The sequence below is a fragment of the Girardinichthys multiradiatus genome, chromosome 3 (assembly GCF_021462225.1).
Source record: "Girardinichthys multiradiatus isolate DD_20200921_A chromosome 3, DD_fGirMul_XY1, whole genome shotgun sequence".
Classification (NCBI taxonomy): Eukaryota; Metazoa; Chordata; class Actinopteri; order Cyprinodontiformes; family Goodeidae; genus Girardinichthys; species Girardinichthys multiradiatus.
In genome coordinates this window covers 23439065-24015780 of record NC_061796.1, presented here as the reverse complement: position 1 = coordinate 24015780, position 576716 = coordinate 23439065, and the positions used below count along the sequence as shown (strand labels likewise).

The following is a 576716-nucleotide window of genomic DNA, read 5'->3' as shown; positions in this document are numbered from 1 at the left end:
AGTGAGGGAAGAATGGAGTGGGAGATCGACAGATGGATCGGTGCAGCTGCCACAGTAATGGGGGCGCTGTGCCGGTCCATTGTGGTGAAGAGAGAGCTGAGCCGAAAAGCAAAGCTCTCAATTTACTGGTCGGTCTACGTTCCTACCCTCACCTATGGCCATGAACTTTGGGTCATGACCGAAAGAACGAGATCACGGATACAAGCGGCTGAAATGAGCTTCCTCCGTAGGGTGGCCGGGCACTCGCTTAGAGATAGGGTGAGGAGCTCGGCCATCCGGGAGGAGCTCGGAGTAGAGCCGCTGCTCCTCCACATTGAGAGGAGCCAGTTGAGGTGGCATCTATACCGGATGCCTCCTGGACGCCTTCCTCGGGAGGTGTTCCAGGCACGTCCCACCGGGAGGAGGCCCAGGGGACGGCCCAGGACACGCTGGAGGGACTATGTCTCTCGGCTGGCCTGGGAACGCCTTGGGCTCCCCCTGGAGGAGCTGGAGGAGGTGTCTGGAGAGAGGGACGTCTGGGCATCTCTGCTGAGTCTGCTGCCCCCGCGACCCGGTCCTGGATAAGCTGAAGACGACGAACGAACGAAAATGCTAAAGGTCTGTTTTTGGAGCCAAATGGTTGGGTTAATACAGCTTTCATATAACCCTTACATGCATCTACACAAAGTGTGAAAGGCTGGCTATAATCCGGCAGAGCTAAGGTGACTGTTGTTTGAAGCAGATTTTTTAGCTCTGTGAATGCTACTTCTCCTTCCTTAGTCCATATGATTTTGTCTTTTAATGTCATGTCTTTGCCATAGATCATAGATTGCAAGGGTTGTACAATGGCTGCATAGTCTGGTAGCCATTCTCTGCAAAAAATTACACAGTCCCAGAAAGGACATCATTTGTTGTTTAGTTCATGATTTTGGGGCTTCTTGTATGGCTGTTTTTCTACTACTTAGGAGTGAACGACCATGTTGTGATAACATATGTCCCAAATAAATCACTTTCTCCTTGCAAAACTGCAGTTTATCCCTACAGGCTTTGTGCCCCATCTGGTAGAGATGTTTCAAAACTGTTATAGTAGCTTCCTCACAGTGTTGTTGAGTGTCTGAAGCTATGAGAATATCATCTACATACAGGTCCTTCTCAAAATATTAGCATATTGTGATAAAGTTAATTATTTTCCATAATGTAATGATGAAAATTTAACATTCATATATTTTAGATTCATTGCACACTAACTGAAATATTTCAGGTCTTTTATTGTCTTAATACGGATGATTTTGGCATACAGCTCATGAAAACCCAAAATTCCTATCTCACAAAATTAGCATATTTCATCCGACCAATAAAAGAAAAGTGTTTTTAATACAAAAAACGTCAACCTTCAAATAATCATGTACAGTTATGCACTCAATACTTGGTCGGGAATCCTTTGGCAGAAATGACTGCTTCAATGCGGCGTGGCATGGAGGCAATCAGCCTGTGGCACTGCTGAGGTCTTATGGAGGCCCAGGATGCTTCGAAAGCGGCCTTTAGCTCATCCAGAGTGTTGGGTCTTGAGTCTCTCAACGTTCTCTTCACAATATCCCACAGATTCTCTATGGGGTTCAGGTCAGGAGAGTTGGCAGGCCAATTGAGCACAGTGATACCATGGTCAGTTAACCATTTACCAGTGGTTTTGGCACTGTGAGCAGGTGCCAGGTCATGCTGAAAAATGAAATCTTCATCTGTATAAAGCTTTTCAGCAGATGGAAGCATGAAGTGCTCCAAAATCTCCTGATAGCTAGCTGCATTGACCCTGCCCTTGATAAAACACAGTGGACCAACACCAGCAGCTGACACGGCACCCCAGACCATCACTGACTGTGGGTACTTGACACTGGACTTCTGGCATTTTGGCATTTCCTTCTCCCCAGTCTTCCTCCAGATTCTGGCACCTTGATTTCCGAATGACATGCAGAATTTGCTTTCATCCGAAAAAAGTACTTTGGACCACTGAGCAACAGTCCAGTGCTGCTTCTCTGTAGCCCAGGTCAGGCGCTTCTGCCGCTGTTTCTGGTTCAAAAGTGTCTTGACCTGGGGAATGCGGCACCTGTAGCCCATTTCCTGCACACGCCTGTGCACGGTGGCTCTGGATGTTTCTACTCCAGACTCAGTCCACTGCTTCCGCTGGTCCCCCAAGGTCTGGAATCGGCCCTTCTCCACAATCTTCCTCAGGGTCCGGTCACCTCGTCTCGATGTGCAGCGTTTTCTGACACATTTTTTCCTTCCCACAGACTTCCCACTGAGGTGCCTTGATACAGCACTCTGGGAACAGCCTATTCGTTCAGAAATGTCTTTCTGTGTCTTACCCTCTTGCTTGAGGGTGTCAATAGTGGCCTTCTGGACAGCAGTCAGGTCGGCAGTCTTACCCATGATCGGGGTTTTGAGTGATGAACCAGGCTGGGAGTTTTAAAGGCCTCAGGAATCTTTTGCAGGTGTTTAGAGTTAACTCGTTGATTCAGATGATTAGATTCATAGCTCGTTTAGAGACCCTTTTAATGATATGCTAATTTTGTGAGATAGGAATTTTGGGTTTTCATGAGCTGTATGCCAAAATCCTCCGTATTAAGACAATAAAAGACCTGAAATATTTCAGTTAGTGTGCAATGAATCTAAAATATATGAATGTTAAATTTTCATCATGACATTATGGAAAATAATGAACTTTATCACAATATGCTAATATTTTGAGAAGGACCTGTACAACAGGACTTGACTATGTTCAGGCACCTCACAGGTGCTCATAGAGTATCTTAAGGCTTGTGTATATACATGTGGAATTTCACTTAAGCCTTGTGGTAGTCTGGTGTAAGTGTATTTTTTTCCCTTTAAACTGAAAGCCAAATACATGCTGTGACTCTTCATGCAGTGGTACTGTAAAGAAAGCATTGCTAAGATCTACCACTGAGAAATATTTTTTATCTGGAGTTAATGAATGCAGTAATGTATGTGGATTCGGGACGTCTGGAATCGCATGTCACACTATTTTATTTATCGGTCTAAGATCCTGAACCATCCTCCACTTTCCTGTGCTGGCTTTCTGCACTGGAAACATAGATGTGTTGCATGTAGCATCAGGTGCTTCCCTTAATATTCCTGATTTCAGCATGTCCTGTATTACTGGCTTAATACCCTCTTCAGTTTCTGGTTTTAAGGGGTACTGGCGAACTATTGGCCGTTCTTCAGATATTAATTTAACCTTATATGGTGGAAACCCCTTTATAAGTCCTACATCAGTCGATGATTGGGACCACAGTTCAGGTGGGACAGCAGCTAAGGCAGGGTGCCTGTTGCTCTCTTTGCTTTCAGCTAGGCCCTGTATCTGTCACTTTGCCTCATCCAAATGTGTCTTTGGATGAACTTTGACTATCCACCCTAAAGTGAGTTTCCAGATTCCTGTGTTAGGATCTAGTTTCCAGTCAGAGCTTGTTAATGCCTCATATCTCCCTCTTTCAGCACGCTGTATAAAGTTTTCTAATTCTTTCCACTGACCCCCCACGGGTTTAGTTAATGACAGATGAGGTGTACTGCCTTTAAACTGTTGAAGCTGTTTTCCTGACAGTATGATTGAGGTGGAGGATTTCCCTGTTTTGGGGTCAACATACAGGTGCTGTATGGTAACAGTCTGATTATTTTCTCTGTGAAAAACAGTATCATACTGGTAATCTGGCCCTGGAGTATTTTTATATCTCATGGTTGCATGGAGCTCAGTATCTGGCATGTGCTGTGCCTCCTGGGAGGATTGTTTTTCTCTGGTTCTCCTCAGCAGTTCTCGAGCTGTTGGTGTGGGGCCTAGATCGAGGGACCAGTAATAATGCGGCTGTGAGAGTTCATTCAGGACTAGGGCCCCTTCTTCCACTACAGCTTTCATACCTGTTTCTGTTGATACTATATTTATATGCAACTTTTGCATAAGATCTCTTCCCAACAGGTTTACTGGACATTTTTAACTTATCAGAACGGGGGCCTGACAAGTAAGTTTTGTCTCAGGTTCTGTTATTGTTACTGGTGCACTTAGGTAATGTACCTCTGATGTGCCAGCTGCTGATCTAACATGCACTGCAGTATTAGAATATTTTACTCCGGGTGGAGGTTCAGTTAGCACAGTTCTACATGTCCCTGTATCACACAAACAGCTATATGCTTTGCAATTTATTATTATGTTTTTATATCCAGCAGTTGTCATCTCTTGCGCCAGGGTTTTGTAAAATTGTCCTACATTCTCTAGCATAATGCCCTATTTTCCCACACCTCAGACACACATTGCTCTGTGTGTAACTGTGTCGTGGCCCTCCTCCTCTGTGACCTCTAAATCCCCTCCGTCCTCTTTGCCCGCTTGCCCCTGAGCGATGCAAAGCCATTAAACTGTCTTGCATTCCAAACGTATCTGTCTTCCTATTTTGCTGTGTTTTATGAGCGTGCTGCGCGTATTCCAAAGCTTGTGTAACAGTTCCTGTATTCTGATGAACCCAGTGTTTATCTATATACCGTCTGAGTTCAATTTTAAGGCCTTGCAAAAAGGCTCTCTTCAACTGTTGCTGATAGGCTCCTGCCTCTGCTTCATCATATGGTATAGCAGAGTTTGCTCTAAAAACACGTCTCATCCTATCCAAGAAATCTTGTGGGTCTTCTTCCTCCTTCTGTTTGCATTGTGAAATTTTACCATAATCTGCTGTCTGTATATAAACTCTTCGAATTCTTTCAAAGAGTAAGCGTAAGGCGTCCCTTAAATCTAGTGAATTATGTGCTAGTATGTCACCATTATCATCGCATCCAGTGAAACCTCCTGCTACTCTGCACCAGCGGTGGCCAAACAGCTGGGTAAAACACTGGAGCATCTCTCTGCCATTAAGATGAAAGCTTCCTCTGAGTTCTGTAATAGCATCTAGAAATTCTTCCACGCCTTCTTGTATCGATGGGATACCTTTTAAAGCAGCAGTTCTGTCTTCCTGTGTCCATGGTCTATATACTAGAATAGTTGGCGGCTGTCGGTGATTAGCGTCACCTATGTTTGGATTTGCTACCTCAACTAGAGGGAATGTGTCTCCCTCTAAATGTATTTCAGATGGATGAAATTTCTGTTCGTGAGCCATTAACGCTTCACCTGGGTATATGCTGGGTGTAGTTTTCTTATTTTGACTCCTAGTTCACACTCCTGTGTCCCACCAGGAATTAGGAGACCAGGGCTCACTAGAAGAGCTCTGTTCTTCTGTTTTAGAAGGATTACTTAATTTTTCTTGCTTACTTATAGGAGTTTTAGGAACAGCTCCTTCTATCTCTCCTCCAATTTGCTGTGCTCCAGCTGCCTGCCCTGCAACTGTCTGCACGGCAGGGGGCTGAACACCTCGCTGTCTGGATGCGACCACTGTTTCCTCATGTGGGCGCACCAAGACTGCAGCTGTCAGCTTCTCCTGTCGCTTCTCCTCCTTATCTTGCCTCTGAATGTTTCTTAATTTACTTTGTTCCAGCCATTTGTCTGAAAATTTATACTCAACCTTTCTCTTTTACTTTTTAGTTGGTTTCTTGGTATTCATTATTTCTAATTTTAAATCCCTTTGCAATTTTAAGATATCGTTAATATTTAGTTTACCCAAGAAACCATGTTTTTTGTTCCATCTATGACAGATCATACCTGCTCCTTTTACATAATTCTCCATAAACTTTACATCCCCTTCTAAGTTAGTTAGTTTACTTTGTTTCTTCCCCATGATGTTTAATTTTAGTTCACAATACTATAAATGTCCCAGATAGAGGTTCACTGGCATACAATTCAAGGAGAGGACATTAACACGCCCTTCTACTGCGACTAATTCGCAGCGGTGTTAATTTTCTGGGATTAAACCCGACCTTTATCTCCAAGAATCGCCAATACGTCTTTCTATTCTGGGCAAAAGAAAACACAAGACCAGCAGAATCCTACTAAGATTCTTCCAAAATGCTTAGTCTTCCAAACACACAAAACAACACTCACACAGTTAGTATTTTAACATATTTATGTTCCTTCAGCAATATGTATGGTCGACCTAGTTTAGTTTATGAGCTCCCTTTATTATTTAACACTTAATTTCATTCCCTTCCGGCGGAATGTTACCAACCAAATTATCCAGTTCACTTTATGGCGCCTAGTCGTTTTTAATCTCTTTACGGCGAGATAACTACCTAAATTTATCACTATTTCTTTGCGGCGAAATAACACCTTTCCAATGCAGTCTTCTTTCGGCGAGACACTACCAAACAACTTGTAAATACTTTTGTTCTTTCATTTATACAGCGCTTACTCTTATCTCATGTACTGTATTTTAAAACTGTCTCACCTTGGAGTTGACTTCTAGGTGACTCTGTCGGACCTCCAGAGTCACCCGGCGCCGAGTAAGACAATAATCCACCGGCCAGATGCGAACGTCACACACCGGGACTTTCAGCCACCAGGCCTAGGTGCGGCTGTGCGGCAGCGCTTAACTCGACGTCAGGCTGTTCCCGGAGATCCGCCAGTAACTGCAAAGAAAGATAAAATCAGTTTAGTTCTTATAATATCCGGCTCGAAAGACCAAATTAATGTTAGGTATTATTTAATCAACTCAGAGGTAAGGAACGACACAGCGTCAGTTTTACCTGCGTCAAGGGTAGCTGTGAAATACAAACTACGAAGTATTAACACTCCTCCCTCTTTGTTTATACATGCTTGGTCACACACAGTTCAAACAACATTCAGTGTGTGTGTGTGTGTGTGTGTGTGTGTGTGTGTGTGTGTGTGTGTGTGTGTGTGTGTGTGTGTGTGGTGTCAGAAAGATTTCATTTGTCTGGATTATAAACAAACAGAGGAAGTGGGAAGTGGGGACCTGGTGAATAGCCCCCAGATGCTGCTAATAAAATAATAAAAGCATCATAAAAGCATAACTCATTCTTGTGACCTTCCTGTAACATGTAAGGAAGGAAAAGCACTTACATGAGTGATAAACAATACAAAAGTTATAAAAACCCTAACAGTGACCATTTGCAAAAAAAGAGGATACTTGGCCTAATCTAAATCTCTGGAATTAAATAATGATAGAAAGGCTGCTCCCGGAAATCCGCCAGTAACTGCAAAGAAAGATAAAATCAGTTTAGTTCTTATAATATCCAGCTCCGAAGGACCAAATTAATGATAGGTATTATTTAGTCAACTCAGAGGTAAGGAAACGACACAGTCAGTTATACTTGTGGCAAGGGTAGGTCACACTCTGCAGTGCAAAACTACAAAGTATTAACACTCCTCCCTCTTTATTTATACATGCTTGGTCACACACAGTTCAAACAACATTCAAGGTGTGTGTGTGTGTGTGTGTGTGTGTGCGTGTGTGTGGGGGGGGTCAGAAAGGTTAGGGTTCATGTGTCTTGATTTTAGAGTGAGGATTGGTGCCAGTCCCTAGATGTTGTTGATAATAGCATAACTCACCCTTCTCTCTTATCTCTTTGTCTTTGACATGTGGGGGAAGAAAGCACTTAGAGCAGACACAAGTGATAAACAATATAAAAAATCATAAAAACCCTAACAGTGTGTTTCGACCAAACGCGAATGATGCGACAGGAGCGAGCGATTTACATGTTAACCCTATGTAAAGGTGCGTTCGGGAGCGAAGTGATGCAAAAGAAGCATCATGAACGGTGCAAATAGAGCGTAATAATCACTGGAAGCCTGACCGATGCATCTCTAAACACTTCTTTGTATAAATTTGATAATAATCAGTAATTATGGTTTTTATCTAGCACTAATAACAGGAGACATAGCTAATAAAATTAAAATATTTGACCTGAATTGCAAACAGCTTAAAATACATTCATACTTTTTTCGTACTCCCAATAATACCTTATTATTCAGGTGCTGAAGCATCTCTAAAAATATCCAAAATACCCGTTTTGTATTTCCACCAGCTGTCCACTGTACTTTCAAAACAAAGCAAAGCCCACAAACACCAGACCAAAGATACAATTGATTGCAATTCTGACGATCTTGTAGGCTTGTTTCCAGACAATAACTGTCTTTTCCTTTTTTCCCCGGTGATTTTATTTCTTAGGATGGTGATGTTTTGTCATCTAACATAGGCATGAATAATTTAGACGTCATTAAATTTTCAGCCTCCTTCCGTACAATGGTAACAGGAAAAGCCACTCTATGCCCAGGATGCAAAGTTACAGTTTATTTATGAGGAGATGCCCAGAACAACCGAGTAGACCGGAAACTGGACAGGAAATACAACCTTTACTTCACCATGTCTTCAGGTCATGAGGAACATCAACATGATTCCTGGGAAAGTGTTGAAAGTGACAAAGAGACCACCAGGGATTATTTAGGTACCCAACTGGGGAAGCAAGCTGCTGTTTAAATATAAATAAAAGGAAACTAGAGGTAAAAATCAATTCATGTTTTCCAAAAATAAAATCTGCCATTACTTGTGAAAACGCTGGAGGTATTCTCATAGGGGTGACAGGCAGACAGTAGCACAGCAAGCTTTTTCTATTTTTTTTTTCCTTTTGAAAGCCTTGGAGAAGAAATCTGTTGTTTCAGTGTGATATGCCTTTTCTTATACTTGTCATTCTTGCCCTTTAACACACGATGACCACACAGTAATAGGGTTGATAGAGCCTGTAACAGTACTTGCCGCTGTCAAGGAGGATTTAGAAGGGACAGGGTTATGCCTGGAGCCATGGCAACCACACTGACCCACATACTACAGAATTTCAAAATCAAAGTAAAGACTATCAGATGATTTAATAAGTGTATATCAGAGAATCATTCAAGAGCATGAAAAAGCATTGAATCTTAAAAAAATTAAGTCATAGGGTCATTTTACACCAATGATAGTCAGTCTGAGGCCTTATTATTTTTTACTACTAACCACATTATTAGATACACTTGTTTGCTTGTTAACACAAAAAGTGAATAAGCTAATCACATGGCAGATACTCTATCCAGTTAGGCATCTGGATCTGGTGAAGACTGCTTGCTGAAGGTCAAAGGTAGGATGGGAAACAAAGAGGATTTAAGGGATTTTGAACATAGAATGGTTGTGTGTGACAGGCTGGCCAGAGTGGTTCAAAAACTGCTGATCTGCTGGGATTTTCACACCATCTCCTAGGTTTACTAAGAATGGTCTGTGAGGAGAATATGCAAACATTTGAGATTAAAGAAAAGCAACAGTCACTCAAATAAGCATTGATTCCAACGAAGGAAAGCAAAATACCATACTGTAACTCGCAACACATCAAACCTTGAAGCAGATGGGCTACAGCAGCAGAACACCACACCAGGTGTCACTCCTGTCAGGTAAGAACAGGAGACTGAGGTTACAATTCTGACACATTTACCAAAACTGGACAATAACAGATTGGAAAAGGTTGCCTGATCCAATGAGACTTGATTTCAGCTGCAACGATTTATCCTGACATGAATCAAGGTTCTGTCATAGTTTGTGTGTTGGGACCAAATGCAGGCAAGAGGACAGCAATTGCCCTATATAATTGAGGAAATTGCGTGTCATACTGGCTGGCTGCTATTGCCCCCAGCGGAACAAGAGGAAAAGTGAACAAAAGCTGTGGCGCTTGAAACATGCAGGGATTGCTGCGCTTTATCAATATGAATGATCCAGTTGCTGATGTTGTCCTTCTGTTTTATTGTGCTTTTCTGTACTCTTTACAGTTTGTTAACCTTTCTCGTCACTATTCACAGCAGCAGGTTTGTCATCGTAGCCTCTGTCCTGACAAGATTATTTTCCCTCTCTGTTCATTTGCGCAGCGCGTTTCTGAATGCACAATTGTGCAGTTTGAAGTCGTTCTGTGAGCAGATGCTTTATGTTTGAGTTCTGGACAGACTCAGTGAAGCAAAGACTACATACTGCTTAGACTTTAATAAACCTTTGTGTCTCCACTTTGCCTGCCACTCATTTCAATGCATTTGGGTCCAAACTACTCAATCCAGAACAAAAACACATTAAACGTGATCACTAAACACTACGATCAAACTAAAAGTCATGAGGATGATGACAGGTTCAGCATGGTAGCGGTGGTAAAATGATGTGAGGGATGTTTTCTTGCCACATTTTTTGTCCCTTTAGACCAACTGATCGTTGTTTAAACCTGACCGCTTGCCTCTGTATTGTTGCTGAAAAAGTTGTTAAAAATATATTGTTAAAAACTTTTAAAAGGACTGATTTCTGAACTGGACAACTGCATGATTAAAATTTTCTGGGACTTCACCAGAAGACAGACTGCTATTCAAAAGAGCAAGGGCCAAAGGGCCTACATTGAGAAAAATCTTTTTTAAACAATTGAGGTGTAATAGCATCATGTTGGATGAACAGTTGAACATGCGCAGCTCAACAGACATCGCAGATCTGTCTGATACAACAAGGTCAGAAGATTCATATGACGATCGAAGACCACGCCGACTCCCGGCGCAGGTGAAAAACCCACAGAGGTTTTATTTCCAAGGAGATGAGTTTCCTCCTTGTTGATTCAGTCAACTAAACGGTTCTTCATATTTTCCCCTCCTGGACGCATGAGAAGTTTACCGTTTTTCTTTTGAGTTGATCATGGACGCGTGATCCCCCCTCGTTTCCCTTCAGACCTGACCCATCCTGAACCGGTGGAGAGAAGAAATCAACGCCAAAGTAATTTCATACTTTTTACATTAAATCGGATAGATGCATTTAGAGGTCTGGGCAGGATGAGGAATAATTAAGGTGATTTAGAATCACCAGTAGCTAATCCAAGGTATCAAATTGTTGCATGCAATACTGATTGAAGTTTTTTCTGCTGAGCTGTGTTTTGATTTGCTGCGCAAGTGCTGCTGAATCGTGCAGCGACCAGCAAGGTGCATGTTCATGTATTGTACAGCTGATCCCATATCAGCCAGGAGTTAGAAGTTGGACTTTTAAAAGTTTTTCATTCAAAGCAACTGCGATCTGGGCCTTACCACTCCTATGTTCCAGTTTTATTACTGGAGTTTTTCCACTAAGTTCCCGCCTCAGAGTTCTATGACTCTTTGTTCTAGATTTGGGGCAATCAAATGTATGCCTAAAGGGGCTTGGCCCCACCGTTTTAACAGCTGATCGCTGCAGTCGTGACATCAGCACACCAGGAGGGCTTCTCTTTCCAAGTTAACCCAAATTACACATTTTGTCCATAAAACTGCTGGTTTGATCTTCATAGACACTAAATGCGCATATATTTTTCTTTTATTATTATTGTTAGGTAGTCATTTTTATCCCCTTTTTGTAGAATACTGTTTGTTAGTTAGGTGAAGGTTTTTGGACCAGAATAATGGTATATCAGAATTATTTGGCTTCAATAAATCTTCATATGAATAAAATTAGAGAAGCGTTTGTGTGTATTTTGTGCAAGAGTGATTTATCTGTCAAAACAAGGTCGAAGTTCCCCCACATTCGGTGAAGCGGATGAATAAACACCGACAATTTGTGGTTCCGGTTGATAATTTAACAATTATTAATGATGAATAGCTAATTGTAATTATTAAAAGTTTTGAGCCTATAATCACAACACCAGAGGACATTTCTGATTTCTATTTGTAAGTAATGATTTTGGTTAAGAAACTATTTTCCTGAATTATGATTTTTAATTATAATTTTTGATAAATATTATTTAATCAATAATCATAATCCTTACAATTATTTGGAGAACCAGTTGGCCTTAAATGACTAACCTTCTGTGGACATGATTGAGCCACAGGTTCAACGCTGTCTAAGATAGCAGAAAAGGACACAGGGACTGAGGGGTCATAAACAGAAGGTGAGATCTGGGCCCTGATGTGACTTTTTCAATTTTAAAAAAGTACAAAAAGTTTACACATGCTGCAGGTGAGAGTTTAATATAGTCTTTGTGTGGGACATGAAAAACAAAATCGCTACTTTTAAATAGTTTTTTTTAATAATCAGTAGTTTTAAATTAAAATGAATGACCTAATAAAGCGGGGGTAGCCTGACATAAGCATACCTGAACCAGTCAGTCATTTTCTAACGCTTATTCCATAGTGGGTCGTGGGAAAGCTGGCCCCTATCTCCAGCAGTCTACGGGTGAGAGGCAGGGTACACTCTGGACAGGTCGCCAGTCCATCGCAGGACAACACACAAACAACCATGCACACACACTCATACACCTAAGGGCAATTTGGAGAGACCAATTAACCTAACAAGCATGTCTTTGGACTGTGGGAAGAAGCTGGAGTACCCGGTGAGAACCCACGCATACACGGGTAGAACATACAAACTCCATACAGAAAGACCCCCGGCCGGGAATCCAACCAAGGACCTTTTTGCTTCAAGGCAAAAGTGCTACCAACTGCTACCACTGTGCAGCCCATACCTGAACCAATAATGCTCATATCCACTATTAATGTTAAGCAGATATTTCTTACTTGACAAACAACAAATGCTTTGCCAAAGGTTGCTAAACTATCAGCAAAACTCTAGCTCATGGTGTTTCCCTCCCATAAATCCAGGTACAGAGTAGGCCTTTATTTCTGGACATTGATTGACCTCGTTGCTGGCCATCAAGTCAATTTCACATTGTGCTTATTTCCGGACACACTTACTACTGACAACTTTGATTATCACATTCCATTATATTTTTCCTTTGCTTTGTGTGAAGGTCTTGTTTTTCTTTGAGATGAATTAGATTTTGTGGTCTTTTTCTTCATATCTTACAATTTATTGTCATTGCAAATGACAAAAAAACCCTGGGGTAGGGTCTCATAATGTCTCGTAGGGCTATTACATTTATTTGGACATATCAGAAAATCAAAGAAATCCAAACAGTTCAGCAAATTGATTTGTCATTTTTTCTTGACTGGCCAATCATGCATGAATCAAACTGTATTAGTTGAGGTTAGTTATGAACTTTTGGTATACAGGTCCTTCTCAACAAATTAGCATATTGTGATAAAGTTCATTATTTTCCATAATGTCATGATGAAAATTTAACATTCATATATTTTAGATTCATTGCACACTAACTGAAATATTTCAGGTCTTTTATTGTCTTAATACGGATGATTTTGGCATACAGCTCATGAAAACCCAAAATTCCTATCTCACAAAATTAGCATATCATTAAAAGGGTCTCTAAACGAGCTATGAACCTAATCATCTGAATCAACGAGTTAACTCTAAACACCTGCAAAAGATTCCTGAGGCCTTTAAAACTCCCAGCCTGGTTCATCACTCAAAACCCCAATCATGGGTAAGACTGCCGACCTGACTGCTGTCCAGAAGGCCACTATTGACACCCTCAAGCAAGAGGGTAAGACACAGAAAAAAATTTCTGAACGAATAGGCTGTTCCCAGAGTGCTGTATCAAGGCACCTCAGTGGGAAGTCTGTGGGAAGGAAAAAGTGTGGCAGAAAACGCTGCACAACAAGAAGAGGTGACCGGACCCTGAGGAAGATTGTGGAGAAGGGCCGATTCCAGACCTTGGGGGACCAGCGGAAGCAGTGGACTGAGTCTGGAGTAGAAACATCAAGAGCCACCGTGCACAGGCGTGTGCAGGAAATGGGCTACAGGTGCCGCATTCCCCAGACCTGGGCTACAGAGAAGCAGCACTGGACTGTTGCTCAGTGGTCCAAAATACTTTTTTCGGATGAAAGCAAATTCTGCATGTCATTCGGAAATCAAGGTGCCAGAGTCTGGAGGAAGACTGGGGAGAAGGATATGCCAAAATGCCTGACGTCCAGTGTCAAGTACCCACAGTCAGTGATGGTCTGGGGTGCCGTGTCAGCTGCTGGTGTTGGTCCACTGTGTTTTATCAAGGGCAGGATCAATGCAGCTAGCTATCAGGAGATTTTGGAGCACTTCATGACTCAAGACCCAACACTCTGGATGAGCTAAAGGCCGCTATCGAAGCATCCTGGGCCTCCATAAGACCTCAGCAGTGCCACAGGCTGATTGCCTCCATGCCACGCCGCATTGAAGCAGTCATTTTTGCAAAAGGATTCCCGACCAAGTATTGAGTGCATAACTGTACATGATTATTTGAAGGTTGACGTTTTTTGTATTAAAAACACTTTTCTTTTATTGGTCGGATGAAATATGCTAATTTAGTGAGATAGGAATTTTGGGTTTTCATGAGCTGTATGCCAAAATCATCCGTATTAAGACAATAAAAGACCTGAAATATTTCAGTTAGTGTGCAATGAATCTAAAATATATGAATGTTAAATTTTCATCATTACATTATGGAAAATAATGAACTTCATCACAATATGCTAATTCTTTGAGAAGGACCTGTATTTATGCAAATTAGGATACAATCTAAGGCGACAACTCCTACTTCTAACTGGCTGAATATATTTAAGAATTAGACTGTGTTGGCATCGTTGTTAAGCAGAAAGTATTTGGTATGACTTCATGGTGGCATTTTAAAACAGATTAGAAGCAGTAGAAGTTCTTGATTGCACGAAGTGCACAGCCACAACCAAAGTAATAAGTAGTAACGTCAAAGAGATTTTCTTTTTTTTCTTTTTTCCGTTAAGAGGAGTTAAACCTGTTAGCTATGGAGGCTGAGAACTCAACCCATTTCCATGTTTATGAAAATTATGGAAGGTATAAGTTATTACAAAATGGATCATAAGTAACACATTTCTCTTTTTTTAAATAACTCTGCCAACTGGCATAGATCTGTGATGTAACATATACAGTCATATTCAATATTATAGAATTTATCAAAAACTTATTTTATTTCAGTAACTCAATTCACTAAGTAACACATCATATAGATGTCATACCAGCTTGTGTTTTGAGTTTTTGAGTTTGTGTTTTTGTTCAATTACCTGGTCTAGTCCTTTGTTTTCTGTCTCCCTGCACCCCGAGCCCACACCTGTGCTGTGTTTTCCCTGATAGTCTGGTCTCGTGTGTCATTGGTTCCCATTGCTGTTCTGTTATGTATTTAAGCCCGTTTGTCTCCTTTGTTCCCCGATGGTTCCTTACGTTTGTGTGTGTTGTGTGCACGCTTGCTACCCTGTCTGTGGCCAGCCATAAACCTTAAAGACTCGTCTTACCTGCAAACCTTGAGCTTCAGAAGTTCTTCCCTGCACACTGGTCTGTCACAAAACCCCTTTATGACAGAAGGAACCAGCCAAATGGACCAAGCGGGAGGAATTGAAAGGGAGTTCAAAAGGGGTGAGGTTCTCGTTAAGTTATTTTTCTCACCTTGTGACCTCTCCCAGCTCACCATGGAGGAGGTTGGAGATAGCAGGCAACATTCAAGACTGGCTGGTGGCATGGAAGGATTTTTTTTTTTTCCCAAAGATCCTCAGATTCACCAAGCCATTGAGGCCATGCATCAAAGGGCCCTGGGTGAGATTGTTGCCTCTATGAGGAGGCCTCCTGCTCCCTCCTCCGCTAGCCTCTCCACCAAAGCTCAAGGCGATATTCCAGCTCATGGCTTTGCTCCTGATAAGCCATTGCCACTGCCCCGACTCCTAATCCTGTTCCTGTTCCAGAGGGGTTCATGGATGAACCGCCTTCACACCCTGACCCTGTTCCTGGTCCTGTTCCGGAGGGGTTCTTGGATGAACCGCCTTCACACCCCGATCATGTTCCTGGTTCTGTTCCGGAGGGGTCCCAACCCGAGCCACCCTCACACTCTGTTCCTGTCAGTGAGGGGCTCGTGGACAGACTGCCTCCACCTCCTGCTCCTGTTCCCGGTCCTGTCCTGGAGGGCTCTGAGGACAAACTGCCTCCATCCCTGGTTCCTGTTCCGGAGGAGTTCGTGGACAAGCTGTCTCCACTTCCTGTTCCCGTCCCTGAGGGTGCGAGGACGCACCTTCTCCACCTGCTGTGCCTTGACGGCCTCCCCAAAGGTCCCAGTGGTCTCTGCACCGCTCGCCTGGGTTCCAGCGGTTTCTGCACCACACCTCTGAGCTCCACCATGGGTGCTCCTGGTCCCGCCGCCAGCCTCCGGATCTCAAGCTCCCGCATTGCCGGCCTTCAGATCATCTGCTCCTTTTCCACCGGCCTCCGGATCTCCAGCCCCTACATCGCCGGCCTGCACACCGCCAGCTCCTGCCTTGCCGGCCTGCAGCCCGCCAGCTCCTGCCTTGCAGGCTTCCAGACCACCAGCTCCTGCGTTGCTTGCCTGCAGATCGCCTGCTCCGTTGTTGCCATCCACCTGAACTCTGGATCTGCTGGGGATGGCCTCAGGGCCGTCCATTTGAACTCTTGCACTCCTTCCAAGGTCCCCTTCCATCCACCCTGGTTAAATGTTTGTTTTGGTTTTGTTTTGTGGGCGTCTGGGTTCTGCCCTTAAAGGGAAGGGCTGTGTCATACCAGCTTGTGTTTTGAGTTCTTGAGTTTGTGTTTTTGTTAAATTACCTGGTCTAGTCCTTTGTTTTCTGTCTCCCTGCACCCCAAGCCCACACCTGTTCTGTGTTTTCCCGATTGTTTGATCACGTGTGTCACTGGTTCCCCCTGCTGTTCATTTATGTATTTAAGCCTGTTTCCTTTGTTCCCTGCTGGTTCCTTGTGTTTATGTGTGTTGTGTGCATGCTTGCTACCCTGTCTGTAGCCAGCCATAAACATTAAAGACTCGTCTTACCTGCAAACCTCAAGCTTCAGGAGTTCTTCTCTGCCAATTGGTCCGTCACAAAACCCTTTTAGGACAATAGATTAATTACACTTAGACTGTTGGGGATCCACCCCAGCCACATGAACAGGGACTAAACTCTATGACCAGAGAACAAAAGATACTGGTAAAGAACTCTGAATCCCAGAATGCATAGCATTAACCCACTGGCATCATGTGCTTTTAGGAAGGAGGGTTCCCACAGAGCTGGATTTCTCATGATGCCATAGAGGTATAAAAGCCTGCACAAAGCAGCATACTTTATGTAGCTTTCCACCAGCTGCTAAGGGGAGACACTCGAGTGTGAATGTCTTGATCTCCCTGGGTGAGTAAAATACTATATCTTCAAAGAAGAATCTTGGATTAAAAGTAATGTAAAGTTTATTCTGGCTGCTAAAGCAAAAACCCTGCTAATGTTTATATGACAGCAACCATTGGCTCACTCTGCCTGTTACTATACAGCCCTTCTGTTTGCACCATGCTCATATACACATTAATATTAGTATTACTGGCACATTGGGGTACACGTGGGACTTAAAGGGGCTGCTAGTTACTGCCGCAGCTTAACTGTGTCCGGATGGAACATCACCATGCCTTCATGGTAGTCCCAAACTCCATTCAACTTATCACCATGGTGGCTGATAAACACAACATTAAGAATCAATTTGCCATTATTGTTTTCGTATTGTTTCTTTTTCCTTTTTTTTGGTGTTCAGTTGAATGTTACTAGCCTAGTTTACGGAAGTATTTTAACTTGAAGTTGAAGTTTTGTTAATACATTCTTGTGTTTTGGAGAGAAGTTGTTTATGTTTATTCTGTATATGTGTGCAGTGCTTGCTGTATGGGAAAGCCAGTGTGCAAATTCACTCCATCTATTGTCCGATACTACCACACCTTTGTGAAACATATCAAGCAATGGATGGATATTCCAGCACTTATCCTTCCCATGTCTGTTAGACAAATTTCCATTGTCAATGAAATGTAGAAATGTCAGCAGGGTCTGAAATTGGTTATGTGACATTTTATCTATCACCATTGGACACCTTGTGTCATTTTCCCAATATTCTCGATTTCCTGGCATTTGGCAAAGTACCATGTGCAGGTAGAGCTCAATCAGTATTTCTAGTTCCTTAACAGTGGTATTGAATTTGTTTGTTACATTAGCAACTGCAGCATCTCTTCCTTGAACTTTCTGAATTACTCTAGTGGAGTATGGAGCTTATTAGGTTTGTCATTTTCTTGAATGTTCACTGAGGGATTTCAAAGGTTTTCTTTTTCCATGAAAATTTGTGTCCATTGATAATTGCCTTTTGCTACCCAGGGTTTATGTCACAGTGAAATCTGACAAACCTCTTCTAAATGAAGTTATTTTAGAAATGTTATCAAACTAGGTTATATACAAAATAGCACATGTTATCTAAGGATTCCAATTGCTGAATGTGTGGAAGGTTACAGATGTTTCTAGAATTATTAGTGGAATTAGCTTCCTAGGTGTACCAAGACTTTGGAAGTGATGTTTTGGGTACCTAGAGTCTCCCACTAGTTACATGACTAACTTCAGGATTTTTAGTAGATGTCACTTTGGGGATTAGAAGAATTAAAAGTCAGTGTTACACCTTAAAAAGAAACTTTCCTCACTGTACAAATGGGAAGTGACACCAGTATCACTGTGGGTCCTTAAGAAAAACTAAATTAGTCTACAGAATCTGTTTTCAGAGTGACTTTAATGTGGTTTGCAAACTATAAATCCAAAAGAAGAAGGAAGAAGTAGAATGGTGTTAAGAAAGTTGTGTCAAACTACAAAGAACAATACTGTAGACACTGTATGTAGAAAAACATCCGTTTAACAGTATTAATCATAACAAGTTGTAAACGGAAGCCATGTTTTCCTTCTTTAGTAACTTTTCAAAACACTCCACTATGAGAACATCAATTGGCAAATGAGTCAATTTTAACATGATTACATATCAAAACAACCTGTTTGACATTAAATTTAGTTCAGTTTATTTATATAGCATCAATTCACAATACACGTTGTCTCAAGGTACTTTATAAAGTCAGTTTAAGCGAATTATGCAGATTCCAAGTCAAGTACATGCATTCCAATTAATCCTTGTTATCAAACAATGCAATCAAATTAGTTTATTATTTAAATTGGTTAAAAAAATTTCTATGTAAGGTTTCCCAGCAGATTGCATCGAATCACTAAACAGCTTCTGTATGAGCATGTAGCGACAGTGGACAGTTGCTTGTGTTGCTTCATTGACTTTGCAACAATCCCTCATACTGAGCATGCATGTAGTGACAGTGAAAGGAAAACTCCTTTTTACCAGGAAGAAACCTCCATATTAGAATCAGGCCATCTGAGCGGTTATCTGCCATGACTTACTGGGGGTGTGAGAGGACAGAGCATACACACAAAAAGAACACCAAAGTAAATTGTTAATGGGAGTAGTAGCTCCTTTAGTGGCTTCATCTAGGAGAGAAAGAATCTGAACTGTCTTTCCACAACTAATTATAAAAAGTTTCAGAGCTAATTTTTTATAACAGTATCCATATGGCTTTTTCCAGAGTATTTTGTATTTGTTGCATATAGTGTTAATTTAGTTTAATAGTTTTTAGGATGTATCTGGCTGGGTTAAATATTTGAAATTCTTTATTAGGCTCTGTGGTGTGAAATTAGGAAGACTGATTGAATCCGTCATGCATCATTTATGAAGATAATTAATTAGAGTGCATCTTCCCTCTACTGACCTTGTCTCAGCATAACTGATTGGAGCAAATACTGGAATGATGCTGCATCTCCAAGGTGAAGGCATAAAAATGGTGAATTCCAGGGAGCATGGAATGTGGATTGATTTGAAATGCCCGTGCTTGAGTGGAAAGGTTAATTCATTTCTGTCTATTAAGTTTTATTTATTCTTCATGTAGTACTGTTCAGATATAGTACTACATGTAATAAATGATCACATAACAGTTTGTTCAAACATTTACAGCTGCTGTTTAGAACAATTTTGATTGTTCTAAACAGCAGCAGAACCTTCTAGATCAGGGATGTGCAGTCATTAATGGCAGTGCTTCAGCTGCCACCATGAAATTAAATAAAATAAATAATAATGATAGAAAAATATAATAACAATAAGGACATGTTTTATAATTATTTGGTACTGTAAGTGTAATTTAATCTTACTCATTTTTACAATCAATATCAGATAACTTAGCATCAACTGACACACTTGAATAAACCCATTTGAGTATTTTTTTTACAGTCAGTACTGTCATGTTTGTACACAAGAGGAGGCAATATTCTTTATTGGTGTAGCGCAACAATGTTCGGCTTTCAGCAAGTATTAATAATTATAATTAATAATGATTAATTATCAAAAATATTAATAAAGTTTGATTTTTTTAATTATTATTAGGAACCAAACTGTCTCTGTCAGGTATTGTTCTATGAATACCAGTCTAATGAGGTGGTATTATAGAACAACAGGAGGAGTGTGTGTGCGTGTGTGTGTGTGCGCACGTATGTGTGTGTGTGTGTGTGTGAGTGAGTGAGTGAGGCCCAAGCATATGTGAACTCAGGTATGGATGTGTGTACACGGATTAGTAAGATGTAAGGGAGTAGAAAAAAAAGGCAAAGCACAAAAACCCAATAGTGCAGGCCTACTACACTAACGCTACTCCCAATCTACCCAACTGCGTAGAGCGAACTCAAAATCCTGCTATGAACTCAACCAGTTAAGCACTGAGCAAAATAAACAAGCAGTGAGTCTCAGGCTTCAGGCTTCAGTCACAATAATCACCAGATAAACAAACAGTGATCGTAAAGCTTTATCAAAGCTTCTTCTTTGAATGTTCAAAAAGTCTTCCACTTGGCCAGTAAGTTTAAGACGTTAGCACTCGCTTACATGGTGAACAGTAAGGATCAAAAGGTTTCTCTTGTTCTTCTTCGTCTTAAATTTTAATGACAGTTGGAAAACAACAATTTGGTGCATTACCACCACTAACCTCATAGGAGTGAAAATCAGCACAAAGCGTGCTAAAAGAAATATACATACAAATGAAAAATCCAGTTACCATCAAATAATTAAAAAAAATAATTTTATTGCTCACATTAAAAGAACTCTTGTTCTAAAAGGATTTGCAATTCTGTTCTCTCATGTATTTTCTACAGTTATAACGTTTTACTGTTTCACTTTTCCCACAGAATTTACTTTTGCCTGTATTATGTTTCCCTATTATGTGTAATGTTTGAGTGTCCCAGCTGTAGTGTAATTATTCTTTCCTGTATTTGTTCTTTTTCTAACTTCTCTAATGTTTCTTTGAGTCTTCCTTTTATGTTATCTATTATTATATCTTCTCACTGTTTTTTGTCATTTTTCTTTAACATTCCTTTTAGTAAAGCTTTTAACCTCTGACTTACCGGCTTATTGATTCTTTGGCCTTCTTTGCCATTTTATTTCATTTCACCCCATATATGCAGTTACCCAAAGGAACACAGCTGCTAACCCCATCATCTGAATATGGTACAATGTTTGTTGGATGTTTCTTAGAATATCAGGACAGAAAAGCCAGGGTTCTCTGTGTGATGGCTATGATGCTGAAACCAATGGCATAGTCTAATGTTTTTTATGTTGTCTGGCTTCCATCTTATGTCAAAAATAGCTTTTGTGTCTTGTGCTATCTACTCAGGTGTTGGGATCTTGGTCAAGTAACTAAAGAATAAAAACAAGTAAAGTTGTATTCTGTTCAACTGCATTTTATGGAGTAATGATGAAATTTCAATCTGGGAGACTCACCCACTCCTCCAGCTTCATCCAATGGCTCCTCCGTGCATCTCCGTTCCATCCAATCATCATCAAGTCTGCAGTAATCCTCAGCCAATGATCCTTCAAGGCTCATTTAAAGTCTCCCATTCATGGATCTCCCAGCTGTCAGCCAAGCTTCGACCCTCCTCCACCCCATCGCCTCCATTGGATTCTCGGTTCACTTACCATCAGGCTTCCTCTCCATCACCAGTATCAGATCTGGGGGGAAGACAATTCTAATTCTGAGACGTTCAATCAAGTTCATGCATTATCAGCATTTATGTCTTCCTCTGGGGTCTGACCGCCAAACAAATAAACATCAGTTGTGTAACTTCTCTAATTGCATTTTGTGTTTCTTATTGTGAGTCTCTACAGTAATGAAATACATCTCACTCCCTCTCAATTCAACCAGTGTGGTCACCAGTTATGTCATGTTTCAGAAAACGTCAGATGGACAAAGTTTGGATTGACAGTGGAAATAAACAGTCCTATCCTTGAGGGTTGCAGAAATTAACCTCAGTGAAAATATTCACATTTCATCACTTTCCAACCACAAACTTAAATGTCATTTATAAGGATTTGATGTCATAGACCAATACAAAGCAGAAGAAAGGTATGAAATTAAAGAAAGTTGGTAAATGGCTTTCAAGTTGTTTTACAAAAAATGGTCCATTCAAAGGATATTCAGAGTGCCTAAATCAAAGTTCAAACCTGAATCCTTTTAAGAATCTGTGGCAAGACTTACTAAATTTCTATCTATCCAGTTTGACTAAGCCTGACCCAGGCTGAGTTTGAGCTATTTTGTAAAGAAAACTGGGTCAGTAAATGTTCAAAACTAATAGGGATGTACTCCAGAAGAGCTACAGCTGTTACTACACATCAAGGTGGTTCTACATAATATTGACTGAGGCTAACTAAATACAAATGCACATTTTACCTTCCGTTTCACAATTATGCAATACTTTGGTGTATCGCATATAATCCAAATAGATTACATTTACATTTGTTGTTGTGATGTGTCAAAATGTTAAAAGGTTACTTTGCAAGCCACTGTAAAAAGTCTCAATAAAAAGGAACAAGAATATTTTTGCTTTCTTTGTGGTCATAGCCCGGATCTGGAGTCATTTTCCATAATCTGTAAGCCGTTTTATTCACCGAGAGAGTTTTCCTCGTTTATAATAATCGGCTCATATTTTCCACTGCGTGGCTGCACTTCTGCTGCGGAAAATCATCTTGCTGAGCTGATTACAGACCTGGAGAAAAAATACACGGACTCTTTCATCATAATACTGGGAGATTTTAACAGTGCAAACCTCTCAAATGAACTCCCCAAATACAGACAGCATATTAAGTGTCCCACCAGAGACTAAAACACACTGGACCATTGTTACACAGCTTTAAAGGACTCATATCATGCTGTTACCAGGGCTGCTCTGGGTTTTTCGGATCATTATCTAATCCACCTCATCCCAACCTACAGACAGAGACTAAGAGCCTCCAAACCCAAGGTTCACACTGTTAAGAAGTGGACTGATGAATCAAAGCAGATGCTACAGCCCTGCTTTGAATGTACAGACTGGACTGGTTTTGAAACCTCAGCCACTGACTTAAACCAACTAACTGATGTGGTGACATCATACATCAGTTTCTGTGAGGAAATGTCTGTGCAGACGAAGACCTTCTGCACCTTTGGGAACAATAAGCCATGGTTTACTCCACATCTCACAAATCTGCGCAGGGAAAAGGAAGAAGCTCACAGCAGTGGAGATTGGGCACGGTACAGGCAGGCCAGGAGCAGACTAACAAAAGAGATCAAAGCAGCTAAGAGAAGCTACAGTGAGAAGCTTAAGAACAGCCTTTCTACTGGTGACACTTCAGCTGTATGGACTGGTCTGAGAAACCTGACTGCCGACAAGAGCCCCCCCACCCATCCTGAACAGAGTCGTCTCCTGGCCAACCGTCTGAATGGCTTCTACTGCAGACATGACAAGAAGCAATTCACACCTCAAATCATCCCCTCTACATCCCATTCAGGAACAAATTCCTCCCATAAAGCAACCAACCCCCCACCATCAGATCCTCTGCCTGCACTAAAAATCTCAGAGGAAGAGGTAAACAGGCTCTTTCAGCGCATGAAAACCAAGAAAGCTGGAGGACCTGATAACGTCTCCCCATCATGCCTGAAAGCCTGTGCAAATCAACTTGCTCCGATCTTCACAAGGATCTTCAACAAGTCACTGGAGAAATGTGAGGTCCCCTCCTGCCTCAAACGATCCACCATCATCCCGGTTCCCAAGAAACCCACCATCATAGGATTAAATGACTACAGGCCTGTAGCCCTGACGTCTGTGATCATGAAGTCCTTTGAGCGGCTGGTGTTGAAGCACCTGAAAGACATCACAGGCCCCCTGCTGGACCCCCTGCAGTTTGCTTACCGAGCAAACAGGTCAGCAGATGATGCTGTTAACTAAGGTCTACACTTCATCCTGCAACACCTCGACCATCCAGGGACGTACGCCAGGATCCTGTTTGTAGACTTCAGCTCGGCCTTCAACACTATCATACCAGACATCCTCCACCAGAAGCTCACACAGCTCAACGTCCCAGCCTCCACCTGTCAGTGGATCAACAGCTTCCTGACAGACCGACAGCAGCAGGTGAGACTGGGGAGCATCTTCTCCCAATCCAGATCAATAAGTACTGGTGCCTCCCAGGGGTGTGTTCTATCCCCACTCCTCTTCTCCCTGTACACAAATGACTGCACCTCATCGGACTCGTCCGTGAAACTCCTTAAGTTTGCAGACGACACCACTGTTGTTGGACTGATCCAGGACGGTGATGAGTCTGCATACAGACAGCAGGTGGATCGGCTGGTACACTGGTGCGGTCAGAACTACCTTGAACTGAACCCACTCAAGACTGTGGAAATGGTGGTGGACTTTCGGAGAACACCACCCCCATACACCCCCCTCACCATCCTCAACAACACTGTATCGGCCGTGGACCACTTCAGGTTCTTAGGAACCACCATCTCTGAGGACCTGAGATGGTCTTCACACACAGACACTGTTCGAAAGAAGGCCCAGCAGAGACTGTACTTCCTGAGGCAACTCAAGAAGTTCAACCTTCCACAGGAGCTGTTGGTCATCTTCTACACTGCCATCATTCAGTCTGTCCTGTCTTCATCCATCTCAGTGTGGTTTGGCTCATCCACAAAACAGGACAGGTCCAGACTGCAACGAATAATCAGGACTGCAGAGAGAATAATCAGGGCTGACCTTCCCTCCATCCAGGACTTATAAAGGTCTAGGGTCAAGAAAAGAGCTGCCAAAATCTCTGCCGACCCCACACACCCTGCACATAAACTGTTGAGAGTTTTACCTTCAGGCCGCTGCTACAGAGCACTGTTTCCTAAAACCAGCCGCCACAGAGACAGTTTCTTCCCCCAGGCTGTTTCTCTGATGAACATTCAATAGAGTATAAAACAACAGCATACAGATGTTGCAAATGCACCTATTTTATTAGATATGTGTACATTGTACATTGTAAATTGTAAATTTGTATATTCTGTAATGCAGAATATTGCATTGTACATTGTAAATTGTAAATTGTAAATTTGTATATTCTGTAATGCAAAAACAGAACAAAAGAGCAAAGTGTACGGGAGGCAAATTCCTTGTTTGTATGTACGAACTTGGCAATAAAGCTGATTCTGATAACACTACCTTCAACTAATAAATGAACCAAGGGCCTACAACATGGTTACTGTGTGCTCTCTTACTCCAGAGAAGGCCGGGCCTCCCATCACCTTCAACATGACTCCTGCAGATTTTTTTCTTTGTTGCTATGTTTTAATGGTTGTGGCGCATTGTCTATTGGTCCTGGTATTTAGGAATCTGAAGCTTTACATACAGAAATATTTGTGGTTTACCCTCTAAATAATTTTATATTGTTTTATTTAAAAGTTACCAAACGTTGCCTGTGCAGATAGACTTTTCTTGCTTGCAAGTACAAACTGAGGTTTAATATGAGGACTTTTGTGAATTCTACTGATCTGCAAACTCTTGCATGTTTTTGTGCGTGAAAATCCCATGCATTTTTCGAAGGAATCAGTCCCCACTGTGAGCTTTATATTTTGATGCATGGTATTTCATTGTTTTTTCAGGAGCTGTAGACTGCTGAATACTATAAAATCTGATGCTATATTGAATATCGCCAAATTATCAGTGTTATATTTCATCCTTTTTCCATTTTCCTCAAGCTATTCAGACAACTTTGGATATAACTGAAGATGCCTGACACAGTCTTTGCAGAACATCCTTTGGCATTCTCTCTTATTTTAATCTCATCTTTAATGTATTTCACAGCGATAAGGGTTGAAAGCCTCCGAGGCGCTCGGCACCAGAGAAGATCTTGAGATAGAGGTGAGCTAGCGGCCGGCCCTGATCAAACCACATTAGAGCCAACAGAGTTTCCTGAGACTCCAGCTCTCACTTTGAATCCCTGTAGAATAGCTGCAAAGCTTTATTACTTTCTGACAAAACTAGTCTGACGAGAGCATGATTATCCAAGCAAATGATAAATCTTGGACTATTTTTAATTATAATAAAAAAATATATAAAACATTATACACATCATTTTTCTCAGTTTAAACATTTGTAATGTGGCCACTGACAAAATCCACACTAAAAGTTTCTAACAATATAAGTAATCCCCACATACAAAGAAATAAAAACATATTAGTCTATACATGAAGTTATGGGTAAAAAATAGTAATGACACAGAGAAAATGTAATGAGAACATCAAGGAAAATATGCAAAAGGCATAAAAAGGCAAGAAACCAGCTGAAATCTGTTGATATTTAGAGACTACTCCAGCTGATTTCTGCAAATCGATATAAGCTTTAAATAACAGGCTCCGTTTTTCTTTAAAAAACAAAAAAACAAGTAATTCACTCACCCACGAAAGCTGCTATACACACTCACTGCGTAAGACACCACTGCTGAAGAAAAAGTGCTTGAAGATTCAAGCTTGTTTAAAGTTTGTTGAGGTATATTTGAAAATGCCAGTGAAATACTCAGATAATATAGTCTGGCCAGACGAAGTAAAAAACTAAACAGTTTGGATGTAATTGGACGCACCATGTTTGGAGGAAGAATGGTCGTGCACAACACCTCAAAAACGTAAAGTTTGCAGGTGGGAACATCATGTTGTGGGCTGTCTTACAGCATATGCTACAAAAAGACTTCATTTAACTGAAGACAGTCAATCACAATATTCTCTTAGAAAGGCTGGAACAAGTTGTAGGGATCAGGGGAACAGCACTGAGTACCACAGGGTTCAGTCCTTGGGCCAATTCTCTTTACTATATATATGCTTCCAATAGGTAAAATTATCAGGCAGCATATGATACATTTTCAATGTAGTGTTGATTATACTCAGCTTTACTTATCCATAAATCCTGATGAGCCCAACCAGTTAGATAGACTACAAGCATGTTTTGAAGACATAAAAACTTGGATGACTTTAAATTGTATCCTTCTATATTCAGACAAGACAGAAGTCGTTTTCTTTGGACCACAGTCGTTGAAACACAAACTGCTTAGTCAATCACTTAACCTGGATGGCATTAAATTGAACTCTGGTAATAAAGTAAAAAACCTTGGTGTTATTTTTGATCAGGACATGTCATTTAAATCCCATATTAAACAGGTTTCTAGGATTTCCTTCTTTCACCTCCGGAACATTGCCAAAATTAGAAATATCTTATCCAGGAGTGATGCTGAAAAACCAGTCAATGCATTTGTTTCTTCAATGCTGGACTATTGTAATTCTTTACTATCAGGATGTCCACAAAATGCAGTTAAAAGCCTTCAGCTGATTCAAAATGCTGCAGCAAGAGTTATGATGAAAATTAAAAAGAGAGATCATATTTCTCCTACTTTAGCTTCCCTTCATTGGCTCCCTGTTAAATCCAGAATATAATTTAAAATTCTCCTTCTCACATTTAAAGCCCTTAATGATCTAGCTCCATCATACATCAGGGATCTGATTGTTCCATATGTTCCTAACAGAGCAGAGTAAACTGCAGGTTTACTGGTGGTTCCTAGAGTCTCTAGAAGTAGAATGGGAGGCAGATCCTTTAGTTATCAGGCTCCTCTCCTATGGAACCAGCTCCCAGTTTTAGTCCGTGAGGCAGACACCCTGTCTACTTTTAAGGCTAGGCTTAAAACTTTCCTTTTTGATAAAGTTTATAGTTAGAGTGGCTTAGGTTATCCTGAGCTATCTCTGTAGTTATGCTGCTATAGGCTTAGGCTGCTGGAGGACATAATGACCACTTTCACTCTCTCTGCTACATTCTCATACTACTCTCCAGCATTGTTTACCATTATTTCAGCTTTTAACTTTGTTCTCTCTTTTCTCTTCCTACAAGCTACACCTGGCCTGACTATGTATCTATCTACAGATGACACCTTCCTGGAGTGGGGCATCGTCCAAGCTTCTGCTGCCAACAACTTAATGCTGACCTTCTTCCGATGATACCCTTGGCCCTGTCTTTCAGTGTTTAACCCTATTTTTCTCCCAGACATAGCTAGTGACTGAACCTTTACTGTGACTAACTGTATGTGCTCTCTCTCATACTCTAAACTTGAAAACTGACTTAGAGTTCATCTGTTTTTTCTTCCTAGATAAAACCACAAAAGGAGCTACATCCATTAACATTTACTTTTCCTTCCCATAGAAAGTACTCCTGGATCAGTGCTTCTGTGTTCTGCTTCTGTCTCTGCTCTGTTCTCTCAAACCCCCAGTCAGTCATGGCAGATGGCCGCTCTCACTGAGCCTGATTCTGCTGGAGGTTTCTTCCTGTTAAAAGGGACAAACTTTATCAGTTTATTATTTTACTTAGTACCCCTACGCATAGCCCATAAAAGGGAGTTTTTCCTCTCCACTGTCGCTACCTGCATGCTCAGTATGAGGTATTGCTGCAAAGTCAATGCCAGTGACTGTCCACTGTCTCTACATGTTCATCCAGGAGGAGTGAATGCTACAAGTCTCTGACTGGATGCTGGGTTTCCTTAGATAGAAAAACTTTTTACCCATTTGAATAAATAACTGAATGTGACTGCACTGTTCGATGGTTAGGATTAATTGGAATGTATGTACATGACTTGAAATCTATATGATTCAACTGAACTGACATAGCCCATTTTAAAGTTGCCCACCTTTCACACAATGCGACAGGAAACAACACTCTCCAATTATTTTTACCTGCGTATTCTTCCCTCCCTGTTGGATGGAGTAAGGGAGAGTCAGGTTTAGCCAAAACCGGCTCAGTTATGGTTGAGGTGCAAACACACCCTCCATTTCTGCTACCTGTATGACCCCTTCTCTTTTCCAATGGTTATAATCAGTCTGACAGAGAGAGGTACCCCCAATCCTACTGGTTTTTAGTATAACAATGGCCACCAGTGGGCTCTGGATGGACAAACTTCATCAGTTTATTATTTTACTTAGTACCCCTACACATAGCCCATTCTAAAATGTCCAAACTCTAACACTCCGTAGTTTATTCCAACCTCCCCAACAACCACCCCACCATTCCAAACCCTTTGTAAAGTGCCTTGAGATGAAATATGTTGTGAATTGGCGCTATATAGATAGAAAACTGAATTGAATTGAAGAAAGGGTGAAAGGAGAAATTAACCAGGACATTCCTGATAAGAATCTAATGATGAAATTAATTTGGATTTTCATGCAAGACATTCGTTCCAAAAAAAGACACCCAAGGAAAAACCCTTCATTGGTTTCAGAGAAAGAATGAAAAACTCCTAAAATGGTTCAGTCTACCACAGCAAAAATATATATAACAACTATGTGTAGCACCCAACCCAAGTAGCTACGCATTGTTAATGTTGTAATAGTACTATAGGCGGGGCCCTGGGAACGTTAAGTCATCTACTAATAAACAAAAAAAAAAAAAAATGGTAAACAGGAGATACAATGATCACGTTACCCTCTAAACTTATTTATGCTTTCCAAATATGGCGGTGCCTCCAATTAACATGAAGATATCTGAGCTACTATATTATAACCTCACAAAATAATGTTCATGTTCATAATCTGTTTAGATCTGCAGTATATAAATTATGACAACTCAAAATCTACTAAAAAAGAAGATTTTAGTGAAAGAAAAATATTATTTAGACATAAAACAAAACAAAATTAAGGTGTGTTCTTATACACAGAATACTATTCAACCTCCAATACTCAACAGTATCACAAAATATAATATTTAATAATACCCTGCTCTTTAAGTTCAGTTCAGAATCAGATTTCTTTTTACAACAGTAGGGTCTCATAAATTTAACAACGAAAACCGTTGCAGGCCTGAAGCGTGGCTCGGGTTCGTAGTGACCTCAAACAAAATGGTCGCTTCACTTGTAAACAAGCATAAAATAAAATGCACATGCTCTCCAGTACTCACGGATCCCTTTAGTTCAGTATGAGAAATGGATGAGTTCTTATCTATCACCAGGTAGGTCCCTCTCAAAAGCAGAGCTGAAATTTGCTTCACACCACAGGTTATATGGAGAACACGGAAGATTCTATCCACAACAGAAGAGTCAAGAGAATTCCTCTCGGTCCACTGTGTATTAGAAATCTCTATTTAGTTCATACATTCGGCTAAGGCTCATATACTGTACATATAAAGTTACAATTAGCTCACGCTCAAATGCTAACATGCTAACTCGCGATTAGCATCACACTTCTATGCACTTCAACATATAGTTGTAAGCACAAAAATCATATACATCGAGTTCTCACTCAGTACAAGGTTAAACAGTCCATAACAGGAACGTAGATTCTGCATCCACGAGTACATTATGACCGTTTTCAACTTGCCTTCATTTCTCAGCTTACTTCTAGCAAAACGTACACCTGGATGATTTTTACTCTAGCCTCAATTAAGTCTCACCCTCACACCTATGATTGGACATTAGGTTTACATCAACCCATAAAATAAAATAAAATAAAATACAAGACTGACAACAAAACATGTTAGGTTGGGTACAGAGCATGCACTTAAAATATTTATCTTTTAATCAAGCTTTCAGCAAACACAAACAGTATGTTACCAAAACTAAACTGCAAAACCTTTTGTTGCTTAAAACAGTTTTTACCTAAATATGAACACTTCTAACAGATAAATGAACTAGCTTTTATTGTGCTTTTAACTATAGTTACTGCATTTTAATTCAGCTTTAATATATTTGCAACATATGTAGAATTACAAACTCCAATGATAGCATTTAAATGTTAGCCTTTAGTCTGAACAGAAAATTATAGGCTGGGCTACATATGTTTGTGTAATAAGCTGGTATTTCTGTTTTATAAATCCCATTGTTAGACTGGCACTAATGCATAAGCCAGCTTATTAGTTACATGTTTAGCAATGTGGTAAGGCCCAAATAACAAATCATTTACAAACACCAGCATGAAACAGATGTGACATTAAAAGAAACTATGAAAGAGAACCAAACCTGACTGAATGTGTTATAGAAACACCTGATAGGACCCTGATATATGAAGGTTCCGTTTCTAGGTCTGGTTGTTGGTACTACAAGCAGATCTGGATTGCCTGTGCTCTGAAATCTAGAACTTCTGTTTTAAAAATGAAGAAACTCAGTCATTGGGAGTTGTACGTATATGTAAGCAGAACAATTCAAATTATCTTTTAGATATCACAGGAAGCCAACAGAAATAAACAGTGGTACACTGAAAAAAGCATGTTTTTTTGGAAATGTTGCTTTGTGATTTTCTTTCACTTAAAATATTCGTGTGACAAAACCAGCTCATTTTGTTTCCTTTTCCTGCCCACCTCATTAGCCCTCCTCTACATAAAACGATGAGCACCAGACTGTCTTTGTCAGGTTGTTTTTGTCATTATAACATTCCTTGGCTGTATCCGTCTATGACATGTCTTGCTCCTTTTTCACACATCGATCTAAGCTTTGCCCTTTTGCTCTGTTTGCATGCCTCCTTTGCACCTTGTGCTGGCTTTGACCCAGAACATTTGAGCTTTACTCTGCATTCTTCTGTGTCATGCTTCAGGCTAGCCCAACTTGTATAATATTCACTGTAGTCTGTGTAAAATATATTCTTCTCCATTGCTTTGTACATCTGTATGAATAAAATCAGTATTTGATACCATAGGAATCTCCCACTGGTCCAAACTTACTAGAAGTCAGGGATAAAAAACAAAAAACAGTACTGCAAAGCTGTTCCTTAAGTGTCACAGTTCAATAAAAAACCTTGTCTGAAGAGGAAATGCAGCAAAGGGAAAACCACGTCTTAACAATCAGTGTCTCAATTTTGCTTACAGGCTATTTTTAAAAGAAAGTTGATGCAACATGGTGGCAAACATGCCCCTGTCCAGCCTTGTGCCAACTTCTATTTAAACACAATTTTTACTGTATCAAATTGAACATACACAGAATATTTCAAAAATAAATTAACTATTTTTTTCAGCATCAAACAGAAACTGTGCTTTTTGGGGTTCACACTCAGTTATGGACCAGCGTGTGTTGATAGCTTTAAATGGATATTTGACAAACCCAAGAAAAATTTTTTTTCTTGCTGGTAGATATAAACAATGAAATATCTCCTTATAATAATAAGGTCATTTACCTTAATTGTCCTCCAACATAAACCCAGAATGGTAGGAAGGTTAAAAATGTGAACAAGATGTCGAAAAACATCCACTATATTTTAAGATCTTCATTTATTTGCTAAAAAAATATTTTTGTCACTAGAAATTTCAGATAAATTTATTAAAAACTTAAAATTGTCTCTCACTTCTAAACATAATTCCTACTGTTTTTTAGATAATTTTGCCACAGTACAGCATTGTTAACCAGATATGCACGGATCCAAACCTGTTTTTTTTTTCTCTTTTGTCATTGGTGGCATAAAACACAGGATTTCAAACAGAATGACTTTCCCTTGGGGGCTTAGAACATAAAGAATGCTTGTAGCTTTACAGAGAAAACACGCCCATTGTTTGTTCCGCTGGGGAAAAAAAGACCGTTGGTGCCCTCTGGTGGTCACAAGTAGAGATAAAGTCAGGCACTGACTAAGCATGGAGATGAAACATGGATCTCTCTCTCTCTCTCTCTCTCTCTCTCTCTCTATCTCTCTCTCTCTCTCTCTCTCTCTATATATATATATATATATATATATATATATATGTATAGACCCACATTTTTCCAAATTAGATGGTAACAGGAAAGAACAAGTTATTAGAATTATTTTGTGATTGTTCCAAACTTAACAGAAGGACTATCTGCATTCTCAAGATAAAACACTCTTGTCTGGTACCCGGCCAAGGCGTACCCTCCCTCTCACCCAATGACTGCTGGGCAGTGCTCCAGCCCCCTCAAAACCCAGGATTATTATTAGAGCAAGATTATTTATGTTCTGTCTTTCTGTTTTATATACTGTTCTGGTGAAAAAAGCACACCCACGTTTAATTTAGGGGTTTCCAGTATCAGGTCTTATTTAAATAATCAGGTATTCACCAGGGTCCTAAATTGTTTAAATATAACCTCAAGTGCACAAAAAGACAAAAGCTGTGATTATTTATCTCTTCTTGATAAGTTTTACAACTTTTTCTTTTGAATTGTGTTTAGGCTTTTAGCTCAATATTAATTTCTATGTCTGAAGTTGATAAAAGTATTCTGTTTTTTATGTATTTAAATACATTTAAAAAATCAAATACTGCTTTACTTTTCTTAAAAATCACTGACTATTTAACCAACTTGAATAATGACTGCATTGTCTGATCACAAGGATTAATTGTATTTACTTTACTTGGAACCTGCATAATTCGATTGAATTGATTTGCACTGACTCAATGCAATCTGCTGAGTTTCCGTAGTTAGAAAAACTTTTAATCAATTTGAATAATAAACTGAATTCGACTACACTGTTTGATACAATTCATTGGAATTTATGTACCCAACTTGAAATTTGTATGATTTGACTGAATTGACTTTGTAAAGTGCCTTGAGACAACATGTGTGGTGAATTGGCGCTTTATAAATAAAATTGAATTAAATTCAATTGCTGTGATGGACTGGTGACCTGTCCAGGTTGTACCCCTCCTATAGACTGCTGGAGATAGGCACCAGATTCCCCGCGACCCACTATGGAAGAAGCAGTAAATGACTGATTACCTGACTGAATTGAATTGATTTTGTAAGTGTAGTGTTGTGAATTGGTGCTATTTATGTAAATAAACTGAATTGAAAACTGAATTGATAATTGATAATTGATTCATATCTGTGTGTAATTAAAGTCTAAAAGGTATCAATCTCACCATTACACTTTTTACTGTACCTTTCTAAAAGCTTTTGAACGACAAACTTTGTTTTTCCACATATTTTGGCTGCAAGCAGAAACTGAACAAAGTTTTGGTTAGTGTGCAGGTACAGTCTTTTTTGAGTAATTTCCTGTCTTAATGGCATATTGTCACATATTTAAACCTATAAGTGTGTCTTCATAAATAAAAGAACTGGAAATCCAAGAACGGGCCATAACCCTTCTAGTCAACCTTACACTAAATAAACACAATGCTGTCTGTTTATCTATGTGAAATGTATTTAGAAAATTGTCCCTCTTATAACCGACTATTCTGGTCAACAACTTCCACCTAATTAAGCATGCTCTATTCTACAAAAGGGCTACATTAATAATCAAAAATAAAGGATGCGTGCTGAGGGTAGATGAAGGTCAAACCAGCAGTTTATGGACAAATGAGGATAACAAAACCATTCGGATTAACTTGGCAAGATGAACAAAACCACTACACTGTGAGGCTTTTCTCCGTTGTCCTGTCCTGATAGTGACTATCAGCTGGTAGAATGGTAGGGCCATGCCTCAGACGCAGAGCATCTAGCCCCTTAGCCACTAACGGCTGATAGCCCCAAATCTCAATTAAAGGGTTGTAAAACTCTAAGGCAGGAGCACGGTGGAAAAACCCCAAGGGTAATAAAATGATGGAACGAATAATGAAGTGGCCAGGCCATGAGGTCCAGAATGCAGTCTGTTTCAAATAAAAAACTTCTAAAGTTCAGCTTTAACTCCTGGCTGATATGTAATCAGCCGGAAGAACGCACCCAAATGAGCACAACCGCTCGTTGCAGTTCCACAGTATTCAGACAGCAAATCAAAACAGTCCAGCATAAACACTTCAATATTGCAACAAGTTAATACCTTGGATTAACCCTTGGTGATCCTAATTCACCTTAACTGTCCCCCACCCTGCCCAGAGCACTAAATACACCAATCCGATTTTACATTAAAAGTACGAAATAACTTTCTGAAGAAAAAAACGGGGAGACATGTAGCTGTCATACGTCCGTGAACAACTCAAAGACAGTCAACCATAGAGGCTGCCAAGGGTTAAGACGTTTGGCCTTCTAGTGGTACCGAAGGTTCTTATAAACTGTCCAGACAAGAATAGGATGGTCAGCCCATTCAAACAAGTGACTCTACTCTTCAAAAACCAACCTTACTGCAAGAAGCTCACCATCTTCCACATTAGATTTTTTTTTAGAGGGAGAAAGACGTTGAGAAAAACAAGGCACAAATGTTTGATCGTGAAATAAAGAGGCGACCAGTGCAAAGAGGCTAACACGGAAGTGATGTGCTCCCATTTCTTTGTACCTGCCGCATTTTGGAGTAGATGAAGGCATCACAGAGTAGCTAATTTCTATTAAGAGAGAGTTGCAATAATCTAACTGGGAGGTTATAAAATAATTCCAAGTCCCGCCTAGAAATGGGAGGTTTAATCTTCGAGAGACATCAAAGATGAAAAAATTATGATTTTACCACAGCATTAACATGGTTACCAAACCTAAGGCCAGCAGCTCCTGTGCTTCACTGATGACTTGCCTCTGTCCTAGGTTTATATCTTTCAGGGACCGGGCTGCTGAAGGCCTCAGCAGCCCGAGGCAGGCTACCTACTGTTCATTGCCGTAGATATACATATGGGCCGAGATACCAGTATTGATACCATAATTCTATTAAAGTGACAGTGACTGCTTCAATCGGGGCGAGCTATACGCAGGGGCTAGAGGGGGCATTGCCCAATCTTGGCAACACATGCCTTGCAACCTCAAATTGAGTCTGCCGAAAGGCAGACGCTTTTTTGTCACTTGTGCCGTATACTCTGTGCTGTCTTGGGCTAGGCCGGCTGTAAGTGTCATATTGTTTTTAACAGCTTTTACCCACATGCAGAAAGCAATCAGGAGACAGAGTTTGTTGGCAAGGATTTTATTTACAATAATACTGAGGAATGCAGGGGCCTGGAACCGGGATGCAACTGTAAAATAAGTAGAATGGTCCAGTGCCTGGGTCAGGTTCGTTTCGCTTGGCCTGATTCACAAGATCCTCAACCTCCCAAACTAGAGCCCCAAAGGTCCAATGAGGTGGTACGATAGGTTCTGCCTCCCTCTCCATGGTATCTGGTGAGTAAAGCCGGGACATTCTTGGAATCCGGCCTATATGAGATGGAGAGGTCAAACCGGGAGAAGAAAAGTGACCAACATGATTGGCGTGGATTCAGTCTTTTGACAGATTGTAAGTAGGCCAGATTTTTGTGATCGGTCCATACTAAAATAGGGTGTTTAGCACCCTCCAGCCAATGTCTCCATTCCTCAAGAGCTAACTTTATAGCAAGTAACTCTCCGTCTCCCACATCATAGTTCCTCTCGGTTCTGGTTAGTCAACGAGAAAAAAAAGCTCATGGATGGAGTTGTCCATCCGTGGAAGACTGCTGAGATAACACAGCTCCAACTCCTGTTTCTGAGGCGTCAACTTCCAAAATAAACTGCTTGGAGGAATCTAGATGGGGGTCTGAGAAAACCTCTCTTTTAGTGTCCGAAATGCCTTATCCGCCACAAGTGTCCAGGTGAACACAATGTTTGTAGAGTTAGGTAGTTACAGCCGCCTGATAAGACCACATACCTCAAGAAAATTGAGGTCATCAAAAAGGTGGATCCATTTGGTTTGTTTACTGCCAATCTAGACGATTGGCCGCACATCATTTTTAGAAAATGCTGATTCTAGCTAAGGTGGAAGAGGCTGTGTTGGTTGAGTATGTTTGCTCGCCAGATCAGGGGTTTCAGGAGGGCCATTCAACTGCATCCCTCTCCTGAGCTGAAGGAGAAATTGAGAGAGATTGAGAATTATGAGACAACAGTAAGGCAGTTTTACTACTGCCCACCTTTATCCACGGCAGGTCTCCAGAGCGCTGTTGCACAACCCACGGCAGGTCTCCAGAGCAGTGCAAAGGAGCCTGCCTCAACCTCCTCTGCACGCTGCAGAGGGTGTCGTAAGATGGGTGACTCGTCTCAAGTCAGCAGGGGTCCGGCAAACGCCTCGTCTCAAGTCAACGGGGGTCTGATCAAGTCATCTGGGGGGAGCGCGATGCCTCAGCTTCTGTCCCTGCCTCCGAGTGTCAGCCAGACGAGGGGTTTGAGGTGAAAATTCTGGGTCACCCGCCTGAACTCTGTGCCCGCTGGGGACGACATCCAGGTCACCAGCCTGAACTCTGTGACCACACAGGTCAACCTCCGGATTGCCCACCTGAACTTCGTTTTGTTGTATTTCTTTCTTTGTTCTCATCTGTTGTTGCCAAGCCTGGCCTTGTTGGTTTGCATGTGTTTCACACCTGCCTGCCAACCCCTGCTAAAGTGAGTTTTTGTTAATTAAATACTTACTCAATGTAATTCTGCCTACTGTCTGCATTCTGCGGTCCAGCACCACACCATGTCCTGACACATGCAGTCTGCTGTGTTCACTTAGACATTTTAGCCAATTTGAACAATAAACTGAATTCCAATGGATTGTTTGATAACTCGGATGAAACTGGAATGTGCTATATGACTTGGAATCTGTATAATTCAATTGAATTGCCTTGAGATAGTAAATATTGTGAATTGGCACTATATAAATAAACTAAATTGAATTTAAAAGAGGCCAATATTAGCCCTCTTTACAGTATATCCACAAAGAATGTAGGGATTGTCGTTCCCTTCTAGCCTTGAAAAAAGACTTCTGCTTCCATATTTGCATCAAAGGTTATGTATTTTAAGCATTTAAAAAGCACCAAAACACATAGTGCTAGGAAATATCAAACTATGTTTATCTGAAAGAGTCCAAAAGGTCAATCCTCGATATGAAACATGTCAGAACCATCAAATTGATTATCAATATGGGCACGTCCAAAATAAAATGAAATAAAAATGGATATTTCTGTACAAAATTATCAACAAGAGAACCTCACATAAGCAATGTGTGAAATAGTCTATCTACAAGCACCTACTTAGCAGTAAGGGGATTTGTAAAACTTGCAGAAGTGATGAAGTATTTTTTTCTGACATGTATTAATTATTTGAGCTGTAGAGGAATGTTCAGATAAGGATTAGATCGGAGAAGCATTCATCTGACCCATCATCCCCTGCTGCATGAAAGCTGTGATCCTTTTTAAGAAAGTTGGTTTTAAAGACAGAACAACATAACACATTAGTATTCAACAACAGTTATGAGTTAAAACCACAATACAAAGGTTCACATAAATACAACTTCACCAGATTCTAATCTTTTTTCCAGGCCCATTGTAGAGACCAAAGGGTTGGCCGTTTGTGCTGTGTCTTAATTTTACAATTTCTTCAATAATTGCACATCGCTTGGCAATGCATAGGATGGACTGTGTCCTACAAATAGGAAAAAATGGTTTTCCCAAGCAAATAAACTGTGGGCTGACAGTAGGTTTGTCCTATAAGCGGTGGGTTGCCGGTTTGAACCCCTGCTCCTTCTGTCTCAGTCATTTTGTCCTTGGGCAAGACACTTCCTGCTGATAGTGGTCAGAGGACCCGGTGGCGCCGTTTAAATGGCACCCTCCCTTCTGTCAGTCTGCCCCAGGGCATTTTTGGCAACAATGTAGCTTACCATGGTCAGTGTGTGAATTTGAGTATGAATGGATGTATGATTGATTGTAATGTAAAGCACCTTGGGGTCCTCGGATTAGATGAAGCGCAATACAGGCGCAGACCATCTAACAAAAACTGACTCTTTCATTATTTCTTATCTGACCTGTAGTGCAATGTTTACCTCTTTTTTTTTTTATTGCATGAGCCTTAATAAGGTGCTTGTCCAGCCAGACCCTTATCACAAATGAGACACATCAACATCCAATTAAACCTGCAGCAATACATTTAGGGAGTAAGAAGCGTAGAGTGAGAGTGCATGTGTCTAGGTGTGTTTAAAGACATTGTCTTACAATTCTCCCTGACCTTGCACTTCCATATTTCAACAGAGGTCTGTGGAGGTAAATATGTTTCTAAATAGCCAAGTTTGTGTTTTGGATGTGAATATCTGTACATTAAAATGGAAGAAGTTGCACAGCAAAAAAATTTGTTGAAATTGCACAACAAAATATTTACCTGTCCGTGTATTTATTTGTGTGAAAAATACACAAATGAAAAATTCATTGTGTTTGTATTTGTTTTTACAAGAAGTAGCAATAAAATAGTTTAATAAAAGCCATAACTAACAATTGTAAATTATCCATAAATGCATTTATTTAAAATAAGAAGAAATACATAACAGAATAAATTATCTGCCTCTGAACAGGGTAAGGCATATTTGCACAGTGTACAGTAGTCATAAATCTTCTCAAATAAATTTAGCGTTAGCAAAAAAGAGCTGGATAAATAAACTGTCACTTTTTATTTTTGTACCACCGTGGCACTGTTAAATTTATTGTCAGACCAAATGTGAGAGAACTTCATCACCTGGCGTGAATTTTATTTTTCTCCTTACTTAAAATATCACATACTTTCAAATTTTTTGCTGTGTATCCATCTTCACGTCAATGTGACAGTTTAGCTAGTCTTTCACATACATTTTTGCAGAGGTCTGTGTGGACGGCTCACAGACAATAAGCACACTGTTAATTAATTAATTAGTTATGCGTGGGATTTACGTGATCTGGATTTCAAATGTGAACTGCATGAAGAGATGGGAAAGCTTCTAATTTTTAACTACAGAATGGCATAGGGTGACTGTTAGGTATTATTTAATCAACTCAGAGGTAAGGAACGACAGAGTCAGTTTTACTTGCGGCAAGGGTAGCTGTGCAATACAAACAACGAAGTATTAACACTCCTCCCTCTTTGTTTATACATGCTTGGTCACACACAGTTCAAACAACATTCAGAGTGGGTGTGTGATGGAAATTATTGCAGTAAGCATTTCACAGTGTATAACCTTTTTTACTCCTCAGAACATCTGTGTTAGAGGAAGAAGCTGTAAAAGCCATTATCAGAAGTTTAATGGTTCAGACCCATCTTTAGGACAATGTCAGGAAGGGCAGTTAGGTCTGTTCCTAGATAACCTTGTCACTTTTGAACTTAAGAAGGGTTTGGGTCATAAAACACAGACTCTTTGCAGTTGAGATAACACTGTCTTGTTCTGGTATAAATACTGTGTGTAAATGTTGATCGGGGCTCTGTTTCAACTGACTTGCTTGGTGACAGAGTCATTCAAACGCTGAATGCCTTTGAATAAAACTTATAAAGACAAAGTCCGGATTTTCTCTTGTTATGAGTCAACTTCTACCCACTTTGATAAGAAAATTCCACAACACTTTTAGCGTCACGAACAGGATCTAACGTGCCAGAGGAGACCGCAGGACGGGGACACTGACGCCTGGCCAGCCTGAGAGTTGTTCTCAGTCCACTTCCATTTTACAGAGGGGAGTTCTGGTGCCCGCCTGCGGCTTCTGGCCGATTGGATCCGAACAATTTGTTGTCAAATATATCTGGGTGAGAAGTTGCTCTGTATGATATAATGTATATTATTATTTTTTATTACACATTAACCATCATCTCCTAACTAATTAATTAGGTTCCAGAGTTGCGAGAGGGAGGACATCAGCTGAGGGCCCGGTTACCCTGTTAAGGAATGACAGGGAGGTTCTTATTGGTAACAATAAGATAAAGCAAAACACAGGGTTTTGCGGGTTGTTTTTAGCAATTTTCTACACCTCATAAAGGAGAAAAGCCAGTGGGCAGACGTGCCACTGAACAGGTAAAAAAAAATGGTTCCGGAACCTTGAGGCATCAGGGGTGTCTCCTTCTTCAGACTCTGATTTATAAAATAATGAAAGGAAAAAGTGGGGATGATTGTGTTAAATGTGCTTTAATTTGGAAGATAAGTTTGGTTTTTCACAGCGTGGAAGTTTGAGTGTAAATAAGTTAAATAGTTTAAAAAGTTTCAAGTAAAACAGTTGATGGAAAAATTAAAAAAAAACATAAGGAAAATATTAAAAAGCACAGAGTGCATCAATTAAGGGGTTAAAGAGTTTAAACTTTCCTGAAGGAAGTTTCGTTTGTCTTAAATATTGCGATCAGTCGGGAAAAGAAGGTAAAAGTGAAAAGGGACATTAGAGATGCGAAAAGAAAGTTGTTTTAGAAAGGAGTATAGTGCATGTTGTGGAAGGAAGTGACAGGCAGGGGGACAACTGACTGACTGACTGATAATATTTCTTTGAGCAAAATCTGAACCTATACTAAACTTTTCTTTTGCCTCTCTCACACACAAATACACACATATATGGGATTTGAGCTCAACATCTGCGTTTTTGAGTCTGGATTTTAGAAACCTTCCCTTCTCCATGGCTACTCCGCCAGAGACGCTTCTCCAGCACGGCCTGAAAGAGAGAGATCTGCCTTCCTGCATGTTGAAAATCGCAGTGTGACTTTCTACAAGAAAAAAAAACAAAACTCAGAAGAAGTCCGGACCCACTGAGATGGACAACGATCCATGCTGTTTGCAAGAGCCAGAAGAGTGAATGCAATGGATTTATTTTGAAAGCACATCTTATGCGGGCAGAAGAGAAACCGGAGCAAAGTTCTTCTTTCTCCCTCCTGGAGAAGTTAAAGTGGACAAAGAATGAGTGAATGTCTCACCAACAGACCTGGGAAGGGCCTGGTTGTTTTTTCGACTGATAGAGAACTGTGTGCCATGACAGTCTGACTCTGGAGCGATTAAGAAACTGATGGGGGTAACGTACAAACACACACACATTTGCATAAATCTTTTCCTATTTTCTGCAATGAAGAACGCTTATTAACCGCTGCTCATGTGACGCTTGCTTGACGTTGACAGATATAGCGGGTTAAAATATTATTTTAGGGTTAGAAAAGTATCTTTAAAAGGGTGATAACTTAACTCATTTAATACTTTCCAGTTAATTATTTTAGAGAAACAAGTTATCTTTTGTCGTGGAATATTCAGGGTCAATTATTCTAGTTATTAAAAGTTATTAAAAGCAGAGGAAGTTACAACATCTCCAAAACTCAGCAGTAACCATGTGTTTCTATGTTATTCTCAGGACAGATCTCATGAAGGAGTATTTTTAAAACCCAGCGAATACGTAAAACCTGATGGGTTTCTCCTTCAGGTATTATTTTCTGTTGTCAGATTTTGTATTCCATAAATCTAATGGGTAGAGACCTCATTAAAACAGGCTTAGTTCTACTGCAGATGGTCTTCATACAGTTTCTGACACAGTACTTACAGTTTGGTGCAGTTTTTGTCCGCAAGTGCTAACTGACGCTTATGGAAAGTACAAATTCATTGTTTTTCACAGCAGCTGCTGGGAAGAGGTTATATTAGGTTTTTTCTTCCCTCTTCTGATTCATGCAGCGTGTTGATTTACACTGTACCTTATATCAAGTCCTGACAAAAACTATGAAAGGTTTGGTTCTGCAGATTCTTTTTTCTCCCTTTGGAGAAGGAAAGAGAAACCTGATCAGTTCTGTGTTGCATAGAAATATTAAAACACTAGTTGTTTTCTAAGATATCACCAGCTAAAAACTTTTAAAACTTTTGAGAGTAATTGGTTTTGTTAAACACATTTCCCTTGGTAAAACAAACCTTTAAAATGAGTATGAAAAATTGGATTATTTAGAAAGAATCTGATTGGACAGTGGAACCACACAAAAATTAAACTAATCTCATGTTTCCTAAAAGACTCTGCATGAAAAGGCCTTCAGAACCGTGGAGTTATTTTCCACCACAGTAACAAGTTTTTTTAAGCATGCTTTTTCTTTATTTTAAAACAGATCTGTATTTTTTGTTTTGTTTGTTTTTGGCTTTTTAGCATAATGTTGTCCTAAGCTTCTCATGAACTGGGTTAGGAGCAAATATGATCTGAGGTAAATTAGGAGCTGTGAACTAATAATTTTAAATCTGATTATTGTCCAAGCAGAAATAATATATTTAGCCAATCCTTCAATCTCTGCAGAAAGTTAACACCATTGTTCAATGCAGTAGTACTCAACTTGTGGTTCCTGGACTCCTGAAGCCCGTAAGCCATAGATTTTGGGTCCATAAAATTATAATATTTAATTGAAGGTAGACCGATTACTTATTAAAATAGATCTAAGCCAATGATGAGTTCCAGTCATTTGGTGGCTTTGAAATGCAATAATACTCAAAATTTCTACTCTGGGGAACACGGATTGGGGTTGAAGAGTTTAGTTTTGGAACCAAGGTTAGGATTCTTTATAACAGAATCAAGACAAGTAAAATCCTTCATTTTAGGAAAAGAAAAGAAATATAGGCTCTCTTAACAGAAAGAAGATGGTCGACTCAAACTCAAGTCTCCTTGTTTGATTTCGTAGGGTTTAAAGATTAAAGGAATACATATGAGTACAAAGGTACACAAGGTGATTTCAGATTACTAAGAGATAAAATATTGGAACATTTATTAGCATTTGGATTGAAAAAGAGGGGTTCTAGTAATAAGTTTTCCCCAACTCTCAAAATTTATATAGGCCAAATTAAAGAAAATTATGTTTGTTCTTTTTGAAACACTATGTGGGAAAAAGTCCAGTTTGGAGACAAGCTTCTTATCTTAATTTCTGATTAAGTCAAACACTGCAGTTTTTGTTTTCTTTGGGTATGCCATAAACATGTCAATGCTGACTTTTCTAATTTCCCCTCGGGGATCAATAAAGTATCTTTGAATTTGAATTGAATTGAATTAAAATTATTCTTTGAATTTAACCTGAAATTCTGCAATACAGCTGTGATCAAATTGAGCCAAACAAAAAGAGAATTATAACAATAACTCTCAGGATTGAAGTTATTATTACAGAGTTACAGTACAAAGCTTTTGGAAAAGGTTTCAGCATCAGTAAATTTGGATTCATATAAGAGAAAACTGTTGCTGTGCTTCTAAATACTTTGAGAGTTTTTCGACTAAAAAGGATCCTGAAGATTGTCATAACAAAATTTTATCAATTATAGCATTAAAAGATATGGTTGAGAAAACATATTCTGAAAAGAGATTGTTAAAAATTTCTTTGAATTCTTGAAGCTTCAAATTTGGCCATTTGTCTGTCTTTGATGTTTTGTCTTTGTTTTGTTGGAATGAATGTTTGTTTATATGTTGCATGAAACAATAATCCATGTTTAGAATAATGTTTCTAAATCTCAGATTGATTAAACTTTGAGTTTTCAGGAGAGTTAAGAAGCAGCTTGTTTCTGAGGCTGCCAATCAAAGGTTAGTTCTGCCTGACTCCGCCCACCTACCAGGTTGGTTCATGCCTTTGTTGTCATGGTAACGCTCAGCACCTCCCTTCCTGAGTTTTAACATTGTTTAAGAGACAATAGAATCAAAATGCTTGTAGTGATTGTTGCCTTAAAAACATGTTTTTTTTTTTGTATAATGATTAAGGATGTAGCATGACTTTTAGATTTATGCATTTTATTATTAAAAGGTTAATGAAATAGTTTAACCTAGTTTGAAGAATTAGTTTTGCATACAGAATCATTGGTGATTTATTAGATTGAAAGTTTCCCTGGTACTATTAAGCCAGCTGACAGTTCAAGATATGCAAAAGTAAGGAATATATATTTTTGATAAAGAATCAGTCATGACTTTATACTTGGTGGGAATTATTTATTCAATTCAAATTTGTAGGGTTTATGCATCTGAATTACATTAGATGTCCATTAATCTAATACTCATCTTTGTACAAGACAAATCAGGATGATATGTGATTAATTTCTAAGTGAGACATTGATGAACTGAATAACTAAAGTTTGTGTTTTGTTGTTAATGGAACTGAATTGCAGGTAAAAACATCTGGATTTTCTTTATGTTGCTTTCGTTAAATTCATGGTGACACATAGTTATGTCAGAATTCATTTATTTGGTTCTATGTAATGTGATCTTGGTTACTAGAACATTTTTGTACAAACTTTTTGCTGGATTGTCGCATGGGTTGGACCAGAAGAGGGGAATGTCAGAATAAAGTAACATGGGGTTCCAAAAGTTTTTGCACTCATGGGAAAAAGGGTAGCTCATACCTCCAGTGAGGACTTAGTGACAATGCGAGAGAAACGTTGTACTTTGTTTATATAAATGGTGCATAGCTCCCTAAGACCACATTATGAAAACCTCTCTGAAATTATGGTGTTGATTCTTTTGTGAAATTTTATATCTCCACATATTAGACCATTTTTTAAATTCTTTTTGGGTATTCTGAAACTATGAAATATTGACCTGTAATCAGACCTTCCACAAACATCATGTCACATTTTTGATATTCAGAATATTTAGCTGATGGTCACTGCTAGTATATCAGGTGAAGTCAGAAGATCAATTCTTCTGATTTTGTTGGATGTTTTGATGAAGTTCATGTAGTTAAGCACTTAGGTTTGAGAATGGGACTTTGAATTGAAAATTAGCCAAGTGTTGTGAAGGCTCTACCTATTGTTCTCACTTAAATAAGATTGAGACAAAGGACACAGGCAAATCTCAGTCCTTTTGAAGTGCTGTGTGGCAGGTCTCCTAATTTGGACATGGGAATATTGCCAGGATCTTTTTCTTCCACATATTTGTGTGAAGATAGGATGTTGTTTTACTGTCAAAACCTGTCCACTGTGTTTTCTCAAGTTTCACAGATGGTGAAGGCTGCATTACCAGGAACAGCCACTTCCACCCTCCAGTCCTTTATTCCTGGCGACTGGATTCTGCTCAGAGAATTTAGGAGAAAACACAGGAAGTCCAGGGCTGGAATGGCCCATATCAGATCCTACTAGACACCCAGGAAAGCTGCAGGAAAGCTCTAGCTCCTCCAGCTTCATCTGGTTTCCAGGACAAGTCATCTTCCAACTGGATCATCCACGGCTGAAAGGTGTGAGGACAGCAGACCACCACAAGACAAAGAACTGTAAGCTGATCACTGGCGAGTGATTGAAGAGGTGGTTGAAGAACACTGTTCTTACAAGGGCACAATAATCCCTTGGGCAGTGCAACGTTATTTCAGAATCTACTTAAGGCCATCGCATTGCCTGAAAGTTAGAAATCATAAGGTCATTTGCCTCACTGCACACACACCACAGTGAGAGATTCTTTCCTCCCACTTTGACAGTGAGACTGACTCTGAGGAGGAAATCTCGGATGCTTTTATCTAACTTTTATGTTTATTGCTTGATATTTATCATTATGGTATTATTACAAATTTGAATGTGTTCATTTCCACCGTTGTTTAGTTGGACTATGGAAGCCTAACTTCCAGCAGGTTAGAGTTCCTGTTTCTAAATATATTTCTAGAGGAGCTTCCTACGACCGCCCACCTGTACCAGACTGGTGACAGGGCAGCTTGAAGCGCAGAAGCCACTCAGGAGAGGCAGCAGATTTTTTTGTTTTTTAAGTTGTGTTTATAATTTGTTTTCTTTGGGAAAAACTGTTCGCTTTCAGTACCAGAAGAAAGGACATTCCACTACTATTTCAAATGGAGTAAGACCAGTTTGATTTGGAGTTATTCTCATCCATTATTTAACCAGGGATAGGCATTCGGGCCATGGCCTCCCTGTTTCTTCCATTGTTTTCCTTAATCTATTTTTACTGTTCCATTTGTTGGTTCAACCAGCCCAGCAGATTGTGGGTAGTAAAAACAATGTGTTTTTAACTGAAACCCTAATGCTTTAGAGCACAGTTCTGTTTCATTATTCACAAAATGAGTCCCATTATCTGATCTTATGATTTGTGGGATACCATATGTAGGGAAGAAATGTGTCACTAAACTCTTCGCCACCGTGAGCGCATCACAGTGTTTGGCAGGGTACATTTCTACCCACTTTGAAAATGCATCTATAACCACTAAACAATATTTCTTTATCTCTGACCATGATAACTATGAAATCCATGTGTATCGTGTGAAAGGGATGAATTGCTGCTGGGAACTGGCCTCTTTTGGGTCTCATGTTCCCCTGTGGATTATGTTTGCAGCAGATAATACATGATCTACAAAACGTTTTTGCATAATCAGAAAAAGTTATGGTATGGGAATGTAGATTTACTAAGTGTACTATCCACCCGCTCAACACATGGGAAACCCCTTGTGTCGCATGGACCGCAATCTTGTATAAATTCTTTGGTAATATTGGCTTATTTCCCAAATGATAAATGTCATCTTTCTTTATGGCCCCTCTATTCAGCCAAGATTTAACTTCTGCAGCTGGTGCAGATTGTTGTGAATCTTTCACCACATCTGTATCTATAAATAGGAGATCTGACATTTTCAAAGTGAGGGGAAGTCTCGAAGCTATTTTAGCAGAAATATCAGCAAAGGTGTTCCCCTTCGTTTCCATGGTTTCATCAGATTGATGCGCTTTACATTTACAAAGCGCTATCTTTGCAGGTAGCTGGATAGTTAACAGTAGTCGTTTTAACAGATTAAAATGTATCAATTCTGTTCCAGCTGATGTTTTAAACCCTCTATTTTCCCATATTTTAGCAAAATGGTGAACAGAACCGAATACATATTGGCTGTCTGTATAAATGGTTAGGATTTTTCCTTCATATAATTCACACGCTCTGATAACAGCATACAGCTCTGCAGTCTGTGCTGAGCATGTATGGGGCAGGGCCTGTGATTCTATAATTTTAGTTTCAGTGGTTACTGCATAACCAACTCTGTTTTTTCCATATTCATCTTTTGATGCTGATCCATCTACAAAGATTATTTGTGAGTTTTCCAGAGGAGTCTGAGAGATATCTTGCCTAGGTTTTGTATCTTCCTCTACCTTTGTTTTGCAAGAATGTGGTTTCCCATCTTCTGCTGTTGGAATTAACGTGCTAGGGTTCAGTGGACCACATCTTTACAGAGTTATATTTGGTTGTGAGAGTAATAATGAGGTCAACGTAATATGCCTTGCATGAGTCAAGAAAGGAAGTGAGGTTTGTAGCAATACAAGTGACACTGAATGAGGAACTTTCAGTGTGAGCGGGTGGCACAGCACAATTTCAGCTGTCTGCTTCACAGCTTCTGCCGCTGCTGTGCAGCTCTGCAAACAATTTGGAAATCCAGATGCCACCGAATCCAATTTTTTTAAATAAAATGCTAAAGGTCTGTTTTTGGAGCCAAATGGCTGGGTTAATACAGCTTTCATATAACCCTTACATGCATCTACACAAAGTGTGAAAGGCTGGCTATAATCCGGCAGAGCTAAGGTGACTGTTGTTTGAAGCAGATTTTTTAGCTCTGTGAATGCTGCTTCTCCTTCCTTAGGCCATGTGATTTTGTCTTTTAATGTCATGTCTTTGCCATAGATCATAGATTGCAAGGGTTGTACAATGGCTGCAGAGTCTGGTAGCCATTCTGTGCAAAAATTACACAGTCCCAGAAAGGACATAATTTGTTGTTTAGTTCGTGGTTTTGGGGTTCCTGTATGGCTGTTTTTCTGCTGCTTAGGATGGAACGACCATGTTGTGATAACATATGTCCCAAATAAATCACTTTCTCCTTGCAAAACTGCAGTTTATCCCTACAGGCTTTGTGCCCCGTCTGGTAGAGATGTTTCAAAACTGTTATGGTAGCTTCCTCACAGTGTTGTTGAGTGTCTGAAGCTATAAGAATATCATCTACATACAACAGGACTTGGCTATGTTCAGGCACCTCACAGGTCCTCATAGATTATCTTAAGGCTTGTGTATATACATGTGCTTTCACTGAAGCCTTGTGGTAGACTGGTGTAGGTGTATTTTTTCCCTTTAAACTGAAAGCCAAATAAATGCTGTGAATTTTCATGCAGTGGTACTGTAAAGAAAGCATTGTTAAGATCTACCACTGAGATATATTTTTTATCTGGAGTTAATGACTGCAGTAATGTATGTGGATTTGGGACATCTGGAACTACATGTCACACTATTTTATTTATTGGTCTAAGATCCTGAACCATCCTGCACTGGAAAGATAGGTGTGTTGAATGTAACATCAGGTGCTTCCCTTAATATTCCAGATTTCATCATGTCCTGTATTACTGGCTTAATACCCTCTTCAGCTTCTGGCTTCAAGGGGTACTGGCGAACTATTTCTTCAGATATTAATTTAACCTTATATGGTGGAAACCCCTTTATAAGTCCTACATCAGTCGATGATTGGGACCACAGTTCAGGTGGGACAGCAGCTAAGGCAGGGTGCCTGTTGCTCTCTTTGCTTTCAACTAGGCCCTGTATTTGTCACTTTGCCTCATCCAAATGTGTCTTTGGATGAACTTTGACTATCCACCCTAGAGTGAGTTTCCAGATTCCTGTGTTAGGATCTACTTTCCAGTCAGAGCTTGTTAATGCCTCATATCTCCCTCTTTCAGCACGCTGTATAAAGTTTTCTAATTCTTTCCACTGACCCCCCACGGGTTTAGTTAATGACAGATGAGTTGTACTGCCTTTAAACTGTTTTCCTGACAGTATGATTGAGGTGGAGGATTTCCCTGTTTTGGGGTCAACATACAGGTGCTGTATGGTAACAGTCTGATTATTTTCTCTGTGTAAAACAGTATCATACTGATGATCTGGCCCTGGAGTATTTTTATATCTCATGGTTACATGGAGCTCAGTATCTGGCATGTACTGTGCCTCCTGGGAGGATTGTTTTTCTCTGGTTCTCCTCAGCAGTTCTCGAGCTGTTGGTGTGGGGCCTAGATCGAGGGACCAGTAATAATGCGGCTGTGAGAGTTCATTCAGGACTAGGGCCCCTTCTTCCACTACAGCCTTCATACCTGTTTCTGTTTATATTATATTTATATGCAACTTTTGCATAAGATCTCTTCCCATCAGGTTTACTGGGCATTTTTGACTTATCAGAACGGGGGCCTGACAAGTAAGTTTTGTCTCAGGTTCTGTTATTGTTACTGGTGCACTTAGGTAATGTACCTCTGATGTGCCAGCTGCTGATCTAACATGCACTGCGGTGTTAGAATATTTTACTCCGGGTGGAGGTTCAGTTAGCACAGTTCTACATGTCCCTGTATCACACAAACAGCTATATGCTTTGCCATTTATTATTATGTTTTTATATGGCAAATCTTGCGTCCTACTTAGTGCTATAAGTTCCAGTGCTGCTTGTATGTCAACTTCCTCCATTTCACTACTGTTTTTCTCTGCTAGTGGGGGAGGAGGTGGGGGCTGTGGCTGTAGCTGTGGCTGTAATTGTCAATTCTGGGTAGAATTGGGGTTATACACCCGCTTTTCATTACATTCTCTTGCAAAATGTCCTGGCTCATTGCAGATCCAGCAGTTGTCATCTCTTGCGCCAGGGTTTTGTAAAATTGTCCTACATTCGCTAGCATAATGCCCTATTTTTCCACACCTCAGACACGCATTGCTCTGTGTGTAGGTGTGTCGTGGCTCTCCTCCTCCTCTGTGACCTCTAAATCCCCTCCGTCCTCTTTGCCCGCTTGCCCCTGAGTGATGCAAAGCCATTAAACTGTCTTGCACTCCAAACGTATCTGTCTTCCTATTTTGCTGTGTTTTATGAGCGTGCTGCGCGTATTCCAAAGCTTGTGTAACAGTTCCTGTATTCTGATGAACCCAGTGTTTGTCTATATACCGTCTGAGTTCAATTTTAAGGCCTTGCAAAAAGGCTCTCTTCAACTGTTGCTGATAGGCTCCTGCCTCTGCTTCATCATATGGTATAGCAGAGTTTGCTCTAAAAACACGTCTCATCCTATCCAAAAAATCTTGTGGGTCTTCTTCATCCTTCTGTTTGCATTGTGAGATTTTACCATAATCTGCTGTCTGTATATAAACTCTTTGAATTCTTTCAAAGGGTAAGTGTAAGGCCTCCCTTAAATCTGGTGAGTTATGTGCTAATATGTCACCATTGTCATCGCATCCAGTGAAAACTCCTGCTACTCTGCACCAGCGATGACCAAACAGCTGGGTAAAACACTGGAGCATCTCTCTGCCATTAAGATGAAAGCTTCCTCTGAGTTCTGTAATAGCATCTAGAAATTCTTCCATGCCTTCTTGTATCGATGGGGTACCTTTTAAAGCACCAGTTCTGTCTTCCTGTGTCCATGGTCTATATACTAGAATAGTTGGCGGCTTTCGATGATTAGCGTCACCTACATTTGGATTTGCTACTTCAACTAGAGGGAATGTGTCTCCCTCTAAATTTATTTCAGATGGATGAAATTTCTGTTTGTGAGCCATTAAGGCTTTGCCTGGGTATATGCTAGGAATTGTTTTCTTATCTTTACTCCTAATTCGTACTCCTGTACCCCACCAGGAATTAGGAGACCAGGACTCACTAGAGGAGCTCTGTTCTTCTGTTTTAGAAGGATTGCTTAATTTTTCTTACTTACTTATAGGAGTTGTAGGAACTGCTACAGCTCCTTCTATCTCTCCTCCAATTTGTTGTGCTGCAGCCTCCTGGCCTGCTTCCTGCTCGGCAGGGGGCCGAACACCTCGCTGCCTGGATGCGACCACTGTTTCCTCATGTGGGCGCACCAAGACTGCAGCTGTCAGGTTCTCCTTCCGCTTCTCCTTCTTATCTCGCCTCTGAATGTTTCGTAATTTACTTTGGTCCAGCCATTTGTCTGAGAATTTATACTCGACCTTTCTCTTTTCCTTTTTAGTTGGTTTCTTGGTATTCATTATTTCTAATTTTAAATCCCCTTGTAATTTTAAGATATCGTTAATATTTAGTTTACCCAAGAAACCATGTTTTTAGTTCCATCTATGACAGATCATACCTGCTCCTTTTACATAGTTCTCCATAATCTTTACATTCCTTTCTAAGTTAATTAGTTTACTTTGTTTCTTCCCCATGATGTTTAATTTTAATTCACAATACTATAAATGTCCCAGATAGAAGTTCACTGGCATGAGATTCAAGGAGAGGACATTAACACGCCCTTCTACTGCGACTAATCCGCAGCGGTGTTAATTTTCTGGGATTAAACCCGACCTTTATCTCAAAGAATCACCAATACGTCTTTCTATTCTGGGCGAAAGAAAACACAAGACCAGCAGAATCGTGCTAAGATTCTTCCAAAATGCTTAGTCTTCCAAACACACACAACAGCACTCACACAGTTAGTATTTTAACATATTTATGTCCCTTCAGCAATATGTATGGTCGACCTAGTTTAGTTTATGAGCTCCCTTTATTATTTAACACTTAATTTCATTCCCTTCCGGCGGAATGTTACCAACCAAATTATCCAGTTCACTTTACGGCGCCTAGTCGTTTTTAATCTCTTTACGGCGAGATAACTACCTAAATTTATCACTATTTCTTTGCGGCGAAATAACACCTTTCCAATGCAGTCTTCTTTCGGCGAGACACTACCAACGGCTTTTTCTTATCTTAGCGCTTATTCCATTTCAACGACTTGTAAATACTTTTGTTCTTTCATTTATATAGCGCTTACTCTTATCTCATATATTGTATTTTAAAACTGTCTCACCTCGGAGTTGACTTCTAGGTGACTCTGTCGGACCTCCATAGTCACCCGGCGCCGAGTAAGACAATAATCCACCGGCCAGATGCGAACGTCACACACCGGGACTTTCAGCCACCAGGCCTAGGTGCGGCTGTGCGGCAGCGCTTAACTCGACGTCAGGCTGTTCCCAGAGATCCGCCAGTAACTGCAAAGAAAGATAAAATCAGTTTAGTTCTTATAATATCCGGCTCGAAAGACCAAATTAATGTTAGGTATTATTTAATCAACTCAGAGGTAAGGAACGACACAGCGTCAGTTTTACCTGCGGCAACGGTAGCTGTGAAATACAAACTACGAAGTATTAACACTCCTCCCTCTTTGTTTATACATGCTTGGTCACACACAGTTCAAACAACATTCAGGGTGTTTTTATGAGCTCTCTTTATTATTCAACACTTAATTTCATTCCCTTCCAGTGAAATGTTACCAACCAAATTATTATAAATAAATGAGCATGAAAATCTTTGCAACTGTCCAGAACTGTCTCTGAAATTATATCGCACAAACAGAACACCCTTCAGTAACAGAAAGCTAGTTTCTTTACTTGGTCCACAGACTCTGCATCAGTAAGAAAGCTCTCTGTACATTGTTTTCGGTTTCCATGGGACCTACGAGATCTATGGCACCTTTGTCATACAGAAAAACATATAAGCCAGCTTTGGAGACAGTGTACTGTGCCACCTCTTTCTCCCAACTGTAATGGTATGAGAGAAATTTCCTTTGCGGTTTGTCTGTAAAGGCACTTTGACATCTTGCAAACAGCAGGAGAAACACTGTCTGTCCCGCTGTTCCTTCTGTAATCAGAGACCAACCAACCACATAATTGGAGCCGTGAAAAACTCTGAAAACCAGACACTTTGTGAAAAGTGGACAGGTCCAGGCAAAAGAGACCTTTTGTCACTCTACTTTGCCTGTGCAAATGGCTCAATATGGCAACATAACAGTTTTATGCAAAGTAAATAAAAATATGAGCTGATTGCCAAAATAATACATTTGTTTTATAGAGGTGTATTCATTAATTTATTAATCAGCCTTTAATCGAATAAAAAATGTGCCAAATGGGGAAGTATTTCATTAAGTAGCATACCTGTAGCATGTTAAGCTAACACCATACTAGGCTAATCATTGTAAAAAAACATAAAACCTTTTAGTAAAAACACGTAAAAAAAATCTTTAAACTGGCAAAAATACCTTTTTTTTTTACTATGTTGGCCACTGTAACTCGCCTTTACTCCGTGCTTTAAGCGGGCAGTCTCCACAGTTGCTGTAGACGCTCCAAGATACATCAAACATGCTTTGGAAAAAATACAAAGCCAACTTAACCAGTCATGTGTCGGATAGTATAATACTGCAAACCCAGGGAAATAAAAAGTTTACACCATGCTACGGTGAGTTTCTCATTTATTGTAATGTAATTAAAAATTTAAATAGTATCTACCAAAATAAGTTGCTATAATAATATAAGTGCGATAAAATGCAAAGCAAATCATGTTTTGCAAGATTTGAATTTTTTATATACAGAAAAATAAGTATTAACCATTACATAAAAGAAAATATAACCAAACTGAACACCAATCACCTACAAATAAATAACATCACACCGAACCTCGTTAGAGAACATAGACGGCGAGTGTCTGTTCAGCGTGATTAGCATTTTGGCTATAGAAGCTAAATAACATTGGTTATGCACAGTAACCCCAGATTCTATGAGTACAGGCGCAGCCCTTTAAGATATCACTAGTTGGTTTATCCCTTTGCACGCAGCACTAAAACTCTTAGTCCATGCCCACCTGCTGTGTGGGCCCCACCCTGGGCTCTTATTGTTGCTGAGTTTAACTCCACCACTAGAAACACGATCATCCAGGATGGTGAAACAGAACTTTTTTGCCAGTTTATGGAAAAACCCAGGACTGTCAGATGTGTGGCCAGCGCTCTCGTCTGCATCTGGACTGGGCCAGCAAAAGCAGGTCGTCCAGATAAAAGAGGATTCTCATCCCTGCCGAGCGCAGCACCTACAACGCCGTCTCCACGCATTTAGAGAACATGCGTGGGGCGAGACAGTTACCAAACAGCAGGTGGTTGTACTGATATGAGATCTCCTGAAAGGCAAAACACATATCTGCGGTGTTTCAGGATGATAGGGATGTGAAAATAAGCATCCTTCAAATCTATGGAGGTGAACCAGTTGTTCTGGTGAAGGTTCTCCAGCACCTGTCTGACTGTGAGCATGTGTCTCTCCATGATCGATTTTTTGAACAGGGACAGATCGAGAATTGATCTCATTCCCCCTTTTTTCTTGGGAACCAGAAAATATCAGGAATAAAACCCAGTGTTTTCCACTCCTTGAGGAACCCTGGAAATTACGTTTTTTAATCAGGAGTTCCTGCAGTTTTGACACGGAGAATGGAGCCTTGCTCCAGACAAGACAGGACTGTCTCCAAAATCCCCCTAAACGGTGGGGGATGTGACAAGAACTGCAGTGTGTAACCTCTGCTGATCAGTATGTCCATCTACCTTTTCAGAGTAGTGCACTGATAGGGGGCATGCATTTATCTGTCGTGCCGTGGCGTTTATGGACCCGAGCCAGGCTAAAGCCCCTACCGCTGTTATCCGTCTCGGAATCTGAGCGGAAGTAACCCATCGAGGGCCCTGACCGAAATGGCTACAACCAGAATTTACCGGAAACTTGCTCTTAGAGAAAATTACGGGTTTGTATTCCAAAACAATCAACATAATCACACACATACCCCCCAAACAGTGATTTCTTGAGCCTCCACGGTGTATCCTGCGGAGGGTTGGATCAGGCGCATGCCAACTGCCAACCTCTATGATCCTGCTGTGGCTGAGATTGAGTGGAAGGTGCGCTGATTACGGCGATGCACCAGCGGCCAGTGCTATGAGAGGATCGAATGCCGGAGCGACCAAGAGACTCATGTCTTCTGACCCATTCCAGCTCATCCTGGGATGTCCGCAGCCTCTCCAGCACAGTCTGGAAATGAGAGCCAAGCAGCCCATCTGGACGGATCGGTCATTCCAATAGTTCCCTCTTAAGATCTTCAGGAATGAAGGAGGAGAGCCGAAGCCATATCTGTTGCTGCAGCAAAGTCTGCGAGGCAGTGATGCGGGAGGAGCACACAGCCGACGCTGCACAGAGGTTCATGGTGGGGCAGAATTTCTCCACGTTCTGGTAACAAATCCATCTGCCGAGCCTTCTTTGAAATGACGTAGGCCAAGAAGGCAGTGTTGTTTGTTGCCACAGCAACCTGAGTGGTACACTGGTGGGAGCAATCTGTTAATATTGCCGTGATCTGATCCCTGGAAGAGGGGGGCACAGGCCGTCGTCTCACTCCAAACACCGCGGACAGACTGGGCTCCCACACAAGTACTGGGGGAAACCCCTGATCCCTCAGGTACTCCACCCTTGTGATGGGTGTAAAGGTGGAGACCGGTGCGTTCAGCTGAAGTGGCTCAGTCATCACTCCCGGCAGGTAAACTGTCACTGCAGGAAAGCGGGGCCTGACCAGACCTCGACAGGTGGGATGAGCTGATGCAAATTTATTGGCCAGATCATTGGTAGAAGGCTTTGTGAAAGGCACGGGAAACGATATGCCCTTAGCGTTAACCACTCCACTTCCATTGCCGGAAGTGGGGTGGTAGTCGACATCGGGAGGAACTGGGCACAGGGTGGTGATGCACCTGCCTCCGTGTCCTCCATCCGGAGGAGGGACGCAGAGGCGCTACCATTCACCGTTTCGGAGACAGAATCGATTGATGCCCACCCAGCATCGAAGATATTCACTGCCTCCTCCAGTGAGTATTGGTTCGCTAAAGGGATTCCCCTTCTAGCAGGGTGAAAATGGCTAGCCACTGTTGCTTATCCTTGAGAGGAAGGTGCCCACATGAACACATGAAGGGCAGGAGGAATGTGGGGACAATGCCAGCCCAGCGTGGTCGGGACACGATGCAGCCCTCACAGATGGCATGCAGGTCATAGCTCATAATGTAGCCAGTGTGACATGCTGGGCAAAGGCGGATGATAGTGCCGGGACTAGCCATTGTTTTCATTTTCAGAATCAGTGCTCTTAAGCTGAAGAAAAAATGGGAACTGATCGCTTGGTTTCACCCTAATTTATATGGACTGGGGTGGGGCTCACACAGCAGGTGGGCCTGGACTAAAGTTTTTAGTGCTGCGTGCAAAGGGATATACCCGCTAGCAACAGCTTAGAGGGTGGAGAAGGGTATAAGTGCAGAGTATAAGTGGGAGGTCCAACAGTGTGGGCTTGTTGTGTGCACAAATGTTGATTGGTTCGTTGATTTGCCTGTTTAATTCTTTTTTTTTTTCAATCTCAGCAGTTTCGGCAAAACGAACAAAATGAATTATTTGTGAATAATTTGGTGTTACAAAACGTTGTATTTACAATTTAGAATTGTATTTAAAATGGTGTTAAACTGCATTATGTACATGTATGAATATTTATGTGTAAGAAAAGCAGCATATTTAAAACAAGTGAAGATAAGTTAAAACTGCTGTAAACAGTTTCACCAACAAATCACAATTTAAATTGTTGATCGTGGAGAAAAAACAGCAATTGAATTTTTTCGTATTTCAGGAAATTAGCCGGATAAATGCAACATTCGATGTTAATGTGTTAATTTGGTAATAACAAATACGTTGTATCTAAAAAGTGCTGTGGTATAGACAATATCTACATTAAGTATATATATTATGTTACTTACGACTCAGTACTTAGTATACTAGTCTTACCTACACATGAACAGGACAAGAACAAGTACGTTTTTATGGGTTTGTGCATCGCTCAGCCTATAGCACCTTAAAGGCTCCCACACAGTAGGGCATACTGTGAGCCCCGCAGACAAGCGTACCGAAGCAGGGGAATGTAGCAATTTTGATGAGCTAGTTGAGCGCCTAGCGCCGTTTTTTCTCCACCAGGCAACCACCACATAGCTGTCAATGCAGTGCAGAGACTGGCAGTGGCGCTACGTGTCCTTGCAACTGCCTGCTTGGAGCAGCTTAGTGTCAGCTTGGTGTTGAGATTTATTTACAGAGATGAATGTAAATGTTCTTCCGGAACTGGAACACGGCAAGGATTGAACAGTGGCAGATCTATGGAGAGTCAGACAGTTAGATTTGAATCCTGGAACTTGCAATGTAGAAACCTTGAGCAGACTTACAGGTTTGGTGAGTGGATTGCGCCAGGGAGGAACGAGTGGGGTCTTCACAGGAGGACAGGTTCAGACCAGGAAGTCTGGAACAGGTACGTGTTTGATCACACAGGTCAGTTTCACCAGAATCTCTAGAAACAGGAGCGGAGGAGGGTGAGCAAGGTTCGACCGAGGAAGGTTCCTGGAGAAGGAGCTGACCACTGCCAGCTAGGATTGAGGACCAGGTAATTATCTTGAAACTTGAACTCCACATTAAAGAATCCAGGAGGTGGACGGGAACAGGATCCAAGGAGCAGATCTTCTGAAAAGGGACACAGATAGTGTAAGGGAGGATTCACACAACAGAGTTCTTAACCTGTTAAGCCCTAAGGGGTTTTAGAGCAATACCCGCCTGAAATTACATACCTTAAATAAATCAACTATAGCTCCACAACTACAAGGACTACATGCAAACTTTTGGTACCTGTGTAAAGGTAAGACATAAATGAGTATATTTCCAGTGGAACCACTGTTGCAACTGTTACTACGTCTGATTTATTCATGATTAAACACAGAAAATGTTCTATTTTTTTGGCCCTAGCCTTAATTATTTTCTAAATAAACATTGTAAAACACCATGAAAATCTTTTGGAAATCCTAGGAGAACCCCCAGGTTGTATTCATCAACATCTTGGCTATAACTGCGGCAAATTTGGACTGAATCAGTTGAAGCATTTATGTTCCACAAAGGTTTTAGTGGGCGATGTGGCAGGCAGAGCTGGGATTTCAGCACAGTTTAGCCAAATGTGCCAAAACTGTGCCGAATGTGTTTTTCACCTCATAAAAAGGGAATCTGGTCAAATAAAAGTACTGATTACCATTGTAGGAGTCATTCTGCATATGACAACCTTTGGTCATGACATTTACCCTGTGTATCATCAAAAGGTACCATTGTGCAAAGCATAATATCAATATAATGAATAAAAAACAAGTTGAATTATAGTTATCTCCAAACAGAGGTTTTATTGAAAACAATAATTTAAATAGAAAAACAATCTAAACAAATGTAAACAAAAACCTAATATCTATAAAAACAGTGTAAACAAATGCTGAAAAAACAGTTATCAAAAAGGAATTTTGTACACAAATGCGCAAGTCAGAAAATACTAAAGAAAATTCTGTACTGTCTTCCAGTGGCCAACATCTTGATTAGGATAAAATAGTTTACCACAGCAATGTCTATGAAATGATAAAATAATGTTTTATACCATTTCATCATGTTTCCCCTGACTGAGTAGTACTGGATGAGGGCATCAGATAAATCCACTCCTCCCATGAACTTATTGTAATCCATCATAGCATCAGGAACAGCGATGTCCTTGACACACCACTGACACCCCTGCTTCACTCTCCTCTGCACAGTGTCTCCACTGTAGGCTTTGTGAAAGGTACTGCACACATTCACCTCCTTGATGTCCTTCCATTTCACAAATAGCAGTCCATCTTTCCACATCCACCTTATGTCTCCTCTCTCAGCTTCCACACTTTCCACAACAGACTTATAGAAGATATGCAGCATCTTGCTGCAAACACCAAAGGACCTAAGCTTCCTCAAGAAGTACAGTCTGCTCTGAATCATCCGAGTATTTCTGCAGATGACAAGAGTCTGTCTTGTACTGGAAGTCTGAGGTGTACAGAGTGAAAAGGAATGGTGAGAGTACAGTCCCCTGTGGTGCTCCTGTGCTGCTGACTACCTGGTTAGACTCACAACCCTTCAGTCACACAAACTGTGGTCTGTTAGTCAGGTAGTCTTTGATCCAGGAGATTGTTGAGGTCTCCAACTGAGTATTCTGGAGTTTCTGACAAAGCAAATCAGGTTGGATTGTATTAAATGCACTGGAGAAATCAAAGAACATGATCCTCACAGTGCTACTGGCTTTGTCCAGATGACAGTGGGTTTGTTGAAGCAGGTGTATGATGGCATTTTCAACTCTAACTCCACAGCGATAAGCAAACTGAAGGGGGTCCTGATGGTTTACTGTTTGCTTACTCAGGTGGGCCAACAGGAGTCTCTCTAGGACCTTCATGATGTGGGATGTCAGGGCAACAGGTCTATAGTCATTGAGGACTGATGGGTGAGTTTTCTTTGGTACCGGAACAAGACAGGAGGTCTTCCACAACACCGGAACCTTCTTCTGGGCCAGGCTAAGATTGAAGAGGTGCTGCAGAATCCCACAGAGCTGCTCTGCACAGCCCTTCAGGACTCTAGGGCTGACATGATCTGGACCTGCAGCCTTATTCTGATTCAGTCTCTCCAGTTGCATCTTCACTTGACTTCTTGAGACACACAGGTGGAAGGGGGAAGCAAAGGAAGCATCAGCATCTTCTGATATGGTTGAAGGCAAACATGTAGAAGCAGAAGGGTGTAGGGCTGAGGTGGAAGATAAAAATTGTGAGGTGTTACTGGACAGCTGTGGATCCTGTGGGTCAAAGGAAGGTGGAATGTCTGTATGGCTGTGAGCAGCAGAGGAGGGTGTGAAGCTTGTTTCTGAACTGAACCTATTGAAGAATGTGTTCAGTTCATTGGCTCTGTCCAGACCTCCATCTGTCTGATCATCCTGCTTGAAGCCTGTGATCTTATTCATCCCTGTCCACACATCTCTGATATTGTTTTGCTGGAGCTTGCTCTCCAGCTTCTTCTTGTACACCTCCTTGCTGTCTCTTATCTTGACTTTAAGTTGCTTCTGTATACTCCTCAATAATTCTCTGTCTCCCTCTCTGAAGGCTCCTTTTTTCTTGTTAAGCAGGTCCTTCAGGTCACTGGTGATCCAAGGTTTGTTATTGGGGAAGCATCTCACGGTTCTGGTGGGGATGATGTTATCCACACAGAAGTTTATATAGTCGGTTACACACTCAGTCATGGCATTGATGTCCTCTCCATGTGGCTGGCACAGTGCGTCCCAGTCTGTAGCCTCAAAGCAACCTTGCAGAGCTTCTTCAGCTTCCTGTGACCATTTTCACACAGTCCTCTTTATTGCAGGTTGCCTCTGAACAAGGGGCTTATATTTCGAGCAGAGAAAAACAAGATTGTGATATGATTTGCCTAGAGGAGGTCTTGCTGTAGAGATGTATGAGTTCTTGACATTTGCATAAAACAAATTCAATGTTTTGTTTTCTCTGGTAGAGCAGCTGACAAACTGTTGAAACGTTGGAAGTGTAGCAGATAGTGATGGTTAAATGGTTAAAATCACCAGACATTGCCACAAAAATATTGGGGTTTTGTGTCTGTAGCTTAGCAACAACTGAGCTGATGGCATCACATGCAGTGTCGGCAACAGCGGAAGGTGGAACGTAAACTGTTGCCAAAATAACACTGGTGAACTCTCTGGGTAAATAATATGGACAAAAACTTACTGCCAACAGTTCAATATCTGGACTGCAGAGATGACACTTCACAGTTACATGTCCTGGATTACACCATCTGTTGTTCACAAGTACTGCCAGTCCACCTCCTTTACATTTGCCGTTCTTCTTTAAATCTCTGTCTGCTCGTATGGTTAAAAAGCCCGGCAGAGAGACGCTGGAGTCGGGGATATGATCCTGCAGCCATGTCTCAGTAAAACACATAATACTGCATGCCCGGTACTCTGGCTGGGTCCTTTGTAGGGCTTGGAGTTCATCCAACTTGTTTCCCAACGATCTCACATTGCCCATCATAATCGACGGAAGAGATGGTTTGAACTTCCTCCTTCTCTCTTTTCTCTTAGCTCCTGCTCTGCATCCACGGCGTCTCCTTTTCAACTCATCAGGGATTTGGGGTTGTAGTTGAAGTATTATTTGAGCTTTTGAGATATTAATCAGCTGCTCCCAGTTGTCAGAAACAACCCTGTTGCCATGGCAATGCATCATAACAAATGTCCAAAAATAGAAAGTATTAAGAAAAATCCTCCAAGCTGCACAGTATCCGACACCACAGTGGACAGTCGTCCAAAAAAAAACAACTGTATCCACCACAAGAGGAATAGTTCCCCAAAAAAATAAATCAGAATCAAAAGTAACAGAGCTACTCCAACCTGCTGCCACCTTGAGCGGCACAATTCTAGAATTAGCACATGCTAAAAGATTTATCTTACCATTTATATTTAGCGCTATTATTTTATTGGTTATCATGGCAAACAGTTATCTGCTGTACTTTTGGAATCATTTAAAATTATTTTACCTTAGTATGCATCTTTACAGACGTAGATAATCATCTAAATGTCAATCCTCATACCTTGACTTTGTTTATGAAGACATGGGTTGGCAAGAAAAAAAAACATTAACATACAACAACAAAGATCCCATGTTATGGGATTTATTTTCCTGCTCTCGGTGGAGGTGGACGCTTTTTCTCTGTCTCCCGCACCCCTGCCATATCTGCCCTGCTTCAGCTCTGTGTCTTGTCTTTTTTGGAGCCTCTTTTTGCACATCTTCCAAATTCTTCCAAAATATGGATTTGGTCAGCTGGTCTCTCAATGCAATTGATAAAACTTTCTCGACGAGAAGACAGGGGTCGGGAGAGCCCACTTGCCCGGACGGGACATTTTTCTCCGGATACACGATGGACGCCTGGCAGAAGTGGAGGATTGTGTGTCCGTCGATAATGTCAGTCGAGGATGTGGAAGATGTGTATATAATTGGATGTTTGATATCAGGATTTCTGCTTTTTGGAGTCAGCGGTTACCTGGCATATCGAGAAATTCGGAGAATGTCAACAGCTGTTCTGGCCATTGTAAGGCTGCCTGGCATGTGTGATGGGATCTTCAGAGCGATCAACACTTTGACTGAGATGTTACGTGAGCTGAATTGCAGACTGGATGTGATCCTTACACAGGATCGCAGGCAGGTTGCGGTTCCTGGACTCAGGGGTGAAATGGGATAAATCTTGGAGAAAGTTGTTCGTTCGGATCTGGCAGAAAGACCAGGAATTTGGCTGTTTGGATTCGCCTTTGAGAAGCACCAGCGAGACTCTCAAGGCTGACGGAAAATTAAGAGTCAGCCTAACCCAAATAATTATTGTTTTTCTGAATCTGGCTCCCCTGCACGGCCTTGATGGCTGGCTATCTTCAACTTCTCCTGGAAATTATGTAAACATGACGCTGTGCTCCCTCTGCCCCCTCCCTTCCCTGAGGACATCTGTGGACCTGCTCAGAACTTGGCCGGTTGATGTACATTCCAACGAACCATCAAGGACAATGGCCTCTGTGACAGTGCTTCATGGACTTACTTGCACACACTCACTTGCACACACACACATGCTCAAGATAAACATATGCACCCCTCACACCACCTTCACCATTCCCGGCATAATGTTGTTTTGTCAACTTGCTGCTTCTTTGTGCTGAGGTTTTTTACAATCTCAAACTGTATCCTGTTAAGGATAAAGTGTGAAATATTATTTTTTTCCCTGTACTTACCTAATGTGGCCTCTTTTCTCATCTAGCAAGGGCAGCGCCTGTGAGTGGGCAGCAAAGCCTTGGTGATCCGTCCCCCCCTTGTCTTGTGTCATGATGGATGTTTGGATGGGTTGTACTGGAATTCTAATTTCCCCTTGGGGATCAATAAAGTATCTTTGAATTGAATTGAATTTGACTTAATAAAATGGGTTTTATTAACACCTTAGTCCAAAATCAGTCATTTGTTGCATTGCAACTCTCTAGATGATCTTGAAACTGCTCAAATGTGTAGTGGCAGGGAAAGCGTAGTATGTGACAACAAGTAAATGTAGATTGATGGTCTGCCTGCACTATTTCCACTCTCATGTCCTCCATGGGCTTGTCCATGAAATTTCAATTAAATTCCAAAGTACTTTATTAATCTCAAATGTTGTACCTCATTTTATACAGGTTTCTTCAATAAGCCATTGTAGATGTTGATGGCTGTGGGCAGGAAGGATCTCCTGTAGCGGTCTGTCTTACCGTTGATCTGAAGAAGCCTCTAACTGAACAAGTCTGCTTTATTAGCTTGTTGAGCTTTTTTAAGGACCTGGCCCTGATGCTGCTACCCCAACAGATGATGGCAAAAAAGATCACACTCTCCACAACAGACATTTTTAGAGATGTATGAGTTCTTTGGATTTGCATAAAACATTTCCAACATTTTGTTTTATCTGGTTGAGCAGCTGAGAAATTGTTAAAACGGTAGAAGAGTAGCAGAGACTCAGGTTTGATTAAAATCACTAGATATTGCCACAAAAGTATTGGGGCATTGTGCCTGTAGCTTAGCAACAACTGAGCTAATGACATCACATGCAGTGTTGGAAACAAACAGAAACGTAAAACTGTTGCCAAAAAAACACTGGTGAACTCTCTGGGTAAATAATATGGACAAAACCTTACTGCTAACAGCCCAGGAAGAGGAGGAGGCAGATCTGGAATCTTTGACCCAAAGACACCTTTACTCCTCTGCTCGGTCTCATTCTGGCTGCTGACAGTGGCAAACGGAGGGACCAGAGCAGGCGTCAGCTGAAAGCTTTGAAACCCGCAGGTGAGTAATGCTTCTACTTTGAAGAATCCTTGGATCCAAACGTGACTACGATCACACCGATCGTATGCAACAAAGTTAAGTAATGATTTTCTGATCGAGTACCCAGCATTCCTTCATAAAAAAGGTGTAATGGAGTTTAAACAAATATTCAACATGGAAGACTCAGCACCCCGCCACGTCCAATCACTCCTCACTGGCTGCTCCAATCAACAGCAGGTCCGCACTTCTCCTCGGCATCACTTTTATAGACCTTCTGCATGGAAGACACCGCTCTTCTGCTGAGCTTCGATCAGCATGTCTGATTATGAATCTGCCGATCCTGTTGGTTCCTCGCAAGACCTCATATCTGGTTACCCTGGTTACAGGGTATAGGTCCCTTAGCGCGTCCCCTATCCGCTGGGAATATCGAGTGAAAGGGTCTGAATCTAGGGCGAAGGTGGTGTGAGCTGTAGTTTCAACCTCTCCACAGGTGTGTGGTTTCATGCAACGTGCTGCAATCGTGCGGTAGTCACCTAGAGCCAAAGTGCTGCCTGCCGTCAGGGAATCTAAAGTTTTTAACCAAATAGAAGCCCCCTCAGTTATGGGTGGGAGCTTGTCGCAGAGTGCGGTAAGATCCCCCAGGGAAAAAGGCTTATATTTGCGCTGGCCCCCGGTTCCAGGCTGATGGAACAGGGGCATCTGGTTTTTATAGAACCTAGGCTCTCCTCTTGATGCCACCTTGCGGAGGAGGCATGGTTGCATGATTTGAGTTTCTGGTTGGGGGGCACTGCGCTCAGGTGTGTCTTCTGGTGGTTCATGTAGGTTTGAGACAGCTTCATCATTTTCCTGGGCTTCACATTCTACACTAGGGGTGGGTGAAGCCCAAGGAGTAGATGTCTGTGGTGGAAATATTCTATGATGAAGTGTGGCATCAGGCCGCCAGACACCACACACAGCAACAGTCACTGAGCCTCCTTGCTTAGATGGGGCAGGTGTTGCCATGGTCATGCGTTGGGGTGAATAATCTGTGCAGGATGAACGGGGTGAGGGATGGTGCTGAGATGGAGTTAAAGTTGGGATGGGAATTGTTACACCATCCAAGATTTCTCGCAATCTTCTTAGCTTAAACTCATCTGGTTTTACTGGAGTATGAGAGCCAACAGAGAGTGCTTCAGAGCAAGCTGGGTCAGTTACAGACAGAGAGTCTTGTGATTCAGATAAGAAAAAAATTAAGTCCTTTTGGGTTTTTTTTGTGGAGCTGTAGGGGCGGGACAAGAGGTGAGAGCAGCCTGTGGGCTGGACAACCCACGAACAGTTACATGCCCTTCTTTGACGTCAAGTACAGGGTACAGCCCTCTGGGAGGAGATGTAGGAGGGGGAGGAGGCTGAGCAGACGGCGGGGTAGGTGCATAGGGCGGTGGTTTGTCAGCTGTTTCCTTATTCCTGTCAGTGTGTGGTTCTGTATGTGTGGTGTAAGGTTTATCAAACATTGCATATTTTCCTCCCTGCTATATTAAAACCATCTGAGACCAGAATGTCTAATTTTTTGCTGCCTTGTCCCTTGTCTCTTTAAACTTGCCTTTAAACCAACCACTGTCTTTGCTTTTCTCTTCTGCCAACTCCTTTTCTTTTTTAGCTTTCTTCATGTTCAGCCAAAACCATCTGCCAACACTCTTTCTGGTTTTTTCATCTATACCATCTTTCTCCACTCCCTCTTGTATTTTCTGGTTCATTTTCTTAATCAACTTTTCAGCCTGTTTTTCCTCCTGAGTCTGCTGCACCAGCTGTCTTACAACATGCACCTGTGCCTTAAACGTTTTCCAAACCGGTGCCTCTGCCCCCCACCCTGAGTCATCAGTCTCCCTATCAAACTGGTCCATGTTTTACACTTTTATGTATTGTGACCAGCCGGAAGATATGGCACGGTATGTCCCGAGTTTCCAGCCCCTTTGAGAATGTTCTAATCAATTCTCAAGACACCACAATGTAATTTACTATATGAAACATTCAGTCAACAGCAATCAATTATCTGTCCTTTGTTAACACTGCTAGGTTTCCCAGACAGAATAATTGCATTCACTCAACCGCTTATGAGAGTTCTGCCAACTGCAGCGTTGTCTCTCCGTTCGCGCTCTCACTCACTCCGCCTGACAACGTCTGTCTCACAGATTATGTTTTCTGTGCACAGTGTCAGGTTTAACCAACCTAACAATACTTATAACAACACAAAAAGAAGAGAGAGAGACAAAGTATTAGTTATTTACTCGTACGAGGAGAACGGTCAGAGATATGTTCAGTTACAAGTCCCCAACCATTCTGAACAACATCTCTCCGAACCCCCCTTTTTATTTAGGATTGTCCCTCTTGTTCAGTGCAATCAGCCCCTCTTTATGACCTCCTCAACTGGACTGCTTCTTCTCTCGCAAGCTCAGGTCCACTTTGTGACCTTAACCTGCAGACAAAATTACTCACACACATCTTGAATGATTATAAGATAAAATGGTTAAAATAACACAAAGGGAACAAAATATAAGATAATAAAAAGACTATATACAATTTTTCCAACACACAGCTCATACAATTTATGTTTGTGTATTATGTACTTTTCTCTGGAGTCCACTAGATGTCCTCTAAGTCTGACTATTCTTGCTGAATTATCCTATTTTCAGCTCATAGTTCTCTCATGCTGGTCTTGCTACAAATGTCATTTATAACTCACAGTCATGCTCTCACTGTTACTGGTCTTACAGATTCCTACAACCTGTTCACAGTAACTTATAGCTTCACGGGACTTCAGACTATGTGTTTTATGAATTATCACATCTGTAATCTGGTTTTATCGAGACAGAACTCGAATAAAACAGCATTCAAACCTTTGTGTTATGCCCGATCTTAGCTTCTGATTCCTTTAAACATAAAACTCTTAGGGACACAAACCCTGCTCAAAGGGACTCAAACCCTGCTCAAAGGGACTCAAACCCTATTTAAAATCGCTTTCAGAATTTGTAGTTTCCCACACTACGTGCCTCAAACCCAGCACAATCATGAATTTTCGTCAAAAAACATGTGGAGTTGCCAAACTCAGGAAAAAATATTCAACCTCTTTTTAACTATTAATACTATTATTTAACCTCATTCAGATTTCCCTACATTTTTCTTATTTAATAAATTTAGCAGAGTTTTCCACTTACTTGGATATAAGACACCATTTAATTTAGGCCTATCGAAAAATGCCAAAAGCAGAATTTGAATTAAACAAGTTTCCGCTTTACCTTAATATGCTGTGACGGGTACCCGGTGCCAGATGTCCGTTGGTGGATTCTCTGTTTTATCCGAATCTCTCTGCTTTTCCCGTCGGGAGTCACCAAGTAGATGGAGTTGTTCCCAGAAACTCCTGCGTGCTCGTTTGTTTTGGAAAAACTAAGTCATATGTTATACTGTTTTAGTAAAACTAAATAATAAAAGGAAGTACAGAGGCTGCACAGTTTCTTCTGCCCGGCCAGGGAGAGGTGTTCCAGCTGAGTCACCAGAAACACTTCTGACTTTTCCTCCCCAGAACAGGGTTTTTATTCAAAAGCAAGGCGTGTACAATTACAAAGAAAAAACACATATTTTTAGCTGAGTGTCAGTTGAACTCTTAGACCTGGCATTCAGCTGTCTGTTCGACCTTCACAACATTCCTGTTATTCTACTTTTGGCTGTTATTTTCAGACATGTACAAAAATATCTTCACTGGTGCCGGGCAGACCACAGCCAAGTCAGACACACACATACACAGCTGTTTTGAGCAAGCCACTAAGTTACACAATACATTTTATTTCACACATTATTAAACCTAACTTGAGCATAGCAATGCAGACCCTATTAAGTATTTTAAATATTTTCCAATAGCACCCACTTTATTTAGTAACATGTGTCACTTGGTATTTTGTGTCACAACTCTTTAACCCTTTGGCTACAAGGATGTCTAAGAAACCCATATGATCAGCCCCCTTCTGGCTTCCAATTTATTCTTCTCCCCAGAATGTAGAGCAATGTTTTTAACTTCCACATCTGTATCTTTGAGTACTTTTAAGCTTATAAAGTCTGTTTTAGTAGATAAAAACTTGGAAGAGTATGCAGCTCAATAGCTCCTTCCGGGAAACACTTGGAGGACTGGCACTTGGTTTTCCTGAGAGACAACAATAAATACACCATCATACATGCGAAAGAAAAGTATAATAAGAAATATAATCTTGGAGTTTCTTCCAAAAAAAAGGGGTCAAAATTGTCAAATCTACCCACAGAGACAGAGATGGTATTATAGGTATAATGAGGGCATGGGTGCAAACAGCTGGCCCAGGGCTACAAGTCTATGCAAATTCCTTGAGGATAAAGAGAACTTTGGCCTAACGTTGTAGCTGTGTAAACGGGGCTGATATACGTCACAGACCTTTGCGAGCACTTTCCATCTTTGCCTCTACTTACCATACTGATATATCTTTAAAAGCATCCTTTCATCTGCCATTGAATCGAGCTTAATAGCTATAGGCCAATGTTTGTGCAAAAGATAAAAGTACAGGGCATAGGTTCACATGTTTCCACAAGTGGGTCAAAAATACCAGTGAAAAAGCATTTCCGGTCCAAAAAATAAGTGTATAATAATTGTCCTCTTTTTTATATTATAATAGACTAATATGTCAAAAAGGCTTTAGGCTAACTCTAAACCCAGCCTATACTCAATTCATACATTATTCTAAGCCTGACCCCTAGCCCGAACACTGTGCTTCTTCTAATGTGGCCCAGACTTTGAGCCCCATAAGTAGCAGTGGATCCTCACAACATAGTATATGTTGAAAAAATAGGTCTTACACTGTAACAAATGCTAGAACACACAAACAACCAGCCACCCAAACACCCATACACAATCCAAATGGTCAAAGATTTTACAAACCCAGGTTTGTGGTCTGTCTACTTTGACATACGGAGTCTGAATTAAATAAAGTCAATCACACAATTAGAATTCCATCTTTAGATATGTTTTTGTAGAGCAAAACAGTCCTAACACATCTTGGTAACTGTTTTTTTTTATATGGTATACTTGAAATGCCAAGACAGGACAATCCACTATAACAAAAACAATAAGAATATGACACAAATGGCAATTACGAAGACATGGTCATCCACCTAAACTGACAGGGCAGGCAAGGAAAGCATTACTAACAGAAGCAACCACGAAGCCCATAGTAACTCTGAAGGAGCTGCTGAGATTAACTGTTGAATCAGAATCAGCTTTATTGCCAAGTTCGTACAAACAAACAAGGAATTTGACTCCGGTACACTTTGCTCTCTGGGTTTTTTTTTGTTTTTGTTTTTTTTAATGCGCTATATCGGGAATCTTATTACATAAAACCTGATTTTCATGCACTCCACAAATCTGGCCTTTATGGAAGAGTGGCAAAAAGAAAGCCATTGATGAAGTCGAAAGAAGTGCTCTTTGCAGTTTGCCACAAGCCATGTATGAAACCAGACGTTGACAAAACCAGATGTTGGTGGCAGCTTTTTGCTTTTAGGATGCCTTTGTTCTACAGGAGCAGGAAGACTCTCAGAGTGGGATGGAGCTAAATACAGGGCAATACTAAAAGAAAACTATTTGGAGCCTGCAAAAGACTGGAGACTGGAGACTGGAGCAACAATGGAATGGTTTAGATCAAAGCATATGTACAAGTCCTTCTCAAAATATTAGCATATTGTGATAAAGTTCATTATTTTCCATAATGTCATGATGAAAATTTAACATTCATATATTTTAGATTCATTGCACACTAACTGAAATATTTCAGGTCTTTTATTGTCTTAATACGGATGATTTTGGCATACAGCTCATAAAAACCCAAAATTTCTATCTCACAAAATTAGCATATTTCATCCGACCAATAAAAGAAAAGTGTTTTTAATACAAAAAACGTCAACCTTCAAATAATCATGTACAGTTATGCACTCAATACTTGGTCGGGAATCCTTTGGCAGAAATGACTGCTTCAATGCGGCGTAGCATGGAGGCAATCAGCCTGTGGCACTGCTGAGGTCTTATGGAGGCCCAGGATGTTTCAATAGCGGCCTTTAGCTCATCCAGAGTGTTGGGTCTTGAGTCTCTCAACGTTCTCTTCACAATATCCCACAGATTCTCTATGGGGTTCAGGTCAGGAGAGTTGGCAGGCCAATTGAGCACAGTGATACCATGGTCAGTAAACCATTTACCAGTGGCTTTGGCACTGTGAGCAGGTGCCAGGTCATACTGAAAAATGAAATCTTCATCTCCATAAAGCTTTTCAGCAGATGGAAGCTTGAAGTGCTCCAAAATCTCCTGATAGCTGCATTGACCCTGCCCTTGATAAAACACAGTGGACCAACACCAGCAGCTGACACGGCACCCCAGACCATCACTGACTGTGGGTACTTGACACCGGACTTCTGGCATTTTGGCATTTCCTTCTCCCCAGTCTTCCTCCAGTCTCTGGCACCTTGATTTCCAAATGACATGCAGAATTTGCTTTCATCCGAAAAACGTACTTTGGACCACTGAGCAACAGTCCAGTGCTGCTTCTCTGTAGCCCAGGTCAGGCGCTTCTGCCGCTGTTTCTGGTTCAAAAGTGGCTTGACCTGGGGAATGCGGCACCTGTAGCCCATTTCCTGCACAGGCCTGTACACGGTGGCTCTGGATGTTTCTACTCCAGACTCAGTCCACTGCTTCCGCAGGTCCCCCAAGGTCTGGAATCGGCCCTTCTCCACAATCTTCCTCAGGGTCCGGTCACCTCTTCTCGTTGTGCAGCGTTTTCTGCCACACTTTTTCCTTCCCACAGACTTCCCACTGAGGTGCCTTGATACAGCACTCTGGGAACAGCCTATTCGTTCACAAATTTATTTCTGTTTCTTACCCTCTTGCTCGAGGGTGTCAATAGTGGCCTTCTGGACAGCAGTCAGGTCGGCAGTCTTACCCATGATTGGGGTTTTGAGTGATGAACCAGGCTGGGAGTTTTAAAGGCCTCAGGAATCTTTTGCAGGTGTTTAGAGTTAACTCGTTGATTCAGATGATTAGGTTCATAGCTCGTTTAGAGACCCTTTTAATGATATGCTAATTTTGTGAGATAGGAATTTTGGGTTTTCATGAGCTGTATGCCAAAATCATCCGTATTAAGACAATAAAAGACCTGAAATATTTCAGTTAGTGTGCAATAAATCTAAAATATATGAATGTTAAATTTTCATCATGACATTATGGAAAATAATGAACTTTATCACAATATGCTAATATTTTGAGAAGGACCTGTATGTGTCAGAATGGCCAAAGTCCAGACAAAACTCCAATTACCACTCTGTACCAAAACTTGAAAAAAATAATCTTTACAGCCACTGTCGTGTTTTGTAAAGAAGAATAGGCAAAAATGCCAGTCTCTAGATGTGCAAAACGTTTAGATACATACCTTAAAAAACTTGGAGCTATAATGGCATCAAAAGGTGGCTTTGGAGTGTTCTAACAAGGCAAGTAGCTTATTTACCAGCCCCTTTAGTTCACATGTACTTAGAATACCAATAATAGAAAGATTAAGATGCAGATGGCTTGTTAGCAGATCTGTATTTAAAACCACCCATTAAATAAACACAGAACAAATAACTAGTATTGAGGCTGAGAGCCTGGTAACATTCAAATGGTTTAGCACCACAAACAAAGCAAAACATCATGAAATAAACTGTATTTAGAATATTTCATCCTAAACTACTGTTCTCTTTCCAAACACCACCTCTTATGTGAACTGTTATGAAGCAGGAGGTTCAAAGGGCGCTGGTTACGTGGCAGAGTTGCTTCGTTATGGGCAATGTGGTGGGCACACACAAAGAAACGTTTGAGCTATTCTCTGTAGCCATTATGGGGGTGAATTATGCTGGGTCGGCTAGCAACAGTTTGGCGAACCTTTGTTTTCAGGCTGTGGGGAAAAACCGCTCCAGTTAGAGACAATGTCTCTTTGGGGCCTCTCTGGCACAGGTTGCTTTTCTGCATACGCTGAGAAAGTAAAGTTTCAAGACATGCTTGTCTTACCTTTTTTCAGGAACACTGGATTAATTGAACAGCAGATCATACCTAACTTTGTGGTTGCTCTTAATTGGCGAGTACTTAAACATCCGATAGTAGTCAACCAAATTTGAGGAATTAGTCCAGCTTGCCAGAAAGTTCACGTGCATTTTCCTCCCCTGTCTGCCCCTATGGGAGAGTCGCATGGTAGAGAACAAGATGCAGTGGAGAAAGTGTTTTTGATTGTGGCTACATGACATCATGGAGATTCCAGCTGACTCCTTCTTCCTGGGCTGGGCTTAAAGTAGGTTAAAAACTGTTTTTTAAGGTGTAGATAGGTTCTTACCAGCGTCTTTGTGTAAATTTCAGAGTCCATGTTTTAGTCCATGGCTGGGGCAATACAAGTGTTGCTCTGTTACTCTGGCTCTGTTCTTTGCTGCAGTAGGTTTGTGGTAGCAAAGCTTCATTCTGCGCCTCAATGAAGACACTGTTCCAACAGAATGACAGTGTTTTGATAATCAACCATGTGGGGAAGTTTATTGCTTTGCTTCTGAGAGACCGGACTGCTTTTTAACTAATTTTACAAATACAAACTCAAACTACTATGAGGTACATTCATTAGAGGTTAAATGTAATTGTGTTCAGTTCAGTGCCTAGGGATGGTCAGAACGCTTGTTCAACATTTTTCTTCTAAAACTAAAATTCTTAAAGAAAAGATCATCAAGAAAAAGAGAATAAATATACAATAAAAGCTAATTATAGAAAATCCCACTATAATATCTAATGGCATTATAACTGTTGACTTATTTAAGTTAATATTTTAAAATTTGCTTCATATCCTTGCTGCTCACTATATTTGCAAATGATTTCAGCTCTAACCCCCCTCAAGGCGAGCTCTTACATGACAGAGGGAGCATGTTTTTTGGACTAGTGAATCGTCTGGATTTCCATCTCATTTGAGATTAGCTGAGAAGAGCTGTTTTGGATTAGCTGAGCTCCTCGCTCTCTCTCTGACACTCTCTGATAAGAGAGCTCGCTGTTGCCGAAACAAACTAGTTGAAGAAAATGCCCTTTTCTACATGCTTAAGACTTCTCTGTTCTTCTCTTGTTGCCCACTGCTAACTCTTTATGGAAAGGATTACTGCTACAGACAGTAGAAGAGCTTTATCATGCTGTCAAGAGACTTGTTACTTTTTCCGAGTATCGCACAGCAGTTACCCTCACATGCAAGTCCTATATGGATTTGTTAACATTGATCTCATACTTCCTGTTTAGTTGTAATACAGAATAAATAATTATTTTATCTTTCAGTTTTGTCCAGAGGTACACATTCCTTATGAGGTCAGAGTGTTTATGTCATTGTGAACAATAAAACAAGTCTCCATTTTATGCTTTTTTACTCCCATTATTTATTTTTAACCACGATTTACAAAGTGTTAAAAAACCTACAGAAGCAATCCTGTCCACCAAGCCCTGCAGATGGAAGCAATTTACTCCAACTTTTTATGAGGTCACAGTTGTTTTCTCTTTAGCCACAAACATAGTGGATGCAGAAATAATAGAGAAAAATCTTTTCCTTTTTAATTATTCCTGTAATTAATCCTTCTGGGCCACATGACTTTTTTTTGTCAAGGTTTTTGCGAAGACATCATGCAGAACTCACTAGGACAAGATCAATTCCCTGACCTGTTTTTCTATTGTAAAGCAAGTGGCACAACTGTTGCTCACCGCTTTTCTATTTATGTGTGGGAACTAAGATTTTTAGAAGAAAAAAAAAAGATCCACAGCATCCCAGATCCTCCTCCATACATTACTTTCATAAGCCGCTTTTCCATATTTGTATCCTTTGTTAAATGTCAGACCTTCCTGGAGTGTTTATTGCTGAACAGCTTGACCTCAGTTTAGTCTGACCAAAGCACAAATGTATAGTTAAAGTCCCAGCAGAGTTTAGCAAACTCCCCACATTTAGTTCATATATACGATATTAAAATCCACCATTTTACTCTGTTCTTAGCAGAGCTAAAGAGGATTGGTGAGTCACAGCTGACAGCTGGATTGATATAGCCAACAGTGTCATGACAGTGTCATGACTAAGAGTTAGTTGTGCTTTATGCATGTAGTGTGGTGTTGCAGCCTTTCGTGATTTTTCAAAAAAATATCTGTTGACTAAAAAAAGGAATATTTGGACGAGGACCACCGAAATACACCAGGCAAGACCTGATATGACAGCAGAATGTAGTATGGTAGCCATAAGGATTTAATAATTATGTAAGAATTGCTGATCAGTGAGCTAGAAATCGGGCTTTCTGACATATGCATCTGAAAATGTATTACTTATTAATAAAATATTTCCTACATGAACATAGATGTATTCTGAGTAGCTGCTGAAAGGTTCATACTTGTATGACAGCTTTTGTGCTGAAAAGAGGGCCATAGACGTGACGCTAATTGACAGTAAAGACCAGATTTTCAACTCTAGCAAAATTCGCTTCACGTCCATCGCAGGTTTTGCTCGGCTCAGTTTGCCCAAATTGCGCCGTTCGCACTGCATGCTTCGCGTCCATCGCGGGTTTCACTTTGCTCTATTCGCACTAATCCCGCGTCCGCGTTGCGTTCTCTATGTCGCTTTGCTCTTGAACGAGCCTTTAATTAACATGTAAATCACTCGCCCCTGTCGTGTCATTCGCGTTTGGTTGGAACGCACCTATAAACTGAAGAAAAACTCAGTCCCTACTGTTTGTGGCAAATCTGCAGATGACAGAAATGTAAGTACTTATTGTTGTGTCTTATAAGTTTCGTTTTCATTTTCACATGTACGAAGTGCTGGTTGAGGGCACGGCCAGATACAGATAATTTGCATAGAAGTGACAGAGCCCTAAAACAGCTCATTCTGAAAGAAGCTCAAAAAAGGGGGAACTGAGGAGGTGAAATCTCATTATTTAAGAATGATTTTGTGCAAAAATTTTATTTACATGTTTTGTATAGCCCATAGACCTATCCCAAATGTGTAAAAGGAAGTATAAGGAAGTATAATAGTTCACCTTAAGGTATTGATATTTATTTTATTTAGATGGCTATGAATACATGTGACTTTAATTTTCTTTGAAATAATGCTTTAATTCTACAAATTAAGCTTTTAAGCTGTGTCTCTTCTTATTGCATCTACGTAGTCTTGTTATTGACTACAGTCCCTGCTCTAAAGAAGTAAACAAAACGATTATGGAAAAAACAATAGAATCTATTTTTCTTAATGACTATCTAGGTAAACTCTATCTCTCTGACTTCTGTGTGCTGGTTAGTGCTGAGGTGACCCCCCTCTTATTTTGTGCACAGTGTAAAGACTGTAAGAATACATGAGATACACTGCAACTCCATGATGTGATTGTACTACTAAAAGTTACTGATAGTAGTGTAATCAACAACAGAAACTTTCAAGTGATGGTAAAACTTTTTCATGAGCTTATAATAATCATTTATGTAACTGGACTGACCTGTTTACTCTGTCTGAACATTCCCCTGAGATAGTGGGGAGTTTAAATTGTTCTGTCTTTCCTTTGGTTTGCCTAGCCCTTATCAAGATTGCTTGAAACAAATGTTAGCATGTGTAGTAGAAATTATATTAATTTAAAGTAAATAATGAAAGACTGCCAATAAAGGAATTTCATTATGTTTGCTCTCAACATCACGCTTAACTTCTGATTTCAGTTTCCTTGACGTTTTTATTTTTTCCCTGCATTCATTCAAATATTCTCATGTTGTGAGGCTAAACTGCAATCGCCACCCTTTAATTGGTGCATAATTACATCCCTGCTTGGCAACTTTTTGTCCTCAGCTTCACTTGATTCTTTACCTGTGTCATTACATATGGATAGCTCGGAGCACAATGGCCTGGCTTTGAAAAAGCACAGAGGAGGGTGTAATTGCACTCTTCTTTGATTACCTCTCGTTTTGAGCGAGCCTGTTCAATAGCCATTACATGCAGACACTCCTCTGGTTGGTGTTTAATGGCCCCTCTCCCCATTTTTACTTTCAAGCCAAACACCTACCGCTGCTAAGCTCACAAACGGCTGAGCTTCAATACACCAACGCTCCCATCCTTTCTCTCATTGCACCTGATCAATCAACAATGATCAGAAAAGGTGGGGGCGTACACACATACACACACATACACACGAAATCAGATGGCACCTTCACACAATAAAGCAGCGCTGTTGTGTTGCTTCTGAAAAACTAATGGGGAACAAGTTTAATTCAAGTGAAGTGTTGGAGTTCACAACAGGTTATCAAAAGATCAAAAGAATTACTGAGGTTTTCTATTTCCTTTTTGCTTGGACTTAAATGTATTGCAGTTAAAGTTCCCAAGGTGTAGTTGCTTATTAGGTTTTTATAGCAAGCAGTTTGTCTGTAAAAACCAGCATATATTTGTATAGTTTGTAAATTGAATGTATTCTGCAAATGGTACATGGACTGAATTTATATGGCCTCTTTCTAGTCATATCTTTTGCTTTACACTAGAGCCACAGATTCATACATCTTGGGGTTAAGTGTCTTGCTCCATACATTTTGGAACACAAGACAACTACTACCCACTGAGCCATAGTAGCACCTTTCTCCTTTCCCTATACATGTCCAAATCCCAGTAAGGTAAGAATTCTGCCCTCTTTCAGAATTATTCATCCTAAAATGTAATATTTATTATAGGCCATAAAATAGTGATGTTTTTTTTATAACAATGATGCCTCAGTATGATGTATGATGCCATGGGTAAGTACTTGTTAGTATATCTGTTCTTACTGAAAATAACCTTAATGGCACACCGTTTACATCCTAATTCAATCTGAAAAAACTCACAAAGAAAGGGATAGGAATTAGAAAGGTTTTAATGATGTGAAATTACATGATTATTCCTTTGGCGCTTGGACCTAGGACGAAGACATGAATGCTGAGAATGACATGAGCTAAGATGATCATTTGTAAGGCTTAGATTTAGAGATGTCTTCCCCCTGATCCGACACCGGTGGTGGATCGGCGGCCAGGGAGCCAGGGAGCCAGGAAGCCAGGAGTAGATGTGAAGGGAAATGGTGGAGGTGGGGTGGAGGTGGGGTGGAGGAGGGATGAGCTCAGCTGACAGGCGAGGATGAACACAGCTGAAGGTCCTTTAAAAACAAGGGGTTGGAAGGTGATTGGATGGAGAATCAGGTGGACAGGATGCTGATTGGAGGGTGGGAGACGCACAGAAGAATCATTGGAAGGTGGAGGCGGTGAAGATGAGTCTTTCATTCTGAATTTTTGTCTAAACTCCATTATTGCCACAGTATGGACATTTGTGACAATAGGTTTTCTGTTCTGCTGGGAGTTGTTTTGGAGGAGGCTGTTTCTGTTCGTATGGTGGTGTTCGTATGCAGGGTCAAAAGGGTCCTAATTCACAAACTTTACAATGCCTGATAAAATCTAATAAATAATGTTAAATACAGCACAATGTTTTGATAAGCCTTATTAAAACACCAAAACCAATTCCTCCTGGCAGGTAAGAGGCACCATCGGCAGATTAAACAGTCACAGCAGCCAAGTGCTGAATGTTCAATACCCACATCACATTATGGCATATCCATGTCCTTCAATGGTGCATGAAGACACAGCTCTGAGTTAGGGGTTGCAACAAGATCCATTGCATTGCACCACAGTAAAGTTAAAAAAAATGTCAACTGTGACCAAACTCCACTTAGCTGCTCACACCTACATACGGAGGTCAAAGCGGCGCTCCACTGGCAAAAACATTGTTGTGTGAAGATTGCAGCATAGTATGATATTAAACTGCCACAATATTTTTCATGGACATGAAGTCTTTCTCGGGAAGGCTGTCAGCATTTGACTGAGTGCTTTATCTGATATGACACTCTTATTTTTAAGAAGGTATGGATGTAGTTCTTTAATTTCCCTGTTGAGTTGATCGTTTCTGCTCATGCAATACTTTGATAAGCTTCCACCTCTTTTAAATTGTTCATGTGGCACCACTTTGGATACTTTTTAAACAAAAATAAATGGTCAGAGTAAGAACTGGAAGAAACTTACCATAACTGAGTAACTGTTAGCCGCTAATAATGCTAAATCTTCAAAACTTCCTGTTGTCACTGCCCTAAAATTCTATTTTGTCATTTTTATCTGGGTTGCATTTATTTCTCTCTGGGTCAAAATCTAAAATCCTTGTCCTTTGGGGTGCCAAATAAAAGAGTCGATGAGAGGTGAGGAGTAATGAAAGAATTAACAGACGGCCAGTTAATTTTTCCTACCTCAACAGATTCCAAATAAGGGGTGCTAAATTGCTTGTGCAAAAAAATACTGCCGTATTTAAATGAGGAAATTGCATCTGCTACTGGCTGGCTGCTACAGCCCCCTGCGGAATTAGAGAAAAAGTGAACAAAAGCTGTGGCGCTTGAAACATGCAGGGGTTGTTGAGCTGCATAATTATAAATGATCCAGTTGCTGATTTTTTCCCTTCTCTTCCAGTCTGCTCCTACTTTTCTGGACTGTTACAGTTTTGCATGTGCATGATTGTACATGCAGAAGCTGAGTTTGACGTTGTTCTGAGGGCAGAGACAACATCCTACTTTGTCTTTAATCAGAATGATGGATTATAGGCCTTTGAGCAGGGGGGCAGAGCTGTGCCCAAAGTGACATGAATCACCCACCATCGGTGCGCACAGTCTGACAGCACCACATGGGTGCGCACAGCTCCTTAACTGTGTTACTCGACGTTACTCGCAGCAGTTGCAGCATAGAAATTGGCCAATCAAAACATGTCTGTTAATTAATTTATTACAGGTTTGCCTCCCTTGAACTTTTAATTATTTTCAGAGAGTAACCGGTTCTTTTGTTCTTTGAGAGTTTGTGTTTGAAGAGTTCGGACTTCATCAGACAAACAGCCACCATATTTAAGCATAAACGTAATATTAGCAACATAAATTTAGTTTGTGGTAAGAGTTGACTATTTGTATGTTATAACTATAACTATACGTATAACTGTCCTCTGACGATTTTGAATTGAACATTTAGATTTAAATAAATTATTTTCGAGTGATTTTACTGAAATTGTTTTGTTTGTTTTGCAAATATTTTAACGATATACAACTGTTTGATTGTTTAAATTGTTGTTTGGGGACACAAAATACGTTCTCCCTGTATATACCCTCCCCTGGCATATGTTCACATTTAAACAACATAATCAAACTGATCCAGCTCCAATTGCTCTGCAATGAAACAATGTTACGGTCAGTAATGCGATTTGTTTTGTTTAGTGACAAGGTTAAGGCACACACTCTTTCTCACCACATTGAAAAACCGCCAACTGCAAATACAGTTAGCAGACTATGCATACTTCTCTGGCGGAGGATCAGTTATATGCACACTTTGCCATGATCAGGTTTGTGCACACCTTAACAGCAGATGAGCTCACTAACTAATGGTGCGCTGACATGATCCAGACACAAGACAAATAGTGTTGCAAGGAGATTTATCATTAGAGATATGCCATGGCTTCTGTTTGTGATTGACTGCAAATCAGACCATAGATAATTCTACATAGATTCCTCTATTCTCATCTATTTTTATTATTTTATAACAGTTTGATTTGCATTTGGTTTGTAGATCAGCTTTGTGTACACAACCCAGTTTGTGGGTGGTTTGGTACGCGCAAACCTTTTGAAGATAAGGCCCTACGACAGATTGAACTGAATAATTGAAAACAGAACAAAGATGTCTTAAATATTTTAAATTCCCGAACCTTTTTTCCATTTTTGAAATCATAATTTAGGCCTGCCTATAAATTAGACAAGCAGAAAAACTTTGAAGAATGGGATAGCCAGTCCTGGGTCGAATTATTATACTAATAACAGACTCTTTAAAAGACATTTAATGAAATTTGTGAAAAAAATAGATTTGGATTCCTCAAAAATATTATTTAAATCTCATCTCATTGTTGTGAATTCAACATCATATATCATCTTGTCTGTTGAACTGGGGGTGTTCTTCACACCCAGTGGCATGCAGTCAGGGTTGGCACTGCTTTCTCTTGGTTATGTGTAAAAAGTTTTTTTCAACATTATCAAACATAATGTCGACTTATATTATTTGAGACAGATTAGAATAATTTATTTATTCACTTAAAAGCAAGATGGAAGTACTAGAATTAGGTATAGCTCAGTTGAAATAATGCACCATTGCTCTCTTCTGGTCAGCAGTGTTGGGATCGTTACTTTAAAAAGTAACTAGTTATAGTTATTAGTTACTTCTCCCAAAAAGTAACTGAGTTAGTAACTCAGTTACATTACCAACACTATGATGACATAAATTTTAATTTAACTAAGATCTCACATTACATTCATCAATCTCTGCTTTGCCTGTTAGTGTACAACAATGAATCAGCACAAGTTTGAAAAATAAAAACTTTACAATCTTTTAAAGTTTAACTCTGGTAATATAGGCTGCTGTTACCTTGTCTGTCTGGGAGTCATCTCTTGGCTTGAATAAAAAGGAGTCCTTGCATCAGCAGGTGGATTTTTCAGCTGTGCATTTCTTGTGCGACTCTTACAGTGTCTCAACACATCGTGCTCCCCTCCGTGTCAAATTAATAATAACTTTGGTAAACTTTATAACAATCTGTTTTCTTTTGCATGACATAATTTCCATTATATTCTGTATACCCTACTAATGTAAGCTATACATTTTCTTGATTTATTTTACAAGCATCATGGCGCGTAGGTTGGTCAAGATGTGGGACGCTGCTACAAATTTCGATTGACAGCTGATGCGGCTCTGTGGTAATGACTGCAGCTCGGCTTTCTTTACATTTCAGAAAAGATCCAGTGGAAAAGTTTTTTTCACTTATCAGAATTTGACCCAGTCAAATGTGGGACATTTTTTCTGTTTGAGGGACACCGAGACAGGAGTGAAAGATGCTGAACAGTCCCGCACAAATAGAGACATTTGATCACCCTAGAGACAATGTGAGGTGCTTTATGATGGCGCGTTCAGACCACCCTCGATCTCAGCGAATTTTTCACCTCATTCCTGTGCTGTCACTCGCCTGACATTTCGCCAGCAATTTGCGTGGCCGACGCTGCGCTCGCTCCACTCCCTTCATCGCATCATCAAATAGGAGGAGCTTCCATCTGCTGCTTGCTGGTTTCAACTCAACATGGCAAACCTGGATTTTACGGAGCAAATCACGGCGCTTTAATTATGGAAAGCAGAACATCGCCGTCGTCGACGCCTCTGGGTTCACCAGATTCTCCAAAGACGGAACCTGGTTTGGAAAGTACCAAAACCTACTCCAGAAAGCAGCATCTGGATGAATGTCACTTTTCAGCGGTACTTCTGCCTATCCAGGACCCAGTTTGAGGACCTGCTGCTCCGCGTTGGGGCACGAATCAGCCTCCAGGATACCAACTACAGGCGCTGCATCCCTGCTGCAGAATGCCTGTCCATCTGTCTTCGGTGAATAAATATATCTCAGCTCAATAGAAAGTTGTGTGTGAAGGCCCCATGTGTACTTCGCAACTTCATGCTTGCCTTATTGAGCAGTCATTGTCAGGACAAAATTTCAATGGCTTTTTTCAAATCCACCGAAAAACCTCTAAGAGCAAACCTTCCTCATCCTATGTGTACATGAATGTTTCTGTCTTTTTTATATATGTGATGTTTGCATATTGTAGGTATTGTTTTCCCTTATTTCTTTGCAGAGACTGCACTGACTGATTCGCAAAGTGAATTGACAGAAAAGTTCAGATTTTTCAACTCCAGCGAAATTTGCTTCGCCTCCATCGCAGGTTTCGTTTCACTCTTGCTTCACTCTATTCACCCTAATAATTTCTTTCACATCACATCCTTCGCATCGCTTTGCTTCTGAAAGCACCTCTACATAGGGTTAACATGTAAATAATTCGCTCCTATCGCATCATTTACGGTCAGTCTGAACACACCATAAGATTGGAGTTGCTGGTCACGGACGTGGATAATTTCTTTGTTCCTGGACATAACTTGCAAATCACATGCACATTTTTGCCTTTAACTTCAGTGAACGTAAAATATTGCCTAGACTTCCAACTTTCGAACAATGTCTTTGAATTTACAATCGTCACGTCTCTCTCTTGGTGTTGGTTTATTCTGTCTGTGTGGTGAAAACCCACCTACCTGGTGTCTTCTCAGCCAATTGGTGTCACGTATGTCGCTATTTGTCCGTGCCCCCCTCCCCCACCTCCTGCTTTTTCCTTGAAGAGCTTTAAAAAAAACACTCACTGCAGCTGCAGGAGAAAAGCAGATCTCTCCGCTGCAGCAGACCGCGGTCTTATTAAACCCCACTTATTGAGTTGTGGTAACACATCACGTTACATTGTAAACATAATAACGGCATTACAGAAATGATAAAAGTAATTAGTTAGATTACTCCGTTACCAAAAAAGTAACGCAGTTACTAACGCCGTTATTTTGTAACGCTGTTACTCCCAACAATCCTGGTCAGGCAGGCAGCTGGCCACATATGACCCCAGTTTTGCTACCATCATAGTCCCTGTAGGTACATTTCTCTTCTGCCTTTGCGTCCCTTGTTATCCTAATGTTTGTTTGAGCATGCACAAGCTGTTGACATACAACTGAAATGGCCACACAAAGGCAGCCTTTTATGTTGCCTTTACACTGTATCAGATTCTTACATTGCCTATGCTAAGATAAAGTTCGGGAAAATAGCTGACTCACTAGCAAGGACAGATAACCATACTCTGGCTTAAGTTATTTTCTCGACTTTTACAAAAAGAAAAGAAGGGAGACAGACATTATTTTTATTTTCAAAGTAAGAAAAACTATCTTTTTATCACGGTATCCATCGAAAAGGCCCAGATTGTTATAGGTGGTTTAAAAGAATGTACATATTTTTGTGAAGTGATGGCTAACGTGATATGTTTTGTCGATGTCCACGGGTTTGTACTGGTTTGAATTCCCTGATAATTATACCTGATACCAAGGGGATAAACAAGTAGATACGGCTGCAGCTATTTTCGTTGTCCAATGAGCTAACCCCTCCCTCCTACTTCCCTATGTCTAAAGGGTTTGCTCAATCCAGCTCTCCATCCAACGGGTCCGGACTTCCATTAACCTGAAAGGTCTTACTAAGCAGATTTACTGAAAGTTCTGTTTAAGCTGGTGTCGGGAAATGACTCGCCTAGCCACTGACAGCCTTCATACAAAAGTCTCGCCCTTCTTCAACTGTAGGTCTGGACAACTGAGTAGCCTATCGCAGTCATCCACACTTTCAACAGTCACTTTTGTTCACGGCTGCTCATTCCCTATTTTTACAACTGGCTCTTGGTATATGGGCAAGGTTAATTTTAGTGGCTCAGCATGGGTCCCAAGGGCGCTGTTTTAACAAACTTGGTTAAGGCAACCTATAAAAACCTCCCAAAATCTCTTAGAACCAGGCAACAAGACTTTTTACCACCAATGAAAAACCAAAAATAAGGTGACTCAATTAATTGAATGTCCACGATTTAACTAGAATTTTATATGCTTTCTTTAATTAGCAACGCTTATGCAGGGGTCAATAACAGCTTCAATTTGGAAACATGTAATAATTTCAATAATAGAAATAAATCAATCAATTCAGCCTGTCTTACCCTGATGCTGAAACTAATGAATTTGGAGAGGCTTTGAAGACGGAGTCTCATCCATGCACCTGATGGAGAAGAATTCTTCTAGTAACGACGAGTGGTTTCTTGAAGGGAATACAACTTAATCTTCAGTTTTCTTCCTTTAAGTGGCAGGTACTGATACTCCAGGCTTCAATGGTTAAACAGGATCTTTGTTGTCATATGTCTCAGAAGACAGTAGTTTCCAGAGGCTGAAGAGTTGAAGGAAACCCGGAGACATAAATAAGGTTGATTCAGGACTTCCAGAAGCCTGAAACTTAGAGCAATCAGCTATTCACCAATCAAGTTCACTTCTGTTGTCTGGATAAAAAGAAATTAGTAATAAATAATCCTATTTGCATTTTAATTTTCTTCTTCAAGACTGCTCATCCTTTCACTTAATTAAAATGAAAAAGAAAAATACATTTGAGATTTACTTTTCAAGATGTACCCCAGCAAATAGATACCAAAATTTAATTTGAAATGTAAAATTTGAAAATGAAAAAGCATTTCCAGAAATGCTTTTTCATTTTAAGAATGTGGCTGCTTTATTTGACCCATAAATAAAATTAGTAATCAATCATCCTATTTGCATTTTCTTCTTCACGACTGCACATTTTATGCCATAATCAAAAAGAAAACAAAGCAGACATTGCTTTTCTGTTTTCGTGGTCTGCCCGCAAAGTACTCCCCAGAACTTGAAAACGAAAAAGCATTCCGAGCGGTGGGCACAGCAGAGTAACGTCAGCAGCCGCTCTTCCTCAGCTCCCTGCTGACCGAGCTACCCATCTTGTTCGGTAGGGGGCGCTGTGCATGTCTGCATTCCATTACATTGCAAACGTGCTGAGAAATTGATTGAATTGCAGCAGGGCCGAGTTCAATTTGTGGCAGTGGCAGGCAGAACTGGCAGTTCCGGTGGCAGGCTGTGGCACCCTCGTGGCAGCCTTATGGCCTGGGACACCCAGCGTGTTTTTAAACATTTATTCATAATTTTCTGTGAGTGACAATTCAGAATAGCCACTCGTGCTCTATAATAAACCGGCTGTTTGTCCAATAAATCTTTGTCATCCTTTCAACACGTCACACATAGTGCTATTTATTTTCCATGTCAAGTAAATACAATCACCTTATGTTATGGTTCTAAAGCTGTTTATTAAATAATAATCAATAATGAAATCATTATTTAAAGGTAACAGGCTATAACTACAATGACATCCCGTTTGCCGATAATCAGCATTGGCATCACTTCCGGTGGCAGCTCCACAGACACTATTAACAATAATGACAACCCATTTGCCGATAATCAGCATTAGCTTCCACAAAAACAGCGGCAACCGCATTGGCAAGCTTTTACGGCCGGTCTGGCACCTTCTGGCATTCTTGCGGAATCCCCTGCCACCCTGCGGCAGGCTGTGGCAGTTCCGGTGGCAGGCTGTGGCAGTTCCGACACCGCCAGTGGCGGAACTGCCAGTTCTGCCTGCCACTGCCTCAAATTGAGCTCGGCCCTGCTACAATTCAATCAATTTCTCAGCACGTTTGCAATGTAATGCAATGCAGAGGTGCACAGCGCACCCTGCCGAACAAGATGGGTAGCTCGGCCAGCAGGGAGCTGAGGAAGAGCGGCTGCTGACGTTACTCTGCTGCACCCACCGCTCGGAATGCTTTTTCGTTTTTCGGGAGTACTTTGCAGGCAGACCACGAAAATGAAAAAGCAATGTCTGCTTTGTTTGCTTTTTGATTATGGCATAAAATGTGCAGTTGTGAAGAAGAAAATGCAAATGCAAATAGGATGATTGATTACTAATTTTATTTTTGGGTCAAATAAAGCAGCCACATTCTTAAAATGAAAAAGCATTTCTGGAAATGCTTTTTCATTTTCAAATTTTACATTCCAAATTAAATTTTGGTATCTATTTGCTGGGGTACATCTTGAAAAATAAATCTCAAATGTCTTTTTTTTTTTCATTTTAATTAAGTGAAAGAATGAACAGTCTTGAAGAAGAAAATTAAAATGCAAATAGGATTATTGATTACTAATTTCATTTATGAGTCAAACAATGCAGCTACATTCTTAAAATGAAAAAGCATTTCTGAAAATGTTTAATATTCATATTGATAATAGTGCTTCTAGTGAAGCATTGGAATTTTTAACATTGACTGAAACGTTTAATTTTGTGCAACATGTCTCTCGTCCCACCCACCAAAAAGGCCATACCCTTGATTTAGTTTTTTTCTCTTGGCCTAAATATTGCTAACCTATCTGTGGAGGATGTCCTTATAAGTGATCATTGTTGTGTTTTGTTTGATGTATTCTTTTCTCCAGATCCTAAGCCAGTTTTCCTCTTACCTTTAACGGTCCTTGTGAGGCCATTTTGGATCAAGTTGCTCTTGTTAGATCTGATTTGGCGACTAGGAAGACCATACGCCCTTGGATCAATGACACCATTCGGGAGCTGAAGCATTTATGCCGAGGAACTGAGCATTTGTGGAAGTCCCATAAACTTGAGGTCCACAGATTGCACTTTAAGGAACTTATGTTTTCTTTTAATTAAACCATTAAAAACTCTAGATCTGATTATTTTCGCCAGCTGATCATTTTGAATGAGAGGAGACCACAGGTTTTGTTTGATACCATCAGCTCTATTGTGTGTCCCACTGTTCCTGTTACCCCTGTTTTTTGCAAAGCAGACAGTAATGGACTTTTAAAGTTTTTTGTCTCCAAAAGCAAGAATGTTACATTTTCACCTCCAACTCAGTCTATGCTTAGCACTGCTGCTGTTAAGCCTGCTTGTCATAACTGGTCCTTTTTTAAGCCTGTATCTCAAGCTGATATCTTAGCCCTGGTAGCCAAGATGAAGCCTTCTTCTTATCCTTCAGATGCTCTTCCTTTTGGACTATTTTTAAAAGTATTTGATGTTATTAACCAAGTTAATAAATTTGTCATTATATTCTGGCGTATTTCCCAGCCTTCGTGGAACCTCTTCTTAAAAAACCCAATTTGTACTCTACTGTGTTAGGTAATTTCCGGCCTATTTCAAAACTTCCATTTTTGTCCAAACCTTTGGAGAAGGTGGTCTCTGAACAATTTATTGTGTTCTTCGAAAATTCTGAGATTTTTGACCATTTTCAATCTGGTTTCCGTAAGCACCATTCTGCGGAAACTGCCCTGATTAAAGTATCAAGTGACATTATGATGGCTGTGGATGCTGGGAAATGCGCTGTTTTGTTCTTGCTGGACCTCTCTTCAGCATTTGACACTGTAGTTCATGAAATCCTGTTGAGAAGATTGTGAGATCTGGTTGGTCTAACAGGATCTGTACTAGCATGGTTCTCGTCTTATTTGTCCGGTAGGAGTTTTAGTGTCTCGGCTAACCAGTTTATATCTGACTCTGCAGATTTAGTGTGTGGAGTGCCCCAGGGTTCTGTGTTGGGACCTATTCTATTTTTGTTATATGTTCTTCCCCTGGGTAATATTTTTCAAGAGTTTGCTGATGTGTCCCATCATCTTTATGCAGATGATATCCAGCTATATTGCTCCTTTAAGCCCACTGAGATTCATAAACTGGACTCTTTAAAGAACTGCCTTGTGAAAATTAAACAGTGGCTTGGCGATAACTCTCTGCAGTTAAACTCCGATAAGACTGAGGTGCTGGTGATTGCTCCAGACAATGTCGTTCCTGGAATCAACCAGTATTTGGGTGACTTGAGCTCGTCTGCTAAACCAAGCCTAAGAAATCTGGGCGTGATTTTTGATAGAGAGATGTCACTTGAGCATCATTCACAGCAGCTCACTAGGAACTGTTTTTTCCAGCTCAGGAATATATCGAAACTAAGAAGATTTGTTTCCAAAGATGATCTTGAGCTGATCATTCATGCTTTTGTGTCTTCTCGTTTAGACTATTGTAATAGCCTTTTTTCTTGTCTTAACAAAAAGGAGCTGTCTCGTCTGCAGCAGGTCCAAAATGCAGCGGCTAGGGTGCTGGCTCGCACTAACAGAAGGGCTCACTTTACCCCAATTTTTAAATCTCTCCATTGGCTTCCAGTGGTTTCTCGCTTTAATTTCAAAATCCTGGTTCTGACTTTTAAAGCTCTCCATAGTCAGGCTCCCCGATACATTAGAGCCCTGTTGTGTCCGTATATCCCTTCTCGAAGGCTATGGTCATTGGATCAGAATCTTCTTAAGGTCCCTAACACCCATTTTAAGACTAGAGGAGATCGTTCCTTCCAGGCCGTTGCGCCAAAGCTTTGGAACGATCTCCCGCTCTCATTACGTTCTCTTGATTCTGTGGAAGTTTTTAAGAGCAAACTTAAAACCTATCTCTTTTGCAAATCTTTTTAACCGTTCCAGTGCGTTGGATGTAGTCATGCTACTGTAGGCTTGTGACTATTATATTTACCACTACCCTCATAGTGATGGTTTTTCTTACATTTTGTGTGCCTTTATTGTTTTATCTTAATGTATAATTGTGCACTTCTGTAAAGCACCTTGCGACCTTTAATGTCTGTGAAAGGTGCTATATAAATACACTTTTACTTACTTACTTTACTTACATGATAAAATCGTATCTTGCTCCAAATGATTTACTTTAATTCAGTATTGCGTTCTATACTGCTGGATGATATTAGTTTGCAACCATCTGTATTTCATATTGTATGATGATTTAAACAGGGTCCTCTTCAAATAAGACCTAGTATCTCAATGACTCTAACCTGTATAAATTGAGGTTATGAAGAAATTATTTAAATGTATTATTGATATGGTCTATAAATCTCAGTGTTGATCTGTTGTTTATGACTTCTTATTTTCGCAAGGTCATGAGGGGGTGGGGTCCTTTCTCCAACCGTCATTAGGTGAGAGGTGGGGTACACCCTAGACAGTTCATCAGTTCATCGCAGGGCAACACAGAGACACACTGGACAAAAAACCATGCAAAGACACACTCATACCTAAGGGCAATACAGAATGACCAATTAACCTAACATATAGTAGAAGGAAGCCAGAGCACCCAGAGAGAACCCACACATACATGGGGAGAACATGCAAACTCAATGAAGAATGACCCCCGGCCATGAATCAAACTGAGGAACTTTTTGCTGTTACTCAGCTGTGCTAACAAGCGTGCCACCTCGACATTATGATTATTTAACATTTTTTATCCGGCCGAGCTCCTTCTAGATACTATATTTTAAGTTGGAAATCTAGAAGTTCACCAATTCATGATTTCTTGGAAAAACTATCTCAACATTGTTACAATCAAGATTATTTTCCTCTTCAAGGTTGTTGAAAATCTGTGCGTAAAAATGCTCAGAGCCAACCTGTTCCAACTGTGGAGCGCATCACTCCAGCTAATTATTTTAAGCTTTTTTTGCTGACATCTGGAGGTTTGTTCATAATGATTTAGGGTGATACATCTGCCTGTGGCTCCAACAACAGATTGATTATGTAAAGCTGTTTCAGGGGCTACAGCATCTAATGCAGCAACGGTTTTGTGCTGCAGTAAGCAAAACACCAGTGGAGTGCAGCAGCAACATGGTGGGGCTTGGGATGTGTGAAACCATGGCACCAGGGTTTTTTTTTTTTTTTTTTTTACAGGTGGAGAAAGCATTGCAATGACCACAGTCAACAAAAAGAAAGCAAGCAATTTCTTACTATAATATATATACAAAACAAAAGTCATGCATCAACAAGTCCTTTAAAACCCCACAAAGGCCAAGCTATAAGGCTTATGCAGACAATAATAAAATTAAGAAAGCTCCAGCTTTCATGAAAACCTCCTGTCTGGTCTCACTCCTTCAGCAAGCGTCTCCTCAAAAGATGAAGAGAGCACCGGTCCCCACCATGGCGGAATGGTGTGGCAGGCTCCGGGCGCTAGTGCTAGACTGTTCTTCCCCTAGTATAGGCTTTCCCCCAGCCATGACTGGTTCCGCTTCTTGTTCACTGCTGCTCTTCTTGATGTTATGGCTGTTTTCTTGTTGACCTCCATTTGTTCCTCCTTTTTCCTCTTTAAATGCCTTTCATTGTCACGGCTCAATGCTTTTTGCCTGTCTGCCGACACCAGGTGTTCCTCATTCATGGATAATCAACAAGGTGAATTAAAATGGGGGTGGGTTGCATGCTAACTGACACAAAAAATGGAGCATGATTGTTTTGGATTCGGATTCATCAAGTTCCGCTTCATCTGGGACTGGGCCATGGGGGCAGCAAACTCAGTAGATACACCCAGACTTCCCTCTCCCCAGACACCTCCTCCAGCTCCTCCAGGGCCAAAGCTTTTCCCAGGCCAGCCGAGAGACGTGTCCTAGGCCGTCCCCTGGGCCTCCTCCTGGTGGGTCATGCCTGGAACACCTCTCGAAGGGAGGTGTCCAAGAGGCATCTGGTATAGATGCCCGAGCCACCTCAAATGGCTCCTCTTGATGTGGAGGAGCAGCGGCTCTATTCAGAGCTCCTCCCGGATGGCCGAGCTCCTCACCCTATCTCTAAGGGAGTGCCCAGCCACCCTATGGAGGATCCGTATTTCAGCCACTTTTATCTGGGATCTTGTTCTTTCAGTCATGACCCAAAGTTCATGGCAATAGGTGAGGTTAGGAACATAGACCAACCGGTAAATCAAGGGCTTCGCTTTTCAGCTCAGCTCTCTCTTCACCACAATGGACCAGCACAGCGTCCCCATTACTGCAGCAGCCGCACCGATCTGTCTGTCGATCTCCTGCTCAATTCTCCCCTCACTCATGAACAAGACCTAAACATACTTGAACTCCTCCACTTGAGGCAGGAACTCCCCTCACACCTGCAGAGGACAGGCCACACTTTTCCGGTCAAGAATCTTGGCCTCGGACATGGAGGAGCTGATATTCATCCCAGCCGCTTCACACTCGGCTGCGAACCGCCTCAATGTATGCTGTAGATCTTGGCTAGAGGGGGCCAGCAGGACCACGTCATCTGCCAAAAGAAGAGACGAAATCCAGCGGTCCCCAAACCAAACCCCCTCTGGCCCTTGGCTGCACCTAGAAATCCTGTCCACAAACGTTAAAAGTTATGAACAGGACCGGTGACAATGGCCAGCCCTGCTAGACTCCAATATGCACCGGGAACAGGACCGACTTAGTGCCGGCAATACGGACCAAACTCCTGCTCCGCTTGTGCAGAGTCCTGATGGCCCCTAATAAAGAGCCCCCGATTCCATACTCTTGGAGCACCCACCACAGGCCACCACGAGGGAAACACTCAAATGTCTTCTCCAGGTCCACAAAACACATGTGGACCATTGGACTCCCATTAACCCTAGATTACCCTGCAGAGGGTGTAGAGTTGGTCCAGTGTTCCATGGCTGGGATGAAAACCACACTGCTACTCTTGAAGCCGAGGTTTGACTATCGGCCGGACTCTCCTCTCCAATACCCTGGCATAGGCCTTACCAGGGAGGCTGAGGAGTGTGATCCCCCTATAGTTGGAACACACCCTCCGGTCACCCTTCTTATGAAGGGGACCACCCTGGCTGCCAGTTCAAAGGCACTGTCCCTGACTGCCATGCAAAGTTGAAGCACTGCTACCCCCTCCTGAGGCACCTGATGGTTTGCCAGAATCGCTTCGAGGGACACCATTAGTCCTTCTCCATGGACGCGACATACACCGCAGACCTTACGGCCGCAGCATCGACAATACATGCAGAGAACATGGTCCACTCAGACTCTATGTCTCCAACCTCCCCCGGAATCTGGTCAAAGCTCTCCCAGAGGTCGGAGTTTAGACGTTCCACCAGACGTTCCCAGCAGACCCTCACTGTACACTTGGGCCTGCCAAGTCTGTCCGGCTTTCTCCTTTTACATCGGATCCAACTCACCACCAGGAGTGTCCAAAACATGCGGCTGAAGGTCTGAAGACACGATAAAAAAGTTGATCATTGACCTCCTGTGGTGGCTGGTTTTAGTGAACAGTACTCTGTAACGGCGGCCTGAAGGTAAAGTTCTGAACAGTTTATGTGCAGGGTGTTTGGGGTCTGCAGAGTTTTTTGCAGCTCTTTTCCTGACCCTAGACCTGTATAAGTCCTGGATGGAGGGAAGGTCAGCCCTGATTATTCTCTCTGCATTCCTGATTATCCGTTGCAGTCTGGACCTGTCCTGTTTTGTGGATGAGCCAAATCACACTGAGATGGATGAAGACAGGACAGATTGAATGATGGCAGAGTAGAAGATGACCAGCAGCTCCTGTGGAAGGTTGAACTTCTTGAGTTGCCTCAGGAAGTACAGTCTCTGCTGGGCCTTCTTTCGAACAGTGTCTATGTGTGAAGACCATCTCAGGTCCTCAGAGATGGTGGTTCCTAAGAACCTGAAGTGGTCCACGGCCGATACAGTGTTGTTGAGGATGGTGAGGGGGGTGTATGGGGGTGGTGTTCTCCGAAAGTCCACCACCATTTCCACAGTCTTGAGTGGGTTGAGTTCAAGGTAGTTCTGACTGCACCAGTGTACCAGCCGATCCACCTGCTGTCTGTATGCAGACTCGTCACCGTCCTGGATCAGTCCAACGACAGTCGTGTCATCTGCAAACTTAAGGAGTTTCACGGACGAGTCCGATGAGGTGCAGTTGTTTGTGTACAGGGAGAAGAGGAGTGGGGATAGAACACACACCTGGGGGGCACCAGTACTTATTGATCTGGATCGGGAGAAGATGCTACACGGTCTCACCCGCTGCTGTCGGTCCGTCGGTCCGTCAGGAAGCTGTTGATCCACTGACAGGTGGAGGCTGGGACGTTGAGCTGGGTGAGCTTCTGGTGGAGTATGTCTGGTATGATGGTGTTGAAGGCGGAGCTGAAGTCTACAAACAGGATCCTTGCGTACGTCCCTGGGTGGTCGAGGTGTTGCAGGATGAAGTGTAGACCTAAGTTAACAGCATCATCTGCCGACCTATTTGCTCGGTAAGCAAACTGCAGGGGGTCCAGCAGGGGGCCTGTGATGTCTTTCAGGTGCTTCAACACCAGCCGCTCAAAGGACTTCATGATCACAGACGTCAGGGCTACAGGCCTGTAGTCATTTAATCCTAGGATGGTGGGTTTCTTGGGCACTGGAATGATGGTGGATCGTTTGAGGCAGGAGGGGACCTCACATTTCTCCAGTGACTTGTTGAAGATCCTTGTGAAGATCGAAGCGAGTTGATTTGCACACGCTTTCAGGCATGATGGGGAGACGTTATCAGGTCCTCCAGCTTTCTTTGTTTTCATGCACTGAAAGAGCCTATTTACATCTTCCTCGGAGATCTTTAGTGCAGGCAGAGGATCTGAAGGTAGGGGGTTGGTAGCTTTGTGGGAAGAACTTGTTCCTGAATGGGATGTGGAGGGGATGATTTGAGGTGTGAATGGCTACTTGTCATGTCTGCAGTAGAAGCCATTCAGACGGTTGGCCAGGAGACGACTCTGTTCAGGATGGGTGGGGGGCTCCTATAGGCAGTCAAGTTTCTCAGACCGGTCCATACAGCTGAAGTGTCGCAGGCCGTGTACTTCACACTACCACTCGGCCTGAGGCCAAAACGACAGTTAGAGACTTGTCCTTGACCCAAAGGCACAGGGATATGACCCTCTCATCCACTGGGGTGAACCCCAACATGAGACGGCAGAGCTGGGGGTTAACAAGCAAATCCATCCCAGTTCACGGCCTCTTCCCTTGACTGCACTCCAGAGTAGAAGAGACTCCAGACAAAGCATCCGGAGATCCACCTTCGTCCGTGGTCCAATCATCTTCACACTGGTCCCTCATGGTTCCCCTGCAGGTGATGGGCCCACTGGGGGAAGGTCTCATGTCCCCGCGAGGTGCAACCCGGCCACCAGGCACTTTACGACGAGTCCTGACCCCTGGCCTGGCTCCAGGGTGGGACCCCGGCTCCACCGTACCTGGCGACATCACGTGCCTCGATTTTGTGGTCCTCATGAAGGTGTCTTGAATCACTCTTTGTCTGACCCATCACCCAGATCCTGTTTGGGAGACCCTGCTAGGATCTGGACAATATAGCCTCTAGAATCATTTGAGTACTCAAACCCCTCCACCAGGTTAAGGTGGCGGTTCAAGGAGGGGATTATTTTGGTGTTTGGTCAAATAACAATATAACAATTGCTTTAATCAATTTCTACATATTTGACTGAATATTGTTACTAATAATAATCCCTTCTTCATTGTATCTTTATCTATGTATTTATGTCTATCTTTCTGTCAACAACTCTGTATCTTTATTTGTTATATACTGTATGTACTTACATACTTACTTACCAAGATCAGTCTCGTGCAGCCAGGGGTAGTACTTCCCTTATGACAGCCAAGCCTGGTCAAAACCTGTCCCCAATGGATGTGTCAATTTTTGCTGCTTGTAAGGATCTAAATTACTTGAGTTTTTTTTTTTTTTTTCTATAGTTGGATACAGAGTAGGAGAGTTATTGCTGCTACTTGCAGGAGAGTGGGGCTGCTATCCTCACAACTCTGGGGGCCTTTTAAAAATGCAGATATTTTAATTTGTTTTGTAGGTGGTTGTGGCATCTTTTCTACTGCTGCCATTGTCTACTGGCAGGAGTGTGTTCACCTGCGCACACGGGGACAAACATATCGGGTGTCAGAAAGTTATACAGAGAACACAAAATTGCAGCACATCCATTTAGAGGCTGATATAGTGTTGTGAAAATAACATATGTAACATTGTATCATAAAAGGAAAATGTATAGACCTGTTCTATATAGTAAAGTTAACATTAAATTAATTCTGCTTCTGCGTTATTTTGAAAATAAATTTGATTTTATTAATAACTTGACTGTCTGGGGAGGATTCTGTGCTGCACTCTGCTGTGGCTGAATAGAGCACAGCACCATCGGTGTTGGTACAGGATTTACAGTAGATTCGTGGAAAGCTCAGAGAATACCGTTTTTACAAGACCATCCCTTGTAAAACACATGACCGAAATATTAGGCAGTTGAAGTTATATGAAATAAGCAAAAGATTTTTCCCCATGGATTTTTTTGTATCCAATCATTCAAGTAATTGTTCCAGCTCAACATGTAGATGGCATCATGTGAAAGGAAGAGTTTTACAATACAGTATTTATATGAAGCTGCAGACTATAATTGCATCTCTTACTTCCCTCTCTCGGTGCTATTCTCCTTCTTACTCACTTCCCTCTTACCCATTTATGTTCTTTAAATAATTAGTTTTGGCCAAAAGAATGAAGCTATATGTGTGTCACATCGTTAGGAATGAAACAATGCAACATCAATTTTAACCACTTTCTAAGATATGCAAACAAGTTTTTAAGTATTTGTAGGGAATTAACTGTGAATGGTAACAAATAGAATAGAATAGAATAGAATAGAATAGAATAGAAATTTGGTGAACCAGCAGCAAATGACAAGCAATTAGAAAGCACAAAGATACACATAATAATGGTAATAATAAAATTGAAACTATACATTCATGTGAAATATTCAAAGAACAGAAATAGCTGACACAGATTCTACAAAATCTACAAGTGTAATAGGATAATGGGAAAACTTTACAATGTCTGCTTTTGTAAATTTATGCAAAAATAGTATATGTACTTTAATTTTGACACATGTGCAAAGATTACCAGGGATGTGAACAGCTTATTGAGTTTGTTGGGAGCACTAGTTTACTATTTTAGCACCTGCTAGCTTGCCGGTTCAACCGTGCCAAGTCATGCTGTAAACGCAATGTCAGACAACTGTCGGTCACTGATTGTTTAAATCAATGTAAGCTGGGCTTATTGTGTATATGACTTAGCAAGCTAGCATTAGGTAGCATTAGCTTACCCTCACATGTCGTCGAGCGCGTTCTCTTTGATTTGATTTTGATCCATGGCTTCCCTCTCTGTCCTGTATTTATCCAGAGTGCTATGTCTTGCTACACTCAGCCTTCTCTGCTTCTGTCATTTCACACTTAGGGTTTTTCCACCAAAGGAACTTTGAACTTTGGTGTTTTATTGACCGCCAATGTGCGTTTCCAGTGGTTTTGGAAACCAATTATGACACAACAGTGGGCATTGCACAACGCGGGGGAAAGCGTGGTAGAGAGACAGCAGAGCTTGCTGAGGGGTACGCAATGTTCATTTTATAACAAAAAGAGAGCATTCATAAACTACACTTAAAGGAGATGGTGACTCTGTGCAAGAACAAAGGTATGTACAACGTTTTCATTTGCATACGTTCAGGCTCTGCGAAAGTAATGAAAACGACTAGTTATACACTACATGTTTGTTGTGTTTTTGCAAATATATTAATAATGTTCATACATGTTCTTCATCTTCACCGCCGTAATTGTTCATTCTATTGTCTGCAGCTTCGACCGGCCAACGGGTGACGTTACGGTTCACGAACAAAAACCAAGTATTCTGCAGTGCCTGAGTTGAACCAGAGTTCGTGCTCTGGAACCTTTGCTCTGGAAACATGCATCACTGGTTCAGAATCATGTTCGTGAACCGGAAAAGGGGTATCTGAGTCTGACGACAGACATAGACTAAGCAGCAGTGTATGGCTTTTGTTGTATTTGTGTCACATACAAATCACATCACATCACTGTTTCACACTGTGGGGCCACATTGCTATTGACAATCTGGCCCAGATTAAGATGGTACTGTGTAGAGTCGAACAGGCCCGAGTAGAGTAGGTGCTAATGCGAAAGGGGCACAAGAGTGATTTTTGCCAGAGTTCTTCTGTCTCCCACCATCTGCAGAGGGGCAAGGTGGCATCCTGGGACAGAGCTGGGCCTTCTGATGAGCTTATCTAACCGCCTTCTCTCAACTGTAAATAAGATGCTGCTCCAACAGACACCATAGATGATGGCTGATCCCTCTACAGAATCAAAAAAGCAGACATAAAGAAGCATTGCATTGACAATTGTACTAAAAATGCAGAATTTGGTTTGGAGTAACAACTAAACTGATAAACACATGATCTTTAGCTGAATTAAAGCTCAGTATTCAGTATTTCCAATAGTATGCCTCAGGACTTAATTTATTCTACAGGTCCTTCTCAAAATATTAGCATATTGTGATAAAGTTCATTATTTTCCATAATGTCATGATGAAAATTTAACATTCATATATTTTAGATTCATTGCACACTAACTGAAATATTTCAGGTCTTTTATTGTCTTAATATGGATGATTTTGGCATACAGCTCATGAAAACCCAAAATTCCTATCTCACAAAATTAGCATATTTCATCCGACCAATGAAAGAAAAGTGTTTTTAATACAAAAAACGTCAACCTTCAAATAATCATGTACAGTTATGCACTCAATACTTGGTCGGGAATCCTTTGGCAGAAATGACTGCTTCAATACGGCGTGGCATGGAGGCAATCAGCCTGTGGCACTGCTGAGGTCTTATGGAGGCCCAGGATGCTTCGATAGTGGCCTTTAGCTCATCCAGAGTGTTGGGTCTTGAATCTCTCAACGTTCTCTTCACAATATCCCACAGATTCTCTATGGGGTTCAGGTCAGGAGAGTTGGCAGGCCAATTGAGCACAGTGATACCATGGTCAGTAAACCATTTACCAGTGGTTTTGGCACTGTGAGGAGGTGCCAGGTCGTGCTGAAAAATGAAATCTTCATCTCCATAAAGCTTTTCAGCAGATGGAAGCATGAAGTGCTCCAAAATCTCCTGATAGCTAGCTGCATTGACCCTGCCCTTGATAAAACACAGTGGACCAACACCAGCAGCTGACACGGCACCCCAGACCATCACTGACTGTGGGTACTTGACACTGGACTTCTGGCATTTTGGCATTTCCTTCTCCCCAGTCTTCCTCCGGACTCTGGCACCTTGATTTCCAAATGACATGCAGAATTTGCTTTCATCCGAAAAAAAGTACTTTGGACCACTGAGCAACAGTCCAGTGCTGCTTCTCTGTAGCCCAGTTCTGGGGAATGCGGCACCTTTAGCCCATTTCCTGCACACGCCTGTGCACGGTGGCTCTGGATGTTTCTACTCCAGACTCAGTCCACTGCTTCCGCAGGTCCCCCAAGGTCTGGAATCGGCCCTTCTCCACAATCTTCCGCAGGGTCCGGTCACCTCTTCTCGTTGTGCAGCGTTTTCTGCCACACTTTTTCCTTCCCACAGACTTCCCACTGAGGTGCCTTGATACAGCACTCTGGGAACAGCCTATTCGTTCAGAAATTTCTTTCTCTGTCTTACCTTCTTGCTTGAGGGTGTCAATAGTGGCCTTCTGGACAGCAGTCAGGTTGGCAGTCTTACAGTCAGGTTGGCAGTCTTACCCATGATTGGGGTTTTGAGTGATGAACCAGGCTGGGAGTTTTAAAGGCCTCAGGAATATTTTACAGGTGTTTAGAGTTAACTCGTTGATTCAGATGATTAGGTTCATAGCTCGTTTAGAGACCCTTTTAATGATATGCTAATTTTGTGAGATAGGAATTTTGGGTTTTCATGAGCTGTATGCTAAAATCATCCGTATTAAGACAATAAAAGACCTGAAATATTTCAGTTAGTGTGCAATGAATCTAAAATATATGAATGTTAAATTTTCATCATTACATTATGGAAAATAATTAACTTTATCACAATATGCTAATATTTTGAGAAGGACCTGTATATGACCAACTTGTTTCAAGGTGGACACAACTTTATCTAGCTTCTTTTGAGTTTGCTGATAGATGTTCAGCAGTGCCTTCTGTCAAGGTCTTAGCTTTGGGTCCAGAATGTCAACTGTAATCTAGTCCTCGTTGAGCTGCTTATGTCATCCTGCTCCAGTCTGTGTAACATTGGATTATATATAACCCTTTTAAGACTACTGTCACAAAAAAGAAAGAAAAAAAACAAATGACTAATGTCCCAATATCACCTGAAACCATCTAGTTGTAAGAGTCTGAACGACATCCAATTGTAATTTTACAGTATGAACTCCTAAGTTTCACACAACACGTTAATGAAAATCCTTTTGGGCTTGCAGTTGAGGCAGTGTGTGCTGTTCAACCACGTATGGTGTCAGAATTGATATTCTTCAATATACTTCATTTAGTCACTGTTCAGATAAAACACTGCAGTGTTTTATCTATTTTTGGGTTTTTTTCAAGAACGTGAAGATAAAACATTTCGGCTAAGCTTCAAATCAAAGTTTTTTTTAGGACTCTTTAAAATCTCTTATAAAAATAATATCTGTGACAGGTTCTTGATCTACTACAAAAAAGGACCGCACTCCAAATTCATCATATTTTACATTAAGGTAAGAGCCAAAGGAAACATTGTAATGTCTTTTAGGTTAATCCACTTTATTTGTAAAACTTAAATAACAAAAAAAATGTAATGCAACAACTCAAGCATTTTTAAAGCTGCTGTCTGCACCTATCCTTTTTATTCAGATAAATTATTACTAAGGCAACCACAGATGCTTCATTTCTTCAGCTTTTTTTAATCAAAGTCAATCAAAGCCCTTGAGCCGACCATCAGAGGGACATTCATGCTGAAGTGCTGCAGCCAGCCCTTGAGCTTTAACATGCATTAGCTCCACTCTATACCTCTTAAATCTCCGCAGAGCTTTGGAGAGTGTTCAACATAATGAAAGATAACACTTTTGGAGTGGCTTTTGGAGGTTTTCCACTCCTCACCCTGACACCCACCCCTTGCTCACCCCGTCAACTATGTTATCTTAATTGTACATGTCAGGCAGCCTCAAACTATGGAAGAATCAAAAGAGATCAACATGTTCAATTTAAACTGTGGCGCCATGCATCCAAACAGAAATCTCTAATTACTTATGCTAATATGATGGAGAAGAAAGAAAGAACAGGGTGAAAGGGATGGAGGGAAGACAGCATTTGGTGCATCACTCAGGCTGTGCTCTAATTAAAAACCAAATTAATCTTTTGGATGTACAGGCTCATGGAGAGGCAGACCTCACTCTTGCAGTGTGTCCCCTAGTGAGGAGCAGAAGCCACTAAGAGGTAATTACTGTTATCAGCTGGCTGTTTTATTAACATGTGTCATCAAAGAATAGAGGAGTTTAACTGAGCTACTGCTCTGATTAATGCAAGTTTAAATAAAGTCAGCCAAAGAAATTATTAGTAAATGCAAAAAATATCTCAGATTTCCTTTTCTTATTATCCTGTAAAAATCTCCAACTTTTAAAGTGTCAGGATCTGGGTTGTGTTTGTATTTTTGTGCTTGCTACATGTGTTCAGTGTTTTCAGACCGTGCTGGAGTTCTCAGGTGTGTTGGGTGACAGGTGCGACTTATTCTACTGATTACTTTGAGGAGTACTTAAGCAGGAGGCTGCCAGCACTTCGACGCCAGAGTGTTTTGCCCTCAGTGGCTCAGTAAACCTAAATCCTGGATTTATGTTACTGAATACTGACTATGTGTCCGGAAGTCTTTCTGGATGATCAAGACTATCTACGTTCTGAGGACTTCATTTCCTATCTCCTGTCTTCGCTGGGATTCACATCAAGCTGGCAGTTTCCTGCTACCTTCGTCTCCTGGACCAAGTTGTAAGCGTACCCTGTCCATCCTCCAATGTAAGCATATGCACACTGAACTCATTCCTGTTTGCTCACACATAACAGCACCTAAAGAACCTTCTACAAACTCAACCTCGACAAACCTGGTTCCTGAATCCCTCTACCCCTGGCGACCTGACCACATCCAATTTAGTAAGCTGTTCTCTTGATTACATTAATTCCTTGTTCTTAGTTCGATATCATTCAGTTCCCTGTTTTCACCAATTCTCTTCCCCTCTTCCCATACAGTTGGAGAATCATCCTTTCCCATGATGGTGTAAAGATTTCTTATCTGATTGGATTATTGACAAGCAAGGCCTTACAGTGGGCTGAGCCCCGGTTTCCTGATTGTAGAGAATTTGGTTGTACTTTTGAAGATTTTGTCAAGGAGTTTAAAATGACTTTTTCCCCTGTGTTAGACAAGTCTAGTGCTGGCCGGAAGTTGAGGGCCTTAAAACAATGTCACAGACCCATTACTGAGTTTTCTATCAAATTTCGTACGTTAGCAGCTACCTCGGGTTGGAATAATGAAGCTTTGAAAACTACCTTTTTGCACACTTTAGATGATTCACTAAATGATGAGTTAGCCATGATTGATGAACCCCCTACCTTAGATGAAGTTATTTCCTTAGCTACCAGAGTTGACAACAGAATCAGAGAGAGAAGGAGAGCCTGAGCCAAAAGGTCCAATTACAAAGCTCAGCTGAAGAGTAATTTTCCACCATATGTTAAGTATCCACCTCAGCAACCAGTTCCTGCACCTGAGCCCATGCTGGTGGGACATACTCATCTCACTTTAGAAGAGAGACAGAGATTATCCAAACAGTGTTTTTACTGTGGTTCTTCAGATCATTTTGTAGCAACTTGTCCTGTCTGCCCCGGGCCATTAAAAGACAGGGGGGGTTGGTGGACCATGCTCAGTTTGTAAAGCCCCCAGATTCAGCTTACCTGCTACTATCATAGTTGAACCAGCATACCATGACCTTATCGGCGTTGATAGATTCTGGATGCGAACAGAGCTTAGTAGATTCAGAGTTGGTAAATCAGGCGGGTATAGAAGTTGAACTACTTGATTCCCCACGTTCTGTTCTAGCTCTAGACAATAAGAAATTACAGCAAATAACTCAACGGACCCAACCAGTAGAACTTTTATTGTCAGGCAATCATAGAGAGAATACATCTTTTTTTTGTGTTTCCTGTGTCTCAAGGCTCATTAGTCTTAGGTTTCCCCTGGTTGCAAGAACATAAACCGCATTTAGATTAGTCTAAGTGTCATATTGAATCCTGGTCCACTAATTGTCACTCATCTTGTCTCCAGTCTGCCTTTTCCCTTTTCATGTGCCCCTTGAATACCATGATCTTAAGGGAGTCTAGTAAATATAAGGCCCTGTCCCTAACACCTCACAGACCCTATGATTGCGCGATCAACCTTCTTCCCGGTGCACCTCTGCCCACTAGCAGACTTTATAACATCTCCCATCCTAATCAAAAGTCTATAGAGAACTATATAAATGACTCCTTGTCTGCAGGTATTATTCGGCCCTCCTCCTCACCACTTGGGGCAGGAATATTTTTTGTAGGGAAGAAGGATGGTTCTTTACATCCTTGCATCGATTTTAGGGGTTTAAATCAAATCACCATTAAGGATAAGTACCCACTTCCTCTCATCACCTCTGCTTTCGAACCAGATTATGGTGCCACTATATTCTCTAAGTTAGATCTTCGTAATGCTTACCATCCAGTCAGGATCCGCCAGGAGGATGAGTGGAAGACGGCTATCAAGACGCCGCTATGCCATTTTGAATACTTGGTCATGCCCTTTGGACTATGTAATGCTCCTGCTGTGTTCCAGGTATTAGTCAACGACGTTCTCAGATACTTTTTGAAAATTTTTGTTTTCATGTACCTGGGGGACATTTTGATCTACTCGAAGGAAGTTCAGCAGCATCGCAGACACATTCGCCAAGTACTGCAGCGCCTTCTGGAGAACCGCTTATTTGTTAAAGCCGAGTAGTGTGAGTTTCATCAGTCTTCCATCACATTTCTGGGCTATATCCTTGAGGGTGGACAGGTATGTTCAGATCCAGAGAAAATAACAGCAGTACTGGAATGTCCGGTGCCTGACTCTTGCAAATCATTACAGCGTTTTACTGGATTTGCAAATTTTTACAGATGTTTCATTAAGGATTATAGTCTCATTGCTGCACCTCTGACTGCACTAACTTCCTCTCAGTTCTCATTTTCCTGGTCATCCGAAGCCGAAGCAGCTTTCCAAGCTCTCAATGAGAAGTTCTCCCAAGGCCCCATCTTAGTCCATCCGGATTCCTCAAGACAGTTCATCCTGGAGGTCGACGTCTCTGACATTGGAGTCGGAGCGGTGTTATCACAGAACTCAGAAGATGGGAGACTTCATCCTTGTGCTTTTTTTTCCCGCAGGTTCAGTAACACAGAGAGGAACTATGACGTGGGTGACAGAGAACTGCTGGGAATTAAACTGGCCCTTGGGGAGTGGCGCCACTGGGTTGAGGGGGCTGAGCATCCCATCCAAGTCTGGACTGATCATAAGAACTTGGCCTACCTCCAGTCAGCTAAAAGACTTAACCCACGGCAGTCTCGGTGGTCTTTATTTTTATCTCGTTTTGACTTATGCAATTCTTTCAGACCCATACCTAAGAACACTAAGCCGGATGCCCTCTCCAGACAGTTTGCCACTGATGATTCCGTGAAGGAACCAGCTCGCATCCAGGTGGGAGATAGAGGACACTGTTCTTAGGGCTCAACAACAAGAACCGGACCCTGGCAATGGACCGCCAAACCGCATCTATGTTCCATCTAAAGTAACGACTAATCGATTGGTTGCACACAGCAAAATTTTCTGCCCATCCTGGTGTTAGCAGAACTACCGCACTAGTTCTAAGAAGGTTTTGGGGGCCCTCGCTACATAAAGATGTGAAAGAGTTTCTTCAGTCTTGTGCAATGTGCACCAGAAATAAGTCCAGTAACCAGTCACCCGCGGGTCTTCTCCAACCTCTCAGCATCCCAAATCGAGCTTGGTCTTATATAGCATTGGATTTCGTTACCGGACTTCCCCTTTCCTCAGGTTTGACAACAGTTCTCACTATTGTGGATCATTTCTCTATCAGCCCTACAGACAGCCAAACATCTCACAAAACATGGGATCCCACAGGACATTCTATCTGACCGAGGCCCACAGTTAATCTCGCAGGTTTGGAAACAGTTTTGTTTAGCTCTAGGAGCTAAGGTTTCATTGACCTCAGGTTATCACCCTCAGTCTAATGGTCAAACCGAAAGATTGAATCAGCAGCTGGAATCCACCTTACGATGTCTCACATCCACAAACCCCTCAGATTGGTGCTCATACCTACCTTGGGTTGAGTATGCATTAAATTCATAAGTTTCTTCAGCTACTGGACCTTCACCTTTTGAAGCTTCCCTTGGTTATCAGTCACCACTGTTTGCTGCCGACGAAAAGGATATCACGGTTTCATCTGTCCACCAACATGTCCGCCGCTGCAAATCTATCCGGAACTTGACTATCCAGACCTTGCATCGCACTGCTGACAAAAACAAGCGTTTCGCTGATTGGAAACGCAGGCCTGCACCTGAATACCAGCCTGGACAGAACGTATGGTTGTCAGCACGTGATATTCCCCTTAAATCGAAAATTGAATTGAATTGAATTGAATTGAATTGAAGGCCGTGCTGAAGTCCACTAACAGGATCCTGGCTTACGTCCCTGGGTGGTCGAGGTGTTGTAGGATGAAGTGTAGTCCCAAGTTGACTGCATCATCTGCCGAACTGTTTGCACAGTAGGGAAACTGCAGTGGGTCCAGCAGGAGGCCTGTGATGTCCTTCAGGTGCTTCAGCACCAGTCGCTCAAAGGATTTCAGGACCACAGACGGTAGGGTGACAGGTCTGTAGTTATTTAATCCTTTGATGGTGGGTTTCTTGGGAACTGGGATGATGGTGGAATGTTTAAAGCAGGAGGGAACCTCACACAGCTCCAGTGACTTGTTGAAGATCTCAGTGAAGATGAGGGCCAGTTGGTCAGTGCAGTCTCTCAGGCATGATAGGGAGACATTATCAAGTCCTGAGGCTTTCCTTTTTTTCAGGCACTGAAAGAGCCTATTTACATCTCCCTCTGCGATCCTACGTGCAGGCAAGGGGTCTGAAGGTAGGGGGGTGGCTGGTGTATGGCAAGAATTTGTGTCTTAATGGGATGTGGAGGAGTTGGGTTGAGGTGTGAACTGCCACTTTGCACACCTAGTAATATCATAGTAATATCATTTAATAACCAAAACTGTTCCCATGTATTTATCTGGTAGTAACAGTTTCCAAAATAATGACAACATAAAAAAAAGTATTAAAACAATTATAAAGTATAAACAAATTTAAGTAGAAATGTGCACACATTTCAACTTTTATCTTATTCTACTCTATTTGTAAAATATCCTTATTAGTTTTTATTATTTCACATAAACTCCTACAGGTGTTTCCTGGTCATTTCATGTGACCAAATGTTAGTGAGATGTAATTGTACCATATAATCTTGCAGGCCTGATTTTTGGTTATTTGAAAGAAACAAAGGTTTTGTGGTAAAAGCTATAACTCCATTGTAACTATCTTATTACTCTGCTGTAGATGGAGGTGCTTCCTGTTTACTTTATTGGTAATATATACAATTTTGTTCATTCTGCTTTATTAGTATTCTGTCAGGCTGACATTAGTAAGACTCTGAATCAATTCAGCCAAGGACAAGAAATACTGGTTTAAAGGATTTATTTTAAAACAATGCATAATATTTTTTATGAATCTTACAGGTGGCTGTCCAGGAGGAAAAGATAATGACTGATTAAGAAGTTGTTGTGATATGGAGGAAAGGTGAAATAAATTGCATGGGAGTTTGCATATATTACAGGGAAAAGGGGTCTTACTTGGATCTTTATGTATAAGACTTTTGGGAGAGGATGCTGCACATATGACCAGGTCTGAGGTTTGCAGAAGACAGCAGAGTTTGGCTGATGTTTGATTCTGTGTGTCTTTCTTCTTAGAAGGTGGAAAGACAGGCTTAGGGCAGGCAGGTGACCATGTCTCAGGTGAAAAACGAGTGCTGGGTGGCTGATTCACAGAAGCCATGCAGAGGGAGAACGAGACGATCGAGAGAGTCCAAGGGTGGGAGCTGAAGGAGAAGAAGAGATAGTCCAAGTATACTCCAATATGAGAACAAACAGGTGAGCTGTAAGCATGAAAGCCTCAACTAGGGTGGAAGAAGGATCAGAAGATCAGCACAAGACAATCCCAATAAGTCTGTATCCAATTCAATCCACTGTATTTATAAAGCACATTCAAAAACAGCAAGTTTGCCAAACTACATACTAGAATAAATTAAAAAAAGATAAAACAAGAAAAAAGATGGGTCTTTAAAAGAGACTTAAAAATAGGAAGTGAAGATGTCTGTCTGACATTTAAAGGAAGTGCATTCCAAAGTTTGGGAGCCATAACAGAAAAGGCTTGATCTCCTTTAAATTTTTGCCTAGTTTTTGGGACAACTAAAAGCATTTGGTTGGTTGATCTAGGCGTCCGTGAAGGAAGATAAGGTTGGAGTAGATCCTTGAGGTACAGCGGAGCAAGACCATTTAAGCATTTATAAGTTAACAATAAAATGTTTTAATTAATTCTGTAGTACACAGGGCGACAGTGAAGAGTGGCTAGTACAGGTGAGATATGTTGATATCTCTGCATGCCAGTAGGAAGACAGGCAGCAGCATATTGAACAAGCTGAAGCCGTGATAGAGATGCTTGAGTGACACCATCATAAAGTGCATTACAGCAGTCGAGACGAGTTGACATAAAAGCATTTATCATTTTCTCCAGGTCGCGCCTTGACAAATGTGGCTTGAGCTTTGCTACTTGCCTTAACTGAAAAAAACGTTTTTGCAAAACAGATCTGATTTGTTCATGAAATTTAAAATCTGAGTCCATAATTATTCCCAGATTTTTTACATTTGTCTCAGGTATTACTCAAGGGAACCTAATTTAATAGGCGGGTAGCGTGAGGTGCTGTCAGGCCTGAATAAAATAACCTCTTTTTTGCTTTCATTAAAGCTCAGAAAGCCCAGCGCCATCCAAGCTTTGATGCCTTTAAGGCAATCTAACGGGTTGGATGAGGCCTGGATTTTCAGGTGTTAGAGGTAGGTATATCTGGCAGTTGTCTGCATAGCAATGAAAGAAGAGGCAATGTTTTCTAAATATGGACCCAAAAGGAGTAGGTGTAAAGAAAACAGAAGAGGACCAAGAACTGAGCCCTGACGAACCCCGCAAGAAAAAGGGGCAGAGGCAGACATAACATTTTCAATACTATCAATTCAATTCAATTCAGTTTATTTATATAGTGCCAATTCACAACACATGTTGTCTCAAGGCACTTCACAACAGTCAGGTACATACATTCCAATTAATACTAACAATTGAACAGTGCAGTCGGAGTTAGCTTTTATTCAAATTGGATAAAAAGTTTTTCTATCTAAGGAAACCCAGCAGATTGCATCCAGTCAGTGACTTGCAGCATTCCCTCCTCCCGGATGAGCATGTAGAGACAGTGGACAGTCACTGGCGTTGACTTTGCAGCAATCCCTCATACTAAGCATGCATGTAGCAACAGCGGAGAGAAAAAACTCCTTTTTAACAGGAAGAAACCTCCAGCAGAACCAGGCTCAGTATGAGCGGCCATCTGCCACGACCGACTGGGGGTTTGAGAGAACAGAGCAGAGACACAAACAGAACACAGAAGCACTGATCCAGGAGCACATTCTATGGGAAGGAAAAGTAAAAGTCAATGGATGTAGCTCCTTTAGTCGTTTCACCTAGAAAGAATGAACAGATAAACTGAGCCAGTTTTCAAGGTTTAGAGTCTGAAAGAGAGCACATAGAGTTTGTAACAGTTAAGCTCAGTCAATCGCCATGTCTAGGAGAGAGAAAGGGTTAAACACTAAAAGACAGGGCTATGTGGATCATCGGTAGAGGGTGAGCATTAAGTTGTTGCCAGCAGAAGCTCGGACGATTCCCCTCTCCAGAAATGTGTCACAGGTAGACACAGAGCCAGGCCATGTGTAGCTTCTAGGAAGAGAATAGACAGAACAAGGTTAAAAGCTGAAATAACAGCAAATAATGCAAAATTGGAGAGTAGTGTGAGAATGTAGCGAAGAGGGTGAAAGTGGTCGTTATGTCCTCCAGCAGCCTAAGCCTATAGCAGCATAACTACACAGATAGTTTCAGTTCAGATTATTTAGTTAAACAATGCTTATTTACAACAATGTCGTCTCAAGGCACCCCACAAAAGGTCCCACTGATGGTCATTGTTATACTAAAAACCACAAGGATTGGGATACATTTCTCAGTCAGACTGATCACAACCATCGGAAAAGAGAAGGGGTCACACAGGTAGCAGAAATGGAGGGTGTGTTTGCACCTCAACCATAACTGAGCCTGTTTAGGCTAAACCTGACTCCCCCTTACTCCAACCAACAGGGAGGGAGGAAGGCTCCTTCCCAGATAAACTAAGCCACTCTAACTATAAGCTTTATCAAAAAGGAAAGTTTTAAGCCTAGCCTTAAAAGTAGACAGGGTGTCTGCCTCACGGACTAAAACTGGGAGCTGGTTCCACAGGAGAGGAGCTTGATAACTAAAGGATCTGCCTCCCATTCTACTTCTAGAGACTCTAGGAACCACCAGTAAACCTGCAGGCTGAGAACAAAGTGACCTGTTAGGAACATATGGAACCATCAGATCTCTGATGTATGATGGAGCTAAATCATTAAGGGCTTTATATGTGAGGAGGAAAATTTTAAATTCTATTCTGGATTTAACAGGGAGCCAATGAAGGGAAGCTAAAATAGGAGAAATATGATCTCTCTTTTTAATTTTCATCACTGAACCTTCTCTCACTCAAATAGTAACGAAGCCAATCTAGTGCTGCACCTTTAATACCAACCCACTGGTCCAAACGAGAGAAGAATACTGTGGTCAACATTAACAAATGCTGGTCTAAGATCTAAAAGCACAAGAATCACAGAGCTTGCAGAGTCATTTGCTAAAAAGATGTCATTAAAAACCCTTACAAGTGCTGTTTTCCATGCACAGTAAATGTTTAAAACAAAACTGGAAAATCTCCCTAATGCCAAACAAAATCATTAAATTGGTTAAAAACTATTTTCTCCAATTTCTTTTTTAATCAATGGGAGTTTTGAGATTGGTCTAAATTGTGAGCCGACTGATGGGTCAAGGCCAGTTTCATTTTTTTTAATTAAAGGATTGACAATGGCCTGTTTAAAAATATAGGTGACAATACTGGAAGAGATTCTGCTATTTATAATAGCAAGAGCTAAGGGTCCAATTGAAGGAAACACCTCTTTCTTCACCAGCTGACCAGCACATTTGCCCTAGCAGGCCTGGAAAGGTGGAGGAATGCCACGTAGCTGGTATGCAGGCACACCCATTAGGGGTGGAGGATATCCCATTCTTTGTTCCTTCTGATTATGATTTCCAAAACTGATAGTACAATATTGAAGATATAAAAGTGCCTGGCATTCATAGAACAAAAGCGCGTTTATTCCAGCAACAAAATTGGTCAGAAGCAAAACAGACACACACAATTGACAGAGGAAGGTGGCAGGCCACACACACTGGTGCCATCTTGGGAATTAAATTAGAATATCCAGTCTAATCAAGAACAGGACTTGTAGGAGAGAGGCAACAGAGGGCAGCCCACTGACACACAGGAATAAACAAACAGATTCAGATCGGAACTCAGCCCAGTAGATTACTCTGAGCCAGCTTAATGGCTTGTCTAAGCACAGACAGGAAATGCTGTGGTACAGGATGGTGGAAGGATGGGTTCTGGGGAATCTTCTATTTCTCTGGATGAAAATGTCAAGTTTGACATCACGGGATCTGGCACGGTAAGTTAGAGTTGAACCTAATCAAGAAAAGAGACCATCAGGACTGTCAGGAGTTTAGTCTTTTTGCAGTTTGGAGGTATGACAAGATTTTTGGTCAGTCCAGATATTGATGGGTTGCTTTGTCACCTCCAATTAGTGTCACCACTCTTCCAAAGCCAGTTTTCTGGCAAAGAGTTCTTGTCCCTCAACACTGTAATTTTTTTCAGGGGCAGAAAATTGTTTGGAAAAGTAGGCACATGGGGAGAGCTTACCATCAGAAGAAGAGCTTAGAGAGAGAATGGCCCCAACTTTGATAACAGACACATTGACTTTAAAGATAAACTGAGATTTGGAATCTGGATGGATGAGGACAGGAGACTCAGAAAACCTCTTTTTAAATTCAGAGAAGTCACACAGTATATCGTTTAACAAAGTTTAAAACACAGCTGGGACGTTAGTAAAAGAAAAAGGCCTGAAAAGATACTAGAAACTTCCAGTATCAGTTTTGAAACTGTCCAGAATGTGTCAGGTCCTCGTGTTTTGTGGCTAAGCTGAACAAAACAGTGATGAACAAACACACGACAGACTGAAGAAGGGCCATGCAGAAGATGAGCAGCAGTTCCTGCAGCAGATACCACTACTTCAGTTGCAGCAAAAAGTACAGTCCCTGCTGGGTCTTCTTGTGTTAGGACCATGTCAAGTCCTGGAAAAAAGTGTTTTTTCTAAGAACTGAAAGTAATCCACAATAGACACGGTGTTGTTGAGGATAGTGATGGGAGGGAGTGTGGGGGTATTCTCCAGACATTTATAGTGAAATAATTTCTAAATATGTAATTAATAGGTTTTGTTATAAAATATCAACTATGTCTTATTCTGGTTGTCCTAAAAACATCCTTGACCATATTAAGTTTTTTTTACCTAGATACAAAGTTCTTTTCAAATGATAAAAATCTGAAAATAACTCGAGTCACTACTATACTGGTCACTGTTTGAATATAGACCCCAACAGAGTAATCAAATAAGACAGAGAATTAAATGACCGAAGTGTTTACAAACATTGTTAAGTTTGTGATGCTGCTTGTGTATGCAGGCTGACTTTTCCTCTCTCTGTTCAGTTCATTTCAGTTTTATTTATGTAGCACCAATTCACCACACGTCGTCTCAAGGCACTTTACAAAGTAAATTCAATCGAATCATACAGATTTCAAGTCGGGTACATACATTCTAATTAATCCTAACAAACAGTGCGGTCAGTGCATGTAGTGGAGAGGAAAACTTCCTCTGTTCTGTAGTGGAAATCAGGATTTAACTCCTACTTCAAGCCACACTCCAACAACTTCACTGATTACTACAAAACCGATTCTTGACTTAGAAATAAGCTAAGTGTTGTTTATCTGGCTGTGGTGTTTGGATGAAATACAGAAAGAGGTAACTGTGGCTTAGTGAGAAGAGTCTTGCAATCCAGAAGTCGTTAAAATTCTGTTAGGGTTTTTATGACTTTTTGTATTGTTTATCACTCATCTAAGTGCTTTTCCCTCCTTACATGTTGCAGGAGGGGAGATGGTCACAAGAATGAGTTATGCTTTTATTACTAGCAGCATCTGGGGGCTATACACCAGGTGCCCACTTCCCACCTCCTCTGTTTGTTTATAATCAAGATAAATGAACCCTAACCTTTCTGACCCCACACACACACACATACACACACACACACACCCCCACTCTGAATGATGTTTGAACTGTGTGACCAAGCATGTATAAATAAAGAGAGAGGGGGCTAATACTTCGTAGTCTGTAGTGCACAGCTACCCTTGCAAGTAAAACTGACTCGGTGTCTTTCCTTACCTCTGAGTTGACTAAATAATACCTATCAAGTTCAAATTGGCTTCCATCTATGCATACACTCTATTTCTACACTGTCACCTTTTACAGAACCTGAGTATGCCAGCTTACTGTTACCTTTGATGTTAACTGCATTGTTTGTACGACACTCTGGAGAAAAGTGTCTGCCAAATGCCATAGCTATCCAAAGGCTCCCAGATCACAGGTACCCCACAAGTACACTAGCAGACAGAGAAACCAAAACACCGGCAGGTAGTGTGGCGGGGAGGAAATAGGCTCCACATTTGATGGGGGGGGCTAAACTGATCCTGGAGAGGGAGCAGCCCAAGAGCCAACCTGACACAAAAACAGGGTCATACATTCACGATCACACATTCCCACCCTCATGCTTACATATAAACACCCCTCCCAGGGTAAAGACACACAACAATGGACGTCATACACTCACTCACACTCGCAATGCATACGCTATACTCCCAGGTCCAGGTGCCGATACATAGGGGCAACCTAACTCAACCCCATGAGCCCCCCAACCCCCATGAACCCCAACATGAATTTCCCCATGGGGCCACTTCCAATGAGGACACAGATATTGAGCACATGCCCCTGAACCTAAACACCATGAATCCCCTCCCCATAACGGCACACACCAACAGGTGAGCTCCATCCCGTCCGCGCTTATGCATTTTAAACCTTTTATTGACCCTGGTATTTTAAAGATATGTGTTTGATTCTGGTGCTAAAGAATATTTAACAGAAAGGTTGTTAGTTTCAAGCAAGTGAATAATAGTCCCTAAACATTATTTCACTAAATCTGATAACTAAGTTCGTTCGCTCGTTCGTCGTCTTCCGCTTATCCAGGACCGGGTCGCGGGGGCAGCAGACTCAGCAGAGACGCCCAGATGTCCCTCTCTCCAGACACCTCCTCCAGCTCCTCCAGGGGGAGCCCAAGGCGTTCCCAGGCCAGCCGAGAGACATAGTCCCTCCAGCGTGTCCTGGGCCGTCCCCTGGGCCTCCTCCCGGTGGGACGTGCCTGGAACACCTCCCGAGGAAGGCGTCCAGGAGGCATCCGGTATAGATGCCCGAGCCACCTCAACTGGCTCCTCTCAATGTGGAGGAGCAGCGGCTCTACTCCGAGCTCCTCCCGGATGGCCGAGCTCCTCACCCTATCTCTAAGGGAGTGCCCGGCCACCCTACGGAGGAAGCTCATTTCAGCCGCTTGTATCCGTGATCTCGTTCTTTCGGTCATGACCCAAAGTTCCTGGCCATAGGTGAGGGTAGGAACGTAGACCGACCAGTAAATTGAGAGCTTTGCTTTTCGGCTCAGCTCTCTCTTCACCACAATGGACCGGCACAGCGCCCCCAATACTGTGGCAGCTGCACCGATCCGTCTGTCGATCTCCCGCTCCATTCTTCCCTCACTCGTGAACAAGACCCCGAGATACTTAAACTCCTCCACTTGAGGCAGGAACTCCCCTCCAACCTGAAGAGGACAAGCCACCCTTTTCCGGTCGAGTACCATGGCCTCGGACTTGGAGGAGCTGATCCTCATCCCAGCCGCTTCACACTCAGCTGCAAACCGCCACAGCGCATGCTGTAGGTCTTGGCTAGAGGGGGCCAGCAGGACCACGTCATCCGCAAAAAGAAGAGACGAAATCCACTGGTCCCCAAACCAGACCCCCTCCGGCCCTTGGCTGCGTCTAGAAATCCTGTCCATAAAAGTTATGAACAGGACCGGTGACAAAGGGCAGCCCTGCCGGAGTCCAACATGCACTGGGAACAGGTCCGACTTAGTGCCGGCAATGTGGACCAAACTCCTGCTCCGCTCGTACAGGGACCGGATGGCCCCTAATAAAGGGCCCCCGATTCCATACTCCTGGAGCACCCCCCACAGGGCATCACGAGGGACACAGTCGAATGCCTTCTCCAGGTCCACAAAACACATGTGAACCGGTTGGGCAAACTCCCATGAACCCTCGAGCACCCTGTAGAGGGTATAGAGCTGGTCCAGTGTTCCACGGCTGGGACGAAAACCACACTGTTCATCCTGAAGCCGAGGTTCGACTATCGGTCGGACTCTCCTCTCCAATACCCTGGCGTAGGCCTTACCAGGGAGGCTGAGGAGTGTGATCCCCCTGTAGTTGGAACACACCCTCCGGTCCCCCTTCTTATAAAGGGGGACCACCACCCCAGTCTGCCAGTCCAGAGGCACTGTCCCCGACCGCCACGCAATGTTGAAGAGGCGTGTCAACCATGACAGCCCTACAACATCCAGACACTTGAGGTACTCAGGGCGGATTTCATCCACCCCCGAAGCCTTGCCACCGCGGAGCTTTTTAACCACCTCGGTGACTTCAGCCTGGGTGATGAAAGAATCCAACCCCGAGTCCCCAGCCTCTGTTTCCACCATGGAATGCGTGATGGCAGGATTGAGGAGATCCTCGAAGTACTCCTTCCACCGCCCGATAATGTCCTCAGTCGAGGTCAGCAGTCTCCCGCCCCCACTATAAACAGTGTTGGCAAAGCACTGCTTCCCCCTCCTGAGGCGCCGGACGGTTTGCCAGAATCGCTTCGAGGCCAACCGGTAGTCCTTCTCCATGGCCTCACCGAACTCTTCCCAGGCCCGAGTTTTTGCCTCTGCCACAGCCCGGGCCGCAGCACGCTTGGCCTCACGGTACCCGTCAGCCGCCTCAGGAGTCCCACAAGCCAACCACAGCCGATAGGACTCCTTCTTCAGCTTAACAGCATCCCTTACTGCCGGTGTCCACCACCGGGTTCTGGGATTGCCGCCACGACAGGCACCGCAGACCTTACAGCCGCAGCTATGGGCAGCAGCATCGACAATAGATGCAGAGAACATGGTCCACTCGGACTCTATGTCTCCAACATCCCCCGGGATCTGGTCGAAGCTCTCCCGGAGGTGGGAGTTGAATACATCCCTGGCCGAGGGCTCCGCCAGGCGTTCCCAGCAGACCCTCACTATGCGCTTGGGCCTGCCGAGTCTGTCCGGCTTTCTCCTCCTCCAGCGGATCCAACTCACCACCAGGTGATGATCAGTGGACAGCTCAGCCCCTCTCTTCACCCGAGTGTCAAAAACATGCGGCCGAAGGTCTGATGATACGACAACAAAGTCGATCATTGACCTCCTGCCTAGGGTGTCCTGGTGCCAAGTGCACTGATGGACACCCTTATGTTTGAACATGGTGTTCGTTATGGACAATCCGTGACTAGCACAGAAGTCCAATAACAAAACACCACTCGGATTCAGATCGGGGAGGCCATTCCTCCCGATCACGCCTCTCCAGGTGTCACTGTCGTTCCCCACGTGGGCGTTGAAGTCCCCCAGCAGAATAATGGAGTCCCCGGGAGGGGCACTATCCAGCACCCCCGACAGGGACGCCAAGAAGGCAGGGTACTCTGCACTACCACTCGGCCCGTAGGCTGAAATGATAGTCAGAGACCTCTCCCCAACCCGAAGGCGCAGGGATACAACCCTCTCATCCACTGAGGTAAACCCCAACACGAGACGGCTGAGCTGGGGGGCAACAAGCAAACCCACACCAGCCCGCCGCCTCTCCCCGTGGGCCACTCCAGAGTAGAAGAGAGTCCAACCCCTCTCAAGGAGATGGGTTCCAGAGCCCACGCTGTGCGTGGAGGCGAGCCCGACTATTTCTAGTCGATATCTCTCGACCTCCCGCACAAGCTCAGGCTCCTTCCCCCCCAGCGAGGTGACATTCCACGTCCCTAGAGCCAGCCTAAGCATCCGGGGATCGGGCCGTTGAGGTCTCCACCTTCGTCCGCCACCCAATCCTCTTTGCCCCGGTCCCTCACGGTTCCCCCTGCAGGTGGTGGGCCCACTGGGGGATGGCCTCGCGTCTCTCGTTCGGGCTTGGCCCGGCCGGGTCCCGCGAGGAGCAACCCGGCCACCAGGCGCTCTCCGACGAGTCCCGACCCCAGGCCTGGCTCCAGGGTGGGACCCCGGCTCCGCCGTACCGGGCGACGTCACGTGCCTCGATATTGTGTTCTTCATGAGGGGTTCTTGAACCATTCTTTGTCTGACCCATCACCTAGAACCCGTTTGCCATGGGAGACCCTACTAGGGGCATTTAGGCCCCAGACAACATAGACTCTAGGATCATTTGAGCACTCAAACCCCTCCACCACGTTAAGGTGACGGTTCAAGGAGGGGCTGATAACTAAGTAAACATCATTAAGCCCCATTTCTCCAGAAAAATTTGACTCTTTCCAAAATATTCCCTTAATAATATTTCTTCAAATATTATTTCAATACGTAAAGGCAGCTAATATGACACTGTTGAGAATTAGTCATCCAGAAGGTTGGTTTTATTCAGCAGATCATTATTTAAAACATTATTTTATTAAAATAATATTTTATCTGATCTTGCATTGTGAAGGGTTGTCTAAATGTTGCTGATTATTGCTTAAGTTGGTTCCAAGACTAACTTAACTTCACTTCCAGATTTTTCAAGATAATCCTTGGTTCTCAAACATAAATAACATTGCATGGTAATGTTGCATCACTCTTTTTGGTCATGATTTCCAATCATCTTTAATGAACTTGTTTATATTGTACATAGCCTATTAGTCTTCCCTATTCTTTAATTCTGCTTGGTAGTTAGTTGGATTGTTTTAGCACAGTAAAGAGTTTGTTGATTGAAATATGTTTGACTTTGAGTTGACTTATTTTTTTTTAATAAATTCTAGTATTTTAAGAAATTGTGTGAATTCATTCCATACATGTGCAGTTTCTGCTGTTCAATGATGTCAGAGCTCGTCTCACACCTTTCTATTTTGTCCTAATACCATCGCCTTACTGGGCTGGTATTCACAGGACAACCCATAACAGACCGAAGTATTAATTGATAAAATATTAAAATATTAATATTAAATATTAAATCATATTCTCAGATTAATAATAACAACAATGGAGATGAAACATTACTTCACTTCTTCACCTCTTATCTTAGCTTGTCAGTCAGTTTTGTTATGTTATTTAGCTTCTTATGTCAATAACTTATTATATGAGGCTGAGAGCCTGCATCAACGCAAGTGCCTATCAATCTGGGTCAGAATTTAGTCACATACTATGTAGCTGGCTGTATTGGCCTCTAAAGAAGTATTCACCTCACTGCAGTACTCACCCTACACCCTAAAACAGATTTATCTCCTTTAGGTTTTAGAACACAGGACAATCAGAAAGATCTGTGCATGGACAGCTGTTGATTGAACAGTTTCACCAGCTTTGATAAAAGGGCTGCATATTTAAGACTCATAGTTAGTTAGAGGGTCAGTAGTCCACTTTAAACCTCTTATTTAAACTGTCTGAAAACTGGTCTGTAAAGTGGTATTTTTCTGTTGTCAGTAAATCTTAAAAGGCCAGCAAAGATGTAAACTAGTGGTTCGCTATGTGAGAAAGATGTGCACATTGCATGATGTCCTGACTCACATGACCACAGTCCTTGCCTCTGTCTACCCATAATTGCTTCCCCATATAAAAAAGAAAAGTCTAAAGAGATTAGAAAGGTAAACATGTGAGCCAATATAGATGATGGAAAGTGTGGTGCACCGCAGGAGTATACTTCTTTTGTTGCGTTTAAACACCCCAACCAAACTATGCAAAAGGTTTGGGAATCCTGAGCTAAATCATCTTGATAACAGAAAAGTAAAAATGCCCTTGGTATTACTTTTTTTTTAAAATTGGGATCTATTTGAACTTTGTAAAAGTGCAAAATTATCAAACTCAATCTTTTCAGGACTGTGGTCATGTATATTCTGGCTTATCAGAGGTAACTTTTCAGCTTTGGTGCCCTTTGGACAGCTGAAGAGAAACTTCTCCAGTAATAACAATAGCAGCTAAAAAGGAGAAAAAGGAAAATAAAAAGAAAGCTGTGCAATTTAAAACCCAAACTACAGATTATAGACAGTTAAAAAGGCTCTTATAGTAAGAGAGTACAGCAGCATAGGTGAGTCTCACCATGGAAGCACTGTCAGAGACAGGGCCTGTAAATCACAAAAATCCCAATTCGCTCATTGTGCTGAAAATATGTTTTGGGGGGTTCACTGGCATAGATTCTCAGTCATCCAGGACATGACAATCTAAACTTCTTAAGTAATTCAATTAAATGCAGTTCCATTTATCAGTGATACTGTTTTTCTGTTTTTCTTTACTTTTATTTTTGTCTATATTTTTCGTACCTTTTTCTGCACGTAACTAGTCCTACATTTTTCAACCGATTTCAACAATTCTGATATCAAAACGTTCAGCTCATTCTGGAGAATTAAGCTGTGACTTTTGATAACTTCAGCTATTATGATTTTTGAAATATTCAGCTTTTTATGCCAATTTTTGTCCCATTGAAATGAATGGAAATTCAGCAAAATTGCGTAAAATTCAGCAAAAACTTTGCGCTCTTTCACAGCACATTGCATGTATGTAATGTGTATTAATATTATTTATTGTTTGTGTTCGGTGGGGTGAATTATTGTGGTGTATTGTTTCTTGTTTTATTTTGTCACCCCTTCAACTGGTATGAGTTGGAACTACCTTAAGGTAGAAAGCCAGCTTCTGTAATCACTACAGGTGTGTGTTGAACATGTGATCGGCAGTTTGGAATAAACGCCATCTCAAGCTGCATCCTGAGCCTCGTCTCTTTCCTCGCACAAAAAGCAAACCGCCGGTCATGGTGACAAGTTTGCTTCTGCAGGCCTCAGAGAGAAATGAATGAATACCGGATTCTTTCAACAGTAATTCATCAGTACTTAACTTGGCGCATATGATCGATGATCGTATGACACCCTTGGATCCAGTTTGAAGAGTTTATGTCTTTTTGCCAGCAAAGAGACATTGGCGCGCTGTTCCTCTCCGGCCAGTCTCTCGGCGGAGTCCGGGTGATAGAGACCATTGGAAAGGGGGGTGCTTTTATACAGCCAGTGGCATCATTGGAAGTCCACTGCCTACCCCCCAATTCCTAAATTGTGCCGGAGGTAGATTAATGCAATTTATTTTGAAAGTTCCAGAAAAGTTCGTACCGCATTTCCTGTTGTAACTCATGGCTGTGGGTTGTAGTGGAATTTTCTTATCAAAGTGGGTAGAAGTTGACTCATAACAAGAGAAAATCCGGACTTTGTCTTTATAAGTTTTATTCAAAGGCATTCAGCGTTTGAATGACTCTGTCACCGAGCAAGTCAGTTAAGCAGAGCCCCGATCAACAGTTACACACAGTATTTATACCAGAACATGACAGTGTTATCTCAACTTCAAAGAGTCAGTGTTTTATGACCCCAAACCCTTCTCGGGTTCAGAGGTGACAAAGTTATCTAGGAACCCATCTGTCCTTCCCGAGATATCACCCTTAAAGCATGAGTTTTAACCATTAAACGTCTGATAATGGCTTTTACAGCTTCCTCCTCTAACACATATGTTCTGAGGAGTAAGGTAACCTAAAGGTCATACACTTTGGAACACTTAACAAAATAATTTCCATTACCGGGTCCCAACAACTGCATAGAGCTTAAGACTTTGGATAGAGAACTAGTGTTTAGGAGCAATATGAGACCTACAGGGATTGGACAATGAAACTGAAACACCTGTCATTTTAGTGTGGGGGGTTTCATGGCTAAATTGGACCAGTCTGGTAGCCAGTCTTCATTAATTGCACATTGCACCAGTAAGAGCAGAGTGTGAAGGTTCAATTAGCTGGGTAAGATCACAGTTTTTGCTCAAAATATTGAAATGCACACATTATGGGTGACATACCAGAGTTCAAAAGAGGACATATTGTTGGTGCACATCTTGCTGGCGCATCTGTGACCAAGACACTAAGTCTTTGTGATGTATCAAGAGCCATGGTATCCAGGGTAATGTCAGCACACCACCAAGAAGGATAAACCACACCCAACAGGATTAACTGTGGACGCAAGAGGAAGTTGTCTGAAAAGGATGTTCGGGTGGTAACCCGGATTGTATCCAAAAAGCATAAAACCACAACTGCCCAAATCACGGCAGAATTCAATGTGCACCTCAACTCTCCTGTTTCCACCAGAACTGTCCGTCGGGAGCTCCACAGGGTCAATATACACGGCCGGGCTGCTATAACCAAACCTTTGGTCACTCATGCCAATGCCAAACATCGGTTTCAATGGTGCAAGGAGTGCAAATCTTGGGCTGTGGACAATGTGAAACATGTATTGTTCTCTGATGAATCCACCTTTATTGTTTTCCCCACATAGGGGAGAGTTACGGTGTGGAGAAGCCCCAAAGAAGCGTACCACCCAGACTGTTGCATGCCCAGAATGAAGCATGGGGGTGGATTAGTGATAGTTTGGGCCGCCATTTCATGGCATTACCTTGGCCCAATACTTGTGCTAGATGGGCGCGTCACTGCCAAGGACTACCGAACCATTCTTGAGGACCATGTGCATCCAATGGTTCAAACATTGTATCATGAAGGCGGTGCCATGTATCAGGATGACAATGCACCAATACACACAGCAAGACTGGTAAAAGATTGGTTTGATGAACATGAAAGTGAAATTGAACATCTCCCATGGCCTGCACAGTCACTAGATCTAAATATTATTGAGCCACTTTGGGGTGTTTTGAAGGAGCGAGTCAGGAAACGTTTTCCTCCACCAGTATCACGTAGTGACCTGGCCACTATCCTGCAAGAAGAATGGCTTAAAATCCCTCTGACCACTGTGCAGGACTTGTATATGTCATTCCCAAGATGAATTGACGCTGTATTGGCCGCAAAAGGAGGCCCTACACCATAGTAATAAATTATTGTGGTCTAAAACCAGGTGTTTCAGTTTCATTGTCCAACCCCTGTATGTTGACGTATGTAAGGAAACTTAAGTATGTCTCATTTTGTTCGCCTCTTGTTAGAAGATGTGCAAGAGCACCAGAACCAGGTATCACAGAAAACAATGCACATGGAATTTTAATTCACCTCCATCTACAGGAGTAGATAGATAGCGGCATGGTTTACAGATATCAGAACGAGTTTGAAGTTCTAGCTCCCAAGCCTGCCATTACTTCAGCAAGTGAGCTGGTTTAATGTTGACCCATTCTCTCTTGTTTCCACAGATCCTATACAGCAATCTCCTTAAGCTATTTTTAATATGACAAAGATTTCTCAATGGGAAAATGAAAAATTCATCCTCCAGATGGATTTTGAGATCATAAGACTGAATGGGTTATGAACATTAATGATATTTAATGCAGCTTAAACATGCTACACTGTCTATTTGAGATTAATTTTTTTATTATTCTGTCTTCATATACCAAAAAGTGCCATTGGTGACCTGTTGTGTTTTTGGGCAGTTTTAGTTTGACATTAAGAGTCTTAAATCTTACAATTTTGTTAACCTAACCAAGCCATCTTTCCCAGCAGCACCTACTGTGTTTTCAGGTTCTAGGGTCTATCTCAATCTGTCATGAATAGAGACATAGATGTTGCTTTCAACTGAAACAATTGCAACAGTGGTTGATAAGTAAAAGGTGAAAAGATGTATATATAAAGATGTCTACTGATGCGTGAATGTGGTTAATAGGGGGTTAATGTTGATTAACTAGACCTATTTGAGCCGTACTTTAAATGTATTTGTTTAGAATAAATCTGCATGGGCCTAAAGAGCTAAAATTGTTAAAACAATTTTTTTCTGGGCTAAATAAAGACAAATCGATGGAACTTATATAGCTATTTTCTAGACACATCATAACTTAAAGCACTTTACAAAAAAAATCACCCACGGTGAGCTGCCCACAGTCTGAACGTAGACATTAGCTCACACACCAGGAAAGCTTGGCTAATTCTATCTCATCACGCACACTCAGAATATGAAACAAACATCAGGCATCATAAGCATAATTATCTGTATGAGTCAGGCTTGAGGGGCCCTTCCAAACAGATAGAACCTTCACTGGTGGGTGGGCACTGGGTCTCACTAAGCATCTCACACTTAGTGAAGTTGAAGTTCTCTTACACATTGCCATAGCAAAATAAAGCAATCAAGTCTGGTGTTATTTTAAGAAGGGTTAACATAGTGCCTCGTCCCTCTAAGCTTTGATCTCCTAGCAATCGTACACCCACAATGGGTTATATTCAAATTATATGATTAGTATCAGATAACACTTTTATGCAGTTCTGTGCCAAATGTAAATGCTAATGTGTCTCTTCTGAGGACTCTTTTATTTATGTAACATATGGGAATTATATCTCACAGAACTGCTGCAGAAGGCTTCATGTACATCCCACATATCTGATAATCATCACAGGTTTTAACCTTGCTGATTTTTAAAGCTTTTGAATTTTCTAACATCTATTCCATTTATTTAGATAATCTTTAAACAACCAGGTTAAGTTCCAACATGTACAAAGGGGTATCATTTGTACCAGACATGTTTTAAATTATTCAGAACATTTTAATAACATTGTCATACAAGGAGCGGTTGTAATATTGTAATATTTTGTGTCTTTTAACTAGGACCAATTACTAAGCAAACACATCTGTTTTGCTGGCGCTCTCCTGTGTGACACCGACACATTTCTGATCAGAGCTTTGATTTATTTTACAGTCATGTAAGTTTTTCTATTGGTCTTTTCTTGGGAGGTCTCTTTTGTCTTTTATGGTGTAAGTTACAGCAGTGTCCAAAGGAGCCTGAAGAATGAAGCAAGCACCGCCTCTGTGACCTGTGACATTTATAAATGCATGAATAACATGGTGAAAAAAGGACTTTGAAAAATTAACCCCCGTTTTTTTCTGTTACGACAGGCTAAATATCTGAAAATATTGCTGTCAATATTTGACTGTGTAACTTTACAAATGGCACCCCACAAAGCGTGTGCAGCGTCCAGGACAATAGGATGTGGAGTGATCCAGACCTTCTTGAAGTTGTAAACAACCTCCCACTCTGATGAGGCCTGCTGATGTATCCAGTTCAGGGTCCAAAGTGAGTAAGCGGCTTCAGGATGAGACAGGTTTTGTTAATCCAAGTATTTTACACTCTTCTGGCAATGATTGCTGCTGAGCTTAACTACTCTATTTTGACTACCCTGGCACCTACAAAGACTATAGTGGCATGACTAAGAGCTCAGCCAAGTGAGGACTGTTGTCATGTCAGACCACAGAGCAGTGAGTAGTGAAGGGTAGCAGATAAAACAAAGGGGCACACTGTGAGGCTTGAACTCTATAGACATCCCAAAGAGTTGGCATCTCATAGGACAAAGGTCTGTGCTTATAACCCAAGGAGTCTGTTCTCCAGTCCCAGCTAAGCCCAAGTATTTTCTCCAAAGGTTTGGATTTGTCCGCTCTTAACCACAGATCCAAGCTTTGTAATCTGGCATCAGGAGTCAAATGACTTAGTACACTTGAATCTTTGCAATGTCATATCCACAGAGCTGTGTATGTTGGTGTGTGTTTGTTGTGCATCTCTCACCACTTTTGTGCAGGGTGTGTCTGGCAGGTGTGGCCCTGCAGCTGGTCAGCGGCTATCAGCAGCATTTTAGTTTTAGACTAGTCCAAGTCACATCTCAAGTCTTTAGGACACAAGTCTAATTGAATGCTTTTATTTTTGTAACTTAAGTGAGTTGACTTCCTCAGTATCCTACCCAAGAAAAATGATACACACAGTAATAAAGGTGGGATCAACTTGTACGAGAATGCAGGTACAATTCAACTCAAAAACATTCAATCAAAATATCATTGGAAACATAAGGAAACATGAATTATCTTCATGTTCTAACAAATCTAAGTCACAAAACAGCAATATTCATGAATCAGTAGAAGGAAAGCTGTAAAACACAAACATGAACACACAAAACACATCAAGCACTAATTAGACAGTGCAGATGTATGCATTGAAAACCTGTAATTTCCCACTCTTTACAAATGGAAGGGGCTGGGCTCATTACATTACCCTCTCAGATAAGCTTCAGGCTTCTTGTAAGAATGATTTAAGGGTTTAATTAATTATATGTCACAGAATGCATACATTATGAATTGTACAGAATATTTATAGCAACCTTCCAACTACATTCCTTCATTTCCATGCTGAGATTCATTTTAAACTATTACAGAAATGCCACTGAAGACCTTTAAATAATAATACGTCATATGACAAACTGTAATGCTAGGCATGCATGGTTTAGTCAATAAATGGACAATAATGTTTTGATAGATGTCTATTTGCCAATGGTGAACTGTTTTCATAGAAGTCTCTGTGTGGTTGCGAGAACAAAATCCTCATAATAAAGAAATGAACAAAAAGCATAAATATTCTTATGTCAGTATTTTTTTTTTATGAAAATGATTAATGAAAAGCTTTTCTGTAATATAACAAGATATAGGGAGCCTGATTTGGCCTTTTCAGTATGAATTCTGTGCTTTCTTTTTCCGTTTTTTATTTACAAAAAGAACAATCAGAAATTCTGAAGTCACAAAGCAGTTTTACCATTTGGTGTCGAGGGTATGGGTGCTGGTGCTGGTGGTGGTGGTGGTGGTGGGGGGGTGGGGTATTCTGTTTCCTCATCTGAATACTTTCAGCATGAAAGTGCATAGCTATTATCAGGAGACAGAGCTATTGCTGGCATTCCAGAACACTGCCAAATACCATCAGATGGATACCAAATTGTTGCAGATCAATATATTTTCCTTTTTTCAATATGATTAAACCATAAATTGTAGACGCTGCAAAACTTTTTAAGTCCTGGATGTATTTGTCGTATTCAGGTTAGCAACTGGAAAGGCTTTGAGACTCTTAGGTAACCATCACCAAGATACTTTTGGGAACATATTGATGGTCTGGTGGTAGAGTACAAACCCAATTCCAGTGAAGTTGGGATGCTGTGTAAAGCATAAATAAAGATGGAATACAATGATTTTCAAATCCTGTTCAACCTAAATGCAATTGAATACACTACAAAGACAAGATATTTAATGTTCAAACTGAGAAACTTTATTGTTTTTTTCCACATATTAATTCATTTTGAATTTAATGCTTGCAAGACGTTCCAAACAAGCTGAGACAGGGGCAATAAAAGACTGGGAAAGTTGAGGAATGCTAAAAAAATACCAGTTTGGAACATTCCATACGTGAACAGGTTAACTGGAAACAGGCGAGTGTCATGATTGGGTATAAAAGGAGTATTCCCAAAAGGCTCAGTCGTTAACAAGCAAGAATCGGTGAGGCTACAACTTTATAAAAAACTGTTGAAGACCAACGTTTCTCAACGTACAATTGCAAGGAATTTAGGCATTTTATCATCTACAGTTCATAATATCATCAAAAGATTCAGAGATTCTGGAAAAATCTCTGCATGTAAGTGGCAAGACTGAAAACTATAATTGAATGCATGTGACTTTGATCCCTCAGAAGGCACAGCACTTAAAACTGACATCACTCTATAAGTGATATCACCATGTGGACCCAGGAATGCTTCAGAAACCATAGTCAGTTAACTCAGTTTGTTGCTACATCTACTAGTTAAAACTCCATGTAAAGCAAAAGCCATACATCAGCAACACCAAGACATGCTGCTGGCTTCTCTGGTACCAGGCTCATCTGAGATGGACTGACCCTAAAGTGGAAAAGTGTGCTATAATATTTAAATCTTAATAATGCTGCAGTTATAACAGCGACCTGGTATGTGTGTGTCGATTGTGACCTTGGGTGGGAAGGACTGGACTTTAGGTATCGGCCAGGTAGAACCTCCAACTGTAAAATTCAATGTTCACCACTGGTGTTTACCTTGCATGATTGCAAATCCAGTATGCTATGGTGTTAATACCTTTAACAAGCATAAGAGCAACAAAGACTCAAGATCTTGTGCTTTGCTGTGCAGCCTTCTGTGGCTGACGGAACATAATTAAAGAGAAAATGAATAGGTTCATAAATCACTTTGGTACTTTGTCAGGGATTTACAAAAGCAACATGCCAAGAAACAATCACCTAATTATCTGAAAATGACCTGGTTAATGATGCCTTTTCAGGGTTGATCTGTTGACCTGTTGCTAAGATGCTGTTCATAGTATATCTAATAATTAAACTGCTCAAACTGCTTTGCATCACACAGCATGGCTATACTTCATCTTAAAAAGAAGAGCACATGTTATTTGAACGCCAATGTAGTGTAACAAACTATGATTACAAAGACTGTCTGTCAACAAAGGCATACAAAAAACTAAGAAAAAAGAACAACTATTGATTTCAATGTGTAAGGACAAACTGGACTTTTTTCCTGTGTTGTTTGAATTTGCAACAAAGGTCATCATTTTTGTTTCTTGCACAAGAGAATGAAATTATGCAGCTGAAACATTTCAACATTAGGGAGCAATTTGCTGAAAAAAACACCCTTCAAAATCCATAGTGATTACATAGAAGACATCTGCAGTAGCCTTTTATTTGCTAGGTTCTGCTGGACGTTTCTTCCTGTTAAAGGGGAGATTTCCTTTCCGTTGTAGCTACATGCATGAGGGATTGCTGCAAAGTCAATAACTTAATGCAATCCATTCTCCATTGTCTCTACATGCTCATCCAGCAGGAGTAAATGCTGCAAGTCACTGACTTGATGCAATCTGCTGGGTTCCTTTAGATATAAAAACTTTTCAAACAATTTGAATAAGAAACTAAATGTGACTGCATTGTTTGACAACAAGGATCAAATTGTTTTGGATGTACTCGACTTGGAATCTGTCTATGTGATGGGACTGATTTGACTATTTTGTAAAATGCCTTAAAATGACAATTATTGTGAATTAGAGCTATATAAACTACAAAATTGCTGTTTCTGTGAAACAGCACATAAGAATGCATTCTGCAGAATGAACAAAGCAGAAGATGCTGAAGAATTTTGAAAAAGTAACAATAAGCAATAATTAGCTGAAGAACAAATGAAATAGAAGGAGGCAGAAAGAAGAGAAAGAGGATTAAAAAGAAGTAGAAAATGTGAATGCTGAATGAAGGAAGCAGAACATGCCGAAGAAATTTGAAAAATAAAGATTTGCAAAAATGACCAACAATTAGCTGAAGAACACATGAAACAGAAAGAGGCAGAAAGGTGAAAAAGAAGCAGGTAATGTAAATTCCTAATGAACGCAGCAGAAGATGCTGAAAAAATATGACATCGTTAAAATGATCAACACCCTGTTAAAGAACACAAGAAAGATAACAAGCCAGAAAGAAGAGAAAGGCAGAAGAGAAAGAAACAGAAATGATAGAAAGAGAAAAAGGAAAAAAGGGGAAAGAAGCAAAAAGAATAGAAAGAGAGAAGAGAGAAACGGGAAAAAACTAGGCAGAAAAGAGAAAAAGAGAGAAAAGAAAAAGGAGGGACAGAAGCAGAAAGGATAGAAAGAGATAAGCTAAAATGCTAACATTAGCATATTGGCTATCACTACAATGAAGGCTGACATTGACTTGTAAAAGCTGAAATTAGCTAAAATGCTAAGGCTAGCTAAAACTAGCATGTTGGTTAATACTAACTCAGTCCATCTATAATGCTTAGTACAGCCCATATGCAAAAGTCTATGAAATTGCCCTTTAAAATGATTCGTTCTTGTTTGGGTATTTGAACAGCAGTAGAAGCTGTTTAAGCACCTGACATCAAGTGGCCACTGTTTTGTTGCTCCCCTGGGACCTATGAAGATAGTCTTACCATCATAAGTCACAGAGTAGTGCTTTCTTACTGGTTCTGATAAATTTGGACCTGGCTCTGATGGAGTGTTCCTAACTGGTTCTGATGGATATTTCTACTAGGTTCTGGTGCGGATTTCCTCCTGGTTCTAATGCAGTTTGGACTTGGTTCTGATAGAAGGGTCCTCCTGGTTCTGAAGGAGATTTGAACCTGGTTCTGGTAGAGTTTTCTGCCTGGTTCTGATAGTTTTCATGTAGTTCTGATAGACTTTGGACCTGGTTCAGGTGGAGGTTTGTACATGGTTCTGATAAAGATTGGGTCTGGTTCTCATGGAGATTTGTACCAGGTTCTGATAGAGAATTCTTCCTGGTTCTGATGAAGTTTGGGTCTGGTTCTGAAGGAGATTTGTTCTATGTTTTGATTAATTTTGGACCTGGTTCTGCCGATCACATGTTCAACACACCTGTAGTGATTACAGAAGCTGGCTTTCTACCTTAAGGTAGTTCCAACTCATACCAGTTGAAGGGGTGACAAAATAAAACAAGAAACAATACACCACAATAATTCAACCCACCGAACACAAACAATAAATAATATTAATACACATTACATACATGCAAATCATGAGACTAAACTAATCTACAATCAATCTTCATACAATCTTCATACAAGACAAATCAGGATGATATGTGACTAATTTCTAAGTGAGATATTGATGAACTGAATAACTAAAGTTTGTGTTTTGTTGTTAATGGAACTGACTTGCAGTTAAAAACATCTGTATTTTATTTATGTTGCTTTCGTTGAATTCATAGTGACACATAGTTATGTGAGAATTCATTTATTTGGTTCTTGTGAGGTTCAGGACGGAGGACCCAGAATTTCAGCCAGAAATAGAATAAAAGTTAAACGATTTATTCAGGAGCAGCACACAAATACTCAGGACTCCACCAGCCGGGAACCCGGGATCACTTAACAGAGTCCGTGTAGGACGGAGGAATCAGAATAGGCTCCTTTGCGGTGTGCGGTCCTGGCAGTCTCCAGACCGGGAGGATCGGTGCAGAACACGCCGCAGCCAGAAGTCGGATTGCCGACAGGGGGAAAGATCCAAGGCTCAGTAGTCAAGGGGGGGGGCAGTAACCGGGTGAAACCAGGGAGGCAGACTCAGGCAGACAGTGCCAGATTTTCGAAAACCTACTAGTTTGTAGATGTCCAGCATTCCTTCCTGCCTGACCACGTTTTTGACCACTTTTTGCATCTTGGATTTCCCTGCCTTGCCTGACCCTCATTGGATGTCTCTCGCCTCTGGATCACGACCTTGTTTCTGCCTCTCGACCAAAGCCTCCTGCCTCACCCCTGGATTTGTCTGCCTGAGTCTGCCTCCCTGGTTTCACCCAACTGTGCCAGTTATTGCACAAACTTGGCCTTGAGTGTGATGAACCAGAAAATACTGAGAGCTGAAGGAGTGTGTGAAAAAGTAGAGACTGACTTACTCCCTGCTTATATCAGTAGATACGAGTGCAGGTGCTGGAACAATGACTGTCTAAATATGGTAAAGCCGGAAAAAGTGTATACGTGACTACATGTGAGAAAATATTGTAATCAAGGGCGCTGCCCATTTTCATGTGTGTTTTAATAAAAGCAATGTGCCCATTGAGAAGCTCTGAAGTCGTCTCGGTGTGTGGTCAGATCACATGAGAGCTTCCCTGGTCCAGGTATTTTGAATTGCATACAGCTGTCTCCGTGTGATTTATTCTAATGTGTGTAATTCCTCCAGGTTATGGTGAATAAACGAATGTGCAGAAGGCCTCTTTAAAGAGGATCTTCAACATTCTGCAGGCACAACAAATTTCTTTTTTTTTTTAAGTTTAAACTATTTCATCAACCTTTTAATAGTAAAACACATAAATCTAAATGTCATGCTACATCCTTAATTATTATACAAAAAACATGTTTTTAAGGCAACAATCACTACAAGCCTTTTGATTCTTTGGTCTCTTAAACAGTGTTAAAACTCAGGAAGGGAGGTACTGAGCGTTTCCATGAAAGTGAAGTCATGAACCAACTTGGTAGGTGGGCGGAGTCAGGCAGAACTAACCTCTGATGGGCAGCCTATGGGCGGACCCACAGTTTCTTCATTCCAACCCATCTTAGTGAACCTTAAACTGCAAAACTGTTAACATGCACCTACCTCAGAAACAAGCTGCTTCTTAACTCTCCTGAAAACTCAAGGTTTTAATCAATCTGGGATTTAGAAACATTATTCTAAACATGGATTATTGTTTCATGCAACAAATAAACAAACATTAATTCCAACAAAACAAAGACAAAACATCAAAGACTGACAAATGGCCAAATTTGAAGCTTCAAGAATTCAAAGACATTTTTAACAATCTATTTTCAGAATATGTTTTCTCAGCCATATCTTTTAATGCTGTAATTGATCAATCTTGTTATGACAATCTTCAGGATCCTTTTTAAGATGAATGCACATAGTCCAAAGAGATCTCAAACTATTTAGAAGCACAGCAACAGTTTTCTCTTAAATTAATCCAAATTCTCTAATGCTGAAACCGTTTGCCAATTATTTGTACTGTAACTCTGTAATAATAATAACTGCAACCCCGAGAGTTATTGTTATAATTCTCTTTTTGTTTGGCTCAATTTGATCGCAGCTGTATTCAAGAATTTCTCTGCTCAGGTTAAATGCAAAGAAGTATTTTAAGCCGGGCATTGACATTTTTATGGTATACCCAAACAAAACAAAAACTGCAGTGTTTGACTTAATCAGAAATTAAGATAAGAAACATGACTCCAAACTGGACTTTTTCCACATAGTGTTTCAAAGGGAAGACACATAATTTTCCTTAACTTGGCTATTTAAATTTTGAGAGTTGGGGAGAAAATTATTACTAGAACCCCTCTTTAATAATCCAAATGCTGATAAATGTTCCATTATTTTATGATTTAGTAATCTGAAATTACCCTGTGTACCTTTGTACTCCTATGTTTTCTTTTAATCTTTAAACCCTAAGAAATCAAACAAGGAGACTGGAGTTTGAGCCGACCATCCTCTTTAGTGTTGAGAGATCAATTTTGTTTTTTTTTCCTTTTCCTAAAATGAAAGATTTTACTTGTCTTGATTCCGTTATAAAAATCCTAACCTTGGTTCCAAAACAAAACTCTTCAACCCCAATCTGTGTCCCCCAGAGTAGACATTTTGAGTATTATTGCATTTCAAAGCCACCAAATGACTGGAACCTATCATTGGCTTAGATCTGTTTTAATTTTTGTGTGGTACCACTGTCCAATCAGATTCTTTCTTACCTTCAAAAATAACCCAATTTTTTCCTGTTCTCATTTTAAAGGTTTGTTTTACCAAGGAAAATGTGTTTAACAAAACCATTTACTCTCAAAAGTTTAAAATGTTTTAGCTGGTGATATCTTAGAAAACAAGTGTTTTAATATTCCTATGCAACACAGAACTGATTAGGTTTCTCTTTCTTTCCCCAAAGGGAGAAAAAAGAACCTGCAGCACCAAGCCTTTCATAGTTTTTGTCAAGACCTGATATAAGGTACAGTGTAAATCAACACGCTGCATGAATCAAAAGAGGGAAGGAAAAAAAAACTAATATAACCTCTTCCCAGCAGCTGCTGTGAAAAACAATGAATTTGTACCTTCCACAAGCGTAAGTTAGCACTTGCACACAAAAACTACACCAAACTGTAAGTACTGTGTCAGAGACTGTATGAAGACCATCTGCAGTAAGACTATGCCTGTTTTAATGAGGTCTCTACCCATTAGATTTATGGGATACAAACTCTGACAACAGAAAATAATGGCTGAAACAGAAGCCCATCAGGTGTTACGCATGCAATGGGTTTTGAAAATACTCCTTCATGAGATCTGTCCTGAGAATGACATAGAAAACACATGGTTACTGCTGAGTTTTGGAAATGTAACTTTCTCTGCATTTTAATAACTTTTAATAACTAGAATAATTGACCCTGAATATTCCACGACGAAAGAGAACTTGCTTCTCTAAAAGAATTAACTGGAAAGTATCAAATGAGTTAAGTTATCACCCTTTTGAAGATACTTTTCTAACCCTAAAATAATATTTTAACCCGCTATCTCTGTCAACGTCGAGCCAGCGTGTCACATGAGCAGCGGTTAATAAGCGTTCTTCGTTGCAGAAAATAGGAAAAGATTTATGCAAATGTGTGTGTGTTTGTACGTTACCCCCCTCGGTTTCTAAATCGCTCCAGAGTCAGACTGTCATGGCACAGAGTTCTCTATCAGTCCAAAAAACAACCCAGGCCTTTCCCAGGTCTGTTGGTGAGACATTCACTCCTTCCTTGTCCTCTTTAACTTCTCCAGGAGGGAGAAAGAAGAAACTTTGCTCCGGCCTGTTTCTCTTCTGCCCGATAAGTTGTGCTTTCAATATAAATCCAGTGTATCGCTCTTCTGGCTCTGACAAACAGCATGGATCGTTGTCCATCTCAGTGGGTTTGGGCCAGACTTCTTCTGAGTTTCGTTCTGGTGGAAACTCACACTGTGATTTGCAGCAGCAGGCAGACAGGCAAGCAGACCCTCTCTCTTTCAGGCCATGATGAAGAAGCGTCTCTGGTGGAGTAGCCATGGGAAGGGCAGGTTTCTAAAGTCCAGACTCAAAAACGCAGCTGTTGCACTCAAATCCCACATATGTGTGTGTGAGAGAGAGAGGCAGAAAAAAAGTTTAGTATAGGTTCAGATTTTGCACACAGAAATATTATCAGTCAGTCGGTCAGTTGTCCACCGTAACTTGCACTATACTCCTTTCTTTTCCAACTGATCACAATATTTAAGACAAACGAAACTTCCTGCTGGAAGGTTTTAACTCTTTAACACCTTAATTGATACACTCTGTGCTTTTTAATCTTTTTCTTATGTTTTTTATTTTTCTCATCTCCATCCATCAACTGTTTTACTTGAAACTATTGAAACTATTTTAACTTATTTACACTCAAACTTCCACTCTGTGAAAAACCAAACTTATCTTCCCAAATTAAAGCACATTTAACACAATCATCCCCACCTTTTCCTTTCATTTTTTAGGAGATGATGGTTAACGTGTAATAAAATAAAAAAAATAATAATAATATACATCATATCATACAGAGCAACTTCTCACCCAGATATATTTGTAGACAAATAGTTCGGATCCAATTGGCCAGAAGCCGTAGGCGGGCATTAGGACTCCCCTCCGTAAAATGGAGGTGGACTGAGGACAACGTCTCCAGGCTGGCCAGGCGTCCGTGTCCCCTCCTGCGGTTTCCTCTGGCACGTTAGATCAATTACAGTATGAATGTCCCAGATAAAAGGTCACTGGCATGAGACGTATGGGGAGGACATTAACACGCCCTTCTACTGCAACTAGTTTTAATTTTCTGGAATGAAATCCGACCTGAATCCCCAAAGTCACCAGTACGCAGTTTTAATCTGGGCAAAAGAAAACACAGGACCAGCAGAATCTTGCTATGATTCTTCCAAAAATGCTTAGTCCTCCAAACACACAACAACACTCACACAGTTAGTATTTTGACATATTTATGTCCCTTCAGCAATATGTATGGTCGACCTAGCTTAGTTTATGAGCTCCCTTATTATGCAACATTTCTGCAAACTCCGCCGCCTTGGACAACGTTCCTCACCACAGTTCATGAGGTTAAGTGTTTGGGCAGAATAATATAGAAGTGATTTAGATTGAAATGATCTAAACGTTTTTCATTTCATGAAGTTTGGTTTTGTGTTCTTTGTCTGTATGTTTTAAAGTTAAGACAACTTTATTTAAAGGGTGATTTTAAACAGAAGATTGATCATAACGCGCCGTCTGCGCTTATGCAATTTGCCCTTTTATTGACGGTATTTTTAAAGGTGTGTGTTTGATTCTGGTGCTAAGCTATCAGCTTCTTTTGTTAGCTTTAACTGCTAACAGGTAAGGACACGTGCTTGCTGCCAAATAATATTTACCCAGAAAAGTTTAGTTTTCAATCCAGTAAATAATGTGTCCCTAACATCATTTTACAAAATTTGATAACTAAGTAAACACCATTAAGCCCCATTTCTCCAGAAAGATTTGGCTCTTTTCCAAAATATTCCCTTAAATATTTTACCATTTCCTTTAATAATATTTCTTTAATTATTATTTTAATGCATAAAGGCAGTTAATGAGACCCCGTTGAGAATTAGTCATCCAGAAGGTTGGTTTTATTCAGCAGATCATTCTTAAAACATTATTTTATAAAAATAATATTTTATGATCTTACTTTGTGAAGGGTTGTCTAAAGGTATGGTGATTATTGCCTAAGTTAGTTCCGAGACTAACTTAACTTCACTTCCAGGGTCTTCAAGATAATCCTTGGTTCTCAAATATAAATAACATTGCATAGTAATGTTGCATCACTCCTTCAGTCATGGTTCTCAATCATCTTTAATAAACTTGTTTATATTGTACGTAGCCCATTAGTGTTCCCTATTCTTTAATTCTGCTTGGTAGTTAGTTGGATTGTTTTAGCATAGTAAAGAGTTTGTTGATTGAAATATGTTTGACTTTGAGTTGACTTATTTTTGTTAATAAATTCTTGTATTTTAAGAAATTGTGTGAATTCATTCCATATATGTGCAGAGTTTATGCTGTTCAATAATGTCAGAGCTCGTCTCACACCTTTCTATTTTGTCCTAATACTATCGCCTTACTGGGCTGGCCACAGGACAACCCTTAACAGACCAAAATATTATTTGATAAAATATTAAAATATTAATATTAAATATTAAATAATATTCTCAGATTCATAATCCTACCGTGGCCCAGAATGACCAAGCACACCATCCTATGTCAATCTCTGGACAGATTCCACAATGGTTTTTTTCATAGATAAAATATGAGTCTTGCAACTATGAAGGGTTTGTTGACACAGAAATCTCAGAATTTCACACTCCGACTTAAGGTATGTTGACTACAAAACTGAAAAATAATCAAGTTGATGATCGAATATATGACAAAATTCTTATAGAACTTTCCCAGCAACAAAGATGGAGTCTAGGCCCTTGATTTCTTTCTCTGAGTACTGACTGCTTAGAAGCAAATTTCTTCAGAAAAGTTTATTTATATAGTGCCAATCCACAACAAATATAGTTTCAAGGCACCTTACAACAAAACAAAAGTCAATTCAAAACCTTCATTTGAAGGATAACCTTCTGAAGAATGGTCTGTGTTGGAATAATGTCGAGTGAAGTTTCCTGGAGCTACAGAAACAGCACCTGAGATAATAAATGAAACAAAGAAAAATAGAAGATTGATCAGAACTTGAATCTAGGCCAATGTTACATTGATCCAGAGAGGTATCTTCTGCAAACGATCCAAACTGAATTTTCTTGAAAAGTTTAAATGAAGTTTAGACAAAAATTCAGAATGAAAGACTCACCTTCACCGTCTCCACCTTCCAATGAGTCTTCTGTGTGTCTCCCGGCCTTCCAATCATCATCCTGTCCGTCTGATTCTCCGTCCATTCACCTTCCGACGCCTTGCTTTTAAAGGACCTTCAGCTGTTTTCATCCTCGCCTGTCAGCTGAGCTCATCTACGACTCCGACGCCTCTTTGCACTGTTCATAACAGACTCTCATAATCCTTCCTCCCCTACCGCTTGTAGGAGCACTCGCCTCGCTTCATGGCTCATTTCTTCCTTGTCTCAGCTCTGCGCAAGTGGAAAGCGCATCAAGAACTCCTACACTTCTCTTGTTAAGCGTCGCCGAGGTGGCCCTGCCCCTTCACCAGCTCCCGCCGCTGCGTCACCCGGCCTGGTTTCTCCAGTAGTTTCTCCTTCCATCTCCATCTCCATCCCTCAAACCCATCATTCTACAAATTTCCATGCTTCATTCATCTCGTTCATGGATTCTCTCCAGCACTCCACGTCATCCCTTACTCACCTGCTCTGTGACTTCTATCACCTCGCATTGCCAAAAACGGCATATCTATCACCTCGCATTACCAAAAATGGCATATCTATCACCTTGCATTGCCCCCTGTGGCATATCTATCATCTGCTTTGCTTCTCTATTATTTTCCTCACTTCATAGCCTATTTACAAACTTCTTTTCTCTGCTTTAATCTTTCCCACGGCTTTCGCTTCTGTCTTTCTTTCTTATTTCATTCTACTTTCCTGATAGATGCCCCCTCAAGTACTCAATTAGGCCTCGTCCCAGCCTCGGCCCTTATTTTGGGGGGAAAACATCTCTAAATCTAAGCCTTACAAATGATCATCTTAGCTCATGTCATTCTCAGCATTCATGTCTTCCTCCCAGGTCCGACAGCCAAAGAAATATCCATGTAATTTCACATCATTAAAACTTTTCTAATTGCCATCCCTTTCTTTGTGAGTCTTTTCAGATTGAAATCCCTTTTAACTGGTAAACCCATACATAAGTAGAGTAAACTATTTCTTCCATCTCCTGAGTTTCACCCTTACTTGTTTCATATACTGCAAGAGTGGGAGGCAACATAAACAAGGGGTCCATGAAAATGACCCTCCGTGTTGCGTTAGGAAACATCCATCATCAGAAACTGTTCTTTATACAGACCTTGTTGAGATAGAAGGAATTCTGCGTTCCAGACTTCTTGGAAACATTTTTTCTGATGGTTCTGATTCAGATTCAGTAACAACAAATCTTCTTTTGATGGGGAGGGTTGACTTTTCATTCCCTCAGGCAGTATCTTGCTCCAGTAAACTCCTTGTAAGACGTAAATGGTATCACACTCAGAGTTTAGCAGACAAATTCTGGACATCCTTTCTTTAATATTATCTTCCAGATCTCCAAACAAGGCAGAAATGGCAAAGTGAGGAGGAAAACATGGAATCAGTTCAGGTTGTATTGATGGTTGACTCACAACTTCCAAAGCGTGGCTTGCAAGAGGGATAACCGAATACTAACCAGGAGAGGATGCAAAGCTATGAAGAGACAAAAATATTATTCAAGGTCAAGAATACATTTGTCCTGTGTGCAGAGTAATAAACTTACCTGAAATCAGTTATTTAAAAAAATCCAGGGACAGACATAAAAAAGTACTAGAAGCTTCTTTTTTCCTCCATGCCACAAAGACCGCCTTTACATTATTGTGCTCACTAATCTGTATGTCAACCCATAAATGAGCTTTTCCTCCATCTGTCTTCCCACCATGGCTGTTTCTGGGTCTGCCATGTGTCTTTGAACTACTTTAATTCTCAATACAATTTGCTTTATTATTGAAAGTGGTTTGGTTTCATTGCAAAGTTTAGGTTTATTTTAGATTATACAAGAATGTTTGTATGACTAAATTACCCATAAAGACATACTCTGCTAAATGTATTGTAACTACTTCAAACTGTTTAAATAAGAGATCCTTTAGGATTTGTGATGTTTCTCTTTGTTTGAAGCTACGGCAGATACCTCTGTTAACCATTTTCATCTCTAATGAAGATGAAAAAAATAAACAACAAAATAACAAAACTTCTGTTTGTGGTGGAAATGTTCCCACATCAGCGGGAAAATTCCTTTTTGTTTACGAGAAGCACTTCAAGGAGGAGTAATTCAGCAACCTCCTCCAAACATCAAGCAGGATTTGCTGAAAGACTTCATCTGATTAAGGGATCAGTTCCTTCTGTCTATGGAAACGACGGACACAGCAAAGCGGTAAGCTGCAAATAACGCTAAAATGAGAACAAACTTCACTTTAGACATGAATTTATTGTGTGTTGATATGACGTCCTGGCCATTGTTTTGCTAGCAGTAGCATCGTGCCTTCTGCTTATGTTAGAGCTGTGTGCTGCTTTTAGCTCTTTGAGGACATAAACGTACTGCATGTTTTGAATATTATTATTACATAAACAGTTTTGCATGATTTTTGTCATTTTTGTCTTGTTTCTGTGCCGCTAGATAATTGTATGTATGCTTTCAAACTATAAAAATGGCTTCTATTGGCACTCAGACAGAACTCTTTGAGCCAAATATGTATAATGTCACACTGGATTCCTAAAATATTTGGCAGTTCCCAGGATACCACCTCAGTAGAATGAATCGTTTTGGTTGGACAGGTGGTCTGGCACAACATTTTGAAGTGGCCTAGAGAAAAGCAGTTCATTGGTGATTAGTAGAACAAATCTGATGTGTTCATGTGCTCTGCAATGGGTTGGTTGTTCTTATTGGTTTGTCTAATTCATTATATTGTCTAAGATCTAGTTAAATGTTCCATTTTAAAATTGTAAGATCACAGTTTTAGTTAAAAATCTCCTCTCAATATGGTCAATAACTCTAACACATGCCCAACCGACAGAGGCCTCACACATCTGTGTGTGCCAACTGCAGAAAAAGCCAGGTGGGCTTCTCAAACCTGTCTGAAAGTTCCTCAGAAGCGACGCCTCCTATTTGGTCTTGAGGGACTCAATGGACAAATGAGCGCCATCATGAACACCTGTTCTCCTGCCAAACTTTACCTAGAGAAGGCAGTGACAAAGACAAAGAAAGTTATTTTTCAGCTGTTTCTCTGAATTGCACAGGCACTGCTGGAACACATCAAAAGGTTCAATTCAGTTCAGTTTCAATTCAGCTTATTTACATAGCACTAATTCACAACACATGTCATCTCAAGGGCCTTCATAAAAAAAGTAAATACAATACAATCATACTGACAGATTCTAAATCAAGTACATACATTTCTAATTGGTCCTAGATAACAAACAATACATTCAAGTTCATTTTATTATTCTAATTGGTTAAAAGGTTTTCTATCTAAGAAAACCCAGCAGATTGCAGCATTCACTCCTCTTGGATGAACATGTAGTGACAGTGGACAGTCGCTTGCATTGTTTCGTTGACATTTGCAGCGATCCCTCATACTGAGTATGCCCATAGCGACAGTGTAAAGGAAAACTCCCCTTTAACAGGAAGAAAACACCAGAACCAGGTTCAGTGTGAGCAGTTGCCACAACCGACTTTGGGTTTAAGAAAACAAAGCAGATACACAAATTAACACAGAAGCACTGATCCTAGAGTACTTTCTATGTTAAAGAAAAATAAAAAGTTAATGGTAGTAGTAGCTCCTTGAGTTGGCAAGTCTTTTCGTCGTTTTTGATCTAGCTGGTATGTTTTCTTGATCCCCACAGCATGTTCAAGCATTTGTACCACTGTGATTGACCGGAATCAAATGCTGCAGTGAGATCTAACAGGACAAGTACAGACACAAGTTCATTATCTGAGGCCATAAGAATATCATTAGTGACTTTCTCAAAATGTTGTAGCCTTCATACAAAAAGGGGGTGATTAAGACAAACCTGTCTTTGTTTCTGAGGCCCACAGAAGCAACCAGAAAGCCCCAGCAGTTCTAATCAAAGCAGTTTTCCACATGGCCTGGAGCTGAAGGCATTGGGACTGCAGCATTGCACATCTTCCTGCATGCACATCCAGGTAGCAAGAGAGCCCCTGCGGCACTGCGGCCACTGAAGTAGCTGAAATGTATGGGAGAAATTTACTGCCAAAAATCAGGAACATATATTTTTAATTTGAGAGCAGGGTTTCATTCTGCTTGTACTCAAATTTAGTAATGCTTGAACTCAAAACTTCTGCTTTATTTCAAATATACTCTGTTCTCTCTCAAATCTTTGTTTCTGTGCTCTGATCTAATGCTTCTTGCATAGATAATTTCTCCTCCAGCTTGCTTCATCCTCCATGTGCACAAACGTGCATGGCAGTAGTAGCTGGTCTTTGCAAGTGGGAAAACCTGCAAAATTGGCAGTGTAACAAATACTTGTTCTCCCCACTGGAAGTGGTGCACGACATTATGTCTGGTATTGCACATAAAATATTTGTAGTCTTTGTTTATATGCGCCTTGATTATTATAAGTGTCTTGAATTCACATTCTGTGAAATTGTCCTTTTACTGTAGAACTGATCTTTGATTGTACATAGCAGCGAACTACACATACTTGGCTCAGTTACGTATATCTGCATATGGAAATGTGTAATAAGGAATTGTGCAGAAATCTATGCATATACACAGTTTCATACATTTGGTGTTTTGTTGCTTATACAGTTTTCTGGGTTTAAACATAGGCTGAGTCCACTTGGTCTGCATATCCATTACTAACATGTAAAACTAATGTCATTAAGGTAACAAGCTCTGTCTAGTGCCAACTTGACTCCCTGAACTAAAGCAGATTCAAATTTTGTCTTGGCATATTAACACATATGCAACTTCATGGCAATATTTCTGTGTGTCATTAAACAACCTGAGGGATTTATTTAAGCTGAACCTACGCATGAACAAATATGTCAAAAACAAATGTTGCTTCCACCACTTACTGCTGGAATATCAGGTTTTTTTGTTTGTTTGTTTTTTTATTTATTGGGACTTGACTGCAACTTTGTGCATTTACCCGACCTCTATGAGCCCCAAGCAAAGCTGTAAACATTTAATCTTGTTTTCCTATTTTTGCTTTTTAACCTTGTCAACTTTGCCTTCTGACTGACACTCTGCCTGTGTTGGTCTTCTACCATGTTTCTGGTCTCGGGTTACCTCGAAACACCAAGTGGTATTTCAAATTCTTTATCTCAAACAGCATACCTGATTTCATTTGCATAAAGAAGCATAACAAAAATGATAGCCTTAGCTGTGGTCTGTATTTGTAAATTTAGCAAAGTGAAAACAGGGACTTTAACAGGAACATGACTGTTGCTTTCTGCTTCTGTCAGACGGCTCTGCAGAATAGACGAATTGGTGCCTGGAAAAGTTAGAGCAAGGAGGCCGCTTCAAATGGAGAAAACTTTGAGTGAGTCCGCACTTGCTCTCTTTCTCTCTAACTTTCAAAGCATGCATAAGTGTGCAACCTCATACACACACAATCACAAACACAGGTATGTTCGCACACACACACATATACACACACACGTACATACAGAGCCTTTTCCAACTGCACTCTGCTCATGTGTGAAATGAGCAAGGGTCTTATCTCTTGGAAACACACCACTGAGCCAGAGGTGAAGGGGAAAGAGGGAGACACACAGCAGGAGAGAAGGGAAAAAAGAAGGAGGCGGAGGAGAGTGAGAAAAATTGAGAAAAAGGTGGGGGAGGTATCACGTGGTGTGCATGCAGATGACTCTAAACTTGGAAGTTTGCTGAAGACTCGAGGTCTAAAATAAGCCATAATCAACTATGTGTGCCTTTAAGTACCTCGACCGTCCAGGGACGTACGCCAGGATCCTGTTTGTAGACTTCAGCTCGGCCTTCAACACCATCATACCAGACATCCTCCACCAGAAGCTCACCCAGCTCAACGTCCCAGCCTCCACCTGTCAGTGGATCAACAGCTTCCTGACGGACCGACAGCAGCAGGTGAGACTGGGGAGCATCTTCTCCCGATCCAGATCAATAAGTACTGGTGCCCCCCAGGGGTGTGTTCTATCCCCACTCCTCTTCTCTCTGTACACAAATGACTGCACCTCATCGGACTCGTCCGTGAAACTCCTTAAGTTTGCAGACGACACCACTGTCATTAGACTGATCCAGGACGGTGATGAGTCTGCACACAGACAGCAGGTGGATCGGCTGGTACACTGGTGCGGTCAGAACTACCTTGAACTGAACCCACTCAAGACTGTGGAAATGGTGGTGGACTTTCGGAGAACACCACCCCCATACAACCCCCTCACCATCCTCAACAACACTGTATCAGCCGTGGACCACTTCAGGTTCTTAGGAACCACCATCTCTGAGGACCTGAGATGGTCTTCACACATAGACACTGTTCGAAAGAAGGCCCAGCAGAGACTGTACTTCCTGAGGCAACTCAAGAAGTTCAACCTTCCACAGGGGCTGCTGGTCATCTTCTACACTGCCATCATTCAGTCTGTCCTGTCTTCATCCATCTCAGTGTGGTTTGGCTCATCAACAAAACAGGACAGGTCCAGACTGCAACGAATAATCAGGACTGCAGAGAGAATAATCAGAGCTGACCTTCCCTCCATCCAGGACTTATACAGGTCTAGGGTCAAGAAAAGAGCTGCCAAAATCTCTGCAGACCCCACACACCCTGCACATAAACTGTTTAGAGTTTTACCTTCAGGCCGCCGCTACAGAGCACTGTTTACGAAAACCAGCCGCCACAGAGACAGTTTCTTCCCCCAGGCTGTTTCTCTGATGAACATTCAATAGAGTACAGAACAACAGCATACAGATGTTGCAAATGCACCTTTTTTATTAGATATGTGTATATTGTTGTTAGGTATTATTTAGTCAACTCAGAGGTAAGGAAAGACACAGAGTCAGATGTACTTGCAGCAAGGGTAGCTCACACTTTGCGGTGCAAATCTACAAAGCATTAGCACCCCTCTCTCTTTATTTATAACATGCTGGTTCACACATAGTTCAACAAACATTCAGGGTGTGTGTGTGTGTGTGTGTGTGTGTGTGTGTGTGTGTGTGTGTGTGTGTGTGTGTGTGTGTGTGTGTGTGTGTGTGGGGTCTGAAAGGTTAGGGTTCATTTGTCTTGATTATAAACAAACAGAGGAAGTGGGAAGTGGGGACCTGGTGAATAGCCCCCAGATGCTGCTAATAAAATGATAAAAGCATCATAAAAGCATAACTCATTCTTGTGACCATCTCCCTTCCTGTAACATGTAAGGAAGGAAAAGCACTTACATGAGTGATAAACAATACAAAAGATATAAAAACCCTAACAATTATGCATTGTAAATTGTAAATTTGCATATTCTGTAATGCAGAATATTGCATTGTACATTGTATATTGTACATTGTAAATTGTAAATTGTAAATTTGTATATTCTGTAATGCAAAAACAGAACAAAAGAGCAAAGTATACCGGAGGCAAATTCCTTGTTTGTATGTACGAACTTGGCAATAAAGCTGATTCTGATTCTGATTCTGTTTATTAACCTCTGCAAGGTAACCCTTTTTTGCATACTTATTGTAGTTTATAGGGACGACTCCTTGCTGTTAGAATACAATACTGTAAAAAGTATTAACCCCCCTTCAGATTTCTTCTTTGTTTGGTTTTCTGTCAGACTTGCATGTCAGATGAACAAATTTAAATATCAGACAAAGATGACATGAGTAGACACTAAATGCAGTTTCCACATCTATCCAAAACAACCTGGCCCTTTGAGAAAAGTAATTCCCAGGATGGGAAACAGACCTGAAAAAACCGGAAACCATGGGAGTGTTCCAAAGTACCACTGACCAAAACTTCTAACATTTACCCAAATAACATCTTAATGATCCCTAAGACTTTTGGAAACATATTCTGAGGACTGACAAGACAAAAGTGGAACTTTCTGGAAGGTGGAAGGTACACCTCTGGAATAAACAGTAGTTCAGAAAACAGATCATACCATAAAATATGATGGAGATGGTGTGATGGTCTGCAGCTTCTTTGCTGCTTCATGATCTGAAAGACTTTCCATAATAAATGGAATCATTAATTCTATTTCCTACTTGAAAATCCTGAAGCAGAATGTCCAACCATCGGTTTTTGACTTCAATGTCTTGAGTACAACCCAGATTTCAATAAAGTCGGGATGTTGTATAAAACATAAATAAATACAGAATACAACGATTTGTAAATCCTGTTTAACCTTTATGCAATTCCTATATGCAATTGAATACACTACAAAGACAAGATGTTTAATGTTCAAACTGTTAAACTTTATTATTTTTTTTGCCAATATTCACTCATTTAGAATTTGATTCTTGCAACACATTCCAAAAAAGCTGGGACCGGGACAACAATGGACTGGGAAAGTTAAGGAATGATCAAAAACACCTGTTTGGAACATTCCACAGGTGAACTGGTTCAAAAAGTGTGCTGCGGTCTGATTAGTCAACAGCTCAGATTGTTTTTGGAAATCATGGACATCATGTCCTTCGATCGGAAGAGGAAAATTACTATCTGGATTGTTAACTGGTTAATTGGCTCCCATACAAATTTTCAGGACGAGAAGTGCAACCAGGATAGCACAAGGATTTTTTGAGATTGACTGGAAATGATTAAGACCAGCCGGGATGCAATGCTTTATGTATGGACCACAACAGGAAGATTTTGCCTTTAGGTCTACAAATCTAACAGGAATAGGCTGAAGATGATTATTGTCCTATTGTCCTTAATAAGACTTAAAGAACTCATGTAATATTTAGTGTTAGTAAATTTAATGGAAATCAGCCGTTAGCCAGGGCAGTTAGGAGAACAACACAGCAGCATTGCTTTTTCCTGTTATCATGGCTCAGTGTCAACTTGGTTCTTTGTCTATTCCTGCTTAATGTTTATTTGGATAATACTAGGTTGGTTTGAAAAGCTTATTTCCCCTAATAAATAAATGTCTCATACTAAAATACAGGTCCTTCTCAAAATATTAGCATATTGTGATAAAGTTAATTATTTTCCATAATGTCATGATGAAAATTTAACATTCACATATTTTAGATTCATTGCACACTAACTGAAATATTTCAGGTCTTTTATTGTCTTAATACGGATGATTTTGGCATACAGCTCATGAAAACCCAAAATTCCTATCTCACAAAATTAGCATATCATTAAAAGGGTCTCTAAACGAGCTAAGAACCTAATCATCTGAATCAACAAGTTAACTCTAAACACCTGCAAAAGATTCCTGAGGCCTTTAAAACTCCCAGCCTGGTTCATCACTCAAAACACCAATCATGGGTAAGACTGCCGACCTGACTGCTGTCCAGAAGGCCACTATTGACACCCTCAAGCAAGAGGGTAAGACAGAGAAAGAAATTTCTGAACGAATAGGCTGTTCCCAGAGTGCTGTATCAAGGCACCTCAATGGGAAGTCTGTGGGAAGGAAAAAGTGCGGCAGAAAACGCTGCACAACGAGAAGAGGTGACCGGACCCTGAGGAAGATTGTGGAGAAGGGCCGATTCCAGACCTTGGGGGACCTGCGGAAGCAGTGGACTGAGTCTGGAGTAGAAACATCCAGAGCCACCGTGCACAGGCGTGTGCAGGAAATGGGCTACAGGTGCCGCATTCCCCAGACCTGGGCTACAGAGAAGCAGCACTGGACTGTTGCTCAGTGGTCCAAAGTACTTTTTTCAGATGAAAGCAAATTCTGCATGTCATTCGGAAATCAAGGTGCCAGAGTCTGGAGGAAGACTGGGGAGAAGGAAATGCCAAAATGCCAGAAGTCCAGTGTCAAGTACCCACAATTAGTGATGGTCTGGGGTGCCGTGTCAGCTGCTGGTGTTGGTCCACTGTGTTTTATCAAGGGCAGGGTCAATGCAGGTAGCTATCAGGAGATTTCAGAGCACTTCATGTTTCCATCTGCTGAAAAGCTTTATGGAGATGAAGATTTCATTTTTCAGCACGACCTGGCACCTGCTCACAGTGCCAAAACCACTGGTAAATGGTTTACTGACCATGGTATCACTGTGATCAATTGGCCTGCCAACTCTCCTGACCTGAACCCCATAGAGAATCTGTGGGATATTGTGAAGAGAACGTTGAGAGACTCAAGACCCAACACTCTGGATGAGCTAAAGGCCGCTATCGAAGCATCCTGGGCCTCCATAAGACCTCAGCAGTGGCACAGGCTGATTGCCTCCATGCCACGCCGCATTGAAGCAGTCATTTCTGCAAAAGGATTCCCGACCAAGTATTGAGTGCATAACTGTACATGATTATTTGAAGGTTGACGTTTTTTGTATTAAAAACACTTTTCTTTTATTGGTCGGATGAAATATGCTAATTCTGTGAGATAGGAATTTTGGGTTTTCATGAGCTGTATGCCAAAATCATCCGTATTAAGACAATAAAAGACCTGAAATATTTCAGTTAGTGTGCAATGAATCTAAAATATATGAATGTTAAATTTTCATCATTACATTATGGAAAATAATGAACTTTATCACAATATGCTAATATTTTGAGAAGGACCTGTATGTTTGATGACCTGAAACATTTCAGTGTAATAAAAAAGAAAAACAAAAGAAAGGACAAATACTTTTTCACATCACTGTAAGTATGATTTATTCTCAGTGAACCATTTTAGTTTATATTTTCATCAAAGAACGATTATTTGTCTGCCACATTTTAAGGAACCTTTAAAGCTGGACAGGGTCACTCGTCCTTCCTTCTTTCCATCCTGGAATATTTTACAGGGGTTGAAAAAAGATTGATCTTGGACTCAAAGCTTGGAATCAAAGGGACAGCATTCCTGATGTCTGTCGGGAAATGTCCAGCTATCCCTCAGTGTCATGGTTTCCAGAAGGATGTCTTGGAATGTGGGACAAACTAAGGTTTATTTATTTATTTATTTATTTATTCATGTCTCCTTTGTGAGATAAATAAAGCCCATATTATTATTATAGACAAATGAGATGAAATATAGACATTTTCTCTTCTTCCCACACTTCATGCATCTGATATGTCCCCAAACTGAGTAAGAAAAAGTTGTAATCTACTTTAAGATAACAAAGAGCTGTTTCCTGCACTGGGCATGTATCTGTCCCACTGTAAAGAAGGTAGTTTGATGCTGAATGCTGCAGACTTTTACTTTAAAAGACATAAAATTGATTTTAAATAGACTTTAAAATGAGACAAGACTCCCTACAGAGGGATGTTAAAAGGAAAATTAATTAAACTGAGAAGTAGGAATGAGGGGATTGATGCAGCTGGAGAATCCAGAGGCAGAAACGGCACACAGCAGGATTTTGACTTTAAACAGATGAAGACTGCACAGTAACGACTTTATTAATAAAAATCCCACCATGACTGTAAATGTCTCATAGATAGCCTGGAAATTACAAAGAAATTAAGAAAATTGCAGTCGTTTAAAAGCAGCAGTTCAAAGATCAGCAAAGACATAGCTATAAATCGCTATCCTGTATAATTATGGATGTCATTATCTTAGCAATTTTTGTTGAAAAGGAACATTAAATAACCCCTGTGTATTATATCTACATGAAGTGAGTATTCAGTGCAGGTTTTGTTCTCCCTCCTGTGTTCTGCAGATCTCCACAGGTGAACCTGAGCTGAGGTTTCAAAAGAAATAAGAGCAGAACTTTGATCTGTGAAGACATGAAATTATCGTTCACACACTGCTTCTAATATGGCCTCTCTGGATACAAAGGGCTAGTCTCCTTCTCCAGGCTTCTCACGACACCTAGTGGCAAATATAAGGAACTAAAAATAATTTCTAACGAGTTTGGCTGTACATTTTTATTTTTATATGCATCACATTTTAATATACACTGCTGTATAAAAATGGTAGAATAAATAATTGCTGCAAATGCATGAGAACTATCTTGTTCCTACACAAACACTTGGAGCTTTGCATGTTCCACTTCTAGAAATGAATGAGAGAATTATCAAATTGGGTTCCTGATCTGAGCATTACCATACAGTCCAGATTAATCTCCATGCTTGGACAACGAACTTATTAAAAGGAAACTGGTATTTATTAAATCCATGATGGTTTAATGTGCACAAACGTTTAGCAAGTACAGCAGAGCAAATATTTCATGTGGTGCTGATTTTGTAACTCTGCTTACTATAAAATAAATGATCAGTCTATCTCTTTAAGATTGTGCTACTTTATTGTAGAGAGACAGGATATGAAACAAAAATGAAGAAATTAATTTGTGCCATCAAGTATAACTAAGCAACACATGGCTTAAAACGCACGCTGGTATGATGTTTCTACTTAGTCACTAGGTTTGGAGAAGTAAATATAAATGCACATCTTGCTCAAAGAAACTGTTTATTTAGCAGTACAGAGCAGTTGGCAGTGTACTTGTAGTGATATAAAGCTTTTAGCATAACGTTTGGTGTGCTAACATCAGTAGTAGTTTTAAAGTGAAGCAACCACTGTGCATTACTCTAACTCCTTGACCTACACACATAGCACGTGTGAGAAGGAAAACATTAAATACACAACACACTCCCTGAAACACAGTGGTGGCCGTATCTGAATCAGAATCAGCTTTATTGCCAAGTTCGTACATACAAACATACAAACAAGGAATTTGACTCCGGTACACTTTGCTCTTTGGTTTTGTTTTTGTATTACAGAATATACATATTTACAACGTACAATATACACATATATAATAAAAAGGTGCATTTGCAACATCTGTATGCTGTTGTTTTGTACTCTATTGAATGTTCAACAGAGAAACAGCCTGGGGGAAGAAACTGTCTCTGTGGCAGCTGGTTTTAGTGAACATGCTATGTATCATGCTGTCAGAAGCTTTTCTGCAGTAGGGACAGCATCTGAGTAAATGAGGGGAGCTGAATATTCCGGATAATCCTGGAAGGCCCTGGAAGAAAACTTAACAAAGGCTGCAAAAGACTGGAGACTGGGGTAGAGTCTCAGCTTTAAGCAGGACATCACTGAACATGCTGCCATAGGTACAATTGAATAGTTTAGAGGAGAGCAAATCATATCCATGTGTTACAGTGTCCCTATAGATTCAACACCCATATCCAAATGAGAATTTGTGGCAAGACTTGAAAAACAATATTCAAAGATGGTCTGTGTCCAGTCTATGTAAGCTTGAACTATTTTTCAATCAAGAATGAGCAAAAATGTCATTATATCTGAGCAGATGTGGTAGAGATACTCCAAAGGACTTGCAGTTGTAACTGGACTCATGGGACCAGGGAGGCCATGATGCATATACACACCACACCATTCAGATGTTGATTTCTAAAAAAAATCACAAACCATGTATCACTATTATCACTGTACTTTGACCAAATGGGAAAAGTTCAAGAAGTATGAATACTTTACAAAGCACTGTGCATGTGAATGGATAGGAATGTGTCTTAAAATGACCAGTGTTGTGAATTGGCATTGAATTTCTTGACCCTACTCCTTGCCCATTTACTGCTGGGGGAATCCACCCAACCCACCCCTTACCCCCATTTCTCTCCTTCAACTAGAACAAAATCAGGCAGGTACAGAAATCAGATGAATGGATTAAATTCTTCAGTTGTGGTGAAATGCTGAAAATTCTGGTCTAAAGTGATTCCCTGAAAATTCTCTCTTTGAAGGGCCTGTGGATGTACACCATTGAGTGTGGAGACAGGACTCACTATATTGCATGATCACCCAAGACAACGAGATAAGATTAACTGGTAGGGGCAAGGGATGAAATGTGATTTGGCCTATGGCATTTTATGCTTTTACTTCTCTCCAGCCCAGCTACAAGCATCAGCAGCTATTTAACTCTTGGCTCGACAACACTGTACTGGAATCTAACAAGAGCCACTTTACATTAGATTAACGAACCCTTTATAAAATTCTGAAGAACACAGTCAGCTCCTTAAGCTGGTGGACAGAAGTAAACAACGGCTCATCAAAAAAGGATAACTTGTAGCTCCTCTACAACAGCACTAATTAAGTTAATGTCACATTCTCTTTAGAGTGGGGAAAGAATCGGATGTGGATCTTAGAAAATATATCTTGAAGTATAAATTAAGAGCAGAATATAATAGTTCTATCTAAAATTAAATAAGAAATATTTTTAAAAAACAATAATATACAGAGGAATATTTACACATTTAGTTGGTTTTACACATTACCGATATTGTGTCTGTTAGCTGCCAACCTTGTAAAATGGAATTATGTTTTCGTGTGAGTTTTTACTGTCTGATATTTCTTTCCTAACAAACTAAAAACATCCAGTGTTTTCATTGAGGTACAGGACAGAGATAGGCTGTAATGATTCATGATGATGTATGTTTTTTTTTCCGACTGTAAGGCGTATTCGTCACTTCCTGTTTTCGCTGTTGCACTCGGTGGATTGTTTGGTGTGTGAAGGCTCTCTCGTTTGATCTGATTTCTCTCTACTGTGATATCTCTTACTTGTTCTAATACATAAGCACATTAAAACACATACTTTCTGTTGCTGCATTTAACGATTGGGGACTTTCTGTGTCCTACACAGTTTTTCTAGTAGTGGTAAGGGGTCGCTAGCTTAGCGTTAGCTCCACCATGGCTACCCGTTCTGCTGTTTCTCTCTCTGAGTCTTCCACTCTCTCTGTCAGATGTTCAGTTACTCCTCTGCCTCCTTTAGAGATAATGGTACATGTAATAAATGTAGCATTTTTGTAGCTTTGGAGGCGAGGGTGTCGGAATTGGAGGCCCGGCTCCGCGCTGTTGAAAAACCAGCATATAGCCGAGGCCCCTTAGCCAGCGCGGAGCCACCAAAGGTAGCTCCTCGTAGCATCCTCCAGCAGAGCCCGCGCAGCCGGGGTCTCAAGGCAGCTCGGTGACGGTATGTAGAAAGCATAGTCCTAGATCCCAGCCCACAGGTCACCACCAATCCGTCTGCGTTTCTAACAGATTTTCCCCGCTCAGTGACACACCCGCTGAGAAGCTAACTCTTGTAATTGGCAGCTCCATAGTCAGAAACGTGGCACTAATTACACCAGCGACCATAGTCAAATGTCTGCCAGGGGCCAGAACGGGCGACATCAAATCCTTCCTGAAACTGCTGGCTAAGGATAAGCGTAAATACAGTAAGATTGTTATTCGGTAATGACACCCGGTTACGTCAATCAGTGGTGACCAGAGTTAGTGTTACTTCGGTGTGTACGTTTGCCAAAACAATGTCGGACTCCATAATTTTATCTGGTCCCCTCCCCGATCTGACCAGTGACGACATGTTTAGCCGCATGCTGTCATTCAACCGCTGGCTGTCTAGGTGGTGTCCAGAAAACAATATGGGCTACATTGATAATTCCCAATTGTTGCAAAAATGTGGAGAAGCCTTCTGCTGCTTGATAATCTTTTTGTGTGTTAACAATGCTTCAAATTGTTGCCTTGTTTGAATTTCAAGGACATTTTGATGTAGCACATCAAGGACTATTATTCCATACAAAAGCAAAGATGGCAACAGGTAAATCTGTTTCATCTGATTTTGAATTTAAATGAGACTGAATTCTTAGCATTGCATATTATTGCATTGAAATGGTGTATCTGTATTTTTTTTATTCTCAAATTAAAGCTCTATATGTTTATCTGTGAATTTTCACCTGTATTTATTTAGTAGTTTCATATTCGAAATCGAAATTTCATGTTTAAAAAAATGAGATTGAAATAATTTGTCAAAATACAATGTTTAGAATTCAGTTGCTAAATTTTCAAGATGCCAAATTCAACCAGCAAAATTCAGCATCAAAATACGCCATCTGAAATTTATGAAAACAGCTGAGATTGTAGATCAAGTCAAACCAATATCCAGCCTGTTCATTAGGTCTTAATGTAAAACAAACTGAAATTGTGTCATTGTTGCTAGAGATGATAGCTGACTAACAGAAACAGCTGGACAGACGAGTTACCAGCTGTTCACTTTATAGAAAACAGTGTTATGTGAGGCCCTGATGAAAAGGCTGGATGTTGGTTCGACTTGATCTATGATCTATTGCTTTTCCCTGGGATCTCAGCTGATTCAAATAATTGAATGTCCACGATTTAACTAGAATTGTATATGCTTTCTTTAATTAGTAACGCTTTTGCAGGGGTCAGTAACAGCTTAAATTTGGCAACACAAAATAATTTCAATAATAGAAATTAATCAATCAACTCAACCTGTCTTTCCCTGATGCTGAAACTAGTGAGTTTGGAGAGGTTTTGAAGACGGAGGCTCATCCATGCACCTGATGGAGAAGTTTCTTCTGGTAACAACAAGTGGTTTCTTGAAGGGAATACAACTTAATCTTCAGTTTTCGTCCTTTAAGTGGAAGGCACTGATGCTTCAGGCTTCGATGGTTAAACAGGATCTTTGTTGTTATATGTCTCCGAAGACAGTAGTTTCCAGAGGCTGAAGAGTTGAAGGAGACCCGGAGACATAAATGAGGTTGATTCAGGACTTCCAGAAGCCTGAAACTTAGAGCGATCAGCTGTTCACCGATCAACTTCACTTCTGTTGTCTGGATAAAAAGGCTTCAGATGAAATCAGATTCTTAATTTTGAGGCACAGTCCTTCCAGGGCACATGGGTTGATCCTCTTTTTAATGCAGTCGATCAGCTAGGCTGTGTCTCTGTTCCTTTCCATCTGAGCTTCTTATCTCTTGTTCGCTGGTCTTCTGCGAGGAAACAACCCCAGTTCCCTCCTTCAGCATTGCTTTTATGGTGCTTGGTGCTTTCACCAGTCAGCCCCTTGTTAGGCTTCTCAGTTATTGCACAACCTACTCTGCTCAGCGTCTTAGTTATTGCTCAATACTTAGTCATGGTCATCGTGACTTTCTGGTTCTTGTTTTTTCGGCCTTGGAGATGCCGGTAATAGCCGGGCAGCTGGCTGTAGACTCATCCTCCCTTCTTTGCGCTGGCCTTCAAAGGATTTGTTGTCAGCATACAGCTGGCTCTCGTCACTCCTAGTCATCCTACAGTTCTCTCCCTAATCTGCTCAGTCTTAAACTTTACACAGTATTAAATTCCATTCTTAGCTTTCTGCATTTACTTTAAAACACAGTTACAAAACCATCACTTCATTCTTTTTATTCATGCTTCACAAATGATTAACGTTATATATATTTCATATATAGCTGATTGAGAATCTCAAACCTTAATGTTTTTTACTTTAATTCTCAGTTCTTACCCACATTTCAATGATACATCTTTTAACTTGATAATCAAAAATTACTAATTTCATTTAATACATGTGAAAGAATGTAAAATCATCATACATCATTTCTTTGGATACACATGTTTAAATTTTTGCAAAAGATAAGACATATAATATGTGGGAGATAATATGTGGCTCCACACAGGCCTCTCCAGTCTCTCAGTTCTAGAATATGAGAACATGCTTGTTTCACTCTCTACTGCTTCAACTGTGTATTTTAATAATTATTGCATGGATTACACATAAGGATATAAAGATATTTATTGTAACTCTTATGGAGTTAACTGTGAGCAGTTACTAAATGTTGCATGGATTACATGGAAAGATCTCACCTTATTTTGACAGGGTGAAAGTGGTCATTATGTCCTCCAGCAGCATAAGCCTAGAGCACCATAACTACAGATAGTTTCAGTTTCAGTTTATTTATTTATATAGCACTTATTTACAACAATGTCATCTCAAGGCACCGCACAAAGGGTCCGGAACGGCGCGGGGCCGCCGGGGAGGCCAGACCAAACCACCGAGTGCCAGAACCCGGCCACCCCAGAACGGGCCACATGTAGGGGCACTAAGTAAAATAATAAACTGATAAAGTTTGTCCATCTAGAGCCCACTGATGGCCATTGTTATACTAAAAACCACAAGGATACCTCTCTATGTCAGACTGATTATAACCATTGGAAAAGAGAAGGGATCATACAGGTAGCAGAAATGGAGGGTGTGTTTGCACCTCAACCATAACTGAGCCGGTTTAGGCTAAACCTGACTCCCCCTTACTCCATCCAACAGGGAGGGAGGAAGGCGGAGGTAAAAAAATAAGGAAGATAGCTCAGGATAACCTAAGCCACTCTAACTATAAGCTTTATCAAAAAGGAAAGTTTTAAGCCTAGCCTTAAAAGTAGATAGGGTGTCAGCCTCACGGACCAAAACCGGGAGCTGGTTCCACAGGAGAGGAGCCTGATAACCAAAGGATCTGCCTCCCATTCTACTTCTAGAGACTCTTGGAACCACCAGTAAACCTGCAGTCTGAGAACGAAGTGCTCTGTTAGGAACGTATGGAACAATCATATCTCTGATGTATGATGGAGCTAGATCATTAAGGGCTTTATATGTGAGAAGAATTTTAAATTCTATTTTGGATTTAACATGGAGCCAATGAAGGGAAGCTAAAATAGGAGAAATATGATCTATCTTTTTAGTTTTCATCAGAACTCTTGCTGCAGCATTTTGAATCAGCTGAAGGCTTCTAACTGCATTTTGTGGACATCCTGATAGTAACAAATTACAATAGTCCAGCCTTGAAGTAACAAATGCATGGATAGGACATTTCTAATTTTGGCAATGTTCCAGAGGTGAAAGAAGGAAATCCTAGAAACCTGTTTAATATGGGATTTAAATGACATGTCCTGGTCAAAAATAACACCAAGGTTTTTTACTTTATTACCGGAGGTCAATTTAATGCCATCCAGGTTAAGTGATTGACTAAGCAGTTTTTCTTTTTTAAGACTGGTCCAAAGATGACAATTTCTGTCTTGTCTGAATTTAGAAGCAGAAAATTTAAAGTCATCCAAGTTTTTATGTCTTCAAGACATGCTTGTAGTCTATCTAATTGGTTGGGTTCATCAGGATTCATGGATAAGTAAAGCTGAGTGTCATCAGCATTACAGTGCAAATTTATTCTATGCTGCCTGATAATTTTACCTATTGGAAGCATATATATAGTAAAGAGAATTGGCCCAAGTACTGAACCCTGTGATACTCCACAATTAACCCTGGAGTTTAAAGATGATTTCTCATTTACATGAACATACTGAAATCTGTCTGACAAATAAGATTTAAACCAGCCTAGCGCTGTTCCCCTGATCCCTACAGCATATTCCAGCCTTTCTAATAGAATATTGTGATTGACTGTATTAAATGCAGCACAGAGATCTAACAGGAAAAGTACAGACACAAGTCCATTATCTGAGGCCATATGAATATCATTAGTCACTTTTAGCAGAAGTACTTTCTATGGGAAGGAAAAGTAAATGTTAATGGATGTAGCTCCTTTAGTCGTTTCACCTAGAAAGAAAGAACAGATAAACTCTGACCCAGTTTTCAAGGTTAGAGTCTGAAAGAGAGCACATATAATTAGTTACAGTAAAAGCTCAGTCAATTTCCATGTCTAGGAGAGAGAAAGGGTTAAACACTAAAAGACAGGGCTATGTGGATCATCGGTAGAGGGTGAGCATTAAGTTGTTGCCAGCAGAAGCTCGGACGATTCCCCTCTCCAGAAAGGTGTCACAGGCAGACACAGAGCCAAGCCAGATGTAGCTTCTAGGAAGAGAAAAGAGAGAACAAGGTTAGAAGCTGAAATAACAGCAAATAATGCAGAATTGGAGAGTAGTGTGAGAAGTGCTCTGTTAGGAACATCTGGAACAATCAGATCTCTGATGTATGATGGAGCTAGATCATTAAGGGCTTTATATGTGAGGAGCAGAATTTTTAATTCTATTCAGGACTTAACAGGGAGCCAATGAAGGGAAGCTAAAATAGGAGAAATATGATCTCTCTTTTGAATTTTCATCAGAACTCTTGCTGCAGCATTTTGAATCAGCTGAAGGCTTTTAACTGCATTTTGTGGACATCCTGATAGTAACGACTTACAATAGTCCAGCCTTGAAGTAACAAATGCATGGACTAGTTTTTCAGCGTCACTCATACATAGGATATTTCTAATTTTGGCAATGTTCCGGAGATGAAAGAAGGAAATCCTAGAAACCTGTTTAATATGGGATTTAAATTACATGTCCTGGTCACAAATAACGCCAAGGTTTTTTACTTTATTATCAGAGGTCAATTTAATGCCATCCAGGTTAAGTGATTGACTAAGCAGTTTCTTTTTGAAAGACTCCGGTCCAAAGACGACAACTTCTGTCTTGTCTGAATTTAGAAGCAAAAAATGTAACGTCATCCAAGTTTTTATATCTTCAAGACATGCTTGTAGTCTATCTAACTGGTTGGGCTCATCAGGATTTATGGATAAGTAAAGCTGAGTATCATCAGCGTAACAGTGAAAATTTATCCCAAGCTGCCTAATAATTTCCTATTGGAAGCATATATATAGTAAAGAGAATTGGCCCAAGTACTGAGCCCTGTGGTACTCCACAATTAACCCTGGAGTTTAAAGATGATTTCTCATTTACATGAACAAACTGGAATCTGTCAGACAGATAAGATTTAAACCAGCCTAGTGCTGTTCCCCTGATCCTTACAGCATATTCCAGCCTTTCTAAGAGAATTTTGTGATCGACTGTATCAAATGCAGCACTGAGATCTAACAGAACCAGAACAGACACAAGTCCATTATCTGAGGCCATAAGAATATCATTAGTGACTTTCAGCAAAGCTGTTTCAGTGCTATGATGAGCTCTGAAACCTGACTGAAACTCTTCAAACAGGTCATTGCTGTATAAATGCTCACACATTTGATTAGCAAACATTTTCTCAAGAATTTTAGATAAGAATGGAAGATTGGATATAGGTCTGTAATTTTTCATGTCATCTCGATCAAGCAAAGGTTTCTTAAGTAAAGGTTTAATTACAGCTAACTTAAAAGCCTGTGGTACATATCCATTTACTATAGATAGATTAATCATATATAAAATGGGGCTGGTAATCAGAGGGAACACTTCCTTAAATAATTTGGTTGGGATTGGGTCTAACATACAAGTTGAAGGTTTAGATTAAGCTAATATTTCTGATAACTCAGGAAGCTTCACAGGATCAAAACAGTCCAAACACAAATCAGGTTCTGCAGTTATTTCCAATGTTGTCTCACTTGCTGAGGATGAAGTAATCATCTTCGGGAGTATGTCAAAGATTTTCTTTTTAATAGAATTAATTTTATTTAAGAAGAATCCCATAAAGTCATGGCTGCTAAGAGCTAAGGGAATGGATGGCTCAACAGAGCTATGACTCTGTGTAAGTTTAGCAACTGTACTAAAGAGAAACCTAGGATTATTCTTGTTCTCTTCTATTAATGATGAGAAATAAGCTGTTCTAGCTTGGTGAAGTGTCTTTTTATACAACAGTAGGCTATTTTTCCAGATTAAGTAGGAATCTTCTAGGTGTGTAGAGTGCCATTTTCTCTCCAATTTTCTAACATTGTGCTTTAAAGTATGCAGCGCTGAATTAAACCATGGAGCTAGCCTCCTATGAATAATTACCTTCTTTTCCAGGGGGGCTGATTGTCTAATGCACCACGCAAAGATGAAGTAACAATATTAACAAGAGAATCAATTTGTGAAGGGGTAGAAACAAAATTATTGCCCTCCACTGTGCTTTTCTGTGATAATGAGGAAATCAAAAGTGGAACAGATTCTTTAAAGGTTGTTACAGCATTGTCTGATAATAATCTACAATAATGAAATTTTCTTTCAGGTGTGGAGTACTCGGTTAAATTAAACTCAAAGGTTATTAAAAAATGGTCAGACAGGACAGGATAATGAGAAAATATTGTTATGTCTTTACACTCAATGCCATATGTCAGCACAAGGTCCAGAGAATGAAGACAACGGTGGGTAGGTTTGTTAATGTTTTGAGCAAAGCCAATTGAGTCTAATATAGCATTAAAGGCTATATTTAAGCTATCACTTTCAGTGTCAAAATGAATGTTAAAATCCCCCACTATAATAACTTCATCTGTATTTAACACTAAATCAGATGAAAGGTCTGAAAACTGATCTAAAAATTCAGAATAAGGGCCTGGTGGACGGTACAAAACAACAAACAGAAGTGGTTTTAGTGCTTAGCAATTTGGATGAGGAAAACTAAGGATTAAATATTCAAAAGAGTTGTAGCTATTGATTGGTCTGGGACTAGTCAATAAATCAGACTGAAAGATGGTTGCTACTCCTCCTCCTCGCCCAGTATTTCGAGAAATGTGAAAATTTTAATAATTAGTAAGAGTTGATTCATTTATAGTAACATAATCCTCTTGCTGCAGCCATGTTTCTGTGAGGCAAAATAAATCAATCTGATTGTCACAAATCAGGTCACTAACTAGCAAAGTCTTTGAAGAGAGATATCTTATGTTCAGTAAGTCATATTTAATTGTTTTATTTTTATTTTTAGTCTGAGTTATGATTATTTTTATTAGATTGTCCTGATTTCCTCGTTTGAGATAATTTTTTAATTTATTCAATTTTGGCTGTGGGCGAGACACTGTCTTAATAGGGTAATGCGTGGGTAGCAGTACAGAAGCTGCAGAGAGGAGTGTTAAACTACGACACTGCTTCCTGGTCTGAACACTGTCAGGATCTGTGCTTTGTCTGTTTGTTTGGTGCTTTTACTGTGCTTAGCCCCTAGATGGGGTGGAACCTGGAGAAGAGGTGACAGGTGTTCATCATTCCCTTGATTACCTGCTGAGGAGTATATTAGGAGGAGGCTGCCAGCTACTCACTGCCAGAGTGTTGTCCCTTAGTGGTACAGCTCAAGCCACATTACCTTGTCTTGTTCTTGCCTTGAACTTTAAGTAATTTGAATTTGTTACCTTGCAAGATTACCTGAACCTGACCTTGCCTTTTTGTGTGGAACTCTGCCTGGATTAACCACTTCTGGTAAGAAGCTATCCAGCTCCATGATCAAAGACTCTAGCCTTTCATTACTTCATTGAACCACACCGGTTGTGCAGCCTCCTGAATTCTTTACTTCTTGGATCACCCTTCAAGAACCCTGTCCACCGTCCTCCTTCCACTGCACCAATTTCTGAAAACCCTGGACCATCTTATCATCCTGGCACACCATTATTCCACCATCATCTGTCTCACGGGTAAACAACTATTTGGTCTCTCCGCTTGACCCTCTGGCGGATCATTCCACCAACCCAGTAAGGCTGAATTATTATTCTTGAGTTTTGGCCCTGAGTATTTCCTGCTTACCATCCTGTTTATTTTACAGTTAGTTTCCCGGTTCCAGTTCCCCTGCCCATTTCACTACACTGTAAATAAACACTTTACCGTAAATCTCCTGAATTGTTTCTGCATGTGGGTCAAATCCATTAAAAACGATATGACAAACCCTGGGTTGTCAGAGTTTTGGAGAACTAATAAATTCGGCCAGATTCCTAGAAAGAAGAGCTGCTCCATTCAAAGTGGAGTCTCTCCGGATCAGATCAGGTTTTCCCCAAAATGTTCGACAATTATCAATGTAGCCCACATATTTTTCTGGACACCACCCAGACAACCAGCGGTGTAATGACAGCATGCTGCTAATCATGTTGTCACTGGTCAGATTGGGGAGGGGACCAGAGAAAATTACAGAGTCCAACATTGTTTTGGCAAACTTACACACCGAAGCAACACTAACTTTGGTGACCTCTGATTGACGTAAACGGGTGTTATTACCACCAGCATGAATAACAATCTTACTGTATTTACGCTTATCCTTAGCCAGCAGTTTCAGGTAGGATTTGATGTCGCCCATTCTGGCCCCTGACAGACATTTGACTATGGTCGCTGGTCTCTATAGTGCCACGTTTCTGACTATGGAGCTGCCAATTACCAGAGTTGGCTCCTCAGCAGGTGTGTCGGTGAGCGGGGAAAATCTTGTAGAAATGCAGACGGGTTGGTGGTGACCTGTGGGCTGGGATCTAGGACTATGCTTTCTAAGTACCGTCACCCAGCTGGCCTGAGGCCCCGGCTGCGCGGGCTCTGCTGGAGGGCTGCTACAGGGAGCTAATCTAGGTGGCTCCGCAAAGGGGCCTCGGCTATCTGCCGGTTTTTCAACAGCGCGGAGCTGGGCCTCCAAATCCGACACCCTCGCCTCCAAAGCTACAAAGATGTTACATTTATTACACGTACCATTATCACTAAAGGAGGTAGAGGAGTAACTGAACATCTGACACACAGAGCAGGAGAGAGGAGGAGACTCAGAGAGAGAAACAGCAGAACGGGTAGCCATGGTGGAGCTAAAGCTAACGCTAAGCTAGCGACCCCTTACCACTACTAGAAAAAACCGTGTAAGACACAGAGAGTCACCAAACGTTAAAAGCAGCAACAGAAAGTATGTGTTTAACGTGCCTATGTATTAGAACAAGAGGTATCACAGTAGAGAGGAATCAGATCAAACGAGAGAGCCTTCACACACCAAACAATCCACCGAGTGCAACACCGAAAACAGGAAGTGACGAATACGCCTTACCACACCTGGCAGAGATTCTCCATGGCCTCACCGAACTCCTCCCAGGCCTGAGTTTTTACCTCTGCCACAGCCCGGGCCGTGGCACGCTTGACCTCACGGTACCTGTCAGCCACCTCAGGAGTCCCACAAGCCAACCACAGCTGATAGGACTCCTTCTTCAGCTTTGTCAATCAATCAATAAAAAGCTTAAATAGAAAATGGGACTTACATAAACAAAAAAACACATTTTACACGAGAATTACCCCTGGTTAACAACACATGGTAAAAGAAGAGGATATATGATCTAATTTTAACTAAGATGAAGGAAATACATCTCGAAAACAGAGATGCAAATTGAAAAGCAGATTGCCCTTTTGAATGCATTGATATGTAAATTTTAATGTCAGCATACCTTCAATACTTATGTGTCTTTTGAGTGTCTCAGACATCCAACAAAGTAGTCTGCCAGAGGGTAGTCATCTGTCAGATTTCTAAATTCAATCAGATCTGTCTCTTTGGTTGGACGTGCCATGAGCTCAAAGGCTCTGTGATGCTCACCATACAACCCAGAAAGTCTCTTAACCACAAAAAACAGTCTCTCTTGTATGCCAAAAATACGATCTATCTGTCCGAACTCAGGTATCCAACTGGTAGACCCATGAGCTACAATCATGCCCTTTCTGAAACGTACACCATTGGTTGTCACAAATGTAGTCATGTGTACTTCTCTTGTGCCAGGAAACATCTGTTCAATGTTCTCCATTATTTCTTTTTTTTAGAACTTCGACAGGAAGAGTTGAGACACTTCTGATATGAAATCATGAGCTGGTGCTTGACAGCCAGTGTGAGGGGCACATTTTTGAAGCAGTTTGAATGTTGAATGACCTGCTTAATAAAGCTGGGCTTGGCCTCAAATCGCATGGTCCAGAGATTAATAAGAGGACCAAACTTCCTGATGAGTACAAGTTAGTGTTACAAGCAATGATGCTTGGGTAGAAGCTGCATATCATTAAAGAGTTCTTTTGCAATGCTCTGAAATCTTGCACTCAAGGTAAGCAATGGATTCCTCAGTGTTTGTTGGAGCAAGCAAAAGCTCCACAACATCTTTTAAATCCATTAGAATTTGCCAAGCCTTGTCCCCCTCTGCCACCAGATGCCCAATGATGAATGGAAGAAATCTTAGCAGGGCCCAGTTCTCCTGGGCATTCCCCCAATTGTTTTAGAGAATGTGTGGAATTGCGTGAGGCTTTTTTGTCTTGTCTGACCACTTGTACAGAAAACCAAGGATGGACTTGTTAAGATGCTCAAGACTAAAATATTTCTTAGATATTAACACTGACAAACACTGTGCAAGCTCCACAGGCACAATACCCTCAAACACACCATGCATGATATCAGAGGGATAACCTGAGACAACACTAAAGCCAGCAACATTTTTAGAGAATACACATTGTCTTTAGACCCCAAAAAATCTTGAACCATCCTTCTGGGCAGAGTTCACATGTGTTTCATGTAGCACTGTGGTTATCAGAATGAATGAACCTGATCTACATCTTTTGTTTGGATCTCTTTTCGTGTTGTGCAGAATCGGCATATGTGCCCTGTGGTTAAGTTTTCATTAAAACCTGCAAAACTGGGAGCACTAACATTTTCAGCAAGAACAACTTGTACTGTGCCTTTAACACACCTACCGAGCAAAGGAACAAAAATTCCATCTTGCTCAAGGGTTTTTAAATCTTGAAAAAGTAGATGCAAGACTTGGTCAAAACCATACTTCACGTCATCAGATTTGCTCAAGACTGCCAAGAAAATTGAGGAAAGTACTGAATGCGATCCTGGAGGCAAATTACTCAGAGTCCAGTAGATTCCACAGAGCTTGTGTTTTCTTCGAGAAGTACCCAAAGGATAGCATACTTCAAAGTCATCTACATACAACGTTAGGAAAATTCTCAACTCATCCCCTGAATGGAAACTGTTTTTCTTAAAGTGAGACCCATCCTGAAATGACTTACCTATGCGATTCTCCAGTTGTCCCATTACTCTGATAGACTCTGTTGTTCTCAATGATCTTATCCATAACATCGTTCCTATTAAAAAGTTGTTGCAAACTCTTCAGTAGTGGCACACACTGGCAGCTTTTATTTTCCTTTTCCTCAAGCATGTACTCAATGACACTACAATGACACTCAATGACATTGCAGTTCTCTCTTGTTGAGATACGATGTGCTCATCAGCCACCCTCACCTTTAGCTTCAAGCAAGGGGTGAGAGGCTGAGAGGGATGTGGCTATTTCAGTTCTCACTGACCTATGAGATGTGGAACTATGATTCCTGAGTACATTTCAATAATGTTTACAGAGAGGGGAAATGTGCCTGCGCTGAACAAATAGTGCAGTTCCTCGAGAAACTCAGCCATTTTTGTGGCTGACACATGACCAAAATGCTCAGGTTTGAATAAAGCTGTAGCTACATTTTGCTGAATTGTGTCAGCTAGAGTCTTAAATCTACATCTTCACTTGGAAAAGCACTTTTTATTCCATTGCAGAGTCATCGGGTTAAGTGCATCTTGCTCTGCATTGTCAGACAACTCTTGAGAAACTCCAGTTGTAGTTACTATGCCTGGTTTGAAATCATTTAGCGTATCCGGGTTGTGTTTCCTGTTTTTGTGAGAGTGATATGTTCCGTAGATATTTGTTTTGTTATTACAATCCCTGAAAACACAGGCAACAGTTTCTTGGCTTTTAAAATGAATGCCTAAATGTGAGAAAACATCTGTCTCAGTAGAAAGACTACTACAGGTGCACAAAGGACAATTAAATGTTATTAATTCCAGAGGCTTCTGAGAATCTGGTTTGGGAGGAACTCTTCATAGGTGGATGTGCAAAGCTTTCAGCGTCTTGAAATTACACCGTCAATTTGAATGCAGTCATGACTAGTGTTGCCTATTGCGGTGCATTAGTCTTATATGTTTGAGAAGCTCATACCTACTCTGAAAACACAAACTGCACTCCATGCACCTCCACATAACTCAAAAATAAAGCCTGGTCAAGCCTATCTGGATATATCATAGCTGTTTGCAAACTTCCCCTTTTCATGTCATCCTTACATATTTATACGCTCAGGCCTGTCACTGGCAGAAGACCCCCTTTTCTGGGACACTTTTGCAAAGGGATGGTAGTCGAGGTGAATAGCTCCACACACTTGCTCTTGAATTTCTGTGAATTTTCCTCTTTATAAAGAGGCCATATAACGATGAGTCTTCCTCTTTTAGTTACCAACCCCTTCACAGATCTTTATTTGTGTCAGTATCCACTGACACAAACCAAAATTCCTTTTTGAGCTAAGGTTATTTTTCTTAGAAAAAATAACATCACTGATTGACAATGTCTCCCACCACATGCATGGAACTGTTGCAGAACTGGATAGCTTCTTCAGTGACAGATTGCTGCAACCTAGATGCACAAAGGAGCGTTATCACAGGTCCTTCCTCCAAGCCTCTGTTAGACTTTAGAACATCACTGCTCCCAACAGACTCAATAAGGGTTTACGTCCCTGCTGGCATTTGCAGTTTTTACGTTTCTTATAAATGTTTTGCACAAATACACATGCACCTTTTTTTATTATTATTATCCTACTCAGTGGCACATTTCTTTGAATCTGAGTATGCTATTTCTAATAACGGTTCTGTATTTTTGTTCTTATGCTGTAAATTGGTGCAGTCTCTTATTCTTATTTTCAGTTTTTTTATATTTTTACCTTTAAGTGTTTCTGCATGTTTCCATTTGTCTGTCACTTTGCTGCTTACAATCCCTTGAAGTTCTTCAATGAGGAACAGTAAATTTCTGTTCTATTCTATTCTATTCTGTTCTGTTCTATTCTATTAATGTTTTACAATCTGAATTGAGCTCACATCAGAAGCGTATCACTGCCGCAGATCCATGAACTATATCATTGCTCATAGGGAAGTTGTTTATGAATTACAGTACAGTTGTTCCTCAGCAGATGTTTATCTCCTTGTGAAAATGTACAAAAGTGGCAGAATTTTACGTGTTTAACAAAACAAAACAAAACATAAAACTCGCCGCAAGCAGAGTTGGTTGTAGATGCATATACACTGCCACCTACTGGTCGCTTATTGTTTTTCACTTTATTTCGGTCCAACGTTGTATTTTGGCTCCAGTGCAAACAAGACAAAGTTTATGCTGATGATTACTTATTATCTAAAATGATCAAGCCTGGGTTTTAAAACAAAACGATTCTTGCTAAATTTAGTATCCATAGAACTAAATATATATATGCAAAATATTGTCTATTAATTTTAGATAAAGGTTTAAATTATAGATACTGTATCTTCGGCGTTTTATACATGCCTAAAAGATTATCCAATAAATCCCACAATAAGATATTTACAAATTTTCTCCAATATATTTTAAAATTAGAACGGAATGTGGACTCTGTCCACTCGTTAGTAAAACATGGCTCAATACACTGTGAGCGAGATTTCTTAAGGTCTACATGGCAAAAACTTCGAAGCCTACTCCTGTTCAAAGTCAAACTGGCGGAACAAATGCCAAAGCAATGGTTCTGTTCGGTGTGATCATGTAAGCGGAAACTCGGCCCAGCGCACCAACCCTGCAGCTTCACACGGCGCTGAAGTTAGCCTCCGATTCATCGCCTCCTGTATGGAAGCAAATCGTTACCATATGTCAAATGAAAAAGCATTTCTGAAAATGTTTTTCATTTTAAGAAAGTGGCTGCATTGTTTGACTCATAAATGAAATTAGTATTCAATAATCTTATTTGCATTTTAATTTTCTTCTTCAAAACTGCTCATTCTTTCACTTAATTAAAATGAAAAAGAAAAAGACATTTGAGATTTATTATTCAAGATGTACCCCTGCAAATAGATACCAAAATTCAATTTGAAATGTAAAATTTGAAAATGAAAAAGCATTTTGAGAAATGCTTTTTCATTTTAAGAATGTGGCTGCCTTCTTTGACCCATAAATAAAATTAGTAATCAATCATCCTATTTGCATTTGCATTTTCTTCTTCACGACTGCACATTTTATGCCATAATCAAAAAGAAAACAAAGCAGACATTGCTTTTTTGTTTTATAGGATGATTTATTACTAATTTCATTTATGAGTCAAACAATGCAGCCACACTCTTAAAATGAAAAAGCATTTCTGAATATGGTAACGATTTGCTTCCATACTCCCGTCCTTACAACAATAAAGGGTTATTTGACAGCTTTAAGAGAATTTGGGCTGCCTTTAAAGATCCCTACTAGGAAATGTTACATATTTGGAATAGGTAAACCCAGGCGGAATTATTTTACAGTACTTTTTAAAGCAAAGCTTTGTAAACCTTCTTTGAAAAACACCACAGATATTGTTTCTATGTATTTCCTATTAGACTACCTGAAACAGGGTGGCAGGGTGCTGTAGTTTGTTGTAAACAGTTTCCTGAAAAGCTGTGAAATTACCCTTTACGCTAATGCCGAATCGGAAGCTGACTTCAGTGTCGTCACATTCAGGAAGTGACGCAGTGGAGGTAAACAGAAACAGCAGGGACCAGCAGCAGTTGTCCTCCTGTCAACCAGCGGATATTCAGTGTTTTGAACGCAGTTCCGGAGTCCAGACGTTTTGTTGTGCCTTCCACCATGTCTCCTTTACTGCCAGACAGAGCCAGTCTGACCGCTTCTGCGCTGTGTGCTGCCGTGCTGCTGCTTGCTAGCTTAGCTGGCCACGGGGAATGCCAATCAACTGCATCGCCGGGTGTCCGTAAGTTCCGACATTTGCTCGACAAACTTTTGTTTTTACGCGTTGAACTTCATTTCATGTTTGTTAGAGTGTAAGCTCAGTCTGGTAACATTTCAGAGAAAATGAGCTTCAGATATTTAGCTGGATTTTGAAGCTACGTCACAGCTGAATGAACTCATCAAAGCTACACCCACACCCACATTGGGAGTCTGATATTTCTGTGTGAATGCTGGTTGTTCACGCTGTTGTGACCCTTCTCAGACCTTCCCCTGACGTTGTGCTGTTTTAGCTTTCTGACTTTTCAGCAAAAGTTGCTGTTTTCCTTCTCAAAGTGAATCTTAAGCTCTTTGAAGACTGGAACTAAACTCAGTCAAGGAAACTCGGTTTTTTACGCTTCATTCAGTTTTTGATCAAATGCTGTTTTTCAAACGACGGTTTCCTACTGCTGCAGCTTTTACATAACTTTACCTATTTATACACACACACACACCTGCGTTTTACCAACATTATGAGGACTTTTCAGTTATTTCTATAGACTTCAATTCATTTTTCTTGATTTCTAGGGCCTGACCCTGCCCCTGCCCCTGACCATAACCATAACTCAATTCATACCATAGTCCTAAACCTAACCTCTGTCCCAAGAACGGAATTAGTGAGGACCAGGAAAATGTCCTCACTTTGCTATAAAAATATAAAAAATCTGCTCCATATAGTATGCCTGAAATGACACATTTAAACAAACAGAACAAAAACAAAAACCCAGTTCATTCCACAGAAGCTCTCAGCGCAGGTTTTGAAGTGAAACGGATCATTGCATTGACCTTGCTGTTTTCTTCCTTTCTGGCATCGGGACAATAAAACCTACATGTCTGTGGACCTCAAACCCTCACAGAATATACTCCTGTGCTGCGGCTTAACTTTGCTTTTGATCAAACGGTTGGAAATGTTGCTTCTGTTTATATTCAAACTTCTTCAGCAGGTTTTTGGTGAAGTTGTAACTAATTTAATATTTTTCTACACATTGCAATTTAAACCTTAATTCATTTCTGCTTCACTTTATCTTTTTCAGCAAATTTAAGCATATCCCTTTAATTTATAGTATTCACTCTGATCTTTTTCAGGAAATGCACTTGTTTTCAGGTCTAATGTATTTTTCATCTCGTTTCAGGATGTTCCACCTACAAGAACTGTGACGGCTGCGTTCCACATGCCAAGGTTGGTTAACAGCTGCTGTAAATCCAGACCTTTGCCCGCATTATTTTCCACCTCTGCCATAAACAGTGCTTTTAGGGCCCTTAGACTTTTTTTTTATTAATATTTCATCTTTGATGGTTGACGCTCTGCTTGATAAATCGTTTTAAGGGACTGTTTTCTGTATTTAATGAAAGACGGTTTTTAACACTAATGATATTAAACTATTTTCTGGGTAGTATTTCTGTAAAACATGTTAAATGTCTATGTCTGTTTTAGTCTTATTTGCTTAATCAAGTAATCATCATGTTGCCACAGCAACATACCCTTATAAGGACAGTGAGCTTTCATCAGTCTGTTTGTTTGCTCTTCATTACCTCACCACTCCTCTCTCACTGTTACTCAGAATATCTATTCATCACAACACTCTCCTATATTCTGCCATTATATTTTCTCTTGGTAGTCAATTATTTTGATTGGTTAGGGAATAAATATTTTTTGTAAAGTCCTCTAATCTGAGACAAAGTGTAAATTGTTGATTTTTTTTTTCCTCCATTTGCTTTTTGTTTGCATTCCCTTTTTTAGACAATTGACTCAAATGACAAATGAGACCTCTAATCAAATTAAAATAACCCAGAATAAACTCCTGCTGGTTAACAGACTCTTATTGCAGTAACGTAACCCCAGTTCCACACAGCAGCCAGTGACTAAACTGTGGGAAATTACTTGAAATCCTCGTCTGAAGGAAGAAATGTACATTTTGGTGTAGGACTGAAGTTCTCAGCGCCTACTTCAGATGTGAATCTGATGTTTTTCTTATATTTTGTCTTCCCAGTGTCTTTGGTGTTTTGCCACCAACAACTGCACAGATTACCCCGTGACCTGGTTGCTGCCTCCGGCATCGCTGTGCCCGCTGTCCCAGGCCCGATGGGGAGTGTGTTGGCGTGAGTTGATCAGGGGTTGTTCTTGTCTTTCCTCTCCTTGCTTGGTTTTGACTTCCAGGGAAACTGAGACCGTGCCTTCGAGGGCACTGATAACAGGAAGTTGCTTTATAGTTTGTTAAACTTAAGTTAGGATCACATGTTGCCTCTTCTACATCTAACCAAAACAAACCCTGACAGGGAATTTTGAAAATTAGCTAGAAATATTTCCTAAATGGACCTGCTTGTTTAAAATGGACACATTTAAAAAAACAGCCTTGCTTTTGTTTTTTTGCGCTCCACAGTTGGCTGACATTTTTGAGTCAGAGCTTTCGGTTCCTAACTCTCTGTGTGGTTCCACTGTTACTGCTTGGAGGTGAAATCTGTTGGTCCTACATGTCAGCCTAACTATATTTACATGCTTCCTCTTTAAGTTATTTTAAATCGTTCTACCCAGCTGCTCCAGAGCTGTGAACTAAAGGGGCTTCCCCAGTTTTCCCAGCAGCAATCAGAGAGATTTCTAATCAGCTAAGTGTTTAACACATGCTATTTAATGGTGTGAAACTGTTGCTTCAGTAGGATTGTAGCGGAACATGTTCAAGTGTTTTACAATAGCTGCAGCCTTTCGAGCTTCAGGAAAAACCACCTGGATTTCGTTTTGCTCCCTGTGTTGGTTGTTTGGGTTGGTTTACGATGGGAACTAGGACCCCCCTTGTATGCTAGATGATTTATTATAGATAACATGGTTCATTACTAACTGCTGTACTAGAGAGGGCACATAGAAAGTGATTTTGGAGGATGGAGGCTGACCAGCAGCATGGCTAAGAGCTGATCCCCAAGAAAACCATCACATCACTGGGGTTTCCTGCTGATGTTTGTCCACTGGATACCCAGATGGATTATTTAACAGCTGCAAGTGCACAACACAGCATATGCCTTTAAATAAGAGACTGCTATGTTTTTTGCTTTTTGATGTTTCCATAGAAACGTCTCTAAATCCAGCTGGACATGCTAGTAGGCTGAGAGCTAGCATCTTTCTGTCCAAATGATAACACTGGTGGATCGGCCGCAAAAACTATGTCCTGATCCTGTGGTGAATACCTGAGGTAAAATGGGAAGTAATGAAGAATACCAGTACCCATGGTCCGGCACGACGCTCGGTTACTATGGAGACTCAACTCAGCAGGATTGATACAGAACGTTGCACAGGATATAAGTGTCAGAAAACTCCTAAAGGGTTAAACATATCAGTGACATGTGACACGCTTGTTCTATTTTCTAGCATAAAGTCCAGAGATCTGTTCTGTCGCGCTACACTTCAGTTTAACTTGTCCAGTATGTGTTGATGATAAGAAATAATGTTTGTGAAATTTGCACCACACAGAGGCGGTCTCTGTGTTTCCATCTTGAATGACACTTGAGGCCCTGTCCCAATACTCACTACACCCTACGCCCCTCTATGAAGTGTGTACTTTGTAAAAGTGCATGTAGGGGTTGAAGTGTGCAGGTTACAAGCGTGAAAAATTGGAGAATTGGGACAGCAGGGGTTACGTCATCGACTTGCACCTCTGCACCGTAATTGCAACATCAAAAAGGGCGGGAACCAGCGCTGTTTTCACAGTCTTGTTGCTAAAAAAACTATTTAAAACTGCAACAAGCAATTGTTTTGAGGAGAAGAAAGTGCAGGAAGCAAAGGAGGTTTATACACCAGACTCTCGCCGCACCAGTGTTTGTTTGAAAGGTAACTAAAGTGTTATGACCTACTGACTGCCCAGAATCACTCTGAACTCAGTGGTTTCTTACAATGTTGAGCCTGGAAAACCAGTAAAAAAAATATACTTGTCGGCTTGCTGTCTAAAGTTTACGCAGTTCTTATTATTCTGATTTGATGGCTGGTTACGTTGACGGTTGTGATTGGTTTTTGCTCAGACCGTCATCTGCAGCAGTGAATTGTGGGTAATATACTTCGGCGAAGTGCGCTTAGATGCGGACTTCGCCAAAGGGCAGATGTGGGGCACAAAGGGGGCGGGGCTAAGGACGACTCTGGAGAAATGGGGCACACTACGCACTCGAACCCATCAACGGGAACGCGCAATTCAGGGACACAAGGATGGAAGTGCGGGTATTGGGACAGGGCCCTAGCCTGTAATCACTACATCACACGCTGGAGCCAGTCTGCTGATGCGGGCCTGTTACCACCTCGCTTGGACAATCAGGGCAGTAACAGCAATGGGTGGACTTCAGTCCCCCTCGCCGCATTGGTCCTTTCACAAAACACCCAGAGATGGTGGAAAGGTGTCTTAATCCTGCCTGGAACAGCTCTGTGAAAGGAGCTTTAGACTCTTCCTCAGAGTCATTCATCATTATTTTATCACTGCTGCATGATGATATGATCATAGCTTACAGTTGTGTCAGACTGCTCCTTTGGTTTGCATGGTTTCATATAGTGAGATACTCAGAGCTTATGGATGGTTAGTACAATAAAGACCTTTTACATAAAAAAAAAATAAAAAATTCAATTCCAAACATCCCTGCACAGCTTGCTAAAACATAACCCTTAGTTAGGATGCGCTGTCCTGGAATCCTGGGAACTGAAATAGAGAGCAACCTAACAGAAGACAAGCTGAAGAAGATGAGGCGAATACCTGCCTGAAACCTCGAGAGTAAATGTTTGGGACAGCACCCTGTTTACAGTAGCTGTTCCCCTTTTGGGAGCCGTTTTGTGAAAACCTCTAGTATTACAGATGTAGATTAATGCAGTGGAATCTGTACAGATAAAACATGTGGACAAGACAGACAGACAAGTAAACCCTTAACTATACCCTTCATTTAGGGTCAGGGGGTATAAAGTAAATACTATCTAGCATATTATTGAGAGCTGCCCATAAACACGACATGTGTCCCTCTTGTCTTAGTTTCAGGGACGTGATGAGAACCACGTGATGCTTGATGATAGGATTTGGAGAACTGAAAGTCTTACATTGACTGATTTTGACATCTTGTGTTGCTTCACTGACTAAACTGCTGGGTCAGGAGGGGGGTTTATATTAGGCGGTAATAATCTCCAACTGATTAGAGTCCCTTCTGAACTCTTTGAGTTTCACTTTAGGGGAACAGTATGCAGTGTGCCAGATCAAACAGTAGGTGGAGCTGCTGCCAAATATTTTGATTGTGTGCCGCAGGATGTTTTTTTTCAAGTTTAGTTTCTTGCTGTACCTTATCTAAGGTAAGTTCCTGTTAAAAGGACGATGTAAATAACAAATTTCTTTCTTTATGCCACTCAGTAAACTTTGAAGCCCTGATCATTGCGCTCGCAGTGGTGGCCGGAACCATCCTGATCAGCATCATGTTCTGCTGCTGCTGCTGCTGCTGCAAGACCCGTCGATCAGGGTAAGGTTATCTGCCAGAATGACTCTCATTGAGACCAAGAAACTGTTTTAGTGGCTTGTGGCTATAACCAGGAGGCACTAATAGTGTGGATGGGACTTCTTCCAGCAGCAGAAGGCTCTATTGGGTCGGAACCGGTGAACCCATGAAATGAGCTGCACGCCCCACTTTCATTACTCCTCTGTTCAGTAGTTAAGGAGTTGCCAGTGAATGCATTTAATAATAAAATGAGGAGACATTAAAAATAGCGGACCCATACTGAAGCTGACATTTAGACGTGTGTGTGTGTGTGTGTGTGTGTGTGTTCCTGTCTTGGCATCACAGTGAGAACCATTTTCCCGATTTCAACATCAAATTGAGGACCGTTTGTACCAAAGTGAGGACATTTTGCTGGTCCTCACGACCTATTTTGCTAACGGTTAGGTTTAGGACTATGGTGTGAATTGAGTTTAGGTTAAGGTTAGGGTTAGGCGTGCACTGGTAATAGTTAGGTTTAGGGTTATTGTCAGGGTTAGGGCATAGAAAGGGTTGAAAATGACTGAAAATCAATGGAAGTCAATGGGAGTCAACAGATGGTCCTCACTACATATAGCAAAACACATATAGCAAAACAAGAGTGTGTGTGTGGTGCTCAGCCGTTGTGCAGCAGTGAAACAAGAATATCAGTCAGTCACTGACAGTATCTTTGCTGGAGTCGTTTTTTAAAGTGGGAATAAACTCCACTCAGGCTCTGCTACTGTTGGGTTTTTGTTCCTTAACAAGGAAAAGTTTTAGATTTCTGTTTAAATTGGTTCAGCATCAGTAACACTGTAGAAATAATAAAGATGAGATGTGCATTATTGAGCCAGATACATTCATGCTACACTGGATGCAGAATTGAATCTGTGGAAAGTCTCTGTTGTTTTGCATTAGAAAGGATTGACCCTGAAACAAATGTGGCTTATTGTACAACCCTCCGTTCCAGTGAAGTTGGGATGTTGTTCAAAACGTAAAGAAAAACAGAAAACAGTGATTTGCAAGTCTTGTTCAACCTATATACAGTTGAATCCACTACAAAGACAAGATATTTAATATTCAAACTGATAAACATTATGGGCATGTCTACCACTCTGTTACATCACCTTTCCTTAAAGCAACACTCAAGACTGTGGAGATGTTGGTGGGCTTTCAGAGAAGATCGCCCCTCATACCCCTCTCACCATCTTCAACAACACTGTGTCTGCTGTTGGACCAGTTCCAGTGTGGACTGATCTCACATTATATCCTATAGTAAAGCCAATTGTGTATATATGTACATTTAAAAATATATTTCTTATTATACAAAAAGAAAAACAAAAATCTTCACTGAGAGCAAAGTATACCGGAGTCAAAGCATTTGGGAACTGAGGACTAATTGTTAAAGTTTTGTTGGTGGAATTGTTTCCCATTCTTGTTTGTGAACGACTGAGCCTTTCAGAGATGCTTCCTTTATACCCAATCATGTCAGTCACCTGTTTCAAATGAACCAGTTCACCTGTGGAATGTTTCAAACATATTTTTTTGATCATTCCTCAACTTTCCCAATCTGTTGTTGTCCCGGTCCCAGCTGTTGTTGGAACGTGTTGCAAGAATCTAAATCAAAATGAGTGAATATTTGCAAAAAAGACAATAAAGTTTTAACAGTTTGAACATTACATATCTTGTTTTTGTAGTGGATTCAATTACATATAGGTTTGAACAGGATTTACAAATCATTGTATTCTGTTTTTGTTGAACTTTTAGACAACATCCCACCTTCATTGGAATTGGGCTTGTAGATGAATGCAAATAGCCAGGCTAAAACGGAGGTTGATTTAGACAAGGCAAGTTTTTTTTGTAGAAAACATTCAAGTAACAAGACAATATGGCGTGCTTCACACGATGAAAACGTAAAGTACACAGCAGTGGTATAATAAAGGAAGGTAAAGAAACGTTGGACTACAGGATGAAATGAATGATGTTTCAGTTCATAGTTTAAATAGGATAATCTAACTCTAAACAAATAGTATTTTAACCTGGATTTGAATGAACTCAGCATTTCTGCACTTTTCTGGACGTTTGTTCCAGATTAGTGCAGCAGATGAACCGAAAGGCTGCTTCTCCAACATTTCCTCTGGTCTCAAGCTCTAAACTGTTGTGATTCTGATTGTCCTTTTATCAGATGGCCCGACAGAGATGAGGAGAGGTTTGTCAGGAGGAGAGAGGAGATCAGACAGCGCGCTGAAGAACGGTGAGAACTTCGCTCCTGGCCTCAGTGGAAACATCACAAAGAGATCAGAAATGGCTTTATTCACAGAACAGCTTGCTTCTCTGTATTCGTCATGAAATGTTACAGAGAGCTTGGTGTGATTTGAAGTCTCCTTGATGTAAACAGGGTTCTTATGCAGTCTGAAAAAGTCTGGCAGTTGATTTCTGAGTATCAAAAATGTTTCTGTTTCCAGACTTCATTCCCTAACTGTCTGTCTAAATGTTGCTCTTCCTCGGGTTCTTCTGTCTTCTTCCCTTTCTTCATCCATCATGTCCTCCTTTCCTTTCTCTCTTGTGTCCTCCCTTTGTTTCCTTGCTTGCCCTTCCTTTCTTTCTTTGTGTCCTTCCTCCCTTCTTTGTGTCCTACCTTGCTGTCTGTCTTTGAGAATTTAAAGATTTAAATTGGGCCACTGCAGAAATCTCCTCTGCCATGAGCTCATGATGACATTTTGTATTCTACATTTTAAAATGGATGTGAATAAACCAAGAACTCTGGTAATTAGAGTCTGGGAAAGTGGGCTACTTAATTGGTAGTATTTTTTTTATTCCCAAAAATGTGTTCAGACACATAAAAATATAAATTTTTATTACACAGACTTGGATATAAAAATCCACAACAGCATGACATCTAAAACAAGCATCAGTCTGAGAGACTAAATGTTCCAGCGGCCTGACCTAGAAAAGAATAGCATCGACATGTCTGGGAGGGTTTCAAACCTTTATTCATGTCATGCTTGTTTCATGCTGCATGACTGAGGGTAGCAACCTGTTGTGGAGCTGATGAATCAACAATAGCTGATTGAATATTATTTAAACCTAAAGAACCAGACTTGTTCTTCCATATTTAAGATTTAAAAAGGATGTGGAGCTTTTGTTGCATTCTGACAACATGTAGGCCTAGCAGAACTTCACATCCAAAAGCGCCGCTCATCAGTCCTAACAGAAAGGCCTGTTTTATGTTTAGGAATCAACAACTGGTGCTCAGCCCCTGTAATCCCAGCTCCCAGAGGAGCCCAGTGTTCCTCCAGTTGCATCCCAAAACACACTTTGGATTGTTTAAACTAAGCAGCTGTTGCTTGCTAATGTGCTTAAAAATAGAGTGGACTACATCCTGTCCGGTACCGTCCACTGTGAAGGCATGTACATACTAGAAATTAGAGCAAAAACAAGTGAGTTCTTTTTGCTTGAGGCTGCAGGAACAGGAGTAAAGTTCTCTCTGAGGATATTTTATACCTCACAAGAAGTCTCAGGAAGTCCTCATATGTTCCTCTCATAGCAGCATATGAATATTATAGTTATCAGACAAAATAACTATAACATAGTTAAAAGGAAAAGTTCTGCCCCTTGAGAACCAGGGAAGCAAGAACAGAATCATGTCATTGTGTTCCTGAGGAGTGTGTGTTGGCCTTTAGACAAGCAGGACTTTCATCTGTGAATGGTAAAGCCAAGTGCCTCCCTCTTCCTCTCCTTTATAAATGTTTCATCCTCATCTTCCAGTTTAGTTCTTGCTTCCAGTGCACGCGTCCTCTGAGGATAGCTGCTGAATAAGCGGGGCAGTCGAGCAGAATTATTGTTGGTGACCGGGTGGAGCTGAGGACGCTGGGACCACAGCTGTCTATGCAGTCAGCATGGTGAAATCCCTGGAGTCGGAGCTAGTCAGATGACCTGCGTAGATGGAGTTCATTTCATGAACAGGACATTCAGAATGCATTGGAGGCACCAGTGGAGCTTCTAGAGGCTGCTGGTTTCCTGAACTATCAGCTGAACTATCAGCAGGCTGGACAGGAGCTGCATCCACTTCCATGCAGACCACTAATGCTGCCCATTAACTCGGATATTGGAAGATTTGATCAGTTCTGTTTAAAATAAAAAAAATAAAAAAACAGAATCAAAGAGAATGTGACCTGTTCCTCTTCCTACCTAGACGTCCTTCCATGCCTCTCTTATGAGCAGTTGGTTTTAAAAAACATAAAAGCAGTTCATCATTTCACCACAGGCATCATTCTGGTGTTGAAATAATCAAACATTGCATAAAAAACTTCTATATCTAGCTTTTACTAATTTGCTCAGTTCTTTATCATTTTGATCAGTTATTAAGAGCCACCGTGGAGGGCCGTAGGAGCCCTCCAGTACCACAGCTTGCAGACCCCTGGTACTGTACAAATGGAGCTTTTGAAGCTAGAAATGGTCGGTTGAGAACAAAAAGCTGATGGTGATGAGAATGCCAGAGAGCTTTGACTTGCTTTCTTTTACTATTACAGGCAGATTAAACCCAAACAGATTTTAATTTTATAGAATACAGGTCCTTCTCAAAATATTAGCATATTGTAATAAAGTTCATTATTTTCCATAATGTAATGATGAAAATTTAACATTCATATATTTTAGATTCATTGCACACTAACTGAAATATTTCAGGTCTTTTATTGTCTTAATACGGATGATTTTGGCATACAGCTCATGAAAACCCAAAATTCCTATCTCACAAAATTAGCATATCATTAAAAGGGTCTCTAAACGAGCTATGAACCTAATCATCTGAATCAACGAGTTAACTCTAAACACCTGCAAAAGATTCCTGAGGCCTTTAAAACTCCCAGCCTGGTTCATCACTTAAAACCCCAATCATGGGTAAGACTGCCGACCTGACTGCTGTCCAGAAGGCCACTATTGACACCCTCAAGCAAGAGGGTAAGACACAGAAAGACATTTCTGAATGAATAGGCTGTTCCCAGAGTGCTGTATCAAGGCACCTCAGTGGGAAGGAAAAAGTGTGGCAGAAAACGCTGCACAACGAGAAGAGGTGACCGGACCCTGAGGAAGATTGTGGAGAAGGGCCGATTCCAGACCTTGGAGGACCTGCGGAAGCAGTGGACTGAGTCTGGAGTAGAAACATCCATAGCCACCGTGCACAGGTGTGTGCAGGAAATGGGCTACAGGTGCCGCATTCCCCAGGTCAAGCCACTTTTGAACCAGAAACAGCGGCAGAAACGCCTGACCTGGGCTACAGAGAAGCAGCACTGGACTGTTGCTCAGTGGTCCAAAGTACTTTTTTCAGATGAAAGCAAATTCTGCATGTCATTCGGAAATCAAGGTGCCAGAGTCTGGAGGAAGACTGGGGAGAAGGAAATGCCAAAATGCCAGAAGTCCAGTGTCAAGTACCCACAGTCAGTGATGGTCTGGGGTGCCGTGTCAGCTGCTGGTGTTGGTCCACTGTGTTTTATCAAGGGCAGGGTCAATGCAGCTAGCTATCAGGAGATTTTGGAGCACTTCATGCTTCCATCTGCTGAAAAGCTTTATGGAGATGAAGATTTCATTTTTCAGCACGACCTGGCACCTGCTCACAGTGCCAAAACCACTGGTAAATGGTTTACTGACCATGGTATCACTGTGCTCAATTGGCCTGCCAACTCTCCTGACCTGAACCCCATAGAGAATCTGTGGGATATTGTGAAGAGAACGTTGAGAGACTCAAGACCCAACACTCTGGATGAGCTAAAGGCCGCTATCGAAGCATCCTGGGCCTCCATAAGACCTCAGCAGTGCCACAGGCTGATTGCCTCCATGCCACGCCGCATTGAAGCAGTCATTTCTGCCAAAGGATTCCCGACCAAGTATTGAGTGCATAACTGTACATGATTATTTGAAGGGTGACGTTTTTTGTATTAAAAACACTTTTCTTTTATTGGTCGGATGAAATATGCTAATTTTGTGAGATAGGAATTTTGGGTTTTCATGAGCTGTATGCCACAATCATCCGTATTAAGACAATAAAAGACCTGAAATATTTCAGTTAGTGTGCAATGAATCTAAAATATATGAATGTTAAATTTTCATCATTACATTATGGAAAATAATGAACTTTATCACAATATGCTAATATTTTGAGAAGGACCTGTAATTTCCTTTTTAGAACATACTCCTAGCAAATATTTACTCAAGGCAGAGTTGTTTGACCCATTTTTCTACTGTATATTAACCATTTATTATCCTTAGACGGTAAACCTGTAGGACGATCCAACTTCACCATATTAGTAGAAGCTGCAGCTGAGGTCTGGTCCTTTTCTTCTGTTCTTCCTGCTCCCCTGCTTTCACTTCCAGCTTCTTGAAGGAAGCCATGTTTATGTGAAAGAAGTGCAACCGCTCGATCTTGTACCAGCTACCCATGGGATGGCCGGGACATAGGGCACACAAAGCTCACAGATCAGTACCTTGTAATAAAGTAGTGACTGATTTCCATCAGCTCTTTGTGTTGAGGTAAAGTGAAGTGATGTCCTGTAAGGTGCAGAGCATTATGTCTCCTCAGAAAGACTGAGCCCCCCTGCTCTGTCTGGCTTCCACTGTACCATGAAGGTCTGCCAACAGATATTGGGGTCAAATATTCCCCTCCTGTCCCTCATAAAGCATTGTTAGGGTACGTTGTAGTGAAGAAAAGGGTCTTTCATCTATGCCTCCTCCATTCACTTGATCCTGCCCCGGATCACCCAGAACTGGAGCCTATCCCACGACGTGTAAAAATAGCCAGACGTGACCAATTGGAAGCATTTAACTCTGTGATATGAATCTTGTGATGTCATATGTGATCAGTGAGGTCACAGAAACAGCATTTAAGAACCAGTTAAATGGGAGAGGTCAGTTAGCAAGTGTCTGGGACAGAAGATATCCAGTTTTCACACAGATGAATACAGATTATGTTTCAGACATGATAGTCATTACTTCAAATAATAATAATTCACTTTAAAGCTCACCAGCTTATTGCTGTACTGCCCAAACAAATTGAACAGAGCTTGTATGTTCGAGTTTCAGGAGTAAACCGGGATAGAAAACTGCATTATTCACATTCTAGGTCAGAATGACATTAAATGTTTGTTAAAACGTTTAGCTCACTCGCTACTTCTAATGCAAACACAGAAGGTTCTATGCCTGAATGTGTCAACAGTTTGTTCTATAGAAGTTTGGACCAGTCGGCGTTAACTGGGGAAGACAGACGCATTTTAGATGTTGTCAGCCATGTTTGCTTGTCTCCGACCCTCGCCTGATTGGTTTTATTTTGTTGTCTCTTACAGGAAGGTGGAGAGACAGACGAGACACGACGAGATCCGGAGAAAATACGGTGCGTATCAACATTGTCTCCTGTTGTTCTGATCAAAGGTCGGGTTGGAGACTCATTTCTGAAGCTGCCGTTCATGTCATGAGTTAATGTTGAAGACCGCTGGTCTCTTTCATAACTACTGGACTAAACTAAACTGTCCTGCGGTTCAAAGCTATGAGGAATTCTGGAATATAATGGTGGATTTTCCAAGGTGAACCCTGGCAGCTTTAAAATGGGTGTATGGAACATGGAGTGGCTGTCCTCCAGCTGTATAGACCAATCAGTGACCCTGACACCAAATCCATTCCCTCTGGCATGTGGATGCATCTGTGGTCATATAGAATAAGTGGTAATTATGCACAAAAAATTATATCTGAGTCTGTGTGTTAATTAGGAACACTTTGAAAAGAGCTCTGTGGAACCTAAATATGGCTAAAAGGTGAGATCACATGAATTAGTTACATCAAATCAACATATTGATCCCGACTCGCCTTCAGTCATGGTTTACCTCAGGGCGATGAGCTGTTTGTGGGTGGACTGTAGTGTGGACAGAAGATTGATAGATGTTGGTCCAACACACTGGCCTCCTGTCATCCTTACTTTAAGTAGATCTGTAGTGACCTTCATTGGATGTCCTTGAAAGCTGTTCTGCCTGCTGGGTCACAGAGGTCATACCAGTCCCAGCAGGAAATTAGATTTACTATTTAACACTGAAATCACCTCATTTAAAGTTTGGAAAACTATGTATTGTACTTAAAGAACAATAAATTGCTTCGAACGTAAAAATGTTCCTGATACCTTCTTGTTAATATCTCCTTTAAAATAATTGACAAAGCATTTATTCAGCTGTACGATGATGCATAAAGATTAACACAAAGTTTTAGTAATTTACTGCCTAAATCTCTCAGTACAAAATTAGATCATCTACCAGTGGATGTTACATCGCTCCTCCTCACTTAGTGAGTTATTGGAAGTTGACCTCGTGTGTTGTTCTGCTTTCTTTCTATGTGCAGGTCTGATGGGGGACTCGGACCACCCCTACAGCAAGTTTGAGAACGAGTGAAGCAGCTGTGCTGGAGGACTGAGCTGCTCTCATGTTTTCACTTTTAGCTTGAATTGCCGCCTTTTTTCCCCCATTTGACCCAAACCCTGATGTTAATGATGCAGACTACAGCTGTACAGACCTAGATCCGATCACAATCTCCACTTCACACATGTTCAACAATCACAAACCTGACAGGAGAGCATTCTGCTTCTGATTTGCTGTCTAGCTGCCTGTAAGGACTCATGTTTTGTCCATGATGAATATGAAACTTGTTTTTAGATTTTCTCCTAATTTCTTGTGTTCAGAAATGTTTTGTCTTTTTAAATATCCTACTTTCACAGCGGTCTTCGCACTTTGTACATCTAGAAATTACACAATTGAAACACTGGCGTGTTCACATAAAGAAAAGTTGTGTAATACATTTGTTGTTGTTTTCTTCTTTTTTTGTGATCAATTAACTAGAAACTATTTTGTTCTGATGACAAAGTGTCTGAAACGTGGAATGTTTTGGAGCAGAGTGGGAACAGGCTGAGGATCCCTCAGTCCGGGTCAGCTCAACACATCTGTTGGCATCATCCAGATGAGTCTGCATTAGAACAGTGTTGCTAAAATTTACCACTAAAGCTTGCAGTAAGAAATAGAAAAGATATCGATTGATTGTTGATTAAACTTTCTGTAATCCCAGGTAAAAATAACCAATGATACAGGTACATCTCAAATAATCTGAATATTTTGAAAAAGTAAAAAACATTGTCAGTTATTTCAGAAAGTAAAACTCATAAATTCATAACAGTGAAATATTTCAAGCATTTGTTTCTTGTTATTTTGATCATTATGGCTTATAGATAATGAAAACCCAAAATTCAATTTCTCAGAAAATTAAAATATTGCATAACACAAATTCAACATATGCGCTAGTAATGGTGCATTCCTCATGTCAAGCCACCCCTGCTTCAGAAACAATGTCCGAAGAGTATTACCTGGACTAGGGAGAAAAAGAACTGTACTGCTGCTCTGTGGTCCAAGGTCCTCGATTCAGATGAAAGAAAACTTTGTGTTTCATTTGGAAACCAGAGTCTGGAGCAAGAATGAAGAGGCACAGAATTTACATTGCTGGAAGGTCCAGTGATGATTTGGGCTGCCATGTGACCTGTTGATGTTGGTCCACTGTGTTTTCTGAAGTCCACAGTTAGCACACCATAGAGCAGGAACTTCTAGAGCACTTCATGGTTCCTTCTCCTGACAAGCTGTATGGAGATGCTGATTTCATTTCCAGTAAAACTTTGTACTTTGTTCCCCCAGTGGGCCCACCACCTGCAGGGGGAACCGTGAGGGACCGGTGCAAAGAGGATTGGGTGGCGGACGAAGGTGGAGACCTTAGCGGCCCGATCACCGGATACTTAGGCTGGCTCTAGGGACGTGGAATGTCACCTCGCTGGGGGGGAAGGAGCCTGAGCTTGTGCGGGAGGTCGAGAGATATCGACTAGAAATAGTCGGGCTCGCCTCCACGCACAGCGTGGGCTCTGGAACATATCTCCTTGAGAGGGGTTGGACTCTCTTCTACTCTGGAGTGGCCCACGGGGAGAGGTGGTGGGCTGGTGTGGGTTTGCTTGTTGCCCCCCAGCTCAGCCGTCTCGTGTTGGGGTTTACCCCAGTGGATGAGAGGGTCGTATCCCTGTGCCTTCGGGTTGGGGAGAAGTATCTGACTATCATTTCAGCCTACGGGCCGAGTGGTAGTGCAGAGTACCCGGCCTTCTTGGCGTCCCTGTCGTGGGTGCTGGATAGTGCCCCTCCCGGGGACTCCATTATTCTGCTGGGGGACGTCAACGCCCACGTGGGGAACGACAGTGACACCTGGAGAGGCGTGATCGGGAGGAATGGCCTCCCCGATCTGAATCCAAGTGGTGTTTTGTTATTGGACTTCTGTGCTAGTCACGGATTGTCCATAACGAACACCATGTTCAAACATAAGGGTGTCCATCAGTGCACTTGGCACCAGGACACCCTAGGCAGGAGGTCAATGATCAACTTTGTTGTCGTATCATCAGACCTTCGGCTGCATGTTTTGGACACTCAGGTGAAGCTGAGCTGAGCTGTCCACTGATCATCACCTGGTGGTGAGTTGGATCCGCTGGAGGAGGAGAAAGCCAGACAGACTTGGCAGGCCCAAGCGCATAGTGAGGGTCTGCTGGGAACGCCTGGCGGAGCCCTCGGCCAGGGATGTATTCAACTCCCACCTCCGGGAGAGCTTCGACCAGATCCCGGGGGATGTTGGAGACATAGAGTCCGAGTGGACCATGTTCTCCGCATCTATTGTCGATGCTGCTGCCCATAGCTGCGGCCGTAAGGTCTGCGGTGCCTGTCGTGGCGGCAATCCCAGAACCCGGTGGTGGACACTAGCAGTAAGGGATGCTGTTAAGCTGAAGAAGGAGTCCTATCGGCTGTGGTTGGCTTGTGGGACTCAAGTCTCTGGATGTTGTAGGGCTGTCATGGTTGACATGCCTCTTCAACATTGCGTGGCGGTCGGGGACAGTGCCTCTGGACTGGCAGACTGGGGTGGTGGTCCCCCTTTATAAGAAGGGTGACCGGAGGGTGTGTTCCAACTACAGGGGGATCACACTCCTCAGCCTCCCTGGTAAGGCCTACGCCAGGGTATTGGAGAGGAGAGTCCGACCGATAGTCGAACCTCGGCTTCAGGAGGAACAGTGTGGTTTCCGTCCCAGCCGTGGAACACTGGACCAGCTCTATACCCTCTACAGGGTGCTCGAGGGTTCATGGGAGTTTGCCCAACCGGTTCACATGTGTTTTGTGGACCTGGAGAAGGCATTCGACTGTGTCCCTCGTGATGCCCTGTGGGGGGTGCTCCAGGAGTATGGAATCGGGGACCTTTATTAGGGGCCATCCGGTCCCTGTACGAGCGGAGCAGGAGTTTGGTCTGCATTGCCGGCACTAAGTCGGACCTGTTCCCAGTGCATGTTGGACTCCGGCAGGGCTGCTCTTTGTCGCCGGTCCTGTTCATAACTTTTATGGACAGGATTTCTAGACGCAGCCAAGGGCCGGAGGGGGTCTGGTTTGGGGACCAGTGGATTTCGTCTCTTCTTTTTGCGGATGACGTGGTCCTGCTGGCCCCCTCTAGCCAAGACCTACAGCATGCGCTGTGGCGGTTCGCAGCTGAGTGTGAAGCGGCTGGGATGAGGATCAGCTCCTCCAAGTCCGAGGCCATGGTACTCGACCGGAAAAGGGTGGCTTGTCCTCTTCAGGTTGGAGGGGAGTTCCTGCCTCAAGTGGAGGAGTTTAAGTATCTCGGGGTCTTGTTCACGAGTGAGGGAAGAATGGAGCGGGAGATCGACAGACGGATCGGTGCGGCTGCCACAGTAATGGGGGCGCTGTGCCGGTCCGTTGTGGTGAAGAGAGAGCTGAGCCGAAAAGCAAAACTCTCAATTTACTGGTCGGTGTACGTTCCTACCCTCACTTATGGCCATAAACTTTGGGTCATGACCGAAAGAACGAGATCCCGGATACAAGCGGCTGAAATGAGCTTCCTCCGTAGGGTGGCCGGGCACTCCCTTAGAGATAGGGTGAGGAGCTCGGCCATCCGGGAGGGGCTCGGAGTAGAGCCGCTGCTCCTCCACATCGAGAGGAGCCAGTTGAGGTGGCTCGGGCATCTATACCGGATGCCTCCTGGACGCCTTCCTTGGGAGGTGTTCCAGGCACGTCCCACCGGGAGGAGGCCCAGGGGACGGCCCAGGACACGCTGGAGGGACTATGTCTCTCGGCTGGCCTGGGAACGCCTTGGGCTCCCCCTGGAGGAGCTGGAGGAGGTGTCTGGAGAGAGGGACGTCTGGGCGTCTCTGCTGAGTCTCCTGCCCCCGCGACCCGGTCCTGGATAAGCGGAAGACGACAAACGAACGAACTTTGTACTTTGTAAGCTGGTTCAATGACCATGGGTTTCCTGTGCTTGATTGACCTGTGAACTAGCCTGACCTAAACTCATTAGATTCTCTATGTAGTATTGTCAAGAGGACGATGAGAGACACCAGACCCAAATATACAGGTCCTTCTCAAAAAATTAGCATATTGTGATAAAGTTCATTATTTTCTATAATGTCATGATGAAAATTTAACATTCATATATTTGAGATTCATTACACACTAACTGAAATATTTCAGGTCTTTTATTGTCTTAATACGGATGATTTTGGCATACAGCTCATGAAAACCCAAAATTCCTATCTCACAAAATTAGCATATCATTAAAAGGGTCTCTAAACGAGCTATGAACCTAATCATCTGAATCAACGAGTTAACTCTAAACACCTGCAAAAGATTCCTGAGGCCTTTAAAACTCCCAGCCTGGTTCATCACTCAAAACCCGAATCATGGGTAAGACTGCCGACCTGACTGCTGTCCAGAAGGCCACTATTGACACCCTCAAGCAAGAGGGTAAGACACAGAAATAAATTTCTGAACGAATAGGCTGTTCCCAAAGTGCTGTATCAAGGCACCTCAGTGGGAAGTCTGTGGGAAGGAAAAAGTGTGGCAGAAAACGCTGCACAACGAGAAGAGGTGACCGGACCCTGAGGAAGATTGTGAGAAGGGCCGATTCCAGACCTTGGGGGACCTGCGGAAGCAGTGGACTGAGTCTGGAGTAGAAACATCCAGAGCCACTGTGCACAGGCGTGTGCAGGAAATGGGCTACAGGTGCCGCATTCCCCAGACCTGGGCTACACAGAAGCAGCACTGGACTGTTGCTCAGTGGTCCAAAGTACTTTTTTCGGATGAAAGCAAATTCTGCATGTCATTCGGAAATCAATGTGCCAGAGTCTGGAGGAAGACTGGGGAGAAGGAAATGCCAAAATGCCAGAAGTCCAGTGTCAAATACCCACAGTCAGTGATGGTATGGGGTGCCGTGTCAGCTGCTGGTGTTGGTCCACTGTGTTTTATCAAGGGCAGGGTCAATGCAGCTAGCTATCAGGAGATTTTGGAGCACTTCATGCTTCCATCTGCTGAAAAGCTTTATGGAGATGAAGATTTCCTTTTTCAGCACGACCTGGCACCTGCTCACAGTGCCAAAACCACTGGTAAATGGTTTACTGACCATGGTATCACTGTGCTCAATTGGCCTGCCAACTCTCCTGACCTGAACCCCATAGAGAATCTGTGGGATATTGTGAAGAGAACGTTGAGAGACTCAAGACCCAACACTCTGGATGAGCTAAAGGCCGCTATCGAAGCATCCTGGGCCTCCATAAGACCTCAGCAGTGCCACAGGCTGATTGCCTCCATGCCACGCCACATTGAAGCCGTCATTTCTGCCAAAGGATTCCCGACCAAGTATTGAGTGCATAACTGTACATGATTATTTGAAGGTTGACGTTGTTTGTATTAAAAACACTCTTCTTTTATTGGTCGGATGAAATATGCTAATTTTGTGAGATAGGAATTTTGGGTTTTCATGAGCTGTATGCCAAAATCATCCGTATTAAGACAATAAAAGACCTGAAATATTTCAGTTAGTGTGCAATGAATCTAAAATATATGAATGTTAAATTTTCATCATTACATTATAGAAAATAATGAACTTTATCACAATATGCTAATTTTTTGAGAAGGACCTGTACAGATGACCCAAACGTTGCTATCAAAGCAACATGGGTAATTGCAAAATGTCCAAATTGTGCTCAGTTAGCCATTTCCCTTCCTGGTGTCATGTGACTCGTTAGTGTTACAAGGTCTCAGGTGTGAATGGGGAGCAGGTGTGATAGAGTTTGTGTTATCACTCTCACACTCTCTCATACTGGTCACTGGAAGTTCAACATGGCACCTCATGGCAAAGAACTTTGACGATCTGAAAAAAAAACGATGTATTGCTACATTAAGATTGCCAACACCCTAAAACTGAGCTGCAGCACGATGGTTAAGACCATACAGTGATTTAACAGGACAGGTTCCACTCAAAACAGGCCTTGCCATGGTTACCCAAAGAAGGTAAGTGCACATCACATCCAGAGGATGTAAAAAAAAAACAGACATGGTTGAATTGTCCAAATATGTATGGTATCTATGTGGCGACTCTGTTACGTGTTCATCATAGTCAGTCTGGGGAAAGAAAACATCTCTGTGGCTGCTGGTTTTTGAAAATAGCGCTCTGTAGCACCGACGCTTTTAAACGGCCTTTGTCCAGGATTTGCAGGACCTACGGAGATGGTAGCTACCCTTTTTAGTCATCCTAGACCTGTACTGTCACAATCGAGGTGTTATGTTTTGGTTTTCAATTGTTTGTTTTTCAACATTTACCTTATGTTCTACAGGTCTTGCCATATTGTTTTATTTTTGCTGTTTAGGTCTGCTGTTTTGCCATATATATGTTCATTTCCTTGTGCTCATTATTGTTCAGTATTCCTTTAGTTCATTCTTTTGTGTTTCTCTTATGATCCTGTTTTATTTAGACGGTTAGATCTCTGTTCGACATTTTCCCTATGGTTTCTTGTTCAGTCCCGTTCATGTTTGTGTCTTTTCTTCTGTCTCAGCTGCTCCACATCTTCTGATTGCTCTGCCTTCTCTCTGCCTCAGCTGCTATTCATTGCCTCTGATTAACTCTTCTGCTTTGCTTGATATTTCTCCACTCTGCCTCAGTATTTAGATTCTCTGTCTCCTTATTCCTTGCTGGTTTGGTCCATTGATTCCTTGCCTAATGTTTCTGATTCTTGTGCAAGACTGCCCAGTACGTTCCTTCATTTTATCATTAAATTATTCAACAAAACCTCTGTTAGAGTCCTGTAAATTAAACCCATGACATGTACAAGTTCAGGATAGAGGGAAAGTCGGCACCGATGATCCTCTCTGCAGACCTAATTGTTCCTTTTTTAAGGCAAAACAAAGTTAAGGAAACAGAGTTGATGGAAAATAATGGTGGCCTCAAATCTTGACGCTTTGGGAACAATTTGGACACTTTCACTTAGATGTGTATGTTCTTCTGCTGCTAGTGATTAAGACGTGAATGGCTGTGTGTAGCGGGAACAGCAAATTTACACTGGTTTACAAGCTGTACACTAACTACTTTGATACAGTATCATATCTTCATTGTTGTGCCATGGAATTATATAAGAAAATACTTACAGAAATTTGAGGGGTGTACTCACTTTTGTGATATACTGCATTTGAACTAAAGCAAAACTATTCTTGAGACAGGAAGAACATGGTATTGGAAGGGTCATCATGTTTGCCATGTTTACCCTTTTGTGAGGTTTTAAAGGTAAGATTTCTATCAAGAATGTCAATATATTTCACAAACAAAAATGTCAAATGTCCTGTACAGAATCGGTCATTGGAGCAAGCGTTGCCATAACTTTTAGTTTCTTTGGTTCAGTGGATTCTGCACAGCTCTCTCGAGGGTTTTTCAAGAACACCATATGGAGAAGTTGGTTTCCTACATAAATCAGGAGTTTTGCTCTACACAAAGGACATCTTAAGATGATGCCCTGATTGTGACAGATTTTATTAAATCCAGATGGCATTAAAGTATACTGGCCACATCAGTGAAATGGGAAGTTGTATTTGTATGATCTTCAGCCATTTAGATTGTGTATGGTTGTGTGTTTGTGACTTTGCAACCTGGGCTCTGGCTCCAAAAAGTCACAGCAGCCTCAGGCAGACAAACACCAGACATCCCCACATGATACCTACAGGGGTTGGACAATGAAACTGAAACACCTGTCATTTTAGTGTGGGAGGTTTCATGGCTAAATTGGACCAGCCTGGTAGCCAGTCTTCATTGATTGCACATTGCACCAGTAAGAGCAGAGTGTGAAGGTTCAATTAGCAGGGTAAGAGCACAGTTTTGCTCAAAATATTGAAATGCACACAACATTATGGATGACATACCAGAGTTCAAAAGAGGACAAATTGTTGATGCAGGTCTTGCTGGCACATCTGTGACCAAGACAGCAAGTCTTTGTGATGTATCAAGAGCCACGGTATCCAGGGTAATGTCAGCATACCACCAAGAAGGACGAACCACATCCAACAGGATTAACTGTGGATGCAAGAGGAAGCTGTCTGAAAGGGATGTTCGGGTGCTAACCCGGATTGTATCCAAAAAACATAAAACCACGGCTGCCCAAATCACGGCAGAATTAAATGTGCACCTCAGCTCTCCTATTTCCACCAGAACTGTCCGTCGGGAGCTCCACAGGGTCAATATACACGGCCGGGCTGCTATAGCCAAACCTTTGGTCACTCATGCCAATGCCAAACGTCGGTTTCAATGGTGCAAGGAGTGCAAATCTTGGGCTGTGGACAATGTGAAACATGTATTGTTCTCTGATGAGTCCACCTTTACTGTTTTCCCCACATCCGGGAGAGTTAGTGTGGAGAAGCCCCAAAGAAGCGTACCACCCAGACTGTTGCATGCCCAGAGTGAAGCATGGGGATGGATTAGTGATGGTTTGAGCTGCCATATCATGGCATTCCCTTGGCCCAATACTTGTGCTAGATGGGCACGTCACTGCCAAGGACTACTGAACCATTCTTGAGGACCATGTGCATCCAATGGTTCAAACATTGTATCCTGAAGGTGGTGCCGTGTATCAGGATGACAATGCACCAATACACACAGCAAGACTGGTGAAAGATTGGTTTGATGAACATGAAAGTGAAGTTGAACATCTCCCATGGCCTGCACAGTCACCAGATCTAAATATTATTGAGCCACTTTGGGGTGTTTTGGAGGAGCGAGTCAAGAAACGTTTTCCTCCACCAGTATCATGTAGTGACCTGGCCACTATCCTGCAAGAAGGATGGCTTAAAATCAGCTGTGGCTAAATCCCCAACCTGCTAGGCGGGCATCAGCCACGGAACACAGAAGAAGGCCACAGTACCTGGTGAGATAGCTCTAACTCTCAGGTATGGCTCTGATCAGTTACCTTGATGGAACTTGATCAAAAAAATATTTGCTGGTCAAACAATGCAATTGTTAAAAGCCTCTAATCCACTGATAAAACAGCCAGTTGATGTGGTAAATGGCCTTCCCTGCATGTCTCAGACCTCCCTGGCACATCAGTTGGCAGACCTATCCCTCCTCACCCCAGAGCCAACCAATCAGAGAGATGAATCTTAACTAGTACACAATAATGTAAGATTTCTAATTTTCCAATACTTTAATTATTCAATAAAAATAGTCTTTCTTGAAATACATATGTATTCAAAATTACACATTAAAAATGAGGAATGCATATTCTAAAAAATAATTTTACATATTTGGAAAGGTTGCCAGGAGACCATAATGATATATCTCTGGGGAGATGCTCAAACACCTTCTACCAACTGTCAGGCACAGTGGTGGACTAATAAATTAGGCTTGTTTTGCAGCCATAAGACCTGTGCCTTGTCGACATGAAGATGACCTTGGCCCTCCTCTGTATACTAACAGATTTACTTAAATGTGACTGTTAAAACCATTAACAGAGCTTTATATGAACAACTAGTATGATGGTAGAAAAAGCAACAACAAAAAAAAAAAGAAAAAGGTGAGAGAATATAACAATGCACTGAGACTCCAACAAAGACGTCTGTCTTCATTTTGCACGGTTTGGGTTATGTGTCAGAATGGAGATGTACTGTTACTGTACATCCTGTATGGATGCCTCATGAACAACCACACACTAAAATAAAGGACCGATTCAAACTAATAAAGCTGTACATTTGTCTCAATTAGCCCCGAGCTGCAGTGAAAGTAATTAAAAAGCCGCCTGCATCCCTGAGATGCTTCCACTGAGACGTGTTGGGATGCTCATCCAGCGCTGCGCCGTTGTTCCCCTCATGCGGCTGCCGTGGTGACTGTAGCACAGACATGATCAGATTGGAGATGTGAGCTCACACAAAAAGACCTGACAGCAGCTCCTGCTCTGGGCTGCAGGATTTAGATTATTGATGCTGGCTTTGGACTGCTCTGATAACTGGAATCCCTGGGCTCTTTTAATCCATCCACACTCCGGTGTAGGTCCTGACATGGAGGAATGTTATGGTGGGACATGACTGCTTCAGCGGATCAAATATGGGCAGATGAGACGGCTGAAAAGCTACAGAGTAACAAGGAGCAATAAAAACAAGATGCGATGTGTTGGTAGATCGAACCAGATTTTGTGTAAAATGACCCGTTCCAGCAAAGGGCAGTAACCTGGCTGCCCGCTGAGCCATTCCTCCCTCCTGCAACACATTGCAGGGCGGCGCCGCTCTCTGACGGACAGTCCCCGGGACGAACCGAAGCCCGCATCTTCCCGGGACTCCTCCAATCCCATCATCCAGGGCGGGGTCCTGGACAGAGAAAGAGAACGAGAGAGAACCCCCCCCCCTAAAATATGACATCTAGGTTGCGGCGAAGCTGGGAGCGAAAGGGACCCAGAGAGGAAAAAGAAGTAAAAGCCGGAGAGGAGGCTTTAACTAGAGTTCCACTAGAAAAAGCGCTTCAGACCATCCAGGTTCTGGACGGACTTTTTTCTTTATGTCCTTTTTTAGAAATGTAGTTGGATAATTGAGAGGAAAGCCAAGCCTCACTAGTTGATGAGAGATCAGTTTCCTGAGATCCGCAGCGCGCCGCAGCTGGTCGGGCTGCACAGCCGAACTCAGCAACTGTTTCCCCGCTTCTAACCGCAGCCGCCCCTCTGCCTCAGCCCCGAGATGTGCGACCTCATGCCGGCCTCCCAGCCCGCAGAGAAGATGGGCAAGATGAAAAAGTTGAGGAGAACTTTGTCGGAGAGTTTCAGAAGTATCTGTAAGTAACAGGACTTTTTCCTCTGGGTTTTTTTCCCTCAGCACTTTTGGGCCGGAATGAGACTTTATGAAAAGCCTCCAGAAGCAGCAGCAGCAGTAGAGGGGATCCATGCTCACATTCTCCAGAGGTTCATTATAAAGAAATTCTCCAAAAATCCTGACGACATTATTCTGGTTTTAAATCTTATTCTAATCTCTTCTACCGACTTCCTCAAATCCCTTTGGGATAAAGGCCCCATTGTGATCATCCAGAGTCCACTCAGCTGTTCTGCAGTAAACCAGCAGGTCCAGAGAGCCCAGACAGAAAAGGAACTGAAACATGGACAGATGCTGCATCAGTTAAGTTTGAGTTGTCTCACTCTGAAACGATTAAACCAGATGGTCCTGGTTATTACTTTACCCATCCAATAAAAAACTGGCTAGAGCTGATGGCATTAGTTGCAGGTCCAGTTTCGTGAGAAACATGTTGGGAATGTTTTAGATGGACTCAGAAAGGTTGATGTTGCCATTCTGTCCTGATATCAGTTGCTTTTGTCTGGACCTGTTTTCAGGTTTGAGTGGGTTTGGAGTCTGGAAGTGGACTTTTACATAGAAGCAAGAACAGAGTTTCTCATTTCAAACCTTTTGTCAACCCCTGCTCTGCCTGTCACTGATTTCATCCCATTGTTTCTCTTACTAGCACAAACTAACATCACTTTTTAAATAACTTATGTTTAAATGGATTATGTACAAAAAAAATCTCTCCAACACCAAGATTTTGCTGAGCTTTTTTTCTGTTACTGAACACCCACAAATAAAATCCTCAAGGTTATTGGACTGAGGTTCTGTAGGCAGAACAGTGCACCTCAGCACTGTTAAACTGAGCAAAAATCTCAGATTTTCTCAGAGATTTGAAATTTATTTGTTTCAACAGTATTTTTAGGAGTTTTTCTGCACTGAATTAAATAAAATGTTTTCCATGTCATTTTTTTTTTTTAACACCTGATATTAAAATAGTTCACTTTGAATCTCCACTGGGTCACTGCAGTCACCACCTTATCCCCAGCTTTAATCATTTAGAACGGTCTGCTTCTGTGTAAAGCAGTGATATTTAACACCATCAGACATTTCGCTGCCAACTTTTTATTTATTTTTCTGCTGATTTTCAGAATAATAGAAATTGTTTCTCGTTTTGACTTGTTGGCGTTTGGTGCTTGTTGTGTAGTAAATAATTAATAATAATGTTTGGGATCAGGGAGTTGAAAGTGAACATTAATATGCATTTATATTTTCTCTTATTCACAGGTTTTTGCTCCATTTTGTCTTTTGTCTACACAGCTTAGTTTAGGCTGCTGATGGCCGTATCACATAAACTAACAGATCTTGTCTTGATAAAGTGATTGTTTCAGTACCGGATTAATGGCGGCTCTTGTTGCAGAACAGACGGAGGCATCGTGGATATTGGGTGTCCAGTTTGGGTTGGTGTGATAACAGGTTGAGGTTCCTCCAGATTCCTCGACTGGCTTAGTTCTCGACTGTAAAGGCGGAAATATGCAAATCCCTTCCAATCCTTTTAAAGCATCTTCTGTTTTTTAAATGGGTCAGTGATTTTTCTCACACATTAGTGGAGCTCTATGGCCAATCGTTTCATACCCTTTCATAGATCCTACTCTTGTTCCAAATAAAAACAGCAGCAGAGCCCAAACTCCAGGAGAAAAAGCTGCTGCTGTCTGTATTTAATGTAACATACTGCTGATTTACTGTAATATACCCTGAATGATTGAACAGCTGTCTGATTAATAAAATCAGACCAAAACTGTGTTCAATCCAGTTCTCCACAACCAGGACTCTCATAGCCCTCAGTAGCTCTTTATGAATTGTGTTACTAAATGCAGTTTTTTTAGGCAGTCTGCTTAGTTCAGCATTTTATGCATTACCAATTAAAGAGAGAGGAAAAAGTTAAAGGTGTTTTGACCTTTCTTGGGTCTGAAATCAATTGATGTTTAGCTTGCTTGGTCCCTAGGGTTTACCAGCTGGTCAGAAACTGAAAAACATCTAAAATATTTCAGTTGGTGAATGTACCATAACTGAGCACTACCAGGTGACCCTGACCAAAACACTCTTCGATGTGGACGTGGTTCCTGAGGGTTAGAAAAGTCTAAGTCGGAGAAAGCACAGTGATGTAAGAAGCTACTTAAATGGAAACATAATTTTCTAAGATATCTAAACTTCATTCAGTCTGCAAGAGAGTAGGACATTCAGTAGATAACAGGAATGATGAACATGTTGGGGTAAGGGTCTGGTTTCTCTGGGGAAAAAAAACAAATTCAAAGATGGCATGCCTGGTATTACAAGAACAGCAGTTTTTTTTTTTGTTAAGCTAGGCCTGCTAATCATGTTAATCACAGTACTCACAGTAACTTTCAAAATGTAATGTTCTCCTGGTTATTGTTAAGACTGAAATATGAATACTCCAAAGGACTGTTTGGAATGTGTATCTGATGGCTGCCAGGAGTAGAGCTGAACATCTGAACAATTTCTCGTTATCGCTGTATCACTCTACTAAGTATGCTCATCCCCAAGGACTGCCAGCTAATGATTTAAATGCCATGCATTCAGATTCTCTATGCATGTAATATATTTGGTGACACGTGTTTACTGCAGTATATCTCATTTCTATCTGCTAAAAAGTTTTAAAGTCATTACGATGTATCATTAAGCAACTCTTTTAGTGAAACCTTGTTTTTGAGATTTCTTTTTTTTGTCCCATTAGTTGCTTTGCCATAACCCTTAAGCAGAAAGACTTCACTTTTTACCTATTTATCACAAGTCATATTATTGTAACATTCAGCAACATTATCACATGTTTTCCTAGTGTCATGCAGCTTTTTGCCTGTTTGCTTGTTGGAAAGATGAGAAAACTAAAGTCTTGCTTACAGAACACAGGCCTTAAAGTTCAACAGGTCACGGGGGCCAGGGTCTCTACTTCATGTGAGAGCCACCTGCTCCTGAGAAGAAGCTGGTCAGTAAAGCACAAGGAGATGGAGGGCAGCAACAAAGGGACTCTACTACACTGCAGAAATTACACACAGGATCAGGACTGTGTCAAAGGTCAAATGGCATGATCACCTGGTGACTGACAAGCTCAGGTGTTTATGTGGATAAATCAGAGCCTGCTGCAGGTTAGCAGCACATACTTAAGTTTTTGTTTTTTTTTCCTCCTTAGTTTTACTGAGTTTACAACAGAGCTGTTGTAATTATGAATATTTGTACCTAATTAGTTTGTTCTTGGTGTGTTTTCTTAAGGAGGTATTTGCTGAGCCCTCATACATTCCTCCTTGCTGCCATTAATCATCCTCCTTAAACTGGGAGGAAGAAAGACAGAAACGTTGAGGCCACTGTAATATTAATGCTGAGAGGTCCACCCCTTTTTAAACCCAGAAACACTGTACTCCAATAACATCAGTTCTTATATTTATTTACAAAAATAAGATGTGTACTATTGGTGGGAAAAGTGACCTTAATATCTGCCATTGAAATCCTCATTAAGGCCCAGTTCACAGTCACAGCAGCCATTCTGTTATTTATCCTCGACTCCTGCTGGTAGTGTGTTGAGTCTGGACCTTCACAGGGCTCAGTGGCCTTTCCACAGAAGATGTATAAAGACAAAAGCTGTGCAGTCTCTAAGATCAGAAATGAGCAGGAGTGATTCCAGGTCAATGTTGCGGGAAAAAGAAAGATTGGCATTGACTTTTCTGCTGTGCTGATGCACGTCTCTTATTGGCCATCTTTCCTCCCATCTAGATCAACACATCTGAGCATCGATCGGCCTCTTCCTCCTCTCCACAGATGCTTTAACAAAGAATGTGAGCTGAATTGTTTTTGTCTTTGTTGCACGGCTGGTCCCAGTGGACGGGCTGGTACCTTGCGTTAAATCAAAGCATTGTGCAGCAAAATGCAACGTGGATGTTTTAACTGGAACAGCTTCAAACCTACTTAATTAAGTGATGGGGGGGGGGTCATCAAAGCTGTCTGAGTGGAATGTTGTTTTAAACATGAATGGTCAGTTGTGGACAGACTGGGTCAATGACAGTAGGTGTCCAAAACCCAGGAGGGAACAGAACCTTCAGTGTTTATTCTACTTATTTATCTTGGTTTCTTAGTTGTCAGCTGTGAACCTGGCAGGGGGAGGTTGTTCTGGGCTAGCAGCCGTCAGGGTGATCTGTTATAGTAATAGACTGCATAAAATATGGATATATGCCTTTACTCTTTTAAAGACTAGATGTACAGATTCATATAAAAATATATCAGATGGTGTTACTGTTATTGCATCTTTACCTTCAGGTAAAAACTATAAAGGTTTTTCAGATTCTCTCCCAGACAGCCTGATGCTGACGGTGCTCTTCCTTCCTGCAGGGAGCAGCTGGTTTCCCCGGCCCTCACAGGAACAGCAGAATGAGCCAAACTGTCCTCTGAGGGCCCGGTTGGACTGCTCTGGGTCATCAGGACAGGTCTTCTTTACAGAGTTAATGTGTTTGACTTGCAGTACTGTGAACAAGTATTGGCCCACTTTCAGATGTCTTCTGTTTTGGATTTTCTTTGTTACACTTCAGTGTTTCAAATAATCAAACAGATGATAATCAGACAAAATTTAGACAAATACAAAAAGCAGTTTCAAACGAAAATTTCATTTATTAAAGGAAGAATTTCTCCAGAACCTGGTTATGTTAGCACAGCTAACATAATTCAGTGCAAAGCCTCTTTTATTTATCCTTTTTTTTTTAATTAAAACTTTCATTTCAAAACTCTATCTGGCTGGGGAAAAATGTGTAGTAAAGCACAGACGGGAGCAACATACTCTAATCAGTCAGATCATTGAAGGTTTAACAGAGGTTTTCTTATCTCATTAATGCCACTATTGTGCCCTTGAGCAAGGCCATTAACTCCAACAGCTGCTCAGTGACCGCAGGATCAGAGTGGCGCTCCAGCTTCAGGATGGCGATATGTGATTAAGGATGTCACCATTCAAGTGGGAATCTAAAGAACAACCCTTGGCGACTTGCTGCATAGTGATCACCAGGATCATGTTCACCAAGGACATTGGCTGTAAAAATATAGAATATTTGGGAGGAATGGGGTGGCCCCAATTCTTATTTTAAGCGAAGGAGGAAATGCCAAAGTGATGTTTGTTGCAGCCGCTGCTGAGCGAAGGTAAAACGGCGACTTGACTCCCCTGTTTTAAGCCGGTGCAGCTACCTTCTGGACTTGGAGAAGAGTCAGGTGATTCAGACCTCTCATGCATTAAGTATGAGTTTGACACCATCCAGTCAGGGGGCCCCACTCAGACACATCATTAGGTGTCTTTAAATGTGCTGTTTGAACCAGCTCCTGCAGGATTCTTATTTTCTGTGGACTGCTGTGTGCTGGTAGATGGTTCATCATCAAAGGTCACAGCCTGGTGTTTCAGTCTTTAGCTCCTTGATTTTCTTGATTTTGGGGATGATATTAAATTTCCCCTTAAAAACATTGAGAAAAAAAGTGCTACGGGGGCAAATAACTATTTTTAATAGGGTAGTAAGAAACATTTATTTAAAAGCTGTATAAAGTGCAGCTAACAGGTGCTACATGAATGTGGACAGGCAAATTCATAAAGCTTTCTGTACTTGCTAAAGGTGTGCAGGTCTATCTCTTCTCAATCTGCACACAAGGAATCTGCTCCTAAAATGCTATTGAGCATTTAAAGGAACATCCCAAAGTATAATCATGCAAATTACAACAAATGTAATGTTTGGGTTTCTGAGACCAGCACCCTGTGTTACATGCAGACATCGCAATATATTTACAGCTGTCTTAAGGAGGTGGTACCTTTTTTTTAAAACACAAGTAAACATCAAAAAACCTGCTGTTCTGCTGGTGTTACAAACACAGGCAAGGATAGTTGCAGAAATGGTAGATTATTTCCTTGTCAATCATATAAACTGCCCAAATTGTGCCTGAAATGTTTTATTTTATTTTACACCATAATGCAAACCTCATATCTTATAATTATTTACATGCAGAGCTCAACTAAACCTGCGGGGTAACGATGAATTAACCCTCAAGGTCAGAACATTCTGTCCTAGTCAGAACACCCTGGGGGAACAAGGGCAAATCGGGTCGGCCCGCCAAGGGCCAAGTGAAGCTAATGAGATGTAGTGATGCTCACAAATTTCAAACCTTTCTATTTTATCCTTGCAGTATATCTCTAATTAATGCAGAACATATTTTTATAGATCTGATGCAATAATCGCTCTATTGGACATATGTAATGCTTTTTATATTTGAGCAAATCACTTGAGATAAATGTTTCTGCTGTGCTTTACAGTTGGCAGAATGTACATCAAAAACATTCTTAACCCTTATTGTAGTAGAAGTAACCCTGACCCAGTGGTACAGTCAGCTGTGGTTCTTACAGTTTTGAGGAGTTGCTTTATGTTGCTAGAAACAACGTCTCGGTCTGTATATTTTCCTCAATCGTTTTGGTGCTGCTGGTTCTGCGGTTGTATAGTGAGGGCAGCTGCATGTAGTCAGAACTATCTGCGTTGTGAATAAAATGCAGACACTGAGCAGATGGTCAAAGCTAAACTTGGGCAAACATTCTGTAAATCCTGGAAGCTTTGAGGACTTGCCTGAAAGAGGTGGTGCAACTTTAGATCAAGGCTGCTGCCTGGGGATGGTCTTATGGTTGCTGCAACAAAAGGAACTGTTCTAAGTTTAAAACGGGTTTGGTTCCAGTGAGCTGTTACTACTCTGTCCTGTTTCTGTAGGACAGAGTAAAAAATATCCCTATTGTGCCACTGCTGCAGACAGTTCCATTGATTAGAAACGGATTACTGAAACCACAGCTTCACCACATTCAATCTCTTCCCCTATTCTTATCAGCATGGAAAATATTATATCAGCGATTACATTTTTAAAGAAACTTTCATATTTTCTCAATGACCAAACATTAATGACCATTAAAAGTTATTTTATGGAAAATGTCATAGCATAGTGGTAGAGTATGAGACCCATGTACAGAGGCCTCAGTCCTTGATGCTGCTGTCCCTGGTTTGAGTCTTGACCCCAGAGACCTGTGATGTATGTCTCGGTAAAAAATTACGAAAATAAAGACCACTATTGCTGCAAAAACATTCTTAAAAAAAACATCTCTGTAGTGACATGGTAAACTCGAATAAAGCTGTTCCAGCATCAGTTCACAGCTGTTTTAGGTGGAAAACATCACATTGTAGTTGGCATCTGATTTGAGACTTCCAATTAAACAGATTTGTATCAAGCTACAAATTATAAGCTAACTTCAGCTCATAGGGACAACTGAACCTGCCTGCTGGTGTTACTTAGTAGTGTAACTTGAGGAACATGTTAGAAAGTTTAGCAATCACTCTCAGACACTCTGAAGATACTCTAAAGAGAAAACTACAAAGTCATTTTATTGAAACATGTCTTTATCAACTTACTTTAGATCAGATGATTGTGACGGATCGGTAGAATGGTCTGGTTTTCAGCATGAATAAAATACTGAGAAACAACAGCAGCACAGTTGATTATATTTTCTTCAATTTTATTTTCTACTGAGCAGAGGGTGCCAGTCAGGGTGGCACATTATTGCTAGTTTATGGTTTTTATTTTTTATTTTTTATTTTAACAGTTATTGCAGCAGCACCGCTCCAGCAGGTGGTTGGAGTGGACTTTGTTAGAAACTGCAAGTGGAGTTATGAGTGTTGAAATGCTTGGTCTAAACGCTGTCTAATTATAGACGGACATAATTGGATTTAATGTTGAGTCATATCTAAATAAAGGCAACATGTAGCTACATATGAAGGAGCGGAAATACTTCTGTTTTTTCTAGAGAACATGAACTCTTGGTACACCTTACCAAGATAGTTAAAAGTTGGATGCAGTACATGGAATTATCTATCAGATAGAAAAGCTGCAGGGTCTGGAGGTCCATTGGGAATACTTTCCATGAGTTCTATCTTTCAGTACATTTCTGATTTAAAAAGCAATGAGACCATAATAAATAAAATGAAGGCATCCTTTCTTTAAGCTGTACAGAGGTCTTTTCCATCCAGTCTTTCTGAAGGTTTCAGTTGCACTCTATAGGTTCCTTGAACTAAATGTAGCACAAAAAATTTTGGTCCCAGACAAGAACCTTGTGACAACATCAGAACCATTTTTCACTGTGCCCGTTAAAGAGAGAATGAGGTCTTTCCTGAACATTCCTGTTCTGTTTGGGAGATTCAGAAGAAGTCAGTTGATTTGAGCAAGAAGCGATGGTAGCAGCGTGTTTGTATAAGAGACGGATGAAATGTTGTAACCCTCCACTCTGAGCAGGCCTGATGTTTTCTCCTTTGCTGGATGTGAAATTTTACAAACTACTCTTTTAATTAAAACACATTGCATAATCTCACAGTGTTGCCTAGAAACAATTGCCATAAAAGGTCATCATGAAATCAAAATCAACTTTATTAGGCAACTTTGGACACAAAAGAGATTAATTCTTTGTCACCGGCTACCCCAGACAAGACAAGATGAGTAAATTAGGAGGACCCCAAAGCGTTTTACACCACAAACCGGCAACCCACCAGTTGCAGGATGGATGCCTACCACCTGAGCCCCACAGACATTAAAGTTTAGACTTAAATGGGTCTTCCAAATGGACAATGTCCCAAAGCATACTGCCAAATTAGTGGCAAAGTGGCTGAAGAACAAGTGAGTGTTTTGGAGTGACAATCACAAAGCCCTGATCCCAGTCCATCCCAGTCTGTGCAGAGCTGCCTACAAACCTGACCCAGTTACAACCGGGTCTGTCAGGAGGAATCGACCAAAATTCTAGCGAACTATAGCAAGAAACTTGTGAAACAAAACCCAAAATGTTTGACCGAGGTTAGAAAATTCAAATGTAATTCTATCATTCTGAAGAAATGTATAAAAAATTTGAAATCAAACCAGTTCTCTAAAAGATTCTCTTATTTATCCGGTTATAAGAAAATAAAAATATTGTTGGTAATTCTAACAGACGCAAAGCAGGAAAAGTGTAGTCTGATTAATGTCACACAGTGGGGGAAAAAAAAAAAAAAAGTTTGTCCCATTTTTTTTTTTTTGGGGGGCAACCCTGGTACAGTGGGAAGAATTGGTTGTCTTGCTATCTGAATGATGTGGGTTAAATTCCAGCGACATCCTGTCGTTCGTCATGTCCCAGGGCAAGGCACTAAACCCCACATAGCTGATCTGTATTGGTGTATGAATGCGTGTGATTGGGTGAATGTGGCTCAGGTGTAAAGTGCTTTGAGTGGTTGATAGGACTAGAGAAGCGCTACATGACTTCAGTCTGTTTACCATATTTTACACTGAATTTAAATGTGGTTAAACTGTACGACACCTGTGTGATACCATTACAGTGGCTTTTATGTTGTGTGTGTGTGTGATTATGCTTACTTAGACAAGCACTGTCTTTGAACAGAGTTGAACCAAAGCATTTAGAATTAGCAGTCAGTCTAGTTGGCGCCTAACTTGTTTTCTGTTTCTCCTTTCAGCTTTCAAGAAGGAAGACAGCAGCTTTGATGAGGTAAGTTGAAAACCAGCAAATTAGCAGGAGCTTGTGACATCACTGGCACAGTTTCAGGGTTTGACTGTAGTGATTAATTTGTCTGAAATGATTTTTCAAGGTCTCATTGGCCAGATGTTGTCAGGAAGGACTGCAGTGCAGATTTTGTTTTTTAGTTCCCTGTGGATCCTGATGGAACCTGGTGCATATGGTGTGTAATGTATTCATGTGTGGAGCTCTGATCTCAGAGACATCCCTCTGGGTCAGTCGCCATCACAGGACTGCTTTGGCCTGCCAAGTGAGACACCAGACCAGATTTGCTCTGTGTTCACTGCTCTCAAATGTTAATGTATCGTCCGTTTTCTTTATTGCCAGGCCTGCTTACTGTGTTTCTAAAAGTCGATCAGTCCTTAGCTTCTGCTAAAATTGATGTTATTGAAGCTGGATGTTTCTCATGGAAACGTTCGTCATAATCTAACATGAAATTGTTTGTTTTTGTGTGAGTATACAGAAAATAGTTTCAGTCTCAGTTTGTAGTATTCTTATTGAGCCTGCAGCCCTGGTATGGTCGTAGTTTGCAGGTCTGGATTGATTTCTCCTACATTCTCCTTCAGCTTGCTTTGTAATAGTCAGCTGCTTGATGAGGCAGTCACTGGGTCTGAGAATATTGGGACGGCATGTTCTTGCTTACAAGGTTGTCATGCCTGGCTTCTCTTTAGACGTAATGCAGCAGTGACAGTTGCTTTGCTGAGCTGCTCTGCCTGCATCTGCTGCACCCACCTTCCTGAAGCTCTACCCTTGTTCCTCAGCTAACACATGGTTTCACCACTTTGGAACTCTTCCAGTGCATTGTCTGCAGGGGCACTGCTTAATGAATAAGTTATAGGACAGCACCATTCTTTGTGTTGAGGTTGCATACAATGTGTTGCTGCTGGTTGGTATATTTGTTCAAATGGACAGAGCTGCAGAGATGTAAAACTGTTCAGCTGAAACCTGAGGGCAACGAACAACACGGGGACACAGAATTGCTTTGCATTTTTTAGTTTGTTCATCATCAAGATCGGCAACATGAATGTGTTTAGATATTTCTGTCTTTCATTGTTTTTTAAGTCTTTGCCTGATTTGCTCTGACGCGATTTGAGGCAGTGACAGCATCTGCTTGCGGTATTATAATTTTTTTCCCCCCAGTAGACATGATCTTGATCTCACATTATTGTTTCTTTGCAGAAATACCTTCTGGTCCAAAGAAGCTTTAATCAGATTTTATATTTGCCACTGAAATTCAAAGTCTAGCTTTACAAAGTATAGGAACTGAATGAAGATTACTATTTACAGTCATATTCAGTAAATTAGAAGCTGTGTTCTGATGAAGCTCATTTGTCAGATCAAAAGTACCATATGAAAATAACCTTTAAGCAGGTAATAAACATACCTTTCATTAAGCTCACATTTCTGTATTAAAATGTTTTTTATTGGTCTGATGTAATATTGTAACCTTAAATGCGATGTTTTCAATGGCTGTAAGCAAAAAAATCGTCATAATTAACAGAAATAAAGGCTTGAAAACATCAGTTTGTTTGAAATTTATCTATATAGTAATAGTTTAGTTACTGAAATAAATTAACTTGTCAATATTCTAATATCATGAATATGACTGTATATACTTTGAGTATAAACCCTGGACTTTGGAACGTCCAGGGTTTAGCAGCCTGGGACCCTGGGTTTTTTTTTGGTCCCCTAAATATTTTTTGTTTGGTTTTTTTAGTATAGATGTTTCACAAATGGTGCTGCCTACTGTGAGACGTTCTCTGTCTGACCTGCTGCTTGTAGACTGCTGGAAGGAAACCTTGCTTTGTGACTCCATTAAATATTATCTTTCAGCCTGAGGTGACATAATTATGTTGGGTTGATCAGAGGTCAAAGTCTGTCATATTTAATTAGTCAGAGAACCCAAACTGACAGCAGAGCCTAAATAATGTGGAACAGAGTGTATAACAAGGTTTTCAGACAATGAAATTCAATTGAATTAAGTTACACTTACACTATAATATAGTGAAGCACTAAAGAAACAAACTAAAGTATTAAATAAACTCTCCTCAATCCGGCCCTGCAAACTTTCTAAACCTCTTCAGCACCGATAACTATTACATTTAATTCAAGTCAACAGTGGGTGGTTTTTTTTTTCCAACTCAAATAAGCTTTTCTCTGTTCTGGGTCAAAAAGTTTAAATAAAGATTTTATTCTTAAACAAATCTTAATTTTGAAAATAGTAAATTTGGATTATTGATGTGTGAATGCAAATTAATGTAAATCTGACGGAATTAGTTTAAGTGAGTTGAATAAAAAAGTGCCTTTTTAAATAAAATCATATTAGAAATGTATCTTTTGGTAATGAAGACGTTGTGTTTTGCAGGACTTCTGATTGGACAGCAGTTAAAGTCCTATACCACACAAGTCTGTATTTGTCTTGGCAAACGAACATGAATGCTAACATGATGGGTGCCACACGTGACTGGCGACAGCTCCCCAAGTCTGTTTCAAACACGCAGTCTATGTTGCTCTAAACGGACTCTTGCAGTGAAACCGACCTTTTGTAGACGTTGGTAGCGTGGGAATTAGCTTGACCATTTGCTATAAATGGACCTTGCTCCTGAGGAAGAATGTGAAGAATCTGAGGGGAGAAAATTATCTTCCTGTTCTGCAACATGACAGCCATGGAGAAGAAATGTAACATAAACAGGTCTTTATAGGTGCTGCAACAGCACTAATGCTCTCTCATTCACTGTAAACCAGATGAAGCACATTAGAAAGCTTTGGTTATCATTGCTAACTGGTGGATTCTCTGGTTTGTCTGCCTGTTTCCTTGCCCAGTATTTCCTCTTCTGCTTGGCTGTTCTCCCAGTGCAAGACCTTTGTAAATTTACCCTCTTCATTAATTAAATACTCATCTTTACAGATTTTGTTTTCCTGTGTTTGACTTATAAAACTGAAATATGACCCTAATGGGGATTTTTGGGATGCAAGTTTCATGCTGGCAGGGTTTAATGCAATCTTAAAGTCTGGGAAAGCTTGGAATTTGCTTTTATCATTTTCAAGGTTTTGATAAGAATAGAAAAAAGATGATTGAGAATGAAAAAAATTAGCATTTTTCAGATTTTGTTTCCTCCTTGGTTTTTTCCAAAGGATAAACATAGACTAATATTTAAAATGAGCAGTTGTTTTACACTGACTATTAAATATCCATGCTTTTCCATTTGCCACATCACTGACCCTCTGGAAGTGCTGAAACGGGAGCAGAATGGAGCAGTAACTTAGGTGTAGAACCCTGCTGACCTTGGTGGAGGAAGAGGTGGGGTCTCCAATCGCGAGCCCCTGAAAGTCGATTGCGACTCCACTGGATCATTATATATCTGCATATTCTTGTCCGCTTCCCACCGACGATGCTCCAGAAGTGTAATCATCTCTACTCCAGCACCTGGAACCTTTTTCTGACTGGATTTCTCTGTCAAGAGTTGTGGGACCCCGGAGTGTTGGATGAATATAATTTTTATTAAATGAGAACGGAGAACTACGGAAGGGGCTTATGACAATGAGTCGTAACAATCTGTGCTTTTGTGTATTTGAGAGCCAAAAATTTAGAGAATGGTGGTTTGATTTGCTCAATGTCTGCACATATTTCGAGCAATTTTCACATTAAAATATCTAACTTCAAAAGAACTAATAATTTGGAAAGTGGATTACTCAAAGAAATACCTTCATGGTTTTGAGCCGACCTTATGGGACCAAAGAAGCAACAGCAAGTCGAGGTGGCTGACTAAGTCAAAAGGCTGCTGGACATCCTGTCAAAATCACGCGACTGCAGCTGGAGAATATTCTCGATATTCTGTCTCTCATTGAAGAAGTAATAACTTTAAAGCTTCAAAGCAAAATGAAGGAAAGAGTGATTGCTTATCTGGAAATTAAAGTGATAGAATTGGCACAGTACAGCTGGATGAACGGTGTGATCATTATGGGACTGTCTGTTAAACGTCAGATGGTCCTGCGTCATACACTCGTGCTGTGAGCAGTGGCAATGGAGGGGATCAAACAGAGCTGGATGCTGCTTTGACGGAGCAACAGGTTGCTGCTTTCTTGGAGTCTAATTGTAATGTATTCATAATGGGATCACCGGAATCAAAAGTGCTGATGATCAGAACCTTGGAGGAACTGGATAAATGTGTTTGAGCATGCGACTGGACAATGAAGGTAACTCTGTACTCACAAACATAAATATGGATTTATCTGACATGACTGCATCTGGACCCAACGACCACACACATTTTCAAGATCAATTGGAATCACCTTTTGAACATACTGAATACAACTCAGATTTTTCAGAAATTATTTTCTTCTCTAGCGTAATTCTTTTTTTCTCCACAACAAATACTAACTGCTGTTATTATCACAAGAACAATTTAATCAGATATTTAGTGTATCCATGACAAACTGTCAATAATCCAGTTCAGTAGCAGAAGTCTCTATGCCAACTTTGACCGTATTAGAGAATATGTATTCTCATTTTCCTGGAGTACCTGGAGATAATCCACGTATTCACAGGGAGAACATGCTTACTCCATGCAGAAAGACCCCAGACTGACAGTGGAACCCAGAACATTATTACTGCAAGACAACAGTGCTATCAACTGCAGCCCAAAATAAACATATTAAGGAAATGTAGAATATTTAAAATATTATTATAAAGTCAGCACAAATACATTAGAGTATCCAAAGTTCTTCATTTATAGGAATTGATAAGGAAACTGAAAATTACAATATCAATGAAATGGCTAATAGTTTCAATCATTTTATTTTTTTCTCAATTTTCTGCCAGATTTGTCTAAAGAGATCCCAGATCTTCACAGCACTGATCAGAACCTGGAGAGAAGGAGAGATAGAAATTATCTATACTTCAATGTTTTCTTAGTTTCATTACTGTATGTTTAACAGACAAAGGTACATCCAGCTCTTGTTCTGTTATAATTGGCAAATACAACACATGATGGGAGCTGCATAATGTTATGTGTTCTGTGTCATGATAAAATTGATGTTCTTTAATTACCTCAGGTTCATGGAGAATCCATTAGAAACAAAACATTGTCATTTGTTCCACTGAATTCTGGAGAATAATTATTTTAAACAAAGCAACAGCCAAGAAGAGAATTAGCTATTCTGCATCACGATCTTGCTCTTCTCATTTGTTTGTGTCCCAGTATGAGTCTGGAATCCTTCTCTTCCATCTGCATTTGGAGCAGGATTAAATTTAACCAGAACAGGCTATTTTCTTTATTTCTTACACAGACAAATGTATAAAAAACTGTTCTTGCAATAATATCTTAGCAAAAAAGGTTCTGCTGATTTATGGATTAAACATAAGTCTAGCATAGAGGAAGAAAGTCAAGGAAAGTCCTACAACTGATGTATGTTGTGAAGAAAATTATATTAGGACTAAAAGACTATTCAAATTAATCAAAAATTTACCTTGTGTTTGAATTAGCAGAGCTAAAGTGTGGCTTCAGTGTGGGTTTTTTCACACACCGAAAAGCAGAGACCACTCCACCCTGAAAACAACTCTAGCCAATCCACCCTCCCAAACCATGTAGACCTCTACTACACCTCCTCCAGACAGAATTGGAACCGAGAACTGTCGGATTCTGGTCCCTTGTCTTGGTTCCAGTTCCTGACCACCAATGCACACCAATGCACCAAAGGCCCCCAGGTCAGGGACGGGAGCCCTCACATGCACTGGCCCAAAACCCTGGGGACATACCCACATGACCTAAGCCCCCCAGGCCCAGCCAGGACCCCAGCCTGGAATGACAGGAACTCTTGAGTCCCTGCTAGACCTCCTATTTCCAACCTGTTTTCACCCTGTTTCTACCTTTTTAAACCTGATTGAATTTGTTTTAGCCCAGCCTCCCAGTCTCATTTTTGTTTGATCTGGAGTTATAAGCTAAAGAAGAATTGTCATAAGTAAAAAGTATAAAACTTTTTTTAAATTTATCATTAGTCAGATGGTCTTTGAGGATGAGTGACAGCTTTCATTAAGGTGTAGACGTAGACATCTCTTTCAGATCTTTGGGGTCCATGAATGTGGTAACATCGCCAGCATCTGCTCTCTTTTTCTGCCTTGGCTGTCTCCAACTATGATAAAGCTCCATATCTGAAATATTCTTGCAAACCTGAGTGTTGCCTGGAGTATTTCCCAGTAGAACATTAGCATGCATAGATGGTAGAACCGCAAAGGTTTCTTTTCATTCATTAGTTTCTTGTTAGAGTTCAGTTGCTTTAACTGCTTTAAAAATATCAGTCAGTACAGAGTATTGGTACCGTTGTCTGAAATGACATAGAAAAGGCTGCTGATTAATGCACTATCTGCTGAATGTTCAGAAGATCTACAAGCTTTACTGTTCTGCATTGCTGTGGATGCAAAGCTTAACATGAATCCAATAAGGTATTGAATGGGAGACGGAAAGTAATGGCTCCTGAGGAGAGGAAGCATTCCAACTTATCAGCCTGTGAATCAACAGAGATAAAAACACCCTGATGAAAGTGGGCAAGGGGTCGAGGTGGGTTGGAGGCAGTTTAACCTGTAGCGCTGAACACTTTGTGGTGTTGATTAGAGCCTTTCTCCCATTCATGATAACAGTGTTTTTGACCCCCACCCTGTAGCAGTTCACCTTGCTGTGGAACATTACCGTTCTATGCCACTCACACTGTTGTAAACATTTGGGGCCCGGTATTCATCAACCCTGCAGCTCAGGTATTTGAGCTGCATCCTACAGGGCTCTAAGGTCATCTACAATTATAGTCAGAAATCAGATGTGCTAATAGGATTGTGAAAGGGATCGGAAAGGGAAGGGTTAAAGGATGACTTTCAGACAAAGGGAGTTTACAGGGGTTGGACAATGAAACTGAAACACCAGTCATTTTAGTGTGGGAGGTTTCATGGCTAAATTGGACCAGCTTGGTAGCCAGTCTTCATTGATTGCACATTGCACCAGTAAGAGAAGAGTGTGAAGGTTCAATTAGCAGGGTAAGAGCACAGTTTTGCTGAAAATATTGAAAGGCACACAACATTATGGGTGACATACCAGAGTTCAAAAGAGGACAAATTGTTGGTGCACGTCTTGCTGGCACATCTGTGACCTAGACAGCAAGTCTTTGTGATGTATCAAGAGCCACGGTATCCAGGGTAATGTCAGCAAACCACCAAGAAGGACAAACCACATCCAACAGGATTAACTGTGGACGCAAGAGGAAGCTGTCTGAAAGGGATGTTCGGGTGCTAACCCGGATTGTATCCAAAAAACATAAAACCACGGCTATCCAAATCACGGCAGAATTAAATGTGCACCTCAACTCTCATGTTTCCACCAGAACTGTCCATCTGGAGCTCCAAAGGGTCAATATACACGGCCGGGCTGCTATAGCCAAGCCTTTGGTTGCTCATGCCAATGCCAAACGTCGGTTTCAATGGTGCAAGGAGTGCAAATCTTGGTCTGTGGACAATGTGAAACATGTATTATTTTGAATCCACCTTTACTGTTTTCCCCACATCCGGGAGAGTTACGGTGTGGAGAAGCCCCAAAGAAGCATACCACCCAGACTGTTGCATGCCCAGAGTGAAGCATGGGGGTGGATCAGTGATGGTTTGGGCTGCCATATCATGGCATTCCCTTGGCCCAATACTTGTGCTAGATGGGTGCGTCACTGCCAAGGACTACCGAACCATTCTTGAGGACCATGTGCATCCAATGGTTCAAACATTGTATCCTGAAGGCGGTGCCGTATATCAGGATGACAATGCACCAATACACACAGCAAGACTGGTGAAAGATTGGTTTGATGAACATGAAAGTGAAGTTGAACATCTCCCATGGCCTGCACAGTAACCAGATCTAAATATTATTGAGCCACTGTTTTGGAGGAGCGAGTAAGGAAATGTTTTTCTCCACCAGTATCACGTAGTGACCTGGCAACTATCCTGCAAGAAGAATGGCTTAAAATCCCTCTGACCACTGTGTAGGACTTGTATATGCCATTCCCAAGACGAACTGATGCTGTATTGGCTGCAAAAGGAGGCCCTACATCATACTAATAAATTATTGTGGTCTAAAACCAGGTGTTTCAGTTTCATTGTCCAACCCCTGTACTTAATGGGAGACTTTTCAGACTGATTTTGTTTGCTGACAATTTAAGAATGAAATTATGCAAATAAGAGTAGATTTATTTTGGAATTCTGCCTAAGTAAAATATGGCTTATGGGAGCAATGACAACAAAAGAAAAATGAAGCATAAACAAGTTAGCTAAGGCCATGTGGTAAATGATATACAAAGTGGATCGTCGTTCAGTTAAATAATCACAATTTGCCAAACATTATCTGAGCTTTAGTTTGTAGAATAGAAAAAACAAAACATTTACAAGCTTTTATACCAAAATATTTGATCCGACATTAGGAGAGCTATATGACCTGATAATAAGCATCTACACCTGTTTATTGATCATTGTAATTGCACAGGTAACTGGTTTGCATTTTAGAGTTATATAGTTCTTCTCATTAATGCTTGAAAAAGGTAATTCCAAAATTTCATTTATGTTGTGGCTGACTTTGGCTTTGTGTAGCGCTTGTGGATAAAAGTGCAACAAGGCTGTTACAGTTAGTGTTTAAAAAAGGGTAAAATAGACCATTACTTTTACATCAACAAGATCCAACAGGAACATTGATGCTTTATCATCACGTAAGATATGAAAGCTTAGTAAATTTAAACTTATTATTTAAAACTGACTCACTGTTACATGAGGTGAAAAATTGCAAAGCCACATAGTAGGGCCTCCTCACTGGTAGTCCTGCCGCTATTGAACCTTTACCTTCAAGATGAGAAGACAGTTGCCACTTATTGTAGCTTTATTGATGCTGTGCTGGTAAGCCACAATGTTTCTAACTTCTGCATTGATTTATGCAGAAATGTTTTCAGCCAGATGTAACAAAAGAGTCAGAGCCTCACTAAAATAACCATCACATAAGGACAAGAGTGCTTGAATGAATAGCTACGGTTAGAGTGCCTCTTTTTGTGACATGCCTGCATGGTTGACGTATCTTATATTACAGAAAGTCATGGTGTTTGCATCTTTCTTCTCCCTCCGCAGCTTCTGTCAGGCTTCCGTCCATCTAAGCTAATTTGAGTCTTGTTGCTTTTGAAAACTGAATAAAGTTTTCTGTTAAATCAAAGCTCCAAGATGTCCATCACTGACCAAGAATCCTTTATTCTGTAGTCTGGAACACATTGGTATGTTGGGATTAGAATAAATATGATGAACTGCTATCTGTGCCATGTACCCAAATTCAGCTGAAAGCCTTTTAGCTTCAGTGAACTCATTAACTCTGAGTGCTGCACATGTGTGTGTCTCCATATGACTCCCACCATAGTGACTAAGCTTGACTGACTGACTGTCACAGTTCAAGTTGTTGCCGTTGGCCGAGTTTATTTGGCTCTGTCAGTCTGATTTGTGACAGCTGCTGGCTAATCTGCGAGTGTTGGCTTGTGAGGGCTCGGCTCAGAGGATTTTTCAGTCTGAGGAGGACGGCAGAGCTGAATGACCTTTAACCTTGCAGCCGCTCATTCAGCTCTCACCTTTCTCATGGAGTAGAGTCCATATTGCCAACTAATTAAATTTTGGTAATAGTATTTGGTTCTTGTTGCCTGCAATGGGAGGATTAGCACTATCTGTGTAAATTAGTAACACTTTTCATACAGTCACCCTCAGAGCAATACAGAGATGATTGGAGATGAATCCTTTCAGTCTTCACGGTCAACATGAAGACCCATGGGTTAGCATTGGGGTGGGAATAGCATCTCATTAGACATTGCTAGACAACTAATCACATCTTTAAATAACCCTACTCTAATCGTCCCTGAAGGGAAACTTAATGGATTAAATACTGCTGAGGTATTAAAATGCAAAAAAAGATGAGGAACCAGTATGGTGGGTGTCTGTCGCAGAGCATGCAGGGATGATTGTTACAGATGTGATGTCACATTTATCATATTGAAAGCTCTAGTGCTCTTCCATACGGTCCTAGGTTTGGTGTTGTTGGTGTGTGCAGGCAGGAAATGGACCCTGACCAAGCACCAGATAATAAAATGATGGCAGGCGATGATTTTTGGAAATGAGTCATGTGACGGGTAACAGAATAGGATATAACTGTTGAGCAGCCTGGTAGTTGCGTTGTGGGTTTTGGTGGCTCAGCTGGCAATCATGCAGATTGCTCATTACCCTTGCAGATTTCAGGTGGAGTAAGACAACCGGTCTAAACCCCTGCTGGCCCTAAGATAGTGCCATGTTCTACAAACCCAAGAAACGTGACAGTTGTTGGAGCTCTGCAGTCTGGGAGGATAAAAATGCAAATGCAGTGTTGTCCTGCTTTCATACCACAGTCTTTTAATTTGATAAAATGACATGAGGGATTTTTTTAGTTTGAGAATCCTGTGTCTTTAAATTAAAGCTACTATCTTCTGATAAGTCAGAAAATCCTATTATTTTACTGGAGGCATATGGTTTTTATTTTTCAACAGGCATGGATTACATTAATGATGTCTCTGGCATTAGGTGGAGAATTACAGTTGGACATAGTAGTTGCTCTAATTTAGGCTTATTGGTAGTCCCTCATGATAGATATGTTCTTAGTTATCATTGTGTTAATGGCTGTCAAGGAAAGGTTACTTCACTTTGGGGCTAATATGATCAAGAATGGCATCTAGGCCTGACGGGAGGTACATTGTGTGGGACTGACTTAGTTGAAGTGAAGTTTGTTAAGGTGGAACTTTGAATGCAAAGTTTCCAGTAATGCAGTTTCTGTTCAGTTCCTACTGCTATTCAGAAATAGGTTTAGTTTCTGCTTAGAAGCATTTTCACATCTATCCAAGTAAGATTTTCTTTTCCACTGGAGCTTATCACTTACTTCAGTTTACTTCAGTTTTGGTCCCCAACCAAATTCATCTAAACTGTTGTATCACAAAAAACTAAGCAGGTCCAATTAAAAGCTATCAAAATCAGTCCAGTTGAGTTTAAATCCACTTCTTACTAGTTCCAATAGGAAGTATAGAAACAGACTGAAATGGTGCAGTATTGGCACTCTCACATGAGCTGGACATTCAGCACAAGATTTTTAATTTTTTTTTTTACTGTACTACTTTAAAAAGCAGCTGTAACTACAATAATAGACTAGGTAACTCATGAGGATATCAAACAAGTCTAAACGGCACAAGGATATGATGTTACTTCATAACATTTACACTTACACATCTACTGGGATGGAGCCTTGGTAGTTTACAGTATTGCAAATACATTATATTTGCCCGACATAATTACAGTTAGCGAACTCAACAAAATTGAAAGTTAAATGAAAGCATTTTATTTAGGTGAACAGTACTTCCATAATTTTACAGGTCCTTCTCAAAATATTAGCATATTGTGATAAAGTTTATTATTTTCCATAATGTCATGATGAAAATTTAACATTCATATATTTTAGATTCATTGCACACTAACTGAAATATTTCAGGTCTTTTATTGTCTTAATACGGATGATTTTGGCATACAGCTCATGAAAACCCAAAATTCCTATCTCACAAAATTAGCATATCATTAAAAGGGTCTCTAAACGAGCTATGAACCTAATCATCTGAATCAACGAGTTAACTCTAAACACCTGCAAAAGATTCCTGAGGCCTTTAAAACTCCCAGCCTGGTTCATCACTCAAAACCCCAATCATGGGTAAGACTGCCGACCTGACTGCTGTCCAGAAGGCCACTATTGACACCCTCAAGCAAGAGGGTAAGACACAGAAAGAAATTTCTGAACGAATAGGCTGTTCCCAGAGTGCTGTATCAAGGCACCTCAGTGGGAAGGAAAAGGTGTGGCAGAAAACGCTGCACAACGAGAAGAGGTGACCGGACCCTGAGGAAGATTGTGGAGAAGGGCCGATTCCAGACCTTGGGGAACCTGCGGAAGCAGTGGACTGAGTCTGGAGTAGAAACATCCAGAGCCACCGTGCACAGGCGTGTGCAGGAAATGGGCTACAGGTGCCGCATTCCCCAGGTCAAGCCACTTTTGAACCAGAAACAGCGGCAGAAGCGCCTGACCTGGGCTACAGAGAAGCAGCATTGGACTGTTGCTCAGTGGTCCAAAGTACTTTTTTTGGATGAAAGCAAATTCTGCATGTCATTCGGAAATCAAGGTGCCAGAGTCTGGAGGAAGACTGGGGAGAAGGAAATGCCAAAATGCCAGAAGTCCAGTGTCAAGTACCCACAGTCAGTGATGGTCTGGGGTGCCGTGTCAGCTGCTGGTGTTGGTCCACTGTGTTTTATCAAGGGCAGGGTCAATGCAGCTAGCTATCAGGAGATTTTGGAGCACTTCATGCTTCCATCTGCTGAAAAGCTTTATGGAGATGAAGATTTCATTTTTCAGCACGACCTGGCACCTACTTACAGTGCCAAAACCACTGGTAAATGGTTTACTGACCATTGTATCACTGTGCTCAAGTGGCCTGCCAACTCTCCTGACCTGAACCCCATAGAGAATCTGTGGGATATTGTGAAGAGAACGTTGAGAGACTCAAGACCCAACACTCTGGATGAGCTAAAGGCCACTATCGAAGCATCCTGGGCCTCCATAAGACCTCAGCAGTGCCACTGGCTGATTGCCTCCATGCCACGCCGCATTGAAGCAGTCATTTCTGCAAAAGGATTCCCGACCAAGTATTGAGTGCATAACTGTACATGATTATTTGAAGTTTGATGTTTTTTGTATTAAAAACACTTTTCTTTTATTGGTCGGATGAAATATGCTAATTTTGTGAGATAGGAATTTTGGGTTTTCATGAACTGTATGCCAAAATCATCCGTATTAAGACAATAAAAGACCTGAAATATTTCAGTTAGTGTGCAATGAATCTAAAATATATGAATGTTAAATTTTCATCATGACATTATGGAAAATAATGAACTTTATCACAATATGCTAATATTTTGAGAAGGACCTGTATTACCTTCTGTGAACAAGTTATTTTTTGTGTTGGGGTGTACTGCAACTCACTTCCAGCTGGACTACTCCGGTAATTCCAGTCCTCTACTTTAAAACAAATGATCACAATGGTTGTTTATAAGCTCTGTGTGGTTTTGTTTTGGTGAAATATAAAAGTTACTGACACCATCCATGTTGACTTTGAACTGGGAACTTGTCAGGACCAGTAGGTGTGATCAGCCAACTTCTGAATGTTTCAACTTTCTACTATTCTCTTTTAAAACAAGATACTAGATTTTTTTTTTTCAACTTATGTCCTTAATTTCATGGATTTCTTCTAGTTCAAACTATGATGAATAAGATCTAAGCCTCCCAATAATTTAACTGTATCTAATAAAACCCATCATACAGTGAACACAGGTAAAAAGATCAGCAGTGATTAGTTGGTATCGGCCTTCTTTTTTGTACTCCCATTATTGCCAGCCTTGCGCTGGGCCATAAGAATTTATGTCACAGTTAAATGTCAAGCTAAATATTACCTTTAATAAATGGTCCTTATGTGGGAGGAAAAAAAATGAAAAACACAATTTTGACCTTTGGAGAGACATAACTCTTGTCTTGACAAAATATTGCTTGGAAGGTTTTGATGGTGCTTTTACCACAGCTATTAGAGAAAGGTTCATGGCTTGGTCATGGTGTGTGAGTCTTTGTGTGTACCTTTTGTGTGTTTGTGAAAGTTTTGCTTGAACATTTTGTCACCAACCATAGACCGAGGAGGTAAGGTAGTGTGACGTTTTTAGATTAGCCAGAAATGGAATAGGGACATGGGAACGTTGTATCTTGGCTTGTCAACTGCAGGCTGTAGCTGAAGGGGAGACAAAAAAAACCTCTACTAATAGGCTACTGTGTGTACATGCTGGGCTTTTAATTGCTGAAATATCTAATTTTGTATGTGTGTGATAAGCTAATTGCAGGACTTCTGATATACATGAATACTACAAAATCAAACAGTTTTCTAAAATGTTAAAGTTTAATCATATAGTCTCTTTTCTAAAACTGTTCCATATAGCCGCAAAGACAAGCCCATGTCTTAGCTGCTTCTGTCCATTCATAATTCACCAATCAAGTCAGCCACGTGAAACACACGTATGTGCTTTTCAAAAATTAAGACCACATTGCTGTACCAAGGAAGGCATAAGATCTATTCCAAGGGGTGCAACACACTGGTGATACCCTGTGATGCCCTCTCTGTTCTATTTGAATCAGGTTTTTAGAATTAAATTCAGTCAGTCATTGTCTACCGCTTATTCCATAGTGGGTCGCGGGGGAGCTGGTGCCTATCTCCAGCAGTCTATGGGCGAGAGGCGGGGTACACCCTGGACAGGTCGCCAGTCCATCGCTGGGCAACACACAAACAACCATGCACACACTCATTCATACACCTAAGGGCAATTTAGAGTTACCAATTAACCTAACAGGCATGTCTTTGGACTGTGGGAGGAAGCCAGAGTACCCGGTGAGAACCCACGCATGCACGGGGAGAACATGCAAACTCCATGCAGAAAGACCCCCGGCCGGGAATCGAACCCAGGACCTTCTTGCTGCAAGGCAACAGTGCTACCAACTGCGCCACTGTGCAGCCCATTGAATTAAATTCAATGCAATCAAAACCAGAACATATCAGGTTTGGCTTCTATGCAACAATGGCTTAATATGCCAGGTTTCCTCTTGTGCTTGTGGGCCTTGCTAGTATTTCATTTTAATGGGGTCTTTACAGTTCATGTAGATTTGCTGCATGGCCTAACTCCAAAGGTAGTCAGGATTTTTTCATAAATCTATTCTAACAAAATGTGCTGTCCGATCTCACCTTTTTGAGACTATAAAAATGCTTTCCAGATCCAGAGCATAGAGTAAACTTTCCACCATAGCACTAAGTCTGTTCTGAAGGTTTAAACAGGAAAGCAGGTGGAAGTGGCAGGTAGCTACACAGAGCTCTTGTTATTGCTGATGATTAAATGGTGTTCAGCAGATGCTTCCTATAATAAAGCAGCTAATCTCTGATCAGCAGTGCCTACTCTGTATCCTCATTCAAACCTTGTTTAAATCAAGTATAAAAACAGATGATATATGTTTGTGGCCCTGCACCTCTGCTCTTCAAGATGTATGCTAAACATACAACAGAAAAATGTCAGTCTGAGAATTGTATGAGTATTGCAACACCTGCTGGTAGTGCTACAGACTGCTGTGAAAACTGATTGAAGGTTATACACACTAGGTGTATAAGGAATTTATCACCTCAACCTTTTTTACAGGGGACATATTATGCTTTTAAATCCTTCCTTTTCCTATTTAAATCATTCAGATGTGGTCTGTGTAAAGTGGAACTGAAATGCTTTGGTTTGAATTTGATGTTATTGTAGCTCCTCAGGCGATCATGTTACAAATTTTTTAAGCTTCCTTTTTGACCGTATTGTTTTACTGCGGTCTCTTTAAATGCAAATGAGGCACTTCACATCCCGACCCCCTCCATGCTGCGGAGCCTTTCACTGCACCCCATAATTTGTAATCCCATTATTAATGTTACTGACAATATTTTTACACAAACTACATGTAAGATACCTTTTTAAAATGTTAATGCTACCACAAATTAAATGAACATAACTTTTAAACAAGACCCCAACATAGGTAACGAGTTAGCTAACGCTAGCATCAAGAACATCAGTGAATGCATTTGGATCGTGTGTTTTCCAAGGCAAAAAGGGCAACCTTTGTTTAATATTGTTATTCAAAACACACAATAAGATGATGTCCTTAAGGAGGTAAAAGCAAGCACACAGCACTAACATTAGAAGGTGGCACAAAGCTGTGCTATCAAAACAACAGTCAGTAAGTTCTATCAACACCTCAACAATCAAGCTTGCTGTCACTTTACTGTTATCTGCAGCTTACCTCTTTGCTTACTCCATTGCTTCCATAGATAGGAGCTGACCCCTCAGACACACGGAGTCTTTCGGCTAATCCTCCTACTGGCTGAGTTTGCTGAAACACCTCTTCCTGAAGTGCTTCACACAAACAAAGAGGACTTTCCCCACTGATGTTGGCACCTCTCCATGAAAAATAAAATTTAACCAGGCACTCCGAAGAGGTTCTGATCCTAGGGGAAGGTGTAATGACTGGTGTGGGTTAATACACCGGACAACAGAACATTTAGATTTTTCTGCTTGCTGCTTCGGCATCCTTCAACTCGAACTACACTGGTCAAAAGAAATAAAGGGAACACTCAAATAACACATCCTGGATCTGAATGAATGAAATATTCTCATTGAATACTTTGTTCTGTACAAAGTTGAATGTGCTGACAACAAAATCACACAAATCATCAATGGAAATCAAATTTATTAACCAATGGAGGCCTAGATTTGGAGTCACACACAAAATTAAAGTGAAAAAACACTCTACAGGCTGATCCAACTTTGATGTAATGTCCTTAAAACAAGTCAAAATGAGGCTCAGTATTGTGTGTGGCCTCCACGTGCCTGTATGACCTCCCTACAACGCCTGGGGATGCTCCTGATGAAACGGTGGATGGTCTCCTGAGGGATCTCCTCCCAGACCGGGACTAAAGCATCTGCCAACTCCTGTACAGTCTGTGGTGCAACGTGACGTTGGTGGATGGAGCGAGACATGATATCCCAGATGTGCTCAATCAGATTCAGGCCTGGGGAATGGGCGGGCCAGTCAATAGCTTCAGTGTCTTCATTTGAACTGCTGACACACTCCAGCCACATGAGGTCTAGGATTGTCCTGCATTAGGAGGAACCCAGGACCAGCAGGACCAGCATATGGTGTCACATGGGGTCTGAGGATCTCATCTTGGTACCTAATGGCAGTCAGGCTACCTCTGGTGAGCACATGGAGGGCCGTGCGGCCCCCAAAAGAAATGCCACCCCACCCCACACCATTACTGACCCACTGCCAAACCGGTCATGCTGAAGGATGTTGCAGGCAGCAAATCGCTCTCCACGGTGTCTCCAGACTGTGTCACGTCTGTCCCATGTGCTCAGTGTGAACCTGCTTTCATCTGTGAAGAGCACAGGGCACCAGTGGCGAATTTGCCAATCCTGGTGTTCTCTGGCAAATGCCAAGCGTCCTGCATGGTGTTGGGCTGTGAGCACAACCCCTATTTGTGGACGTCGGGCCCTCATACCATCCTCATGGAGTCGGTTTCTAAACGTTTGTGCAGACACATGCACATTTGTGGCCTGCTGGAGGTCATTTTGCAGGGCTCTGGCAGTGCTCCTCCTGTTCCTCCTTGCACAAAGGTGGAGGTAATGGTCCTGCTGCTGGCTTGTTGCCCTCCTACAGCCTCCTCCACGTCTCCTGGTGTACTGGCCTGTCTCCTGGTAGCGCCTCTGGACACTATGCTGACAGACACAGCAAACCTTCTTGCCACAGCTCGCATTGATGTGCCATCCTGGATGAGCTGCACTACGTGAGCCACTTGTGTGGGTTGTAGAGTCCGTCTCATGCTACCACGAGTGTGAAAGCACCACCAACATTCAAAAGTGACCAAAACATCCGCCAGAAGGCATAGGTACTGAGAAGTGGTCTGTGGTCCCCACCTGCAGAACCACTCCTTTATTGAGTGTCTTGCTAATTGCCAAAGATTTCCCCCTGTTGTCTAATTCATTTGCACAACAGCATGTGAAACTGATTGTCAATCAGTGTTGCTTCCTAAGTGGACAGTTTGATTTCACAGAAGTTTGATTTACTTGTAGTTATATTGTGTAGTTTAAGTGTTCCCTTTTATTTATTTTTTTGAGCAGTGTTTAAGAGTATGGCGAGAAACAAAATGGCCAATTTGCTGGATTGGTTAGCCAGAGGTCCATGACCATCTTTCGAGGTTCCACAGAAAATACTGTGACGTAACAGAAAATGGAAAAATCTGAACAGACTTACCAAATATGACCCAAAAAAGCATCTTGATATATCATCGCAGGATCTGGAGTGACTAAATTCAAATTTTCTAGACTTTCAGAGACGCCAATACACAAATGTGTTTTAAGAGCTAAAAAAGTGAATTTTGCATGATATGTCCCCTTTTAAAGCTAAGGGGAAAAAAAAATGTTCCATCTTAAAATTTTTGATAAACACTTTCATGTCACGTTTAATGTTTTCACAGAAATGTCTCTACTACTGATTATACCATGACCCTCAATTTGTTTTAAAACAATAAAAAAATTGTATTTTATAATCCTCAAAAAAACTGCCATTTAAAAACGATGCACAATTGCCTCAGTTTGTTAACAAACACACAATCCTGGCAGAGAAGTCCCGGATCTCAGTGGATTACCTCTCTAGGAGGAGGGGGAAGGAGATGGAGGTGGTGGCATGAGCGGAAGCAGAAAGGAGGCTGAAGAGCTAATGTTCTACCTAGGCCAAGCAGACAGCCACAAACCACTGCTTCGATGCAATAGTTTGTGGCAAAAACTGTTGCATTCTGTTGCTCAGAGACCCGGTGATACTCATCCATCCCGGATTCTGCTATTGAGCTAGCAGGCTACACTGCACAGTGCTAGAACAGGACGAAGGACTCCAGTAGGAGCAGAGAAGGGGGACTCCGTGTGTACATTAATAACATCTGGCGTACTTACACAGTGACTGTAGACGATCACTGCTCCTCGGACCTGGGGCCTCATGTACGTAGCTTACTTATGCAAAAAAACCTTGCAGCGCAATGTTTTACGCATAACTTATACAAATATGAACGTTGTTTAAAAATGTGCCGTAGCCGTGCAAACATTAACAAACTACAGAAAACTAAAACTCACCTAAATACACTGAAATATGACTGTTTAGTTTCATTTAATTCATGGAGCATCCACCCTGATGTTTTTTCACGAGTTTGAGCTTTTATGGTTTAAACCAGAGCAATGAAACTGAATTACATTTACTCTCATACAATAATGTAACACACCTCAGAAAATGAAGGAAACAACCTCATTCGGATGTAAACTATAAAAGTTCCTCTGTTTCTGTCACCTCTAGATTAATGTTCATCGGTCAGAGTGCCGAGGAAAAAAACGATGTTGGATCAACAGATTAATTCCAAACATGTCAGGTTTGATCTTTATTACAGTGGACAAGCTGGAGATGATCACACATGTCCATAAAAAGCTGCGTACAGTTGTGTGTTAATGTAGAACGAGCTGGAGAACATCCCCAATGGAAGACGTCAGAGGGAGCATTTTTTTCAGAGATCGTACTCACCTGCTGGCACATGATGATGCAGGGATTGTTAGCTGGTTTAGATTGCCCAGGACAATTATTTTGGAGCTCTGTACAGAGCTGGCCTCAGTGTTACAGAGGGAAACCAGGAAGAAGCGTGTATCGCCGGTGCCCGGGTATTTAACAGTCATCTATGAGCCGGGCCATGCCAGCCATATAGAATGGCCTCATCCGTATGTTGCCCTGATATATATTAAATTCCTCTAAACTGTGGCTAAAATGGAAAACCTATTACAATTTGCAGCAATTTGCCTATTTCTGAATGTAATCAGAACTATGGACTGCGTTAAGGATGCCATCTGTAAATTAAGCAGCATTAGGTGCTCTGAGGGGATCTCTCCTGCTTGTTGCTGGGTGTTCTTGCTGCCGCGGTGTGTGCGCCGATGCCATCATGGGGACCAGGTCTGGAGCTTAGCCTGCACGGCAGGAGATGGCGGCATAGCTGGGTTGGGGGGTTTGGTTCCCTACTTGTCACCCTGTGCCTCTTTGCCCTGGGAGCTGCCCCTGTGCTTCACTGACAACCTACCTCTGTGTGGGGTATATGACAGCCATGGGTTGGTGCCTTGTGTCTATCTACATGGGGCTGCTGCTGCCTTCTGGAGCATTGTCCACCTGCCTTTTGCTGATCTTGGTTGTTAAAGGCTTTCTACCATTTTCACCACTCTGGAAACATTGGACCTAGTGGTGACAAATTCGCTCACATACACCCATTCAGCACAAACAGACTACTATGCTCACCCACTAGCACACGCACACATCCACTCACGCACCTATGCACAACTATTCCAAATTATAAAGGTTATTAAAAGACACGTTACCATTACAGCAATATGGCCTGTCTACTTGTAGTCTTAATTCAATAAAGTCAATCACGCAATTAGAATTCCATCTTGAGATATCCTTTTTTGTACAGCAAAACCACCCTGGCATCTGTAGGTGGCCAACTTCTCTATATGGCGTACCTGAAATGTCAAAGCAGAACACGTGGAAAAACAAATCTAACATTTTGGACTGTGCTATCAAAGGCTTTTCCCATTTCTTCTAATATTAATCTTTGTCCAATTGCCTCATTACATATTGGCAACATTAGGAACTTGGCCATCAGACTAAACCTGACACAATTAAATTACATCTTACAGTATTACTCAAAGCAATAGAAGACAGTTTTACAATTAGATTGTAGCATATCAAAACATGGACATCTTAACCTCCATAATAAATTTAACAACTTAATAGACTTAAAGTCTAGGAGACTTAGAATTCCCAAACTTCTTTGAATGATACTTCTCTCATAGATTGAAATATGTATTAAACAAGGATCTGGGAAAATCTGTCAGACAAACCATGGATGAACATTGAACAAACACTGTGTTGAAATCTACATCTCAGAATTTCCATTTATCAGCCCTTAATTAAACAGCAGAACTACTTTAAGACTATCAGTACATCTCTGACAGTCTAATGGAAACGTTTCAAAATAAATATGCCTTCAGTTCTCCCAAGCAGACGAACCAGACTATCTGTCCATCCCGCAAAATAAAAAGGCTTTTAACTTTTCTACATGGACAGGTAAAGGGATCAATCGTTTAGAGGATATATTTGATGGAAAGGAATTCACATCATTTAATGTTTTATTAGATTCATATGGCATTGATGCACTTTTTTTAGATCATGTGCTAAAATCTATCTTCCACTTCACTTTCAAAATCAAACAGCTAAACATCAAATTTCCTAGATTCCTTAACTTTCTATTACCAAGTTACTCTCAAAAAACATATGTAAAACCTTCAGAAGACGACCCTACAGTCTCACCGCCTGCCAATAAATAGCACATTACCCCATGTACCAGGACAGACTTCAGCCATCGGAGTATATGTACACACACTTTCAGGATGATGCAAAATACAGACTTTCAGTTTATAAAGTACTAAATCCTCCACAGAACATGCTATGCAGAATAATTGGGCTTTTTACAAACATGTCTAAACTGCGGGTGAGATTTACCTGATGACTGCCAGCATGACTGCCTGTCTCTGATATTTGGTTGACAGTATGTGAAGACCTATCAGCATGCCTAAAGTAGTCGGTAGCTGTTTTTATTTAAGCAAGGAAATGATCCGTCTCTACACTGCCAGTGACATAACAAATGTAGTTGCAGTTTTTAAGAAATAGCTTGAAGGCAAGAGTCTATATTGATAAAGTAATCAGACACGTGTTGCATCAAACGTTACATCTGCCACTGATGCGTCTCATGTCAGTGCTTGTGTTTCTGTTGTTTTCAGGTCACTTGTAGCACAGCATTCTACTCAGATATTCTAGGATATGCTTTCAATACAGCCGACTAGGTGGCAATATTGCACCTGTCCGTCAATTGTCTACTCAAAACATAAGAAGGAAAGAACTGAAAAGAAAGACAAATAAATTTCCTGCTTTCAATGAAACAGTTTTGGTGCTGCAGTTGTCTGTTGGAGGAATCATCTAACTGCTGGTCCTTTCTGTCTTGTTTTTTTTTTCTCCTGCTTGCTCTTTGTCCTGTGCTGCCTATTTTTATCTTTACTCTTTGTATGAACAGTTAGCCTGGTCACAAAATTGTGTGGATCAGTAATTCTGATCCAGTCAATCAAAACACACTTGGTATCAGATCCAGACAGCTCTAATTTTCACTCTTATTTTCAACATTGTCTGCAGCCTCAATGCTGCATTCAAATAATACTTTAATTGGACTAATGACTGCCGTTTTTTGTTGTTGTGTCCAACTGTTTCCAATTTTTTAAGTGAAATTAACCTGCTTGTGGAACCAGTTTCAGGGGACTTTTTATCAGTGATTTTTACCAATCCATACTCTTTGGACTCCACATGGATTTTTTTAAACTTAAAGTAGAAATTTTTTCTTTCGTCTGTTCAACCAAAAGGAATGTTGTCATATTAAACACCTGAGCAGTCAGAGCCCATAGACAAGTGAGGCTCCTGTATTACTATTTTGGTTTTTGCTTTTTCTTTTCCTTTTGCAGCAAGCTTGAAAGGGCTGCTTTGTTGACAGGCAGCCTGGTTGAATCTGGGTTGGCAACAAAGAATTTCTTTTATCCCCAGTGACTGAATTGCTAACTGCGTGAGGTTCCAACCACCCCTTATCTAACTCTAGATAAAGCACTTTGTCAGTCAACAGATTACCACCACCCAAGGCTCTTTCTTTTTCAAATCAAGAGCTGTTTAAGATGCAGACATTGCCTTAAACCTGTCATGATTTGGGATGAATTACCATGCTAAAATGTCTATTCAGTTATTTGTTTTAATTGAAAACCATCATTTTCATATACGTTTCCTGCAGCCTTCTGTCTCCATACCTTTATCTTGAGGAATTCAGCCAAAAAATTGGGAATAACATAAAAATCCATGAGTGTTTAATGATGATAAAATGTGTTGACTAATCACATCAGTACATGGGGATATTTAAAAGAGGTGCAGTATATTCTCAGCAGAGAAGTGAGGACTCTGTGCAGTGCTGTTGAGTTTTCATGTTTGCTTAAACTTAATGAGTTTAACATGTTTCTGACTGCAGAGGTCTTCAAAAATCATTTGCAGGAGGTTTTAAAAAATGAAGCACTTTTATCTCATGTGGAGTAACAATTGTAGTATATGCTCCACAATTCTTAGCCTTACTGAGGTTTTTCTCTGAACTTCTGCTCATTTGGTAAAAAGTTATATCATCATAAATGTTTTTTCCATGTTTCCTCTCAGAGACAACTGTTCAATGAAATGCAAAGGGGGGCATCAAATTGGTTATCATTTATATCCAGCTCTGCACACACTACTGTACAGTCACTTTCAGACATATACACGTAATAAATAAAAAAGTTTAATAAAATAAAAATTATATATATAAATAAATTTTTTTTTTTTGCAGGACTGTTGAACACTAGTAGTAACAGCCTGTAGTGAACTCATTGCCATCTGCTGGCCGAGCTGAGCTTCAGTCTTTTCACACTGCTGTCATCATTTTCAGTAATGTCGTTCCAACATGGCCTAAATAATTGTCTCATACCTTTTAATACAGAGGTAAAGGGACATAAGCCGGTCAAGTCTGTAAGACATTTTTCTTTAATCACCACACGTTTTTTTGCGCAACTGCCGAGTATTTTCTTCTACTTAATTTTTAAGAGCTGCCACAGTATATGGCGCTAAGAGTCATGCCAAGGTCAAAGGAGCTTTAGAAGCCACATTTGCACAGCAGCTCACGCTCGGAGACTTTGGCCATTTGTGCAGGTTGTACTGCAGTATAATGTAAACACTAATCTGGGGACCTGAAGCAGTGTGCTTAGAGATGAATAGGGATTATTGTGCTTCTTTAAATTCTGCAGCAGCCCTGTCTATTTCATGAGCTTGTGTTGTATCATGATGATTTGCATTCTGAAGCTGGTCAGCTGCACAAAGTGGCGTTTTATTCCTGGGAGCAAGCAAACAGCAGATAGTTTAAGCCACCACTGTGAAGAAGCATCTGCAGGCTAGCGCCCGCCGGGTCCAGCATGCTGTTTTCTCAATTAGCAAGGCTGTTTTTCTTATTGTTTCACTGGCATAGGGGTTTGTGTTTGTGATTTGTTCTGCTCATCTATTGATCTATTTGGCTCAAAGGTGGCAGCGGATGTGAAATGAGCTGCAGAATAGAAGTGAAAGGGTGATGGAGGGAAGCCATCTGCACGGTTTGGAACCCTAAAGCAGCAGACAGCAGCAGAAGAGAAAGACATAAACACACCGGATTCAGAGGGAATATAGGCCAGGAAGGGGTGGGAATATCACTGAACATTTGTCCACATGCACATGCACACATGTGCACATAAACAGACACAGATCCAGAAAGCCACCTAAACAGCTGGAGTGTTAAGAGCAGCAGCTGCATCCTCACTAGGTCACTGTGCGCTCCGTCATGGCCAGCATTAACTGGATATGGTGCTTCTGTGGCATTATTCGCTTTTGCCCTTGTCACCCAATTGGATCTTTTCTTAGAAAGGTAGGTGCTGGCTTTGGGTTGGGTTTGTAATGGGGGGATGAGTCAAGGTCAACAACAACAACAGAAACAAACACACATCCTTCATATCAGCTCATTCTTCGTGTTTCACCCTCTAAAAAATCTGGGACTGAATGTGTTTCATAACTTTCTGGACTCATACAGGGTGGACAGCCAATTATCTGTAAAGGTAGCGTGGGGTGTGATTCAGCTTCTAGTGTGAATACACTGCACTCAATTTAATGGCAGCTTGAGGCAGATATGGCTGCTCTGATCTCACTTTTTCAGTTTAGGTTGAACTCCTGTTATAATATCTATGTTCTCTGGCAGAGCGGCGCTGCTGAAGTTCAACTGTACACAAGTGTATGTGGACTTAAGTCCAGAGATTTAAGTGTGGGCCAAAATGACATGATACAGCACGAGACCTGTCACAGTGTCCATCTATTTTATGATGAAGTGATAACAGTGACAAATCCATAAATCATGGTGCTGTTGTCTTTGGTAGGCTAATATATCTATTGTACAGACACAGCTTCAGTAGGGAACCACTTTAGATTGTTGTAGTTTTAACCTTAAAAAATAAAATTATTTCCATGGTTATCCAACAAACCTTAGATTCTCCAATTTTAACTGGAAGCTGATTTTGCTTCAGCGAGATTTTAGTGTACATTTTCCATGCGTCTGGTTAGGATAGTTCTATTGCTCAAACACTTCACCTTAGGGATTTTAACAAACTAACTTTAAACATTTACTGTAATACAAAGCCTTTTAATTAGGCATGGCCAGAAAAAGATTCTGATCCAAAGCAAAACTACCTTGGTTTCTGAATTCATGGGATTGAAACACAAATTTGAAAGTAAACCCTTAGGATGTATAATATTACTTTTACATTAAAATAGAAAAAAACTAGTAGTGTACATGGAGTAACTTTAAAGACCCGGCAATACAGGAGTAAGTGTTAGAGGAGAAAACATTTATTGGACAAAAACCACGGCTGTTGTTAAGGACACGGATCACCACTTGTAGCTCTGTGGAGAGTGTTGGGATTATGATTATTGATAAATTAATATTTATCAATAATTATAATTGAAAATTATAATTTGAGAAAATTAATTACTTAACCAAAAATCCTCATTTATGAATTGAAATCAGAGATGTCCTCTGGTGTTGTAATTGTGGCTCAAAGCCCTTGATAATTACAATTATTAAATTCTCAGTAATAGTTGATAACTATTATTAGATGTCACTGTTTAATCAAACGTTTCTACCGAAACGTGGGGAACATTAACCTTATCTTGACTGAAAAATCAGTCTTGCACAAAATAGACACAAACGCCTTCTCTTTATCTACGTGAATATTTAATAAATCAACAGCCCTGATACAACTTGCTCTTCCGATTCAATAATCTTCACCTAATCAAACATGAAACGTTCTACACAAAAGGGGTAAAATATCTAACTAAACAAAATGAAACGGCATTAAGTGTGTATGAAATCAAACCAGCAGTTATGACAAAATACAAAAGGAATATGGTTGAACGATGCTCTGGGAGGGCACTCCCAAAGTGGGGCTTAGTTACTGTAAGTCATAAAACATCCCCCACCGCTGTGAATGTCCGAGCACACAAAGGGTTGTAAAACTTTTGGCGGCAACTAATAAAACATGAAGTTGAAGACAAAGAAAATGGTTGATTTTCACCATAAGGTTATTATAGCAGTCCAGTTTAACAGCGCACCTGCGTTCAGGTGTCCAGACAGTGAGACACAACTTGCGAGACTCGGTGGCTTCAGAAATCAACAGCAATCAAGTTTCAATAACGTAAGGCATGCACATATAATTAGACTGTAAGTGGCAATTCTAAATCACACTAACATCCTACTCTATCCTGCCCACGCTATTCCTAATAAAGAAAATAAAAATGAGTGGACTTTACTTGATGTAGTCTTCCTTGGGCAAAGAGGCAGAGAAAAAGAGGGGAAGAGTTTCCACGCATTCGTGGATACTCAGGAAAGCAGTCCGTCCTCGTCCTTTTGGCCTCCTTGGCAGAAAGGTGAAAAATATGACGGACCATCACTAGTCGACTGGAACAAAAAACAAAGAGGAAATTTTCTTCTCCTTGAAACTTCCTGGTTTTTTGTTTGTGTTAAATCCATGTCTTCGATTGGTAAAGTTGAAGCTTACAAGCCTTCTTATTCTTGTAAGCTTAATTCGCTTAGTTTTCTGGCCAATAGAAGAATGAATGAAAGTCCACATGGGATTTCTTCTCCAGAATGATGCGCTTCAGATGCCGGTAACCGCGTCTCGGTTCCAAGCTGAAAATCAATGGGGGTGATCTCGGAGTATGTTATATAGTCGACCGTGACATCAGAGTTGCGACGCCCCTGTCCTATCAGCTGCGGTGCCCGCTGGGATTGTAGTAGCGGACTATCCTGGGGTACAAAATGGTTTATGATGCCTGAAGGCATAGTGGCGTCCAGCAATGTCCAAATGGTCCAATATTAAGCAACACATGGTCCAACGAGAGAAGAAGCAGGTTGGTTACTTAAATATTTCAGAGGGAGTGTAAACATGAAACAATGTGCTTCACTAACCTACAGCATTGAGAGGTGGGCAGTGGGACACAAAGCTAGTTTGGTATGGAGGACCTTACCTCCCGGCAGAGAGACGTAACCTCAGCCTGATAGAACACCTTTGGGATGAAATAGCGAGGGAACTAGGATCCAGGACATCTTGTCCAACATCAATGTCTGACCTCACAAATACTCCCCTGGAAGAATGGTCAAAGATAACCATAAACACATTCCTACACCCTATGGAAAGATGTCCTAAAGGATATGGTGGTAGATAGATCTACCAAAGCATGGAGATGGTAGGATAATCTATAAGTCATAATCTATGCATTGTAGTTCTATGCTCTTGTTCAAATGCATCTGATTTGTTTTCCTCATTTTCTTAAGCCGGTGAGGGTCAGAGCAACCCTGCGTGCTGTTCTTTCTGGCGCCTCCCGTGACATCTGCCTCTCTCTGTACTAGTGCGTAGCCAGGACTGCAGGAGGGTTAAAACGGCCTTTTATGAAGTAGAGATACAATTACTGGCTTAAACGACTGGAATATAAATGTTATTTCAAAATTTTCTTTCAATTTCAAAATGAAATTAACTGTATTCACCTACCACACTATTAAAAATTCTGTTTCTTTTGCGTTCTCCTAAACAGTCTATTTCATGTTAGCACAAGAACTGAGAAAACTTTCCTCAGATCTCACAATAGGAGCCTGAAGCATGCACAATGGGCTCTGTACATCAAATAGCGTGTATTTTTAAAATTAATCAAGACATCCCTAATGTCCACAAAAACATAATGGTCTGAATGCTGGGTGATTGTGTGTTGATGATGAGAGCAATAAAAAGATTATTGTTACTACTAAACATAACAATAGTATTATTAAGCATGTTGTGCAACAATAGGTTTAGTTTGGCCATGAATAACTATTAAGTGTCAATGGCAAATATTAATAAAGTTAGAAAGATTGATCAAAATTACCAAGTCGGGGCACCACCTAATTATCAGGAATTAAGAGCCAAACAGCTCTCAGTCTCTATCAGTTATTGTTTTATAACTGAACACCTGGCTGGTGAGGTCTGATATTATAGAACAATAGATGGAGTGAATTTGTGCATAAGCCTTGCAAACAGCAAGACCTGGCATATATACAAAATAAATACAAATAACTTCACTCCAAAAACAAGAGTCTATTAAGAACATACTAAAGTATACATACATCAGTCAAGAAATGCTTTATCTAGGCTAGTAACACAAAAACCACCAAGTTAAAATAAAAAGAATAAGGGAAACAATTAAAAGATGGGAAAGAAATACCAAAAAGAAAAAAAAGAATAAACTGAGAACCAACAACCAATAAAGGGATGCAGTGATATCACAGATCAAGGTGAATATGTCGGTTTAAGAACCAAAGATTGTTTTGAGGAATTCAGAATGGGGCTCAATTAGCTGGCTCATTCCCAGTGGCTGCTTGCCGAGGCTTGGGCCCCCAGGCTCTGTCGGGCCTCTGATGGGGGTTGATGTGCACCGGGGTCTTGGGACCCTGGTTCCATGGCCAGATCTGCTCCGGCGTAGACGGCTGCCAGCTGGGCCTGTGGGCTCATCACTGCCGCTCCCTGGGTCTTCTGCACTGTGGCTGCTGGGTGGTTTCCCTGGGGCTCTCCTTTGCTCTTCTCTGGGGTTTCAGTAGTCCTGGTGTTGGTCCTCCTAGGGTTCCTGTGCTCAGGGGGCCTTTGGATGTCTGTGGCTCAGATCTTCTCCGTGTCTGTCTCGAGTCCAGGGGGGCAGGTCTGTGGCTCCTCACAACCTCTATTGAATATTATTATGGAGAAACCTTATATGCACAAGCGCGCTCACACTTACACCCACAGCTGTTTGGATTCAGGTGTCACATTTAGCTGCAGTTACCACTAAATACATCTTGCATTAATTAGTACTCTGCACTTTTCAGGAACATTGTTGTTATTATATATGCGTGTCTGCAAGTGTAGAAGCAGTCTTCTAGGGTGTCATCTTGTATTATCTTTATCCTTCCTTCTCTCCTTTATTCTTTTCTCCTTCACTTTCCCTCCTTCTCCTCTTTTGCCCCACCTCTCTCTCTTTGTTGCTTATTTTTTCCTTTTCGTTTCCATCTCCATGTCCATTGCAACTGAAATAATCCAAAGACGTTTCTTATAAAGTTTTCTTTTGTTTTTAAATATATCAAGCGGAGCAATTATAGCATTAGCTGTAATGCTCCACTTGTGAAAGTAAATCTGTTGGGCTTTTTGTACATCAGAAAAAATAAAATAAAAAATAAAATAGCGTAAAATCCGGACTAGAGAGCGCACCTGATTAAAAGCCGCATGCTCTAATTTTAGAAAGAAAGCCAATTTTGTACTTGTACAGGCCAGATCGGATGTTAAGCTGCGGTTGTCCCACATTGTAATATGATTTACACAGAAAGATATTACACGTGAGGAATTTTTAACTTAATCCATATGGTAATATAAACAAATGCATATTGCAAATGCTTTTTTTCAAACAGTGGCTAACATGGCTACCTTTTTAAATATACGTACGTTATCAGTAACACACACATTTAGTTGCTAATGCTTTTTTACTGAACAGTGCACAAACAACATTCCAATATCTCCTAATTGATATACACTGCAGCCTACCAGGTCAAAAGTCATTGATCGCCTTCTTCATCTTCTTCCTGTGCACTGAAATCATCAAAGTCCTGTTCTTCAGGATTGAGGAGATCCTCAAAGTACTCCTTCCACCACCCGATAATGTCCCCAGTTGAGATCAGCAGCCTCCCACCCCCACTGTAAACAGTGTTGGCGAAGCACTGCTTCTCCCTCCTGAGACCCCGGACGATTTGCCAGAATCGCTTCGAGGCCAACCGGTAGTCCTTCTCCGTGACCTCACCAAACTCCTCCCTGGCCCGAGTTTCTGCCTCTGCCACAGCCCGGGCCGCGGCATGCTTGGGCTCACGGTACCCGTCAGCCGCATCAGGAGTCCCACAAGCCAACCACAGCTGATAGGACTCCTTCAGCTTGACAGCGTCCATTACTGGTGGTGTCCACCACTGGGTTTGGGGATTACCGCTGCGACAGGCACCGCAGACATAACGGCCGCAGCTACGGGGAGCAGCATAGACAATAGATGCGGAGAACATGGTCCACTCAGACTCTATATCTCCTACATCCCCCGTAATCTGTTGAAAGCTCTCCTGGATGTTTGAGTTGAATACATACCTGGCCGAGGGCTCTGCCAGACGTTCCCAGCAGACCCTCACTATGCACTTGGGCCTGCCAAGTTTGTCCGGCTTTCTCCTCCTCCAGTGGATCCAACTCACCACCAGGTGATGATCAGTGGACAGCTCAGCCGCTCTCTTCACCTCAGTGTTGAAAACTTGCGGACGAAGGTCTGACGATACAACAACAAAGTCGATCATCGACCTCCTGCCTAGGGTGTCCTAGTGCCAAGTGCACTGATGGACACCCTTATGCTTAAACATGGTGTTCATTATGGACAATCCGTGACTAGCACCGAAGTCCAATAACAAAACACCACTCTGATTTAGATCAGGGAGGCCATTTCTCCTGATCACACCTCTCCAGATGTCACTGTCATTTCCCACGTGGGCGTTGAAGTCCCCCAGCAGAACAATGGAGTCCCGGGAGGGGCACTATCCAGCACCCCCGACAGGAACGCCAAGAAGGCCGGGTACTCTGCACTACCGCTCGGCCCGTAGGCTGAAATGACAGTCAGAGACCTGTCCCCAACCCGAAGGTGCAGGGATGCGACCCTATCATCCATTGGGGTAAACCCCAACACCAGACGGTTGAGCTTGGATGCAACAAGCACACCCACCCCAGCCTACCGCCTCTCCCCGTGGGCCACTCCAGAGTAGAAGAGAGTCCAGCCCTTCTCGAGGAGATGGGTTCCAGAGCCCACGTTGTACGTGGAGGCGAGCCCGATTATTTCTAGTCTATCTCTCGACCTCCCGCACATGCTCAGGCTCCTTCCCCCCCCCAGCGAGGTGACATTGCATGTCCCTAGCACCAGCCTAAGCATGCGGAGATCGGGCCACCGAGGTCTCCACCTTCATTCGCGGCCCAATCCTCTTTGCACCGGTCCCTCACGGTTCCCCCTGCAGGTGGTTGGCTCACTGGGGGATGCCCTCGCGTCTCTCGTTTGGGCTTGGCCTGGCCGGGTCTTGCGAGGAGCATTCCGGCCACCAGGCATTCTCTGACAAGTCCCAACCCCAGGCCTGGCTCCAGGGTGGAACTCCGGCTCCGCCGTACCAGACAATATCACGTGCCTCGATGTTTTTGTCCTCATGAGGGTGTCTTGAACCGCTCTTTGTCTGACCCATCACCTAGACCCTGTTTGCCATGGGAGACCCTACCAGGGGCCTTTAAGCCCCAGACAACAAAGCCTCTAAGATCATTCGAGCACTCAAACCTCTCCACCATGTTAAGGTGGCGGTTCAAGGAGGGGGGCCAATTAAAGCTTTCGTATTAAAAATGGAATGTCATTGAAGTTCATGTGAGCTTAAAGGCAAATTATCTAACACTGATGGCAAAAAGGTGTATTTACTTCCCTTAGGAAGTGGATGTATCGTATGTGATCAAATACCTGCTTGGGGTTAAAAAATTTATTACAGTCATAGAGTGGGGTAGAACAACATGGTTTTTCATTACATAATGTACTTCACTTGACTGGTGAATAGAAAAAAGAAAGAAAACTATGTTTCACTGAAGCTTTAAAACAGCTACTTATTTTCTGGCTTTTGGGTTTTGTGGCACTATTCAGCAAGGGCTGCAGACATGCAAACTAAAAACAGGCCAACCCCTGGTACCCATTTAAAACCTAGCAGGGAAATAGATTCACCATAGATGTGCATCCACCAGAATTGAAAATATGTGTGAACAAGTCAAGACAAGTTTATATTGCCACAACAAATTAGATTTATGCAGAGATCAGTGTCTAGATTATGTGGACCTGCTTCTGCTCATCAACGCACAAAGGACAACAAAAAACCTAAGATTCTGTTTGCACCATGGAAGTAAATAAAAAAAATAAAAAATTTGTTATGCTAAAAAGTGCACACATCAATGCAAAATGTTACATTTGGGGGGTTTATGTGTTTTTTTTTTTTTTTTTTTGCTGTTCAAATGTTTTCATGTAAAAAAAACCTACTAAAAAAGCGTTATGGTAGATTTCTAAAGCATGTTGACCGTATGTTGACTCATCTGTTGATGTTGAGTTAAACCCAACACCTGTAACAGGATCAGATTTCAAACAGAGCGTTTCAAACAGGTTCAGCTGACCAGGAAAGGCAGGGGAACGTGAGCAAATATTCTGCTCAGTTTAATCGACCCAAGTTCACATTAGAGCTCCAGGTTGCCAAATAAAGGAGAAAATGCCACTGAAATTAGTCTGATGGATGAATCAATATGGATCTCCCACAGTGCGGTCTCTGTTTAATGAGGCAACATTTCAGAAGTTGGACTGTGTGTGGTTTATAGCTTATTTACAGACTTTCTCTGCAGCTGCAGAAAGCCCAAATTTTCTATGGGTTGACTGCATCATTAGAAGTGGAAATGCTGATGAGCCTAAGCAGCACGCAAAGTCAGCATTCAAATACATTTTAGCAGACATAGAACAAGTTTAACAAAAAGCACACTGTAGACCAGGAGATGACGTTAATAAATCCTGCATGTTTTCATCACCAACAAATCTATAAACTATCACTGTGTCGACTGGGGAGTTGGAATATTTCTAGTTGTGCAAATATACATTTGAAGTACATTTGTGAAGAAATACAGAAAAGTACTATAAAAGTACATGAACAACACAGGTTTTTACCAGATTACGATAAATATTTTTTTTCTTTAAATTTCCCTTATTGCTTCCAAGTACAGGAAATAAGTGACTAATTTACATCATGTTGATATTTCAGTGTTTTATTTTTTTGCCTTACATATCACTTCTCTGTACACCAGTAAGCAGCTCACTTTACGATTTCAGCCAGATGGTTTCTCAGCTTCTGAGTGAAATAAATACATTCTCTTACAGATTTGCATCACTCGCATAGAAAGGTAAAAGCTACAGACATATTTCATTTAACAAATTGCACAAATTGCCATGTGGGCTGCACGGTGGCGCAGTTGGTAGCACTGTTGCCTTGCAGCAAGAAGGTCCTGGGTTCAATTCCCAGCCAGGGGTCTTTCTGCATGGAGTTTGCATGTTCTCCCCGTGCATGCGTGGGTTCTCACCGGGTACTCAGGCTTCCTCCCACAGTCCAAAGACATGCCTGTTAGGTTAATTGGTCTCTCTAAATTGCCCTTAGGTGTGTGAATGAGTGTGTATGGTTGTTTGTGTGTTGCCCTGCGATGGACTGGCGACCTGTCCAGGGTGTACCCCGCCTCTCGCCCATAGACTGCTGGAGATAGGCACCAGCTCCCCCACGGCCCACTATGGAATAAGCAGTAGAAAATGACTGACTGACTAAATGTAACCCTATTTTTAGATGCTCAGCAAGTGACACATTAAGCTGTTTTATTATTTAATAAACTTAGCAAAAACCAAGCCTTAAAGCAGAACCAGTGTGATATGTCCAGCCAGTCGGTGGCTAGCAGTCGGTGTTGGAAATCAAAGGTATTGATTAAATAATGATTAGCAAATATCCATATCTCCCTAAAAACCGGAGGTTTGCTGTCCTTTCAGTCCTCTGCAGTTTGAGACAGACAACCACCTAACCTGAGCCTGGTTTGCTGAAAAAAAAAATCCATAATGGTCACTAATTCCTATTTAGACATTTTTTTTGGTAAACAATAAGTGATACAGTAATGCTCATTCCTAGATTAGGGATTAGATCAATGTGAACACATGATGCAATCTGCTGGTTTGCTACTTTACTTTTTACCTTTTAACTGAACTGAATTGAAATGGGGCTGCATGGTGTTGTAGTTCTTAGCAATTGCCTTTCAGGAAGCAGGTCCTAGGTTAAAGTCCTGGCAAGGGGCCTTCTTTGTGGAGTTTGCATGTTCACAAAACAAAAACATGAACATCAGGATAATTTAACTCTATAGATTGTGTGTGTGTTCCTGTTTGTGTGGCTGAGAAAGGAGCATTTTTCATATTTCACCAGCAAAGTGAGGACAATTTAATGGTCCTCACTTGGTTTTTTGCAAGTGGTTAGGTTTAGGACTAAGGTGTGAATAGAGTTTAGGTTAGGCTTAGGGTTAGTACTGGTAATGGTTAGGTTTAGGGGTAAGGTCAGGGTTATGCCATTGAAATGGTTGAGAATGAATGGAAATCAATAGAAGTCAATGACAGTCAATGCAAGTTCCTCACAACATATAGTAAGACAAGAGTGTGTGTTTGAGAACTGGAAATAGACACTATTTTGTGTAATATATGGTCTTTATTTCTCACTGCACATCCTAACCACACCTGTCAATATATGTATATACTAGAGCACAAGACTGCAGATGTACAGGTCCTTCTCAAAATATTAGCATATTGTGATAAAGTTAATTATTTTCCATAATGTAATGATGAAAATTTAACATTCATATATTTTAGATTCATTGCACACTAACTGAAATATTTCAGGTCTTTTATTGTCTTAATACGGATGATTGTGGCATACAGCTCATGAAAACCCAAAATTCCTATCTCACAAAATTAGCATATTTCATCCGACCAATAAAAGAAAAGTGTTTTTAATACAAAAAACGTCAACCTTCAAATAATCATGTACAGTTATGCACTCAATACTTGGTCGGGAATCCTTTTGCAGAAATGACTGCTTCAATGCGGCGTGGCATGGAGGCAATCAGCCTGTGGCACTGCTGAGGTCTTATGGAGGCCCAGGATGCTTCGATAGCAGCCTTTAGCTCATCCAGAGTGTTGGGTCTTGAGTCTCTCAACGTTCTCTTCACAATATCCCACATATTCTCTATGGGGTTCAGGTCAGGAGAGTTGGCAGGCCAATTGATCACAGTGATACCATGGTCAGTAAACCATTTACCAGTGGTTTTGGCACTGTGAGCAGGTGCCAGGTCGTGCTGAAAAATGAAATCTTCATCTCCATAAAGCTTTTCAGCAGACGGAAGCATGAAGTGCTCCAAAATCTCCTGATAGCTAGCTGCATTGACCCTGCCCTTGATAAAACACAGTGGACCAACACCAGCAGCTGACACGGCACCCCAGACCATCACTGACTGTGGGTACTTGACACTGGACGTCTGGCATTTTGGCATTTCCTTCTCCCCAGTCTTCCTCCAGACTCTGGCACCTTGATTTCCGAATGACATGCAGAATTTGCTTTCATCCGAAAAAGGTACTTTGGACCACTAAGCAACAGTCCAGTGCTGCTTCTCTGTAGCCCAGGTCAGGCGCTTCTGCCGCTGTTTCTGGTTCAAAAGTGGCTTGACCTGGGGAATGTGGCACCTGTAGCCCATTTCCTGCACACGCCTGTGCACGGTGGCTCTGGATGTTTCTACTCCAGACTCAGTCCACTGCTTCCGCAGGTCCCCCAAGGTCTGGAATCGGCCCTTCTCCACAATCTTCCTCAGGGTCCGGTCACCTCTTCTTGTTGTGCAGCGTTTTCTGCCACACCTTTTCCTTCCCACAGACTTCCCACTGAGGTGCCTTGATACAGCACTCTGGGAACAGCCTATTGGTTCAGAAATTTCTTTCTGTGTCTTACCCTCTTGCTTGAGGGTGTCAATAGTGGCCTTCTGGACAGCAGTCAGGTCGGCAGTCTTACCCATGATTGGGGTTTTGAGTGATGAAACAGGCTGGAAGTTTTAAAGGCCTCAGGAATCTTTTGCAGGTGTTGAGAGTTAACTCGTTGATTCAAATGATTAGGTTCATAGCTCGTTTAGAGACCCTTTTAATGATATGCTAATTTTGTGAGATAGGAATTTTGGGTTTTCATGTGCTGTATGCCAAAATAATCCGTATTAAGACAATAAAAGACCTGAAATATTTCAGTCAGTGTGCAATGAATCTAAAATATATGAATGTTAAATTTTCATCATTACATTATGGAAAATAATGAACTTCATCACAATATTGCTAATATTTTGAGAAGGACCTATACATGCTGTGTTTATGGGTTTTAATCTTCTTAAAATGCAAATGGCCTTTTCTGCACATGTCATGGTTTCAACTTATTACTGTGTGCCATGGTTTGGAAATTGACTTCAATTTAGGTCCAATCTGAATCCAATCTTTTTTTGGATTTCACACCCTTCTGCCTCACTGTAATACATGAGACATGGTGTGGTTCCTGTGGCAACAAGCCTGTCCATCAAGGCGGTCCCTTTTCAAACAGAGCAGGAGTATTAAAAAACTGGGAAAGTTGGTGATTAAGTGTGGAAAAAAGCAAACATGAAAGGAAAAGTCTGTGCTGGTTGTGAAGCGTGACTGAGTGTGACATGAGATAGGAGACATGATTTTCTGCTTTAGGCACTGATAGTTGATAATTCTATTTGCTTGGGAGCAGGTAAATTAGCTTAATGTATTTTGGAGCACACATATATTTTACATACCGGTTATAACAGTTGAAAAAATATGTTTAAAAACAGTGTATAAAAAGGCACATTACAATTTTTTTTTTCTCATTAATCACATGACATTTTTCCTGTTTTAGGTCAATTTATTTTCAATAAAACAAAAAATACATATTAATCTCAAAGGGAAATTAAACACCATAGTAACTAGAACTACTTAAGCTTATTCAAAGAGCCGTTGTAGATGCTGATGGTTGTGGGCAGGAAGGATCTCCTGTAGCGGTGTGTCTGAAGAAGCCTTTGACTGAGGACTGGATTTAGCTCCATCAATCTATACCCAGCAACCCTGACCAGCTTCCCTGTTCCTGCTAAAGTAAAACTTCGCCAAAGCATGATGCTCTCATCACTATGTGTCACAGTGAGGAATGTTTGTACAGAGTTGTGTGCAGTCTTGATTTTCCTAATCATATGGTGTTTCCAATGTTTGGTCTCACCTGACCAGACCACCTTCTTCCACATATCTGCTGCAGGCCTGTGAAGACAGCAGCAAGCTGGGGGACTTTGTTATTGTGGGCCTCTTGGCTGATTCACTGTCCAATACTCTCCTTACTTGGCCTTTCTTGGGTGGGTTGTCTTATATTGTTTCCACTTTCAGATGGTCACAACAAATGTTATCTCATGGCACTTTGGAAGAAAAACTGGTCAGAGCACAATCCTGTCCCAGATTAATGCAGAAAAACTGTTACTCTGTTATATCACAGCTGGATCATTGTAATTCTGGCGCAAGTGGCGCTTTGGCTTGGTGGCTCACTTAATATATGAAACAGTTAAATATTATCCTGTTTTTTTTTTTTTTTTGATTGTGGAATCAATTGCACAGTGGGGGATTTCCAATGACTCTGCTCTGTGTTGTGATCCTCATGCTTGCTATCCAAGTACTCTGCTTTAAACAGTCCTCTACCTGGTATAATCTTCAATATATTTCTCAGTCTAAAAGACATCACCGACCCCCTTCTGGACCCCCTGCAGTTTGCCTACAGAGCCAACAGGTCTGTAGATGATGCAGTCAATCTAGCCCTTCACTTCATCCTCCGGCACCTGGACTTCACAGGAACCTACACCAGGATCCTGTTTGTGGATTTCAGCTCTGCCTTCAACACCATCGTTCCAGCTCTGCTACAGGAGAAGCTCTCCCAGCTGAGTGTGCCCAACTCCACCTGCAGGTGGATCACTGACTTCCTGTCTGACAGGAAGCAGCGCGTGAGGCTGGGGAAGCACGTCTCTGACTCCCTGACCATCAGCACCGGTTCCCCCCAAGGCTGTCTTCTCTCTCCTCTGCTCTTCTCCCTGTACACTAACAGCTGCACCTCCAGTCACCAGTCTGTCAAGCTTCTGAAGTTTGTGGACGACACCACCCTGATCGGACTCATCTCTGATGGTGACGAGTCTGCGTATAGATGGGAGGTGGACCATCTGTTGGACTGGTGCAGCCAGAACAACCTTGAGCTCAACGCTCTAAAGACAGTGGAGATGGTTTTGGACTTCAGGCAGAACCCAGCCCCACCTGCCCCCATCACCCTCTGTGACTCCACAATTGACACTGTGGAATCTTTCCGCTTCCTGGGAACCATCATCTCCCAGGATCTCAAGTGGGAGCCAAACATCAGCTCCCTCATCAAGAAAGCCCAGCAGAGGATGTTCTTCCTGCGGCAGCTGAAGAAATTCAACCTGCCAAAGACTATGATGGTGCACTTCTACACAGCCATCATTGAGTCCATCCTCACCTCCTCCATCACCATCTGTTACGCCGCTGCTACAGCCAAGAATAAGGGCAAGCTGCAGCGTGTCATTCGGTCTGCTGAGAAGGTGATTGGCTGCAGTCTACTGTCGCTCCAGGAACTGTACACCTCCAGGACCCTGAAGCGGGCAGGGAAGATTCTGGCTGATCCCTCCCACCCCGGTCACAGACTCTTTGAGACTCTCCCCTCTGGCAGGAGGCTGCGGTCCATCCGGACCAAAACCTCACGCCACAAGAACAGTTTTTTCCCATCTGCCACCAGCCTGGTTAACAAAGCCCGGAAACCACCTTGACATTCTCCCTTTCCCCCACACCCCCCCCTTTTTTTTGCTGACAGGACACTTGTAAACTGTAACTCTATGCGTTACATTAACGCTCAGCTTGGACTCCTGCTTTACTTGCACTGCCATACTTGCACAATGATCACCTGCACTGTTGTATTGCTCGTGCATCCTATACTGCTCTACATTTACTCTCACTCACTTAAAACTGTGCACATATATTTATATTATATTGTAGATATGTTTATACTGTTTAATTTGTACTGTATTGCACCGACTACGCCAAAACAAATTCCTTGTATGTCCAAAAACGTACTTGGCAATAAAGCTTTTCTGATGGAAAGGAGACATCCTATCTCAGAATCAGAATCTGATTCTGATTCTGAGATAGGATGTCTCCTTTCCATGCGGAGCTGGGGTCTGAAGAACAGTGGTGGATCAGGCGTGTAGTATTGGTGGATCAACTTCCCTTCCATCCCAACAGGATGTCGAGCTTAACAAACCTATCTTCATACTAAGCATGTGATGTCATCCACTTCTACAGTTGGTGTCACCTGCTGACAGCTCCTGGGTAGCCCTTGGTATAACAGATTTAACTGTTTAACTAAGATACACATTGCTCTTTTTATCGTGCTGCTTTGGAACAATGAAATATGAATCCTAATTAAGAAATAATAATCACCCCTAGTAATAATGATGAGAACAGCAAATAGTGGCAAGAGCTGCTGTGGAAAAGACATGACATCCTCGACACTAAAGGAACATAAGCATCCTTTAGCAGCAGTGAAAGCTGTGAGCTGGCCAGATCTGCAGGTTTCACATTTGATCAGAGGTAACCCAGTTACCTAACATGGCTCACCTTCCCTTTCTGTGGCTGAGCTCCGATTCACAGAGGATTGTTACAAACTGCTAGGTGCTGCTGCCGTCCAAGCTCTGGGCTTCTTTAAACTCTTCTGGACTGTACCATTTCAGATCAGAGCAGGGGCCCTCTGGGTTTCAAGACAGTTGATTCCGGTGAGTTTTTTTTCCTCACTCATCTGCTGCATTGCATCCATCTCAAACCTTTAACCGCCCCACCTCCATCCCTTATTAGCAGTCTCCCAGGACGGTCGGCAAGAAACAACACAGCCTCCTAATACCTTCCGCTGCCTTAAACATAAACCTCCCCCCCCCCCCCCCCCCCCTCTGCTTATAGTACAATCTTGTCATTTCCAGCTTGGGAAGGGAGAGTGTGTGTGTGTGTATAAGAGAGAAGGGAGGGAGGGAGATGTTTTGAGCTGGTTTGCAGGGAGAGAGGTTGGCCTGAATGCGTTCTGTCTGTTCTTCAGAGGCATCCAGGTGAGCTGTTTCCTCCTGGAAGGTAAGAGGAAGGCTGAGATTGGTGCTGATTTTGTCCCACATCCGTAATCCCGTTTCCATTTCTTTCCTTGCTATGGATACAACCCTTCTGCTAACGTATGTGTGAATGAGTGTGAATAGTATTCCCCAGACACACCACACACACACGTCATACAGTACGAGGTGATTTGCAGATGTGCAGGCATGTTGGCAAATCTGCATTTGTGCTTAAAGATTCTGCATGCATATATGATGCATGTGGGTGTGTGTCTACAGCTTTTCTTACTAGGGTTGATGATGGGTTGTCATGCTAGCATGCCAGCTTGTTTGTGGATGGAGTTCCTGAGTATCAGTGCATCTAAGGGAGAATGTGATGAGACGCTCTGGATAAGAAGGAAGTTGCAGGAAAAAGGGGAAGGTAATTTGTGCCTCTGTGCGTATGTGTCTGCAGCTCCTGCAACAAAGTGTCAGCATTCCCATTTGCCTGGAATAACGTCAGTTCTGTCAGCCCCACTTCACTTCCACCACCATCCTTTCAGTGCTTACAGGAAGCCTTTTACGTTACGGTGGTGAAATGGGTGCTGATGTTTACCGGGCTAACGGATGGGATGCCCCTGCTGCAGCATTTTTCTGCTCACTCCACAATATGTCATCTTGCTTCAAGCAAATTTGCAACACGGTCCTCTTTTCCGAGCCCACAGGAATGGAATTTTGGGCACTGTGGGAAAGATGAGGGAGAGAAAGAGGGACAAGCCATCTGTGAGAGTGTGTCTTGGACTCATGTAGAGTTTCTGCAGGGCCATATGTATCTACTTGGGAAGACAGCAGGCCGAGAAATAAGAGAAGAAGAAGGAAGAAAGCAGGAACTGTGATAGTGAACTTTAATGTCATGTATTTGAGGGTAGTAACATTATAAAGTCAGTTCAGCAATAAAGAGACTCTGCCACCAGTGCCTTGAATCCAAGCGATACTTAAAAAAAAATGCAAAAATCTAAGTTTACTTGTTTTTAAAGGTTTATCCTCTGGTGGACCTAAAAAAGTTCTAACAGCCTTTCAGTTACTGCAAACAAATTCATAATCTCTCAAAGTGTCAGACAAGTTTTTTTGGACTTCAAAACTTTTACTTCTGTCGGGTTTCGAATTTGAATTGGATACTTACACTTACCAGCTAGTTTATTAGGTACACCTTATTAGTGTTGGGTTTGACCCTCTTTCACCTTCAGAACCACCAAACAAGGTTTCAGAAACATTTGTGAGCCATTTTGGTCCGTATTAACATGAAAACATCACAGCGTTGATACAGATGTGCCATCTAAATGTGGAAGATGGACTAGGTCTGTTGTTCCTGCCATTCTTTAGGTGGCATCACTTCTTTCCTTTTCACAAAATTCAGTTTGACTCAACTCAGTTTAGTGAAACAGTGCTAATTCACAACAAAGGTAATCTCAAAGACATTATACATGACAAACTGGTCCGGTTGATATCCCAGTACATGCAGTTCGGTCCAAAGTCAGTTAAATATATTCTCTCTATCCCCATCTAAACTCACCTAATTCTGTTGTGTTCATTGCAGGAGAACACAGAGACGGACCAGCATGCATATCCGCTCACATCTGCAGTGACAGGAGAAGTTTCCATGAAGTCAGTTATCACTATAGAAACCTGAACAGTGGAGAAAACTGATGGTTTTTCCCCCATTTTGAAAAGTTGGGATGACTCATTTATTGACCCAAAGAAATCTGAAGATTCCTACAGTCTGATAAATTTACTAAGTGTCTATTAAATCTTATTGCAATTTGATTTTTTTTTTTCTCTTTATTGGCAAGCAACAAGTAAATACTGGGAATAACTGATACATTTCAGTTTTGTTTATGCACAGCTCTGTTAGGATGCTGGATCTAATTTTCACAAGGTGTAGCCATTAGACAGATGGCCTCTCATTTGACTCTAGAATAATGTGACGTACATTAGTGTTTATGGTCTCTGTGATGACAGGAAGCCCAGGTCCTGTGGCAGTAAAACAAGCACAGATCATTAGCCCTCCACCACCATGAAGGACAGTTTATATCAGGATTTCTATGTTGACATTCTGTTTGGTTTTCTCAAACATCTCTACTTTGGCCTCTCCAATGGTTGTTGTTCCAGAACTCTGTTCTCTAGAAAGAAGAGGCATACTTGTTCTGTTCTTTTTCTAACTTTTAACATGTAAACTTCACATGAAAGCCTCTTCAGAGTTGAAGCACTAGAGATTGGAACACACAGGTTTCTTGCTATGAGGCAACACCGCCAGTCCAGTTCAGTCAGTTTATATTCCAGTCCAGTTACATATAGTATAGTTCAATCTCATTTTCTTACTCTACAGTCAAACAGTACACCATAACATAGCCAATTGGTAGGAAGTTGTCAATTTAAGGAAACCAGCAGATTTTCATTTTGGTGCTATTCCCAATCTGGAGCAAGCAGGAGGTGACAGCAAAAAAGAAGACCTCCCTTTTCATGAGAAGAAACCTCTTGGACAACAAGGTTCAGGGCGTCTACCTCTATCAGCTGGAGTTATGGTTCTCCAGTTGACCCCAAAGTAATATGAATACAGGCATTTTGGACATTTAAAAAGCAGTTTGTGTTTGCAGAGGCAGGAAGCATCTCTCGCAGCGTGGAAACCCTCCTTGGCTGTTATTTGTTAGCAGCCATTAGTATCTCTGATAGTCATAAAGGAAAAACATGTTCCCAGTGTGAGATGTGACTCAGAAAAATGCACCGCTGTCATTTTATAGAGAACAACGCACACTGATTCTCTTGGGTTTTTTAGCAGCACTAGTAGCCTTTATTTTTGTAAATGTTTTCAAAGTAGACAGACAGGACGTGGGGTGGAGAGTGGGGAAAGACGTGCAGCATAGGTCTCCGGGGTCAAGACTCGAACCCAGGATGACTGCGTCAAGTACTAAGGCCTCCATTTATAGGTTCCCCTGCCACGCTTTTTAAACCTACCAACCATGTATTCAGAACCATCAACACTTGTGATAAAAATATCCATTGCTGAATGACTGAATGAAGGCTGAGGTTCATACTGGCTGAAGTCTGTTTAAAGAACCATTTAAATTAACCACTAAACCAAGCCAGACTGAATACACTCAGGAGTTCTTTAAAATGCTTTAGTGTGTGTTTTCCCAGTACACAAACATTTCTGAATGTGTGCTTCAACTACCATTTTTCTGTGTCAACCTGACCAACCAGGTGTGGCTACAACATAGTGTGCCACCAGTGATGGTGTTTGTTGGCAAGGATATTTCTTGTTCTGTTTATGGAGTTCTGGAGTCTTAGAACAGGTCATTGTTGCACAACAGATGACTGCAGTAGCAGTGTTCACACCACAAGTCAGTTTTACCTTTTTATCCAAGTATTAAACCCTCAAAAGATGTTTTCATGTCTCTCCTGTTGAGGTTGGTGTCACATAAATTCAGAGGATAACTTGTTCTAGTAGTGACTGAACAAAGAGTTCAGGGGTCACAGAGCACCATTCCAGTGTCCACCATAATCCTATAACCGATGATGCTTTGGATGAGCTCTGTGCAAAACCTCTGGAGCATCATTCTTACATGTACACATACACTCTTCCACACAGCAATTGAAGAAGAAAAACATGAAAACATCTACTTTCACACCTTAAACAGGATGACTTGTAGAAATTGGCTTTAATCACATAAACTAGAATATTAAGCTGCTTTGTCAACTCCATCGCTACTGAAGGAGAAGCTTTAAACAATCTATACATGCAACAATATGAAAGTATGAAATATATATGGAAAAATGCTCAGACTGGTGTTTTTAGATGCAAACAAAAACTGTATGCTGTATATGTATGTATGATTATTGTTAAGGTTTGCAGTGTGTTGATGCTTTTAACACAGTAAAACTGCTTTAGCATACAATTTCATATTGTTAAGGCAGAGCAGCTGAGCCTAAGCAGACCCTACAACGCTGATGGTCCATAAAGTTAGAAACAAATTAAACAGAAACATCTAGCTGAAGGTTACCTTACCTCCCATTGTTCACTGGGCAGCTGGTGGCCGCAGTCAGCAGAGGATCAATCATGTTGTTCCCTTCTGCGTGCAGGGAAGTCCAAAACATCTTGAAGAAACTGTCCTAAAGTCCAAAGTATACAAATTCAAAACTTAGTTCTGTGCAGTGGTTAAAAAATTCCCGCTTAACTGAGCTTATGAGATGCAGCGTTGTTGTTTTTAATATACAGGTCCTTCTCAAAATATTAGCATATTGTGATAAAGTTCATTATTTTCCATAATGTCATGATGAAAATTTAACATTCATATATTTTAGATTCATTGCACACTAACTGAAATATTTCAGGTCTTTTATTGTCTTAATACGGATGATTTTGGCATACAGCTCATGAAAACCCAAAATTCCTATCTCACAAAATTAGCATATTTCATCCGACCAATAAAAGAAAAGTGTTTTTAATACAAAAAACGTCAACCTTCAAATAATCATGTACAGTTATGCACTCAATACTTGGTTGGGAATCCTTTTGCAGAAATGACTGCTTCAATGCGGCGTGGCATGGAGGCAATCAGCCTGTGGCACTGCTGAGGTCTTATGGAGGCCCAGGATGCTTTGATAGCGGCCTTTAGCTCATCCAGAGTGTTGGGTCTTGAGTCTCTCAACGTTCTCTTCACAATATCCCACAGATTCTCTATGGGGTTCAGGTCAGGAGAGTTGGCAGGCCAATTGAGCACAGTGATAGCATGGTCAGTAAACCATTTACCAGTGGTTTTGGCACTGTGAGCAGGTGCCAGGTCGTGCTGAAAAATGAAATCTTCATCTCCATAAAGCTTTTCAGCAGATGGAAGCATGAAGTGCTCCAAAATCTCCTGATAGCTAGCTGCATTGACCCTGCCCTTGATAAAACACAGTAGACCAACACCAGCAGCTGACACGGCACCCCAGACCATCACTGACTGTGGGTACTTGACACTGGACTTCTGGCATTTTGGCATTTCCTTCTCCCCAGTCTTCCTCCAGACTCTGGCACCTTGATTTCCGAATGACATGCAGAATTTGCTTTCATCCGAAAAAAGTACTTTGGACCACTGAGCAACAGTCCAGTGCTGCTTCTCTGTAGCCCAGGTCTGGGGAATGCGGCACCTGTAGCCCATTTCCTGCACACGCCTGTGCACGGTGGCTCTGGATGTTTCTACTCCAGACTCAGTCCACTGCTTCCGCAGGTCCCCCAAGGTCTGGAATCGGCCCTTCTCCACAATCTTCCTCAGGGTCCGGTCACCTCTTCTCGTTGTGCAGCGTTTTCTGCCACACTTTTTCCTTCCCACAGACTTCCCACTGAGGTGCCTTGATACAGCACTCTGTGAACAGCCTATTTGTTCAGAAATGTCTTTCTGTGTCTTACCCTCTTGCTTGAGGGTGTCAATAGTGGCCTTCTGGACAGCAGTCAGGTCGGCAGTCTTACCCATGATTGGGGTTTTGAGTGATGAACCAGGCTGGGAGTTTTAAAGGCCTCAGGAATCTTTTGTAGGTGTTTAGAGTTAACTCGTTGATTCAGATGATTAGGTTCATAGCTCATTTAGAGACCCTTTTAATGATATGCTAATTTTGTGAGATAGGAATTTTGGGTTTTCATGAGCTGTATGCCAAAATCATCCGTATTAAGACAATAAAATACCTGAAATATTTCAGTTAGTGTGCAATGAATCTAAAATATATGAACGTTAAATTTTCATCATGACATTATGGAAAATAATGAACTTTATCACAATATGCTAATATTTTGAGAAGGACCTGTAATAGGCATCACTTTAATGATAATTTCATTTTAAAACACTTGGAAAATTCCTAACAGTAAAACTTAAAAGGAATTGTTTCATCCCTAAAACATTCTAGAAACCTGAGACTTATCGGTTCATCCACTCCAATAATCTTGGCTCCATTATGTTGAAGCAGGTCGAGCACAACCTCTGTTCTCCAGATCAAACAATAGAGAGCTAACACTTCACCGGGCTTGGGTTCTGGTGTCATGGTCAGAAGAAATGGAGGCAGCAGGGCGCTTTGCTTGTGTGTTCAGATCACGGTGATCTTCCAGCCTCACAGCTACAACATAACAGGAGGTGAAAATATAGTTTACTGACACAAACCTGGTGTTTTCTGTGCTTTAACACAAAATCTATTACCTGCTAATAGATTTTTTGTGTATTTGACTATTTTTTACTAACGTTTTTTGTAGTTTGAGAATGCCCTGTTCGCCCTGGTCTTAACGCTCAATTTGGTTTCTTTTTGCTGAGATCTGACTTCTGTTTGCGTTGTTGTTCGCCATGACCAGTCTACATGTGACCACCATGAAATTCTAGTGTGAACACACTGCAGCCCTGAAGAAGATGCAACATCGCATTCAGCACGTGTTCAATTCTGAAGCTGTTGTACAATCAGACAAAATTATGACGTGCTCCATCAACAGTGCCCATCCTGCTTGTTTCATCCATTGTTAGCATTTTTCCTCCGGTGCAAAACTGTGTCAGTCACACATCAATGACATAGAATCCATTTGAAAAGCGACATGATCATTGAACAACATCAGATATGCACACATTCAACACATGCTTGTGTAAGGCACGAGTTAACTTTATAGGTGTAGCTGTTAATAATACAACAAGTAGTCAAGTCCACAAGTATCAAAACAGAAGAAATTTGACTAAACTGTAAACTACTTAGTGGAAAAATACAGCTTCCTACATTTCAATCGTTGCATAAACAAACTGCTTTAGTGCAACTTTCTCCATCTTATTGGACCAATCATACAGCAACACCACCACGAAGGAGGAGGATAACAGCAGACACTGATTTTAATCAGATGCAAATCCCCAGAGACAGTCATTGGCATGTGGTGTGATTCATATCAAGTAGTTTCTCACTAAAGGTGTTTGCATAAGTGGTACTTGTGCTAATGAATGCCCAATTAGATCTGAAATCTGTAACCAGTTAAACCCATTATGCTAGACTAATCTCAGGTGGACTGTTGTTCAGATGGGAAATTATATATAAATGTCTGCTCCACACTACAATATAGTAATCAGAATACATACAGCAGGGCTCCATGCCCTACTATTGATAACGTGGTCCAGGTACTAACTAGATTTGTTTCAGATGTGCTCCAAGACAGCAATAGCCTTATATAAATTATTTGTGGCAAAGAATAGGTGGAAATTGATATATTTTTTGCAGTTACCAAGCAAAACGTCTTGAGAGGATATTTAGTTTTATCATTTAGAGAGGTTAATTGAAGGTGGTTTACTTTAGACCAGGACCATGAAACATAGCAGACAGGTCAGGGAGAATGTTGTGGAGAAGTTTAAAGTAGGGTTAGGTTCTAAAACAATATCCCACGTTTTAAACATCTCACAGAGCTCTGTTCAGTCCATCGTCTGAACATGGAGACAAGACCGACCAACTGCAGACCTACCAAGACATGGACATCCACTTAAACTGACAGACTGGGCAAGGAGAGCAATAATCAGAGAAGCAGATAGGTTAACCTAGGTAAATCTGGAGGAGCTGCAGAGATTCACAGTTCAGCTCAGAAATAAGTTGTGCACTCCACAAATCTGGTCTTTGTGGAAAGCCATAAAAAGTCATGTTTGTGGTTTGAACAGGCTATGTAGGTCCTCTGTAGGATGACTGACATGCCTTTATTGCCTTGTTCATGAACAACACCGTTTTAAGAAGGATTTGAACTTCTACCAGAGGAACAGAAAAACAGTCAGACAGGAATTAGGTCCTTCCAAGTGTCAAACAGACATGGCGTAAAAACATGTTCCATTTTGTGAACCAGTGAAAATCCTTTTCTGGTGTAATGTTATGCAGAGACTGACATGAATCTTTGAAGCAGCATTCACATTGAGGGATACAAGGGAAACTGCCACCATCACTTCTGCATTTCTACAGAGACAGTATTTAGATTTGACTGCCCGCCGCCCTGCTTCGGGTTTCAGAGCCTCATATGACAGTGTTTGAAGATGAGCGAGGGTTGATGCTGTTGTTGAGGAGAAATGTAAGGGGCTGGACGATGGGTTAAGGAGCCACAACATGATCAATCTCCTGAGTGACTGTGTGCACTCCTGAAGCCAGAACTGCCAGGAAGCTGGCCAAATCAGTCATTTATGTCGGAGCTTTCTGTTCTCTGGAATTCTAATTAATGACCCAATGTTAATTGGGTGCTGGAAAGCCCATCAGGAACACTTCATCCTTCCAGGACATTTGCTGGACATCAGAAATCTTCCTTATTCAGGAAATAGCAACTTTTTGGCTAAGGTCTAAGGAATACCACCAGTAAAGTTTTTCTTTAGTTAAAAATCCTGATGCATGTAGGTAAAATTTGCAATGCATGACAAGCAGTAAAAAAACACATTAAAAATGTCTTGGTTTAGTTTCCACCGTTTAAGCAGCAGAATGCAGACGGACTGTTTTTAGTTTTAAACTACAAACACAGATTTGCAGTGGTGTTTTAATCTGTCATGCCTCAAAGCAAAAAGGTGGCAACATCTCCTATCCATCGTATCCATGTGCATGTGTGGGCTTCGCCCGTGTACGCTGGTTTCCTCCCACATGTTACGCTTATTAGGTGACTCTAAATTTGCACCTAGATATGAGTGGATGTGTGGATGCTTGTTGATCTCTGTGTTGACCCAGTATTGGGCTGGTTCTTACTCCAAGGAATGACCTGCCTCCTGCATGCCGACTGACAGAGATGGGCACCATAGACTGTATGCAGGAATAAGTCTGTGTAGAAATCTGACATCTTTACAAGCCTTAAACCCTTCAATCTCATAGCTGGCCTATTTTAATCACACTGTCTTATACAATATAATACAGTTTTGTAGAAAATTCTCAAGTCACAAGTCTTTTTAGATTGATCTTTACTCTGTTTTATTTTGCTGCTTTTCATATGCTTTTTGTTTCATTCGTTGTCCCTCATGGCTGAGCAGTGGGTAAAAAAAATCTGCAAAGGCCTGAATATTACAGAGAGAATGCATCATCCATAGGTGAATTTATCCCTGCATGCCAGTTGCTTGGCCAATAGTTTGATGTGAATCAGTTTCATATGAGGCTCATAAGATTGTGTCCAATACTTAAAAATTGTTCTTTATTGACGTGTCTGTTCAGTGTTTTCCATCCCTTTTATATTAGATGCTTTTTTAGCTTGAATTGCCTTTAGGTTAGGGTTTGTCAGGATACTAAAACTTCAGACTTAAAAGTAAGATATTCTCAATTATTGATGCCACCTGATATGAGGTTTTCTCTAAAGAAAAGATCAGAAAAAATGATTTAACAGTATGATAGCATTTTTATTGTCTTAACTTGGGCAAAATCAATACGCAGCAGGGAAGTCAGCAGCAATTTAGATATAAAAATAACATAGAAGTGATGTCTTTCTTATCAAGGCCCTGAAGAGAACACATTACTACTCTTAGTGGAAGTATGTACTTCAGATTCAGTTTAACAAGTCATCAGAAAACAGGTTTCTGAACAGTGTGAACAATGATCTGAACCATTCAATTCCTTTCAATTAAAACACTGGTTAATGTCTTTGTTTTTGGTCATTTTTCATTATATTTTCTGTGAAGAGCAACTAGAGTCTGCATGGCTGGCTGCTACAGATTCTTGCTGGTTCCTGGTTGACTTTTGTCAGCTTCAGACATTTTAACATGTTCTTTTACACTAGTTCCTTTCAGCCGGACAGAAATGTGGTTGGAGCTGGTCCTTTCACCCCTTCATGCATTTCGGACATTATCGGTGATGGAATGGAGACATCTGCTGCTGGATGTTTTATACCAATGTGTTAGTTCATACCTGACCTGGGGACGGGGCTGTTATGGGACTAGATGCTAATATTTTAACAGATACTGCTAAGTAATGATATCCAGCATGTTTTATTCTCTGCTGTTGTAGATACCAGGGCTTTAGTGTAATTGTTTTTAATTGGCTGAGTTTTAAGTTTTTATCACATTTATATTACTGCTTTAAATGTCACTTTTTGAGCTGTGGTTATAATTAAGTGTAGGTTATTTTACAAATTCTAACTTAGGTTTGTTCTCGGGTTGCACAGTTGGTGACTGGTTAGAACAGTTCCCTTGTAAATTGAATCCCATCCTGGGCTTCCAGGGATGCAGAACATGACTCTGAGAATAATGCTGTTCAAGAAATACAGTGAAATTAAATCAAGACCAAAGCAGAATTTTTAAAAACCTTTAGAATGCTACCAGAACCTGTCAGAACACCCAAAAACTACAACAACTTTCTGTGTGGTGTTTCAATGAAGGGAACCTGCTTCTGCCAGTATGTGTCTCAGAAAAGGGTTGCTAATGAATTGTCTCCAGCCCAAGCCTTTATATGACAATCTTCTGTTTAACGTTATCCCAGTTGTCCAACTGCAGTTGGATCTTGTTCAAATTTAGACCACCAATTATTGTCTGTTGTCACGCTGCTTTTGTCTAGTTCATCAGTTGGCGGATGGAACATTTAATATTAACATTACGTTTTACTCCCATAATATCTTAGGGCTGGGTTAAAAATGATAAAAACCCACTGCAGCAAAAAGGAACAATATCCTTGATTTAATTTAGATCATTTTTTTCTGCCAGGCACTTAATGAAATTGCCTCAGAGAGGAAAGTCAAATTGGGTTTAATGGCTGGCCAATAGAACTCAAGGATATAGGACACCAAGACTTAGTCCAAATTGGAATAACCAATATTATAGAAGAAATCACTTCCAGAATATATTACAGCTCACTGAATGGAAAGGTACACTGACTTTGATGCAGACATTTGTTGAGACAAACCAGGAACATATAGATCATTGCTACACTATGTGGAGCAAAGTTTTGTTGTAATAGTCCTGACTGAATATGGAAGAAGCCACATTCTGAGATTTGGTTTGTAGTTGAGGACTAACTGAAGAGGGAAAACAAACAGATTGAAACCCTGACTCTCCTCTGTGACTGCTTACTGCAGTCACAGAGGAGAGTCATGTGTGTTATGAACATCTAGCCCAGTGGAGCATGCAACTCTAAACACTGACTGAGTTGTTGCTCAGCGGATTTCTGCAGTGCAGGCATGTTATTTGACAGCACAAACAGCTCCAGTTTGAAGGTGGCTGGAAAAGGTGCCACAATGTAAGAGTAGCTGTTGGAGTCCAGACTTAGACAATCACTGTTTAGCAAATCTAATCTGCGCTTTCAGTTCGTCCTTAAATATACACGGTGGCTGTCATATGAACCTTGCTTTCCACATTCAGATAGTTAGAGATAAACTAGATTTGATTGTTACTTACTTTTCACCACACTGATATGTCAGCCAAACCTGGAATGAGCTCCTCATGTGTCTGCTTCCTAAGGTTCAGTCACCTGTTATTCAGGTTTCTCTCAGAAGACCCCAACAAAGGCAAATCCTGCTGTGTTTATCACGCTACCAGATACAGTAGATTAAGTCACATACATGCAGCGCTCTATCTGCCACTCAAGAACAATGAAAGAAGGCCTGTGTGCTCTATCTGCCACTCAAGAACAATGAAAGAAGGCCTGTGCTCTGCAGACGGTGTGAATGGAAGGAGGATGAGGTGTTTTTTTCCGCTCTTTCCTCTGGTGTATCGTCTCACTATCGTCTTCAGCCTGGAACGATGAGCCCAGGCAAGCAGATATGTCTGCTTTGTCTCAGTGTAATGGAAATGCATTCACGGCATGTGTGAGCTCAGAAGATGGCCAACTTAACATTGCTGATAGCCTTGAGTTAACACGGCACACAAGCCGCCTTTATGGCTGATTGGTCTTTTATGGCCTCCATGGTTCTTGTCATCATTCAGGCTAATGTCATCAGTAACTACTCCTCTGGAGATAGTTGAATTAGACTGGGCCTGCCTGCCTCCTGTGTTAGTGCCCACATTTTCCATTATTGCATGACAGCTATAAGATAAGATGAATTTAAATGATCCCTTTGGGGAAGTGGGGTCAGTGCAGCTGTACAAAATGAATTATGAATAAGAAAACAATGCAGTTCGTGGCTGATTGTAAATGCACTTGTTTTGTAGAGCAGCGTGGTAGTGATGGCCGAGGATATTACAGATTAAAGAGACTGGACTTTATTGGTAGTCAATGTGGCAATGTTGCATCTGTGGTGGGATTTATGATCTGTCTTGTTGACAGTGGGCACTTGGATTCAGCCGGTTGTCCACATGCTGCCATGAATCACTGAATCTGCACTGGACTCTTCTTTGTACACTTACTTTTATCTTTTAGTTGTACCACCACCTATAAAACGTTGGCTTTTTCTTCCTATCATCATGCATCCCTAAGCTAGCATTCATTTCGCTGTTCTTCTGAGTGAGTAGCAGACAGTCTAATGTTGAATGTTAAATACAAACAGCGGTCTGCAACCTGTGGAAACAGTTTTTATGAGAATAAGACTCGTCCATAAGAAAAATCACAAACTGAAGGTTAGAAGCCTGCCTGTGAATAAACTATCATTTGTTGTCATAAAGTTCTCCAAAAACACATTGTTCATACAGAGCCTTGCAAAAGTATTCATACCGGTTCAACTTGTTAACGTTTTGTCATGTTACACCAGGGGACCAGAGCACCTTTTTCACATGTTTGGCCTGTCATTGTGCATTGCTCATGGCAAACTGCAAACAGGGCTACAGGGGTTAGACAATGAAACTGAAACACCTGTCATTTAGTGTGGGAGGATTCATGGCTATATTGGACCAGCCTGGTAGCCAGTCTTCATTGATTACACATTGCACCAGTAAGAGCAGAGTGTGAAGGTTCAATTAGCAGGGTAAGAGCACAGTTTTGCTCAAAATATTGAAATGCACACAACATTATGGGTGACATACCAGAGTTCAAAAGAGGTCAAATTGTTGGTGCACGTCTTGCTGGCGCATCTGTGACCAAGACAGCAAGTCTTTGTGATGTACCAAGAGCCACGGTATCTAGGGTAATGTCAGCATACCACCAAGAAGGACGTACCACATCCAACAGGATTAACTGTGGACGCAAGAGGAAGCTGTCTGAAAGGGATGTTCGGGTGCTAACCCGGATTGTATCCAAAAAACATAAAATCACGGCTGCCCAAATCACGGCAGAATTAAATGTGCACCTCAACTCTCCTGTTTCCACCAGAACTGTCCGTCGGGAGCTCCACAGGGTCAATATACATGGCCGGGCTGCTATAGACAAACCTTTGGTCACTCATGCCAATGCCAAACGTCGGTTTCAATGGTGCAAAGTGCGCAAATCTTGGGCTGTGGACAATGTGAAACCACCTTTAATGTTTTCCCCACATCCGGGAGAGTTACGGTGTGGAGAAGCCCCAAAGAAGCGTACCACCCAGACTGTCGCATGCCCAGAGTGAAGCATGGGGGTGGATCAGTGATGGTTTGGGCTGCCATATCATGGCATTCCCTTGGCCCAATACTTGTGCGAGATTGGTGTCACTGCCAAGGAATACCGAACCATTCTTGAGGACCATGTGCATCCAATGGTTCAAACATTGTATCCTGAAGGCGGTGCCGTGTATCAGGATGACAATGCACCAATACACAAAGCAAGACTGGTGAAAGATTGGTTTGATGAACATGAAAGTGAAGTTGAACATCTCCCATGGCCTGCACAGTAACCAGATCTAAATATTATTGAGCCACTTTGGGTGTTTTGGAGGAGCGAGTCAGGAAACGTTTTCCTCCACCAGTATCACGTGGTGACCGGGCCACTATCCTGCAAGAAGAATGGCTTAAAATCCCTCTGACCACTGTGTAGGACTTGTATATGTCATTCCCAAGACGAATTGATGCTGTATTGGCCGCAAAAGGAGGCCTTACACCATACTAATAAACTATTGTGGTCTAAAACCAGGTGTTTCAGTTTCATTGTCCAACCCCTGTATATTATATAGGTTCTCAATTAAATAGTTGTCTTGTGCACAGACTCCCAACTGAAAGGTGGATCTCTGTAGCGCCTTCAGAGTTACCAATGTTCTCTTGGCTGCTTCTCTGATTAATGCTCTCCCTGCCTAGATTGTCAGTTTAGGTGGACCTCTATGTCTTGGCAGGTCTGCAGTTGGTCCATCCTCTCTCCATATTCAGATGTTGGATTGAACAGTGCTCTGGGAGATGTTCAAAACTTAGAATATTGTTTTAGAACCTAACCCTGCTTTAAATCTTTCCACAACGTTCTCCCTGCCCTGTCTGCTGGGTTCCTTGCTCTTCATGGTGCTGATTGTTCTCTAATGTTCTAACAAACCTCTGAGGTCAGAAACAGAACAGCTGCATTTATACTAAATATTAAATGACTCAAAGGTACATCTCAAAGGTGACTCACAGCATTTACTAATTAGGTGACTTCTAAAGGTAATTACTTGCACTTGACATTATTTAGGCATAGAAGCATGAAAATGGCTAAATACAAATGCACACCACATTTTTCAGATTTTTATGTGTGAAGAATTTCTTTAAAGGTATCATTTTTATTCCACTTCACCGTTATGAGCTACTCTGTATTGGTCTATGGCATATAATCTTAAATACAATGAAGTTTTCTACAGACAGTTCAAGAACTTTTACATTGATTCTGAGCTTCACCACTGGTCCTAAAGGCTCCAGGCTCCAAAGATTTGACAGCTTCTAACAGTGCAGTGAAGTATTCCACATGTTTATCTTTGCATTTCTAAATATATAAATAATAAACATTAATCTGACTTTTTACTATTCATCAAACATATTAAAACTATGAATTTCCACTAATTTTCTCATCAACCAGCAGCAGAAACTCATGCTGTAGTGTCTAGATTATTTAGAATTTGATAAAGGTTGGGTACATATTATTTGATTTACAAACAAGGATTTTATTGTAATCCTTTCATTTCCTATTGGAGTCACATCTTCAACCTCTAAAACAATCTACTGCACATGTTTTCTGTTTTTTGTTCTATAGTACTTAGAAAAATAAATCTCAATTAGCCAAACTCAGAATCAGAAAAGAAAAAGAAAAACATTTATATTGACCTATAAAAGTCTGATTGGTGGGTATCTAATATTAGCGACCTGTGGAGATTTGAGGAATTCAGGGGGGCTGGTACCTATCTCCAGCAGTCATTGGGTGAGAAACATTCCTATGACAAGTCACCAGTCCATCACAAGGGAACACAGACAAACACGTCAAGCAGCCATGCACATACGCTAAGGACAACTTAGAATAACCAATTAACAGTTGTGTTTTTGGGTTGTGAGAGGAAGCCAGAGTACATTTCACATAATGTTGTATTATAACCACATGGTTCGTTGTTGCAAATAGTAAAATGGTGATTAAAAAGCGAAAAGAGTTTTTCTGACCTTGATGGCTGAAATTGTTTTTCAGGGCTGATTTGAGTCTGAAAAAGGCAACCATGCGTAACATTTCTGTGGGATTTGGATCCATGGCTGCACAGTTTGATCTCAGCATGTTTGGATGTGAAAGGTCCCTGTGCTGGTTCTGTCACTATAATGCTACTGTGTGTGGTGCTGATATGATCCCCTGTAACGTATAGGGCAAGGTGGTGTTTATTTCTGAAGTTCTGAAACTCACCAACAGATACAGTGTGATAAGGAAGAGTGGTTTGGTAGGGATACTTTAGTGGACACTTTTAGACTTTCTAGGAAACCCAACACAAGCAGAGTTTCCAAGCATATTACTGAGCAAACTCTGATCAGTGACATTTGCCTGATTGTGTTCTAGCTATGTGTAGAAGAACATTTCAGCCATAGCAACATCAAACACAATTAAGCTTTTTGTGTACAAGCAAACCTCTGAAAAACATTAGCAATTTAAATGTTTATTCTGTGTTTCACAGATGCCTCTCCTCAGTACGCCCCAGTAACAGTACTGTGTATCTGCCTTTTGTTTCAGTGGCATAGGAAGACATGATATCATAGGAAAATATCGCTTTGCATTTAACAATCTAGCTTGTACACCACAGATTTTTTGGGCCACGAAATTGAAACGGTTTGAAACGGTTTGCCCTACTTTCTCATTAATTTGGCTAATTGTTACTTGACTACTTGGGGGGGCTATGGAAACATTAAAATGTTTACCCTCACATCCAGTTGATTCTTATATATGGGAAAAATAAAATAAAACAAAATGATGATGTCTTGACAAAAATATTATAGCCAGTACCAAAGCAACAGAACCTTGACTTCCATACCCTTAATCCCAGTACGCATGAACTATTCTGAATAAGAGTGCATCAGAAGTGATTAAAATATAGAATGGACGGATCAGATAATGTGGGAGAGGACAGTCATTCATTTCATCATTCAGTAGAATGACAGTGTGGATGCCTTATTACGGTGCAGCCTCCAAACTCCGCAGTCCTTTCTGTCCTCTCTGTATGTCTCTTCCCTTGCCCCCAATTTACACGCTAATTGACTTTAAATAAATGTGAGTCCATTTCAGTTATTTTCATTGTTGCATTGTAATTTTATGTCTCTAATATTTTTCTAAATATTAGAGTAAATAACTAAAAGAAATAAATCCCATGCCAACATGACAATAACACACAGTTTTCTCTTACAGTCCAAAAATGTTCTTTAGGTTCAGTGGAGAAGGATTGCCCGGACAGATTGCTCCTTATGGGGTCCAAAGCCTGGGTCCCATAAGGAGCAGTGTTGTTTTGGGGTTAGGGGTTGGGTTTAGGACTAAGGTCTGAATTGAATTAAGGTTAGATCTAGGGTTAGGCCATAGAAATGAATGGAAATCAATGCAAAGTCTTTGTAAAGATAGAAAGACAAGAATGGTTGTATTTTTCTGCATTGGTCCTGCTGTAACAGTTAGACGTGAAGAAATGAATCAACCTTTGGAAAGGTACGAGGTAAGCTCCTGCTGTGGGATTGTAGGTGGCTTTATGAAAAACTTCCATTGCATCTCTCCATTACAAATACAGAAGGGGATCTGGGGGCACGCATTAGGACTATATCTAATTGTGAATTGCTAAAGTCCCTTCAGACTTAAGAGCAAAAAAAGGGATTATTACAGGAATAAATTGTTATTAATATTATTTTTAATACTTTATCTTTTCAATATTAAACATACGAAAGAAACAAACAGACAACAAATCAAACAAGACAAACTGCCAACCGGCTGATGTCTAAACCAAAATAAATATATATATAAATTTGTCCAGAAAAACATAAATTTTTCATGAGTTTTTCAAATACAAACAGTTATTGGTTTTGATCTTGAGTAAATATGTATATTATGTTGTGGTAGTATACTCTAAACATTTTCTCTTGTCCCTTTACAAACAACTTAGCCTAAATGAGATTTTCTTTGTGATCCACAGGGTTTAATATAGTATCCCAACTCTATTGTTGCTTCGACTCTTCTGGGAAGGATTTTAACAAGGTTTAGGAGTGTGGCAATGGGAAATGTTCTGGCCACCACACTGTTAGCCCCACAGCACTGAGAAAATAAATCCCATCAAATAAAAGGATTACAAAACTCACTCTGATGTATCTCGGAGCTAATAAAACCCAATAGATTGACTGAACTATTATTATGACCCTGGCTAAATGCAGCATGTGGGAACTATTGCTATAGAGGACTTAGTCCTATGAAATAATCAGAATTAGGACCATAGTGAGAAATGTTGTCTGTCAGCTTCTGGACTTGTTTTTCTTCAATCTGTATGAGAGTACCTGTAACTATGACAAATGAAGAGTCAGCAGTCAGTATAGAAATGAATGAACCTAGTCATCAGTTTTTGCAGCAGGTACCTATAGGCCTGTTGTTGGTTTATGTAGATTATTGCCACATTTAAGTGAGTGAACATTTGTTGTGAGAAACACTTCATTGTGTTCAAAATATTTGGGGCTCTGTTAAAGACCAAACTAGAGAGCTGCAAGATGACTCCTCCTTGTGTGTCAGAGTAATTTGAAGTTCCTGCCGGGGAGCTCAGGCTTAAATATTTTATCTTAACGGAGCCGTGACAAAACATGTCATGCCATCTGAGTCCTTTATGTCCAATTTACAGAGTCCACCGTGCAGCAGTCACTGGTAAGATGCTTTATAAATAAAATAGACTGGGACTGTTGGGGGTGTTGTGTTATGGGGGATCGGCCGTTCTCCTGATGGACTTGTTGGAAACACTCTGCAGCATTATTGCATGATGGTACTCTATGAGTTTGTAGATGTGTGTCAGTGATAAGGTGGAGAAGTGTGAATGTTTGTGAACAGCAGCAGCCGTGTGCTGCGCAGAGCTGACGTCTGACTGAAGCTGTTTTGTTCAGAGACAGGAGAGATGGAGATAAAAGGCTTCCAGGCTAACAGATAGGTAGCGGTGAGGCTGTGAGGGAGAATTCCCAGACTGACACAGGCATGTGGAAGACAGACAGATGGTCAGGTTTCAACTGAGGGCTGCTAATCACATAGTTATTTTTATTAATTTTTTTCTTACGTCTCTAACTTTTATCCTCACCCTACTGTTTGTCTTTTTCTCCACACCCTATTTTGACAGATATGTGTCACAAAGATGTCCACACGCGGCTGCCAGGGAACAGACTCGGTCATCAAGCCCCTGGACACCATCCCTGAGGACAAGAAGGTGAGAGTTCAGCGCACGCAGAGCGGCTTCGACCCATTCGAGAAGCCCACCAGCCAGGTGAAGAGGGTCCATTCGGAGAACAATGCTTGCATTAATGCCAAGAGCTCGTCTTCTGGCAAAGAGTCGCCGAAACTGCGCCGGCACTCCAGTCCGAGTTCTGTAAGTGTAAAAACACAGGATAGTTCTGCCTAGTTATGACATGTGGATTGAGGGCAATGAGAACCTATTGTTATTGATTACTAAATATCCATATGGGCTGTTGTTTGAAATGCTGTTTTGGCACTGAGTAAGTCTCCACAGATAGAAAAAAAAAGCCTTACTGTAATAAATAATAAGTATGTTTCAAACTATGTCTGGATAAATGTTATGGGTTGGTACATGCAGATTCACAGATAATGAGGTGTAGCAGTCAATAAGGATCAGTCAATAAACATGGTGAGTTCCACTTGAATGAATATTTAAAGGTCTGTGTTGGATGGGATGGAATGTAAGACAGATGAATGCAACTGTATGGTGTTAAGTGCAACTTTCAAAAAGTAGAGTTGTTGCTGTGTTTGGGGTCATTGACCTGTTACATTACTCGGGAAAGCTTTAGCTGTCAGACAGGCACAATTGATGTTAGAAAACATTTCATTTTGAGGAACATGTGGTCGACTGAATGATTTCAGGCTGCCTTATAGCAGCAAAACAAGCCCAGGTCATCAGAACCTTCACCACCATGCTTGACTCTTGGCATGAGGTTTTTGTTTCCTTTGCTGTGTTTGAATTTTGCCAGACATGGTGCCGTGTATTGTGGCCAAACATCTCGACATTGTTCCAGAAGTCTTGAATTTCATTAAAATTCAGAAGGCCAGTTATGATTGTGTTTTTTTCTAATTGTCCTGTCAGGAACTTTTACAGTTAACATGCAGAGGGTACTCCTTTTGCAGTTTGATGTTTGACATTTTGGTGAATTTGCTGGAACCTCCTACCATGAGAAGATACACACTACAGCAGTCTGACTATAGAAGCCAGACTTCCAATAGTTTGGGAAATAGACCCTTTCCAGATTGATGTTGAGGATTCACTGCTTCTCTGAGGTCGCTGTAGATGTGAAGGAGGACAAACATCAGCTAAATGTTCTGCTTCTACACAGACTGCATTATTGATTAGGTGTTTGCTAAATAATAAAATGCAGAATCAGTTTTGTATTTCTGCCCCTCAGGTCATGTTTAAATAGCTCTAGAACCCGGGAAATACCACATAATTTGTATTGTCTTGATAAATTAAACACTAGAGTTTTGAATATAGCCCTCAGTAGAAGGAGGTTGAATGGAGATATAACGAAAGCTGTTACTGGCTTACCTGCATCCAACTTATTTTTAGCCTTTGTGAATAATTTATTTTGGCCCTTATTAGTTTTACAAAGTAAGTGGTCTGGACCATGCTTCCTAAAATAAAATGAAATGTCTAACTGATCTTTCAATTCAAATACTTCCGGTAAAAATATGGTCAGTGTAACAAGGATATATAAAGCGGAATATTTCACAGCATTAAAATGAGCTGTGTTCACAATCTGCTGGCAGGTCCAAATTTTCGACAGAACTCCCACTGTCCTAGCAGGAACAAGAGTTAACAGAGAACATCATCTGGAATGTTGCCGATGAGCAGTCACTTCTGTTTGATCAACAATGGGTAGGAGAGCAGTCCACAGTAATGTAGGTGTTGCCATGGAAACACTGCTTTTTGCTTTGGGAAGTTTCTCTTTTGTTCACAATTAGTCATTTTGCATTTGCCCTTCAACAAACTGTTTAACGTGTTAAGCCCTAAGGGTTTCAGAAGCAACTTCCACCTGAAAACACATACCTGAACTAAACCAAGTATAGTGCCACAGTTATAAGGTCTAGATGGAAATTTACCTAATTGGTACCTGTACAAAGGTAAGACATAAAATAATATTTTTCCAGTGTAAGCATTATTGCAACTGTTACTATGTCAGATTTTTTTGTGATTAAACAAATAAAAAATCCAAGTTTTGAACCACACCAAAATGTTCTTCAAAAATAAACATTGCAAAACACCACGAAAATCCTTTGAGAACCTAGAAGCCTCAGATTGCATTCATCAACATCTTGACTATAAGTGCAGCAAATTTGGACTGAATTAGCTGAAGCATATTTGTTCTACAGGTGTTTTAGTGCTCAATTTGCAGTGTGGGGAACTTTACTTTAAAAAAGTAACTAGTTATAGTTACATCCGCCAAAATGTAACTATAAAAGTAACTAGTTACTAGGCAAAGTAACTATTTGGTTACTTTATAAATAGCTCTGATTTTCATTGTAGGACTCCTTCTGCATATGACATAGCCTTTGGTCATGACCCTGTATATTAGTATAAAACATAAAATCGATTTTATGAAAGGAAATAAACTTAATTTAATCCATGTATCCCCAACTGGAGAATTCTTTTTTGAAAAAATTAATAATCAATGACAGACAATGTAAACCAATGTGCAAAAACAACCAGTCACAAGATAGAAATACACTTCAACTTCAAATGATAGTCTCTGAAACCGTTTCTGTTACTAACAAAACACAGGGCAACATTGCACTTGCTACAGTACACAAGAGTCTATTTTCTGCCATGCTCCTTGCATAATGCACAAACTCTCCTCTGGTCTTTGGCAGTCTGACCATAGTAAGCAGGCAAGCAAATGTTTGATAGGCTGTTTTGGAGCAGCTGTGGCAACGGCAGGGTGGGACTCATCAATGGCAGATGCTCCCCATCTTCTTCTGCACCGTCATCATGTACTGAAGACTAAATTTGACTTTATCTAAATTACATTCTATAAATAATATTGCACTGACTTATAATAAGCTAGAAACACAATGCAAACACTGTAACATATCATGTTAATTTTGTAACCACAATGGTTTGCAGAATAGACTTCTCACCTTGAAGAAGAGGAAGCCACAACAGCAGTGGTGGGAGGCTGGGTCCTCGAAGCACCTGATAGTTTTGGGTCCTACTGGCTGTAAAAATATGGAAATATGATTAGAGTCTTATTGCAAAGTGATGAACCAGTAAATGACACTGATACAAAAATTGTATGACAGTATGGGGCATTTGACAAGTATTGAACATATTCCAAAATAAGCAAATAAGCATACTGCTCCATCACAACCTGCCTTGCCTCTTCTGATATATAAAAAATAATGATAATGGGCTGTGGACACAAACACGCATATACACATGCTTGTACATACTGCTCCTTGTCCTTATTTTTTATCCCTCTAAAGTGTTTTTACATGTTGTGCTTGTGTAGATTGATGGTGATATAGGATGCTAACTATGGAAACCTAAGTGTAATTCCTTGTTTGTGCACACATACCTGGCCATGCAGGCCGGCAGCATGGGGACGGGAGATTTTTGTTTTTTAAAGATGACCACACAACATTAGTTACAAATGTAAAATAAGTTAAATATTTCGTTAAATTAGCAGACATGTTATGTAAAATTGCTGGAAATAAAAGTAACACAATAACTTACTCCTATACTGGGTCCCTCCTCAGAGAAAATTAATCATCTTCCTCTTCCAAATCAACACTGCTGACGAATGTATAACCTCAATGTCAGTGGTGCTATGCCAGGGTTTTAACAGGACTTCCAAAGCGGTCATTTTATCTCTTCTGTGCCATTCTAAATGATGAATGAATGAAATAAATGAAAAAAACACCACTGAAACAATCCGTGCACAGACGAAGCACACTGCATAGACGCTGCTTTTTACACACGTTTATATCCTCTGTTATGCATGCAAACTGCTTCAACCGTGAGGTGTGTCATAGAGGTGGTGCACCCTGTTGGAAAGGGGAGGGTCTCTAGTTTCTGACCTACTGAACATGGGGGGGTGCTGCAAAAAGAGTGGTTTTCTGTAGCGTTTTTGTTCAGTCAGCTCTGTCTGAAGGAACTTGAAACATGATCTCGGGTGTTTGAAGTGCTGTAACACCGAAAGTATTTGTGCAAACCTTATTTGGCAAATTATTTTTGAACATTAAACCCTCCTCATGTGAGTGATTTAGGAAAATGAACCTTAACTGTCTGATGGCATTTCAGAGGCGAAGACAAAACAGCTTCTTAGCTGAACCCACCAGTGGGTCCGTCCGGCTTAAGAGATTTAGCTCCATTGCTGGGCGTTTAGTCCCAGCTTGTAGTGCTACAACAAGTGAAGCAAAGCTTTGTCCTGCAATAAGCCCAAAACATCATCACTTTCCACCTCAATCAATTTATAAACAAATGTCCATTAATGTTGTAGCTAAACTGCAAACAGAACGACCATTTCTTTTAAATGTTGACAACTAGCATGGCAACACAGCACTTAATTAGAATTAGTTGAAATTTAGATCCTGCATATTAAAACTGAATGAAAACAACTTAATTGGCTTCTGTTGAAAAATTTGATACTATGTCCTGAAATTAAGTCGATCACAAGGTCTTTTGCTTTGGTTATTTCAAACCAAAACCTGTTGATCTCTAGGACACAGATCCTGTCTTCATCCGGAACAGTCTGATGGCTGGACATTCCCATACTGTTTATATAAATGTAGTTGTTTGAACGTATGAATATGGGACTTTCAGGAATCTCTTTATTTGGACCCAAGTATGAACCAAACTTGTGGATGTCCACAATTCTCTTCCAAAAATTTAAAATCTAAAATCAGATTTATTTTTGGATTTTTCCATGAAGTAACTTGAGGATGCAGAGTGTTTGAGGTGTTGCTTTGGAATACATTTGTTGATTTGCTTCCATTTATCTGTAATGTTGTGAGGTGTAACATTTAGTAGAGAGAAACAATGTTGGTAACGCTAACTGACCTAAACCAGGCGAAAGATAAGTTTGATTTAGTGCTAGATAGTGACATAAATTGTCGTTTTCTGTCTTTTTTTTTCCTACAGTTTATGTAACATTGTGGTTTGAACTGCACTGCGACATCACATTGTGTTTGCATTGCTCTTTAGTTCTTTCTGCTTCTGTCCTAAGTTCTGTTTTCTCATCTCATTTGTATTATTACTGTTTCTTTATACCTCAGTTCTCATTCTAATAGTTTTAGTATCAAAATATTTTAAAAACAGAATTTTTGAGTGAAGAGCAGCCCATCAAGACTTTGCTTATAAACGTAAGGTTAATCCTCGCTTCTTTTTTGAAACCGTTTTTGTGAGCTCTGCATCCTTTGGAGGATGAATACAACATGTTTGCTGTGATTTTTGCTTTGAGAGGTGCATGCCAAGATGTGGACACACTCTGTGCCTTGATTAATATGTGGGGTGCATGTGTTGATGGAACAGCAGGCGTGGGTTTTCGGTTGGATGCTTAAGGAATATGCCTTCATTTTTTTGCTGTGTAGTTTAAAGAAGAGAGAAGGCAAATATTTTTCCCACAAACTACACCGATATATAACACCCTGAGTCCAGTGTTTGCACTAAACAGCTAGGTCTTACTAACATTTGTCCAAACAGGCTCTTCCTTTACTACAGAGGTTCCATCTCAGAAAGAACAGTAATAAAGAAAAAGCTTTGTCAGCCTTTAGTCTGAAGATCACTGAAGCTTTGAGCAGCAGTTGGAAGCTGATGTTTCTATTTAGTGAAGTTCAGCTTCAGGCTCAAACTCTGAAAAGTAGATTTTTTTTATATAGATGCAGAAACAACTTTAGGCCATGACAGAGCTGGACAGTGGTGTTCCATCTAAAATGAGAAATTACTCTTTTTGAAGAGCTGTGACATGTTGCTAACCTTGTTCATGAGGAAATGTACGGATTGGTCCAGCTGCAAGTCTGTTATGTTGGTTCCACTCAACCTGCCTCTTCTTCAGAATCTCCATTTGTCACATTAGTGTTATTTATCATTACTACATTAAAGTGCATTATTATCTCACAAACACTGTAAACTGTAAAGTCCACTGCTTTTCTGGTCAATTTAATTTATTTATTTTGGCTATAGATACTTGCTAAAGATGCAACCTTTTAGGCATGAAGAGACTAAGCAGAAACCAAAAGCACCACCTAGTCATGACTGGTGATCACATATAAAGAAAACTAGAAATTACTGTAAGGTGATGCTAAATATCGACATAGAGATCCAGCTCCAAAAACTCAATTTCAAAATCAGAATCAACTTTATTGGCCAAGTTTGTGTGCACAAACAAGGAATTCAACTTTGGTTTTCATCGCTAGCATTGTATATTAACATTGATCCAACCAACCACCGCAATGTCTAAAAACACTCAAATAAATAAGGACAAGGTACAGTATGTGCAAGTGTTATCTTATGGCAACGTATATAAGAAGAGGAAAGGCAGATTGTGGTGGAGCAGTGTGCTTATTTGTTTCCAGGAGAGTAGCTGACTACCAAGGCTGTAAGGTGTTCATTGTGTTTGTCAGGGAATCAGCTTGGGGGAAGAAACTGTCTCTGGTAGCTGGTTTTTGTCATTAGCCTGAAGGTAAAAGTCTAGACAGCCTGTGACCAGGATATGTGGGGTCAACAGAGATGTTAAGTGCTCTTTTTTTTTTTTTGACCCTAGTCCTGGAAAAGTCATGGATGGAGGGAATGTTAGCTCTGTTGATCCTCTCTGCAGACTGAATTGTTTGTTGCAATTTGGACCTGTCCTGTTTTGGGGATTAGCCAAACCAAACTGAGATTGATTAGCACAAAGCTGACTGAATTATGGCAGTGTAGAAAATGAACAGCAGGTCCTGGGAAGGGTGCACTTCTTGAGTTGCAGTAGAAAGTACCTGATTTCCCCCCTGATTAACTCCCATTGTACATTAGTCCATTCTCAGTATTTATACTCCCTGGTTTCATTATTCTCAACTGGTTCCTCCTGTTTGCTGCCTGCTCCATGTTTGTAACCCTGCTTGAGTTCTGAGTCGGCAGCAGCCTTTTAAGTCTGCTATTTGTCATTATTAAAGACAGTCCTACTGACCTTGTGGCTCCCTCGCCAGTGTCTGCATGTTGGTCCACCAACTGCATTATGACACTATATTGCTTTTTAAATGTAATCAGATCACCAGTTATGTTGGATTTCAACCCAACAACATGGATTTCCTAATTATGCAAATTAGATATTCTGCTTTTGTAGAAGGTTCCTTTTTTAATTTATCTTCCAATATGAACGGCCTAATAAACATGAACACAAATAAGATTTAATAGGAAAGATATGAAGGTTGATTAATTTCCTGCCAGCATCACTGCAAAACACAAATGAATTGTTTCAGCCATATCATGAAAATGTACGCATTGTGCCATTCTCGTGTGTTTTGCTCAACATTTCACAATAAATCATGTGAATTAAAAAGAATCAATTCATCTGAATGTTTTTATAGGGCCATTTTAACACAGGTTTAACAGTCTTTTTATACAAGTCAAAACAAGAAATGCATACAACCATCAACAAGCACATCAAAAATGGCAAACTAGGTAAAGAACATAATAAATAGTCTACAAAAAAATAGAACCTTTCATAAAATACACAGGAAAAGAGAGAAAATGTAATCACAATCATAAATGAGGAAACAGCAGAGACCCATATAAACCATACAAAATCATAAAAACAAACAAAAAGTAATTTAACTATATGGAAAAAAAGGGTCTTGCTCAGGGACCCAGAGTGGTAATCTGTGGGATATGAACCGGGCCCCTTGTGTCTCCTCTGGAACACAAACCTCCTGTTGTTTACCGGTTGTTTACTGCCAGGTCGTTGCTTAGATGAGAAAAACATCTATTGCTGCTTCCAGATGTTTTAATACAATAAAAGCCAGGCGCTGATAATCAAATGGATTCACAAGCTGACCATCATTTTGTTCCTCTGGAGCATTAAGTTGTGAGGTGTCAGATGTTATGCCAAGGAGGACACACATCAGCAATGAACTTAGAAAACCAACTGCTGCTGCAATCTAGGAGGGGTTATAAGGTCTATTTCAACCAATTTTAATAGTCCATCATTATAGAGAAAACAAAAGTATTCACTAATGGGAAACAATGAAGACAGTGGACAAACTTTAAAAGACTGGATGTCTGAGCAGATTAGAATAAAATCTGAAGGGCTTCATCTCACATTCTGTAGGCCTCAGTTAGCATGTAAAATGCTAGAAAAAGAACTGAATATGTATGGATTGTTTACAGGGTTGAAAGAGAAATTTCCTTCTTGCTAACCAGGTTAGCTTGAAAAATTGTGTTTGAACTAAAGAAAAAAATTGTGTGTATTCAGCAAAAACAGCTTATACAACTGTAAAGCATAGTGGTGGACGGGTGATGATGTGAGCACCAGAGTACTTTGCAGTCATTTAGTCACTAATGAACTCCAGACTTCAACCTAATAGTGAATCTCGGTATGGGATTTTATAAGAGGTTTAGCAGTTGCAGACTTCAATAAAGAAATGCAATGTTGTAAATGAGTGTGGTTCAATTTCTCCACAGATACTGCAGGAGACTGATAAAGTGAGACCACAGTATCGCTTCTCTTTTACACTAAGGCAGGGGCCTTAGTGTTCTACTGGTTCTTAGGCTTCAAATGGTCATTTTCACTCAGTACATGATCAAAATCACAGTACAACAAACAACAAGAAACCTTGACAAATCTATAGTAAGCTAATCCTGTACCTTAACTATGAATTAGTTTAACCTTTGCAAAAACATGGAGTTACATTGCACAAGAACACAGATAAATGGTATCCCAAAATTATTCTTCATTATACCATTTATCAATATAATATTTAATGTTTTGGACTAAAAGAGTTGATTTTTCAATCATTACCTTCTTCAAATTGAGGATCTGTCTTCATTTATATTAGCATTTGAATCAAAAAGGAAAAAAAAGGAAAATGAACTCTTTGCTGAGGTTGGTTAGGCTGCCAGAACACAAATATCCTACTGTTTGAGTTTCAGATAGAGTTTCACTTCCTGCTTGATCCCTGGAGAACAGGTAATTTGTTTAGAAAAGCTCTGAGAAATGCTGAGCTTATTAGTGCTGCAGAGAGGAGCAAGATAACAGGAGGTGGAAGGTTAGGATGGCACTGAATGCTGGATGAGGCATTATGCTCAGTTTATTCTAGGCCCTTTATAAGCAAGAATGTAGAAACTGCTGAAAGACTTGTTAATAATGTAAGGTTAAATTTTACCAAATAAACTCAAAGAGCAAACATTATTTATGAAAGATTGTACTGTTTATTTAAGGAATTATGTAAAGAAATTACACAAATTACTGATTAGCTCTACCTCTGAGTAGATTTGATGCTACCACTTTACAATAAGGCTCCCCTTATACATCGCTAATAAATAGTTTACAGATATATTAATTCATCTGTAAACACATTACAAATCATTAATATGTGTTTGTAATGCACTGATTAAGTAGATTAGATTTTTAGTGCTACAGAATATGTTTACAAATTGTGTTTACAAGGCAATAACTCTCAAATGTAAAATAGCAACTCTATATTAAATATACAGGTGAACAAATTTGACTTGCTGGCAATCATTTGGCAAGAAAGCAGTCAGTCTTGTCTCTTTGTCCCCCCTAATTAAATTAATGCATAATAAACACTTATTAATGATTTCTAATGTGTTTAATAACATATCTGTGAGCCATTTATTAGCGATCTGTAAGGGGGGGAGCCTTATTGGAAAGTGGTACTGATTTGATAAGTCCTTGGACCTGGTACCAATGCATGCTGTTCAGTATCGAGGTATCTTTGACCAGATATGTCTCATCCATATAAAGACATCTATCGATGTCTACATGTGGCTAAAAAGTCATTTAGGTTGATCAAACAGACTAATCAAGTCAGTTCTTAAGGTAATTTTTGGACCAAAATGTTTGATTGGAAATGATAATGTTTTGATGTGGTCCAACCAGAGTCCAGACTTTTACTCAAATCAATTAAATTTTGTTTAGTTGATTTATATAACATCAGTTCATAACACAACAAATCCCATCCAATTCGATTATAGCCATATTCAGAAGAATACGCATAATTTTTGACATGCAATTTTGTTTTTTTTAGTTAAATGTGAAAAATATCTGCCATAGGTACAGATACTTATGGACTTAACTAAATGTGTTTACGCAACATTTGGGCAGGACAAATTGGTTTTATATTTCATTAAATAGAAACAATGACTTGCTGACTTGAAGCATCCATAAAAGCTGCCGGTAACAGTCCAGTGTTTGAAAGGAGGACATTTCTGTTTATGCATCACTACCTTCCTAAAACATGTTGTTTAAAGTATCAGGAATTCATGTGCTTTGTTAGTTGAACACACTGAGAGTTGAGGTTTCTAAGGCTATGTTAGGTTAGCGACAAAACCTTTTTTCAATAGTTTTTGGTACATTCAGTAGTGATATTTTAACACCTCTACCACGGAGTTCAAGGTTTAGATTAACTACAAGAAAGAGAACAATTGCATTAATTGATTAGAGAATGAAGTAATACACTATCCTTTAAAAATGTACAGCTGAAGTGTAAAACTCTGGAGATCCAGCAAAATGACTTTCTGGATGTTCATAGCTCCAAATAATAGGTGAAATTGAGTTATTGAATTAGAAGATTCAGGGATCAGCAGCATGACTGATTATGTTGCACCAACTGTGTGTGTTTTCTCATACAGCCAATTACGGTATTCAGAGGAACTGGTTTCAGTTTTCAACAGGATCAGCAGCTCTTTTTACCATGCAAGAGTTTTTTATTTCCTTAAGCTGCTGCCACACCATTTCCTACCTGGCCATAATGTTAAGATCTCTAACCATGCATTTTACATGTTGCTAAACAGAAACAAATTATGTAAATTATGTAAAAAAAAGAAAATCATATGACATGTAGCTTGTGATGTTCCCCTATTTTAAATATGTTGTGTATATTCAAATGACATCCCTGAATGCTTGTTGTGATTGCAGTGGATCAGACTGTGAATGCTGCCCTATCTGATGCATAGAAACTCCCTCAAGCTGGAACATTAATTGCCTAAAGCTTCATATCTTCATAAGCCATTAAAGTGCAGGACAGACACTTCTTATTGTGACAGGGATGTTACATACAGCTCTATGTTGTTCCCAACATCCCTGCCATACTATTGCAGATCAGCCTTTTTTTCAGATGTCTTTGAAAACGTGATGTCACAGGATCTCACATCCCTTTCCAGCTCGTTTGACACTGTACCAAACAAATTTCATCCTCAAGCAAGCCAGAATGCCACAGATTTCTTTGGACACGTTGAATAATTCTGCCATATGAGTGCCGCAAGTCTCCCATGTCAAGTATACAAACTACTAGAATAGAACAGGATAGACTAGAAATATATTTTATGTGGGGAAATTCAGGTGTCAGCAGCAAAAAAAAAAAACAAGTGGAAGCATACAGATACTCACAGAATTATAAAAATAAAAATGAAAGAGTAGACTGTACAGTAAAGGAAAAAATACTTGAAAATAAATACTATATAGTTATTAAAAAATGCATACTCAGATTAAATGAAATGTGCAACAGAGTGGAGTTATTAGAAAATTTACAAAAAAGTGGTTTTGTGTTTGTGCATGAGAAAACAAGATACAATTTACAAAAAATGGAAAAACTGACAATAACAGCAGGAATGTCAACGCAATGAGTTTGATGGGAGCAGTGATGGTTATAAAGTCTAATAGCTGCTGGGAGGAAGGACCTGTGATAACACTCCTTTATGCACCTAGGATCCAGCTTTCTGTCACTGAAGGAGCTCTCCTGCTCTGCAACAGCTTCATGCATGATGGGGTGAGAGACATTGTACAACAGCAATATTTGTTTTTTAGTAGAATTTGTCTGTCTCCCACCATCTGCACTGGGTCTAAGGGGGATCCTAAGACAGAGCCGGCCTTCCTGATGAGCTTATCTAACCGCTTCCACAAGCTGCTGCTCCAATATACTACACCATAGAAGATGTCTGATGCCACCAAAAAGTCAAAAAAGGTCTTAACAAGTGCCCCCTGCACTAAAATCTCATTCTCCTTAGCAGTTTAGAGTTTGGTTTGACCCTTGCTGTGAAGAGTCTCAGTGTTGTGACCCCAGTCCAGTTTATTGTTCTATGTACTTATAAGAGTCCACTTTCTCAATGTCAGTCCCATAGATGTTCAATGGTGTCAGTGTAGTGGGTTTTTGCCTGTGGAAATCCACCACCAGGTCCTTCATTTTCCCTGCATTTATTGGGAGGTGGTTCTGCTGGTCCCAGTCCATGAAGTTCTGTGTCCTCTGTCTGTACTCTGAGTCGTCCTCACCTGTAATGATATCAACCACAGCAGAGACCTTAAGATGGCAGCGAGGGGAGTTGATGAAGTCTGCAGTGTAGAGGGTGCAGAAATGTTGCCTATATTGGTCCTGTGCTATGGGTCTAGAGGTGTTTGGGCGTGTTGGTCATATTCCCCTCCTTTGGGCGTTGTATTCGTGTTGGGGGTGCGAGCTGGTTGGCTCTCTTTTGGGGTAGGGCCGTGCTCTTTGTCGGGGTGGGTGTGTACACAGCTGACATTCCTAGATGCCTCAGCGTTTGTGGTGTGGGGTTGGTGGGCCTGCTGGTTTAGGCCCGGTGGTTGGACGGGCTCTGCTGTGTGCTCCTCCGCTTGTCTTTGCGTCCAGTAGGGGTGTGTGTCAGAGAGAAAGGGTGGGGGGTGTCGCAGAGGGGTTGCAGCGTGTGTGGTGGGGGTTGCGTGCCCTTTAGGACATGGAGTCGCGGCATTTGTATTGGCCGTCTGGTCACGGTGGAGCATAGCTGGTTGGTGGTTCTGGACTGATGTTGCAGTGGTGGTGATATTGTGTGTTTGTGTTTTTGTGGGGGGCTTGGTGGGGGCTCCTATGCTCTGGGGGGGCTTTGGATGTCTGTGGCCCCAATCTCCTTCGTGTCTGCAATATGTATAGCGAAAGCCGTAATGCTCCACTTGTGAAAATAAATCTGCTGGGCTTCTTCTTGTCACTCAGACAACAATTCTGAGTGCTACTCTGCCGGACAGGACACGATCAGAAACAGCAACGTGATTGACGCTTCACCAGAGAATCCATGCCAGAAGTTCTCAAACTAAGTTCAAGCATCTTAGTGAGGGTTCCTAAAAATGTCAGATGTCTCTGGTTTTTGATCTTAGAATGTATGTTCCACAGTGCTGCACCAATTAACTGGCCTCTGCATCCATTCACCTAAAAACTCTTAGTACCAAGACTACTCCAAATCATCTTAAATAGCTATCAGTGCAGGCATTCTCATTTGCATCCTCTAGGTTCAAAACACTGACTTATTACATTGACTAAGATAAGACAATGGCTGCCTGTTACATTCCAAGTTCATTTGAAAATTGTGTTTGTCTTCAAAGCCTTAAATGTTTCACCCAAACTTTAAAACCAAAAATTGGTCTTAGAGTATGTGTGTCTGTGTGGGTGTTTGGTCCCACTTACACCCTCTGGTGTCCACGATAGATATGCCAGGTTCTTAAATTTAACAATGGACCTACCCATAACTGGTCTGCATCAAATTGCATCCAAGTCAGGTCATTCCTTCTAGATGCTTAACTGGTTATTTACCGTTTTTGTCAGTGAGTATATTTGAAAGTTTAGATTCTGCTTGCATCGGCTTATTTACCAGTTGGATTTCAAGCGGTTCATCTCAAGTTCTCATTTCCTTACACCTGTAATTCTCAGCAGTCAATCAATAAAAATGTCTAAAAGTTATAAGCTGACGAGAACGAGACACTCTTTTAAGAAAGTTTGCTGAAAGAACGTCCCCTCTCCAGTGAAATTACACCTTCCTGATGATTCAGTGGGGAACTTTCAGATTTTAATATCTCTCACAGATCTGTAATGCCTTTTTTGAATCCCCCAGAGGCTTTTCTACTCTGCTGTCTTGAATTCATCCCTGTATAATACATTTTTATCTCTCCCGTTTTCACATAGCCTACAAGCCCCAAATTTGGAAAGGCAGACTCATATGAAAAGCTGGAAAAGCTGGGAGAGGGCTCATATGCAACAGTTTACAAGGGAAAGAGCAAGTAAGTACTGTGTGCACAATTATTCACTTTTTAATTCAGTCACTCCTATTTTTCCTTCAGCCATGCATGCAATGATATATTTGATTTCGCCTACCGCTGTTGTAACTGAATAAATTAAATGAAAAACTGATCAGTCGCAGAGGCTGGTTTTAATGTAAAATCCCACACATAATATGAAGTTTTCCTTTATTTACCACAGAATGGATCATTTTTTCCAATGCTTTTCTCCCAGGTTTTCCTAATTAAAATCTCTCATACTATAAATGCACAAAACTCTGCAGACTCTAATCTTCCTAATGATGTTATTTTGTGTCGTTCTTCAACACAGCAGTTTTGATTGGTGAGCTTCATTCAGCTGTAATCCTCTGCCCTTGTACCCAAGTTTCACTCCACTGATGCTAAATTACTTTTCATTGACTTATCTATTCTCTCTGTTCTCTGGCTTTGCTGATTTTAAAAGGTCTCTAATTTTTTTTTTACATAATGAAGAAAGTCTAGCAGATTATAGCAATCCGTGTTTTGTGCGGTCACCAGGGTGAACGGGAAGCTGGTGGCTCTGAAAGTGATCCGTCTGCAGGAGGAGGAAGGAACACCCTTCACGGCCATAAGGGAAGGTAACAAATCCCAGTTCACCCCTGCCCCATCACTCTTCGCCCTTAACCCTACATTTGTAAGGGTAAGGGTGTCCCAATTGTTTTTGTAGAGTAGAAGGGGGGCTAAGAAAAATGGTTTTGTAGCTTTTAGAAAGGGCACCTGTTCAAGGCCACATTTGGAAACAAAGGGAGCGGAGCTTGTTAATCCTACAAAAAAATATAAATATTTTCTTAGTTTAAGGGGACATATCATGCTTCTAAATCCTTCCTTTTCACATTTATATTATTCAGTTTGGGTCTATATAAAGTGGAACTAATGCTTTGGACTGAACTCCTTGTTATTGTAGCTCCATTGGCTCCTCTGTTACCCCTGTTCTCAGGTGAGTCTGAGAGCAACTCGATTTGGTGCTGTTTCTTTAAATGCTGTTGAGGCACTTAACACCCCATCCCCCTCCAGATCAAAGAGTGTTCCAGTCCATGCCGTTCGGTCATTTTTGTAGTTTGATAACAGAGATACAATTATCTAGCGCCACAGAATTTTTTTACTGTCAAATTGATTAAGAGATGCTAACAACAGAAGACTTGTCCATCCAGCCTTACATGTTAGAGTCAGAGTCTGACCCAGAGCGAGAGCAGAAGGCACGATGCTCCTGCAATCAAAACTATGGCCAAGGCGTCATGTCAATACACAATATGTTCACGTCTAAAATAAAGTTTGTTGTCATTTTAGCGTTATTTGCAGCTTACCGTTTTGCTGTGTCAGTCGTTTCCGCAGACAGGACGAGCTGACCCTTTAATTAGATGAGGTGTTTCAGCAAATCCTTGTTGATACTGGTGTAGGTTGCAGAAGGCACTCGTCTTTGAAGTGGTGAAATGGGAATCTCCCCACTGATGTGGGAACATTTCCAAGGAATATAAAATTAAACCAGGCACCTCAAAGAGGTTCTGATGCTGGGGTACGGTGTAATGAATTGTGTGGGTTAATACACCCAACAACTGAACATTAAAACCAATCCACTTGCAGCGTAGGCATACTTGAGCTTGGACTACAAATTCACAGCGAGGAATAAAAATGGCGGACTTGCAAAATTGGTAGCTGGAAGGCCATGACCTTGTTTAGCTGTTCTTCAGGAAATACTGTGACGTAACAGTTTAAATACATAACAGAGAAAAGAAACAACTGTATGGACTGAAAAATATGACCCAAACAAAATATCACGATATCTATGCAGCACCTGGAGAGACTAAATTTAACTTTACAGCTCTTCTGCAGACTCCAAGTACACCAAAAAATGTATTTAAGGTCTAAAGTGTATTTTGCATGATATGTCCACTTTAACGTTTTTAATGGCACTAAAATGTGTCATTTGAATCTTTCTGGTATTCCTGATTTATGTTTTATACCAGTCAGTCAGTCATTTTCTACCGCTTATTCCATAGTGGGTCGCGGGGGTTTTATACCATTGTTAATTAATAACAATCCTTAACTAACTGGCAAATGTTTTTATTTATATAAAGTAGTTTACCATCACACTTATTAGAATGGACCGAAGTGTTTCTTCTCAATAAGCAAATAATGTAGACCTAGAGTAGTATTTGTTGGTTTATAATATATTGTTGTGAGAATGAAACAGGAAATGTGCTGTAATTATTAGTTTGATGGTGTCTGATGTATTGCCTCAGTGCAACTTCATTAGGTATATCAGGTTAGGACACACTAAAGTATATTTGTAGTCTGACTACTCATCCCTATACTCTAAGAATATTTGAAGATTAGTACTTATTAACCATCTGCTACTTTGGAACAAGTGTAGTCAAGTAGTGTGTTTCTGTATATTTGCGAACATCATGAATTTCTGAATAGATATTAGAAAAGATTTTTTAAATGTTGAACATTTGTTAGAGATGTCACAGGGAGTGAATGGCTAGTCAAAGTGGTGCCTACACCAAAAAGGATTTCTACCACCTCAACACAACTTAAATCCCCCAACAATTCATAGCTTTTAATGTTAACACTGTTTTATAAAACCTTAAACCGCTGCAGCATTTGGATTAGATGTTGCTTTTATGTATAAGCCTATGGCTGTTTAGAATGTGCAATGTTCTAGTTGACAGTCCGCAACAATGACTTTACAATGTGAAACACATACAGCCAAATAAAAGAGTCCTTGGCCAGAGGTAGAGCTACGCATCTGTAAGGCGGTGCAAATATCACAAATAAATTGGCAATGAAAGTGAACCTTATTCCATGCAGACCCCACACACCCTGCACATAAACTGTTTAGAGTTTTACTTTCAGGTTGCCGCTACAGAGCACTGTTCACTAAAACCAGCCGCCACATAGACAGTTTCTTCCCCCAGGCTGTTTCTCTGATGAACATTCACTAGAGTACAGAACAACAGCATACAGATGTTGCAAATGCACCTTTTCTATTAGATATGTGTATATTGTACATTGTAAATTGTAAATTTGTATATTCTGTAATACAAAAACAGAACAAAAGAGCAAAGTGTACCGGAGTCAAATTCCTTGTTTGTATGCACGAACTTGGCAATAAAGCTGATTCTGATGAGATAGTTACTCTGACTGGAAATTGTAATTAACAGCAGACGTGTCTGCAATTAATAACAGAATAAAGTGGTGACAGAGGAATGCAGCGAAGATATGAACAATCTGTAGGAACTTCAAGAATAATAGTAATGCTAAACCTGGCATCTGCTTCAAAGATTCCCACTGGTGCTAAATTTATGAGGACTGATCAGACCTGAACTGAATTAGTATACACTAGGCAGAGATTCATTACAAACTCAGGCTGGGAACCTGAAACCTTTAATATATCTGTGAAAACAAAAGAAGGCAGCATTTTTCATGTTTTATTTTAAATTAGGACCACATTAGAATTAGACGAGCATAAAAATGTCATATATATAGATTGGTCAAACCGGAACTGGGTCGGCCTACACTGATTACATATTCTGGAAAACAGATTTTGGTATTTGTGAAACCTTGACTCTATTGGAGAAAAGAAAAATTTGTGGATTGGTAGTTTTTACCGCAAAATTGCTAAAATCTTGTCTCGTCATGTTCTCACGAACCCCGTGTTGCAAACCTTATGTGTTTGCATGATGTATGATGTCTCCTATTAGCTGTCAGAGAAGCCCTAAAAGTTCCTTAATTTACTGGCTGTGCTGAAAGTAAATCCACCCTCCTCCACACCCAGCTGGTATGGAAATGTAGACGAGGAGACACTTCTATCGTACAGAGGCCAAACTCTCCCTGAAAACAGATCAGATGGGTGCTTTGAAATTGAACTAATTCAGCAGTTTCTGAGTAAGAAGCCCCAGTGCAGATATGTGACCAGCATTACACACTGCCCCTCTATGTAAACTACTATATGCAGAAAAGCACATGTGTGTGCATCAGGGCTACGTCCAGGGGTGGTGTGCAGGTTTCTACAAAGTGGTGACAGGATCTTGGAGGTATCAGGCCGCAGATTCACACTCTGCATGCAGCAAGGGGTCCTGTCTTTGATCTGCTTATATTATTTTTAACAACCTTTAGGTTCTCATGCGGGATGAATGTATTCATGAGACGCCGTCACCAGGGAGCTTTCCAAGGATCTGCCCATCAAAGCCTCTTTGTGACTTTGAAAGAGAACGTAGTGTTTGCAAAATTAATCCCATTGGCAACCCACTTAGTTCTCTGAATATAAACTGAGCTTTTATTGCTCTGTTTAGTCCAAATAAAACAATTTGCTTAACCTGTAATTTGATTGAACTAGATCTTATTAAGTGGCACGTTGCTGCTTGATTCTTCAGTACACTTTCACAGTCAATACAGTAGGTGTCTTTAGCTATAAAATTTGGTGACCTCTATACACTATGTGCCTCACACTCCACTGACCTCTGTCCATGATTCTTGTGGCCTACCATTTCATAACTTGGTTGCTGATGTTCACTTCCACTTTGCTATAATACCAATAACAGTTAACTGTGGAATATTTAGTAGCTAGTAGCTAGCTATGATTGAAAGTACTGTAAAAGTAGAATTCACAGAGCTCCTGAGAGCAACCCGTTCTTACACAAATGTTTGCAGGAGCAGTCTGCATGTCTAGGTGTTAGCGAAACTTGTAATCAATCTGCAGTAAACCAGACTGCAGCTGCAACATGTGGACACATGCTACTGTTACTTTTTCCTTACCTCTCATAGAAGCATCATCCTAGGGAGTGTTTTCAAATTAAATCTAGCTGTAAACTGTTTTTTGAATGGACTTATTAATAGCGTATAACCAATACAGCAACAAAACAAAGAAAGCAATACTCAGGCTGAAACATGGGTTCTACTGCTGAACACAAAGGTGTATAAAACCACGATGCCACTGCCTCTGTACTTGACACTGGTTGTCATGGCTACACAAATAGTTTATTCTATCCACTGACATTGTGTTTCAGGTTGTTAGGTTAATAGTTTTTGTATCCTATGCACATATACATCAGATGGAGTATGGTGTTCCATTTTCTTGGTGTAATTCTTGAGTGCTGGGGGGCTAATGATGGAGGGGGCAGAGGGAGCAGTGGAGGGTGGCGGGCGTTTGGGGATGGGGGGCATTGGGTTGTTTAATACTTATTTTACCAACTGTATGAAGCCTAATCAAGTGGGTAAATTAAACATATCTCCAGCACCTCTTGGCAATTATAAACACCTCTTACATCATAATTGTGTTGAAAAGTGAGTGTGGGAACTTCCAATGCTGAATCCTGCCTGCATTTCTGTGTGTCTTATAATCCTTCTCTAATCCCTCTAGGTATTGAAGCACTCTAACACTCCGGCTAATGATCATAACAAAACAGTTATCTGGCTGTATGATCTACCACAACACATAATACTTTTCTCTGTTTGCAGCGTCTCTTCTGAAAGGCTTGAAGCACGCCAACATCGTTCTCCTCCATGACATCATTCACACCAAGGAAACCCTGACACTGGTCTTTGAATATGTGGTGAGTTTACACTCTGAGATAAGCTGTGTGATGAGTGGGCCTTAGAGGTCCAAATGTCAATTGAAAATCTGGTGAAATCAAAGTTCTGACAGGAATAATGTTTTTTCCTGCTTTTTATTGCATGAGAGCTTCAGTTTTACATATCCAGCTCACTGAAACATGACACTTGGTTAAAGGATCTTTGAAAAATTTTACAGCGTTTAGTCACTTAGTAAAGTCTAATCTGCCTCTGCCAGTGGACAGGCAGTCAGTTATTGGAACTATGTTTCTACCACTGTCAAATTTGGTGCTAACATATGCATATAATATTTTAAAAATAGTATCTGTGGTTTCTGGGAATGCTTAAATGTAACAGTCAGTACAGGAAAGAAGGAATATTAAAAATCAGCTCCTTCTGACCAAATTTTATTGTCATGCATTTGCTTATTTACCTTTTAATTTCAGTCTTGTGGGGAGCCATGATACTTACTACACATCACCTTAACATAAACTTGACACTGTGGCATACACAGTTTGATTACCAACTTACCAGGACATTGATAACCAGCCTATTTGTAACAGGAGTGCATAAATAGTGACACACATACTTTAAAGGTGTGATGGAACTGGATTTTCCACAAAATCTATTTTATTTCCTCACATTTAGACTCATGTACCTCAGCTGTTCAATATAACAACACACATACCAGGATAGGGAACAGTGTGACAGCAGCTTAAAGACGTATTGAGATCTTCTACTTACAGTTTGAGGTGAAAAAACACTGCTGGCCTCTAAGTCCTCAGCATGAGGAACATCATGTTGCAAAATCAGCAAAGCCACATGATCTAAAGTAGGAACCAAAATTGTGTCAAACACAATTTTTCATATATTTGGCATTTCCTGGTTTTCAGTTCATACTTCATTCATGCGCTTATTTGCTTCACACATTCCCAGATGACCCGAGCCAAAATTAACCAAATTATTTTATAACTCAATACTCGTGAATATAAAAAGACGTGGATCATGTATTTATTCATATAACCCACATGGTTTTTGCTACAGGCTCACTGCATGGCATTAAACCAATTACAATAATGTAGCTCACAAAAAACAACATCAGCAAAGATAATCAATGATATTGCTGTAAATAGGAAAAGATTGTCTGTGGTGGAAAAGGAAACAGGTTTCCATCTGTACAAGCTTCTCCTCAAAAGGTGTTTTCTGTCCAAGTCTGAAACAGTCCAACTGTTGATATAAAAACAAGCGTTAAGTAATAACAAGTAGCATACACTGTAACATTTTCAGCCTAACCTACTATGCAATGTCTGCCCATAGCATTTGGTTATATAAAACAAAAAAAAGATGAAATGCAAATATATGAAAAAATAAAAACATGAAACTCTGAGTTTAATTGCTGTTCTCTCTGATGTCAGCCAGAGTTCATTTGAAGATCTGCAGGAAAGGAATTCCACATGTTAACTGCTCATACAGAGGATATAGTTTGTCCCAGAGAAGTTTTATATAAAGGCGCCTTATAATTGCTGGATGCTCTGCAAGCTACCGGATCTGTAGTTTTAATAGGAACCAAAAGGTCACCAGCCATCATAGGAGACTTTCAACGTTTAAAAATACGTGTGAGGGTTTAGAACATTTTCAAAATTTATTATGTTAAATATTTAGAGAACATGGCAGTGATTTACTGACCATAATGTGCCCCGCCTCTCACCATGGAGATGGATGGATGGATGGATGGTAAATCGGTTGCAAATTATCCGAAGTGGCTTAATAGTGTTTTGAGCTGCTAGTGACCGAAAGGTTACACAATAATTTAGATGAGAAAAAAATCATTGAATGCATGATAAACATTTGCAGCGTAAAATGATAAAGTCTCCATTTCTGCTAGAAGTTTGCTTTTGCTTCTAATGCTTGTCCAGCGTGACATGAAGATATTTTACATATAAGACCAGTTTGATATTTTGCCTATTAATGTTTAGACTTAGAATATTACTGTTATTCAGAGACCATGCCCTTAAAGAAAAGCACATCAACATAGTTTTGCCAAAACATAGTTTTGGCATTTAATAAAGTATGACCTTTAAACTATGCTGAAACAAAAAAAAAAAACTGTTGCTATCATAATCTGCCCGTGTTGGGAGGTTTTTGAGTTTGAGTTCTATCCGTTTCCTCTGCACAGCCATGTTCTCAGTTGCTATTATTTCGGTTCTTTCCATGTTGAATAGATTCGTCATTCATTCTTGTGTTTAGATTGTTGGATTCCTGTGTTAAATGTTTTAGTTTTTATTTCCTTGTAGATCTGTTCCTTCCTGTTTATGTTCTTTAAGTTAGTTCTATTGTTTACTTAGATGTCTTTGTTATTCTCCTGGATCATCTGCTCATTTGTGTCAATTAGCCACCCTCCTTCACTTGCCTGCATATTCTCTCCCACCAGCTGATCCTGATTCCCCTCTGATTAACTCCCGATGTTCATTGGTCCATTCTCCACCCTTCATGAGCATTTATATTCTCTGGTTTTCATTGTTCTTCACTGGTTCCTCCTGTTTGCTGCCTGCTCCATGTCCATTTACTCCATGATCCTGTTTACCTCCTGCTCATGTCTCACACTTGCCTGTTTTTCAGTGCCTGGTCAGCCCTGTAAATTTGTTTATTATTAAACCTTTTCTTTATTTCCTTCTACACTCTGCATGTGGGTCCTACTTCTAGACACTATGACAGTTGCATTGAAACAGTTGAAACGTCTGTACCCGCTTCATATAAAACTGTCATCAGCATACATCTAGAACCATGCAACAGGATATGAACATGGTAAAATGCTGATAAACAAACTAAAAAGTAGTCCACCAGCAAATCACGAGAAAGGGAATGCTCCGTACCTTGTAGATAATTGTGCGCTGCATGTGGCTGCACTGGAACATTGCATATTTACTCATTGAAACACTGCTTCAGTTTGCATTTGGGTTTACATTCCATGGCGTGATTGAATTCATTCATTTTTTTAACACTTTTTCTGTGATCAGTTGATGGAAATTTACAAGTTACTGTCCCAGTCCTAATAATTCCTGAATTAAAAATACAATGATGCAGACAGGCTGGTGTTCTTAGCTAATGAGCTTTAACTGCTGTAGTTTACTAAGTACAAGATGAGCCAGTGTTTGATGTTTAATATCAGAGGTACATTCAGATTTTTCTTTTGAAGTTTAGCTTTTGAAAGCAGTATTTTCTTTGCAATATACAGTGAAGTAATTTAATAGCTGCATAACTTCCTGATCAAAGGGATTACATATCTGGATGCTCTGAGTGGAAAGAGGTCGACATCCGCTTAACAAATATGGCTAAAATGTCTACTCTGAATTGTTGAAAGAACTAATTCATTTGGGAACTACACGGCTGAGAACATAACTGCTAACACCGTCAATGTTGTAACCTTCAGCAGTAGTGGTGGCTGAATTTATATTCAGGACAAATCTTTGATCTTCAAGTTCTGAGTGAAGCACAGTCCCTCAATCGTCTTACTCAGCTTTTCAGCTTGGTTGGAGGTTGGATGCCCCTGTTGGTTAATACAGTTCTGCTACTGAAATATATGAGTAGAACTCAGTAGATTGTGTCAAGTTAATAAAATAGGCTGATCTTTTCCATTATGTTTAATGGAAACACAGAGATTAACTTTTTTTTCTAATTGTTTCACTTAACACAGAAAATCCTTCACTTATGATGCAGCAGACTACTAAGGTTTTTTTTTTATTTAATACAGTTTGAAAAATTCTAGTTAATGTTATGTTAATTGTTTTTTTGTTTTTTTTTTCATAAGGGGGCAGAAAACCCCTTTTAAGCCAATATTGAGGGACAGGAAGGTGAGGGAAAATGCACAGAGGACAGAAAACTGATGGGTTAAAGGGATGGCAGGTATTATGGACAGATGGAGATAATGGAAATAAAAAGGGAAGAGATGAAGAAAGAGATGCAGGGTATGGTTTTCAGGAAGATGGACAGGCATGTCTGTGTTGAGGCATCAGTGTGAATTATTCAGCAGACTCCTTTAGTTTGAGCAGCAGTGAGATTGTAAATATCACTGTGATTTCTGAACCACTGCCTCTTCCATCCATAAATGTGCTCACAAAGCAGTTTGCCTGCCAAACATGTCCAGTTTACTAAGTGAGGACAGGCAGTAAACTCTGGCAAAACACAACTGCTCTTATTTTATGACCCCACAAAGAAACAGAAGAATGCAGTCATTAGTATGACAGCTCCTTGCTTAGGCATTGGCTGGTATCAAATTATGATCTAATTGCTATTATTTGAGAAACAAAGCGGCCGTTATTGCATTGCTGCTGCCAAAATAATATATAGATCCGTCAGTATCAATCAATCAATGAATCAGTCCTTATTTAGAGAAGACTTTTGATGCAGAGGAACGGCAACACAAAGTACTTCACAGAAAATATAAACAGAAGGAACCAAAAAACAAGATCAATAAAATAAACAAAAGAAGATTCTTGGATCCTGAGGAGTGATCCTACACACACACACACACACTTTTAAAAATAATAAACTACAAATGAAAAAGAACTGAAGATAACGAAATAAACAAGAAGTGGATTATATTTAATTTGAGCATTTCTTTGGTATTGAAATTCATGAATCATGACAATTAAACAAAATAAATAATTACACAAGGAATACGATTATTAAAAGTCAATATAATGCCAAATTAAAAATATTAACAATGGTAATATACAGATTACTCCAAATTCAAATCAGACTAAGTATTCCGCCTAAAAGTCAACTAAGTTTGTTTATAAAAACATCAGTGGTCTCAACAGATTGGTTTGATTACTATTCATGTTTAGCTCTGCTCATCTTTACCGCCCTTTCACATGGATACAGACAAAAGAGTCCCTTGTAGTATAAGATTGTGTATGTTGTATTTAATACTACTTTTTCACATTTTGTCCTCCTCCAACCTAAAATATCAACAAATCTTCTCAGGATTCTATTTTAAGGTCTAAGACAAAGTGGTGGGTGATTAAGTGGAAGGAAGATGATTCATGTTTCATGAATAAGATCTCATTCTCTACCAAACCAAGATGGTGCCGACGATGGCAGCCTCGGGGCTTCGCTCTCTCTTTGTTTTTGTATTTTGTGTGTTTTTATGTTTTACGAGCCACAGTACTGTGGTCTCGGGCCACAATCCTGTGGTCTCATTCAGTAGAGAGGAACTTCTCAACATCAGAGAGTCCTCTCTTGGGATTTTTTCACCATCTTTCATCGATCCGAGGTTCACTGAGCTCCTGGCAAGCGGAGCTGCGACACTATACGGGATACTGCGCCGAAAGCATCGGAGGGGAAACCGTGCTGGTGCCCTGGTAAAGCTCCACAAAAGAGGACTTTGCACACCATTGCCTTCAATCCACCTGGCAAATATCCACTCTCTAAACAAGAAGATGGACGAGCTGCTTCTTCTCACCGGTAAAAACACGGACCTCCGCGCATCAGCGATCCTCTGCTTTACCGAAACATGGCTGAGTGAAAACATCCCGGACTGCGCACTGCTGATGCTGGACTTCCAGCTGCTCAGAGCGGAACGCAGCGCGGAGCTATCGGGGAAGAGGCGAGGAGGCGGAATCTGCTTTTATATAAATGAAGGTTGGTGCAGAGACGTAAAAGTGCTGGGAAAAACATGTAGCCTGGATCTGGAGTCATTTTCCATAATCTATAAACAGTTTCCCTCGTTTAATATAATCGGCTCATATTTTCCACCGCATGGCTGCACTTCTGCCGCGGAAAAACATCTTGCTGAACTGATTATAGACCTGGAGAAAAAATACACGGACTCTTTCATCATAATACTGGGAGATTTTAACAGAGCAAACCTCTCCCATGAACTCCCCAAATACAGACAGCATATTAAGTGTCCCACCAGAGACCAAAACACACTGGACCATTGTTACACAGCTTTCAAGGACTCGTATCATGCTGTTACCAGGGCTGCTCTGGGTTTTTCAGATCATTATCTAATCCACCTCATCCCAACCTACAGACAGAGACTAAGAGCGTCCAAACCCAAGCTTCACACTGTTAAGAAGTGGACTGAGGAATCAAAGCAGATGCTACAGGCCTGCTTTGAATGCACAGACTGGACTGTTTTTGAAACCTCAGCCACTGACCTAAACCAACTAACTGATGTGGTGATATCATACATCAGTTTCTGTGAGGACATGTGTGTGCAGACCAAGACCTTCTGCACCTTTGGGAATAACAAGCCATAGTTTACTCCACACCTCAGGAATCTGTGCAGGGAAAAGGAAGAAGCTCACAGCAGTGGAGATTGGGCCGCGGTACAGGCAGGCCAGGAGCAAACTAACAAAGGAGATCAAAGCAGCTAAGAGAAGCTACAGTGAGAAGCTGAAGAACAGCCTTTCTACCGGTCTGAGAAACCTGACTGCCTATAGGAGCCCCCCCACCCATCCTGAACAGAGTCGTCTCCTGGCCAACCGTCTGAATGGCTTCTACTGCAGACATGACAAGAAGCCATTCACACCTCAAATCATCCCCTCCACATCCCATTCAGGAACAAGTTCTTCCCACAAACCTACCAACCCCCTACCTTCAGATCCTCTGCCTGCACTAAAGATCTCCGAGGAAGATGTAAATAGACTCTTTCGGCGCATGACAACAAGGAAAGCTGGAGGACCTGATAACGTCTCCCCATCATGCCTGAAAGCCTGTGCAAATCAACTCGCTCCGATCTTCACAAAGATCTTCAACAAATCACTGGAGAAATGTGAGGTCCCCTCCTGCCTCAAACGATCCACCATCTTCCCGGTACCCAAGAAACCCACCATCGTAGGATTAAATGACTACAGGCCTGTAGCCCTGACGTCTGTAGTCATGAAATTATTTGAGCAGCTGGTGTTGAAGCACCTGAAAGACATCACAGGCCCCCTGCTGGACCCCCTGCAATTTGCTTACCGAGCAAACAGGTCGGCAGATGATGCTGTTAACTTAGGTCTACACTTCATCCTGCAACACCTCGACCACCCAGGGACGTACGCCAGGATCCTGTTTGTAGACTTCAGCTCGGCCTTCAACACTATAATACCAGACATCGTCCACCAGAAGCTCACCCAGCTCAACGTCCCAGCCTCCACCTGTCAGTGGATCAACAGCTTCCTGATGGACCGACAGCAGCAGGTGAGACTGGGGAGCATCTTCTCCCGATCCAGATCAATAAGTACTGGTGCCCCCCAGGGGTGTGTTCTATCTCCACTCCTCTTCTCTCTGTACACAAATGACTGCACCTCATCGGATTCGTCCGTGAAACTCCTTAAGTTCGCAGACGACACCACTGTCATTGGACTTATCCAGGACGGTGATGAGTCTGCATACAGACAGGAGGTGGATCGGCTGGTACACTGGTGTTGTCAGAACTACCTTGAACTCAACCCACTCAAGACTGTGGAAATGGTGGTGGACTTTCGGAGAACACCACCCCCATACACCCCCCTCACCATCCTCAACAACACTGTATCGGCCGTGGACCACTTCAGGTTCTTGGGAACCACCATCTCTAAGGACCTGAGATGGTCTTCACAAATAGACACTGTTCGAAAGAAGGCCCAGCAGAGACTGTACTTCCTGAGGCAACTCAAGAAGTTACACCTTCCACAGGAGCTGTTGGTCATCTTCTACACTGCCATCATTCAATCTGTCTTGTCTTCATCCTGGTTTTGCTCATCCACAAAACAGGACAGGTCCAGACTGCAACGAATAATCACAAATGCAGAGAGAATAATCAGGGCTGACCTTCCCTCCATCCAGGACTTATACAGGTCTAGGGTCAGGAAAAGAGCTGCTAACATCTCTGCAGACCCCACACACCCTGCACATAAACTGTTTAGAGTTTTACCTTCAGGCCGCCGCTACAGAGCACTGTTCGCTAAAACCAGCCGCCACAGAGACAGTTTCTTCCCCCAGGAAAAAAAAAGTACAAAACAGCATACAGATGTTGCAAATGCACCTTTTTATTTTTATTATATATGTGTATATTGTACATTGTACATTGTAAATATGTATATTCTGTAATGCAAAAACAAAACCAAAGAGCAAAGTGTACCAGAGTCAAATTCCTTGTTTGTATGTACGAACTTGGCAATAAAGTTGATTCTGATTCTGAAATGTTGTGCATTCATATTCTCCTCTTTTCACTCCGATAACATTAAATAAAGTCCAGTACAACCAATTACCACCAGAAGACACATAATTAGTAAATAGAAGCTGAATGTGATTGAGCCTATTTTAAGCTGCTCTGTTTCTGGCCTCAGAAGTTTGTTAGAGAAGTTTAAAGAACAAACAGAATCATGGAGACCAAGGAACACAGCAGACAGGTCAAGGAGAAGTTTAAAGCAGGGTTAGGTTCTAAAAAAAATACCCCACAGTGTGAACATCTTCCAGAGCTTTGTTCAATGTATTTGAACATGTAGAAGGGATGGACCAACTGCAGAATTACAAAGACGTGGATGTTAACATAAACCGACAGGTAGACATATACACCACAAATCTAGGATTTTTGTAAGAGTAAGAAGAAAAAGCCGTTATAATAGTAAAATAATAGGTGTTGTTGGCAGTTTGCCAAAAGCCAATTAAGAGATACAGCAAACATATAGAAACACACCATAGCCACACTGAAATATAGCAGTGGCAGCATCTTGCTGTGGGGATGCATTTCTTCAGCGGGAACATGGAAGCAGATCAGTTAGAGGCTGCAGTAGATTTGAGACTGGATCCCCTTCCAGTGGAAATGTTTAGATCAAAACACAGGCATGTGTTAGAATGGCCTAGTCAAAGTCAAGACATAAATCTACATAAGAAAGACATGAAAAGAAACAAGAACTCCCCATCCAATCTGATTGAGCTTGAGTTATTTTGCACAGATTATAAATGTCAGCCTGTAGATGTTCAAAACTGGTAGAGGCAGACCCCAAAAGACGTGCAACTGGACCTGCAGCCAAAGGTGCTTCTGCAAAGTATTGACTCTGAGGGCTGAAGAAGAATCCACACCGTACTTTACAGACTGTTATTTGAGAATTACTTTGGAAGTCATGTATTATTTTCACTTCACTACAAAATTATGCACGACGTATTGTTGGTCTAAAACAAAAATCTCAATAAAATACAATGAAGTTTGTGGTTTTAACATGATAAAATGTGAAAATGTTCAAAGGGCCATGAATACTTTTGCAAAGCACTGTGGGTTTCACATGCAAAAGCTTTCCCTTTTTATGTTCTTTAGGATATAGCAGGTCTTTTTTGTAGAGTATCTATTGCAAACTGATGATTGAACCACTTGGTCAGCTTTGATAGTTCACAACACAAGTACACCCACATAGACCACAGTTGCTACACAGTTATGACACTTCAAAGCTATCTCTCTCCCTCTATCTCTCTCTCTCTCACTCACTCACTCACTCACTCACTCACTCACTCACTCACTCACTCACTCACTCACTCACCCAACCAACCAACCAAGTGAAAAGGAAACTGGTTCATTCAACATTAATGTTCAGGTAGAGACATAATCCCTTCTTGTGTTCACAAAAGTTCGATGAAGATCATTGTTTTCAGTGGGCGTTCAGTGATTTAGTGTTTTTGTGCAGCTGCCAGCAGAAGAACTTTCTTTATCATTTCCAGTTGCTAACACCCTGACCAACTGTGAATCAAAATGTTTGCTGATCAAATGTACTTGCTGATCTTATACTTTCAGCTGCTTTAATAACTGTGTTAAGACAAATGAACTCAGCACCTTGGCTGAAGGAATTTCTGTCTGAAGACTGCTAATAGAAATATTGGATCCATGATTTTCCCCAACACAAAACTACTGTAAGATGCAGCACATAGACAGAAAGCAGCTTTGAGTGTTTTGTGTAAACTGTTGTATAATAGACATGTAACTTATTTTCATTGATTTAAAAAACAATTAATAAAAATGTTGCTTGATAATCTCTTCTCTCTTTGCTTTGATGTTTTAGCACACAGACCTGTGTCAGTACATGGACAAACATCCTGGTGGTCTCCACCCAGACAACGTGAAGGTAAAGTATGCTAGATTCTGATTTACTTATTTTTTTTTTATCTTGAACACAGTTTACTTCTCGTAGTCAATGATCAGCATGCGTTTAGTGATCGTAAAGGATCTGCATTGCATTACATTGCAAACGTGCCGAGAAATCGATTGAATTGCTGCAGGGCCGAGCTCAATTTGTGGCAGTGGCAGGCAGAACTGGTAGTTCTGGTGGCAGGCTGTGGCACCCTCGTGGCAAACTTATGGCCCTGGACATCCAGCGTGTTTTTAAGCATTTATTTATAATTTTCTGTGAGTGACAATTCAGAATAGCCGCTCGTGCTCTATAATAAACCGGCTGTTTGTGCAATAAATCTTCGTCATCCTTTCAACACGTCACACATACACATAGTGCTATTTATTTTCCATGTCAAGTAAATACAATCACCTTATGTTATGGGTCTAAAGCTGTTTATTAAATAATAATCAATAATGAAATCATTATTTAAAGGTAACAGGCTGTAACAACAATGACAACCCATTTGCCGATAATCAGCATCAGCTTCCACAAAAACAGCGGCAACCGCATTGGCAAGTTTATACGGCCGGTCTGGCACCTTCTGGCATCCTCGCGGAATCCCCTGCCACCCTGCGGCAAGCTGTGGCAGTTTCGGTGGCAGGCTGTGGTGAAACTGCCACAGCCTGCCACCGGAACTGCCAGTTCTGCCTGCCACTGCCACAAATTGAGCTCGGCCCTGCAGCAATTCAATCGATTTCTCGGCATGTTTGCAATGTAATGCAATGCAGACGTGCACAGCGCCCCCTACCGAACAAGATGGGTAGCTCGGTCAGCAGGGAGCTGAGGAAGAGCGGCTGCTGACGTTACTCTTCTGCGCCCGCAGCTCGGAATGCTTTTTCGTTTTCGAGTTCTGGGCAGTACTTTGCGGGCAGACCACGAAAACGAAAAAGCAATGTGTGCTTTGTTTTCTTTTTGATTATGGCATAAAATGTGCAGTCGTGAAGAAGAAAATGCAAATAGGATGATTAATTACTAATTTTATTTATGGGTCAAATAATGCAGCCACATTCTTAAAATGAAAAAGCATTTCTGTAAATGCTTTTTCATTTTCAAATTTTACATTTCAAATTGAATTTTGGTCTGTATTTGCTGGGGCATATTTTGAAAAATAAATCTCAAATGTCTTTTTCTTTTTCATTTTCATTTAGTGAAGGAATGAGCAGTCTTGAAGAAGAAAATTAAAATGCAAATAGGATTATTGATAACTAATTTCATTTATGAGTCAAACATTGCAGCCACATTCTTAAAATGAAAAAGCATTTCTGAAAATGCTTTTTCATTTGAAATATGGTAACGATTTGCTTCCATAGGTCACATGATGTTTCTGAAGTTTTCTTTTTGTGATGGTGAAATCTTTATGATGAAGTGTTCTCATATGGAGAGCAATGAGGAACTGGTATTTAGCCTTTGGACAGTGTGTCTGGTCATTGAGTTGGCAGCCAATGTGAACATGTTCACCGAGAAGTGAACACCTCACAGGCTGCTCAGTTCCCAGCAAGCATAGTGAAACAAGCCACGCCAGCAGGCACGCTCACATTGAGTTAACGTTACAGGAAGGCTATGGAGCCTTTGGACAATGCGTGCTGTCATCTGTATTTATTATTTATGCAGTGTCTTGGAAAAGATTTCATACCCCTTGAGCTTGAACACATTTTCACTTTGCAACCACAAACTTTAATGTCTGGGTTATTTTGTAATAGAACAACCAAATGTCATTATACCTGTGAGGTGGATAGACATACATGGTTTTCAAAACCATCACAAATGAAAATCTAAAATGTGTGGTGCGAAATGTGTGTTCAGCACTTTGTAGAATCACCTGTTGAATCAAGGTTTTTGGGGTAATGTCTCCACCAGCTTTACTCATCTACAGACTGAAATCTTTGTCCATTCTTCTTTGCTAAACAGCCAAGCTCAGTAAGAATAGATGGAGAGAATCTGTGAACATCAGTTTTCAAGAGTCGCCAAAGATTCTCAGCCTCGTTCATCTCTGTCCTTAGACTGGGCCATTCTAACACATAAATGTGCTTTGATGTAAACCACTGGTTCTCAAAATGTGGTACAAGTGCCACTGGGGGTATTAAAGCTGTCATTAGTGATCCTCAAAGGAAACTGTGATTACACCCTCCAAGGTAACTACAAAGCAAATTAGCTGTGATATACAGGTACATCCCAAAAAATTTGAATATTGCGTACTACAATATTTTTTGCCAGTCATTTCAGAATGTGAAATTAATTTATTATATAGAATCATTACACATCAAATAAAATATTTTAAGCTTTAATTTCTTGTAATTTTGATGATTGCGGTTTACAGGTAAAGAAAAAACCAAAATTCTGTGTCTCCGAAAAGTAGTATACCACATTAGACTAATCAAAAAAGGATGTTTTAAGCTTCTTAAAAGCATGCCCATTTCTATGCGCTCAATAATTGGTTGGGCCTCCTCTTGCGTGAATGGCAGAGGCGATCAGCCTGTGGTTTTCTTTTTTTTATTAAAGCGTGGGGGGTTGATAAAGAGACAATTTGTTTTGTAAGCTACTAAAAGGTTTTGGATTTTAAGGTGTTTGAAAGGGTTACCTTGCAGCACATTAGAAATGGCTAATAATGAAAATAACTATATGTGTCAATGTTAGGCTGAAATCAGAGTGGTTCGCAAAAATAGCATGGCTAGCATAAAGGTAAAATCAAAGGTTCAAAAGTAAGCGCAAGTATCCCAATGTGAAGGCCTACCAGCCGTATTGGCGGTTATTTCCAGCCATTGGAGGCTTCGTTCCATTCTGGATGGATGCCAGACCAACGTTTCTTCTGCTTGTTAAGCCCTCCAACAGCAGAAATTAAATCCTTGTCTATGACTGATGCAGTGCTAGCACTGGCTGCAGGCCTGTCATTTTGCTCCTTGACATTAGTGGAATGACCATCACCCGATTTGTGCTTAGCAGCTACCGGATCGCTGTGATATGACACTGTTTATACCACCATAATGTATAACAAACAATAGCAGGGAGAGGATTTGCACAGCTAACATAACTTAACAGGTGAGAAGAAGTGATAATTGGGTGAACCAGGCAACATGGTGGTGGTGTTGCTGCTTGACGGGGTGTTGGGATATTCTGTCATGCATGGAGGTGACGGTTCATGCTCCATCAATTATAAAACAGCTCATACCTTTCAACACCACATTCATAGAAGTTCTATGTGATTATTCTTCTGACAGCAGCTGTGCCACATGAATAATGTGAGATTATTGCTGGAAGCAGAGCAAGGTGTTCACACCCATCAACTTTGTTACTTAACGATGAGACGGCTGCCATGTATTTTCCAATGTGTTGATAGGGTCCATGTGGCTTGGACTCTATGTAGACATGGTATGTTGGGGCTTTGAACTACACCCTCCATTATTATAATGATTATAGTAATTAATCACATCCTCTTTGTTTCTGTTGTATGTAGTGTCAGAATCATTAAGCTTTATTTGTCAAGTTAGTGCTCACAAGCAAGGAGTTTTACTTCAGCTCCACTTTGCTCTCATTGCAGAAATTTAAAAAACAGTGTTATACTAAAGAGGAGGAAGTGGTTGAATTAGTGCAATAAAAATGGTGGTTCCTAGGAAATAGAAGTGATCCACAGCAAATAGTTTTGTTACGAGGGTGATGGGAGGGAAGATGGATGGAGTTCTCTCGAAGTCCACTCTCATCTCCACAGTCTTGAGTGGGTTAAGCTCCAGGAGGTTCTGACCGCATAAATGGACCAGCTGATCCTGTTTGCCCAGTAAGCACAATGAAGGGGGTCCAGTTGGGGGCCTGTGATGTCCTTCAGATGCTTGGTGCATTTCTCGGGGACCAGGATGATTGGTGGATTATTTGAAACATGAGGGAACATCACACAGTTCCAGAGACTTGTTGAAGATATCAGTGAAGATGGAGGCCAGTTGGTCAGCTCAGACTCTCAGGAATGAGGGGAATGATGGTCAGGTCTTGGAGCTTTCCTGGTCTTCGGATGCTGTAGGTCCCTAATTAGATCATCCTCTGATATCTTAAATCCAGTCAGGAGCATGGTTGCATGGTTGGTGCATGAGGCGCTTTTGTGTTGGAGTGAGACGTGGAAGTTGGCGGGAGGTGTAAAAGGCTACTTTTTAAGCCTGCAGTAGAAGCTGTGAAGGGCATCTGCCAAATGAGGATTCTGCTCATGGTGGGGGGATGGGCTCATGTAGGCAGGGATGTTTCTGAGACCAATATAAACTGTCAGGATCTTCCTTGTTCCTATGCTTGTTCCCTGTTAGCCAGGGAGCAGACATTAGCCAGGTGGATTGATGGCAAGGGTGTGCGAAGTCCCTGTTGCCGAAGCTTTATGAGCGCGCCTGCCCATTTTCCTTGTCTGTGTCTTGGTAAATCCCAAAGAGAGCCGATCTCAGTGAAGTTGGGGTCGATGATAAATTGAGAAAAAAAATGCCTAGAAAGGACGGTCTGATGTTTAGGAGATCCTTTTTAGTGAGAGTGACCTCAGAATGGTAGCAGAGGGCAGAATAAACACAAAAAAATTACATGAAGTACGTGGCGCCTCCAGTGTGGTTGAGCTTCAAATATTGATGCTGTCATTGCTTCAGTAGGGGTACAACCAGGGTTTGAAGGGAAATTTGCCATATGGGGATAGGTGTTTTGGATCTATGGCCATGGTACAGGGATGGGGGTACACTGCCAGCATTTAAAGTCATATCACTTTTCTAGGGTGTAATCTGTTTGAAGAACTCCGATGGTGAGTTTTAAAGGCATTTCCTGCTGTTGTTGTGTTATGGACACCGGACATTTTCTTCTAAAAATCATCTGATTACATATCTTCTAGGTAGAGACTGACTATAACCCGGCAAAAAGAACCAATCTCATGGCTCCCGAGAGCATCCCAGAACCAGTGAGCTGTATAGTAAGCTCTAATAGAGTTTTTCCATACAGTGTCTGTGATGCAAATTTCATCACTTCCTCTGTTCCACCGGGGGCCACCTGTTCCCTTTGGGGCCTGCCACATTTACCCAAGTTTGTTATTTAAATACATTCTGCAGGAGGACGCTTCCCACCCATGTACTTTCAATTTGTTTCTGAGTGGAATTCAGTTCAAGCTTTCCATATTTAAAGACTGGTCACTGCAGGAATAACTTCCATAAATTCATACTCATACTTAACATTAGCCAAAAATAAAACCAAACTCAACCCTGAACATTTGAGTCTGAAAATGTATGGAATGCATAAGCTGCTTCCTTTTTTTAATAGTTGAATTTATTTTCTACAGGTTGTCTCATTGAGATCCAAGATCTCTTTTACAAGAGAGACCTGAAAAAAAAAAAAGTTACGAACACAGTAACAATACTATAATAAAACATTCAAATCAAATTAAATAAGCAAATAAAATATGACCGAAAACAAGAGCAAGTTTCATAAGAACATATCTCTATTTTTCTTAAAATAAATTAAACTGTCCCAGAAGAATCAATGTGGGTAGTTTTAAATTTTACATTTTACTTGTCACTTTATTTTATCAAGATAAACTTAACGAAATATTTACACTGAGCTGTTCTGAACACTGTTCCATGTTTGTGAACATGTCTTCAGTGTTGACTTCTGCTTTGTGTGGTCTTGTCCTTTAACTTATTTATCTATTTTAAGCTAACTCTTTCACTTTACTCACTTTTCTTTTAGAGCGTCTGGCCGAGTTTAAAAGAGGCAGACTTATGTTACATTCAGCCACAGGCCAGCAGCAACTTGAGCATAAGTATCATGAGGAGGGTTAAAGCCACACAGATGTGCTGTTGTTCACTAATCAGTTGCATAAAAGCTATTAGTGTCTCCGCTGCCTGATCACATTAGCATGCAAAGACAATAATAACAATAATAACAATCACTGCTTATGTAATTAATGGTCATCGACCACAGAAGTGTGAGCATGTGTGAGTGTCACTTCAGCTTCAGTTGAAACTGTACTTAAGCCTGTGCTTGAAGTAGATGATCCTGGGTGAAACCTGTTTTGTGGCACAGTGTCATTAACCCTTTGTGCATCATGTGCACTACAGCTGTAATCCAACCAGCAAGCATGACCTCATTCAGACTGCCGCTGAAGTGCTCTTTTTATTACATTAGGCCTGGTAAGATGAAGGGCCCTGACTCACTGACATCCTTGTATATCAGTGGTAAAATGATCACAATCCATGCCTACAAGCCCAGAATAAGTTCCTCATAATTAAGTTTAGCGAGAGCTGAAAGCACTTCAGTTATTAGCAAAGCAAATGTTGTCAGTGCAATAGTCATTTTAACATCAGCGCTGTGTTTTCTCACTTCTATTTTTATTTTAACCCCATGCCACCCCACCCCACCCCCACACCTCTGTCTCCACACACACACACACACACACACACACACACTTGCAAGCACCCCTGGTAAAAATGTAAAAATGAATTAATCTTGTATTTGCATAAAAAGCACAGTTATTGAGTGTGGAAAAATCCTGCACTAAGAAATAATTGTTTTAAAAAAACACTGGTGGCACAATTTATTGGCACCACTTATTATTACATCTTTTTTGTCATTACTACAAGATGATCAAACTGTAAAACAAGCTGCATTTATGTTAGCCGTTCTTCTGTGAGGATGATAAGGAAGTTGAAAACAAAAGTCATTGTGAGACAAGTGCAGCTAAGAGTGGCATCTTGGATCAACACATTTCTGTAAAAAGTATTAAGTTAGGCTTAAAAGCCTTTTTTGTCCCACCTTCGATTATGGAAACTTGGGAGTTTGCTAAACTGTATTGGGACTTTAACTGGAACTTTGTCCTTTGGTCAGATGAGTCTAGATTAAGCTTTTAATTAAATCTTTTGTCTCAGCCATGTATGTTCGTGTATAGAGAAATGTGTGTTATGTGGCTCTTAAAGGGAAGAAATTAGCATACTATTTGGAACATCAAGTCCTGTCTTATCTTTCAAGCATACTTGTCAATTTTGATGAACTGCAGTTTTACAGTGTTTGTATATGTATATTGGGATGAAGGGTGTAAAATTCAAAGTTTTCCTCTGTCTTAGAATGGGGTATGTTATTTCCTATGATTTCACCATTGCGTTTTATTGTCTTTTCCATATTTAATGATCAACTGAGCTTCCAGGCATTAAGGTTTAAATAGTGCCCTGAAGTTGGTAAAATTATAATTAAGTGGATCATTTAGAAAGCAGGTGAGGTTGTTGCCAGTCCAGCATGTAGAGTTGAGAAAATATTCAGTGTAGTGTGAGATTAAGCCATATTATAATGGGCTCATTTCTGTGACTTTTGCAGCCCTTTTGCAGCCCATTCCATATCACATTTGCAAAGCTCCATTCAAAGCTTATTTTTTGTCATGTCCAAAAAATGTGTGGCAGCCTGGTTGACTCCTGCTACAGTGTCAAATGAGAGCAATGTTGAATCATTAATTACCTCAGGCACCATATATATTTGTGACTAGGGGTATAAGCACTTCTGATTTTTTGTTTCGGGCATCCTGCCCACTGTTACATATGCCAGAGGATCAATGATTCTGTCATGAAAAATGAATTTTACATTTTAAATAAATATGAAGGCTACTTTTAATGAGTTTCAGTCTCTATTCTTGTTAGATTTTCAATTAGATTTGAGTCAATTTTATCTGATTATTTTATTTTGATATAAAATTTAGATAGAAGAGATATATACCAACATCCTAGTTCAAACACATCTCTCTGATAGTGTTTTCATTAATTTCTTCTACTTGGATTGAAGTTGCCAGATTAGAACTCTGCCTTCTGTACAGTTTTGTCATCGGGCTGTTTGGTATGATGATTTGATGGAACCATCCAAAATACCCCCACTGAAAGTGTTTTTTTTTGTTCCTGTATTTCTCCTGTGTAGCGTTGTTTCAGCAAGCGTAGAATTACACAGTGGATGACTGCAGTACACCAGAGCTCAACATTTAAATATGAGCCAAGAATGATTCTGGGTCTATGTGGGGCTTTATAGTCATTTGGTGCCAGTTCCTCAGGTTGAGCAGGTTGATGCTATCTCTGATTCAGCCCATTAAAGACGTTTTACTGATATTTAGTGGAAAAGATGGAGGCTCTTTTCTGTGCCTGCTGGCAGATGGTTGAGTTTTTTTCACTCCATTTAACACTCCTTCATTTGGTCTCTTCCTCACTGATTTCACAGTGTTTACTCATGTTAGTGGAACAGTGCTGAGGGGAATTGTCAGTGTAAGTATTTGTTTCTATGATGCTAACTTCTGTGCTGTCATTGTCTTAATTTCAGTGTCCTTCTGGTTCTGTTTACAGGCACTGTAAAAAATAAATTTCTGGGCTTTTTCTAATGAAATCAGCAGTCAAGTGTTGGTGTTACCTTGACTTAATTATGGGAAATTTGATTTGTAAGCCTTTTCCCGGTCATAGAGCAAAATTTTAAATAATTTGTATTCAGTGCAGAATATTCCATGTGGTTTTCATGTTTTTTCACTTTTTATGGTGGTCCTAATGACAAAATAGTATTGCATTGACCTTTTGTGTTTTCATTGTCAGTGTAGTATTATCTAGTTAGGGTCTGCTTCTTTAGCATTTTAGAGGTGCCCAGGCTCGAAAACAAAACTACAGGTCCTTCTCAAAATATTAGCATATTGTGATAAAGTTCATTATTTTCCATAATGTCATGATGAAAATTTAACATTCATATATTTTAGATTCATTGCACACTAACTGAAATATTTCAGGTCTTTTATTGTCTTAATACGGATGATTTTGGCATACAGCTCATGAAAACCCAAAATTCCTATCTCACAAAATTAGCATATCATTAAAAGGGTCTCTAAACGAGCTATGAACCTAATCATCTGAATCAACGAGTTAACTCTAAACACCTGCAAAAGATTCCTGAGGCCTTTAAAACTCCCAGTCTGGTTCATCACTCAAAACCCCAATCATAGGTAAGACTGCCGACCTGACTGCTGTCCAGAAGGCCACTATTGACACCCTCAAGCAAGAGGGTAAGACACAGAAAGAAATTTCTGAACGAATAGGCTGTTCCCAGAGTGCTGTATCAAGGCACCTCAGTGGGAAGTCTGTGGGAAGGAAAAAGTGTGGCAGAAAACGCTGCACAACGAGAAGAGGTGACCGGACCCTGAGGAAGATTGTGGAGAAGGGCCGATTCCAGACCTTGGGGGACCTGCGGAAGCAGTGGACTGAGTCTGGAGTAGAAACATTCAGAGCTACGGTGCACAAGCGTGTGCAGGAAATGGGCTACAGGTGCCGCATTCCCCAGGTCAAGCCACTTTTGAACCAGAAACAGCGGCAGAAGCGCCTGACCTGGGCTACAGAGAAGCAGCACTGGACTGTTGCTCAGTGGTCCAAAGTACTTTTTTCGGATGAAAGCAAATTCTGCATGTCATTCGGAAATCAAGGTGCCAGAGTCTGGAGGAAGACTGGGGAGAAGGAAATGCCAAAATGCCAGAAGTCCAGTGTCATGTATCCATAGTCAGTGATGGTCTGGGGTGCCATGTCAGCTGCTGGTGTTGGTCCACTGTGTTTTATCAAGGGCAGGGTCAATGCAGCTAGCTATCAGGAGATTTTGGAGCACTTCATGCTTCCATCTGCTGAAAAGCTTTATGGAGATGAAGATTTCATTTTTCAGCGCGACCTGGCACCTGCTCACAGTGCCAAAAAAACTGGTAAATGGTTTACTGACCATGGTATCACTGTGCTCAATTGGCCTGCCAACTCTCCTGACCTGAACCCCATAGAGAATCTGTGGGATATTGTGAAGAGAACATTGAGAGACTCAAGACCCAACACTCTGGAAGAGCTAAAGGCCGCTATCGAAGCATCCTGGGCCTCCATAAGACCTCAGCAGTGCCACAGGCTGATTGCCTCCATGCCACGCCGCATTGAAGCAGTCATTTCTGCAAAAGGATTCCCGACCAAGTATTGAGTGCATAACTGTACATGATTATTTGAAGGTTGACGTTTTTTGTATTAAAAACACTTTTCTTTTATTGGTCGGATGAAATATGCTAATTTTGTGAGATAGGAATTTTGTATTTTCATGAGCTGTATGCCAAAATCATCTGTATTAAGACAATAAAAGACCTGAAATATTTCAGTTAGTGTGCAATGAATCTAAAATATATGAATGTTAAATTTTCATCATGACATTATGGAAAATAATAAACTTTATCACAATATGCTAATTTTTTGAGAAGGACCTGTATGAAATATCCCATATCCCCTTAGTTAAGCTCCAAATAAGTCACAAATGAGACACCAACTTTAGCAATTTTATTCAGAGTACCCAAAATGCTGCCAAAACACTTGAACCCCTTAATGCCAGAGTATAAACCATAATGTAAAAAATACAAATGCTTTCATATTTAGCAAGTAATGCTAAATTAGATATTGTTCATTTAAATATAAATATACAAACCAATTCAATACATGTGAATATTGTTAAAACATTATTTCAATAACTCAATTCACTGAGTGAAACACATTATGTAGATTAATTCCACAAAGACCAATGTTTTTAAGCCTTTATTTCTGTTACTTATGAGGATTTTTTGCTTACATCTAATGCAAACATGACATTTAAGGTTAAAATATTACAGACCTGCAGAAAACAATCTAAATACAGAAATGTGAGCTTAATCAAAACTATGTATAAAACCTGCTTAAACGTAAAATTCTGTGCAATCCATTCTGATCCGTCACCACAGTAGTTTAAATACAGCTTATTACATGAATGTCATAATTGGTTCATTCACATTCTGACCACTAAGTGGTGGCAGATTCCCGACTTTATTATTCTTGGTATATGTGTTGAACATGTGTGAACAAACATCTGCTCTGCGGTAAAACCAGAAACAGTTGGAGGTGTATGTATACCATGAAGAGCAGATGGTGCATATTCTACACATACCAAAGATCATATAGGAAGCACTTTGCCACCATCTAGTGCACAAAATTATGTAAAATGACTACACTAAATACCTGAATTTAAATTTGTTTGCTAAATTCTAATTCCCAATGTAAACTTTATTAACTTTGTTTAACATTTGACAGCAAAAACATACACACTAAAGTAAACTCACACTAAGGGGTTAAATGTAATGGAAACATATTTTATTACCCTACTTTGTCAACAAAAGAGGGCAACAACTCTAGAACTACCACAGTCTTAAGCATGGATACAGGCTGTCAAACTTAAAGCCCTACCTTCACATGAGGCTTATAGTAATACCTTAGACTTATCTCACTGGATGAAGTGCTGACAACAGCTGAATAACACTTTGTAAGACTTACGTCACTTTGTCAAGAAATGCTGTACAATTTTAATATTGCAAGATCCCATGCCTTTAGACCTTGTTTCACCCTCAGCAACTAAAATTGTGATCATGCTTATACCTTTATAGAAGAACTGCGTAACCTCAAGGTTTGCTCGTTTTTATTTCTAGATTTTAATACTTTACAGCCGGACAGGTCTTCAGCGCATGGAGGTCACCAGTGATGGTAGCCTGTTGAGATATTCTGGAGACCTGCAAAGGTGCCTTCTGTCTAATTTACTCCAGAGATTTACTGAAATCTCCACCTGGGCCAATAACAGAACTTTACTGTGGATAACAGTATTTCTTCCAGTTGATTTGGGAACAATTGGAATTCCCAAAATACAACTAGAATATGTTCCTGATGCCTCACATCATTTTTTTTTTGGTCTCTGTTTAGAGATTTCTCATTAATTTAATGACACACTTACTGAGAGACTTTATGTTCCTGGCGGTGGAAACATTTTTATCAAGCTTCTTCCAGTCTTTTCTGATGATTCTGTTGCCAGATGTGGGGGGTGGATTCTGATATTTTATTTTAATGTCTACATATCTGACTTGTTACCTCTGGTGGATTTAATCTACTGCCTTACTCCGTTTTCCTTTACTTTGTTCCAGAGAATGTGTAAAACTATGAACCCCAGTGTAAGGCTGTCACTTTGATGCATTGCCTTATTCCTTGCTACACATTGAATATCAGACAAAACAGACACTCCACTATATTCTACACATGGATAACAGAGGCAACCCACTTTTTCATAATGCTTATCTTGAGGCAGAGCTTTGATTGCCCTGGGTATGACTGCAATAAGTATTTAATCATTTAGAAAAATGGTGGCGTGTTTATTAATGTGCTGATGATGGATCATTTTCCATGCAGTAGGGTCATTCCTCAGGTGATAGATTATGTTAATGGTTGATTTAACTCCAGTCAGACAGCTCATTTCTTCCACAGTAAAGAACTAATAATGCATCATGATTAAACAAACTCACACATCAATGCATAAACTGAAGATTCTTCAGGGATATTGCATTAATCAATAACAAAAAGCTAGAATAATGAGACAAACATTAGGTCTATTAATGCTTTATGTAACAACATGTGGCACCGAACACAAAATATTTATATAGGTGGCAGTCATATTGGAATTTAAGGTTGGGGCTGGTTTGAAAACTCCAGCTTTCCAAGTCATAGTTCTGGTTTTAAGAAGTGGTCCAAATGAAATTTATGAAACTTGAATAAAATAAAATATCCTTTATTTTCATTGTCAGAAGTACAATGAAAATTAAATCTATCCGGTTGGTGCATGAGCAATAAATAATTTATGTAAAAAAGAAAAATAGAAGCAGTTAAGAACATATGAAATAAAACCGCTCTGCCTCTTAAAAGAATCGGAATCAAATATCGATAGGGACTGGAATCTGAACAAAGAATCAGAATCGTAAATTTTATTGACGATGCCCAACTCTAGAACTGACACTTCTTTCTAATAATGTATCTGTAATAATGTAGTAATGTATCTGTCAAATTAACATTTTGTTTTCTTATTTTACTATCCATTATAAATGTGAAAATAATCACATTCCCGAGTAAAACAGGACCATTTATTGAAACCGAAGCTTTGTGCCTTATATTAAGACGTTGTACGTTATTTGCCTTGAAACCTGCTTCATGTTGTGGGGGGAACAAGTAGTGTTACTCCAGTCAAAGCTGCATAAATAGCCTCGTTTATCCTCCATCACTTTATTATTAAAATGCAAATAGAAGTCAGGTGTTTGCAGCTGAAGTCAAACCTTAGAAAAAGAAACATGCTCGTTCATGGCTGGGTTTGAAGAGAGAAGAAGAAAAGAGATTTTTCTTTCATTTTATTAGAGCCATGACAGGGTGAGGCTTTTTCAGAAGGGTCTTTGATATACATGAGCAAACACAAATTTCCCATGCTAATTTTCCTCACCATGGTTCATCTCTCCCCCGCCGAGTAGAGGAATAGTAAGCTGTTGACCCAGTGACTCCAGATGCCAGACAGGGCCCCATCCCTGATTGGACTCCACGCTGCTTCAATCAGATTAATTGGCCACGACCCGAGTATCAGTGAGAGGAGAGAAATGAGAGGGGATTGGCGGAATTGGAGTAAAATGAAGAGCTGCGTCTTGCACGCCTCATTATTTGCTGAGTGACATGTTTACAGAAGCAGGGTTGATATACTGCCTGATCTCTGAGGCAGGAAACGAAAAAACTGTGCTGACTCTGCATTTAGGGTTTGTTTACCTCTTGAAGGGATCATAGTGACAGCAGCAGGTACTTTATGAAGAAGGCATGTATTAGAGATGGAATTTGTGTTGGAGATTAACTTTGGTTTGATGATCGCTTGAGAAGCATTGTATAAATTAAACGGTGGAGTGCATTAATTCAAATAAAAAAAATAAATTTAAATGTAATTTCATCTTCCTTATTGACATGACAGCATATTTGGATTCAGGCATTTTTATGTAAAGGTTCTGTTTTATGTAAAGGTACTGTAAAAGAACCACTTTTATTGTGTTTGTGTCAGAACACGTCTCAGGTGAGACTTTAATAACCAAACTCAAGAAACAAGTGCCCTGAAATTTTTTTTTGTACTAAAATTCGCCTGCAAAAATTGCCCTGGAAATGTGTTGACCTTGTGGTGACTCATGCCAAAGCAATCAGCACTAGATCGAGTCAAGCAGCTGATAATGCATCTTAACATTGGATGCCACCTGCCAAAAAAAATCCAAGAAGAAGAAGAGTCTAGCGCCTTTTAGCCAATCAAATTACGCTCGTTTGATCACGTGACTCAACAGTTCGCTTCTGCAGAGGCTCTTCTTTTGACCCAGAAGGACGCGACGAAGCTGAAGTTGGGTTCCAGTTGTAGCTTCCGATTCGGGAAACTCAACAGCAGGAGAAAAAGATGTTGAAGCTAAGTTAGTTTATGAAACAACCGAAAGTCATTTCTTACAGCATTCAGTTGGAGAGATTTCTGTGTGGTCATTGTTATGAAGCTTCAGCTAACACGAGAAGAACATGTCCATGAACATCACTTGGCAACAAATCAAGCGCACCCTTTTACAGGAAAATATTTGCATAAAGTTCATTCCTGTCAAAGCTGCGTTTCATTGCACTCCGGATTACATGAGTTGAAGGTTGTTAATGAGACTCAAGTCCCCAATCATGAGTCTAAGCCACGTCTGGAGTCTTACATTTAGACTTGTGTCTAAATCTAAAGTTACCTCAGTCAACATGTTCAATGTTTAAGTTTTTGAAATTATAATTAGAAAAGGACAAAACCACCTGTGCTTGTTTTGAAGGGGTGCTATGGGAATATACCAGCAGAACTTACATTGTGAGCTGAACAAATCACAGAACTTCTCCAATACTGGACAAATGAAATCAAAGTAGTGGTGTTTGACCTTAACCAGCCAGCGTATAAGGGCAAACAACCTGTTGTCAAGCACAGCAGTGGAGGGCTTGATTGTAATAATTAGGTTAAACGCTACATTCTAGAGTAAAATATGAGGCTGTCAGCTCAAGCTTGGCTGAAACTGCGTCACACAACATGCTATTAATTCCAAATAAACTAGCAAATATGCAAGACTGGAAACTTAAAGAATCATTGTGTGGGGATGGCTCAAAGTTCAATGCTCAATCTGATATAAATGTTGGTACCTGTGCAGAATCAACTGTGTGCAAACCTCAGCAAACCAAAATTCCTCCATGGCCATGTGACTGTCTGAGAAAGTTAGACAACAACGGATTAACAACTAAAACATGGATCCACAAAGTGCTGGACCACGGGGTGTACTTAATTTCCCACTTAGTTTTATGGCTACACTTTTGTTTAAAGAACAAACTGAGGAATCTGCTGTGTTTCTTTAGACAGGTTAGATCTAAATAATTATAAAATCATGATTTAAATTACAATCATCCTTTCTTTTGCTATAGGTGTGCATAAATCATTCAAACCACAGATGTTGTTTATCCTCAGATTTGAATTGCCAACCTAATACAAATTATGTTTGAAGAATAAAGATAAAAAAAACGTCAATGAGAAGCAGAAACCTGTACAGAAAATAAGCTTTCTGCACATCATTGCAGTAAATTCATTTACTACAGTGTTTATTTGCATGTAACTGTTGATCAAAGATCCATTATTCAGGAGTGGGATTGATTCAGAGACATGTACAGACATGGTGAGCGAAGAAGAAAATCTCCCTTCTGGTTCAAAGTTGACAGATTTTCTTACAGCAGTGTGCACTTCCTCCCTGCTGTCAGCAGTCCTCATGCTCCCTTCCATTGATTTTCCGCCCTTTGCAGAAACGAATCTCAGGCACCCAACCTGCACCTTTTTTTCTATTGTTTATTTCAGCAACATCTGTCACATCCCTACACAGCTCTGCTTTCTGCTCTTTTTTTCAGTAAGTGTAAAACACATAAAGTAAAAGCTGTGATTTAATTTTGAAGCAATAGGAAATTACTCTGACCAATCAATGCAGCATTTTACAGCAGTTTTGCTGGAAGAAACAGTAAGTGTCGTCCTTCCTCTGCAGTGATTGATCTGTATGATATTAGTGGTTGCAACTTCATAATAAAGAAGGTCATTTATTGAGCTGTTTTTTTCTGAATTAATGCAGGGCTAATGCCTGCTGATGAATGAATCTGGACACAGAGTAAAAGTTACTTCCAGTTGTTCACCAGTTTGTCTCTTGTCTTTCAGCTCTTCCTGTACCAGTTGTTGAGAGGCCTGTCTTACATTCACCAGAGGTACATTCTTCACCGTGACCTGAAACCTCAAAACCTGCTCATCAGCGACACCGGAGAGCTAAAACTTGCTGACTTTGGTGAGTGGGCTGGCAACTTATGCTCTGATGTTTCTCCAAATGTTTGTAAGAATTGATGCAGAATTTCTCGCTGCTTCACTGTGTACAACAGCTGTTTGTTGTCGCCGTCTTCCGCTTATGTGAGACTGGGTCTCAGCATTCTCAGCTGAGACACCCACACTTCCCTCTCCCCTAACATCTCCTCCTGCTCCTCTGGGGGGAGCTCAAGGTGTTTATAGGCTAGCCGGGAGACATAGTCATTCCAGTGTGTTCTGGATCCAGGGGTGTTTTGAAACAAATGCCCGAGCCACCTTAGCTGACTCCTCTCAATGTGAAGGAGCAGCAGCTCTACTCCAAGTTATGTTTGGTTTTCTCCCAACATTGTGAGGTGAGATGTCCAAACATCTCTACTTTGCTGACATTGTTCCAGAAGTCTTGAGTTTCAGATGTAGCTTTGAAACCTAAGCCATGAATCCTATTAGAGAGAAGATGCTTTCTACTTTAACGCTTCCGAACAGCCAGACTCTCTTTTCTAATTGCCCTGCCATTAACCTTAGGATTTATCTTACTGGTGTAGCTCTCAGTTTTTTTCCAGGTTCTGAGAGCGTTGCATTATTGTACCTTCAAGTGAATTTACTGGCAGCTGTCCTAAATGTTTTGGAAATATCTTCATATTCTCATCCCGGCAGCTTCAAACTCGGCTGTGAAGTGCTCCAGTGAGAGCTGTAGATGAAGCCAATGGGACCACATCATCCGCAAAAATCATGCAATCCTATGGGCAGAGATGCAATCCTATGGCCACCAAAACTGATCCCCTCAACACCTTGGCTGCGCCTAGAACTTCTGTCCAGAAAAGTTATGAAGAGAATCGGTGACAAAGGGCAACCTTGGCGGAGTCCAACCTTCACCGGAAATGAGTCTGACTTATTGCCGGCAATGTGGACCAAGCTCTGACACGTACAGGGACCTAACAGCCCGTATCAAAGGGCCTGGTACCCCACACTCTCGGAGTACCCCCCACAGGATTTCTCGAGGGACATGGTTGAACACCTTCTGAAAGTCCACAAAGCACATGTAGACTGGTTGGGCGAACTCCCATGCACCCTCCAGGACCTTGCTGAGGGTGTAGAACTGGTCCAGTGTTCCACGAACAGGACGAAAACCACACTGCTTTTCTTGAATCCGAGGTTCGACTGTCCGACTGACCCTCCTCTCCAGAACCCCGAATAGACCTTACCAGGGAGGCTTAAAAGTGTGACTCCCCAAGTTGGAACACACTCCCCCTTTTTGAATAGGGGGACCACCACCCCGTTCTGCCAATCCAGTGGAATTTTGAGGTACTCCGCCCACCGACCCACAACGTCGCGATATGAGGTCAACAGCATACCCTCCCCATTGTAAAATTTGTCGATGGTGTACTTCTTCCCTCCCCTGAGACGCAGGATGGTGGACCAGAATTGCCTTGAAGCCGTGTGGAAGTGGTTTCCCATGGCCTCTCCGAACTTCTCCCACGCCCAAGTTTTTGCCTCAGCAACCACCCGAGCCGCATGCCGCTTGGACTGCCGTTACCCATCAGCTGCTTCTAGAGTCCCACAGGCCAAAACGACCTGATAGGACTCCTTCTTCAGCCTGACAGCATCTCTCACCGCCGGTGTCCACCAGCGGGTTCGAGGATTGCTGCCGCAACAGGCACCAACAACCTTGCGACCAAGCCACCTTGGCAATGGAGGCGCAGAACATGGCCCACTCTGACTCAACGTCCCCCACCTCCCTTGGAATGTGTTTGAAGCTCTCCTGGAGGTGTGAGTTGAAGCTCCGCCTCACGGCAGACTCCGCCAGGTGTTCCCAGCAGACCCTCAAGATTTGCATGGGGTTCAGAATGGGAGGGCCATTCCTCCCAACCACACCCCTCCAGGTTTCAAAAACGCTCTCGTTTAGCCTCAACGCTTACGTTGGCAAAATCTGCTCAATTCAACCAAATTCAATTTGCTGTTTTCTGTGTTTGGTCTGTGTGTTTTGAACCTTTCCTCATATTGGTTTGTGAGAAGCAGAACCAAATGGCTTGGATCCCTGTACAATAAGCATTGTCCACTGTGTTGTTTCCTGGGGGGCAGGCAAACTGGCCAAGATACCTCATTTAGAATTTTCCATCTTTCTGTCCATCTATCCTTCAAGCCATCTATCCCTCCATCCAGGCGTGTCTTTTGTCTAGCACACCCTATTTATCTATCTACCCATTTCCTCCCTCTTTTCTACCCATCCATCTTCTCCACCCTTCTACCCCTCTATCCCTCTTCCCAGACATATGGGAGGAGGAGGTGGGGGCCATTCATCAATAATGCAAACCTTGTATTAGTGCAGAAACATTACTGTGAGGGAAATGAACAGGATAAAAAATAATGGACAAAATACCAAATGTGCAAAAATGAAAATCGCTGGGCTAATAGTCTTTCACTGTGATGTAAGCTCATCAACACACACACACACACACACACACACACACACACACACACACACACACACACACACAGAGTGTGCCATGGCCAGAGGGGGGCCAGATGAGGAAGGTGAAGGCTGCATATGGGTTGGGTGTGTGTGCCGTTCGTTAGAACTCCCGTGGGTCCCTGCTTGGCAGCAGGAATACTAAGAGTCGACAGCTGAGGCCTGTGGCTCTGGTTGAGGCTCACATGGAAGATGGAGGCAGGGTGTCAACAGAGAGGAAGTCAAAGCACTCTGGATCAGGGACAGGCAACAGATGGTTACACTGAAGATTACTAAGTTTGGTCAAGTTTAGCTGGTAAATATCAAATGTCTACAAAATGAAGAATAAATTAAACAAACCACCAGCATGACTCTCATTTGCCAAGTCCAGAACATGTTCTTGTATATTTCCTCCATTTTTCTTTCTGATTTCAATTTTTGTTTTTTGCTTTCTATTCTATTGTGATTTGATGCTGCATTTAAATAAGAATGTTAAAGAAGGCAGTGAGGTCCAGGCTTTGCTATGCTATGCTATTACCCAGAGAACACAAATGTATTCATACATATTAAACCTTTATTATGAAATATATATTTCTTATCAGAAATTCCTTGCATTGACAATAATGTCTCAGAACATTCTGGCCTTTTCAAAAAGAAGTAAATACTTTTCAGTGAGAAATATTAGACTCAAACCCAAACACACAAGTGCATAATCACACTATGACACACTAGACAAATATTGGACACTGTCATGTTTGCAAATGCAATTCTTTTTGCTGACAGGTCTGTCTGCTACTGTCTCACCAAACAAGGCAGTCACAGGCCTGCACCAGCTGACCTTTGTAGGGGAGAACTGGCTTCACGGGTCGAGGGAGTGATATATATAAGACTCAGAAATAAGACTCAGAAATCATTTCTGATGAGAAGAGTAAGACAGTGAGATTCTGAAGCATTTGATCAGCCAACAGGATTGTTGCCTTGAGTTAATCCATCATTATTGTTTTGAAAAGAGCATTATGTGGAGACAACCTAGGTATTACTTTTACAATGGGAAAATGGAAGTGAAAAAGAAAATGTATAGTTGAAATACAGAAATAATATATAATACCATACTAAACTTACATTATCCATCATCTACCTTCATCACACAAATCAAAGACATTGAAGTTATCAGGGATCACTTAGCTTAAAATTCTTCTCTTTTTAATTGTAGCCATGCAGTTATGTTTTCCATATGATATAGATCTTTTAACTTCTCCTTCCATAGTGCCACCATTGAAGGGTGTGGCTTCAACCATTTTATTTGCTTGCTATCATCAATCTGGAGTGGAAATATTTCAAGTATCCGTACAGAAGGATCCAATTAGACCTCCAAACCCAGACATTTCTTGCGTTCAGCATATCTTGCCAATATCGTGTTCATAATGGGCAGTCCCTTGAGATATATGTGTGGTCACCAATTTGACCGCAGCCCCTCCAAGATCAAGATGGCACTGCAGTTGGTTGCCTTGGTACTTCGCTTGCTCGTATTTTGTGTATTTCTGTGTTTTTCTGTTGTTTCCTACTTCTATACTGCAGCCACTTTTACAAGAGAGCAACTCCTAAGCATCAGGGAATCCTCTCTGAGCAGTTTCTCCCCGATTTTCATTGAACCAGAAAGTTTTTCTTAAATCCTGGTTGGGAGCAGCAGCTCTCTGTGGGATCTACCAAAGATTCAGGTGAGGTTAAAGGGTGGGACAGCCTGTCAAACGGCTCCTTCTCTGCACATAAAACTCAGACTTTCCCTGATCTGCTGCACAATGCTTCCCTGAAAGCTGGCTTGCTGAACACATCCCAGACAGCTAGCTTCCATTGCTGGGCTTCCAAATGCTTTGTGTGGACTACAGGGCGGAGCTCTCGGGGGAAAAACAGAGGTGGGGGATTCTGCTTTTATATAAACTAAGGCTGGTGTTCTGACGTTACACTGCTACAGAAGATGTGGTCCTCCTCGTTTTTAGAGACTGTCCTGCCTTTGAATGTCATGATCTGTAGCTGTTGGACTTTTGATTTTCTTTTATGGGTATTTTGACCATTCCTTTACTGTTTAATTTGTTCTTTAGGTTTTTTCTTTAGTTCATTTCCTTGTGCTCATTATTGTTAGGTGTATTTCTTTAGTTCATTCTTTTGTGTTTTTCTTGTGATCCTTTAACATTTAGACTATGTCCTGTCAGATGTATGTTAATCATCTGTACTTCTCTCTGTTCCTGCTCATTTGTGTTAGTTAGCATCCATCCTTTTGTTGCTCTGTATTCTCTGTGCCACAGCTGCTCTACAGTTCATCTGATTAGCTCTCCTTGTTCATTGGTCATTTCTCCACCCTGCTTCTATATTTTAATTGTTTGATTTTCATTGCTCACTACTGGATTCTACTGTTTGCCTGCCTATGTCATCACCTGACCCTCTGTTTATGTTCCGTGTTCTGCCTCTCCGAATAAGTTAAATGTTCAGTTACCAATAAATGTTTCTACTCACCATTCGGCTACCAAAGTTCCTGTTTGCACTTTGCTCCTTGGAACAACTAACAATCCATGACATCAACAGCATCAGCACAGATATCCTATACCAAAAGCTCACCCAGCTCACAGTACCGGCCTCCACCTGTTAGTGGGTCACCAGCTTCCTGAAAGACCGACAGCAGCAGGTGAGGCTGGGAAGGATCTTCTCCAGCTCAAGAACCATCAGCACCAGATCTCTCTGTACACAAATGACTGCACCACAGTGGACCCATCTGTGAAACTCCTGAAGTTTGCTGATGACACCAATGTCATTGGTCTGATCTGGGACAGTGACAAGCCTGCATACAGACAGGAGATGGATCAGCTGGTTCACTAGTGTGGTCAGAACCACCTGATGCTTAACCCCCTGAAGATGGTGGACGGTGCACTTCCAGAGAACACCTACTCACACTGTCTCTCACCATGTTACTCACCATCCTCAAATACATTTTGTTGACTGTGGATCATGTCCGGTTCCTAACAACCACCCTTTCTTGGGACCTAAAGTGGTTCTCACACATAGACACTGTTCAGAAGAAAGCCCAAAATAGGCTGAACTCAAGAAGTACAGCCTTCCACAGGAGCTGCTGGTCATCTTCTGCACTGTCATTATTCAGTCTTTCCTGTCTTCATCCATCTCAGTGTGGTTTGGCTCATCCACAAAACAGGACAGGTCCAAACTGCAACGAACAATCAGGTCTGCAGAAAGAATAATCAGGGCTGACCTTCCCTCAAAATTTTACTTTTACAGATCTAGCATCAGAAAAAAAGCAGCTAACATATCTGTTGACCCCACACATCCTGGTCACTGGCTGTTTAGACGTTTACCTTCAGGTCAACGCTACAGAGCACTAATGGCAAATATGAGCCATCACAGAGACAGTTTCTTTCCCCAGGCTGTCTCTGTTGAACACAATGAGTGCCTCACAACCTTCACAGTCAGCAACTCTGCTGGATAATAAATAAGCAAACTGCATAATCCCAACCTGCCTTGCCTTTTCTTATATTAAAAACAAACACACACACACACACCTGTACACACTGTTCATTGTCCTTATTTAAGAGTTTTTATGACTTGTGGGCTTTGTTTGGACTGATGTTGATATACGATGTGAGCGATGGAAGCCAAAGTCAAGTTCCTTGTTTGTGCCCACACACTTGTCCAATAAAGTTGATTCAAATTCTGATATAGATACAACTAGATGTGTTTTATAAAGAATATTTTCTTTTCCATCCAAATTCACTGCAGTTAGGGCTGTCGGTGTCATTATTTCCTACTTTACATGTGTATTTCCAGTCTTCTTTAGAGATAATGGCATTCATATCCAACTTACATTTCCCCTTAATGTCTAAGCTATTATCTTAGGATTCTTCTCACAATGTTTTATAAGTCTGTGAAATAAAAATGTAAAAAACATGTTCAGTTGCAGATGTTGGTGCAAATATTTTATGCCATTCATTATATTTCTTTAAGTTGTAACTATAACAATCATTTGATGGGAGATCACATTTTTGTTGGAGCTGTTGAAAGAACACATCTATATTCCCTCTATAAATTCATCCTGTAATACAGGTCCTTTTTTCCCAATTTCTAAAACCAGTATCTAGTATTGATGGGAGAAATATATTATATCTCCAGATATTGGCAGCGGGGAATTTTAGGATCCTTCTCATCACTGACCAAATGTTAAGTGTATTTTTACCCATTCATTGTGTATTCCTCACCCATAGATGGTTTTGTGCCCTGCTGGGTATTTGGGCGCTCTATTCCATCCTCACTCATAAAGTGTCATGATCTTGGCACATAATGCAACCACTGATCTAAACTGAGCAGACTATTGATATTATTTTCCAAATCAGCTTAATTTAATCTCCCTGTCTCCTTTCGACACAGAAGTATTTTATTTTCCCATATAAATTTAGCTTTATTGATCACTTTAAAAGTTGAGCTGGATATCTGGGTAGGTAGAAACTGAAAGAGAAAGAGCAGTCTGGGTAATATGTTTTATTTGTATTGTTTCCACTTGTTTCCAAAGGAGAAATGTTTGCCAACTTATTTAATCAGCTTTTATTTCTTCCACTAATTTCTCATAATTAGCAATGAATACCTGCGCCATATCAGGAGTTATACTAACCTTCGATTAGACCAGTGTAATTGAAATTAGCTTGTGAGTTGTACTGGCCAGTGTCCCACTAACATCAATGCCTACAATTTTTAGACTGATTTATCTGGTAGTCTTTATCTGGCAGTCTGAGAATTCTCCATATTGTTTTAGGCTTTACATCACTGGACAGTGGAGACTGGGTCACTAGCATATTCTAGTAAGTTTTTTTTATCTTTTACACCTTTAGTTCCATTATTTGTTTCTAATGAATGCAGCTAGGGGTTAAGTGCTATTGGAAAAAACCCAAAAACTAAGACAGTCTCCTTAATGAACCCCTATTTTGACATGGAAAAACTCAGAGCAGCAGACATTTATTTTAAGATGGGCCTTCGGTTTGGTATAAATAACCTTGACCCAATTCCCAATTGTTTAGTAGAATCCCATGGAAATCAGTGTCATATATAAAAATTGCCATTTGACTGTATTCTCTGCTTTCTGAATTTCAAATTTTGTTTACTTTTGTTCGCACGTGTTATAATATATAAAGTTAGCACATTATCTACAAGCTATTAAACCTGTTTGGTCTGGGCTAATTTATTAAGTTATGATGTTCTTTATCCTTTTTACTAAGATGTAAGTATTACAGAGCAGGGGTCTGGATGGCCAGAGGTTTTCGTTCAGGATTTTTTGCTGATGACAAGAATTTATGGTTCCATCAGTCGCAGCACGGTGGGGGTCCCGAGGCAGCAGAGCAGCTGCAGACGGTTACAGAATCACTGCAGTTGGTTCTCTGTTAGTTTTACTCCAGTTGCAACAGGACCCAAACACTTTCCAAAAAGTTCCACTTTTGTCTCCTCAGTCTACAGAATAATTTCCCACAACATTATTATCATTAAGGTATTTCTTGGTGAGATGGGCCTTTGTGTTTCTTTGGGTCAGCTGTGGTTCTGGCCTTGGAACTCTCCTATGGATGCCATTTTGCCCAGTCTCTTTCTTATTGTTAAATTATGAACTCTGACCTTAACCAAGCCATGTAATGTGTGCAGAGTTTAGATGTTGCTTGGATGAGTCATTGATGAGCACTTGGAGTGATTTTGGTAGGTCAGCCTCTCCAGGGAAGGTTTTCCAGGGAAGTATATAAGATAGGAAGTTGTATGACAGATGCTTAAGCAATATGATTTCTTCTTCTCTTCTGCATGTAAGAACTGAAACCGAAGTTAGACTGAATTTTGTTTGCGCATGTTTGAACTGGAAGGGATTTTTAGACTGCTGGAGCTCAGAATGGTGGAGTTGTGAAAGTGGCATTGAGAGTCTGCAGCCTGATATTAATACAGGAAAATGAGAGGACATTAACAGTTATAAATTGACAGTTTATTTTATTATTTTATTATTTATCCATGCTTATCTGCATCCACAGTTGGGTCTATAGGCTAAACCTAACCATGGAGTAACAATTCGTCATCAGCCAAAGCAGCTGGAGTTCCATATCCCTGCTGCTGGATGTGGAGTTAGTGCAGATGCTCCTTTCTGCCCCACTGTGGATTTACTCACTTTTTAATGAGTAGAAACAAGCACCAACATTGTAAATGAGGCTTTAAGGAGCCTGTGTTTCATATCAAGGAAACAGCTAATTGAAGCCAACTAAGCCTTTTGTAGAAGGGTGATGTGTACTGTTTGTGTGGTGGAACTGTGTGAACCATTATAGCTGCTTTTCTCTCAGCGCACACATCTTCACCTACAGGTAATTATTTCAGACCTGCCTTTGTTCCTGTGGGATATTCCTTCCAAAAAAATCACCTGATGTAAGCTGATTCAAGATCTGGATAAATAAAAAGACTGCATATTGTTTTAGAGATAAAGGCCCTGATCTTCAAAGATCTCAAATAGGGGGTGCTAAATTGTTTGTACAAATACAAAATTGCACGTGCAATAAGTGGTGTTGTGTGTGATTTTCAAAGATTGCGTGCACAATGGATAACAGGTGCAATAGAGGTGCAGACCACACTATTTAAATTAGGAAATGTGTTGCTTAAATCATGCAGGGGTTGTTATACTGCATCATTATGAATTATCTAGTTGCTGATTTCTTTTTTTTTTTCTTCTGTTCCATTCTGCTTTGGTTTTTCTGGACAGTTACAGTTTCTTAACCTTTGTCGTCGCTATTCACAGCAGCAGGTTTGTCATCGCAGCCTCTACCCTGACGAGATTTCTTTCCTGTCTGTTCATTTGCGCAGGGTGCCTCTGAGTATGTAGTTGTGCGTGCAGAAGGCTGAGTGTGAAGTTGTTTTGTGAGCAGATGCTTTGTTTGTGTTCCAGACGGACCCAGTGAGGCAAAGACTCCATTCTACTTCACCTTTAATCAGAACGATGGATTAAAGACTATTGCACAGTAGGGCAGAGCTGTGTCCAGAGTAGCGCATGCGTCCACCATCAGTGCGCACAAAGAGCAGCTGGTCTAGGCAGACAGCATCACAGGAGCACGCACAGCTTTTTAACTGTGTTGCTTGACATACAGGGGTTGGACAATGAAACTGAAACACCTGGTTTTAGACCACAATAATTTATTAGTATGGTGTAGGGCCTCCTTTTGCGGCCAATACAGCGTCAATTCATCTTGGGAATGACATATACAAGTCCTGCACAGTGGTCAGAGGGATTTTAAGCCATTCTTCTTGCAGGATAGTGGCCAGGTCACTACGTGATACTGGTGGAGGAAAACGTTTCCTGACTCGCTCCTCCAAAACACCCCAAAGTGGCTCAATAATATTTAGATCTGGTGACTGTGCAGGCCATGGGAGATGTTCAACTTCACTTTCATGTTCATCAAACCAATCTTTCACCAGTCTTGCTGTGTGTATTGGTGCATTGTCATCCTGATACACGGCACCGCCTTCAGGATACAATGTTTGAACCATTGGATGCACATGGTCCTCAAGAATGGTTCGGTAGTCCTTGGCAGTGACGCGCCCATCTAGCACAAGTATTGGGCCAAGGAAATGCCATGATATGGCAGCCCAAACCATCACTGATCCACCCCCATGCTTCACTCTGGGCATGCAACAGTCTGGGTGGTACGCTTCTTTAGGGCTTCTCCACACCGTAACTCTCCCGGATGTGGGGAAAACAGTAAAGGTGGACACATCAGAGAACAATACATGTTTCACATTGTCCACAGCCCAAGATTTGCGCTCCTTGCACCATTGAAACCGACGTTTGGCATTGGCATGAGTGACCAAAGGTTTGGCTATAGCAGCCCGGCCGTGTATATTGACCCTGTGGAGCTCCAGACGGACAGTTCTGGTGGAAACAGGAGAGTTGAGGTGCACATTTAATTCTGCCGTGATTTGGGCAGCCGTGGTTTTATGTTTTTTGGATACATTCCGGGTTAGCACCCGAACATCCCTTTCAGACAGCTTCCTCTTGCGTCCACAGTTAATCCTGTTGGATGTGGTTCGTCTTCCTTGGTGGTATGCTGACATTACCCTGGATACCGTGGCTCTTGATGCATCACAAAGACTTGCTGTCTTGGTCACAGATTCGCCAGCAGGACGTGCACCAACAATTTGTCCTCTTTTGAACTCTGGTATGTCACCCATAATGTTGTGTGCATTTCAATATTTTGAGCAAAACTGTGCTCTTACCCTGCTAATTGAACCTTCACACTCTGCTCTTACTGGTGCAATGTGCAATCAATGAAGACTGGCTACCAGGCTGGTCCAATTTAGCCATGAAACCTCCCACAATAAAATGACAGGTGTTTCAGTTTCATTGTCCAACCCCTGTAACTCGCAGCTTACAAATTGGCCAATCAATATTAACAATATTAATTTATTTGAGGTTTGCCTCTCTTGAACCTTAATTCTTTTCGGAGACTCAAAGAGTTCTTTTTGCTTTTAGAGTATATGTTTGAAGAGTCCGGAGTTTATTTTAAACAGCCACAGTATTAGCTTGAATGTAGAATTAGCAACATAAATATAGTTTGTTGTAAGTTGCTATCCGCATATTATAACTTTGCTAATTTTAAAACATAACGTCACACAACTGTCCCACAAAGAACTTAAAGAATTTAAATTTAACATTTATATACTTAAAAATTATTTTCCAATGGTTTTACTAAATTTGTCTTGTTTGTATTGCCAATATTTTAACGATATACAAGGTGTTTGATTGTTTAAATTGTCTTTTGGTGGCACAAACCCTCCCCTGGCATATTTGCGCATTCAAACAGCGTAATCAAACTGATCCAGCTCCAATTGCGCTGCAGTCTATCTCTTCTTCTGGCCAAAGTGACAGCAGACATTTTTGTGTACCAGTTAGCACCTGCATTTCAAACATGCTAAATCTAGACGCGAAAACAGCACCTGAAATCCCTTTCAGCTCTGATAAATCAGATTGCAGGAGGTAAGGGATGACATTTGCATATCCTCCTCCCATGAATTTGCGCATTTGGGTCATTATATGTTTTGCATATTCATGAAGGCAGACACGCTAAAAGGTTTGCACCTGCTTTTCTGCTGATTAGCACCTGGTTTTGGAGATTAGCTTTGAGGATGCAAACATGTTTGCGTGGTTTTTTTTTTTTTTTTACATGCAAACATCCAAAATGTACTTTTATCTCTCATGCTGACATTTGTTTTTTTAGTGACTGCATATTATTAGTAACAGCAGTTCATGTAGATTCTTGGTGGTCAGCTAGTTAAAAACAGCTATGAACTTCTCGGTCAGCTCAGACATTCCTAAATCAGCTCTTTGAATTAGGAATATTATAATGTAACTTACATGAATAATTTCCTCCATTTTGGGGAGTTTTTAAATATACAAATTTAATTCAAATTCCGAAATACTTAATTAATACCATAGGGAAATTAAGTGTCGTTGTGACTCTTATCATCCAAGTTTCTTTAAAGATCTGTTGTAGTTGCTAATGGCTTTGGGCAGGAAGGATCTCCTGTAGCGTTCAGTCTTACAGCAGATCTGTAGCCTCTCACTGAAAACACTTGTATTGGCTGTTGTATGACAGTCTGATCAAGAGGATAATCAGAGTTGTCTGTAATGTTTTTCATTTTACAAAGAATCCTTCTTTGCACAATTATCTCCAGAAGTTGCACATCAGCTTGTTGAGCTTTGTTAAGTCACTGGTTCAGATGCTGCTACCTCAAAAGATGATGGCAGAAGAGATACACTGGCGCACAGCTTCCTGCCTCACAAACTGAAAAGGAATGCCACACAGGTCTAAAAGTGAGAAAATAAAGGGCATTTTGTGGAACATTAACTCCTGTGGTGGGTTTAAATTTTGTGTCATTTCTGATTAGTGCATGTGTATTGGAAGCAGTGGTGTGGAATAGAGTGTTCTGCTAAATTAGGTCATGGTATGTAATCTCTGGCATCACATCTCCATCTCATTTTAGGTTGTTTTTTTTTTCTCCATATTTTGAGGACCATCTAGTTGTCTGGAAAAAGCATTTTAATGATCTTTGAGTGTCCCAGTTTAACAAAGTACTGGTGAGGCAATGACTCAAAAAAAATAGTCAGAAAGCAGTTTGAGACATCAATTTTACTTTTAGTTTCCATAATCCCGCATGCCAAGGTGAGTGAATCTTCATCAGTGCAGACAGTGTCTTCATGGTGTTGCATGATATTTGTTACGTTTGGAGATCAAAAGTTAAAAGCTCTCTAGTAAGTGGAAATAGGCATCATATAAGAGATACGAATGAAGGTAAAATGTGTGAATCTGTTAAAAATATTGCCTAAAGGAAAGAGCATGTAAAAGATTTTTTTTTTTATCTAATACAATTATCATTTTATGTAATAAAGTTAAAAACAACAATTTTATTTCTGGAGCTTTATTTAATAATTTTATGTTGCATGTTGTGTACTTAGCAGCAACTTATTTTGATACTTGATTAATCTGTCCATATTTCCCAGGTTAGTCAACTATATTTTAATGTATCTCTGCTTCCAGATGCTTTCTCGTGCTTTAACACTATTATATAAATTGAATTTAAATGACTTGGGAAATAATTTTACACACTACTTTATGTTTTTGGATCAGCACTAATTTAAAATCTTAAATATTTAAGACAAGTTAAACCCGAACAGGATTTTTTTTTTACTGATTAGAGGTTTTCTATACCCCAGTTCGTGTTTTACTGAACCCTTATTCCCTTTCTGAACACATAGTTGGTTTTAGTTTTTTATTTGGCATGTTAGAGCCAAGTATGAAAAAATCTCAAGTTAAACTGAATTATTTCCACTGAACAAATTATTTATTTTTCATAAATAAAATGAAAGGATTTAATCAACTGGAAATTATGGTTTAAAGAAAAACAACCAGCTTTACTTTCTGAAGGAGAGCTGGTCAAAAGTTGTCCAGAGTCATTAAAATCTGTGAAATAGCCCTTTAATTACGTGCCAAATCCAATAGTGCTGTTTTATTCAGCTTGTTATGCAAATGCGTTCAGCCAACAGAACAGATGTGGTATTAACTTAGCAACCATTGTTCATGATGCAACACAACATGAGCGTTACTGAGACTTGGTTTTGCTCTGCGCCGCATAACATGCAAGCTTGGCGCTGCTCAGAGCTCAATGGGTTCAGAATTTCAACCAAAATGAACTTTGACATGTGTGCGCTGTGATGGATTGGCACAGCCAATAGAGACAGGATAGCTATCCAATCGCTCCAGACCAAACAGGAAGTAGCCGCTTCTCCACAAGCTCCACAACACTTTCTGAATCATAGTTTCCTCCCACTTTTCCTTTCTGTCTCACTACATCAAGTTTATTTCTAATGCTGTTTTTAGCAGAAAACATTTTTTTGCTTTAAAAAATTGTTGCAGATGTCTACTTGTTAGAAAGATTTTGCGCTGTGTTCTGCTGAGTATGAGCAAAACACATTGCCTGTGATGTTCTCAGTTTAGTTCCACAGGATTTGCAGCAGACTCCAGCGGCAGGCACAGTGAATACCGTTTCTGGTGTCCACGGGTCATTAAGGTTAAAGTATATTGATCGTGTATGATGCAAGTCATAAAATCATCTGGCTGCTGGACACTGCCCATGACCCGGCCCCAGGGATCATTCTTGGTGTTGGTTTGTTATCAAGCATTACTGCTTCTGAAAGAATAAAAAATATTCATGGCTGAAATCTGTTGATCTGATAATTCTCAGTTGGTTCAATGTGTTAATCGCTGAACCACTCTCATTTAAAAGGCATATCAAGAAACTAGCATAAAACGTAGGACTTTCATCACTCGTTGCTCTGTGTTAACCTCTTGGTGCACTACACTATAGTTGGCTTGTGCTGTCTGAATATGTCCAATCCTTTAGATGGACAGGTATGAAACAACCATGTTCGAGGTTGCCACTCACTGCACTGTTTTGAAAATTCATATCTTATTTGTTTGAAAACAGACTCACACATGACATATATTCTCATTACTCGGTTGAACGGTTCCCAGTTTATTCAGTGTATTCCATACATAAATGTCCAAATTGGAAAAAAGTGAAAACAGTCACTGCACGTTTTATCTTCATAGTTACAGATAAATCCAATTTATTTGCGTTGTTTCTTTCTTTGGAAGATGTCTCCTATGTGAAAAGGATGAGCAGGTCTATGTTTCAGCTGTTTCCGACTCATCTGTCACTCATACTCAGAAATCTCTGAGCTGAACTCTAGTTTGTCCTGTGTGTGAGAGCTGCTGCAGCTAGCTAACCTGCTCTGTGTGTTTATTTTCCCGGGAGTTTCTGTGGAGTAACAGCTGCTGAGATAATGATGTGTGAGGAGTGAATCAATGTGACAATGGAGCTGGAGGAATATCCCAGGCATTCGGGTTGGACTGTTTGGATTTCCCCAGTGTGAAGTTCTGCCCAGCGACTCATTGCAGCAGCAGCAGCACCACCACTGGGCCTGAACACACATGCAGATGGTCTTTTTGAAGTCTATTAGCTAAAGAAAAGCTGCTGATGTGTTTTGTTTGGTCCAAACTTGAAAGGTAACTGAAATAAACTGCTGAGGTTGACTGTGTTGGTGGATGCATATTGGTAATTACTAAACTAACTCTTTGCAGACTACTGTAACATCATGCAGAACTTATTCCAGTCCACTTTGTGTTGGCAAATGAGCTTTGACAATAGCAGGTGGCGTATTCCCAATTCATTAACATGTTCATAAAGATATACACATGACTTTGGATCAGTTACTTCAGATGTTTTGCACTGGCTGGTTTTGCAACCATACTCGGCACATTAAGAGCATGGATGACACAAAATCTAAACCCTATACCAGGGTTGGGCCGTACCCATTTCACTGTTGAGCGATTCTAAAAAAAATATCAGGGAATAAATCATCACTGTCCGCCTAGACTGGCGTGTGTTGTTGTAAAAATAACAGCATTTAATGTAGAATATGGTGATTGTTTCTAATTCATTTTAAAAGCTGCTTTGTTAGATCCAAAAATGCCCCAAGCAACTGTTTTTTAATGAAACTGCGTCACACGGAATAAATTCACACCATTTCTTAAAATACAATAATTTATTAACAAAAATCATTTAACTCCAAGGTAAACATGTTTCAATTAACAAACTCTTTACTATACTGAACTATTCAACTAAAACTACCAAGCAAAATGAAATAAAGAAATAGATGAACTGTATGCAATATGAAGTAAGAAGGGAATCAATAAAAATGGTTAAAACCATGACCAATAAAATTATGCAATATTACCATTCAGTTATCTTGAGTAACCTGGAAATGAGGTTAAAGTAGTCTTAGAACTCACTTAGAACAATAATTGGTATACCTTCAAACTACCAATCACAATGCAAGATCAGAAGCGTAGATAAAATATTTCAATAAAATAATATTTTAAAGAATGATTTGCTGAATGACAACCAACCTTCCGGGTAATAAATTCTCAATGTTGTTTAATTAGCTGTCTTCATTTAGTAAAATAATATTTATGGAAATATTATTTTAAATGGGAATCAAGAACCTTTCTGGATAAATGTTTTTAATGGTAATTACTAGCCATCACCTAGAGTAACAACTACTAAAATGGTGATGAGTTGGATGTAAATGTCTGGTTTGCCTAGCATTAACCTTTAGTGGTTGGAGCTAACCAAGGGAAATTTATAGCTTGTTGCCACTTGTTCAAACTTAATCATGTACCTTAAAATCTAAAAATGTTAATGCATATGAGCGTTGATGGCGCGTTATGGACTATCTGTATTTAGAATCACCCTTTAAATAAAGTTTGTCTCAGCTTCTCTGCATCAGCTGTTCCTCATTTTCACCCGGTTAGCTCTTCTGGTTCATTGGCCATCTTCCAACCTTCCTCATATTAGCTCACTGGTTCTCATTGTTCACTGCTGGATTCTTTGGTTTTACTGCTGTTTCATGCCCGGTCTAATTCCTGTGCTTCATACTTCTCCTTATGCAAGAGCATTTTGTAAGTTCTTTTTTTTTTTTTTTAAGTACATTTGAGTCCTTCACAAAACTTCACCATGACACAAAGAGCCTGTTCAGCAGCTGCACCAAAGCTACGACACATTAACTTGAGATCTGCCCAGAAATACAAACAAGGTTAAAGGCATCTGAAATCAGATCGCTCTGAACAGGCTTTCTGCCTGGTTCAGTGCAATACTGGAGATGTCTTGTACAGGTCCTTCTCAAAATATTAGCATATTGTGATAAAGTTCATTATTTTCAATAATGTCATGATAAAAATTTAACATTCATATATTTTAGATTCATTGCACACTAACTGAAATATTTCAGGTCTTTTATTGTCTTAATACGGATGATTTTGGCATACAGCTCATTAAAACCCAAAATTCCTATCTCACAAAATTAGCATATTTCATCCGACCAATAAAAGAAAAGTGTTTTTAATACAAAAAACGTCAACCTTCAAATAATCATGTACAGTTATGCACTCAATACTTGGTTGGGAATCCTTTTGCAGAAATGACTGCTTCAATGCGGCGTGGCATGGAGGTAATCAGCCTGTGGCACTGCTGAGGTCTTATGGAGGCCCAGGATGCTTCGATAGCGGCCTTTAGCTCATCCAGAGTGTTGGGTCTTGAGTCTCTCAATGTTCTCTTCACAATATCCCACAGATTCTCTATGGGGTTCAGGTCGGGAGAGTTGGCAAGCCAATTGAGCACAGTGATACCATGGTCAATAAACCATTTACCAGTGGTTTTGGCACTGTGAGCAGGTGCCAGGTCGTGCTGAAAAATTAAATCTTCATCTCCATAAAGCTTTTCAGCAGATGGAAGCATGAAGTGCTCCAAAATCTCCTGATAGCTAGCTGCATTGACCCTGCCCTTGATAAAACACAGTGGACCAACACCAGCAGCTGACACGGCACCCCAGACCATCACTGACTGTGGGTACTTGACACTGGACTTCTGGCATTTTGGCATTTCCTTCTCCCCAGTCTTCCTCCAGACTCTGGCACCTTGATTTCTGAATGACATGCAGAATTTGCTTTCATCCGAAAAAGGTACTTTGGACCACTAAGCAACAGTCCAGTGCTGCTTCTCTGTAGCCCAGGTCAGGCGCTTCTGCCGCTGTTTCTGGTTCAAAAGTGGCTTGACCTGGGGAATGCGGCACCTGTAGCCCATTTCCTGCACACACCTGTGCACGGTGACTCTGGATGTTTCTACTCCAGATTCAGTCCACTGCTTCCGCAGGTCCCCCAAGGTCTGGAATCGGCCCTTCTCCACAATCTTCCTCAGGGTCCGGTCACCTCTTCTCGTTGTGCAGCGTTTTCTGCCACACTTTTTCCTTCCCACAGACTTCCCACTGAGGTGCCTTGATACAGCACTCTGGGAACAGCCTATTCGTTCAGAAATTTCTTTCTGTGTCTTACCCTCTTGCTTGAGGGTGTCAATAGTGGCCTTCTGGACAGCAGTCAGGTCGGCAGTCTTACCCATGATTGGGGTTTTGAGTGATGAACCAGGCTGGGAGTTTTAAAGGCCTCAGGAATCTTTTGCAGGTGTTTAGAGTTAACTCGTTGATTCAGATGATTAGGTTCATAGCTTGTTTAGAGACCCTTTTAATGATATGCTAATTTTGTGAGATAGGAATTTTGGGTTTTCATGAGCTGTATGCCAAAATCATCTGTATTAAGACAATAAAAGACCTGAAATATTTCAGTTAGTGTGCAATGAATCTAAAATATATGAATGTTAAATTTTCATCATGACATTATAGAAAATAATGAACTTTATCACAATATGCTAATATATTGAGAAGGACCTGTAATTGGTTTGATCACCTGCAAACTGGGTTCACTTGTTTATTGGTCATTTACATGTTTTTTTTAGTAGCGCTTTTATGTTACTGTTGATTTATTTAATTTAACTTTTTATATTGTGCTAGACTTATTAATATTTAGCTTGTTCAGCACTTTGGTGCAACCTATTTTTTACATGTTCTATCAATCAATAAATGAATGAATACATTGTTGTATTTTGGGGTTTTAGAGCGTTCTTCTTTTCAGTGCCCGACAGGAGCCGTGCTACCTTTGCAAGAATTTTAAATTCAGCAACATGTTCATGTATTGATTTGGGTTTTCAAATTTACAGTTTGAGATCATTGTTCATTAAAAAAAAACAAAAAAAACGGGTCAATGTTGGACAGAGCTTCATTCATTGCTAAACTGAGCAAGTAACGTCATCATGGTGGATGACCTGTAATTAAGAATTACTGCAGTCCCTGTACTGAACACAAGGTGTCACGATTGAGAAAATAGTACCTGTAAAGAGAGGGGATTACAGCAGAAAAAGAAGTACACTATAAACAAAGAGAAACAAACACGACACAATTAACTGAATCTTTTGTTAACCAACAGCAAATTTGCAGCAGTTTTTAGTGATGTATTTAAAGTAAACTGATTTTCAATTCCTCCATATACCTTAATAAACCATTACCACTGATCCTTAACCCATAATAATCCAACTAATTTGGCTAAGTATGTGACATTCAGACAATAAAGAGAACCTGGGAATGGGATTATGAGTTGTACGATTAGGTATATGTTAAACTGAAGAGTAAATTTGTAGAAGTAGTGGAACCAAAGACTATTGCTTTAGTTTCTGGGGCAGGCAGATGTCACCCCAACAGTGATGGGAGAAATGCCTGTAGAGTCAGCCTGTTGAGCTGTGAATAAATGCACATCTTCAAACATCAAGAAAGTGAAGCAAAGTTGGAATGGAATAAAGAATAGGATCCTTGTCACAAGTACAAAAAAGTCTGTCTTGTCTGTGCATGAGCAATACAATTTTTATGTAAAATAAAAAAAAATAGAAGCAGTTGTTAAAAATATCAAATAAAACATGTACATACATACTGATTACACTGTTTTCCTTATTGCATCTTCCTTTGCATTCTGGCTGTGTTGAATTTAGCTATTGCTGTTGGATAAAAACTGTGGTTGAATCTAATTGTTCTTGCTTTAATTGACTGTTAATAAAAAGATGTTTTACAAATTCTGTAGCAATATAATATAAATACTGCAACACATTGTATTTTACGCCTTTAGTGTAGGTGAGCCACATTTAACTGCACGGCTTCTGGAATCTCAGGACTTTTTCATATACCTAACTTCATCTAAATGGTGAATCTAGGAGCTTATTCTTCAGGGGATACAGCCCAGTTTAGTTCTTCACGCCATCCTCATTCATCCTGTTCTTCCTGTCCACCTCTTCATCTTCCTGCCCATCTTCTCCGCTGTATGTTTGTCAAACCTGTAAGTGAGAGTGAGATAGTGATGTATAACTAAATGATGACCTTCCTTTTGGTTGCTTCTCACACAGGATTGCAGGTTAGCTGGAGAAGCACTTTGGGTAAAGGTGGTTGAAGGTCTGACTGTGTCTGAATCTAAAGGTCAGACCTTTGAAGTATTGTTCTCTTTGTGATGGGACTCAGGGGGTTTAGAGGGGAAAGGTTGGATCTATTTTTCTATTTAGTTATTTTTGCTGCAAAATACGTACATAAGTGTCCACAAGGTGAATCGGACATTCTTACACAACAGAGAGGTAATATTTATTTTCATGAGGCCAATGTTGCCAGCTTTGTGTGTGCTCAGAGACTTTGAAGCAGTAAAGAAAATGATGTATTCCAGTGACTGCCGAACACAGTGAGCTAAGACATTTTGGTTGCCTGTGGGTGGAAAGCAAACTTGTTTGGTTAGCGATGGCTGAGAACCAGCTCTGTCACTAATTGCATGTGCAATCATCCTGATTGCACATATTTGTTTAGTCATCAGCTTTTTTTGGTTTACCACATGTACTTTGTCCTTTTTTTCCTTGTAAGCTTTGCTGTAGCCAAGATCCAATCGTTAAGGTGTGCTTGTCAGTTCTGTCTTGACCCGACATATTATCTACGACATTCATTCATGATGGAAATTAGCATTTCATCCTATGAAGTTCAGTACAGATAGGGCAATATTAATATTTAATAACCTTAAGCCAGTGTGTGCTGTATCATTTGGTTAGACATATTTGTGATAATAATGTTGATTAATCTCAGGGTGAAGAAATAACGTGTGATAAACAGTTTTAACGTCTTTCTGATTTGGATTTAATGTAAACATACACCCAGATAGTGAGAAGTCTATCTAGCTACTGAAGTTGTTTTCTATCCAATGCATGATCTAATGCATGTTTTCTATCCTAACAACATGGTTTTATTGACAAAGGTGCACCAGACCACAGCTGCTGTTTTGACACTGAAACGACTTATTTGTAAAGACTTTACCAGAACATGTTAATGCTCTGCTAAAACATTTTCTGCTGCCTTAAAACGTCATCATGTATTACTTTCACAGAGGGCCTAAACGCACACTACTTGTTCATGTAATATTTGTTGCAGTCCTAAGAGTTAGCTTACAGTGATATTGTAATAACAATAAACTTGCCATATATAGTGTAGCCCTACTTGGAATGTGTAATTACTGCATGTTGTTTAAACTATTTCCCAGCTTTCCAAATTATTTTAACCTTACTTAGATTAAAAATGCAACAAATAACTGTTGTTTTTGTGCTGAAGTACCGCCATGGAGCAAAGTGATGTAAGCAATACATAAATTGACAATACTCTCCAATAAAAAGTTCATAACCTTACAGAATCAACAAATCACTTCTACAAAATGTTTAAGCAGAAGAAAACACATAATATTCTTTAATACTTCACTGGAACAAAAACTTCCTCCAGGATATCATCGAGGGATGGGGATTAATTTATATTTGGAAAAGTAAAATGCCAATTGCGAATATAAATCCTAATTCTCAATGAGATCTACCATGCAGCAGGATGAATTCATATTTCTAAAAGAATGACAATTTATTGTGACCACAATTTTTTAACAACTGACACACAACTGCCCAAGGGTTCAGATGATAATGGTGGTATAGCAATTAGGGAGCCAATTAGCTCAGTTAGGTAAGTCTTGTATTACAGGGCTGGTGAGTTTGATCTTCATATTTATCACTGTTTAATTATTTATAGTTGTGCTAAGCTTAGCTAGGTTTGATCACTATGGACAACCTAGATATTGCTCAAGCGGTTTACAACCACAAAGAACTCAGTAGGAACATTCCTGTATTGTTCCCTGATGTGTGTCTGTTAGCTCTGGGACCAGTTCCTGGTGGATTAGGTTCCAAATCCCAACAACCCTGAACAGAATAAAGTGACCGCAGATAATGGATAATTAAAAGATGTGATAAAAGTCATGGAGGAAATAATTTCAGAAAAAATTAAACTGAGATATATTTTAATGTTTTTGAAAGGAGCTTTCTTGCCAACCAATGGATGAGGACCATCATATAGTTAGAGAGACCAACACATTATTCAACCTGAGGCCATCAAGGCAGCACCAGTATGACTGTGTCACCTATTTGGCCGCAGCAGCATATGGTTCTGCTGGAAGTGTTGACAGACGTGCTGCGAACAGTAGGACGTTGAACGACTTTGTGTTCCTTCATACTGACTATCCACACACGCTTTGTTTCTTCACCGAACAACAGCTGCATTGGCTACAAAAGCAGCCTCCTTCATGAAGCTGTCACACACACACACACATTCTGTGGTGGAGATGATAGCCTCTCAGCGTGAGAGGTCTGCTGCCCCCTATTCTGCGTTAGATCAGTGTGTGGAAATTACAGTGCTGGGTAATGACTGTCTACTGAAACTCCTGTCTCTTGTGGGTGTTCTGACACAAGGAAATGTTAAATACCTCCTCCCTCCTGTCATTTATTCTCTCCCTCTGCCCTTTTTCCTCCCTCTCACAAGGGACTCGCTGCAGGGCAGGAAGTCTTTTTTTTTTTTTTACAAAGCTAAATGCTTTAATTAAGCCCTCCTACCACTTGGGAAGAGACAAAGAGGTAATGCCACCAGCCTCATTAAAGCTCACTGCATCTGCACTTTGCTGTACCATTAACTGGGTTTGTGTCACCAAACTGATAAATGCTAAAAGTGGAGGAACCTGGTGAAGCTCATAAGTGTAATAAAACCCCTGAAAAGCATTTAGGATTCAGGCAAGAGTATAGAATAGCTTGCTGTAGGACCAAGAACTAACCTTAGACTGGTCTTTAAATCCCCAGAAACGGTCATATTTACATGTTGTAAAGAAGAGTTGTTCTTGTCCTTTGGGGTTATCTGACAGATGTATGTTTCTCTCAGTGTTTTACCCAAAACTCAGAGGTCTTACATCTTCATTTTCACCTAAAAGGCAATTTTAGGTTTGTTCCAGTTGATTATGCAAAAATCAGACTAAACACTTCTCTCAGAAGACTTTGCAGTATGATACCTTCCATGGGACAACTTTAATAGGTAGTTTCAAAATTGCACAGGTTCGGCAATGGTTCAAAATGTGCACCTTGCAAAAAGTAAATATCAATGATTTAGACTAAATGAATGAATGTTTGACATACTCTGTTGTCTTTGTGCTTCCTGTCCCCTCTTAGGCCTTGCCAGGGCCAAGTCAGTCCCCAGCCACACCTACTCCAATGAGGTGGTGACCCTGTGGTACCGGCCTCCAGATGTCCTGCTGGGATCTACCGACTACTCCACCTGCCTGGACATGTGGTGGGTACTCACAGCCTTTGACCTTTCTATCTCATTTGGTCCTGATTTATTCAGGAAGAGGCATCTAGTTAGAAAGCACTTTGTTGGGGGACCCTGAAAAACACAGTGGCATTAATCCATTTATCTCTACCTTTTCTTTACTTGTGTCACAATACACCCTCTATAGGATTATAATTTTAACCTTTTGTAGATTTCCAAAATCAACCCCATAGATTACACCGTTTTCAATTGTTTATAAAATACATTTTTGTCTTGTTCCAAAGTTATGGAATAACTGATAAAACCGCGAATCATGTTGATCAGTTAAAGGGTTGTGGTTGGTTTAGGGTTACAAGTGTATTTATATAGTGCATTTAAAAACATCAACATTGGCCAAAGTACTGTACATTCAATAGAAAAGTGACGGAAAAGTACAATAAAATAAAATCTGGATCTGGAGGGCACATAAGTACACAGTAGATCAGATACCCAGTAGCCTGTTTGTTCAGTGCCTTGAAAATAACAAGGCAATGGCACTTTAAACAATAGCACTTTAAAATTCCAAAGATAACTGTGAAATATGTTCAGGCTTCTTAGTTTGTTTCAGAAGACAAGCCATGTATTCTCTTGTGTTGTTCTGTACCTCGGCATAGAGCTGCTTAGGTTTAGAAAAATCTTGACTCAGCTGTAATCTGCTGCAGGTGGTTGCTCACATCTCTAAAGAAAAACAGGGATCAGATTTCAGAATGACAGTTATCGAGTAAGATGGCTTCAGTTTTCTAAATGTTGATTTTTATTTTCGTTACCTGAATAAAAATGTATTTCATTTGTGATGCAGAGCACATCTAATGTAGACAGTTTGGTTATTTGGTTTGATGCTTCGTCTATCACAAAACCACATGGGTTCTTTACAAGCTGTAGCATCAACAACAAGGATGTAAGCTAAGTGTTTGTTGGTCTTCCCTGTGGATTATCTTGAACTAAACAGGAAACAGTTCCACTACAAAGTTATCTCAAAGTTCCCCAGGCAACATTAAACCAGAATTTCAGTCAAACTCTGGGATTCCTTTATGAAAAGTTTAAGAGGAAAAACAAACCACAGTCCCCATCTGAGATTTAAACTGAAAACTGCCAGACAAATTTTTTCTTGCATTGATGTGGACCTGACCCAAGTTGCCCAAGTGCTGGTGACACTTCTGTTTGGACAGGCAGAAATCCCTGCAGGCCCAGCTGTAGTGTGCGGGTCACTCATTAAAAAGCAGAGCTGCAGGGACTGGGTGTGCATTGGCTTTGTGTCTTGTTCAAGGATGGGGAGATTCCACAGGGTGTCGTTCCATTCCACTGAGAATCACCCCGTGACACACGTGCTTCCCCTCACCCTGTATTGCCACTTTAGAAAGCAGCTGCCCATGAAGAAGCATCCATGGCAGGACCGCAAAAGGTTGCACAGATCTGTCTTCCTGCGGTGAGAAACATCCATCATGGCAGGCTGCAGGCTGTGAGGAAGAAGAATGTGATGGAGGAGGAATGAGGAACTGTTCTATTTTTATCTTCATCAGCACTTCACTGAGCTGCAGATTTCGCTTTTAGTCAGAGTCAACACTTGGATCCGGTATGTGTTTAAATGCACGGGTTTGGTTTGGCCTGCAGCACCAGGGGACATCTTTATGTAAATAGGTGACAGGCAAAAAAAACAAAAAACAAATCTACCGAAGTCATTTTAAATACTTTTTTTGTACAGTGTGCTTTAGGGTCATCACATTTGGAATGAATGGCTTCCATAGACTGCAGCTAGAGTATCAGGCTATAGCTTGCACCTGGTCTAAGAGAAACAGAGGTTTGTTGCTTTGAAAAAGTGAGAATAGAAAAGAAAGGAAAAAGAAAGTTAACATAGTGGCAGGTACTCTTATACCGGCCTGCTTTTCACCCTCAACCCTTTTGAAAATGCATGGACTATCCTTAAAGGTCTGTGTCAGAAAACCAACCAATTAAAACTGATTTTACTAACTCTGCCGAGAATAACAGTCAAATATCTAGTTAGAATGATGATAGAAGCTGTTGAAGGCTCCAAGAAGCATGTGGTTGATGTGCCTAAGATTCATCTGACATTCATGCCCATGATGATTGGATGGAAAATTCTGATCTGATGGTATGTGGAATTAACTGCATAAGGATTAAAAAGTGATTAAATGATTGAAACTTAGCAGGTTGGATCCCTTCACTCTGCTATACTCTGATTCGCATGCTTCAGATTGGAAAGCCCTCAGACTGACTTGTACCTTCCTGCCACATCTTAAACCTCTGGCATCAAACTGGATGATTAGCTATCTGTGAACAAACAGCCCTGGATTTACTTCACCTAATCTGCTGAGGATTAACATTTATGAAGAAGACTTTGCTCCAGTGGCTGACTGATTTACACCAATCACAACGCATCACACCGTCCACTAGCAGCAGCACTGTTAACATGTTGTAGACAAGATATGTTCAGGTTTTGTTACTGCACTGATCCATAGTAGCAGAGATGGAAGCTGATTTTAATTTACAATTAATGGAAGAAAGGATGGAAGCCTTCTGAAGTCAGCAGCTTCTCAAATGTTATGTTCAGTTTGGTCTCCTTCAGATTCTTGTTTTGGCTTTACATCCCAGACTGCAGGGTTACCCATAGTAATCAGCCTTAAACCAAAAATGAAGCTAAAGAAAGACAACTGAACCATCTGTGACACAGTATGTACAATAGTTTTCTTTGAGCTGGCCTTTCTCCATCTCAGCCTGCACAAATTGTAGATGCTGAGGTCAGAGCTGCACTTTGCAGATGAAGCCATCTGCTTCAATTGAATGGCCAGAATGTACAAGCTTGAACGGATGAAATGCTGGTAATATTTCTCTCTCTTTGCTCTGATGGCCGCTGTGCACTGATGCAGGACGTGAATCTGTCAAAAAAACAATAGCACTTTGACAAATGAGCACTGACTCCACACAGTGAAAGAGACTGTTCTTTAACCCGTCTGCTCAACTTGATTTTTCAGGATTTCTAGCTAAACTGACATTTTGAAGAAAACTCAACACCTTTCCAGACTCTTATAGTTAAAATCATGTAAACTAAATGTGCATAATGCATAAAAAGTGCATAAACAGTTCAGGTTGATTTGGTTAAACAAGATGAACTACAGAACGTGTAAAGACTTCAACTGAGCTACACTGTAAGAGTTTTCCTTTGTTTCAGGGGAGTGGGCTGCATTTTCATTGAGATGATCCAAGGAGTTGCTGCCTTTCCTGGAATGAAGGACATTCAGGACCAGCTGGAGAGGATATTCCTGGTGAGTGTTGAACAGTGTTGACAGCCACTGACAAGACTCTCCTAATAAGCAGCATGCATCACATTGTTTCTGTTCCCTCACTACAAACCTATGGTCAGGCTCCTGTTAGTGACTACATCTCATGCACAGACATTGTTCATGTTACCTTATTGCAAGCGGCTTTATGACAGCCTTTACCTTTACTTAGCCACGCTCTGTGTATCTGCCTTGCCTTTCTATGGGGTATAAAGATTTACGGCTTTTAGTAAGTACAGGTCAGCACGTATTTTTTGTGACTGATATTGTAGCAATGGGAATTTGATCACCCTGTTAACTAGTAGCATTTTTAAAAATGTGGAAAAGTACTATTTCATGAACCCCACATATTAAGAGATGCCATATCTACGGCAGGTGTCACTACCAAGGAATTAATCATGCCACTGAAATGTTGCAGCAAGGACTCATTAACTATGCATATTACCTGTCTGCACTCACCTCAACATGCTGTATGCCGGATGTGGCTTCAACAGGAAGGGAGCCCTATCTATTTTATTATTATCCATCTTCTAAATAGTTGACCACTTGGTGTGAACTTTCAGCTGAAGGTAAGCAGACAATTACGACTATCAAATACAGAAAGAAAGGGAAAGAAACCTATTCTGTCATCATCACACCATACATTTTTAACCCTTTTATCCAATACACATGTATTCAAAAAAAATGTGAAATCAGTTTTTTTTTAGATTGGACACCATACATGGCGAGATAAGAAATGATGTGACAGAAGCTATAGTTTTCACCGTGGGGTCAAAAAATTATTAAATTCTTTGAGGCATGGGTTTCATTAATGGAAAACATTATTCTTCATCAGATTCCAACATTCCTGTTCAGCAGCTTTAATAGACGGAGCCTTATCATTCACCTTTTGCAGTTTCAGTGCCCCTTGTGGTTAGATGGGTCCTCACTTTGACGAACAACTTTATCATCAAACCCACATAAAACAAAATGCATTTTACTGTAAAGGTAATGATTCCTTAAACATGGACAGTTTTTGTGAAACATGACAACTGAGCTATGTACACCATATGCCGTACCCACGGTAACTGTATTAGACAGGCTGTTTGTTTAGGACAATGCACACTCATCCTGTTATACCACATCCAGTGCCTGTATAGAAAAACATCCATGCTCTTACATTTTGTTATATTACAACTACAAACTTTGATGTATTAATGTCATACTTACAAAAAGTAGTTCATATTTGTAAAGTAGAAGAAGAATGAGATGTTTTTTAAATATCTTTATAAAACTGTAACATGCATTTGTATTTGGCCCCCCTGAGTCAACACTGTGGAGCCAGCTTTCACTGCAGTTTCAGCTAAACGTGTTTTGGATATGTCTCTTCCAGCTTTGCCCATCTTAAGTCCGGGATTTTTTCTTGTTCTACCTTGCATGGTCAGATTGGTTGCATCAATTTTCAAGTCTTGCCACAAATTCCTAATTGAAATTAGGTCTTGCCATTGACTTGGCCATTGTAATGCATTAGCTCCAGCTGAACATTAAGATTGTTTCCCTTCTGAAAGCTGAACCCCAGCCCCAGTTTTAGGTGTTCTACAGCCTCTAACAGATTTTCTCCCCCGTATTGTGTGGTGTTTTGCTCCATCATTTTGTGTGTATGTCTGTACTTGTCCAATTTAATTTGCCCTAGCAACATGGCTAACCAGTTGTCTGTGTAAGGAATGCTAGCAGTGTTGAGGAGCACATAGTGTCACTAAGCAGTTCTGATCTAGGTACTGGTAGAATTAACACAAAATCCAGATATATTCCTATAAACAAGTCACCAGCAACAGATTATGAATGACTCCAACCAGAAGAGGTTGCTGGGCTTGAACATTAATGTTGATCAGGAGTTATATCGGGGACCAGGCAGATGAATACCTTTTATGTGTATTTACATATATGTGTATTTCTCTACATTAGATGGGTAGTATGAATATTTAAAGTGGTCTGAGCCCTCATAAATCCTTTTAGCATGCTGATCTGCCATCCTTCCTTCTAATTTCATCCCCAGTCTCTTAATTGAGGCAGACATAATGGATTTATATCTGTAGGCTGGAAGGGCCTGAATATTTAATGTAAAAAAATACAGAGATGAGGGTATGAAATGGGCTTAACAAGGAATATTCTCAAGAGCGAAGACAAAGTCTGCTCACTGTTGTTTTGGCCTGTGGGCTGAAGGCTACAGATACGCATCTAAAAATGGCTGGATTTGGGATGCAGGGCTGAGTAAAGGTGGAGGAAGTCCTGCAGGCAGAGGGTCTCTCCCAAAGCTGGCAGGAGAGGGAGATGGAGAAAAATGCTTCTTATCGATTGTCTTTTATGCCAGAGGGAGGAAAGGGGGCTCCAGCCCCCCAGTTCATCTAACCTCTTAGACACAAAGACCCTCTGAAATGGAAGGAGAAAGAAAAAAGCTCTGGGATGGTTGCTGGCCAAACTGATTAGGTTCAGCTGCACACTGTTGTCTACTTTTTGTTTTCGTGTCTGGCACCATTACGAGGGTGTACACGAGAACTGGATGTCTGCAGATGTAAAACTCAGAGCAAAGAAAGGGTCATTTCCTGCTGCATTGATGTGAAGAAGCATTTGCCCCCTTTCAGATTGCTTCTGTCATTGCTTTGTTGTCCCTCTTAGATTTTTCAAATCTCCAAAGTAATGTTAATATCAGACAGAAATAACCTGAGTAAATACCGAATGATGTTTTCAAATGATGATTTCATTTAAGGGAAAAACACTATCCAAACAAACAAGGCCCTATGAGGAAAAAATATTTACTCCTCTTGTCAAATCATGAATATTCTGTGATTAGCCCCAGTAATATTTCTATTTGCAAATAAATATGTTTGATATTAAAAATTGTTGTGTGACAAATTAGCAGAAACAAAAGAATATATACCCCACTGTATATCTGGTGTTGTGGTAACTGGTTTTGTGTCACTAGGTTTGTGGTTAAGATGGCAGAAACAATGCAGCATAAAAAAGGTCTTTAATGAAGAGAGCTTTGGGTCTTGATATATTCTTGCTGTAGAATTTAACATCATTCTTTGCTCTGTTGGGTTTTTATCTGTGCATTCAGCTTAGATTTGGACTTGTCATCTATTACATTTTGGTCCTTTCTCCTAATTTTGGGAAAACACACCTCTCCTTACACAACCTCTTTTTCTCCCTCTCTTAGAAACAAAACACTGTTATTCTTCATTTTAAAGTACTGAAATCACAAGGTACAAGTACAGTGGATGTTGCTGTATAGATTTCAGCTACTGAGGCAAAATGATCTCAATAGCTGACAATTAGTCATCAAACCTACCTGATATTCCATACAGAAATCCCATTACTTATTGTTCAAAGTTGTCTTAAGTACTTGAACACCTTGAAAAGTTTATGTAACGGGCCCTAACATTGGGCTGGAGTAGACGGTGAGCAACAAAAGGTCAAAGGGAAGGCTAGTGGCCAGGGGCAGGTGGAAGACTGGAGACTAAGGCCTGGCCTATGGTTGGCAGCCAAGAGTGAGTGGAGCGCAAGCTGTAGAGATGGACAAAAAGGTGAACCATGTAAGTCAGCCAATGTTCCAACATGTTGATTGCAAATAAGTAGTGGCTGGTATATTAATTGATTGTAACGAGCACGAATCTCGTTAAGTGGGTAAGAAGAGGTCTTCAGTGGTCAGAGCAGCTGCAGCTTCCTTCAACACATCTGTTTCCACTTCAGTTGCTTGATACATGAAGGATAGAGCAGCTTGGCCTCTGATTACATTACTTTGAGTATTACTTTTAACAGATATTTATTCTCTGTTTGAGAATATATTGCTGTCCAGACAAAATTCTGAAACTATGACAAAATAATCACTGGATGACACTAACCTAAACATGAAATGTGATACGTTGTGGTGGAAATGGACCCAAATGCATGAGTAGGGCAGGATCATGGTGAATGCGATTTGGTTTAATGAGACAAGAACTTATAAGTATGGATGATTCATGATGGAAACAAAAGACCAACAGCAAACTGGTGTGGCGGCAGGAGGACAGGAAACTGACTGACTGACATACATACTCGCTGGGGAGGTGGTCCGTGATGAGAACCAGGTGAGACTAATGAAGAGAATCCAGAGCATCTGAGTAATGACTTGAACAAAGGAGCTGAGGGGAAGTGACCAATTAGAAAGTATTCCTGGATTAGTGTGTCTGTGCTTTTTATGTGTTTTCTCCGCCTTCTTAAACCCCCTCGCTGGGCCTGGTTCTCCTGGAGATTTCTTCATGTTAAAATTGAGTTTTTTTTCCAGTGTTTTCACGTGCATGCTCATGCATGATTGGATTGAACTGACTTCATACTGCTGTGTACAAATCAGATCTCTTTGCCTTGTAAAGTCCCTTGAGACAAGTTTTGTTTGTTAATACACTGCTCAAAGAACTTAAAGGAAAAAGTCATTTAAACTTCTGGAATACTGATCTGGTCGATTGATTAGTAGAGGGGGTTGTTAATCGTTGTCAGCTGTTTTGGTGTTAATGAAACTAACAGGTGCACTAAACAATGAGAGACATCCCTAAAACAGGAATAGTTTTGCAGTTGGAGAAGCACGTGGGGGCCTTCAAACTACTGAGCACCATTTTAAGTTGCTGCAATGACATATCAGTAAACTGGACTAGCCTGCCACATCCATTTTTCTGTTTACGTTTTTTTTTTTTTGGTGACTTCGGATTAAGTCCTCTGTAGCTATGCTTACTATAACTAAAATAAAAATCCAAATCGATACACAGAGAACACAGCAATAGTAAACCATGTATGGAACACTTTGACAGAAACCCAAATAGAATCACATCCTCAAAATGATACAAATACAAAACGCAGGTGACAAAACACCAAGACCTAAGGATAATCACATCAAAGTAAAAATTCTGATTTGTACTTGATGTGATTCTACCAGATCACAGTGTTTATGGACTGTGGGCAGAAGCCTTCTAAATCTGTGCAAACCTGTATGACTATGATAGAGCTGAAAAGTATTTCTAAAACCAAAAAATATCAATGTTAGGTTATTTAATCTTACTGCTGCCTTCTTCTGTTATTCTTTGCTATTGTACATGATACTATTATATTCCACTGGTTTGACAGCCTCCATTTTACTTCTCACCTATAATTTCCATCACTGCCTTGTGTGTATTCAGCCTGGTAGAGATGGAAAATAAGGACCTTGGCCCTGCAAAACCTGCTTAGCCATCAGAGTTGTCCTAATGTTGACATTTCCATCCATCCTGCCTGCTCCTCTCTGCAGCCCCATGTGTCGACTGCCAGGCAGTCAAACAGGTCAGAGACTTATGTGAAGGGCACCATCAATGAATTATGCGGAGTCAGAGGCATTGGAAAGGCCAAATTGTTTGATGAGAGGGAGAAAAAGGTCAGTTTCCATCAAAGTTTAAGAGGCATCTTGCCAGGAGCCATGTCGGCACATTGCATATGACGCCCAGGAAGCTGGGATGTCACAAAGTGGTCAAAACCTTAAGTGAGTTGGTGTGGTTGTTTTACTGTGGGAATCCCAGAGTCATGCTGTGTGTTTGCATCTGCTCAGTGGATAATTCTCATGGTGTATGAAGGGCATATTGTCATTTTAATGTTTGTTCTGTGTCTGATAGTGGCATGGTATTCTTAGAGTAGATCTTTCTTAATGGATTTTTTTCAAACTAAATTGGCATTTGCCCTGATGAACCGTGGTACGAGTTATTATTGCAGCTGCTCCTTGGCAACATACTACAACATAGTTACTTTCAAAGTTGTATCAATGCATTTTCTAAACACAGTTAAAGTGCCTTGCAAAAGTAGTCACACCTCTTTAATACTAAAAAGTGCATAAAATTGAAATGTCAACAAACTTCATGTGATAAACCAACAAAAACTTGTGCATAATGATGAAGTTGAAGAAACATAATATGTGTTTTTGTGAATAAAAATATAAATCTGCATTTGTATTTAGCCGTCCTGAGTGAATACTTTGTAGAACCACCTTTGGTCGCAGTCTCACCTACAGTAGCTCATTTAGCTGTGAACAACCACAGACTCGATTAGTTTTGACTTTGACTTTGACTTTGACTGCCCTGCATTTACCTCCATCCGTCTTCCTATTAACTCTGACTAGCCACCCTTTCCCTGCTGAACAAAGGTATTCCCACAGCATGGTGCTGCCACTGTTATGTTTCACCATGGGAATGTGCAGTGTTGGTGAGCTGCCATGCTTAACGTTTTTGTATGCATGCCATAAAGTTCCACATATCTGCTGTATATCAGTTTCGCACAAATGTTTGTTGGCATATAAAAAAATGCAATCAAATAAGTGAATGTTTGTGGTTGTAATGTAAGTACAAGCTTTGTGAATACTTTTGCATGCCACTGTACTCCTCGTAGGCAGCGGATCACAGGGTGAACACAGACAGTGGAAAAAAGCTGGAGAACCCAGAGAAAACCTTGCCATACTCAGGGAGAATCTGCAACCCTGCTCATAAACCCTCTGATGATCTTTTGAATTATTTTGTTATGAGACAACAGTGCCAGCTACTGCTGCAATTTGGAACTTCTTATATACTAAAGACTACTATATTCTGCATAGAGATTATTAGCCTAAAGTCTTATATATATGAATTTGTTAATCTATAGATTACTTTTATATTTCAGCTGTTATTTCAGGTAACATTTCAGTTTTGCCCTGTAGTTATTTCCCCCTCTCTCTATGTATGTGTTATTTACAGTGACATTACAGTTCATGCCTTATGATGCAGTTTAATTAACTCTGTCTGGCAGTTTTTGGCTGACATCTGAATTTTAGATGTGCTCGTTTTGTTTTTCAGCTTTTTAATGAAATAAGTGAAATTAGAGTCAATTGAGTTTACATTAGCCCCTGGTGCTGTACACATCAGTTAAACCTCTTTTAATTACTACTAATAAATACTGAAAGATTCTTTAGTCTGTGGCAAATAGACCCATAAAGGTATAAATGCTCAAATAGCTTTGGTATTTCTTCAGAAATGTTTAAACCCTATTTCACTGTAATGCCACATCTCAGCAGGGTTACTATCCTTGAGTCTGTGTCATTTTCTGAGCTTATCAGTATTCATACATGACCGCATGTGCATGTCATATCAAGCATGACATATAGGCATGCTTTTATTTATTCCTAGTGTCTATGTCAGGACGATCTCAGCTCTCAGTAATGAAATAGCTGTGGTCATACACTTTAATACACTTTATGCTGGTGTCTGTGTTTAGATGGATGTTACCATGGCTTTGTGTCTCTCCATACCTCCATCTCTTACGAGCACACACACACACACAAACACACACACACACACACGTCTTTGTGAATTAGACCATAGGTGCATGAGGCCAGGCGGATTGAAGCTGGTTAACCAGCTGTCGGCACACTAAAGATTACATTCAGTGGAAGATATACATGAATATGGACAGGTCTATCTGCAGGAAATAGGCTGTCAGGTTGAGGTGAGTGAGTTCAGTGCGTGTGTGGTAAGGGTTTGAGAGCAAGTGTGTGTTTGTACAAAGACAACAATGTGCCTCCTCCTATTAGATTAAGCAGATTCTGGTAAAGTATGAGTGCTGACATTCGTGGACAATTTAATAGCTCATATTTGTCTAGAATACTGAGATGTTGACTAAGTATGCATGATCATAGTATTCGAGTTATGGTAATTAATTAGAGTAAGACATTGCAACATTTAAGATGTTTACAAGTTACTTAGCAAATTTCTGTGCTTTAATAAATGGATATAAACACCACGTTTTGTATTCCAAACAGACAATTTCCTTCATAATAAGGCATAAAAATAAGCAGCCCAGAGTCAGGCTAAAATCAGTGTCTTATTCTTCTTTTTCTTTTGACTTTTCCCTTTCAGGGGTCACCACAGAGTCATCTGTCTCCATCTAACCCAATCTTCTGCCTCTTCTTCTCTCACACCCACTTCCTTCATGTCCTCTTTGACTCTATCCATAAATATCCTCTTTGGTCTTCCTCTAGGCCTCCTGCCTGGCAGTTCATGCCTCAGCATCTTTCTATCGATGTACTCACTATTACTCCTCTTTACGTGCTTAAACCATCTCAGTCTGGTCTTTCTGAATTTATCTCCAACACATCTAACATGAGCTGTCTCTCAGATGTACTCATTCCTGATCCTATCCATCCTCATCAATTCCAAACCTCAACATCATCATCTCTGGTTCATCCAGTTCTGCCTCTTGTCATTTCCTCAGTGCCACTGTCTCTAAACCATTCAACATCGCTGGTCTCACCACCATCTTGTACACTGGCTCTTTCATCCTGCACCTCTCTAACAAACATTTTCTGCTACTCCAGACTTCCTCATACAACACCACAGCTCCTCTCTCAGGACCCTGTCATATGCTTTCTCTAGGTCTACAGAAACCCAGTGCACCTCCCTCTGACCTTTTCTATACTTCTTTATCAACATCCTCAAAGCAAATATTGCATATCTGTAGAACTTTTTCTTGGCAAGAAACCATACTTCTGCTCTCAGATGCTCCTGACCTTAGTCTGGCTTCCACTATTTTCCATAACTTCATTTCATCAACTTTATTATCTGTAGTTGTCACAGCTCTGCACATATCATTTGTTCTTGAAAATTGATACCAACACACTTCTCCTCCATTCCTCAGGCATCTCCTCTCGCTCTAACATTCCATTTAACAACCTAGTCAAAAACTCTACTGCTGTCTCTGCTAGACACTTCCATACCTCCACAGGTATATATGATCAGAACCAACTGCCTTTCCACTCTTCATCCTTTTCAATACCTTCCGTAATTTATCCTTACTGATCTTTGCTACCTCCTGATCCATAATGGTTGTTTCTTCTGCTTTTTGTTTTCTCTCATTTTCATCATTTATCATCTCTTTAAAGTACTCCTTAAATCTTCCTAAACTCTTCCTATACACTATTCTCTGTCTCTCTGCCTCATCAACTTGTATACATCCTTCTCTCCCTGCTTACTGTCCAACATTTCTTACAAGTCACTATATGCCCTTTGTTTGGCCTTAACGACATCTACCTTCACTTTAGATGGAGTCTACCTGTAGTCCAGGTGACTCTCTTTACTTCTCACAGTGCCCCACTTCTTCTTAGCGGATGTCTTTCTCTGTATACAGTCCTCTACTTCCTCATTCCACCACCAAGTCCCCTGACCATTTTTCCTTTCAGAAGACATACCAAGTACTCTCCTTCTTGTCTCTCAGATAGCATTAGTTGTAGTTTTCCATTCATCTGGAAGCATCTCCTGGCCACCCAGATCCTGTGATGTCTGGCAACAATGTGACCTACCACTACCTTAAAGTCACTGAGTTCCTTCAGATTACATTGTCTACTCAAGATATAATCCACCTGTGTGCTCATATCTTTGCTCTTTCTGGAAGAAAGTATTCACCATTTCAGTCATTGCCTTTGCAAAGTCTACCACCATCTGTTGCATTCCTGTTCTGAATACCAAACCTGCCCATCACTGCCCATCTCATCACCTCTGTTTCCTGCTCCAACATGTCCATTGAGATCTGCACCAGTCACCACTCTCTCACCCTTGGGGATATTCTGCACCATTTAATCTAAATCACTCCAGAATTTCTCCTTCACCTCTAACTCACATCCTACCAGCAGGTCATAACCAGTAACAACACCGAACATCCCACCTTCAGTTTCAAGCTTCAGACCCATCACCTTAACTGGCCCTGACCTGAACACACAGTATGTCCATCTTTCTCCTCTGCATCATGTCAGCCAACTGTCTAGCTTTTCCTGTCATAGTCCCAACATTCAAAGTCTCTGCTCACAGTCCTAGAGTCTTGCCTTTCTTCTTCTCTCTCTACCTGCAGTCACATCTTTCTCCTCTTCTTCCTCTTGCTAATCTGTGTCTCAGAGGCTAAGGCTTAAAATCAGTGTATGTTCTGTCATTTATATCAATGGCTTTTAAACTAAAGAATATTTAAATATATAAGAAAATATAAGAAAAATAAGAAAATATTCTATTCTGTTGGATACAGATTCTGTGTTAAGCAGCTGTAACCAGTACCAAACATTACCACAGTACGAGTTGCAAAAACGTTTAAAATGGGAAAACTGCTAAAGTTATGCATGTTGATATGTGAGTGAAAATAAGATCTCAAAACTGTGGTTTGCCTTTGTATTCAGCCCTCTGATTCAATACTTTGCTGTACAACCTTCCTCTGCAGCTGTTTTGGGGTATCAAGCTCAGATTGGATCCAGCGTATCTGTAAATATGCATAAAGTGTTTGGTCTTAATGAAACAGAATTTGAGAAAAGTTCAAGGGTACAATGAATGCAAGACACTGCATTCAAATGTCACAATTTCTCAGATCCAAATTTGAAAAGAGTAACTGGAAAACACCAAAGGTTCTTCACCAGCCAATGCTTTACAATCCAAGATGGCACGCACCAACACATTACTCCAAATGGTTAAAGGTCATACAAACACAGGTTATGGTAACATCAATATGGCCTGCCTGCTTTGATGCTGGATTGAGTCTGGAATTAAAAAAGTAATTGATTCAAGCTTTTCTTTTGCATGTTTTGTGTCTCATTAAAAGAGGTCACACACATCTGTAGCACTGTGCAATCCTCTGTTAGTGAGTATCCTGCAAATGCATTAAATGCATAAACAGAGGTTAGCCAGGTCACTGAGCACAAGAATGTACATCCAGCCCACATCTTGAACACAGCTATGCAGGGTGTTGCATCATTTCCAGTTTTGAAATGGATCAGTAAGAAATTATGATTTTCATGTTTTAATGAACTGCACAAAATATATTCTATTATTAATAAAAGACTTATCAGCCAGATCTTTCATTCAAATTACATTTACATAAAATCAGTGAGTCATATACACATTACATTGTGCATGTGACATGTTTGTTTGTCTAAATCTTGTTTATCTCCCTAAACATCGTAGACCATCATCTCAATATCTTCCAACCCAGAAGCCTAATGTAAATCAGTGGTAATCATGCTTAGCTGTTCAGAGTTGCCAGGTCCTGTGACAACATCAAGCAACCTGAGCTGTGATACCACAGGTAAACAGGTTGCTGTTTACCTGTGGTAAGAAAAACCTAAATTTGCTTATGTTTGTGTACCTGACTAACCTGAAACAGAAGGAATGCAGAAGCAGCATTTTGTACGAAGGTCTTTATCAGGTTAGTACTGGATTGGGTTAGAATCATGTGGTTCTGGAGTAGCAACACTGCCCCCTACATGTCTCCATATGGAGTTTTTCCCTGCACATCTCAGTGAAAGGAAACACCAAGGCATACGCAGAGCATGCTGCAGGGATTATACTGTAGATCCCTTCAGACTTGGGAATGCCTTGAAATACGCCGAGGGGAACAATCTATTCCTACTAATGTATCTGTTCAGATTGTCTGGATCTAATCTGCATCTTCTTTTTTTGTAATTTGTTATTGGTGCTGATGTCCGACTGTATCGGATATCAGCTCATGATCTGCATTTCTTGCATACATAGTATTTCAATAATGACTGCGGAACACAATGTGACTGGTTGGTTATTTAATCTTCTTTCTCATTGCTTTTATGATTTTCTAATAATTCACATGTACAATATGTGTTTCATCTTTCTGAAGGTGAAGCCTTTTTCTGGGATTTGTTAATATAAGAAAAAAACAAACAAACATCATATCTGATCTCCTTTTGTAAAAGAGCATACTTTAACATTTGTCCACTGAGAAGAACCGTGAAGGACTTCATTACATCACACGAAGGCGCAGCATGATGCCCATAGCTATCTTCTCTCCACAGAGATACTTGTGTGCGTTTGTGTGTGCGTGTGTGTGTCTGTGGAGTTGAATAATGTAATTTCACCTACAGACAGCCACTGTGCTTGCATCTCCTCTATTTCTGCTGAACCCTGACAGGATGGTCAGGGCGCACAGAAAACACTCCACCCAGTCAGTGGGATACAGCTAATCCACTTAGTTGTGGTTCTGATTGGTTTGACTTCTACCCAGGGGTGACCCCAATAGGTGAGTTAGAGATTACTGTTGGAACACCGAAGCTTAGACATGGGGTCAGCTATAGGACAGGCAGGGGTGGGAAGCAGTTGGGACTGTGGTCAGGGGGATGACCTATGTTCGGATTAAATGGCTGATATCCAAGGAAGGTTCGGTTTCCAACCTGCAAATCCCCGAAGTTTCCAAATAAACAGAACTGATGCTTGGCGCGATAGAACCAGTGTTTATGGTGTGCAAACAGTTACAGCAAAACACCTTGATTCATCAGTCAAATTCTTTGTTTCATCCATCAAAGCTCATCCTCAAGTTAGTTTCACAGGTGGGACCAAGTCGAGTCGAGGTCCTAAACGTTTTTTTTCGGGTGTTAAACAGTTCATTTGATCAAGTATATGTATAAAGTAATCACACAGTAATGAGGACTAATTTAGAGCTCTATAGAACATTTTAAAAAGTGTTTTTTCGCCAGAAGAGCCACTAAGAGCAGATGAACTCTAAAAAGGTCAGAAAATCAATGCCCATGTTGCCTTTTATAAATATTATAACTTCAGGAGTACAAACTGGTTTTACAATATTTCACGAGTAATTCTAGATCACTAAATGAACAAATCTAATTAGTTATGTAAACATATAAAAGTGAAATTTCTGATCAAGTTGACCTTAATAGAAAATTATTATGGAGCTGCTATCTGCCAACTTAGATGCACTGACTGTGTTTAGGTTCAGGTTCAAAGCACAGAGACTTGTCGAGCAAACATACGTAATAATCAGAACGTCATTTAATTTGAAGAAAGTAAATATTTGGAATTTAACCAAGTACCGTCTGAGTTGGAAAATGTGATGTTCCAGGATCCATTATTAATTTAGTGAGCCATAAAACCCTAAAACTGAGTTTTTGGGTCAACATCAACCATATATTAGGTACTTTATTAGCTTTGATACATGATTAAATATAGGAAGTAAGATGTTGCTTCCTCTCTTCTAGTGTTGTCTGCCCACATGTTTTACAGATATGAAATCCAAATAATACACACAAACAATGCATTTTTGTTAAAAACATTTTTTAAATGCATTTATTAAATAAAACTTCCATCATATCTAACAGTTTGTGGTAGCTCTAACATCCCATACATAATGTCAATTCAACCCCTGGCAGCCATTTACAATCGAGCCTGATGCTCTTTCATCTGCTTGCAGGTCACACATCTTGAATGGTGTAACACATCAAGTCTGTTTAAGTCAAACAGCTCAACTGCAAGTGAAGTCACAAGTAGTGGTGTGAAACTTCAAGTTGATTTGACTGTGATTTTATCAAGTCAAATATCAAATCGATAACTTTGTGACTCAAGTTTCACTCAATTCCAAGTCCACACCTCTAGTTTATGGACCACATATCCAACCTTCTGGCTGTCAAGGTTGTTATTGACACAAGTGTAGAAGCAAACTGTAACAATGGAATACTTTAATAAATAAAAGGAAACCTTACAGGGAAATCACAGCAGGAACAGGTCTAAGAACAAAAGCAAAAATAACGGTCCAATGGAGTAATTGAATGACAGAAGAATCAAGCAATGCACAGAGAAAAAACAGGCGTCTAAAGGGGACCTATTATGCAAAATTCACTTTTTGATTGTTTTAATACTTCCATTTGGGTCTCTACCGCTTGGACAAACAGTCCGAACAGGCAAAAAAAACCCAAAACATTTAGCCGTTTTTTGGCTATAAATAAACGTTTTATTTTCTTCTAGAAAGCGCGTGCTTTCAAAAGCTGTGTAATTGTAATGTCACAATTACATTGGTCACCTAGCATCGTTACCTGAGTCCCGCCCCTGACTAGCAACTGAATCGGGGCTCCACCCACTTGATTTTTAGTAGAGGATCATGTCTCTCTGGCTGGTTTTACCTTACACACGTTTTACAATGGCTACCCTGAAAGTCAGATGTTCTGTTGTTGGCCACAAAGACCCACATGTGTCCATGCACATCCTCCTGCTGTCGGATAACAGAGATTCGTAGCTTCATTTTATTTTTGAGGGCAATGTTCCTGTCACATTGCCAAAGACAGTACTAGTTTGCGCGAATCACTTCACCACGGACTGCTTTGAGAACTCACATCAGTACACGTCAGGATTTGCAGAAAGACTGCAATGCAAGTACTTATTGTTGTCTTTCGTTTTCACTTGTACAAAATGCTGGTTGGGGGCACGGCCAGATACAACGAATTTGCATAAAAGTGACAGAGCTCTAAAACAGCTCATTCTAAAAGGAGCTCAAAAAAGGGAAGCTCAGGAGGTGAAATATAATTATCTGAGAATGATTGTGTGTGAAAAATGTAATCAACATGTTTTCTATAGTCCATAGACCTATCCTAAATGTTTAAAAGGAAATATAATTGGTCACTTTTAAATACTGAGGGAAAAATGAACATTGACATAGCATGGAGGTAAGACTGAGGGAGGGAGACTAATTAACACAATAGGTTGCTGAACTAAGGCACAAAGAAACTACAAACCAAGGGAAAAAGACTAACTGTGATGTAAGGGAAATAAATCCAAATGAACACAAGAATAAACCGAGAAACTAAACACAAAGGAAGGACCTAAAGGAAGGAAGGATCCAAGATGGCGCCGCAGATGGTCGCCTCGGAGTGTTGGTGCGCATTGTTTTGTTTTGTTTTTTGCTTTAAAACGGTCTTCTGTGATGGTACCCGGAGATCTCTCACCAGAGAAGAACTCATGAACATCAGGGCTACTACACCAGAGGAGTTATTTCCAACTTTTCTGCCTACTGCTCTGGAATTTTTGGACATTCTGGTCAAAGGTGCACTCACCTTTGTTCACGCGGTGAAACGCCGGAAGAGAGGGAAACGGGCTGGGGTGCTGGTACGACTTCGCCAGCGTGGACTACGAACACCGTTACCTGGAATATTTCTCTCTAACGTGCGCTCACTTCCCAACAAAATTGAGGAACTACAACTGCTGTTGGGGAAAAACAGGGACTTTTATTCATCGGCAGTTTTGTGCTTCACGGAGACGTGGCTGTGTGGATTAATACCGGACTCTGCGCTGCAGCTGGCAGGATTCCAGCTCTACAGAGCGGACAGAGACACGGAACTCTCTGGCAAATTGAAAGGTGGAGGAATCTGTTTTTACCTCAACAGTGGTTGGTGCAACGACGTGACAGTGATTCAGCAGCACTGTTCTCCAGACCTGGAAGCCTTCATCATAAACTGTAAGCCTTTCTATTCCCCCCCGTGAGTTCGCTTCGTTCATCCTGGTCGGTGTTTACATCCCGCCGCAAGCTAACGTGCAGGTCGCACAGCGCATGCTCGCCGACCAGATACTGAGTGTGGAGCGGACCAACCCGGACTCCTTAGTAATCGTCGCTGGTGACTTTAACAAAGGTAATCTGACCCACGAACTCCCCAAATATAGACAGTTTATAAAATGTCTGACCAGAGAGGACAACATTCTGGATCACTGTTACACCACCATCAGAGACGCTTATCACGCCGTCCCACGTGCTGCACTGGGCCAATCCGACCACATCATGGTCCACCTGATTCCTGCATACAGGCAGAAACTAAAGCTCTGCAAACTTGTTGTGAGGACGACAAGGAAGTGGAGCAGTGAGGCTGTGGAGAATCTCCAGGCGTGTTTAGGCTGTACAGACTGGGATGTGTTCAGGACTACTACCAACAGTCTGGACGAGTACACAGAGGCTGTGACTTCCTACATCAGCTTCTGTGAGGACAGCTGTGTACCATCATGCACCAGGGTGAGTTACAACAACGACAAACCCTGGTTCACAGCTAAACTAAGACTGGATAAGGAAGAGGCCTTCAGGAGTGGGGACAAAGACATATACAGAGAGGCAAAGTACAAGTTTGGCAAGGCAGTGAAAGAGGCCAAACGACTGTACTCTGAGAAGCTCCAAAACCAGTTCTCAGCCAACGACTCTGCGTCTGTCTGGAAAGGGCTCAAGCAAATCACCAACTACAAGCCGAAAGCCCCCCACTACATCAACGACCGACGCCTCACCAACAACCTGAACGAGTTCTACTGCCGCTTTGAAAGACAAAGGGACAGTCCTGCAACCATCCCCCACGACGCCCCCCAACAGCTGCAGCCACAATCCACCAGCCCCACCTCTCCAACCTCAAGAGGGGCCTTGGCACCTCCAACCCCCACCCTGAAGTTCCCCCCCACCAGCCCCCTACCCACGCCGAGGACGGCTCTTTCCATCCAGGAGAGGGACGTAAACAAACTCTTGAGGAGACAGAACCCCCGGAAAGCTGCTGGTCCGGATTCTGTCTCACCAGCCAGCCTGAAGCACTGCGCTGATCAGCTGTCTCCAGTCTTCACAGACATTTTTAACACCTCACTGGAGACATGTCATGTGCCAGCCTGCTTCAAGTCCTCCACCATCGTCCCTGTTCCCAAGAAGCCAAGGACCACAGGGCTTAATGACTTCAGACCCGTCGCCCTGACCTCTGTGGTGATGAAGTCCTTTGAGCACCTTGTGCTCTCACACCTAAAAGACATCACCGACCCCCTCCTGGACCACCTGCAGTTTGCCTACAGAGCCAACAGGTCTGTAGATGATGCAGTCAACCTAGCCCTTCACTTCATCCTCCGGCACCTGGACTCCACAGGAACATACGCCAGGATCCTGTTTGTGGATTTCAGCTCTGCCTTCAACACCATCGTCCCAGTTCTGCTACAGGAGAAGCTCTCCCAGCTGAGTGTGCCCGACTCCACCTGCAGGTGGATCACTGACTTCCTGTCAGACAGGAAGCAGCGCGTGAGGCTGGGGAAGCACGTCTCTGACTCCCTGACCATCAGCACCGGTTCCCCCCAAGGCTGTGTTCTTTCTCCTCTGGTCTTCTCCCTGTACACCAACAGCTGCACCTCCAGTCACCAGTCTGTCAAGCTTCTGAAGTTTGCGGACGACACCACCCTGATCGGACTCATCTCTGATGGTGACGAGTCCGCGTACAGATGGGAGATGGACCATCTGTTGGACTGGTGCAGCCAGAACAACCTTGAGCTCAACGCTCTAAAGACAGTGGAGATGGTTGTGGACTTCAGGCAGAACCCAGCCCCACCTGCCCCCATCACCCTCTGTGACTCCACAATTGACACTGTGGAATCTTTCCGCTTCCTGGGAACCATCATCTCCCAGGATCTCAAGGGGGGGCCAAACATCAGCTCCCTCATCAAGAAAGCCCAGCAGAGGATGTTCTTCCTGCAGCAGCTGAAGAAATTCAACCTGCCAAAGACTATGATGGTGCACTTCTACACAACCATCATTGAGTCCATCCTCACCTCCTCCATCACCATCTGGTACGCCGCTGCTACAGCCAAGGATAAGGGCAGGCTGCAGCGTGTCATTCGGTCTGCTGAGAAGGTGATTGGCTGCAGTCTACTGTCGCTCCAGGAACTGTACACCTCCAGGACCCTGAAGCGGGCAGGGAAGATTCTGGCTGATCCCTCCCACCCCGGTCACAGACTCTTTGAAACTCTCCCCTCTGGCAGGAGGCTGCGGTCCATCCGGACCAAAACCTCACGCCACAAGAACAGTTTTTTCCCATCTGCCACCAGCCTGGTTAACAAAGCCCGGAAACCACACTGACACCCCCCCCCCTCCTTTTTTTTTTTTTTGCTGACAGGACACCTGTAACCTGTAACTCTATGCGTTACATTAACCCTCAGCTTGGACTCCTGCTTTACTTGCACAATGATCATCTGCACTGTTGTATTGCTCTTGCATCTTATACTGCTCTATATTTACTCTCACTCACTTAAAACTGTGCACATATATTTATATTATATTGTAGATATGTTTATACTTTTTAATTTGTATTGTATTGCACTGACTACGCCAAAACAAATTCCTTGTATGTCCAAAAACGTACTTGGCAATAAAGCTTTTCTGATTCTGATTCTAATGTAGAAAAATAGCTAAATAAACAACTGAACAATGCAAAACCTTAAGAACATAACAAACAACATGGAAAAAATGAAAACCAAAACCCAAACACCCAAGGATCATGACACTCTGTTGCACTAATTTTCAAGATTCTTATTTGAAGCAAGAAAGGAAGTAGATCTTGAGCTAACAGTAACACAACAGAGTTATAAGAATACCTCAACTCACTGTTAGCTGCTAACTATGATGCTGTTAGTATCTGTTTGGCAACTTCATTTGGGTTCATTTAAGTATATGTATAAGTTCCGCATTGTGGATAGGTCAAACCTGGACTGGAACGTTTACACTGCTTATTTGTTACAACAGTGTGATAGGATTTAAAACTTTTCCAAACTTTTTGATCAAAGATCATTTTTGATTGAGTGTTATGGAAAATGAATCCCATAATACTTAACTTGAAGTCAGAATGGAATCCATGATCCAGATATAGTCCAAGGTTTTATTTTTTAACACACCTCATGTTATTCTATCAGCTGTCTGCCTGACCTGCTTTCAGCGCAGTCACAAGCCACATCGCTCCAATCTCTTCATTCGCTCTCTCTCGCAACATAAATATAATCAGGGGTCCCTGTGTGAAGGTCAGATATGTTGTCTGTGGCTGCCTGGCTGGGTGGTCTGTAACCTATCCTGGGTGTGTGATGGAGATGGAGGGTTAAGGGGTATATGTGTGCAGCAAAATATGTGTAGAGCCCTGGGTCATGACCTGTGACCTTTCATGAATTCCTCAGTAAAATGAACCCGTCTCTTTTTTGACATACCCTCTCCCCTCACTTGCTCATGTTCAGGGATGAATGCAACCCTGCCTGCTTCCTGATCCTGCTATTTCATAATGTCTTTCACCCAGCTTGTGTCTGAGGTGGAGCTCACTGGCCTGAAGAAACATTGTCATTTTTGCCATTGAGGCAGCAGACAGGGGAGTTTGTCCATAACAAAAACACAAGCAAGAGTCACTTGTGTAAAACACCAATGTGACCAATATACTGTTTCTTTGTCAAACTCAAATGTTTCATCAAGGAAATTTTAATCAGATAATTTTAGAAGCAAAATCCCTGTAGTCTAGTGTGAAAATATAATTTCCCCCATTTTTAAATCATAAATTAACTGTGATCAAACATATTTGTTGGTTCAGTTTCACTAGAATCAAGAAAAACCTGTAAAAACATGTAATCATTTGAATAGAGCAGTGGGGAACCTTCCCGCGAGTGGCTGACCTTCCCAAATGGAGTCTATGCAAATAGCTTGTAGGAATTGTAAACTTAACTTTGCATTCACATTTTATTTGTGGGTCATATAGCAGCCTAGCAAGCTCTGTCCACATTTTTTCACCAGGACATGTTCTTGTTCCACCTAAAATGGATTGGACTGGGCAAACGGAGAGTGGATAACTAGTGGACTCCTATCAGGATTATCTTGTTTTCATAAAATGCTCTTGATTTGCTCCATGAATAAATAGTGGCAATTGGGCTTCATGTAGAGCCAAGTAGGTCTCACACTCCAGTTCACGGATCCACAGCTACAGATCCAGAACTCTGCTGCTATCCTGTGGTGTCTGGTAGTGGAACCACAGCAAAGCTTTTTGGTCCTGTAGATTCCAAGCAAAGCTCCTTATTTAGTTGTAGTTTAACAGATCTACTCAGATCTGCTGTCATTCTGTGGTTTGTCATTCAAAGAACAAAGCTCCTCTTTTACCAGTTTTAAAACACACTGAAAAAAGGTCCATCCATCCATCCATCCATCCATCATCTCCTGCATACTGAATATAAGGAAGTGGTGATGAGAGGCTCAGAAAATCCCCAGTCTTCAGCTCATCCTGAGGGATCCCAAGATGTTTCTAGAACTGATAGCACATAAAGTTCCTTCAGTGACTTCAGTCTCTCCTCCTAGGGGGAAATATGTCCCAGAGCCCTCAAAATGAAGACAACTTAGACATATCTTTTTTAAACTCATGAACAACTTCTGCTGACTTCTTTGGCATTCTTGGAACAATGATGTTGACTTCAGTTCATACAGTGTTTGTTTTTTGACGTCACGATGCCCTCTAGTGGTTGATTGTTGTCATTGCGTCAGCACCATCCGTCTTAGCTGCAGCAGCGTTTACCCAGTTTGGAGATGATTTTCCTCTGGTGTGTCTTTTCTGAGGGAACATTTTAACATATAATATGTCGAAATTCAAATGAGAATGAATAAAGTATGGAACATATTGACCCTGAACTAATACTCAGGTTAGATTGACCCAGACTCTAAGCAGAGCCTGACCCACAGTGCATTCACTGTGGGTCAGGATTAAACACGGTTTCATTCTTCTTTGCATCTCAGCTGTTTCTATATCCACATCTGAAACATATGTTTCCCACAAACACTCTTCCATCCATTCGTTGCACGGGTAGTGTTCTTAGTAAGCTGTTCAGATTTGGTGGTTGCCTGACTGCTGTGAGGAGTGTGCTGCTGATCAGAGAAATGCAGGGAATCTGGAAACTATTATGCTGCTAAGCTCTGATGGATCATGTCTAAGGCATGTCCGCTGCTCTGTGTTTTCTCATCATAAACCCAGCCTCTGTGTGCGTGAGAACTCTGCCTGAATTTCCCTTTAGAGTTGCAGCAATCAGGACTATTGCACTAACAAATGAAAGTTTAAAAATGATCAGGGAACAATATGATTTATAAAACATTGTACTGTAATACCAACAACACAGCTCAGACATTAACTAGCTTATTTACTTTAATGCTTGCAGAGATTGATGAACACTGTTTACATGTTTTAGATAGCTGCCAAACATTGATAGGTTTATATGTTGATTAATCATTGAACATATAGAGCCTAAACATACAACCAGAGCAATTATGGAAGTGTTTAGATTGAAGTGATTGTAAATCTTGAATTATTTTCCTTCTGCTTAGCATTATCCATGATTTTACTGTGGTCTGTCACAGAATATTAAAAAGTTAAAGGGGTATAAATACCTTCAAAAATATTTAGTTATGAAGATGTTTTTTTTTCTTTTCTGACTTCTTCTCTGTTCCCGTCTCTGTTAGGTTCTTGGAACTCCATCTGAGGAAACGTGGCCTGGCGTTAACTCCTTGCCTCATTTTAAACCAGGTGGGCCATTTTTTTATTTTGAAGCTGTACTACGCCCTATAAATGGATTGAGGGTTCCTACACACTTTCTACAAGTACAGGATCTGACTATTAGCTGTACCAACACCATGCAAAAAAGGTGAACCATAGACGTTTTAGAGAGGAATTCATTAATGAAGGTCCAGGCGAACCATCTAAATGAGCCATTTTAAAACCATGGAAATCTCTCTGGATTTTTGTCCTAGGTTATTTTTTTTCCCTCATTATCTCTCCATAGCTAGGCATTCTCTTTAATAATAACTGTTTAGGGAGTTTGTTTGGAAGAATCCCCCAAACATGTATTCATTCATTGAAAAGGGAAAAAAAAAATCAGAAGAGCTAATATTTGTTTCCAAATGGTGCATATTTATCAACAATAAAACTTTTATATAGAATTATAGAAACATTTAAATGCAAAAAGCTATTAACACAAATCTCTTAGAAAATGTTATGAACATTATTATTTAATTTATCACTTAATTTATGACAGGTAGAAACTGATGTAGATTTGCTCAAAATGCAATGATAAAAGAATACCAATAAATCTGTGATAGTAACAATAAATCCACACCAGAAAAAGGATTTCAGTTTTATTATGTTGCTATCATATACGAAAGGTTTGTTTTCAAACGCTTCCAAAAAATGATTTGTTTAAAAAACTTATTTAACTCAAGTTTTTGCCCAACTTATTATTTTGTTGTTTGAGTCACTGAAAGAAGGCTTTAGACAGAGACACACTTATACAAAAATCAAAATGGGCCATTTCACTGCTTAGTTTTACCTTTAGAGTCTGTTAGATGATGGTTATAAACTGGACGTGTCAGTCTAAAACTGGGTTTGGTTTATATATCAAACAAAGCTTAAACAATCCTTTACATACACTATATTGGCCAAAGTATTGGGCCCCACCACCACATCAATGAATTCCGGTGTTTCAATCACTTCCATGGCTGCAGGTGTGGAGAAACTTGACTGGCCTGCACAGAATCCTGACCTCAATCTTCTCTGTGACAAATTAGAGCAGAGGCTGCAGTTCTGGTTTTCTCATCCAACACACTCCTAAACCTTGTAGAAGATGTTTACAGAATAGTTAAAGTTGCTATATCTGCCAACGGTCGATCAATCAACAAACTGGACCTTATAGATTAAAAAATAGGATGTCATCAAAGTTCATATACATCTAAAAGTAGACAGACAAGTATTTTTTTGCAATTTAGTTTATATTTTTTACTTTACCAACAAAATAAAAGGTTCACATAATTTAAGGGTTAAGTCCAGAACAGCAGTGAAATAGCCCTTTATTGCAGTGCTGAATCAGAATCTTCAGCATCATGGTTTGTGTAACATACAGATAATAAAAACCCAGCTAGCTCAATGTTTTGGGCTCACATGTCTTAATTGTTATAAAAACTACAGTAAAAAGTAATACACTTGAAAGAAACTTCAAGTTCTCCAGATCCTGTGGCTATATAAACATCTGGAATGTTCTCCACTGAATTCTGAGTCATTGGGAAATTATCCTTTAAACCTTCTCAGGTTATTGAGCAGCAGCATTCGATGAGGGCATTCCTCCTTAGCATTGTGCAAACATGCACTTCAATGCTCCAGAGCTGCAAAGATCCAGAACCCTTGCTTTTCTAGAAGTGGCAACACTAACTAATAGTTAATTAATCAATACTAGAGTCACCTCGAGAAGGCTGGTTCTTTCATGGGTACCACAATGGGGTGCCACAATGTAACCAAAGAAAGGATTTCAGTTTTATGATGTTGCTATCATATATAAGAGGTTGGGACGAATGAATCCCTGACCTTGAATTGGGACAATAACATTCTGCCCTGTTTGCCCCCCTCCCCACCACCACCACCCCGTCACACTTGGTGAACAAACTCTGTTGGTGGTGTATATATGTGGACTGGATAAAATTATGAACAACCTTTATATATAGACTCCCTTGCACATCCCCACTCTGGCTTTTTATGATAAAACCACAACAGTGAAAAGTTTTTGTTTTCTTCCAATATATATTTTTCCATTATACTGCAAATTTAATCTGAAGAAGGAACGGCTAAAATCTGTCAAAGACAAACACCAGCTTTGGGGAGAATTCAATTTATTTATATAGAGCCAATTCACAACACATGTCGTCTCAAGGCACTTCACAAAAGTCAGGTACATACATTCCAATTAATCCTAACCATTGAACAGTGCAGTCAGATTCAGTTATTTATTCAAATTGGATAAAAAAGTTTTTCTATCTAAGGAAACCCAGCAGATTGCATCGAGTCAGAGATTTGTAGCATTCACTCCTCCTGGATGAGGAGCCGCCTGGGAAGCCAGACCAAACCACCGAGTGCCAGAGCCCGGCCACCCCAGAACAGGCCATGTATAGGGGCACTAAGTAAAATAATAAACTGATAAAGTTTGTCCATCTAGAGCACACTGATGGCCATTGTTATACTAAAAACCACAAGGATCGGGATAGCTCTCTCTGTCAGACTGATTATAACCATTGGAAAAGAGAATGGGTCATACAGGTAGCAGAAATGGAGGGTGTGTTTGCACCTCAACCATAACTGAGCCGGTTTAGGCTAAACCTGACTCCCCCTTACTCCATCCAACAGGGACTGAGGAAGGCGGACTTAAAAAATAAGGAAGATAGCCTAAGCCATTTTAACTATAAGGTTTGTCAAAAAGGAAAGTTTTAACCCTAAGCTTAAAAGTAGACAGGGTGTCTGCCTCACGGCCCAAAACTGGGAGCTGGTTCTACAGGAGAGGACCCTAATAACTAAAGGATCTGCCTCCCATTCTACTTCTAGAAACTCTTGGAACCACCAGTAAACCTGCAGTCTGAGAACGAAGTGCTCTGTTATGAACATATGGAACAATCAGATCTCTGATGTATGATGGAGCTAGATCATTAAGGGCCTTATATGTGAGGAGGAGAATTTTAAATTCTATTCTGGATTTAACAGGGAGCCAATGAAGGGAAGCTAAAATAGGAGAAATATGATCTCTCTTTTTAATTTTCATCAGAACTCTTGCTGCAGCATTTTGAATCAGCTGAAGTGTTTTAACTTAATTTTGTGGACATCCTGATAGTAAAGAATTACAATAGTCCAGCCTTGAAGTAAAAAATGCATGGAATAGTTTTTCAGCGTCACTCCTGGATAGAATGTTTCTAATCTTGGCAATGTTCCAGGGGTGAAAGAAGGAAATCCTAGAAACCTGTTTAATATGGAATTAAATGACATGTCCTGGTCAAAAATAACACCAAGGTTTTTTACTTTATTACCGGAGGTCAATTTAATGCCATCCAGGTTAAGTGATTGACCAAGCAGTTTCTTTTTTAAAGACTCCAGTCCAAAGACAACAACTTCTGTCTTGTTTGAATTTAGAAGCGGAAAATTTAAAGTCATCCAAGTTTTTGTGTCTTCAAGACATGCTTGTATTCTAGCTAACTGGATTTATGGATAAGTAAAGCTGAGTATCATCAGCGTAACAGTGAAAATTTATCCTATGATGCCTGATAATTTGACCTAGTGGAAGCATATATATATATATATATATATATATATATATATATATATATATATATATATATATATATATATATATATATATAGTAAAGGAAATTGGCCCAAGTACTGAACCCTGTTGTACTCCACAGTTAGCCCTGGAGTTTAAAGATGATTTATTATTTACATGAACAAACTGGAATCTGTCAGACAAATAAGATTTAAACCAGCCTAGCGCTGTTCCCCTGATCCCTACAGCATATTCCAGCCTTTCTAAAAGAATATTATGGTCGACTGTATCAAATGCAGCACTGAGATCTAACAGAACCAGTACAGACACAAGTCCATTATCTGAGGCCATAAGGAAATCATTAGTGACTTTCAGCAGAGCTGTTTCAGTGCTATGATGAGCTCTGAAGCCTGACTGAAATTCTTTAAACAGGTAATTGCTGTGTAAATGCTCACATTTGATTAGCAACTATTTTCTCAAGAATTTTAGATAAGAACGGAAGATTGGATATAGGTTCTGTGATTTTTCAAGTCATCTTTTGCCTAGCATCTCTTTAGCCATGCTTGGGATCTTATTCTGGAAACACATGGACAGTCTAGACCCAGATGAAAAATAAATAAATATCAGTGTAAAAAATAGAAGAGCCAGGTATGAAAGTGGTATACGTTGAAAGACAAAAATGACAAATTGTCAAGAAATGTGGTTTTGGAACTGGACCAGGGTGCATAGAAGCTCTCATGAGGGGCATAGTGAACTCAAGGTTTTTAATGATAAAACAAAATCAAAAACTTACAGCATGACATGAGTAGATCTGGACATTGAGCTTGGGCAAAAAGGCATGTATAGTAACTGGCTTGGAAACAGGCAAGCAAATCCAGAACTGAACAAAGAAAAGACAGGGACTTAAGTAGGAGGAGAAACAGGTGCAGGCTAAGGACTGGACCGAGATGGCACAGGTGAGAAAAAAACAGGTTGATTACATTGTGGCTATGGTTGATTACATGGTGGCTATAGATGATGGTGGGAAGTAATAAACATAAATGAAGCTGAATAGAGATACTGGGAACAATCTTAACAGAGAATACTACAGAAATAACTAAGTATAAAAAACATAAGAATAACTGGAAAGCTAAATGCAAAGAAAATCACTCCCATGAAAAACAACTGACAGAAATGAGCACAGAGAAGTGAATTTATATGGCAAAACCCAAATGGTACAAAAATAAGAGAACATAGCAAGACCAGTTAGAACATGAGATAACAATGCTGAAAAACATGAACACAAATGAAACGGAACTTATTTATTTATAACCTTACCCATAATCACCACACCATCATGACTTAAATAAATAAATACTAAACTGACCTACAGATTGGAGAGATGAGCGTGATTGTCATTTTAATTGCGTCATTTGCTAATTTTAAATCAGAGCAAACAAAGATGACATGAGGAACCTCTCAAGGCTTCATTCTTGGACCACTTTTATTTAACATATGATCCCACTAACTCAGATTATAGAGTACTACAAAATCTCCTACAATATCTAATGGTGTTACAGATTATCTCAGGTCAGCTCATCTGAAAGGTTGCTGCCAGAGTCTTGAGCAACACCAGCAAAATCAGTCACATTATAGCAGCTTTTAAATCACTGCACTGGCTTCCTGTTTGTCAAAGGATATAGTTTAAAATCTTGTTCATAGTCTATAAAGCACTGAATGTTCTTGGGCCTAAACCCATTTCTGAGTTGTTGGTCAAGTATGATCCATGCAGACCTTCCAGGTCATCAGAGACCTAATTGAGGGGAGGAATGATTTTGTTTCTTTGCTCCTCGGCTCTGAAACCAACAGGTTAAAAACCTGAGATTTACTGAAACTGTTGACTTCTTTAAGTCAGGCCTGAAAACATCACTGTTCATTGCAGCTAAATTTGAACATTTTAAATGGTGTGTCAAGCAGATTTATGTTTTGTCTGTGTTCCTTTGCTGTTCCTGTAAAATATTGTTTTATAACAACCCAGGCCTTGGATGAACTGACAAACTAGGTTGAACCCAACTGATTGGTAGACATAGGGGCCAGCCCTTACACAAACTTGCAAGGATGAAGCTGATGTTGAAAATAAAGGGTTGGGTGAGAGTAGACCATGAGACACTGACTATACTACATTAATGTAGCAGCAGCAGCTGCAGCAGGCGAGCACTTCCAGCTGGTAGCGATGCCTTCTGGGAGCTCATTAGGGCTTTTTATGGACTGATTGCAGATGAGTCTCAGCAGATACAGGAGAGAGGGGGCAGACAAGAACAGATAAAAAGAGATGAGGGTGGTGGGCAGGGAGCCATCACCAAGCTACAGTGAGCGACCCAGCCTCCAGTCTCCATTGGCCAATTAGGGACCAACATACACACACAACCCATGCTAATGTGAACTCCAGTCCAGCTGTGGCTATGGTAACAGCAGGCACTTGTAAACAGTTAGGTAGACTACAGGTGTGTCTTACAAGCCTGGACGACCTTTAATTTTCTGCAGACAACAAAAGTTGTTCTCTTTGGACCAGAACATCTGAAAAACAAATTGCCTAGTCGGTCACTTACTCTGGATGGCACTGAGTTGGCCGCCAGTCTTAAATTAAAGAAATTTGATGTAATCTTTGACCAGGACGTGTGCTTTAAATCTCATATTTAACAGGCTTCCAAGACTTTCTTCTTTCATCTGCACAACATCGCCAGAATTAAAAAATCCTCCCCCAGAGTGATGGACAACTATTACTACTGCATCAGTTCTATCTGTAAAAATTCTTATTTCTCCTATTTTTCGCTTCTTTTCATTGGCTCCGTGTTCAGTCAGTCAGTCATTTTCTACCGCTTATTCCATGTTAAATCCTGAATTAAATTTCAAATTCTGCTCCGCAAATATAAAGCCCTTAATAACCAAGCTCCATCATACATCAGAGATGTTATTGTTCCATATGTTCCGAACAGAACCCTTCGTTTTCAGACTGCAGGTTTTCTGGAGGTTCCTAGAGGTTCTAACTGTACAGATGCTGGTCACAAATTTAGAATATCATGAAAAAAATTATTTATTTGAGTAATTCCATTCAAAAAGTGAAACATGTATAGTATTTTTATTCATTACAAACAGACTGATATATTTCAAATGTTAATTATTTTAATTTTGATGATTATAACTGACAACTAATGAAAACCCCAAATTCAGTATCTCAGAAAATTGGAATATTGTGAAAAGGTTCAATATTGAAGACACCAGGTACCACACTTCAATCAGTTAATTAACTCAAAACACCTGCAAAGGCCTTTAAATGGTCTCTCAGTCTAATTCTGTAGGCTACACAATCATAGGGAAGACTGCTGACCTGACTGTTGTCCAAAAGACGACCGTTGACACCTTGCACAAGGAGGGCAAGACACAAAACGTCATTGCTAAAGAGGCTGGCTGTTCACAGAGCTCTGAGTCTGAGCACATTTTTAGAGAGGTGAAGGGAAGGAAAAGATGTGGTAGAAAAAAGTGTACAAGCAATAGGGATAACCACACCCTGGAGAGGATTGTGAAACAAAACCCATTCAAAATGTGGGGGAGATTCACAAAGAGTGGACTGCAGCTGGAGTCAGTGCTTCCAGAACCACCACACACAGACGTATTTAAGACATGGGTTTCAGCTGTCACATTCCTTGTCTCAAGCCACTCTTGAAAAAGAGACAGCGTTAGAAGCATCCTGGACTAAAGACAAAAAGGACTGGGCTGCTGTTGAGTGGTCCAAAGTTATGTTCTCTGATGGAAGTAAATTTTGCCTTTCCTTTGGAAATCAAGGTCCCAGAGTCTGGATGAAGAGAGGTGAGGCTCAGAATCCATGTTGCTTGAGGTCCAGTGTAAATCAATTTTTTGTATTGGTCTTAAGTAATATTCAAATTTTCTGAGATACTGAATTTGAAGTTGTTGCTCTGTGATGGACTGGCGACTTGTCCAAGGTGTACCCTGCCTCTCGCCCATAGACTGCTGGAGATAGGCACCAGCTCCCCCGCGACCCACTATGGAATAAGCGGTAGAAAATGACTGACTGACTGAATTTAAAGTTTTCATTAGTTGTCAGTTATAATCATCATTAAAATTTATGTGTGTGTAAAGTGTGTAATGAATGAATATAATATACAAGTTTCAATTTTGGAATGGAATTACTGAAATACATTTTTTCCTGATATTCTAATTTTATGACCAGCGCCTGTAGAACGGGTTGGAGATCTTTTGGCTATCAGGATCCTTTTCTGTGGAATCAGCTCCCAGGTTTAGTCCATGAGGCAGACACCCTGTCTACTTTTAAGACTAGGCTTTGATAAAGCTCATAGTTAGCTCAGGAGAACCTAAGCCACTCTGTCTCTGTGGTTATGCTGCTATAGGTTTAGGCAGCTGGAAGACATAGCTACCACAATTCCTCATTCTGTTACTTTTTCCTACTACTCTACAATTATTACCACCTTCAATTAATGTAGTAACTATGTCTCTCTGTTTTTTCTACACCATATAACCTTGACCCCGCTTTTCTGTTTAGCTGTGACACCTTTCCAGGGACATTGGCTGCATTATTGACATCAGAAACCTCATGTTGTCTCTGTGTAGATGATACGCTTGGCCCTGTCTTTCTGTGTTTAACCCTGTTTCTCTCTTGGACAAAGCTATCAAAGGAGCCATTGTTGCTACTAGCTATACATACTCTTTCTTTCATCCCATGCATTTTACTACTGGCTCAGAGCGTATCTGCTTAGCTGTGGTTCCCTCCTGGAAAAGGCCACTAAAGGAGCTACTGCTGACATTACTCTTTACTTTTTCTTTAACATAGAAAATACACCAGGATTACAGCTTCTGTGTTTTATGTGCCCACTCATCTCAAACTCCCAGTTGGTTGGGGTTTCTTAGCTAAAAAAAACTTTTACCAAATGAAATCATAAAGTAAACTTCACTGCATTGTTTCCTAACTTGGAACAAAAATGGAATGTATGTAATTGGACTTTGAATCTGTCTGTATGCCTGGAAATAACTATAACTATATATACACTATATTGTCAGAAGTATTTGCTCTCCTGCTTTGGCTCACACATGAAATTAAGTGACATCCCATTCCTAATACATGGGGTTTAATATGATGTTGATCCACCCTTTACAGCTGTAACATCTTTAACTCTTCTGGGAAGGCTGTCCACAAGGTGTAGCAGCGTGTTCATGAGGAATTTTGACCATTCTTTCAGAAGCACATTTGTGAGATCATAGACTGATGTTGGACGAGAAGGCCTGGCTCTCACCCTCCACTAATTCATCCCAGGTCATGCACACTAAACTCTCTCATCCATGTCTTTATGGACCTTGCTTTGTGCAGTGGTGCACAGTCATGCTGGATGAGGAGGGAACCATCTCTAAACCGTTTCCACAGGTTTGTGAGCATGGAATTGTCTTGGTATGCTGAAGCATTCAGAGTTACTTTTACTGGAGCTGAGGGGCCAGGCCCAGCTCCTGAAAAACAACCACACAGCATAATCCTCCCTCCACCAAACTTTATATTTTGCACAATCCAGTCAGACAAGTACCGTTCTCCTGGCAACTGCCAAACCCAGACTCATCCATCAGATTGCCAGATGTTGAAGAGCAATTCATCACTTCAGAGAAAACGCCTCCAATTCTCTAACGTCCAGTGGCAGTGTGCTTTACTCCACTGTATCTAACACTTTGCATTGCACTGGGTGATGCATAGTTGGATGCAGCTGCTCAGCCATGGAAACCCATTCCATTCAGCTCTCTACACACTGTTCAGGAGCTAATCTGAAGGCCACATGAGGTTTGGAGTTCTCTGGCAATTTAATCTGCAGAAAGTCGGCTACCTCTGCGCACTATGTCGTCAGCATCTGCTGCAACTACTCTGTCAGTTTACATGGCTTACTACTTCATGGCTGAGTTGCTGTTGTTCCTAATCACTTCCACTTATATCACTAACAGTTGACAGTGGAATATTTAGGAGTGAGGAAATTTCATGGCTGGAGTTGTTGCACGGGTGGCATCCTATCACAGTACTATGTTGTGATACCCATTTTTTCACCAATGTTAATAGAAAGAGTCTGCATGCCTAGATGCTTGATTTTATACACCTGTGGCGTTGTAAGTGATTGGAATACTTGATTTCAATTATTTGGATGGGTGAGTGAATACTTTAGGCAATGCAGCATATATTCTAATAAACTGGATCTGTTTGTTTTGTAGAGCACCTTGAGATGACCTTTGTTTGGACTCGGCACTATACAAAAGAACTGAACTGAATGAAGCCCCATAAAACCGTGTAGATGTGCAGCTGTGTCAGACCACTACACATCGATATGCTTTGCTCAACCTGGTACTGGCTCAACGTTCTGTGTCTGTTTAAAACACTAGAGCTTATTATGGCTTTGCCTTCAGCAGTCGCAGGCAGAATGAGATGCTGTCTGCAATCTTCTTGTAAAACACAACCATGTGTTGATGCTTGGAAAGCCTCAGACTGTGATTAATACCTGAGCATGATAACACCAGAGGTTGGGAGTTCCAGGACAACTGTGATTATCACAGTGTAGGACAAACAACTGTGTGCCATTATATTCACACTTATAATAATAGTAAACCTTATTGTATCATTGTATCATTCTACAGGGAATTAACAAGCAACACTGGCTCTAACTCTGAGAGATCCTGCATATTGTCCTTTAAAGTCTCAAGTTTTATGACTGCACTGTATTTGTGTCCCAAAAGAAAAAACTTACCGTACTTTAAATACTCAAGAAATTTTAGTAAGGCAGCTGCTTTCTAAATTAGATTAAACATATTCCGTCAGATTAATTTATTGATGACATATCAATTATTTAAAAAGCTACAAATAATTGACAGTAGATTTGGAAGTGTTTGCACACAAACCCAGACTCCCACTTACACGGCACTTCATTAGGTACACCTTGCTAGTTTTGGGTTGGACCCATTTTGGCTTTTCTAGGTGCCTTAATTCTTTCTGACTTAGATTCAATAAGGTGTTAGAAACATTCTGGTCCACAGTGCACAGTCGTAATGAGAATCTCCTGTCCTACCACATCCCACGGGTGCTCTGTTGGACTTTGGTTGTTGGAGTACAGTGAACTCACATTCATGTTCAAGTAACCAGTTTGAAAATATTCGAGCTTTGTGACATGTAGCATTATCCTGCTGGAAGCAGCCTTCAGAAAATGGGTCACTTTTATCAAAAAGAGTGCTCATGGTCATCAACAACATTCAGGTTGGCTGTGGCATTTTCAAAAAATGGTCATTTGGTACTAAATGGGCCAAAGTATGTCAAGAAAATATTTTCCACACCATGACACCTGAACCTTTGATCCAAGGCAGGATGGATCCATACTTTCATGTTGTCTCAACTAAACTCCAATCCTTCCATCTAAATGTCACTGAAAACCAGACTCAACAAACCAGGCAATGGTTTTCCAATTTGTTATTGTTCAGTTTTGGTTACATCTTTGTGAATTGTTGCTTCAGTTTCGTGTTGCTAGCTGACAGGAGTGATACCTGGTGTTGTCTTCTGCTGCTGTTGCCCATCTACTTCAAGGTTCGATGTGCTGTATGTTCAGTGATATATTTCAGCTTTCCTTGGTGTTATTAAGTGCTTATTAAAGCTACTGTCTTTCCCATCATCTAACTGGTCTGCCCATTTTGTGACATCAACAAGATTAGCTGCTGCTATCTGTATATTTTTTTCCTTTTTGGACCATTCTCTGTAAACCTGAGAGAGACGGTTATTTATAAAAATTACGAAAGCCTATCCTGGCACCAACAACCACACTGCCTTCAGAGTCTTCACAATGTCTAAATGTCTCAATGCATTAAGTTGCATTGCGATTGGCTGATTCACGATTTGTGATAACAACCTTATTTAAGAGGTGTACTTAAGAATGCCGCCAGCGTTTGCACCTTCGACATAGGAATATGTCTAAGAAATAAAGCTTTTAGTCAAAGAAACAATATGGTTCTGTAGGTGTTACATAGGCCAGTGGAATACCAGAAGGCGTTATAGTTGAGCTTTAACATCTCTATTTTGGTCATGTAATTGTTGATTTTGCTCAAGGTGTGAATGAGAGGGAGACATTTACAAACTTCAAAAAGAAGAGGTATACTGTAGTATTGAAATTCTGTTTAACAATCAGCAGCTACGTTTCACACAGACTTTATACCTGCTGTGTGTATGACTCTTTGAAAAGGAAAAGCATAGACTGTTGACATGACTTATGTTTGAACTGTGTAGGGTAGTTTTTCAGTGGTTGGCTTACAGATAAACCCACCTGATTATTTGCAGAAACTGTAATCAGCAGCAGATGGCAGTGTTGCAGCACTGTGGAATGTTATCTGCTGCAGCCCTGAGCTTGTCTGAGCTGCCAGTGGTTTGCCCATTAGAACAGAAACACTGAGATTCTTCTCATGATTCATCACATTATTCATTATTACCTCGGTGTGTGCTCATCAATACTCCCTACCTTTCTTTTGATCCCAAATGCTGCAGCAGCCACGGTATTGTGATTGGAGAAGTCATTTCTGCTTGATCTTAAAACCTTTTTGTGGTCTATAAAAGGTTCCACAGATATTTCTTTACTCACTGTAATAACATACAATCTTGGTTGTAAACAGGCCTTTAGACTTCCACTTAACCAGATGGAGGCTGTTACATAAGCAGGCTGCTGTGCAAATAGTTAGAAAACACAGACATGTCCTGTGCTGGGTTCTCTGTATAGCTGGCACCCTCCTGCTCTGCTGCTGAGGGAGCTGTGACCATACCAGTTTGTGATCTGGGAGAGTGGATTCAGTGCTGGCAGGTTGGCCCTGATGCTGGACCACGGCTGGGTGCTTGGTTAGGAGGATTATGGCGTCAGTGTGTGACTGACTTGCTGGGTGGTTGGCTAAGGTTGTGTGGTAGCTGTTCAGCTGGCGGGCTGACTGTGAGTGTGCATGGCAGCTCTGGCAGAGCTTAAGAGAACAGGGCTGAGCCTACCAGTCTCTTAGCATAGCAAACATTGCTGTGGAAAAATCAAGAGGCTGCCTAACCAAACTCAGTAAAAATATGACAATTTCATGTGGTCTGGCCTCATTGCTGAAGCACATAGCTCAGATGGTAATACTTAAAAACATATCTGAACTGATATCAGACAGTCCTCACTTTGGCAGATTTATACACTAAACAACCCGGAGTCGAACATTGTTCTTCCAGGAAACTGCAGAAACTGTTCTGCCTGGTTTTCATAAGACTTTATCACACCAGACATCACTTTAAGACATTTGGCTTTGCATGCTACCAAACCGTATCGCTTTAACATTCTTCTTTAGACCTGTGTTCTTTGTTGTGGATCTTCAGAGAAAAGTTGCCTTTTGTCTCATTTTGTATGAGAACCAGAAGACCAGAACAACATTGGGTCCTCAAACACCTCTTGGTTCCAAATAGGTATAACTGTATGAGACTCTCGTGGCATCATAACCTTTCATGGTAACACAGAATATTGATGTTACCACAAACAGCCCAAACCAAAATGTATAAAATGATCTAATGATCTGCTTTTACTCAAAACAGAAAAGCCACAATTATTTTTACTGCTGCTGAAGCAATATAACATACTGACTATTACATTTGGAACATGTCACATTCATTTATTATTTTGCTGTATGCAAAAATAAAGAATAAACAACAGCTAAAATTAGAAAATGTGATAGTGCCCATTTAGTGTTTACATCATTACTGTTGATGGTATAAAAATTGTTTGGTAAATATTTCTGAAAATTAAAATTTGTGAACAGCAGTAGATGCATTGCCCAGTCTCTCTTTGCTATTTTTGAATCATGAACTCTGGCCTTAACTGAGGCAGTGAGGTCTGTAGAGCTGTAGATGTTGTTCTGGGTTCCTTTCTGACCTCCTGGATTAGTTGTTAATAAGCTCTTGGAGTAATTTGTTTGGCCCGCCAATTCTGGGATGGTTCCCCTCTGTTCCATGTTTTCTCCATTGTTTAATGGTTCCTACTGTGGTTCTCTGGAGTCTGAAAACCTTAGAAATGGTTTTGTAACACTTTGTCAGTGAATTAGTTCCTTATCTGTTCTTTAATTTTTTTAGATTATGTGTTGCTGTTTGAGATCTGTAACCCTAATTCATGTTGTCTTGCCAGTAATATCATATAATAATTATTTGTTGATTATACAGACCTAGGTTTGGCTGATGAAATAGAACCAATAAACACGAATCATTACAATTTAACAAAAGGGGAATTACTTTTTCACATAGGGCCAGGATGGTTTGGATAGTTTTTTTCTTCTCTTAATATATTAAATAATCATCAAAAAAATCATTTTATATCATTTTATATTTATCCATTTAATGATCTGAAACATTTAAGTGAGACAAGCCGTAAACTAGAGGAAGTCCTTATGATTGTAAATACTCTTTCACAGCACTGTATGACTGATGTGAACTGTTTTGATAAATGGTACAAACATCCCTTTTCAGATCTGTTAATGGTTTCATTATCAGCACATAATAAAAAAAACGTCTTATTTCTTAGAAAATATCTAAAAGGTATATATAACCTCAGCTAAGAAAAAGCACATATTGGAATATTTCAGTTTTTATTGTTTAACAAAATACTGAAATAGAGTATGAGCAAAATAAAATCAGTCCTTATTAATTTATTAATCATGAGAGCTGGTTTCAGCCAGATGGTGCTCATCATCGTAAATCATCATCATGATCAATGGAGCATTTACAGGTGTACACAGGTCTGATTGTTTTTGTTCCTTTTGCAGAACGCTTTACAGTGTACAGCGCCAAGAAGCTCAGACAAGCCTGGAATAAGTAAGTGAATTCATATCTTTTGTTCTATGTGTGTGGGTGTCACAGAGAGAGAGAGTAATCCTAACCCTATGACAGGTTGTACCTGATTTTTCCTTTAAAGGCCTATTATAATGAACAGTGAACACTTAATATAGTTCTTTCAGTAACACTAATGGAGCCTCCATCTTCACATCAGTATTTCTGCTGTGGGACAGGAGGTTCATATGGCAGGAAAAGGGCACGGTGGCACCATCTGGGCTGGTCCGAGATGGCTGCTGCTGTCTGCCTCAGGCGAACATCTGGAGCAGAGACCACAGAGGGCAAAAGGGGTGTGTCTGTGTTCCACAGGGAAACTGATTCATGTAAAACTCCAGCAGTCTGATCAGCTGGGATCACAAAGTTGAACTGCTACAGTAAAGAGACATCCCCACTAAACTATAAAACTAATGGCCTCATCATAGGGGTGATCAGGTATGGTGCCTCCTGTGATTATAATATTAGAGGTAATTTGTGTTGTTAATCAGTAGAGAATCTGCTGCATCTCTAATCAGTAAAGCGCAGAGATCCCCACAAATTACTGATAATCATCTACCAAATATTCAGTCTTTGGATAAATTAGAATCGTTTATTACAATGGTGGCTTTGTTAACAGCAGGCCCACTAAAAGTTTATCCTCCCTGACCAGATACATTAAACTAATGAAACAAGGTAAGCATTAACTGTGGGATATCATCTGACTGAGTTATATCTGTGTTTAACTTCCCATCAGTGGTAAAAGCCAATGACATGCCAGGAGTCAGGTGTTTTCTCCACGTGTAGCGAGCCTCGACCACCCAGTCAGCTGAGTGGCTCGAAACTTCAGAGCGCGAAGCCCGGCAAGTGTCGGCGAGTATAAAAAAAAAAAAAAGCCGGAGGAAATCCGTGCTCGCGCTTTACTAAACTGTGCTCTTAGTTTCTGCAATCCGTCTGCACGGTTTGATAAACTTGTGCATTCAGTTTTGCAGTAACTTTGGATGTCTTAGTGCAAACCTCACCTTGAACCAAAACAAAGTCATATAACAAGCTGAGATGTGTGCTGGTTAAAACATGGCAGTGCTTTAAGTTTATATATGACAGCAGATCCACTGAACTTACCTCACAGGTGTGGGCCATGCATCCAAACTCTCGACAGATGTCAGAGTAATCTGCACACACAGACTGCAAAACCGAGAGCATAGTTCATTAAAGCGTGAGCACGGATTTCCACCGGCTTTATTTTTTTTTGCCCGCTGGATCTTGCCAGGCTCCGTATCAAAGCACTTTTGTAACTAAGCAAAATCTTGATAAACCGAGCACACATTTCAGGTTTATACAGCTACATTCTCACCTAAAACATCGTAAAAGTTCATTTTGTGTCACAGAAAGTTTAAGTTTTTGCAACTCTCCTCCACCATTGCCTCTTTTGTTTGAACAATCTGCTTCAACCCACAATGAATCATGGGATAGGGTGGGCCACAAAGAATACACCAGACCCATACATCAAATCTGGGGAAAAGACGGACGCATTTGGAGGAGCCTACGAATTTGGACAGCCTTCATTGCTTTTCTGTGACTTAATCAACCTATAAATGCGGCCTTTGAAGGATGCAGCCCCTGAATTTAGACTCAGGTTAGACATCAACCAGACTGAAATGTTTTGGTGGGACCTTAAGAAAACTGTGCATGAATAAACAACCACAAACCTCAATGAACCAAATCAATGTTGGAAAGATATGTGGACCAAAATTCCTCTACTCAAGTCAGACAGAAACCACTACCTGTTGAGGCTGAATGGGGTTTTGGGATGATGAACTAGCCAGACTGGACTCAAATGGACAACTCACATAGAATTCAGAGTCAAACGGGTTATTTTGCAGGTCAATAGTCGGTACACAGTCAAGAAAAGGCAGAAGTATCCAAGTCATTAGGTAGAGGTGGAATCAAACAGAATGGGAGCAGACATTTAGAAAATACACACAGCAGGTGCAGGTGATTGTGGGCAGGTGTGAACAATGAGGCTGGCTGGGAAATCCTCATATGTAACACATGCTACAAGCTGTTGAATCCTGGACTGACATTTTTTTTATTTTTTTATTTTTTTATTTTGGCTTTATATTTGTTTAATAAATAATGACAGTGTTCAGTATGCTGAGTGTTTTTTACACTTGAGGTTAGATCTGGACCAGACCATTCTAATTATGCCCCCAGATGTAAACCATGATTTCTTTTACCATGATTGTAGTCTGGAAATTGCCTAAATGGTATGATTCGAGTATCATAGCCTGTGTTGATAAACAGAACATTTCTACATTTACGTTTATAGCTGTAAACTAAAACTATTGGATAGTGAGTAAAGTGAGTTGTGACAGCCTTCACATCCACCCCCAGTCCTGCTCCAGCCCAAGAGGAAATCAAAATATGAACAAATAAAGCAAAGTGGTGTGTTAATGATCACTTCCTCTCTGCCGCCTTTCATCTGCAGCCAGGAAATGCTTAATTTGATATGAAGATTTATACAATCATTTTGTCTCTGCCCTGAGCACTGGCTCACGCCGTGTTTCTCCCTGTCAGCCATTTCTCTGTCCACTTTCTTCCTCCGGCTGTGAAAATGCACATGAAATCTGCGCAGCTGACCTTCCAGGGTTCATGGTATTTGTCTTTGGATTTTCTTATGCTGCTGATAGTCAAACATTTCTCACAGCACATTTTATTTTACTACTCAACCAGAAAATTTGACTTTGTAACGATACCCTTTGCTTTAACTTAAAGCTGCTTGATATTGTCACGAGGCCCCAATCATACAGTGCATACATGTTTTATACAGTGGATCATGTCAATCAAAATTAGTGAATGGTTATAGAGAGGTCAGGTGGAATCTGTGGGTCAGACTTCAGATCCTCCTCCGTGGAAACAAAACATTGCTTCATCTCTGCTCTGGGTTCATTTTGATGCCAGCTGGGCAGTTCATTTTGTTCTGTTATTTAGATAGTTTGTTGATGCAACAACATTTTATATTCATTATACAGATACAGGGGTTGGACAATGAAACTGAAACACCTGGTTTCAGACCACAATAATTTATTAGTATGGTGTAGGGCCTCCTTACAGCGTCAATTCATCTTGAGAATGACATATACAAGTCCTGCACAGTGGTCAGAGGGATTTTAAGCCATTCTTCTTGCAGGATAGTGGCCAGGTCACTACGTGATACTGGTGGAGGAAAACGTTTCCTGACTCGCTCCTCCAAAACACCCCAAAGTGGCTCAATAATATTTAGATCTGGTGACTGTGCAGGCCATGGGAGATGATCAACTTCACTTTCATGTTCATCAAACCAATCTTTCACCAGTCTTGCTGTGTGTATTTGTGCATTGTCATCCTGATACACGGCACTGCCTTCAGGATACAATGTTTGAACCATTGGATGCACATGGTCCTCAAGAATGGTTCGGTATTCCTTGGCAGTGACGCGCCCATCTAGCACAAGTATTGGGCCAAGGGAATCAATGAAGACTGGCTACCAGGCTGGTCCAATTTAGCCATGAAACCTCCCACACTAAAATGACAGGTGTTTCAGTTTCATTGTCCAACCCCTGTACTTTGTTGTGAAATGAGGCTCAGAGATTTCGTCAGAGTAAACACCACTCAATTTGGGTCAAATTCTGTCATGCACAATGCCACTGACTGCTGTTTGTCTTTCTAAACCAGCATTCACCACACTACAGTTATTCACCCTCCAATGTGATCTGGTTGCAAAACGAAAACACACTAGTTGAAAATGTTTCCCTTCTAGTTTACCTAAGAAGCTGTTTGAATAATTTCATCGTATTAATTAAACCTAATGCTGTCCCATAGAGACATCTCATAAAGCCAGGTGGCTGTTTGCTTTGGTTTTGAGTTTGAATGAACCACACAGGATGTTTAGTTGATTTTTTTTTTGTTCAGAAAAACTAGTTAATAGAGATGTGGTGTATTCTAACAATATATTTTCAACACAATAATGTTGTTGAGTTTGACTCTAAGTCTGTGTTGATTTTTTCCATACTTGACGAGTCAGGGATGTCAAGTCAAGTTTATTTATATAGCGATTTTCAGCAACATGGCACTCAAAGCGCTGTACATGCGGAAAAACATTACAATGATACAGAAAATCAAACAGAAAAACAAATCAAATTACATTAATAAACCTTGGGGATATACTGGTGATAATATTAATCCTTGAGGTCGCTGGTATGAGGCAGTTGTGGTCCCATCATTCAAATAATGACAGTCATGGGCAGTCACTGAAGTCTAAGTAGAGAAGCTGGGTCACTGGTATAAAACAGTTTTAGTCCAAACTTTCAAATACTAATAATGTTTGGCTTTCACTGGTATGAAATAGTTCCCAATCCTTCTAAGCAATCTAAAAATCTATGAAGCCACATTTAGGTACAAAGAGGATAAGAAGAAAGACCACATCAGGTAAGAGAAGGGGAAAAATAAATTATATTTCACACTTTATCCTTAGCAGGATACAGTTTGTAATACTGGCGGGTAAACTTCATCCCCCACGCCTCCTCCAGCCTTTCACAAAATACTACAAGATGGTGTGAACGCCCTGTTGTCCTGCTTTGAATTGTTTTGTGAAAGGGGCTTCATTGAAAAAAAAAAATCTTAACACCATGGAGGTCTGGTTTAGATGCAACTTGTTACATGCAAACAGGTGGTAGGTGAATAGATCATTCATTTGCAGTTAGCTGGAACAGGCAGCATAGAGCAATAACAGATTTAGACAGCATTACCAGCACTTTAATAATTTAGTTAGCATTGTGTAGGCTGACATTAGCACCAGAGCAGAAACACACACTGGGGCAGGAGGATCAAACATTGCTACTGCTTTAGAGACAATGTCAATGTCTTTGACTTCCTGTGTCAACTCTATTTTACACCAAATCATTTAGATCCAGTGCCAAGGACCTGCCTCACCCTGCTTTTTCTAGCTGCATTTGGCCTTCACCAATCATCAGTGCAAGGTTTTACTACCCCTTTTTCTGGAACCACCAGTACACACCCAGGTCCCTCCCATTATGTACAACATCGACAAGCAACCTAAGCCCCGTATTTTTTTTTACTACTGTGCATAAAACCGTTGCATGTCAGAGCCTGTTTTTCTTGCCTGAACCCTTGTCTTTATACAGCACATTCATTGTTAAGACACTCACATGGTGAACGCTCTCCATAAGACATCAACAGACCTCAATGAAATCTGCAGTGAGGATACAGTAGAATTGGGGGTGTTTGAGTCATTGATTTTTTTCTGTGGTTATTCCGATGGAAAACTGAGATAAGGTACTTACCATACTTACCATACTTAAGAATTACAGAATATGTATATTCTGTTATACAAAAACACAACCAAAGAGTAAAGTGTACCGGAGTCAAATTCCTTGTTTGTATGTACGAACTTGGCAATAAAGCTGATTCTGATTCTAAGTGAAGAAGGAATGTTTCCACCCTCTGACAGTGCCTCATCACTTGTAAATGACTGAAGGAGATGCTATCATGTTTTGCACATTCATTCGGTCTGGATAGAAACAAGAGCAGAATGGAATTTGCACCTACAGTACATCTGCTTTCAAAGGTCAACATGCTGGGATCCAGGCGATTTCACATTGATTACTTATCTGCCTGTAAACTCTATGCCTGCAGAGAAACATTAAAGTAAAACTTGTTTCTGCCTAAAAACACTTACAGACATGTAGCTTCATACTTGCCCTGAAACATTTCATTTCTCCCATAAAAAGCTAAATATTGGCTGAATTTTATTTGTAAATGTAATAAAATCTAACATAAAAAACATGCAATACCCCATGTACAGTACAGACCAAAAGTTTGGACACACCTTCTCATTCAAAGAGTTGTCTTTATTTTCATGACTATGAATATTATAGCGTCACACTGAAGGCATCAAAACTATGAATTAACACATGTGGAATTATATACTGAACAAAAAAGTGTGAAACAACTGAAAATATGTCTTATATTCTAGGTTCTTCAAAGTAGCCACCTTTTGCTTTGATTACTGCTACGCACACGCTTGGCACACACAGCTTCAACATGAATGTGCCTTGTGTGTTTTGTTGAATATAGAACCAAAAAACCATGATTTAATAAATCCAAAACTGTACTTGTAAGTTGTCCATCATGATCGTTAAACCTAACGTTCATCTCTTTCTGAAATGAAGAATCTTCATCAGATGTCCGACAATCCAGGCCACACTCCTCAAATAAGCTTAAACCAGAAAATTCCTTACCTCAACAGAGCCTTGAAGCCGTCCTGATTTTTATGACATTGATTGGGAGTTGCTTAACTAGCAAAGAACTCTGACTTATTGATTGCAGGCCATAGCACAGGAGGTGAGAACTGTGTCCAAACTGGTGTACGGCCTCCGCCGTGACACCCGCTCTATCTTTGCGCACATGAGGCAGCTGGTCAGGGCTGTGTCTGGATTGAAAATGGCTGTCAAGAGTCCGTGGCAGTGTTCCCTTAACTGAGCCACCTGCTAATGAAGAGGGAGGGCGGAGCATGGCTGCACACCTGCGCAACCTTTGAAACGCAAAGCCCTAATTAAATAAATTGTTTTGAGGAAATGAGAAACACAATCAGTGGCATTATCATTTTTTTTTTTATTCTCATCTATGGTTTCTGGTTCTATAATAGCGGTTAAAGTTCAGTTTTCCTCATTTCAAAACATGCCACAATATTCAAGTTCAGTCATAGTGTTTTTTGTTTTGGTTTTGTTTTGGCATAAAAAAGTTTAATAAAATGCATACCTTAAATGGCTCATGAGAACTGACTTTGAATCAGATTGGTCTGTGTCTGCAGTCCAACTTCATTAATCTGTGCCACATGTGGCCAGACTTCATTTTCCTCCACAATCATGGCATCATTCTCCAACCTGTGACAACGGGCACCTTTTGCAACCTTTTATTGGCTATATAGAAGCTCCCCTCCAGTGTGATTCAGACAATGCTGTTGTGCCGTAAGTGATGGTGTGCTAGAATGATCCAGGTGCAAGAACATGCAGTGTTGGAAGGAGTTTTTCCATAGGAGAAACAGGACTGCTGCATTTTGTGACAGACTCCAAAAGCTCAAAAATGGCATTGCTGGATAGATATGTCTCTACTATTTTTACTCCTGGCAGTCCAAATATGTTGACATGTATACAGAAAGTGCTCTCTCTCTGGCATCTGTCATTTTACTTATGCCTCCTTCCCGCCACAATGACCGCAGACATGTGTTCATAATGCTGTGCCAGTTTGCACTTGCCTTTCAAAGGTGCAAAAAATACACCCAAATGGTACACGATGCAGTCAGACAAGTGTGGCAATTGTGGCCACTGATTTGCCTGACAGAATGGCATGATGCATCAATCTAGAAAAAAAAAGTAAACTTATACTCCATGACTGAATTGCTGTTGTTTCCAATCACTTCTGCTATGTCATAATATCACTTACAGTTGAATTTGAAGTAATTTGTAGCCAAGAGTGGCGTCCTATTATTGTACCACACTGGAATTTACTGAGCTCTTGAGAGTGACCCATTCTTTCACGTGTTCGTAGAAGCAGTCTGTACGTCTAGGTGTTGCATTTTGTACACCTGTAGATCGTAGAAGTGACTAGAACATCTAAAATCAGTCAATTACTGCTGTGGGTAACCACTTTTGCCAGTGAAGTGTACCTTAAGGGTATGTTGAAAGGTTTAGCAATGCATTAACATGATTAGCAATCGGTAGGTCACCTTCCATCAGTTTAAACTCTAAGGACTCTTTCTAAAAATGTCTGTGCTGGAGTTCTTTAGTTGTTGGGGAAAGAACCAAGTACAGGCCCTGATTGGCTTCATTAACTTTATCTCTGCATCCATGCAGAGTGCTGCGGAACAGTGATTATTGGCTCACATGTGGTTTTTCATCTGATAAGTCCTGTTTAGATCCCTGTTAAGAGGGGGTGGGGGGATAGAGGGACAAAACCCACAGGATTTCACAGTTGTTCTCAGTGCTGTGTTAGTCATGCTGACGTGCAGCACTGAATAACATCATGTTTATTTAATGTAGCTGATAACTAATTACTATGTACCTCTGTTTATTTTCTCTCCCCCTGAGCGTTGCTAGCTGGGGCTGGTTCAGGAGTTTACCACTGTCAACACACACTCGCACGTTCATGTCTCTGTCTTGGATTTTGCTGTATTTTTGTCTTACGGTGACCCAGTCATCATGTGCGATGAAAGCTCACAGGAGAAAGGTGATAGCATGTGATTGCGTGCTTCTTTGAATATGTGTATTTCTTCTCTCAAGTCAGCAAACCTTCAAAGTACTAAACAGCAGTCAGCAGCTCTATGAGTTGGAGAATGTCAGTGCTGTAAGTGAAAGGGAAGCGAGTGCAGTCTCCATGATGTTTGTTTCTTTGATCATTTGATCTAATTAGGTGTTTTTATGTGTTAGGTTGGGCTATGTGGACCATGCTGAGGAATTGGCCTCCAGGTTCCTCCAGTGCTTCCCAAAGAACCGTCTGTCAGCGCAGGCAGCCCTGAACCATGAATACTTCAGCAGCCTTCCTCCACGGCTCTGGGAGCTGCAGGACAGTACGTAACACATCATGTATCACCACATTTATACACTGTTTTACTCAAAGAGTTGGACCATAAAGTAATGCATTGTATAAGAAATATTTGGTAGAATAATGTAGCCATATGTTACGAGATAAAGCTGTATTTAGGTAGTTTAAGGTTATAAAGCAGTCAGTCTCACATTCTGTCAAAAATTGATCAGTCACATTATCTTAGATTCAGTCTGAATGATGAATTCCTTTCGAGTCTGCTTAGAGATCTTTATTACAAATAAAATCAGCAATATCATCTGGATAGTTGATCAGGATTAACTTTTATTTAGCATCAACGGTAGAAAAAATCAATGGGATCAAATAATCAATGAATGAAGAATTAGATGTATTGTTAATTACACTGAGATCAATATACAAATGACGACGTGTTGTGAATTGACGCTATATAAATAAACTAAATTAAATTGAATAAAAGAAACACAAACAGACAAATCTAATGACTTACAAAGATGGATGCTGATTTTTCTTTACATCTGCTCCTACAGACTAAATGACAACCAAACTGACTGTTTAAAATCTTGTTAAACTGATTAAAGTCTAGAAATTATCAAAAGTTCTTTGGCTTCACAAATTTCTGAAGAAACTAGCCTAATTCTGGGTTTTATACCTAACTTTATCTGTGAGACGAAGGAAAAACAGATGATGAATGGAAAGTCTCAGGAGATCATGAGTTCATCAGCTTTCAGCAACACAACAGCCAGTAAACAAAAGAATAACACATCTGCACCTAGCTTGAAGTAGTACAAAATCCGTCAGTTGTGTTTCTCATAGAAACGACTGGACTTCTCTTCCTACGCAATTCCCTCACTCTTGTTTGTTAGCCTGGCTGATGGGGAAAGCAAACAGAAACAGCTGGAAGGCCACTCAGACAATGCCTTGAATCTTTCTTTTTTTTCACCATTCTGTTGTACAGGTCCTTCTCAAAATATTAGCATATAGTGATAAAGTTCATTATTTTCCATAATGTCATGATGAAAATTTAACATTCATATATTTTACATTCATTGCACACTAACTGAAATATTTCAGGTCTTTTATTGTCTTAATACGGATGATTTTGGCATACAGCTCATGAAAACCTAAAATTCCTATCTCACAAAATTAGCATATCATTAAAAGGGTCTCTAAACGAGCTATGAACCTAATCATCTGAATCAACGCGTTAACTCTAAACACCTGCAAAAGATTCCTTAGGCCTTTAAAACTCCCAGCCTGGTTCATCACTCAAAACCCCAGTCATGGGTAAGACTGCCGACCTGACTGCTGTCCAGATGGCCACTATTGACACCCTCAAGCAAGAGGGTAAGACAGAGAAAGAAATTTCTGAACGAATAGGCTGTTCCCAGAGTGCTGTATCAAGGCACCTCAGTGGGACGTCTGTGGGAAGGAAAAAGTGTGGCAGAAAACGCTGCACAACGAGAAGAGGTGACCGGACCCTGAGGAAGATTGTGGAGAAGGGCCGATTCCAGACCTTGGTGGACCTGCGGAAGCAGTGGACTGAGTCTGGAGTAGAAACATCCAGAGCCACCGTGAACAGGCGTGTGCAGGAAATGGGCTACAGGTGCCGCATTCCCCAGGTCAAGCCACTTTTGAACCAGAAACAGCGACAGAAGCGCCTGACCTGGGCTACAGAGAAGCAGCACTGGACTGTTGCTCAGTGTTCCAAAGTACTTTTTTCGGATGAAAGCAAATTCTGCATGTCATTCGGAAATCAAGGTGCCAGAGTCTGGAGGAAGACTGGGGAGAAGGAAATGGAAAAATGCCAGAAGTCCAGTGTCAAGTACCCACAGTCAGTGATGGTCTGGGGTGCCGTGTCAGCTGCTGGTGTTGGTCCACTGTGTTTTATCAAGGGCAGGGTCAATGCAGCTAGCTATCAGGAGATTTTGGAGCACTTCATGCTTCCATTTGCTGAAAAGCTTTATGGAGATGAAGATTTCATTTTTCAGCACGACCTGGCACCTGCTCACAGTGCCAAAACCACTGGTAAATGGTTTACTGACCATGGTATCACTGTGCTCAATTGGCCTGCCAACTCTCCTGACCTGAACCCCATAGAGAATTTGTGGGATATTGTGAAGAGAACATTGAGAGACTCAAGACCCAACACTCTGGATGCGCTAAAGGCCGCTATCGAAGCATCCTGGGCCCCCATAAGACCTCAGCAGTGCCACAGGCTGATTGCCTCCATGCCACACCGCATTGAAGCTGTCATTTCTGCCAAAGGATTCCCGACCAAGTATTGAGTGCATAACTGTACATGATTATTTGAAGGATGACGTTTTTTGTATTAAAAACACTTTTCTTTTATTGGTCGGATGAAATATGCTAATTTTGTGAGATAGGAATTTTGGGTTTTCATGAGCTGTATGCCACAATCATCCGTATTAAGACAATAAAAGACCTGAAATATTTCAGTTAGTGTGCAATGAATCTAAAATATATGAATGTTAAATTTTCATCATTACATTATGGAAAATAATGAACTTTATCACAATATGCTAATATTTTGAGAAGGACCTGTATATTTGCTGCTGTGTTTGGGACCATTGATCTGTTCATAACTCAGTTTTGGCCATAGATCAGTGGTCTAACAGTCACACTTACCGCTACAATACTTTGGCACATGTTAATTTAATGGCTGAACAATGCAGATGTCCTATTGCTGCCTCTGTGCTGGATGTTACAATGAGGTTTTTTTCCTGATTCATTGGTTTTCCAAATTTGTGGAGCTTAATTAAAACATGGCCAAACATGAACAGCTTTAATTTAAAAAGTTAATCATGGGCATTTTCTTAGCATGCTCTAGATGTCCCTGATCACCTTCATTTGAAGGTTTTTTTATGCATTTTGGCTTCTTTATGGTTTAAATAATGAAATAAGTATGAAGTGTTATTCATCTTAATTTTAATATCTTCTTTTAAGACCACAAGGACTATTGGACTGTTGTGATAGATAAAAAGTCAAACCTGTCAAAAGACAAATCTGTGAAAAAGTGCTTGAACTATTCTGGGAAAAAATGTCCTTAGACATGTCATACCAAGGCTTCAGCAACTTCAGGTTCTTTCAGTATTCCACATATAAGCATGACTGATTGACTGAGCTCATTGAAAGTATATGAAACTTAATAAAGAACAGCTGGTAAAGACATGCAGATGGTGCCAGATTTTTATTTAACATTGGAAGGTTAATTAGAACCTGGTGCGTCATTTGTTTGTAGCGTTTGGTAGTTCTGTTAGCAGGTATAGAGACTGACAGTCACTAAAGACGTCTCCATCTGTTTCCCTTTTCTTTCCCTCCCCTTCTTTCTGCTTTGGAACACTCCTTTCTTTTTGTGTTGAGTCTCCATTCCGTCTGCCTGTAAGGAAGACAGCCAGGAGCAACCTTTTTTTGATCATGCAGAGAAAGCCGGTCTTATCATGTGGATGCCGTTGGGGCAGTAAGCCCAGCCGGTCCTCTGCTGGCTTCTGCAGTGTTCTCAGTTTGATTTTCTGTCTTCTTGACTGGTTGTTTGCCCAGAGAAAGGTACGCCAAGGCTCCCTTTAAATAAGCCATGGCTCTGGAATTTCAGAAACATACAGCTTTTAGCTTTTACCACTCGAAGCTTTCAGTATGCCTTGGGTTTGGAAGCACATTTCCCTTGTGCATGCTGAATCTCAGTCAGAAGCTTTAGCCAAAGCTTCACATTCAGGTTTTATTTCAATTAATCCTTCAGAATTGGGTTGTTGTATAAAAGTATGTCAGAGATGAATACCTATCCATATTCTTTGACAGGCTGCGCCCATAAATTAGCAATCCCTTAAGCTGTTATTCATTAGTGCTGTGAAAAGCCTGCTCAATTGACCTGAATGTGCCTCCACTGGCAGGGTGGTAATTTTAATTGGAGAATTCCAGTTTTAATTCCCCAGATTAGGATTTTTCTGCATTATTAATCCTGTTATCAGCTCCCAGCAGGTTGCCATGTTTAAAAAGAACCAGAAAGCAGCGGTCACTGACAGAAAGAGAGAAAAGAGATGGCTCATTTAGATTTTTGTCATGCTCACTCACTTTCTCCTGTTTTCCCAGCTCCGCCTTCATCTTCCTGTCTTCTCAGCATGCACACGTGGTACAGCCAAAGCAGCAGAGCATTATGAAGAATAAAACAGTTAAAAAAGGAGGACTAGAACGGATAAAACCAAAGTAACTCGTGTATTTCCATTTTCCTCTTTGTGAGGGAAAATGTGTTGAAATGATGCAAATGAACAGCAGTGTGAGATTAAGAACTGAGTAATTATAGAAATTGTGGGGTGGTTGCAGCAGTGTTTCTAGAAGACACATGGGACAGAGTAGAAAATGTGCATAAACTCACATGCAATTATTTGTAGGTTGTTTCAAATATTTATTCCATATCAGAGCTAAGCAAAAAAATCATGTTTGATGTTGCTAATGGAACTTAATTCAGAGCAAACAAAAAGAATAAAAACCCAGAAAAAGTATATAATTTCTGGTCAACTACTGTAGTTAGTGAAATTGGTCACATGTCAGAAACAGAATTTTGTTTCAGAGTGTGGCTGAAGTTACTATGTGGGACAATACCAAATATATATTAAAAAAATCAGTCTACAAATTCATAGTAATTTCTTTTAAAATCCTTTTATATGATCATGATACCGTCTATTCACGGTGTTGGAGATGAATGCTGTGTTCAACTGAACCAGCTGATGCCAGACTGCCGTTTCTAATGTATTGTATGTAATGTGTAAAAGGTTTACAAGTGAGAGATTAAGAGTTTCCAGAGACATCCCCACAGAAACTGGACAAAAGACTAAAACACTATTTCTAAAGATAAACATTTCCAAAATGTTGGCTAGATGAGAGGATGGATGAGGGACGTTGTCTGCAGGAAAGCTGGTGTTGATCCAGTTTGTTGTGGTAAAAGAATGAGCTAAACAGCAAAGCTCTCTATTTAAAAAGTTGTCTACATTTAATTATGTCCACAACATTTAGAACATGACTGAAAAAGTGAATCCTGCTTACAAGTTGCTGAAATTAGCTTCCACCTTAGCATGGCCCTACTCACCCTTAAAGAGCTGCTGAGAAGCTCTGTTCCCTAGTGGAGACTTGCATGGACCTGCTGCTCCTCAGCTTCAAAAGGAGTCAAATGAGGGGGGCTAAGGGATCTGATCAGAATGCCTCCGGGGTGCCTCTCTTCAGAGGGTTTTTGAGCATCTACCTTTGGGAGGAGACTGCATGGGAGACCCAGAACTCACTGGAGGGACTATATATTATTTCTGCGCTGGGGAGGCTGTGGGTTCCTTTAGATTGAGCTGGAGAGTGTCGCTGGGCAAACTGATGTCTGGGTTTCCCACCTGGACCTCTTACACTTGAGACCCCATCTATAAGTTGAAGACAGTTGTCGGATGGACCATGAGCTCCCTATTGTCTGAAGGGCTTATAGACGGATAACTGAAATAAAACCAAGTGGTGCCTGGAGAGTTTTAAGACTCAAGTTACGTTTGTTGTGTTATTAGACTGATTGTGGGAACCACTAGAATGCCTTGTATAAAGATTTCATCAAAGAGGGTCTGCATTTAAGTACATTGCTTACAGAAATATTTACTACACTCATGTCTAATCTCAATACATCTTTTTTCCCCTGTAGTGTCTTCTATCTTCACTGTACCAAATGTCAAGCTGCAGACAGAGAGCGGGGACAGCATACAGGTGTGTGCACGGAAGAACAGCCATGGAAAGGCATCGTCTGGCAGCAAGCACTGACCTGAGGCAGCATCCTGCATATGACTGCCTGACAGGTATGTGCTCATTACCATGCAGGACACACAGAAGTTCTGCTGCAGTGCTACACAAACAGAAACTGAAACATACAGTGGTAAACCTGAAAGGCACAGATGGTTCACTACAGCAGCATAAAAAACAAAAACAAAGTGTTTAAGATGCAAATAGCACTCATCCAGCATCCTCATCCTGCAGCTGTTTTTACCATTTTATTTATTTTTGCAGGTAAATTTCTTAGCAAACTAAAGGCACAGCAGGTCAGATTGCAACAGTGAACTATATTAGGTTTTGAGATTGCAGAGGACAAACAACATAACTTAAATCATCACTGTTAAACACTGAATGTTAACTGTGTCAACAGATGTTTACCTCTTGCACCAACGCACCATGGTAGCCTTACAGGGCTGCAAGTCAGCTCATGACACTGTGGTGATCACATTAAATCTAGTTTGTTGTAGGAGTTTGCTATCTGTATATTACAGCTCTGCTAACTTTAAAAACACCACATCTCTGTCCTGCAAAGAATTTAAATCCAATATTTATATACATAAAATAGATTCTTTTCCAATGATTGTACTTAATATGTTTGTTTTGCCAATATTTTAACAATATACAACATGTTTGATTGTTTAAATTGTTTTTTGACATTAAATCATTTTTTACTCTACATATAAACCCTCCCCTGACATATGTTCACATTAAACAACATAATCAAACTGATCCAGCTCTGATTGCTCTGCAATGACACAATGTTACTGTCAGTATGCAATATGTTTTGTTTAGGTTAAAGCTGTCTTTGTCACCACATGGAATAGGCTGCCTTAAAATGGGGATTTTTAACCTGCTAAGAAGTGATTTTAGCATCCAGTTTGCAAATGAAGGATTGAATCTGCCTTATAATTTCTTTATTTCTTTTTTTTATTATCCACATCAAAGCACAGTGGGTCCTTTGCATGATGTGCAATTACATTTAACAGGCTGTGCTTGCTTGAACAGTAATGTGCACACCTCTTCATGATCAGATTTGTGTGTGTTCGGCAGCAGATGATCTCACTAACAGCAATGGTGACTGGAATGATCCAGACACAAGGAAAAAGTGTTGCAAGGAGATATATCACAGGAGATATGTCATGGCTTCTGTTTGCGATTGGCTCCTAATCAGAGCTTAGATAATCCTACACAGAATCCTCTATTCTCATCTATTTATATTATTTTTATTTTTGACAGTCCAAATCGATTGACACATGTACAGAAGATTCTCTATCTGTGCCTCCTTCTGGTAAAGGGACATTTTTACTCCCAGTTAGTACCTGCATTTTTAAACATGCTAAATCTAGATGCAAAAACAGCACCACAATTCATTTCTGGCTTGATAAATTGCATTGCGGGTGGTAAGGCATTACAATTGCATATCCCTCTCCAATAAGTTTGCGCGTTTGGGTCATTATCATATGTTTTGCATATTAATGAAGGCAAACACGCTAAAAACTCTGCCCCCGCTGTTCCGCTGATTTTACACATGCCATCCGATTAGCACCTGGTTTGTAGATTAGCTTTGTGAACAAAACAGGTTTGCTTGTGTTTTTGTACACGCAAACTTTTTGAAGATCAGGGGCCTCATGTACAAGAGTGTGCAGCTCTCATACTAAAATGTGCGGTAGGGAGTGCAAGTGGCACTTGAACCGCCCAGCCTCGGCCCCTAAATTCATACGCAAAGTAGTATAAATACCCGGAAGTCCCCCATCACGTGTCCATATAACGATGGCAATGGTGCTGTGACAGTCAAAGAACCGGTTACGTTCGATGGAAAAACTCTTAAGAGAGACTGGGTCTATTCACCATGATGGCTATTTGTAGTCAGTTGCGGCCGGCTCAGGGATGACTGTTAAATACCCGACCAGTCAGTCATCTCCCTCTGAAAAGCTCTGGTTGAAAGGACTGCAGCACAGGGAGAGCTTGAACTGGTACCGGTTACACACGGTTACTCCTGGTTTCCCTCTGAAACACTAAGGCCAGCCACGTGCAGAGCTCCAAAATAATTGTCCTGGGCAATCTAAACCAGCTAATAATCCCTACATCATCATGTGCAGGAGATCAGTACAATCTCTGAATAAAACGCTCGCTCTGACGTCTTCCATCCTCCAGCTGTGCCAAAGCTGCCATCGTTCCACAATAATGCGCAACTTTATGCAGCTATTTATGGACGTCTAATTGTCTCCAGCTTGTCCACCTTAGGTTTCATCAAACCGGACTTGTTTGGATAGAATCTGCTGATCCAACACCGTTTTCTTTTTCAGTGAGAATGAAAGTTCCCCTTAGATGATTCACATGATTTTATGCTCCTCGGCACTCAGACCGATGCACAATTACATCTACAGGTGATGGAAACAGAGGTAGTTCTACAGATTACATCCGAATGAGGTTGTTTCCATCATTTTCTGAGGTGTTACATTATTGTATGAGGCTAAATGTGATTCAGTTTCATCACTATGGTTTAAATCATTGAAGTTTAAACTCATGAAAAAACATCAGGTTTGATGCTCCATGAATTAAATAAAACTGAATTGAGTGATTTCAGTGTATTTAGGTGGGTCTTAGTTCTCTGTAGTTTATTATTGTTGATTGAAAAAGTTTGCGTGGATTTACGCACACTTTAAGCAACATTAATTTTTGTACATGCCAAGGTTTTTCTGTGTAAGTATGCTTCATACATGAGGTCACAGGGCCTGGACGTTCACACTTCACAGACTGATATGTTTGGCCTCGTCCTGCACCTCATTTTTAATACACTAGAGGTTTTCGGATTAGGGTGGGGGAGACTCTGCAGTCAGCAAGCAGTGAAGTCACGCACACCCCAGTTTGGGCACGGGGGGTGCAGAGTGGTCACGCTACCTTTATTTGTGAATTGTTCTTGTGGAGGCTTGAAAGCTCAGCTAAGCCCTGGTTTCTTATTTTAATGAGGCAAGTACCATCAATGTCACTTTACCTGGGTTGTATATGTAACATGTTCTCTGAACTGAGAAATGTTTAATTTATTTCAAAAAGCCAACTTGAAATTTAAAAGAGGAAATAAGGTGGAGAAATGTAACCTGCATTAAAGGTGGTGTCTTTTAAAGCAAGCAGGTTTAGCAGAGGACGATGCTAGTGTGGGTTAGTGATGTATTTGTTACCTAATGGTCACCACCCAGGTCATGAGATTGTGCTGTCTTCACTGAAGCAGAGAATGCAGTAATGGATGGAGGAATGGGTCTGAGTGGGAGAGGAGGGTCCATTCTTTTGAGATGGTTCTTTCATTCTCAGCTTGGATAAAGAGCTGCTATCTGCATGTAATAAGAGGTGCGGAGGCCAAGCATGTGGGGAATAATGGTTGGTCTAATGGTAGATGTGCAATAGCACTGGGCCATAGAGAAGATTATCTATATAATCACTGACAGGTGCAGAGCCACATCAACTCTTCAAGGCTAGCTATCTACAACAGCTTCTATAAAATATACCTCTAGCACAAGGCATTCACTATTGCAAGTTAAAGTGTGTGTACCCTGGTATAAAGGCTAATGGTGTGTCTGTGTGTTTGTGTGAAAGGTGGAAGTCACCCCACTGAGAGAGCTGTGTCCTCTCAGCTGCTGCATTTCTGTTGAAATCAGCCTCTTTGTCCCGGTCCCATGCTGAAGGCTGGGAGAGCTGCAGTTACAGCAGCCTAATCCCTTTGCACGCGTTTCCATTAATACACTGACAGATTACTCATGCTCACAGCTTCGTGTAACTTCCCAGACTACAGCTGATACATAAACTTAAACTGGGGTTTACACCAGAGTCTAATCAAAAAACAGAAGAAGAAATGCTCTAACAGAGCTGATCTGTTTCCATGTTTTAAAGTGATCATTTGGTCAGGTATGACTTTGGAGTAAAATATAGTGTGTATGTATGTGTGTGTTGCTCTGCATGGTGGAGCAAAACAATGCTCCAGCATCACCTTATATTTAACACTGTAGCATCGACAACCTGATTACCAGATAATCTAGGGTTGGTGTACACCAACGCGACAAACCGTGACCTCTTGAATCATTCACATACCTGAATCTGTAACAGACATGTTCAGTCCAAAACACTGTAAAGAAACTCTCTTGGTCATACTGAATAGGCTTAGTGGATTGCCTATATCATGTCTAACTGCTGTGGGCTTGCATGTGTGTGACGCTCTGGTCCATGCTTGGAAAACTGCTTCTTACTGAGACTATATGGACCATACATGGATACATAAAAGAGCTAGTTTTTTTATGTACACATATTTATATGTTGTATAAAGAGCATCAGTCTGTCCCTGAAGTTTTTAGGGAAAATCAGAAGTATAAAAGGCAAGAAGAGGGCGAAAATGGAAGCAGAGGTTTGTGGGAGCATTGCAGGATATTTTTTTTGTTGAGGTAGTGTTGTATTATTTATACGAGGTGGTGGAGGCAAGCCTCTTCAGACGGAGCAGAGCAAAGACGGCAAGAAGCCCCCCTCTTTCTTTTGTGGGTTTTTTCCCAGTGGGCAGGCTTTGTGCTGGCTGGATGGCTGCCTTTGAGGAAACCCGGGCTTCTATTATGCTGAGAGCGAGGGCTGGGCCTGACCGGTCCACACCAAAACATGGCAATACTACAGCACCACAATGTCTGTCACCACTGTGGCCAGAGAGGCAAAGAAAAGGGAGGAGGTAGTGTGAAAGAAGATTGGGGAGGGGGGAGTTTTTGATTTGGGCAGGAGGGAAGAAAGAAAGAAGGTTTTTGTGGTTTAGAAAAAGACGAGCCGAAAGAGATAGGAGTGGACAGAAAAGGAGGCGGGATGGAGAGGAGAAGAAACGGAGAAAACCGTGAGAAAAGACAGGTCTCCTTTACAGTGATTCACTCCATTCTACATTATTCACAAGATTAGCTGGTGCAACTTGGCTTTCAGGGTTCGCAATGGCTCTCGCAATTAGTCCACTCTCCGATCACACAGTTCCACCACAACAAGTAGGAGACGGCTGCAATGTCACTGAGCTTCAGCTTAAAGGTCCTGGATGCAGTGCTTACAGTCAGAACACATGACAAAGCATGAAACACGCTCAGACAGCCAGAGTTGGTGGGTCTGCCACCCCAAACAGCAATTCAGGAACTTTTATTTTCAAAGCAAATAAGACGTGGCTCTAAACATCATAGAGAGGTGTTGGATTTATTCATTTCATTTATGATGTTTCCTTTGACCTGCTCTTACCAGTATTGGCCAATTTTGATGTCTCTTTTCTTTCTATGCTTCCCATCATGGCTCATTGTTTCTTACTGACTTTAGGAGCTGAGGCAACATCACAATTGCAATAACGCAATGACAGAAAATGATTTTCAACTGACTTAGTATCTTTTGTTAACATGTATTCAAGTGTAAGCAGTGTTTTCTGGATGTATTTACTCAACTGACATCAACACTGTCTAGCAGGTCCTTCAAAGTATCTAGAGTATGTCCAAAATGGAGCCTGGAATTAAATAAATTCTCCTTTTTTAAAATAAAGGAACTGCGTGTTGTGGTGGTTTCAGTTTAATGCAGACAGCTGGAACATCAACAAGAAATTCAGAAAAACAATGCTCTATATAAAAGTAAAAATGTTTTTTTCATGTTATTGATCGGAATTCCATCAACAACGGCTCAACCAGCTATCAGGCTCCCACAGATTAGTTATGTACCCAAGTTGTACACAAATTCCAACTCCACGGTGCTAAGCAAAGCAGGGGATCCTGACAGTTGTATGATAGCTTGCTCAGGTGGGCCAACAGGAGTCTCTATGGCCTTCATAATGTGGGATGTCTATAGTCATTGAGGACTGATGGGGGTTTTTTTGGGCACCAAAAAAAGGCAGGAGATCTTCTACAACACTGGAAACCTCTCCTTGGTCAGGCTATGTTAGAAGAGGTGCTCCAAGATTCCACAGAGCTGGTCTGCACAGGCCACCAGGATTCTATGGCTGACACCATCTGGACCTGTCCAGTTCAGTCTCCCATTTGCCTCTTCACCTGACTTCTAGAGACCCACAGGTGGAAGGTGGAGGCAAATGGAGCATCAGCATCTTCTGATTTGGCTGAAGACAAACATGTAGAAGCAGAAGGGTCCATGGCTGACATGGAAGATAAAACATTTGAGATGTGACAAGGAAGCTTTGGGTCAAGGGAGGGCGGGGGTTCTGTTTGGCTGGGGGCAGGACAGAACGATGCTTAACTGAAGAATGTGTTAAGTTCATTTGCTCTGTCCAGACTTCTGTCTATCCGATCCTACTTCTGCTTGAAGCCTGTGATCTTCTTCATCCCGGACCACACATCTCTGATATTGTTTTGCTGGAGCTTGTTCTCCAGCTTCTTCCTGCTGTCTCTAATCTTGACTTTAGGTTATGGGCACAAAGCACAGAAATCCTGGCGTCAGCTTGGAAAATATTTCTAGCACCCTCCCTTTCTGGAAAAAGCTCAGTGATGTTTTAAATAAGTTTATTTGAAGCTGTACACTGACTGCAGCATAACTCATGAGTGACTGATATTTCAGTTCACAAGGTTCCCCAGACTTTTTTCATGTTAAAATTCTACACATTTTGAGAGTAAATTTCATCAGCTCTCAATCCTTTGTTTATTTTGAAATGTAGGAAATTAAAACTCACTGTGAATTTATGGTGTTGAGCAGGTACCTGGAAAACCACACTGGAAGGAAGACGGGGACTGAAGCAGGAAAAGGACACTGGGAATGGAGGAAGAGTAGGGGAGAAAAGGAAGGTCATGCTAAAGGAGAATATTTATACAGTGGGACAGCAAATAAAATCTGGAAATACAAATATGTTTTACTACTCTTCTACAGACCTGGAAAATAGTGAAACCATATTCTAGACTATTCCAGACTGTAGAAAATCTATTTTTCCTTAGCAAATGAAACTGCACATTTCCACACCTGCAGTGCAGTCTGGGTTTACATGGGCCTCAAAACAATGACCTGTGAATGAATTGCGATGTCTGTGGTTCCGCGGTCACCTGGCCGTGCTTCAAACAGAGCAGCAGCCTTTGTACAGAGAGTTCGTGCAGACAGCCATCACAAGTCAGTGACGGGACGCTGCGGCCCTGAAGCATCACTGTGTGGCTTTGAAGATAACAGTTACAGGCAAAAGGAGACTGTACTGTCCAGAATGTAGAGGAGCCAGCTATTTATCTCCCCATGTACTCACACACACACACTCTTACACACAATAGCCCAAGGAATCCTCTCAGTGATTGTGCTTTTTTGGCAGGAAGGAACATAAAAAGCAGGAAAGCTTCATTGCTTTAGAGCCATTTCTCTTGAAACTAAAAGCACTATTTGTCCCCTGGTGTTTCTACACTGATGTCTGCCTACTAAAGCTGTCACTGCCCAGCACTTCCAAAGTCAACAGGACAGAAACAGAATATATTTTGGATTTGTAGTTGGAAGAAACTGATTTTTGCAGTCCACCAAACAACCTGTCAGAAAGTTTTTCTGGGTAGAGGACAAAGTGATTTAAAATACTTCCCTGCTGTGAGCCTAAGGGAGTGGGGGAGATAACCGGAGGCATTGCCTTGAGAAATGGAGAGTCTTCTGTAAAATCAGCTGGTTTTACTTTCCTGCTGCTGCCTAGAAACACACTTTCATTGCCTGTCAGTAATCCAGGCGTCCGTTTTATCTTGTCTTTAACGGAAGTCACTTTGGATGTCAATTGCATTCCTACCCTATGTATTCAAGCATACCATGATGCTATCCTATAACCCAAGCTGCTGCTAACAGTGAAACTGGAATGTTAGAAGTTGTTTGACATTATTGGGTTGGATTAAAATCTTTGTTGTCGCCCAAGAATCCAAAACCGTGTTGTAGTTTTGGTTGTAATTTGGTGTGAACAGTGTCATATTTGTTGCCCCACAGATAGAAGACCTTGGGTGTAATTCTCTCCTTGCATGTGTAGGGTAAAAGGTAAATGGACTGAACTTTTATAGCCTTTTTCTGGTCATTATGACCACTTAAGCACTTTAACAGTGTGTGCACAATGCTGTGGAGATTGGTAGGCAACTAAGGGTTAGTTCCCTTGTGAAAGGACACAGTGACATGTGGCGTCCATTGGCGGGTCCCAGACATGCACGTTAACCTAATTGGTAGCTCCAAATGTTCTGTGCATGGTTACCTGCCCTATGTGTCTGTATTTTGTCCTGTGAACTGGCAATCTTACCACATTGTACTTCACCTCTCACCCACTGACAACTGTAGACAGGCACCAGCACCCCCTGCAAAGATGAAGATGGAAAAGAAAGTGGATAAATGATGTAATAGTGTTCTAACATTTGTTTTGTGGCTGCACGGTGGCGCAGTTGGTAGCACTGTTGCCTTGCAGCAAGAAGGTCCTGTGTTCGAATCCCGACCAGGGGTCTTTCTGCATGGAGTTTGCATGTTCTCCCTGTGCATGTGTGGGTTCTCACCGGGTACTCCGGCTTCCTCCCACAGTCCAAAGACATGCCTGTTAGGTTAATTGGTCACTCTAAATTGCCCTTAGGTGTATGAATGAGTGTGTGCATGGTTGTTTGTGTGTTGCCCTGCGATGGACTGGCGACCTGTCCAGGGTGTACCCCGCCTCTCGCCCATAGACTGCTGGAGATAGGCACCAGCTCCCCCACGACCCACTATGGAATAAGCGGTAGAAAATGACTGACTGATGACATTCGTTTTGTGACAGGAAATGTAAGTGGTGCATGTTTTGGGGAGGCTTGCATTTGTGAATTTGCATGTCATTAAAAAGATAGACATGCTGCATTGTACAAAGGAATAGGTCAGAATAGGTTGCAAGTAATAGCAATACTTCCACTTTTGAACCTTCTTTTTCTTCTACGGTAATTTGTTCTACATGCTGAATATCAGACCAAATGTGGTTTGATGGATTGCAATCAGTCACAATTGTCCTCTCAGTGCTTGAGGATGATCTGTTTGATGGCTTCTCATTTGCCACCTGACCACAACTTCTTAGTGAGGTTGTGATCTGTGGAGTTTTCTTTCATGGGTACATAATTGAAATTTTCTGATGTTTAAGTCAGTTTATTACTTTTGGTTTGGACATCATGCTCCATGGCACTGGGAAATGTAGAGATCATTGCCCAATTGAGCATTAATTGTTGGAAGGAGTTTCTGTTGGATACGTTTTGATCGCCTACATGGATTGTTTCATTATACTTCACTGTTCCTCTATATTTTTTGGACAGTAGTTGCTTCTTTCTTGCCCTTCTTGTCCTAAAGTCTTTACCTCAGAATTTGTACAGGTAAGCTAACACCCCCCTGTTGTCAAGCTCAGCACTGGTGGTGATGATTGTGTAGCATACTCTACCTAATCTCTTTCCTCTTTCCTTTCAATCTTCAAAGTTGCAGCACAAAGATGGGACCGTATCTTTATTCAAAACAGAATTGGCCTCTCATTTTAGTCCCAATGGTGAGGACCTACAGTTGTTCAGTTCAGTTTGCCTCATAACTGTTGCATCAAAGTGTGAACACCTGCAGCTAAAATTAATAAAAAATCACTAAGACAGCTAACCTTGTTAGCATGGTGCTCAAAATCTTATTTTGAGGTTTTCTTATTTTCATATTCTTCATTTGGTATTATCAATAACTAGAAAATTGGCTTTTGCAGACAATGGAAAGAGTTGATAGAGTCTGCTGTTAGAAGTAATAGAAAACATTTGTTGGACAAGGCTACGTCCTGGGGTGACTGAATAACAGAGGCTCTTCAGTGTGTCTGTGATGTACCATGATGGAGTCATGACTGAGTGTTGGAACTGAAACTTGTGACTTTCAAATCAAGTTGCTGTGAAAACTAATCTCTCGTCTGCATGATGGAAAGTGTCAGGACTCTCTTAACATCAGCTCTGACTCAGTGTTGCATCATCGCAGAAAAAATATAGTTTATTTCAGACTTGAATTGTGCTTTATGCACATTAGCTCTGGGTAGATTTTCCATAAGTTTGTTTTTTATTTGCAAACCTCTGAGTAGGGCAGCAGATCATGTAGCTGTCGTTTGCTGCAGGTAAATTACTCTTACTAGTGATGGTTACACAAGTAGTTTTTTTTTTTTTTTTTTTACATTAATTTAATCTATTTAAGATTCATCAAATTAATAAGATTAGCAGGGGAACAAACACTTAAAATAAATAAATCGTTTCTGTCAGTCTCTGCTGACAACTTGCCAGGTAGGAGAATTGTATGTGATAAAGTACTCTCTATCGCAGTCAGAGGGGAGGGAGATTACTAACAGTCTTACTCACATTAGCTCCTCTCTCAGTAAGTGTTGCAACAGCAAGAGTGAAATATTTGATATACAGCAACATGCCTTCACAGACTGCACATTTAACTGATATCTCTGCATGTACAGGTCCTTCTCAAAATATTAGCATATTGTGATGAAGTTCATTATTTTCCATAATGTCATGATGAAAATTTAACATTCATATATTTTAGATTCATTGCACACTAACTGAAATATTTTAGGTCTTTTATTGTCTTAATACGGATGATTTTGGCATACAGCTCATGAAAACCCCAAATTCCTATCTCACAAAATTAGCATATCATTAAAAGGGTCTCTAAACGAGCTATGAACCTAATCATCTGAATCAACAAGTTAACTCTAAACACCTGCAAAAGATTCCTGAGGCCTTTAAAACTCCCAGCCTGGTTCATCACTCAAAACCCCAATCATGGGTAAGACTGCCGACCTGACTGCTGTCCAGAAGGCCACTATTGACACCCTCAAGCAAGAGGGTAAGACACAGAAAGAAATTTCTGAACGAATAGGCTGTTCCCAGAGTGCTGTATCAAGGCACCTCAGTGGGAAGTCTGTGGGAAGGAAAATGTGTGGCAGAAAACGCTGCACAACGAGAAGAGGTGACCGGACCCTGAGGAAGATTGTGGAGAAGGGCCGATTCCAGACCTTGGGGGACCTGCGGAACCAGTGGACTGAGTCTGGAGTAGAAACATCCAGAGCCACTGTGCACAGGCGTGTGCAGGAAATGGGCTACAGATGCCGCATTCCCCAGACCTGGGCTACAGAGAAGCAGCACTGGACTGTTGTTCAGTGGTCCAAAGTACTTTTTTCGGATGAAAGCAAAATTCTGCATGTCATTCGGAAATCAAGGTGCCAGAGTCTGGAGGAAGACTGGGGAGAAGGAAATGCCAAAATGCCAGAAGTCCAGTGTCAAGTACCCACAGTCAGTGATGGTCTGGGGTGCCGTGTCAGCTGCTGGTGTTGGTCCACTGTGTTTTATCAAGGGCAGGGTCAATGCAGCTAGCTATCAGAAGATTTTGGAGCACTTCATGCTTCCATCTGCTGAAAAGCTTTATGGAGATGAAGATTTCATTTTTCAGCACGACCTGGCACCTGCTCACAGTGCCAAAACCACTGGTAAATGGTTTACTGACCATGGTATCACTGTGCTCAATTGGCCTGCCAACTCTCCTGACCTGAACCCCATAGAGAATCTGTGCGATATTGTGAAGAGAACGTTGAGAGACTCAAGACCCAACACTCTGGATGAGCTAAAGGCCGCTATCGAAGCATCCTGGGCCTCCATAAGACCTCAGCAGTGCCACAGGCTGATTGCCTCCATGCCACGCCGCATTGAAGCAGTAATTTCCGCAAAAGGATTCCCGACCAAGTATTGAGTGCATAACTGTACATGATTATTTGAAGGTTGACGTTTTTTGTATTAAAAACACTTTTCTTTTATTGGTCGGATGAAATATGCTAATTTTGTGAGATAGGAATTTTGGGTTTTCATGAGCAGTATGCCAAAATCATCCGTATTAAGACAATAAAAGACCTGAAATATTTCAGTTAGTGTGCAATGAATCTAAAATATATGAATGTTAAATTTTCATCATGACATTATGGAAAATAATGAACTTTATCACAATATGCTAATTTTTTGAGAAGGACCAGTATAAAGTGATGCTTTTAGGTTCATATGTACACGCATGTACACGCATATAGCTATCGAAAGTCGGGTGTATGTGTTAAATATTGTAGGAAACTAACAAAAAAGCAACAGTGGAGCTTGCTGAGCTGCACGCAACGTTCCTTTAAATGCAAAAAAAAGAGCATCCATAAACTACAGTGAATACGTAAATGGAGGCAGCAACTCCATGCAAATACAATGGTACAATATTTCATTTGCATATGTTCACCTTCCGTGAGTGTAACAGAAATTAGTACTTATACAATGCATGTTTATTGTGTTTTTCCAAACATATAAATGTTTATACGATCTGTTCTTCGTCACCATACTTGTTATTTCTATTGTTTGCAGCTTTGACCCACCCACAGGTTACAGTTCACGCAAAAAAAAAAAAAAGTACTCTGCGGTGCCTAAGTTGAACGAGGGTTCGTGCTCTGGAACCTCTTCTTGTAGTAGAAACACAAGTCACTGGTTCAAGATCACGTTCGGGAGCCAGAACAGGTTCCGAACCACATTGGTGGAAAAGGGGTATAGGTTGGCCATCTTTAACCTTGGCTCACTTAAAAGAGCCAGCTCTTAAGATTTTTGTTCAATGAAATAAGCTCTTGCCCACCGTAATGTAAACACACATGCAAAATGAATAATTAGCTTTAAATGCAGTAAGACCAGAATGCCAAGAAAAAGAGAATTAAAATTGTTTTGTAAATAGAGTGCATCACATACTATGCAACCACCAGATTACAATTATACCAACACTGGTCACCAACCTTAGCAGCAACATTGAACAGACCTGAATAATTGTAACAGTAGCCTCGCTCATGGTGTTGCAGCGCTGACCACACCCACGGCCAAATAGTCAGCCAATGTGCAGAACCACGGACCCTCTTCTCCTGTGTTTAATGCAGACAGAGACGATGACACACTTATTGACCAATCACGCTTGGTTTACAGAGAGAAAACCGGGGGAAAAAAACAGCTCCCAATCAGGAGCCGGTTCCTGTTATTCACTTCAAAGAGCCGGCTCCAAGAGCCGTTTTGTACACGACCGACACATCACTTCTAGTGAGTCTTCAGTTAAACACACGAAGATTGGTCAGTCCAGTTTTTAGGAGAGATATAACACTCCCCTTCATTATGAAAACAACCTCTGGTCACCTCTTTTAGAACAAATACCTTTGGACTGGTTTCCCATTCCAAAGGTAATGTATACGACCTGCATAAAACACTGTACATCCGTGTCAGCCAAGCAACATTGTGGTCTTTGAGGAAAAGGGGGGAAAAAGCCTCTGAAAATGAACAAAAAGAGTTGTTTACCTGACAAAGTAGGTATTGCAAGTTAGACTGTTGGAAGGAATAAAACCTTTTGTTGAAATTTAGAAGTCCAATCCCTTTGTTCCTCAATCTTTCCCTTCTTTCCAGCCTCTTAATTTCTTCCTTCTGCCATATGGCTTTCCCTAATGAGGACTGCAGATGTCCCACCTTCCTTTCTTGCTCCTACAAAGAGGAAAGAAAAAGCAGTTCCTTCCTATGAGTTGTGGCCAACCGCTCCTCTACAGCAGCAGGCCAACAGAGCCTGTTGCCCCAGTAGACTGAATCAATTTCAAATGAAGTATGGCTGGCATTGTCACTGTGCTAGCAACACTGGGGGATAATCAGTCGAGTTCAAATATTTGTCTGACACAGTGGCCACTTCTTAATTTTTCTGACCTAAAATATTCAATTTTTGTTGAACATTTAGTCGGTTATTGTTTTCTATAGTGACTGTAGTGATGGGGCATAGGGGTCTGATGGAAGCCGCATGACTGGAAGTCTTATACAAATTAATCTCTTCTGTTAGAAGTTGGGTTGAAGTACAAATAATCTATTTTATTGTCTCAGTTTGGGATTTGAGTTTGGAGAATCAACGAGACATTCTTTGATGAGTCTAACTAGCAGCTTAAAACAAGGAAAAATATGAGAGTTCAGATTTTCCAAAGTACAGGTCCTTCTCAAAATATTAGCATATTGTGATAAAGTTCATTATTTTCCATAATGTAATGATGAAAATTTAACATTCATATATTTTAGATTCATTGCACATTAACTGAAATATTTCAGGTCTTTTATTGTCTTAATACAGATGATTTTGGCATACAGCTCATGAAAACCCAAAATTCCTATCTCACAAAATTAGCATATCATTAAAAGGGTCTCTAAACGAGCTGTGAACCTAATCATCTGAATCAACAAGTTAACTCTAAACACCTGCAAAAGATTCTTGAGGCCTTTAAAACTCCCAGCCTGGTTCATCACTCCAAACCCCAATCATGGGTAAGACTGCCGACCTGACTGCTGTCCAGAAGGCCACTATTGACACCCTCAAGCAAGAGGGTAAGACACAGACAGAAATTTCTGAATGAATAGGCTGTTCCCAGAGTGCTGTATCAAGGCACCTCAGTGGGAAGTCTGTGGGAAGGAAAAAGTGTGGCAGAAAACGCTGCACAACGAGAAGAGGTGAACGGACCCTGAGGAAGATTATGGAGAAGGGCCGATTCCAGACCTTGGGGGACCTGCGGAAGCAGTGGACTGAGTCTGGAGTAGAAACATCCAGAGCCACCGTGAACAGGCGTGTGCAGGAAATGGGCTACAGGTGCCGCATTCCCCAGGTCAAGCCACTTTTGAACCAGAAACAGCGGCAGAAGCGCCTGACCTGGGCTACAGAGAAGCAGCACTGGACTGTTGCTCAGTGGTCCAAAGTACCTTTTTCGGATGAAAGCAAATTCTGCATGTCATTTGGAAATCAAGGTGCCAGAGTCTGGAGGAAGACTGGGGAGAAGGAAATGCCAAAATGCCAGAAGTCCAGTGTCAAGTACCCACAGTCAGTGATGGTCTGGGGTGCCGTGTCAGCTGCTGGTGTTGGTCCACTGTGTTTTATCAAGGGCAGGGTCAATGCAGCTAGCTATCAGGAGATGTTGGAGCACTTCATGCTTCCATCTGCTGAAAAGCTTTATGGAGATGAACATTTCATTTTTCAGCACGACCTGGTACCTGCTCACAGTGCCAAAACCACTGGTAAATGGTTTACTGACCATGGTATCACTGTGCTCAATTGGCCTGCCAACTCTCCTGACCTGAACCCCATAGAGAATCTGTGGGAAATTGTGAAGAGAACGTTGAGAGACTCAAGACCCAACACTCTGGATGAGCTAAAGGCTGCTATCGAAGCATCCTGGGCCTCCATAAGACCTCAGCAGTGCCACAGGCTGATTGCCTCCATGCCATGCTGCATTGAAGCAGTCATTTCTGCCAAAGGATTCCCGACCAAGTATTGAGTGCATAACTGTACATGATTATTTGAAGGTTGACGTTTTTTGTATTAAAAACACTTTTCTTTTATTGGTCGGATGAAATATGCTAATTTTGTGAGATAGGAATTTTGGGTTTTCATGAGCTGTATGCCAAAATCATCCGTATTAAGACAATAAAAGACCTGAAATATTTCAGTTAGTGTGCAATGAATCTAAAATATATGAATGTTAAATTTTCATCATGACATTATGGAAAATAATGAACTTTATCACAATATGCTAATATTTTGAGAAGGACCTGTAGATCCACATCATGCGGGATTTTCTCTCGGAGCATTTTTTTCTGACATAGGGAGCCTCTTCACATTAACTGTGTGAAAGTGATTCTTGTCTCTGTTGTTCAACATCCCATAGTTGTGTGTATCTCCCCATAGAAGTCAGTAGGGGGAAGTTGTGGTAGGACAGCAGAGTTTTTATCCAGGGAACATTTAGCTGCTTAAGTAGTCCGAACAAACTGAGGGACATTTGTGTGGGCTGGGAAGTATTGGTGTGTGTTTGCAGCCAGTGCTCAGTCTGTAAGGAGCAGAAGAGCAATGACCATAAAGTACTGAAGCTTTCATTTTTGTTTGTCTTGTTTCAAAGAGTCACACTTCATTTTGTAAGTGGCTTTATGCATGCTCAGTATGAGGGATTGCTGCAAAGTAAATGCAAGTGAGTGTCCACTGTCGCTACATGCTCATCCAGGAGGAGTGACTGCTGCAAGTCACTGACTGGATGCAATGTACTGGGTTTCCTTAGATAGAAAAACGTTTAACCAATTTGAATAATAAACTGAATCCGACTGCACCGTTTGATAGTTAAGATTAATTGGAATGTATGTACCAATTGAATTGACTTTAAGTGCCTTGAGAAGACATGTGTTGTGAATTTGAGCTATATGATTAAAACGGAATTGAATTGAAACGAATTGAATTGAATTTTTATGTATTGTTTCTACAGCCGTTACAACTCAAAATCTAAACTCCTGTGAGCCTGTTACTGTTTACACATTCAGTTCTTAAAACATTGATATGTAGAAACACGCACTCTTTGTTGTTTCTTCAAACATTTTAAATCTTCATCAGAACTTTCAGAACTTAAGAAAAAGGGTTGTTGATGGTGTTTTACTAGTACATTATAATAGTAAATATGACTTTTTTTATGTATAGAGCAGCTTTGTTTATTGTATTACATAAGGTATGTGGCATGTATTACAACATGCCACATACCTTATGTTAAGCCATCCAGACTTGGACATAGGCTAAAAGATTTCTCAGTCTCTCACATCATTGTGGGGGAAGGTGAATGCATATGGTACATGACTACTGTAATTTGTGGGCTATTGCTAAAGACTTACAAACTTGTAGGTCGATTGTAAACATTGGTGAAATGATACTGAGCATGCTTTAGGGATACAGTGGTGGAAGTAACCAATAATATCATAATGTATCAGTAAAATGTATACAAGACATGTACAAGACCTGTTTTTTGTATGTTTGGCTATGAATGACAATATTTAAATTACATTTTCATTCGGTGTATTAATGGAGCGCCGATTCACAACAAATATAATCTCAAAGCATTTAACAAGAGAAATTCAATTCAGTCCAATTATATATAGACAGATTCCAAGCCAATTTGATCCTAGTTATCAAACAGGTCAGTCAAGTTCATCTTATTATTCAAATTGGTAAAAAAAAAATTGTCTAAGGAAACTGTGGAAAGGAAAACCAGAACCAGGCTCAGTGTTAAAAGTTAATAGCAGCAGTAGTTCCTTTAGTGGCTTCACCTTAGAGAGAAACACAGCTAACCAGATGAGCTCTGGATCAGTTTTCAAGTAGATAGGATGAAAGAGAGCACATACAGTAAGTCACAATAAAAACTCTGCCAGTGGCTATGGCTAGGAGAATGACAGGATCAAATGCTGAAACAGAGCCAAATGTATCATTTGTAGAAGGAGAACATGAAGTTGTTGGCAAGAGTAGCTCAGCCGATGCCCCCCTCCAGGAAGGTGTCACAGCTAAACAGAACGCCAGGTCAGATGTAACTTGAAAGACGAGAAGAAAATCAGGAAACGAAAATTAATAACTGTAAATAACAGCAGATAATGAATAATTGGAGAGTGGTTGGAGAATGTAGCAGAAGTGGTCATCATGTCCTCCAGCAGTCTAATTCTATAGCAGCATAACTACAGAGATAGCTCAGGATAACCTAAGCCACTCTAACTATAAGCTTTATCAAAAAGGAAAGTTTTAAGCCTAGCCTTAAAAGTAGATGGGGTGTCTGCCTCACAGACCAAAACCGGGAGCTGGTTCCACAGGAGATGAGCCTGATAACTAAAGGATCTGCCTCCCATTCTACTTCTAGAGACTCTAGGAACCACCAGTAAACCTGCAGTCTGAGAACGAAGTGCCCTGTTAGGAACATATGGAACAATCAGATCTCTGATGTATGATGGAGCTAGATCATTAAGGGCTTTATATGTGAGGAAGATAATTTTAAATTCAATTCTGGATTTAACAGGGAGACAATGAAGGGAAACTAAAATAGGAGAAATATGATCTCTCTTTTTAATTTTCACAAGAACTCTTGCTGCGGCATTTTGAATCAGCTGAAGGTTTTAACTTAATTTTGTGGACATCCTGATAGTAAAGAATTACAATAGTCCAGCCTTGAAGTAAAAAATGCATGGACTAGTTTTTCAGCGTCACTCCTAGAAGGAAATCCTAGAAGGAAATCCTAGAAACCTGTTTAATATGGAATTTAAATGACATGTCCTGGTCAAAATAACACCACGGTTTTTTACTTTATTATCAGTCCAAATTAATTGTTTGACTAAGCAGTTTCTTTTTGAAAGACTGTGGTCCAAAGATGACAACTTCTGTCTTGTCTGAATATAGTAACAAAACATTTAAAGTGATTCAGGATTTTATGTCTAGGTTTTATGTATTGGAAGCATATATATAGTAAAGAGAATTGGCCCGAGCAATGAACCCTGTGGTACTCCACAAGTAGCCCTGGAATTTGAAGATGATTTATCATTTACATGAACAAACTGGAATCTGTCAGACAAATAAGATTTAAACCAGCCTAGTGCTGCTCCTCTGATCCCTATAGCATATTCCATCCTTTCTAAGAGAATATTGTTGTCGACTGTTAAATGCAGCACTATTACTGTGTAAATGCTCACACACTTGATTAGTAACTATTTTCTCAAGAATTTTAGATAGGAACAAAATATTAGATAAAGGGCTCTAATTTATTAAGTAAAGGTTTCAATTATGTTGTAAGGTCCATCTTGCCAAAGCAGACGGGCAAGAAAATGTTTACCACACTTGTTTACATTCTCATGTCATCAAATTGCTAACATTTTCTGTTTTTAGATTTATAAATCAGTCTTGTGTGGTCAAACAGAAAAAGCAAAAACAATGTCAAAAAAAAGGGGGAAAATATGTCAAAATATCTTTGCCACAAAAAAAAAAGAGAACTGCAACAGATGGACACTTGGAGCTCTGGTCTGTGCAACCTGGCCTCATTTTAGTGTGTTACAAGGAGACAGCCAACCTGGGGCATAATTTACTAGAAGCAGCTGGTACTTGGCAGGCAGCTTCTTCAGTTACTTGCCAAGTACCAAGATAAACAGCAGAATTGCATACCTAACACAATGACACCATTTGAGGAGGCATTTAGGCAACTGGGTAATAGAGCGTTAATTCTTAATCAGTATTGGTGGAGTATGCGTTAGGGTTAGGGCAGAAGACCACATCAGGTAATACTCCTGCTATCCAAGAACAGGAAACTGAGGCCACAATTCATACAAGATCACCAGAACTGGAATATTAACAGACTGAAAAAATGTCTCCTTGTCCAATGAATACTGATTTCAACTGCAACATTCTGATGGTAGGGTCACAAGTTGGTGTAAAGGTGTAGCGCATACTGTCTCAGGACCCCAGCTGTTAAAATGCCCCAGACTTGAGTACTGTCCTTCCCTTTTTTAACCAGTGTACCCATCTTCTGATGACTACATCTGGCAGGGTAACGCATCATATCACAAAGTTCAAATCATCTCAGACTGATTTCTTGAACATGACATTGAGTTCACTGTTCTCCAGTGGCCCCATCAGTCACCAGATCTTAGTCCAGCAGAGCATCTTTTGGGTGTGGTGGAACAGGAAATTTGCATCATGGATGTTCAGCCGATGGAATGTTATCATGTCCACAAGACACCTTGTTGAATCTATGCTTTGAAAAATAAGGGCAGTTCACAATAGTTTTCAGGGATTTCTGTTAGCTTTTCAACATGACAATGCATTTATTATTGTCTTGAATTATCAGCTTGAGATAGATTATCTTAATTCCAGATGAAAGAACTGCAGGTTTAGTCAATAAGAGCAGAGTTACACTATGCTTCACTCAGGATCCTGGGTCCAGCACATATCTTGTGACAACTCCTCTGCACCAAATCTGTTTTCCCTGAATTTATCAACTGGCCGAGGCAGGAAGTCAGCAGGAGACTGACCTGTTTTGAATTGGACACGACTCTTGCAGTGAAGTGTGCATGTTAACAGCACACTACAGGCCTGTAGGAGAGTGAGTGGCATGCAAACACAGGGCCCAGTGTACATGAGCGTATACTGCATCAGGAAGGAGCAGAACTACAAGTCATCACATAAAAGGCACAAGTGTTACTCGAGAGCTCAAAGAGTGCTGGGATTTAGAGAGATTCAAGGGAAATATTATGATTATTAATACGCTTTTGAAGTTGTATTCAGTGAACTTACTCCTGCAGTGAGATAAGTGTACTTACACAGCCAGCAGGAAAGGTTGGCCTTCACCCCCTGACCAGTAAGTAAAGACAAAATTCAGGATCTGTAAATATGCTTTTTTTAAGACAGTGTGGCTCTGACAGCTCAGCGATTATGTGCGAAATATTGACAGATCTAAACAGTTCTTTCCTAAAAATGTATTGCTTCATTTATTTCACTCAGTGCCAGTTGCTTCTTCATTGTTTGCATTTAGATTTATTCTCTTCACTTTATATCATTTGAAGATTGTTCAGCACATGTAGAAAATGTTTAGGATGTGTCAATTGGCACCAAAAATTTGTGATTATTTTCAGAAGCACTATTATTAGAAGTCACGTTAGTTGCACAAAGCATGCTTATATCTACGTTTTTGAATGAGACTTAAAAGAGATACAGCATAGAGCGTCACGTGGCTCAGTGCTTAGGCTACAGTTCCAACACAGCTGTCCGGGTTCGATTTCCCTGGATTGTTTACTACATATCTTCTCCTTCTCTCTCTGCCCTACTTCCTGCAGCTACTAATGAATAAAGGCCACTAGTGAACATATTCATTTATTGGGTGTAATGTAAACTTCATGTAGACTTTTAGAGATCAAAAAAGAAGCTTAGAGAACAATTAAGTTTAACTTGTGTTTAATCACCTTGTCAATTTAAAAATGTTTTCAATACTTTAAAATCAACCATTAACATGTGCTGGCAGTGGCCATCTTACCACCATATAAGATCAGTAGAAGAAAGATTCTAATACCGTTCACAAGTTAACAAATAGGAAATAAGGAGCAGTGAGTGGAGGTGCATTGTGTTTGATGGACAGAATGGACACAATAAAAACACCTTGGACAGAAGTACCAGAGTCAACCAATGATGAACCATAAAGAGCTTTGAGATATTCAAAAAAGGCCTCAAGTAGATCCATGAATTTAAACAGTACATTTTATTTTATTTTAATGAGAAACTGATATTGATATAAATTTGTATATTTTGTAATTTGCATCAAACCCTTCATACCAGTTATTGTGGTGGTAAAATCTTTCCGGCTAAGAATTATATTGTCTTTGCAACCTCACAATCGTATCAAACATATCGAAACACTTCAAACTGACACTGAAGGGATCATTGTGCAATTGAAAATACTTAAACTGAAGGTGCATTTGTGATTTCATTTACCTTTTGTTTTCAAGTGTTACTCTTATTAATCTAAAATAAACCATTTATTTTAGCCCTGCAGAAACAGATGGGATTCCCTGCCCCTTAAACACATAAGGTTGAAGATGCAAGGAGGAAGGGTCACCCCAACATTGTAGGTACAAAATATCTAAAACATTAGAAGGGGAGTGTACTTTCTTTTTACCCTTGATTGTAGAATATCTGGGTAATTTGGACATGACTGAGCTCTTTTGAAGAATAATTTATTAGTAAAAACGAGACAGACATCAGTTCTTATGTGATTATGATTGCATCTGCAGACATACTGCAGCTTTGTTTAGAGCAGGCTATCTGCTCAACTGTCACAGAGAAGACTTCAAGGCCAGAGGTTTTCCTGGCAGAGCTGCCGCGCTCCCCCTCATCCCCTCAGGGCTGAATACAACCCAACACCTCCCCAAAGCCCTCCCTGTGTCTTCCCATGCCCTGGCCAGTCTGTCCTGTAATGGGTTCACTCTCCCATGCACTCCTTTCACTCCTCAATGCTCGGAGTATCTCTTTTTCTGGCTTTTTCTCCTCCTTCCCCTCTCACCCTTCCTCCATCCTTTTGTCTCTGTCCCTTCATGAGTGTGTCCATCAGTATAGAATAAGTAATATGTGGGGGTGGGGGGTTAGTTGGTGTTTCTCGGCAGCCAATTTCATCTGATCCGATGAGGTCATCTCTCTCCCACGGGGGAACATGTTAGACTTTGTGCCAGTGATCTACACACTGAGCCCTTTGCCTTTGTAGGAGAAGCTGCATCTGACTTCCAAAGCTCTACCTGCTTCTAACTTCAGGACAGCAACACTGGTTCCTACCCTGTCACTTCTGACATGCTTTAAAATACAAACAAAACTAAACAAAACACCAGCATCATAAAAATCCAAACAGCACAGCACTTTTCTCCTTGTTGGCGAAACCATAAAACATTTTGTTATGTATTGTGTTGCAGCACAGAGAGCAGAGGCTCTGTTCTGCAGCATTCTTCTGCTTAATGTATGCATGTGACTGGTTAGGATGGTTGAACACAGAGCGGTGAGCATCAGAAAAGAGACGGAGAATTGCACGGAAGCTGTTGCATTATTCATCATGTTGGATAAGGTTTAATTAAAAGCGCTGCCCGGCATTGTGAGGGGAATGAATGTGTGTTTTGCTTCGCCTGTCGCTGCCTCATTCACGTTTGCAATACCCGACTTATCAAAGCTGGGCCTTTGCCCCTCCTCTTTTGCCAGCATAAGTTAGCACAATGCCAAAGGCGAGAAGTTTGGCATTACGGGGAGGCAATGCATCACTGAGGCAGTGCTGGTTCTCACTGGGCTTCTACAAAGAACACCAAAAGCAAAAAGATACCAGAAGGTGTTTATGTTGCTTTAATCTTTCTGAATGGCATCATCATTCTAAAACAAGTGCATGAGCTCCAGTGTTTGTTTGCATTTCTTCCCTTAAAAATCTGTTGCAGAATGTTAAAAGTGGAGTGATTTTATAAGCTCTCCTTTCTGACTCTTGGCTTTCCACGTAGCTTTTTATTGTTTTGTTCTGCCTTTGTTCTCAACCTGATTACTTATTTTTTGTTTGTTTTATACCTGAAGTAACCTGGTTACTTCTTAAATATGTGATGCACTGGAATAGAAGGACATCAGCAGAGACCCAAACTAAGCTAAGCTGAGATTCTGTTTTATTTTGCCAAAGCTTTAAAGGTGAGCTTGGTAATTCAATTCTATTCAATTCAATGCAATTCAGTTTATTTATATGGTGTCAATTGACAATCAATATTGTCTCAAGGCACTTTACGAAAAAAGTAAATAAGTAAATAAAAACAACAAAAAGTAAATTCAATCCAGTCATACAGATACTAACTCAAGTACATCCATTCCAGTTGGGAAATAATTTATCAATTTGTTTATTTATTGAGCACCGTGTCCGCATGGAATATTCAGAGCACAGCACTCAAGACTTTAGTGCTGTCTGGCATAACCATCGGGATTATTGCTGTTATGTCTTCTGTGTCACCCAGCACAGTGAGCCAACAGTCATGCCAGCCGACTTTAGCGCTCTGTTAAAGATTAGCTTTGCGCATACAAGGTGCATTAAGGTAATAGAGCAGACCAGACGCCCATCCAGACAACGGTTGAGAAATTAAGAGGAAAACAGAAAAGTAACCTTAAGAACATTTATATTAATGCACGGTGCTCAATGGCACTTAGGGTATCCACAATGGCGTCGTCGATGCTAACATTCTGGAGAGCAATTGTCATCCCAATCATTTGAAAGATGTTATCCAAACAACTCAGAATGGCATCATATGATAAATTATTCCCCTCAATTTGATCTGCTAAGTTAACCAGAGCTGAATGAAGTCAAATAAACTCCACCCTCCTTTCTAAACCTTGAGTTGGTGCAGTAGCTGTTCAGGGAGCAGGTACCCCGGAAACTATTCTCTATGTAAGGGTCAGCCAGTGAGGATGCAGGTCAAACCGTTGACGCTGATTGGCCCCACAGTCATTCAGTTGTAAAGTGACATTATGAAATAAATGGCCATGGGGGAAAATGACCCTTATAAAATAAAAGCTGGCTTTTTGAAACAAAAGCTGACTTTTAAAAAATGACATTTTGAAATAAATAAAAAAACAGTTGGAATTACATAAAAATGGCTTCAACAATAATTTAAATTATTAGTAAAAAATTTTATATGAAAACTCTTTTATATTATAAAGCTGATTTTTAATTGAAAATTAAATATATAGAATTTTCATTCAATTATTTCATAATTTCATTGACACATTAAATCATTATCTATTATTTATTCATGCAGATACTTATTTTATAATGTTTTATTTATTTATAACATTTTGGACACTTTGGCATTCCATAGAAGTCAAGTTCAGTTTATTATTCATATCGATGAAACGTTTTCTATCTAAGGAAACCCAGTAGATTGCATCAAGTCAATCCTGGTACTCACCAGAAACTGTCGAATGCAAATGTTGGTTATCTCATTATCACAGATGTGTTACGGCCCATTTTTCAAAGCAGGGAGATGGTAACCTATTAATAGGAAACTGTTTTCATATCACATGATTGTTAGATTTCTCTGTTATTGAACACTATGAAACTTAATCAGTGGATAGGTTATATTAATGTTTGAAAAATAGTTGCACGAAGCTGTACTTTGGCATCAATTGCCCTGCAGTGTGAAGGATTCGGGGTGTTAGATAAAAGCAGATGGACTTGAATACAGTCTTCCAACATAATATAGAAACAGAACCAGTCAGTTAATGTTTGGTGTTAAGCAAATAATAATTGGATCAAATGTAACAAAGGGCTAAGACATAATATCATTCGTGAGAGGCGGGGCACACACTGGACTGGTCGCCAGTGCATCAAAGGACACAGAAACACACAGGACAGACAACCATGCACACACACTCAGACCTGAGAGTTTTTGGACTGTGGGAGGAAAACAGAGTCCCTGGGGAGAACCCATGCATGGTGGGGAGAACATGCAAACTCCATACAAAAAGAATCCAGGCTGGGATTTAAACACAGGACCTTCTTCCAGCAGGACAACAGTGCTACCAGCATCTATATGAACGAAAGAGCATTCAGCTAAAATTACTGATTGAAAGCAGTTCGTTTCTTGCAGTCCAATGACCTATGTACATTCATGCAATGGGTGATTTTAATACACTGCCTAGCCAAAAAAACTTCATTCTTTGGACACATACTGTTGCTGAACCCAGACCTGACCAACTACAGCAACCCCAGATCATAGCACTACCCCTACAGGATTGTACAGTAGGCACTAGGCATGATGGGTGCATCACTTTACCTGCCTCTCTTCTTACCCTGAGCACCCATCACTCTGGAACAGGGTAAATTTGGACTCATCAGACCATATGACCTTCTTCCATTGCTCTCCAGTGCTCCAGAGTCCAATCTTTATGTTCCCTAGCAAATTGAAGCCTTTTTTTCCGGTTAGACTCACTGTTTAGTGGTTTTCTTAAGACTACACAGCTGTTCAGTCCCAATCCCTTGGGTTCCCTTCACATTGTGCATGTAGAAATGCTCTTACATTCACTATTAAACATAGCCCAGAGTTCTACTGTTGTTTTTCTTCGATTTGATTTCACCAAACGTTTAAGTGATCGCCGATCACGATCATTCAGGATTTTTTTCCGGCCACATTTATTCCTCGAAGACGATGGGTCCCCATTATCCTTCCAGTTATTAATAATGCTTTGACAGTTCTTAACCCAATGTTGGTAGTTTCTGCAATCTCCTTAGATGTTTTCTCTGCTTGATGCATGCCAATGATTTGACCCTAATGAAACAGACTGACATCTTTTCCACGACCACGACCACCACGAGATGTGTCTTTCGACCTGGTTGTTTAAGAAATGAGAAGCAACTCATTGCACCAGTTGGGGTTAAATAACTTGTTGCTAGCTGAAACATAATTGCCCATGCAGTAATTATCCAATGGGAGGCTCGTACCTATTTGCTTAGTTAAATCCAGGTGGCAACCTTTTTTTTTTGGCCAGGCAGTGTAGAAATAAAAATATTGTCTCCCAGTGCAGAAATTCAGATCCAGATCAAACAGCAAAGTAAAAGGCAAATGATAGCATGCAGATATATGTAAAAAATTAGAATAATAGACTGAACAGTAAGAGAAAAAAAATATCAGAAAAAAATACTGTACAGTTTTTAAAAATAGCATACTCAGATTAAATGAAATGTGCAACTGAGTAGGGTGGCTTTGAAAATATACAAAATGCATATGTATATTTGTGCATAAAAAACAACAGGCTATTTACAAGAAATAAAAAAAACTGTTCAAATAACAGCAGGGATGTAAACAACTATTAGCTTCTGTTCCAGCGAAAGCCCCAGGATTTGTTTTACCCGAGTAAAAGGAATCCTGGGGAATTGTGTGCTTTCTGTTAACATTGCTCAGAAAGGCACTGGTACTTTAATTTAAATCGGCCCAGTGACGTTTAGGGAGGTTTTGAAGAAAAATACAATTACACCCTTAGTTCAATAGATGGCTATACTCCTTAACTCCCTTTAAAGGACTCTTACCTAATCAATAATGTATGTTTCGACTGACAAATGGTACTAGATCATGAGCAACTTAGAATTATAGAGTTGATTAATTCATTTTTTTTGTTCTTAAGTTGCACTGGATCCTTGCGCAGGAAAAGTTTAATCATTATTTTATATTTAATCTTTACCAACCTGCATCTGGCCAGAGTTGTTGCTTTACAACTACCCGGTTTACAATAACTACTAAACACTGAATAACACACTTATTTTACTTTTACTATTATGTCAATCAAGTAAACCATATCAGATATCTACAGCACAAACAGAGACAAAACGTTGTGGTAAAAAATGTATTTGTTAGAATAACAAAAAACAGATAATCAGTAGTGCAGGGAACTGATACCTTGACTGTCTAATCAAAGCAAATATTTATATACAGTGAGGGAGCTTCTGGGAAACTGCATCCAAACCTGGAACTGTGGTCTGTCCAGCTGCAGGCATTGGATCCTTGGGGCATCCTAAGACAGAGCTAGCCTTCCTGATGAGCTTATTTTACCACATCCTCTTAGCTGTAGATAGGTTGCTGCTCCAACACACTACACCATAGAATATGCCACCCTGCACTCCAAAGATTTCCGCCTCCTTAGCAGTTAGTCTGCTCTGACTCTTCCTTTTAAAGAGCATCAGTGATGTGAATCCAGTCCAGTTTATTGTTCAGATGAGCACCCGAGTAGTCCACTATCTCAACGTCAGTTCCCTGGATGTTTACTGTTTTCGGGGTGGCGGGTCTGCGGGGTGCCTGCTGGAATCCACCACCAGCTCCTTTGTTTCCCCCACATTGATCAGAAGGTGGTTCCGCTGTTACTAGTCCACAAAGTCCTGTGTCCGCTGTTTGTACTCTGAGTCATCATCACCTGGGATGAGGCCGACTATGAGTCATCAGAGAACTTCTGAAGATGGCAGCCTGGGGAAGTGATGGAGAAGTCTGCAGTGAAGAAATGTGTATTTCCATGAATAACCACAGAGAAAACGAGCAAAATGGATTGACTAATACAGCATTAAAACCTCTATTTATAAGGAGTGCTGCCACATACAGCTGAAAACTCAACAAGAACACCTACTTTCTATGAAGGTAGATTGAAACTATATCAAGACAGAAGCAACTGTAGCAAAAATATAATTCGCTCATGGTTCTGAGTAGAAAAGCCATTTTATGCTTGTTCTGAATAGTGTCGAGACAAAAGGTACTACCATCTGAAATCCATGAATTACCATATTTTCAGGATGCGTAGTGCTTAGGGAACTTAATATCCTTTTGCAATGACACTTCCATTAACGCAAAACCAATTTTTCAGGGGTTTTTTAATATACATTTAAACTGTTCTGAATGTTTTCACCAATGAAAAAACATGTTTTCTGGAGCCAAATGTTTTGATTTTCCCACTGGATCCACAAATTTATAACAACCTCAAGTGAGAACCATGACAACACCATGCATAGTTATGCCTTCCTTGGAAAAAATGACAAAAGGTCCGGATGTGAAAGATTTTTAAATCACATAACGTTTGTGCATCCTTGGTATCAGTTATCAGAATCAGCTTTATTGCCAAGCTTTTTGAGACAAACAAGGAATTTGACCACTTTACTTTGGAAAATAAAGAATATCTTTTTAAATGTACATATATAGACAATTGACTTTGCAATGGAGTATAGTGTTAGATCAGTCCAAGTATGCATGGTGTTGTTCTGGAACTCTGACTGTCAAGTGTTCATCGGAGAAACAGCCTGGGGGAAGAAACTGTCTCTGTGGCGGCTGGTTTTAGCAGAAAGTGCTCTGTAGCGCCTCCTGAAGATAGAACCCTAAACAGTTTATGTGCAGGGTGTGTGGGGTCTGCAGAGATTTTGGCTGCCCTTTTTCTGACCCTAGACCTGTATAAGTCCTGGATGGAGGGAAGGTCAGCCCTGATTATTCTCTCTGCAAACCTGATTATTTGTTGCAGTCTGGACCTGTCCTGTTTTGTGGATGAGCCAAACCACACCAAGATAGATGAAGACAGGACAGACTGAATTATGGCAGTGTAGAAGATGTCCAGCAGCTCCTGCTGAATATTGTACTTCTTTAGTTGTCAGTGAAGATGGGTGCCAGTTGGTTGACCCAGGCTTTCAGGCATGATGGGTAGACATTATCAGGTCCTGAGGCCTTCTTTGTTTTCAGGCGCTGAAAAAGCCTATTTACATCTTCCTCTGAGTTCCCTAGTGCAGGCAGGGGTCTGATGGTAGGGGGCTCTTTGGTGTATGGCAAGAATTTGTGTCTTAATGGGATGTGGAGGAGTTGGGTTGAGATGTGAATTAATTATGTAAGGTTCTCTCTGTGCAGAGTTTGGATGTTGTTTCCATGCATGCGTAAGATTTCTCTGGGTTCTCTGGTGTCCCCCCCACTGTCCAAAACATGGATGTTAGGTTTATTGGTGAAGTCTGCCTTTTGGTGTAAGTGTATGTGCAAGGTTGTCTTTCTTGTCTATATCTGTGTTGGCCCGGATGGATGGATGGATGGATGGATGGATGGATGGATGGATGGATGGATGGATGGATGGATGGATGGATGGATGGATGGAGTTTAGTTCAGGTTGGTAAAAACTAAAATGACAACAAATTAGTTTTGAGTTAATTCAGTCAAACATATCCAAGTAAATTAATTCAGTTAACCTCACAGAATGATGTTGACTAAAGTCAAGATATTTCCTTCTTTAATAAAGGTGAGTAGTTTTTTGTTGAATATATCCAAAAAGCTTCTTTTTTTTTTTAGGTCCACTCACACTGAGCTCAGAAGCAGGTTTATAGAGACGTACACGATGGAGATCTTCTCTTTAAAGTCAGGAAAGTTAACTTAATCCTCTGATATTGTGCTTAGGATGCACAGCATGAGGTGTGTGTCAGAACAGAGCTGTAGAGTCTAAACAAAGGCAGCCAGCCTAGTCAAAGATAGAGCTCTGCGTGGCCTGGAGGAACACCAGGAAACACACTCATCTTCTGCACACACACACACACACACTTAAAGGCCCGAACAAAGGGGAAACAGGAGGTATAGATTGACTCATCGTGGTGGGAGTACGGTGCAGTGATTTCACGGCTGGTTGTTGGCTAACAAGGCTCTGCATCGCTTTCTGCACCGCAGGGCCTGTTATTAGGAATGTGTGTGTGTCTCTCAACAACTGTGTGTGTTACCTGGGAGACAGACTTAAAGCCCCAGCACTCTGGGGCAGAAAAGAGTGCTAGCTGGGGGTTTGGAGGAGGTGGAGCTCACTTTGTCCCAGTGGAACAGCGGTACTCCTAGTCCCAGCGCAGCCTGGACTCCTGTAAAGCCCAGCACTAGGGGGTGTTTGGAAGCTTATTAACCCTTTATGCTGTTTACCCAGTTGGAGCTATGCCTCTGTTCTCAGCAGGATGGAACGTCTTCCTCCTGTACAGGATAAAACTCAGCATCTTATTATCCCCACAAAAGCCCCACTTTTTTTTGCAACCCCATCTAAGAAGTAAATATTTTGTTAGCTTATTACTGTTTATTTGCTTTGCTGTTTTCTTTTTTCCAGAGAGAGAACACTTCACATTTTTCGTATATGAAAATCCTCACATCTTGGGAAAGGTTCAAGCCCAACCCAACACCAGTTAAATTATGCCGGGCCCACCAGACACAAGTAGCCCCTGAAACATTCTGACTGTGGCTTCTCACCCACAAACACATCAGCCTCATGATATGATATTTTGCTGTAATATTCATAGTGGTGTGATATGATCCAGTCAGCACTGACCTACTTTTGTCCTGATGGGTATGATGCAGTTTGAGGGTGGCTACACAGCAGCATGGATCTGCACTGCAAGCTGCGGGACACACCCTGTGATCTGTTAGCCGACAGCTGCTTGTTAAACTTGATGTTTGTTTCAACTCCGTTCAGACAAGCAGCAACTTAACGTGGTGGTTGCATGGAATTAAAAGTGTTAGTGACATTATATGGGATCCTCCTAATTACAAAATGGTGTCTCCTTTATCAGAATCAGAATCAGCTTTATTGCCAAGTTCGTACATACAAACAAGGAATTTGACTCCGGCACACTTTGCTCTTTGGTTTTGTTTTTGTAATACAGAATATACAAATTTACAATTTACAATATACACATATATAATAAAAAGGTGCATTTGCAACATCTGTATGCTGTTGTTCTGTACTCTATTGAATGTTCAACAGAGAAACAGCCTGGGGGAAGAAACTGTCTCTGTGGCGGCTAGTTTTGGTGAACAGTGCTCTGTAGCGGCGTCCTGAAGGTAAAACTCGGAACAGTTTATGTGCAGGGTGTGTGGGGTCTGCAGAGATTTTAGCAGCTCTTTTCCTGACCCTAGACCTGTATAAGTCCTGGATAGAGGGCAGGTCAGCTCTGATTATTCTCTCTGCAGTCCTGATTATTTGTTGTAGTCTGCACCTGTCCTGTTTTGTGGATGAGCCAAACCATGGATGAAGACAGGACAGATTGAATGATGGCAGTGTAGAAGATGACCAGCAGCCCCTGTGGAAGGTTGAACTTCTTGAGTTACCTCAGGAAGTACAGTCTCTGTTGGGCCTTCTTTCGAAAAGTGTCTGTGTGAAGACCATCTCAGGTCCTCAGAGATGGTGGTTCCTAAGAACCTGAAGTGGTCCACGGCCGATACAGTGTTGTTGAGGATGGTGAGGGGGGTGTATGGGGTGGTGTTCTCCAAAAGTCCACCACCATTTCCACAGACTTGAGTGGGTTGAGTTCAAGGTAGTTCTGACCGCACCAGTGTACCAGCCGATCCACCTGCTGTCTGTATGCAGACTCATCACCGTCCTGGATCAGACCAATGACATTGGTGTCGTCTGCAAACTTAAGGAGTTTCACGGACGAGTCCGATGAGGTGCAGTCATTTGTGTACAGGGAGAAGAGGAGTGGGGATAGAACACACCCCTGGGGGTCACCAGTACTTATTGATCTGGTTCGGGAGAAGATGCTACCCAGTCTCACCTGCTGCTGTCGGCCCGTCAGGAAGCAGTTGATCCACTGACAGATGGAGGCTGGGACGTTGAGCTGGGTGAGCTTCTCGTGGAGGATGTCTGGTATGATGGTGTTGAAGGCCGAGCTGAAGTCTACAAACAGGATCCTGGCGTACGTCCCTGGATGGTCGAGGTGTTGCAGGATGAAGTGTAGACCTAAGTTAACAGCATCATCTGCTGACCTGTTTGCTCGGTAAGCAAATTGCAGGGGGTCCAGCAGGGGGCCTGTGATGTCTTTCAGGTGCTTCAACACCAGCCGCTCAAAGGATTTCATGATCACAGACGTCAGGGCTACAGGCCTCTAGTCATTTAATCCTATGATTACGACTAAGAAATCTAAAAGAAATAACTCATTTTATCGCAACTTTATTTCTGAAACAAAAGATGTAATTCTTTAAACTGGACTTCCAGAGATTCTTTCTAATCTGGACTTGCCTTTTGGGTCCCAGATCTCACTAAAAGCAGAACATGCTGTTATCAGGTTGTTCCTGGAGTTTTAAATAGAGAGATCTCTTCAGTCTTTGATGAAATCCTCAACCTTCCAAATATTTTGGTCTTGACAACCATTGACTGAAAGTAATCCACTCCAATCCCACCATACTCTGCTGTAGAGTAATGGAGTTATGTGATGGCAATAAAAACATCTACCAGCAGGAGGTCATTCATAGTTATATTGGTTTGATTAAGGGTGGATTCACACCTGCCACGTTTGGTCCGCTTTAAACGGACCAGAGTTCGTTTCCCAAACAATCGGACCGAGACCTACTTTTTGAGGTGGTCTCGGTCCGCTTCCAAACGGACTCTGGTGCGGTTCACTTATGGTGTGAATACAAACCGGCCCCGATCCGAACCAACTACAAAAAGAATGGAAATGGAAATGGAATCTGTTGGTTGTGTGGTGTGGAGTTTAAACGTATCGGCCCAAATTAGGATCAGTTTTTAAGCAGTTTGAACATAAACTACTAGCTACTAACACAAAAACACAGTATTGGCTCCCCTGGTCATTCAGAAGAAATGACTTGATGTGGAACCAAACATTTTTATATTTTAGATTCTTCAGAATAGCCACCCTTTGCTTTGATGACTGCTTTGATCTCTTGACGTTCTCTGCATGAGCTTCATGAGGTGGTGAGCTGAAATGGTTTTCCAAAGAGTCTCAAAAGAACTTCCCAGATGTTCATAGATAGACGGCCTAAGGTTAATATTTCAGTCATCACAGCAAAGGGCGGCTACTTTAAGGAATCTAAAATATAAAACATATTTAAAGTTATTTTACAATTTTCTGTTTGCTACATAATTCCATATATATTCATTCACTCTTTTGATGCCTTCAGTGAGAATCTATGAACAATGTAAATAGTCATAAACATAAAGAAAACCATTGAATGAGAAAAGCCTTCTAAAACTTTTGACCGGTAGTGTATATTAAATTACATCTGAAATATAGTAATTTTTACTGCCAAAAACCATTACAGGGTTATTCACCTTTTCTTACATAACATCCTTCACCATTTATTTACTGTTTTGTATTAATTTTATTAAGTGATAAAATCTGACCACAATTAGAATTTAAATTTAGCTTATCAGAAAACTCTAAGCCAGCCTTTATTAACGTCTAATAAAGACATGGTTTAACTGTGAGATTATGATACTGCAGCATCATTGATATAATACTAACTGTCCTGTATCATGGACAGTAGCAAACCAGAGGTCAGGTTCTGGTGGACTGGAAGACAGCTGATGTTCAGTATGTGCAGTAAGCCTCTTTATTCAACTGTTGATCATAATTCTTTTTTTTTTTAATTGTTTATTTTTCAGGTCTCATGACCAAAATTTGACATATGGTTTCAATTGTATTTTTATATATCTTTTTTCAAATATACAATAATTATGGTTCTTTTCGGCTGCATACTTTTGCTGCTGTTTTGATCAGGCAAATAACATCTGTGTTTTTATGGGAAGTAACCTCGGTTGACCCTGTTGGCTGGATCAGTCCACAAGATCCACCTCGACTTGTCAGTCTGCTTTAGCCTCGCCAAGAACAGAGGAAACTTTTAGATTTTACTTCAGACCATCAGTTGTGATCAGCTTATACAGTAGATTGATACAGCATGCGTCTGGCTAGCTTGTTAGCTCAAGAATGTATTTATTTTTCCAACAAGGTCGCATGACGTCTTTCTACTACAGGTAAGGGAACTATTGTTGACAGTAACATCCAAGGACCATGATTAAACAAACCCAGATGAATCATTTAAACTGTCCTTGCAATCTTTTATTTACAATTATTGCAGCCAGCGTTATTAAAATAACACCCTCTGGGTAATCCTTGAAAAGATCCATACCTGATAATTGTAATGTGAGATTTCCAAACATTGCCATTTTCAAATTCAGGATTTTCCAGAGGTTCAAGATTCAAAATGTTCAAACTGAACACCTTTGCTTTAATCTGTTAAGCCCTCCTGTGTGTCTGCTGAAACGTCTGTCTTAAAATATTGCAGATTTCTTTTGAATAGCTCTTTATGTCTCTGTCCTTCTTCTATCTTCACCTCATGGATGCTGAAAATTGTCATCTCTTAGTCTTGCACCAGTGTTGTTTTACCACAATCTTGTAGTACTTAGATATGGTGCATTCACTGCTTGAAAAATGATTAGATTGACTTTCTGCTTGTCGTACCAATCAAGTGTTGATTTGTCGGATTCGGTCCCCGGCCAATTTCTTGGTGTAGCTCTAACGTTTACCATTTTGTAAAGAATAATAAACACATTTTAATATTAATATTTGACTCAACTCCTCATCTGTAAACCCACCTATAATGTCATTCAAATGCTGAGCTGCAGGTTTAGTAGTGCCTTGTCAAGCTGTTCTCACCTGAAGCCCAGTTTACAGTACTGTGCTTCACAGCAATTAGTTTTTCTACAGTGGATTTGATCCCTGGTGGTTTGCCATTAAACATGAGACTCACCGACACTTGTTTTTCTGTTTCTGCTCATTCTTTGCGTATGTGTGCATATATTGGTGCTGTAGGCTTTAAACAAAGCAGCTGCTCTGACAGAAAGCAAAATTACTGTTTTTAGAATTCAAACGTGTGTCTGCTGGAGGTGGATGAATGGAGGCATGAGACAGAAGGAGCACAGATGATGCTGTAGCATACTGCTTAAGTTGGGCACTATTGATATGGAGTCTCTGTCTTCCAAATCATAGGAAGAAAGTGAGAATATTCCATTTAGAAATGCTCATCCTAGCCCCCTCAGTGCCAGACCCAGTGCTTGAAAAATGAATTATACATGCTTGATTATGCCTGATTAACCAGCTGAGTCCCTGTGCTCAATCCCTGAGCACACACTTGCTTTTTGGAATAAATTAAAACCTAAGAAAAAAAATCAGCTTCAGCATCATCAGGGGCTTCTAAATAATTATGTAAATATGAAACAAATTTCCCAAGCAGATATCCTCTTCTGCAGTCCTCCGTCATTCTCATGCATGCCCCGTAAATTAACTAAACTATGCAGATCGTTATACTTACACAAAATAGGCTAATTAATACTCTTGACAATAGTGTTCTCCAGAGGAGGCAATGCTGAACTAAATCTTCATCACATGGAATTCTAAACGCGAGGCCGCACAGCAGCATGCCGGAGTGCTCTTGGAGAGGGTGTGCAACACTGAACATGACGGGTTCTTGTTAATACCCGTTCTTGTAGGAAGTGAATCAGGGGCAGCACTGAAACAGACCTTGCCTCCTGTTTGGATGCTTTTGAAAAAGTTCCTACCCCTCCAAATTTAGCAAAGTTATAAACCCTGCTCAATGGATATAACCCAAAGGCTGCTTGGTGCATGCTGAACAGTGATGCTGTTTGGTCTTCACCCTGCTGGTTCTGTGTCAGTGCTGAATATGGATTATTGAATGTACAGCTGGTGGGGAGGAGAGGTTGGACTGCCTAATTACATCCAGACTTATAATGACCATCCCCATCTCATTTTGCACAGTTCTCTCGTATGAAATACCTAATGAGGAGAGAGTAAGAGAACATCTCTGCTAATCTTGTTTGTGGGAAATAATGGAAGAAATTCATAATTACATGAATAGATTCAGCAGTTATTTTTTACTGTCTGTTTACTCCAAGGGAAGGTTCTTGTCAGGTTTGCCCACATGTGAGAGGAGGAGAGCTAGAGGTTTGCTTATCTTTTCAAAAAAAGACTTGGAGGGACTAGTTAGACCACACATCAAAAAGCAGATATTCAGACCAGTGCGAAAGATTTTTGTTATCTTATAATAAACAATACGGAGACCAATGGAATGTAACATTAAGACATCATAAACTTCAAATATAGACTTTGAGACAGTAGATTCTGGCTTCATATGGTGATGTACTGATAGAGATGGGTACCGCTGTCAAACACCTAATTCCCACAACATGTCCCTCAAAGTGAGCTCGTCTTTAAGGTGCCTCTGGTCATTCATAAATCAGCCCTCCAACCAGAGCCAGACCAGAACTCAGCTGGGAAAACTAACAAACAGCTAACATTCTCACAATCCAAAAGACCTAGCAGCTGACCTTAGTCCCAAGTAAATAATCAGCCCAATTCTAAGTCACTTCATATATATGTGTGTGTGTGTGTGTGTGTATGCGTGTAGTACTGTAACTATGCTTGTAGTACTGTAACAGTCAGGAAAATAGATGCACAAAAACTTAAGCAAATGCAAATTTTCACTCATGTTTTTTCCCTAATTCTAAATACCTAAATTGGCTCTATGTGCCATGCCCCTTCTGTCTCTATTTGCCTATAATCCCATTAGGAAGAGAGAGGAGAATGTACAGAAATAGAATAGGGTGCTCAAGCTGATTTCCTCACTAAATGCAGCTGTTTAGGCCTCGATAAAACTGCCACCAACTGCCACCAACAGCAGCCCCAACACTATGATGGAAGGAAGGGTAACATGCTTAGATGGCTTATTTCACAAATCGTAAGAGCTCACAGACTGAATGAATGGCGATCATGGAAATGTTGCTGCTTTTATTGTTGTTAATGGTTCCCTCTATTCAAGCTTGACAGAATTTGGAATACAAATATAATACAAGCTGATAGAGTAATATTCTGCCAAACAACAGCTACTGAAAATATATAGTCATACTACCGTGTCGATAATATAAAGGTTCAGCTGAGTACATGACGTGTTTTCTTCAGACATTAAATTGAGATCAATACATAATTTTCCAACAAACGTGTCAGAATTGCACAGTCCCAGCTGTCCTCGGGGTATCAGGAGTCATGGCATGACTGTCATGGCATGGCAATCCCAGGTAGAACATCACCAAAACTATCTAATATCATAGTTGTCTTCAAAGACAAACCCCTACATGATTTCCAAATTAGGTTTGAAGGTTTGGCAGGTTGTTACTTAGAAATTCAAGCTGGTTTATAAGTAACCCTTATAGAGGAATGTATGTATTTTAGATAGCATTAGTGCGTGTGGCACGCTTTTCCCACAAATACAGAAACTGAAAGAAAACATCTATATATTGAAGGAATTGGGCAGTAACTGACATGATATTAGGATTAAAGATGTGATAAAAGACAATTGTAACAAAATAAGCATATTTCAATGTTAAATTTTGCAAGTCCAAAGTTGCCCGGCAATGACGTCAAAGGGTAAGTCTCAGTCATTCATTGTGTGAGCGCCAATAATGAACAGTTCAGGTAAAGCCAAGAGGTGTTAAAACTGCATTAATATGGTCAAAGGGTTCATTGCTGGTGGTGGCAGCAACACTATGACAGCAATCGTTAGTCTGCACTACTTTTCTGAAATAAAGAGGATCAGAGCTGTAAATGTGACGAGGAACAGGTGGGCTGGTCCAACCAAGCACAGCCAGTTGTGATCGGAGGACTTCTTGGCAAACTGCTTCGAACAAGAAACCTCTGAATTTGCAAGAGAAATTAAGTCAGAGGTCGGGGTATCTGACGGACGAAGGAGAATGTTGAAGCAGTGTACCGGAGTCAAATTCCTTGTTTGTCTGTACAAACCTGGCAACAAAGCTGATTTTGATTCTGATATGTAAGAGAAACCTATAATTTAACATTTGCTTTTCATCCTGCTGTACCAAGGAGTGACTCCAGAACTGACTTATGTGCAGAGTTACAGCCCTGCTGTTATTATAACATAAAACCTCCTTCTACAGCTTGTAACTTTGCTAACTAAACTGTATAGTAATAGGGAAATATAATTTATAACCTTCAAATAAAGGGGCAGGCTTTAAATTGATATTAAAAACTGAAAGACTTCCTTACTGTCATAGTAGTGAAGCTGATGCTCAGATCTATTGTCTAGAGTGTTGAAATGTCTTTAGAGAGCAGGCAGTGTGTTTGATTTGCATGTAGATGAAACATGTGGAAAATATTGCCTTATTGTGATACCAGCTAGGTGGTCATCATAATCACTAATTGTTCATTTGGGAATACGTTCCCTCAACAGTACTTTTTCCATCATTTACTAAATCAATTCCCTGAAGTTATTGTGTCTGCAAATGTTGAGAAACCTATTCCATTCAAATGCATCAAGCCTTATTAAATATTAATCTGTGTAAATTAGAATTTGTAAAATCTTCAACTCACTATGAATATTTTATGATGTTTATTTTCTTTCTGTCAGAATTGGCACATTTTTTCATCTACAATTTGGATGTGATGTTTGGAATAAAAGTTGAAAACTGAACTTGTGAGCATACATTCACACGAGCCACCGCTTTCTAACAAGGCGATCCATCCAATGCAAGGCGATAGTCAGAAAAGTATGAAGCAGGACTGACAACAAGCCTTTAAAGTAAGAGCCTTATCTTTTTTTCCTTCCCTCATTTTCATGACAGTTTTATCTTGAGAGAGATTATCCAAGCTGTGGGTGTTTTGATGTCTTGATTGTAAGCTTTGTTTGGTTTGGGGTTGCAGGTTTGCAATATACAGGTCCTTCTCAAAATATTAGCATATTGTGATAAAGTTCATTATTTTCCATAATGTCGTGATGAAAATTTAACATTCATATATTTTAGATTCATTGCACACTAACTGAAATATTTCAGGTCTTTTATTGTGTTAATACAGATGATTTTGGCATACAGCTCATGAAAACCCAAAATTCCTATCTCACAAAATTAGCATATCATTAAAAGGGTCTCTAAACGAGCTGTGAACCTAATCATCTGAATCAACAAGTTAACTCTAAACACCTGCAAAAGATTCCTGAGGCCTTTAAAACTCCCAGCCTGGTTCATCACTCAAAACCCCAATCATGGGTAAGACTGCCGACCTGACTGCTGTCCAGAAGGCCACTATTGACACCCTCAAGCAAGAGGGTAAGACACAGAAAGAAATTTCTGAACGAATAGGCTGTTCCCAGAGTGCTGTATCAAGGCACCTCAGTGGGAAGTCTGTGGGAAGGAAAAAGTGTGGCAGAAAACGCTGCACAACGAGAAGAGGTGACCGGACCCTGAGGAAAATTGTGGAGAAGGGCCGATTCCAGACCTTGGGGGACCTGCGGAAGCAGTGGACTGAGTCTGGAGTAGAAACATTCAGAGCCACCGTGCACAGGCGTGTGCAGGAAATGGGCTACAGGTGCCGCATTCCCCAGGTCAAGCCATTTTTAACCAGAAACAGCGGCAGAAGCGCCTGACCTGGGCTACAGAGAAGCAGCACTGGACTGTTGCTCAGTGGTCCAAAGTACTTTTTTCGGATGAAAGCAAATTCTGCATGTCATTCGGAAATCAAGGTGCCAGAGTCTGGAGGAAGACTGGGGAGAAGGAAATGCCAAAATGCCAGAAGTCCAGTGTCAAGTACCCACAGTCAGTGATGGTCTGGGTGCCGTGTCAGCTGCTGGTGTTGGTCCACTGTGTTTTATCAAGGGCAGGGTCAATGCAGCTAGCTATCAGGAGATTTTGGAGCAATTCATGCTTCCATCTGCTGAAAAGCTTTATGGAGATGAAGATTTCATTTTTCAGCACGACCTGGCACCTGCTCACAGTGCCAAAACCACTGGTAAATGGTTTACTGACCATGGTATCACTGTGCTCAATTGGCCTGCCAACTCTCCTGACCTGAACCCCATAGAGAATCTGTGGGATATTGTGAAGAGAACGTTGAGAGACTCAAGACCCAACACTCTGGATGAGCTAAAGGCCGCTATCGAAGCATCCTGGGCCTCCATAAGACCTCAGCAGTGCCACAGGCTGATTGCCTCCATGCCACGCCGCATTGAAGCAGTCATTTCTGCAAAAGGATTCCCGACCAAGTATTGAGTGCATAACTGTACATGATTATTTGAAGGTTGACGTTTTTTGTATTAAAAACACTTTTCTTTTATTGGTCGGATGAACTATGCTAATTTTGTGAGATAGGAATTTTGGGTTTTCATGAGCTGTATGCCAAAATCATCCGTATTAAGACAATAAAAGACCTGAAATATTTCAGTTAGTGTACAATGAATCTAAAATATATGAATGTTAAATTTTCATCATGACATTATGGAAAATAATGAACGTTATCACAATATGCTAATATTTTGGGAAGGACCTGTAAATGTTCTATCACAGAGACCAAACTGGCCAGTGTTTTCTGCAGTCATGGAGCTTTTATGTTTTAACCAGTTCTGGTGAAGCAGTGAAATCCTCCTGGAGGTATTCATTGTGAGTGGGCAGCAGATGCAAGTTATTTCAGTCTGTAATTGTAGAAAGATATACTTGTTATATTTCTTCCTTTTTAATGTGTGGGGTTAAAAAAAAGAATGGTTCTGTCCATATAACACTGCTGGGTTGATCAAGTTACCCCAGTGACAGCAACTGTTGTCTATTTAGTGTGTTAAAGTCACACACTCCGCTGTTGTTTGCCTGACCATTATACCATCTTCACATGTTCTAGTTTGTATGCTCATCAGCTGCACACGCACACACAGGTTGGCTGTTATTTCACAGTGGAGAAACCTCCTCTCAAGAAGTGTGAGCACACTGGAATGGACCTGAAGCTAACTGGACATTATGAATGCTGCAGGTAGTTTAAATAGGAGTGAATGGATATGAGCGAGTAACTGACTCTTTGTAAACTTAGAGCTCTTAGTTCTGTGTGATAGGTTTTACTTGTTAATTAGATCTGTGTGGCTGCAAATCAGTCTGTGGTGTTTTGCCTGTGGCTTGTGTAATGCAAACAAAGGCTAAAAACTGTTAAACAATACTTTAACAGCAGAAATGTCCCCACTGCCAGGTCAGGAGAGTTACAGAAGGAAGGTAATGTTTTAGCAACTTTGCTTGCAAGGATGTTTTTTTTTGTTTTTTTGCTAAAGATAGAATTTTGGGTATTTTGTCAGCTTTATCAGCTTCGCATCTAAAAATAACCAACTTCTATGTATCTGAAACAAAAATATTTTATCCATTAAGTTGTTGATTTTCAGTATGTTATACTTTCTAATGTTTTTGGAGGGAATTTGAGTTTTAGAATAGTGGAAGACTGACAGAAGAAGAGAGAGGAGGAAAATAGAAAGACTAATACAAGATACCACTAATACTTTATTCATTTTATTACTCTTATGAAATTCAGACAACAGTGAGGAAATAAACATTCCTGCGCTTAACCATGATCTTTATTGTTTAAATATGAATAAATATTTCCTCTTGACAACATTTAATTATGTTTTGTCTCTGCTGGAAATGGAAATCTGGTTACCTAAACACAGACATGCAGGACAAACAACCATGCACACACACTTATACCTGGAGAAGGAAAAGGCAGAGAGAACCCGGCATAATGTCGAAAAGCTCACTTCCGCAGGATATTGCCAGCCAGATTTGTCAATAAAGAATGAGTAGAGGCAGGTCAAAGAGTTTTTCCAGGTTCATGATAAAACTGTTTTCTAAATCATGGTATTGCTTCAAACAGATCAACAAACCTTTGATGACATTTTAAAATGTATTGCTCAGAAGTGTTTGGAAGTATTTTTTCTATTATACACTAAGAGTTCCTCATTTTACGTTCCCTTGATTTTTCTTTATGGAAGGTTCTAATAAATAAAAGCAGTCTCCTGTTTAATCAGTAGCAGCAGTGTGGCTGAAGGCTGACAGTGTTTGGGTTTTTCAGGGCTTTTCTGTTAGCTAGTTCATGTTCCAGCAGAACATGAACTATAAATGCTGTGGATTGGCCTCTGACAAACCTCATGTAGGTAGAGTAAGGTAGCATCAGCTAAGTGAAGTTCTGTGCTGTAAAAACAGTTTTATGAGGGAAGGCAAACATGCCCAGACTCCTAACAGTGCTCTGTGTGCTCCATACTGCCTGTTCAGCTCATATAACAAACACTATGAATTCAGGCACTTCCTTGGACTCAGTCCTGAAACATACCCATACCATTCATTATGCCTGATTAGTGCAGAGGCAGGTTTACTCTCTGTTAAAATACCTTTCATGCAGAGATCAGCTTTCCCATGCAGACCAGTATCCCGTCTATAGGATCTAATGAACTCTGAGTAGACAATGAAAGGTTCCTTTCTCTACACACCCATCATTTTCTGCCCTTTATATACCCATATCATTTCCATGCTTTCCTTTAGGCTTTACTTTTTCTCAGTTTGTTTTAAGGATGCTCTCATGTTTGCAGTCATAACAGATATTTATACTCATTCTCCTGCTAAAATGAAGGAATTGACAAAAGTAAAGTTTTGTATACATAATATATTGCTCCTTTTGGCATGTTAGGAATGTTAAATCACATACACTATATTACTATATAACTCATAACATTCGTTTATATGCTGATGAGGTGTTTGTCTTAATCAATAGGTTTTCAATTGGTACAAATCAAAGGCTCCTTCTATCTTCTCTAACATTCATCTAAATCAAACTGTCCCTTTACAGAGTAACCCATTAACAGGTAATGGGACGGAAACTTCTCTGCAGCGAGGCCCAACAGGGAAGGACTGATCTGAAGAGGCTGGCCACATAGAGTAAAACCAGTGCTGTAAATGTCAGGCAGCAGCATCTCATGGCTCCCAGCTTTATAGTGACTATCTGCTAATGGGCTATCGACAAAATATCATAGCGCCTTGAGTGCCTTGTTGCTGAAAAGCGCTATATAAATAAACTTGACAACTTCAAAGAGTTCCTCACCTGTCTTTTCCATAGTAACTTCAGCATCTCACATGACTAATGCTCATACCTTTGTATGTGCATTAGTCATGTGAGATGGGTGAGTAGGAGTGTAAAGGCACACAAGAAGCAGGGTTCAGTATGTTTTATGTATGTTTCAGTCATTAGAATCAAATAGAAAGTAACCAAAATAAAACTGATGGGAGATTTGGTTCATTTTTTTTTTTTTTATCATTAAGATGGGTAATTTTTCTCCAGTATTAGTGATGTTTACATTCATCTTGATGTGGTTATAGGTGAGTAATTCAGTTAAGTGCAGAGTAAGTTACATACCTTATTGCTGTTAAAAGATGACATAAAGTTCTGGTTTGGTCCATCTTTCTTTCCTCACTGTAGCTGCATGAGAAACCTTAATGTTCTCAAAAAGCAGAGTTTAGTGAGTGCTGGAAGTTCTCTCTGTTTTGTTTTGGTGTCACTTTTTAAAGTTGCCCTATAGAAAGTTGTTTTGTTTTCCACACAAAAACACTCTGCATGTTTTCAGGTATAAAACAACACTGTATTTGTTTGGTCATGTGCACACCAATCCAACAGCGCTGTACCGGATATTTTTGGTATAGTACAATGAATCTTTTCTTTGCTCAGTTAAAAATGTAAAGCTCTTGTCGTCCCTCCTCTCTGTCTTTCTCCCATCTTACAAGCTCTGCAAAGGGGGAAGTCAGCCAGGCCTCAGGGAAGAAAAATATACCCCTAAAGAAAGACTTATTGAACAGAAGTCTGGCAGACCCCACTGAGTGGGTGTGTTTGCAAGATCATGCATTTCCACAGAGCAATCTGTGACCATTAGTATACAGTGATTACTCCTCACCGCAGATCTGCACATAGCAGAAAACAAAGTGAGCTGAGGAATTCTGGATGTACTTTAAGTGAGAATGTTTCTTGTCCTACAACTTAAACAGGTCATACATATTTTCAATAAAACTAGTGCCACAAATAGAAACATTTCTTATTAAAGTCTCTCCTCAGTTTCAGTGTTTCAGAGAACTGAGTGTGCAGCAGGGAGGGATTGAACACAAGCAGTACACCTGTACAAAAAGATCCCAAGTGTTTTAGGGAAACATGAAAACTAGAAATAAATTAGTATATATCACAGATATTTAATTCAAACTTACACAGTTTGTCAGTCCAGCCATAGCTCTGAAGTTTTGCTCAACTTTGCTTGATGATTCCAGCTTTCAGAATTTGGGAGGCAGATGTGTATTCACTAAGGCCTCAACATATGCAGCAACGTGTACATCATAATTTACACCTGCACACGAAGAGCCAGGTCTCAGTGGGTCGACAATGTGTAAGACGAGTTCAAATGTTAGATTTACAGCTGCAAATACTGCAGAGTTAGTGTTTGTATGTGGTACATTTGGGGGAATGTGGGAGGTGTGTGTGTGTTGAGTCAGTGGGTTTTGTGATTTTAGCAATTAAATGCTGATTCTGGAGAAACTGAACAGAAGGGGTATGCTGCCAGGACATGGAGTAATAGGAAACACGTGAACATGCAGCACAGTGCTGGCTGTCTCTGATTGTGTCTACGCTCGCTTTAAAGGCTCACACTCAGGCCTAGACAACCGAGGCAAGAAAGACACAGAAAGAAAGGACTTGAACACAGAGAGCTGGCAAGCATAAATAGGGGGAGCTAAGTGTTCATTTTCCTTTTTCCAACCAAATGGATGTGGATTTTTTTCCACAGCAACATCATTCAGTGGATGTGCTCAGACAAAACCACTCAATGACCCCTTGACCTGCTAAACATTTGATAAACTGGTTTGAAACTAGGTGTTTCAGTCCAACCAGCCAACTAATCAGGCAATCAGTCAACTAGCCAATAATTCATTCAGATTACCAACCAACCAACAAGTCAACCAACTAACTAAACAACCAACCCGTTAAGCAGCCAAACAGCCAAACACCTACCCAACCAACTATTCAGCAGGGTAATGAACAAGCAGTTTACAACCAGTCGGCCGACCAACATACCAGTTGAACCAAACAGTCAGACAGCTAACTAGTCCACTGTTAATGTGTCACTAGTGCAATGTTTTGTGTTTTAAAGTCCAAGTCTGGCTGATGATGTTCAAACTTTAATGGAACCTTTTGTCTTTCTCTTTGGATGTTGCTTTTTTCATTTAGCCCAAAACATTTTGGTTTCTATACAGTAATTTACTGGCAGAAATCCTCAAATATGATTGTCTTTTAGTTTTGTAGAAGCAGTTTGTTGGGTCTAAAAATAACTATTAATTTAACCAAACAGCTCAAACATCTGTGGTGCCATTCAATGGCATGTTGGGGCTGTAACCCAGATGCATGAATCTAAAACATCTTTCCCAGCTGAAGCTGCAGCAGCTCACAGGGCAGCAGGCAGATCCTTTGTGGAATCTGCTGGTCCTGTAGCCAGAGGCCTTCAAGGCACACCAGCTGCTCCCCTAAAAAACATCAGGTATTCACAAATCCTCATCCATTCTTTGTTCTCTCACTTTGTTCAGTCAGCTCAGATAGCCATTCACATCACAAACTTATTGATCCAGCATAGGTCTTTGCTGAAGCACTGCCTCACCAGATTGTTATTCTAGACATGAAAAAATAATTAACACTCAGCAACTGTAGAACACACTGGTATTTATATTAAGCTGATATAGTAGATGTACAACAGTCTAACCATCTACACCCACAGAAACAGAGCAATTATTCAGCTCTTAATTATAATGCTGCCCTGAGCTCAACATGCAGGCGCTAAAACCTTTAGCCTAGAGTAGTGATGAGGGGGCACTGAGGGGCCTTCAGTGATGAGGGGCACCCAGGACAGGTCACCAATCCATCACAATCAGGCGCATACTCATTTGTAAGGGCGTTCAGAGAGACCTGACATGTTTCTGGACTGATGAAGAAGCCCTTGTTCCCGGAGAGAACCCCTCTATGCTAAACATTCACCAAGACAGCAGTGTTAACCACTGGGCCACCAAGCAGTCCTATGTCAAACATATCGGCACATAGTAAAAATAATCATCTGGTTGTAACAAAAAGGAAACTACTAAAACAGTTCTAATCACATGATTCATTATCATGTACAACTACCCATAGCTGCAATAATTTAGCATTCATGTTTGTGAGTTTTCATTTAAAGGCCTTCCTTTACTTCACAGTTAACCCTCAAAAATCAGGTCCTGTGGCTGCAAAACAATCCCAAACCCTTATTTTTCCACCACTGTTCTTTATTTGTGCGGACATGCTATGTTTCTCCGACATGGCTCTGTGCCTACGGCCAAATACACCACCTTTGGTCTCACCTGTCAAAACGGCATTGCCAGCTCTCCTACATGTCTTAAACCTGGGAATAATCTTTCCTGTTGTAGAATTAGGAACACCAAGTTGTTTTTAAAAACATGTTCTTCCTTCCCAGATTGATGGGTGTTGTGTAAACATACACACAGATTAGAATATCATTAAAAAGTTCAGTATTTTCACTGATCTTTTACCCTCCTTTTGGAGGTTTTCAATGACTGTCTTCTAGACATCTGTCCAGTCAGCAGTCTTCCCAGTGATCATTTGGCCATTACATAACACTTATACATTAAAATATTTTTTTGGTGTTATGTAATATTCTAATTTTATGAGACACGGAAGTTTACCCTATGTGTAATGCATTTGTATCATAAATGAGGATCGCTTTCTGTAATGAGTGACTTTTTCATGATTTTCTATTTTTCTATTTTTTTTTTTTAGATGTACCCTCATTGTTCCAGACCAGAAAATGTCCAAAATCTCTGATTTTATATAGGTGCTCACACTTGCTAAAGATCAGTTATTTCACAGTTTTAATAGGCCTACCTTGACTGACCTAATTTCTATACATGTGCACTTGACATAATTAATTTAGTATAGAGTGTGTATCCAGTAAAAAAAAAAAGTATGTGCCTCCTGTGTAAATCATTAATTAATTGTAACTAATCACATCTTTTGGAATATGAAAGGAAATTCACAAGCCACACCCAGGGCTGATTACTGACCTGCAAAATAAAGAAATTGCATAATTAGAACCTGTCTTACAACATGAAGTAGGGTGAAGATCTCAAAAAGCCACACATCATGCATCAATCCAAAAAACATTTTTACTGTATAGCCATGTTTATTTGAGGTCCTATAATGTCAACAAGGTGCTGGCTTTGTTAATTAAACCAAATTAGAAAAACACAGAGCTCTCTAATAAGGAATATCTGTTAAGAAAACATTTATGTGTTTAATGCTGATAACTGAAGACAATATAAAAACTAGTCATGTAAGGAGTTCAGCTGTTAGTGGAGCGTTTCCTGTATCTTCCTCGTAACTCCCTCCCATCATCCACACATCCAGACAGTGCAGAGTTTGTTGGAAATATGATGCAGAATGCATTCCTCCAAATTAACTGTTGTTTTTGAAGATAAAGGCTGAAATGTATTTGAAATAGAGACACATTTACTAACTCTGGTTTCAGACCTGGCACTGGAGTGCTTTACACACAGTACACACTGGTTTATCATAAGGTGTCTTATTAAATCATCAGCCCACTGTCAGTTCTTGGCATTAACTGCTCGAGGCTTATGGGCAGTCCGACTCGACTCGTTAAGCAAGTTCAGACATTATGTGGGTGCAGTGCAGGGACAGAGGTTGGGTGGGTTGGTGGGTGGTATAGGTGAATGAGAGGGTGAGAAACAGAGCATTAAATGGACTGAATTTATATAGAACCTTCCGATTCATGCTTACCACTGAAAGCACTTTACGCTAGAGCCACATTCATACACTGATACACAGATCACTTAACCTCAGGCAACTTGGGATCAAGTGCCTTGCCGAGGGGCACATCATTATCTGGCAGAGATAAGCTAGAACTGAATCCGCAACTTTCAGATTACAAGACGACTACTAACCACTGAGCCACATATGCCTACATTAGCTGTTAGAACTGAACCACAAGGCACAAGCCGTCTGTAAGTACTATTGAAAGCACACCTCTGTAAAATTAGATGTTTCAGGCAGTTTGCTCATCTGGAGCATTAAGACGTACACTGTATTGCCAAAAGTATTTGTCTGTCTACTTGTACATCCTATTCTTAATCTATAAAGGTCCAGTTAGTTGATTGACCCACCATCTCATCTGCAGCCGTAGAAGTGATTGGAAAACTGGAGTTTATTGATTTGGTGGTGTGACCCAATACTTCTAGCAATGTAATGTATGCCAAAAATACACATTGCCAGGGAGGGAAGACATCAGCACAGAGGATGGTAAATGTTTGGTAAGTAGGGCTGGTAAAGAATGAAGTGGTTGATTTTAAAGGCTTACTAAGAGAGTCTTTCTTAAAAACATCCCAGATGAGACTGAAATTAAGACGTTTGCCCATACTCCACAGCACCATATTGAAAGAAAGCATGTCACTACAAATACATGTCAAACTGTGAGCTTAGTGGTGGAGGGCCAATAGTTTGGGTTGTGTTGCAGCCACAGGACCTATGCACCTGAGTCATGTAGCAAGGCTGTAGTCCCAATCAAAATGTCAAAAAAAGGAAATAAATAAAGATGTTGAATGAATTCAGTGAAAGACTAGACCTCAGCCTTACTGAAATGTTCTGGATTAACAGCCTTTCAACTGGTGCAAAACATCTGCAAACCTCCATGAGCTGAAGATAAGTTGGCCAAAATTAATCCACAATGATGGAGACAGAGGATGAATACTTCAGACCATTGCTGCTAAAGGTGGTTGGTTCTACAAGCCACTGAAACAAGGGGGTTCTCCCACTCTGTTTCTGTATTGTAGTTGACTTTTTGAAGTATTCTAAATCCTCTGTTTTTTCCTTCAAACATTAAAACTTGGAATAAGCCCATCCTTCCATCCATTTTTATACTCTCTTATCCATGCATCATCACAGGGGGGATGGTGCCTATCTCCATGGATCTTTGAGAGAGAGGCAGGGTCTTCGAATAAGTGGACTACTGAAATCAAAAATTGTGTTAACCAAAAGATGTAAAGTGTATGTGACATCAGCTCAGCATTTGTTTCTGTTCAACATAGAAAAATAAGCTAACCTTTATGTGGTGCCAAAGTATAAAAGACCTGATTGAATTCACCTGTAGCTCTGTAGAAACCCTGGATTATAAATGGTGGAACAATATAAAAATGCTGGATGTTATATGAGAATGATTTAAACCAATCCATTAACCCCATAACTGAACCCTTGAAAATGCATTTAAAGACTTTTATTGTTGAAGAACAAGTCAGCTGGGAATGGCATTTATATCAAAAGACTGTCTTTTTAATTTAAGTTGTTGTATTGTTGTGCATCTGCCTGCCTGGACACAGCATTTTAGGCATTTTCTTTCTGGGGGGAAGGGGACCCTATCCCCTATTATAGGACAGCCAGCAGCTGGCCACGCCTGCTAAATCCTCCCAACAGAACCCACCCACCAACTCCATCTGCTTCCAAACTGGAGCTCCCGTGCCACACACACACACACACACACACACACACTCTTGTTTTGCTATATGTAGTGAGGACCATCTGTTGACTCCCATTGACTTCCATTGATTTTCAGTCATTTTCAACCCTTTCTATGCCCTAACCCTGACAATAACCCTAAACCTAACCATTACCAGTGCATGCCTAACCCTAACCTTAACCTAAACTCAATTCACACCTTAGTCTTAAACCTAACCATTAGCAAAATAGGTCGTGAGGACCAGCAAAATGTCCTCACTTTGGTACAAACGGTCCTCAATTTGATGGTGAAATCGGGAAAATGGTTCTCACTGTGATGCCAAGACAGGAACACACACACACACACACAACTTGTAGATGCTTTTTGATTCTAGGAAAGTGGAAGCCGTCATCGTTGCTTTGTCCATCAGATCTTCTGAAACAATGAATTCCTTGTTGGTGCGTGGAGAGGGAGCTGATGACATCAATTCACTAACACACACTTTCTGTATGTTCTCACCCTTTTAGAGTCATTGGTTTTGACAGCAACCTGTTCATTTGTAGTCACCCTGCACATTGAACAAGCCAAGAACTATTCCACTTAGCCACGCTCTCTATAACCAAAGGTTTCTTGTCTCAGACTCTGATTAAGAATGTCTGTAAAAATATCAGCACCACATCCAGTTGTAGGCTTAGTGTTTTTAAAGACAGATGTCAGATTTGTTTAAGCTGGCTCTAATTTAATAGGCTCTGGGCACACAGGTGATAGAAATTATCTTTGCCTGATTAGTCCTACTTAGACCATCACATGGCTGTTTACATCTCTCTGAGGTGAACCCCTCATCTGTTATATGAAGCCTGGCGACCTCACATGATTCCACCTGAAATTAAATTATACACACTTCAATGAGCCAGATTACTGCAAAGGCTCTAATCGTAGAGGCACAGAAAGACTAGTGTGAAATAGGAAAAATCCAGCTGAATTACCCGAGATGTTCGAATGCTGCAAAGACACTAAACACAGTGAATCATTCTAAAACCTGAACCCATTGGAGCACTTAATGGGTGGTTTGGAGTAATTTATTTCCCTACAAATAAATACATTCCTTAGCGGCATCCATTTTTTTCCTTTTCCAGGGATCCTGTTTATTGTGGTCTTGGCCTGTCTATTTCTTGGAATTTGTTTGTCTGATCCAACCCCTGAGGCCAATTTGCCATGGCACACCCTACCAAGTACCAAAGTACCAGGCACCGAGCACTTGGGAGAAAAAAACCTCTTAGTTACAATAAGGTGGCAAATCTGTGGAGTTAATAACCAAAGTAAGAGACATGTCTGCATTGTTGGCAGCTAACAGCTGACACCACTCAGGCCTGCTTGCGTATACGGACAAACATGGGCACCAAGAAGGTAACACTGGCTGAAGAGGTCGACGACATAAGAAAGTAACTTGTCTGAGAGGAAATCTCTACTGTGAAGCTACGGCTGAGAGAAAACCTTGTGCTGGTAGAGGTCCGTCACCAAAGTGCTAAAAAAGGACAAGATAATTGCCTTTCTAGAGAGTAGAGCTGCTGACCTGGAACAATACAACAAGTTGAATGATGTCATCAGTGGGCTCCATCCTAAGCCCTGGTCATATATGAGGGCGGTAGCCACTGACAGCGGGGTTGGGCCCAGTAAGCTGGATGCCAACTCCACGGAACAACAGGTGACTACATTTTGAAATCCAGAGGGATAAATCTGGACTGTGACAAGACTGAAGCCTGCCATCCTCTGCCCAGGAAGAACACCAGCAACAAACCTGCAGTCATCACGAGCTTTGTTAACAGAAAAAGGACAAGAATGCTCTGCCACAACAAATACACAAATTAAAGGAATCAAATTTCTTCATCAATGAGCACCTGACAAAGCACAATGCAGACATCGCCAAAAATGCACTTTACAGGTGTTAAGTACACTTAACATACCTCGACTACAAACTGTAAAAATATCATCAAACTTACTGGAACACCAGAGGAGGCCAAAGTACTTATGGCGAGGAGCATTGACGACCAGGACAAATACCAATTAGCAACAGGAACTGGAACAAACAACTCTGCATACAGTCATAACACAACAGCATGACACACTGGAGATGACATAACCTGGAGTCTCACTGAATTGAACAAGTTTGAACTGCAAGCATTTCACGACAATGATCACAATTTACTGGACAATGAGCCTGACGTTGACCCGTCTACTACTTATTCAACTCCATCAGTAACAACTGCTGATATTACACTGATTACCAGTATAAAATTATCCATTATACACATTAACAGGAGTCTGTATGCAAATTATATAAACTTTAGAGATCACTTGAACCAAGTCGCATGACCGTTTTATATCATCGCAATATCAGAATCTTGGACCAATACAGACAGAGAAGTGGACTTAGAGCTTGAAGGAAATGACTTAGTGCACATGAATTGACAGAACAGAGCAGGCGGGGCTGGGGGGGTTGGATATGTGTAACATAAGCAGAAGGCACGATGCTACTGCTATCAGAACAATGGCCAGGACGTCATATCAACACACAATAAATTCATGTCCAAAATAAAGTTTGTTTTCATTTTAGCGTTATTTGCAGCTTACCGCTTTGCTGTGCTGTCGTTTCCATAGACAGAAGGAACTGACCCCTTAATCAGATGAAGTCTTTCAGTAAATCCTTCTTGATACTGGAGGAGGTTGCTGAATTACTCCTCCTTGAAGTGCTTCTCGCAAACAAAGGGGATTTTCACCACTAATGTGGGAACATTTACATGAAAAATAAAAATTTAACCAGGCACTTTTAAGAGTTTTTGATGAAGTCCATAATCTTATTTAGCTGTTTGGCAGCAAATACTGTAACGTAACAGTTGGAAAAACATAATAAAGGAGAGAGAAAACTGAACGTACTTAAAAATATGATCCAAACAGAAAATTTAGATATCAACGCAGCACCTGGAGAGACTAAATTCAACTTGTCTGCACTCCTACAGCACACAACAAAATGTATTTAAAGACTAAAAAAGTGGATTTTGAATGATATGTCTTCTTTAAGACTGAGGACCAAAGAGTCAGAAAATAAATACAAGACATTATAAAACAAGTTAACTAGCATTATAAGAACAGCTAGAAAAGACTAATATAATAAAATATTGGATAAAAATCAAATCAAAACAATGTTAAAAGAATATTGAAAGCATTTATACATGTGTGTGCATATATATATATATATGGTGGCTTCATAGTTGTATGGAGCAGTAGAAGGATAAACGGCCTTGAAGGGCACGTGTGGTAATGAAGGCTTTGCTTTGGTATGTCAAAGCAAAGCTCCCGGTTCATTCATCTACTCTCCGGATCATAAATGACTAAATGAGATCCCAGATAATGGTTAGTTCTTACTTCCACTGGGAGGTGACCCTGAAGCAGACCCAGAACTCTATCGTCTGAGGTTGTTTTCACACCATATAGTTCGGTAGACCCAGAGTCTGGTTGTGCACATGATTCCGTTGGGGTTGCTGCATCTGCTGGTCTGAATTTTCTTTCAGAATGCAATTTTTCAAACAAACTGGACCTTGTAAATCATGATTTCCATCCCTCACTGGTCATGCCGTTAGGTTTTCATGCGAAGGAACTTTGTCCTTTACGTCTCCTGAACTGTAGTGTTAGCCAAGTTTTTTCACCTTTGTGTGGCACTGCTCTGCTCTCAGTCCTTCAGGCTCCGTTTTTCTGCTAATTAGTTTGAAAACTGCATTGTTATGAGTGCTTCCAGAGGCTATAGTATATTCTCATCTGTCCATATTTCTATCTGAGCTATTACCTTGTCCTCACTCCACGTTTGACTGGGAGCAAATATTTTCCAGCTATCCTCTACACATGCATTTTCTTTGATTGTGTTTACCCACTCCCCCAGTGGGCCCACCACCTGTAGGGGGAACCGTGAGGGACCGGTGCAAAGAGGATTGGGTGGCGGACGAAGGTTGAGACCTCGGTGGCCCGATCCCCGGATGCTTAGGCTGGCTCTAGGGACGTGGAATGTCACCTCGCTGGGGGGGAAGGAGCCTGAGCTTGTGCTTGTTGTGCGGGAGGTCAAGAGATATTGACTAGAAATAGTCGGGCTCGCCTCCACGCACAGCTCTGGAACCCATCTCCTTGAGAGGGGTTGGACTGTCTTTTACTCTGGAGTGGCCCACGGGGAGAGGCGGCGGGCTGGGGTGGGTTTGCTTGTTGCCCCCCAGCTCAGCCGTCTCGTGTTGGGGTTTACCCCAGTGGATGAGAGGGTCGTATCCCTGCGCCTTCGGGTTGGGGATAGGTCTCTGACTGTCGTCTCGGCCTACAGGCCAAGCGGTAGTGCAGAGTACCCGGTCTTCTTGGTGTCCCTGTCGGGGGTGCTGGATAGTGCCCCTCCCGGGGACTCCATTATTCTGCTGGGGGACTTCAAGGACCACGTGGGAAATGACAGTGACACCAGGAGAGGCGTGATCGGGAGGAATGGCCTCCCCAATCTGAATCCAAGCGGTGTTTTGTTATTGGACTTCTGTGCTAGTCACGGATTGTCCATAATGAACACCATGTTCAAACATAAGGGTGTCCATCAGTGCACTTGGCACCAGGACACCCTAGGCAGGAGGTCGATGATCGACTTTTTTGTCGTATCATCAGACCTTCGGCCGCATGTTATGGACACTCGGGTGAAGAGAGGGGCTGACCTGTCCACTGATCACCACCTGGTGGTGAGTTGGATCTGCTGGAGGAGGAGAAAGCTGGACAGACTTGGCATGCCCAAGCGCATAGTGAGGGTCTGCTGGGAATGCCTGGCGGAGCCCTCGGCTAGGGATGTATTCAACTCCCACCTCCGGGAGAGCTTTGACCAGATCCCGGACGATGTTGGAGACATAGAGTCCGAGAGGACCATGTTTTCCGCATCTATTGTCGATGCTGCTGCCCGTAGCTGCGGTCGTAAGGTCTGTGGTGCCTGTCGCGGCGGCAATCCCAGAACCCGGTGGTGGACACCGGCAGTAAGGGATGCTGTCAAGCTGAAGGAGTCCTATCGGCTTTGGTTGGCTTGTGGGACTCCTGAGGCGGCTGACTGGTACCGTGAGGCCAAGCGTAGAGTACTTCGAGGATCTCCTCAATCCTGCCATCACGCATTCCGTGGTGGAAACAGAGGCTGGGGACTCAAGGTTGGACTCTTTCATCACCCAGGCTGAAGTCACCGAGGTGGTTAAAAAGCTCCGCGGTGGCAAGGCTTCGGAGGTGGATGAGTACCTCAAATCTCTGGATGATGTTGGGCTGTCATGGTTGACACGCCTCTTCAACATTGCGTGGCGGTCGGGGACAGTGCCTCTGGACTGGCAGACTGGGGTGGTGGTCCCCACCGGAGGGTGTGTTCCAACTACAGGGGGATCACATTCCTCAGCCTCCCTGGTAAGGCCTACGCCAGGGTATTGGAGTGGAGAATCCGGCCGATAGTCGAACCTCGGCTTCAGGAGGAGCAGTGTGGTTTTCGTCCTGGCCGTGGAACACTGGACCAGCTCTATACCCTCTACGGGGTGCTCGAGGGTTCATGGGAGTTTGCCCAACCGGTTCACCTGTGTTTTGTGGACCTGGAGAAGGCATTTGACTGTGTCCCTCATGATGCCCTGTGGGGGGTGCTCCAGGAGTATGGAATCAGGAGCCCTTTATTAGGGGACATCCGGTCCCTGTACGAGCGGAGCAGGAGTTTGGTCCGCATTTCCGTCACTAAGTCGGACCTGTTCCTGATGCATGTTGGACTCCGGCAGGGCTGCCCTTTGTCACTGGTCCTGTTCATAACTTTTATGGACAGGATTTCTAGATGCAGTCAAGGGCCGGAGGGGGTCTGGTTTGGGGACCAGTGGATTTCGTCTCTTCTTTTTGCAGATGACGTGGTCCTGCTGGCCCCCTCTAGCCAAGACCTACAGCATGCGCTGTGGCAGTTCGCAGCAGAGTGTGAAGCGGCTGGGATGAAGATCAGCTCCTCCAAGTCCGAGGCCATGGTTCTCAACCGGAAAAGGGTGGCCTGTCCTCTTCAGGTTGGAGGGGAGTTCCTGCCTCAAGTGGAGGATTTTAAGTATCTCGGGGTCTTGTTCACGAGTGAGGGAAAAATGGAGCGGGAGATCAACAGACGGATCGGTGCGGTTGCCGCAGTAATGGGGGCACTGTGTCGGTCCGTTGTGGTGAAGAGAGAGCTGAGCCGAAAAGCAAAGCTCTCAACTTACCGGTCGGTCTACGTTCCTACCCTCACCTATGGCCATGAACTTTGGGTCATGACCGAAGGAACGAGATTCTGGATACAAGCGGCTGAAATGAGCTTCCTCCGTAGGGTGGCCAGGCACTCCCTTAGAGATAGGGTGAGGAGCTCGGCCATCCGGGAGGGGCTCGGAGTAGAGCCACTGCTCCTCCACATCGAGAGGAGCCAGTTGAGGTGGCTCGGGCATCTATACCGGATGCCTCCTGGATGCCTTCCTCGGGAGGTGTTCCAGGCACGTCCCACCGGGAGGAGGCCCAGGGGATGGCCCAGGACATGCTGGAGGGACTATGTCTCTCGGCTGGCCTGGGACCGCCTTGGGCTCCCCCCGGAGGAGCTGGAGGAGGTGTCTGGGGAGAGGGACGTCTGGGTGTCTCTGCTGAGGCGACGAGTGTTTACCCACGATGCTGTGTGTTGTAGTCTGCTTCCTGCATTTGGTTCGCTTCAAGCGGACAGAGACATACGTTTTTTGGTGGTACAGAGTTAGCTACTTTGATCTGCACCAGAGTTTGATTGCACATTTACACCTCACGAAATAAACCGGACTTTCCAGACAAACGAGCTAGAATTCGATTTCACAGAGGCAATGTAAACGTATCCTAAAATAGCCCTCCTCAGAAATTATTCTGATGGAAAATCTTTGACTATGAAATATTGACTTTAAATCTTTGGATTACAAAATAAATGCATTTGTAATTAGACTTTGGTTTTGTTTGTAATCTAGTTTTGAAACTAGTCAACTGTAGGACTGAAGTAGTTCTCTAGATTCAGATCAATATTCAGTGAACATCACAAACACATTTTCTCATGGTCACATACACCTATTTAATGCATGTTCATGTTTGGAGTCAGTAAGCTACAGAAGCAGTAGATAAACAAGGCTTTCAGCCAGCTTTTTGGCATTCCTGATGTGGACAGGGCTGCTTCCACTGTGAGCTGACAACCAGCAACTGGAAGGAAACAATCCTCAGACAGATAGAAAGAGAGGAAAAGGAGTGGGAATGAGATCAGGAAAGAAAGGATTTGGTGAGGAAACAGACCACAAAGGGGCAATTTATTATTTATTAATCTGCAGATCTCTCCTTTTCGTCAATCTCTTACCGTTCCGCTTCTTTTTCTGATCACTTCTCCCTTTGTTCCTCTGTGGCTCATCCTCTTCATCGTCTCCACCTCTCTATCTCTCACTCTCACTTGCTTGACATCCATAATTCCTTCTCCTGCTTACACTCCCTGATTCTCCTCATCTTTATCCTCTGATCTCTCGGTCAGTTTCCTGCTCCGCTTTGCCTCAAAGCTCTGCTCCCTTCTTTCATTTCTTCCAGTAACAATAAAGGACAGGTAATTGATGTTCTAAAGATTTAGCAGTTCTTCGTTTTTTTTCTATGTGTGCATCCTGTGAAAGCATTCAGTGTGTCATTATGCTTGCTGGAATGGTTTAATCCAAGACGAACATAGAACAAAAAATGCATTATGTTAGAAATTACCTTGTTTTTGCAATTGATAAATAGCACCTTTGGGAGTGTTTACCCATGCAGGTGAAGTTTTAATGTGTGCTGATCAATAAATACAAATCATTGTTAGTCAACACTGACAGTTACTAAATATTTATACCTGTTTATGATCAGTAACCTGCTAATGCCCAATGACATACATGCCATTTTTAATAGTCATTGCCTTGATCAGATCATGGTTCTCAACCAGACAATGTTAGATTGTTCTCTAGAGATATCTAGAGAGCAATCTAACATTCATATTAACAACAATTGATATAAAATGCTGCGGTGACTAACAATCTAGAGAGCGAGAGAGAAATCCACAAAATGGACAGAAAACATTAATCTGCTAGTTCTGGCATTTGCTTTGTTCTTTAAGCTGTGTCTGGGAGTCAAACAGCAGAGCTCAGATAACAAGTATTTTCAACAGAAAATAACTTGTTTGTGTTTTGAGAGTGAGTATTTGAGCGGAGATGGAAGCTGGCTACACAGGTGAGGGCTTGATTCAAATGGAAAGTGAAGTCAGCACCTGTGTGAGTGCAGAACATTTCACAGATTGAGGAGAACTTCTTTCTCTACCCACAGTGTGGCAGCAAGATGTCCAACCCTCTTTTTTAAATGATTTTATTTAAGTAATTGGGTCAGATGTCTTCCAATTTCAGCAGACCCAAGAAGCTAAAACAAGTCTTTACAGAAAGGTGACTGTTTGGCTCTGCATAGAAATAGCTGATCTCAGTGTTTTGCTGCAGGAGTGTTTCTGCACTGTTTGTGAAAGGATATAATTTATCTATCTATACTTGTTAGGATATAAGGCACTGAATGGTAGTGATGGCTGATGGAGGCTGATGGATGTTGAAGTTTTGTCACTTGAATCAAAAAGTGATTTAATTTCAATGTACTTCTGCATTTATTCAACATTTATCTGTATTTACAATGGTAGCATAGAGCCTATATTAAAGTGGACCAAATGAAATGTTTATTTTATACTCAGATTTTTCAGAAGGACCTTACAGTCAATATTGTAATAATTTAAAACCACAACAATGGTATTACATAAGTTCATTGTTTTAACTATGATTAATATTTTCCTTCACAATAGGAGGATGTTGCAAAACTTGGAGCTGTAACAGAGGAATTCACGGGAATTCAAGTATGTCTTGCAATTAAATGCATTCTTTGCCTGTTTACATTCCTTTACAAATAAGTTAAACATTGATGTCTGTTGACAGGCTAGCTGGCCACTATCATAAAAGCCATTCTACGAAAGCTACATCCTTATCGGATCTACTTTACTAATATAAATTATTTCACCTGTTCATCACCTTTCAAGCTCAAAAAGAAACAAGATCTGCCATGTCATGCACCTCACATCTGGGGTGAATTCAATGATTTTAGTCTCTCAGGTTCAGTTTAATTTTATTAATTTGAAGTGTTTTATCATGATTTTTTACTTTATCTTGATTGTAGTGTAAGTTATTATGCAGGGTTCTTCACCACTGAATATGAGAGATTTTCTTAATTCAATTCAAGAATACTTTATTAATCCCAAAAGGAAATTAAATGTTGTTGTAGCTCATATTATGCAGGTTTCTTCAAAGAGCCGTTGTAGATGCTGATGGCTGTGGACAGGAAGGATCTCCTGTATAGCGATCTATCTTACAGCAGATCTGAAGAAGCCTCTGACTGAAGATGCTCAGGGTTCTCCATAATGTTCTTCATTTTATGAAGAATCCTTCTTTGTGCAATGATCTACAGAGGTTCCAGAGGAGTCCCCAGAACAGAGCCAGCCTTCTTTATCAGCTTGTTGAGCTTTTTTAAGTCCCTGACTCTGATGCTGCTTCCCCAGCAGATGATGGCAGAAGAGATCACACTTTCAACAACAGACTTATAGAAGATATGCAGCATCTTGCTGCAAACACCGAAGGACCTAAGCTTCCTCAGGAAGTACAGACTGCTCTGTCCCTTCTTGTTGACGGGTTCATAGTTGCATTTCTACTCCAGTCTGTTGCCCAGGTGAACACCTAGGTATCTATACTCCTCCACCACCTCCTCCTCTTCTCCCATGATGGAAATAGTATCTGACCTATTCTTGTTTCTCTTAAAATCTACAATCATCTCCTTTGTTTTATTCACGTTCAAAATGAGATTATTGTTTCCACACCATGCCACAAAGTAGTCCACCAGCTTCCTGTACTCAGCTTCTTGTCAATCTCTGATCTACCCCACAACTGCAGATGACAGGAGTCTGTCTGGTACTGGACGTCTGAGGTGTACAGAGTGAAAAGGAATGGTGAGAGTATAGTTCCCTGTGGTGCTCCTGTGCTGCTGACTACCTGGTTAGACACACAATCCTTCAGTCTCACAAACTGTGGTCTGTTTGTCAGGTAGTCTTTGATCCAGGAGATTGTTGATGTCTCCACCTCAACAAAAGTCTTCTGGAGTTTCTGACAAAGAAAATCAGGTTGAATTGTGTTAAATGCACTGGAGAAATCAAAGAACATGATCATCACAGTGCTGCTGGTTTTGTCCAGATGACGGTGGGTTTGTTGAAGCAGGTGTATGATGGCGTCTTCAACTCCAACTCCGCAGCGATAAGCAAACTGAAGCGGGTCCTGATAGTTTGTTTTCGTACTCAGGTGGGCCAACAGGAGTCTCTCTAGGACCTTCATGATGTGGGATATCAGGGCAACAGGTTTATAGTCATTTAGGACTAATAGGTGAGTTTTCTTTGGTACCGAAACAAGACTTCTGAACAAACTGGAACCTTCTTCTGGGCCAGGCTAAGGTTGAAGAGTTGCTGCAGAATCCCACAGAGCTGCTATGCACAGCCCTTCAGGATTCTACGACTGACACCATCTGGACCTGCAGCCATATTCTGGTTCAGTCTCTGCAGTTGTCACTTCACCTGACTTCTTGAGACACAGGTGGAAGGGCGAGGCAAAGGGAGCATCAGCATCTTCTGATCTGGTTGGAGGCACACATGTAGAAGTAGAAGGATCCATGGCTGATGTGGAAGAAAAGACATTTGAGGTGTGACAAGAAAGCTGTGGGTCAAAGGAGGGTGGGATGTCTGTTGGGTTGTGAGCAGGAGAGGAGGATGCTGAGCTTATTTCAGGACTGAACCTATTGAAGAATGTGTTCAGTTCATTGGCTCTGTCCAGACATCCATCGGTCTGATCATCCTTCTGCTTGAAGTCTGTGATCTTCTTCATCCCTGACCACACATCTCTGATATTGTTTTGCTGAAACTTGCTCTCCAGCTTCTTGTACACCTCCTTACTGTCTCTTATCTTGACTTTAAGTTGCTTCTGTATACTCCTCAATAAATCCCCGTCTCCCTCTCTGAAGGCTCTTTTTTCTTGTTAAGCAGGTCCTTCAGGTGAATGGTGATCCAACAACCTCGCAGGGCTTCTTCAGCTTCCTGTGACCATCTTCCCTTTATTACAGGTTGCCTCTGAACAAAGGGCTGATATTTTGAGGATAGAAAAACAAGATTGTGATCTGATTTGCCTAGAGGAGGTATTGCTTTAGAGATGTATGAGTCCTGACATTTGCATAAAACAAATCTGACAACAGCCGACAAACTGTTGAAACATTGGAAGTGTAGCAGAGAGAGAAGCATGGTTAAAATCACCAGATATTGCCACAAATGCATTGGGGTGTTGTGTCTGTAGCTTAGCAACAGCTGAGCTGATGGCATCACATGCAGTGTTGGCAACTGCTAAAGGTGACGTATACTGTTACCAAAATAACACTGGTGAACTCTCTGGGTAAATAATATGGACAAAACCCTATTGCTAACAGTTCAATATCTGGACTGCAGAGACAACACTTCACAATAACATGTCCTAGATTACATCATCTGTTGTTTACAAGTACTGCTAGTCCACCTTCTTTGGGTTTGCTGCTCCTCCTTAAATCTCTGTCTGCTTGTATGGTCAGAAAGCCTGGCAGAGAGACGCTGGAGTCGGGGCTATGATCCTGCACCCATGTCTCAATGTAACACATAATACTGCATTCCCGATACTATGGCTGGGTCCTTTGTAGGGCTTGGAGTTCATTTAACTTGTTTCCCAACAATCTCACATTGCCCTTAATCAATGGAAGAGATGGTTTGAACTTCCTCCTTCTCTCTCTTCTCTTTGCCCCTGCTCCTCATCCACGGCACCTCCTTTTCAACTCATCAGGGATTTGGGGTTGTAGTTGAAGTATTATTTGAGCTTTTTAGATATTAATCAGCTGCTCCCGTATGGAAAAACAATCACCCCGTTTCCATGGTAACACATCATAAACAAATGTCTAAAAGTATCAACAAAAATCCTTCCAGCTGCACAGCATGCCATCCCTGAGAGAATAATCTTACAAAAAAAAAAAAAAAGATTTATCAACCACAAGATAAATTTGAGTTCTTAAAATAATTAAAAGTGTCAGAGCCGCTCCAACATGCTACTACATTGAGCGGCACAATTCCAAAATAAAATGAAATGGGCTTTCTGAGGATTAAAGACGATAAAGCAAATGTGAGTAAAAAGCAGGAAAATTGACTAAGTTAAGTTCAGATTTCCACAGGTGTTAACTTTTGGAACATTGTAATAAACTGTTGCATTCATAGATACAAGGAATAGAAAACCCAAATGAATGTGAAAAATGTGCCATTATTTTTGCTGTGGTTGTTTAATGACTGAACATATTTTAATCTGTAAAATAATTCACTCAGGTCATCCTTGGCTGCCGTTCCACTGACCACTAATCTGTATGACAAGGTGCAGTTTGCCATTAGAACATCAGAAAACAACACATCCCATCTGATAATGTCCTTTTACAGATCACATTTCTGGGTTTGCAGCTCTAGTTTATGATGTTTCTAAAAATGAATTGTCTTTTTTGTTGTTGGGGTAAATTTTAACCTTTTTGTGAATGACAGTATTTCCCAAACAATGCATGTATTACAGAACATGCTGCATTCATTGTCTTTCCTCCACACCTTCCACAGCTAAAATGTCGATGAAGGTCTTTTCCTTTGCAGCTATTTTTTTAGCTGACAGCCCAATTTTTCTTTATAATTCTACCAGTTGCAAAGCATTGAGATTTCATAATTTTTAACAGTACTGCACACTAGTTTTCTCACTATTGTCTCTCAAGTTCGCTTACTGAAAATTCAATTAACGTGTTCAACTACATCTAATACCTCAGCTACTGTTCCTGCAAATTAATTTAATGTATTTCTTCAAGATATTTTTTGTAAAATGTTTCCTCTTAGACTCTTTCAGTTAATTTCCGGAGTACTGAGTGCAGTTACGTTTGCATAGTTGGCAGTTCTTCTTTTGTAGTTTTCAGCTAACAGATTTGCTACTACAGCATATCAGTTGAAATTATCATATTTGCTTTACTAACATTGCAAGTGTTTAATGTAATCAGCTATCTTCAGCTTTTAAAGCACGTTTCAACAGGTGGTCTAGTTGATTTAGGAGCTCTGTGAAAGCTTTTGAAGCAAGTCTTAGCCAAAACTAAAGTTACTTTGCAGATCACTGACACTGAATATTCTTCTCCATGTTCAAGCTGACAGTTTTGCTACCTCAGCAAATCAGCTTACAAGTCTGATTGTACTTTTCTGAATGTTCTGCTGATTCATTTAGCAACTTTCTCCATTCACTGCAGCTTCTTCATCAGTTTTCAGCTTAGATACACTTATTTCAGTAGATCAGCAAGCAGTTCTACTATTGTTTTTTCTAGTATCTACTGTTCTTTTTACACTTTAACAACTGTTTTTATCTCAACTTTTTTTTTATCTCGGCTTTTTCGACCTTTTCATTTAAAAGTTGTGCTTTAGCAAATAAGCGGACAACTCTGCTTTTCTAAACATTCTGCTCATAAATTTGTTTTTAGAAATTTGTTTTATATTAATTTGACCTTCAGTAGTATTCAGCTAAAACAGTTCAGCTTACAGCTTTTACCGTACATTTTTGTAGAAAATGCCATTTATTTTTAGCTTATTTTGGGGATTTTTCTTCTTCTCTTCCAAGTCAACATTGTATTAACCAGCACATTATTGCTACTAAAATGTTGAGCTAAATATACTATGAATAGGGGCAAATGCTAACGGTGAGGTCCAACCAGCATAGGAGAGAGGTTTGTTAAGCTGCCACATTAGTCTGTCTGCATTCTGAACTTCCCCTACAGTTTGAGGCAAGAACAAGTGCATTGATACAAGCACTTGAAATGAGCTTCCTTCGTTGACTGGTCGGGCTCAGCCTGAGAGATAGGCTGAGGAGGTCCATTAGGTCAAACTTCCAGGAAGAGCCACTGCTCCCATGCATTGACAGGAGTCAATTGTGATGAATCTGATGAGGATTGCTCCAGAAACATTTGAAGGTTCAATGGGCATGTCCCACTGGGAGACACAGGGCAGTCTCCAAAACTATTGGAGAAACTGTCTATTCCTTCTGATCTCGAAACCTCTTAATGAAGCTCTCCAGAATTAGATGGAATGTGCCATTAGCAAATAGGATATCTCAGTTTCCCTGCTGGACCTGTTACCCCACAACCGGATCTTGGATAAGACCATTCATTGGATGGATTAATGGGCTTGATCCTCTTCTGATACCATGCAGTGGGTAAAATAAGTATTGAACATGGAACATTTTCTTTCAGAATATGTTTCTAATAGTTCTAGTTAACATGAAATTCACACCAGATGTCAGTAATAACCCAAGTTATCCATAAATGTCATAAAGTGTAATGGTACAGAGAATAACTATTGACCACATAAAGAAAAGGATGTACACATTCCTACTGCTATGTGCAAGTCAATATTAACTGGTTTGTTCTTAATTGATGGCATATAAAAGGGTTCTCATTACCAAATTATTGCATAGGCAAGAATACAATCACTAAATGTCTTACTGTTGCAAAGCATACTGATGGTATTGCTTACAGCTGCATTTCTACATTTTTCAATGTTCCGGGAAACGTAGTTGGAGTCAATATCTGAAAGTAGAAAGAACCTATTATCACTCTGAACCGGCCATTTCTGGAGCCAAGGAGGTCTCACAGAGATCTTCAACATTACCGGTATATAGCAGGCACAGGTTTTCCCCAAAGAACAAAAAGTAATGCACCTAACTGCAATGGTCTCTATTGTGTAAACTCAAAGCGTAAGACTCCACTGCTAAAGAAGAAGTAGGGTAAAGCTTGTTTAAAGTTTGCTGCCAACGATTTGAACAAGCCAGTGAAATACTGAGAGAATATAATCTGGTCAGATAAGGTCAAAGTTGAACTCTCGGATGTCATTAAACACACCATGTTTGGAGTAAGAAGGGTTTTGTACTTCACCTCAGAAACACCACGCTAAAGGTTATGTTTGCAGGTAGGAATGTCATGGTGTGGGCTGTCCTAAAGTCTATGGTACTGACAGATGTTTGATAACTGAATGATGAATGGAGAAATGTACCAGAAAGAAAATTTTAAAGATAACACCTTTTGGACCTGCCCACTAACCATTACATACTATTCATAACAGCACTCAATGTTCTTAGAAATAAAGGTTTGTAAACATGCCCCTTCCAGGCCTTCGTTTTATTTTTACAGTTTAGTAGCATTATATTTTTTAAGACTTAGAGTCAACGCAGATGAAAATGTACACGATAACAGAACCATGGATTGCCCATTTAGACCAAATTCACAAATTAAATTTCAACTTTCTTCTACATAACTTACTCCTCCTAATGTAATAAAACACTGAGCATTTCTTACCAGTCATCCCAAAACAAATGCACTTTCAAAACTGGGGCATATCATAAGTGACACATAGATGTGACAGTGGTTTATGTTCCCCAGTATGCCTTTCACTTGTTCACTTGGACCAACCCATATCAAACACAGAGATACTGTACATGGCGAGTTAAACCATGTAGTTGATGCTTAACTATTTCTGTTTCTGAGTACGTATATCTTTTAAGAGTATATTCCAATAGACCATGCATGCTATTTTAAATGCTTGCTGGATTACTGACAACCACCAGTAAATTATAACCTCTGGGAAAAGTATCCTTAACCCTTGCACCTGTCGTGGCAGCATGTTGTTTCTTGGAGGAGCCACTATCACCAGCAAGACAGAATGTCAGCAATGAGAGACTCTCTATTTGTGTAAACGTGCTGTTAAAATCATAAGAAAATCAGAGCCAGTGGCAATTAATGGTACTTTCTAATGAGGCTAACCTAAGATGATCTTTAGCCAATTGTTTTTATTCTAATAACAGAATCAGACACTCCTTCAGGCATCATGTCTTATTTCTAACCATAAACCAACAAGCCACCAAACCATAATCTGTGCCCAGGTCACCTTCATGTCCTTCATATTATTTAGAAAGTAGCTGGTTTATTCTGCTAATGTAGAGTAACACACACGGAATCTCTTCTTTCTCTACAGTGTTTTTCATAATTCCTCGGAGATGCATCAGCTTAAGCAAAACTCACCACTGCGTTAACTCAGTGTTTAACTCATTGTTGCAGGAGAACAGAAGTGTAATAAGTGGGGTTTTTTCATGGTGTCAGTGGTCTGCAGTGTTGCTGACACGTTGTTTCTGTCATTGTCTCTTTCCAGGTGGCTGCTGTGAAAAAAGAAAACATGAAGATAAAGATGGTGATATTGAGAAGAGCCCCAGTTCTCTTTATTTATTACCTTCACAAAATGTATTTCTGTGTGTGTGCGTGTGTGTGTGTGTGTGTGTGAGTGCGTGCGTGCATGCGTGTGTGTGTGCATGGTGAATGCATGCATGAGAAGGTGAGTGAGAAGGTGTGCATTTTGAATGGTACCTAAGATTTCAAGCTATTATTTACAAGCTTTGTTTACTTTTTATAAGGTTCCAATAACTCATTAATCAATGTCACAGTAGAAACAAACAGACTTTACTATCGCTACATATTGTGTTCTGTGTTTGTAACTAGCCTCCTATTTATGAATGTATATTTGTATGTATGATATAATCATCTAGAAACTATATAATGGACAGTTTTATTATTATTGCTTGTTACCACTAAACTGCTCTCACAAGGTATAATTTCCCTGGAGAAACCCATGTAGGGGAGACACAGTACAGGTATGTTGAAGACAACAGGAAGTCCTAAGGATTTTGATTTACTTCTGTCCAAGTCAACTCTGATTTGTGGCACTTTGTGGAAAAAATATGCTTAAACAAGTTGAGGAGGAGAGCTTTCAGGTGATGCAACATGTCCTCTGGCAGCCACATTGGAGGTCCTTCATTGTTTGGTATTTCAGGTCTACATGCTTTAAAAGTTACCTATTCCGTGATGATGTTATGAATCCCTCTTGCCTCTGTCTTTAATACTTTGGAAAGAAAATATCTTTAAGCACTGAGGTTCACAGGAAAAGGTTAAAGTGAAATGCAGTGGCAGCCGTGTACAGACTCATTCATCCTTGCCACAGTAAAACTGAGAAATATTCCGGAAGATAAGTCCAAATTTTGCTTTATGCTATTTTGCGGTGTGACATGACATTATCAAAAAAAAGGTGGCCAGGTCTTTTAAGCAAGTTAGTAAAGGTGCTGCTCTTTGTATCAGATAACTCTTCCAAAAAATATGATGTGAAAAACATGTGGCCTTATGTTCAAAGAGTTGCACGGATTTCCCACGATGGGTTTCCCACTGAACCAGGGTGTATGCTTAAATCCAGAAATGGTGTACCAGCAAACAAATCCAGATTTCTGAAACGTGCTTAAATTTAATACATACGCTCAAAGTTCTTTGTACATCCCAGTCAACCTTAAAGTATTTATGAGGGAATACCAGACTCCTCCCAAAACACGCTCATGTGAACATACAAATAGTTATATTTGGCCTGCAGGTAGCATTCTTCTCCTAAAGTAGGTAGATGCACATAGAAACACAAATTGGACAAGTCATGATATTTTATTTACAAAATCTGTTACTGTTTACAGTAACTGGATCACACTTGCTGTTATTGTAAATTAATGCAGAACTGTGGCGAGGAAGGGGTTGAGGCCAAGTACAACTGTAAACACAGAGGCCACTCAGGGAATAAGGTTGGATAAATGTCGCTCTACTAAAGCTTATACATGATGCATGGTAGCACCAGTATGTTTAAAAATCATCAGGCTTGGGCAGAGGCTATAGTCTTCGGTGCGGCTGTCCCGGGTTAGAGTCCTGAACCCGATGACCTATCCGAATGTCTCTCCCTCTCTTCGCCCCTCTTTCATGTTTACCTACTACCGAAAAATAAAGTCCGCTAGTGGCATAAAAAAAAATCTTTGAGAAGACTGATTGGGCTTCTGTTCCAGGTCGGCCTTGTCAGATGGAAGGGATCATCAGCCATTGGTCGCGCAGGTGCTGTCTGCCCATGGAGTTAGCTCTGAGCAGACAGCACAAAGGTTCTTAATTGTTTGGCTTTTTCCTCTCTTGGAATTCAGAATTGTAAATAATTCAAAAATCTTTCTAAATGATTAAAGAAGATTTTGGTGAATAAACTAACAACCGTATTTAACTAATCCTTGAAGAAAAATGATAATTTGACATATATTGACACTGTTTACATTTTAGTTAATGTTTTAAACTTTTAATCATATTTAACAGTCATTGCATTTTGATAACCTCAGAAGCACAGCATATGGAATAATATGATAATTTAATTACATCTAATATGTCCTGAAGGTGTTTTAAACACCTTCACCTTCAGTTTGGGTCAGAGTAATAAAGTGTTTACATCTGTGCATAAACATCAGTGTTCGAGGTCAGGTTTTGTGCATTTGTAAGATGCTGTGATACTGTAGTTTAACCAGCAATAAACAGGAAGTCACTCACTCAAACCACTGACTAGTACTGATTCAGTGAATACACAATGGTAGGTGAGAACAGGCTTGATGTGTATAAGCTTGCAGCTCTTTGTAGCGACCAGCTGCACCTCTGCACACTTTCAACAAGATTCCCCTTGGAAACCTTAAGCGGCTGAAGAGCCATTTGTGATCTTGGCCCAGAAAATCTGTTCACTCTGTAAAGATGGGTTATCTTCAAACTTCGCCATTTGCAATATACTTTTATAACAATAATAATCATCACAATAAAAATGAAGCCATTGTTGTTCAATGTATTTTATACAGCACTCCAGCAGACTACAATGCCAGCCATGAAGTTGGCATTGGGCTGCTCAGATTTCCATGGTCAGTTCATTGTTGCATGGACCACAGTGTTTGCTGCTGTTTGTGCATTCTCATTCTTTGAACATGAGGCCCCTGGTTACTATGATTTTTAAGCATGTAGTCTAATGTTTATTAATGTGACACTATTTTTGGGTTAGGTAAAAGCTTGGGTAAATAGAGCACCGTCTGCAGGAACATGCCAGCAATCAGTGGACCTCCATGTTGGAATCAGATCCTAATATCTGTTTTGTTATGCAACCTGAAAGCTCCTCCTAAACCACCTCTATTGGACATCTTAGACGTGCTGATGGGTGACAGTGCTAACATGCTTTTAGACCTAATACTCCAACTGAACACAATGGCTCTGATGAAAACATACGTTTCAGCGTAATAAACATGGGCAATATTAGTGTCAGTGCTTCCATCTGAGAATATGAATTAATGTTCATAAAAGTAAAGCAGCAAGGCAATAGGCTGAAAAGCTCACTGTATGTTGTCATCCAGTTCTGGAAAATCCAGTTTCCAAATTTTCTGACACGGCAAAAAATCGATCGATCCATGTCACTACCTATATTTGTTCATCCCGAGTCAAATTAATTTGGGTCAAATGAGTCCGAGTTTTCCTTATCTTATCTAAGTAAATGTGTGAGAGAATTATTGCAGCATGTACTTCACAGGTTGTGAATAACTTTGACTCGTTCGTCTACCACAAACATATGCTCTGCTTATGTTCCCCATATATGTCTTCCCCCAACTTTGCATCTTTTCCTTGATGTTTTGGAACTTTTTGCTGAACAAGGCTCAGCTACATAAAGTCACATCTGCAAATATGTTTTTCTACTGCTTAGATTTCTTTCTTTTTTCTTGTGAGATAATATTTTAATATAACTGAGTAGTTGTTTGGTGATAACTGTGAAGTACTATCAAACCAATGGCTTCCTTCTTATCAATCAGTTTCAAATCAAGTGAACAATAATAACGGCCTTGCACTGTTGATTAGCCAAAAATACAAGGCTGCAAATCTAAAGCCACGGACAAATGGATACTGTGAATGTGATCCCCATTCCCCTCCAACACACACACACACACAATCACAGTTAATAGAGACCTGCCAGTAAAAATTCCTCCGCATCATCCGGTCCTTTCAGCTACAGTACAGTGTAGTCCCCATTGCCCTTTTAATGCCTCTGTCCAGGTAGAAGAATTTTGTTTTGGCTTTTTTCCAAAGGCTACTTAATGCTTAAAAGCTGTTACAGTAAAATGTTCTTCTCTCCATCCAAGCCACTGTTGTATTTTTTAAGTAATTTATTCCAAAGCTAGCCATAACATGCGTTGGCATTAAACCAAATTTCACAGTCTCACTCATGTAGGCTGGCTGCAGCTGGTGTATCATTCCTGTGTGATGGCAGGATGCTGCTTGAGATGGATAAACAGTTCAGTTTTCTGTAACGTTGAACAAGGGCCAAAGGGTGAAAATCTTAGTTTACTCGTCTGTGGGTTGCAACCCCCACCAAGTCATGAGATGCTGATCATAGCTGAGGAATAAGATCCCTTCTGGCTTTATCTTAGGGGAAAGGAAAAGTAGGTCCATCAACCAGGGGAATCTTGTAGTAGAGCTGCTGCTTCTCCATATCGAAAGGAGTCAGCTGAGGCAGTCAGGCTTACAATCAGGACACCTCCTTTTGGAGGTTATCTGGGCATGTCCTGTTGGGAAGAGGCAGCCTGCTGTCTGAGGACAGTGGACAAATTTAATAAGGCCTTTGTGTCACCAGTTGTTGCAGAGTATTTTAACTCAGGAGGTCAAATGTTGGAGAGCTCCTGATCATCTGCTGGAATGTAGACTGTACCTATCCCAATAAAATGTTAAAGAGAATGCTATTAGCAGTGTCTTCTATCCCATTATCCCAACTTTTCTCCAGGACCAAGGAAACAAGAAAACTAGGGGTGGACAAAAATTTTGTTTACTATTATTATTATTATCTAGAAAAAGGTACTGTCATGATAAGATTTATAATTTATCATAACGATAAATTGCAACTATTGATGACTGCAAACTCTGAAAAAATAACAGTATAGTTGAGAATGATCATTTTCTCTATGTTTTCCTCTCTTGGTTAATGAAAGCATCAATAAATATCAATATATTTGAAAATATAATTGAATCTAGCTACTGTATGCTTTCAGTGATACAATTGCACTACTTAATGTAACAGTATACTGCAGTAGCCTATTTGTAAATTGGTACAATTTATTTATTAGTTTTTGTGTTTGTGGGGCTGTTGCTATATGCACTGACATACAGTCATAGCTATACAATTTACTGTTAAAAAGACTGCAGAGAATTTATTTTCTTGTTATTAGCACTTTTATCATTATCGCAATAAACAACATACATTTTAGTCTATATGGCCCTTCCTTACTAGCAACGTTATTGACACTCAACTTTTCTGCATACCTTTTGTTGCAATAACACACAACTCCTCTCATTAGCACAACTACACATCACGATGGCAACAACCAAAATAATTCATTTAGTAAGTTAATTAAAACCTGTACTGAATACACATTCTGTATATACTGTATATTGTTTGTTGTTTCTGACTTGAACTAGAGTAAGTTTTCCACATGGAAGTTGAGTCAAACCTGTCACAGGAATTCTGCATATGGAAGGTTTTTGTAGACCCACTGATTACTGATCCAGTCAAACACACATGGAACAAAGAGGGAAACCAGAACCCGTTTTCACCAGAAAAGAAGACCCATACATGACATTTTGCACATAAGTGATCTGTTTTCCCTCTTTTAGTTTAACATTGTTAGTGCTGAACTGAAAGTGACTCCGAAGCACACAACTGTTCGGAATAACTTGTGATTTTGCTCTTGGACACAGTGTGGTCTGTTTTACAGCGTGGTCAAACATTGAAACTGTTGCTTAGAAGGATGATCATTTTCATTTCTCTATATGACATTTAACTATTGCATACAGATGTTTCTCAGACTATCCAACCAATAACAGGGAAGCCAACTGATACCGGACTTATGAGGCACGTTGACGATTTATAGTGACTACATTTCAGTCCAGCTTTTCCAACCACATTAAGGCTCTGAGGTTAAAAAAAGATTAACTTACCCAGCAGCATTTTAAAAATGCACTTTAAAGAAAGTTTGCCTGTATGGTCACTTTACTCGCTGGCTTTCCCTAAACGATAAATGCATAAATATTCATGCACTCTCCCTTGGTTGGATGCAGAGCATGCCGGCTTTCTTACAAATGTAAATCTCATCCCTCGATTTGAACCTTTACATGGACAGAGGGGACCTGTTAGAATTGCTCTACTTGAAGTTATCTCTCAGCTTTTCAGTGTCACCCGCCGGCTGTGATTGTGCAGCAGGAAAAAGGGGAGGAGAGGCAATGGGTACTGTTACTAAAACAGCGTGACAGAAGAGGGTTAATACCATCGAGCTGTGCTAAGATTGCCCAGCCTCGAGTGACTTTAGGGACTGCAGGCAGTATTAGACAAAAATAATCATTTTTGCTGTTGCTCCCTGTGTGAGCACACGTCTCATGTGCCGCACGTTGATCCCCCCCCCCCCCCAACTGTTCCCCGGAGCTTCTGCAGCCTGCAGTTTTATAAAACTTTTCAAGTCCTGCGTGGGCAGAGATTAAACTCTGTTCAAACAGGAATGTTCTTCATACATCTTACAGAAAGTCCAGTGAAAGGGGTGGTATTGCAGATTTAACACTGTGACAGAAAAAAAAATATTACCAGAAATGTCAAAGGCGGAAGTGAAAAAGTTGAAGACACACTTACCGTATGGTGGTAAACAGGGTTGGAAGAGTCTCCTTAACGCTCATGTACGATAAGGCGTATTTCTATAAATATATATAAAAGGCATATATTTTTGGCATTGATCATGTAGGCATAGGTGGTTTTAACTAGAATAAACATATAGGTTGGCTCTCACGTGCATCCTGGCTGTGCTCATTAATGAATTTGTGTTTTAAAGATTTTAATATGAAGCTTCTCTTGCAGTTTGCTTTTCTTTTGTATGCTGCACTGAAAAACAAAAAACATCCTTTTCACAATTGGTTTGGAAAGCAGAAGAGTCGCCAATCACTCTGTAACATGAAATAATATTGTGTACTAAAGAATTGCTGTTGCATTTGTTATAACCTCTATGTAATGTTATTATGGGAGATGTAATGTCCTTCTGTAAATGTTTAATGTTGTTTACCTGAAATAAAATTCATTAATGCTTCAGATGTGTCTTATGAACTCAGGGTTTTATTTTAAAATGATTCAGCTTACTGTCTTATTAGAAGGAAAATGTGATAAGATGAGGGCATTCCAGTTCAACTCACCACCAATCACAGCAGTGTTCTACTATACTATTAAAGGTGTGTCACTGCTAAAACAGAAATTAAAGCTATATTATGTATTTCTTTGAGCGAAATTCTTCTGAGAGGTCAATATTATCTTTGTAGTGTGTAAGTCTTTCAGCATCTTCAGTTTGGTTAAATACAGTAAGTTAGTATCCCAGCTCACAGTTTATTATTGTGGAGCAAAGGTAAAGTGGTTTTCTATCAACACAGAACACCTTTAGTTTGTCACCAAAGTGCCTGTTCTGTTTTATAATTAGTTGTTTAAATGGTACATCAGCTAACTTCCTGCACCTGCTCTGGAGGCCGCACAGAACAGAGCCATCATCAGACAACGCTACCAGAGTGACGCCACAAATGTTGCTTTTTCATGCAAAATTAAGTTTCTGCGCTGTTGTAAACTGTGGCCAACAGAGACAAACAGATGGGATGAAACGTTTCACTTTTGCTTATCATGATAAAGGCTGGGCAGCACAGTGATACAGTCTGTAACACTATTGCCTTGCAGCAAAAATGTTCTGGGTTTGATTTTTGGCCTGGATTCTTTCAACATGGAATTTGCACATTCTCCCTGTGCATGCTTGGGTTCTTATTGGGTACTACAGGTTCCTTACCCAGGCCAAAAACAGGACCGTTAAGTTAATTGGTTCCTCTAAATTACCAATGTGTATCGGTGTGTGCGTGCGTGGTTGTTTCCTGTGGGTCTCTGTGTTGCCCTGCGTTGGACCGGTGTCCTGTATGGGATGCAAACTGCCCTACTGGAGGGTTTACGTAGCTCAACACCACACTATGTGAGCAGCTGCTTGTTTCATTTCATATCAGGTTTGTCTCTGTTACTGTCAGATTTTTGTGGAACAAACAATAGTTAATTGTTTTGTTGGACATCACCAGGTTGACCTGAAGTAATAATAGAGAAGCAGGCATGAGAAACGTAGAGCCAGGGAGAACCATCTTTGCGGACTGCATTCTCTCGGATAGGGCTGTACTCTCCACCTCCCCCTATTCCCTCACTCACTCGAGGGAAAGAGGAGAAAAAGTCATCTGAGATAAATACAGATTATTTTGCTGTTGATCCTTTTATCTATTCAGTCTAAAGCTGTTTTAAAGGCCATATGTTTATCTCTAGTATGATCCCTTTTGCCTTCAGTCAAGAGGGATACCTGCTCTCCGTATATTCAGCTGTGATTGTCTTGGACAATCAGAAGCTTCAATATTCCATTTAAGGAAAAGGTTACCAGATCCCGATGCCCCCTTCTCCACCATGCTACAGAAAACACCAGCAGGACCATCCACATTAAATTTGTCTAAGGAAATAAAACTTCCACCATTTGCTAGAAAACGTCTCCCTGTTTCATCAAATTGAAGATGCTAAGAAGGCTATATACTATTGGTATGATATTCATAACCTCTTCAAAGAATGCCCACAAATTGAAACAGCCTTCGCATTAATTGTCAACAATAAATTCTATATTGTAAAAAGAATTAACTCACTCCTTCAGAACATTGAATTCAGGTGTTCTAGTCACTTCCATGACCACAGGTGTATAAAATGCAGCATGTAGACTCCTGCTACATTCTGTAAAAGAACAAGGTCACTCTCAGGAACTCAATGAGTTCCAGCATGGTACCATGAAAGGAGGCCACCTGTGCAACTCCAGTTGTGAAATGTCCTCATTATTAAATGTTGCACTGTCAACTGTTAGTGAGATATTAAGAAAGCGGAAGTGGAACCACAGCATCTCAGTCATGAAGTGGTAGGCCATGTAAAACCACTAGAATCAATAGTTTCTGAATCACATAGAGAGCAGAGCTCACCAACTTTTTGTTGAGTCAGTATAGACAAACCTACAAACTTCACGTGTCATTCAGATTAACTAGGGAATCATGTGTAGAGATCTACATGGATCTGCTTTCCGTGGCTGAGCAGCTGCATCCGAACATCAACAAGTTCTATGCAAAGCAACAGATACAGTGGTGTAAAGCAGGCCACCACTTGACCGTAGAGCAATGGAGACTTGTTCTCTGGAGTGATGAATTATGCTCTCTGTCTGATAAACCAGTAGATGAATCTGGGTCTGGCAGTTGCTGCTTTGTGTCATGTGTAAAGTTTGTTGGAGTGAGGATTATGGTGAGGGGCTCTTTTTCATGTGTTGGGCTCGGTCTGTTAGCTCCAATAAAAGGAACTCTTGATGCTGCAACATTCCATGATATTTTGTACAGCTTCGTGGTACCTTCCTGTTCCAACATAAAATATTATTTTGATAAAATAATGTTTTAAATAATGATCTGCCGAATAAAACCAACCTCCTGGATGACTAATTCTCAACGGTGTCTAATTACCTGCCTTTATTTATTGAAATAATATTTGAAGAAATATTATTGAGTATTTTGGAAAAGAGCCAAATCTTTCTGGAGAAATGGGGCTTAATGGTGTTTACTTAGTTATCAACTCTAGTAAATGATGTTCAGGGACTATTATTCACTAGCTTGAAAACCAACAACCTTTCTGTTGACTAGCCTTAATGCTAGCACACACGTGTTCTTACCGTTAGCAGTTAAGCTAGCAAGAAGCGGATAGCTTAGCACCAGAATCAACACATACCTTTAAAATACCAGTGTTAATAAAAGGGTTAAAATGCATAAGCGCGGACGGCGCGTTATGAGCGATCTTCTGTTTAAAATCACCCTTTAAATAAAGCTTACCTTAACCTTAAAACATACAAAGAACACAGAACCGGCGCGTGCCGTAGCTAGCCTACTAGCGCTAAAGATAGCTAGGTTCCACAAAACAAAACTTCATAACATGAAAACGTTTAGATCATTTCATCCTAAACCTATCTGTTAATCTGCCCAAACCTAACCTCTGACCATGTTGAGGGAATGTTGTCAAAGGGCGAAGTTCGAAGAAGGTATCCAGTCAACAAGCGGTTGGCTCGGTAGCTAACCTCTGCGTTCGCTCTGTGAACAAAAGAGTTAGCTCCGGAGAGCTGGCGGCTCGGCCTGTCCACTGCCCAGCTGTTCGTTACCGTAACACGGTTGTGCAGGCCATAGTAACTTCCTTCGGACTGGGCTTGTAGAAACAGCTTCTCCACCGGGGTCTCTCCTCGACACAGGTTTGCTTCTGTGGGGCCTCGAAGAGAAAATGTAAGCAACTCTTACACCTTAATTTCCCCGTTCATGAATGAAAATACCGGATACACAGACAGTATTTCATTCTACTTAACTTTGCATATGATCGGTGATCGGTCCTTGGATCCAGTTGAATTTATGTCTTTTTGCCAGCAAAAGACATCAGCGCGCTTTCCTCTCCTATCCGGTCTCTCTGCAAGGCCGCGTGGAAGAGACCGATATGTGGGAAGGGTGGGGGTCTTATACGGGCAGTGGCATCACTGGGACGTCCTCTGCTACCCCCCTTCCCCCTTTGGAGTTGTGCTTTTATTTGGGTAATGGCGCCACAGGAAGTCCGCAGTTATCCCCTTTTCTGGCTGTGCCGGAAGAAGGTTAATGCACTTTATTTTGAAAAGTTCCAGGAATGTCCGTACCAGAGTTTTAGTTGAAATCCATGGCTGTATGGTCCCAACAGTGCAATTAAAAGAAAACACAACACAGGTGCTGATCATGGTAATGTGCTGATGAGATTCAATCCAACCCCATCCAAATTCAGTTCATAATCTAATTTATTCCAATAATCAAATCATGTACAGTAGTCCCATCTGATCCAACTGCAGCGGCTTCCAAAAGTATTCACACCACTTTTTCATTTTGGCACATTACAACAACAATGTGGGATTTTATGTGACACTGTAGAGCAAATTTGCCCCCTTTACTCTGACACCCCTACATACAATTGAGTGCAACCAACTACCTTGAAAAGTCACCTTATTAGGAAATAGAGTCCATATATGTGTAACTAAAACTGTTATTATAAACCAAGCTGTTCTGTTTCTGGCTACAGATAACTAACAGGATCATGAAGACCAAGGACCACTGCAGACAGGCCAGAGAAAAAGTTGTGGAGATGTTTGAAGCAGGGTTGGGTTCTAAAACAATTTTCCAAGATTTGAACATTTTACAAAGCTCTGTTCAATCCATCATCTCAGCATGGAAAGAGGATGGACCAACTGCAGACCTACCAAGTCATACTACTGCCAACAACTGTTCTTCTATAGATGATACCATTGGCCCTGTCTTTCAGTGTCGGCACGAAGGAAACACGCTCTGCTGTAAAACAAAGCTGTCTACCATGTGGTACAAGCAGAGCTATTAGCTTGTTAGCTGCAAGCAGAGATGACCTTCAGCATGTTTGAGCCAATATTTGACTTTATTTTTAACAGGTTAGTTAGAGGAAAGCATGTTTACTACACATATTAATTTATTTCTCTCTCTCATGGACCGGCAGTCCATGGCTGCTGGCATTGGACGGGTGGTTGGGCGGGCTTGGCCGCTCACTGTCTTGTCTTGAGGGAGATGGGTGTCATGGCGGTGGGTTGGGGTGTGACACGAAGAGGTTGCAGCGTGTGTGGTGGGGGTATATTGCCCTCTTTTTGGATGTGTAGTCGCCGGCATTTGGATTGGCTAAGTGGTGACAGTGGAGCGTTGGTGTTTCTCCCTGGGCTGTCATTGCAGCAGCGGGGATGTGTTGTGTTTGTGTGGTTGCAACAACAAGGTGGAGGGCCATCAGCCACTGGGTGCGTGCTGCCAGCCAGGGACTGCTTGCCAGGTAAGCTGATCCTCTCTTGGTGGTCCATGGGGTTGAGAATTTATTGGGGGGACTATTTTGTCCGGGCACGATTCTGGTTGGTGGGTTCATTTAGACCAGGTGGAGCCCTTTTTTGCTCCTAGCACCCTCTCTGGATGGGGACAGGGGTTGTTTAGGTTCAGGCGGTGCTGGCACTAGTCTGGACTGATTGCTCTAGCGGTCTGCCTGTCTCCACTTCGGAAGGAAGGGGATCACCACCTAGGTCCGGCGGCAGGTTGCCTCTCTGGGGTATCGGTATCTGGACTTGGAAGTATGGGGAGTGCGAGTGAGTTGGGTTTGTGGGTGTGAGTGTTTTTATGTGTATGCATGAGGGTGGAAATGTGTTTTTGTGACTGTGTGCGCCTGTTTTTGTGTCTTGGGCAGCTCCAAATGTGGGGCCTATTTCCTCCCCTCCACACTGCCTGCTGCTGTATTGGTGGTTTTTGTGCCCTTGGCTAGGTGCCCTGCTGCTGGGGGGATGGTGTGCCCTAGGGTCTCAGGTCTCTGGGTCCATGGATGGATCTGCTCTGGCATAGAAGGCTGCCGGCAGGGCCCGTGGGCTCGTCGCTGGGGTTTCCGTTCTCTGGGGGGCCTTTGGATGTCTGTGGCTCAGATCTCCTTCCTGTCTGTCTCAGGTCCAGGGGGGCAGGTTTGTGGCTCCTTACGCCCGCTATTGCATATTTTTATACAAGCTCGCTCACACTTACACTCACCGGCCACTTTATTAGGTACACCTGTCCAGCTGCTCATTAACGCAAATTTCTAATCAGCCAATCATACGGCAGCAACTCAATGCATTTAGGCATGTAGACATGGTCAAGATGGTCTGCTGCAGTTCAAACCGAGCATCAGAATGGGGAAGAAGGTGATTTAAGTGACTTTGAAAGTGGCATGGTTGTTGGTGCAAGACAGGCTGGTCCGAGTATTTCAGAAACTGCTGATCTACTGGGATTTTCACGCGCTACCATCTCTAGGGTTTACAGAGAATGGTCCGAAAAAGAGAAAATATCCAGTGAGCAGCAGTTCTGTGGGCACAAATGCCTTGTTGATGCCAGAGGTCAGAGGAGAATGGCCAGACTGGTGCGAGCTGATCGAAAGGCAACAGTAACTCAAATAACCCCTCTTTACAACCAAGGCATGCAGAAGAGCATCTCTAAATCCACAAGACATCGAACCTTGAGGCGGATGAGCTGCAGCAGCAGAAGACCACACCAGGTGCCACTCCTGTCAGCTAAGAACAGGAAACTGAGGCTACAATTCGCATAGGCTCACCAAAATTGGACAACAGAAGATTTCTGCTGCGACATTCGGTTGGTAGGGTCAGAATTTGGCATCAACAACATGAAAGCATGGATCCATCCGGCCTTGTATCAATGGTTCATGGTGGTGGTGTGATGGTGTGGGGGATATTTTCTTGGCATACTTTGGGTCCCTTAGTACCAACTGAGCATCGTGTCAACGCCACAGCCTACCTGAGTATTGTTGCTGACCATGTCCATCCCTTTATGACCACAGTGTACCCATCTTCTGATGGTTACTTCCAGCAGGATAACGCGCCATGTCATAAACCACAAATCATCTCAGACTGGTTTCTTGAACATGACAATGAGTTCACTGGACTCAAATGGCCTCCACAGTCACCAGATCTCAATCCAATAGAGCACCTTTGGGATGTGGTGGAACGGGAGATTGGCATCATGGATGTGCAGCCGACAAATCTGCAGCATCTGTGTGATGCTATCATGTCAATATGGTCCAAACTCTGAGGAATGTTTCCAGTACCTTGTTGAATCTATGCAACGAAGGATTAAGGCAGTTCTGAAGGCAAAAGGGGGTCCAAGCCAGTACTAGCAAGGTGTACCTAATAAAGTGTCCGATGAGTGTACACCCACAGGTGTTTGGATTCAGGTGTTAACAGATACACAGATGTTCTATATTGAGCCACAGTTACCACCAAATGCAATTTGCATTTATTAGTACCGTGCACCTTTCAGTAACATTGCTGTTGTTAGATACGTTTCTGCAGGTGTGGAAGCAGTCTTCTAGGGTGTTATCTTGTATTCTCTTCATCCTTCTTTCTCTTCTCTATTCTTTTCTCCTCTCCCTTTTTCCTTTTTGCACCATCTGTGTTTCTTTCTTGCTTCTTCGTTTTCCTTTTTTGTTTCCGTCTCCGTGTCCATTGCAATTGAAATAAGGCAGTTTCTAATTAAAAAAAAACAATAGGTAAAAGAGTGAATTTGTGCACTGATGTTCGAAACAGCAAGCACTGGACCCTACACAGAATAAGCATAGACAACTTCACTAATACGTGAGAATTGATTAACAAAATGGTTAAACCTTAGAGTCAACATTTGTGACCCAAAAAACTTTACACCTAAGGTGACAACACTTGATAAAAAAAACAGTTCAACCTTTAGTACCATAAACAAAGCAAAACACCATGAAATTAAAAAAATGTTTCAGATTGTTTCATTCTTAACTAAGTTTTCTGCCCAAACACTACTTCATTCATGATCCATTCTGAAGAAAGGTGGTCCTAGGGCGATAAGTTAATTAGTGAAGGTGAACAAAGAACCGTGGCACAGATCTCATTAGCCACTTTTTTTGGGGGGGGGGGGGGCAGTAGGTTAGAGGAGGAAGAAGTGTAGAACAGGGATTCAATGATATAATGGGGATTCCATCTGTGACTCCTCCTTCAAATCAGATCAAAGATGCAGAGTTTTCTTCAAGACTTTTGATTGTGTACAGTTCAGTCCATGCTTCATCCCATAGCTGGGGCACAACGAGAGTATGTTTAAAGACCTGCTTTGACCCAAATACCAGCAGGAGGGAGATGTGCTGATTGATCTTGGATGGCTGCAGGGAATGTTAGTTGAAGCGAGGTGAGATTGTGTTCTCCAGATTTATGCTTTGTTCTCCAGAAGAGTGGTCACACTGACGTGCAGCTAACAAATTGATTAGAATATTTATAGGTTTTTAAGCTAATATATATGCTACTTCCTGATAGTAGAGCCAGACAGTGTTCTTCAAAATATGTATCACAGCATGACGGCATTCAGGGACATTAGATTATTATACAATATAACTAACTCTTTCCATAAGCATATACATCGAATAAGTAGTTTTTATATTCAGCCACCCGCAATTATCAATCACAAAGCCTTATCTCACATATGCAAACTATAAACATCAAACGGGTAGCGGTAAAATGACACTGCGGCCTGCCAAGATCCGGCTGTACTCTGAGGGTTGAGCAAGCTTCAACTCCCGCTCCCACATTATGGACAATGTAGCTGGAGTTCCAGCAGTTTCCAGTTTATGTATCTGCTTCTTAGATCTTCAGTGAGTCCCTAGGACTTTCTCAGTGAATGTTGGACAGTCCAGAGAATGCTTTCAAACAAATCTATTTCATGCTGGCAAGGTGAAACTACTAGCTTCACTCAATCACAGTCATCACTGAGTTCTTAATATGCTTTGGCGCTGCAAAGTTAAAATAGTAAATGAATATATTTGGACCTGTATGTGTAATTGTGACCCTGTGTGGATTTATGTAAATCCTTAATAAACTTCTGCATCCAATCGTTGTTTTCATTTTTCATTTAGTTTAAATGTTATTTAATCATAAAATGTTAAAAAAAAGGCTCAAATCAATCAGTGACTGTCCAAAATGAAGATGACACTGTCTTAACTGTGTTGGGACCACAGCCATGGTTACAACATGAAAGTCCGGTACAAACCTTTCTGGAACTTTCAAAATAAATTGCATTAACCCACTTCTAGCACAGCCAGGAAAAAGCGGACAGCTGATTTCCCGTGACGTCGCCGTCCAAATAAAAGCGCAGCTCTTGCTGCATTCTGTCTCTTCTGTGCGGGTTCCTCCAAGGGGTCCGGACAGAGAGACACAGCGCGCTAATGTCTCTTTGCTGTCAAACAGACATAACTCTTTAAACTGGATCCAAGAGTGTCATGCGATCCTGCAATCATATGCACTAAGTTAAGTACGAATGAATTGCTGTTTGTGTATCCGGTATTCATTCATGAATGGGGGTAATTAAGGTACAAGTGTTGCTTGACTTTCTCTCTGAAGTCTACAGAAGCAAACTGTGTTCCACAGAGTTCCCAGCAGAGACCCTGTCTCTACGATGCTGAGTGGAGCAGTCTTCCCGGTCTGAAGGAAGGACAATGGGACCGCATCACTGCGGCTACAGCAGAAACGTGCAGTTTGGCCGGCCGACAGAACGAGCCGCCCCACCCAACAGCTACGGATGTTAGCTGAAGCTAACCCTTTGCTCCCCAGATGTTTCTTCAAACTTTGTCGCCCTGGACAGCTTTTCCTCTGCACGGTTCACCTGAGAGGTTAGGTTTGGGCAGAGAGAAATAGAAGTAATTTAGGATTAAATCATCTAAATGTTTTTTTCGTTTTATGAAGTTTGGTTTTGTTGGTGTTGAAACTCAGCTATCTTAGTGCTAGCAGGTTATCTGTTCAGCTCAGTTTGTGTGTTCTGTGTTTGGTTTTTTGTTTTGTTTTTTTGTTAAAGTTAAGACAAACTTTATTTAAAAGGTGATTTTAAATAGGGCTGCACGGTGGCGCAGATGGTAGCACTGTTGCCTTGCAGCAAGAAGGTCCTAGGTTCAATTCCTGGCCTGGGGTCTTTCTGCATGGAGTTTGCATGTTCTCCCCGTGCATGGGCGGGTTCTCACCAGGTACTCTGGCTTCCTCCCACAGTCCAAAGACATGCCTTTTAGGTTAATTAATTGGTAACTCTAAATTGCCCTTAGGTGTATGAATGAGTGTATGCGTGGTTGTTTGTGTGTTGCCCTGCAATGGACTGGCAACCTGTCCAGGGTGTACCCCGCCTCTCGCCCATAGACTGCTGGAGATAGGCACCAGCTCCCCCGTGACCCACTATGGAATAAGCAGTAGGAAATGACTCACTGACTGATTTTAAACACAGAATTTCGGCCATAACATGCCATCCATGCTTATGCATTTTAACCCCTTTTATTAATGGTATTTTAAAGGTATGTGTGTGATTCTGATGCTAAGCTATCAGCTTCTTTTGTTAGCTTTAACTGCTAAGAGCTAAGAACATGTGCTTGCTACTAAAGATCATTTACCCAAAAAGGTTGTTAAAATAATATTTCCTTAAACATTATTTTACTAAACTTGATAACTAAGTAAACACCATAAAGCCCAATTTCTCCAGAAAGATTTGGTTCTTTTTCAAAATATTTCATTAAATATTTTACTATTTCCTAAATAATATATCTTTAAATATTATTTTAATAAGTAAAGGCAGCTAATGAGACACCGTTGAGAAATGGTCATCCAGAAGGTTGATTTTATTCAGCAAATCATTATTTAAAACATTATTTTATTAAAATAATATTTTATCTGATCTTGCATTGTAAATGGTTGTCTAAACGTTTGCTGATTATTTCCTAAGTTGGTTCCAAGACTAACTTAACTTCACTTCCAGATTCTTCAAGATAATCCTTGGTCCTCAAACATAAATAATATTGCATGGTAATGTTGCATCACTCCTTCAGTCATGGTTTTCAATCATCTTTAATCAACTTGTTGATATTGTACATAGTCCATTAGTCTTCGTTATTCTTTAAGTCTGCTTGGTAGTTTAGTTGGATTGTTTTAGCATAGTAAAGAGTTTGTTGATTGAAATATGTTTGACTTTGAGTTGACTTATTTTTGTTAATAAATTCTTGTATTTTAAGAAATTGTGTGAATTCATTCCATGTGCGTGCAGAGTTTATGCTGTTCAATAATGTCAGAGCTCGTCTCATACCTTTCAATTTTGTCCTAATACCACCTCCTTATTGGACTGGTATTCACAGGACAACCCTTAACAGACCGAAATATTATTTAATAAAATATTAAAATATTATTAAATAATATATTAATATTCATAATTACAACAGTAAATGTGTTTAAACTTCTTTTGTTGTTCCTCACATTTCCATTTGTAAATTTCCATTACATCTTCTGTATTTTTTTTATGTTTATTTTTTAATAAAGTCATCAGACTAAATAAAGAGATGTTTTGTGTTGCTAGAAAATCCATAGGAGTGCGTTTTTTCTGTTTATTTTCAGTGACCATTCCTTTTTAACCCCATTTAGACATCATCAGGTGCTTACATGCTGACATCTTTTGCATGTTGTAATATGCTGTCTTTTCTACATTTTAAGTTAGACAGACTTTTCCCTTTTCAATCACATTTGGATATCAAAAGATGCCTTGATGCAGACATATTTTCCATGTTGTAACTGAGATGTCTTAGTCCTAGCTGACTGCATCAGAAGACAGAAAGGAGACAGAAAAGAAACATAAGTACTAGACCAGGAATACTTTCTATAGCAAAGAAAAACAAAGAGAGTAAATAGTTACTGGCAGGTTTAATTACAGCATTAGTAAAGGTACAAATAAAGTACCTTTAAAGCACAGTTTTGCTCAAAATATTGAAATGCACACAACATTATGGGTGACATACCAGAGTTCAAAAGAGGACAAATTGTTGGTGCACGTCTTGCTGGCGCATCTGTGACCAAGACAGCAAGTTTTTGTGATGTATCAAGAGCCATGGTATTCAGGGTAATGTCAGCATACCACCAAGAAGGACGAACCACATCCAACAGAATTAACTGTGGACGCAAGAGGAAGCTGTCTGAAAGGGATGTTTGGTTGCTAACCCAGATTGTATCCAAAAAACATAAAACCACGGCTGCCCAAATCACGGCAGAATTAAATGTGCACCTCAACTCTCCTGTTTCCACCAGAACTGTCCGTCGGGAGCTCCACAGGGTCAATATACACGGCGGGCTGCTATAGCCAAACCTTTGGTCACTCATGCCAATGCCAAACGTCGGTTTCAATGGTGCAAGGAGCGCAAATCTCGGGCTGTGGACAATGTGAAACATGTATTGTTCTCTGATGAGTCCACCTTTACTTTAGTTTACCTTTAATGTGCATCCAATGGTTCAAACATTGTATCCTGAAGGTGGTGCCGTGTATCAGGATGACAATGCACCAATACACACAGCAAGACTGGTGAAAGATTGGTTTGATGAACATGAAAGTGAAGTTGAACATCTCCCATGGCCTGCAGAGTCACCAGATCTAAATATTATTGAGCCACTTTGGGGTGTTTTGGAGGAGCGAGTCAGGAAACGTTTTCCTCCACCAGTATCACGTAGTGACCTGGCCACTATCCTGCAAGAAGAATGGTTTAAAATCCCTCTGACCACTGTGCAGGACTTGTATATGTCATTCCCAAGACGAATTGACGCTGTATTGGCCGCAAAAGGAGGCCCTACACCATACTTATAAATTATTTTGGTCTAAAACCAGGTGTTTCAGTTTCATTGTCCAACCCCTGTACATGTAACTATCAGATTGCCAATATTTAAAAAAACTACATGCAAGCAAGTAACATTTGCAGTTCAGTCTAGTTCAGTTTATTAATGCAGTATCAGTTGTCTCAAACCGCTTTACAAAGTCAATTCAGTGGAATCAGACAGATTCCAAATCAGTTTTCATCCATTCCAATTGATCCTAGTTATCAAACAATGCAGTCAAGTTCAGTTTATTATTAAAATTGGATAAAAAGTCTTTCTATCTAAGGAAACCCAACAGATTGCATCGAGTCAGTGACTTGCAGCATTCAGTCCTCCTGGATGAGCATATAGAGACAGTGCACAGTCGCTTGCATCGTGTCAATGACAAATAAAAGTACTGATCAAAAATGACAAATGGTTTGCTAAAATTCTTGGATATTTTTTCAAAACATGAAATATAAGAGTCTTATTTTTGCATTTTACAGATGATGTGATTGTCATTTTGATGTCATGACCTATAGCAGAACAATTTAAGGGCCCAGGATGAGAATCATCCCCTCTAGGTCTGACACCAGAGGCCCTCTCTGTCTCTAGTGGAGTATCTAGGTGTCTTATCTATTATGAGGTCTTAACTGGACAGAACAGAAATTAAAGGCCCTAGATTAATAAAACACAAGATAATGTCTAATCCAAACATCACTCCACATCACCAGCACAGCCTTAAAACCCAAAAACATACCATTCTTTAAAAAATAATTACTCGATGTAAGATCTTATTATTGTCAGATACAAAGTAAATATGAACTGTTACAAAAACAATGCAGCAGCATTACCTAGAGCAGTTTCCCCCAGGTTTAACTGGAGTAGAATCAACAAGGGGGTGGTATTACCTATTTGTTTTGTGTAGTTTTGGACTCTGGTTTAAAATTTAACAATCACATTAAGTCTGTTGCTAAATCAGTTTACTATCCAATAGACATCGCCAAAATATAGAGTTTCATGTCAAACCAGGACACAGAAAAACTGGTGCATGCTTTTATTTTCAGTTGGTGAGATTATTGCATCAGTGTTGTTAATGCTCTCTGTAAAAACAACAAGCAGTCAGCTGCAGCGTATCCAATATGCTGCTGCCAGAGTCCTCACCACCACCAGGAAAATACATCATATCACACTAGTTCTTAAATCGCTGCACTGGCTCCCTGTTTGTAAAATGATCGACTTTGCTATTGGTCCATAAATGGGCTTGGACCAAAACACATTTCTCAGGTACTTGCTAAATATGAACTATGTAGAATATGAGAAATAGGTCCGACTATGTAGACCAGTAGCTTACTCAGTGTTTCCAGGACCAGAACTGAACAAGGTGAGGCAGCATTTTGTTTGAATGCTTCTCAGCTTTGGAACAAACTCCCTGAAAACCTGAGATGTGCTGAAACGTTTGGTTCATTAAAATCAGGAGTGAATCAGCATTTGATCAAAAAATCTCCTTTTCTCACTCTGCACAAATGACTGCACCTCTGCAGACCCGTCCATGAAGTTTGGAGATGGCTGCACTGTTATTGGACTGATCCAGGACAGTGATGAGTCTGCATACAGATAAGAGGTGGATCGGCTGATACACTGGTGTGGTCAGAACCACCTGAAAGTTAACCCACCCAAGACTGTGGAGATGAAGATGGGCTTTCGGAGAACAGCCTCAGCACATAAAGGAGTCAGCTGAGGCGGTTGAAGCATATGATCTGGATGCCTTCTGTGTGGCTCCCTTTGGACGTTTTTTGGGGCAAACCCAGAGCTAAAAGGGACTATGAATGCCTCCTGGCATGGGAACATAAGGTGTCACTGGGAAGATGGATGGATGGATTTAATATAAAGAGAGAGAGACAGAGGGAGAGACAGACACACACAAAGAGAGGGAGAGAGATGGAGAGAGAGAGACATAGATAGAGATAGAGAGAGAGAGAGAGCTGTAAAGCTGGAGGAAGTAGATAGGAAGTAGATCTGCATAGTCTGCTGTTGTTCACCTGAACTCATCAGGAATGTAGTTTCATGCAAATATTTGGGGAAAAAACTTTTCGATGTGTAAAAAATATCAAATTAATTAAAACTTTTCATAACTCAAACACTTATTCTTCCATGGTGATTTGTATGATATTTATGGAATATTGGATAGACATTTTTATTACGTTGCATATTCCACGAATCATAAAACATGATTCTCAAGTTGGCTTCTTATTTAGCAGTCTGGTAAAGGGCTGTTTCACTGGCTTTTTGGCAACTACTTAGATTTGTTCTGTAGATCAAAATCTACATCACTTAGATCTAAGAGGTTCTATGGGCCAAAAAAAGCCATAAAAAGGTTTTACTCTTAAAAAATGTGGAACCCAAAAATCAAACTAATCAAGGCAATGGATTAAAAACTCAAGCTTGACATGGGGAAATTACAGGTAAAACAGTTAAACATAAATGAATATGAAAAATGAAAAGCTTTTATCTTTATAGTAATATGAATAAGGAATAACTTCTGCAAACTCAAAAAATGTTCCATGCTCAGTTTTCTTTTTCCCATACCTAGATCATGACATCAAATGGCCAGCTTTTTAATATTGCACAGGAGTAAAAAAATAATGCATTTCAAAAACATGTTATTAGAATTAGTTTCTATGGATTTGGGTATGTCTGGGTGGACAGTAGGGGTCTGGAGGCTGGTTAGACTTATTAGCCATATAAAGGGAAGCTGTAGCCTTCTATAATGACAGAAGAAGAGAATGTTACTATAGCATTTAACTTCCCTTTGTCAATAATTAAATAATTTTTAATTAAAGTGAGTTGGAAAGTTGTACAAGAGAAAGAGGATATGTTTAGTGACAGAAGCAAGTGGGTCCATGCATATTTTGGTTGTTGGATGTTCTTTTTAGAAAACCAGCAATGAAAAACAAAACAGGCAGAAATTTGATTTTAAAATACAAAAAATTCTAATGGACAATACAGGCTGACTTATTGTCATGTGGTTGGAAATTGGCAGAAATTTGGTTTAATTTTTATTTTAAATAAGAAAAATTACCAACAAAGAGAAAGGAAACTAATTGGTCTGGGTTTTGTTCATACTCCTAGACAGGCAGCTACTTCTGTGACCATACAGTGAGCGTATGTCTTAGAATATGATTAAATCTGGTGATTGTTTTGGGTTTTTTGAAAAGAAAATCCAACAAATTTGTAATTTACTCCTTCATTTTCTGACTTTATAAAAGAAAACTGTATGTTTTTCAACTTCATATATGGTATTTTAAAACGAAGATCAAATAAGCACCGGTTTACTTGTTTCCCATTGTTGCTTTCTGGTGAGAACACTAATTAAAAATGTCCCCAACAGTAAAGACAGCGGTTTGAAGTAACTTTATTGTGAAAGTTCTCAGCGGATGCTGCACCACATGGACGTCAGCTTGGCTCCACTCAGCTGGAGAAAGAGAGAGAGAGAGGGCAGAGCGTTTGATCGGCGCTCTGACTCTGTGTTGTGCAGACGGAATACTGAGGCGGCTCCTCTGTTGGAAGAAAACAACTTGATTCGGCTCCAAAGAGGATTTTATATTCGGGACTCAGGTTTGCCGTTAAGGATCGCGGATCTTTGTTCCATGTATGTCCCCTGCTGCGGGATCTGAAGCTGAGGACAGAGGCAGGAGCACCGCTGAAAGAAGCTGCATTGAGTCGGCAACAAAGAGCGCCCAGGGAAGCTGCTGCTGCCTGCTGGGGGAACATCAAGTTATTCCCAACAAACAGAAAGTCGTGGATTAGATCCCTCCTCACCATGCTGCTCCATAGACTGCTCCGCACGGCTTGCTTTCTGCTGCCGCTCCTCATCCCGGGAATCTTTAGGGTAAATGCGCAGTACGGCGGCGGAGACCGAGGAATGTCTATCCCGGAGCACGGATTCTGCCAGCCCATCTCCATCCCGCTGTGCACGGACATCGCCTACAATGAGACCATCATGCCGAACCTTTTGGGCCACACGAACCAGGAGGACGCGGGGCTGGAGGTCCACCAGTTTTACCCACTGGTGAAGGTGCAGTGTTCCCCGGATTTAAAGTTCTTCCTCTGCTCCATGTATGCGCCCGTGTGCACGGTTCTGGAGCAGGCGCTGCCCCCCTGCCGCTCTCTGTGCGAGAGAGCGCGGCAGGGCTGCGAAGCGCTCATGAACAAGTTCGGCTTCCAGTGGCCCGACAGCCTGGCGTGCGAGAAGTTCCCGGTGCACGGTGCGGGAGAGCTGTGCGTGGGCCAGAACATGTCAGACCGCGCAGAACCGGAGGGGCCCGGACATTTCTCCACAGAGCGCTCCCCGCCCGAGCCCACGTACGGTCAGTTCAGGTGCCCGGGCTCCCTCACCGTGCCCCCCTACCTGAACTACCGTTTCCTGGGGCAGGAGAACTGCGGTGCTCCGTGTGAACTGAAAAAGTCTCACGGAATGATGTATTTCAGTGAGGAGGAGCTGAAATTTGCTAGAATATGGATTGGAATTTGGTCGATTCTGTGTTGTGCTTCCACTTTGTTCACGGTGCTGACCTATCTGGTGGATATGAAGCGCTTCAGCTACCCAGAGCGGCCGATAGTCTTCCTGTCTGGTTGCTACACTATGGTGTCCATCGCCTACATTGCTGGATTTTTACTGGAAGACAAGGTGGTTTGCAATGATCGCTTTGAGAATGAAATAAGGACTGTAGTGCAGGGCACCAAGAAGGAGGGCTGCACCATCCTCTTCATGATGCTCTACTTTTTCAGCATGGCCAGCTCTATCTGGTGGGTCATCCTTGCCCTCACCTGGTTCCTGGCTGCAGGGATGAAGTGGGGCCACGAAGCTATTGAGGCTAACTCCCAGTACTTCCACCTGGCAGCTTGGGCTGTTCCTGCCATAAAGACGATTACGATCCTGGCTGTGGGTCAGGTGGATGGGGACGTGCTGAGTGGGGTGTGCTTTGTGGGCATCAACAGCGTGGACGCCTTGCGGGGCTTCGTCCTAGCACCTCTCTTTGTCTACCTGTTCATTGGTACTTCCTTCCTCCTGGCGGGATTCGTGTCCCTCTTCCGCATCCGGACGATCATGAAGCACGACGGCACCAAGACTGAGAAGCTGGAGAAGCTAATGGTGCGGATTGGGATCTTCAGCGTGCTCTACACTGTGCCAGCCACCATCGTCATCGCTTGCTACTTCTACGAGCAGGCCTTCCGTGAGCAGTGGGAAAGGACGTGGGTCAGCCAGTCGTGTAAGACGTATGCTGTGCCATGTCCCATCCAGAACCACCCCAACATGAGCCCAGACTTCACAGTCTTCATGATCAAATATCTCATGACACTCATAGTGGGCATCACGTCTGGCTTCTGGATCTGGTCTGGTAAGACCCTGAACTCATGGAGGAGGTTTTATACGAGACTGGCCAACAGTAAGCAGGGTGAGACCACAGTGTGACCTGCTTTTTACAAACTCACTGATTCCGACTCAATATTTTCCCTTTTCAAATATTTTTGAACGCACCAGAGACCTTCACTCTGTTTTATTGTACATACACATTTGTGAGATTTTTTAAAATATATATTTGTATTTAAAGGCTGAAAACAAATTGTGCTAAAAAAAAATCTTTTTTTGCATATTTGAATATGTTGGAAATGTATTTAAACATCACAAGGAGCCAGCTGACCATTACCAATCCTGATGTCTCATGACCTAACTTACTGTGGACACTCCTGGGAGTACTTCACACGGAGTGTTTGTGTCTTTAGAGCAGTGAACTACTTGTGAGCACTGGGTCTATTCTAAGCAGAATCTTGTGAAACCCAAGTGCTTCCTCGTGGCTGCCTCTTATCCGAAGTAACCAGCTGCACTTTGTGTGTGTGAAGAGGAGATCTTCGGTTTCTGAAGGCTTCATGTTGGCCGACCAGGATCAGAAACACTGTGTAGTTTATGAATGTGAATCACTGAGACAGATGGTTTTAGGCTGTGTATTTTCTGGGCCCTCACAGATGAAACATTCCTCTTTGAAAAGGAAAAAAAAGCACGTTATCATGCAAAAAGAAAATAACGTAACAGTGTTTTTGCTGCAACGCTCCAGCTCTGAACCAGTACGGCATGGTTTGATTGGATTTGTTCTTCTCCTCTTTTCGGTAATTTGTTTTTGTATTTGATTTTCTTGTGCTTCATTTCTTTAGTTGTCTTGTTCAATCACACAGGGATTTCAAATAAGTGCCAAATGCCTCCCTAGTACATTCAACAATAGTAGGATAAACCTGATCAGAATCACCGTAGAAATTAAAACAAGGGGAAATTTGATTGGGAATAAAAAATGCAAAATAGGAAGATTTTAATAGTTTTTTTCCCTAAATAAAACTATAAGGTGTTCTATCGATGCCTTGTGATTTATTACGACTGCCCTTTAGGTGAGATTTCAAAACAGAAAAAAACATTTATTAAAGAACAAAAATCAAGTACACCACTAAATTTAATAAGGTGGTAGTCATTTCATCCTTGCACCTTTTACAACCACTGCTACTGCGGTTGGTCTCTACCCACCGTGTTTTGGTTTTATTGTGGAACGTTTTATAACGACTGTACATCAGACCGGCACTTTGTACCCGTTTTCATATAAATTATGTTAATTAATGAAAAATCGTGATACGACCTATTTTTTGAGTGAGCTGGGCCAAACGGGTCAGAACCAAAATAAATAGGAATAAAGAAATGATTGAAGATAATGATATACAATAAAATAAAGTATATGTGTGATTTTAGCATTTTTTTCACCATATATCCCCAAAGTTCATTAACTGGTAAAAAGTGGCGTGTTTACAGGTATGGAGTCAAATTGGGAAGGAAATAAATTGTAAAGTTTATGTACAAAACGAGGGTTTAAATTGGTGAAGGTGGGACTTGACCCAAAACCATTTAATTAATATTTTAATAAATTTAAAACAACCCTTCCTGATCATCCACTGTTTTAGATAATGTTTTCTACAGGGGTGTAAAGATGCAGAAATTCTGGTGTGTTTCTGTACAGCTCAGAGTCAGAACAATATTAATTCATTAATATGTTTCAGTGAAATAAGATGCATTTTAAAGTCTTTCAATCAAAAAGCAGCAGAAGCTCAACGTTTCTCTGAAATGCTCATTCAAATAGAGCTGCTAGTTTTACTCCTACAAGGCTGAGATTGATGATTCTACTATTTGTTTCACAAAGATTAGCAGGACATCTAAAGAAAAATCATTTGGAGTGCTCTCATAATAATTTTGTATTTTTGAAGCAAAAATGAGAACCAGCCATTTATCAGAATTTCATAGCTTTTGTAGTCTGTTTGGTCCTTTATTTGACATAAAAAAGCTAAAAATGATAGACAATAATCTGTGGCTTAATTATGATCTGAGCCAAAAACATTAGATGTGCTAGTTGTGATTTTAATTCCTAAGGAGCTAAATTGAAGAATTACATATGGAGCTTGCCTTGCAGGATGTAATCAGCATTAAAAACCTTTTTTTTATTTTGAGGGAAACTAGATTTTGAAAAGATCTGTGTCGAAGTCGTTCAGGTGCGGCTGTGGAAACAATGTTTTAATCTGATGAGGCATTAGAGGGACCTAAACTCCTAGATTATTCATTTCATACAGTTTTGGATAACGACCTTTGTCACAGTATGGAATTCAGACATGTTTATTAAAGGATAATGGTTCTCCAAGGCTAAACAGGGTGCTGTAAATGAATCTATAGTCTTTTCCTCACTTGGAAATTGAATGTTTGAGTTTGGATGATGTGCGGATTGTGTGGACACAGCTGGACTGTTAGAACTGAACAGCAGCCAGGAGCTTGCACATCTTCCCCTGCAGAAAGGAAGCCGTGTGTTGAGATGCAGAGCGGCTGCTGTCGGCGCAGCTCGGCTCAAACATTTCATGACTGCTTCTCCTCGTCGGATTCTCTTCCATATGGTGCTTCCGATTCCTAACTGTTCTTTTATTGTGTTGACGTGTCTCCAGTTGTCACATCTTTGAAGTCATTTCTTTACCTTTGCTATAAAGAGAGCATTTTATATTTATAGAATAAATCTTATATAAACACAAACTACATTGATTCTCTTATGCGAATAAAAACAGACTCACCAATGCAACTGTTGTGCTTTTGTCAAAAGTATTTTTCTCTCTGAAAACTACAGCAATCTGCTTTAAACTTCCATGTTGTTCATTTTTAAGACATTCACATGATATTTGGAAATTCCTAATATGTGTGCTCACTTTAAAACAGTAGGTGGGAAGTGTGTTTGTGTGTGTGTGTGTGTGTGGGGCGGGCTTGAAGATTCCTTCAGATGCAGCCATTATGTGGCTCCAACAAGCCAAGCTCCCTGAGTATCCTCTGGGTTTCCTCATTGAGCAGCTGCAGAGAACCAGCAAGGAAAAGGAAATTCTCCTCATAAAAGAATGCAGCACTGTGCTGCTGAACTTTCAACTATGCACCGACTGCAGACAGGGACTGGAATTTGTTATTTATAAGGGGATGCTCCTAAAGCCAAATTCCTTTTCTTTCCAAAAGTTGGTTTGATGGAATTTCTCATAAGGCAACTAGAGAAGCTACTTCCTCATGATCTAAAACAACATAAACTATTTCATCCCAAGTCACATAATGTGCTCCATTTCATGCATCAAGTTTAACAGCCTGGCTTGGTGTTGCACAGAGATTGTATGACAGTGTAGACATTGTTCTGTGTCGATAAGCTCATCTAAAAATAATCTTTACCACTTCACCAAACAGAGCAACTCCGCCGTGCTCAGCCTCATCTTAAAGGTGACTAAATGGTTTATATGGTTAGTTTAGTGTTTGACAGCAAGGTTAACAACCTTTAACTTTTATATGTGGCCAGCATTTATACAGTTTACCTGTTTACCTTTATACAGTCTCAGCGATCATAGAATGGAAATAATGTCACATTAATGATCCTTAATCTGAATGCTGATTAATATGATATTAACTTTGACAAAAGGAATGATAACATTTATGTCTGCACAGGAGTGGAATTTGCAGCTGGAATAATAAACTGAACCAAAGTTGGCAGTATGTGTTCTACACCATACCACCCTGTTCAGTATCTTTCCATACAGATATATATATGACTCAAGCATCACTCTTAAAGCAGTGAATTTAGAATTCTTTAGAAAAACAAAAAGAGTAACTTAATATTTTTCAGGGTATATTTATTCTTACTCCTCTGATTTAAAGTAGTTTTATATGATCTACTTATAGTCTACTATAACTAAGTGTGGTTATATGACTCCAATAAATAATATTTACACACAGAGTTCAGAATCAAAATGAATACACATAGAACTTTCATATAAAACACATAATAATATAGTATTAAATTTAGATTTCATTCTTATGAAAATGTATCCCCATAAATTGTTCAAATGCAATTTAAAATAAAAAAATAACTATGCAATAGTTTAAGTGGTTGCAGAAATGGGAGCAGGAAGTAATAAAAGGTACAAATTAGTGAAAAGACCCAGAGCCATCTCTGGGTCTGTGCATGGGTCTTTGCTCCAGTGTTGTCTAACTGGGTCATACATTCAGCATCTTAATATGCATCACTTTAACACTGAGATAGCTACTAATAGTGACTTGGTTATAAAGTTATGTTTTCATTTCAATTCTGAGAGCTTTTCTAATGAGACACATTTTCTAAATCTGCTGTGGATAAACAGGTCTCACACAGCAAATAATCAGCTGATTTAGTTGGTTTCTAGACCTGAAACTAGAGCGTCAAAACAAACTGTTTATCTACAGTAAACAGATGGTTATCAATAACTGCTGCATGGTAAATGTATGGAAACTTACTAAGTACTGTTCACCCATTGGTTTGCCCTTGTGTTTCAAACTGGGCCAGTATGACCATACAGTCATGATAGTCTCATTTTGGCCTTTTTCTGACAAATTCAGCCATGTTGGAGACAAGCTATTGTTTCATTAACATGAAGAAAATATGTAACTGTTAGTGTGTATCTACAGTCTATTGATTTACCAGTGAGACATTTGCTTCCCAACAGTTTCTGTAAATCTACAAAGATTTGACTTATCTGTTCCAAAATGAATAAAAAAAATCCCCCTCAGGTGATTTTTGGCAAGAAATCCTAAAGCTTTTTATATGTATATACCTGAAAGTAAAATATTTTGCTGCAAATACCGTATTTGTTTTCCACAGTAAGTAAAAACCTTACCTGAGTATAACACTTAGAGGCTAACCAGCTCTAATCACTTGGCTGTAATCTACTGTTTGATTGTCACTGTGTTTCTGAAGACATGGAAACTTGTTTTGCCTGTTACTTTTATCAAGACAATAAACATGAACAAATGTCATGTTACTTATGCTAAAGCTCTGGAATGTGGCTTGTTCCATAGAAGACCTTATATGTAGTCACACTAGAGACCTGCAGGGTTAAAAACAGCTCCCAGCCCACTGCAGCGGGCGTGTTTAGGTGTCAGCTGTCACAGTTATTGTTTAACTGTTACACAGCTTTTACATCAGCAGTGCTCACATGGACTGTCACATATACAGGGGTTGGACAATGAAACGGAAACACCTGGTTTTAGACCACAATAGTTTATTAGTATGGTGTAGGGCCTCCTTTTGCGGCCAATGCAGCTTCAATACGTCTTGGGAATGATATATACAAGTCCTGCACAGTGGTCAGAGGGATTTTAAGCCATTCTTCTTGCAGGATAATTGCCAGGTCACTACGTGATAATGGTGGAGGAAAACTTTTCCTGACTCGCTCCTCCAAAACACCCCAAAGTGGCTCAATAATATTTAGATCTGGTGACTGTGCAGGCCATGGGAGATGTTCAACTTCACTTTCATGTTCATCAAACCAATCTTTCACCAGTCTTGCTGTGTGTATTGGTGCATTGTCATCCTGATACACGGCACCGCCTTCAGGATACAATGTTTGAACCATTGGATGCACATGGTCCTCAAGAATGGTTCGGTAGTCCTTGGCGGTCCATCTAGCACAAGTATTGGGCCGAGGGAATGCCATGATATGGCAGCCCAAACCATGACTGATCCACCCCCATGCTTCACTCTGGGTATGCAACAGTCTGGGTGGTACGCTTCTTTAGGGCTTCTCCACACTGTAACTCTCCCGGATGTGGGGAAAACAGTAAAGGTGGACTCATCAGAGAACAATACATGTTTCACATTGTCCACAGCCCAAGATTTGCGCTCCTTGCACCAATGAAACCGACGTTTGGCATTGGCATGAATGACCAAAGGTTTGACTATAGCAGCCCAGCCGTGTATATTGAACCTGTGGAGCTCCTGACGGACAGTTCTGGTGGAAACAGGAGAGTTGAGGTGCACATTTAATTCTGCCGTGATTTGGGCAGCCATGGTTTTATGTTTTTTGGATACAATCCGGGTTAGCACCCGAGCATCCCTTTCAGACAGCTTCCTCTTGCGTCCACAGTTAATCCTGTTGGATGTGGTTCGTCCTTCTTGGTGGTATGCTGACATTACCCTGGATACCGTGGCTCTTGATACATCACAAAGACTTGCTGTCTTGGTCACAGATGCGCCAGCAGGACGTGCACCAACAATTTGTCCTCTTTTGAACTCTGGTATGTCACCCATAATGTTGTGTGCATTTCAATATTTTGAGCAAAACTGTGCTCTTACCCTGCTAATTGAACCTTCACACTCTGCTCTTACTGGTGCAATGTGCAATCAATGAAGACTGGCTACCAGGCTGGTCCAATTTAGCCATGAAACCTCCCACACTAAAATGACAGATGTTTCAGTTTCATTGTCCAACCCCTGTATCTGACAACTGTAAAGACTGACCTTGATTGGGAAAAATGTTTCACACAGTAACACTGAATGACTCAGTTGCTTCTTAAATAGAAATACGAAGCTGACATGTGGCCTGTCAAATGCCATCTGGAACAGATATTTCTCTGGGTATCAACATGTGATATTGACAGTACCAGAGGATGGTTGTTTAATGGATTGAAACCTGAAAGAGATCTACACTCCTTATGATTCCTTGCTCACATCTAAGTTTGATCAAAATAGGTTGACAAAGTATGTTGTTTTACAAATATGTCCTGCTCTATAGGCGGCTACTGAAAACTCTTCACATTCTAGCACAATATAGCATGAGCTTTAAATTAGTTTCAAGACATTATTCAAGACCGTGAACTGTAAACGAAATAGTGGTGAACTTTTTGGATCACAATTATGTCCAAGATGGCGCCGACGATGGCAGCCTCGGAGCTTCGCTCTCTCTTTGTTTTTGTATTTTGTGTGTTTTTATGTTTTTATATTTTTCGAGCCACAGTTCTGTGGTGTCGGGCCACAATCCTGTGGTCTCATTCAGTAGAGAGGAACTTCTCAACATCAGAGAGTCCTCTCTTGGGATTTTTTCACCACCTTTCATCGATCCGAGGTTCACTGAGCTCCTGGCGAGCGGGGCTGCGGCTCTATACGGTATTCTGCGCCGAAAACGTCGAAGGGGAAAGCGTGCTGGCGCGCTGGTAAAGCTCCGCAAAAGAGGACTTCGCACACCACTGCCTTCAATCCACCTGGCAAATGTCCGCTCTCTAAACAACAAGATGGACGAGCTGCTTCTCCTCACCGGTAAAAACACGGACCTCCGCGGATCAGCGGTTCTCTGCTTTACCGAGACATGGCTGAGTGAAAACATCCCGGACCGCGCACTGCTGTTGTCGGACTCCCAGCTGCTCAGAGTGGATCGCAGCGCGGAGCTATCGGGAAAGAAGCGAGGAGGCGGAATCTGCTTTTATATAAACAAAGGTTGGTGAGAGACGTAAAAGTGCTGGGAAAAACATGTAGCCTGGATCTGGAGTCATTTTCCATAATCTGTAAACCGTTTTATTCACCGAGAGTTTTCCTCGTTTATAATAATCGGCTCATATTTTCCATGGCTGCACTTCTGCCGTGGAAAAACATCTTGCTGAGCTGATTACAGACATGGAGAAAAAATACACGGACTCTTTCATCATAATACTGGGAGATTTTAACAGAGCAAACCTCTCCCATGAACTCCCCAAATACAGACAGCATATCAAGTGTCCCACCAGAGACCAAAACACACTGGACCATTGTTACACAGCTTTAAAGGACTCATATCATGCTGTTACCAGGGCTGCTCTGGGTTTTTCGGATCATTATCTAATCCACCTCATCCCAACCTAGAGACAGAGACTAAGAGCTTCCAAACCCGTGGTTCACATTGTTAAGAAGTGGACTGAGGAATCAAAGCAGATGCTACAGGCCTGCTTTGAATGCACAGACTGGACTGTTTTTGAAACTTCAGTCACTGACTTAAACCAACTAACTGATGTGGTGACATCATACATCAGTTTCTGTGAGGACATGTGTGTGCAGACCAAAACCTTCTGCACCTTTGGCAATAACAAGCCATGGTTTACTCCACACCTCAGGAATCTGCGCAGGGAAAAGGAAGAAGCTCACAGCAGTGGAGATTGGGCGTGGTACAAGCAGGCCAGGAACAGACTAACAAAAGAGATCAAAGCAGTTAAGAGAAGCTACAGTGAGAAGCTTAAGAACAGCCTTTCTACTGGTGACACTTCGGCTGTATGGACCGGTCTGAGAAACCTGACTGCCTATAGGAGCCCCCCCACCCATCCTGAACAGAGTCGTCTCCTGGCCAACCGTCTGAATGGCTTCTACTGCTGACATGACAAGAAGCCATTCACACCTCAAATCATCCCCTCCACATCCCATTCAGGAACAAATTCCTCCCATAAAGCAACCAACCCCCCACCATCAGATCCTCTGCCTGCACTAAAGATCTCCGAGGAAGAGGTAAACAGGCTCTTTCAGCGCATGAAAACAAAGAAAGCTGGAGGACCTGATAACGTCTCCCCATCATGTCTGAAAGCCTGCGCACATCAACTTGCTCCGATCTTCACAAGGATCTTAAACAAATCACTGGAGAAATGTGAGGTCCCCTCCTGCCTCAAACGATCCACCATCATCCCGGTACCCAAGAAACCCACCATCGTAGGATTAAATGACTAGAGGCCTGTAGCCCTGACGTCTGTGATCATGAAATCCTTTGAGCGGCTGGTGTTGAAGCACCTGAAAGACATCACAGGCCCCCTGCTGGACCCCCTGTAATTTGCTTACCGAGCAAACAGGTCGGCAGATGATGCTGTTAACTTAGGTCTACACTTCATCCTGCAACACCTCGACCACCCAGGGACGTACGCCAGGATCCTGTTTGTAGACTTCAGCTCGGCCTTCAACACCATCATACCAGACATCCTCCACCAGAAGCTCACCCAGCTCAACGTCCCAGCCTCCACCTGTCAGTGGATCAACAGCTTCCTGACAGACCGACAGCAGCAGGTGAGACTGGGGAGAATCTTCTCCCGTTCCAGATCAATAAGTACTGGTGCCCCCCAGGGGTGTGTTCTATCCCCACTCCTCTTCTCCCTGTACACAAATGACTGCACTTCATCGGACTCGTCCGTGAAACTCCTTAAGTTTGCAGACGACACCACTGTCATTGGACTGATCCAGGACGGTGATGAGTCTGCATACAGACAGCAGGTGGATCGGCTGGTACACTGGTGCGGTCAGAACTACCTTGAACTGAACCCACTCAAGACTGGAAATGGTGGTGGACTTTTGGAGAACACCACCCCCATACACCCCCCTCACCATCCTCAACAACACTGTATCGGCCTTGGACCACTTCAGGTTCTTGGGGACCTAAGATGGTCTTCACACATAGACACTGTTCGAAAGAAGGCCCAGCAAAGACTGTTCTTCCTGAGGCAACTCAAGAAGTTCAACCTTCCACAGGAGCTGCTGGTCATCTTCTACACTGCCATCATTCAGTTTGTCCTGTCTTCATCCATCTCAGTGTGGTTTGGCTCATCCACAAAACAGGACAGGTCCAGACTGCAACGAATAATCAGGACTGCAGAGAGAATAATCAGGGCTGACCTTCCCTCCATCCAGGACTTATACAGGTCTAGGGTCAGTAAAAGAGCTGCTAAAATCTCTGCAGACCCCACACACCCTGCACATAAACTGTTTAGAGTTTTACCTTCAGGCCGTCGCTACAGAGCACTGTTCACTAAAACCAGCCGCCACAGAGACAGTTTTTTCCCCCAGGCTGTTTCTCTGCTGAACATTTAATAGAGTACAAAACAACAGCATACAGATGTTGCAAATGCACCTTTTATTAGATATGTGTATATTGTACATTGTAAATTGTAAATTTGTATATTCTGTAATGCAAAAACAGAACAAAAGAGCAAAGTGTACCGGAGTCAAATTCCTTGTTTGTATGTACGAACTTGGCAATAAAGCTGATTCTGATTCTGATAACACTTTTTATACTGATTGCATTTAACATTACAGAAGTAAAACTGGAACATCGGTAAAATTGGGGCTAGCTGACACAAACACAATGCTGTCATGTTCGGCACTAATGCTGATATAAGATTTCATCTCAGGATTTCACTCACTATTAAATGACACAATAATTTCCTCAAAGTAAAGTCCATGTGGCAAAGTGCTGTCAGCACGACTTTATCAGCTGAAGTAAGTCTAAGCTGTTATGGGACCAATAAATCAGGAGTTTTTTTGATTGGCTCTTTCTTTACCACAATAGACTGGTAGAGCCCCCACACTGCAGACAAAGATTTGCTTTCCATGCTAAAATCCCTCCTGAATAGGACATCAAGATACTTAAACTCCTCCACTTGAGGCAGAGACTGATGCACAATCCAGAGGGAGCAGTCCACCATTTTCCGGTCGAGAACCATGGCGGCTTCACACTCAGCTGCAAACTGCTCCAGTGCACGCTAAATTGCAAAAGGGAGAGATGAGACCCTGAGGTTCCCAACCCAGACACCCTCTTCTCCACATGTACACCTTTAGACCCAGCCCATGAGCACCAGACACCTGATCAATGACAAGAGGCAGCCCTGACAGTGTCCAATGCACACTAGGAACAAGCTTGACTTTTGTCCATACTGCAGACAAAGCCCTTGCTTTGGGCTGACACAGATTGGATAGTACCTAAAAACCTACCAGATATTCCACACTCCAACAGCACCCACCACAAGATACCTTGTGGGACATGGTCATGTCTTCCACGACCCTCTCAGCAATTCTGTGATGGTAAAGATCTGGTCCACTGTTCCACAGCCAGGACAAAAGCCACATTGCTGTTCCTGAATCCGAGTTTCAACAGATTGCTTCATAGTTGGAACACTCTCCCTTGTCCCATTTCTTAATAGTTGGGACAACCGCAACAGTCTGCCAATCCACTGGTGTTATCCCAGTCCTCCATGTGATACTGAAGAGGTGTCTCAACCATGACACCCCCAAAATGTCCAGACCCTTCAGCAGCCCACTCAGGCCGAAATCTATCCACACCTGGTGCCCTGCCGCCAGGGTTCTTTTTTTTATTGTCTCCGGAACCTCTGCCACAGTGTTTAAATTACCTTTTTCTGAGCCTTTAGGCTTCATCTCCTCCACGGAGGACATGGTGAGGGGTTTGAGGAGATCCTCAAGGTGCTCAACATCCACAGTCCGGGTTCACAATTAAACACCAAGAGCTCAACTTCAAGCTCCCTCCAGACCTGGTTCCAGGAGGGTGCCCCATCTCCCCAACATGGGTGAGGTTCTCCTCTGTTTGTGGTCAGCCATATCATTGGAATGATGGCATTAATAAATAAAGAATAGAATAAAGCAAAAATGAAAGCTGTAACATATGCACCCAGAGTGGCTCTCGAAAGTGTACACATCCCTGTTAAACTACCAATTTTTGTGATGTAAAAAAACTAAGAAATCAAATTTTAAATTTAATGTCACATATAAAGTGAAATGTATCCTGCGTAGTTCAAGTTAAAACCAAACACATTCATATAAGGTACAAAAGTAAAAAATAAAAAGCTTCAAACATATCTTTGCATAATTGTGCACACCCTTAAATCCAAACTGTTTTAAGCACCTTTTGATTCAGTTTCAGCATTCCAGGGTTCACACCTGCCAAAGAACCTGATAAACCTGTAATAAGGTTCACATGTGGATTTTTCTGACAATTACTTATTTTCATCCTCCTAAAGACATAGTTTGCAGACATATTACCAAGGGTTAAATGATCTGATTGTACAAAGGTATCAATCAGGAGAAGGCACAAAATAAATCAACAGCATTAACTATACACTATGGTGCAGTGAAGGCATTAAATAGCTGAAGGAAATAGGGGAAAACAGGAAGTTAACAAAAACTACAAGTTAATCTAAAGCTAATAAAAATTAGATTGAAACTTCACAGAGGATGCCTAGAGGACAACAGAGGAGCTGCAGGAATTCCCAATAAGTACTGTTTTCTACCTGTGACAACAGCCTTCTGTGTTCTCATCATGCCTAGACTAGGGTTGAAAGACAGAAGCATTTTCTTTCAAAGAAAATATCCGTGCTGGACTAAAGCCTGCCAAAACCGTGTGGGAGAGTGTATTATGGTCTGTAGGAAGCAAACCTGATCTTCTGGGCTTTAATTCCATAGGATATGTTTAGTACAAAAACAACACTGGACATCACAGAAAGAACACTATATCTATGGTGAGGGATTGTAGTGGCAGCATCATGCTCAGGGGTTACTTTTCTTCAGATGGGACTGAAGGTTTTGCAAAGGAGGGTGAAGTTAGGTGTTGTGGTGAAGAGAGAACTGAGCCGAAAAGTGAAGGTCTCGATTTACCGGTCGGTCTATGTTCCTACCTTTACTTATGGGCGTGAACTTTGGGTCATAACTAAAAGAACAAGATCTCGGATACAAGCGGCTCAAATGTGCTTCCTTTAGAGATAGGAGCCCGGCCATCTGGGAGGAGCTTGGAGTAGAGCCGCTGCTCCTCCACATCGAGAGGAGTCAGCTGAGGTGGCTCGGGCTTCTATACCGGATGCCTCCTAGACACCTGCCCCGGAAGGTATTCCAGGCACGTCCAGCCAGGAGGAAGCCCGGGGGACTGCCCAGGACACGATGGAGGAACTATGTCTCTGGGCTGGCCTGGGAACAACCTGGGCTTCTCCCAGAGGAGCTGGAGAAGGTGTCTGGGGAGAGGGAAGTCTGAGCGTCTCTTCTTAGACTGCTCACCCGTGACCTAGTCCCGCATAAGCGCACAACGATAGGCGAAGTTAGGAATTGTTCCAAATACCAGTCAGTTTTGACCCAAAACCTTCATGTGTCTGCTGGAAAGCTGAGAATTAAGTCTTATTTTATTTGTTAGCATCACAGTGAGTCCAGGCATGCATCGAAATCAACAAAAGGATGGCTTCATAACAGAGAAATTTTAGTTTTGGAATGGCCAGGCCAGAGTTCAGAACTAACTCTTAGAGGTTTGCTTCATAGGGCTGTGGACAAGAAATGTCCTCACAATGTGTAATATTTGCAGACCTCTTTTCAAGATGGTCAAGATGTGGGATGGAGGATGTAGGATCCTTCATTTAAATTTTCACTGTGTGTGATTTTACATAATACTGGAGCATCTTATTAGGCAGTTTAGAGTTTTATCGGTTGTTTCAAGAGGTATGTGCGACATTTTTCAACAAAACACAATCCAACGATTATCTTGTTATGGGCCAGGATAGAATCCACATGACCACTGTAATAGAAAAATGTCATCAGGGAAGGAATTTGCACATTAAGACAAAATCAGATCTTTAGGGAATCGTCAGGATACAAACACAGCTCAGACACAATCTTGGGTTGTGTGAAGCATATGTAGAGCAGTTTTTCAAACATGTGGTTCATTCTACCTGTTTCAGAGAAAATCACGTCGAGCTGCACTTTATTAAGGTTGCTAAACTAACTGGCTGTGTAAACGTCAACTTTAGAAAGCTAAATTACAATGCTAAATACAACTTTGTCCATGAGTTTCTGTTTTCACCTGAACTGTATTTGCCACAAATAGATAAGCAGAAAGCTAAAGGAAAAGGTAAAAGGCTTGTGTCATTTGAAGGAAAACCGCCATGTCTGAGCCTGCCCCAGTGCACACAGATTTTCATGTTTGTCATTACTGCTGGAACTGAAACAGAAGAATTCCCACTCAGTTTATACAAGCATGACAGTGTTGGTTTACTTCCACTGTTAACCAACAGTCCCATACATGTAGTAGTAGCTGTTTATTTATTTACTCCATTGTTTGCCAATATTACAATTCTGAACTGAATTCTTCTGCAGAATTTTGCATTTATCATAGATAAATCTTTACCTTTGTTTTAGAATAATTGTTTTAACTAACTGATCATTTTTGTCATGATGTTTGGCATGAAGTTGAAAGTTCCTGCACCACAAGGGGTGCAGCTCTTACAGAGGAGACATACAAACACAGTGGAAAATAAAAGTCCTCAAACATTTGTTTCGGTCTGTAAAAGCATAAATAAAAACTGTGGTGTCACAAAGTCCGTTCGGGCATTGGAGAACAAAGAGAACCAGAGAGGTTATAAGCAGAGGGGAGTGAAGTATGGACCAATGAGAATGAGAGGTAGGAAATCAGGGGAGATGGAATTCAGGTGTGGACCAGGTTGTACAGAACTGAGGGAATGTGAATAGTTGCTAAGGTGACAAGGCTATAAAACAAAACGAAAAACGAGAGCTAAACCACAACATAAATCCAGAGGGGAAAACATGACAACAAAACAATACTTTAAATAAGAACTGAAAAACAAACAAGAATTAGGGAACCAGGACAAAGATAAATAACCAGAGAAACATAAGAACCAAGAATAATGATTGGTAATACTGAATAATCCAACCAGGGTGGGCGGAGGGAGGCCTCGGAGGAGGGCAACAGTCCAAAAACCGAAATACCCCGACCAGGGTGGGTGGAGGGAGGCCTTGGAGGAGGGCAAAAGTTCAAAACAAAATGACTCCAATGAAGGAAAACAAACTAAGGTCCATAATCCACAAAACAAAAGCAAAATCCAGGAGGGCGGTGGTGAAGAAGATGATGGTCCAGAAAACTGGCAACAAAAGAGCCAGTGACGAAGAAGCCGATGATCAGGAGGTCTTCTGTGAAACAGCCAGTGTCGAAGCAGCTGATGGTCAGGAGGCCCGCAGCGAAGTAGCCAGTGGCAAAGCAGCTGATGATCTGGAGACTGGCAATGAAGAAGCAGGCGTCTAGGAGGTCTGCAACAAAACGCAGAAGACCCTTGGAGCAGGAGGTCTGGAGGTCGGCCGTACCGAGGCGAGCAGCAAAGAAGCTGACAATCTTGAGACCTGCAGCGACGAAACCAGCGATGAAAAAGCCAGCGGCAAGGCAGCTGACGATCAGGAGGATCACAACAAAGGAGCCAGCGACGGAGAAGCTGCCGACGTCTAGGAGGTCTGCGATGTTGCCAAGCTGATCCACGAAGCGAGACCCTTGGAGATCTGAGCCTGGCGTCCGGCTTGGACCCTGGTAGAAATCTTGGAAACTTGGACCCGGCGTCCGGTTTGGACCCAGGGTGAAACCCAGAAGGCTTGGACCTGGCGTCCGGCTTGGACCTAGGTATTGCGTCAAGCAAAAAGTCAGGCGTAGTGTCAGGCAAATAGTCAGACGTAGAGTCAGTGTAGAGTCAGGCGCGAAGTCAGGCGTGAAGTATGACGTCTCATAGCCAAGTGCCACATAGTCAGACTGTGGTTCAGGCGCCTCGTAGGCAGGCTGTGGTTCAGGCACATGGTCAGGCACATCGTCAGGCACATAGTCAGGCATATAATCAGACGAGAAGTCAGGTGCCACATAGTCAGAAGTCATATAGTCGGAAGTCACATAGTCACACAAAGAGTCAGGCACTTTAAGCAAAACGTCAGTCATGCCAGAAACACAGGAGGTCAGATCGGGAGCGCAGTCCGTCTGGCCACAGTCAGTCAAGCCAGGAACACAGTCAGTCAGCTCATGAGCACAGTCCATCTGGCCACAGTCAGTCTGGCCAGAAGCACAGTCGGTCAGCTCTGGGAAACTGTAAGTCAGCTCTGGAATACTGTAAGTCAGGCCAGGAGCACAGTCCGTCAGGCCAGGAGCACAGTCCGTCAGGCCAGGAGCACAGTCAGTAGTCACTATAAGCGGAGCCTCTGAAGGCTTGAAAGCGGGCTGCAGCTTTGGAGGCTTAGCTTGAGGTAGTTCATCCCAGAACCCCTCTCGGAACTCTGGAACTTGGATCTGAGGCAGTCCATCCTCGGACTTCTTAGGAAACTCTGGAACTCGGGTCTGAGGCGGCCCATACTCGGACCCCTCAGTAGACTCTGGAACTTGGATCTGAGACGGTCCACACTCAGATCCCTCAGTAGACTCTGGAACTTGAATCTGAGACAGTCCATCGTTGGACTTCTCAGAAACCCTGGAACCTGGGTCCGAGACAGTCCATCCTTGGGCTTCTCAGGAAACTCTGGAACTTGGATCTGAGACAGTCCATCCTTGGACCACTCAAGAAATTCTGGAACTTGGATCTGGGGTGGTCCATCCTCGGACCCCTCAGTAGATTCTGAGGTCAAAGCAAAAAACAGAGGTTCTGGAAGCTTGGCTGCCTGTTGAAGTTCAGGAGGACTAGTTGCAGGATCTCTGGGGCTCAGTGCTGCCACCACGGCATTGAGAAGAGGGTCAAAGGGACCTCCAGCAGAGACTGGAGCAGGAGCATCTAACCATCCCTCTGCAAGAAACTCAGTTTGTAATATGGCGTGCACTGAAAACAGATCCTGTGGATTACTTGACAAGTGGGGAACACACTCCAAGCGACGAGATTTCATAAGTTCCTTTTTAGCTTCCTCCAACTCGGCCTGAACCCATGCCGGAACTGGAGGCCGAACCGACAACCGAGGACCTGCAGAGGGCGCTGGGTGACCACCCACCAACTCCGGGGAAGACAGCTGCGAGGAGGCCATGGCGGACGGACCCTCCGTAGAGGAGTAGGAGGCGCCCATCCGAACCTGCTCGGAAGGAACTACTCTTCGGCAACGTCGTTGTCCTGGGCGGGAGCTGAACCCAGCGGAGAACTTGGTCATCCCCGGTGCAGACGTTGAAAGCTCTTCCCTGGCTGAAGCTGGCGCGAAAGGCTCGAAGTAAGCTGCTGTGGCTGTGGGTGACGAGGAGGGCTTCCGACGATGACGGTGACGGCGTGAGGAGGAGATGACTGAGGCAGTTGGGGGCAAACTGGAGCGGATCCGACCCGGTATGAAGACAGGAGACACCGGCGTCGGACGGCGCCCTTCAGCTTCCTCCATTTCCTGGAGCAACAACGGTGAAGGTACTATCTCCACCTCTTCTCCGTACCTTTTTCTTAAATCCTCCTTCTGACGTCGCACCCACTTCTTCAGCTCTTTGGCTTTGTCTGCTTGGTCATTTTGGCTGGTTCCTATCGTCGCATTCTGGGTTTGGATCGGACCAAAGTGCAGACAAGAGCTTTGCAGCAGCATGTTTCTAAGAGTCTTCAAGTTTTATTCCAAAGGTTTTCAAAACAAAGCAAACTGCTGCAGGTACGAGACAATAAGTCGAAGTTAGTACCTTCAAGAGACTCTGCAGGGAGCAGAGAAACACTTAGGCATAGTCGAGGTTAGAGAACGGGAGGAACCAGCGGATTATAACTTATAACCTGCTTATAACCAGAGAGGTTATAAGCAGAGGGGAGTGAAGTATGGACCAATGAGAATGAGAAGTAGGAAATCAGGGGAGATGGAATTCAGGTGTGGACCAGGTTGTAGAGAACTGAGGGAATGTGAATAGTTGCTAAGGTGACAAGGCTATAAAACAAAACGAAACACAAGAGCTAAACCATAACATAAATCCAGAGGGGAAACACGACAACAAAACAATACTCTAAATAAGAACTGTAAAACAAACAAGAATCAGGGAACCAGGACAAAGATAAATAATCAGAGAAACATAAGAACCAAGAATAATGATTGGTAATACTGAATACCAAGAATAATGATTAATTTAAGTAAACAGAGAAACTAGAGGGAACAAAATAACACCATAACCTGAGATCTAACTAAAGAAACCCTAAGTACAAAAGTAAACAAAACTAAACAAAAATTGACTGAACCAAACAGGGAAATGAGGCAGAAAAAGAGGATTTAAATAAATACACAACAAAATGTAAACAATAACTAAAGCTGGCCTAACCAGAAGAAGAACTAGAACATAAGGAACTATAATATAAAGAACAGAAGGGAAAACTAGACAAGGAGGAACAGAGAAAATAAACTAGTAACCAAGAAAAGTGAACGCAATACCAAACCATAAATAAACAGAGATGATAAATGAGAAACTAAACTAGAGAATACAAGGAAGACAAGGGAACTAAAATAACAATATAATAATCATAATCATAAGAAAACCATAACAAGTAATGCAAAAGAAACCACTAAAGGAACTAGAAAAAACCCAAATTAAATGAAAAGTCGAAAACACAAGACCAAAACAAAGTCCAAAAAATGTCGCACCACAACGTGAGAGAGCTCTTTACAACACAGAGATAGCCTAGTTATTATTTTTTTGTTGAAAAAGAATGGTAATTATATGAAGAACACATTTTAGATTTTGGATCCAGACAGCTGGTCCAATTGGCTTGATGGTCAGAGCATCTGTGAGAAAAGCCTTGACCCTGATATCTAAAACAAGCATCACAAACACTCTTAACTCCACTGCACCCTGCTCTCAGTTCTCTGTTGAAGGGAAGGGAGACCTGATGACTATGAACCAATAGCCCATAGTTTCCTGTTCTACAGCAGTGGGACACTTGTTATGAGGTGAAATTAACTTATTTTCATGTTTTATTCTCATGGAGTTATTTGTGTATGGTCCATCACACAACACAGGTGTAGGTATTTTGCCCCTAGAAGCGGTTTTAGTTTATTTAGGCCTTATGTTTCACATTTTCTTTCAAAAGTGAGTTGACAGGAAACATGCAGTAAACTTCAACAGGCTGGGATTCTAACCCACAGCCTACATTGAGGACTAAGGCCTCCATTCATGGGTTGCGTGCTTCACCGCTGCGCCACCACCACACCCTTATTTTAATTTTGAAGCTGTTTTTCTGGAAAGCATTTTGAATCACATAGGGTGGGCCCTGCTATTTAAAGAGGAACACATTCCTTTGTTTTGCCTTCACACGTCAAATAAAAATTCTGAACTAATGTACAACTAACTGAGTAAATGTGCTTTATGTTATCATCCATCATTAGCATTTTTTTAATTTCAGTTTTAATTAACCACAAATCTCTGTCATCCTATATGATATGCCTGTGTTATGTTACATGTAAAAGTCTTTTCTGATGCAGGGTAAATTTTCCTTGGGATTTGGGGAAATGTGCTATAAATAATGGACTTCCTCATATCTCAGATGTTTTAATTTTAGCTCTCCTTTTTGAATCCCAAACTGCCTGAAGGTCAGCTCCACTCTGCTCAGTAGAGGCAGCATCCTATCAAATGAGCTGGCACCACCCGCACGGCTCCACCTGTGGATGACTGATGTGCTGTTTCATAAACTTCTTAGACTGTTTCACTCATACACCCACCACTGTCACTGCCTGTGCTGCAGTAGTCACATCAGTACTGTTCACATGTTCCTCTGTTTCATCTCTGTTTCCTTCTGTCAGCTGGTAGTTTCATGTGCATTGTGCGCTTGTTTTTTTGCATTTCATTTGCATTACAATTTAGAGATGGTTAGCTGATTCTCTCAGCCGATATATGGCCCTGTTTCTGCGTCTGTCAACATGGAGATTTTAATGCATCTGGAGCAGAGGGATGTTCTGCAATTGTCCCTGAGGAGAACTTGTCGATTCTGCAGCATGCATCATAATGAGGGTTATTGAAGGGGTATCAAAGATTGCCCTGGTTGAGCTGCTCTTTCAGTAGAGAGCAGCTTTGAATCCAGGATCAGTTATAGGGTCTGTGCATTAATGGGGGTCATATTTATGAAACTGAGTTAAATTCCTAATTCATAAAAATATTTAAAGCACTGTGCAGCTGCTCCGTCACACACATTCAGAACTGATTCACACATATTTTTTTATTTATTGGAAGAGAGAACCACCCTGATGTAAACAGGGTGGTGTCAGGGTGGTGTCACTCTGATGCAAACAGAGCACGCAAAACGTTATTGGGGGTTGCGGCACATGACCCATGTATAGAGTGGCTTCAGCCTTTGACGCAGCTGTCCCTGGTTTGAGTCCCGGCCACAGCGACCTTTGCCGCATGTCTTCCCCCTTTCTTCACCCCAATTCTTCTATGCCTACTTACAAAAGAAAAAAATTGTAAAATAAAGGCCACTGGTGCTGCAAAACAAACCAATAGAACCATGTGATCAACAAAGCTTTTAATGCTGAACAAGTCAAACAAGGGAAAGACTTAGCTCCGATTTTTTTTCTGGAAAAAAAAGTGAAAAAGAAGAACCTATTTCAAATCAAGGGTTTTTATATCATGAGACAACAAAATTAATTGGCCTCTATCAGGTACTAAAGTTAGAACAGATTACAGAACCATTATCGAACAGATCTGTGTATGAAAGTAAATGCACTAGATAAGTTTATCTTTAGAAGCTTTTTAAAAGTAGTGTTTTGGAAGTTTGCTCCTCTGGAATAGACAGGTGTGTGTTAACTCAATGCCATAGGCGAAAGACATCATCAATGACCTTAGAGAAGCAATTTTTGCTCCCCCCTTTCTACGAAAGAAAGATTATTTACAACTAGAGGACATCTAAGGCAGCTGTCAATCTTCCAGGAATGGACATTCCAGCAAATGAACAGGTCAGACCATGTGATGCTCAGAAAAGTGGCAAAAAAAAAATCAAGAGCTCCATCTCATACTCTGTATTGAACAGTTAGCTTGTCAAATTTAAGTGGTAATGACAGTGCAATTAAAAAAACAAACAAACAATGCTGGCTTGTTTGGAAAGGTTTCCAAGAAAAGGTATACCTGCGTTGTCGCTCATGTATGTGATGTAGTGATTAGAGACGTCCCTGTAGGCAGCTGGCGAGGGATTTGTTGGGAGACCAAATCTCAATTCAGTTTAATTGCTACAGTGTTATTATTATACATTATGCAACAGAATTCTATAGTAACTTAACTGAAACAATAGTTACAGAACTTACTGCTATTTACCACATTTCTTGCCATAAACACATTGGGTCGGTCACACTGAAATGTACCAACGCAGAACAGATTACTGGACTTCAGCTAATGGTAGTATCATAAGTGGTGGTCCATCACTGGATGGACATCTGTTGTCTTCCTCTAATCTGAGATTAGGTTGTGTGGACAACAACTCCAGATGGGAGGCCTAGACATCCCACTCTTCAGTGACACTCTGTGTCATTCTTTGTGACTCCAAGATGTTCCCAGGCTAGAAGGCTATGTAGTTCCTCTGGCATAATCTGGATCTTCCCTTGGGTCTCTTCCTGACAGAGTGTACCCAGAAAACTTTCAAAGGAAGGTGTCCAGGAGGCATCTCCTGGACGACTTTACCTGACTACTATCAAGATCCTCTTGATGGCAGAGTTCTTTACCTTATATCTGAGGATGAGAGCACCCACCCTATGGAGGAAGCTTATTTCAGCCAGTTGCATCTGGGATCTTGTTCTTCTGAACATGTTGCATCAGTAACTAATTTACGATGGCAGTGTAGGCATCTGCATCGTAATCAAATAGAATCACGAAGAGACCAAAGATTTCCACCCCTACTGCCAAACTGACACTGTGACAGGCCAACAATATCTAAAACCTGTAGCAAACATTTAAAATCTGCATAGAAGCGTAGGAGGTAGAGAAATACGTCTTGACAGGAACCTCCACTCATGGGGCCCGACCTATTTTAAATATGTTCCGCAATACCTGAAAGATGGTGTACTTTTTTTCACCATGACTGTATTTTAAAACATGATTAAAAGCATGAAGTAAGGACTCCATCGGTTTTGGTCGTGTTTTGGCCAACAGAAGAAAAAAAGCTAGTTACTCTAAAAAACATTTGATGACTGACTGGCCTCTTCATCCTGCAAAGATGACCTGAAAAAGTCTGGTTGTCTCCAGCCTGCAGTTGGTGGGTGGTGAGTGCAGCTACATTATCACCACTTCTTAAAGCACAGAAAAAAAAGAAAGCTGAAGAAGTCAACTTCCCTTTTTTCCACTCCCATTCTTTGTGTCTTATGGCTCCAGCTGAATGCAACTATGCAAGCATGAGAATTTGGTAATGGAAGCTATTTTAACCCTTGACTGTTTCAGGCGGAAGCAGCAGAGAAGCACAAGGAGACTGATGGCCTTTAAGAGCAGCAGAGGGACAGGAAAGCTGTCCATGTGGGACAGAGGTCACTGCCATGTTGTTTGGGGTATAATCCTGTAAAGTGTTGTTAACTGACCCTATTTGAAAATATCCCTGACCTGTCAAAGTTATATGTGTGTTTGTGGTTTTAATGCCATTTGAAGCTGGCCATATTATGCTTTTATGTATTTTTGCTGAGCTTACAAATGGGAGGAGGAAACTGAGGGGACTACACCCTGGAAAATCTCCTCAAGCTTGATTTCAATCATAATTATAGCTGTTCATGATCAGACACCCAGTGACACCCTATGACAAAGCCTACTGACAGATTTTTACGTTGCACTTAAAAATGGAGATATACAGTATAAGTATTCAATCTACATGGGAAAGACTGAGCAATAAGTATTTGTGAAACTCCACAGGATGTATTCACTATGAAAGGCACATATTTAAGCTTAGTTTGTTGATTAATGTAGGTTATTCTAGAGGTTCATGTCAGATTTGTCAGAAAGATTTCCTGGTGGTGACATTCTGATGTCAATCCAGAACTGGATCTTTGAAATGACAATATTGGTTGTTTTGTTTTGGTAAGCTTGACACTTTAACTACACTACTTCAGATGTTCAAACAGAATATATAAATATACAAAACAGACCAAAAGTTTGGACACAACTTCTCATTCAAAGAGTTTTCTTTATTTTCATGACTATGAATATTGTAGCTTCACACTGAAGGCATCAAAACTATGAATTAACACATGTGGAATTATATACTGAACAAAAAAGTGTGAAACAACTGCAAATATGTCTTATATTCTAGGTTCTTCAAAGTAGCCACCTTTGCTTTGATTACTGCTCCGCACACTCTTGGCATTCTGTTGATGAACTTCAAGAGGTAGTCACCTGAAATGGTTTTCCAACAGTCTTGAAGGAGTTCCCAGAGATGCGTAGCACTTGTTGGCCCTTTTGCCTTCACTCTGCGGTCCAACTAACCCCAAACCAACTCGATTGGGTTCAGGTCCGGTGACTGTGGAGGCCAGGTCATCTGGTGCAGCACCCCATTACTCTCCTTCTTGGTCAAATAGCCCTTACACAGCCTGGAAGTGTGTTTGGGGTCATTGTCCTGTTGAAAAAAAATTGATGGTCCAACTAAACACAAACCGGATGGAATAGCATGCCGCTGCAAGATGCTGTGGTAGCCATGCTGGTCCAGTATGCCTTCAATTTTGAATAAATCCCCAATAGTGTCACCAGCAAAGCACCCCCACACCATCACACCTCCTCCTCCATGCTTCACGGTGGGAACCAGGCATTGTAGAGTCCATCCGTTCACCTCTTCTGCGCCGCACAAAGACACGGTGGTTGGAACCAAACATCTCAAACTTGGACTCATCAGACCAAAGCACAGATTTCCACTGGTCTAATGTCCGTTCCTTGTGTTCTTTAGCCCAAACAAGTCTCTTCTGCTTGTTGCCTGTCCTCAGCAGTGGTTTCCTAGCAGCTATTTTACCATGAAGGCCTGATTCACACAGTCTCCTCTTAACAGTTGTTCTAGAGATGTGTCTGCTGCTAGAACTCTGTATGGCGTTGACCTGTTCTCTAATCTGAGCTGCTGTTAACCTGCGATTTCTGAGGCTGGTGACTCGGATGAACTTATCGTCCGCAGCAGAGGTGACTCTTGGTCTTCCTTTCCTGGGGCGGTCCTCATGTGAGCCAGTTTGTTTGTAGCGCTTGATGGTTTTTGCGACTGCACTTGGGGACACTTTCAAAGTTTTCCCAATTGTTCGGACTGACTGACCTTCAATTCTTAAAGTAATGATGGCCACTCGTTTTTCTTTACTTAGCTGCTTTTTTCTTTGCGTAATACAAATTCTAACAGTCTATTCAGTAGGACTATCAGCTGTGTACTGTATCCATCTCCTGCACAACACAACTGATGGTTCCAACCTCATTTATAAGGCTTGAAATCCCACTTATTAAACCTGACAGGGCACACCTGTGAAGTGAAAACCATTTCAGGTAACTACCTCTTGAAGCTCATCAACAGAATGCCAAGAGTGTGCAGAGCAGTAATCAAAGCAAAAGGTGGCTACTTTGAAGAACCTAGAATATAAGACATATTTTCAGTTGTTTCACACTTTTTTGTTCAGTATATAATTCCACGTGTTAATTCATAGTTTTGATGCCTTCAGTGTGAAGCTACAATATTCATAGTCATGAAAATAAAGACAACTCTTTGAATGAGAAGGTGTGTCCAAACGTTTGGTCTGTACTGTAAATATATATATATATATATATATATATATATGTTGTTTTTTTTTAATTTTTTTTTTACTTTGTTTCGCAATAAACAAAAAATGTATTTGATTTGATTTTATTATGTTCTTAAAATGTTCTAATACTTTAAAAAGTGGAATGTTTAGAACTTGGAGATTTTGGTTAGATTTTAGCCATTTAATAAAATAGTACAAGCAGGCATAGCCAATTCCTGGATGGATCAATTATACAACAATATAACCGCTTGAAAATGGTCACTTTCGATGTTTACACATTTTTGAATGAGACTGAGCCCATGCTTGAGAATAAAGCATGTTTAAATTACTTTGGAGTTGCTTTGATATTTAGACAGCCTTGTGTCCCAGCTGTACTTGAATGCAGCTATTGGGAAAAATCCCCTCTTATCAACAGAGATTCCTCTCACTTTCATTTTATAGATGTACAGAGTTTGGCCTGACTGGATGCTTCAGGTAGCCATTAGCTGATTTTTCTCCAGTAAATGTGATGTTTTTGTTGGGCAATTGAGCCTCAGTGGGTGGTCAAATTAATGATTTTTGTGTATTTTGGGGCCCAATAGGTTAAAAAAGGAGGTCAAACTGCTCATAAGACGAAGTTTTATGTAACAAGATTATACCAGACATTGGAGCAGTAAACATGTTTTTTGTGGTATATAAAGACTTAATCAAAATTATTCAAAAAACTAAAACAAGCTCAGCACCTGAAGACTTAATGGTATAACTGGGTGGATTTGGTTGGGGCAACAAATTGGAGAGGCCACAGCAATAATAATGGAACACAAACAACAAGAACCGCCTCACCGTGAGCCAAAACATGCATCTGTTTGCTCCCTGATCACTCAGTAACGTTTTATCACTACCAAAAATCTGAAGAATGCCATATCCAGAAGGAGAAATGAGGTGTCAATGATCTGTTCTCTTTTACAGCATAGAGATGATGATTAAAACATACAGGCTGCCTCTTCAGTCCTGTGGAACGTGTGTTGATGATGTGGAGAGCTGTTTGAGGTGATTGAACCCAGAGGTGAACTTCCTTTCATGAGTTCCATGTGTAGCAGCACAGGCAGAGTCATCCTAATGGGAAACATAGGCCTGGGTATAAATATCCACACTGCAGTGTTCCCTGTAATGTGTGTGCATTGCCGAAGGGGAGAAGCAAGGCAGCACGCACGCCAGCAGTCTCAAGGCTATGCTGAGCATAATGAGGACTATGTCAGCAGGGGTTAGGCCTTGCAATGTGACTCATCTCATAACAATGCTGCTTACCCAAAAAAAGTCTGGGACTGTGCATTTGATCAATTCTGGGTCACACTTTGTGTTTAACCTTGTACTAGATAAGCAACTAGTAATACAAAATATACACAAGTATATTTTACATACATACATAGAAGATAAAAAATTTAAATTGTTCTGTACATTTCTGTACGTACAAAAAGTTGTATTTTTACCTATATTAGGACTTTGCATAGACTTCAGTTCATTTATTTAGGATTTATGCCTAACCCCAATCCTAATACCAACCATCACCAGCATATTCCTAACGCTACCCCAACCCTTAACCTAAACGTAATTCACCCGATACCTCTAATCCCTAACCGTAAAAAAGAGGGTCCACCACATTTGGACCGGGGTACAATTCCCATAAGGCCCATTGGTCTTCAGAAGGCCAGTGAGCATACCAGCATGTTTCATAAAGATATTTCTTGTACTTTCCCTACTGAAAACAGTCGTACAACAAGACAGTAAAGTATCCCTAATGGATGAGCTTCTGTGATTGGTTTGTCCCGTTTGTCCAAACATCTCTACTTTGGCCTCATATGTCATCACTATTCCAGAAGTCTTCTGGTACATTAAGACAAGAGTGCTTTGCAAAAGATTTCATAGTCTGTTAACTCTCTTTGCTTTTGTCACGCTGTAACAACTTTCATGTATTCTATTTGAACTTGACAGAACCAGTGATGGGAATAATGGTATTAAAATAAACGGCGTTACTAACAGCGTTACTTTTTTCAGTAATGAGTAATCAAACAAATTACTTTTTTCAGTGTTCAATGCCTTGACCATTACTGACAATTAAATTGAGGTAAAAGGCAAGAACGTACATATGAAGTAAATGTTAAAAGTTGACTACATGTCTATGTAATTCCACTTTATGCAACTGGCTTGTGAAACCTTAGGAAAAAAATCTAAATTCCTAGACATATTTAAACTAAAAAAAAAATGCAATAGTTACTAATTACGTTATAGTGGAGTAACTCAGTTACTTTTTGGGAGAAATAACTAGTAACTATAACTAATTACTTTTTGAAAGTAACTTGCCCAAAACTGGACAGAACGAAGTAAAATATTGCATAATAGTGAGTTGGAAGGTGAATGCATGGGTTTCAAAACCTTTTTCAAAACATATTCTGAAAAATGTTGCTTGCATAATGAATTCCTTTTGTTTTGATACCCCCAAATAAAAATAATTCTGTGCAACCATCTCCTTTTAATTATGCACTACACTATGTTGCGTAAAATCCCAATAGAGAACATTGAGGTTTATGGTTCTAACGTGACAAGATGTGAAAAAGTTTATAGGTTATCAATGTTCTTAAAAGGCACTGTAGATTTACAATCATAACCCTTCTGCCATTTTTTTTTTAGACTTTGTCTTTGCAACCCCCTTCTGAACCAGCTGTTCATGTTCAGGCTTTTTTTTTAATTGTCCTGTGATGAATTTAAACATTTAACCTGTTTATTGCAGCCTGTAGAGTCTGAGATTGAGCCTTTGGGCTCTCTGCCAGCTCTCTGATCAATGCATGGTTTGACCTAGAACATCTGTCATGCATATGTCCTGTTAGAAAACCAAAAACTTTAAGAGAGTTTATAGCCCACTAGTCAAATTACATTTTAATGGCAAATCACTGTTAAATTTGTAATAAATCTTACTGTGCTAGCTAGGGTTATATATAATGTCTAATATATGTTTTTCATGGCTGCATTGCGGTGCAGTTGGTAGCAGCGTTGCCTTGCAGCAAGAAGGTCCTGGGTTTGATTCCCGTCCAGGGGTCTTTCTGCATGGAGTTTGCATGTTCTCCCCGTGCATGCGTGGGTTCTCACCAGGTACTCCGGCTTCCTCCCACAGTCCAAAGACATGCCTGTTAGGTTAATTGGTCTCTCTAAATTGCCCTTAGGTGTATGAATGAGTGTGCATGGTTGTTTGTGTGTTGCCCTGCGATGGATTGGCGACCTGTCCAGGGTGTACCCTGCCTCTCGCCCATAGACTGCTGGAGATAGGCACCAGCTCCCCCGTGACCCACTATGGAATAAGCGGTAGAAAATGACCGACTGACTGTTTTTCATGTATAAAATCACCCACTGGAATAATTATGTGGACCACAGCCTAGTAAGAACAGACGCTGCTGTCTGGATGGTGAAGCTCGAAAGTTTGCCTGAAGATGTTAACATTTTGGGCTTCATGAGGAAGTTTTCATCTCCGGCATAGCAATAACAAGGACAAGGACCCATGAAAACCGCGGACTTATGACCACAGTGAAGTAAGTTTTAGGTTGGATATTGAATATTCATGCTCAGCGGATTCAGTGAGATTTTTCTCCCGTTACAGTCTGATTACAGGCAGCTGCTCTCTGCCTGCTCCCTCCTCCTCTGGACGCTGGTTCGCTCAAGGATCGTCATAAAATTTCCAAACCAAACACCCTGTTTTATGGTGGTAGTGTTTTGTGTGTTTTGAGGGAAATGTTTGTTGGTCTGAACAACTGATTTTATGTGTTCTCATGAGTCGAGCAATTGGATGGAAAGCCTCAGTGCTTCAGGAGGCTTCATCTCGCCATCACTAGTGCAGAACATATGGCAGTGGAGATGAGTAGCATTTAATGATAATAAAACAAGGAAAACTTACAGGTTTGGCACAAGGAGAACAGGAAATTTAACTGGGTAGAGGCCAATGGAAGAAATGGAAGCAAGGGGCTGAGAGAAGGAGACTACTAAACACAAAGGAGGCAGAACCAGAACACAAAAAGAACTACTAACCAAGGGGGTAAAAGACCAGCACTAACAAAAGAATAAACCAAAAGGCACTGAGAATGGAATATAAGAAATAAGCAAGAAACTAAACACAAAGCAAATAACTGAATATAGCAAGACATATACTACCATAATAAACAACAACAAAGAGAAATAAACTAAATATGGCAAGACATAAATAACAATAAGAAATGCCAAAAATGATCAGAACACAAGCACAAAGGAAAACAAAAACACCTGTGGATCATGACAAGGTTGTTTTAAAAGCATGATTTTGTTTCTCTTAACATGCTTACTGCTCAGAATATAATCTGTTCTTGTCGTCCTACTATCAATAGAGTAAAAATGCAAGTTAAAATTAGCTGAAGCTGGGGCTCAGATAGCTACCATGTGATCTCCAAACATGCTGATCTAACCTTATTACCATGCCAAGTTCACTTTCAAAAAAGCATTAACATAATAAGAGTGATGAATGGTGTTTCCACTCCATGACTCTCCAAACAGCGGGCTTCCTGTCTAGTAAATAGCAGAACTATGTAGGAGAGACTGGTAATGTATGGAAACAGAGTCTCTGTTCCAATCAAAGAGAAAATTCCGCTCAGTCTAGAACTTTTTGCAGAATCTTATTAAAATGACTAACTGTAGGAACAGGATGACAGGACAAGTTAGTGGTTCTGCAACAATAATCGTTTTAAATCCATGATACACCTAGAGACCAGAAACCTGCCAATGCCTGACTCCTAGTGGTAACCATTACAGCCTTTTATAGTTTTTTGTGCTGAAACTAACATAATTTTCATCATAATGAAAAACTGCAAGAAATCTCCAAAACTTAGGTTTATGATGCAGGCCTGGAAGCAACAATGCTGGCTGAAGCTCAAAACCAGTCCGCATGGCAGGGTGAAGTAAAAAGAGGACAGAGCACGCCTTCTTCACAAAGCTGCCTCTTTCAGGTATCAATTTGGGCCGAGCAGGATGATACTGGATGGCGGGAGATGGATTGTTTGGGTATTAACACAGTGTGAGGCCTGAGCAGAAGACGGTGCCAGAGTGTGGCTGGCAGCTTCATCACAGACTTGGGAAGTGAACAATCTTCAGTGTGACTGTTCTGATTTATACAGAACAGCTGTCAAAGGGAGTAGCACATAGCACATAAGGAGACACAAGTGAATTTTAGCAAAAAAGCTAAGTTTTTCAAATTTGCCTGGCATCTCTGCTGGGGAACGCTTTCTTTTTAGCCCAACATACTGGAACCCATCTCCATGTTGTGGGGAGGAGGGCAAGAAGTGGAATCCCAGGCCTGCACCAGCATTTATTAGCGGTGTCTCAGTAATATAACCACCTCTCAGCGGAGGGCCAGAGAGCTTCCCTTTTCTTCCAAATCTCAGCCAAAAATAAGGCCATTGTTTGAGGAGAAGCCTGCCACAGCCTGGAGAGAGAAAAGAGAGAATGAGCCAGACTGGCAGAGGAACAAGGGGTTCTTCTTTTTTAACATGTTGCACCTTCTGTTTTTTATTTTGTCTCATCATTTTCAAGAGACGTGTCCATCATTATTCCCATTTATGTGTTAATTTACACAGGTCTCTTGTTGTTTTGTGGCTTCAGCCTGGCTTTTCCTCTTTGGAAAGTTGGAAATTCTGTAGGTTTAAGCTAAACTAGTTATCTATGTCCCCTACAGAAACCTGAGACCCGCAGAGGCCTGTGGTACAATATCTCAGCCAAATATCTTTCCATTAACTCAACCTGCCAATTATCCATATATCTACATCAGACCATTTACAAAAACAATGGGATAAAATAGGCCTGATCATTTTTTATTGATGTACCCATCTTCACTAACACAGGAATGGTGTTTTAGTCCTGAGAGGTGGCTGTAAGGAGTCTAAGGACTAAACAACACACTGGAACATGACTTTTCTTATAACATAGGTAAATAGAGATATCGAATGACTAAAATCAAAACTATCATAACCCTGTTATTTACCACATCCAGAGTTTAGTTTTAGGTCCAAAATAAATCCATTTCAGATTTCAATGTTAACATACACTACCGGTCAAAAGTTTTAGATACACTTTCTCACTTAATAGGCCTCCTTATTTTCATGACCATTTACATTGCAGATTCTCACCAAAGGCAACAAAACTGTGAATGAACACACATGGAATTATGTAGCAAACTAGAAGTGTGAAATAACTAAACATTTTTAGATTTTAGATTCTTCTAAATAGTCACCCTTTGCTCTGATTACTGCTTTGCTCTCTTGGCATTCTCTCCATGAGCTTCATGAGGTGGTCACCTGGAATGGTTTTCCAAAGAGTCTTGAAATAATTTCCCAGAGGTTCATTAAGAGACCGCCAGAGGTTAATATTTCAGTTATTACAGCAAAGGGCGGCTACTTTAAGTTATTTTACAATTTTTCATTAGCAACATAACTCATGTGTTCATTCACAGTTTTGATGCCTCCAGTGAAAATCTATGTACAATGTAAATAGTCATAAACATAAATAAACCCATTAAATAAGAAAGGTGTCTTTTAAACCTTTGACTGGTAGTGTAATTGCTACCCTAATTGAACATTTGCGGCCCCTGAACTGATTTTGTGCGACCTTGTTGTTGAAGTAGGACAAAATTATTACAGAAAAAATTGCATCTTCTTTCAGTAGAAATTGTTCGGTACAACACAAAATATTCATCTTTTAAAATACATGCTTTTTGCTTTCTCTTTCATTTTTTAGTGAATATGATCACATCTATCCAGTGACTTTGCTGCATCCAAATCTCCTTCTAATTAAATTATTAAACCAGGCTAAATACAACAAATGCTTTTAAAGAAAGAGAGACCCAAATCCTGTTCTCATTGCTTACAATTAATAAAGACTATTTTCCCAGTTTTTTTCAGTAGAGGCCAAAATCATTTTCAAACTGAATGCCTTTTTTAATGAAGCAAATGTGTCACATTCTGAGGTTGAGGCGGACCAAAGTGCAGACAAGAGCTGGGCAGCAGCATGTTTAAAGGAGGCTTCTTTATTCAAAGATTAATCCAAACAACGTAGCAGAACACTGCAGGTATAAACATAAGTCGAAATCCAAAAAAACTTATAAAGTTGACTCCACAGGAACATGGTAAACACAGCACTTAGGCGAGAGTAGTGAACGAGGGTAGTGAACGAAAGGAACCAGCAAAGAACGATGAAAACCAAAGAGCTTATAAACAGAGGGAAGTGGAGTATGGATCAATGAGACTGAGATGCAGGAAATCAGAGGAGATAGGAATCAGGTGTGGACCAGGTTGTAGAGAACTGAGGGAATGTGAATAGTTGCTACGGTGACCAACTAGAAAACAAAGGGAACACGAGAGGAGCTAGACAATAACATAACCAAAGGGAACCTGACTACAAAAACAAAACTATAAGTAAGGGACTGAATAACAAAACTCAGGGAAACAGATCTAAGCAAAACTATGGACAAAGATAAATAACCAAAAGAAACATAATAACCTAGAATAATCATTAACTAAAGTAGACTGAGAAACTAGAGGAAATAGAAGAAACACCACAACCTAATAATTAACAAAGAACCCATAAAGAAAACCTTGACCGTAAAATAAACAAAACCTAAACCAACACTGACTGAAGTAACTGGAAAGGAAACAGAGAACATGAGAACTATAATATGTGCAAACCAAAAGTAAACAATAACTAAACTCAATGCAGGTCCATTTGGAGAGACATCTAAGTGGACAATATCATGAAGCTACAGCTAACATGGGCAGCATGTTAAGAGCGTTGAACAGCTCAATAAAACTGGCTTTTAAATCCAGGTCATCTTTAAACAGTGAAATAGGCATACCGAGCACATGACCTGTCAGAACTGCGGTCTGTGACTAACATACCAGGTTACTTTAATACATGATTACATGAGGCACACATTGTTGATGAGACTCATGTCCAAAACAACAACTATAAGTCAACTTGCGAGTCTTTGTTTTTGTGACTTCAGTAAAACTCGAGTCCAGGTCTGAAACTCAAGTCACTATCTCTGGTTTAGAAATATAAACTTGTGTATTTCAGCTCAAAAACGATGTAATGCCCCTTTTCCACTTTCTCGTTTTAGCCGGTGCGGCTCCACTCCACTCGGTTTCGCTCTACTCGGTACGGTAACTGTTGTGTTTCCACTGACCCCCCAACGGCTGAAGCTATGGCGAATGAAGCCCCGCCTCCAGCCATGAGTGTAGAGCTGTGCTGCTATTAATGTTACTGTGTTACATTTTCACATTAAAGTAATCAGCGTGAAATGGTCAAAAATAAATAAAAAACAAAAACATAAATAAACTAAATACTAATAACATTTGTATTAATGTATATGCAAGAATGGCTTATTTAAGTTTTTTATGTCTAAAATGATCTACTAGGCTAATTATTTGGACCACAGCCCAGCCAGAACTTATTAAATAAGGCTCAGGGGTTCTGATGAGAGGGAGGTGTGGCAGGAGAAGCGGAGAGGAGAGACGCTGCTGTCTGGATGGTAAAGTTCCAAAGTTTGCCTGAAGAAGTTACAATTTTGGGCTTTATGAGGAAGTTTTTGTCTTATCCATGGCAATAATGAGGACAAGGACTTAAAAGCGCAAAACCGCAGACTTATGACCTTTGAAATTATTTTTAGGTTGGATATTGCATATTCGTGCTCTGCAGATTCACCGGGGCTTTTCTCCCATTGGGTCCGATGCAGGCAGTCTGATTACAGGCAGCTGCTCTCTGCCTGCTCCCTCGTCCTGCTGACGCTGGTTCGTTAAAGGGCCGTCAATAAAGGTCTGAACCAAACACGTTGTTTCATGGTGGTTTTGTGTCGTGTGTTTTGGGGGAAATATATGTGCCTCTGAACAGCTGATTTTATGTGTGATCAGCTGGTTTAGGATTTTAATAAATACAGCGCTCTGCCTGCTGTAATTCAGAAAGCTGATTTGTCCTTTTTCTTTTCTGTCAGCCTTCAGGCTGGTTTATAACCCGTCAATGGTAAAATTACGTTTGACCAATTCCGGCCACTTTGGTCCTTAATATTATTGTTGTTGCTCTTGAGTTTTATAAAATTTTCAGGCACTGTCTCAACAAAAACCTAATTCCTCCTCCCACGGCCAATCAGTGAAAGACAGTCTGGTCACGTCACATGTAGTACCGACTCAGCGCTGGTCGTACCTGCTCAGGAGCAGGGACCAAAAAACTAGGCACCGGTACAGGAAAAACTGTAATGGAAACGCTCGCAAAGAAAGCCGAGTAGAGTTGAGTAGGGCCAAATCGAGCCAGTGGAAAAGGGGCTTAAAGGAACTACAGTATTATGCTGAAAACATTGGGTCCCACCACCAAATCAATGAATTCTGGTGGTCCAATCACATATCACATCCATGGCCGCAGGTGTATAAGGTTTGGTGTGGAGAAACTTGACTGGCCTGCACAGAGTCCTGACCTCAACCTTCTTGAACACATTTGGGATGAATTAGAGCAGAGGCTGCAGTTTTGGTTTTCTCATCCAACTATGAACACACTCCTGAACCTGTGGAAGATGCTTACAGAATAGTTAAAGATGCTATTGCTGGCAACGGTGGGTCCATCAATGAACTGGACCTTATAGATTAAGAATAGGATGTCATCAAACTTCATGTACATGAAAAAGTAGACAGACAAATACTTTTGACAATACAGTACGGTATATAGCATATCTGTTTAATTGACAAGATGGGCTGGTCTGAATATTTCAGAAATTGACACCTACTTAATAAAGCTGCCACTAAGTTGTCAGGTTTAGTGTATTATTTATAGGACCAGAGTGCAGACATGAACTCAGAAGCGACATGTTGAAAAGGGGGATATAAAAGAGAAAAACGATAAACTTACAGAACCAGGAGGAACAGGAATTGGAGTATGACAAAGACACAGGAATTTTGACTGGAAGCCACACGCACGGCAACGGAAGGATCCAGTGGAGTACAATTACAATCAGAGGGCCTTTATAATGAAACACTAAATTCAAATTCAATTCAATTCAATTTAATTTATTTCAATTTAATTTAATTTATTTTACAACAGTCTCATGAAGAGGATGCTCAGGGTTCTCCATAATGTTCTTCATTTTATGAAGAATCCTTCTTTGAACAATGATCTCCAGAGGTTCCAGAGGAGTCCCTAGAACCTTTATCAGCTTGTTGAGCTTTTTTAAGTCCCTTGCTCTGATGCTGCTTCCCCAGCAGATGATGGTAGAAGAGATCACACTCTCCACAACAGACTTATAGAAGATATGCAGCATCTTGCTGCAAACACTGAAGGACCAAAGCTTCCTCAAGAAGTACAGACTGCTCTGTCCCTTCTTGTAGATGGCTTCACAGTTGAAATCAGGTTGAATTGTGTTAGAACATGATCCTCACAGCTCCACGTTGATAAGCAAACTGAAGGGGGTCCTGATATTTTATTGTTTGCTTACTCAGGTGGGCCAACAGGAGTCTCTCTAGGACATTCATGATGTGGGATGTCAGAGCAACAGGTCTATTGTCATTGAGGACAAATGGGTGAGTTTTCTTTGGTACAAGAACAAAACAGGACCTCTGGACCAGCGGCCTTATTCCAGTTTAGACTTTTCAGTTGCCGCTTCACCTGAGAATTCTAACATGAGTTTATATGAGGGAGATCCTATTTTATTTGTTTTTCCCAAAAATTAGGCCTGAATTTGTTTTAAAGCACTTCAGACTTCACAATGTACAGCATATCACATTTCCCCTTCTTTCTCCTTCTGTTTGGGGCATTAAATATTTGCAGTCAGTAAAACATTCCAACCCCCCCCCCAACCCCCCAATTTAACAAACACATGCTAGAGCAGAGATTTGTGATCATTCTGGCTACATTTAAACTGGTACATTTTAATTAACCAAAGAACTGGGACAAGACTCGCTGTGGTGCCAAGGAAGAGTCACTTGAACTGTAAACCGCACTGGCAGTTTATGAGTTTCCACTTTCCTGGATTTAATTATGTTCTTCAAGAAGTCTCCAGACATTTTGCAGAGCAACACTTGCATGCAAATCCAGCTCATCTATAAACTGTTTTATACTTAAAAATACCCACTGTAGGATGGTAGACATCATTACACAGCAGTAACAGCAGTGGAGCAAGAGTGGTACAGGGAGTACATTTTGCTTACACAACAGAGTTTGAACTTATCCGTTTACTTTTAAGCAGGCATCTTTAGAAGCATACCAGCTTTTTGTGTTCATCTCTTTCTTAAAAATATAGCATTTTTCTAGAAAAACCAGTGCATCTAGATTTCATCCCAATAATGCATCAGCTTCTCAAATGGTGAAGCCTCATCATACAAATGTGTCTATTAATCTTATGAAACCTTTGTATCTTGAACAAATAGTGGCAGTTTAGCTGGCATTGGCAGGCAACCATCTAAAGTGTGAGGAGGAATTTTAAAACTAAAGAATGAACTGAATATGGGAAGCCAAGAGTGACAAGTTTAAGAATAAAGCAAAACTCAAAACCAAAGTCCCAAAGATCATAGCACAACCACATTGTTGTGGATGGATTTTGGCCCAATCTTATTTCCAACATTGGTTTAGTTCATTAGGTTTGCACACATTTGTTCCTATTCAGCTTTTTCAAGTTTCCACCCCAGCACTTCTGTCAAACTGAGGTCTGGACTTTGACTGGGCCATTGCAACACCTTGAAACAGAATCAGCTTTATTGCCAAGTTTGTTAAGACAAACAAGGAATCTAACTCCGGTACACATTGCTCTCGGTGAGAATTTATTTCTTTTTTTTTTTGGTATATATAGCAGCGGAATTAAATAATATATTTTCAAATGTACATACATACACAATTCACTTTAAAATAGAATATAATGAGATCAGTCCATGTATGCATGGTGTTGTTCTGGAACTCTGACTGTCACGTGTTCATCAGAGAAACCGCCTGGGGGAAGAAATTGTCTCTGTGACAGCTGGTTTTAGCAGACAGCACTCTGTAGCGCCACCTGAAGGTCAAGGTGTTGCAATGGCCCAGTTTGTGTGCAGGGTGTGTGGGGTCTGCAGAGATTTTAGCTGCCCTTTTCCTCACCTTAGACCTGTATAAGTCCTGGATAGAGGGAAGGTCAGACCTGATTGTTTGTTGCAGTCTGGACCTGTCCTGTTTTGATGACGAACCAAACCACACTGAGATGGACGAAGACTGAGTTGTGGCAGTGTAGAAGATGTCCAGCAGTTCCTGTTTAAGGTTGTACTTCTAGAGTTTCCTCAGGAAGTACTGTCTCTGCTGGGCCTTCTTCAGAACATTGTCTTTGTGTGAGGACCATCTCAGGTTTCACGAAATGGTGATTCCCAGAAACCAGAAGTGGTCCATAGCAGACACAGTGTTGTTGAGGATAGTGAGGGGAGTATGAGGGGTGATGTTCTCTGAAAGCCCACCATCATCTCCACAGTCTTGGGTGGGTTAAGTTCCAGGTGGTTCTGACCACACCAGTGTACCAGCCGATCCACCTCTTCTCTGTATGCAGACTCATAACTGTCCTGGATCAGTCCAATAACAGTGGTGTCATCTGCAAACTTCAGGAGTTTCACGGACGGGTCTGCTGACGTGAAGTCATTTGTGTAGAGGGAGAAAAGGGGCAGGGAGAGAACTCAACCCTGGGAGGTGGCGGTGCTGATAGTTCTTGTGCGGGAGAAGATGCTCCCCAGCCTCACCTGTTGGAATGTGGCAAGAGCTGTGGAAGATTAACAGTTGTTCTCTTCAAACAGGCTTGGAGCACCAACAACACAATAATTTTGCAGCCATGTTCGAAAGATGTGTAGTATTGCACAGTGAAGTGTAGACCTTTTTACCTACTGAGAGAACTGCTGTGTATCGTTGTGAGTACATTGTATATCCTGCCCTTTGGCAACAAGGATAAAGCACAGAAAGACCTACTTGATATGGATGTAAAGCATGAAAACCCCTACCCAGATGCTGCTTTTATAATTGTGGGACATTTTAATAACTGTAACCTCAAGGAAAGCACCCACACACTCCACCAGCTTGTTAGCTTCCCCGCCAGGGGAACAACATTGTGGACCACTACTACTGCAGCATTAATAATTCTCACTTTGGTTTACTTTCAGCCTTGTGCTGTAAGTTGGCCTCAGCAGGACAGCTATATTGTCAGATTTGCCAGTCACCTCAAGATCTGTGACCATGTGGACTGACAGTGCATTGGCATAGCTGCAGGGTTGCTTGGAGGCCATAGACATGGACATTCTTAAGAAGGCCACCAAGGATATTCAAGGGTACACAGACCCTGTAAGCAGCTATGTTAACTAGTTCACCTCCATCTGTGTTCCCTCTCGAGCTGTTTATGTGTTTTCAATTAGAAGCTCTGGTTCAATACGGATGTTTGCAGGAAGATCAGTAGCCCTGTGTGTTAATCTGACTGTGTTTGGGGTTTTGAGGTGTGTTCTGTTCACTTTCTCTGCACTGCCATGCTCTTGCTTTAATTCAGTTCATTCAGGTTTATTACATTCATTGTGGTGTTTAGGTCTTTGTTTCTTCACTTGATTCCTATGTTTTAGTTTGTAAACCTGGTTTCCCCGTTTATGTGCTTTGTGCAGTTTCATTGTTTACTTATTTCGGTTCTCGTTTTCTGTTTCCTCCCTGTTCATCATGTTAATTAATCACTCTCCCTCAGTTACCTTCAGTCTCTCCCCCACCAGCTGATCCTGATTCCCCTCTGATTAACTCCCTGCATTCATTGGTCCATTTTCTACTTCCCCCTTAGTATTAATTCATATTTATTCAAAGAGTAATCTAAATCAAATCATTTGATGTGACCAACCTTTGCCTTCAGAACAGCATTGTTTCTTCCAGATCCACTTGCACACAGTTGTTGAAGGACCTCGGCTGTACAATACATAATACTGCATGTCAACACACAGTCTGTGCATTTGTATATTTTTGCTCTATTATGCATTTTTTTCATAATCCGATTTTTCCTGGGCTTTGAATAATGCACGACAGTTTCAATTTAATTCAATTCAGTTTTATTTATATAGCGCCAATTAACAATACATGTAGCCTCAAGGCACTTTACAAAGTCAATACATACATTCCAATTAATCCTAACTATCAAACAGTGCAGTCGGATTCAGTTGTTTTTTTCAAATTGGTTAAAAGGCTTTTTATCTAAGGAAACCCAGTAGATTGCATCTAGTCAGTGACTTGCAGCATTCCCTCCTCCTGGATGAGCATGTAGAGACAGTGGACAGTCACTGACGTTGACTTTGCAGCAATCCCTCATACTGAGCATCCATGTAGTGACAGTGGAGAGAAAAACGCCCTTTTAACAGGAATAAACCTCCAGCAAAACCAGGCTCAGTGTGAGCGACCATCTGCTAAGACCGATAGAACAGAGCAGAGGAGTACTTTCTATAGAAAAGTGAAACATTAATGGTTATAGCTCCTTCAGTGGCTTCATCTAGGAGAGAAAGGCAGCTAAGCAACTCTGAGCCAGTTTTCAAGTTTAGAGTATGAAAGAGAGCACATACAGTTAGTCATAGTAAAAGCTCAGCCAAGAGGCATGTCTAGGAGAGACAGGGTTAAACACTGAAAGACAGGGTCAATTGTATCATCTGTTGAAGCCGAGCTAAGTTGTTGGCAGCAGAAGCTTGGCCAATGTCCCCCTCCAGGAAAGTGTCACAGCTAAACACAGTCAGGCCAGATGTAGCTTCTAGAAAGAGAAAAAACAGAAATAACATAACATTTAAAGCTGAAATAACAGCAAGTAGCACAAATCAATATACCTTTATTGTCCTGTACTGTTTTTAAACACATGACAATAAATATCTAATCTAATCTAATGAAACGTTTTGAGTTAAGTTGTTTTTAGCATATACTACAACACATGTCTCTATGAAGTTAATGTAACTTTGAAATGTATCCTTCAAGCCAAGCCAAGCCAACTTTATTTATAAGCACTTTAAAAATGGCACAACTGACCAAAATGCCGTACAGATATCAAACATAAGCATTAAAACACAAAGACAAAATAAACACATAAAATAAATTAGCTCTCCCATGTTGGGACAAAAGCCAAAGAAAAAAGACCAGTTTTCAGAGCAGATTTAAAAATACAGTGAAGATGCCTGTCTGATGTGCACAGGCAGTGAGTTCCAAAGCCCTGAAGCTGCCACAAATAAAGCTCTGTCCCCTCTGTTCTACTGCCATTTCCTCAGAACATCCAGGATAGGCTGGTCTGCTGACCTGTAACATGTTTCACTTTGGCCAGTTGTCTCATTGGCAAAAATACTGGATTTCAACACTGAACTAAACTGCCTCTGAAAATTAAAATCACTGTCCATTTTTACTCCAAGATTAGTGACAATAGGCTTTATGTACTCAGCCTGAGGACCAGGCTCTAGAGATGACAACCCACTGGAGACCCTGGACCTAAAAAGCAAAACCTCTATCTTTATGTCATTAAAATTAGGACGTTAAGAGTCATCCAGGTTTTTCACTCTAACAATAACTGCATGGAGTGGGAGTACTCCCATTTAGGGAAAAAATGAACCTGACAGTCATCTCCATAAAAATGAAAGGCACATTTGTGGTTCCTAAAAATGTACCCCAAGAAATGAGAATATGTCGAAAAAAGCAGAGGCCCAAGAACTGAGCCCTGTGAGTCTCCACAGGAAAAGGAAAAAGAGGAACATATAAAATTGTCAGGTAGGACCTTAACCGGTCAAGGGCAGTCCCTCGAATGCCAATAAAATGGTCTAAACAAGATATTAAAATGTTGTGATCCACAATATCAAATGTAGCTCCTAAGTCCCATAAAACTGGGATCACACAATTTCCAGAGTCTGTAGCTAAAAAAATATAATAATAATTTTGTGCTGTGAAGTGATTTAAAACCAGACTAATGGCACATTCACGCGCATTCACCTGGGTTGGTTTGCTTTTTAGACCAGACCAAACAAAGTTGTGCAGTTCAGAGACAGCAATGTGCCGATCGACAAGAAAAAAAAAACATAAAGAAGGAAGTCGGTTTCATCAGGGTTTTCTGTTGCTACTTTGGTTTTCAAACTTAGTTTTGCACCTCTTCACTACCCCACGTAGCCCCATAAGGCATTTTTAAACTCTTTTCTCTTCGGATTCATGCTCTTCCTTTGTTTTTTCTCTACCTCTTCTTCTTCTACCTTCTTTTTCTCCTCTACCTCTCTTTCTGCTTTTGGTACGCTGGGCCAGCATGCATTTACACGGCGAGTGAATCACTCCAGGTGCTTGATAAGCTGTGCCAAGACCGGCAGTTGTAACCGTGCCAGGGTACGGTTCTCTGGTCAGTTTTAGGGTCCGGGATTGTTTCACACCAGCATGATCTGCTCCAGAAACTTGACACAGCACAAAGCATTCTAAAGGTTTGGTGTAAAGCACTGTTAAAGACCTTAGGAATGTTATGTCCTGTCAAAAAGTCCATCGATTGTATATAGACAATTTTCTCCAATATTTTCTAAAGAAAAGAGTTTGGAAATTGGTCCAAAATAGATCTAAGCTGGGCTTTTTAATCAAAGGCTGAACTATTGCAGGCTATTGCAGACTTTACCTACAAAGTTTAACATGCACTGTCTTATAGATCAAAACACATCACACATAACTGGTGAATCATGCTGACTTTGGACTTTCTACCTTTGTTGTACAGAAGAGTAAATCCCAAGTGGTGGGACAAAATGTGCATGAAAGCACCATGGGGGCTTTATCTGGGTTAGGTTTCTGGTCAGATTACTTAAATGAGTGATTAAGAAATATTACAGAAGGGTTACTTGCATTTAGTACATCATTGATTTCATTGAATGAAACTGAGATAAACTGGAGGATAATGAGCAGTTTGAGTTAGTGTATGTGGATGTTTGAAGTGCAAGATATTTCATAAAAGTGTCACTACCTTAGCTCCTGGGGTTCAGATGTTGTGATATCTCAGCCAGGTGGGGTACTGGTTTTGGGAAGAAGTTCAAACAAAATCCCCCATTCTGTTTCTTCTTTGGTCCAAGGTGGTGCTTTGTGGCGACAGGAGGGTCAAAAGGGCAGGAGGCCAAGGTAAGCTGTGTTGAGTTGGTAGCCCCTGGGGTGGCACAGGTCCCTAAAAAGAGTGGCTCAGCAGTGTCCTGTTACTGCTCTGTGAATGAAGATGAGTGAAGTGGGGTCGGGGGTCAGCAAAGCTTCCTTCTCAGTGTAGACTAAACAAGGCTGGAGAAGATGAGATGTAAAGGATCTGTTTCAGTTTAATTTTGTTCTCCTGAAAGCTTTATGGGCTTCCGTACCAACCGAGGAACTGCAGCAGCACAGTTCAGATATCAGGTCATCACAGACTCCCTGTGTGGGTCTAAAGAACAGTTCAGTGTCAGTTTTATAGGCAGTGACCGGAATCTGGGCTTTAATTCCTTAACTTCAAAGCTTTCTCGGTTTTTGGAATTTCTGCTCTGACCCATTTCATTTTGATCCACATGTCTTATTAAGGAACCTAAAGGCTGACAGAAATCCTTTGTTCTTCACTATTTCAAGTTTGAGGATAAGATATGCAAGCACCTGATGATACAGATAATATTCAGAAGAAATGTTCAATATTAGGTTCGCTAGATGTCTCCCTCACTAAGCAGACAAAGCTCCAGCTTGCCTCAACATTAAAGGTCTCTTTGCAGGCTTGTGAAATGTGCCTACAAAAGGGTGGGTACAGGTCAATTTTCCTTCACTATTTTTATTTCTGTTTTCTTTCATTGCAGTATGTTTTTCCTTCATCTTTGTTCTGTCTATGTCAGGACGTGAACAATGGACGAACCCAGAATGCAGACTAGCAGGCAGCATGACGGTAGGTGAAAAACAATTTAATAAAAAACAAAAACTCACTCACAGATGGTGACCGCAAAAACAGACATGGGCAGGTTGGCAAGACAGGCTTGGCATGATTAAAACGCAAGACTTGAGCATGATTTGAAAAGATGTTTCCGCGACGACTAACTGAACAAGGTGTGTTTAAATGGAGCATGGTAAAGGTGGAACACAAAACTGATTAACATGGTGCAGGTGAACCGAATAAACTTAATTGACAGAACAAAACGTGACTAGAGCAAAACATGGCTTGAACAGAACGCAAATCCAAGGAAACAAACTAATAGAAATATAACTAGAAAAACATGAGACGAAAGCATAACCAGATCCAAAAAGTTAACTTGACCGCACATGAACTAGAAGACAAAAACTAAAGCATGACTAGGAAAATAATAAACAGAGACATGATTAAAGACTGGAGCAGTGAAAAACATAAGGAAAAAACCAGAAACCAAAAACCAAACAACCCCAAATCATAACAGTCTATGGTGCATGACACTTTAACATGTGGCCTAATAAACTGTTATTCCTGAAGCCTCCACCCATCTTTCTATATAAAGATAGATGTCTGTATTTATACATAAGCAAACACTCACTCATCTATAAATGTGGGTGTGCTTGCACATAGCTCTGCTATGTATTAATTGTCTAACAATCTAACTCCAACTGTTGATCATCCTGTAATGCTTCATGCACTACAGGATGGTCAACATCCTGTAATTAATATTTCTATGAATCAAGATAACAACACCAATGTATTGATGTGCTATATTTGGACTGTGACTGCTGTTTACTGCTCCTACGCATTGTGGTGCCTCCTATCTGTTTTTAAAGAAAGCAGCCATCTCTACCAGCTTTCTGGCATTTGGTGTCTTCATGTGTTCAGGAAGCAGTGCTTTCCAGGGCCTTCAGCCAACTAACCCAAATGTTTTTAGCTTCAGTGCCTTAAGCAACAACTGACACCAGGGATGCAGCTCCTTTAATACTGTGAGAGAGGGGTGGTGAGTGCAGGCTGGCAGCAAAGTGACCTGCAGAGTGCAAGCCTGTCAGTGTTATCAGCCACAAGTGGAAGCAGAGCAAGACTGAGAAAGTGGCTCGGTGGAGAGCGGGTGAACCATATGCAGAGGCTACAGTCCTCAATCTAACTGTCCCAGGTTCAATTCCCGTCCAATCACTGCATGTCTTCTCTCTCTGCCCCTCTTCATGGCCAGTTACAAATCAATAAAGGCCACTAGTTCCACAAAGAAAATCATTAAAAACTAACAAACAAGATAGGAGCTGTGAGAGCAATGATGAACAGTAAACATAAGAACAATGGAGGCTGCTAGCAGTTTACCTGAAGCTGCAGTGTAGAGTCGTAGACTTCTACCCAAGAGCAGTCATCAGGAGAAGGTACAGTAAAACCTGATGAAGAAATTCACCTTAGCAACAGTTACAGGTAGGAGACCAGGCAGCAATAGAGAACAGTAGCAGCTGTCAGCTTCCAGCTGCATTCACAAGATGATGATGGAGAAAAGTATGTTTTTTAGTGATTTCAGAAATAAGAATGTTCTAAATCTTAACTGTAAAGTCCCTTTTAACATAGTAAAAATGTCAAAGAATATTTCACAAGATTGCCACATTACACCTCATTTTTGATTGTTTATTAACAGAAGACCATGCTCCTCAATGAAAACATAACATCTGCTGAGAGGAGGGTGAAAGAAGGCTGTATAAAGAAGCTTATTTCTACTGAGCATCGAAATGTTTCATATTGTGAGATAAACAGATAACAGGTTAACCCTGCTAATGGCTTTTAGTAAGCTTGAAAGGAGCGGGTGTATTCAGGAGAAGATCCAGGGTTGTTTCTTAGGTCCAAGTCAGCCCCAGATAGAGATCACCTTGCTGTCACTGAGGACAATGATCCCAAACACAGCAGAAAATCAACAACAGAATAGCTGAAAAAGAAAATATTCAGACAGTCCCAGTCAAAGTCCATATCCTCCTGACTGCAATGCTGTGGTAGCACAGCTTAATGAACTTCAGCAGTGAAGAGTGGCCCAGAATTCCTTCAAACCAATGTGAGAGAAGAATACAATCGTGAAGTAAACAACTACTGGAAATTTCACTTCTGAAAGTGGTTTAAGTTTTTGAATCATGTTTATCAACTGAATCTGACAGTAGGTTAAGTCTGTTGAAAGACAGTTGATTGATGACTGAAGCTCTGTAGCTCAGTGAGAAGAGTGGTTCTCTTGCAATCTGAGGGTTGTGGGTTTGATTCCAGCTTCCTCCTACCACATGTTGATGTGCCCCTGGGCAAGGCACTTCATCTCAAATTGCTTACTGATCAGTGTATGAATGTGTGCATGTTAGTGAGTGTGTCTGGGTGAATGTGGCTCCGATATAATGTGCTTTGAGCGGTCAGTATGATTGGAAAGGTGCTATTCAGTCCATTTACCATTTCTTCTGGATCATTTGCTCCAATTAAATGTCCTACAGTAGTTTATCTTATTGCTTTTGTTGACAGATAGAAATGTTTTTTTTTTCCCTTTACGCTGGCTATGATGTAAATGTGTCCATTGTGACAGACAATGGATTCATCACCATTGTCTACCAAAAGGAAGAAATTAGGAGATTTATTTGGCTCTAGTTATGCAAATAAATTCAGCTATGGGGTTAGCTGGTACTTACACACACACAAACACACCTCTGGGTCCATGTGCCTCATCCAAATGACCTAAAAACCCCTGGATATCACTAATACATCCAGCCCAAACACCAACTGTAGCTGTGTGTATTTGCTTAATCCGTTTAATCTATTTAATAATTTTCAAGGGGGGGGGGCCCTGAGGTGCTTCAGGGGACCCTGACTGGGTGTGATGTCATCTGCTGTTTAACTGGGCTTTGCCTCCAAGTGCTTTCCAGTATGTTTGGAGATCAAAAGGCACACTCACCAGAGCAGCTTTAATCACCTCCTCTGCTAGGGGCAGGTGTGTGTCTGTGTGTGTATGAGGTATCGACGGTGTGATGCGGATATGCAAAAGGTTGCTGGCATTTCCAAAGATAGCCAGGCTGACATTTCTATTGACTTTGATGTTGATAATCCCTCACAAGTTCCCCAAAGCTAGCGGATATTTTATGTGTGAATATGTTTGTGTTCCCTGTGTGGAACGACCTGCGAGTATATTTGCCAGCGGGTTTTTAAGTCACAATCAGGTTTATCAGTGTTTGCCTATAAAAATGTTGCGGACTGGAATGTAAAATGTGTGGAATGTGAAAAGCATCAACACCTTTTTTTAAATTATTTATTATTTACCGTCTTTGATCCTCAAGATATCCCCATGGAGAGATCCCATGTAAAGGGCATGGTGTCACTGTTTGAACAACACTTGCTCTGTTATTTTTGTTTAAAATGGAGAAATCAAAAGAGGAAAGAACCATGTTGTAATCTCAGTGGACTAAAGTTGCAGTAATAAAGGAATAAAAACGTTCTGATTGTATTTGATCGTATGGGCAGATGTTTACTTCAGGTCCCACCAGGCATTGTGTGGCAAGGTGTGACCTAATGTTGACAAAATTAGTTTTAAAGCTTTTTTCTTCTATTTAACTTGTTGTCTGTAAAAGCTTCATTAAATACTTGGGAGTGGTATTCATAAAAAGGTTGTAAAACTAAATAAAAGGAGGCAGTGAGCAGCAAATGTAGCTATGTGTTACAGAATTCAGGTATGTCAATAATTAAACTGAGTCACAGCATGTATTACAAGATTGTATTATAATATAGTATATGAAGGTATAGCACAAAGCATTACATATATGAAAAGTTTGAGGAAACAGTATTAAGAAAGAAATGTAGAAAATCACATGCATCAGAGGCTCTAGCTACTGGGGTGATGTGTAGGATGGACATGGAGAGTCAAAGAACAGATGGATACGATGGTGGAAGGGCTCAACAAAAATAAACAGCAACTAAATTCTGAAATTTTTCTTTTACCACTGCTACTACTCATCTAATTCTGCACTTGTAGTAACTCTGCTTAGTAAATATGCTTCTTGTATGACATGTGTATTTTCTTCCCTTTAGCTCTTTGTAATGTAACTCTGAGACATGCCACAGTAGCCAACTCTCATGCATCTATTGTGAGTCTGATGCGTTTCCTCTTTCTCAGTCTAACTGCCAAAATAAATTTCACTCTGAATAAGGAAACTGGTTGCAGGACTCAGGAACATTGTTTTCCACAAAACTGTCTGTGACTGTTCATTTTAAACACAGTGGCAGTACTGACTTTGCCTTATTTTTGACAGGCAGAACTCCTCATCAGTGTGGTCTTTAAACCTCTTGGTGGGAAGAAGATAAAAAGACAATAGCGGCATCATCCACACTCTGGGAATTTTAACATTAATGTTGACACTGAAAGTGATAGCCTAAATATAGCGTTTAATGCTATCTTAGACTCACTTGGCTTTGCTCAAAACATTGACAAATCTACCCACCTTTGTCTTCATTCTCTGGACTTTGTGCTGACATATGGCATTGAGTGTAAAGACATAACAATATTCTCTCATAACCCTGTCCTGTCTGACCATTTCTTAATAACCTTTGAGTTTAATTTAACCGAGTACTCCACACCTGAAAGAAAATTTCATTATAGTAGATCATTATCAGACGATGCTGTAACAACCTTTAAAGAATCTGTTCCACTTTTAATTTCCTCATTATCACTGAAAAGCACAGTGGAGGGCAATAATTCTGTTTCTGCCCCTTCATAAATTGATTATTTTGTTCATAATGTTTCTTCATCATTGCGTGATGCATTAGACAATGCAGCCCGTTGAAAATGAAGGTAATCATTCATAGGAGGCTGGCTCCTTGGTTTAATTTAGATCTGCGTACATTAAAGCACAATGTTAGAAAATTGGAGAGAAATGGCGCTCTACACACCTAAAGGATTCCTACTTAAACTGGAAAAATAGCCTACTGTTGTATAAAAAGACACTTCGCCAAGCTAGAACAGCTTATTTCTCATCATTAATAGAAGAGAACAAGAATAATCCTAGGTTTCTCTTTAGTACAGTTGCTAAACTGCTCTGTTGAGCCATCCATTCCCTTAGCTCTTAGCAGCCATGACTTTATGGGATTCTTCTTAAATAAAATTGATTTTATTAAAAATAAAATCTTTGGCATACTCCCGAAGATGATTACTTCATCCTCAGCAAGTGAGACAACATTGGAAAAAACTGCAGAACCCGATCTGTGTTTGGACTGCTTTGATCCTGTGGAGTTTCCTGAGTTGTCAGAAATATTAGCTTCATCTAAACCTTCAACTTGTATGTTAGACCCAATCCCAACCAAATTATTTAAGGAAGTGTTCCCTCTGATTACCAGCCCCATTTTAGATATGATTAATCTATCTTTAGTAAATGGATATGTACCACAGGCTTTTAAGTTAGCTGTAATTAAACCTTTACTTAAGAAACCTTCGATTGATCGAGATGACTTGAAAAATTACAGACCTATATCCAATCTTCCATTCTTATCTAACATTCTTGAGAAAATAGTTGCTAATCAAATGTGTGAGCATTTATACAGCAATTACCTGTTTGAAGAGTTTCAGTCAGGTTTCAGAGCTCATCATAGCACTAAAACAGCTCTGCTGAAAGTCACTAATGATATTCTTATGGCCTCAGATAATGGACTTGTGTCTGTACTGGTTCTGTTAGATCTCAGTGCTGCATTTGATACAGTCGATCACAATATTCTCTTAAAAAGGCTGGAATATGCTGTAGGATCAGGGGAACAGCGCTAGGCTGGTTTAAATCTTATCTGTCTGAGAGACTCCACTTTGTTCATGTAAATGATAAATCATATTCAAACTCCAGGGTTAATTGTGGAGTACCACAAGGTTCAGTACTTGGGCCAATTCTCTTTACTATATATATGCTTCCAATAGGTCAAATTATCAGGCAGCATAGGATAGATTTTCACTGTTACGCTGATGATACTCAGCTTTACTTATCCATAAATCCTGATGAGCCCAACCAGTTAGATAGACTACAAGCATGTCTTGAAGATATAAAAACGTGGATGACTTTAAATTTTTTGCTTCTAAATTCAGACAAGACAGAAGTTGTCGTCTTTGGACCGGAGTCTTTAAAAAAGAAATTGCTAAGTCAATCCCTTAACCTGGATGGCATTAAATTGACCTCCGGTAATAAAGTAAAAAACCTTGGTGTTACTTTTGACCAGGATATGTCATTTAAATCCCATATTAAACAGGTTTCCAGGATTTCCATCTTTCATCTGCGGAACATTGCCAAAATTAGAAATATTCTATCCAGGAGTGACGCTGAAAAACTAGTCCATGCATTTGTTACTTCAAGGCTGGACTATTGTAATTCTTTACTATCAGGATGTCCACAAAATGCAGTTAAAAGCCTTCAGCTGATTCAAAATGCTGCAGCAAGAGTTCTGATGAAAATTAAAAAAGAGAGATCATATTGAAGTCCTATTTTAGTTTCCCTTCATTGGCTCCCTGTTAAATCCAGAATAGAATTTAAAAGTCTCCTCATCACATATAAAGCCCTTAATGATCTAGCTCCATCATACATCAGAGATCTGATTGTTCCATATCTTCCTAACAGGGCACTTCATTCTCAGACTGCAGGTTTACTGGTGGTTCCTAGAGTCTCTAGAAGTAGAATGGGAGGCAGATCCTTTAGTTATCAGGCTCCTCTCCTGTGGAACCAGCTCCCAGTTTTAGTCTGTGAGGCAGACACCCTGTCTACTTTTAAGGCTAGGCTTAAAACTTTCCTTTTTGATAAAGCTTATAGTTAGAGTGGCTTAGTTTATCAGGGAGGGAGCCTTCCTCTCTCCCTGTTGGTTGGAGTAAGAGGGAGTCAGGTTTAGCCTAAACCGGCTCAGTTATGGTTGAGGTGCAAGCACACCCTCCATTTCTGCTACCTGTATGACCCCTTCTCTTTTCCAATGGTTATAATCAATCTGGCAGAGAGAGGTATCCCAATCCTTGTGGTTTTTAGTATAACAATGACCATCAATGGGACCCTTTGTGAGGTGCCTTGTGACGACATTGTTGTAAATAGGTGCCGTTTAACTAAACAATCTGAACTGAAACTATCTGTGTAGTTATGCTGCTATAGGCTTAGGCTGTTGGAGGACATAATGACCACTTTCACCCTCTTCGTTACATTCTCACACTACTCTCCAATTTTGCATTATTTGCTGTTATTTCAGCTTTTAACCTTGTTCTCTCTTTTCTCTTCCTAGAAGCGACACCTGGCCTGGCTCTGTGTCTACCTGTGATACCTTTCTGGAGAGGGGCATCATCCGAGCTTTTGCTGGCAACAACTTAATGCTCACCCCCTACCGATGATCCACATGGCCCTGTCTTTTAGTATTTAACCCTTTCTCTCTCCTAGACATGGCGATTGACTGAGCTTTACAGTAGCTAATTATATGTGCTCTTTTTCAGACTCTAACCTTGAAAATGGCTCAGAGTTTATCTGTTCTTTCTTTCTTGGTGAAACGACTAAAGGAGCTACATCCATTAACATTTACTTCTCCTACCCATAGAAAGGACTCCTGGATCAGTGCTTCTTTGTTCTCTTTGTGTCTCTGCTCTGTTCTTTCTCTCAAACCCCCAGTAAATTACTGCCAAATGAAAGTTTTACTTATGATGTCACACTCAAGTTGGAGAGTTTCCATCACATGGATGTACAGGTCCTTCTCAAAATATTAGCATATTGTGATGAAGTTCATTATTTTCCATAACGTCATGATAAAAATTTTACATTCATATATTTTAGATTCATTGCACACTAACTGAAATATTTCAGGTCTTTTATTGTCTTAATACGGATGATTTTGGCATACAGCTCATGAAAACCCAAAATTCCTATCTCACAGAATTAGCATATTTCATCCGACCAATAAAAGAAAAGTGTTTTTAATACAAAAAACGTCAACCTTCAAATAATCATGTACAGTTATGCACTCAATACTTGGTCGGGAATCCTTTGGCAGAAATGACTGCTTCAAAGTGGCGTGGCAGGGAGGCAATCAGCCTGTGGCACTGCTGAGGTCTTATGGAGGCCCAGGATGCTTCGATAGCGGCCTTTAGCTCATCCAGAGTGTTGGGTCTTGAATCTCTCAACGTTCTCTTCACAATATCCCACAGATTCTCTATGGGGTTCAGGTCAGGAGAGTTGGCAGGCCAATTGAGCACAGTGATACCATGGTCAGTAAACCATTTACCAGTGGTTTTGGCACTGTGAGCAGGTGCCAGGTCGTGCTGAAAAATGAAATCTTCATCTCCATAAAGCTTTTCAGCAGATGGAAGCATGAAGTGCTCCAAAATCTCCTGATAGCTAGCTGCATTGACCCTGCCCTTGATAAAACACAGTGGACAAACACCAGCAGCTGACACGGCAACCCAGACCATCACTGACTGTGGGTACTTGACACTGGACTTCTGGCATTTTGGCATTTCCTTCTCCCCAGTCTTCCTCCAGACTCTGGCACCTTGATTTCCAAATGACATGCAGAATTTGCTTTCATCCGAAAAAGGTACTTTGGACCACTGAGCAACAGTCCAGTGCTGCTTCTCTGTAGCTCAGGTCAGGCACTTCTGCCGCTGTTTCTGGTTCAAAGGTGGCTTGACCTGGGGAATGCGGCACCTGTAGCCCATTTCCTGCACACGCCTGTGCACGGTGGCTCTGGATGTTTCTACTCCAGACTCAGTCCACAGCTTTCACAGGTCCCCCAATGTCTGGAATCGGCCCTTCTCCACAATCTTCCTCAGGGTCCGGTCACCTCTTCTCGTTGTGCAGCGTTTTCTGCCACACTTTTTCCTTCCCACAGACTTCCCACTGAGGTGCCTTGATACAGCACTCTGGGAACAGCCTATTCGTTCAGAAATGTCTTTCTGTGTCTTACCCTCTTGCTTGAGGGTGTCAATAGTGGCCTTCTGGACAGCAGTCAGGTCGGCAGTCTTACCCATGATTGGGGTTTTGAGTGATGAACCAGGCTGGGAGTTTTAAAGGCCTCAGGAATCTTTTGCAGGTGTTTAGAGTTAACTCGTTGATTCAGATGATTAGGTTCACAGCTCGTTTAGAGACCCTTTTAATTATATGCTAATTTTGTGAGATAGGAATTTTGGGTTTTCATGAGCTGTATGCCAAAATCATCCGTATTAAGACAATAAAAGACCTGAAATATTTCAGTTAGTGTGCAATGAATCAAAAATATATGAATGTTACATTTTCATCATGACATTATGGAAAATAATGAACTTTATCACAATATGCTAATATTTTGAGAAGGACCTGTATAGTTGTAAACACCTCTGTAATTGTTCCTTATATTACCAAGTGCAGCTTGACAACAGTACATGCTTGTGTGTGCATGCCTGCTGTTGTCTGTCTTCCGTTGTGTAGGCTGAGTGAACAGGTGTTCCAATCAGTCAGTGACAGAAGGAGTCTTGATGCAGCCTGAAGACCCAGAGTGCAAACAAAGATGAGTGGTTTGTGTGACAGCTTATCTCCTGCTGGAGGAAGTCCTGCCATCCGATTTGCTGTCTCCAAGCCTCTACTGCCCCCCAGCCCCACACACACAGACTGTTGACCCTTCTGTCTTTTTTAAAGCATGGGTCAAAGGTGCTTGTCCTTTTGACCTGCAGAGGGCGATTAAGAGGTCCATTGGAATCATAAAAAACAAAGATGTACTGTATTGACCTGTATGATCCTAGTACTTACTTAAATAGAATTGGAGTAGAGATTTTTGCTTCTTGTTGCTGAACTTGCAGTGGCACGCCTAAAACCTTTTCACAGAGGGGGAGTGGCGCCGACAGGGAGGTACAGCCCCCCTAGAATAACATTGGCCACCCCAGTTGCCCAACCAGATGTGGTAAGCGGTTGATTTAATGACAGACACTGAGTTGTCCACGTACTCATCTGCCTTTTCTGATTACCAGTGAATGCGATGGTTAAAGTTTGCCCTGCTTATAATGTTTTAAGTTACTTATTTCTACTTGTAGTTGTCGAGGTAGGAAAAATTCACTGGCCATCTGTTAATTCTTTCATTACTCCTCACCTCTCATCGATTCTTTTATGTGGCACTCCAAAGGACAATACTCAGTCAGATATGAGTTGTACATTTCCACAAGTTTATTAAAACCAATCTGAATTCAGAGAGGGAGAGATCACACTTACTGCTACCTGGAATCGTCTGTGTTTTGTCTGACTGGGGCTGCGTTCCATTCCGTTTTATACCCCACCGTTGCTGTGCTGCACCTTTTTTCAGTTACATACACAATCATTCTATCTGTGGATGTCTCCCCAGAAACAGCATCAAAGAAACAGAGATACATTTCATCATTTAATTAAAGAATTGTTTTGTAAACATCTTCTAGAAGTTTCTGGATGGAATAGTTATCAGAAGTTTCGGTCAGCACAGACAGGAGTGGCACACCGCCCCACAAATACTCCTGGCTTCTCATGGTACAGACAGAAAACACCTGCAAGCCTTAACCTTTAATAATGCACACTCATTATGTTATGATACTAGAAGCTAATGTTAAGGTTTTTTCTATCAAATCAATCTATAAGCAGCAGAGTCCCAAATATATCTTAGTCTTAGCTACTAATAATAATGCATGTATATTTCCACATAGTGTAATGAACCACTTTTCTGTGTCTTTAAATTATCTGTGTTTGGGCCGTCAGCCGGTAGCATGTATAACACGGTGAGGAGGGTGGGCCCAGTAATCTATATAAAACAGAGTTCTTCATGCTCTGCAGAAGGGTGCAGCAGGTTACGATCCAGCTGGTGAGTTGAAGTTATTTGTTTTGCCTTTTCTGTCTGATGAAAGTCTGATGGTCATGTTTGCACAAGTTTTGCACCCTTGGCAAGCGAACCGAGGTATGTCATGTTATAGATTTGTATTGTTCTTAATTTTACTTGTGAAGAACTGTGCATGTTATTCTATATAAACGTGTTTGGTTTTATGGCTTTTAATGTAACTGTGGCACACGTTATCTGGTTTATTTCCTTTGAGCAACTGATCTACAAGCATCTGAAGGACATCACAGGCCCTTTGCTTGACCCCCTGCAGTTTGTTTTACTTGGCAAACAGATCAGCAGATGATGCAGTCGACTTGGGACTACACTTCATCCTGCAACACCTCGACCACCCATAGACATATGCTAGAATTCTGTTAGTGGACTTGAGCTCGGCCTTCAACGCCAGCAACCCAGACATCCTCCACCATAAGCTCACTATGCTCAAAGTCCCAGCTTCCAGAAGGACCGGCAGCAGCAGGTGAGACTGGGGAGCCTCTTCTCCCGCACAAGACCAATTAGCACTGGTGCTGCCCAATGATGTGTTCTCTCCTCACTGGTTTTCTCTCGCTACACAAATGATTACATCTCAGCGGACCCATCTGTGAAACCCCTGAAGTTTGCAGATGACACCACTGTCACTGGTCTGATCCAGGACAATGATTAGCCTGCATATAGACAGGAGGTGAATCGACTGGTACACTGGTGTGGTCAGAACCACCTTGAACTTAACAGACTCAAAACTGAGGATGATGGTGAACGTTTGGAGAACTTAGCCCACACACACCGCCCTCACCATCCTCAACACTGTGTCTGCTGTGGACCACTTCCGGTTCCTAGTGTAACAGGGTTGTTATTGTTTGAATTTTGTCAAATGCACCTTTATTTTCTTAAAATATTTTTACATGTTTTGTGCAAAAGATTTTCTTGTAGTTATTACCTGTGTTCTTATTATCTGGGGAAACTGTTTCGATTCATTTTTGAATGTATATAGGGCTCGTTTTGTTTATGTAGTTTTGTTGCCTCCTAGTTGTGGGTGGTGGTAAATATGTGTGCAGGACGTCAGCAGCTTCCCTTTTGCTGCCTGATGTTCTGTGAGTAGGTACGTATTAAGGAAGCTCTGTAATTCATGTGAAGTTCCAAGCTAAAAGTACAGACTTCTGATGAGTTAAATGGTTTGTTTTCTGTAACAGTTGGTGTTAATAAATGGAGTGAAACTGAAGGAAGTCCTGAGTGAGTGATCCTTCAGTTCGCTGGTGACGAGCCAAAAGTTGGGGGTTACACTAGGAACCACCATTTCTCGAGATTTGAGACGGACTGTCTCAGATCTCAAGACCTCACACATAAACAATGTTTGGAAGAAGGCCCAGCAGAAGCTTTACTTCCTCAGGCAACTCAAGAAGTACAAACAGCAACAAGGACCTGCTGGTCATCTTCTACACTGTCATAATTTAGTCTGTCCTGTCTTCATCTATCTTGGTGTGGTTTGGCCTCAAGAAGGGACAGGTTCAGACTGCAACGAACAATCAGGTCCGCAGAGAGAATCTAGAACAACACCATGCATACTTGGACTGACGTCACATTATCTTCTCTGTAAAGTCACTTATGTTGTGTATATATGTAGATTTTAAATATATTTTATATTTTTTATTTCCATTTATATTGAAAACAAATCTTCACTGAGAGCAAAGTGTACCAGAGTCAAATTCCTTGTTTGTGTCACAAACTTGGCAATAAAGTTGATTCTGATTGCTATTTATGACAATGTAAAGCTGCATTCTAAAGGCAGGACTGTGAGGCGGTGTTGGAGCTCACCACCAGGGGTGTGGCTGGTTTGTGAGTAATGTTAAAGAGGATCTATTAGGTAATTCACTTTTTGATTGTTTTTATACTTCCATTTGGGTCTCTAATGCTTCTACAAACAGTCCAAATGCCAAAAAAAACAAAACAAATTCACCTGTTTGGCTATAAATTAATGTTTATTAAATTAATGTTTTATTTTGTCTAGAAAATTCATGGTTTCAAAAGCTGTGTAATTGTGACATCACAATTACACTGGTATCTAACAACATTACCTTAGTCCCGCCCCTCACTAGCAACTGAAGTGGAGCTCCACCCACTTGAAAAATTCAGTCCCTACTGTTCGTGGCAAATCTGCAGATGAAATGTAAGTACTTGTTTCATTTTTGTTTTCACATGTACGAAGTGCTGAGTGGGGCCAGATGCAGCTAATTTGTATAGAAGTGAGTCCTAAAACAGCTCATTCTGAAAGAAGATCAAAAAAGGGTTAACGAAGGAGGTGAGATCTCATTATCTGAAACTGATTTTGCACGAAAAATTAAATTCACATGTTTTGTATAGCCCATAAACCTATCCGAAATATTAAAAAGGAAGTATAATAGGTCACCTTTAAGAACAGGTGTAAACAAATGTTAGGATTATGATTATTGATTAATTAATATTCATCAAGAATTATAATAAAAAATCATAATTTGAGAAAATCAATTTCTTAAACAAAAATCCTCATTTATGAATCGAAACCAGAGATGTCTTCTGGTGTTGTAATTGTGGCTCAATGCCTTTGATAATTACAACCGTTAAATACTCAGTAATAATTGATAACTATTATGAGAGATGTCACTGTTTAATCAACCGTTTCTTCCAAATCGTGAACTTTAACCTTATTTTGACTGACGAATCACTCTTGCACAAAATAAACACAAACGACTTCTCTTTATCTACGTAAATGTTTAGTAAATCACAGCCTGATACACCTCGCTACTCCGATTCAATAATCTTTACCTAATCAAACATGCAAAGTTCTACATTAAAGAGGGCAAAATATCTTACTAAACAAAATAAAAACAAAACAGCAGTAGGTGTGTATGGAATCAGCCAGAAGTTATGGCAAAAGTGATAATCTGACAAAGGAATATGGTGTTGAATGGAGTTTTGGGAGCATAGACCCCCCCCCATTGTGTAGCTTAGTTACGATGAGTCGTAAAACGTCTCCCACCACTGGGGATGTTGGAGAACACAAAGGGTTATAAAACTTTTGGCGGTAACTCATAAAGCATGAAGTTGAAGACAAAGAAAATGGTTGATTTTCACCATAAGGTTATTATAGCAGTCCAGTCTCACAGCGCACCTGCGCGCAGGTGTTCGCACAGTAAAAGCACAACTTTCGAGACTCGGCGGCCTCCGAAATTTAACAGCAGTCAAGTTTCAAAAAAAGGTTGCATGCACATACAATTCAGAACGCATTAGACTATAAGTGGCTATTCTAATCGCACTAAAACCTACTCTACCCTGCCCACGCTATTTCTAATAAAGAAATAAAAATAAAAGGTGGATTTTACTTGTCGTTGTCTCCTCTGAGCAGAGGGAGCGAGAGGGGGTTGAAGAGTTCCACACGTCTGCGGATACTCAGCAAAGCAGTCTGTTTTCTTCCTTGGTGGCCTCCCTGGCAAAAAGGTAGAAAAATTATGACGGACCGTCACTAGTCGACTGGTACAAAACAAGGAGGGAAAATTCCGTCTCCTTGAAACTCCGTGGTTTTTTGGTTACGTGTTAAACTCACGTCTTTGATCGGTAAAGTTGAAAACTTACAAGCTTTCTTATTCCTGTAAGCTTAATTCGCTTAGTTTCTCATTGGCCAACGAAGGAGAATGAATGAAATCCACTTGGGACTTTTCTCCAGAATTGATGCGCTTCAGTTGCTGGTCCTGTTTCCAGCGTGAAAAGCAAATGGTGGGCCGTCTCATACACTGTTATATAGTTCGCAGTGGCCTCAGGGCTGCGACGCCCAGTCTTATCAGCCGCGGTGCCCACTGGGATTTGTAGGAACAGGCTATCCTGTGGTACAAAATGGCCGATGACGTTGGAAAGGCATAGTGGCGTCCAGCAATGTGCAAATGGTCCAATATTCAGCAAACAATTGGTCCAACACAAAGCAGTGAGAATTATCAGAAGATGAGTTTAGATGCTGTTTATGTCGTACTTTTAAGAGTGTGTCCATACAAATAGTTAATTAGGTTTGTTCTTGGCATTTTCTGTTAGCTCTGTTGGGACCCACAGCCATGGATTTCAACATTAAACTCCGATACCTACTTTTCTGGAACTTTCAAAATAAATTGCATTTAACAGACTTCCAGCACAACTTCAGAAGGGGGAAGGGGGGGTAACAGAGGACTTCCCATGATGCCACTGCCCGCATAAAACCCCCCACCTTCCCACAAGTCTTTCTCTTCCACACCAGTGTTCATCGGGATAGGAGGGAGACAAAGCGCGCTAATGTCTTTTGCTGGCAAAAAGACATAAACTCTTCAAACTGGATCCAAGAGTGTCATAAGATCACGCGATCAGAATCATAATCAGAAAAGCTTTATTGCCAAGTATGTTTTTGGACATACAAGGAATTTGTTTTGGCGTAGTCGGTGCAATACTATACAAATTAAACAGTATAAACATATCTACAATATAATATAAATATATGTGCACAGTTTTAAGTGAGTGAGAGTAAATATAGAGCAGTATTGGGTGCGAGAGCAGTACAACAGTGCAGGTGATCATTGTGCAAGAATGGCAGTGCAAGTAAGCAGGAGTCCAAGCTGAGCGTTACAGGTTACAAGTTACAAGTTACAATCATATGCACAAGTTAAGTATGAGTGAAGCACTGTTTGTGTACCCGGTGATTTCATTCATAAAGAGGGGAAATTAAGGTATAAGCATTGCTGACCTTCTCTCCGATCCCTGCAGAAGCAAACGGTGTTCGAGAGAAGCCCCTGCAAAGACGTGGTCTCCCAGTCTGGAAGGAAGACACCAGAGACCGCATCATCGTGTTAACCCGTGTGGTCAGCGGACAGGACGGGCCGCCCAGCTACAGCTCTGGAGCTAACCATTTTGTTCACAGAGCGAATGCACCTTCAACCCCCCGCGAAGCTACCGTGCTAACCGCTTGTTGACTGTGGACGTTTCTTCAAACTTCGCCCCTTGGACAACATTTCCTCGCCATGGTCAGAGGTTAGGTTTGGGCAGATTAATAGTTAGGATGAAATGATCTGAACATTTTCATTCTATGAAGTTTGGTTTTGTTTGTGTGAAACTCAGCTATCTTAGTGCTAGCAGGCTATCTGCACCACATGTGCCCTGTTTGTGTTCTATGTTTGTGTATTTTTAAGTTAAGTCAGACATTACTTGAAGGGTGATTTTAAACACAGAAGATTGCTCATAACGCGCCGTCCGCGCTTATGCACTTTAACCCTTTTATTAACGGTATTTTAAAGGTATGTGTTGATTCTAGTGCTAAGCTATTAGCTTCTTTTGTTAGCTCAACTGCTAACAGGTAAGAACACGTGCTTGCTACTAAAGAGTATTTAACAGAAAGGTTGTTAGTTTTCAAGGTAGTGAATAATACTCCCTAACATCATTTTACTAGATTTGATAACTAAGTAAACACCATTAAGCCCCATTTCTCCAGAAAGATTTGGCTCTTTTCCAAAATACTCCCTTAATAATATTTCTTCAAATATTAATTCAATAAATAAAGGCAGCTAATTAGACACCGTTGAGAAATGGTCATCCAGAATGTTGGTTTTATTCAGCAGATCATTATTTAAAACATTATTTTATTAAAATAATATTTTATCTGATCTTGCATTGTGAGTGGTTCTCTAAATGTTTGCTGATTATTGCCTAAGTTAGTTCCAAGACTAACTTAACTTCATTTCCAGATTCTTCAAGATAATCCTTGGTTCTCAAACATAAATATTGCATGGTAATGTTGCATCACTCTTTTGGTCATGGTTTTCAATCATCCTTAATCAATTTGTTTATATTGTACATAGCCCATTAGTCTTCCTTATTCTTTAATTCTGCTTGGTAGTTTAGTTGGATTTTCAATTAGGTCAAGTAATTCTTGAATCTGTTTAGTATAGTTAAGAGTTTGTTAATTGAAATATGTTTGACTTTGAGTTGACTTATTTTTGTTAATAAATTCTCGTATTTTAAGAAATTGTGTGAATTCATTCCATATATGTGCAGAGTTTATGCTGTTCAATAATGTCAGAGCTCATCTCACACCTTTCTATTTTGTCCTAATACCATCGCCTTACTGGGCTGGTATTCACAGGACAACCCTTAACAGACGGTAATATTATTTGATAAAATATTAAAATATTAATATTAAATATTAAATAATATTCTCAGATTAATAATCACAACAGCTCTCTTTTCCTGATAGAACACATGTCTAATGAAGCAAAGTTTATACCTTGAGTTTGTGATTTTTATTATATTTAGGTTAATTTTTCTTAGTGTGTATTCACATCATCAGGTGTGGATGAAAGCAAATTTTAATTTCATTTATTGGGAAATTTCTTGTAATGCTGAATGCAGCGGGTAGCACTGCCCAGAAGATCCCATCCTCTTCTTCCAGCTTTCAATGAAGTGTTATGATCTCTGTCTTCATGTGTGCATGGCAAATTTACAATGACCACTCAAATGAGGGTCAATAAATATTTTGATATCCACCCCCAATGAGCTAAACTGCTCTGCGCGAAGAGATTAGCTTTCTTAGATCTCCTCTTGAAGATAAATTTTGCTTTTAGCTGGTTGGTGTTTCTCACTGGGCTGTCGTTACAGTGGCAGTGATGAGGTGTGTTTGTGTGGTTGTGGGGGCATGTTGGGCACCGTTAGGCCCGGTTGCGTAACACCTACCGGGACTGCTTGCCGGGTGAGTTTGTCCCGTCTTGGTGTGGGTTTGGTGGGTCGGTTCTGAGTATGGTGCTCGGTGGTGAGTGCTCTGTTGCGCTTGTGGGCAGAGGCTGTGGTGGCGTTGCGCGGGGCCCTTGTCTTGCCATTGTGGTGCACTGTGTGCTGGATGGCAGGATGCGGCAGGGGTGCGTGGAACGGCGCTGTGTGTGGAGCCTGCACTGTATGGATTTGTCCTCATCGGCTGTTTGGGGGTGGAGCTCATCTGTGGGGGTGTGCCCCTGTGGCGCGGAGATTAATGGCATTTGGGATCGAGAGCATGTGTTCGATATCTGGTGGTGTCGGTTCTTTTGTCTGTGGGGGTCGGGGGTGTATGTGCCTATGCTGGTTTGGGATTTGCATTTGGGTTGACCTGCCATTTTGGGCCGGGTGTGGCTTGTTGGATGCCTCGCTAATGATGTGGGGCGTGTGTTTCATTGCTCTGCTGGTGTGGTTGTGGCTGCGATCTGGTGTCGGGCTGGGGGTCATCGGGGGCTGGACGCTCTGTTGGCTCTGCCCCATGGGTTCGGGGGTGGTTGGGCATATTGGCCATGTACCTTCTTTTGTGTGTCGTATTATTGGTGTTCTAGGCCGGCTGGTCTGCTCTTTTTTTTTTTGAGTGGGTCCACAATCTTGGCCATCGCTGCACGCTTCCAGCTGGCTTCTCCTCTTTGGGGGTTGGTGGCTTCTTTGGCCGGGAGACTGGGTGTCGGGGCTGGGAATCAGGGCCAGGGGTGCTGGTCCCAGTTTTCAGTTGTCTCTCTGGGCCTGGTGGCATTTCCCACCTGTTTTTCTTTTTAAATGCACTTTAAATGCACAACACGCATCAACACCACATTTGAGTAGGCAGAGGTAGGCTTGTGGTCTTTCTACACCCCTGTTTGCTGTTTGGGCTTAGAGGCCAGGAGATGGTGCAGGCCTTCTGGTTGGGGTCTGGGCTGAGGTGGATCCTTGCCTTTGATGCCCGATCTGTCAGCAGGGGCGGTCTTGGCCAGACAGTTTGTGGCGCTGATTGGGATGTGACTTCGCCTTGGTGGAGGGGCTGGCCGGCCTGATTGGTGTGGCGTGTTATGCCGTGCAGTAGTGTGTGTGACCAGTATACTTTGGCACCTCCAGGGTTGGGGTGTGAGGTTGGAATGGTGGGTGAGTTTGTCCCATCTAGGTGTGTGGTCTGGGGTTCGTTGTGAGTACAGTGCTTGGTGGTATCTGCTCTGTTGTGCTTGTGGGCTGGGACTTAAGGTCTTATTTAAACAAGTCAAAGAATTGAACTATTTTAACTATTGAACACACAGTGATTGGGTTCTTTCAGAAAAAGTAAGATATTTCAGTTATTTTGTTAAATAAATTTTTATAGGACTGATATGCGTTTGTGTCGCACTTTTAAATAAACATGCTGACACTGAATCGTGAATTGTACGTTTTAGAATGATTTTTAATATGGATATGGTTACAAAGTATTGACTCATTGGCGCTGAATACAAACGCACGGCATACTTTTCAAATTTTGATCTGGAAAACCAAGAATAATTTACCTTCTACAATCATAGTCAGTAAATGATAATTTTAATAAAAAGTTAATTTATTTCAGTAACTCAGTTTATGAAGTGAAACATTGGATAGAAAAATTTCACACACTGTTTTAAAGCCTTTATTTCTGTCAATTATGATGCTTTTCTGCTTACAGTTAATGAAAACACATTTAAAATTAAAATATTACATTAAACCAATAAAAACATTCTAATACATAGATGCAAAAAATGACAATGTTTTTTGTATTCACATGAACTATATATTATGTCTGAATTTTCAATAAAGCTGACCTCAATCATCCATTTTTTCAATAATGTCAACCAAAACAGATTTGTGGTTTGGTTGTCAAGTATTTTTTAATATAGGAGATTGAGAAGGCCTCCACATGAGCCTTTTGGAGTTACAGACGAAGCAAATCACCCTGAATTGTGTAAAATGCACTGGAGACATGATCCTTACTGCTGACTTTTTTTCCAAATGACAATGGATAGTGTGTTGAAGCAGGTGTATTATGGCATCTTTAACTCCAACTCCAGGACGATAAGCAGACTGCAAGCGGTTCTGAAAGGCATTTATTCAGGCCAATCACGATGTGGAACATCAGAACAACAGGTTTATAGTTGTTAAGGATTGACGAATAAGATCTCCTAGGTACTGGAACCTAACCAGTATCTCTTGATGTACAGGGGTTGGACAATGAAACTGAAACACCTGTCATTTTAGTGTGGGAGGTTTCATGGCTAAATTGGACCAGCCTGGTAGCCAGTCTTCATTGATTGCACATTGCACCAGTAAGAGCAGAGTGTGAAGGTTCAATTAGCAGGGTAAGAGCACAGTTTTGCTCAAAATATTGAAATGCACACAACATTATGGGTGACATACCTGAGTTCAAAAGAGGACAAATTGTTGGTGCACGTCTTGCTGGCGCATCTGTGACCAAGACGGCAAGTCTTTGTGATGTATCAAGAGCCACGGTATCCAGGGTAATGTCAGCATACCACCAAGAAGGACGAACCACATCCAACAGGATTAACTGTGGACGCAAGAGGAAGCTGTCTGAAAGGGATGTTCGGGTGCTAACCCGGATTGAATCAAAAAAACATAAAACCACAGCTGCACAAATCACGGCAGAATTAAATGTGCACCTCAACTCTCCTGTTTCCACCAGAACTGTCCATTGGGAGCTCCACAGGGTCAATATACACGGCCGGGCTGCTATGGCCTTTGGTCACTCATGCCAATGCCAAAACGTTGGTTTCAATGGTGCAAGGAGAGCAACTCTTAGGCTGTGGACAATGTGAAACATGTATTGTTCTCTGATGAGTCCACTTTTACTGTTTTCCCCACATCCTGGAGAGTTACAGTGTGGAGAACCCCCAAAGAAGCGTACCACCCAGACTGTTGCATGCCCAGAGGGAAGCATGGGGGTGGATCAGTGATGGTTTGGGCTGCCATATCATGGCATTCCCTTGGCCCAATACTTGTGCTAGATGGGCGCGTCACTGTCAAGGACTACCGAACCATTCTTGAGGACCATGTGCATCCAATGGTTCAAACATTGTATCCTGAAGGCGGTGCTGTGTATCAGGATGACAATGCACCAATACACACAGCAAGACTGGTGAAAGATTGGTTTGATGAACATGAAAGTGAAGTTGAACATCTCCCATGGCCTGCACAGTCACCAGATCTAAATATTATTGAGCCACTTTGGGGTGTTTTGGAGGAGCGAGTCAGGAAACGTTTTCCTCCACCAGTATCACGTAGTGACCTGGCCACTATCCTGCAAGAAGAATGGCTTAAAATCCCTCTGACCACTGTGCAGGACTTGTATATGTCATTCCCAAGACGAATTGATGCTGTATTGGCCGCAAAAGGAGACCCTACACCATACTAATAAATTGTTGTGGTCTAAAACCAGGTGTTTCAGTTTCATTGTCCAACCCCTGTAGTCTTCCTCTTGATGTAGTCTTCCTGTCAACACACTGCAGTTGCTTTGACTTAGGTTACATCTCTGCATTTAGAACTGCTGTTTTCACATGATGACAGGCAGAACAATAGTGGTCGTGGGTGGAAATGAGATTAGACACCAGAGCTTCACTCTGTTGCTCTCCAAGACATTTCTTTACACCAGAAACAGATCACGTGACCATCTGCAACTTTAGAAATGTTTCTTCCTCTGATCACAGTTTAAAAGAAGCTTATCTGGCAGTTGAAGAGCTGTGGTTTGTTAAGGCTAATGGTGCTCGATAGGCACACTGTCAGCAAAGGATATACCTTTACATTCTCCACTTCCTCTACACATCAACATTGCCTTCAGTTTGGGCTGTTTATGGAGTCAAGGCCAGTGATTAAAAAGACAGAGCTAAAGCTCAATGAATAATCTCATCATGTTCCTCAACAATGTGTCTAAATTAAAATCATGTTTCAGGATTTATACAAATGACACTTTGATTGATGTGTGATGCTGTTTGATATGTGTGTATTTAAACAAATAAAATATTATCTTTTCATCCTGAAATCAATGGCGTTGTGCATCCTAAAGAACTTTACATGTACAGAACTGTGAAAAATTCAATTCTGTTCCAATTCTGTTTATTTACATAGCGCCAATGCACAACAAGTGTTGTCCCAAAGTACTTCACAAAAAAAGAAAAAACGTTAGTCACACAGATTCAGTTACATACCTTTCAAAATAATCTTAGCAAATTGATCCTAAAAAGCATTTTTCCCCTTAAGCATCTTTTTTGTTTTTGCCTTTTGTGACAATTTGTGTCAGTTCATCAAAAAGACTCAAAAAGAAGCTTTTAATAGGTGATTGTATCTTTGAAGCGAAACAAAAAAGCTACAGAAGGCAAACTGGTCCTATGGGAAAAAAGTAAGACTCCCTAACCATTATAATTGATTGTTTCACCCTCATCAGCAACAGCTGCCATCAAGTGTTCATGATAACTAGTAATAAGTCTTTCCATCGCTGTTGGAGAATTTTGGCCCACTCTATTTTGCAGTTGGTTTTAATTTAGCCACATTTGAGGTTTATTCTGGCATGAAAAAACAGGATTTAAGTCTGGACTTTGCCTAGCCATTCCAAAACTTTATTTTTTGAGGTCTTCAAAGTTGAACTTCCTCGTGTGCTTCAGATCCTCCTCCAACTGTGCTCGTGCTTAAGGTTATAAACTGAGGGTCGGGCATTCTTCCTTAGGATTTTCTCCTAGAGTGCAGAATTCACTGTGCCATCAGTTGCAGCAAGTCATTTATGGTATGAAGCTGCAAAGCAATCCCAGAACTTCACACTACCACAGTGAATCATTGTCCTCCTGCATAGCCAGAGTGTGAGTCTTTGCATTATTTGCTGTTATTTCAGCTTTTAACTTTATGTTCTCTATCTTTTCTCTTCCTAGTTTATCCTGAGTTAACACTGTAGTTATGCTACTATAGGCTGCTGGAGGACATAATGACCACTTTCACTCTCTCTGCTACATTGACCATTTGGCCATTTGTTATTTATTCAAATTGTTTAAACGTTTTTCTATCTAAAGAATCCAGACTGCATCGAGTCGGTGACTTATAGCAGTCACTCCTCCTGGATGAGCATGTAGTGACAGTAGACAGTCACTGGCGTTGACTTTGAACCAATCCCTCAAACTGAGCATGCATGTAGTGACAGTGGAGAGGAAAAACTCCCTTTTAACAGGAAGAACCCTCCAGCACAACCAGGCAGAGACAGAAAAAGAACACAGAAGCACTGGCCCAGGAGTGCTTTCTATGGTAAGGAGAAGTAAATGTTAATGGATGTAGCTCCTTTAGAGGCTTCATCTAGGAAGAAAAAACAGATAAACTCTGAGCCAGTTTTCAAGTTTAGAGTATGAGAGAGAGCACATACAGTTAGTCACAGTAAAAGCTAAGTCAGTAGCTATGTCTAGGAGAAAAATAGGGTTAAACACTGGAAGACAGGGCCGAGTGTATCATCGGTAGAAGGTGAGCATTAAGTTGTTGGCAGCAGAAGCTTGGACGATGCCCCCCTCCTGGAAGGTGTCATAGGTAGATGCATAGTCAGGCCAGGGGTAGCTTCCAGGAAGAGAAAAGAGAGAGAACACAGAGTTAAAAGCTGAAATAACGGCAAATAATGCAAAGACAGTAGTATGGAGAATAGTATGAGAATGTAGCAGAGAGAGTGAAAGTGGTCATTATGTCCTCCAGCAGCCTAAGCCTATAGCAGCATAACTACAGAGATACCTCAGGATAACCTAAGCAACTCTAACTCTAGGCTTTATCAAAATGGAAAGTTTTAAGCCTAGCCTTAAAGGTAGACAGGGTGTCGGCCTCTTGGACTAAAACTGGGAGCTGGTTCCACAGGAGAGGAGCCTGATAACTAAAGGATCTGCCTCCCATTCTACTTCTAGAGACTCTAGGAACCACCAGTAAACCTGCAGTCTGAGAACGAAGTGCTCTATTAGGAACATATGGAACAATCAGATCTCTGATGTATGATGGAGCTAGATCATTAAGGGCTTTATATGTGAGGAGGATAATTTTAAATTCTATTCTGGATTTAACAGGGAGCCAATTAAGGGAAGCTAGAATAGGAGAAATATGATATCTCTTTTTAATTTTCATCAGAACTCTTGCTACAGCATTTTGAATCAACTGAAGGCTTTTATCTGCATTTTGTGGACATCCTGATAGTAAATAATTAATTCAATTCAGTTTTATTTATATAGCGCCAATTCACAACACATGTTGTCTCAAGGCACTTCACAACAGTCAGGTACATACATTCCAATTAATCCTAACAATTGAACAGTGCAGTCGGAGTTAGCTTTTTATTCAAATTGGATAAAACGTTTTTCTATCTAAGGAAACCCAGCAGATTGCATCCAGTCAGTGACTTGCAGCATTCCTTCCTCCCGGATGAGCATGTAGAGACAGTGGACAGTCACTGGCGTTGACTTTGCAGCAATCCCTCATACTGAGCATGCATGTAGCGACAGTGGAGAGGAAAAACTCCCTTTTAACAAGAAGAAACCTCCAGCAGAACCAGGCTCAGTGTGAGCGGCCATCTGCCACGACCGACTGGGGGTTTGAGAGAAAGAACAGAGCAGAGAAACAAAGAGAACAAAGAAGCACTGATCCAGGAGTCCTTTCTATGGGAAGGAGAAGTAAATGTTAATGGATGTAGCTCCTTTAGTCGTTTCACCTAGAAAGAAAGAACAGATAAACTCTGAGCCAGTTTTCAAGGTCAGAGTCTGAAAGAGAGCACATATAATTAGTTACAGTAAAAGCTCAGTCAATTTCCATGTCTAGGAGAGAGAAAGGGTTAAACACTAAAAGACAGGGCTATGTGGATCATCGGTAGGGGGTGAGCATTAAGTTGTTGCCAGCAGAAGCTCGGACAATTCCCCTCTCCAGAAAGGTGTCACAGGCAGACACACAACCAGGCCAGGTGTAGCTTCTAGGAAGAGAAAAGAGAGAACAAGGATAAAAGCTGAAATAACAGCAAATAATGCAAAATTGGAGAGTAGTGTGAGAATGTAGCGAAGAGGGTGAAAGTGGTCGTTATGTCCTCCAGCAGCCTAAGCCTATAGCAGCATAACTACACAGATAGTTTCAGTTCAGATTATTTAGTTGAACGGCGCTTATTTACAACAATGTCGTCTCAAGGCACCTCACAAAGGGTCCCACTGATGGTCATTGTTTTACTAAAAACCACAATGATTGGGATACCTCCCTCTGTCAGACTGATTATAACCATTGGAAAAGAGAAGGGGTCATACAGGTAGCAGAAATGGAGTGTGTGTTTGCACCTCAACTATAACTGAGCCGGTTTAGGCTAAACCTGACTCCCCCTTACTCCATCCAACAGGGAGGGAAGAAGATGGAGGTACAAATTACAATAGTCCAGCCTTGAAGTAACAAATGCCTGGACTAGTTTTTCAGCGTCACTCCTGGACAGGATATTTCTAATTTTGCAATGTTCCAGAGGTGAAAGAAGGAAATCCTAGAAATCTGTTTAAATGACATGTCCTGGTCAAGAATAACATCAAGGTTTTTTACTTTATTATCAGAGGTCAATTTAATGCCATCCAGGTTAAGTGATTGACTAAGTAGTGTCTGTTTCAAAGACTCCGGTCCAAAGACGACAACTTCTGTCTTGTCTGAATTTAGAAGCAGAAACTTTTAAGTCATCCATGTTTTTATGTCTTCAAAACATGCTTGTAGTTTATCTAACTGGTTGGGCTAATCAGGATTTATGGATAAGTAAAGCTTAGTATCATCAGCGTAACAGTGAAAATGTATCCCATGCTGCCTGATAATTTTACCTATTGGAAGCATATATATAGTAAAGAGAATTGGCCCAAGCACTGAACCCTGTGGTAACCCACAATTAACCCTGGAGTTTAAAGATGATTTATCATTTACATGAACAAACTGGAATCTGTCAGACAGATAAGATTTAAACCAGCCTAGCACTGTTCCCCTGATCCCTACAGCATATTCCAGCCTTTCTAAGAGAATATTGTGATCGACTGTATCAAATGCAGCACTGAGATCTAACACAACCAGAACAGACACAAGTCCATTATCTGAGGCCATAAGAATATCATTAGTGACTTTCAGCAGAGCTGTTTCAGTGCTATGATGAGCTCTGAAACCTGACTGAAACTCTTCAAACAGGTTATTGCTGTGTAATTGCTCACACATTTGATTAGCAACTATTTTCTCAAGAATTTTAGATAAGAACGGAAGATTGGATATAGGTCTGTAATTTATTAAATCATCTTGATCAAGCGAAGGTTTCTTAAGTAAAGGTTTAATTACAGCTACCTTAAAAGCATGTGGTACATATCCACTAAGGATAGATTAATCATATTTAAAATGGGGCTGGTAATCAGAGGGAACATTTCTTTAAATAATTTGGTTGGGTTTGAACCTTCAACATACAAGTTGAAGGTTTAGATGAAGCTAATATTTTTGATAACTCAGGAAGCTCCACGTAATAAAAACTGTCCAAACACAGAACAGGTTCTACAGCTACTTCTAATGTTGTCTCACTTGCTGAGGATGAAGTAATCATCTTCGGGAGTACGCCCATGATTTTGTTTTTAATAGAGTCAATTTTAATAATAAAATTTAACAAATCTAAACAATATCTAAATCGTTCTAAACTAGTTTTGACACAACGTTTTTTATTGTAAGACCGCTGTCAGTTAGCAGTCAAAGCATAAGGAACTCAGAGAAGTCTGAGTGGTTGGGTTGTGTGGGCCGGTAATAGTTGCAGCTGTTGCAGCAAGTTGAGAGTACTTGGTTCTGCTAACGATCAGCTCAGACTGCCAGGCATGCACGTCAAGTCTGACTTTTTGGTTTATTTGGTGGATACACAGACAGCTGATCGATTTGGAGCCAGAGGTCTTCTTTAAAGATACAGTCTTTAAGTCTTTCACTCAACCACCAAGCTCAAGGGGTTCACGCGTGGCCAGTTCTAGTAGATCTGTTCCTTTTAAAGAACTGTTTCAAACAACCATTTTATAATGTGTATTTCTTTCTACGAAGCCAGCCTGGGGTAAGGCAAACAACCATTCACACAAATACTCACTCCTACAAACAATTTAGAAAGAGTAGTTAACCTTACATGCATGTTTTTAGACTGTGGAGGAAGCCAGAGTACCCTAAAATAACCTACACATAAACAGGGAGAACATGGAAACTTAGTTTAGATGGACCTCAGGTTTTAACCAGGGATCTCCTGGCTGCAGGGCAACAGTGCTCACAACTGGTGGACCTTGACCTGACCTTAAATGAGATATTTTTCTGAACAATATTTTGTTTTGGTTTATGGATTTTGCCATCCAAAAACTATACCCAGATGCTGCTGCATTTTTACTTATTTTACGAATCCTCTCAAGTTATGCTGTTCTAAATCAAGCAAATAAACAAAAAGTATTTTTTTAAGAAAATGTTTCTGCCACATGGTTTTATATATAACTGGCAACCCTATAATGTTGTGACTTACATTTTAACTCTTATATGTCATAATGCTGTTCCTGTACATGCCAGCACATGGTTCTGGTTTTAGTCGTCTTCTCAAGGAAGGAATTCTCTATAATAAAATACTGTTTTGTAAACAATTTTTCCCCTTTCCCCAGCTTTTCTGGCTGACCCTTAGAAAATACACATTCTTCAATTAAGTAAAGAGCTTTCTAACCATACATGAATGCACAGTTTAAATGTTTTAACATTTCTTCTTGTTGTCTGTCTCCCAGACTCTTTTGCATGAGTCCTGCAGTATAATCTGAAATGAAACAAACTATGTGTATTAAAAACAGAGCTGGCATGTAATCACATGTAGAAATGTTTAGTTGTTTGCTGCAGGGCCTTCTCTCTATATCAGGGTGTGTATTTTCTGGCTTTAGCTCTGCAATATTTACTATCAACAACCTTTATTTACATAAACATTGGTTAAGTTCAGATGTTCACATGTTTATGCAGCACTGTTTAATCATGTAACACCATTAAAGGGCACCGCTCTCACTACTTCACTAGGCGCTGTGCCACCGGCCACAGCGTCATGATAGAAATATGAGACGCACTACGTAGTTGCATAGGATATATTTATGCTTTCAACTGCACTTTGAAGTCTGGTATTTACCCAGTAAGCACCAGTATACATGATACAAAAGTTTTAAATTCCAAAAAACAAAATGTAATAAATTAATGTCTTTAAAGAGGACAATGAAATGTACATAAATTGCATTGATGGGTATTTTTTTAAGGTAATGTAAAAAATAGCATCATAGTTCATGGACAGCATAATGGTTCATGGACAGTAGGATGGGCATGTGTAAAAATGTTTTAATCTCACATCACATTTTAAGTCCGTCTTCAGTAGAGTCATTGTTTTGCAAGTAACTAAGTCTCAAGACTTTCCACCCAAATCTCGAGTTCCAAGTAAAGGCATGAAAGTCCCAATCAAATCCAAAGAAAAGGCATGCAGACCCACATGGCCAGCCTACGGTCCATGAACTATGATGCTGCTGATCCTTTGGACAACTGGATCATTTGTTGATGACTACCTGACCCCACTGCCCTTTCGCGGGCTGCAGGCGACCTATGCGGTTCTCCTGAGAACCACTGACCAAACAAATTTTTTTTTTTTTTTCATTCGAACAGTATGAACAGGCGGGCAGTAAACATGTGCTGACCAGTATGGTTGAATCCTTGCAGTTTCATTTAGGGAAGGTGAGCGGACTGCTTGGCATGTTGCAGCTGTTGCATCACTTCAACTGCCAGTCTCAAAAAAGAGCTCTGTCCTCTTGTCCCAGCACAGCTCACCAACCCATTTCTCACGCCTCTCCTTCCTCTGATCATTCCTCTGGCTGTAGTGCTGGGAGATGTGGATACTATGTGGTTGTCTTTCATCCTGCCGCTGCACTGACACATATCCCTATCACATAACACAGCGGTGAATGTTTCAGCACACAGAGGAACAGCTTCTGTGGCCTGGTGGGTGTAGAAATTCAAGAATGTTACCCACTACCCTCATGGCTCCGGAGATCATACCACAGGCAGGATGTTGTGTTAAGATCTGGTAACTGTAGACTGATCATGACTGACTTCCACTACTGTAACTGCACTTTAATTACACCATGTGTGTGTTAGCATGTATAATGACTTTCTGTCCTCTCCATGTGTTTACATGTTGGGCTCTGCTGCTGACCCAAGTGAGTGCTGGAAGCTGGGATGTTTTTCTGCCTGTGGAGAAGCTGATCAGCATCTAAGGTAACAGTGATCCCTCACTGCAGGTGAAGGTCTGTGCAGGTCTTTTGTACTGTTTCCCTTCAGGGCTCAACTGTCCATGTTACTGCACAACAATTAATCTTTCTATCAAACTGGCGACAGAGCCAAATTACTACATCCCCGACCTACCTAGAGCAACATGCAAACCCATTGTCCTGAGTACACAGTACCACTTATACAATCAGCGCTAAAGGCTTGGCAGTGGCAAAAGGTAAATAAAAACAGAATACAATGATTTGCAAATCCTGTTCAACTTATATGCAGTTGAATGTACTACAAAGACAAGATATTTAGGTCTGTAATAGCAGTATTTCTGATTATTATTCTCCTGCCCCTTTACACGGGTTTTGTGGGCCTTAACATATATGAAAACTCACCAAACTTTGCCAAAAATTGTCCCCCAACAAAAAGTTAAGGATTTTAATGGAATTGAAAATGGCCATGGCCGTACAGCTCTACAATGCCCCCTAAATGGATCGGCCAAAGATCCACCATTTTGGGTCAAAGGGTCATATTTGGCCGCTATTGAATTTTATACATGACAAACTTTAACAAACTCCTTCTAGGGATTTTGAGCTATCGACGATCTGGTCAGTGTGCCCTTAAGGCATAGTGAATTAAAAGATAATTATCCTGAATCCTGAATTTTTGAACATGCTTAGGGGGCGTGGCCAGGCCACGCACTTAACCTACTGACCAAAATATTCAAACAGCTGCAACATTAAATTAGAAAGGCTGATTGAGACCAAAGTTGGTATGATTGATGCCCTTTGGATGCCCAACGATTGTATGTGGTCATATGCTGACATGATCAAAGCTCTGCCCCCTGAAAACATGGAGTCACATTTTCACTTGGAAAGGTGCCTCATTGGCCCTCTTGACTCAATCAACTTGAATTTGTGTCAGAAGGCTAATAACAAGTTTGTCTAATTTCATTTGGAACACAGAGACTATTCTCTGGAGGGTGTGGCCATGGCAGCATGTAAAAGTGAGATGTCACGACGTCAATTTGCGCTGTCAATTTTCACATATCATCTGATTTGTACCAATTTCAATATGAACTTTTCAGGACCTGCAAAAGATTCTCTTGGATTATTGGTCCAAATCACTCATGAAGTCAGACATTTTGGAGGAGGCATGCACAGACACACAGGTGAGGTGACACGTTAGCCAAAATGCTAGATGATATCAATCTGAAAAATATATGGAGAATTTTAAATCCATCTACCAATGACTTCACATTCCTCTCTAACCCACACAATTCATACTCGCGAATTGATTGTTTCTTTGCAACACCCTAGATGATAAAACAAGTGTGCACATGTAACATTTGCTCTGTTCATATTAGCAACCATCCCCTAGTTTATTTAGAAACTGCATCAGGTACACGCAGATGGTAACTCTTATCGTATCTACTTAATGATAATGACTTATAAAAGCATTTGGAATCACAAATAAACCTGTTGTTTGACATGAATGATAACAGCAAGACAAATCCTGAATTCCTCAGTGTTTTAGCATACTACAAATCTAAACAAATCTGATAATAGTTACACCAAAGAAGTGGTACCTGTCAATTGTGCTCACTGCTTTGTCATCAAGCCTCTAACTGAATTCATCAGAACCACCTCAGAGATTAAAGGCTTTGGTTCTAAAGGCACAGTGCACAAAAAAATCTCTCTATGCAGACAATATACTGATGTACATGGTTGATAATTCAGTCCCCTGTCTCCTGGACTGTATACACCTACATGGAGATGTATCAGGCCTCACAGTCAGTCTATTAAAAACTCAGGCCATGCCTAACGGTGCTATGGCAGGCTTTACTCCACCTCCAGGAATCCCGAAAAAAGGAGCATCCGCACACTAAGTGTATAACTACTAAAAATTACCCAAAAAAAAGTTTGAAAAAAATCTCTAAGGGCCTGATCTTCAAAAGATTTGCATGTACAAAACCACATGCACCTGTTTGCGTTGACAAAGAAGACCTACAAACCAGGTGCTAATCGAATTGCGTGGTTATATTTAGCAGAACAACAGGCACAAACGTTTTAGTGTGTTTGCCTTCATGGATATGCAAAACATATGATAATGACCCAAACGCACATATTTATGGGAGGAGGATATGCAAAGGTAATCCCGTAACCACCCACAATGCAATTTATCAAACCCAAAACAGATTACGGTGCTCTTTTAGCATCTAGATTTAGCAAATCATAATTTGAAAAAAATTAATTTCTTAACAAAAAATCATTACTTACGAATAGAAATCAGAGATATCCTCTGGTGTTGTGATTATGAGCTCAAAGCTCTTTAATAATTACAAATTATTTACCAAAACCACCAACTGTCACTGTTTATTCAACCACTTCACAACCAGCTGACCGCCACAAATCTTGACAAAGGGTCATACACTCTGAGGCGGGAACTCAGTGGAAAATCTCCAGCAATAAAACTGGAACAAAGAGTGGTCGGGCGAGGCCCAGACAGCAGTTGCCTTGAATGAAAAACTTTTCAGAATCAGAATCAGAAAAGCTTTATTGCCAAGTACGTTTTTGGACATACAAGGAATTTGTTTTGGCGTAGTCGGTGCAATACAATACAAATTAATCAGTATAAACATATCTACAATATAATATAAATATATGTGCACAGTTTTAAGTGAGTGAGAGTAAATGTAGAGCAGTATTGGGTGGGAGAGCAGTACAACAGTGCAGGTGATCATTGTGCAATTATGGCAGTGCAAGTAAGCATGAGTCCAAGCTGAGCGTTAATGTAACGCATAGAGTTACAAGTTACAAGTGTCCTGTCAGCAAAAAAGGGGGGGGTGTGGGGGAAAGGGAGAATGTCAGTGTGGTTTCCGGGCTTTGTTAACAAGTCTGGTGGCAGATGGGAAAAAACTGTTTTTGTGGCGTGAGGTTTTGGTCCGGATGGACCGCAGCCTCCTGCCAGAAGGGAGAGTCTCAAAGAGTCTGTGACCGGGGTGGGAGGGATCAGCCAGAATCTTCCCTGCCCGCTTCAGGGTCCTGGAGGTGTACAGTTCCTGGAGCGACAGTAGACTGCAGCCAATCACCTTCTCAGCAGACCGAATGACACGCTGCAGCCTGCCCTTATCCTTGGCTGAAGCAGCGGCGTACCAGATGGTGATGGAGGAGGTGAGGATGGACTCAATGATGGCTGTGTAGAAGTGCACCATCATAGTCTTTGGCAGGTTGAATTTCTTCAGCTGCCGCAGGAAGAACATCCTCTGCTGGGCTTTCTTGATGAGGGAGCTGATGTTTGGCTCCCACTTGAGATCCTGGAAGATGATGGTTCCCAGGAAGTGGAAAGATTCCACAGTGTCAATTGTGGAGTCACAGAGGGTGATGGGGGCAGGTGGGGCTGGGTTCTGCCTGAAGTCCACAACCATCTCCACTGTCTTTAGAGCGTTGAGCTCAAGGTTGTTCTGGCTGCACCAGTCCAACAGATGGTCCACCTCCCATCTGTACGCGGACTCGTCACCATCAGAGATGAGTCCGATCAGAGTGGTGTCGTCCGCAAACTTCAGGAGCTTGACAGACTGGTGACTGGAGGTGCAGCTGTTGGTGTACAGGGAGAAGAGCAGAGGAGAGAGAACACAGCCTTGGGGGGAACCGGTGCTGATGGTCAGGGAGTCAGAGACGTGCTTCCCCAGCCTCACGCGCTGCTTCCTGTCAGACAGGAAGTTAGTGATCCACCTGCAGGTGGAGTCGGGCACACTCAGCTGGGAGAGCTTCTCCTGTAGCAGAGCTGGGACGATGGTGTTGAAGGCAGAGCTGAAATCCACAAACAGGATCCTGGCGTATGTTCCTGTGGAGTCCAGGTGCCGGAGGATGAAGTGAAGGGCTAGGTTGACTGCATCATCTACAGACCTGTTGGCTCTGTAGGCAAACTGCAGGGGGTCCAGGAGGGGGTCGGTGATGTCTTTTAGGTGTGAGAGCACAAGGCGCTCAAAGGACTTCATCACCACAGAGGTCAGGGCGACGGGTCTGAAGTCATTAAGCCCTGTGGTCCTTGGCTTCTTGGGAACAGGGACGATGGTGGAGGACTTGAAGCAGGCTGGCACATGACATGTCTCCAGTGAGGTGTTAAAAATGTCTGTGAAGACTGGAGACAGCTGATCAGCGCAGTGCTTCAGGCTGGCTGGTGAGACAGAATCCGGACCAGCAGCTTTCCGGGGGTTCTGTCTCCTGAAGAGTTTGTTGACATCCCTCTCCTGGATGGAAAGAGCCGTCCCCGGCGTGGGTAGGGGGCTGGTGGGGGAGGACTTCAGGGTGGGGGTTGGAGGTGCCAAGGCCCCTCTTGAGGTTGGGGAGGTGGGGGTGGTGAATTGTGGCTGCAGGTGTTGGGGGGTGTCGTGGGGGATGGTTGCAGGACTGTCCCTTTGTCTTTACAAGCGGCAGTAGAACTCGTTCAGGTCGTTGGCAAGGCGTCGGTCGTTGATGGAGTGGGGGGCTTTTCGGCTTGGCCTCTTTCACTGCCTTGCCAAACTTGTACTTCGCCTCTCTGTATATGTCTTTGTCCCCACTCCTGAAGGCCTCTTCCTTATCCAGTCTTAACCTTCTGAGTTTGGCTGTGAACCAGGGTTTATCATTGTTGTAACTCACCCTGGTGCATGATGGTACACAGCTGTCCTCACAGAAGCTGATGTAGGAAGTCACAGCCTCTGTGTACTCGTCCAGACTGTTGGTAGTAGTCCTGAACACATCCCAGTCTGTACAGCCTAAACACGCCTGGAGATTCTCCACAGCCTCACTGCTCCACTTCCTTGTCGTCCTCAAAACAGGTTTGCCGAGCTTTAGTTTCTGCCTGTATACAGGAATCAGGTGGACCATGATGTGGTCGGATTGGCCCAGTGCAGCACGTGGGATGGCGTGATAAGCGTCTCTGATGGTGGTGTAACAGTGATCCAGAATGTTGTCCTCTCTGGTCGGACATTTTATAAACTGTCCATATTTGGGGAGTTCGTGGGTGAGATTACCTTTGTTAAAGTCACCAGTGACGATAACTAAGGAGTCCGGGTTGATCCGCTCCACACTCAGTATCTGGTCGGCAAGCATGCGCTGTGCGACCTGCACGTTAGCTTGCGGCGGGATGTAAACACCGACCAGGATGAACGAAGCGAACTCACGGGGGGAATAGAAAGGCTTACAGTTTATGATGAAGGCTTCCAGGTCTGGAGAACAGTGCTGCTGAATCACTGTCACGTCGTTGCACCAACCACTGTTGAGGTAAAAACAGATTCCTCCACCTTTCGCTTTGCCGGAGAGTTCCGTGTCTCTGTCCGCTCTGTAGAGCTGGAATCCTGCCAGCTGCAGCGCAGAGTCCGGTATTAATCCACACAGCCACGTCTCCGTGAAGCACAAAACTGCCGATGAATAAAAGTCCCTGTTTTTCCCCAACAACAGTTAGAAGTCCAACTTCTAACTCCTGGCTGATGTGGGGTCAGCCGGACAAACATTAACCACGCACAATTCAGCAGCGCTTGCGCACCAAATCAAAACACAGCTCAGCATAAAACACTTCAATCAATATTGCATGCAACAAGTTAATACCTTAGATTAACTACTCGTGATCCTACATCACCTTAACTGCCTCATCCTGCCCAGACCTCTAAATGCACCTATCCGGTTTACTATGAAAAGAACGAAATGACTTTGAAGTTGATTTCTTCTCTCCACCGGTTGAGGATGGATCAGGTCTGAAGAAAAGGAGGGGAGGGGGAAAACGCGTCCGTGATCGAATTAAGGAGAAAAAAAAAACCGGTAACTTCTCATCCGTCCAGGAGGAGAAAAGATGACAAACCATTTAGTCGACCGAATCGACAAGGAGGGAAACTCATCTCCTTGGACATAGAACATCTGTGGGTTTCACCTGCGCCGAGTGTGGCATGGTCTTCGATCGGCAAATAAATCTTCAGATCTTCTCGTATCAGACAGATTTTCAGCTTTCAAGCTCTTCCATGAATGGCCTTGTGGAGCAAAAGTTCGCCTGCGAGCTTTGTCTCTCCAGATATGCACCTCCGTTACGCTGTCCTGTTAGACAGGCGGGAAATGGCACCAAAACTCTCCATCTCAGCCGATTTATACTCCCAGTGACATCAGAGCTGCGACATCTTTTGAGCTGCGTGTGTCAAAATGTGCGACCAAAATGGATGGCCCCAACAAAATGTAGGTTCTAACTGGGAAGCAAAATGTCTGCTGTCAGTGTGATGAGAAGCAGGCATAGATAGAATGACAGATAACGGAGAGAGAGAATCTTCTGTACATGTGTCAACAGATTTGGACTGTCAAAAATAAAAAATAATAAAAATAGATGAGAATAAAGGATTCTATATAGGATTATCTAAGGTTTGATTTGGAGCCTATCACAAACAGAAGCCATGACATATCTCCTATGATAAAACTCATTGCAAGCCTTTTTTTCTTGCGTCAGGATCATTCCAAAGCACCATTGCTGTCAGTGATCATCTAATGCTGAGGCACAAACCTGATCATGCAGAGGTGCACACATAAATGATCATCTGCCAGAGAAGCGCACAGCCTGTATAATTGTAAATACACAACATGCAAATGATGTATTGTAATTTGATGTTGATAATATAAATAACAGGAAAGAAATAAAATAAATACAAGGCAGATCAAGTCCTTCATTTTTAAAATGGATGCTAAAATCACAATTTAGCAGCATGCAATTTAACATTTTTTTTGCACATGCAAATCAGTGCTCCTTATTTTGAATCTTTAAAGATCAGCCCCTAAGTCATTTGGATTACGTCATGGCGTAAATGTGTATGTTAACTTTCACTAATGTGAAAACAGTTTCTCAAATTTACACAGATTAACTGGGCTATTGGAAATACCATATATTTGACTTGACCCAGGAGCCCAATAACTACTATATTAAAAACATGCACTTACATTAAGATTACTGGATTCTAAAAATGTCATTATTTAGACTGTACTCCTGAAATAAACTAATTTAAATGGGTGGGTTCTTTTTTTTCTAGAACAATAAAAACTCCCTGAAACTAACAATAGCAGCAGCACCATTTTGTGGCAGTGCGTTAGACTCCATCATGGGACAGAGTACACATGATGGCAGGGCGTCCAAAACGCAGTCCATCTTCATAAGTAAGTGTGATCTTAATGTGCACTTAGACAGAAAGAATAAAGTTACCAGTTCATTCGGTGGCATGACCATAATAATTACCATTTATTACCTTAGATAATACATAAAAAAGTTCAATATTTGGGTGCAGTTGTTAGCTCGCCCATTGTTGTAACTGTCATAAGCTGTAGGTCATTTACTCTGTTCTAATTAAAAAGCCACTTTTAACAGTTTCAGGGACACCTTTTCTTTATATTTAAAAGTTACACATGAAAAAAGTTTTTTTTATGATTGAGTCATAGCATCAAGCTAGTTCGACTCTTAAGGCTAGAGTAGCTCATCTAGCTAGCCCAGGCATGTATGTCAATTACTACTAAACCATTTATTTGCCAAATATTTAATAGTCTAATTTTACATGCTAAAAATTCATTTAACAGACATCACGTACCAACACATACATGTCTTTTAGACCTTGTACTTGGCACGCTGCTGATAATATGTAAGGAGGGGAAAGGGCATGTCCCTAATGCCTTGCATTAATGGATGTACAATGGTATATGTACAGTAATAATGTATGGCATGTTTTTTTTTTACAATTTGTGTTCTTTTTTTCTCGATCTGTGTATATGTTTTGTAATTATGACTCTTTAAATTATGTGTAGAAATAGGCAAAGAAAAAATATTTTAATAATTAATTTTTACAGCAGACAGTGAGGGAAAATGGTTCAGGCCTTAGTTTCTGCAGCCACCAGAGAGTTGGAAACACAACAACTAGCCCACCATTAGAAATACAAGCAGGGTCACAAACGTCTTCACTTTCCAGGCTTTGAAAATGTAAAATATGCTTATTTTCATTTCAGAATCTACAAATCATGTTAATTTAATTTGTCAATTTTCTTATAATTACAAATATACTTTGTCTACTTGAATAGATAATGTTGTGTCTGTAAGTTATATTTTGTTTAATTTAGTCTATGTCTCTGTTTTCTCAAAGGCAATATTCAGGTATTTTTAACCGATCTGTGGCTAAAAAGGCCATGGAAAGCTTCAACTAAGCTTGTGTACCTGCAAGACATGCAAGCTCTGCAATAAATATATTACCTGGTCCAAGCAGTGTATCTTCCAAACCATCAAAGGACCTTTCATTATCTTTAGCTGCACTTGGAAAAAGGATAGTGACTAAATAGGATGATAGCAAGCACGAAGAGGTCATTTCTGTTTCAATAAATATTACATAATAATTATAAGGTCATAATGTTTCGAACGGATTTGACCCACATGCAGAAAGCAATTCAGGAGACAGAGTTTTAATGGTAATAAGTTTATTGACAGTATGTAGAAATGTGTAGGAGACTGGAACACCAACTGTAAAATAAACAGAACTATAAGCAAGGGGAAACTCTGGACCTATATTCACACAAGATATTTCTGCCTTACTGATTTGAGGGAGAGATCCGCCAGAGGGGGGTGGAGAGACCAGGAGGTTGCTGACCCGTGGGACCGGAGACAGTGAACACTGGTGTGCCAGGATGATTGATGGTCCAAGAGTTTCTGTGGTTGGTGCAATGGAAGGAGGAGGGTGGACAGGGTTCACAGAGGTAGATCCATGGATCGAAGGAATCAGGAGACTGCCAGCTGGTTTGATCCAATGAGGAAACAGGAGGCTTGAGTCTTGGTTCATGGGGTTGGATAGCTTCTTTCCAGAAGGCGGTATCCAGGCAGAGTTCAAAGCTGAAGGCAAAGTCAGGTTCAGGTGACCTGCAAGGCAACAAATCCAAAATTACAAAAGAGCAAAGCAAGGTCAAGGCAAAGGCAAAGTAATGTGGCTTGAGATATACCACAAAGGGCAACACTCTGGCCGTGAGTTGCTGGCAGCCTCCTCCTTAAATACTCCTCAGCAGATCATCAAGGAGATAGAGAACACCTGTCACCTCTCCTCCGGTTCAAAACGCCACCTAGAGGCTAAGAATAGAAATAGCACCAAAACAGACAGACATGGCACAGATCCTGACATATAATAATATTAATTAAAATTCAGTTTGCATTTATTTACTAACAATGAAGACCACCTATCTTGGACTATTTTTTTATTTTATGCAGTGTTTTTAGAGATTTGTTTTGCTTAATTGTTTAAATATGATATGTAGCTTAGTTTAAGGGGTAGGTCTTCCAAGATAACATTCTAGTTTTGTTACATGGATGATAGTTACTTTTCATTGCTATTTTCATTACTTTACCTCAAATTAAAACTGCAAAAAGATTTAGATTAAATAGAGGTCAGTTATTTCAAATTAGTATAGTTTTAGTGAGATTTATGTCAAAGGGTAATTAACCTTAAAATCCACTACTGTGTGGGTCTTGGGAAAAAAACACATATCTTCTGCTGTGTGTTTGGGTTTTTTTGTTTGTCTTTCTGTATTTTTAATTTCTTTCAACTCATACAGTAACTAATTAGTGTAACAAACATCCCAAAATTGTATCCATTAATACACTGAAACGTTATCATGCTTCTAATTTGTTATATTGCTAATTATTATTTTATAACAGATGAAAAACAAAATTATCTCTTTTCCAAAAACAAATGAATAATACTGTAGTAGCTTGGTGGTCAGTGCTGCAGTCTTAGAATCCTGAGGTTGCAGGTTTAAGCCCATGTTGTGTCAGGAATAACATTTGCTTATGAAGTTCTGGGTTGGCTGGGAAATGTCCTGTTTGAGCCATGAGCTGGAAGTGGTGCCCTCCACAGATTCCACACACATGCCCACTTCATCCACCTGTAATGGACAGTTACATTTGACAAGCCACAACAGGTCATACTCTGCCCTTCAGAAAGACATTTTTTATTTGTCTGAAATCTGTTGAAACCAGTTTTGGGTTTGTGTAAAACATACAATGTAAGGGATATGAACTGTAGTGAATTCTTCCAATGCTAGTTTGTTCAATGTTAGTATGGAATGAAATATTCATCTCTCTCATGTCACTGTTTGGAATGTTTCTTTGTTTTTTCTAACAATTGCCACCAAAATATTCCAAGAAATATTATGAAATGGTATTGTGTTTAATAAAAATAGATTTTCAAATAAATAATATTATACAAATTTTGCTCATGCCCAAGTAATATACAATCTATAAATAAGTTCACAAAGTGAAATTCAAAAATAGCTTTTAATTCATTCAAGATGGGTTTTATATTCCTTAGGTTTATTCAGTTGTGTATGCTCATAGTATGTACATATTTTGTCTTCATAATTTTGTTATTTTTTTCTGTTATGTCAACTGAAAGTCTGTCACTAGATGTATATCAAGGGAGAGCAGCTGCAATCTCAGCTCATTAATTCAGGTGGTCAAACAGTAATGTTATATGAGTTCTTTGCATTGTTTTGACAACTTGTGTCCACAAGTTTGGAATCTTTTCTCTGAAAAACATGAAGCTGTCATCTGAAATGGATCGCAGCTAATGAGCTTGGGATTAGTATTTATATGCACAAGATACTAAGGACAGGGTATCGAATACATCCTTTGTATGGTATCCCATCTGGGTCATTCTAGACAATATTCCAATGCTGTCTATTCGATGCATTAATGCTCTGACTCTGTCCCATCCCACATGGTGACCTTGTGCTCTCAATCGATAGCCTGCATGTGGCATTCTGATATTGGTGATAGGTTTTTCAAATTTTGCATCACTGCATGCACTATACAAATTATGGACTGACAAATTGTTCTCAGCCATCCTTCTAAACAGTGTAGCACGTGACGGGTAGTAACAGGTAGTCCAATTTCAAGCAGGTGAGCAAGGTGTTCAGTTTGTATTATCGATGAACGCCCAAGAGCACTTTGTCTTGAAAATTCTACAATAGGTTGCAGCTCTTGAGTAGTTCTATGGTTCTGAATTGCATTGTGCAAGTCCATCAACCTTGCTGTAACATCTTCAGATAGGTGGATATGCTGAGTAAGTGCATTAACAAAAACAATTTCCTGATTACACACAAAGTCCATATAGTCAATATCTAGCGGCATATGTTGAAGAGCATATAAGAAGCATGAATGCAGTCTCTCCAGAACATGTGTTTTAAGTAAATGCTACATAAAAAATAAAAAATAAATCAATTTTAACAGCATTCAGAAAATGAGACAACAGACTTTTAATTTCCAGATGGTGAATTAGATAAAGATTCTGCCTTCATAAACATGTTGCTCCTTAACACATGGAGACCACTATGTAAAATTTCTTTGTTCTTGTGTAAAGATGTATGATTAAATTTATTGTATTTTTTCATTGATGAATGAATCGAAAACGTCAAGCTGTGACAAGAGAAAAACATGGAGTTTTTTTAATACTTTCAACAGGACACTTACCCAATGTGTCCTGTTGAGTTCTCTCTATTTTGAAATTTAAAGTGTGTCAGTCAGGCCTTCAAAATAAACAAAACAATAACAAGGTGAATAAAATGGGTGGTTAAAATGTAAAGCTATGTTCTAGCAACACTTAGCACATTACGCAGTTCATGAATATATTCACAAATATTTGGGTAAATAATATTAGGAAAGCACATGCAATAAAAACATGGCAGTTTAATCGCCAGAATTAGTGGAATGAAATCATGTTATTTTTTATGTTTAAAATAATGGAAATTAAAGCCAAATGGCATATTTCGATTTAATTTCATATTGCAAAATCTGATATTTATCGGTTTACATTTGACTTACCCTTTATTTTTAACTTGATTAAACCAAAAGAAAACTTGAGAAAAGTAAAACATGGGAACATCTCCTAAACAAATGGATATTTAGCACATGAAAGTAAAGACTACTAAATATTTGGCAAATAAATGGATTAGTAGTTGACCTGCATGCATTGGCTAATTAGATGAGCTAATCCAGCCTTAAAGGGGACATATCATGCTTTTAAATCCTTCCTGGCTCTGGTTCAAACTCCTTGTTATTGTAGCTCCACAGGCTCGTCTTTTTATCCCTGTTCTGAAGTGCGTCTGAGAGCAACTCGTTTTGCTGCAGTCTCTTTAAAGGCTACTGAGGCACTTCACACCCCGCCCCCCTAGAGGTCAAAGAACGCATTCAGCCATTGTTACAGTTTGATAACAATTATCTTGTGCCGCAAAAACAAGACAAAAACGGCAAAAACAAATCAAAAACTGTTATAATGATATTCAAAACACGCAGTACGGTTCTGTCCGCAAGGAGCTAAAAGCAGCACACAGCACTAACATAAGCAGAAGGCACGATGCTATTATTAGAGCTGCTGTTACCCATTTAGAGTAATGGGTAATTCTTTTCAGGTTAAAGGAGAAGAGAAGTCGAACTGCAGCCCTTTACAGAAGTCCTGGTGACCTCTCAGGTTTTGCAGGGGGTTCTACTGTACGCAATGCACATACCTCAGAAGTTATCACCCCCCCCTGAGGATGTCCTGGAAGGAGATGAAATCTGGGTCCATCTGCTCCTAAACTAGATGTTTGTTCAACTGGCCCCAATGTTGTGACCATAGAAGAAATTGTTTTTTGCCAAGGAATGCAGGCCTGCGTCATCTCAGGAAGCACTGGGGGTGCTTTGTTTTGGGGCTTTCTGTTATTAGTCCTTGCCCCACCCCCAATGTATGCTAGTATAAGTGAACTCTGTGGAATTTACTCTTTATCCTTTTTGGCTTTGAAGGAGCTGACTGCGTTCAGTGGAGCAAAAAAGGTCCCTGTATGCATACAATGTTAATATACTTTTCTCCAGTCCAAAATAGTCTGAATGGTTACATTTAATTCTCTTGTGATTCTTTTGCTAACTACCAGTCTTGGTTCCAGAATAAAAGATCCATCAGGAAAGGCGAGGAGTTTTCTCCAACACAACACACAATAAATTCATGTCTAAAATAAAGTTTGTTTTCATTTTAGCATTAATTATAGATAACCACTTTGCTGTGTCCGTCGTTTCCATAGACAGAAGGAGCTGACCTCTTAATCAGACGAAGTCAGGCAGCAAATCCTTCTTGATAGAGGTGGAGGTTGCTGAACAACTCATCCTCGAAGTAGCAGAATAGGAATTTCCCCACTGATGTGGGAACATTTGGATGAAAAAAGAAACGTAACCGGACACTTCAAAGAGGTTCTGATGCTGGTTGTGGGTTAATACATTCAACGACCAAATTGAACTTATTCTCTTGCAGTGTAGGCATACTTGATCTTAGACTACAAAATTGCAGCGATAAATAAATAAGGCAGATACGCGAAATTGATCAGGTGGAAGTCCGTGACCTTGTTTAGCTGTTCCACAGGAAATACTGTGATGTAACCATTGGAAAAATGTAACAGATGATAGAAAAAACTGAACGGAGTAAAAAATATGACCCAAATAATCTAAGAATATCTCTGCAACACCTGGAGAGACTACATTAAACTTTTCTGCACTCCTACAGACTGAAAGTACACAACAAGATATATTTAAAGGCAACAAAGTGGATTTTGCATGATATGTCACCTTTAAGAGTCGAACTAGCTTGATGTTATGACTCGATCGGAAAAGAAAACCAACAATAATAGATGAACTGCTTGTTTCTTTCAATGTTTTAATGATTACATTGAAAAAAAAAAAGTTTTTGTGAGCAGTTCAAGGAACATTTAAAATAAAGGGAATGACAAATAAACCTACAGCAGCATTTAAAGGCACAATTTTTCAAATGAAACATGTTACACAGATTCTGGTCTTCAACTCTTGTTTTAACAGTCTATCCACCTTTACTGCTATGACTGCAGCAGTCAGCTCAATCTTGGGAAGTATTCTCTTCTTCAGAGATGCAACTCTGGATTTAGCTATGAACAATGTGCAGCTCTTGTATAAAGTTGTGCCATAACCAAGTGGCAAGTGAGATCACTTGCATCCAAGAAATGGCATGCCTGAGCTTTGGCTATGGGAAAAATTAATCAGCCTTGATACACATTTGGGAACCCTTTATGTTTTACACATTTTTTTGGTGTGTTTAAAGGTCACTAGCATTGATTTTAGCAATAGCATCGCTAGTTTGGGGCGCTTTTCTTCTCCTTCTCCAGGTATCTTGAAAATAATGTGTGCTAAATTGATAACTAGTGAACATTTTAGGGAAAACCTGGTTTTATTCAGAGAGATGGCATCCATCCCACTTTGGACAGAGCAGCTCTTTTTTCTAAATTTGGCCATATTTGTTAGATCCCCGAAATGCTGACAACCCAGGGTCCAGACCAGGAAGCAGAGGTGAAGTTTAACACACCTCTCTGCATCTACCTATTACCCCAATAAGACAATGTTTTGTCCAAGGGCCAATTAAAACAAACTGAGAGCTAAACTAAAAGGAGTAGATCATGAAAATCTCATCAATGTAAATACTACTTCTGTTGATCAAAAACAGAACAATTACGTGTGGTTTATTGGACATAAGATCTCTCTTCAAAGAGTCGTTAGTTAATGTCTTGATTAGTGATAATCAGATTTATTATGTCTCACAGACACCTGGCTGCAACATGATGTTAGTATGAGTGGGTCTCCTCCTTCTCATTATTTAAATTTCCACATTCTTTGAACTGCTAGTCGAGGAGGAGTAGAAATCATCTTTTAATAAGATGTATTCATTAATCCTAGACCAATTATTAACTACAATTCTTTTACATATGTTATGATTTTGGTTTGTTTGGTTTTTTGATTTCGGGTTTTTTCTTTATATTTTTCACAGTTAAGGTTTTGAATCGTTCTTCTGTTTATTATTATTATTATTATTATTATTATTATTATTATTATTGTTATTATTATTATTATTATTATTATTGTTAGATTTCTGAATCATGTTTCTGTTTGTTTTTTCTGGTCATGTTAGTTTTGTCGTCTCGTTCATGTTTTGTCAAGTTTGGTTTTCGGATCTGGTTATGCTTTTGTTTCATGTTTTTCTAGTTTCTGCTAGTTTGTGTTCAAGAGTCTCTGTTTTGCTCCAGCCACGTTTTGCTTTTCTGTCAATTAAGTTTATTCGGTTCACCTGCACCTATTAATCTGTCTTCTTGTTTCACCTGATCACGCTCCATAAATACAAACCTGTTCAGTTATTCATCGCGGAATCATTTTCAAATCATGCTAATGCCTTCCTCTCAGATCATTCTCATTTCTTGTTTTGTGAATCATGCCAAGCCTGTCCTGCCTGTCCATTTATTGTTTTGTTCCTGCCTCTTCTGAGAGTGAGTTTTTTTGTTTTTTTTATGATATCGTCGTTTTGCACTTACCGTCATGCTGCCTACTAGTCTGCATTCCGGAGTCCTCTATCTCGCAAGCCCTAACAATATATTTAAGTCTTGAGGTGACAGTGTTACTCACCAAACAGGAAGAGCAGCAAGGTCGAGTCCTAAAGTATCTGCATGATTGGTTATAAACAGCAATTCTACTAAAGAGTTTTTCATCCAACTTGTTCTATTAGATCCTAATGCTGCATTTGATACAGTCAGTCACAATATTATCTTACAGTGGCTGGAACATTGTTTTTTGTAGATATGTACAGTATTGTGCAAAAGTTTTAGGCAGTGTGTAAAACTGCTGTAAAAAAAGAATGCTTTCAAAGATGGAAGTGTTAATCATTTATTTTCATCAATCAACAAAATTCAGTGAATGACCAAAAGAGAAATCTAAATCAAATCAGTATTTGGTCTGACCACCCTTTGCCTTCAAAACAGCACCAATTCTTCTAGGTCCACTTGCACACAGTTGTTGAAGAAACTCAGCTGGTAGGTTGTTCCAAACATCTTGGAGAACTAACCACAGATCTTCTGTGGATGTAGGCTTTCTCACATCCTTCTTCTCTTCATGTAATCCCAGACACACTCCATGATGTTGAGATCAGGGCTCTGTGGGGGCCATACCACCACTTCCAGTAAGTCTTGTTCTTCTTTACACTGAAGATAGTTCTTAATGACTTTGGCTGCAAAAGGGTAGTCAGACCAAATACTGATTTGATTTAGATTTTTCTTTTGGTCATTCACTGCATTTTGTTGATTGATAAAAATAAATGATTAACACTTCCATCTTTGAAAGCATTCTTTGTTTCCAGCAGTTTTACACACAGCCTAAAACCTTTGCACAGCACTGTACATATCTACAAAAAACAATGTTCCAGCCTCTGTAAGAGAATATTGTGACTGACTGTATCAAATGCAGCATTAGGATATGATAGAACAAGTTGGATGAAAAACTAATTCATGCGTTCATCTTTAGTAGAATTGATTACTGCAACGGTGTCTTCACAGGTCCGCCTAAAAAGTCAATCTGACAGCTGCAGCTGCTCCAGAACACTGCTGCCTGCATCCTCACTAAAACTAAGAAAGTGGAGAACATCACCTCAGTTATGAAGTGCTTACACTGGCTCCCTGTATCTCAGGGAATAGGCTTTAAAATGCTTCTCTTACTTTATAAATCACTGTATGACCTAGCACCAAAATATACTAAAGATTTATTGTTGGTGTATCAACCTTCCAGACCACTCAGGTCTTCTGGCTCAAATCTATTCTGCATCCCCAGAATCAGAACCAAACATGGAGAAGCAGCGTTTAGTTCTTATGCTCCACTAATCTGGAACAAACTTCAAGAAAACTGCAAAAATACTGAATCTCTCAGTTCTTCTAAATCAAGGTTAAAACTTTTTTGTTTGGAGTTGCATCTGACTGTGAAATATTTCAATCTGTAGTCCTTTGTTGTTATTTATTATGCCAATACTATGTACTTTTATTCCTTGTGTCTTCGTATGATTTCATTATGTAAAGCACTTTGAATTGCCTTGTTGCTGAAATGTCATACAAATAAAATTGCCCTGGTTGAAATGCTGGAAATTAAGATCTGTGCAATTATTTGCCTCGATGTCATGCCGCTGCCACTTGTCCTTTTCTTCAAAATAAAAAGGCTGGTAATGAAGATCTGACGTGTTTTCTTTAAAGAAAATAGTTCTTCTTTAACTTTTAGTAAAGCTAAAATATAATTCCTGGACAATATGGATGCAGTGACACTTTACACTTTCCAACAGACACAAGCTGTGCCTTCTGTAAATGATCCTGCTTCTGAAGTCCACGGTGAGTTGGGAAAAGGTATAAACAACATCAAGTGAAACAAAATGCTGGGCAGAATCTAGGACAGGCCTTTCCCAGAGGAGGCTACATTGAATGATATCACTTCCCAAAGTGAAACCACCATCCATCTGTACATCACTTTTTCCAGCTGCCTCTTGCGGTGCTGTTGAGTTCTCCAGAACCACTTTCATTAACTAATACAAGCTCTGAAACATTTTCATAGCCTTTAGACTGTATTTGACTCCATCTTATTAAAATTAATTTCAGTTTCACCTGCTGAAAGTGCTAAAACAAACAAGAACATTGTTATCCATAGTAGCACGGTTCAGAAACTTCATCTTACCCTGCTGCTCTAAAAACAACCTGTGGTCACTTGTACACCTGTCACTTTGACATACTGTATATACTGCATATTTGTATGGCATAGAAAGACATGCAGCTTTAAGTAAATACATTTAAAATTTCATGCAACACTAAAGCAATGTTATGGTTTGATGTTTGAAGGCTGTCTGTTCTCCACTCTACCTGCAATCAGTGCAATTTCACATTTCTGTGATCTGCTAATCCCTGATAAGCACTCTCCAGTCTTCAAGTCTCTTCCAGATTATCAAAAGTTACTGCCAGTAGATGTCCACCTTTTTTTCTTTACCCTTGTTTGATCTCCTTGTTACGACCACATTTCTGTGCCCTGGATTCTCATGCCTTGCCTTGCCTTGACTTGCCTTTATCTTACTTCTACCATGCCTCTGATCTCTGGACATTAACTTTGTTTCTTTGATAAAAATAAACAATGATTTTTATTTCTGAAAGCATTCTTTGTTTGCCAGACCAGGTGATGTGACTGGGAAGATTCTCAAAAAGTGCGCAGACCAACTGGCTGGGGTCTTCACCAAGATCTTCAAAGAGTCATTGCCCCAGTCCTTCATCCAACCTTGCCTGAAGCTGGTCACAGTTGTCTGACTGCCAAAAAAGACCACCATCAGCAGTCTAAATGACACCAGATTAGTTGCTCTGACACCTGTGGTCATGAATTGTTTTGAGAAACTGGTTCGCCACCATATCTCATCCACACTTAATCCACTTCAGTTTGCATATAGAGGTAACAGATCAACAGAGAATGCCATCTGCATAGCGTTTCACACCAGCATCCCCTTTCAGGAACAGCAATGGGTCCCATGCTAGGCTGCTCTTTGTTCACTTTGGCTCTACTTTCAATACTATGCTCCCGGACACACTGACAGCAAAGCTACTGGACATCGGTCTTCCAGCCACCAGTTGCTGCTGGATTAGAGACTTCCTCTCCAACAGCATACAAAGAGTCAGAGTTGGTTTCCATCTCCCCACCGGTATGCACCTATGGCTGCATCAGCACCCACCAAGACATCATTAAATTTGCAGACCACCCCACCTTAGTAATACTCACCTCCAGAGGCATTGAGATAGCTTATAGGGAGTGGGTCCAGAGGCAGTGGAATGGGGTGCAGACAACAACTTGGTTTTCAGGAGGGCACGAGCATTTTGAGAGACTGCACACACTAAGGACACTGTGTGTTTCAGCTGCTGCCCCCTGGCAGGCGTTTCAGGGTGCTTGAAACACAGCCAAATAGACTGAGGGACAGTTTTTACAGCAGGGTAAAACATGCAAACACTTGACACTATCATTTCAGCCACGGCCCAGGTGCAATAAACAATTGTACAATGCTTTTATTCAAATTGTTTAACATAGTATATACATCCAGTGCTCACATTTATAATGTGCCACACATCTGTCTTTATAGTCCTGTCTGTCATCTCTTAATTTGCATATAGTTTTTTTTAAGTTATTGATTATTTATCTGTTTGCACCGAGGGGATAACCATGTCCCAATTTCGTTGTGCTTGTGTACACTGGACAACTATGCAATGACAATAAAGACTCTTAATCTTAGAAGAAGGCCTACCAAAGCAGCACATAAAAAGAGCAGTTATGCGGGATGGAATGTGGGCGCATGTGTGTTTATACTCTGTTCAGGAGCGTTAAGGCTCGGCTGGAGCCACCAGTGTGTACTGTCCTTTACACCTCATGTGTGAAACACTGTGAAACAGGCTGTTCTGGGATCAGTGCAGTGGTACAAATGCAGGCATACTTTAACTTTACATCCTAAAATACCAGGGGATTCTACAAGGCTATGAACTAAAAGAATGACCGTCTGTGTTTTTCATGTTATTACCACAGAAGTAGTTGTTAGCTGCCAGCAGGTCTTCTGTCTGTTGACATGCATGAAGCTGATCTCAGTGTAGATCTAAACAGTTTAAAGACCAAGTCTTCCTAGGACATCAGATACTGTCCTTTAGTAACTAGATCTGAAAAATACTGATCTGTTTTGTTTTTTGTTTTTTACTTTTGCTGTTAACTTCATGCACTTCAGCTGATAGCAGAGTTGTTGGTAGCTATCAGCTCCATGAATGTCGGGTGCGACATTTGGACTTTGTTTGTGGTTTTTGTGATGGTTTACTTTTGTCTAGATGTTTCTATTTTGGGTTTTGTATCATGTTTGTTTAGTTCTCTCACTCCTAGTTCCTTTAGTGGTTGCTTTCCTATTATTTATTGTGGTTTTCTTATGATTATGATTATTATTATATTTGTTGTTATTCTAGTTCTCATCTTCCTTGTATTCTCTAGTTTAGTTTCTTATTTAGTATATCTGTGTTTATTTATGGTTTGGTATTTGTTCTCTTTGCACTCTTCTTGTTTACTAGTTTATTTTCTCTGTTCCTCCTTGTCTTGGTTCCCCTTCTGTGGTTTATTCTATTCTGTGTTAGTTCCCTTTATTCTGTTCTTTCTTGCATAGTTCCTTATGTTTAGTTTCTATAGTTCTAATTCTCCCTCCTGTTAGGTCAGCTTTAGTTATTGTTTACATCTTGGTTTGTATTTATTTTAGTCCTCACATCCTCTGCTTCATTCCCTGTTTGGTTCAGTCAGTGTTTGTTTAATTTTGTTTATGTTTGTACTTAGGGTTTCTTTATGGTTTCTTTGATAGATCTTAGGTTGTGGTGTTCTTTTGTTCCCCCTAGTTTCTCTGTTTACTTTAGTTAATCATTATTCTAGGTTCTTATGTTTCTTTGGTTATTCATCTTTGTCCATAGCTTCTTTTAGTTCTGGTTTCCTGATTCTTGTTTATTCAGTCCTTTACTTAGAGTTTTGCTTTGTAGTTATGTTCCCCTGGATTTATGCTATAGTGTAGCTCTCGTGTTCCCTTTCATTTTATAGCCTTGTCTTCTTAGCTACTATTCATATTCCCTCAGTTCTCTGCAGCCTGGTTCACAGCTGTTTTCCATTCTCCTCTGATTTCCTGCCTCTGTGTCTCATTGGTTCATACCTCACTCCCTTCTGCTTACAAGCTCTCTGGTTCTCTTTGTTCGCTGGTTCCTTTCGTCCGTCGACTACTATGTCTATGTTCAGTTTTGCTACGTTCCTGCAGTGTGACTTCATGTAAGTTTTTGGCTTAGCTCCAGTTTATGCCTGCAGTTATTATGCTACATTTTGCTATGTTTTGGAAACTTTATGGATTTAGACTATGCTACGTTTTGGAAAGACCTCTAAATAAAGTTGAAGTCTACCTTTAATCATGCTGCTACCCAGCTCTTGTCTGCACTTTGGTCCGCCTCAAACCACGACCGTGACAATGAAGGCTTTCAGTGACTTCATTGGTGTGTGATGTCAAATACCAATATTTGACATAACAAGCAAAGTTTTTAAATCAACAAAAAGATCAAATTAGGATTAGAACTATGTTCAGCAATTCTTACCACAATTTAGTGGAAACTGGAATGTTGTGGGTTAGCTTTCATCCAGTGGTTCATTCAACCATACAGAGTCATATGCAGTTACATTTAATGTGTCTTCTGGCAAGAAAACCAAAATCTTTACACTTCATAGTCTTCTAAGTCTTGCAACTGTGATGAGAAAAAAGTTAACTACATCTATTTTACAGAACAGGATTTCTGTCATTTAGTTCTATATCAGATCGTGTCCATCTACTCTTTTTGTCACTCTTGAGTGTAACATGTGTTCAGTGATTTCTTTTCCTCTCACCTTGTCGGGATGTCTCATACATGCACAGATATTCTCTGGCTTTAGATTATAAATGTTGGGCCTTATAAGTAACAATCGTCTATAAAGTTAACTTTAAAAGCAGTGTTCAATGTCCTTTACTACTGTTGTCCAGCAGTGTTTAATCACATGATCTGGTCATCGAAGGTTAGACTGCCACCCTTGGCTTTCCTCATTTCCTCCCTGCCTGCTTTCCTCCCATTCACTTGACTGGTACTTCTGATATTTACTCAATTAAAGACAAGTTCAGATGACTTATTGGTGTACATTCCACACTGTCAATTGCTCAACCTGTTTTTTCTACATTGAAAATACCCAGTTCTGATTATTTCATTGATTTTATTTATGATCTTGTTTTAGATTTTCTTTATTTATAATAAAAACAAATCCAAGTAAAGTTTAAAAAAATAATAATGTTCAGTCCGACAACTCATGGCCACTACCTGGCCATGCTGCTCAACATGTCATGGAAAAATGAGTACAACTATGCCCTCCTGAGCAAGTCTTCCACGTTTTTAAGTGAGAAGAGGGTCTCTGACCACTTAACCTCCAGGGGTTGCCGGGGGCACAGAAGGACTGAAGAGAACCAAGCAGATGCTGGCAGCAGCAGTGCTTGAAATGGCAAGTGCAGTGCACGTTGTTATACCTGGGCATCCAGGGCTTGAGATGGATAAAAATGAGACGATTAAATGTCAGAAGCAAATTTATTCTAGTTTGATAATTCTGTTGAATATACATCCCAAATACGTACATATTATCCATCCCTCTTGATTTAATTATTTTTCCTGTATGTGCTTGCTTTTGTTTATTTAGTTTTTGAATATATTCTGCTGTGCGCAAATCTGGTCTTTATCAGAGTAGTGTATATCCCCAATGTCCTGAACAGAGAAGCGAACATCATGTCCAGGGGTGGTCCTTGACACAGGGCCTGGAGCCTTTATCCCGACCTGATGTCTCATATATGAAGCAGAGTGAGCAGAGAGCAGTGGACCTCTCTGGTACACAGGAGACCACACAGTGCCAGCTGTAGTTCTTTCTGAGCCCACGGGAGGATCCATCATTAGGAGTGGACACCTTCAGTCACAGTCCATGGCTGAAGATGCTCCTTTACCTCCAGTTTCACTGATCCCTGGCTTCTGGATTGGGCTCGAGAGGAACAGTTGTCAGGGATTCTTACACAGGCACACAGAGGTCTCGAAACTGCTGCAGCTGGTATCAGGGCGCCTGCAGAAGCTACCTTGGAGGGAGGATGTGCTCCTCCAGGCTGGAGGGACGATCAGGTCTTACCCAGAGATAGGTCAGTGTCTCTGAGGTTGGCCACTGAAAGGGAGCGTTTCGAGAGACTCGGCATCCAGCAGGATGTGGTGTGCATGATTCAGGGTGTTCATGCCACTTCTACCATAGAGTCATACACATCAAAATGGACAGCTTTTCAGTGATTGTATGCGGAGAAAGGCGGGGACTATTTCATGTATGTTAGCCTGATTATTGCCATTTCTACAACAGCTGATGAACAGAGATTTAGCTTTCTGCACAATTAAAGTGTATGCTGCGGCTATTTCCTACTGTCATGAGAGTTTTGGTGAATGAACAGTTTTTAACCATTTGCTGATTAAACAGTTTTTGAAAGGCCAACATAGACACAGAGTACTGTAACGCCCATCTGGTACTCAGTGGGATTTAGCGCTGGTTCTGTGCACATTGGTTAAAGCTCCATTTAAACCCTTAGATCAGGCTCCACTTAAATATCTGTCATTTTAAACATTCAATGAGACATTTGTAACAAACCAACGTAACTCAGATAAGAACGTTGAGGAAGACGTATGTTGTGTAGCTGTACTCTGCTCATGATCTGTGACATACTTTCTGCCAACAAATCTTCATGGCTTCAGTAATATTTCCTAACTCAGGCAGACACAAATCAAATGGCAACTAACTTTGCCATTTCACCCCTTCTTGCTCCTAAATAATAAAGGATATTTCTATTTTATTGTATTCTATATCTGTGAACATGTCACTGACATTATTATTGATATTAAAAACTATGGAGATACACTTCTACAGAAATCCAGAAATCTTGTTTACTTTAAATTAACTGTATATTTTTTGTGGAAACTTTTTATCATGGTTCTTATCCCTGTTTAGACCAGTAAATCTTTATAAAATATGACAGATTATGAACCCTGATCAGACCAAAGAATTATAACTGGCCTCCTGTAGGTGCATATTAGTAATTATTGGAGCCACATAACCTGCTTTCCTTGTACCATGAGCAAATTGAAGAAAAGAGTTGTCAAGGTGAGCACAAATTGACATACGACCGGTCAGAAACATCCTATGGCAGACAATCTTTTTTGTCCTAAAAAAGTAAAAAAAAACTAAAAAACGCAGGAAACAAGAAATGGGTAAAATGAGTCAGAGCTACAACATTGTTGTTGCTTTATGTATTTAAAACCTTTTCAAGTCTTTATTTGTAATTTAGTGTAAAACCCAGCATTTTTTACAGCAAACACACAAATCCATCATTCATGTTCAGTACATCTCAGGTCTCTAGATGGCCATGTAAAAGACCATGATCAACGTTGAAGATGAACAGCACACCCTGGTTAACTGAAGCATGGTGAATCAGACAAAACAAAAGGTGTACTGTGAATGTTGCACTGAATTAGTTATGCTATTTGCTCTCAAAGCTCAGCACGGTGCTTTTGAATCATGTTCCTGATCTTCTGCATGCTTGTGGATAAATGATTGTTTTAGATCACATAAATATACAGGCAATATGACGAGTTTAAAATCTCAGGAGCATAACAACAAACCACAACTGAAGCTTAAATTCACACTTAAAAGACTAAAGTATAGTCTGAGGAACACGTCAGTGTTTTCAGTTGTTTGCTTGTTCTGCTTCTTTACGCTCTCTGCGTTCTCACATGGGAAAAGCTACGCACAAAGGGTTCCGGGTAGACAGAAACAACACCGAGCAGACAGGAAGGTGCTTAAAGTAGCTATCACACTGCTTCTGATTTTGCAGCACATGTTGGCATATGCAGAAATGTTTTTATCTGGGTCCAAACAAGAAGAAATCAAGCGCTTCTGTTTTGCTCCTCCAGTTTCCATGTTCCGCTCTCCTCATGTTAATCCTGTAACTCTTTTTTTTTGTTTGTTTTTTAAGACTCTGCTCATCTTCACCACTGCCAGTTTCTGCATCTGGGTCCTCTTTTAAACCTCACAACATGACAAGTAACAATATTTATCACAGCATTAAATCGCATTTCATGTCTGTACTTTCATGCGATTTGGCTAAAATAAATTATTTGTTGGAAACCTGGTTATTACAGCAGTCCTAACTTGCTAGAGTTTAAATGTCCTCCCTGGGCATGGGTTTGCTGCAGCTACCCCAGTTTCCTGCTACAGCCCAGAAACATGCCTGTAGGTTTAGTTAATGTGTTTATTGGCCTCAGGTGTAAGCATGTGAATATGGGGTTGTTTGTCCTTTGTGTCTGGATGGATAAACACCTCCCCACTAATTTTCAGATCTATGCCCCATTAAGTCTCTTCTTTTTGGGAATTAAGATATTAAACACAAATTTTGAGATTTGGAAAAAAAAAAATAAGATATCAAACTTAGAGATCCTTACAACAAAAAAATATTTGTTTAAACATGATATTTTTTCTTGATGTCTAAGCTAACTGTAATTTTACTTCAGTAAGCCATGCCACATTAACAAAATGCTGAAATTAGCCACAACAAAGCTGATTTTAAACCTAATGCTTTTAACTGAGGATAATGACAAACAGGAATAGGTCAAACACTATTTCCATCATGGGAAAAGAGGTGGAGGTGGTGGAGGAGTATAAATACCTCGGTGTTCACCTGGACAACAGACTAGAGTGGAGATGCAACTGTGAAGCCGTCTACAAGAAGGGACAGAGCAGACTGTACTTCTTGAGGAAGATTAGGTCCATTGGTGTTTGCAGCAAGATGCTGCAGATCTTCCATAAGTCTGTTGTGGAGAGTGTGATCTCTTCTGCCATCATCTGCTGGGGAAGCAGCATCAGAGTCAGGGACTTAAAAAAGCTCAACAAGCTGATAAAGAAGGCTGGCTCTGTTCTGGGGACTCCTCTGGAACTTCTGGAGATCATTGTGCAAAGAATGATTCTTCATAAAATGGTTTCTATGGGTATTTAGAGAGACCAATTAACCTAACAGTCATGTTTTTGGATTGTGGGAAGAAGCCAGAGTACCCAGAGAGAACCCATGTATGCACGTGGAGAACATGCAAACTCCATGCAGAAAGGCCCCAGGCCGGCAGTTGAACTAAGGACCTTCTTGCTGCAAGGCAACAGTGCTACCAATTGCACCACTGCGCAGCCCGCTTCTCATACCACTCTGAAACATGCCCAATCTTCTCACAGTTGTTTGCTGGAATTATGGCCCGTTCCTCCTGACAGAATTGGTGTGACTTGGTCGCGTTGCACATACATCGTTTTTCGGGGAGCGTGGTTAGAGAGCAGTGCGATTGCGTCCTGAAGAGGCCTTGTTCGAAACATAGACTGCCACTCTGAGTCTCTGAGCAAGATCCACAGAATGCTCCCCAGGCCCTGCACAGCGGTCCACTGCTCCCTAAGGGATGGGTTGAATGTACAATTGCAATGACAAACATTATTCTATGTAAAGTATTCTATCTATCTGAAAGACACATTTGTGTCCAATTTTAACTTCCTGGTTGATGTCTTCAGGTTTTCCTTCAGTATTTTCACAGTATTGTTCTTTCATCATGATTCCATCTATTTTGTTTAGTGCACCAGTCCTTCCTGCTGCAAAACACCACCACATACTTCACAGTTAGGAGATAGTTTTCTCAGGCTTGTATGCTTCCACCCTTTTCCTCGAAATTATCATTACCAAACAGTATTTTAGTTTCAGCAGACCACAGGACATGCGTCCAAAAATTAAGGTCTTTGTCCCTAAGTCCATTCTGTTGCTTTTGAAGTAGTTGATTCCTCCTCTCTGAGTGGCCTTTCAGCACATGTCAGTTCAAGACTTGTTTTACTATGGAAAATCACCCTCTCTTACCCGCTTCAGCATAAACTTCACAATGTCTATAGCTTTTTGTCCTGAAATTAATTCACGCATTCCACAACAAAAACCATTCATCTTTGGGACACAGAACATCCTGAACAGTATGATGGCCGGAAATGCACATGCTGTTTATACTTTCTTATTTCTTATTCTTATAATTCTGTTTTCAAATGGACCCAAGTATGAACCAGACTTGTGCACATCCACAATGTTCTCCCTATTATCTTTACTGATTTATTATAATTTTTCAATAAAGTCACACAAGAAAGCAGACTGTTTTAGGTGTTGCCTTAATATACACTCACCGGCCACTTTATTAGGTACACCTGTCCAACTGGTCGTTAATGAAAATTTCTAATCAGCCAATCATATGGCAGTAACTCAATGCATTTAGGCATGTAGACATGGTCAAGACGATCTGCTGCAGTTCAAACTGAGCATCAGAATGGGGAAGAAAGGTGATTTAAGTGACTTTGAACGTGGCATGGTTGTTGGTGCCAGACAGGCTGGTCTGACTATTTCAGAAACTGATGATCTACTGGGATTTTCACGCACTACCATCTCTAGAGTTTACAGAGAATGGTCAGAAAAAGAGAAAATATCCAGTGAGCGGCAGTTCTGTGGGCGCAAATGTCTTGTTGATGTTAGAGGTCAGAGGAGAATGGCCAGACTGGTTCGAGCTGATAGAAAAACAACAGTAACTCAAATAACCACTCATTACAACCAAGACATGCAGAAGAGCATCTCTGAACGCACAACATGTCGAACCTTGAGGCGGATGGGCTACAGCAGCAGAAGACCACACCGGGTGCCACTCCTGTCAGCTAAGAACAGGAAACTGAGGCAACAATTCACACAGGCTCACCAAAATTGGACAATAGAAGATTGGAAAAACGTTGCCTGGTCTGATGAGTCTCAATTTCTGCTGTGACATTCGGATGGTAGGTTCAGAATTTGGCATCAACAACATGAAAGCATGGATCCATCCTGCCTTGTATCAACGGTTCAGGCTGGTGGTGGTGGTGTAATGGTGTGGGGGATATTTTCTTGGCACACTTTGGGCCCCTTAGTACCAACTGAGCATCGTGTCAACGCCACAGCCTACCTGAGTATTGTTGCTGACCATGTCCATCCCTTTATGACCACAGTGTACCCATCTTCTGATGGTTACTTCCAGCAGGATAACGCTCCATGTCATAAAGCACTAATCATCTCAGACTGGTTTCTTGAACATGACAATGAGTTGACTGGACTCAAATGGCCTCCACAGTCACCAGATCTCAATCCAATAGAGCACCTTTAGGATGTGGTGGAACGGGAGATTCGCATCATGGATGTACAGCCGACAAATTGCAGCATCTGTGTGATGCTATCATGTCAATATGGACCAAACTCTCTGAGGAATGTTTCCAGTACCTTGTTGAATCAATGCCACGAAGATTAAGGCAGTTCTGAAGGCAAAAGGGGGTCAAACCCGGTACTAGAAAGGTGTACCTAATATAGTAGCCGGTTAGTGTACATCAACAGGTGTAAATGGTAAATTTATAGCGTTTTATCAAATCCCCAGAGACCCCAAAGTGCTTTACACTACAATCAGTCATATATCCAATCATCAGACAGTGGTAAGCTATATTGTGCCCACAGCTACCCTGGGGCAGACCAAAAGATGTGACACCGCATTAGAAGCATTTTGAGGAATGATAGACGTTAAATTCACAAGACACAACAAAAAAAAAAATCTATTAAAAGGCCAGTTTGAGCCTTTTTGTCAAACAGCAAGCAAAGAAGTGTTCTCTGGGAGTGCAGTTGATTTATGCAAAACACAAGAAGCCCTTCACAGATGCTAAGTTGGTAAAAAGTGTTTTGTAGCTGTCGTCAACACACTTTTAGAAAGAAAAGCCAGAATTCAAAGACACAATTACAGAATTTCTTCTGTCATCCGCAGCTGACACCAGATGAAAAGAGCTGGTTACAGATGTGCAGTCACAGCTGGACAGCGCTGTTCCTGTAGCTTTAGTAGTTGATGAATCAACAGATATTACTTCTCTATGTCAGATTGTAATACAAAAACACCCATAGTTTTGTTGAGGACATCTTAGGTGTCATAGCACTTAAAGTCACACAAGGGTGAAAATCTTTATTTAGCTTTAAAAGAAATACTCACACAGAGAGAAATTAGCTTGAATAGTGTTGCGTTAATCACTACTGATTGTGCTCCCTCCATGGTAGGAAGAGAAAAAGGAGCAGTCATTCGTCTAAAACAAGACAGTCCAGACAACACCTCAGATCACTGTATTATTCATCAGACAGTTTTTTTCTCCATTCTTTTTTTAAGAATATGGAGAAACTCAAACTTTTTCAGGGCTTTATCATCTTGTCAACATTGTCTTCTTTAGGAATTTCTTAGTGAAGTGGATGGACATGGAAATGACTTATTACTGCACTACAGTGTTCGGTGGTTGAGTAAAGGGAGTGTTTTAGCATACCTTTGTGCAATTAGAGAAAAAATAAAACTATTTCTGTTTCAGAACAACAATAACAAGGACAGACAGTTTTCTCAGTTTTTTGGAAGATAAAAGGAGCATGAGCGTCCTTGTCCTCCTTGTTGACAAGGCAACTCACCTGAATAACCTAAATGTAACTGAAACTGCAAGGCAAGAACAGCTCTGTAAGTGATTTGATTGTATCTGTCCAATCATTAAGAAGAAAGCTGAACTTTTTGAAAGTAAATCTCCAAGATAACTGTGCACATTTTCCATCAGTAAAACAAATTTTAAAAAAGAAGGATTTGGCCTCCAATGTTAAATTTGTAAAACAAATTCTGAACTTCCGTGACTGTACTGATCTCCTTAGCTTTGGAGAAAAAACTTATTTTCCTAACAAAAACCTTTTCTTGTGAAAGCTGTTACCACATTTTTAATGGTGCCCAAGCAGACCTTGGGCACCACTAAATATGGGCAGATGTAGGCTCTCATCAAATAGATGTCGCACTAAGATGATGGTGATCCTGTTGCCTGCTGGTTGCATAGTACCAAAGACTGTTTTTCCAGGACTCACCAAAGTGGCAATCCACACATTATGTATGTTTGGCTCCACATATTGCTGTAGGGCAGCATTTTTCTAAAAACATCAATAAAACTAAATATCATTCAAATAACAAATAACAAATTTGCATGCCTGTTTCAGAAAGCCAGTGACCTAATTCCTTCCAAGGTTTAAAGTTTTTGCAGGGAATACCCAAGCCAATTTTTCTTACTGAAATAAAAATTATTGACACTAAATTATCAATGTCATAATCTTAGTGGTCAACATCTGGTTCTAACAAGACCTAAGATACAGTTGCTGTAGCCAGTAGCTTGACAAACATGTTAACTAAAATTCCTGAAAACTGTTTAGAAAATTCAGGTGATAAATGATCTGATTGATAATCAATGTGCAAATAAAATCAGCAAAAGCAATTTTTCTAGGAAACTTCTTGTGAACAGCAGAGAGAACATTAGGAAAGTTCAAAATGAAGGAGGCTCAGTATTTGCCTGTTCTGTAAACTGTGAAACATAATATAGTGGGTCTGTTGAAAGTAAAACTATGATATTCAAATGCGGTGTAACGGTCAAGAGAAATGTCCTTCAAACCAGGTTTCCTAAGGAGAATGATTACAGTGCCTCCTCCTTTTTTTACTTCTGTTATTGAAAATGCAAAGCTGCGGTTAGAAGGTGAAGATTTAATAAAAGCAACTGAGTCAAGTTTCTAGTAAAAACATTAACATTCTGATGTTTTTAAGTCATGGATCTAACATTCAACAGAACCATTGTCAAAGTTACAACAGATTATTATTTAATGGTTTGCACTTTTAGGTTTGGATTTATGGATTATGACTGACTTGAAGTTATTGTGCATACAGCATCACTTTACTTACTGTCACATTTTCTGTGAGACTGGAGGTTACAATTATGACAGCCTAATAACTGGTATAAGCTGAGGATCAAACTCCAGAATAGCATGTATGGTTCAAAGTGGATATAAGATACAGTTTTATTGTTAAACCAGGTGCTCTCTGGTGTGAGGAAAACAAAAGAAAATTTCTCTTTGTGATGACTTAATTTTAAATATACCAACAATCCAAGGCTTAAAGTCACTACAGCAAATCTTCCACTCCAACCCTCCTATGTGAACATATTGAGATAAGCCACCTCTGTTCATCTCAGTAATATTACAGAACATTAATCCCTAATACAACAGAAACAATTAAGTGATATAGATATACAACGCTTATTTTGAAGAAAGAAAATACCCATGTTTCCATTGACAGCATAACACTTTGTGCATTTGTCGTCATGTTTTTATAGGTGGGTTTAACTCTTGTAACACCTTTAGTCTTTTCTGGTCTTGAAAATGAAGTGCAACAAAAGCGGCTCCATTGGTTCTTTTCTGTCACTTGGCATTCATCACTTGCAATCCAAAGCTCAGTAGCACTGCAGTTAATGTAGCATAACGAGAAGATGAGAGATTACCAAACAAAACATTCATTTGACCTTTTCATAAAAGAGGCAAAGTTCTCACGACATGATGATATCGGTTCTGCTTGCATTGACATGACATGAGAAGCTTGCAGTCAACTGTGTGAACAGAATGTGACATGCTAAGCCCAGAAAGGAATGCAGCCACCATGTCAACATGTCTCATATTTCTTCTTATGAGGTTTTTATTTGGAAATCTGTCATGCCTGTTTGCATATATGAGCATGTTTTTTTAAAACAAGGATCATTTTATATTTTCCTCTATTTTACCTTTGTTAGTTTGAAAGACTCGCACAAAGAAATGGATATGATAAGCTTTATGGTGCGCTCTAATAAAGATTTCAGTTTAAGGTTTAGTTTGGATTGTTTAAAACTGAAATTCAACTGCTGTAGTGTGACCCCCAGTAAGGCTTAGCCCTGAAGTCTGCTGTCTGTGGACAGTCTGTCCTTCTGTAGACTGAGCACTCTGCGGGAGAACATACAGAGCACATTCATAACCAGACACTACACAGCAAAGGTATTTTTAATGCAAAATTAAGTTTCTCAGCTGTTGTAAACTGTGGCAGTCGGAGACCAACAGATTAGATGAATCCCATTCTAATTAGGGTTTCAAGCCCGCGGGTGCAGGCGAAGGCCATGCAAGGCATGGCCATTCGCCTGCTCCCAGCGGAGCAGGGAACCGTTACTCAGATACTAAAAGTCAGACCCCCTAACAACTAGGGGGAGCTATTACGTATGACAACGTGTTTGGGCTTATAACTTCCAAACTGTAAGTCCCACACTCCAAAGGTTTATATCACCTTGTTCCTTGGATGATTCTGCATCACTTTGTAATTGGCCACGCCCACTTCCGCCTAACTAGATTTTTTTGCTACGTGGCGACAAAGGCAAAATCTATTTTCCACAATTCCTTCTACATTTTGAGCTCAATCAAGATAAAACTTTGTACATACCATTTACAGAGTCAGTGGGACACAACGGTATGAAATCTTTTTCAAATGTTTGAAAGTTGTTAAAGCTACATGCGGACAAACTTTATTCACGAACTAGCACAAAAGTTAATTGACTATATATCTGCCATATTTCATGATTTCCAAACAAGATAGGAGAACCTGATAGAGAATGAGCTATTGTGCCTATACATGGAGTTTGATACACATTCAATAATAGGGGGCGCTATATGCACCAGACGTTTATATCTGAATAACGGATTGATGGATTGACACGCAACTTGGTCCATATGCTCAAAGGCTTGACCTCAGGACATACTTTTAATATGATTAAAAAGTGGACGTGGCTTATATGCTATCTCACATTTGACCTTTGAACTCAGTGAATTTGAAAGATTTTGTCGGGGAAATTACAGATCATATGCAGAATTGTGCTACCTAGGTACATGAAAAAAAAATTAGTTTCACAGCTAGATGGCGCTGTTATAACGTAAAATGCATTTCTGTGATTTTTTCTGAAACTTGCTTGCAGAGACTAAATCTCAATTCCTGGATGTTCTTTGAGTCATTCTTAATCATGTGAGTTTTGAAAAGAAATCATAGAGTTATGCTAATTAGCAACAATGTTACGTAATATGTGAAACCTATTTTCATTAACTCCTCCTTAGGGGCAAGGCCAATCAAAGTGAAACCGAGCCTGGTAAGACTGCAGACATAGCCAACAAAACAATGTGGAACGGCTTTCAAAATTATTTTTCAGTTTGCGAATTATATGCAATCAAACTTTTTTGAAGCAAAAAAAAAGTTTTTTTTGGCCCAAATTGAAAATAGATTAAGATGTACAAATAATTTTCATACCAGTAGTGTATAATGTCAAACTGTAGGTATGTTCTCATTTTCAGAGGGATCTAAGCCTATGGGGCGCTATAGATGCCTTGCAGCTGACGTCACACGCTTACCGAACTCTAGCCACCGCCATATTGAGTACCTTCCTTGGTGCCCCGGTCGTCGAAGATGCCGTCCGTGTGTTGTGCAGTTGGGTGTGATAATAAGAAAGGTGACCCAAATATTTCTTTTTATCGCTTACCGAAAGAGGAAGAACATCGTCAGAGATGGCTGTCAGCGATCAGGAGGGCTAACAGGACGCCGACTGCAAGTAGCCGTCTGTGCAGTGCACATTTTGTATCATGTGAGTTTCAAAGCACGTCAGGAGAGCTAGCTCAAGCTACTGCCAACTGGATTTAATGTCTTGAACATATTTTTCAGAAAATTAAGTGATTAGAATGAAACTGATTAGACACCGTGTGCAACAAATGCATTTGATATGAAGATCTGAATATTTAGCTTCAGAGATAGCAGTTGTTAGCTTAGATACCTGTCTACAGCAGGATCTTTGAGATTAATGTAGTATTTTTACATTCCATTCAATTGAACTTACACAACATAATGACAGTAAAATATACAGCAACAGAAGTTGAAAACTTACAGTATTACTAGCTAATAAGCTTGATGATATATTGTGCTGATGTAACCTATGTTACTCAAATTGAGTGCCCGTTCAGCCATCAGTGGCGCCGTTATAAAGGGAAACGCTCTCAGAGTACGCCCCGTTCTGATGTCACGTCCTCCTTGCTGTTGGCTGTGCATGGCTGGAATAAACAAATGACTGATTCAACACGAAATCCGATTAACACCTTATGTAAATCTTTCCATACTCATTGGTCAGGTTTTTTTTGGACTCCCTGAACCTCTTCTAGAGTGGCGAGCTGGTAGGATTATTTATTTTTCCCTTTTGATTCGGGACCTTGGACACTGTGAGAGTCCTGTTTTTTTTCCCCCCAAAAGGAACTTAACTAAACATGGAACATGGACAATAACTGAACTTTCATATTTAGTTTGGATCACCACAAACTGAACCATTTTGAACAGAAAAGGATGCGAAAGTCAAAAAAACAATAGTATTGCATTTGAATGACTGGATACTTGTCTAATGTAATCTTGTCTTGACACACATATCTGGTGTCTGTCTAATTATTTGTTTGTTGTAATTTAAGTTACCGGTAAATATATATTTCTGAATCAGATGAGCATTTTTTTTTTCCTTCCTCTGGTTGTCTTGTTCCATCCCAGGCTCCTATGACGAACTTAATTTTCTGTTGTCAGTTTTGTTAATATCTTTGCGATAACTGGTCCATACCAAAAAAACATAACCCATACAAGTATATTGTGTCAGTGTTACACTGATCTTAGATTAACCTAGCAAGATGTTTCATTTCTCTAGTTTCTTTGTTGCAGCTGCTTTGGACACAGACCTAGTTACATTAACTGAAACCTTTGTCTCATCCGGTGCAAAAAGCCAAAACCCACTAAGCCCAGACTACTTGCCAACAATATTTCCTCATCTAAGTTCTCCAAACAAATGAAAGAGGATTTATCAAATGGCCAGGTTTGAACACACTCAGGCTCTAAAAAGAAAAAGAGCAGTGATTGATGCTGACAGAGGAGAGACAGGAAAAGCAGAGGACAGACAGGAGGTGGATGGCAATGACCAGCAGGATGGAGGAGAAGACAGACAAGAGGTTGGATTGGCGATGGATGGTTCCTGTACCAATGCTTCTTGCCAAGTCACAATTAAAAGACTCAATGAAGAATGTATGAGATTAAGGACTGAAATCTGTAAACTCAAGGGTGAAGTAGATTAATTAACATTCAGTAAAGAAAGTTTCCAAGAAAAAGATGAGAAAGTCAATAAGTTAACTGGCCTGCCTTCTTACTGTAAATTGATTGTTGTATTCTCTTTTATATCACCATTACTTAATGTTAAGTCATGTTTGTCACCTTTTCAGCAGTTTTTACTAACATTAATGCGCTTGAGAATGAATTTACCACTTTTTTTCCTAGGTCATTGTTTTCATACATCAACATCAACTGCTAGTAGGGTTTTCAACAACACACTGAATGTTATGTATTTCTGGCTGTGTAATATTATAAGGTGGCCAAGCAGAGATCAGATTTTAATTATTCTTCCCATGTTTTACAGAAAAAACTTCAAAAATTGCACTAGTATTATTGACTGCTTTGAGATATTCATGATGACATGCAGAATTAAACATCCCAACCCACAAAGTATTTCATTTTGAAATAAATCTGACTTTTGTTGATCAAACAATATACTTGTTTCATTATTACAATATTAAATGTTTTAAAGGTTTACTACTGAAGAGAAACATGAGAAACATGTCACCATTTTTCAATTGTGATTTTAATAACGCACAAAATTAAGACAGGATTAAAAACAAGACAAGAAAATCATCCTACATCCTCATCTTCCTCTCCTCACAATGTAGATTTTATTTGCAGTAGTTCTACTTGAAATGAAATATATACTGAAAGAAGAGATGGAAAGAGGATAGTAAGGAGGAGAGGAAGGAAGGGAAGGAGAGAGGCAGGAAGAGAGGTTGAATATTCTAATTCCAATTCTCTTGTTACAGTACATCAAAATAACAGAATTGGAATTAGAATATCCCTCCTCTCCCACTGCCCCTCTTCTTCCCTTCCTTCCTCTCCTCCTCTTCCCTCCTTATCTATGCTTGTCCCTCTCCTCAGTGTAGATTTTGTTTCAAGCATATCATTAGAATAACAACAATAGGGAATAAAGAAGGCAGGTTAAACACAACTTTAAAAGATCACAAGACAATCGCAGTACCTTAATAAGGTATTTTGACTTAGTTGGAAAATAACCCGAAGTGGGATTACTGGAATGACACCGTGTTTATAAGTGGAAAACTCTGGCATCAGAACAAAAGGAAACAAAACCTTAGGCTAAATATTATTGAATATATTTTTGTTATGTTAGATTTGTACAATATCTGTTGCATAACAGTGTAGTTCCTCAGTTTGGCTTTATCTTCCTGCATTCATAACATTTCCACACTTTTGGAACCCTTGTCATCTGCAAGCAAGACCTGTGAAAGTGTCCTCGCTTGCATAGTTTTGATGCGCAGATGACTACATCCTCTGGAGCTCCCTGTGGTTCACCACAGTAGCACCCTGAATGTGGCTGTTTCTCTGAGATTGGGGAGACCACTATGCGTGGTACTGTGTAGTACTTTCCCAAAAGTTCTGGCAGAAGTCTAGTTTTGATGAACTGCACTACTCTGCTGTACGTCTCACTGAAGAACACGTCATCAAACTGAATGCGTTGTATAAACATTTCAGTGGGACTCCACACAACAAAGTCACAATGCTGTACACCTGCAATACGCATTTGGGCTTGAACTTGTGACATGTATTTGTGATTTGCCTTCAGTGTCATCACATTGTCCTTTTCCACTAGACAGAAGTTTGTGTCAGTGTTACACCTGTTGGCAAGAGAGCTATTTTTGAGGGTAAAGGGACATTTTATTTCAAGCACACCTTTACCATGGCAGACACATGTAATGATCCCATCTGGCGATGCACCGATCCATGGCAAAGATGTGTTGATGATGAGGCCTGCTGTTGTCACCTGGAAATCTGTGT

General features: G+C 40.8%; 4 protein-coding genes and 1 long non-coding RNA gene across 6 annotated transcripts in view; 3 read left to right on the top strand and 2 right to left on the bottom strand.

Annotated features, from left to right (window-relative positions):
- The first annotated feature begins 164049 nt into the window (after positions 1-164049).
- Positions 164050-178601, top strand: LOC124866335 (pituitary tumor-transforming gene 1 protein-interacting protein). The gene is made up of 7 exons (XM_047362083.1): positions 164050-164301; positions 165449-165495; positions 166307-166415; positions 169676-169781; positions 171958-172026; positions 177110-177156; positions 178149-178601. The coding sequence occupies exons 1-7, from the start codon at positions 164181-164183 to the stop codon at positions 178196-178198; spliced, it is 549 nt and encodes a 182-aa protein (XP_047218039.1). The 5' UTR covers positions 164050-164180; the 3' UTR covers positions 178199-178601.
- Positions 178602-187529: 8928 nt separating this feature from the next.
- On the top strand, positions 187530-451721 carry cdk14 (cyclin-dependent kinase 14). Its single transcript, XM_047360592.1, has 15 exons — positions 187530-188951; positions 198505-198536; positions 256937-257182; positions 270958-271052; positions 271587-271666; positions 276549-276643; positions 286667-286729; positions 302852-302975; positions 326046-326166; positions 329372-329465; positions 350568-350631; positions 365015-365063; positions 373541-373680; positions 379357-379507; positions 444891-451721. Exons 1-14 carry the CDS (start codon positions 188858-188860, stop codon positions 379470-379472), a joined length of 1413 nt encoding a protein of 470 aa, XP_047216548.1. The 5' UTR covers positions 187530-188857; the 3' UTR covers positions 379473-379507; positions 444891-451721.
- Positions 257050-275970, bottom strand: LOC124865478. The gene is made up of 3 exons (XR_007037609.1): positions 275847-275970; positions 259957-260034; positions 257050-257180 (listed from the first exon to the last, which is right to left on the bottom strand). It is a non-coding gene; the product is annotated as an uncharacterized LOC124865478 (long non-coding RNA).
- A 14436-nt stretch (positions 451722-466157) lies between the features above and the next one.
- fzd1 (frizzled class receptor 1) lies at positions 466158-472064 on the top strand. Its single transcript, XM_047361291.1, has one exon. The coding sequence runs from the start codon at positions 467732-467734 to the stop codon at positions 469382-469384; it is 1653 nt and encodes a 550-aa protein (XP_047217247.1). The 5' UTR covers positions 466158-467731; the 3' UTR covers positions 469385-472064.
- Positions 472065-575802: 103738 nt separating this feature from the next.
- Positions 575803-576716, bottom strand: part of LOC124866214 — a 3622-nt gene continuing 2708 nt past the window's right edge. For both annotated transcript variants that reach the window (XM_047361906.1, XM_047361905.1), the window contains one exon: positions 575803-576716. This exon is cut by the window's right edge and continues 62 nt beyond it. Coding sequence is in view for 1 of the 2 variants with exons in the window: in XM_047361905.1 (XP_047217861.1) it covers positions 576088-576716 (629 nt within the window). In the remaining variant the exon portion in view is untranslated.

Excerpts from the sequence above, each read along its gene's own strand:
- cdk14 (XM_047360592.1), top strand. The coding sequence starts at position 188,858 with ATGTGCGACCTCATGCCGGCCTCCCAGCCCGCAGAGAAGATGGGCAAG. Across the intron at positions 286,730-302,851 it reads TCCACCCAGACAACGTGAAG|CTCTTCCTGTACCAGTTGTT; the intron begins GTAAAGTATGCT and ends CTTGTCTTTCAG. Across the intron at positions 326,167-329,371 it reads TCCACCTGCCTGGACATGTG|GGGAGTGGGCTGCATTTTCA; the intron begins GTGGGTACTCAC and ends CCTTTGTTTCAG.
- fzd1 (XM_047361291.1), top strand. The coding sequence starts at position 467,732 with ATGCTGCTCCATAGACTGCTCCGCACGGCTTGCTTTCTGCTGCCGCTC.
- LOC124866335 (XM_047362083.1), top strand. The coding sequence starts at position 164,181 with ATGTCTCCTTTACTGCCAGACAGAGCCAGTCTGACCGCTTCTGCGCTG. Across the intron at positions 165,496-166,306 it reads GCTGCGTTCCACATGCCAAG|TGTCTTTGGTGTTTTGCCAC; the intron begins GTTGGTTAACAG and ends TTGTCTTCCCAG. Across the intron at positions 172,027-177,109 it reads AGACAGCGCGCTGAAGAACG|GAAGGTGGAGAGACAGACGA; the intron begins GTGAGAACTTCG and ends TGTCTCTTACAG.